The 576,716-nt window shown below is 44.8% G+C and overlaps 1 protein-coding gene across 6 annotated transcripts; it reads left to right on the forward strand.

Moving 5' to 3' along the window:
* Positions 1-20,648: 20,648 nt before the first annotated feature.
* LOC144799803 (fatty acyl-CoA hydrolase precursor, medium chain-like) lies at positions 20,649-468,328 on the forward strand. 6 transcript variants are annotated; one of them, XR_013603879.1, is made up of 15 exons: positions 20,649-20,826; positions 82,694-82,862; positions 176,865-177,072; positions 178,982-179,120; positions 189,279-189,412; positions 223,520-223,673; positions 256,419-256,532; positions 270,671-270,775; positions 279,707-279,847; positions 375,037-375,114; positions 404,553-404,700; positions 464,009-464,158; positions 467,493-467,565; positions 467,653-468,141; positions 468,186-468,328. XR_013603879.1 is itself a non-coding variant. In XM_078671374.1 (14 exons), the coding sequence occupies exons 2-14, from the start codon at positions 82,790-82,792 to the stop codon at positions 467,837-467,839; spliced, it is 1,704 nt and encodes a 567-aa protein (XP_078527500.1). In that variant the 5' UTR covers positions 20,649-20,826; positions 82,694-82,789; the 3' UTR covers positions 467,840-468,328. The 6 variants fall into 6 exon arrangements, 3 of the variants coding, with proteins under 3 accessions (XP_078527500.1, XP_078527498.1, XP_078527499.1); XR_013603877.1 differs by lacking the exon at positions 20,649-20,826 and adding an exon at positions 21,142-21,346; XR_013603878.1 differs by lacking the exon at positions 20,649-20,826 and adding an exon at positions 21,148-21,258.
* Positions 468,329-576,716: the final 108,388 nt, after the last annotated feature.

Genomic DNA, 576,716 nt, shown 5'->3' on the forward strand with positions numbered 1-576,716 from the left:
GGATTTTCGGCAAATCCGCGATCCGCGAACTCTCGCGGATTTGCCGAAAATCCGCAATCCGCGATCGGAGCGGATTTTGCGGTCAAAAGTTGAAGCGCGCCTAATTAACGATGGCGCCGGCAAGCTGCCAGCGCCCATCCTGCAATAGTTACTTAATTAGCTTCAACAGGAAGCTCTAACAGATAAGATACAGCAGGGGCTCGAGCGCCTGCTTTATTTTAGCAGTTGGAGCTTCCTGTTGAAGCTAATTAAGTAACTTTTGCAGGATGGCGCTGGCAGCTTGCCGGCGCCATCGTAAATTACTTCAACAGTGGTGTCTTCTTGAATAAATATGAAGGGCAGGGTTCATTCGGGCACGACGGTCCTGGCACAATTAAATAATTAATCTGCTGCTCTGATCGGTCTCTGACCTTTTATACACACAAGAGGCATGCTCGCATGGACGCCCCGTCCGTTTGGCCCCGCCCACACACTCGAGGTGTGCACCGTCTTCCCGCCATTTACCCACTATGATGGACATTTCACTCAAGGGACCCCTGCGCACTTCGGCGCGATTGCATAGTGACACACACTTGGTCGCTGGAACTAGTTGAAGCGCAAATGCAGTGACTCATTCAGCAGCCCAAAAAAAACCGTGAGCGTTGGGAGGCTGGGCATCTTTGACTTTTACGAGCGCAACCCCCGTGCTGTTCCTGTGACCAGGGGCTTCTGTCTCTTAATCTGCTGCTCTGATCGGTCTCTGACCTTTTAGACACACAAGAGGCATGTGCGCTCGCGTGGAAGCCCCGTCCGTTTGGCCCCGCCCACACGCTCGAGGAAGCCCCGCCCCCAAATCCGCAAATCCGCTGAATCCGCGGATTTTGCGGATCCACGATCCGTGAATCCGCTGAATCCGCGAATCGTGGATCCGCAAAATCCGCCCATGCTTAGTGCAAATATCAAGTATATGTATTGACCACTGGCTACGAATATCAATGTGCAAAATGATTAGACAAGGTTGAGGTCTTTTGCTGATGTTGTCTCATTGTTTTGATTATGCAGGTCATAATCTATGTATGATGTAAATGTGATAGAGGTTGAATATCAAAGTAAGTTTTATGTTTTTTATTGTATAAAAGTGCCATCACGATTGTATTGGATAAATTGATTGATGTGTTGCTTTTCTTCTGTATGTGGTTCATGGTGGACAAAAAGCCGTAATCTTTTTAATGAACATGCCATATTGGCAGTTAAATAAAAAACATATGTAGTTTTAATTTAGCATTTCATTCAGTTTTTTAAACAGTATCCACTACTTGAGTGGGTTTCGTTTGTATTTCAAGTGTATCACAGTGTGTTCTAGAAATTTGTAATCTGCATAGGATATATCTTAATCAAGGGAATTATTTCTTTGTGTCTGCCATAAATTAACGCCATTGGAAAGCAAGTGTTAAAAGGAGAAATGTTTTCATTGTTCCTTTATTTTCCAACTTTGCATGCATGCTGCACTGTGCAGCACACAATTACAAAGTAGGAAAAGCTGTAAAGTGTGTCTAAGAATTGTATTTGGTATAGGAAGGGTATCCTTCTAGTAGAAAACCAATAGTAGACTCGGACACACACCCTTGCACTATGGCGCAAAGGTGTGTGCCTGGTGCACGGAAGCTTAAAGCTGCGCTGGTGCTAAGGTGAGGAGAGGAGAGAGTCACATCTCTGTAGATATGGCGCTCTTCTGCTCCCTCCCTGTCACGCAGCACAATATTTCTGCTGCTGCGCTGTGTTCTGTGATTCTTTAAGAATCAGGGCTTTAGTGTGTAAATCCTTTAACAGCACCAAACAACGAAATAAGAAAATCACACACCAATAAAAAGTCACAACAATTTATAAAAATAGTGCTTATTTTTATGAGTTTTAGAGACGTTGATTATTAAAAACCACTCTAGGGTTTCAGACATTCAGATTTTATAAGCTCTTATTAATTTTGATCATAACCCGATACAAGCAATGGTCAATAAGAAATGTGTAAACTTTTCAAAAGTTTAAAATAGGTAATGGGGGCACTCTGGCCCAAGCTTGGTCGACCAAATTTGTCAGGGATGAGATGTAGGGGGCCAGTAAGAAAGCTTTGCAGTTGCAAACTTTACAGCACAACAGCCATAGGAAACAACACAGTGGCCCTGATGCTGAGGGATGCAGGCAAAGATGCGTTTTTTTGTTTTTTTAATTTGAGCAAATTACCAGATGCAGTACAAAATAAATCATAATAGCCATATTTTCATATTTTTCTTTTTGCTCTTGAGAGGTTTGAATTTCCAGCTAGTATGGTGGCAATGCTTAAGAATCTATACCATGTGGCTGAATCACGAGTCATAATCAACAGAAATGTCATAATCAACACAAATGTAGCAGAAACTATACAAATCAAATGTGATACTCGTCAGGGGTCCCCAATGTCCCCTATTTTTTGCTTTATTCATCGAACCAAGGCTGGAAGAATAGGTAGTACCACTAGTATTGCTGTTTCTTTACAAGGCATGCCCAAACTTAAGTTATTTGCGGATGATATGGTCTTGTATTTAAGAGCTGACCAGGGCAATATTAAGGGTGCTCTGAATGTTATTCAAGAATATACAAACCTGGGGGATACAAGGTTAATCGAGTTCAAACAGAGACCTTGGGGCCGATTAGGATGGCGGACGGACTTGCGTCCGTCCGCCACCCTTGAGGAGGAGGGAACGTCCGCAGGGGCTGCGGCGTTCCCTCCGTGCTGATTAGGATGTGACCGCCAGGGTGGCGGTCACATCCTCTATATTTAACATTGCGGCGGGTGCAGCTACAAGCTGCACCCGCCGCAATGTTAAAAAAGCATGTGTTACATTTACATGCACAAAGCGGCAGGCACCGCACGGTGCCTGCTGCTTTGTGCACGCAAATGCAGGGGGGTACCATAGGTACCCCCCATGTGCACCCCCCACCCCCCATTCACCCAGGGGGCCCGCAACGGCCCCCAAAGTGAATGTCCGTATGCTTTTCCATGGCGGAAAAGCCGCCGTGGAAAAGCAGTTTAACACAACCATCATAATATGGCGTACGGTGTCTCATAGACACCGCCTGCCATGTTATAGCTTTTCCGCCGCGGTCGGAAGCCGACCGCGGCGGAAAAGCGGCGGACGGAATTCCAGACCCACCAGCCATCCTAATTTGGCGGTGGGTCTTTGGAACCTCCGCAGAGGATTTTCCGCCTCCTCCGGGCCGGAGGTGGCTTCCGCCGGCCCGGAGGAGGCGGAAAATCCTCCATCCTAATCGGCCCCTTAGTTTTTTTAAAGTGCTGCCATCAGTGCTACCTGTGGAGTTAATTAAGAATTATAATAGTGGTTGCCTTATTCGTTATCTTGCGATCTATGTGACCAACAACTATGCTGATTTGTTTAAGTTACATTCCAATAAAATGCTGGAGAAGGCGAGAGGGCTTCTGAAGAGATGGTTCTTGTTGCCTCTAAATTATTATGGAGGGCTTCGCGGATAAAAATTTATATCTTGCCTCTGTTTTTTTAATTTTATTTTGAATCTCCCAACTAAGGTTAACAAGGTACTTTTTAAAGAGCTGGATTCCCTAATAATAAAATTCTCACGGAAAAGAAAGCGTTCAAGAGTAAGATAGTCAAGTCTTCAGCTGGAAAAGATGCTCAATAGGATGCTTCGGTTGTGATACGGCGATATCTTGGTGGTGGTTCTTCAGACCACGGGTGACTTGGGGCGATTTTGGCCACAGAGATCTGATTCCCTCAAAGTCCTCTACATTGCAGTTGTCGGGCTACTAATGCTGTGCACCTAGTCTGGTAGGGTCACCGTTGGATGCCAAACCTTTGGTGGGGGCTTATGACCTTTGTGGTGGACAAATGCGGTCTCCGGTAGCACTCAATCTGGCAGACTTGAGTGCAGACTTTGGCTATTCTGTATTGTCCATCAGTTGCGCAAAGCAACAGGTAGGTGCAAAACTTATGCAGTAGCTACCTCTTTGTGTTTGTGGACACTTTCAGCTCTAGTTATACTGGATCTGGTTCCAGGAGATCAGTGACCTTATCCTCGGAGTCGCTCCTCTTGGAGAAGGTGGAAAATCAACTTTTCCTGGCTTCAGGAGCTGCAGGCACAGTCCCAGCCTCGCTAGCCCAGGAGTGCAGCAGGTGCCGTCTTCACAAAGGTGCAGCCCTACTTGGTACAAACAAAAAGGCAGCAAAGTAGTCCTTCTTCAGGCCTCGTCTTCTTCTCCAGTGTGAACTGAGGAGCAGGATGCCTGGGGTGCCCTACTTTTACAATGGGCTACTGAGTACCCTGCTCTCTAGTGATGAATTTCCTGTTGTGTGTGGCATCTGGCTATCCCAGTGTGCCCCATTCCCCCTTATTCAGTCGTTGGTAGCTGGGTAGCTCACTGTAGGAAAGTAGGATCTGCTTCTTGTGGTTACCCCCACTTTTAGCTTCATGTGATACTGTTTTTGACTAGTCTGACTGGAATCCTGCTAATCAGGACCCTAGTCAATCTGATTTCTACCTAAACTGTTATGTCATACACCTAGGTACACTCCAGATTAGATACTGGGGTACCCTTGTCAGTCCCTAGTATATGGTACCCATGTACCCAGGACATAGGCACCCCAGAGGCCTCCCATGGACTGAAGCATGTATTATGCCACCCATGAGAGGCCATGCAAAATGGAACTACAGGCCTGCCATTCCAGCGTGTGTAAGTTGGTGCATGCACCACTTACTTAAGATATAGGTTTACTATATCTAAGGGTCACTACACTTAAAACCTACCAGTCACCTCGCTAGCAGGCTTTAACAATCCTGAAGGTAGGGTGCTTGGTTCTAACTGAGAGGGTGCCACTCCATGAGCAGGACATCCCTGCAGCCTACGGAGTTCATTCTCCCGGGTTGTTAGTGCTGCAGCCCTTTACGACATATAGAGTGGCATTATGGGACGGCGTGATTACCAACTCTAAAACGGCTGAAAGTAACCCGATCGTGTTTGGTGTAAAACATTTTGGAATCATACCCCCACTCAGGTAACCGGTGGGGGAGGTATGATTCCACCCCTCAGAAACAAGCTTTGTGAGGTCCCTGTTTTTTTCAGTACCAGCCTTCTAAGTCTGGGCAGCCCAAAATGGTTGCTGTCGACCAGAGATACATTTCTGCCCTCCTGCTGCTGAGCCAAGCTCGAGCAGGGGAAGGCAGAACAATAGGCATCCTGTCACAGGGAGGTGTGAGCACCTCCCAGACAGGATTTAGTGTATTAGGCCTGGGTGGGTGTGCTTGCCAGTGACTGAAAGTCTGCATGAGGGGCACATTTGGTGTCCCTGTGGATAGTCCAGTTCAAACCAGTCCTGGGAGCCGTTGGCTCCTGCTCTGGCGCGAAACTGGACAAAGGACATGGGAGTAACCTCCCCCCTGTCCAGATCCTCCCCTGGGAGGGTCCCCTGAATCTGTCCAACCCTCTCCAATAAGTACAAAAGGGCTTACCTGGCTGTAGGACCCTAGATTTGAGCTACTGGGTTTTTCAGAACCGGTACCGAACCGGTAACCCAGCGGTGTCAGGGTACACCTTAAGACCTCGAGTACTTTCCTGATTCAGACACAGAAACTCAGAGTCTTCTAGGTGAAGTCAAAGATCCAATTTATTGGCTGCAACCAAGTAACAGGCGTCCTAGAAGTACAACAACACGGTGTGTATATTCTCAGGAGACTGCTCAATCTTACAAAACCAGGCTTCTCTTTTTATACGAAATATTGTGGTTTAGGCAAACATTCTTCACATTTTAGTATACCATTCACATGTTTTCACTACAAAGGAAAAGCAGAGTCATGATGACAAGCCCACATTACAGTTCGTCCAGCCCATAACAAATCACCCGGCAAGGCCCAACATTTTCATCAGATATCGGTGGACCCCCAATAAAAACGGGCACCTCCTCCTCGTAAAGCAAGTAAGAGAGAAAAGAGCAGGGACAGGTGTGAGCAAGATTAGGCAGGGTGTGTGTGCGATGAAAAGGGTTTATGGCATGTTGTGCCTTGATGCTATCTCGTTCGGCCACTGGGAGAGGAACTGACCAAACAGGTTCGGCCTGGGGCAATGGTTCAGCTTGCCCAGGTCAGAGAGAAGTCAATTAAGGTGTACGTGTCCTTTGGAATCGAATTTAGCTGTATTATAAGCCTATGTGAGGGCAACCCACAAAATGGCTGCCGTACACAAAATGGAAGCCAAGGGTTCAGGACGAAAATGACGATTTCGAGGTGAAATCGTTACTGGAATTTGACGAAAATGCTTGTACATAGTGTACTAGCCATTTTCGGTCTTTTGATACAAAGATCGTCATGCTACGACGAAGTTTTATTCACGAGTTCAGAATTTTCAGAACTACAAACCCTCCTTTTGCCCTTACATAGGCAATTCACCTATCCTCATGCTAATCTGAGTCCAGGTCTATATTCCTAAAGTCATTGAGATGTTGCTGTAACATCATCCTAGTACTTAGCTCGTCTCTTGATGCAGGTTTCCTTACACATGATGTAGCACAGAGGCCACATATTGCAGGAGCACACTGCACGCACAGACAGAACAGGAAAAGAATGGCTAAGACCATCCCAATGACCATCAGAATTTTCCATCCCCAGGCGGATATCAGTTCCCAGAACCATCCCATTAACGACCAATCTCCTTTATCCACATGAATAGATTCGGAAATCTTATGTAGTTTGGAGATGGCCTGGTACACTGTTGGAGCGTTATCTGGAATGAAAACACATCAACTCGATTGGATCAATTTACATACCCCACCTCGGTCTGCAAGTATGACATCTAATGCGACCCTGTTCTGAAGGGTCATAAGACGATCCGACTGGAGCTCAGCAGTCAAGTTACTAAGGGCACCGGCAGTTTCAACCACGGTGGATTCAACCACCCTTGTCAATTGCCTTATGTTCCTGCTGTTAACCATTGGTCCCCAGAACGGCAGAAAACCCTTTGTGAAATCCCCAAATTCTTGTCCTGCAGTGTCTTCTTTACTCAAGACACCTCTAACTATCCTTGTTTTGTGGTAATCCACCGCTGCTGTGTAGGTGGGAGGCAACAGGAACGAAACAAAACATGAGCCCAAAAAGTCAGGGGGCAACCATGTATATGCTCTATCATGGCAGATGAAATAGGTACCCTTAGCTGCTAAAAACGCAGGGGAAGTCTGAGACCCAAAAACATACGTTTCAGTACAGATACTCTTCCTTAACTGAGCTCTGGGATTCTTGCCAGTACCTTGCAGACACAGGTGACACTGATGGGGTACAATCCAAATCGGGGACGATCTCTTAGCTTGCTGTTTCTCACTCAGAGTAGTTCCATATCCGGTCACGTTCCATCCTATATAGGCAAGTGTCTCATCTTCGGGGGTGGTTTCATAAGAAATATCTTCCTTAATCATGTCTACTATACCCTTAACTAGAGCACTATTCTTAGGATTGTCTTTTACGGTACGTAGGGGGTGGACTTCACGAGCATAGATGAACATCGTTCTGTATGCCAACACAGAACCATTATGGCTGAAAGGCAGGACCAGATAAGGAATACCTTTATCCGTTGGGTGAGGCATAAGACCACACACCCAACAGTTAGTCGTGTTCATCACAAGTTGGTGTTGGTGCAAGAGCTGAACAAAGGAGTTATTAATAATCTCTAATCTCCTAGCTGATTCGTGTTCAGGAAGGGGTTGAAAAGAATGTGAGGAAACAGTGGAAGGAGGAGGTATAGGCGATGTAGTGGGTGCAAATGTTACTTGAAAAGAGAATAAAACATAACCTATAAAAAATATCATCACACTGAATAACATGAAAATGCACAATATCAAAAAGCTTTTCTTTGTCATCATTTTACATATCCTGTGTTTAAAGTTCGTTTCCTTGGCAGGTCTCTCCATCTCGAGAAACTCCATCCTCTATACAATGCTACGATGGGAGGTTGTTTCTGCTAAGGAATGCTTCTGTCAGTCTAGGGCAACTCCCTTAGACCAACCAGAACTGTCGACCTAACGTCGTCAGCTGCACCCCAAAGACTTTGGGCAATCGCGGCCCTAGCAGCGGAACCCGGATGGCGGTTCGAAAAACAAAAATAAGCAAGTTTCTCAGATGGGAGAGCTGCGCTTTCAAAAATAGCAAAAAGGAAAATTTTATTTATTTGTCCATAGGTCTCGGCCTCAAATCATAACGTTTTCTCCCAGGTACTGTTTGGTCTTGGAAAAGGAGTTCAGGTTCTGTAGTGTCCGATCGAATTGACGGTGATACAGCTGGTTGCAAAATATTGTCACTCTCCTGTTCAGTAAGTGTTCCTTTTACACGTGCATCACTGAAAGGCAGAAAACGTGGCACAGTTTCAGTCTGTGAGTCGGCGACACCCTCCTGGACCCACCGGTCGTATGGCAGAGGCAGAGGGATCCGCTTGCAGTGGATCCCGTGGATCCAGTTTTTCTTCCCCTCCACTCGAACAGCTGATCTTGTTGAGAGAAGAACGAGATGCGGTCCGGTCCACCTGGGCTGATCGTTCTTTGTTCGCTGGAAGTTCTTCACGAGAACCCAGGATCCAGGGTCGATGGGATGACCTGGAGTTTCAGAGACCGGAGGCAGGGTGTCATGGACCTGTTGGTGTAAAACACGCAATTTAGCCGTCAATTCGTACAAATAGTCAAGCAAAACAGGGTGTTCGATTTCACTGAACTTTGTGGGCCTTGGCACTCCCCATATGTTGGCCGGGCGGCCGAAAACTATCTCATATGGACTAAGTCCCACTCGCGAATGCACAGTCATTCTGGTTGATAGGAGTGCTAAGCGTAGAGCATCCGGCCATTTAAGACCAGTGCTCGCTTGAATCTTTGCTAATTTTAACTTTAGCGTGCCATTATAGCATTCTACTAGTCCAGCTGATTGGGGGTGATTTGCAGCGTGGAACTTCTGATGAATGCCTAGCCCTTCACATACTTTCTTCATCACTCGACCCACAAATTCACTCCCATTGTCACTCCAGACCATTCTCGGCATTCCAAACCTGGGGAAGAACTCTTTCACAAGGGCTTTAGCTGTGGATAAGGCAGTATTGTCTTTTAGGGGGTAGGCTTCCACCCATCTTGAAAAGGCACAAACAACAACGAGTACGTATTTTAAATTGTTGCACCTCTCCATGTGGATGAAATCTAGCTGCAAAACCTCAAACCGATATGTTGGAGGCGCAAAATGACCAGCTGGAGTTGGGGTTCCCCTACCAGGATTGTGTTACAGACACACCATGCAATTCTTGACCACATTTTCTGCACATTTAGGAATTCCAGCATTTTGCCATACTGGAGCCAACAACTTACAAATCCCTTTCACACTGATGTGAGCCATTCCATGGGCCATTGTAACCACTGCAAGCACGTACGCATCGGGTAACAACCATCTCTGATGCTCTGACAATTCAATCCAGCAACCATTGGCATCCATTTTACCCGTACTTTCTCTCCACACACTCAACTCTTTCTCTGTAGCTTCAGCTTGAATAGACTTCACACTCTCTATCGTGTCTTCACACATTCCAACATCACCAACCCATCTTGCAGGGCCTGCAACATACATTCTGCTCATCACATTCCTTGCTGTTTCTTTTGCGACTTCGTCAGCAAATACATTTCCACGACCAACATCATTAGTCACCTTCTTGTGTGCGCTACATTTCACAATTGCAACTTGCAAGGGCAAAGTAAGTGACTCAAGGAGCTCATTCACCAACTGACCATGCTGTATCTTAGCTCCATGCGAAGTCAGGAACCCACGTTCTTTCCACAATCGTCCAAAACTGTGAGCCACACCAAATGCATACTGGCTGTCGGTGTAGATGGTCACTTTCATTCCTTTCGACAACACACATGCTCTTGTAAGTGCAATCAACTCTGCTGCTTGAGCTGAATTATGTAGGATACGTGCAGCTTCAACAATTGTATGCAAAGTCGTGACAGCATATGCTGCAGTCGTGTCACCATTCGGAAGCTTGAAGCATGAACCATCCACCCATAATGTACCATCACACTTTGCAAGAGGAGTATCCTGGAGGTCTATTCTCCCTTTCGTTTCTTCTTCTGTTCTAAGAAAACAATCATGCTGTTCAGAAGTATCTAAATCTGCTACACTCGGCAACAACGTAGCTGGGTTAAGAGTGCTGCATCTTTTTATGTGCACATGACTCGCTAACAATGTCAACTCGTAACCTGACAATCGAGCACTAGTTAAGTGCTGTGTCTTGGTTCTGTTTAATAACGTGTCCACTGCATGTGGAACCATCACAATTAGCGTGTTATTCATTACTAAACCAGCAGACTGTTGAATAGAAACAGCTGCTGCCGCTGTTGCTCTTAAACAACTCGGAAATGCTTTAGCTACCGGATCCAAAGTCGACGAAAAATATGCACATGGATGCTGCTTGTCTCCAAACAACTGTGTCAACACTGACAATGCACAACCTTCTTTCTTGTGGACATACAATGTAAAGGGCTTACTGTAGTCAGGGGTACCCAACACAGGAGCCGAACATAATGCTGTGCGCAATTCCCAAAAACTTTTCTGACACTCTTCAGACCATGGAACGGGATTCGGTGTATCTTTACAAGTTAATGCCACCAAAGGCTTGGCCATCAACGAAAAATTTGGTATCCATTGTCTGCAATATGATGTAATGCCCAAGAACGCACGCACTTCTCTCTGTGTTCTTGGCACACTCAATTTCGCTATTGCCTGAATTCTTTCTGGGGTCAGTTTCCTTCCCTCCTTCGATAAGAGATGACCTCAGTAGGTCAATTCTTGTCGACAATATTGCAATTTGGAAAGTGACACCTTGTGATGCAAATCACACAGATGACGCAATAGAGACAACGTGGCTTCTTTACAGATTTCCTCAGTATCTGCTGCAATAAGCAAATCATCAACATACTGAATGAGGGTAGCGCCATCAGGTAAAACAATCGTATCAAGCTGTGTTTTTAAAGCTTGACTATATATTGATGGACTTTCACAGTAGCCCTGGGGAGCGCGTTTAAAGCGGAAGCTTCGTCCTCCTAAACTGAAGCCAAAAATATCCCTACTCTCCTCAGCAATCGGGATGCTGAAGAAAGCATTCTTCAAGTCAATCACCGAAAACCAGGTGGCAGAAGCTGGAATCATAGTCAATAAGGCAGTAATGTCAGGAACAACTGGAAATTGTGGCACAACTATTTTATTCACCTCTCTAAGATCAATCACAAATCTGTAAACAGGTGGCTGGGAAGGGTCAGTTCGTTTCAAAACAGGCAGAACAGGACTATTGCAAACGTTGCCTCTTGTCTCTTCAATCACATCTTTTTCAATCAGATCATAAATGATCGCTAGTAAAGCTTTTTCACCTTCACTAGAAATTTTATATTGGGGAATTCGTGGCATTTTAACATTGGCTTTCAATGTTACAACATATGGCGGTATTTCCAAAAGACCCACATCATTAGGACCAGTAGCCCAAAGAATATCAGGAAGAAATGACAATTTTGTCGGAAGTTTATCCCTTGACAAATACATTGGAGAAACCACTTTCTTACCCAGTGTAAGTTGTACTCCAGAAGGAAAACAGTACAAAGTCGCATACAATCTTTTCAGCAAATCTATTCCTAGCAAGTTTTCACCACAACCTGTTGTCAGAATAAGGGGTGCTTTGAATTCACAAGGTCCAACAGAAAGGGACAAAGGGTCAGAAATCGGGTTTCTAACTGGGGCACCAGAAAAAGCTACTGATACATTCATTTCGCCAGACAAAGGTGCACCAGGGAGTTTTGAGTGCATAATAGAACTCTTTGTAGCACCAGTATCCAACAGAAAAGGCTCTGACACACCTGATGTAATCACCTCAACGTAAGGTCCGCTCTGATCTACTGGAACTGAAACAACTCCCTCTCTTTGTCTATGGCTGTCCTAGCAATCATTACCGTCCATATTCTCATCTTCTGCATAGTAATCATCAGCATAGTACTGAGCCGTCCTACCAGACGCGTTATTCTGCTGATCAAATCTATTCATAGAATTTTGAGGCGGAAGGGGACGAGCGTTCTGGGGGAAATTTCCACGTCCTCCACCTCTAGGCGCATGCTGAACACCTCTACCTCTTGTGTTTGACACACCATTCGCGCGCTGTAACAGGACAGGGCAACTATACTTAAAATGGCCCTCTTCCTTGCAATATGAACACTGATTGGGACCTACAGGGACACGTGGTTGAGTGTACTCGACTCTTTGCGAGTTCCTCTGAAACTGTTGAGGTTGCTGATAGTTATTCTGATAGTTACTCTGAGCACCACTATTTTGACCACCACGTGATGGGTACGCTTGCTGTAACAGAACCTTCGTTTTCAACTCTTTAATTTTCTTCTCTGCTCTATCTTTCTCATATTTATCTCGATTTTCGTAGTACTGCGCAGTAGCCAATATCTGTGCTGAAGAGGAAACTGCCCAAGAACTCTCTGAATCTTTTAACTTTTTACACAACTCTGGAAGCAAATTGTGCACAAATGTATCGACGAACAATCGCTGACCACCTTCTGTACTCATATCTTGACCACTGTTGTCGACAAAAGTTTCTTCGAACCTGGTGAAGAAATCTGAGACCGTTTCATCTTTCTTCTGCTTACATGCAGACAACTTATCCCAATTTACACGCATCGCAGGCATTAATGTTTTTATGTAATCAATTATCTTACCAGGAAGTTCTGCTACTAAAGGCTCAGGTTTAGCACCACCAATTTGTAGGGCATCTGCAGCAGCAATATTGGCCCATGAGTCACCCAACTCCTGATCATGATCTGTATGACGAATCTTTCCCCATAAAGGCTGTGGAACAACGTTCCCAAACAACATGTCTATGTCAGCTAAATTCATGATACATGACCCAGCAGTCTGTGACAACTCTTTGTAATACCCTGCGGGATTTTTACGGGGATCAGGCAATGTCTGCTTAAGGGCCAAAACTTCAGCTCGCTTCCATGGAACATGTACCCACACACGCTGGAAATGAGGCTGAATAGGTGGGTTAGCTGCTAGGTCCCCTTCCCTCCATTGTGGGAGAACTTCTCTCATGGGATATTGTCTTCCTTTCTTCTTGACAGAAGAATCAGACTCAAACAACGACTTAGAAACACCTTCAGTCCTAAGCGACAACAACGTCGCAACTGCTTTCTTAACATCTGAACCCACAATTGCGCCTTTTGAAAACCCGAACCGTACATGGCTCAACTCGGGCGGATTAGAGTCCAAATCGTTTTCCTCTAAATCTTCACACAGAAAAGCACACATTTTCTCAAAAATGTATCTCTGTTTTGATGCTTCCCACTGATGGAAGACATCCATAACAAACTCTAGACCATATTTTGTCGGGTCAGTCACCCATCTATGTGCCAAATGATTTAACGTTTCTTTCTCCCTAGAATCAGGCAGTTGACTACGCAATTGCTTATGCTCAGAGACAGGAGCCGGACTTGCCGCTCCAAAGAAAGGATATAAAATACTAGTAACAGTACTAGCCACTCTCTGACGAACAGAAGGAGAAGTCGATGAAAAGACAAGTGGAAAAGCAGGGTGAGGCAAGGCAGAGGCAGTGTCAGGAGGAGTACCAGGAGTGGTAGTCGTTATAGTAGTTAAAGTTGTAGGAAGTAAAGGCAGAGCAGATGTCAAAGTCGGTGGCCCTTGAGGAGGCTGCACCGGAGGAGCAGGAGCCAACTGAAGAACAGCTGGTGGGTGCTGTTGAGGAGCAGGAGGCAATGCAACCACGGGTTGCGCAGCTAAAGGTTGTGGAGGTGCCGTAGCATTTTGCGCATAGGGGGGTGGCGAACTCAACAAATGCGACATTAGGGGATCTTTCTCAAGGTCTTTTGCTGCATCTTGTTGAAGAGGCGGCAAAACTGGATAGCATTTATCTATCACCATTTTACGTTGCCTGTGCAACTGCTCACTCATCTGTTCTTCTTCATTGTCTTTAAACTGCATAGCAGCTTGCATTATCGAAATACCCCTTTCTCTCTTATTTTTCTTTGCTAATTTAATTTCCTTCTGTTTGGCTTCCTTACGCCATAGGCGGAAAGAGTCAAACATTGCCGGCCGGGCTTTCTTCTTGAAAAGTTTAACTTCGAGATTGTCTAAGATTTCCGTGTCAAAGCTACCATATTGGGGCCATTTTAAAACACCATCTTTTCTGGTGTATTTGATCCACACTTCATTATATGTGATGGGGCCTACTCCATGTTTCACATACAATTCATAGGTTGGAGTTCCAATCGGAGGAACCGGACACGAGTCCTCCAATCGGGAATCCCTATTACTACCACAACAAAACAAATTTCCAAGTCTGCTAAGACCAGGCATCTTCGCTCTCTAGTCTAGCTTCAAACTTCAAAGGATTATCGATTACGATATTTCTCGTGAATACACAAGTCTTTTGGCTTTGGCACTTGCAAGTTCCAAATCAAAGATCCCGAAGGGATACCCAAAACTAAGAACCAACGAAGGACTGGGATGACGTCACCAGAAGACTCGTCTATCGTTTTGCTCTACCAAACATCAAGGGTCCAAATCAGGGCGATAGCCAGGGCAGCAGTCCTTTGTAGCCGTCGAGAAGCGGGGAACCTCGCAGCAAAGACTTTCAGGCCACGTCGACGTGCAGGGGTCGATGAAGTGGTTGGCCTTCCTCCAGAATTTTCACACGAAGCTCCTCACGAACCTCAGGCTTGGACCGGTACCGTCGGTATCGCCCCACGTTGGGCGCCAGCTGAGGTACTGGGTTTTTCAGAACCGGTACCGAACCGGTAACCCAGCGGTGTCAGGGTACACCCTAAGACCTCGAGTACTTTCCTGATTCAGACACAGAAACTCAGAGTCTTCTAGGTGAAGTCAAAGATCGAATTTATTGGCTGCAACCAAGTAACAGGCGTCCTAGAAGTACAACAACACGGTGTGTATATTCTCAGGAGACTGCTCAATCTTACAAAACCAGGCTTCTCTTTTTATACGAAATATTGTGCTTTAGGCAAACATTCTTCACATTTTAGTATACCATTCACATGTTTTCACTACAAAGGAAAAGCAGAGTCATGATGACAAGCCCACATTACAGTTCGTCCAGCCCATAACAAATCACCCGGCAAGGCCCAACATTTTCATCAGATATCGGTGGACCCCCAATAAAAACGGGCACCTCCTCCTCGTAAAGCAAGTAAGAGAGAAAAGAGCAGGGACAGGTGTGAGCAAGATTAGGCAGGGTGTGTGTGCGATGAAAAGGGTTTATGGCATGTTGTGCCTTGATGCTATCTCGTTCGGCCACTGGGAGAGGAACTGACCAAACAGGTTCGGCCTGGGGCAATGGTTTCAGCTTGCCCAGGTCAGAGAGAAGTCAATTAAGGTGTACGTGTCCTTTGGAATCGAATTTAGCTGTATTATAAGCCTATGTGAGGGCAACCCACAAAATGGCTGCCGTACACAAAATGGAAGCCAAGGGTTCAGGACGAAAATGACGATTTCGAGGTGAAATCGTTACTGGAATTTGACGAAAATGCTTGTACATAGTGTACTAGCCATTTTCGGTCTTTTGATACAAAGATCGTCATGCTACGACGAAGTTTTATTCACGAGTTCAGAATTTTCAGAATTACAGATTCGACGTGGACAAGATTCTCAACCAGAAACCACTGAACTTCAACCTTCTGGACACTCTGGACTCTGCTGGACTTCATTTGGGCCTGACTTTGTCTCCCTCTCATTCTGAAGCATCGTCTGTGCCCATGCACCATACAGGCTCTGTGCAGGACCTGTGGAGCATCAAGGACAACCAAAGATATCTCCCTTGGAGTGAAGGAGTCACTCCCCTGCAACCTCAGGCACCACATCTCAACTGACCGGTCTGCTGCTCCTGAGCTCCTACAGACTCCGAAGGCTCAAGCAACACAGGAGGTGGGTTTTAAGGTCCCTCCAGATCCAAGCTGCCCTCTTACCAAGTTTGAGGCCAGAATCCCTTGTGGGGGCTGCAGTACCCGTACCCCTGTGCACCACGTTCATTTGCAAGTGCATATGCTTGTTGGCACTTCCCAAACAAGTGCACTGGCTCCAAGTAGCCCTAACCTCTGGCACCACCTCCTACAAAGAACTCTGGCCTCCTCACACCCAGTGCTCTGTGGGCTGCTGCTTTGTGAAGCTGTTAGAGGTCTCCTTACGACTCCTGTGCTCCGGCCTGTGGGTCCTCTTGAGGATCAACACTTCTTTTTTTGGGCTACCCTGGTTGCTCCAGGCTTGCCCTGATGCCCCTGTGTTTGGTGACTCTCCTGGACAGTAACCTTTCTTGACCTTCTTCATGGGTTGCCGCTGCCAAGGCTTGTTGGTGCTCCCACCAGAAACCGACATCCTTCATGGGACAGCTTGCATTGGCTCATGGTTGTCCTCGACATCTCCTGCACCCTCTGGCTGCAGAGTCAAGAACCCCCTCATCGCACCTGAAGCACCCAAGATCGGTGGGAATTCGTCTACCGACCCCCTGGTCACTCCTGAGTGACCCAGACTCTGTCTTCTCTGCTTTTAGGTACAAGAATCCACCTTTTGATTCCTATGGACACTTTTCTTCTTCCGAGCAGTGGCTCTTCTTCGAAGTCCTCCATAGAGATCGACTCCGGATTCTGACGCCACTTCAGACCTATGTACACGGCTCCCCTGGGATAGGTAACTCTGGTACTAAGGTATCCACGGGTGGGGTGGCTCTCCAACCTCCAATACTCCAAGGGTTTTTTTCGAAGTCCATCAGAAGGGTCCTTAAACTTTAAAACTTCCACCGCGATTTTCCCATCTAATTGTACAGAGCACGCGGTCGTGTTACCACACTGCACCTGTCCTCTGTAGAGTCCCTACTCACTCACCTTGGGTGGTTCCTTGGGGTCCCTGCGATTCTACATCCTCTAGACACTGTCTTGACTCGGTCATGGTTCTTATACCACTATTTTAGTATATGGTTTGGTGTCCCCTGGAGCCAGGGCCGGACTGGGAACCAAAACCGGCCCTGGCAAAGTGCTCGGCCGGGCCCCTGGTGGTGTGACCGAGCTCTTTGCCGGGGCCGGTTTTCGGCCGATTTTGTTACAGGGCCGATTTTGCAGCTATGCTGCAAAAACGACCCTGTAACAAAAACGGCCCCAGGGCCCAAAACCGGCCCCCACCCTTGCGGCGCACCGGGGGATTGCCCGGTGCCCGCAACGGCCAGTCCGGGCCTGCCTGGAGCCCACTATGTATTAGTGCTATTTACTATTGCCTCTGTGCTACAGTATTGTGTGCTTTGTGATTATCTCCAAGAAGCAGATACTGTGTCATACTAGAGAGTGTTATATTTATACATATTTTTACAACTACTGCGTGGTTCTCCATTCATTTAACCAATACTTTAAGGTTGCATTCTGGTAAAACAAGCTGCTTAACATTCCTTCAAGACTAAGCCTGAAGGCTACTCTCCAGATATACCACTTGGATAGCTTTCTAAGGTTATCTTTGACCTCTTAAATCACCATAAGGGTTGTTTGAACTTGTGCAAGGTGCCCACTTTAATTAGTGAACAACATATACCAGGCCAACTTCTCACACTCACCCTAGAGGTGTGGCTACCAGTGGGCTACATGCCCACAGGAAAAACGATTTGAGCACTGGTTCCCTTACCTTGCTCTGTCTCCTAATCGAACATGATGTAGCGTGTCTGGATTTTTGACGCATCATCCCTCGAACGTCAACTCTTCATCAATATTCCACCGCAGTAAGGAACCGAGGCTGTGTGTCTGGAGATCAACATGTCACCGTCCCTTCCAGTAAGCAACAGACGCATCACCTTCCCTGACAGTAAGGACAAGGCACATCACCTCCTCTGCCTAGCAGTAAGGAGCTGATGCATCACCTCCCCTGGCAGCAAGGAACCGATGCATAACCTCCCCTATGGACTAAAGAACCGATGCAACGCTTTGCTGTTCTGGCACCTCACCTTCCCTGTGCCTGCTTTATGTTTGATTTTTGACTCATCCAAGGTACTCTGGGGTTTGTTTACAAGCCTCTTGTGCCAGCAGTGCACCACTTGTGTGACGCATTGGTGGCACAATTTTTCTGCCTCATATTTACAAGAACTGGAAAAGCTAACTTGCGTGGCTATTCCTGTCCTTGTAAATATGGCCCCCTTACATGTAGCACTTTGCGTGAAAGGGGCATTCCATGGGTGTTGCTGTGTGTGTTCCCACGCAACACCCATGGAACCCGACACATTTCCAGATTGACACATTTCCAGATTTATGAGAAATCGTAAACCTGGAGATGTGTCCGAATGCTGTGCCTTCCCAGGGAAGGCAGGGAGGCAGTACGAGGAGAAATGTTTTCATTTCTCCTTGTTATTTTCTTCTTTCTATGCATGCTGCATTCTGCAGCACACATACAACAAGAAAATCATCTCTGGGGATTGTTTATGTTCAGGAAGGTGTCCCTTCCCGCACATAAACAATCATTAAAAAAATTACCATTGCAAGTTCGGTTTGCTTATGCAGCACACATAGAAATTGAAAAATGCCATTTCAGATTGTTTATATGCAGGAAGGGACACCTATTCTGCACATAAACAATAATCCCCAATACGCAGGCAGCCTTGCACCATGCTGCAAGGGTGCCTGCATCGGCACATGGCAGTAAAGTGTGCGCCAGCACAGGAGAGAGCAAAGGGATCTGTCATATCCTTGTAGAATTGACGCATCCCTGTGCTTTGAAAGCGCAGCAGCGTGGCTCAGCCAAAGGGCTTGCAGTGCTGCACTTTCTTGTAAATGAGGCCCTCTGTGCTAAAAGAAATGCATCCATTAATTTCTACAGACTGAACTTGCTTAACCCATTGCCCGCAGCCGGAATTCCGCTCCTGTGCTGGACATTCCGATCGCGGGCGGGGTCATGACGGCCCCCAGCCGTCATCAGCACATGAGCACTGTGTGCCATGACGGCTGGGGGCCGTCATCAGCATGGAAGGGGTTAATATATGAAAAGTGATATCTTGACTTGTTTATGTTGGATGTTTGTTGTTTTGGTCTTGTTTTATTCAGATAAATATTGGCAATTTTGTCTAAACTGGCATGGACTCCGTTTGTAGTGTTTTTACTGTGTTACTGTGTGTATGTACATATGCTTTACACATTGCATCTGATATAAGCCTGACTCCTCGTGCCAAGTTACCAAGGGGGTGATAAGGGGTTCTCTTAGCTTTGTGACTTCCTTACATTAACAAGAGTGATGGGCCGTATTTGAACAGGGCAAAAACTCCTGGCAACTAAGAACCCCATTTCTAACATCACACATAACATCCACACACAAACAGTCTCTCTATCTCTCCTCTATGTTTTGAAGTTGTTAAAACTGTTGCCCATTTTACAACAATTTGTTTGTTAAGTAACCCTCATCTGTACTGCTCTCCCTTTCAACCGCCCCTTAAGGCCCCTCATGCCCTACTTCTCATATAATGTATTTTATTATGAAATGCCAACGTGATTGTTGGGACATTTGAAAGTTCCCGTCCTCCCCCCCCCCCCCCGCCCCCCCCCCATCTCCCCCACCGATATTACTAACCTAGCAGCCACTGAATCACATAAATACACTGGCTCTCACCACTGTCCATAGTTTTATCAACAATTTGTTCATGAAACATAAGCAGACCTAGGCATTCTAATTAATTATTGTCCATTTTTATCTGTTTTTTGAAGAAAAAAGCTTTTACAAGATAATTGCCCCAAATTAAATAAGCAGTATAAAAAAGTACCACAGGTAACGTGTAATATGGTCCTATATAGGCATCAAGGGGCCCTGGTAACATCATGAACCACAAGGCTGAAGGCCGAGTGTTTTGTAAATATCACCAGAACCCTAAGAAGGCAATCTAGGAACATATTATACAAATTGTCAATTATGTATTTTTATACAACTTGTAATACAGTAATTGAAATACTGCACTATAGTATTTATCTGAAGAAAAACAAGAAAAAAAGAGAAACATGCTTAATTGTGTAGTTAGGAATGCAGGCTTACTCATAAATTTACTTTCTTAAAAAACTACACATTCAGGCTAGACGAAACAGATATCTTCTAGCAAGCCAAAGCTTACAAAGTGGCCTGAATTACAACTAGAATTTTCAGCTTTGGTTAGACATTGTTTAAGCTGTTGTCAGCATGGCGAACATAAACGTGCACGGATTGTATTTAGAATGTCATGGTTTTGCCTGGTTTTCACCAGTAGCCTGCTAATTGTACAATGAGCTGTGTGGCTAAGCTCAGAAATGTGTTAAGTTTTCCCTCAACAATTTAAGAATGAGTAGCCGTGAAGCTGTGCAGAGGCTGTCATGTGATTACTGTGACAAATTAAAAATATTTCAGGCTCCCTTGAGAAATATTAGTTTTACTATTGCATTCTGTGCAGTAGAAGCTCATCGATGTGCAAAATAGATGTACGTTGTCTTCTAGTATGTGCATTTCCCGTAACTTCGCTACATATATATTGGGTCTGTTCCAAACACTCCCTTGGTAACAACTTCGTACCTTGGTCGCCCTTGACTTGCACTGTACTTGTTGTACAGGGTAAGGATTAACATCTCTGATAAAGCAAGCAAAATGTAAGCCAGAAAAAGGCGGGTGTAGCCACTGGCTCTTACTTCATGCTCATTATCCCATTTTTGGATTTCTATATCATAAGAACATTTCATCACAAGACGTTGTCTTCCTCCTTGCAAGAAACAGGTCTGTGTACATGTGTCTTTTTTGAGTATTAGTTTTCGTCGTTTTAATATTGCTAAAATATTTTTTGCATTTCAAAATGAACTGCAATGTTGTGGTTACAATCACTGCAGGGAGTATCTCTCGGCTGATAGAGAAAGTACGTATGCGGGAAAAATATGTTTTTTCTTGCTGGACCTGTGATCTTTTGCCAACGAGCAATGATAGCGAATGTGACTTTCCTATCAGAGTTATACAGATGCTAAATGGGTTGGTCCGTGTGGCAAATGTTGCAGTAAAAGTTAATATTTTATCCGATACTGGGTAGAAGTCTCAACAGTCCGAAAAGGGCACTGTGACTGGAAGCCGTCGACCTAGCAAGGGAAGTTTACGGCGAACACTCAACAAGTGCCCCTTCTCCGCACATTCGTGAGAAGGATCTGGTGCGAGAGAAAAGTAAGCAGAACCACTTCGATGCAAAATATATGCCGATAGCTCCTGCAAAATGAAATTTTAACAAACTGTGGGATGCTTGCTGCTGTAAGTGAGTAAAAAGTCAGTGAGAAAAAAACATGTCTGAAAAATTTGTTATCGGTAAAATCCATGACTTTGATATGAGTTATTCTTGTAAAGACAGTTATTGGCATTTTTAAACAACAGCATTTCTTTCTCAAAGAAATGTTATTTTATTTAGTAATCTATTTATGCCATGGATTATTTATTTATCGGATGAAATGAAATGTAGAAGGTAGGGCTGACCTGCTACTTTCCGCAAGCCGGTCCGATCCACCGATATAAACTGTGGAACCATTTACTACATCCTTTTCACATGCCCCCACTTGATCAGTTACCACGCGTTTTTACACTAGACTTAATTGGCAAATGCGATGTTCACATATCCACTCATTATATACCAACAGAGTGAACAATTTAAGCACTGCTGTCAACTAAAAATACCAACGAAAGTTAAGAGATTTAGGGCCAGATGTGGTTAATCCCAATTTACCTACTCTTAAATACCGAATTTTACCGATTCGGTATTTAAGAATAGGTATATGGGATGTAGATACATTTTCGGTAAGATTCGGTAATTAAGAATCGGTAATTCCTATTCATCCCTATGGGCCTGGAGGAATGAATGGGAAGCCATTCAATATTACCGATTCAGTAAATACCGAATCGGTAATAGGGGAACTCATGCAAGGGTGGCAGGGTGCCACATTGACACCCTGTTGCACCCCTGAATCGTGCGTGTGTGCACATGTGGCACACATACATGCCCTAAGGGCATGTATGTCTGCCACATGGCACTGTTGAAAATGCACAGAATTGCATTTTCAAAGATATTCGTTATTTACCACCAACTTATAGTTGGTGGTAAATAACGAATCATTAAAGCACATGAGCAGTCTTAAAAGTGCTCCCTACGAATCTGTAAATAATGATTCGGTAATACCGAATCGGTAAATAATGATTCGGTATTTACCGAATCATCCCCTACATAATAAATGGCTCAATACCGGTCGGTAAGCCTGAAATTTACAGAATTTCGGGTTTACCGTAATTGGCCACCTACATCGGGCCCGTAATGAGGCACAACACATATGTTATGATATGTTGCGTTACGTTATGCTATGTTATGTGAACCATGTGCATTTGGTGCAGCTGCATCTGCATGTTGTGACGGACTATTCCAGTATTGGATGTTATACCACCTGTTCCTGGGGCATGAAAAATACTTTATGGTAAGTGTGGGGAAACAAAAGTGTGTGATATATAACTTTGGTGGAGCTGTGGGCCTTCTATGTTTGGTTAGTGAGTAGGGCCCATATTTATAAAGATTGTGTGTCAGGTTACTTTTTTAACACAGACCCAATGCAAAATCTAGTTTGCTTTTTACAAACCAGCCCAGATGGCGAGTTCAAATGGCTTGTAACCAAAAGTAACACAATGCAGCGCAATGCGCTAACTTATGTTACTTTGCATCAAGAAGGCGTTCCATGGTGCTTAGGCATTCATGTGCATGAATTTTGATGCAAATCCGTATGTTGCAAAGACTTGTAGACATGGATTTGTACCACAATCCTGCACTTCCCTGAGGCTGGAGCAACGTGGAGAAATATTTTTATTTCTCCTCTTTTTTTCTCTTTGCATGTGTGCCTCATTCTGCAGCAAACATACAATGAAGAGACTACCTTTCAGCCTTGCTTTGCGCAGGAAGAGTCACCTTCCTGCAAAAAAACCGATTCTGATCACAACGGAAATACCTTTGCACTATGACACAAGGGTGCCTCAATTGGCGCTTGGTAAGTGCATCAGTGCATAGAAAGATCAGAATTGTGCCAATTCTTTGTTGATAGGGCACAGTTCTGCTGTCTCCAGTTGACGCAATGTAGTACAGCAACTTTGCTTTGTAAATCTGAGCCTATGTTTTTGGGTACTTGGCATGTGTTTGTGGACATTTGTGATCAAAAAAGTTGAGTTAGGGTGTAACTGATATCGGTGTCTGACGGATGACTGTTATTTTTGTGGGTTGCTTGTGTGAAATTATGCTTTATTGGATCTTGGATTGCAGGGGAAAACTGATGTGCAGGATTATTTATTCCAGTTTATATTGATGCAGGGATAGTGCTGAGTTGTGGGGAATGCATGCACTAAGAGTCAATAGGTTTTAATGTAATAAATACAAATTTGCTGTGGAGCAGGCTACAAGGTGAGTTGAAAAAACTGCTCTATTATAACGACAGCATATAGTTGGATTGGACGTTGTTGGTGACTGTAAGCTTCCACTTCCATGGAGAATAAGCTGGACAAAAGGCATATGTGATAGCAGTAGTGCATCGCGAAAATGCTTCTCCGTGGATTTTGCTGGAGTGTGGTGTAGGGGCTTGCAAAAAAGATAGTGATACTGTGTGCTGTTCTTTAGGCTTCTGGTAGTTGCCGGTACATTAAAATGGATTGGGACGTATGATATCAGGTATTGTCTTCCCTATTGATTCTTACACTGGGCTGAGAGTAGGCTTTTGTAGATCCAGTTTTCCCTGCAGATTTGTGTGGCAATATATAGGTGCAGTGATGGATAAGCTTTTGTTCCATGGTGTGTATAGGTAGCATGCTTATGTGTATAGTTTCCTAGTGTATAACATCAAGGTCTGATTTACTGTATTGAATCCAATGCGTGGCCTGTAGGGAGTTGTAGATAAATATGTTATTGCCCATGCCGTTCTTGTGTTTTTATGTCTTGGTCAAATAGCTAGTTGGTTGTGGCCTTTGTGTTGCAGCAAATTGCATTGTAAAGAGTCAAGTTTTATTCGCTGTACAGAAGGTGAGGTGTATTTTGGTGGTGGGTGGGTGTCCATAGTAGATGCCCCAGTGTTTGATATCTTGTAGGGAGAAGGGCAGTTTCAGGTCTTTTCTGATGCAATGTGAATACGCAGGAGGTCAGGTAAATGGTCTGTTTTATTTGCATGATTACTGCCCCTTCTCAATGTACCAACTTATGTGCAATATCTTAAAGCAGATGCCGTCAAGATTGATAGCTCATGTATGGAGCAAAAGTTGGGCTGATGTGATCTCTTTCTCCGAAGTTGGTAAAGACTCTCACTGATGCATTTTTGCATGTGCGTACCCCTACAAAGTAGGCAAGTGTGTTGCAGTGACTTAAAGATGAAGTGTTAGTTCTTAGTTCATGTGTATATCTAGATTTTTCTTAAAGACTTTTGGAGTGATGGCCTTTGGTTGATTCAATGTCCTCCTCCTATTTTGGCAATGATCACACATTTTCACAGTACTCTAACATAACCACTCGGCTTCTATACTCGCCTGTACTTTTTGTTCAGTATCCTGGGGATTCTAAATGTTCCCAGGGATTTGTAGATTTCACTGGAGGAAACCGAGACATAACTTAAATATAAAAAAAGTGTTGTGCAACTGAGCATCAACAAAATGTTTGCTGTGCTAGGATCATCATCTTGTCTGCTTTCAGGAAGAAGAAAAAACATTTTAATTTGATCAAATTTTTTGCTTTTTTCCAAGAGGTTTTCTTTTTTTCAAAATGTTTGTGGTTTTAACTTGCTTGCAGCTTTTGGTGGAAAACGGTGTGAAACCCATGGGTGATCTTGATATGAAACACATATCCGAAAGGTAGACAAACGTCTGGATTCAGTAAGGTGTCATTTGTGTAGATTCCTCAAGATTTTCCGAGAGAAAACAAATTATTGAAATAAAAACACAATGAAAATAAATGGGAAAAAATAGCCATTGGTGACAACATTTTCATCTGTATTTTCTTATCAGAATGGCCAATTTACAGAAGCAATATACAGTTATGTCCATTGCACCCTCTAGGTCGCGGGATATATAGAGGGTTTGTAGGTTCTCAACACAACATGTGATACCCAGAGCCAACAACTGTGCTGCAGCTTATAGTTAATTTTCATTGTGTATCTACCTTACAGCCATTCACATGGTAGAATATAATGATGGAAAAATGGGTACATCTTGTATCACCCCTTGTGTGTTTTATGTACCACCCTTTCTCAGTTATGAGTCCTGTGCTCACTGAGCCACTGGAGTCAAGCTACACCTGACTGACAAGCAACAATCAGAGCAAAAACTATTTTGGGTTGCATGCGTTCTCGTTTAGAGAGGACCTGCCTGGCAGTTCGGGCTGGACTGCTCCTATTCGAGTAGGGTCAAAACTGATTTAAATATGGCTAGGTCCAAGCTGAGATGGCATGGTGGGCAAAAGAGCAATGGGTTGGAATGCTACTCCAAGCGATTGCCAGTGTTTACGCAAATTGCAAGCATTTCTCCCATCACCTTTTATTTAACTGTAGATTTTGGCCCGGGCTCAGTTGTCCTCCACGGAAACCTACCATACACAACATGTCTGAAAACTAAACATACTGGGGAGTGAAGGGTGGTCTGGCTTGCATAGATCCCTTTACTGTTTCTTACCCACAATGCCTTTCAAACCAAATGAATTAAAAAAAAAAAATTGTGGAATACAAACTAACCAGGACTCCCATGTTTGCCTAAAAGTCTGGGTTTGGTAAGTGTCCTTTGAAGCCATCTACTACTCAGGTACAGTCTTGAACTGGTTGGTTTTAGCATCTCCATCAGTGCTACATTCAAAGAGAAAATACAAATAGCAGTATCAGAATATTGAACCCATGATTACTGGAAGGGAGCAGTAAAGCTTTATCAAAGCACCAATCACATTGAGGCCCATTCACTCAGCTTGCACACACAAGAGATGGGGTGTGTCCTACTTCTTGCGATGCCGCCTTGCAACCTGGGGACCAAGGTTTATATCCTGACTTCAGCACTAGGCCCAACAACATATAATTCTGGACAAATCACTTAATCTCCCTGTGCCTAAATGTGTGTAAAGATGTATTTGTGTAAATACCAATTTGATGTACATTATCTGAAGTCGTTTCCTAACGCTTGATGTAATGTACAGGGTTCCGATGATTCACAGCCAGGTTTGCTCTATAGAAATACCACTACATACATATGCTTCATACAAAATGGGCTTGATTCTCAAAGGTAAATTTACACTTTTGTGTACATTTACGATTGTTTGCTTTTCACAAAAGTATTTTAATCAAAGTATTTGTACTACTGCTGAGTATCTGCACAAAAGAGATAGCACAGCCCTACACTAATTCTCATTCATCAAGGCATTTGTGTCTTTCATGTACTTTTGTTGTAAAGTATGACTCATAATAAGTTTTATGGGTACAATTATCTGAATAGTTTTATTCTGATTGCATATATTGGATGAAAAACGGTGTGTTTCGGATGCATCAGAGCATTTCAGAAGTGTCTGAGTTGAGCATGATATGGTGGTGAGGCATTCTGTAATCAACTTTGATGAGGCATCGGGTGATATAGGGCATATCAGTCAGAAAGGTTCTCTTAAGTATCCAAGAATGTGTGTTGTCTGAAACGTTACAGCAGAGTAGTCAAAAGAACATCATGAAGATTGCAGCTGAACTAGGATATGCATTGATGATAGAGGCTGTGAATGCGGAGCCCGGTTACACTCTATAGTAGGGTACAACCAGTCGGGTTTGTTTGTCTTCAGATCTTGACGCGACCAGGCCTGGCATTTCAGGCTGGGCTGTTCGTATTTGAGCAAGATCAAGTCTCTGGGTAGAGTGGCACAGTAGATGAATGAAAAATGATGGTCTGGAGTGTGGCCAGACGGATTGCTAGGGGCCAAATTTAATTTAAGCATTCCTTTCATCACCTTCTAATTTCGCACTCTGTAGAAGAGCATGCATATTTCACTGAAGAGAGTGTTTAGCTCGCCTATTTTATAACTTGTCCATGAGGTATGACTATATCCACTCCGTTGCCTCATTTTTGACGAACATTAGGTTTATACCTGGCTACCATGCTAGGCCTGAAGCCATATTTTCTTTGTCACACTAGTGAATGCCACAGTTCAAATTGAACTTTCCATGCCATGGGTGCAGTTGTACACCATATACAATGGCCTTTCAGGAAAAATCAATCAATCAGAGCTTTTGAAGCAAGCTACTCACCCGTGAGGGTCTCAAGGCGCTGGTGGGGGAATATAATATGCTAATCAGAGGTTAGCCAATTTTTACATGTTTTTGGAGATTAGAGCACATACACTGGGCACTGGACATCAGCATCTCAGTGTCCAGAGCCTAAAAACTCAGCAACAAAATTCTGCAAAAATGTAGGTGACCATGCAGAAAGGTGCATCTTAATACAATGGTATGTGCTGAATATCTAAACCTGCAACTTCTGCCAAAAGAAGAATGCAGTCCTGCGACAGTATCTGATTGGCTGAATGGCTGTATTGAGTTAATCCATCAACAATGGGATAATTATGACATGTCTGCTATCAGCATGGGGTCAGGACTTAAGAACATTAATTGAAGCCAAACTATAGTTTAAGCAAAATGCATTTTAATCTGATTGGATTCTCCAATAGTTACCAAGTTCTGCACGTATCCTCAATGGTTGGTTGGGTTGTTGAAACTGACAATCTCTAAGAGCATAAGCTGAGGAGTGTGCTGACATTGATTCATCTACGCTTAGCCTGAAGGGGTATGCTTCCTGGATGGCCCTCCCTACTGTGGCCCTGCATATCAGAACCTTCTTAGTCACCTTTCTAACGACCTGTCTCCTTTTCTGACAGTCTGTCTTTTATATGTTGTTTTACTTATTTATTTTTTTTTTTTGCTCTGAAATAATGTTATTAATTGCATTGTTTTATGACATCAACTGTATGGTTTGAATGAAATGAAATACATTTCTGACATGATACATTCTTAGTTCAAGAAACCAGTGCTGTTGTGCTGATTTATTGGCTACTGATCTGAAGGTGGAGTGCAGCTGAGACCAGAGATCAGCAACACTCATGAGGCCAATCAAAGATGACTGGGGCTGAGAGAAGCAGCTCTGATCTACATGTGCTGACAGCAGTGAGATGGAGGCGCCCAGGCCATTGACAGGCTGATCCACCTTTGTAGTTTTGCATGAACAACATGTTATTTCTCCCCAACCCCTTAGATCCTAATGCTGCCTGTGCCTTACAAAGATCTCAACTTGATTGAAAACTATAAGTGTAATCTTTCTTTCTGTTCCTTGCACTTCTTTTGCATCTCAGGGGTTACAAGGGGCGATCCGGGATTTGCAAGGGTACCTTTGAAGACATCCAAGGAAAGTCTTCCTGAACTCGCAGTAGTCTCCCATATTGTCTTGGCATCTCTCTTTTGGACTTGAAATTAGGAGCTAAAAAATCAAACTGACCCTAATGTGGTTAAAGAAAATCCGGCTCAAAAGTAGCTAAATTGGTATTCCCGGTCACCAAAAGGCCTGTCCCTCAAAGGAGGAATCTCAAGTTGCGGGAAAACAGGGGCATTGTTTTACAAACATGAATTCTTAAGGTGCACATTTTATGTTATGTTATGTTATGTTATTCGGATTTGTATAGCACGCAGCTGCCCCAGCAAAGGGGCGTCCCGGCGCTGCCAGCATCAAAATAACAAACCAGACACCAGGACAGAGAACGCTGAAAAAGGGGGTGATGACCAGAGCCTAGCATGATGGGAAGAGGAAAGTTTTAATGGCTTTCCTAAATTCCAAAAAGCTCTCCATACTGCAAATCTGAACAGGCAGGGAGTTCTACAGACTGGCTGCCAAATAGCGGAAGGACCGGCCACCGGCGCAGAGACGTTTCACTCGGGGGACAGTAACCAATTGCTGCCCCCGAAAACGCAACTGGCGGGAGGGAGCATAAGGAGTGAGAAGATTAGCCAATAGGCTGGGCATGGCCAGCTTCAGAATCTTATAAGAAAGACACAATGTCTTAAATTGAATACGTGCAGCCATGGTTAGCCAATGGAGTTTCCAGATAGCACCACCTGTGGGGCAGGTCCGTGGTAGCCCCAACAAGGCCCTGGCTGCAGCGTTTTGAACATGTTGCATCCAAGTTATTTCAGCCTGATTAGCCCCTAAAAGAATGGAGCTGGCATAGTCCAGTCGGGATTGAATAGCTGACTGGACAATCAGCTGGCGTGTAGGAGGATAAAAAAACTTCAAAGAGGCCAAAGCAGGTGCCGGCAACTTTACACTTTTACACTATATAAATATTTTACAAACTCATTAAGGAGTGCGTGGTCGCTGAAGACTGCAGGCTGCCACAGAGGCCACAAGAATGTCCCCTACTGTTGTGGAGGTTCTGTATTTTTTCCTCTCTTCATTAAAAAAAAGAATCCTGACCAGCTTTTCAATTCATGCAAACTTTCACGTTTATAAAAACAAAGGTGCATATTGGCAAGAACCTCGTTAAAATTATCACCATTTTAGCGGCAGGAAACTGCCGCTAAAACGGCGATAATGGGCTTGCTAATATGCGTTGTAGAATTCCAATAGAAGCCCAGGTTAGATGTCCTGCACATCTAACCTGGGCTTCTACTGGAATTCTATAACGCATATTAGCAAGCCCATTATCGCCGTTTTAGCGGCAGTTTCCTGCTGCTAAAACGGCGATAATTTTAACGAGGTTCTTGCTAATATGCCCCAAAGTTTTTGTTTTAGAGCCCTCTCACAACTTTCTCATACCTGAGTGATTAATTGACACTAAAAGGCCCTGAATATGGGTTGAGTTGAGTACATTTCCTGTGTGGAAGTCCCTCCACTAAATCATGATTAGGCTGCTGTTCCTACACCTGGATTCAGCACGTGCTACTTCATTAGGGTAACAAGCAACAATTTCGATGTATAAATATCGACCTACAGAAATATCGAGGTAAAAATATCGTGGGTAAGAAATATCGATGTAAAAAAAATCGTGGAAAGAATATCGATTGTTAGGGATTAAATATTGATTGCAAAAATATCGAACTGTTAAATATCGTTAACAAAAATACAGTTGTTAAAAATATCCATTCATTATTATTGTTATGTATTTTAGTATTTTGTATGAGAATTGTTAGTATTTTTATTTTATGTGTTAAAATTTTAGTTGTTCGTATTTTTTTTAACTTGAATTTTAAGTTTTTAGTTCCGTAGCGGGTTATGGGTTTATAAGGGAATAGGGTGGGAAGTAATTTAATTATATCGATTTTAATTATTATTTTTACTATTTAATAATTATTTTGAAATTCAATTTTGCGTTTTTAGTTCCTTAGTGGGTCGTGGGTTTATAGGGGACTAGGGTGGGAAGTAATTTATTTATATGAAATGTATTTAATAATTTATATTTATTCATAATTGTATAACAGTGTTGTTATAGTTAAAAATTTGTAAATTAATTTATTCATAACTGTTTGATAATTAGTTGTTGATTATTTTAAATTAATGAATTAATAATTAATTATGTTGATTGTTTAATTAATTTTAGGTGTCTGTTGTTGTTTTTATAGGTGTAAATGGTGGGAAGGAATTTATTTGTTATTGATGATTTATTAATTGTTTGTTAATTCATTTGCATTAATTAATTTGTATTAATTCATTTGAATTAATTAACTATTAATTATTAATTGTAATTGTGTAATTAATTTTAGATGTGTGTTGTGGATATTATAGTTTTAAACAATGTGTAATTAATGAATGTTTCTTATTTTTTTAATAATAATATATTTAAATTTCAATAATAATTTTATTAATAATGGAAATTAAAAATGTAATAAAAATGTTGATGTTTAACTTTTTTCATTGGTGTGGTATCCAGCACTTTCTCTACTGTTGCACTCACTGGAGTGGGAATAGTCACTTTTACCCCTCCGTTATCCAACACTTTCCCTACTGTTGCACTCACTAGACTGGGAATAGTCATTTTTGTCCCACCGCATCCAGCACTTTCCCTACTTTTGTACTGACTGGAGTGGGAATAGTAATTTTTACCCCTTCGCTATCCAACTATTTCCCTACTGTTGTATTTATTGTGTTGTGAAATGTATTTTTAATATTTCATTTAATAGTTTAATGTGTTAATTAATTATAGAATGTTTTATTTCATTTTAAATTATTCATATATGTATATATTTCATTTTTATCGAATTTAAAACATTTATAAATTAAGTAAACATAGTAGTTAATAAAATGTTTTTAAGTAAATATATGTATTTGTACACATTTATGTGTGTTTATATTTTATTTAATTAAGTTTATTTGCTATATTGTGTTAAAATATATTAAATGTAGTTTATTTTGATAAAAATGTAAATATTATTTATATATTTTATTTAATATATATATCTTTTTCAAGTCAATATTTTTTACATCTATATTCTTTACTTTGATATTTTGGTATACATATTATTGTACTTACCTGTTTAATATATAGGGAGTCGATATTTTTGTATTCAATATTTTTACCACAATATTTTTGTAAACTATATTTTTTACATCGATATTTAATCAGGGAACCTTCATCAGACCGTATTTTACCAGATGGAAAATGTTGCTAGTTAAAACGCATCACGAAAGGACTGCATTTCTCGAGGATTCTTTTGGATAAATATTACCAGTCTGCCTGTCACTACCAAGTTCTTCTTATGATTTTCATTAGTTAAAAGTGTTACTGTGCATGAGCAATGTCCATGGGAGTTGGCCTATGTGCTACGAATGACGATGAAGGCCCAGCAATGATGCTTGTGAGTCGAGAACTTGGGCGAACATTGAGACCACGATGATAGTCTGTACTACTTATCTGATGTGTAAGGTAAACTGATTTTATTTCTCATTGCTACATGACCTGTCATGACAACATGTAATGTTACATCCGTGAGATATTGAATAAAAGACAAGTTTTAAAAAAAGGATAGGACTGCATTGCAGTCTGAACCTATTTCCCAGCCCAGCCTCACTATCAAGCATTTAATGGTCTTTTTTTCCCTTGCACCCTTTCCGAGTTGGCCTGTCTGACATCAAAAGGCTGTCAGAAAGTGACTTCCAGGGCCCCTAGTATGTCCTCCTTCATTCTGCGGCCTCCGGTTGGGAGCCATAGGGGTACCTAAAGGACCCCCACTGTAAAACTCTGCACTGTGTGTTTGGCACCGTGGGAAGCCTGCAACAAAGTGCATGGTTTTACACACTCATCCCATTTCCCAATTGTAGCCTGTATTGTCGGGCAGAAGACGAGCTCCCATAGGAAACAATGGGACTCCGACTGAACAGTGTTCAGTCTCATCATAATCCAACGGGCGGAACTGCCGTCCATGAGACGGTCGGTTCCTGAATCTGAGATGGTGTCGGGCCGAAAGATTCCACCCAACATCATAATGAGGCCTTTTGTTGTGGAAGATTATAAACTACCCTATCTATTCTCATTGAGATAGGGTGACTGTTTAAATTTCGTTTTTTTATAGTAACTTGGTTCAGTGAACCTAACTAAACATTGTCGCGCTTCTGCCCCGAGGACCATCTCGTATATTGAATGGCAAATTGAGTCATCAATAACAAAATCTTGGAAAATTAGAATACCCATTAATCTTAGTGATACTGCCCAATAATACAGCCGAAAATTTGGCATCCCCCAGCCTCCCCTTAATCTCGGAAGTGTACACCATTTAAGGGCTCTTCTGGCTCTCCTATACCCCCACAAAAACCTAGAGATAATCCTATCAAGTCTAATAAAAAAATTAGAAGGAAACAATAACGGTATAGTACGGAAAAAATAAAAAAAATTGGGGAATATAATCATCTTCACTACATTAGTACGACCATATAGGGATAGATGCAAGTTATTTAACCTTTCCAGGGACCTAGTGGTAGAGGCAAGTAGAGGATCTAAGTTAAGCCCTAGTATATCGTCTACCTTAGCAGATAATTTAACTCCTAAATATACAGCTGTAGCTGATAAAACCACTCCATCCGGTATCCCTGTAGTAGAGTGGATCACTTGTGTTTTGGAAATATTTAATTTGTATCCCGAAAATTTCCCGAATTCATGTGCTAATTCGACAATTTTAGGAAGTGCCATTTTTATATCTGGAGTTACAATCGCGACATCGTCAGCATAGACGAGTGTTTTATACGTTTCTTGATAAATTGTAACAGGGGGAATACCAGTTTCTTTGATAAGTCTTTGTAAAAACGGATCTATATATAAAGCGAACAGCAAGGGGGAACAGGGACAACCTTGCCTTGTCCCCCTTGTGATCGAAAAAGAAACAGATGTCTCATTAGCCACCCTTATTACGGCTTTAGGATCAGTATACATCCCTCGTATTGCTCTTATAAACTCCACAGGGAAACCCCTCCAGGCCAGCACAGACCAGAGGAACCCCCAGTCGACCCTGTCGAATGCCTTTTCGGCATCCAACAGGGCCACACCAACTGGGGATCCCGTGGCCTGCGCTCAGTCCAGGAGAGTTATAACTCTTCTTACATGATCTGTTGTGTCCCATTTTTTAATAAAGCCATGTTGTATTTTAGAGACCAACCTTGGCATAATGTCATTCATTCTATTTGCTAGAATCTTGGAAAATAGCTTACTGTCTGCAGTAATAAGAGAGATTGGTCTATATGACCCTAAATCCGTAGCTTCTTTCCCTTTCTTTTGGAATACGACTATAATTGCCAGCGACCAAGAAGGAGGAGAATTACCTGAAAATGCCTGCTGGAAGATCTTAATAAGTTCTGGTTTGAGCATATTACGAAAGGTCCGATAAAATTCTAAAGGATATTATCGGGTCCCATCGCCTTGCCCGAAGCTAACCCAAGAATGGCCGTTTCGATTTCTTCCCATGTAACCGGGTCAGCTAACAACGTTTTTTCTATATCCGTTAAGGGGAGATTGTCCATATTCATCAGGTAACTTACAGCATTACTATCAGTACTAGTCCCGTCATTTGATTTGTTATATAGGAGTTGATAGAATTCACGAAAAGCATTTAGTATGCCTGACCTAGATGTTTGAGTGGTTCCTTCTAAATCAATGATTTTTGTTATGTCGTTAAAAGCGGCTTTCTGCCTCAACCTTTGCGCCAAAATTCTACCTGTTTGCTCATTCAATTCATAACATTCCTTTTTAAATTGCTTATGTTTCAATGCAACTTGATCAGTCAAAAATGAATAAACAGTAGAACGTTCGCTAATCAAAATACGTTCCTCAATATCCAAACCAGATTTAATACTATCAGCTAGCTTTAATTCTGCCTGTGTTATCTTCTCTAATGCTGATTTAAACTCATTCTGTTTCTTTTTCCGATGAAAACTAGCATAGCTCTTAGTTTCCCCCCTTATTACAGATTTAAAAGCGTCCCAGACAGTCTGGACAGAAGTGGTTTCATTATTGAATAAAAAAAATTCTTCAATGATTTTAGCCATATGGGAAAGATAATCTTGGTTTAACAGCAAATCTCTTTGAAACGCCCACTGCCTATTCCATAGTCGTTCCTCTGGAATTAATGACAATTCTAATATCATAGGGTTGTGGTCAGAAACAACCTGCGGTAAGATTTCAATTTTTGTTTTCTCCAACAAAGTAGTGGAAATTAAAAAATAATCTAAACGAACGGACTTTCGGTGTGGAGCTGAAAAAAACGTAGCACCAGAATCAGTAGGTCTTAATTTGTTCCACACATCTATTAGCCCATTTCCTAATATTAGTTCACGGAGGGCTTTAAAGGTCTTAATTACGGCCCACCAAATCTGGAAACAATTTAGGAAAAGGTTTCGCTGTTGCGAAGAATTAAATTATTACACACCTTTGCTTAACAATCCTATGCTCCCAGCAATATTTAGTGACTTCGTGATGCAGCGTTGGCATAGAGCCAAGGTATGCTTATTAGGAGACCTCTATCAGGATGAAAATTTTGTTTCATACGTATATTTGCAACAAAAATATAGACTTTCTAAAGGGGATTTTTTTAAATACCTCCAAATCCATAGTTTTCTAGAGAGAAAAAATTTATTAAATACTAGCAAAATGAATGAATATGATGTTTTGGAATGTTGCAGGAAGAAAGAAAAAATTGGGGTAATGTATCAGACAATGCTAAACCGAATTGAAGACAATTTAGAAGCATTTGAAAACAAGTGGCAAAAAGAATTAGGATTGGAAAATGTTGACTTATTTAGATCATTAGAACTGGCAAATTTGGTTTTGTGTAATGGCTCACTTAAAAGTCAACATTTTATGAGCATATTTGATTTGTATTATACCCCTGCGAAGTTATTGAAATGGAAAGCCAATAGAGGCATTAAATGTAATAGATGCGGCTATTTTGGTGCAGATTCAATTCATATGTTTTTTCAGTGTACCAGATTAGCTCAATTTATTGATGATATACAATTCTTTTTAAATAATATTCTAAGTAAAACATTGGTATTGTCTGCCGAATTAGTAATATTAGGCATTCAATGTGATCAAACTGCTATCAAAACAGATATTGAAGAAGGCTTTCTGTTTATTTCGATGTCGGTTTTCAGATACTGCATAACTTCTCACTGGTTAGACGCAGATCCCCCCACGTTTTATCAATGGCAAACCAAATTATTAAATATCTATCAACTGGAGAAAGCAATATATAATTTAAAGGGAAAGAGAAAGAAAGTTTTTGGCCAAAAGCTCTGGGCACCTATTAGTAACTGGATATAATATGTCTATTGCATTGATTGTTTCTGCTCTGTGGATATTTATTTATTTGTACTTTTTTTTCTCTTTGAACCGGTTGTTTGCTTTAACTACTTGCTGTCATAAAACTCAATAAAAAAAGAAAAAAAGAAAAAAAGAGATAGGGTGACTGTTTGTTCCCATATTATGCCCAACAACTGGGTGAGATATTTTGCTGGAATTTACAATTTTCAGGTGAATGTGCTTTGAATTTAGCATTTTTGCTAAGAAATTAAATGCAGGTATCTTGTGGTTAACTGGAAACAATGCTCCAGGGCCCAATGTGATCCCTCCTGATTTATATGTTACTGAACCTGTTGTTTGGGCCACTCAGCTTGCCCATATGTTTAACACAGCTGTAAAAGTTAGGATTCCATTATCTAGATCAACCTCAATAATTATACCTGTTTTTAAAAAGGGAGTCAAGAAACAACCACATTGCTACAGAACAAAACCACTAATCCATTCTGTAGTATATGTTATTGAGTGGGTTGTCTTCATTAGATTATTAGCTTTGGCTGAAGAGAACCACGTTTTTTCTGACCTGCAATACAGGTTTTGACCAGGCTTGGGCACAAATTATCAGGACTTAAACCTGTGCCTCACAATCAATAAGTATACAGTAGCTTAACAAGGGTAAACAGCATTTACAACAAAGTTTTTACTTTGATCTACAATTACCTCGCATTATTGCCAACGCTCAAACAGCTACAATGCAAATCTTTATCACGCAAGTCTTTATAACGGAAATATTGAAATGGCTCTTCCTACACAAGTCTATACACTGGGAGTTTATACAATGCACTACTGGGAAGAGATGCAGAGGGTTTAGGGGCTGTGGGTACTTCCGACGTGGTACTCTTATATAGCTTTGTGTTGCCCACAGGTCGAGTTCTCGCAATATAAATGTGCAAAAAACCCACAGACTTAAACTGCAGCGATGTGGTATACAGTGATTGAATGGAAGCCACAGCACTCACAACCAAGGAATCAGAGGACACTTTTACCCAATGAATCAAAGACTAAAGTGAGCACTACACGGAACTAAATGACTCAACATAAATGACTGCTCTCAGTTAATATCCATTGACTGAATGCATTCAATATAAAAACATATTTGTTTCCACAGCTCAAAGGCATTCTAGATAGAGTCCTATTTTTTCAAACAGGTTTGGGAGTTTTTCAGCTTACCCTCCTGCCTTGGTCACTGAACTGGTCACTGGGGACCTCAAATGAATGCCTGGTCTCTATGTATTGTCACAGCGTTTTCTGTGTTTTAGCCCCTGCCCATCGACGGGACATCCATGAGCTTTCTGTACACCGTGAGAAGGGACAGGTGCAGATATATGAAAGCCATATTGAAAAGAGTTTTCAACATTTTATTTACTTATGATTACATGCTACCAGCCAAGCCCCGGTCTGTGTCTTCATTAATACTATCAGGGTTACAACTCAGCCTGATGTCCCTTCATCTGGGAACATTTTAAGAGCTAGTTTTTTTGCTTCTCCCTTGGCTAAAAGGATGTGCCTTAGGGAGGTTTTGTGCAGATACCGCACAAAACAGGAGTTACTCAGTTAGTACCGCGCTCCAATCCTTACACAGCTTTCCTGCACCGCAAACCCCGCATCACTCTGTCAGTGTGCCAAAGTTCCTCTTGCAAAAACAAATGTTCTAATCAGCATTACGTTACCTAATACAAGTAAAAGTAAAAATGAAAGAAATCCAAAGCGGCTGGCAGTGACCCCCGGGCAGTGGGAGTGGATGGGGTGCAGTGTCCACCATGCTGAAACACTTGTCGCTGCATTTTTGGTAATGTGGAGCCATTTGAGCTAGAAACAAGATTTTTTTTCAAATCTGCAGATTATGCAGCGGATGATGAATTATGTGGCAAATGCGGAAAATGTATAATTATGCGAAAATTGGTGCAGCCAAACATTCGCATAATTCCAGTGGCCCTGTTCATACCTCTCACTAGGTTACAGAAGTGCTCCTCAGAGATTCCTTTGTTTTGTCTCGTTGAGTTTACAGATTAGCTTCTATGGAAACAATGAAGACTAAACCTGAGGTTACCACTCCACAACACAGACTACCATACCTCATAATTACTCTCAATAACACATAATCTCACTCTGCATGATTTCTATACACTAAATACTGTATACTTTTTATCCACATAATTTCACTGCACAGCATACCACATAATTCCACTACACGCAACGTACATCGACTCCACTCCCAAAAACATTAGTAAAAAACATTTACATTTACAACGCCAATAGCTCGAACTCTTGCAAATGTGAAACCTATTACATTGCAAATGCTTCTTTAACTAGAAGTCGTTGCGGAGAAAAGGTGCTGGCCTCCAACCAGCGCTAAGGAATTCTGCTGCGTAGGGCTTACAGGAGATACCAGGAGGGCTTCTTGGCCCCCAAAGTCCCTCAGGAGTAAAGTGGACTTCATCCCCCAACCAGTAGTGTGCCAGGAGGAGGAGAAAGGGGGTCTTGGCCTCCGAAGACCTCTTAGCAGTCCCACTGTGTGGGACTTACTTTGGGTAACAGGAGGGGTAGTTGGCCCCCAAGGACATCTTTGTGGGCCAACTAGCCCTCATATTACCTCCAGTAGGTCCCACATAGCAGGATTGCTAAGTTTTCATACCATGCCACACCTCCTTTGCCCACCAGTCTGCAATCACGCTCCCCGGTGTGCTCTTGGATGGGGATTAAAGCCCCCTTCTCTGTTGGGGGTCTTTAGAGGCCAACTAGCCTACCTGACACCTCCAGTAAACCCCAGATAGTGGGATTGCTGAGACATGAACACACGCCATGCCCCCTTTCTCCACCACTCGGCAAACACGGCTCCTGGCACGCTCTTGGCTGGGGGATGAAGTCCCCTTGCCTTCTGTTGGTCCCTGGGGCACAACTAGCCCTCCTGTTATCTCTTTTTTTTTTTTTTTTTTTTATGTTTGAAAGCTTTATTAGAAGAAAATCAGATAGTACAATAAGGTGATATCAGCAAAATATGAAAAAAGGCTAAAGAATGGTCTAAATTAAACATAAGTAACCAATATCACAATGCAAAACAAGCATTTTGGAGTATTTTACGGGGGGAGGGGGGGAGGGAAATAAAAACGTGGTAATATCCTAGAGAATGAGTAAAAAAAAAAAAAAAATCAAATACCATGAATGTCAATCAGAAAGTACAGTAGAAAACATCATATTTGCAAGTACTTAAAGTAGGAACGGTTATCAAAAAGAAAACATGTATAAAGCTAAAAAATTACAACAGTGCAATTGAAAAAGATCATAAACTACAGGCAAGAGTATATGCGCTCAAGGGGGTTTGAAGTTATCTGAGGAGAGTGGAGAGTAAGACTTTTTGGCAGATTGATCTAAGTATAAAGTAAGAGGTAACCAGTATAGTTCAACATTTCGGGAAGGTTTGCAGGAGGAGGCAAAGGCGACATCAAGTCTGTGTGATTGACATACTAAATTCCACCAACAATTTAGAGACAAAGTGTTCAAGGATTTCCAATTAGAAACAATGTGCTGTAGTGCGAGGACTAGCATAAGATCAAAAAGACCGTGGGAATGTGTAGGGAGATCCAAGTCCTCTGAAAGGCTACCAAGAAATACAAAAGAGGCGGAGAAGTGAACAGAGATGTTGAAAATATGGGAGAGGCGAGAACATATCTGAGACCAAAAAGTACGAGTTGAAGGACAGAGAAAGAAAAGGTGTAGAAGGTCTGCAGTGGGAGCATTACAGGTCCAACAGTTAGATACAGAATTGGGTTGAAAACGAGAAATAGAAAGAGGAGAAAGGTAGAGTCTGTGGTAGAAGAAAAATAGGGATTGAGTAAGAGAAGCAGTACGGGAAATCTTCAAAGATCTGGCCCATATTTTGTCCCAAAGAGAGGTTGACCATGATGAGCCTAAGTCTGTCTCCCAAGACAATTCCAACTTCGATTTGAGACGGTCCGGGTCGGGAGCTGAGAAATAACGATAAATGAGGGAAGCTTTAGGAATGGTAGAGAGAACGTTGAGTAAAGTAGAAGAGGAGGATGGTAGCGCCTCAGAAGGAAGAGAATAATAACACTCTAGAATTGTTTCCATAAGGATGAGGAATTTCTTTGCAAAAGAAGGAGGGCAGTGGAATTGAGATCTAAATTGAGGAAACGAGCAAGGGGATGAACCATCAAAAAGATGATGTACCCAGATGATACCTTTCGCTCTCCAGGAGGGCCATGCAATAGGTCTGTTATTTATCAATATGAGTGAGTTGTACCAAATAGGTAATAGTAAGAAGGATTCCTGAGAGACCGAGGTAGAGGAGACTAAAGGCCGTAGAAGAGAAGAAGTATGTTTGAATAAAAGGGGGTTAAGGCATGGGGCTTTAGAAGTGAAGCGAATTATCTCTTGGAAAGAGTATGGAAGTAATAATTCCTGTTCTACAGAGAGCCAGAGGGGAGAAAAAGGGGAGGATTCCTGAGATAACCAACGGGAAGCCTGTCTAAGGGAAAAGGACTTGTGGTAGAGGCGAAAGTCTGGAAAGTTAGTCCCACCATTAAGTTTAGATTTACGAAGGTGTAAGAGAGATATTCGAGCCTTTTTCTGCTTCCAGAGAAATTTGGACAATACAGAATCAATACGGCGATAGTATAAGTTCGGGATGCGGATTGGAAGCATGGATAATAAGTAGATCAGAATCGGGGCAATCATCATCCTGATGGAGTCAAGACGGCCCCACCAGGAGAGAAATAGAGGATTCCAAGAAGCTAGTAGGGAATCTATTCTAGAGATGACTGCATTCATGTTGAGTTGGATAGACGAAGAAATAGAGCTAGAAAAAAGAACACCAAGATATTTAATTTTCGTAGAATTCCAAGCAAATCCGGTGGCTGTAAAAAAGTGAGGAAGGCAAAATTTGGTTAAGGGAAGAATTTCTGTTTTGTCAGAATTTATTTTATAACCCGAAACCAAAGAACATTTTTCAAATTCATTTAATAAAGATGGGACAGAGGTGACCGGGTCCGAGATAAATAAAAGGATATCGTCAGCATAAGCAGATAATTTAAGATGTTGTTTACCATATGGGAATCCAGAAATGGAAGGATTATTACGTATGGAAGCAAGGAAGGGTTCAAGCGCCAAAATAAATAAAAGAGGAGACAAAGGACAGCCCTGACGAACTCCACGCTGGAGCGTGAATGGGGAAGTGAGTTGACCATTGACGAGAACAGAGGCTTTGGGCTTAGAATATATCAGAGAAATATAAGAGATAAATTTGGGGTTGAAGCCATGCCATTTTAAGGAGGCCATGAGAAAGGACCAGTCAACCCGGTCAAAGGCTTTCTCAGCGTCTACCGAAATGGCTGCAATGGGAATTGATAATGAGGGGGCTTTACTTAAAACATTAAGGAAGAGTCTAGAGTTATCCGATGTTAGACGGCCCTTAACAAAACCACATTGCTCTTTTCCTATAAGATGTGGTAGGAGCGGGTCATGGCGAAGAGCAAGTAATTTTGCAAAAATTTTATAATCTACATTAACTAAAGATATAGGCCGATAATTTTTACAAAACTTAGGATCTCTACCATCCTTAGGGATAAGGCATATGGTAGCATCCTGAAATGAACCTTGGGCTGATCCAGTAGAACAAAAAGATTGAAAAAGAGAGAGAAGTTTAGGTAAGAGGAGATCCGAAAAATGTAGGTAAAATTCAACTGGAAAACCGTCGGGTCCTGGGGTTTTGCCTTTAGTGAGGGAGGATAGAGCAGTGGATAACTCTGAAATAGTGAGATCAGAATCAACGGCCGAAAAATTAAGGTGGGCGGTATCTGGGTGAGGTATGTTATCAAAATAAGAGTGAATAAGGTCTGGGGTGGGAGGGTTTTCAGGAGTATATAAAGCTTCATAAAAAGAGTGAAATTGTTCTAAGATTTCCGCATCCGTATGTAGAAGAACATTGGAGGGGGAATAGATAGATTCAATATTAGTTCGTTCTTTACGCGATTTTAAATAATTAGCCAATAATTTACCTGATTTATTGCGACCTCCATAGTATCGTGCGCTGCTCCGGAGGAGAAAAGAGGAGGCTGAGTCTGTAGTAATCTTGTTAAAAGCAATCTTAGCCTTAAGTAGTTCAGGAGATATAATCTTAGTAGATGAAGTATAGAATTGATGTTCCAGAGATTTAATGTGTGCAAGGGTAACTTTACGTTTTTGAAGGAATTGTTTCTTTTTCCTAGAGACAAAATCAATAATAAAACCACGGGCTGTTGCTTTGAAGGAGTACCAAAGAATATGAGGAGGGGTATCAGGAGTAGAGTTGAGATGAAAGAACTCAGAAGCGAAGGAACGAAAAGAGGAAGAAAAGAGGGGATCGGCAAGAAGAGAAGGGTTAAAACGCCAGCGAGAGGACTTAGGACCAGGAGGAAGAAGGTCAAAAACAGTAATAATAGGGGCGTGGTCAGATATAACAATAGGCTCAATAGAGGAGGATATAAGGTGTTGAGAGAGAGATGAAGATAGAAAAATGTAGTCTAAACGAGAGAAAGAAGCATGGGGAGGAGAGAAAAAGGAGAAATCCATAACATCTGGGTGAGTGAGTCTCCACGAGTCCACAAGATGAGTTTGAGTGATGGTGTCAAGGAATTGCTTATGTGGTTTGTGAGGGGAGAAACGAACAGAAGATCTACGGTCTAAAAAGGGGTCAATGATCTGGTTACAGTCTCCACCTAATATGAAAGAATCATCCTTATATTGAACACATTTTGCTGTAACAGAGGGCCAAAAAGAGGAGTCAAAACATGTAGGACCATAAACATTGAATACCGTAATTGGGATATTATTAATGATTAGTTTAGCTAAAACCCAGCGCCCATCATCATCCTTTTCCTCTAGAACAACTTTACACTGGAGGCGTTTATGAATCAAAATAGCCACCCCATTCTTTTTTTGAGAAGCAGGAGAAAATAAGACAGTTCCAACCCACAATCGCTTTAGTTTCAAGGATTCAATATCTGAGAGGTGGGTTTCTTGAATAAAAACAATATCTGGATTGTAAGAGGAGAGGTGTGAAAGTACTCTTTGCCTTTTGATAGGGTGATTAAATCCCTTCACATTCCATGAAACAACTTTGAAGGTAAAAGATTAATAAACTGATCAAAATCGAAAAATGCAAAAACATACTGTACAGTTAATAATTCAAACTTTAAAGAGATAATAACCATAAAGATTATCAAAAAGGTAGAAGGAAGGATAGGTAGAGGATGAAGAAGAAAAAGAAAAGGTGAAAGGGAGAGGGGTAGGAACAGGGAAAGAAGGTTAGCGAAGGAGGGAGAAGGGAGAAAGGATAGAAGGCATAGGAGACAGTACAAATCCAAAAGGATGACTGTAGTGAACATACCTGGAAGGGAGGTTACACACAGGGGGTAGGTGGTGAAGTGGTGATGCTTTACAAGATGGACGGACCAGGATCAGGAGCCGGACCACACCGAGACCGCACAAAAAGGAACATAGGATGGGACAAAATGGTGAAGGGAACATCCGATACATATCCGTCTGGGGAAAAAAGGAAAAATGGTAAAGAAATAGAACATGTGACGCAAAGTATAGATCTAGAGTTTAGAAAGAGTAAGGAGATATATATAAGATATACAAAAGGAAGATATTCAGAGAGAGGATAAACAAGATGAGAAGGTTACAAACTATAAGAAGGAGTATGGATAGGTAGATGAAGGTAGAGACAGATGACTAGAAGGACAAAACATGCAGACAACAGAATTCAAATTTCAGCCACTGTTCGAAGCAGAGGAGGAGGCGTCCATCCCGTCTTCACTATGCAGAAGAAGAAAGTTCTTTAGTTCTCCAGGATCCTGAAATGACCAAGTCTTATTTCGATAAGTTACTCTGAAAGTACAAGGATGAAACAGGCCATATCGTGCTCCCATGGAGCGTAGAGAAGGACGCATAGCCAAAAATTCTTTACGCCTGGAGGCAGTGGCATTAGAGACATCCTGAGATAAGTAGACTCGTTGACCTTGCCAAGTCACTTGCTTTTTATTCCTGGCTGTTGAAAGAATCAAAAGGAGATCAGTGTATTTCAAAAATAGGATGATGACTCCACGAGGTTTCGAAGAGGAGTCCGTTCTTGCACCTAATCGATGAGCTCTTTGTATACTAATGGAGGTAGAAGGTGGTAAATCCAGAAGTTTCGGCAGAAAAGTGGTAAAGAAAGATACTGGATTGTCGCCCTCAAGATTTTCCGGTAAATTGTAAATACGGAGGTTGTTCCTCCTATTGCGATTTTCCAAATCTTCTGTGTGTTTTTGTAGGGAGAGGACAGTTTTTTTCTAGTACAACTATACGTTGTGTGTTGGACTGAAGCTCAGGGATGTGTTGTTCCACAGTAGAAATTCGGGCATCCATATTCTCCCATTTGTCCTTCAAAATTTGCATATCCGTACTTGTTTTTTCAATAAAGGGACGCATTGCTCGTAATTCCTGCAGAATTTGATCAATAGGAGAGGTGGAAGGTTCATCTTCTGGTGTAGGAGAGTTTTGTTTAGGGCGTTTGCCCGAAGAAGCAGGTGGAGAAGGTTTACTGGTAGATGTATGAGCCAATGATGATTTTGGAGAAGACATTTTTGTAGAGGCCTTGGGTTTATTTGTGCCAGATGTAGAAGCCACTGAGGTATTCAACGAGGGCGTAAAGAGAAATTGAGGTTTACGAAGTCTGACCATAGAAATGATTGCTTGTGCCACTAAGTAGTCGCAATTCCCTGAGAGGCAAATAAAGGTGCGGTTGAAATGTTCCAGAAACACCTCTGAATAAAAAATGAAGCACCGTGAAGTACAAAACGTTTTGAGAAGTAGATGCAAAAAGGAGAATGAAGCTATGTCCCAAAGAAACGTTTGTAGCTTATATGAGAAAGCGTCAGGGAATTAGAGTGAAAATACACAGGTGTCTAAGAGATATAGTGTGGCTAAAATGGAAGCAACTGGAAGTGCATCATAGAATGGCTGAGGCGTAGACAAAATAACCAGAAAGTCCCAAAATGTTAGCAGAGCGCCATGAGGAGGAGCATTTAAAAGAAAGAAATTTGAGAACGTTGAGAAATGACAACGCCGGTCTCAGAGGTGAAGCGCTGTGGAAAGTGCGTGTGAGCCTGTTCTCTCAGTTCAGTTAAAAGAAGGAAAAACGTAGCAAAAAGGCTTTCTCATTGTAAATTTGCTCACCCCTTGGAATCAGCGCTGAAAGGTTCGTTGGTGTCTGGTGACACGTCGTGAAGCGGCAAAGTGTGACCGCTAGAGCTCTGGAGTTGGAGAGAGCCTCAAAATGGCGGCTCCGTGAGGGGCTTCGAAAACATCACGGAGAAGAGCGAAAACGGCACCAGAAGAACCGCAAAGCCGCTCCGCCGACTCCGGTGACGTTCCGCCAGCCAAATCCAGCGACGGGGCTGAAAAGCGGTCCCGTTTACATCAGGAAAACACGCTGTGGGGCTATCGATGCGGCAGAGCTCTGTATCTAGCTGGCCATCTTGCGCGGCATCCAAGCCACGCCCCCCCCTCCTGTTATCTCTAATATGCCCCACACAGCCGGATTGCTGAGAGTGGTCAGAGGCCACGTCCCCTTTTTACATCACTCTGCCAATGCGCCTCCTGGCGCACTGCTGCTCTGGAGATGAAGTCCACTATAGTCCTGAGGTCCTCAGGACACATGTGGACCTCATCGCCCCACCAGCAGTGCGCCAAGAGGCACGTTTGCAGAGTGGTGTAAAAAGGGGCATGGCCTCAGACCACCTCTCAGGAATCCCACTGTGTGGATCTTACTCGAGCTACCTGAAGGGCTAGTTGGCGCTTTAGGACCCTTAAGATTCTAGGGGACTTAATCCCCCAACCCAGAACACTCCTTCAGGAGCGTTTACAGAATGGTGCAGGGAGGGGCGGGGCCTCCAGCGAGATGTCAGCTTTTTTTTCTTTTTTTTTGGAAGAGGGTCTGTGTAGCCCCCTTCCCCTAATTATTTTTGGTCCCTGGGGACACCATCCCCCAGGGCCTGAGACATAGTTGTTTTTTTTTTTTTAATGGGAAGGAACTCTGTTCTGCAATCTGTTTAAAATTGATGAATTGGCCCGGGGGCGGTGCGATGCAGAGTGTGTTCAACACCCTTACTCCCCACAGAGGGAGAAACAAAAGAGAAGTGCACACAGTTTACTAGACAGTAACCACTTTGCTCTAATCACAAACTGCATTTTGTCTTTGGACGCAGAGGCAGTCTCCGGGCTACGCTCGCCAGTAGCATCTGGACTAAATCAAAAGTTTAAAAATACTACAAAGCCATTGCATTACATTTTTCTCTCCCTTCATTTTTGTCTCCGTTCCTTTCTTCACTCTGCCTCTGCTTGTGTTATGAAGCAGAAGGGTCCACAACACCCTCCCAACCCCACCCGTGTGAGAAGCATCACTCACGCACATCCCCATGATTGGAATAGGGCGGAGAAATGCAATTAATCCCCTTTTCCTAGGAAATCTGTTTGTGATCAAAAAGTGCATCTAGTGAGAGGAGGTGTTTGAGGTGATTGTGGGTTTTGTGCGGGTGAGGGGGTCTATTACAAGGCTGTTTTGGAAGGTTTATTCTCTAATAGCAGCCTGGAAGGGAGGTGATTGGGGGTGATATCAGAAGAGAAAGTATGTGTTTGAAAATGTGAGTGTGTTTGTTTCTGCCTGTTCGTGTGCTGGTGTCGTTTTACAGTTTTTCATTTAGGCTTTTTTGTGCGAGCATGTCTATACTGGCGTGTGCTTTTGTGTGGGTCTATTTCCATGTGCAAGTTTCTGAGTATGTATCTCTTTATCTCTCATATGTAATATATAAGGGTGGGTGTGCTGGGGGTCTGTTAATGTGAGTGCTCTTGGCTTATTTTTGTGTCTGTTTCTATGTTTGGTGTTTAGATCTAATGAATAAGCCTGTTTGCCTGACCACATATGTGGATCTGTTACTTAGCGAGCATGTTTGTTCTGTGTGTGTTTTTGTTCATATTTCTGTGCTTCTTTATGCGTCTGTTTATGCTTGCCTGTTTCTCAGCGTTTTGTTGGTTGCTTGTATCTGTTGGTGTTTTGCGTATGAGTGTTTTTGCTTTGAGTGTTTGCTTCTATATAGACCTATTCTGTTTGTGTTTGTGTTTGTTTCCGCCGGCCTGTTTTTTTTGTTCGGTTTGTTTCTGTGCCTGAGAGTTGCATCCCGTGGGAAAGTGAGGCCGCGCATACATATTCTAAAAGATAAAAACAAACACAGTGTTGCCGCAGAGAGCCACAGCTTCCTATGAAGTGGTGCCGGTACATTTTCTGGGAGGTCCCTGGCTGGGGTTGCCCTCCTGGGTCCTCAAGGTTGGAGGGATCACATGTGTGTTCTGAACTGGAGTCCCTGTGCGTCTGGGGGTGAGGCATTAGTGCACTTCTTTAGATTCTTCTAAGTGGCAGCATGAATATTGTCACCCACCAGCACTTCTGAAAAGTGGTACATCCTGGGTCTGGCAAAGGGAGTAGCCCAACTACTCTTGAAATGCATTGAGCAGAAGATGTATAATGGAGTGGCAGGTACGTTACGCATGTGCTAGAGTGATTGAATCGAGTCCCTGGGTGTGTGTCTGTCCCTCGCCTTGCAGTGTGGGTCACCTGTGAGGCTTCGGTTATTTATGGGAGACACCTTTCAGGGCTACAGTCCTTCCTTCACCTAGAAGCTGCATGCCACCTCTCTGAAAGCCTGGGTCTGCTGTCCGATCCCACTCACTCTAATGACTGCACACTCACGGTGTGATCTGTAGCTAAGAGGCCCGTGAGGGCTCTAACATTCACTTTATATGTACACTGCTGTGCATCGCCACAAATTCTTCGTTATTCAAGTCCACGAGGGAGGGGAGGCATATACGCAAATAGCTTAATGTGGATGTACAATAAAAATATGCCCTTTTGGAGTCACGCCATGCTTCGCTCAGAGCAAGACGCATGTCGCCGCTTTCATAAATTATTTAGCACTGCAGATTTCTTTATTGGTGTAAGCGTGTCATACCGTGCAGGCGCACAGCGGCCTGACCGCGCGACCCTGGGGCACATAATACCTGAGTTTAAAAGTGCTCCCATCATAATATTAATCATTCCCCGTGGAGGTGGCAGTCCCCAGGGCTGCGGGCCCCTGCAGGCCCCCGTATACATTTTACTTATTGCCCCCGGGACCTGGCCCACCCATGGGCTGATTAAGACGAACTGCGGGACACCATGATTTGTTATTTTTATTTTCTAGGCAGGATTCACACACCCAGAACGAATCCTGCCATTTAAAAAAAAAATGCTTTGAGGCCCAGGGACCACCTAAGCAGGCCTAAGGGGTCAGGGTGTTTCTATCCTCGCCCCCTTTTCTTCAACTTTTGTTTACCTTTTTCTTGGCTGCCAACACTTTTTGGTTTGGAATGTTGGATGTTGGCAGCCAATTAGAGTGAAGCTCGTTATCGGGAGGGTTCGCGAATCCTCCTTGGTCACCAGATATCGATATTTTGTTAATTTTTTATTTCTCAGGAACTATGGAAAAGATTTACACCATTTGAAAATAAGAAAGCTTTCTGAACCAAGATCTACCTTTTTGCCAAATTTGGTGTAATCCCGGGTGGAGCCCTTTGGATTTGTTGCCACAGTGAGAGGTGATTCGGACTCATACCTCCCCGCACCCGCTTCGCGGGTGCAGCTTCGCGGGTGCAGCTTCGCGGTCTTGGACTTCTGAGGGAGCCGCTGTTGTCCTGGGAGCTGTGTGTGCTCACTGGGGGCCTGAGGGCTAGTTTGAAGAACGCGCTGAACGCTGCAAGGACTCCAAGTACCCGGAGTCCCTGCCTGACCCGACACACCTGGTCACGCGTTCGGCTGGAAGCCACGCCCTTGTTCACCTCAGGCACTATTTATTAGATCTCGATCACCGCAACGCGGGAGCGTGTGGGAGCGTCCCGGGAGAAGCCCGGGACAAGGGCGGGACCGTCTGTGGCCATCCGGGGCCGGAAAAGGCCGGGACGGGCCACCCCTCCTACATCCAAGGCGGACTAGCATCAGAGACATTAGTAAGGAGGGTTCCGTACATTGTTAGGCACTGGTAAACCTGGCTATTTGGACAGTCATATTTGGGTAGAGAGCCCCGATAACATACACCAGGGGTGTAATATTGTACTACCATGATCAAAACTAACCCTAAAGTGTGCTCTGGGGCGGGTAGGGTTGGAACCTTAGATGCCTTTCTTAAATTAGCCGAAAGTGCAGTGGCAAAAGAAATTAAACTTGTGGAGAGAAGGCGCTCGCTGGACCCATCCTGTCGCATTGTACCCCCAATATTAGATCCAGAGACAATGGACTGCCCGACGGTTCCATCTGCCCTTACACATCTCCCGCAGGCTACTAATGGGTCAGTCTTAGTTGATAGCTTATCTATTAGCTCGGCTCCACCTTCCCCATCTTCTGTTAGTAGTTTAGTTCCTTCGCCCCCGGTTACACATAATAGGCAGCAACGGACCAGGCCGGTGAGCAAGGCTAAAACTGTAACAGGTAAAAGAAAGGCGAGTAATGCTCCCAAAGGTAGTCAGCAACAAGCTAAACAACCTAGAAAATTAAATTCCTTATCTGGGTTGGGTGGGCCGCAAAATAAGGTTATACCCAATGTGTCTGAAGGCAGAACCCAAGGCAGAAGTGAGCAGCTGGTAAAATAGCAGGGGCCAAGCAGGGATGCAATACGACCGAGCTTATGAGATTCATGGACGAAAGCCTGAGGTCCCTCATCTTGCCATTAATGAATAAACTTGAGCAAATAGAGGGTAGATTAAATGCCATAGAAAAACATCTCCTAGACCATAAAAGTCCACCACCGGAGAATGACTTAATAGCGGCTCATTCCTTGAATACAATAACAACTAGAGTAAACGATCTGGTGGACTCTATGATAATTTTTTTGCCCCAGGATATTGCCCAAACTAAAGCACCTACCATGACTTCCCCAGCTGTAGGATCCAGGGAGGCAGTAAAACAAGGGCCTCGGGGCCTGTAGGGAGACTAAGTCCATTGGAACAACCAACTAAAAAAATCTTCTCATTGCACCTTCCCCCGGAGGCTTGCCCATATTCAGTAATTCTGGCAAATGTTCCGAAAACCCAGGATGGTCGCGAAGAACACTGGACCACACTAAAAAACAAAGCCCTTCACTTCCTTTCCGCAAAAACTGTGCTGGGTGATCATTTGCACAATAATTTCAACATGGTGATAAGGGTACCATGGGTGGGTAAATCCAAGAAAAGTATGGAGGGTGATTGTGTTGTGTTGAGTTTTAGATCCCCTAGATTGGTTAATGACATTTTGAGGCAGGCGGGATCAGCAATTATTCACCACGACTATGTAAATATTGTTCCGCTACGGTTCTTTTACCCCCCCCGAAATTTGGTGCTATTGGTGAGGGTCAGTCCAGTCGGGAAACAGTTCCCCACATCGACTTAATTACAACAAGCAATAGATATGAGGTCCTGAGCTCAATGGACACTAACGACTGACTTAAGGATGATAATACCAGGGCATGGGGAAGGGCGTGTCCAGGCGATGCAAACAGAGGGGGTTTACCAGTGGAAACTGGGCCGCAAAGCCCGTTGGCACAGCTAACCACCTCCAGTGGGGGTAGGGGCGCAGACATAACAGAGACCAGGACCAAAGATACTGAACTTTCTATAGGCGAAAGCGGGTTGGCATCTGGCCATGCCGAAACCCTGGAATGTATACGGACTAGCGGGGGAACAGGGGAAGCTCAAGAAGTAGTAAGAGTTATCTCCAGGAACATAGCGGGTCTGGCAGCCAAATTCAACAACACTGAGTGGCGCCACTATATTAGTGGCGCCACTATATTAGTGGCTATCAGATAATTAGCCTCCAGGAGACATGGGTGGTCGATAATAGTACCTTTCATATTCAGGGGTATAAATGTTTCTTTGTTCCGGCACAAAAATCCAGAGCGGGCAGAGCCATGGGAGGATTATCCATATATGTAGACCTGAACCTCCAGGGCACATGGTCCAACACGGACTGGAGCTCGTACGCCATTCAAGCCGTACGATTCAAGGGTAAAGGGTTTAGGTTGACCATGTTTAACGTTTATAACAATGGGGCGGGGGGAGACTACAACACACTTGTAGGGGAACTGGATGACAGATTGGGCCAGGAAACCACAGTTAGGAAGGGGGCATTTGTACCTGCTATACTGGTCGTGGGTGACTTTAATTGCCACCTATGCCCGGCCCTAGTTCCAATAGACGTTGAATGGTCTCATTGCCCCGTGGAGAACGGGTCGCATTTTGTCCATACGCCGGAAGGTCTGGCCTTTAGCAAACTCCTTCACAACCATGATTTAGAGCACACAATTAATATGATGGTTGTGCAGAGGGATGGCAGTCTACCACCGACATTTAAGGGCAGAGGGTGCTCCTCATTTATCGATTATATCCTAGCCTCCAGACTTTTAAAAAATAGAATCACTAGTGTAGGGATAGAATGGAGCACTTTTAGTGACCACAATCCCCTTGTACTGGAGTTGCTTTACTTGGCTGGCCCCAGAAGGAGACAGTCTGGTACAACTATTGAGAAGGTAACGGACCAGGGTAGGCGACTGAGGTGGTCTAAAATAGATGGGGAAACCTTCTATAAATCCTTGCTGGATACTGGGAAATCTGCCTTCGAGGATTGTTTAGACACGGCAGTAGAAGGTCCTCCGCTACTCGCAGCATTTGGGCAGATTGCTAAGCTGATAGATGGACTGTTAAAAACAAGGGCGCCTACAAGGAATCATTGTCACCCACGATGGTTCGATCGAGATTGCTCACAGGCTTTAAGGGAGCTTAAAAGTAGTCTCAAAATTAGACCAAGGGACCCCCAACAAGTTGCACTGTGCAGGAATAAATATAAGAGTGAGACTAAGAGGAGGAAATTAGTCCTACAGGGGGCAGCAAGGGCAGACTTAAGAGAAGCGGGGGAAAAAAGCGACATGTCTGAATTCTGGAGAATTATTAATAGACCAAGTTTCCAGGAAAACAATGTCCCCGAAATAGGGACGAATATTTTGCCGGACCAGTGGGTTTCCCACTACAAGGGGCTGTATAATCATGAAGCAGGAATAACTGAAAAGGGAGGTTGGGAAGACGTACCACGGCCCGCCTGTAGTTTTTTCCATTAAGGAGATTACTGCCGGAATTGAGGGTTTGACAAAAAATAAAGCCCATGGCCCAGACGGGATCCCGCCTGATTTGTTCCTGAGCTGTGTGGAACTGTGGGCTCCCATAATGACTAGGGTTATAAACGCTGCCATCACCTGTGGTTTGCCGCCCTCATGGTCAATGGCCATAATCGTCCCCATCTTTAAGAAGGGCAACAGGGACGACCCCCAGTGCTATCGCCCTATTTCCCTGATTGATGTGTCTGCCAAACTCTTGGGTAGGGGGATCCTTAACCGACTGACTGAGTGGACCGAGGAAAATAACATCATCTCGGACACTCAGTACGGTTTCAGGATGGGGAGGTCCACTAGTGACCAATGTCTGAACCTCTATATGCAGACTGCCAAATACACCAAGGCCAGCAATGAAGCCATCTATATGGGGTTCATGGATTTGGCAGTGGCATTTGATCACGTGAATAGGGATAAGCTCTGGGACATGATGTCCCTTATGGGGATTGAGGTTGGCCTAATTAACATTTTAAGGGAACTTCACAGTGACACTTCAGCAAAAGTTCGGTACAATATGGAGGGTGGGTTGACTGAATCATTCCCGTGTAGGAGCCGGGTACGACAAGGCTGCATTCTCGCCCCGTTTTTATTGTCACTCTACATAAATAATGTAGAGCAGTTTTTGTTAAATTTAAGGACAGATTGTCCAAGAGTAGGGTCGCGTCATATCCCTGTTTTACTTTACGCGGATGACGCGGTCCTGCTTGCACGTACGCCAAAGAGTCTACAGATTCTGATTGACGGATTTGTCAACTTTATGGGTTCTTTAGATCTGTCTGTTAACCTGGGTAAATCATATGTGTTGTTGGCAGGCAATAAACCTTGCACCAAATCCACTTATACGATAGGAAGTCACAAAATAGAAGAGGTTAAAACATTTTCCTACCTAGGCTTACTATTCGATAGGTCTTTACAATTCAACCCCCTGGTAGAGGAGCGTTGTTGTAAAATGATTGCTACCAATGGCGCTATCGCAAGCTATGGGAGGAGGGTAGGTAGATGGTGCCCCGAACAGGTGATGAACCTTTATGGTTCTATATGCTGCTCCAAAGTCATCTACGGGGCAGAGGTATGGGGCTTTGCCAACATCTCGCAACCTCAGCGGGAAGAAAATAAATATTTAAGATCCATCTTGAAAGCCCCACCAAGCACCGCCGGCGTAATAGCCCATAGGGAACTAGGGAGGCCATACCTCGAAGACCTGGTAAAGCTTAGACCTATAGTGGCTTGGTTGAAAATTTGGTCTAACCCCGAGGCGTCCCTGAGCAGGGAAATTTTTAATGATTGCCTAGGAAGAGAGAAATGTATAAGAATCCCATGGCTCAATTATGTAAAGGTCACCTTAGAAGCTCTGGGCTACAAGAATCTCTTTACTGATCCGGCAGTAATTGTACCTCAGCATAAAGTGATCGTAAAGAAAGCTTTTCTAGCCCAGAAAACAACACAGAGAGCTGAGGCCGAAGGGTCAAAAAAGACTGTGAGGGCTCATACTCTTGTTAAGAGCACCGAGGGAATGGAGCCATATTTGTACCTCATGCATAATGCCCAGGATGGGTTTTTAATGTGTCGTTTTAGGCTCAATTTATTACCGTATTTATTAGCGTCACCAGTAGGGTTTTTAACTACAATTGAGCAGAAGGGAACCTGCGGTTGCGACAATAGGTCTCCGCAGGATTCCCTTCATTTTGTATTGTTGTGTCCTTTTTACTCAATGCCTAGGCGTAGATTCTTGGTAAACATTTCAAAACAAGCTAAAATGAAACATGCTCGAGAGGCCTTAATCTATTTACAACAAGCATCTGACTCGCTGACATTGTGTTGTTTCATGAATTTCATTAAAGTGGCAGTCCGATTAAGGGTAACTAGAGGGGAGCAATGATGGTCAAGACTGCTATTGTACTCTTTTAGATTGACTTTTCTCCTTTTATATGTATTAGATAGTATTACAAGCAGGATTCTGACAAAGATTTAATTGGATTTTAAATAGTTGTATATATGTATGTGCTTTCATAGTGATTTTTAATCATCGAATAAAGAATTCTTGACTTGACTTGACTTGAGTCGGGCTGGTGCGGAGCTCTGAGCCTCCAACAGGCTGTCCACCAATATGGTGTGACTGGCACCTGTGTCTCTCAGACCAGTGGCAGGAATTCCATTCACTTGAATGGGATGGAAGTGCCTACTTCCACCTTCTGGGATTACCAGCTTACCATCTGAACCATTCTCCCAGTTAAAAGCTTATAAGGACCTCTTCCTCTGAGGTGTCCTCTCCCTTGGCCAGATTCCACAGCCCAGTGCTATCCACCTTTGTGGAACAGGCAGAATCACCTCTATAGTGACCTGACTGCTAGCAGTCAAATCACAGCCTGTTCTCATGAGTTTTTGTAAGCCCTAGGTCCCCCTGCCTCTGCTTGCCAGAGTTGGGGTGGGTATCCTTTCCTCATTTATAGGGGTATGAGGTCCTGAGGGAGCCTCTTTGTTAGTTTTGCCACCTCCCTTCTTTGCTTTTTGTGGCCCTAATCTACCCTTTCTGGAGTCTCACCCCCCACCCCCCTAGATATTCTTGAGTACTTTTGTCCCTACCCACTTACATGCTTTCTTGCCCATCCCTCTGGGGCCAGAAAGCTCTGAATCTACCAGCTGCTTGTGTATCTTGTCTGAAACACACTTGCCTAAAATGTGCTCTCTCATAATTAAATAATACAGCCCATAATAAGTGTCCACCTCATTGCCTTTTAATCCAGCCTTCTAGTGCTTTGACTGAAGGGTCGAGTAGGTCAAGCTCATCCTCGAGGGCTCCACCTAAATTTCCACTACAAGAGTGACTGGTCAATTCCCATTGGTGAAGGTGGTCTGGGAAAAGGTGGAGAGTTTTGTTCTTCACTTCCATCCCCAGTTATCTTCAATTTGAACCAGGCCATCATCCTCACCTTCTTCAAGGTCATCTGAGGAGTGGCCTTCCCTTTCTACTCCTTCTCTCTCATACGAGCTGAGGATATTCCCAGGCTTCAATGTACCATTTTATCAACCATTTGTTCCACAATATGGAGGATGGATGGATCCCTTTAATCAAGGAATACAACAGATGCCCCAAATGGGAGAACAACAAATGGCAGGACACCCAAATTCACATCAACAGGAACAGCCTTTTTTATCCAGGGGCCGAAACCAACCCCGAGGCAGAAAAAAGTCCTTAACCTGGCAAGACCAACAGAGGAATGTGCAGACTCGGAGTATGGCAGCAGCACAACCCTCAACCAGCAAGACAAATCTCTGATAGTCAACCTTTCAGACATAGAATTATCGGAGGACCAAATCAAAATCCTCAATAAGGGTTTAGGATTTGTACCGACCCCACAACTCGACACCTTCAAACTCAAATGTGAGCTAGCTGAGTTCTGTAGAGTATTGAAACTGAAAGCATATTTCTCAAATAACACTTCTTCTATACAAGAAGGCGACACCTCCCTGCGAAGCAAGTCCACGTTCAATCCTCCAACATTTAGCGTTCCCCCAGAACTACAGACTTTTGAACAAGCACTGTTGAATGGTGTGGACAATATGGAAAAGAACAAGAAAAAAACATTCCAGAACTTAAACAAGAAGGAGCGTCTGGCAATAGAGTCTCTATAGTCCAATGAAGAAATAGTGATTAAACCCGCTGACAAGGGGGGAGGCACAGTAATTTTTAGTAAGACTGGTTACAACCAACAATGTCTAGCCCTCTTGTCAGACACGAGATTCTATAAAAGGATCACTACAGATCCAACGGAGAGACTCCAAAACACCATATCCATCATAGTTTATGAAGCAGAGACCAAGATGTGGATATCGAGAAAAGAAGCTGAATACCTGGTTGCAAACGAACCAAGAATTCCCTATTTCTATTCGCTTCCCAAAACCCACAAAAATAGGTCCCCCCCACCTGGACGACCCATAGTTTCTGGAATAGGGTCAATTCTAGAGCCGCTGTCTAAATTTGCGGATGAATACCTCAAGCCCCTGGTCCAAAAAATGCAAACGTACCTTAAAGATACCCAAGACCTACTGATACAGATCACAGATACAACTTTTGATCCTGAAACAATGCTCTTGGTTGGTCTTGACGTTGAATCATTGTTAAATAGTCTACCTCAAGATGAGACGATCCAGGTGCTGGAGGATGTCCTTTACATGGAGGACTGGCAATACAATACCCCCAGACACTTCATCCTCGAGTGTTGTAAACTGGCACTAAAAGAATTTTTTTCCGAATACGATGACAAGCTGTACCTTCAAACCCATGGCACCTCTATGGGCAGTGCCTTTGCGCCTTCGGTGGCAGGACTATACGTAAGTCACTTTGAAAGCCAACATGTCCAAAATGAAACAAACCCTTTCTCTACCAGTATTATATACTGGAAGAGATATATCGACGATATCATTCTAATTTGGAACATTGCACTTGACTTGGAACTTTTCATGACTTGGCTGAATAGGCTAGATCCCTGGCTTAAGTTCACCCACACAGCCAGTAATAGCCGATTAGACTTCCTAGACCTCACGATTTTTGTAGAAAACAATGTCCTACAAACTAAAACGTACACCAAGCCAACGGCTAAGAACAGCCTTCTTTCATATAAGAGTTATCACCCCAAGCCACTCAGAGATAACCTCCCGTACAGCCAATTTTTACGGCTCAAAAGAAACTGTAGTAGAGGTGAAGATTATAAAATCCAAGCCCTAGAACTGAGCGAAAAATTAAGGAAAAGAGACTATACCGAGAAAACAATTAAGCAATGCAGAAAAAGAGCAAATAACCAACCGAGAGAATGTCTCCTGCAAAATCACTCTAAAGCACAAATACCACACCTTACTACCTGCGTCACAACCTTCTGCCCATCCTCCTACGACGTGCAAAAAAGGTCAATAAAAACTGGCATATTTTGAACACTGGGAAATTTAACTGGCCCAAACCGAGATTTGCCAACCGCAGAACAAAAAACCTGAGAGACGTTTTGGTGCACACACGACCTTTGAAGAAACAACCATCGGCCATAACGAGAGATGCCACGATGACACCAATAACAGGGCATTACCCTTGTGGCACGTGCGTAGCATGTAAAACAACCACAGCGTCCAAAACATTGCAACTGTCAGAGACCTTAGTGTGGACACAGAGGCAGCATACCAACTGCAATTCCTCTCATGTCATCTATATGGTAAGCTGCCCCTGTAAAAAGAAATATATAGGGATGACTTGTCGCAAAGTAAAAACAAGAATTGGCGAACATAAAAGTAACATCAGACTAAAAAAGAACACCACTAAACTATGCTCCCACTTCATAGAATTGAATCATTCCTGCGACGAGCTCCACTGGACTGTGATAGAAATGTTAACAGATAAATCCCACAATTCTGAGAAAATATTGTACGAAAAAGAACAGAGGTGGGTGAATCGTCTTAATACCTATGAACAAGGTCTTAATGATTCTGTCCCTTGGCATCAATTTGCGAAATAAAAACATTTGCCGCCTTCATCAATACCCGACTTGAACTTACATCAAACCAAGCAGGTTCTAACATCCATTAAAGGCACCGGTATACCTTTAATCCGTAAAATCAAGCCTTGTAATATGCTACAGACTACTGCCTGTTTTGTTAACAGCTCCATGGAATCGTAAACATGTCTCAATATACGAACAAAAAAAGTTCTCTAATCACGTGCCCGAGCAAAGCCCCTTTAAATCTAAGCTCCAAGCATTCACCTAACATCCGGGGGCAGAGTCAGCACAAGTCCGAGAAGAGTTTACCACGCGGGTAATGGCGGCGCAGATAATTTCTGAGGAGAAACCGGTAAGAAGCGAAAGCTGCGTTGATAATGATTTGCCCCTTTTCCACCAGCTCTGGGCTAAAATTAGCAGAATTCCCCTGATGGAGAATCAAGTTCTACCAACCCAGGTAGGACATATCCATTATCATTTCTTAACTTCATTTCTTAACTTTGTTCCCTGGTAACCCGTTCATTGCACTACTTCAGGCGGTGAACCAGAATACACTTAACTCTGGTTATTTCACGAAGCTTGGGGTGGCCCATTCTTAACTGATCCTATCAGAAGACTCTGTCCACAAGCCGATGTGTCAGAAATGTTTGCAACGGCTCTTTATAATGACTGTTTTGTACTGAGATGTGCTTGTTCATAAACTACTGTATAAATACTATCCTAGAAACGGTGGACAAATGAACACTCAGTTGTTAACAGCACGTTTCCATACTTACTGCCGCACATAATATTAGATCACCAGTTGATATTGTGCACTTTCGTAAACTAAGACCAAACACCTTGGGTCCACACGTAGCATGTCTCCCTTAATCCATCGTATAGAAACCTTCCATTAAAAGATTTCGTAATGATAGAGATCGCAGGTCACCCGGCCAATAATTTCACCATACACGTACCAGGCCCATGTACTTTTCTCCGATTAAATCATATACATTAATCGGGTGACCTTACACTCTCTACTACCAGTAACCCTGATTCCTTCCTATTTAATTCTAGTGTACCCGACTTACCAATCCACCGTTACGGGTACCTATGACCACAATGGATCAGGGAGCTAGCTGTAAAAGAAAGGCAGGCAACACAATACCAACTCTGTATTTCTTTGTTGTTCATAAAATGACCACGGACAACTGGGAAGTTTTTAAAGGTTTATCTAGAAATCAGATTCGGAAAACATTAGGTTTACAATCAAAAGGCAATCGATAATCAAGAAAACGAAGAGAACATAACCATAGAGAAAACAAGTCAGGGCAAACATTTAAAAATCTAAAAATGAGATTGAGAACAGGGAATATGCTAAGCAGATTTCAGGAGTGGAATTCACGAAGTAAAACTATAGATGGGAAAACGTATGCATAAACTAGAATTTAGTTACTGGAAAAATACTTCAAAGGTAAGATAGAAGTTTGGAAAATCCTATACTCCAATAGGAAGGGGAGAAAATGGAAACACGCTATAATTCTATCGACATTACTTTAATAATCATGAGAAAGGAAAAAACTTATAAAACCACATCTATATCTCATAAACGGTATGGAGAGTTTGTACTAAAAGGAAGGGTAACATAGGAACATGCTAGGAAAACAGCAATAATGTATGAGCTTTCATTCAGTAGCTTTGCGAAAACATGGAAAATAAACATATGCAAAGATATGTCTTTATTTAAGCAAAGACAGAAAAATAGAAGGTGCAGGATAAAGTTTTCAGTATGTATATATTTACCTAAATTGGTGTGAAAACCAACCCTGGCCACGGATCAGTCAAGGACAGGAAATACCCCAAGGAAGGACAGTCATCAATGGGACAGCAGGTGCAGAATGGACACCCCAGGACAGGACAGGAAAACCAGATTTGGATCAGGACAGGACCACCAAGGCACAACCAGCACCCGCAGTTTGGAAGCAACGCCTGCGCTCCACCCTCTCTGCAGCTATCAGTCAGAACCCCGATTGGGTCAGCGAATTCCCCAGCAAAGTGCTCCGCCAGCATTTAAGGTTTAGTAAAACCTTTGAGTCTATGGTCAAATTTCGGACAGAGTGCTCCGCAGCACTCTGTATTCAGTCACCTATTGAGTGCGTTGGGTCAGTGACAGGTCAGCTAATCAGACAAGTCGGACAATTTCTCTAGCTAAACCTAGGCTAGTTATACTGTTTTCGGGTCAGTGTACCACCCCCCAAATGTTGCAAGTGTCAGAATCCCCAATTTCGATTGGTCCCCAAGTAGGATAGGTTAACACACCAATCACAATTTTCGTCTACAAGCCCCTATTTACATATTCTGGAACCGCCTATTGATTTTGGGGTTCCCATGAGATATTCGACAGAATACAATAGAAAATAACATTTGTATCGAGTTAGGAACAGTTTAGCTCCATCCCTCTGGGTCAGAGGTTGTGTTCACAGGAGCATCTTGACTGTGGCTGCCAGCTGGCTGCGTTCCACTGTTCAAGGTTGCCTTCTCTCTGGCTGCACGACATGCGCAGTAGGGACTTTCAAGATGGTTCACGTCTCACTCAGACCCCCAATATCGCGGTACATGAAAAGTAAGCGAAAACAAATTAACACATAGAATATAAATGAATTCACTATATACCATGAATAGCTGCTTTACACTCCTTAAATCGAAAAAATATACTATGGCATTATAATTAGTGCTACAGACGAGAACACGAAAGCATCTGCGCAAGCTTCACCACGTTAGGACACAGACAGCCATTTTAGAGGCAAGTACGCATGCGCACATTTTCCCACCAGAACTGCAACTACGTCACGTCACGTGAGTGTGACTAACGCATGCGCAGAAGAAACCCATTAAGCGGCGGTCATTTTAGGAACAAGGGTTATTCGTATTAGTAAAACACATAGGCAAGCGTCACTAAGATACACGCACATCAAAAATAAAGGGAAATTAGTAAGACGTACAGGTTGAATTATAGGATTATAAATTATTCGAGGCTCTTGATTTAAAGCAAGTCGCGTAATATGCGAAATCTTGCTCTATCAGTAACACAACGCTTACTTTGAAGAAGTTGATATTTTCCTTTTTTCCAGCCTCTAATGAACGCACTACTATACAATTTAAATGAAAACTGTGTACTTGTGTATGTGTGTCTCCCTATTTATATTACAGAAATTGGAGAACAGGTTTTTCTAATCAAGTGTCAGAAAACGACCACCTCACAAAAATACTGCACAAATTGTGTGAGTAATATTTTATGTTTGTTAGTCCTGACGAAAGCTCCATAGACCCCTCGGGCCAAAGGAGCTGAAACATGTCGACAATTCTACCATAATACTTCCAGATCTAGTAACTTGACCTTTTTGAAGTATAAGCTTATTTTACTACAGTGGAAATTCACCCCTTATTAAAACTCTGGGTGTTTTTCCTCCTTTTTAAAAATTTTTTCCTTTTTTTTAATAATCTGATTTAACACTTTTTCGAGGGACATCCCTTCATCTCTGGACACTGCACTTTAGACCAGAGGTGCCTCTGGCCGAGGCTGGCATCCAACACCAATTGGAATACCCTATGATAACTGCCAGAACTTCAATGTGGGGCGGAGGAAACATATATACCGCATTCCATACAACATTGAGTTTTTGAGGGTATTCTAATATTCTTCTTAGCCAATGGTCAAGAAGTGTTACAAGTGTCCGTTTTCATTTTTGATTTATCCAATACTTACCCTGGGGAAAGAAACGGACGCTTTAATTCCTCATCCCTCCCTGCTGATTAACAATTATATCTAATGTAGGCCTGTGTTAAAAGTGGCTAACGTTGGTTGGCATCTTGTTTTGTGACACATGTGCATTTTATTTATAGGGGAGTCTGAAGTACAAACGAACAAATGCAGTGTTCTTTTGCCTTCCTTCCCATGTGAAATGTTTTCTTTTACTGTGATAACCATAGAACATTTTAATTGGTTGCAACAGCACACCTGCACAGCACAGGCTGGTCCAATATTTCTTGTGCATTGCAGATAAATGTAAGTTTGAAGGATGCTGGGAGAAGCTGCATTGTGGAGTGTCGTGAAAACCGAATACGTTCAAGATTGTATCTTCTTATTCTAAACTGATTGGATCATTTAATGAGAACTATGTGTAGGTGTAGCAATTTTTAGAGTTGTGTGATTTAAGCTAATGCAGAGTAGGTTACAGTTCAGAACATTTATAGAATGCTTACTGATCAGACCTTTCCAGCCTTTACAGAGTCACCCCCAATGTTTTGCCTTTATCTTCTATTTCCATTAATGATTTTTTTTGTTGGACTTGGGACTCTGTGCACTTTATCGCTGCTAACCAGTGCTAAAGTGCTCTCTCCTTTAAACATGATATATATGAATGGCTTACACCTGTTTGACCTATTTAATTTACAAGTACCTTGTACAGTGGTATATCTTATGGCCAGAGTCTGTAAATTAAATGCTAGTGGGCCTGCCGCATTTATCGTGCCACACACTTAGGTAGCCCTTAAAATATGTCCCAAGCCTGAATGAAATGTTAAACTGTCAGTTTGATTTGTCAATATAACCCCCTTGCCATGTCTTAAACTCTCCTTTTATTGTATATGAGTGTATTGTAGTTAAAAGGTTGGACATCTACTTCTAAGTATGTACCAACTTTTGATTGGGGACATATAAGCATTTCATGTTTGATATCCATGAAATTCTAATTAAAAATTCTCTTTATTTGTAAAATTGGATTTTAAATGCCAATTTTCAAAAAGTCACTTTTAGAATTGTGTGATTTGAGCTAGTGCCGCTTAGGTTACAGTTCCGAATGCTTATACAAAGCTTACTGAGCAGACTTTTTCAGTCTTATTAGAAATGCTTTGTCCACTTTTGAGACAGTTTAGAGAAGACTAAGGTACTATCAGTATTGGAGAACTGATTTTACTTAACTAGCGCTTTGAGGCGACCTTATGATATGTTGTCCTCTTACTTATGTAACTAACAATTGATTTGAACTTGCTATTGACTTATGCATTCATACACCGATTATGGATTGACACTAACTTGTTGATTTCACCTTCTATAACATTTTAGCCTTTAATATTTCTTTGTTTTTAAAAATGTAATAACTCTCTGTCATCCTTGTGCTTCATGTTATTTAAATGCATTGATTTTTTTACCATTCTTTGTTGCGACCTTCGATTCATCAGACAGCTTAGTACTTTACAAGGCTGCTGCTTTGTTGCACCTGAAAGGACTGCTTTGCTGCCTGGATCCCTCAGAGGCTTGCCCTCCTGCTTGAGATCTGCTTTGTCACCTGAACTCAGGACTACCAGCATGACTACAAGGGCTAGTTTGCTGGCCTTCTGTTAAATAACACAGGGGCATAACAGGCTCTCACCATCTTGAACCTGCACTTGGACCCAGCCTGAATGAGTCCTAACTCCCCAAGTGGTGCCCCTCTGGTCCTGGACTTTTGGTGGTGGTGTTAAAGGTGGCCAGATAGCCAAATTCCAAAATTTGAGACTGACATTTTTGGCTAAAAACTGCTCTGAGAACCCAGGGAAGACCGGGAATAACTTGCTCAACGATTACCTGAGGTGCCTCACGGTTGGCGTGATTTCACGGTAGCATCTACTACGTTCTTCTCCGCAGCAGTACATCCTGTTCAGCTGTCCTTTGCCAAAGGCATATCCGGCCCCTGGAACTCTCATCGGCTACAGCCTCCTGCTTCATCCTGCTGGAGATTATCAACTTCCCAAAAATGTGACTGAGTTCGAACGTATAAATCTTCACTGCGACTTTATCCCTGCGGCCCCCAAACAACGACTTTCCTTCCTTGGACACCACCTGCAGCCTTGTTCCGCTGAACGTGACCATCTCAGAATTGTTTTTCAAGAATTTCTTCCATATCCAAAGTTAAGCGCCATTGTGGCCCAATCCTCTTCTTGTGTCTGACCCACACATCAACTCTGATACAGTCTTGTGTGACTAGATGTCCGCAGTGAGTGCTTTAATCTTTTTTTTTTTTTGTAAAACGTGTTTTTATTCAAAGTTTTTCAGAAAGGGGAGAGGGGAAGAAAAAGAAAAGGGACAAGAAAAAGGAAATAAATAGGTGACAATTCTGCCACAAATCCCGCACAGGGGAAGCTGTAATATGTATTGGAGAATAAAGCAATGAGCAACTAAGGAGGTTGGAAGGCCCACCAGCTAATCCAACAGCAAGTCTAGAGCCCACTCGAAAGTTCGCAGGGCATTCTCATAGGTAGTCCGTGGGCAGTAGAAGAGGGGTGCAGAACGAATCAGAAGCCCTGAATCCCCAAGAGCTGATCATTGTCGCAACAATTAACACCAACCGGACCCCAACTGGTACCCTCCCCACCCCCCACCCTCCCCCTGTGGTGACGACGCAACAAGCACACATCTTACTAAACTGGATAGTCATGCATTCTGGTCATACTTGAAACAGGTGTATGGCACGTAGCGTGGGTGGGCATACCGCAGATGGCAGCCCAGTTGACAAGAAACGGACAAGAGGCCCCCAACGGAATAAAAAGTTTTTAAAATCGCCCATGAAGATGTCTGCCATTTTCTCCATGCTCAATAGCTCCCACAGTCTCGCGTGCCACAATGATATAGCCGGGGCATGTGATTTCTTCCATGCTGCCGCCAACGTAAGCTTAGCTGCACCTAAGCATAGCCATTGAATGCGCTTGTCCGCCTTAGTTTGATGTTCCAGCAGTGGATCTCGGAGACCCAGTAGGACATGGGCCACCGAGTCCGAGATCAGATATCCCAATATCTCCTTGATGTGGGCGAGTATCTCCATCCAGAAGGGGCGGATGATTGGGCAGTCCCACCAAATGTGGTGGAAGTCTCCCAGTAGGCCACAACCTCTCCAGCATATATCCGAAGTAGTAGGGAATATACGGTGGAGCTTGACTGGATATAAATACCAGTCATACATAGTCTTCAAGTGGGCTTCCCTAAGGCGCACGGAGTGATTGTGCGTGGCTATATCCCTTCAGAGGTACTTCCATCTGTATCAGAGATGTCACGATCCAAGAGCACCTCCCACTGTTCCATGTACCGAGGGCGCGGGGCGACCGTGGTGGCCAGAAGCAGGCCATAGAGGAAGGAGATTGTCCCCCGCATCGTAGACGTGCGCAGCAGAAAGGACTCGAAAGGGGAAGGAGGGCGTGTAGCGGCCTCGCCGATTCCCGGCGATGTCGCCCAATGGATAAGCTGGGCATGGTGATAGCGCTCAGTGGCCGGAAGTCCATAGTCGCGCATGTAGTTGTGGAATGTGAGGGGAGCCCTCCCGTGAAACAAATGCGTAAGCGCCCTACATCCCCCCTCTCGCCACTGCCGAAAGGGTCCCTCCTGTAAGGCCGGTGGAAAGGCCGGATTAAAGTGAATAGGGGTGAAGGGAGACGGAAATGTGGTCCAACGGTCGTCGCCAGAGACCGTGTCCCACACCTTCAGAACCGTGCTAGTGGGAGTGCTAATGTAAGCATTCTTCGGGCGGTCCACTTTGGGCTTCCAGATCAAATCCCAGATTGACCTCCCCGCCACGGCCCTGTCCATATGCAGCCAATGTTTCTCAGAGAGCTGCTGGGACCATTCCACTATCACCCGCAACTGCGCCGCTTTATAGTATAGGAGCATGTCAGGGAGCCCAACGCCTCCCTCTCCCCTCGGCCGGCGCAGCGTCGTAAAGGGAATACGAGCCCGGCCACCCTGCCAGACAAATTTCAGCATCAACGTCCTTAATCTGCGGAAGAAGGCCAGATCAATAGGTATAGGGAGGGCCTGAAAAAGGTATAAAAATTTAGGCAGGAGAACCATTTTAAGAGCATGTATCCTGCCGAGCCATGAAAGGAATTTCGGCTTCCATCGATCCAGGTCACATCGTATTGAATCCAGCAGGGGGGGAAAGTTGGCCACAAATAGAGATCCTACAGTAGGTGTGAGGCGTACTCCCAGATGTACTAGGGAGGTGGGAGCCCATGGCAGGGGCGTCAACAAACGTACCCGGTCAACTTCCGCAGAGGACAGGGTCAGGTTCAGGATGTGTGACTTATCAAAGTTGACTTTGAAACCCGCCACCGCTTCAAACCGGGAAAGCTCCTCTTGAATAGGCGGTAAGGACTGGGCTGGGTCCCTTAGGGACAACAGGACGTCGTCCGCAAAAAGAAATATTTTGTGCTGTTCCCCTGTGAAGGGAAGGCCCTTGACACGGTCATTCTCCCGTATTGCCAGGGCCAGGGGTTCAATACTTAAGGCAAAGAGGAGAGGGGAAAGGGGGCATCCCTGTCTCGTACCTCTGGTATGAGGAAAACTGGCAGACCGATGACCGTTAATTAGCACCCTCGAGGTAGGACGATTATAGTTCGCCCGAATCATCGTGAGGAAGTGGCGCGAAAAGCCAAAGGCGGATAGGGTGCGAAACAGGAATCTCCAGTCGACCCAGTCGAAAGCCTTTTCGGCATCTAGACCCACCAGCACGGCTGGAATGCGGAATCTGGAGGCCTTCTCTATCAAATGCAACACCCTCCGTAAGTTGTCATGGGTTTGCCGACCCTTAATGAAACCGGACTGGTCTGGGTGAATAATGGCCGGCATCAGATCCTGCAACCGGCGGGCGATGATAGAGGAATACAATTTAGCGTCCACATTCAACAGGGCTATAGGGCGGTATGAGGCACATCTGGAGGGATCCATCCCCTGTTTGGGGATCACTGTGATCATAGCCTCGGCCATAGTGCCAGAGGTCTCCCCAGTGGCCGCCATTTCGTTGAAGAGAGAGACCAAGTAATCGACTAGCTCAGATGCAAACGACTGGTAGAAATAGGCGGTGTACCCATCCGGGCCGGGGGCCTTATTAGGTTTCAAGGCCTTGATCGCCTCGAGCACCTCCTCCCTAGTGAAGGGAGCCGTCAGTTGTTCGTTGCTACTAACAGAAACCTGCGGGAAGGAGAGGCCCGATAGAAATGCGTCCTGCGCACTCGGGTCGAGCAAGTCACCATCATAGAGTGCCGCATAGAACCGGCCAAAGATATCCGCCTTATCCCCATCCCGGTGATGCACCGAGCCTCCCGAGTCCTGGATCCCCCCTACATATTCCCTCTCCCTCTTCTCTCGAAGTTGGCGTGCCAAGTGTCGGCCAACTTTGTTCCCCTGAGCGTACGATCCTCGACGCAGTCGTAGGAGGGCAAGCTCAGAGCGATTGTTGTAATGCGCCTTCAGCTTCCCCCTGACAGCCGACAGTGGGCGAAGTGTCGTGCGAGAAGGGTTCAATTTGTGAGCCCGTCCCAGTCCCTCAAGTTCCGCCTCCAATTTCTCCCGTTCAACCCTCCGCAAGCGATTAAGGGCCGCATTAAGACCTATGCAGGTGCCCCTCAGGGAGGCCTTACAGGCGTCTCAGGTGTTGAACACAGAAGTGTCCGAACTCGGGTTAAGCGCCAAGAACTCCCGAATGGCCTTCCTGAGTTCCCTACAGGAGGTGTCATCCCGTACAAGCGCCGCCGGGAAGTACCACTTCCGATATCCATCCCCCCTCGGCGACCATTGCAGCAGAAGTACCAACAGGCTATGATCCGAGACAGAGAGCGGGAAGATCTTAGAATCGCGGACATCCCCCCTGAGTGCCTGGCTCAAAAACACATAATCTATGCGGGAATAAGTATGATGTACGTGGGAGAAAAATGTATAGTCCCTAGTCTGTGTGTGGACAGCGCGCCAGCCATCTATGAGCCCCAACTCCCCCACCTTGTATTTAGTCGTGGTGGAAAAAACACCAGAGTCCGTCCTCTGGGCCCGGGAACTATCTAGAGTTTGGTCCCACACCATATTAAAGTCCCCCATGGCAACCAGATGGCCCTCAAGAAAGCTCCCCATCTTATCTAATAAGCCCTGGACATAGCTATTTTGCTGGGCATTGGGCACATAGACAACCACAAATGTACACAGACGGCCACAAAGCATCCCTTTGACCATCAACCACCTGCCTTCTTTGTCACAACACACTCCCATAGGCTGGAATAGAATGGAAGCCCGAAATAGCAGAGCCACCCCCCTGTGCTTAGTAGAGGCAGAGGACCTATAGATGAGAGGATACTGCCTATGTCGGAGCCGGAGCTCGTCCCTGCGTGCTAGATGGGTCTCCTGGAGGCCCACGACATCTAAGTGATGATCCAGCAGGTATTTCCACAGCTTTTGGCATTTCTGCGGGGAGTTAAGGCCTTTTACGTTCCAAGTGCCGATGCTAAGAGGCATAAGGATATGTCAGGCCCCCCCGCTTTGCAGTAGCTAGATCCACAATTCCCTTCACTCCCCAGATCGTGCATCTCCCACTCTCTCTCACGACAGGCGTTCCACCCAAGCCACCCCGGGGCAAGTCCCTCCCACACCACCGCCCGCCCCAGCTCCAGGATTCCAGCGGCCAACTCCTCCAGACACAGAGGAGGAAGTCTAATTGGTAACCGCTCCCCGGAGCACAATACAGAGTGACAGCTGCCGTCCAAAACCTGTAGAACATAACCCGCAGACCATCCTTCCTGAAAGTAAACAGCCAACCGTCGTCACCACCACCAGCCCCACCCAAACACCCTCCCCAATCAAACCACCCCTTCATCCCCCCCTCCCGCCCCGCCCCCCCATCCCCCCAGCTCCCCAAAGACCCAGGACAAAAACAAACAGAGTCCTGAAAGGAACATACCCTGATGGAAACCTCCCAGGGGGTGTGGAGGGGGACCCAACATCGGATCTCCCAAGGCCGAAGATCGGGGTGTCTTCTCGAAAAGTACATACATAACCCCGTTACTTGAATGTGCGTTCCCCTCCGGCACCAAGGCTAGCTGCCCAAAGATCAGGCCGCCCCAGAGCTCTGCAGTGACGACGTCAGCGTGGCAAAGGCCACAGACGCCACTGCATTCCCACGCTCCTGTAGGCTAGTCGTGTGATCAGGCCTCCCGCGGCTCGTCTCCGGGCCCACTCTTTGCCAAGACGAGGAACGGCGTCTTCTCCGTGGTGAAGGACTGCGATGTTCCGGCGCAGGGGTCTCTTCCTCAATCCCCAGGAGCTCCTTCGCTTCCCGGAGGGATCGGATCTGTGCCAGTCTATTCTGCCATCGGAAGACTATGCGGAAAGGGTGGCCCCACGAGTAGGAGATGTTATGCTCTCTCAAGTAGGCAGTGACCGGGCGAAACTCGCGCCTCTTCTGGAGCGTCGAAGCAGCTAAGTCCTGATAGAGCTGGGGACGATGGTCCCGGAATTGCAGGGAGGGAATGTCCCGCGCCTTCCTAAGGATTCGTTCCTTGATTAGGAAATCGTGCACACATACAAGTATGTTAGGGGGAGGGCCCCCATTCCGCCTGGGTAGCCCCACTCTATGGACTCTATCCATTCTGATTTCCTGCAAGTCCTCCTCGTCTAGGATTTGAAGAAAGAGCGCCTGCACATATCCTCGGAGGTCTCCCGCTTCACCATCCCAAGGTACCGCTCGAATGCGGATGTTATTCCGGCGAGAACGATTTTCCAGGTCTTCAGCGTGGGCCTGCAGGTCTATGTTCTGTTCCATGAGACGGAGCACCTCCTGTTGCAGTAGATGGACATCATTGGCCATGCTGAGGTCATGGTCTTCCAGAGTGGCCACTCTTTCCCCAAGACTGTCCACATCCCTCCCCACCTCGCGGAGATCCGAGGCCAGCTGGGTTCGGAGCTCGGAGATATCATCTTTGATGGAGGTAAAGAGTTCCTTCATGAAGGCCTTGGTGGCCGGGGCCTCATCGTCAGACCTCCCCGGAGATGCACTAGGGCCGGGGGAGGCCGGGGGCTAGGAGCTCTTAGTCGACCCCTCCTTGCCAGGCTTCCCCTTGCGTAGGGAGGTGGCCATCGCCGTCGCAGTCTACCGCCGGCGGCAGGTCAAAAGAGCATCGCGCAGGGGAGCGGAGCCCGCAGAGCCTGCCGCTAGAGCTAGGCGGAGACACCACCCAACGATCACCAGCCGTCCCCCGGTACCTCAATGTCCAAGATAAATCAAGTGTCTCTAGCCTGTAGTCCTCGAGGCTCCAACACACAGGAGATGTACCCCAGGTAGTCAGGCGCGTGGCGGTGTATTGATAGCAGTCCCGCTGGAGGCCTCAGCGCCAGCCAGGCCCACTGGGCTCGAGAGCCGATCGAAGTGCCCCCTCCACGTCACACAGGCCTGCCGCTAGAACCGGTCGAGGTCCCGAAAGCCGCCCTCTGGCCACGACACTTCTCTAGGGGTCCCGACCGCCAGGTAGACCATCAGAGGGGCCCCAATGCCTCTCCGGGCAGCCACAGCGTCTCTTCACCGGTTCCCCGGTTGATCGGCGTACCTGCAGCATGCACCGTCACCGTCCTGCAGCAGTGCTTATCGCCGATGGGCCAAGCGCTCACGCCACCTTGTGCCTCCGCCCTGCCACCAGCAGCCGGGCCAAGTCGACCAGGCACACTCGGGACCAAGCAGGAGGCCTCGGGTCGCACCTCCTCGTGCCCGCCTCTGTTCACCACTGTGGGGGCCGACCGTCTTCCCCCCAAGGTCGTCTCAGCTGCAATGCACTGTCCGGGCTGCTGTGCAGAGGAGCGGGTCCCGGAAGCAGCGCAGACCGCCTCCCGGACTAGGCCTCAATCCACGGCCTCGATTAGGCCGCCGGCCGCGCCGCAGGACCAGCCGTCCGCGGGTGATAGGCCCCGCCCCCTCCCGGGGCTCAAGGTCTCGGCGCCAACCAGGTCCGTCCTCGCCGCCGTTTAGCCCCCGCAGCGCCCTGCAGCAATGACCATGCGCCTCCGACTGCTACTGTCCACCGGACACCACCAGAGCTCCCCGTATCGCAGTCCGGCGGCTCAGCTCGCAGCGCCGCACAGGTCTCCGGCACCGCCGCTGGCTCCGGTCCCACGACCACGGGCTCAAGGAGCGTCAGAATTCACACCTCCGCCAGCCACCGCTCGTAGAAGGCTCCGGAGCGACCAACAGCCCAGTGGAACGCCTGGGGCCAACGCTGGACAAAGCTTTGTAGGGCCCGGCGCCGGAGGGGACTAGAAGCACGTCCTACTCCGTCGCCATCTTGGCCACGCCCCCAGTGCTTTAATCTTTGAGGTGCTAGTTTTAATTACAAATTTAGAAACGTATAACTCTGGGTCTACTAATTGAATTCTTGTCATTTTTGTGCCAAATAATTTATTGACATGTGCTCTATATTTCTAAATTGTTGTGGGATTTTTCTTGTGTTGTGTTTTCGTGTTATTATTATTTCAGTTGCTGCATAACTACTTTTCACATTGCCTCTAAGCCAAGCCTTGCTGCTTTTTGTGCCAAGCTACCCAGGGTTAAGCACAGGTTAATTTAGTGACTTTTTGTGATGCACCCTGCCAGGGATTGTGGCTGTTACTTGACCAGGGCCAACACTTCATTCAACCAACAACCCTATGCCTTACAGCATGTTTATTATAAGAAGCTAATACATGTTTTCAGACAGCATTGTGCTGTCAAAAATCCTGGAAGGAAGAATTAAGTGGGCTCCCATCACAGTTTGTCCTTCTTTTGTGTTATGGTAGAATGTGATTTATTTTACAGTCAAAGCTTCTGGATGAGATTCTCCATTGTGCAAAATATTGCAGTGACAATTTTGAGGTGAAGCAGAAGAAGATTAGGGAGAAATTAATGTTGGCGCAAACTGAATTGGCACAGAGCGGATGTCTGAACAGTGTATACATAGCAGATTCTGGGTTTAATTCTGGTCCCAGCAGCAATGCAGGGCTGCAGGGAGTTGGTTTTCAAAGCGGTGGTCAGTTGGTACAGAATGGAATTTTTGGTCACCAAATCAGAGGCAGAGGGATGACTGTTGATAAGAATGCAGGTATGGATATAAATATGTTAAGGAAGACTACTACCTGTCATACAAGGTGGGACACTGGAAACAGAAATGTAGATTGAACCCAAATCGAAAGCAAAATGATGTTCAAATGCCAAATATGAATGCGATGCTAATACAAATGTAGACTATACAAGTTCAGAGGTCATATAATGCAAATATGCCCCAAGCCCAATGATGCAACAAAACATGGTTTACCGAAGGTAAAAGGCGAATCCTAACCAAGATTCAACAGTACTCTCTTTATGGGTGCTAATTATCACCTAGAGTGCCCAGCTTTACAGTCCAATTGGAATGGATCCTGACCAATCACACTGAAGGTACCTGAGAGGGGAGGAGTATTGCATACACAGTGTAGTTCTATAGGTAGACCTGACTGGGGGCTATGTAGATAGAGAGGTAAATTGCCACCTGGTATCATTTGTGATCGATACTAAAGCAGCCCGTTCTACTGTAAAAATAGTAGAGGGTCCAAACCTACCCCTATCAGTTAAACAGATCCAAGTTGTAGGTATTTCTAATCAGCAAAGTACAAACTAAGTTTCAGCTAAGTTACCTGTAAAAATAGGACCCCTCAAAGAGGACCAACAGTTTATAATATGTGGCTTACTTCCAGCCGAGAAGGCATGTGAAGCTTCAAACACATGATGAGGATATAGACTGTAAATTAAAATCTAGAGAAGCATCAGTTGGGTTGTTCCCAGTCTTAAAAGGGGAAGATTTACCTCCCGACTTAAGATATGCGGTGAAAGAGGATGTCTGGGATTTTACAAGAAAAGACATCGGTCTAATAAAAAATGTTGAAGCAGTGAAAATTACAGTGAAGTCTAATGCAGAGTATACTCAAATGCCCCAAAACAACCTCATTTATGAGGCGGTGTCTGAAATGACACCTGTAATTGAATTCATGTTAGAGCAAGGCATTTTAAAAGAAATGTTAGGGAGTCCCTGTAATTCACCTGTGATTGGTTTGCAAAAACCAAACAAAAAATGGAGGATAGGTCAAGACCTGAGAAAGTGAATTCAATTGTAATCCCATGTTGTCTCTAGTGTCCAAATCCTGCTGTGATACTTTTTCAAAATGCCATGTGATGCTGAGTTGTTCTCTGTCATTGATCTTAGTTGAGCATCTTTTTCGCTCCCTCACAAAAAGTTAGTCAGTCTCTCACAGGGGTATACAGCAAGCCCCTCAATCTTTAATCAGATACTGGAGAAGAATATAGACCCTAAGTTTCCATGCAACTCATTTATGGTCCAAAACTTTGACGACCTACTGGCGGCATCAAAAACGCAAAAAGCTTGCAAGCAAAGCGTTACTGAATCACTTGGCAGAGAACAGATTCATGGTGTCCCCTATAAAATTACAATGCTGTTAGAGGGTGATTCTGTATCTAGGGCATCACATTGATAAGGAAGCTAGGAAAGTGTCCCTAGAACATATCTCTACAATCCTGAGAGTAAAACCCCTTACGATGCAGAGGGAATTTAGGATATTGCTGTGAATGATGTGTTACTGTTGTCAGTGGATTCCAACCTTTTTGTCTCTTTTTGGCTGAAAATGTTCTAAGTCCTAACTTTTGGTTTGAACTATCTGGGCACCTTTAGCACCACTCCCAAGGGTACAGGCCTAGAGGCAGACCATTTTGAGGGTCCAGACTAACTTAGGCTGGGTTCAAGTGCGGGTTGGTTCAAGATGGATAGAGCCTTTTCTGTCCCTGAGACTCTGATCAGGAGGCTAGCCACCTAGCCCTCGGAGTCCCTTTGGAAGACCTGCATTCAATAAGATATTACTTTAAAATTCCTTAGACACCAAACATTGCTTTTATATCAGCTTATTAGCTCCCAAACAAAAGTTATCGCTTATTAAATGCAATAAGTTAACCCAATGCTATAGTTTGGGAGTGGTAGGCCTCACAGTAGTCAAAACCGAGCTTGTGAGGTTTTCACTACCAGTGTGTATAACACTTAAAAGTACAGGTCCAACATTTTAAATACACTGCATCCTGACTTATGGGGTGTTAAGGCTTACCTTAGAGGTGACTTATACATATTAAAAAGGGAGTTATATGTCTGGCAAGGGGGTTATTTTGCCAAGTCGAATTGGCAGTGTAAAACTGAACACAGACTGCAATTGCAGGCCTGAGACACGCTGTAAAGGGTGACTTAAGTGGGTGGCACAATATATGCTGCAGGCCCACTAATAGAATTCAATTTACCAGCCCTGTATATCGTATATCACTTTACTAGGGTCTTGCAAGAATGATTAAATATGCCAATCAGGTATAAGCCAATGTTACCATGTTTTAGGGAGTGAGCACACGCATCTTTGCACTGTTAGCAGCGGTAGAATGCACAGAGTCCTAAGGCCAACAAATACAAATTCAGAACACTGTTTAGAACATAGACAAAAGCAGCCGCGGCCCGTGGAGGGTATTTCGGTGGGGTAGAGAGGCGGGGTGGGGGAGGAGCAGGTTGGGGGGATTTAAAAACCGGAGTATGGATAATTGAAGGTAAGTAAACTATTTATATATTTTTTTTAAAAAAAATTTTTTTATTGAACATAGCAATGGTTAATCAGTGGTACAATGCATCTTTACAGTTTTAAATAAATAAATAAAGAAGAAAGACATCTATATACAGATATATATCAGACATGAGAATTAGGAAAAGGGGAAGAGATTCATCGAGCACAGCAAAAAGGGAATACAGATAACGATTTAATCTAGAAGGGACTGTGCAAAATCCGCAATTTATAAAGTGACGTTGTAAAAAAGTGCAAAAGCCTACAATAAAGTGCTACTGCATGTGCAAAAAACTATGATACAGCGATATCCAAAAAAAGTGCGAGTGCTTTTAATTGTACTAACCCTTTCTTTATCTTTATTCTTCCCTTGCTGCTCATCCCTCCTTCAGTTGAACCAAATCTACAAAATATTTCCAATTCCTTTCAAATCTCTTAATAGAACCTACTCTGCCCGCATATGCTTTTTCAAAAAGACAGGTTCTCCTCATCTTATTGAACCATTTTATAAGTGATGGAATTTCCCTTGATTTCCAGTTTTGTAATATTAAAGAGCGGGCAATCGCACATGATATAAATATAAATACCTCCTCCGATTTGTTGATATTGCTTCTATCCTTGCTTATTCCAAACAAGGCTACTTCTACCGTTGGCGGAAATGGTTTTCCAATGGCCAATTCAATTTGCGCGAATATCTCTTTCCAGAATGGCTCCAACATCGGGCAGGCAAAAAAAATATGATACCATCCCCCCTGGCCATGTGCTAAACATCTAAAACACTTATTTTCTGTTCCAGGAAACATTTTTTCCAAGCCTCTGGCGTATAATAGGCTAGCCAACGAGACAGAAAGGCCATCCTCTTATAGTTGGCAGCACGCAAGGATTTGTTTCCCAGTAAACAGAGAGCCTCCCAATCTTTGAAGGAAAAAAAGCACTGGGTCGAGAGACTTACTTTGTTCAGATGTTTAACAATGAGTGGGGATTGGCCAGAGCCATGGAGCAATTTATACCACTGCCCTATCCCGCTGCTCTTCCTACCATAAAGGTTGTTTAGTAAATTATCAGGGGTATTCAACAAGCCACTTCCTTCCTTTTTAATAAAATGAGTGATCTGAAGATATTCAAAAAAGGACAGTCGCCTTAAAATGTTGGATCTAGTTATCGCCTCTTGCCAACTAATAACCCTATTTTGGACTAGCAAGTCTCTCAATTCCCGAAACCCACACAATTCCCATTTTTTAATCTTCGAGAAACTTAACGGAAGTCCTATTTTACTACATTCAAACAAACTTAGATATTGGGAACCATCCGAACCATGTTTTTTAAAAAGCAGCAATAAGCGCGTAGTATATTCTTTCAGCGTCTTATACCTCGATTTTTTGGGGAGTTTTGCGGTCTTTAAAAAAATAGGGATTTGAGACCCTGCTTCTTGGACCATCTTCTCCAAAAAGAAATTGTCTCTTGTCTGATACATCCTTAAAAGACCTGCCACTATATCAAAGAATGCAGCTTCATAGTATGTTTTTAAGTGGGGTAGCGCTAGCCCTCCTTGATCTATTGTGAGTTGCACCACCGGGAGTTTAACTCTAGGAGTTTTATTACCCCAAATAAATCCTCTTAACATTGTTTCTAATTCTTTAAAGAAAGACACATTAATTTTTAACGGTACATTAGTAAACAAAAATATAAGTAGAGGCAGAACTGACATTTTAACCATTGACACCCTACCAATCACTGTCAGGGGTAACAAGAGCCATTTATCTAACATATGCTTGATTTTATTTTTCATTCTTATGTAGTTTAGTTCTAGAAGCTTATCATACTCTGCAGTTACAAAAATACCCAGATATCTTATTGGGTCTCTTTTTGCAGCTTGAGCTTGCAAGAAATTAGGGAGAAATCCTGTATCTGTATTTAAAGCAAGAACTTCAGTTTTTTTAGCATTTATCTTATATCCCCCTATCTTTTCATAAGCTTTAAACTCTTTCAATAAGTTCTCAACCACCCCCTTTTCAGGAGCAAGATAAAGAATAATGTCGTCAGCAAAAAGTTTTAGTTTAGACATGCCGAGGATGGGAGGTGTGATAGCTACATTATCCCTAATCCTTGCCACCAAGGGCTCAATGAAAAAAGTAAAAAGCAGGGGAGATAAAGGGCAGCCTTGCCTAGTGCCCCTGGTTACATTAATCCTGCCGGCCTGTTGTGCATTAATTATTACCTGAGCAGAGGCTCCAGAATATATATTATGTAACATCTTAATTATCTGAACCGGGAATCCAAATTGTCCAAGGGAATAAAATAGGGCGTCCCAATTTACCAAGTCGAATGCCTTTTCGGCATCAACCATTAAAATACAAGCTGGCAGCGAATTGGTGTTCAGATAGTCCAAGGCCTGAATTAGGTATTCCGTATTTGTGGCCATATAACGTCCTGCAATAAACCCGGTCTGGTCATGATGGATTACTTCCTGAGCTGCCAGAACAAATCTTTCTGCCCATATTTTCATAAGTATTTTGTAATCAGAGTTCAAGAGGCTAATTGGCCTGTATGAATTTACATCATCCTTTTTTTTATCTTTTTTTAAAAAGCATATAATTGTCGATTCTTTGAAAGCCCCAGGAACCGAACCTCCTAATTTTATATTGTTAAATAATTTTAATAGAGGTTGTTCTAATTCAGCAAGAAATACTTTGTAGAACTCTATAGGGTACCCATCCTGACCACAAGCCTTTCCCCCAGAGGTCGCCTTGATACTTGTACGAATTTCTAATACAGTTAATTCCCTATCTATTTGTATCTTCCGGGATTCCGAGATTTTAGGAATCTCTAAATTCGCAAAATATTCGTGAATCTTTTCTTCCTCTACCTGGTAGTTTGTGGAATAGATTCTCTCAAAGTGATCTAGGAAAATCCCAGAGATCTTCTCATTTTCCACCACTTCGATCCCACTCAGAGGATCCTGGATTTTAAGTATATGGGAAGATTCCTGTTTTTTTTTTGCAGAGTTGGCTAGTAATTTCCCAAACATCTGACTATCTTCATAGATTCTTTGCTGGAAAGTTTTTGAGTTATTTATTTCTTCGAGAGTAAAAAAATCCCTTAAACATGCTTTAGCTTGCTCCAAGTGGTTTGGTTGAGACTGGAGCTGTAATAAATACTGCTCCTCGACAGCAGATTGTAATTTAGCTATTTTTAGTTTCCTTTCCTTCGCCTGAGCACTTGTGAACGCGATTATCTTACCCCGTGCTGCTGCTTTAAACCCACCCCAAACTGAGAAGGGTTCAGCTGAGTCTTGATTTATTTCGAAATATTCCACTGTGCCGGCGATGGAGGCTGCAGAGAACCACGCCTCTGCGTAGTCTCCCGTGACCTGAAGGCTGGACTCCACCCCCTAATGGCGATAGTGAGATGAGACGCTAGCTGAGCTCTCCCGCTCGAAAAAAACCCGCTCGTAATCCAGGCAGTGGCAGAGGGATTTGCCACATAAAATATCGGACATGGGTGAAAGGATGAACGCAACGCTGCTTTGTTAAGAGAAAATGCCGTGTTAAAGCGTCGATCCAGCCTCCAGCCATCTGTCATCAACCGGAGCTCCCAGGTTAAGGTCAGACAGAGTGACAGAGTGATTGATCTGCAAAAACGCTTTAGGGGCTTGGAGGAGGACTTGGAGGAGGTTAAAAAAAAAAAAAAAAAGTTGCTGCTGCAGCTTTTTCTTTTCCGGACTGTGGTCTATGGAGCAGCATTGTTTTTAAGCTATTAGCTTAAACTCGAGTACATTTTCTGTCTTCTGCCTCTGAAAATGAGCAGCTGTCTGAGGTGGTGGCTGGGGTGATTTTGTGGACTTGCTATGGTCAGCGGCTACTCCCAAACCGGCTAGACCACTTGATCTCTGGATCAGGACTAGAGTGCACCACCCGGGTTCCGCCAAAACCCGGCGAGGACCTTTTTTTCTCTAACCTGAAACAGAAATAACCTTGCAATCCTGCAGTGAAGGTAAAAAAGGGTGTAAGGAAGGTGTAAAGGAGAGACCACAATGGGCAAACCCATGAAAGAGGGAGAGGGAGAGGAGGTGGTTAAATTAAGCAAAGTCGAAATGGCCGCCCGCTCAAAGGCAAGGACACGACTAGCTAAAGCCAAGAAAGCCACACGTAAGGCAGCCAAAGCTGAAGAAGAGAAAGGGAAAGATAAGATTAGAGAGGGTAACTCTGCTGAAGATACTACGCCGGAGTCCTCGGAGGGCGAACATACTTTCTCCTCCCCCTCCCTCCCTCCCTCCCACCCTCTCCCCCTCTCTCCCTCCCTCCATGATGAAGATCACTTGAGAGTAACCGTAGAGGGGAGTAAAAGTCTGGGCTCTCTGGCGCAACCTCAGGCAGGGGCTCAAGAACAGAACCCCACCCCTACCCCCACCCAGGTCCTAGTCTCAATCTCAACACCATCGCAGCTAACGGAGGAAATAAGGAAGAGTGATAATGGTGCAAATGGAGCTAATGGAGCAAAGGAACTGAGACACTTCCCTCTTTTTGCCAAGAAGGTGTCCCCGGAATCTCTAGTGCCACCACCTCCTCCACAATCTTCTATTGTTTCTATTGACATTGCTGATTCTAGAGACTCTGCTCTATTGGAGGGGGGGGCCTAAGCTCTGAGGCTCTTTTGATATCTGGACCCCAAACCCCACAAACCCCCCACTTGGCAAGGGAGGAGTCAGCCATGGAAGGGGAGACCCCACAGAATGAAACATCAGGAGCAGAAGCGGCAGAAATTGCTAGTATACCCACGGAAGTAAGATATCAGCTAGATATCCGCGAAATGTTAAATCTGATCCTAGATGAAATTCGGGAAATAAAGAACAACCAGCAAACTGAGATAGCCGCTCTCCATGCTAGGATGGATAAATTTGAAGAGCTATACATGGTGCTCCCGAGCAGGATTCAAGAGGCAGAGGGGAGGATTTCTATCCTCGAGGATCGTATGAATCTAGCCTCGGATGGTGCCAAGGAAGCAGTAAAGAAGAGGATCATCATGGAGAACAAGCTCGAGGAGCTTGAAAATCACTCTCGAAGATCAAATCTGAGAATTGTGGGAGTTCCGGAAGGAACAGAAGGCTCTGATACTGTCCAGTGGGTCAACTCATTCATCCAGAAGTCAGTTCTACCCGATTTTGAAGGAGACCTGACCATAACTAGGGCCCATCGAGTTCCAGCTCAGAGGTTTGCAAACTCACCATTCCCAAGAACTATTCTACTGAACTTTGCAGACTACAGGATCAAGGAAAGGATTCTTTCGAAGGCCTATCAGCAACGCCAATTTGCAGTGACTGAGACTACAAAATGCAGGATCTTTTCCGATATGACAGCGGCAGCTGCAAAAAGAAGGAAAGAATTTGTAAAACTTTTACAGCTATTCAAAGCAAATGGGGCACACGCCTCGATTGCTCAGCAATCGAAGCTGAAAGTTTTGGTCAGGGGGAAGTTTTTCTTATTTTCAGATTTAGATGAGGCACAGTCTCTCTTGAAAGAGATATCAGGGGGTAGGGAGTGAAATGGATCGAGAAGAATTTGCTTTCTTTCTTCTTTCTTTGGCGTTTTTTTTTTTTTCTTTTTTCTCTTTTCCCCTTCCCCTCCTACCTCAATGGTTTTTCTCTCTCTTCGTCCTCTCTTGGAATCCTGTGGGCTCCGTGTAGGGAAGGAGGGGGCAAAAGGGTGAGCTAGCGTTTTATAAAAGGGGAAAACACATTTCTTGGGTAAAAAACAGGGTGGGTCCAGTCAGTCGGGTCACCCAGGGTGTAGGAAGAAGACACCCAGTTGAAAAGGAAGGGAGGGAGGAATGTGGTCAGCGTGGAAGTGCGGGGTGTTGCCACATTCCTGGGGTGGGGGGGAGCAGGGGGTGAGAAACGCAGTAAAAAGATACATAAGCAATGGATGTAATAGTTATTTTCTCAGTATTTGGTACTTGACAAGGATAAGATATTTCAGTTTAAATGAATCATGATTTATGTAAGATACTGTCAATCAATGCTAATGGTATGCTGAACAAACAAAAGTATGGGGCTCTCTTAAAGTGGGTAATCTCACTAAATCCTCAAGTAGTATACTTTCAAGAGACACATCTGAAAACCAACGACCCTAACTTATTTATTCCGAGATACTTTAGTCAAGCTGCTTTTTCATCTGCGGGAGTTGCCCAGAGAGGGGTAGCAATTTATTTCTCTAGGAATCTACCCTGGGAGTTTATTCAGACCAGAAGGGACTCCAAAGGAAGGTGGCTTTGGGTTACAGTTAAACTTCACGGGAAGCCCTTAAACTTCGTGAACTACTACGGCCCAATTCTTGACGATGTTTCTTCTTTGAAAGAAATTCATGAGGTGTTAAGAGGTGTCCCAGGACAAATTATTTGTGGAGGGGATTTTAACTTTATTCAAGATCTGAAAAGGGATACTTCAAATAAAAATAAAAACAGTTGAAGCCCAGAACTAAAGGCTTTCTCGGAACTTTTGTAGATGAATACCAACTTCGGGATCCCTGGCGCTCCAAGAATGTAGAGAGGGAGCTGTTCACATGCTATTCTCATCGTTTCCGGACTGCATCCAGAATAGATTTTTTCTTGATATCAAGATCTTTGCAGATCTCAAATAATCTAATTGGATGCAATCCTTTCTCCGACCATGGCAGAATTGAACTGGATCTTGTTTTGGGAGGGACCGATAGGGTGCGCCCAAGATGGCAGTTAGATCGCACTTTGCTTCAGGACCAAACCTGGGTATCTGGATTTAGATCATGGATTGTGGAATATTTCGAAAGTAAGTAAACTATTTAATTAATAAAATGAATTTCGTAGCGCGCCCTGCATCGCAAAATGTGATGCAGGGTGCGCTACGAAATTCGTTTTATTTATTAAATTGTTTACTTACCTTCAATTATCCATACTCCGGTTTTTAGCACCCCCCACCCTGTCCCTCCCCCGCCCCGCCTCTCCTCCCCACCGAAACTCCCTCCACGGGCCGTGGCTGGACAAAAGGTATGAGGGTGACCCTGCAGAGAGGACCAAGTCCAACAGTCCTCTTTTATGACTTTGACTAATTTGAACTTCATATTAACTGATGCATTCATATATTGATTACTGATTGACACTACCTTGATGCTTTTGCCCTCTGTAACATTTTAACCTTTAATACAACTTTATGGTTTAAAAATGTAACCACTCTCCTTAATACTGTGGGCCGGACTGGCTAGTGGGCATTTCAGTGGTCTGGCAGGGTGGAACCCGGTTTTGTTGCTGGGTATCTGCCCAGCCATGTTCCTACTTGCAATGTTTCTAAATAAACAATGCAAAAACATATGGTGTAAAGTGTGCTAAAGCATACTTTAAAACTATTTGGCTTTGCTTTTCCTATTTTGAGTGAAATGCCCGGTAGCCAATCCGGCCCTGCTTTATCCTCATCCTAATCCAGGCTGAAGACCACAGCAACTGAAGGCCTGGCTGAAAGACGGCAAGAAGTTCATTTTCTGTAAATATGTAATATATAATTGTCCAACCCTAATCACTTTTTCAAATGTAATCTTAAGTGATTTTACATCTTGTATACATGTAACTCTAACCACTAGTACCTGTAGTAGACTTTTGTACTTACTACCATTCTTATGTGAGTTTAGAGCTTATCTGTTTGTATCTTTTCCTTGAGTGAATTTGCAACTTGTATGTATGCAACTCTAACCACTAGTACCTGTAGTAGACTTTTGTACTTACTACCATTCTTATGTGAGTTTAGAGCTTATCTGTTTGTATCTTTTACTTGAGTGAATTTGCAACTTGTATATATGCAACTCTAACCACTAGTATCTGTAGTAGACTTTTGTACTTACTACCATTCTTATGTGAATTTAGAGGTTTTCTGTTTGTATCTTTTATGTAACTAATGTACTCAGAAGTCCTTATGTAATGTAACTGGTCCTTTTGTAAAGCGCTCTGACAACTTTGGGTAAAGTTTGCGGTTTATAGAATCGCAATCAATAAATAAATTGTTCTTTACACTATTTAAATGTCTTAATTTGTGGACCAGCCTCAGTGGCAAACTTTAATTCATCAGATAGCACTTTATGGGGCCCAAATGTATCCAAACAAAAACACAAACACATCCTTAGTGTTCAACGTTCTCTAGTTCACCAAATCCATGCAGCAGCTGGTCCCCCTGTCCAGGGTTTGCACGTTGTATTGCACGATTTTGTAAGACTAGTTTTCCACTGTGAACTCCTGACAACAAGTCTTGAAATGCGAAGTAAATATTCTGTGCTGGGTGAGGTATTTACTCAAGGATCTGGGGATATGTGAGAGCTCCTCCATTAAAGGGACTTTTGTGGTTTTGTAAGGTATGAACAAGTATGGCTTTTGTTTAATTTGTTTACCCTGTTATCGTTTTTGCGTGTAAGACGCAGAGCTCTCCAAATAGCTATGCAGCTAAAATGAACCTACTTTGTCAAATTATTATTGTTGAGATACAAAAAAAAAAGAAATCTCTACAAATGTGTTGCGTGAATGCACATGAATAGGGCCTGGAAATTGATGCCAAATTTTCTTTTTGTAGACAGTCAAGGCTCCAAGTTTCCCAGAGTCACAACAGCATCGAATAACACAGAAAGGAACACCTACACGTTACATCTGGATAAAAAAAGCAGCAAAAATGTTCAGTGGAATTCTTTTTCTGCATTTGTGCCTGACTTTAGATTTTTGGATAACACCAACCTCTGCAGATGGTAAGTTTTTGAAGTACAGTGTGTTTTTTGTTTGTAAAATACTGTTTGTGTTTTCGGACGGACTCTGGCAGATAAATATGGTCGGTGGGCCATAGCCGAATGTAGGATTGAGGGGCATAAGATTACGCTCTGCACTATATACGGATCAAATATTGACGATCCTGGGATTTTAGTTGACTTAAATGTGGAATTAGCTACGTGGGAGCATCCATTGGTAATTTGTGGTCATATTAATATTAATTTAACTAATCAGGCTTTACAGGAGGGTCCCCTGAAATATCATGGACAAAAACCAAAAGTTTTCAAAGCACTATATAATTTAATTAGTGATCATGGTTTAGTCGATGTTTATAGTAAATTAAAGGAATACAACATGGGTTTTACTTTTTATTCTCATCCACATAAAAAATTTGTCATATTGGATTATTTTTTTGCACCTATTTCTTTGTTAAAGGATGTGTCTATTCTATTATATCCAAGATCTCATCGGATCATGCCCCTATTGTGCTTGATTTAGCTTTAACTAGGAGTAGGCCCTCATACAGGTCCTTCTCATTTGACCGGAAACTCTGCTTAAATGAGGAATTTAAGAAACACTTGAGTCATTGGATTAAGGTTTTTTTTTAATAATAATTTGTCAGCATCTGTTATTATTATTTGGGATACTTTTAAGGCTGGTTTTCGGGGGGAAGTCCTTAGCTTTAGCTTGTACCACAGAAGAAATTTAAGTTGGACCTAGCCCGTCACTATGAGGTTTTAAAAAAGGCAGAATGTGCCTTAACTACAGGGATTGCTTTAGGTAAGAATGATATCTCTGAATTAGTGAATAATGTGGCTAAATACCGGGCAAATGTTTTTGGGTTTTGGGACTTTGAGAATGCCAGAAGATATTTAGCTTACAAACAGCATACCCACGAATTTGGGAAGGCTGTTGGAAGACGGCTGGCCTTGCGACTTTGTATGAAGGAATCTGCGCAAACTGTACAGGTATTGAAGGATCAGAGTGGTGTACTGCACTCTGACCCCCAGCAAATACTCTCTATCTTTCATCAGTTTTACACTACTCTTTGTACTCAACAGGAAGGATCGACTGGTGGCCATAGTGTATTTTTACAGGAGCGAGTGGAACAACTAAGGGCCAGATGTAGGTAATTTTAATTTACCACCTCTTAAATACCGATTCATACCGAATCGGTATTTAAGAGGTGGTAAAATAGAGGGGGGGAGATGTAGGTATTTCAGATTCGGTAAATACCGAATCGTTAAGATTCGGTATTTACAGATTCTGTAAATACTGATTCGGTATTGCCCATTGATTCCTATGGGCCTTGCAGCCCATAGGAATCAATGGGCAATACCGATTCTGTAATTACAGAATCGGTAAATACCGATTTTAGCAAGGGTGCAGGGGGTGTCACTTTGACACCCTCTGGCACCCCAAAAATAGGCATGTGCGCCATGTGGCACACAGACATGCCCTAAGGGCATGTCTGTGTGTCACATGGCACAGGTGTGCATGCACACATGTGCATGCACACCTGGATTCGGTATTTTACCACCCAATTGGATTGGGTGGTAAAATACCGATTCTTAGAGCCCTGTGGCACTCTGACATGTGCCAGCTACATCTGCATTTACAGAATTGGTATTTTACCGAGTCTGTATTTACCGATTCGGTAATTTTACCGAATCGGTAAATACAGAATCGGTAAAATACCGATTCTGTAAATGCATGCCCTACATCTCAAAATCCAATTACCGGTCGGTAACGGCCGAATTCGTCTGTTACCGACCGGTAATTGGCCACCTACATCTGGCCCTAGATCCTCTTCTTGCAGAGCAATTGGATTCCCCGATCTCTATGACTGAGCTAGAAAGTGCAGTAAATTGTTTGGCCGAAGGGAAAGCGGCAGGACCGGACAGGACTCCTGCAGAGGTTTATAGGTTGTTTTTCACTTATTTAAGGATGAGGTTTTGAAGGCTTTCCAGATGGCACAACTAGGGCAACCCCTTAAATCTAGGTCGGAAGCTACAATCACCGTGTTTTGCAAGAAGGGTAAACTACCGGAGTTGGTGGGATCCTATCGCCCACTTTCCTTATTAAACTGTGCTAATAAAATCTACTCTAAAATTTTGGCTAACCAACTATCTAAAGTTATTACGTCTTTGGTTTCTTTAAATCAACACGGATTTATTTCACAACGTGGAACTGTTTCACATATTATTAAAGTGGTTACACTATTCGATATGGCTAGTACGGAAAAGAGGGATTTAGCTTTGATTTTACTTGACGCGGAGAAAGCGTTCGATCGCGTAGAATGGGACTATATGTGGCAATTGATGGATCGAAGTGGCTTTGGTAATAATTTTATAGTTGCGTTGCAAGCCTTGTATAATGACCCTACTGCTAAAATTTCTGCATATGGAATTTTATCGAATGCGGTTTCTATAACTCAGGGCACCCGGCAAGGTTGCCCCTGTTCCCCCCTTTTATTTGCTCTTTAAATTAATCCCTTTATAGAACAATTATCTCACAATATTCGTATTCCTCCATTTATGTCTCATGATTATCATTTTTCCGTATTTGCTTATGCGGACGACATAGCTGTAACTACTGTGAACTCTTCTCTTGCGATTGAGGAGATTGAGCGCCTAGCTACAGAATTTGGATTGATTTCTGGGTATAAGGTCAATGTGTCCAAAACGCACATTTTGTGCTCTGATAGTATTGTTTGGAGAGATGAGCGGGTAGTAAAAGAGGTGACATATTTGGGCATTCAAATTCGATCATCCATGTCTGAGTTGATGGATGTTAACTGGGACGCTTGCATTTCACTTGATAGGGCGTTGTAATATTATTAAAATGAATATTTTACCTAGAGCTCTTTATCTTTTCCGCTCATTACCTTTGGAAGTCACAAATACTAGGTTACAACACCTTCAATCGATTTGTGGTAAATTCATTTGGAGCCCTGGAAGGCCTAGACGTGCGATGCGTTTCATGACGCTACCGCTGGAGAGAGGGGGTTTAGCAGTACCCGATTTTGCTTTATATTTTTTCACTTGTTTTTTGTTAAAGATGTGGGTTTTAATCACAGCGGAAGGAGCTTTGAATAGCACTATGGCACCCACAATTTTTGAAATGCTTATAGGCCCAATTGTTAGACAATGCTTATTTACAGAGGTGGATAGAAGCTATTACAAATGAAGTCGATTTAAAATCCTGAACAGTGCATTTAAAGTCTGCAAACGACTACGTATGCGGAACTCAATAAGGAAAATTTCATATTATACGCCTTTGAATGCAGTTAAGATTTTACCTTCTATATTTGGGGATACAATTCCTCAAGATTGGAGAAGGAAAGGCATTAAGGATTTAGGGGATCTTTATTCTTCAGATGGGGCGTGTAAATCTTTTGATGAGTTAGTTTCTCAATATGGTTTGCCCAAAGTTCAGTTTTAAAACTTTTTTGCAGATTAGGGATTTTTTATTTCGGACTAATATTAATATGGTACCCCATTCTATTATAGAGATGGTTAGATGACAGCCAAAAATTGGGGTTTTATATCAGTTACTTTTATCTGATAGACCAGATGATCTGGACAAATATAATTTCAAATGGTCCAGAGAGCTGGAAGAATCTGATATTTCGGTTACGAAACTTATTGCAATGTCTAGGGAAACGTTAATGTCAGCGAATTTGAAAGTTCAGTTTTGATAAATTGTTTAGATTTATTACTGATATAGAAAATTTCTGTCTTTGGTAATGAATGGTCATTTGACTATTATTCCCGCAATGATGTTCTTAGGGAAATTGCCTGCTAGCAGTCTAGTGAACTTAACACATCGGTATCGATTGTTGATTTTTTTTTCTATGACTGTTGCTCGTCTCTGTATTGCTGGTGAATGGCTGCAGAAAGATCCTCCACCATTGGAAATCTGGCATGCAAAAATGTATCATTTATATAAGTTATAATGGGGCCTATTTTCTGTTAAGGGGCGTAAAAAACGTCAGATAGGTATAAGTATTTGGGGTGCCTTTCATGATTATTTCGAGGGATGAATGAGTGATTTATACTGATAAGTTTAAGTTTTTTTGCTTTCTTCCTCATTGACATTTAATGCAAATTGTAATTTGATTTGTGTTATTTTTGCTGCTGTGAAACTGAAAAAAAAAAAGTAAAATACTGTTTGCATAAACAAGCTTCTCAACATAGCAGAGATAGCGAGACTTCAAACCCAGCAAAATGGTGGGCTGACTTCGAGAGAGCGAAGACTAAAAAACAGTACAGGAGATAGTGGAGGAAAGGTGATCACCGATCTATGTGGGCACTTTGGAGACACATTTTCCAAGTTTAATAAGGGTCATTTGAATGTGTACATCATTAAGCATATATGTCAGGTGCCCTAGTATTACTTGTAACACCTTTTGCCAGTCCTAGCAACACTTTGCAATGTGAGACTTCTAGTTTCACTTTGTCCATTGTCCAAAAGCACCATATACACAGGGCGACTAGCAAAAAAACTTGCCCATCAGAAGGAGGAGCAAATGGGTCCTTATTCACACAGTTAATCGATTATTTAAGGACCCTTACTCATGCTGCATCCTAATTATATAAAGAGTTTAATCAAAGCTGACGAGGTAGTTAACAGGGCAAATTCCACCACAAGGCAACAGGGGTCGTATTATACATTGTGCCCCGGGAGCGCAACAAGCGTGTGCTCCCACTTTGTGCGCCCTCGGGACACAATGTTATAACAGAGGCAAACGAAGATGCTTGTGCGTCCCCTTCTGTAATGCTGATAGCGCTGTCACACATGTAACGCCGGCGCAATCATGAGAGGGTTTTCCTTCTTTTGCATGGGTTGTAACCCCATGCAAATGAAAGAATCACTATGCCTCTGCGCCCGTGCCATATTATGGATTTGGGTGCAGAGTCCAACATGCCCTTGCAAGGCATATTGAAATTGTGTCTCCTAAAGGCAGCCCACTGGAGGGGAGAAAAGGTGTTCCATGGACCCCCAAAGATATCTCCCTGTAGGCAGATCAGTCACTCATTGCATCCGCCTACACAGGGATCTCTAATTCCTCTTTAAAATGCAAGTGAGTTGCTGTGTGCATGTGAAACACAGAGAGGCTTTGAAGCAGCCGCTCTATTATTTATTTGAATGCCCTGTCCCCAGGGCAGCACAAGTTTACGGTTGCTCTGGGGGCAACGCATTCTTTGTAATGTGGTGCAGTGTTCCTGTCTGCACCAGGTGCACCTTTTCAAAAGTGCGCCATGGTGTAAACAGGGGCAGTGCGCCCATACATAATAGAGGTCTTTTTAAGCCGAAGATGAACACCATTTCAATTTCGTGGTCCATCCTGTAAAGCCCAAGACCAGCCAACAATACCCCAACTTAGTGAGGGTCTTACATATGTCATTGGTTCACTTGGCAGCTAAGCCTTAACTAGTTCCCTCTGCACAAAGACGTCACACAAAGAGGAAGCAGAACAGTGCTGATATTTGTTTTAAAAGCTATAACCCTTTATGTTTCAGCCGTTTATTAATTCAAATGTATATGGGTGATTTTAGATAACATTATTATACAAAAATACAGGACTGGATACCAAAATTAAACTCCTTAAAAGTGAAGGTACGAACAGCTTTGCTTGTAATCGTCAAAAAGTTTTAGGTAGCAATTTACAAGTTTATACTTATAATAGAAGAAGAACCGATAGCAGAGCAAATATTTACATATTTTGACATTTATTTAGGTATTGTTTGATAAATGTACCGGTATTTATAGAGCGCACAGCCACTTCCCTGAGGTAGTGTCCCGGCGCTGTCCGTATACCGCTTAGGAACCTTTCCTGGTTTTCCCTGTGAGTGTCCACTCCTGGGCACCCCCAGTGTGAAACCAGGCATCCAAGCGCTTTTGTGGCCGTTGTGGAGATTAAGCAAGCTATTGCCCAGAGTCACAGAGTGGGACCCATGATTAGAATAGGCACCTAGGCGAGAATTATCAGGTCCGAGGAAATTGAGCCCAAGACCCGCCGAGGCAGGTATTGAAACCTGGTCCCGGGCAAGACCTCTGCTTCATGGTCTGCTACTCTAACCATTTGAGCCACACTTCTCCACACAAGCCACACTTCTCCACACATAAATACAGAATACAATCTTATTTCTTCTTCATTGCAGACAAATACATATTATTTGCCAGTCTTTTACAACCATCTCCACACATGAGCAAGTGTTATATGGTCTAATCAATGATACCTTAACACTATTACCATCTCAAAGTCCTTGTGTCAAAGAACTATAATGATCATGTCTTGTTTTGGGTGGAATATCGATCCAGGCACAGTGATGGAAATCAGAAAGTACCCAGACTAATCAAGTTAGGTTCCACGTGGATTTTTCAAAGACTTTATTTGTATTATGCAGAGTAGTAACCAACAAGATGAGTGTTCAGCTCTATGTTGCAAAATTCCAAGATGGGAATGGTACTCACAAATTATAGTAACAATAAAATCTTCTAGAATCAGTATCTTGTAGTATGAAAATGTCAATAGTTAATGGTTGAAACAGCTCAGTCAGATCTAAACAGACTGAGCGTAAGAAATGAATTGTTAATTGGGGCGGATGGTAGTCCGCCACAAGTCATACAGTCACTAAACTGAAAGGTTCAGTCCCGGATATAGCACATATTCACTAATTACGCGTACTATGGCTACTGATTGTTGTGCTATCAATTCTAAACATGCATCAGATTATGTCTTATTTCTTATACCATGTATTTCTTATACCATATATTATGGTCATCCATAGCAAAAAATCTTGTATTGAACTTATGTCAGAGATGTTGTTATTAATATGCATTTGGTGTATTTCATATACAAAAGTCTAGTAAGATACGTTACAAAAACAAAAAAAATGAAAGGTCCAGTCAAAGGTTTCAGTAATTTAAACCTGAACTCAACTCCTGGTAGCTACAGCACAGAACAGACAGGCTTAACTTAAAGAAATAATGCAAATCATTTATATGTATCAAAACAGTTAAAAAGTAAAAGAAATAAAACAAAAAACATTCTACTCCAATTTAATAAACAAAATGTCACCAAATGCCAAAAATGCCATAAGGGAAACCCGAAGATTGAATTTTTCAAGTTTTAAATCGAAATAGCATCAACAATACTACACGCCAATCATAACCTCTGGAAATGGTAGACCAGAATCTAGATGCAATTTGAGGCCAACTGCGGTGGAGCCCTGGTTGGATACATAAATTATTAATGCTGATGAAAAGTCTGAAAGTCAAAAGTTCAAAAACGTTTCCAAGTCCCATTTCAAAAAGGAAGTTTGTCACTTTTTTAAAAAAGAAAGCACTGACATTTCTTCTAAGTCACAGCGCAGTACGATGCTTTGTCACTTTATGAAGAGAAATGCTCCCAGAGAGGGCTCTAGCGAAAATTGTAGCTTCTACAATGGAACTGAAGGTGATATACCTGAAGCAGGTTGGTCGAGCTGAGCTCTGCTCTGGAGCTTTGGAGATTACTCTCTGCAATTTATCTAAGTCCCAAAGCAGAATGGGACTCAGTCATATTTTGTGGAGGTGCAAGGTCCTTTGAGTAGGACGAATCTGAAATCCAGTCCTCTCCGGCAGGTCATGCTGAAGCACTGGAACTCTGGAGGAAAGGTTTTCAAAAGTTTCCAAACTTGCCTCTGGTGTGCAAACAATCATTGAGGATATTCTCACGAACGTGTGATAATTATCGCAAACTTTGCTTAACACAACTCTTCCCATCGCAGTCTATCACTGTGAAATAATGCGGTGTTAACGTTGTACTCCCAACAAGGCAGTACCATGCGATAGTCACACGATAATGCATCAAATGACCGCGTTGAAATTAACAAGACACCTAACAAATGTGAAACACGAATGCGAAAAAAGCAGCGATGTCCCAAATCGTGATACAGAAATCTGCGATAACCAGTGGCAAGCCTGCAATTCCCAAGCATCATGCGGGAAAATGCACCATAAAACAGAGAAAAAAAACAGTAAGATGACGATGTACGAGTACAACCTCACATCTGTGATGTAGTACAAATGTCCACTTTCCCGCATCAAATAGGCATCTCCCACAAACAGTCACAATGTACATTGTCATGCAGTCTGAATGTAAACATCCCCAATGCGTAAACATACATGGAACACACTGTGAAACTGCACCACCCCATTACATTGCAGAGGGACAATCAACACCTCATGCAGAGCAGAACCTACACCATGTCAGTGATGATGGAGATGACCCCCAGGACAACAACTACAATGAACTCCAAAGGTTCATGGACAACCTCCGCACCCCACCTCCAGTAGCAGGGCAGCCCAGCACCATCGAGATGAGCCCACCCCCGGCACAGACCACACAGCAGAAAGCACCCACCACCACCTCTGGCTCCCAGCACCTCACCAAAGAACACATGGCATTCCAATGCCGCCAGAAGGAGCTGGCTGAACCCGTGCGGGTGGGGTTCGACCTCATGGCAGCCAAACTAGATGCCATACTTGGGTGTCTAGGTCCCATCAGAGACCACTTACACTCCCTAATGGACACCCACAGTCTTCCCCATGCCCTCCAACAATCCATAGCTGACGTCGCTGGAGTCATGAGTCAGAAACAACAACAACTGTCTAGTCAGAGTGGCTACAGCGATGTCATCCATGATTTGGGACACATGTGAAACACTGATGAGTGAGATTCTTTACTATCTGTGACACACAAAAATGTCATTTTAAATATGTGACACCCTAAACAGCTTCTCTGTACAGAGGTGACACGCCCACCATCTATTTTCAAATTATGAGATTGTTAGCACTACATGTTACAGTTACACTTGTCAAAGTGATGTGCTCATACAGAGGAGTGACATGCACTCAGGTAATATGTGTTGTAATGAATTCATTTGCACATGCTGTGCCTGTGGTCACTTTGTACTGTCCCATGATTTCTAAGGACTGTGACAATGTGACGGGCTCATGTGAAGAAATTGTCAATGATGGTGTTCCTACGGGCTATTCCTGCTGCAGCTGCAGTGTGGTGTGGTCCACCTGCCTCATCTTTCTCATCATCGTCCGGTGCATCTGGCACTTGTATCCATGGGGCATTGGTGCGTACACATATGTTGTGCAATAAACAACATGCAACGATCATCTTGCACACGATGTCTGGGCTGTACAGGAGCCTTCCACCTGTGATATCCATGCACCTGAAATGTGACTTCAACACGCCAAATGCGTGTTCCACGATGCGCCTGGTGCATTTGTGGGTGCATTGTACTGCGACTGGGCCCATGTGTTTGGGGCTCAGAGGGGTGTCATCATCCAAGGTCAGAGTGCATATCCTTGATCACCTGTGACAGTGCAGAGAGACATGAGTCAATAGTTGGTTCTGCATGATGTGTTGTCAGGCTCACTGGTTTATTGATGTGTGATATGTTTAACTAAATAATTTCTGTTTGACATGTACTACTTGTAGTAAATGAGCTGCATCAATGTGTATTACGTAGCCTCACTGCTGTTCCTGCCTCCCCCAAGCCTATTTACTAGTGTGCGCAGAGCGGTTGCATCACTTGCACTCCTACGGCACACCATTGTCATGCCTGTCTGCGTATGTCCACAAGCCTGACAACGACACTGTGATGTTGTGCGTTGAAGGTGGGTGGATACGTGTGTGTAGGCCTATGGTAAGGATAGGGAGGACACAGGTGTCGACTTCATGTCTGGCTGAACTTGCGATGCAGTTGAGGGTATACCTTTGGCTTATGCTGCGGTAATAGCGACACACACAACAGTTGGCATGTATGATTCCTGGATCCTAAGCGAGCTTGCCCTCCCTCATTTACCCCTTCGGCCGAACCCGCACTCCGGGGGCAAGCCACATTGCAACATTGTCACAGTGTAGACCGAAGGCAGTAGTCAGCAAGGGATCACAGACACATGTATTTGGAATGCTATACACAGAGTTAGTGGCACCACATCGAGGGAGTATAGGGATATCAAACGTCCCATTAACAAATGAACTCAGCCATCATGATATCAAGCCTCAGTTTCAAATCCTCGACAGCCCAAAAATGAGAAGGACTCTAATGAGATAGCTGCTTCTGGGGTCTCCGTGGATAAGTTTCCAATTCCATCGGAGAAGGAGTTTGCTAGGGTGGCCTTAGGGGTCTCTTCTGGCTCCCCTTTGGATCCACTTCCCCACAGGATGATAAAGGAGTTTGGGTCAGAGATCTTTCCCATTCTGCGACAGCTATGCTGCCAGTCTATCGACACAGGTAGTGTGCCTGTGGAATGGAAGCGGGCTGTCATCACGCCACTTTTGAAAAAATCTACCCTTGATCCGTGCAGTTATAAAAACTACCAACCAATTTCCCTACTGCCTTATCCAGTTAAGATTGTGGAACGTCGGTTAGCAGGACTCTGTCCCATTATTTGGAGACTAATAACATGCTGGAAGAGGAACAGTTCGGCTTTCGCCCAGGTCATGGGACAGAATCAGCTTTAGTGGTGGTGTTGGATGACCTGCGGATGCGGATGGACAGGGGCCAGTCGGCAATTCTAATCCTGCTGGACCTGTCCGCTGCATTCGATACAGTGAACCACGACATTCTGCTTTCAAGGCTAGAGACCTTTGGAGTTAAAGGAGTAGTGCTTAGGTGGCTGCCATCTTATCTGTCGGACAGACGACAGGCAGTGGCACCCCCGCCCCGTACCAATCAGAGCTGGTGGAAGTTTCTCATGGGGTACCGCAGGGGTCGTCAATTAGCCCTATTCTGTTCAATGCGTATATGCAACCCCTGCTGGGTATCATTAGGGCGCATAATATCTGCGTGATTAATTATGCTGATGATACACAGCTCCTGATATCCTTGGATGGGGACCAGGCGGAATCATTGGACTGTATTCATGCTTGTATGCATGAAATGACAAAGTGGCTGAAGGCAAACTCTCTCCAGTTTAACAGTGGGAAAACGGAGGTTTTACAGTGCAGGACGGGGGGGGGGGGGATTGCCCGAAGCCTGCCGACAGATTTCTGGCCCCTAACATCAGATGGTCCACTGACCCCAGTGAACTCGGTACGCAACCTGGGGGTCAGTTTTAATGAGAATCTTAACTTGGAGACCCGCGTTAATAAACCAGTTGGAACCTGCTTCTCCTTAATTCGAGGTCTCCGGAAGGTGCTGCCGCTTCTACCTACTCAGGTCAGAGCAACGGTAGTTAGGAGTACCATTCTTAGCCGCCTGGACTATTGTAATGCCTTGCTTTTGGAATCCCCGGGATACCTGATTACCAGATTACAAAGTATCCAGGCGGCAGCAGCGAAGTTAGCACTCTCCCGACCACGCTGTTCCTCTACAACACAAGCACTGGCGGATCTACATTGGCTCCCAGTAGCTCAACGGATCCGGTTTAAATCATTGTGCATTGTGTTCAGAGCACTCTATGAACAAGGACCTAAGCCACTTCAGGATAGGTTTCAGTGGTATAAGCCTACCTGGAATCTTCGCTCTTCCACTGCCAATTGTGCAAGAGTTCCGAAAAAAAGGAGGGTGACCCTGGGAGGAAGAGCCTTCAGCGTGGCAGCGGCTCGCCTTTGGAATGATCTCCCTTTAGTTATCAGGAGAACACAAGGCCTGCTGCTGTTCCATAAGAAAATTAAGACCTGGCTCTTCCCCAGGATATAATATGCCTCCACTTGAGGGTAGGAGTAGATTTTCTGGATGATAGGCCGCTTTCATCATGTAGCCAGCAGCTCCTGTGCTGGATAGTTCTCTTAACGCCAGGATGCCCGCAGGGTTATAGTGCGCTCTATAAATGTTTTATAATAATAATAATTAATGTGTGACCTAGTGTAGGCCGGAGGCAGCAGTCAGCAGGGGCCCACAGCCACTTGTTGTTGGCTTGCGATGCACAGAGTTAGTAGCACCAGAGCAGTTGTTGGTAGTGTTCGACCACCTCCGTACCGATGATCCTTTTTTCCTCCGGACCAAATCGCGTCTTCCTCTTACTCCTCTCCTTGTGTACAATGATATGTAGTCTGCCATTAAGAAATCAAGACTCAGTTCCAAATGTGTGACCTACTTAACCGGAGTGTAGGCCGGAGGCAGCGGGTGGGTACGTCATCAAGAAAGGAGTGCTGGGGGCCTGTGTCGCGGAGGCCGTGATGGCCTGAGGAGGCCGCCAAGGGCACGGGCCTCGGGCTTGGAGCTTGCACCGAGACGGGGTGGGCCCTTCTTGACAGACACCGGTGGCGGCACGTGAGCAGTGAGGCCTAGGTGCACAGGGGCTGGCAAGACGGGTCTGGAGACTAGCGGACTGGGGTGCAGCAGGCGCACAGGATCACAAGCACCACTGCTCACGGTGCCGGCCTCGTGGCGGGGTGAGAGGCGCCGCCCTGGCAGACATGTTGGCCATTCTGGAAGTTAACCACACCCAGAGTTATGTGCTTTTTATTCACACCCTTACACTAGCCTGGTGTACGGCGGGCCAGCCAATTCCACTCACGCTTACAGGGAGGGACGCAACAAGCTACTTTTCTGTGATCTTCCCTACTGGCTGAGGTGACATGGTTGCGTCCACTGTCTGCGACACTCCAAACACGAGCAGTGTATGTCGACATGGATATGTCTGTGGTCTGCATACTGCGTTCTGGCCAGCACAACCACGCCACACATGCCATTGTGTATATTCTCATTCATGGGTCACTTGCCTCCTTCGCAAATGCCTGGTTCCCACCTCTCCCCACAATCTGCTATTGTGTGGCTGAGGTGCCATGCCATTGATGGCTTATGTACATGGCTGGCCCAGGTTACCACAGTAAGTTGTGCTGTTGTGTCTGGTAGGTGGGCATGTTTTTTAGCATGTTGTATGTGAGTTTGTACCATGTGCATTCCCAGAGTTGTGAGTTGCAAGATTGTGGAGTTGAGGTGTGTAATTTTTTCATTTGGTACTTACCAACAAGCAGTGCATTTCCATAAGTGCCATCCCGGAAGCGCTGGTTGATGATGGACTGTCAGAAGATGGAGGAATCCTGCACACTGACTGGGTAGTTTGCGACGACGTTGGTGAAGAGTCCCCGTTGGTCCACTATTGCCTGCACATTGATGGAATGCACATGCTTTCTGTTGCGGCAATTGTGTTCAGTGTCGGCAGGTGGCATAAGTAGGACATGTGTGCAGGTGATTGCCCCCAACACGTGCGGGAAGCCAGCTATGGTGTAGAAGCCTTGCTTAGTCTCCAGCTGTTCCTGCACAATGTGGGGGAAGTAAAGGTGGTGGGGTACCAAGCAGATGATAGTATCCAAGACAGTTGTGATGAACTTTGATAGGGCTGGCTATGAGACTCCTACGACTCTGGCAGTTGTTGGTTGGAAGGTACCAGAGACCAACAGATGCAGCACAGCCAGCAGCTTTGTCTGTGGAGGGATGTTGATTGTCCGCTGTGTTGGTACCATCAGCCTGTGGGCAATGATGGTCAGGATGCGGAGGATGATTGTCCTTTTGAGCCTGTGGTGGGCAATGACTTCCTCTGGTGTTAGGTCTGTGAGGCTGGTGCGTTTTCTGAAGGTCTGCTTCTTTGCCTGCTCTGCCTCTGTGGTAGTCTGGGGGGGTATCCAAGGGGTGGTGGGGGTGGCGGGGGGTGGCGTGCCTGGGGGTGGTGGAGATGGGTGTTGTGGCCCTCTTGGGGCTCCGAGTTGCATGATCAGTAGCTCCATGGCATCTGTTGTTCTTCAGTTGTGTTCTTCAGGTGTGGCTCTGGGCTGGGCTCTCTTTTATGGGGCAGGTTGTCATCCGACTTTACACCAAGTGAGAGCAGATGTTAAATCCCTGCTGCTAAGGCGTCTTATTGCAAGATTTGTGATCTTATCGCCGATCTGGCTGGTCGTTGAGAATTTTGTCAAGTGGTGTTGTCGCGGCCTTTTGCACGGGAATGCCTACTCTGCGTATCATTAGCGTTAGTTGCCGGGGTCATCTGCGGCTATGTTTTGCGGCTGCTATTGCAGGAAAACTGGTGATATAAGCTGTTAGCACCAGCTTGTGAATGGGGCGATACATTTATTGACACATTGGCTAAGATAAGGTGCTGATAACTCGGCGAAAGTCATTGAGAATATGCCCCTCTGAGTACACTTCTAAGGCCCGCAGGTCCTTTACAGAGACATTTAGAGACTCTCAGGGTTTCAGGTAGAGGCCAATAGCAGTATCTAGTCCAGCTCCAGTTGCTACTGGTGAGCTGGGAACTTCACACGAAAGGTCTCTTGCAGCTTGTTGTGTCCCTGTGGCCAATTGGAAGTCAGCCAACTGAATCTTGTTGTCCTGGGTAGAAGAGGGAACATGTTCAGTTCTTCAGGGCTGCTCTCATGTCACAGACGGTACAAAAGGGGGTTTGATTGGTTCAGATGCCCGTCCATCACCACCCACTTTTGTACCGCTTTGGCCGCCATAAGTGTGGCAGGGTATGCTCAGACGTGAGTCCCTTGCTCACTTTGCCACTGGATTCAAGCAAGCCGGGCTGAAGAAGGCTGTAATGCCAGAAACCGGTCCTCGGAAGCTTGTTTCCGGTCCAGGGAAGGCATGGCTTGGCAGTTTGGGCTGGACTGTTCCAATGAGGCACAGGGTCGGACTGATTTGCATATAGCCATGTCTGAACTGGGGTGGCAGAGTGGGCTAAAGAACGGTGATGGATTAAACCCAGATCTTTTGACTGGGTGTGAGTGTTTGATTGGTTCAGATGATCCGTCCATCACCACCACCCCCTTTTGTACCTCATGTCACAGACAGCAGGTCCAGTCCTCTCCTGATCTTCTGCGTTTCCAGAAATTGTTCTAAGGATGTTGCCTTGAGGTGCCATATTTATACCTGGTACCAGCTAGTGGGTGGGGGTGACTCTTGGGCACTCCCTAAACAATGGGCTAAAGTTCTGGGGCTATATTACGTAAGTTCCCTGGGGGCGCATCGGGTGTTAGAACCTACTTTGCATACCACCATGGCACTTTAGTATTACAGAAGGGGCTGCAGACATTTTGTCGTGTATTTCTATACGTTCTGAATCAGTCCCCCTATTCCTGACCCTATTCTGGTTAACCTAACTATCAAGTTAACTAACAGTCAGCCCATGAGGCAAGAAAACCCCCATGATGCAGATACCGTTATCTGACGCAGTCACACTATGGCACAGGAACGTGTTATCTGATTAGGTCATAACGCTTGAGATCTAATTAGACAAGCGACATTCCTCCAGCCCCTGATAAGGCATACGACGTTCTCATAACAAATCAAACCTATGACAACCTGGATAATCCGTGCGGCCATTGTTTTGATTTCACAGAGAACTTTAGTAAAGAATGTGCTAACGAGCAAGTCGTATGACATCTTTATTGACGTATCTATGTCCATCCTTACGTCAATCTCGGCACCTTTAAGGTATAAATATTGCCGACCTTGCCCTATGCAAACACACGCGTGGTGACAAGACGGAGCAGCCATACTTGCCGAAGCCGAGAGCAGAAGCAGACCCCGCTGGCAGCAGCCCCGCCTTCCTGACGCGCTGAGAGACGCGCTGCTATCTCAAGCCGAGAGACCCAGCACCGGCGCTTTCGGGCAGCCCTCGCAGGCAGCCTGGAATATCGAGAGCAGAGAAAGAGATACTATTCCTCATCCATCCTAAATTCCAGGTACAGAACTGAATAACCCCTCACAGAGAATTCTTTAGTTATTCACTTGGCAAAAACAAACTTAACTTAAACTGTAACTTTCTATTCCCGCCCACGCATTAGACTTAGGTCAGGTACACGGGTTAGGCGTATTTAGAAACACCAGTTGAGCACGTTTAGTCAAAATGTATATGTGTATGTAAATATATTTTAATCATTTTAAACATCATATGGCTCAGAAACCATATCAATGTTTTTACAGTATTATTTTTTACTATTGCTTTTTATGTATGCACTTTACTTAACTATAAGTATTGCAATAATATCGATCCATTTCTCATGTATGAGAAAAGAGACTGATCAATAAACAACACCTTTTTATTGAACACGCCCGTCTCTTCCTTTTCTCTACATTCTGATGAGACTAAGAATGCACGTACTGACTGAGTAAAATAATTGCCTTGTGCTCACACGACTCTCGAGATTGACTCTTGATTAGGGGAGAGCAAAGTTGTCATGTTCTATGGTTGTCAGAAACTAAATCCCTTCTTGTCTAATCAGGGGAGTTAATTCCTTCCTTGAACATTCGAGAAAGTTTCTAGCGAACTCTGAGCTTAGCTGGCAAACCCAAAAATTAAGTCTAGTATCGACAGTAGTAGACCTAGTTAACGTCTGGCCTAGGCCTTTACTGCTGTAGGTACTATTCCAATGCGCAGAGCCTATTGGGAAAATAGGAGCTACACTACATGGCGCCCAACGCGTTTGGAAAGGGCGATAAAACTAACGTAAGACATTTAGAGTAACTCAGTCGTGCTTTCTCACTCAGACCCCTTTTCCCAAAAACTCCAAAGACGTCTGGAGTGGGTGAAAGGTTATATCCTCCAAAACCTCGCAGGAGGGAACTCCTATGTATGGTTCTTGGTCAAGTCAACGTTGAAGGATAAACAGTTCCAAAATATTGTGCATCTAATCTTTGTTCCATAAAGAAACCTGATCTGCAAATAGACATAATACCATCCTGTCTGTAAAATGGGAGACAGTGATGAAGAAAGAGAGGCAGTTAGATTAGCTACTGAACTCGCAGATGCTGATGCTACCATGCAAGCAGCAGACCCGAATATAACACTCATTCCGGTCATTAAAAGGAGATCTATAACCTTAAAACTTATAGAAAATGGACTGACACCTAGAGGTGGCACAGTCATATTCGTAATTGAGGCACACGAATATCGGCAGACAGAGGTATACTATTCATGGATACATTTTCCGGCAGCAAATGCTGTAACAAAGTACTTCCACTATTACAAAGTAGAGGAACCTCCTGAAACATACACTCCTTTCGAGGAGGTGGAAGTACCACTCAAATTCCAAGAGCATTTGCTCTTATTTGATGGCGCCCTAATACATAACAATCACATTACAAGGCTCGGTCCTTTAGGAAGACCAGGAGCAACGTGGCCGGTCTTAGCCGGATACACACCACATCCAGACATCGATAGAATGCCTGCAGCAGAGCTGTTAATACAGCTAAAACAATTACTAAAAAATCATAGACAATTAGTTCAGTATGTAATGCGGACTTCAACAATTCAGCCAGCGATTAAACTTCCACAGCTGACCCCTCACCAGGGGAACACAAATAAAATTACACCACAGAACATCCAATCCTGCCTAGGTAAAGTTCCAGCTAAACGGGAACAGATACCATTCTGGTTGGCACAGAAAATTACGCAAATAGAGGCGGTGTTTCCTGACACCACCCCATTAGAAAAACACAGGATTCTGACTATATGTCTCCCAATGGGAATCGCACCACACATTGAGGACTGTGACACTTGGGGTACAGTCTTTGCTTCCATCTACACAAAAACGCACGGTGTTCCATCCATTTCGGTAATACCAGATGTGCTAAAACAAATTCAAGATGAATACGGTCCAGAACCTGCTTTAACTCTTGGTATGAAATTACTGAAAGACTTCAAGCAGGTCTCGGCTATATTACTAGCCAACATAAAAGGTGAAGCAGCAAACATGGCGATCCGCCAGAGGTTAAAAGAGACAGATATAGCAGACCAACCAGCTGAAATTGCCAGAATCATAGAAAAATCCTATGAAGAACTAGGCAGAGATAGTCTAGGTGGAATACCAGTAAAACCGCAACTGACTACAAGTCCAGAAAAAATATTTTTTAATAATAATAATTCACCAAAAAAGAACTGGGATGGAAACAAACAATCCAATCCTAAAGAAAAGAAATTCCAGTCCCGAGGAAGGTCTCCTAGGCGAAGAGAGAAATCTCCAAACCAAAGACAGAGGTCACCGCAGAGTGACCCCTCGGGGAATAGATATAACCTTAGAAATAGGGATAATATTAAAAAACCTGATAGATATCAAGACATTGATACACGTCCCTCTCAATCTTTTCAGACTTCCTCGCAGAAATAGGAAAGAAGAGGACGATCAGAAGAGCACGCCAAGTCCAAAGACAAGGAACCTGCTCAGCTAAAAAAGAAATTACAATTTCCAAAAAAGAAGGTAGCCAGTATCAAGGTAGTTAACAATGCCGAGAATACTGAGGACACAACTGAAAAACGGAGAGTGGGCTCAGACAATGCTAGACAGCGCAGCAGAGGTGAGCATAGCTCGCAAAGTCCTTATGAATCATCTGGAGACAGTGGACACGAATGAATACCTTCAAGTGGAAACTGCAGACACCAGAGTTAGCAAGCCCCACAAGATATACGAGATAACATTACGTATAGAGGGAGATAAGACTAGGAAAATAAGGGGACTATTTTGGGATAACCTCTCAAAGGGTTATGACATCCTTCTAGCTGAAAAAGACTGGCCACCAGAGTTTGTCAGGGAGTGCCCTCATGGCGAAGAAGTAATTATGCCTGCCTTCTCGAATCAAATACCGATTCATAAAAAATACACACTTGCTAGAAAGTGGGCAGTGGCCTTAGCACCTGCTTTATATAAAAATCATGTAGGATGGGATGAGGATTCTCCTCCTCACAAAATCCAGTTAAAATCACAACCTACTGCACAAAGGCAGTACCCAATTAAGCAAGAAGCTAAAAAACAAGTAAATGAGATACTAGATCAGCTAGAATACCAGGGGGTGATTGAAACTTGCACCTCACAAATGAACAATCCTTTGTTTCCGGTCTCCAAACCAGACAATTCATATCGTCTAGTTTTGGATTACCGACACCTTAACACATGTTGCAAAACCTTTGCAGTGCAAAACTCACACAGTGCTGCACTAATGAATAACATAGTGCGCAAAAAATACAAAACAACCCTGGACATCTCCAATGGATTCTTTTGTCAAAACATAGCACCAGAGAGCAGATATTTAACTGCATTCTCAGTAAATGGCACTCAAAAACAATTCTGTCGGTTAGCCCAGGGGTACAAGAACAGCCCGGGGGTATTCTCAGCGAGAGTAACAGAATTACTACAACTATATGATGATGAAGCATTATCTTATGTCGATGACATTTACTTAACAGATGATGACTTGGAGACTCACTTGAAAAGGGTGAACACCATAATACTTGGGTTCGCTGCAGAGGGTTACAAATTCAACTTTAAAAAGTCAAGAATTGCCCATCTGACAGTCTTATATGTAGGATATGAATTATCAAGTATAGCCTGGTTGACAATTTTCTAAGACCTAGAAGAATTAAAAAATCTAAAATATGAAAAGACGTATCCTCTGCCAATCGACATTCTTCCTCTACGACATTACGCCTGTGTAATCTATACAGACGGACATGCTCAACCCTCCGTTTGGGGAGAACATGCATACAACCCCACATGTGAGATTACAAAAGAAGTGTGGCGCGGAGGTAAACTAAGACCTCTATTAACAAAATCACACTCAGTAGAAACTAATTCAGAACTACAAACTGAAATAATAGCTTTGAAAATGGCGCTAGATAATGCGGATCGCGAATTCCCGACACTTATAGTGTCAGATTCATATTACTGCGTCAAATCATATAACAGCGATTTGCAGACATGGATTCAAAACGGTTACAAAGATGACACAGATGCACAAATAAAACAGAAACTGCTCTGGGAACAAATAGCTCTTTTACAAAAAGAACTACCAAAGACTCACGTGACTCACTCACTGAGTCATCAGCGTGATGGCGTTCACGTTGTAGGGAATTCATTGGCTGAAACAGCCGCAGCGGCAGCCACTAAACCGGCTCCCGTAGATCGAAAAAAGCGTACATTAAAATACATTGACGGTGAAACAATGCTGGCGGTGAAAACGTCATCAAAAGGCGACTGCTCAGCGTTACCGATCAACTATCCACTCAATTATACATACATAATCGATGCAAACTCCGTCCCTTTTGCTCGAATCCCTGGAGTGGGGGATAGAGTGATTCCAAACATGGACAGGAGAAACTTGTTAATCGCAGACGCACACATGGGCGAGGGTCACAGACACCTTAAATTAAAAGATTCTCTGGAAGAATTACAATCACGGTACTGGTGGCCAGGCATGAGCCTGCACTACACCATGTTTGTAAAAAACTGCCCAAACTGCAACAGAGATCGCAGTGGGGAGAGAAGCAGTTTAATACCTCGTCGTATCAAGGCAGATAATATTACCAGCAAAAAGAATGGCTTGCGATTAACATATACAGGCTAGTTTCCACTTATAATGTAGATCACCAGCACTCGGCTGACGTCCGGACTATTATACAAGATTTGCGAGTCTAATTGGCATATACGCTAAGAGCATGTTACGTTTGACCATTGTTTTCACTCAGGCAATCCAGCCTGGGGGGGAAACATGGCCAAATGAGCACAGCCCAGCGGGAATCTTCTCACTTCCTTCCTGAGGGTACGGGATGGTGTAAAGAAAAAACCAAGGCAGAAAGCAATCTATAATAGAAAGGATATTAGGTTCGGGAGCTGGGTGGGTCAAACATCTAATAAGTGTCCAACGTAGTCTAAATAACTTGCCAAGAAATTCTCTGAAGGGATTCAGTCCGTACGAATTATTATTCGGAACTAGGATGTTGATCTCTGACCTTGATAGTCAGACTTCAGTGGTAATAGAAAAAACCTTTGATGTCAAAGACCGTTTGGCTATTTTGCAGGACTTAAACAAAACAAGAAAAGACCTGAGCAACATACAGTTGAAACAACAGCCAACAACCACTGAAGAATCACCACCTGTCCCAGCAAGACCTGTCTGGATTCCAAAAGTCGGGGATCTAGTCAGGGAAAAGATCGCGGTAAAGAAGGAATTTGGGCCTTCCTACAGAAAAGCAGTTCCTGTCTTGTCTGTCAACGGGACAAGATCAGTTGTACTACCGCCACTTGCTGGTAAAAAGGAGAACCGAGTTGTATCCATCGACCTGGTAAAACCACAACATGTGGCCGATAACAAACAGTAGGCCAAGTGGACTCCCAGTAAGTAGCAGAACACCAAGGTTTGCTACCAGCACAGAGGTCCTAACAAAAAGGCTCATCACATTCGAAACGCCTAAAGAAGAACAAGAAGGACTATGCAACAATGCAATAGAACTCAGACCTCTGAAAACCCAAATAAAGACATTTAGCAGAGACACACCAATCTATACTGAAGTACCAAGTGACAATGCAAGAAACAAAAATCCTGAACCAATTGGAACGATTGACAGAACTGCATCCGGTTACTTCATCAACTTCGATGATTCCTCTGATGGCTTCAGTGAATCAAAGACACAGCCATCATCAAAATCCTTTAAAGACAAAGCTAAGGAACTTTTGAAACAACTGAAAGAAACATATCTGGTTTCTCCATGGATTGAATTTTGGGTGGGTTTTGGCGCATTTATCCTCATACTTTGGCTCATCATGGTATTTACTTTGGGACGCTTCATTGAGGGAAAATATGCTAAAATGGACACAGCAAGTCAGAACATCAACTTGGTCCTCAAACCACACACATCTTCACACATCAAGAAAAGAGAACTTTCTTCAGAACTTTCTTCAGCCAACTTCACAGCCAATCCTATACCTGGTGGGGTAGCCTGGGACAACACTGACTATGAAATTTATGGTCCGGTCGAGATCCTGAAATATCCACACCAAATCAAGCTCTCCTTGAGTGACTTTGCAAAACCAAACTCATTTGCTGATGATTGGGACTTCGAAAGTATTAACAACATGATGTCTGACTTAGTAATGTCTGCTAAATTTACAAAACATGATTATTTGCAAGGTTCTACAAATTATGATAGTATGTATTGCTATAACCATTATGGTAACCATTTTTTGCATAAATCTGCACAACCTAGAAATGTTTTAAATTATAATCAATGGGAACATTGTGCTACACCTCCAAAAGGGAGCTCAAGAACCGTTTATGACAAATATTCATATTTTTCAGGTTTTAACACAAGTAATGCTGAAACATTTTATTTTAAATTGTCAAACAAGACAGGGATGAAAACCATGATAACCAACACAAAATTGATATATTCAGATTCATTCTTTGAAAAAATGAATACTTTTGGATTTGATTATTGGGACAAAAATGTTGATTTGAAAAGTGTTTGGGGTACAAAAGAATGGCAAGTACAGGGTTTAGAAGCTTTGTTTAGAGCCTGCATGATCCCAGAACAAATGATATTTTTAAATGACACTGTTCAACAAACCACCTGTCTTGGTTTTGCCAAAATCAAAGATTTATATAACCCGTCTATTCCGAAGCCAACAATGTTTAGCAATAGCTCTGATACAGATGAAGAGATAGACGTAAACCATATATTACACCAAAACAGAACACATCCTGATTGGAAACAATGGTTGATCTGGCCCACAGATACAAATCACTGTCAAGATAGATTCCTGAATAAAACACAGGGTTTCAAAATGACCAGGCCAGACCCTAGATATCCCCAAAGACATCACCCAGGGATAATAACAACCTACAGTGTGGGCAAATTATGCCTTCAATGGCTACAGACTTCCACACTGCCTGAAATTAAGCAACACCTAACTTTACTTACTGATGGTGCTGACTTGCGTGATTTCATACTGGGACCACGCAAACAGCGCCAAAAGCGTTTCATAGCAGCCTCTGTATATGCAGCATACAATGAGGCCTGGAAGGTTACTCAAATTGAAACAGCAGAAAGAATACGGGAAATTGACCGTATCAATTTGGAAAAATCACTTTCTGTAGTGGACAATGGGTTATGACTCTGTCCTCCAGAATTTTTTCATTGGACAGCATTGTGTCTTCAGCAATCGATATATTATCGCAAGACTTACTGTTATTACAACATGGTCAGTCACAATTGCGTTCCATTGTACAGCTTGGCTGGACGTTACAAAATCTGCGTTCAGGCTATGTGCCTTGGCGTTTAATCAACACAACGTCACTATTCCAAATCTTTAACCTTACTGATAGACAAATCGGTATGGCGCAAAAGGGTGCTGATTATACAATCTTGAGCATTGAAAAACTAGAAAGATTACCGTTGACAATGTCAGAACGACCTGTCAGTGAATGGATAATCCACGGAATCATAAATATTCCAATCTCAACCTTCAGGTTTCAATACTGCCAAAAATATATACAGGCTGGCATGTACGAGAAATTGGGAAAGGGGTACCTTAAAACAACTTGGAACCTGCCCTATTCACATGCATGTGTCAGTAATAAAGGACAGAAAGTGTTTCTTAGTGGCAACAATTGTGCTATGTCACTAAGCGGCACGCTTCTGTGTAACGGAATTAGTTTGCATGGAGCCTGTGAAGGGAATTCATACAACCTTTCATGTCACCAGCAAGGCGCACCTGCAACTGAAATAGAACCATTCTTTCAAAGACTCTATAATGGGAGTTACATTCTTATTGTAGACCGCAGATGTTGCAGTCTTATGCCCGGTACTCCTTATCTAGTCACTACAACGGCGAAGGTCAAGTGCTGTGGACGCTCTTTATTCCCCAGCTCCTTTCCAGACAGGGAGGCAAGGGCATGGCCCAGTTTGAAAATTACTTCTATTCGAATAGATACTTTAAGCAGAATGAAAACAGTGCTTCTTCAGACGCCTACAAGGCTCACGTCATCAAAAGAAACATATGATCTACAAGTCGCAAGGACAACTGCAGAGATACATACATTATTATCAACTAATTCCCCCGTACATTTCGCGGAAATCCTGAGCGAAATCTTAAATATTTCTGATACCACTGGGGTCTCAAAGGTATTTAAGACAGTATTTTCGATGGCATTAACACCATTCAAAGCCATACTGGGTATTTTTCCAGATTTCGTCCATTCGATTTTTGGCGGACTTCCCCTGATCCTGGGACTAATTGCAGGAATCCTATTCCTAGTCCTTATTTTCCGTTATGGCAACCCATGTCACAGATCAAACTCTCGCGACAATGGAAGATACGATCCTAGCCATTGGATACCGGGACCGGATATCAAAAATCCTGGGACTCTCCCGGCTTAGAGACCTGAACATGACTTGGTTTCTATCATTTCGACCAATGTGGCAAAGGTGTGTTTTACCTGTACTAAGGTGTCTGCTATGCGGAGAAGAATGCGTGTTAGACACCTGTCTGACGCTACAATCGGATGCGCCAGTGGATGCAGATACACTGTTGGTTCCTACCAAGGTTCACGCTTTGTGCTGCCCTCAAAGGCTGCCAATCCTGATGACGGCATTCCTGGAATCTTCACCACTACGATTGAAGAGTAGTGAAGTTCAAGATGAAAGCAGCATCGAACAGGTACGACCTTCTGTCAGCAATGCGAATCAGAATGTCAATGGAGACAATCATGCGCACGAATGCATGGTTACCCCTATTTCCGACTTAGTGGAACTTTCCCATGAAGCTGTTGACAGTTTTTTCGAAAGCCTGAATGATATGATGTTCTCTCCAGAACAGAAATAGAGACTTTTGAGTAAACTCGCACACGGCGTTCCCTGAATTCGGCCTTCAACTTTAAAAATAAAGTCACATGAACAATTTCACTCCAGCTCACGGACAGCAATATTTTTCAGCAAGCCCCTTAAAATATTTTTCTACATATTTTTTTCCGGGACACTGATCTTCTGCTTAAAGTAAGAAACTATTCCTAGAGAACTAAAATTTCTATTTTTAGATACTTTATAGACTTTAGCTGCTCGCTGGGATGTTCACGAATATTTTATTATGTGATGAAATGGTCTCGAACTTCCTTTCTGTATAGCAATATTAAGAGCCATTTCATGTGTATTTCTCATATACCAATAAGCAATAATGCATAAAAATGCGTGTTTACTTTTGCATTTAATTCATAATGCGTGTTTACTTTTGCATTTAATTCATAGCTTAAGTGCATACAATATATATGACTGCAATTTTTCAGTATATTTGAAAATTTCGAAATGCATTTATGTATTTTGGGGTGGTAAGGTATACACTATACTCTATAGTATGTTGTACTATGTTATACTATGCATAGATTAGTAGATATGACCATAGTTAGCGTGGAGTGGGTGTCGTGTATTTCTATAGGTTCTGAATCAGTCCCCCTATTCCTGACCCTATTCTGGTTAACCTAACTATCAAGTTAACTAACAGTCAGCCCATGAGGCAAGAAAACCCCCATGATGCAGATACCGTTATCTGACGCAGTCACACTACGGCACAGGAACGTGTTATCTGATTAGGTCATAACGCTTGAGATCTAATTAGACAAGCGACATTCCTCCAGCCCCTGATAAGGCATACGACGTTCTCATAACAAATCAAACCTAAGACAACCTGGATAATCCGTGCGGCCATTGTTTTGATTTCACAGAGAACTTTAGTAAAGAATGTGGTAACGAGCAAGTCGTATGACATCTTTATTGACGTATCTATGTCCATCCTTACGTCAATCTTGGCACCTTTAAGGTATAAATATTGCCGACCTTGCCCTATGCATACACACGCGTGGTGACAAGACGGAGCAGCCATACTTGCCGAAGCCGAGAGCAGAAGCAGACCCCGCTGGCAGCAGCCCCGCCTTCCTGACGCGCTGAGAGACGCGCTGCTATCTCAAGCCGAGACGCCCAGCACCGGCGCTTTCGGGCAGCCCTCGCAGGCAGCCTGGAATATCGAGAGCAGAGAAAGAGATACTATTCCTCATCCATCCTAAATTCCAGGTACAGAACTGAATAACCCCTCACAGAGAATTCTTTAGTTATTCACTTGGCAAAAACAAACTTAACTTAAACTGTAACTTTCTATTCCCGCCCACGCATTAGACTTAGGTCAGGTACACGGGGTAGGCGTATTTAGAAACACCAGTTGAGCACGTTTAGTCAAAATGTATATGTGTATGTAAATATATTTTAATCATTTTAAACATCATATGGCTCAGAAACCATATCAATGTTTTTACAGTATTATTTTTTACTATTGCTTTTTATGTATGCACTTTACTTAACTATAAGTATTGCAATAATATCGATCCATTTCTCATGTATGAGAAAAGAGACTGATCAATAAACAACACCTTTTTATTGAACACGCCCGTCTCTTCCTTTTCTCTACATTCTGATGAGACTAAGAATGCACGTACTGACTGAGTAAAATAATTGCCTTGTGCTCACACGACTCTCGAGATTGACTCTTGATTAGGGGAGAGCAAAGTTGTCATGTTCTATGGTTGTCAGAAACTAAATCCCTTCTTGTCTAATCAGGGGAGTTAATTCCTTCCTTGAACATTCGAGAAAGTTTCTAGCGAACTCTGAGCTTAGCTGGCAAACCCAAAAATTAAGTCTAGTATCGACAGTAGTAGACCTAGTTAACGTCTGGCCTAGGCCTTTACTGCTGTAGGTACTATTCCAATGCGCAGAGCCTATTGGGAAAATAGGAGCTACACTACAATTTGTGCGGCCCCTTCTGTAATACAGATAGCGCTATCAGAGGACGTTCCCTCATTTGCATGTTTTTCCCTCAGAAGCACTACACCTGACATCTACAAGTTGTAAAAGAGCCAGCAAGAGGCAGTCAAAAAATGACACAAAAAGCTATAGGAAAATTTTGAAGTTCCAATTCTCATGGAACTTGGAAGAAGAAAGCTGTGGATTCAAGCAGACCGTATTCTACACTTCATTTCCTGTCCAAAAATTGCAAGGACAATAGATTTGGGAAAATTCAAAACTGGACCGGGATAGATAAAAAGACAAGTAGATGTACTTCACAAAACTGATGGGAAAAGTGTAAGCACTATATAGCAGTTAAGCTTGACTTACAAAGGAAGAACATAGCTAAGCCCAGTGACTAAGCAAGGATTCCAAGAACCCAAGTACAATCAGGCCTTAACCCTTCGTGCGTCTTCCCCATCACAGTCCGACCATTATAAGGAGGGCAACCCCTCATGACAACTACCCTCTACAAGAAAAGTGAAAAACTGAGGATTTCTTTTTTATAATGAGAATATCCCATCCTTCCCAATATTTTTCCACTTCACTCTCATTATGTCCTGCTTGGTTCTGTCGCTGAGATGCTGTTGTTCTCCCATTTCTGGTAAGGCATTAAGGGTTAATGTTTTCATCCATGAAACTTACTTGAATATTAATGTTTCACTATAATGAGTGTTTCTGGTGGTGAAGTAATATTTTAGCTTTCCCGCCCATGAGATGAACTGGGGCTGGGGTGTTATAAGCAGGATTATTGCACTGTGTATAGTCCCCCTCCTAGTGGGATATGCCAGATTTCTCGTGATCCTCTTGTGTGAGTATACTTTAAGGGATTTAGGCATCATGGCTGCTAGAGACTGATCCTCGCTCTCACATGAAGAGAATCATGGCCGTATTTATGACCCCAGTTGCATCATGCATTTATGATGTGATGCAAGGCCACTTTCCGTGGCCCTGAGAGGCTGTGCTGCCTTACTCTGCACTAGGGCGGTGTTCAATAGGCATTGCGTGGGTGTTCCCATGCAACTCTCATGGTTTCTAACGCATTACCAGATTTACAACATCTGGTAAACCTGGGAATGAGACAAAAGGTTCGCCTTCCCAAGAGAGTCGTACTTCCTCTTTCTATGCATTCTGCAGCACACAAAGAGGAATATATCTCTCAGGATTGTTTTTGTGCAGGTATCCTGCAGGCAACACAGGCACTTTGCACCATGGTGAATTTGTGCCAACATTGTCGCCAGGCAGCCAAAACAGTCCCTATCGCAGGGAAAGAGGGAGGACTGTGCCATATTCTTTTAAATGCTGTGCATTCCTGCCCTTTCCCTGTAACACATGCAGCGCAGCAGAGTGTCTTGTTGCATTGCACTGCATGACAGTTCTCATATTTATGCCCCTCAGTTTCTAGAGCATCCCCACATAAACCGGGACTGCTTCTCTGAGAGCGGTGTTTGATTGTATCCAAGAAGCCAAGGAGGCTTGCAACTACGCTCAGAAGCATCTTCATTCAGAAATCAAATCTGGCAAAGCAGAAAAAAAATTATAATCTCTTAGACTGATTTGCAAGTGAGCAGTTTCCCCAGTGCTTAATGAGCCTGCTACAAAAAACACATTTTGAACCAGAGGATAATCAGAACTCAGCAAGCACCTAAAGGAAAGTACATACAAGGGCCACAGCTTCAACAAAAGCTTGAACATATTAGAGAAGTATTTGGGATTTGAATCCGTGCCCCAAACCATCAGATGAAGGTTTATTTGCCCAATATAACAAGCAAAGAGTGGAACATTTACCTTTCAATGATGTGTAAAAAGAAATTTTGACAAAAGCATGGAAAGATGTAGAGAAATCAAAAGTTACAATTTCCTTAATTCAAATATATCCATTGCAAAATTTTTCAACAAACATTTCTGCAAATTTCCAAAGAGAATGCTATTCTATACAGCTTTTCTTCTCTTCTTCTTTGGCTTCAGAAGAATCATTAAAGTCATACCCTGTGGGCAAAAAGATGCAGAGCCTTTTACGCTCCTTCCAATTCTGCTATTAGGTCAGGTTCTTATGCAGCGTATGTAGCAGAGATAGTATTAAAATAATTTGAACCTCTCTGGAGCTGTTTACAAGAATAGAATGATCCCAATATAGTTTTTTTCTCAAGAAGTTATAATACTCACACATATTTAGGAGAGGAAATGTTGATTCAGGGAACATTCAAGGTGTGTCTGCCAGTCGTGTATTATATGTCATGAGCTAAATCAAATTAAGCTCCTCTTGAGAAAATTTGGAAAGCAGGCGCAAGGTCAAATTCTGACTTTTCCGCCAAGCATTATTGTTTGGGAATTGCCAACAGTGAAATTATGATTTGTTTTGTTGTGCTTTTAAGTCTATTATGACTTAAATAACAGGAATATGACATTTTAATTTCTAATAAATTCTGTAGCAAATTATTTTTCAATAATTATTAAAGCAGTGCCTGCAGAAAATGTTAACTTTGGTATCTTTGAATAATGTTAAAACTCGGATGGAGAAGACAGGCGAAGGGGTAATGAACCTATTAATTACTGGTAGTCTATATTATCCTGAGCCCTACTCTTACCTGACACAGTCTTCTTTCCTCCCTTTCTTCTACTTCCATTTTCTTTGGCACCTCTATCATCATGGTGTAAACTTGCAAGATATTCAAGTTCATTGAAATCCACATTTTCATTTCATCAACCTCCAAGGAGACAACAGCATCATCACCAAGCCACTAGATTTCAAACATTGAGGTCTTTTAAGAAGCAGAAACAGTGGACAGGGAGTATTCATTTATGCTTCTGGCTACACTGATAGAATGCAAGTCGAAGACTCTTTTAAAGGCTGGAGGTCGAATTCAACAGTTTGTTTCAGAGTCGCGGATAATCATGATGGGTAAATGGGTGTTGGGAGTGGTCAGGAACGGATACAGGATAGAGTTAATCTCAGATCCCACCTTCACTTCCAAGTAACTCTGTCAAGAAGTAAGCTCTCTCCTCGATGTAGTAAGTGCTCTTTTGATGATAGGAGTGAGTATCCAGATGCCCAAGAAGGAGAGAGGTCTAGGACTCTTCTCTAAAGTCTTTTTAGTCCAGAATGCATCTAGAGATTGTCATCTCATAATCGATCTAAAGAACATGAAAAACTTCATACAAAACCTTCGATTCAAGATAGAGACCCTGCAGAGGACACTTCTTTCATTTCACTCAATAATTGTTTGATAACTTTGGACCTCATGGATGCCTATCTGCATACTCCTATTGCAGAATTCAACTACAAATGCCATGGTTTTGGATAGAAAATCAATCTCTGCAATCAGAATCTTGCATTTTGGGCTCAAGTCTGCCCAAGGGCATTCACAAACACAATGGTGGTTGCTCATCTGCAGGTAAAACCAGTGTTTCCTTAACTGGGCTACTGGTTGCTTCATGCTCCATCAGAGGAAGATACTTTTCATATTCGGGATCAGACAAGGATGGCCATCACGAATCTAGGGTGTCACCTAAACATTGTAAAATGCCAGCTCCAACATTTCAAGGACCTGTGCTTCATTGGGCATGGTTCAGTACTGCCTCATAAAGGTCTTTCTTCTGGAGAAAGGAGATTTTGCACCTCCAATCCTTACTTCACAAATTTTTGAGCACACAGGAGGCTCCAGTCTCAATGTGGTTAGAAATGTAGGATCATATGGTGGCCTCTGTTTGTACAGTCCAGTGGGCAAGGCTTGATCTGCATCCTCTTCTGTAGTGTCTCAGCAGATTTTGGTCACTGGCAGTTCATTCTCTAAACAAGCTTGTCCCTGTAGCGCCTGAAAACAGGGAAGACATAATGTTGTGGCTGAAAGTGGAAATTTTTTCCAAGGGAAGTAGAGATGCACCAGGACACTTCATTGGTTGTGACAACAGATGCCTGTCACATTGGTCGGGGAACAACCTTGGCCAACACAAATTATCAGCTTAGAAGGTCAATCATGGAGAGCCAAAAGCCATCGAACTGGAGGGAGTTGTTTGTGAGCTTAAAGGCATTGGAGTTCTTTCACGGTTTGATACTTCACAAGAATGTTCCAGTCAAAACGGACTACATTATTTCAGTCTTCTATATATAACATCAAGGGAGTATCTTGTTGTGTAGGAATCTAGGACCCTAGTGCAATTTTCCTGATTCATGCCCATGCCTATGCAGCCCAAATACGGCATGGCTACTTCCACTAAGTTCCGAGAATCAACAACAATTTCTTAGAAAAACCCGCCTTCAGCAGCTAGGGACTTCCCCTTGCCTGAATACCAATTTATCTAAGAAATCATGGAGTTTTCAAAGAACTGAGGGGCATATTTCCAACAAATAGCGATAATTATCGCTATGTTGGCTTAGCGGCAAAAAAAATATCTCCGAACTCCGCCGATTTTTATCGCAGATAAACCTTGCTATTATCAAGGTTTATCGCAAAAGCGATAAAAATCGGCCGAAATGCATGAATATCGCTGAAAAGTCCGCGATATTCATGCATTACCGAGCTAATGCTCTTAGCCATGTTATCCACCTACCATTGGATAACATGGCTAAGAACTGCTCTGGGCAGGCGTTAGCTTTTGGAGATATTCGCGATTAGCGCGAATATTTCCAAAAGTAGATAATAGGAGATAGCGATGTTAGCGACTGTTTCCAGACGCTAACATCTTGGCACGCCCACTTTGCATGTCATTCGTGATAAAAATCGCTGACATGCAAAGTGGGCCCCAAGAAGATCGCTATCTCCTACTAGCTGTCGCTAACTGGTGTTAGCGACAGCTAGGTAATAGGGCGATAAGGCCCTTGGTAATATGCCCCTGAGTCTTTGATGACGTTATTATGTCCAATCATACATCAAACTCGGCACCTTCAAAGTATAAATATGCCTACATTTGCCCAGACAAACACACAGTGGTTTGGAGCAGTTCGACTATCTACTTGACAGACGCGCCCTGCAGCAGCAAGTGCCGAAGGAAGCCGACCCTCCAGCTGACGCACTGAGAAACGCTGTCTTTTCTCCTGCCGAGAAATCCAGCTCCAGTGTTTCCAGGCTACCCTTGCGGGTTGCTGGGAAATCAAGTCCTGAGAGAGAGATACAAGACCTCCTTCATTCTAAAACCAAGGTACGGAGCTGATTAGAGAATTCTTGGAATAGATTCTTGGCAAAGAATACTAAACTTAAACTACACCTCACTTACTTCTTCCCTTGTACTAGACTTAGGTTAGGTACACCGGGTTAGGCGTATTTTAGAAGCACCAGTGGAGTACTTTTAGTCATTGCTTTATCACTGTATGTGTTATATGTTATTTTATATGGCTTAGAAACCATACCATGTTTTTACAGTACCACTTTATAATACTTTTCGTATTATATGCCTTGCACTTTATAACCAGTATTACGATTGTAGCAGTACATTTCTTATGCTTGAGAAAGAAGACTGTTCAATAAATACTTTTTATTGAAAACGCCCGTCACTCTATTTCTCAGCACCTCTGGTAAAATAGCTATCTATTGTTTCCGAGACTCTAGAGATTGATTTCTTATTCTTGGGAAACAAAGTTGTCATGTTTATGCGGTTAAGGCAAAAACAACAGGTGATGGACAGAATGCAGAACATTGTGATACATTCACCCCAGTGCAGAGATCTGGGCCTAAATCCATCGTTTTTTTGCACTCCACACCACCCCAGGTCAGACATGGCCATATGCAAATCAGCTTTGACCCTGTGCCTCATGGGAACAGTCCAGCCCGAAGGGCCAAGCCATGTCTTTCCTGGACCGGAATCAAGCATCCAAGGACCGGTTTCTGGCTATCAGCTGTCATCAGCCTGGATAGCTTGACTCCAATGGTGTGGAGAGCATGGGACTCACGTCTGAGCATACCCATCCCACTCGGGGCGACAAAGGAAAAAACAACAGGTGATGGACAGAATGCAGAACATTGTCATACATTCACCCCAGTACAGAAATCTGGGCCTAAATCCAATCTTTTTTTGCACTCCACACCACCCCAGGTCAGACATGGCCATATGCAAATCAGCCTTGACCCTGTGCCTCATGGGAACAGTCCAGCCCGAACTGCCAAGCCATGTCTTTCCTGGACCGGAATCAAGCATCCAAGCACCGGTTTCTGGCTATCAGCCGTCATCAGCCTGGATAGCTTGACTCCAGTGGTGTGGAGAGCATGGGACTCACGTCTGAGCATACCCATCCCACTCGGGGCGACAAAGGCAAAAACAACAGGTGATGGACAGAATGCAGAACATTGTCATACATTCACCCCAGTACAGAGATCTGGGCCTAAATCCATTGTTTTTTTGCACTTCACACCACCCTAGGTCAGACATGGCCATATGCAAATCAGCCTTAACCCTGTGCCTCATGGGAACAGTCCAGCCCGAACTGCCAAGCCATGTCTTTCCTGGACCGGAATCAAGCATCCAAGGACCGGTTTCTGGCTATCAGCCGTCATCAGCCTGGATAGCTTGACTCCAGTGGTGTGGAGAGCATGGGACTCACGTCTGAGCATACCCACCCCACACGAGGCGACAAAGGCAAAAACAACAGGTGATGGACAGAATGCAGAACATTGTCATACATTCACCCCAGTACAGAGATCTGGGCCTAAATCCATCATTTTTTTGCACTCCACACCACCCCAGGTCAGACATGGCCATATGCAAATCAGCCTTGACCCTGTGCCTCATGGGAACAGTCCAGCCCGAACTGCCAAGCCATGTCTTTCCTGGACCGGAATCAAGCATCCAAGGACCGGTTTCTGGCTATCACCCGTCATCAGCCTGGATAGCTTGACTCCAGTGGTGTGGAGAGCATGGGACTCACGTCTGAGCATACCCATCCCACTCGGGGCGACAAAGGCAAAAACGCCCGTCTCTCTCTTTCTCAGCATCTCTGGTTAAACGAAGAATGCACAATTGACTGAGTAAAATGGCTATCTATTGTTTCCGCGACTCTAGAGATTGATTTCTTATTCTTGGGAAACAAAATTGTCATGTTTATGCTGTTGTCAGGAACTAATCCCGTCTTGTGAATTCGAGAACGTTTCTAGTGACCACTGAGCTAGCTGGCACTCACAATTAAGTTTAATATATGCGGTAGAGACCTAGTGGACCTCAGTCCTACGTCTAAACTACAGGATATATTATTACAATGCCCTGAGCCTATTGGGAATATAGGAACTACACTACATGGCGCCCAACGTTTGGTAAGGCGATAATTTAACGCTAGAAACTAGAGTAACTTAGTCGTGCTTTATACACAGACCCCTTTTTCCCGTAAAAACTCCAAAAGACGTCTGGAGTGGGTTAAAGGATAATATCCGCCAAAACTGAGTAGGAGGAAAAATCCTATGTATTAGTTTTTGGTTTGTTCAACGTTGAAGGATACAGTGTTCCAAAATATTGTGCACCAAATCTTTGTTTCCTTGAAACTTGTTCTGCAAACTCTTCAATCAACAAAATAATGAATAGTGGCGAAGAATTAGCTGTAGCTGCAGCTCAAGCAGTTTTAGATGACAGAAATCTCCTACAGAATGACCCGGATGTTATAATCATCCCGGTAAATATAAGAAAAACTATAACTTACAAACTCATAAACAATGGAGTATCATCGAGAGGAGGTAAAGTAATCTTTGTTATAGAGGCACATGAATATCGGCAGACAGAGGTATTCTATTCATGGATTCAGTTCCCTGCAGCGGATGCAGGAACACAAGAGTTTCACTACTTCAAAGTAGAGGAACCTCCAACGGAATAAGTTCCTTACGTGGACGTTGAAATTCCATTAACTTACCAAGAGAATCAGCTCTGGTTTAAAGGCGCCCTACAACATGAAAATCATATAACCAGGCTCGGTCCACTAGGTAGACCAGGAGCAACATGGCCGGTACTAGCCAGCTATACACCACATCCTGACATTGAAAACCTGACAGGTCCAGAACTTTTAGTTCAGCTAAAACAATTAATTAAAATACATAGACAATTGGTTCAATATGTCATGCGGACCTTAACAGTCCAACCTACTGTGAGGATTCCACAGCACACCCCTCACCAGGGGAACACAAACAAAATCACACCACAGACTATACAATCAGTCATTGGTAAATTACCAGCAAAAAGGGAACACATTCCGTTCTGGTTAGCTCCAAAAATTACTCAAATTGAGGCAGTATTTCCTGATAGTACACCTCATGAGAAACACAAAATTCTGGCAATCTGTTTACCAATTGGGATAGCACCACATGTGGAGGACTGTGACACTTGGGGCACAGTCTTTGCTTCAATCTACACAAAAACACATGGTGTTCCATCTATGGTGGTAATACCAGACGTCCTTTCCTTTGCTGATGCTCCCACGCTGGGCGTGACGATCGCTGGAACCCGTTTTGTCTTTCCCTGGACACTGTTTCTGATACTGCTGTTTCTGATACTGCTTGCGGTACCCGCTGCGCGGGTCCCGCTGCGCCGGGGGCTTCATCGCAGCACCGTGACGCCTGAACTGTGACTCTGGGCGCGGGGACCTGCAGGGCTGCGAGTGTGTTGTGGGCGCAGGACTACAAGTCCCAGGAGCGCCCACAACTCCCAATAGTTTCCAGCTGGGACGCTCTCCCTGCAGGCTCCTCCCTGGTGCCCTGGAGCGGTGAAAAGCCTCCCCTTCCTCCTCATCGTTGGATTTGCCTTTCCTTTGCTGCTACTCCCACGCTGGGCGTGACGACCGCTGGAACCCGTTTTGTCTTTCCCTGGACACTGTTTCTGATACTGCTTGCGGTACCCGCTGCGTGGGTCCCGCTGCGCCGGGGGCTTCATCGCAGCACCTTGACCGCCTGAACTGTGACTCTGGGCGCGGGGACCTGCAGGGCTGCGAGCGTGTTGTGGGCGCAGGACTACAAGTCCCAGGAGCGCCCACAACTCCCAATAGTTTCCAGCTGGGACGCTCTCCCTGCAGGCTCCTCCCCCTACCCATGAGGCAGTATATTACCAATTAGTGAACCCCGCGGCGCGGAAGCGCGCGGGAGCACACCGGGAGAAGCCCGGGACAAGGGCGGGACCGTCTGTGGCCGTCCGGGGCCGAGGGAGGCCGGGCTGGGTCCATTCTCTGAGACCCTTTCATTTTTATCTTATTATTTTCCTATTTGTTTCTCCCTGTCGAGCTATATTAGTGTGCGCCCTTGATCTGACTCTGTCACTGCAGTACCGGCTACTGCTGTGCTTTTGTAAGGGTTATCATTATTAGCTCCTCCCTCCTCGAGATGCCTAGCCCCGAGGCAAACTCTGTCCCAGGAACGTCAGGGTCTTCTTCCCCCTTCTTAGGCCCCCTGGACGAATTTTTTGCCAAAATAAAGAATGAAGCTGGTAGGGAGCTTACTCTCGCAGAGAAACGAGCTGAGCGACGTCTCTCTATCGAGAAGTTAAAACAAAGACCACTTCAGTTCCAGGACACAGTCATAGGACCTCTTATAGATTTAACTACACCTAAAGAGGTTGTTAGCACTTCTTCTTTTTTAGAAGATATCCCTCGTATTTTTCTAACTCAGTCCCCCGAACAGATAGACACTATAATTATTTCTGACTCTATTCCTTCTCAGTTACCAACCACACAGTCCACAGATTTAAGTACCATCCAAATCAAACCAGCTCCTCTTTACGATATAAGTATACCCTCTCCTGTATTTACCCCAATTGGGCTTGATCAACATCCCCTTAACATCCCCGATGGAAAGCCTATAAGATCATCTATTAAGGTCCCCAAAAAACATCTTAAGGGTTCCTGTGGCTCTCCGCCGAGGAAGAAAAGAAGAAAGTATGTATTAAAAAGGAGAATTCTTCCTCCTAATAACCCGATAAATCCATTACACTCCCAGCCTACTACTCCCCAAGAGGATGGAATATCGGAGACACTGAAAGACACGATTCCTAATTCAATATCTGTTCCTAGTTATGCAGGGTTATTGAATGATATTGACTGTCTCATAAAAGCTCTAATTCTCCCTCTATCAGAAAGGATTATTAGGCTGGGTGAGCGTGTTGATCAAATCCTTCAAGAGCAGAAGGGTATATTGCCCGGTAAACCTCAGGTCCCTACCAATACAACCCAGTCCGTAAAAGCACCTAATCAACTTAATACCTGGAGTGGTGTTTCTAAAGCAAATCCATCACTATTATCTGGGACCCCTAAACCAGCTCAGGATAATAAATCTAATGACAAACCTAAAAATATTTTTGCCACAGTTACTAACATCATAAGCAAAAACACAGGGACCCATAATATCCATTCTAATCAGAAAAAGCCTCCACTTACTACATCTTACAATGCAAAAAGAAGCCCAAGGGACATCGCTGATTTACCACCAGAGAGCCTAAACTTTGTCATTGTATTAACAGGCGTTCCTCCCCTGCCAGCTGGTAAGCACGAACCTCAGGACAATTTAAAAAACAAGGTCATTTACTGGCTGCGGAAACACAGACCACTTCCCCCGCACCTAAACGGTGATATCGTCTCGGTTAGGAGATGCAACTGGGTGGGCACTAGACCTAAGGATATAGATGGCGATGTGATCATAGTCAACTTTAAAGATCACAGATTAGTCACTTTTATCAGTGATTGGTTTCCCGGGATGGGCAAGGGGGAGATTTCAACCCACAACTTAGGTTATTTCTACCCTGAATCTATGCTGAAGACACCACCTCCTAATAAATTACCACCAAGGAATATAATTCCCAACCCTAGGAACAACTGGTATCAAAAAGGCTCGTATGGAGCCTTAAATACTCGGTTTCCAGCCCAAGGTTCGCTCATGGGACACAATCCATCTTTCCTCCGACCTAGGCCCACCCCTTTTCAACCCAAGAGCCACAGACCACACGTTCCCTATAGAATAGATTTCCCAGCGATGACAAGGGGTCAGAACCCTCATGACTTCACTTATGTCCCTCACTTCCCATTCTGCCAGCCAACCTACCAACCGCCAAAATATCAAAATCCTATTTCCAGTGACTATTGCGATAACTCTCAATTTTATAACCCGAAGGACACCTGGAGTATACCTCTGGCCAATCTATTCCACCCTCTTTCCCAACTGGACGAAAATGAATGACATTTTGAGCCTTTTACAATAGAAAAGATACCCGATGGGACCCAGAAACATCAGTCTACCACTACCCAACATCTTTTAGTAAGTCCTTCGAAGGCGACTAGAGCTTATATGTGACCGAGGGAAAATCCACCTGGAGATAGCACGATGTCTAGTGTTGTCCCTTATTATTCTAAATTAATTCCCCAGAATCGTTCCATCGTCACTCCTAGGACTCCTTCTGCCATCACAAACACACCATCTTTGCGACTGCAAAATTCTCCAGTAAGTGTAGGCAGTTCGCATGCGGTTACTAGTAGGGTACCTTATTCCAACACTTTCCTATCATGGAATGTTGCAGGGTTAGCAAGTAAAGCCACTAACTCAGTTTGGCTGGATGTCATACACAAGCATGATATCCTGTGCTTTCAAGAGACATGGTGTTATGAAGAACTACACTTGCTAGGGTATCAGACTATCCATTCTCCTGCCAAGCTGTCAACACTGGGTCACAACAAGGGTGGGCTCTGTATATATGTCTCAATATCTGCTGAGGTAAAGGTTAATAAAGTGCTTTCCAGCACGTTCTTTCAAATCCTATCTCTTACTTGAGGCAAAATGGGAATATTGTATTGGTGAACTTTTACAACAATATCCCCAATAGTGAAATGGAGTCCACCATGTCTAATATGTGCCGGCATATTGCTAGAGCTGTTGACCTATTTAAGGGGGCAAGAATAATCTGGGTCGGTGATTTTAATTGTACCTTTTTTCCACACACCGATTCGGGTTTATGTGGTCTGGATGACCATGGGGGGGAGGAACCGACACATTTTGTTCATACAAAGATGGGGACGCTGTTAAATGATATCGTTTTTAAGTTCGATTTTTCCTTTGCGAATCAGAATTGTGTTCTGCCTGTACCTTTTGAGCCAACCTTCTTTGGAAGGGGTTGTAAATCAATAATTGATTTCATACTCATAACTCGTGCTAACCAAGGGTTTATAACCTCGTGGGAAGTCGGAAAAGATGTATCCAGTGACCACTATCCCTTGATAATCGGTATAAACATAAAAGGGCGTTCTGAAAATAAGGGAATCACCTGCACGTATCCATACAAGGTAGACTTAACTAAAACTAATGGTTACGTGATAAAATGGGAAAAAATTATTCCTAGTTTGTTCTTACAGAAGCTGATCATTAACTGTGCAGCGGATGTGAACATATGTCTGGAGGAATTTGGGGAGCCCACTATTGTTATGTCAGCCTTTGCTAATATCATAAACCACATTAAAAATTTGCTGACCCGTGCTCCCAAAAAAAATCCCACCAGTCCTGAAGGTTGGTTTAATGGAAAGTGCACAAAAGCATTAAAAGCTTTAAAAGACGTACTGGCCCTGAAACCAAGATCCCCCTATAAAATTCGTGAGGCCAGGAAACTATATAAACTTGCAATGAAAGAAAGAAGACTGGCCTTAAAAAAGCAGGCTTGGGAAACACTGAGAGAAGCTTCTATACAGAAAAACAGCTCTCAGTTTTGGAGGCTGGTCAAAACCCTATACCAACCGAGGGACAATGGTAACAAAATAGACCTCGCTTTAACTGCTGAAAGATGGTTAACCCACTTTAGGCAGCTATATAATCAACCAAGTATAGTAGATACTTCTTTACCTTTGGGGCCTAGATTAACGGTGGATAAAAGCACAACCAGTAGTAGAGGCATACATTCCCCGTCCTATCCATTTCCGATAGACTTAACCTTCACAATAGGAGAAGTCCAAGAAGCCATCAGGGAAAGTGCACCAGGTAAAGCAGCAGGCCCCGACTGTACCCCGGTTGACGTCTATAAGGCCAAACCGGATTTCTGGGCCCCTCTGCTCACTAATGTTTTGAATATGGGAAACCGAAACGGGTTCATTGAAACCTGGTCAGATGCCATAGTGGTACCTATTTTTAAAAAGGGCAGGCGAGATGATCCGACCTGCTACAGGCCAATATCCCTACTGGACGGCCTAATGAAAGTAGCAGGAAGGATCATATTAAAAAGACTCCAAGCATGGGAGGAAGACAATAATGTTGTGTCACACTTGCAATATGGGTTCAGGAAAGGTATAGGGACACTGGAACAGTGCCTAAACCTGTCCCTCCTCACCTCCAAGTACACACAGGCGAGAGGTGGAGCACTCTTCATAACCTTTGTGGACTTGAGCTCCGCTTTCGACTGCGTGGACCATATTTTATTGTGGTCCACGCTGGACGATCTGGGTATTGATGCCTGAATAATCACCTTTATTAAGGAGCTGTACAACAACTCCGGGGCAAGAGTGAGATACGGTAAACAGGGGGAGTGCACGGATAAATTTGCACTGTCAAGAGGGGTCAGGCAAGGATGCATATTGGCCCCACGGCTTTTTACATATTATATAAATTCAGTGGGACAATATCTTTCACTCTTTCCAAATGATTACCCTACCGTGAAAGGTTTACCAACACCTATTCTCCTTTACGACGATGACGCGGCAATAATGTCTCAAACTCAAGTGGGTTTACAGAGGGCGGTTACCAGGTTTGCAGGTTATATGCAGGAGAGAGGCCTTAAAGTAAACATATCTAAAACATACACCATGCCATGTACTAGAAAACTTAATAGGGCCCCCTGTACTATATTTCTGGATAAACAAAAATTAGCTACCATTGATAGGTTTTGCTACCTAGGGTTCCTGTTTGACAGGAGGTGTGGTTGGAAGCCGGCGATTGCAGCCAGAAAGCTGGCTTTCACCCGCACCATAGGTGCCTTGCGCGCCTTTTCTGATAGACTAGGCGGGAAACCTATCAAGGAGCTGATCCAGATTTATCGGGCGAAATGCGTCTCCACAGCTATCTATGGTGCTGGCTTATGGGGTATTGAGAAGGATTGCTCCCTGCAGTGCTGTGAAAACCAATGTATCTGCTATTTATTGGGAGTACCCAAAAGTACATCTACGTTCATGACGCACATTGAGACAGGCGTTAAACACCTGAGCGATATCATTAAGATGTCTCCAATCCTCCTATGGCACAAGGTGTAGACAACACATGAAGCCGGGTTCAACAGGGACCTCATAGAAGATTGCTTAGCCCTAGATGGGGTTGCTAACTTTAGATGGATATCCTATGTAAGATTATTACTAACAGATTTAGGACTCCTGGAATATTTTGAAAATCCAAGATCAATGGAGGATCTCTCTAGATCAGCCCTTAAAAAATAATAACTACTCACCTGGACACTGTGAGATGGAACTGTGAAAAACTTAATCTTACTATTCAAAATTTCCATGAAATTACCCCCAACGAAGGCTTGCAAACTTATTTGAAGGTTGACCCCAGTCCGTTCAACCGAATACTTCTGTCCCGCTTGCGCCTTGGGATCTTTTACCGTATGGTAACCTTACCTGACGCGAACAACTGGTCGTCCACTAAGCTGATCTGCCCCTGTGATAACACCGCGGTGCAATCTAACATCCACATATTGTTCTTTTGCACATTGTACTCTAACCCCAGGAAAGTATATTTGAAACCTTTACTTAAACGGTGGGGTTTAAGAAACTGTAGGCCAGCGTTCTTAAAATTGTTAAGATTAGAAGATGACCATGTAATATTTGCTGTCTCATGTTTTCTAAGATCAGTCATAAAGTATCGTAAATCTATGTGCCATAACATCTCTCCTCTGGGTCTTACAAATCCCCCTGCTGTTGTTTGTTGATATTCCATTTTAAACTTTTTTAACGATGGTTTTTTCGTAGCCCATATACATGTTTAAATGAATATGTTTTATGTAGTAGTAAGCATTTATTCTTTTAATAATGTTTGTGAATTTTGAATTGATGTATTTGTTGTGCTTTTATGATTTTATTTTTAAATCGAATAAAGCTTTACTTACTTACTTACTTACCAGACGTCCTAAGACAGATTCAAAATGAATACGGACCATAGTCTACCTTACATCTTGGTATGAAATTACTAAAAGATTTCAAACAGGTCTCGGCTAAATTATTAGCCAACATTAAAGGTGAAGCAGCATCAGTGGCAATCCGCCAGAAGCTAAAAGAAACAGATATTACTGAGCAACCATATGAGCTTGCCAGAATGATTGAAAAATCCTATGAAGAACTAGGTAGTGATAGTTTGGGTGGGAAACCATTAAAACCTCAACTAACAGAAAATCCTGAAAAAGTTTTTATTAAAAATAATCTCACTACTCCTAAAAAGAAGTGGGAAAACACTAAACAAACACTTCCTAAAGAGAAGCATTCCCAGTCCAGAGGAAGATCTCCCCAACAGGGAGGTAGGTCTCCCCAACGGGAGCCCTCTGAAAAGAGGTACAACCTCAGAAATAGGGATAACTTAAGAAAACCTGATAGATATCAAGATACTGATACACGTTCCTCTCGTACCTTTCAGACTTCCTCGCAGAAATCAGAAAGAAGAGGACGATCAGAACAAAAAGAAAAATGCGTGAAGTCCAAAGACGAACAGCACGTTCCAAAAAATAAGAAATCTCAATTCACCAAGAAGAAGGTAGCAAGTGTAAAGATCAGACATGCCGAGGATCTTGAGGACACAACTCAAGAACGGGGAATGGGCCCAGACAATGCTACAAAGCGCAGCAGAAGTAACCATAGTTTGCAAGATCCTGAAGGATCATCTGGAGACAGTGGGCTTGAATGAATGCATTCAAGTTGAAACTTCCGACACCAGGGTTAGTGTACCCCACAAGTTATATGAAGTAACACTCCGGATGGAGGGGGACATAATTAGGAAAATAAAAGCTCTCTTTTGGGATAAGCTTTCCAAGGGTTATGACATTCTTCTAGCTGAACAAGATTGGCCACCTGAATTTGTCAGGGAGTGCCCACATGGCGAAGAGATAATTAATGCCAGCCTTCTCAAATCACATTCCAATTCATAAAAAATACACATATGCCAGGAAATGGGCAGTAGCTCAGGCTCCAGCATTATATAAAAATAACATAGGATGGGATGAGGATTCTCCTCACCATAAAATCCTGTTAAAAAATCAACCAACAATGTAAAGGCAATATCCTGTAAAACAGGAAGCTAAAAAACAGGTCAGGGAGATTTTAAGTCAACTTGAATACCAAGGGGTGATTGAAACATGCACCTCATCAATGAACAATCCTTTGTTTCCTGTCTCCAAACCAGACAATACATATCATCTAGTTTTGGACTACAGACACTTAAACTCTTGTTGCAAAACTTTTGCAGTACAAAACGCTCACAGTGCAGCATTGATGAATAACATCGTGCGTAAAAAATATAAAACCACATTAGATATTTCAAATGTTTTTTTTTGTCAAAACATTGCACCTGAAAGCAGGCATTTGACCGCTTTCCCAATCATGGGGACACAGCGACAATGTTTGCCGTCTCCCCCAGGGATTCAAGAATAGTCCAGGGTTATTTTCAGCCAGAGTAACAAAGTTACTACAAATGTACGATGATGAGGCATTATCTTATGTCGATGACCTCTATCTTACAGACGATGATTTGGACGCGCACTTGAAAAGAGTGAACACCATAATACTTGGGTTCGCTTCTGAAGGGTATAAATTAAATTTTAAGAAATCACAAATTGCCCACCTCAATTTCCTATTCTTAGGATATGAGTTATCAAGTGAAGGCAATAGCCTGTGCGCTGCTCCAACCTCCAAAAACGCTGAAAAACTTACAATCAATTCTAGGTTTCCTGAATTTCGGAAGAACTTATGTTCTAAATTACGCAGAAAGGGTTAAACCTCTCTACGAACTAATCAAACCTGATTTCAAACCAACAAATTGGACTCACAACCATACAGAAATTTTGCGTTCAGTGCAAACAGACCTGTTAGCAAAAACACAGTTAGAAACACGCGATAATGCGCGCAATCTTGTGATCCGAATCATCCCAGGGATTTGCGGATTCACATACCTGACCTTTAATGAAAGTGAAAAGGTACCAATAGCATACATATCACACTTGTACACACAAGCGGAAATAAAATTCACTTCTACAGAAACATTTCTGACAGCGGTTCAAACTGCAGGGTAAACGCATAATGATCGTTACACCTGTACCTGCCTTAGAGGCAGTGACGAAAGCAAGCATTCCAAATGCTAAGGCTTTACATCTGAGATGGATACAATGGGTTAATGTCTCTTGCTGCAACAGACGTTGAATAAGTTTTGACCCCTACTTGAAGACACAAGAATTCCTACAATACGAACACGAATGTCCTCTGCCGACCGAAATTCTGCCTCTAGAACATTACGGATGTATAATCTATGCAGACGGATCAGCACCGCCCGCAATTGGGGGTAAACAAGCCTATAGTGTTGCGTGCGCGATTGTTAAAGGTCGTGGCGCGAAGGTAAATTTAGACCAATGGTCACTAAAACTCAATCACTCGGAGATTGTACAGCTCAGCGATCTGAACTACAGGCTTTCAAGATGGCGCTTGAAAATACCGATCGCGAATTCCCCACACTCATAGTGTGCGATTCGTATTACTGCGTCCAGTCTTACAATGAATATCTGCAGAACTGGGTTCAAAATGGTTTCAAAGACGCAAAAGGTGGCACAATTAAGCCTAAAATGCTTTGGTAACAAGTATTTCTATTACAGAAAGAACTACAAAAGACTCACGTGATACATACACTGAGTCATCAGCGTGATGGCGTATACGTTGCAGAGAATTCATTGGCTGATGAAGCCGCAAAGGCAGCTGTGCAAACAACTTCTGTAGCTACAATCGCTCGCTCGAAAAAAGTAATAGACGGTGAAACGTTACTAGCTGTAAAAGCCTCAATGCAAGGCAGCTATGCAGCGTTACCTCTAAAATATCCACTCACGTATACATACATGATTGACGCAAACTCCGTTCCTTTTGCTCGAATCCCTGGAGTGGGGGACAGAGTAATTCCAAACAGGAACAGGAGCAGTGCTTTGATTCAAGAAGCACATATGGGAGAGGGCCTGAGACATCGAGGGATCTTAGAATCTCTAATAGAATTAGAAGAGATGTACTGGTGGCAGGGAATGAGCGTCGAAGTTTACAAATTCGGAATTAACTGTGACACCTGTTACAAAGATCATAGCTTCGAAAACCACCAGGTACCTGACTACAGCATAGCCAGCCCCGTTCAGACACCGTTGTTAGACAGCATTAGACTATCTACACGCAGACGTCACCATGGACAGATGCGGTCCCACAACTACTAGGACAAGATTTATTTGGATGTGGCCCCAGCACTTGGCTGACGCCAGAACTGTTATAAAGGATCTGCGAGTCTTTATTGGCACATATGCAATCGGCACGCTACACTCTGACCAGGGTCCTGCGTTTAGCTCTCGAGCTTACAAAGAGGCCATGGCTAGCTTGGGCGTTGCATTGCGGTATTCTAGTCCCTTCCATCCTGAGGGTAATGCGGTAGTGGAAAGCAAAAACCATGACATAAAGCAATCCATAACAGCTAAGATATTAGGTTCAGGTGATGGGTGGGTCAAACATCTAATAAGTGTCCAACGTAGTCTTAATAATCTGCCAAGAAATTCTCTGGGTGGAATCACTCCATATGAATTACTGTTTGGTACTAGAATGATAATCGAAGACCTCGATTGTCAAACTTCAGTGGTGGAACAAAAACCCTTTGATGTCAAAGATCGTTTGGCTGTTTTACAGGACTTAAATGAAACAAGAAGAAGTCTGAGTAACACAAAACAGAAGCAAACGACCACTGAAGAAAAACCACCTGTCCCAGCAAGACGTGTCTGGATTCCAAAGATTGGGGATCTAGTCAGGGAAAAGATCGCGGTAAAGAAGGAATTTGGGCCTTCTTACAGAAAAGCAGTACCCGTCTTAGCTATCCACGTAACAAGATCAGTATTACTACCGCCCCTTGCTGGTAAAAGGGAGAACAGAGTTGTGTCCATCGACCTGGTCAAACCACATCATGTGGCCGATAATAAGTAGTAGGCCCAGTGGACTCCCAAGAAGTAGCAGACAACCAAATCTTGCTACAATCCAAGAGGTTCAAACTGAAAGACTTATCACCTTTGATAAACCTGCAGTAAGAAAATAAGGACTATGCAACAAAGCCATAGAACTTGTGCCTCTGGATACCCAAATAACAGTCCGTAAAGAAACACCTGTCTACAATGATATAGCATCTGACTATACCAACATGGCAAAAGAAGAAACAGCTCCAGCGATTTCAAGTAATCCGGATGCAATTCCAACAATTAACAGAACTGCCTCTGGCTATTTTATCAACTTTGATACATTTTCAGGGGATCCCAGTGAACCTGAAAATACGCCAGCAAATAAAACTTTCAAAGAAAAAATAACAGAACTCTTTCATCAACTTGAAAAACCATATCTGGTTTCACCATGGGTTAAATTTTGGATTGTGTTAGGTGTACTTTTCCTCCTGCTCGGGCTCATACTGGTGTTAAGTTTGGGAAGGATGATAGATGGCAAATGTAGTACAATGGACACCGCAAGTAAGAAAATCAACTTGGTCCTGAAACCTCACAAATCATCTCATCGTGAAAGAATAGACCTGTCATCAGTAAACATCACAGTCGTTCCTATACCTGGTGGTATAGCATGGGACAGAACTGATTATGACGTTTATGGCCCGGTGGAACTGCTGAAGATTCTACACCAGTTTAAGGTTTCTTTAAGTGACTTTGTCGCACCCAGCACATTTTCTTATGATTAGGACTTTGAAACTGTTAACAACATGATGACAGATTTAGAAATGTCAGTCAAAATTACAGAACATGAATACCTAGAAGGTTCATCAGATTATGAACAAATGTGTTGTTTTAATCATTATGGTCACCATTATTTGCATAAATCTGCAAACCCTAGAAATGTTTTTACTTATAATCAATGGGAACATTGTCCAACGCCACCAAGGGGTAGCTCAAAAACATTTTATGAAAAATGTCCGTACTTCTCAGGGTTTAATATTACAAAGCCAGTAACGTTTTATTTTAAAAATATAAATAAGACAGGAATGAAAACAATGTTGACCAATACTAAACAAATTTATTCTGCAAACTTTTATGCTCAGCTGTCTACATTAGGGTTTGACTTTTGGAAAGACAACGTTGAGACAAAAACTGTCTGGGGCACAAAAGATTGGCAGGTGCAAGGTTTAGAAGCCTTATTCAGAGCCTGCATCATCCCAGAACAAATAATGTTTTTAAATGACACTGTTCAACAAAGGTCTTTCTTGGCCTGGCTAAGATAAAAGATTTAAACAAACCGCCTATACCTAAGCCCATATCTGACAGTAATGACACTACAGAAGAGGAGGTAGACGTACCCAATATTTTTAAACAAAACAGAACTAATCCTGATTGGAAAAAATGGTTAATATGGCCCACAGACACGAATAACTGTCAAGATAGATTCCTGAACAAAACACAGGGGCTCACAGTAAATAGGCCAGATCCAAGATATTCCCAGAAACAACATCCAGGGATAGTAACTACTTACAGTGTAGGATAGCTATGCCTTGAGTGGCTACATAAATCTACACTTCTAGAAATCAAACAACACTTATCTTTACTTAAAGAAAGCAATGATTTGCGAGATTTCTTAATGGAGCCTCGCAAACCACGTCAAAAACGTTTCATATACGCCAGTATATACGCTGCTTACAATGAAGCATGAAAAATAACGCAAATGGAAACTGCAGAAAGAATACGAGAAATTGATTGTATTAATTTAGAGAAAAGCCTCTCTGTAGTGAACAATGGGTTAACAACTCTGTCCTCCAGAATTTATTCTTTGGACAGCATTGTATCATCTGCAATTGACATAATAGAGCAAGACTTGCTAATGTTACAACATGGCCAGTCTCAATTACGTTCTATAATGCTGCTAGGCTGGACGTTACAAAATCTCCTTTCAGGCTACGTGCCATGGCATCTAATCAATACCACGTCATTATTTACTGTGTTTAACCTTACAGATAAACAAATCTCTTTGGCACAAAGAGGAGCAGACTATACGGTGCTGAGCATTGAGGAACTGGAGAGATTACCATTGACAGTTTCTGAGAAGCCTGTCATTGAATGGATAATACATGGCACCATCACGATACCAGTGCCGATTTTCCAATTTCAGTATTGTCTACAGCATATACCAGCGGGCCTGTCTGAAAGGTTGGGTAAAGAATACATTAAGTCGACCTGAAATTTACTCTACACACACAAATGTTGGAATCAGGGAAAAGAGGTATTCCTTAGTGGTAAGAATTGTAAGAACTCATTAAGTGGTACACTTTTGTGCCAAGTTTTTAATTTACACAGAGCCTGCGAAGGTTCTGCAAATAACCTCTCTTGCCACCTGCACGGTTCACCCTCCACATTGATGGAACCAATTTTCAGGCATCTATCCAATGGCAGCTACGTTATGCTCTATGACCACAGCTGTTGTGGCATGTTGCCAGGAAGAGCGTATCTAGTTAGTGTGTCATCCAGGGTTGTTGTATGCAAGTATTGTATCCAAAAAGTAAGACAGAAAGGGAGACGGCGTTATGGCCTTCATTGACTATCTCATCTATACGAATTGATACTTTAAGCAGAATGAAAGTCATTCTTTTACAAAAAAATGTGCCACTGACCTCGTCTAGAGAAACGTATGATCTGCAAGTTGCAAGGACTTCTGCAGAGATACATGCATTATTATCAACAAACTGCCCAGTACATTTCGCCGAAATGGTAAGTCAAATCTTAAATATGTCTGATACCAGTGGCATCGCACATGTATTTAGGACGCTTTTTTTGGGACTGTTAGCACCATTTGAAGCAGTCCTCGGCATTTTTCCTAATTTCGTGGACTCTGTGTTCGGTGGCCTACCTCTCATCTTGGGACTCGTAGCAGGAATTCTGTTTTTATTCCTTCCGCTCCAATATGGCAAGTCCAGTGACCAGTGATACCCAGAATACCATGGAAGAAGCCCTCCTTGCCATGAGGTATTGTGAGAGAATTACACAGATTCTTGGCTTGGCTCGTTTAAGGGATCTGAACATAACTTGGTTCCTTTCGTTCAGACCAATCTGGCAAGATTGCATCTTACCTGTTCTGCGATGCCTGCTTTGCGGAGAAGAATGCGGGTTGGACGTTTGTCTTACACTTGCAACAGTCCTGCCATCGGATGTTGACACTTTGCTAGGTCCGGTAACGACTCATGCATCGTGTTGCCCCCAACCGCTGCCCATTCTGATGATGGCATTCATTGAGGTCTCACCGGCAAGTCTAACTGAGGGTGAGATACGTGACACTACAGGCACACAGGTACCACCTACTGCGGACATTGCTAATGCATCAAACGCTGATGGCGATGATCCTCATCTATGCACATTTGACCTGCTAACTGAAGTGGCTCCACTTTCACCTACTATGGTAGACGGTTTCTTTGCCAGCCTAGACGATCTGATGTTTTCTCCTGACACCGAGAATAACTTTTGACTAATTCACACAGCGTTCCCTGAACTCTGAAATTCGGCCTTTGTTTTTTTCAAAACAAACCGTCTAACAAATTTGAACTTTTTCCAAAATAGAACTTGTTGGCACAGAGTAATCTGCTTAAACTAGAACTATTCTTATAGAACAAGATTTCTTTTGAAAACTTCCTAATAACAATATTTGGCCTTGTCCTAAAAAACGAAACAGTTTAAATATTATGCTATGGGATAGTCTCGACTTTTTTTTCTGTACCTTAAAGAGACATTTCATGAATGTAATTTCGTCTTTCATAAATGTTAGAATGTATGCTCTCATACTATGCGTCATATCGGTTGAGACCTATTTTTTCATAGAGTTTATACTCTACTCATTTCATGTGAACAAACCTTTCAAATGCAATTTGTATTTTGGGTGGGATTGTAAACACTTGCCTTAGATATGTTCAGTGTTTATACATTTAGTTTTATTGAACTTAATATCCTGGAGTGTGTGTTGTGTAGGAATCTAGGACCTTAGAGTAATTTTCCCGATTCATGCCCATATATAGGTATAAAATACCCGATCCTTATATAGGCATAGAAATCATTACCATATTTAGACTGAGCCTATGCAGCCCAAATAGGGCATGGCTACTTCCACTAAGTTCTGAGAATCAACAACGATTTCTTAGAAAAACCCGCCTTCAGCAGCTAGGGACTTCCCCTTGCCTGAATACTAATTTATCTAAGAAATCATGGAGTTTTCAAAGAACTGAGTCTTTGATGACGTTATTATGTCCAATCATATGTCAAACTCGGCACCTTACTTAGGTTTAGACTTAGACTTAGGTTAGGTACACCGGGGTAGGCGTATTTTAGAAGCACCAGTTGAGTACTTTTAGTCATTATTTTATCACTGTATGTATAATATGTTATTTTATATGGCTTAGAAACCATACCATGCTTTTAAAGTACTACTTTATAATACTATTCGTATTATATGGCTTGTACTTTATAACCAGTATTACAATTGTAGCAGTACATTTCTTATGCTTGAGAAAGAAGACTGTTCAATAAATACTTTTTATTGAAAACGCCCGTCTCTCTATTTCTCAGCACCTCTGGTTAAACGAAGCATGCACAATTGACTGAGTAAAATAGCTATCTATTGTTTCCGCGACTCTAGAGATTGATTTCTTATTCTTGGGAAACAAAGATGTCATGTTTATGCGGTTGTCAGAAACGAATCCCTTCTTGTGAATTCGAGAACGTTTCTAGTGACCTCAGAGCTAGCTGGCACTCACAATTAAGTTTAATATATTCGGTAGCAGGGGTGTGGAAATTTGTCAAAAATCTACTTGGCCAATGGACAAAATTTTACAGAAATCTACTTGTCCTGGGAAGATATCTGTTTGCCCCACTTATTCCATAAATCACTAAGGTGGGTCTGCACGGCGAGAACCTGCACTGTAATCAGTGCAACAAACTGTGCAACATTATTTCAAGCACAAGTCCAATTATGCAGTGCATGAACATGCATCCTTAAATGCAACTGTTGTACAGTATGTACGTGGATGTGTCAGTTTGCACTGCACCCAATTATCAACCAGTATGCATGTGACAAAATTTCAATTGTAGAGACTGGTGTTCGCCATCCTAGGGCCAACTCATAGCTGTCCAGCTTTAAAAATACTCACATGTGAACATGATATGATAAACGTGTGGATGGGAATAACTGCACTTTTTGGCAGAGCTTATGAACGATTCATGGGGCAGCCAACATTGCGTCGCGGAGGTGCTGTGGTCCACTGAGGCAGTATCCACAAGTACAAATACACAAGAGGCAGTAATGGGCAGTAATGGGCAGTTAAATCAATCTCACCATTTACATTCCTGGGCAGGTGAGGTGTGATTAAAATATTGTGCACTCACTGCTAAATCTCCACATTCTTCTCCCACACAAGGAGCATTTGCAGCACAGGCAGTAGCAACAGGGTTCTCTTGTGCACAGTAGTGCTATAGTAATGGCACCAAAAGAGTAAGCTCCCTAAACATGAGTAGGTGCAGCTCCGCAATAGAAGTGCAAGTTTGTCACACTTAGATTTGTGAAGTAGTCACTTTTTTTCTTTCAAATCCGAGTCTCTGCCACTGGTTTCTCTCCTTCCAATGTCCCCAGCCTCCCCCCCACACCCCACCCAGATGTGCCTGTTATCTTGTGGAAAAATCCTGTAATTCTGTTGCCGGATGCTGAAATACGAGTATTGGGAGGCCTGCTGAAAGAGAAGGTTTTAACGTTGCAGCAACGTGTGCAATCAGTGTGTTTTTTTCAGAAGCTGAGCGTTCTGATGGTCTATTGGATGATGCGTGGATATTTTGAAATGGGCACATGCATAAAGAAGGCACAAAGTCAGGCACACAAGAAAAACACTCCTTGCAAACCATGTAGAGATAGAAAAACAAGCCTGTATGTCTACATATACAGGGGAGAGGTGTGGCGCCGCGGCCAGGGCGACTGATGTGGAATCTGGGGTCCACGGTTCGATCCCCGGCTCTGGCGGCAGGTCAGCCCAGCACCATGTGACTCTGGGCAATAGCTCGCTTAATCTTCCCGACGGCCCCCAGCTTAGAGACCCTTACGGGTGATTGTGCGCTTTACAAATGTGGACTTTTACAAAGGACGAATGCTCACACAGGTGGCAGTGTCACTTTTCCTTGGATCTGGTATGGGTTTATTTTTACTGCTGACGTAACTGTGCAACAAAAAGGCAACAATACAGCGACCCTCCCCTCACGCCCACTGATACTAGACCATTCCATGCAGCATCACAGTTAGCATAATTTTCCTAAGGCTCTGACGGCTGCAACACCCATTATCAGATTGACTCGCCTGTTGGTGAAGCTTTCACTGTGTCAGAGATGACGACTTGCCGCTCTTGATTCCAGGAAGTGCCCCGCAGCGCACCAAAGATGAGTGGACTGCCCTGGACGGATCCCAATGGACAGGGCGATCGAGTGGTGCAGCAATCAGTGACAGAGACCTGCCCCCAGCGCTGGGACCCCAGACAGCCGCAAAAGTGTTTCCTGCCTCGGCGCCCGCCCTTGCACTTCAGCAGCTGGGCTCCAAGAGCAGGTGGGCTGCACCAGTGATGAACTCACGCTAGAACACTGACGTCTAGCGTAAGACTCCCCCAGCTAATCACTGGCTAGATAGAGCCCAGTCATGGGCTTCCAGCCAGTCATAGGTCTCCAAAGGCTTTCTGACAGCATTTCAATTGCCCGTGAGCCCCAGAGTGCCGACAGCTCATTTCTTTTTTGTGATTTAATGTCTACTTGTCCGTCGGACAAAATAGACAATAAATCTTCTTGCCCTTCATAAAATTCTAGTTGGTTCGGGCGTCGGGCGATATGAATCCCCCACCCCTGTGGTAGAGACCTAGTTGACCTCAGTCCTACGTCTAAACTACAGGGTATATTATTCCAATGCGCAGAGCCTATTGGGAATATAGGAACTACGCTACAATCTGGTACAGGAGTCTCAATTTAGTAGCAGCTTAGTTGGATTCTTGGTCAGAAAAGAAACTGTTGAGTCTTGCAGCAGTCCACACCAGAGGAACAGACAACTCAATAGCAGACACTTAATCCGGAAGTTCCCTTCACCTCAGGAACTTTCTTTGTGCAGGATGACCTTTAGGTGTTTATGCAAGATGCTTGGCAGACCATTACTGGGCAAAATTCTCCTTCACAGGTTCTGCTCTAGGTTCCCAGGAGAGGGAACATATGGAGTCGACACACTCCTGATGAAGTGGGCAAAGAGACTTCTTTACTCCTTCCCTTTGTTTCCTCTGATGCTGAAGGTTCTTTCCAGAGGAGGAAGCAAGTTGATAATAATGGTGGTTGTCTTTGGTCACAGAGATCATAGTTCCCTCTGTTCAAGTCTGTGGCAGTACTCCCTTGTTGGGTAATTCCTCTCTCACAGTCTCCTCCCAAGCCTGCCACTGTGTGTCTCCCTCTCATCTTCACTCTATCAGTTTGGAAGTTGAGAGATCAAGTCTGTTAACCAAGAGTCTGTCTCTTCTTTTGGTTGAGGTAATTCAGGGATTTAGAACTATGACCTTAAAACTTTATTGTACACGTTGGGTGTCCTTTCACAAATTGTGTTCTTGTCACAATCTCTTTGCTCTATCTTGTGTTTTTCTCTTCAGTGTTGCGGTTTATCTTGGATGTGTTTCACCTTAAGCTCTCATCTTTTAACTTTGAAATCTCAATGGCTTCCGATTAAAGAATGTGGGGAGTTTTCTAGGTTGTTTAGAGATGTTTCTGTTTCTAAACCTGTGTCAAATTGCATCTCTGTGGTGTGGTACCATCCTTCAATGTTAAAGTCCTTACAGGTTGATTCCTCTTGTCCATTTGTAAGAGGTTTATTTAAAATTTCTGTCTTTCAAAGTTCTGTTCTTAGTAGTTTTTACTTCTGCACATAGGATTGGGGAATTTTGGACTTCAACGTTTCATTCTCTTTTCGCCAGATCTCTGAAGGATTGTTTTCTTCTTAAGCCTGATCTTACTTTCATTTCTAAAGTAAATTCTATTTTTCACAGATCACAGAAGGTTATTTCTCTATCTTTCTATCCATCCCCTTCTACTGCTGACAAATATATCTGAGTACCTTGGATATTAAAAAAGCTCTACCAATTTATATTGGCATGTTTCAGCATTACAGGAAATTTGCCCATTCATATGAGACATTTGGTCATTCTGGAGGGAGTAAGAAGGCTATGAAGCTGACACTAAGCAGATGGATAAAGTCAGCTATACGTTTGGCAAAACAACAGGGTTCTGGATATAATTCAGTTCAAGAAAAGTCAACATAAGGCATGGCAACATCCTGGGCTGAGGTGCCAGGGTTATCTATTGAGGAGATTTACAAAGTTGCAACATGGTCATCAGATCATACTTATATCAGACATTATTGGCTGAGCAATGTTACAGACTTGCAGTCGAGTTTGGTTGAAGGGACTCTCAAATCTGTAATATCATGATGTATCTTGCATTGCTTTCTGATGTGTTCTTTCTTGCAGGCCTTCAAATTTCGGTGTGTCATATTTATAGGGTCTACCCTGCAGCACAGGGGTTGGCTGTATGGTCTGGCAGGCAGCTGGGCCCTGCTCCTATTCCACTGTATGGCCAGCCCTTTCCCACTGCATGACCTTAGGGCAGCAGGGACTACTACTCCCAGGCCCTAGCCCCAAACCAAAGTTTAGCAAACTCCCACCATGCGTGATTTTCAGCAACCTGCAGTAGCACTAAGAGCACTCCTTGTACCCAACACCCAGTGAAGTCATACTCACTGTGCACCTCCTTTGTCTTGTGCTATGGTGTAGGCCACAGGGTAGAAGCCCAGCTATCAATGCTGCAAACCTTTGCTGCACAAGGATTGGTAAAGGACCTGGCCTATGGGCAGACCCTGCTACCCAACATGCGGTCAAGCCCCAATGTACATAGCAAGGGTATCCTGTTTTAGGTTTAAACCTATAATAACTGATAAACCCCCACCAAAAGGGAAATAGCCCTCATCAGTGTAAACATATAAACATTGAAAAACACTTGCATAACCACAAATTAAATGCCATTCAAAGAAAAAAAATGGAGAGTGAAAGAGTCACTTCTATTTCTTCCTGAAAGTCAGTACAATGTAGCTTTGTTATACAAGGTAGCAGCAAGAAAGAATGGGCTAACATTATTCTTTTGAGTTTTGTTGTATTGGGATGTCACTAAAATATTGTTTCTTCTTTCTTTTGCTTTTTTCAGTTGTGTGGTCTTTGATCTAAAGATGCAGGGTTCAGAAGCATGTTTTAGGTCATGTTTACTTATTTTATAAACTGTAGAGAATCAGGAAATCTCAAACTAGGATGTGATATTTAGGCTACATTTGATTCGTTCACTAATTGGTAAAATGGCTGGTTTCATATGAATCTTTCCCAATATGTACCATCACATTTACCCACAGAGAATGGGTAAAACCTCTTGATGCATCAGCCCACTTTTCTAGCGAGTCAGTATTGATTGTAGGTGAATTAATAAAGACACCTGGCTTTAAACATTCAATGCAAGATGTAGTGAAAGGTATTTGTGAAAAGAGTGCTGTTGCTAGAGATCGCGGGTCACCCGACCAATAATTTCGCCACTTCCGGCTTCGGGCCCATATATTTCAAATCACCATATACATTGATCGGATGACGTCACAATCTACTACCAATAATTGTGGGATTCCTTTCGATTATTTCTAGTGTACCCGACTTACCATCCACTGTTACGGGTACCTATGACCACAATGGATCAGGGAGCTAGCTGTAAAAGGAAAGGCAGCAAAAATAATATACTCTTCAATAAATGACTTTACTTTTCATAAAATGACCACGGACAACTAGAAGTTTTATAAAGTTTTATCTAAAGTTCAATCAGTGTGAAAATCCAACTTACATTGAGCAGATGAGTCAGTAAACAAAAACCTTTGGATTTAAGAGAAATGCGACTGGGAACCCGCTAAGCTAGTAGACTAATCATGAAAGAGTGGACATGGGTGATGAAGAAATAACTAGGGCAAGTATCATATATGCTAGGGAATGGGAAAACTTTAGAAATCTAAACAATTCCGTTAACGTAAATAGGACACGCTATAACTTCAGAAAATCTCTTCATTCAGTTTAGTGAGAAATTTTATAGAACACCTCAAACAAGATATAAACTGCAAATAGACAAAATGATTTTGTAAAAGGAAGGGCAACATAGGAACACGTTATGAAAATAAATGCATACGTTTCATGAGATGCAATGGGTTGCGGAAAGCATGGAAAACTTATCATATGCAAAGATATGTCTTTATTGAAGCAAAGACAGAAAAATAGAAAGGTGCAGTTTTCAAGAGATTTAGAGCGATATTTACCTAGACTGGTGTGAAAAACCAAACCCTGGCCACGGGTCAGTTAAGGACAGGAAACCCTCAAGGAAGGATACCCCTCAATGGACAGCAGGTGCAGAATGGACACCCAGGACAGGACAGGAAACCCTCAGTTAGGCTCAGGACAGGACCACCAGGACACGACCAGCACCCGCAGTTTGGAAGCAACGCCTGCGCTCCACCCTCTCTGCAGCTATCAGTCAGGACCCCGATTGGGTCAGTGAACTCCCAGCAAAGTGCTCCGCCAGCACTTTTAAGGTTTAGTAAAACCTTAGTCTATGGTCAAATTCGGACAGAGTGCTCCGCAGCGCTCTGTATCAAGTCACCTATTGAGTGCGTTGGGTCAGTGACAGGTCAGCTATTCAGACAAGTCGGACAATTTCCCTAGGTGAACCTAGGCTAGATATACTGTTTTGGGACAGGGTACCACCCCCCAATGTTGCAAAGTGTCAGAATCCCCAAATTTTGATTGGTCCTAAGGTAGGATTTGGTTAACACACCAATCAGAACAGACTATTACAAGCCCTACTTAGCATCCTAGGGTGCAGCCTAGCAAGATTGGGGTTCCCACGAGAAGTCGCAGAGAATACAATGGAAAGAATACAATTTGATACAATAGAATACAATGATGATGCTCTTGCTGGGTGAAGGTGCACGTTCCCATGCTGGCTCTGGCATCAACCTTCTTTGGCTTGGTTTCAATGCCACCGCACCATCGAGTGATTCTGCGCAGAAATACCCTCCAAGATGGACTCCCCAGCCCCATCACCCCTCAGTGTCGAGGATACATGAAAAGTAAGCGAAAACAAATTAATACATAGAAATAAATGAATGTATTACATGTTATAAGTTCGTACTTTAGTTTCATCATTATAAAAATATACTATGCATTAGTGAATAAGTGCAACGAATAACATCACAGGAGCAGCAGCACAAAGCTTCAGCACGTTATTGCTATTACGCATGCGCGCCTTTTCCCTCTCGAATTCTGACTGCGTCATGTCAGCTGACTATGCCTTACGCATGCGCAGAAACGAAAAGCCAAGCAGCGGCCATTTTAGGGACAAGGATTAATTGTATTAGTAGAACACATAGGCAAGCGTCTCTATGATACCCACGCACATTAAAAATACATAAAATTAGTAAAACAAACAATTTGTTACAGGATTATAATAGATTTTCGAGGTTTTTGACTCGAGCAAGTCGCGATGCGAAATCTTGCTCTATCAATCCCCTCTTTGATGATATTTACTATCATCACAAAAATGGAACCAGATGCCAACTTTCTTTCACACTTTGTACAACTCTATCTCTTCCAACATGCGATTCAGTTTTTCCTTTTCATTTTTGGTAGGGTGAGAATTCTTCACCCTTTTGTAAATCTGATTATTTATTTCTTCCAATTCAAGCTCATCCGCATTCCGTTTCACTCCTCTTGCATTCACTTGATACTTCTTATTATGCCTTCGGCATTTGCAACAGACGAATATGAAAAATAGGATAAGACCTATAATTCCAATTGGCATCAGTACTTTGAACAATAAGCTTCTACCTAAGTTAGCAAACCAATGACCTACATTTGAGAGACCATCAACTAACCTCTTCCAGGCACTGTCAACCTCGAGTGGTTTGAGTTCCCTTTCCAAATTAGTAATGTTTTTTACATATCTTTTGAGCTGCACGCTCTTGTCCGGAATGTAAGTGCAACAATGTTGCGCCTTCAACATCCGGCAGACTCCGCCCTCTTTTGCTAATAAGGTGTCAAGAGCAAGTCTGTCCTGCAAAACCATTGATCTGATCGCAACCATTTCGGTATTGACCAGCAGAAATCCATGAGCTGTATCAGTAGACAGCACATCCACTACTGTGGACAATTTGCAAATTCTGTGAGTGTTCAGAACCACTCCCACTCCAGGTATCAGTGCACTAAAAATACTACCCATTATTTCACCTACGCTTTCTCTTTTACTACGCATTAAGCCATTAGTGTTTTCATTGCTTCCAGCAATTTCATTCACATGGTATATTTTCGGGAAAACAATGCCAAAGTAGCAGCTTCCATACCAGTGATCCGGCAATTTGAAATAAGCCTTGTCTCCACATATATAATAAATTCCAGGAAACACAGGCTCTGACCCATTTTTGAATCCCCAACCTCCAATTACCTTGTAATTGTGCTCACATTGACTGGAACCAATGAAAATGTTATTATAATAATCAGTCTTCTCGCGGTCAAGACAGAGTTTCCCTTTCTTCTCGAAATCCAGCAACAGAGCAGGTCCCGCCCCGCCAGTTGAGGTGCTTTCCATGTTCTCAGCCCATTTAGGGGTCTTCTGTCCTTTGTCATTTGCCTTTCTTTGGAAACTCTCCCTTCTCTTCTCTGCCATGTTTAAAAATATTTTCTCTTGCTCATGCAATGAACAGGTCTCCATAGTCTCTACATAGTGTACTAATAAGTTTGCGAAAACATTTGAATGTGTCTGATTCCTAACTCCGTGGTAATGTAGTCCTTCCTCATCTGATGCGTCTAAGTCTCGTTTTGTTTGTCTGAGTGATTTCTCACGTCTTTCTACACTTCGTGTTGTCAGTTCTTCAGGGTCAGTGATCTGAGTAGGGGAAATATTAGTATTTTTACTAACCATAAAGGGAATGAAAACTGTTAGTCCTATCCAAACTAATATAACTATAACTATACTACATACACATACCTTGCAGCATGTTTTGCAACAACTGCAACTAGGCCTTCCATTCGTTCTTGACTCAGACATTTTTGGCTCAGAAGAAGTTTCTCAACCCCTCTTTGTAAGTTTACACAGATAGCTTACTCTGTGCAACCTCAGGTGAGCTCGTCTTCCTCTTCTTCGGAGTACTCAGCAACCGGTTCTCCGTCACTTTCGTCAGTGATGTCAAGTTCCTCAAAATTTTCCAAGATTAAGTAGGTCCACTCCGGATCCTGATATTTTTCGTTTTGTCTTTTTATTCGCTCACTCCTTCTCTTGGAGCTATCTTCAGGTATTTCTGCAATTCGGGGACTTCTTCTTATATCTGCAAGTTTCTCTTGGACTGTTTTTATTCTTAATTTCAGTCTCTTAACATACCTTGGCTCAATGTGTTTCTTTTTCTTTAGTCTTTTTGCTGGCACTGTGATTGTGCTTTCTTCTAATGCTCTTTTATTTTCACTTGTCTGTGGCGCTTCGTTTTCTGTTTCTTCCCTTCCTGTCTGACTAGTCCCAGGTCTTGTATCTATTTCTTCTGCCTGGTTACTAAGCTGGCCTGGTTCAGGTGAATTTTTAGTTTTTGCTTTTGAATGTCTCTATTTCTTTGTCCTGAACACGTTCTTCTAATTCTAACTGATCCTGTTCAAGCACTTCGATCCCTTGATTTTCTTCTGCTCGAACTATTACACTTTTTCTAGTCTGTCCCTTTTCAATTTCAGGAGTTAGTGGAGGTGTGTCAATCACCTGATCTGTCCCTGTCTGACCTTCTTCTTCGTCCTCAGACTTGATGTGAACCTCAATGATCTGAGGGTCTTCGCCTGTGCCTTGCTCGACCTCACTATTCCACTCTCTGTCTTCTCTTATTCGCTCTCTTGTTCTGAGTGGGACTCCAGAGAGATCGACTATGGGTATCCAATCCTCTGGCCAGATTCCCGGCAGCTCGTCATCAGCTACTTCTGGACCAGCTTCTGTTGGATGTTCAGCAGTACTGGTGCTTGGCCATGCGTCATCAGCTACCTCCGGGCCAACGTCTGTGGGACCCTCAGCTGGGCTGGTGCTCGATCGTCTGTCGTCAGCTACTTCAGGACCAACATCTGCAGACCCCTCAGCTGGACAACCTTCTGCTCCAGGCTCCTTGTCAGGTATCACCTTCTGGGTATGGCTGGCATGGATCCACTTGGGAACGCCGGCGCACTTTACAGCAGTCGTCGTTACCAGGATTACTTGCCGCTTTTTCCCCCACCTCGGTGCTAGGCAACTTGAACGAGTGTGCTTCTTTATTTTAACCCAGTCACCAGGAACCAATTTGTGAACTGGTGTTGTCGGGTTGGCGACGGCGTCTGCCCCAATCTGGCGAGAGATAGAACGCACTTGGTCACCCAGTTGCTTGCAGTATTCAAGTACCAAATCATCAGAAATGCTTAACAGTTTGTATCCTGGTACCCATGCTTGTCTCATCACTCTTCCCATCAAGATCTCATGGGGGCTCAGGCCTGTTCTCCGATCTGGAATGCTTCTGAGAACCATCAGAACAAGAGGCAAGGCATTTATCCAGTTTAGGCCAGTAGAATCACATATTTTTGCCAATCTATTCTTGATGGTGCCATTTATTTGTTCTACCACTCCAGAAGCCTCTGGATGATATGCACAGTGCAGTTTATGTGTGATCCCAAATGCTTTGCAGAGCTGAGCCAAGATTTCATTCTGTGAATGTCCGCCTCTATCTGAGTCAATAAAGACTGGAACCCCGAACCTCGGTACTAGCTCTCTCAGCAATAACTTGGCTACTGTTATGGCGTCGCACTGTGTGGCAGGGTAAGCTTCCACCCACTTTGAAAATAGGCAGACAATGACAAGGACGTATCGTTTTCCCTCACAACGGGGCATGGTAATGAAATCTATTTGTATTCTCACAAAGGGACCCCCTGATCTCCCAATTTTCATCAGCTCAACTTCTGTTCTCTTGCCAGCGTTGAACTGCTGACATGGCAAGCACCTCTGGCAAAGGGACTCTGCTACCTTCCTGAACTTCTTGTTGTACCAAGTCTGTTGAAATACCAGAACCATGGCATCCCTACCAATGTGTGATCCTTCATGTATCAGTCTGGCCATTGGGGCAAGTAGTTGTCTGGGTAACACAGCCATACCATTCGGGCCCACAATGACACCATCCTCACGTCTCGGTCTACAACCTTCTTCCTTCCACTTCTCTTTCTCCTCCCAGGGCGTCACATGCTGCCATTCTCTCACTTCATCCCATGTAGGCACTTCTTCAAACATCCTAAGTTGGCAGCTGCTTCCAGTCCCACCCCGCTTCGGATTTATTCGCATCTGCTCCATGGCGCATTGTTTTGCCACTCGATCAGCAAAATCGTTTCCCAAAGATACAGGGTCAAGGCCTTTCTTATGAGCAATACACTTGACCACTGCCAATTCCTTTGGTAACTGGATTGCCTCTAAAAGGTCTTGAACCACTTTTCCATTTCGAATGGGGGTACCTGATGAAGTCAGGAATTCTCTTTGTAGCCATAACTGGCCAAAGTCATGCACCACCCATAACAGTACTGGCTGTCAGTATACACTGTTATTCTCTTGTCTTTTCCCAATTTGCAAGCTCTAATCAGAGCGATCAATTCGGCTACTTGTGCAGACTTTACTCCAAATAAATAGGACGCTTCTTCAATTTTCGTTAATGTTACCACAGCATAGGCAGCACTTAGGCCCCCTAGTTCATGCCTCAGGCACGAACCATCCACAAACCATTCCTCATCATGCACAGGCAAAGGAGTTTCTTTAATGTCTGGGCGAGGTTTAGTACTGAACTCTATCAGATCAATACAGTCATGCTCATCATTTCCCTTATCTTCCATTACCATTGATTCAGGGAGTAGAGTGGCGGGGTTTAAAATATTGCATCTGGGGATGACAATGTTTGCAGCACCCATGAGAATCCTCTCATATTTAGTCAGCCGACTAGGGGTGAGATACTGAGTTTTGGTTCGGGTCAATAGAATCACAACTGCATGTGGAACATACACAGTTACAGGATGTCCCATGATAATGGACTCACTCTGTTCTAAACTGGTGCATGTTGCAGCTACTGCTTTCAGACATCCAGGTAATCCAGCAGCCACTGGATCCAATGTGGCAGAGAAATATGCCACAGGCCTTCTGGTCGTGCCATGTTCCTGAGTCAGGACTGACAATGCACAATTGTCACGGGTGTCACAGAATAGGCCAAACTCTTTGGAGTAGTCAGGCATCCCTAGAGCAGGGGCTGTACACAGACAATTACGCAACTTTGTGAAAGCTGTTAGGCTTTCGTCATTCCATTCCACTGGGTCTTTTGCTCCTTTCTTTGTCATTTGAATCAAAGGTTTTGCAAGGACTGCGAATCCCACAATCCATTGCCTGCAGTAACCTACAACTCCGAGGAACATTCTAATTTCTTTCTGAGTACGGGGTAACTGCATATTTTGAATTATTCTGACCCTCTCTGAGGTAACTTTTCTGATACCTTTTTCTATCTGGTGTCCCAAATATTTCACTGATTTTGAACAGAACTGTAATTTCTCAGGGGCCACTTTATGTCCCTTTTCACTCAGGTGATTTAGTAGGGCAATGGTGTCAACCACGCAGTCCCTATGACTTTTAGACGCCACCAATAGGTCGTCAATGTACTGGACCAAAACGGACTTTCCAGGTAAGACTAAAGTTTCAAGACATTTTTTCAAGATCTGATTAAAGATAGAGGGGCTCTCTGTGTACCCCTGGGGGACCCTATTCCAGACATACATGTGACTGTTGAAAGCAAATGAGAAATTTGCTGTCTGGGTGCAATGGGATCGAGAAGAATGCATGACATAGGTATATCACAGTGAACCATTCAGCATCCCAGGGAATCTGATACAGGATCACTGCTGGGTTCGGGACAATAGGGCAGCAAGGAACCACTATCTTGTTTACCTTTCTTAGGTCCTGAACTACTCTGTACTTGCCATTAGGCTTTTTGATGCCCATAATGGGTGAGTTACACGGGCTACTCATCACTTCCTGTATTATGTTTGCTTCTAGCAATTTCTGTACTTCAATGGCAACACCTGCTCTCACTTCTGCACTCATTCGGTAAGGCTTGGTATTGGGGTACACTGCATTTTCTCTCATGGCTATTTGTATGGGGTCTACGTTTTTCATTAATCCCACATCCTTTCCTGTAAAGTCCCACACTTCTGGCTTCACTGTCTGTTGGAGTTCTTCAGGTAAGTCTTGTATAGTCATTCGTTTTATTTCTGAGTCAGGTCTAATTAACATTAGCTTGTAGATACCGTCTTCGTCTGGAGTTTGAATTTCGACGCCCTTTGGTGTGCAAAAGATGGTACAATTCATTTTGCACAGCAAATCACGTCCCAGTAAGTTTACCGGACTGGTATCACAGACAACAAATCTGTGCATTTGTTTGAAATTTCCAATTGAGATCTCCATGGGCTCGGTAACAGGTGTACTAATCAATTGATTAGATACACCCACTACTTGGATGGCTTCTCCCGAGAGGGGTAGGTTTGGAACGTCCACTGTTCTTACAGTAGAACGGGTAGCACCAGTGTCCAACAGAAAGGTGACATCATTTCCATCAACCTTTCCTTCAATGTATGGTCCCGACTGGTCTACCGGCAAGGAGGCGCCAAGTACGCACTCCTCGTCCTCCCCTCTCAGGCCCCGTCAGTACTGGTCGTCACAGAAGAAAGTGTCATTCAGTAAATACTGCGAGGTTGCTGTATTTCTATTTTCATTTCCTCCCCAGATTTCTACGTCATCACCCTGTGGTGATTTCCCCTTAAAAATAGGTTTTGGCGCTCTGGGCACTTGGATCGTTTTTACCTGCTGCTGGGTCTTTCTTTGTTTTTCATTCTGCGTCTGTGGAATTAAATCAGGTGTTTGGGCATTATCATCTTGTAAATAGGGACACTCGTGTCTCCAGTGTCCAATTCCCCCGCACTGATGGCAAGGAAATTTCTTCTTAGCTTCCTCTCTACTCATTTTCGGTCTAGGCTTTCCTCCACCCCCACCCCCAGTGCTTTGGTTCGGGGTAGTTTTGTTCATCTTGTTTAACTGCTTTTCCTGCTGTTCTGCGAGCTTCACTTGAGCCCACATAACCTTTTCCTTGAGAGCCTTTTTCTTTTCTGCCATCTCGTCCTCACAGTACTTTGCGTACCGTAGGACCTCATCTATCTTTTTAGTATGCCAACAGATTTTATTATCCTTTATCCATTGACAGATTTTGGGCCTTAAACCGTTTACAAACCTGTAAATGAAGTGTGTCATACCCTTCATCTCGATGTTATCTATACCGCTGTATGTTTTGAACACCTACAACAGCCTTTCATAAAAGGAATGCACTGTCTCGTCTCTTTCTTGCGTGGTTCTATCTATCTTGGTCCAATCAGTTTCCTTTGCGGGCACCTTTTCTTTGAGATATTGAATTACCTGTTCATATTTTCTCATTACTTCCTTCGATGGTTCTCCTGTTTTTCATCTCTCGCGTATTCCTCACTAGGCCAAGCTATGGCTATTTTACACTCGGTCCATAGATCTACAGGGACCACTATGTCGAAGAACCCATCCAGGTCCTTCCACAGGCATTTTTGCACTTTTACGAATCTTTCTACCTGCCTATACCAATCCACGGGCTTTTCTCGTAATTTCGGAAAATCATTAGTAAAGGATACAATATCCTGTCTGGACCATGGAACGTGTACATATTTTCCACCTGGTACTTCGCGCATAGGGCATAGCTGTTCTGGTTTGTCAGCTTCTTTTAGGACAAATTCGGGAGTTGCCTGCCTAGACCTGGCCTCATCCTTTTTCTTGGCCCATCTGGCTTTCCATCTTTCCACATCTCCCCATTTTTGTAATACTGTCAATAGTTCTTTGACCTGTGCTTTCTTCCCTGAAACATTCAAGTTTTCCAAATCCTTGTCTGAGAAATCTGCCATATATGGTTTCTGCAGGGGTTTCGATTTTGAAATATCTATTCCCATGCTAGCAGCAGTGTCTGTCAGCTTTTCATGAAGTACTCGGGTATTTAGGGTGAGACTCTTGCAGATAAACAGCATTTCGTCTTCGGAGTAGGTATTTAATCTGTCTAATCCTACGTTTCCTGCCATCAATTCCTCTATTTCTATTCTCAGCTTGTAGAGATCTAAAGGTTTCGTTGGGGATGCTTGTTTTTCAAATTCTTGACTCCATCTTTCGATTTCTTCAGGAGTCACCAATGTGACACTCTTAGTACCTGAGGTCGATTCCATTTGAATTTCCCTCGCATTAAAAGGATTATGTCTTTTCTGTATCCTTTTTCCGGCATTTCTAATGGGCAGATCTAGCAGCGAGACCTCCGACTCGCACTCACTTGTCTGGTCATCTACAATTAAGGGTTCTGGTCTGGTCGGTGCAATGACAGGAGTAATTACTGGAGTTTTCGGAGTCCCTTGACGGTCCCCGTACAACGGAACCACTGGTCCGATAGTTACTGGGATCGTCAAGGCTTCAGGACTTGTATTTAGCTGTGACATTTTCTGTATTATCTCAGCTCTCTGCTTTGCTAGCGCTTCTCGCTCTTTCTCTTCTAATAACCTGTCCAATGACTTGTCATGTAACACCTGCGGGGTTAGAGTGGGAGCATAACTCGGGGCAGTGGGATGGGTCTCACTTGGTCCTCCGCCATAATTAGGTTTCTGAAACAAACTTCCTGTGCCTAGAATTCTCGGATCTTCCTCATCCTGTGGCTTTAATAACGGCATTCCTGAACCTAAGGACCTCACCTCACCTCCGTAGGGGGGACGAGAGCAAAAATCTCCTTCCCATGAATATCCCATCTCCCCACCTACGGGTCTCCTGGGGTAAATACTTCTGGTTTCTACGGGTCCTAGACTCTCAGTATAAGGAGGAATTAGATAACCCCCTCCTACACTTGCAGACCTGACCTCTTCCCTTTGTAGAGGTCTCCGGGGAATATCCCCTGCACTTGAAGGTCGGTGTCCTTCATTATAAGGAGGCGGACTTCTCATGCATATGTCATCTAACAATTCGTCATCCGATTCTCCAAGGGGCCCCCAGTGTTTGGATTTCTCTGTCCTTTTCCCCCCCCCAGGAGGATCTTCTGCTGGCATCATGGGAAACAGTCCCTCAACAATCATACTCTGCCTCCACTGTTTCATCTTTTGGGCTCGGGCTTCTTGCTTCAGTTTTGGATAAAATTTTGTCAATCCTTTATCCAATCGGGGCTTGTCCCTTTCAAAAGCCTCAATCTCCCATTCCTCTAGTGCTTCATACTGCGTTAACCTAGGTCTGGGATGCAAATCATTCATTCGGGTTCTCAAATTAAATAGAATCCTGCTGTTAAAGGTACCTTCTAACGGAAAAGCCAATACTCCGTCATCTTTCGTGTATTCCGCCCAATTTTCCAACCATACACAGGTATTATACCCTTTATCGAACATCATGAAAGATGCGGGAGTATTCGGTGGCGGAATGACAACACCTTCTCTAGTTTTAATCTGCTTATCTTTCTTGAAATAATTCTTTACTTTATTTACAAGGGACAACTTTCGTTTGTTTCCGTACATAATGTCGTGCTTTATGCCTTTAAACTGATCTCTCTGAAATCCCAAATCTCTCGGATCGGGTCTAGTATGCGGTCTGTACGAATGCCACATACGATTCCTACGCTTAACTTTGTTTACAAAATTACTTCCAATCAGAAGTCGTCTTGTAATTTTGTGCGACCAATGAGGTGCACGAGTTCAAATAATTTCGGCCAATGGGTGCGCGGCCCCTTCGTGAGACAGTTCCCACGCTCCGGCGCTCACCCCTCCCTTACAATTCCAGCTCCACTACCAGCCCGCTGCGTCTACCAATCCCAGCGCGGCACGGAGTGACGTCAGAGCGGCTTCGCGACTGACTCCCTCCTTCACAAGGTAACGGAAACTTTCTTTCTTTCTAAAGTGCTTAGTGCTTGGTTATTTTACAACAATTACACATTCGCCACCGTGCTCAAGTGTCTAAAATAGAAAGAAATTTTCACTGCAAGAAAACTACTTCCATTTACTTTTCACTCACTACGGATAGGTCTTCTCTGCCTACCCTTCACTCTAGCATCGGAGAACCTGTTACTCCCCTAGACTCATCCACTTTACTGGGATATATCCGAGACTAAGGTTTCCCCAGCGAGCCCCTTTGCTTTCACCCAAGCTCCGATGAACCTGCTACTCTTCCGATGTGACCCTAAATAGGTTTATGCCACAATGGGAATTTTGCCAATGAACCTCGTTACTAACATTTATTCAAACATGCATTCGGAAAAACCCTAGTTAGCGCTTCCAGTTCTGCCTAACCTGCACCAACTTTCCTTAGAGCAGGTGACCTCAACACGAATGGATTCTATTCACCATTCGCTATTCAATTCCCCGGGGATTCCTAACAACATATAACAATTACGAACGAATGGGTTAATACATATATCAATATATCAATGAGAAAAACAGTTTAAAACATTTCATAATTTTTCAAAGCAAACATTTCAAGTGACTGATCAGATCTCCTGAAGTGCCTGCTCTTATAGCAGCATCAATACTAGCAGCTTCCGACTTAGCTAGACTAACTAGTCCTGCCTAACTTTTAGCTATTCCCTAACCATAACTCTGCTACCAGAAAATTACTGCTAGAGATAGCGGGTCACCCGACCAATAATTTCGCCACTTCCGGCTTCGGGCCCATATATTTCAAATCACCATATACATTGATCGGATGACGTCACAATCTACTACCAATAATTGTGGGATTCCTTTCGATTATTTCTAGTGTACCCGACTTACCATCCACTGTTACGGGTACCTATGACCACAATGGATCAGGGAGCTAGCTGTAAAAGGAAAGGCAGCAAAAATAATATACTCTTCAATAAATGACTTTACTTTTCATAAAATGACCACGGACAACTAGAAGTTTTATAAAGTTTTATCTAAAGTTCAATCAGTGTGAAAATCCAACTTACATTGAGCAGATGAGTCAGTAAACAAAAACCTTTGGATTTAAGAGAAATGCGACTGGGAACCCGCTAAGCTAGTAGACTAATCATGAAAGAGTGGTCATGGGTGATGAAGAAATAACTAGGGCAAGTATCATATATGCTAGGGAATGGGAAAACTTTAGAAATCTAAACAATTCCGTTAACGTAAATAGGACACGCTATAACTTCAGAAAATCTCTTCATTCAGTTTAGTGAGAAATTTTATAGAACACCTCAAACAAGATATAAACTGCAAATAGACAAAATGATTTTGTAAAAGGAAGGGCAACATAGGAACACGTTATGAAAATAAATGCATACGTTTCATGAGATGCAATGGGTTGCGGAAAGCATGGAAAACTTATCATATGCAAAGATATGTCTTTATTGAAGCAAAGACAGAAAAATAGAAAGGTGCAGTTTTCAAGAGATTTAGAGCGATATTTACCTAGACTGGTGTGAAAAACCAAACCCTGGCCACGGGTCAGTTAAGGACAGGAAACCCTCAAGGAAGGATACCCCTCAATGGACAGCAGGTGCAGAATGGACACCCAGGACAGGACAGGAAACCCTCAGTTAGGCTCAGGACAGGACCACCAGGACACGACCAGCACCCGCAGTTTGGAAGCAACGCCTGCGCTCCACCCTCTCTGCAGCTATCAGTCAGGACCCCGATTGGGTCAGTGAATTCCCAGCAAAGTGCTCCGCCAGCACTTTTAAGGTTTAGTAAAACCTTAGTCTATGGTCAAATTCGGACAGAGTGCTCCGCAGCGCTCTGTATCAAGTCACCTATTGAGTGCGTTGGGTCAGTGACAGGTAAGCTATTCAGACAAGTCTGACAATTTCCCTAGGTGAACCTAGGCTAGATATACTGTTTTGGGACAGGGTACCACCCCCAATTTGGCAAAGTGTCAGAATCCCCAAATTTTGATTGGTCCTAAGGTAGGATTTGGTTAACACACCAATCAGAACAGACTATTACAAGCCCTACTTAGCATCCTAGGGTGCCGCCTAGCAAGATTGGGGTTCCCACGAGAAGTCGCAGAGAATACAATGGAAAGAATACAATTTGATACAATAGAATACAATCATGATGCTCTTGCTGGGTGAAGGTGCACGTTCCCATGCTGGCTCTGGCATCAACCTTCTTTGGCTTGGTTTCAATGCCACCGCACCATCGAGTGATTCTGCGCAGAAATACCCTCCAAGCTGGACTCCCCAGCCCCATCACCCCTCAGTGTCGAGGATACATGAAAAGTAAGCGAAAACAAATTAATACATAGAAATAAATGAATGTATTACATGTTATAAGTTCGTACTTTAGTTTCATCATTATAAAAATATACTATGCATTAGTGAATAAGTGCAACGAATAACATCACAGGAGCAGCAGCACAAAGCTTCAGCACGTTATTGCTATTACGCATGCGCGCCTTTTCCCTCTCGAATTCTGACTGCGTCATGTCAGCTGACTATGCCTTACGCATGCGCAGAAACGAAAAGCCAAGCAGCGGCCATTTTAGGGACAAGGATTAATCGTATTAGTAGAACACATAGGCAAGCGTCTCTATGATACCCACGCACATTAAAAATACATAAAATTAGTAAAACAAACAATTTGTTACGGGATTATAATAGATTTTCGAGGTTTTTGACTCGAGCAAGTCGCGATGCGAAATCTTGCTCTATCACTGTGACCAAGCATCTGAGATAATTATGAAAAGGTGAAACCAGACTTTTGAAAAACATGGAACGCAGTGTCACTTGAAATGCTGCTGCAAAAAGATCTAGCAAGTTCAACAAAGATTGGAGTGATATTGTTTGCATTTGCAGTGATTCAGCTACATATATGAAAAAGTTGTGCAATGACCTGTCAAAAGTGATACCTGAGCTGAAGTACTTCCCTTTCAGAGATCCTTGCTACTTGATAGATGGTATGCTAAAAGCACCTTTACAATCTTAAGAGCTAATGAAGAATGCTCTTGACTTTTTAGTCCATTCTGGTGTACTGTTTTGTTACGTGCAGGAACTAAAATGCAAATATTTCTCATTTTATGCTTTGTGTGGCATCAAAGAAAAAGTAATCCCAACAGTGTCTTTTAGCTCGTGGTTCTCAGTCCTAGAGGCAGTGAAAGCTATATTATCCATGTGGCAACTGTTTATAGAATTTGTACAGATTGATGTTGCCAAATGCAAGAAATGTGAGGATTTTCGGTCGCATATTGATAGTGATGAGAAAAAATGATGTAGTGGACAAAATAGAGTCTGAAAACACCCTTGTCTACGCAGTGTTAAGCATAATTGGTGTAGATGTGAAACATCTCCCTGAGAGTAGGCTGGGCGACACTTTTAGTGACTTTGGCATTGCAACATGTTCCATGTTAGAGTGCTTGCCACTCTGTAAGCAAAGAAATGTTGAGGAGCAATTCAGGAAATTTTATTTTACAATGTATGAGAAACGGCTTACAATGATGCACATAAATGTCCCTTCACCAACCATGGTATTTGAAGTCAATGAAGCCTCACTGTGGTACTCAGCACAAGTTTTAGATCCCTTCCATAAAGGGGAATTTTCTCTGGACCTTCAAAAATGCTGCTTAATTTTTGACCACTTCAATAACTCTGAGGGGATATATGCCCAGTTGAACACATTTGTTGCACAAAGAGGTGTGGCGCCATGGCCAGGGCGACTGACGCTGGAATCTCGGGATCACGGTTCGATCCCCAGCTCCGGTGGCAGGTTAGCCCAGCACCACGTGACTCTGGGCAATAGCTTGCTTAATCTTCCCAATGGCCCCCAGCGCCTAAAGACCCTTACGGGTGATTGTTCGCGCTTTACAAATATGGATTATCATTATTATTAACATGTCCTAGAGAATCGCAATCTTCAGGTGCACCAGTATTGGCATGCAAAGCTAGGGCAGCGGCCACAGTTTGCAAATTGACTACTGGCTGTTTTGGTGTTGCCCATCTCAAGTGCTAATGTTGAGAGGGCCTTTTCGCAGATAAAAGTTTACATGGGAGGGAAAGAGGGAGCGTGCTTGACCAAAGACTCACTGAAGAAGTATTGTATTGTGTACTACAATAAGTTTGATTTGTAAAAGTGTATTTGGACCTCATATACACCGTACTGACACTGCCTTTATACCATACACTATCAGTGCAGAAATAATAAAAGCAAAACATTCCAGAAACACTAGAAAAACACTGTTTCTGTTGTTTTTCATTTCAACAAAATGTGCAACCACTGATAAGCACTGTTTTTAAGGCATTGAAATCACTTGAAAACACTGTAAAAAAACACCAGAATTTATCACAAATAGAAACTGAAAACAGGAAAGCCTACACATAGCCTTTAGCCAGTCCACTATCCTGTACAATCAACCTTTCTGCACACAACCTTTGGTAAAAGCACAGCTAGAGTAGGCCCTTCTCCAGCCTCCTATGCAGTGAGCCCGTTCGTGGAATACCCCACTGCACATGACCACTGTGGTGTCACAGGGCCTACGTAGGTGCCTAGATGTTTTCCTTGTTTTTCCAGCATGCTGCCAGGTCATGTGCTTCTGAACAAGCTGCGTATAAACACCAGCCATGCACAAAATCCTATGACTGAAGGACTTTGTCTGAGCTCCGTGGCTCCCTGAGTCTGATTCTAACACTGACATACTGTTCTATTATGACTGGTAGACTGATTACCTCTCACCAAATGATGGGCTTTGAATGGAGTGTTTACTCATCAAAATTGCATGGCAATGTCATCGTCCAAGACGGAGCGTTGCCTAGGAGCTGGAACGCCCATCTGGGGAGGTCTAAGAGTGAAAGGGAATTTGGCCCCTTTTCACTTTCTAGTAGTGTCAGTGGATGAAATACTGTCTTTTTTATCTACTACAGTACATTCAAAGCAATGATATCCGTACTGTAGCAACATTGTGTATTCAAGACTGTCGCAGACTTCTGTTTGACAGGACAGTTCAGAAATAGAAAGATACGTAGGAAAAGGTAACCATAGAAGGTCAGACTTAATTTTTTGAGAAAGGGAGATAGAAGAAACAGTAGAAATCCTATGTTCATCGCAAACAAAATTCCACCAAGTTACTAAAGATAAATTAGAATTATCTTTCCAGGAAGATAAGATAACTTTAAAAGCAAGTGCAATGAACAGATCAAATAACAGGGAAATAGGGCATGTTACTACAATATCAGGAGATAAAGAGCCTAAAAAAACATTTTGTGAAGATAATGGAAGAGCACATTGAAAAACTTTCATGCAAATATTCCAAACCGATTTCCAAAACGAGTGAACCTTAGAACATTCATATATTTGATGAATTAGTGTACCCATAACAGTAGAACAGGACCAACACATTGGAGATGAGGAAGAGGAAAATCTAGAAATACAAACAGGAGTAATAACGGCTCTATTATAAATAAAATACAAGGATTGTGTAATACGTGCAGCAGCAGAAACCTTGAACAATTTAGACCATAAATTATCCCAAGTCGAAATAGGGAGAGAAACAGATAAATCAGTTTCCCAGACAGTTTCGATGCAGGATTTGGGTCGTTCATCAATACAAGACATCAGTAACTTATATACAAGGGCAGCTTTAGGTTTGTGGGTAGGAAAGAGCGAAAAAAGAGGAGAGGAGGGGTTAAGAGAGTGTGGAACATGAGGTAAAAGAAAAGTGCTTAGATGAGATTGCAGAGCATTGGAGATAATGGTATACTGAGCGAGGCTGGAGTCTGGTAATTGATATTGAGCTTGTAAGGCGAGAAAAGGGCACACAGAACCATGATGTAACTGTTGATGAACGTAGAGGATACCCTTTTCTTTCCAATATTTGAAATAAAAGATTTGCCCTTATACTTGAGAAACTTATTAAACCATATGGAGGAATATAGGAAACATTGGAGCGGTATAAAACCAGTAGAAAAGGTATTGTATAACAGGGTACGGGAGTATTTTAGGATAGGTTTATCCGATAAAAAAGTACTGTTGGACATGAAAATGACATCCTGAAAGGAAAAATCTTTAAGGAGGGAGCGTTCAAAAATAATCCAGGTAGGAGGAGGAGTAATACCAAAATCATATGCTAATGCAAAGGATTGTTTGAGTAGGAAAGCAGAGTGATACAATTTGAAGTTTGGAAAGCGAACTCCGCCTTCTCCCTTAGGGCGAATAAGCTTAGAAAGGGCAATATGAGGATGTTTGTTATTCCACAGGAATTTTGTACATATAGAATTAATTTCGGAAAAATAAGAAAGAGGAATTTTAACAGGAAGCATAGAAAGAGTGTAAAGCACGTGCGGAGCAATCATCATTTTTATGGTGTCTAATCTACCCCACCATGACAGAAATAAGGGTGACCAATTAAGTAAGAGTGACTGTATTTTGGAAATTAAAGCATTAAGTGTGAGCTTAATTGTGGTATGTAAGGAGGAGGAAAACCAGATTCCCAAATATTTAATTTTAGAAGGACACCAAGCAGATTCAGTATTGTCAAACATGAACTGGTAACAGGAGAAATTTAGTGGAAGGACTTCCGTTTTTGAGAGATTCAATTTATAACCAGAAATGCTGGAATATAATCGGACTTCATTTAAGAAAGGAGGAAGGGAGTCAATGGGGCTGGACATATAGATTAAGATATCATCAGCATAGGCCGAGATTTTTGTTTCAATAGAGTTATGCAAAAAACCCTTAATTTGTGTATTAACCCGAATACGTTCCAAAAAAGGTTCAAGGCAGAGGATAAAAAGTAAGGGGGAGAGAGGGCATCCCTGACGGGTGCCTCTAGAGAGAGGGAAATACTTGGAAAAGTGATTGTTAACAAAAACACTAGCTCTGGGACATGAGTATAATAATTTAACAAAAGAAATAAAAGAGGGCCCAAAGCCAAACCATTTGAGAGTTGCAAACATAAATTGCAATTTATACGGTCAAAGGCCTTCTCAGCATCTAAAGAAAGGGTGGCGAGGGGAAATTTACATTTTTTGGCAACAGAAATAATATTAGCAAACATTCTTTCATTATCCGATGCCAATCTGACTTTGACAAAACCTACTTGGTTGGTTTTGAATAATAGAGGAATAATATTTTCAAGACGAGTGGCAAGAATTTTTGCGAAAATTTTACAATCGTAATTAATTAAAGAAATTGGGCGTTAATTTTTACAATAGGAGTGATCTTTATCAGGTTTAGGAATTATAATAATCAACGCATCCATAAAGGATCCGGAGGCCTTTGCAACTGAAATGAAAGAATTAAAGAGCGCCAAGAGCTTAGGAACAAAAATAGAAGTGAAAGAAGTATAAAATTCAGCGGTAAGGCCATCAGGACCTGGAGCTTTGGATTTTTTGTGTGAATTAATAGCAGTAATTATCTCTTGAGAAGAGATATCTGCTTCTAAGGCAGCAAATTCTTCTGTTAGGGAAGGTGGAGGCGGAAGACCAGCAAAAAAAAAGTATCTATATTTTGAGTGGAATGGGAGGTATCATCAGTATATAGAGATTGATAGTAATTATGGAAAACATCGGCAATATCTTCATCTGATGAAACCAGTTTATTAGAAGACTCATCCATAATAGGTCCAATTGTTTTACGTTCTGATTTGATCTTTAGGTAATTAGGTAACATTCCTCCAGCTTTATTTTGACCGCCATGATATTTAGATTTGATTTTGAGTAGGATATTACAGGCCTCAGTTGTTGCCAATTGGTTAAGTTCCGACTTAGCTTTAATCAACTGGTGGAGAGCAGAGGGCAATTTGGAGGTGAAATAAATATGTTCTAAATCTTTAAGGTGACGTAGCTTATCCTCATATTTTTTCCTTGTCTCTTTCTTTTTGCTGGAAACATAAGAAATAGTAAACGCACGAAAAGAGGCATTGAAGGCATCCCAATTATTAGGAATAGAAGTATCTATAGGATTATTAAAAGTAAAAAATTAATTAATATAAATAGTAGCTTTTTTAACAAAAACAGGGTCAGATAATAGAAAATTATTCTATTTCCATCGACTAAATTGGGAGGATGCAAGGGAAAGATCTAATGTAGCATCCACAGGAGCATGGTCAGAAATAAAAATTTAACCAATAGCAGAGGATTGTATAGACGGCAACAATGATTTACTAACTAGAATATAATCAATTCTAGACCTTGTGTGATGTACATTGGAACAAAAGGTGTATTCAAGCAAGTCAGGGTTACACCTCTTCCAATCATCATACATAGGACGAGAGGTGATGGCAGATTGAAAGGCTTTATGCGTTTTGTCAGGATTAAATTTACATTTCAATAATCTGTCAGAAAAAGGGTCTAACCATTGATTAAAATCACCAGCAATAAGAACATTGGGACAATCAAATGAGGAAAGTAAAATTTTAATTTCATTCCAGAATTGAGAGTCAGGTTTAACCGGGCCATAAATATTCAATAAGGTTAGAGTTTTATTTTGTACCACAATCTTCGCCATCACCCAACGACCATCTTTATCACTTTGAGTAGATAAAATCTGTACAGATAATGATTTATGAAATATTATGGCAACCCCACCTTTTTTGTTGGACGTAGAAGAATGAACAAGCTGACCAACCCATTGTTTTTTTAACTTAAGAGATTCAACTTCAGTACAATGCGTTTCTTGAAGAAAAACAATATGAGAGTTAAGTTTAGAGAGATGAGACAATACCTTTTGACGTTTAATCGGGTTCCCGATACCACGGACATTCCACGAAACAAATTTACACAGAGTGGAGGGTAAGGAGGATAATACATGGGGTAATAAGAAACACTTCAGGAGAACTTCTAAAAAAGAAAGCATAATTTGTAAAGAGAGGATATACAAAAAATGTTACAAAGAATACGAAGACAACCAAAAAATCCAGGCACCAGCCAAACAGCATTACAACACAAATTGCAGTACATTTGGGAAACGGCCAACGAATAAAAATACACGCCATTAAAAAAAGAGAATTATGGAGAAAGTAACCATAGACAAATATACGGGCAATGAAGAAGAGCCAAATAGAGAAAGAGCAGAAGAGAGAGGAAAGAAAAAAGAAAGAAAAGAAGAGAGAAAATAGGGGGAAGCCAGACATCCACTGACTCACTGATACAGCGCAGGGGCATCGGCTCCTGTTTCTGCAACGAGCGCCGTGAGGGGAACGGCTTGTTACCTTTGAAACTCTTTGGGCAGACCGGGAGCGCCGGGAGACTCCCGGACCACATTTCCCAGCAGCCCCGGGGGCGTCGCGCCTTCCACACGCCACCAGTGCGCCCGGAGGCGCTTCACAGGGGAGAGCGCCCGTGAGCCCCCTGGGGAAGCCAGACATCCACTGACTCACTGATACAGCGCAGGGGCATCGGCTCCTGTTGCTGCAACGAGCGCCGTGAGGGGAACGGCTTGTTACCTTTGAAACTCTTTGGGCAGACCGGGAGCGCCGGGAGACTCCCAGACCACATTTCCCAGCAGCCCCGGGGGCGTCGCGCCTTCCACACGCCACCAGAGCGCCCGGAGGTGCTTCAAAGGGGAGAGCGCCCTCTCGCCCCGCGAGTTGCGCGCGGGAGAAGCCCGGGACAAGGGCGGGGCCGTCTGTGGCCGCCCGGGGCAGGAGGAGGCTGGGCTGGGCCACCCCCCTAAGTCTGCAAAATGGGCAAACACAGTGATTTGTATCCCTGGTGTGGCACCATCACTTACCTAAACACTGAGGCTTTGACTTTTGCGGATCCAAGAGAGGGCGCCAGAGAGCTAACCCACCGTTCAAGCTTCCTGTCGGCGTTTTTCTCGGCTGCGGCTGCGGCGGCGGGAGAGAGGAGCGGCGCAGCTTTTGGCACGGCTTTTTGGACGACTTTTTGGACATTTGGACTTCTGGAGCCGTCCGGGAGCCGTTCAATCATTCAGCTGGTGTTCCAGTCCGGAGCGGAGAACAAGCCAGCAAGTCCGCAAGTCCTGGCGCAAACCCGCGAGCCCAGAGGCGGGACCGGTCCGGAGATCGAAGCCGGTGGGGAGCCTCGGGGGAGTTGGCTGTCGAGGAAGCGGACGCAGCTGCGGCAGAAGTATATGACAGCCTGTAGCTGGCAAAAGGAAAAAAAAGGTGAGCGGGCAGGCAGGCGGGCGGTGTGAGCGCTGGGGAAAGCAGTGGAAGCAGTGTGTCTAACGCCGTCCTGCAGCTTGCCGCCACCGCTATCGACACGGACATTAACACTGCCACGCTGTATATCCAATGGCAGGGGGGGCCTGTGGTACGGTGCAGCCTACTACGGAGTCCCTAACGGAGTGAACTAATCTGAAAAAAAAGGGGGAGACAAACTTTAAAATGCCGAAAATTCACAAATACCAAAAAAAAAACTTTAAGACCAGCCACCCCTGTCTACAAACGACGTCAGAGCTGGGCAGCTCACAGGCGTGGAAAGGAGGAGAGTCAGGGGGGGGAGGGGGAAGCGCACGTCAAGCGCTGAGCCCCGTGCACTGAGTGTAGTACGACAACAACAACAGCGTACCTACCATCGCACCCACCATCGCACCCACCCCACCCACCCCCAAATCCCTGTCAGCTTGAACAGGAACATTTGAAGAAGCAGCTAGAAGCCAGCAGCGCCCCAGTCAAAGGAAAAATAACCAAAAAAGGGCACCACCAGGGAGCAAAGCAAGACAAAATGAGATCTGGCATAAAAAGGCATACTAATTTCAGCAAAAAGCAAAAAAAAAAATCCAACCAGAAACTAACCCCGAAAGAGTCTTTATCTTCAGCATCAGACAGAGAGAACGAGAGAACAACGGAAAGGGAAAACCCGGGGAAATTAGGGTCTACACTGGTTAAGTTGGTGGCAATATCGGAGAATCCTCGTTCAGAGACACGCAAATACGGCCAGCATAAAATTAACAAATTCTTTTACTTGAAAGACCCGGTTTCGGCAATCTTCTCCGTCACAGCAGAGTCACAAAACCTCCCAAGCCCAATACTTCCTGAGACATCAAAATCGCTCACAGCATCAAAGGTTTATACCAAGGATAGAATGCAAACAAATCAAAGTACACAGGAAAATGTACAAGGCAATCCCGAACACATGTATAAACAGACAGAAACAGTCCAGGTCCAAGTACACAACGCACTCAGTCCAACTGAGAAAATGGACGTCATTCAAGAAGGCGATAACACACCCACAGCTTGTTCACGCGTTCAAGAAACAAAGGAACAAAAGAACTCCAAAAACTACCTGTCATCAACACAAGACCTAGAATCACTGGAAAATCTTTTTGCCCAATCAGGTTTACAAAACATTAGTTACAAAGAACACACCAACATCAAGAAATCAGTAGAAATAGCGGACACGGGAGTCACATTAAGACAGAAACTCGACCGGGAGATAGAGCCTGAAAAATCCGTCTCAATTAATAATACAAGAAAGCAGATCAGTATTACTAAGAAGAAAACAAAAAGAGCTCTAGTTTTTGATCATTCGACAACCGTATCTCCATCCTCAAAGGGGCATACACATGAGCAAAAGGCCTCTACTCCACGAAACACAAAGAACCACGACAATGGCCAAATTATCTTGATTGACGATACCATTACTGGCAGAAGCGAAGCAATAATTCAAGCCCAGACGGACCACATTCTAATCTCATCAACAAGTAGGAACGAACAGTCAAGCGCGAATTTAGGAAACAGAGCTGGTCCTCAATATAACCAAAACTGGGGGAAATCCCTAATTAGTACATTGGACCAAGCAATAAAGGCTTTAAACTTCCAATCGGACAAAATGGAAGTACAAATAGATCTGATAAACATCATAGCTGAGCATATTTCCAAAATAAGCGCAAAAGTTGACACAATATTAACCGCACTACCCAAGAAGGAAAACGGGGTCAACAGTGTGATCAAAAGTAGAAATAACTCAAACATAGGAAGCGGATCACAAATAAATAACAACACAAAAACGAGTCGGTGTAAGTGCGGCGGTATAATTGAAAAACTGGCAGCCCTCCCTGAGATTCTAACTGACATACTGGGAGTAGTCAAATCCTCCGGCGAACAAAACAGAAATTGGGAACACGTGATCACCACACAAAAGGACGGAACTCTAATAGGCCAATCTGGAAGCCACATTCAGGACCAATCCCCCAATAGGGGAGAGAAGGAAACAGGTAAAGGTCCAGACAAAGGGTCGTCGGAAAGCCAAGAAGAGCAAATTAACGAAGGTTCGCCAACTCACTCTACCGAACAACAGGACAAACTAACAAAACGTCAACGAAAAAGAGCGAGGAAGGCCCGGCCCAAACAAAAGAAAAAACTCATCTGCGTTCCGGATCACATCTTCCCAATGTTCAGAAAGAGACAAAGCCAAGACCCAGAAAAACTAAGGGACAGGCTCAAAAACTCAGCCAGTCTTCAGGACCAACAAGACCCGGAAAGGGTAAGCTTTTCCTTTGAGAACTCCGCAAAGATGGAAGAATCGCAAAAATTAGAATCAAAAGCCCCTCATGGGCCAATGAAACCCAAACAACTAACAGTAGACAAAATTAAACCCAGACGTAACTTCAAGGACACTCCTCGAAAACGATCTGATGTAGACAATGTCCCACACGCCAGGGATAAAGACAAGGTCATCCATACCACCAGTAGCATTCTACACCGAACTTCTTCACCACTTCAACCAAAAGAGGTAGAGGAAACAAGTATCAAGGAAAAAAAGCTCCTGAGGAAAAATGGAAGCTTGCCTGTAAGAGAACAAACAACGACTCAACGTGACCATGACCTAAAAGCATTAAAGATTACGACTAATGCAATAGGTAGAAGTGTTATAACAAAGCAAGATCTCAACGAACACGCGCAAATAGTTCAAGGTACAGGAATTAGTTTTGGGAAGCAAACTGTAACCAGAATGGAAATGCTACCTGCCAACGTAACAGAAAGGGATTCTAAATCATGGCCTTCTAGTACGAAAAATATTTCAAAATCAGAAACAGACAATACAAGAGTAATACCAGATGAAATCGAACCAATAGTTACATTTATTCCTGAGTTTGAAACATTGGGAAAACACGACATCCTCAATCGAGGAAACATCTTAAAATTGATTAAGGAAATTCCAGCCCTTAAGGGAATTGTCTCCCAAGATATGGAAGTAGTAGAGTTTCAGCATAATAGAGCAAGGCCAGGAACAGAAAACTCAGTTACTACTTGGAAATCGAAAGAGATAGCAGCACAAATTTATGCACACAAAGAAACATTCAAGAACTAGGGAATTAAAATAATTCAACACAAACAACCGAAATATCCTTATCCCCTTTATAACAGCTCGGATAATCAAAAATACAAGGAGCCCCAAAGGCCCCAAACAATATCGTGTTTATACTCAGCTCGAGCAACCTCCCCAGAGAAAGGAATAGCAACAAAAACCACACAGAAAAATCAGACACTTACTTACCGGCTTCACGGTAGTAACCAAGACTGGTCTTGGATCCCAACCGCACTAAACGAAAAGGGCTCCTAGAACTAACATTACAAACACATCCAGAAAACATGCAACCGGCAGACAAAATAACATAACACCAGGAGACCAAATTAAACTATGTTCTTGGAATGTGCATGGTTTTAACTCTCTAGAGCAGGATCACGAAACTCTAACTTTTTTGACAACTCAGAAATAATGCTCTTGCAAGAAACATGGAATTTATTACAATTAGGAATTCTGGGTTTCTCGGATTATCACATACTTGCAGAAAAAAGCGCCAAATAAGGTCACCCTCGCGGTGGTTTATCAATCCTCATCTCTCAGAAATACAACTGGATCCAAGAAACAATGGACCTTGGATTAAATTGGGTTCAAGCAATAAAAATAACAATACAGCCTCCGCAACAACTGCTAATATTAAATATTTACATACATCCAGACCAGAAAACAAAAAAGGATAAACTGGAAACATTATTAACCCTTATCAAAACTTTACAAAAAACAAATAAACAATGCTCCATGATAATTTCAGGAGACTTTAATCAAAATTTACTTACCACAAATACGTCAAGTTCGTACAGAGTAAAAAGGGCAGCAGTTGCAACCACCCAAAATATTCGAAGGAACATAGAAAAAATGGGCCTAACAATACTAAAGAGCAACAAACCGTGCATCACCTACGCGAGCGGCAGTGTTAAATCAGTACTGAACTTCACACTGGTATCAACTAACCTAACAACCGCAATTGTGGATTACACAATAGCTCAGCGCCCTGAAAGTGACCACTTTCCGCAAATTCTCAGGCTTGACATCATTGTCCCCAGAGCCGAGAGAATGAGACAACTAATTCAAGAAACAGAAAAATGTAACTTACGGAAATTAAAATGGAGGGGCGAGGACACTCAAAACATTATGATCACGGCCACCACTTTCATGCGCCAACATGGGAGTTTTGACAACGGCGAGCCAATAAAAACTTTGGAAAATTTATTAGAGGTACTAATGGAAAACCATTCTACCCACCCAAGAAGAAACAAAGACCACACAAGAAAACCAGTGTCCTGGTTCAATAAGGATTTAAAACAAGAAAAAAAGAAACTAGCCAGGGCCCAGCGATTGGCAGTAAAGAACCAACACCCAAACATCGCAGATCTTAGAATCATGAGAAAGGAATACCGAAAAAAACTGTGGGCAGCAAAAGGACAATACAAAGAACAAGTATGGACAAAGCTACTGATCTCGACAAAAAAAGCATCCCCCAGAGAGTTCTGGGCAATTATTAACGAACTAAACATGGGACCCACATTACAACAGGACCCCGGGATCAGCAACACGGAATGGGAGACACATGTGAAAGATCTTTATTTAAAAAAAGAACCCCAAAGAACCAGAAAAAAAGAACAAGGGAGACCAATGTAGGATGAGGACTCTAGTTTAAATCCACACGATATTGTCACAATAGAATCAAACCCTACCCAAGAAGAATCTAAGATAACACACGCACGAATAAAAAGACTAATACAGAAATTAAAATCAGAGGGGGCCCCGGGGCCAAATGTCATTCCAACCGCAGTCTACAAATCAGACACAGACTTCTGGGCCAACCTCCTATCCACACTTTTTAACGACATCTTAAAAAAAGGAACGCTTCCGGAAACTTGGAGAGGAAACATCATCCACCCAATTCACAAGAAAGGGAACCGGAAAGAGCCTGGAAACTACCGTTTAATTTCCTTAATAGATGTAGAAGCCAAGTTGTATGCATCTTGCCTGTTGAAAGAGCTGCAGGACTGGGAAACCTTAAGGAAAATAATCCCAAGGTTTCAAATCGGATTCAGAACAGGGATGGGGACAACTACCAATCTGGTCACCCTTTGCTTATTAACAGACAAGGCCAAAAAAAGAAAACACAACCTATATGCCTGTTTCGTCGATATAAAATCAGCTTTCGACCATGTTAGCAGGCCCAGGCTGTGGAGCAAGCTAAGAGAGTGGGAGATGCCGGAATACCTAATAAGTGCAATATCTACACTATACACATGGGCCAGGGTTAAACAAGGAAACGGTCGCAGCCTGACCAACAAAATCGAAACACAGGACGGACTTAAACAAGGCTGCGTCCTCGCTCCCAGCCTCTTTAATTTATATCTTGCTGATATCGGAAGAAAAATTGAGGCAATAGAAAGCCACGCACCAAAATTAGGAAACGCTCCCGTTCCCATAATGCAGTATGCCGACGATATTGTCTTACTTAGTAAAACACCAGTCGGGTTGCAACGCCTAGTGAACACGCTGGTTACGTACCTATCAGAGGAAAATCTGGAGTTGAATAAAAACAAAACTAAAGTGCTGCGAATCACGGAGGGAAAGAAACTTAAATATACATGGACAACCAACAAATCTCCACTCGAAGAACAGGATTCGTACAAATATCTGGGGATGACCATCGAGAGCGGTAACAAAAAAAATAAGCACATCCAGGTACTAAGAGGAAAAGCGCAATCACTAATATATGCATATAGACAATTGCACAAGACAGTGGGCGGTCCAAACTACACCCACTTATTAAAAGTCATGGCCGCCCAGATTATTCCAACCTTGTCTTATGGTCTAATTGGATGGCTCCGGAGCAAATCATCAATTTTAAACAGCTTACAAAATAAAATATATAAAGTGGTGTTTGGGTTGCCAAAAGGAGCATCAGCAGCCCAAGTTCGACTAGAATTTGGTTTACAAAATCAAGTAATTAGGTCAAATTCTACATTCGTAAAACTTTGTCACAAGCTCCGTCTCGCACCAAGTGACTCCTGGGATAAAATGTGCTGGGAGGATATAAACTTCCTAATAAACAAGCCAAACCCCAACCATTGGGGAGAATTCCTTAACCAGAGCTTGTCAACCCTTGGACTTCACGAGGTGTGGAACAAAAACATTGACCACAAGCAGTTTTGCAAAATTGCAAACGGATCAGCAAAAAAGATCTCCTTGCTTACAGACAAAAAAACCCTAAGCAAACGGAGACACGCCTGGATAGTAATCAATACATATTCCACCCAAAAACCGCAAGCTTTTCTAGCCGAACACTACTGTCAATATTTTAAAAAAACTTACATAGCGTACCGTATGGGGTCGCATTTTACAAAAGACTTAATGCCTTCCTGGAAACGCAAAACAGATAGTGCAAACTGCAGACTATATGGAGATAAGAACGAAACAGTGGCCTACATATTATGTGTATGTCCAACACTGCAAGGCCTAAGAATAAGATATCTTCGGGGAATTTTCAACATACTGAAAATCTGGACCTGCAGACAGGCAGTTATACGGTGGCTAAGCGGCGTTTCCCCCATTCTTACATGTCGGGGAATCAAGTTCATGTCCATGGCATTAAAACAGATACAAGAAAAGGAACAGGCAAATGAACTCACAAAGACTAAAGCAAAATAATTGGACTCAATATCGTTGAACGAGGCCCATGACAACCGTAAAGACTACCGTTAGATAACCATTAGATTTAATGACAATTTTTTAACTTGTATTTTAAATTTTGTTGTTGTACATTTCTTATTGTTTGTAAAGATTGTAAAGATTTTAAATAATCATACAACAAAAACACTATGACTATGACTATGGAAAGGTACGGCCCACACTGATCAGAGAGGTAAGAAAGCGAAAATTACTAATCACTCCGAATCCATAATATCGTACCTCTCTTCAGCGGTGGGGGTCCTCTCTAAAGAAATAGCGCATGCCGAATCCGAACTGGGCCTGCCATCTACCCCACTATCGCCACAGACATTTTCACCAGCCACGGCGCCACCAGTCCCTCTGGACCCAGAGGTGCTGATTGTAAGGCCCACTACAGTTGCGACATCAGTGGGGCCCACCTTACCTACCAGTACTCAGGTCCCTTCTGCACCAGAGCCCCCCCCCGGCCACAAGCAAAAGGCCAAAATCACATTGTGAAAAATAGGAAGAATACGGGGGGCACACTTTCTACACCTTCATTGTCTGAAAGCCCACTTGGTGATCAACTAGAAAATCTGTTTACCTCATGCATCGAATCATTAATTCTGGGTATCGCTAAGGACATTGTGGAGACTCTTAACACCTGCCTTTCTGGTCTATTGGCTAAATGTTCCCTAGTCAATAAGTTGGTCAAAGACATTGCTGCTATATCCTCAAAGTTAACTCGGGGAACTGGTTTAAGGGACTTGGGATCATCTGACGCTATGGACACAGCGAACCCCTTACCATCTAGCAGCGGGAGCACCAAAGACTCGAATGGGGCTTGCCAACAAACAGTCAATAGAACTCTCTTAATCTCAGCCAACCCTAAGCAAGCATCTCAGTCAAACGAAAGCAAAACCAAAGTGACAGATGTTCATCGGGAGCAACAGACTGGTTACCCGACTACTGAACTACCCCCAGAAGCAGCCCCGCTAGTAGCGGTTTTTGTGGGTGTTCCTCCGCTAATAGAAGGGGCGGTTGAATCTTCATCTGCCCTTGTGAATAAGGCAAAATCATGGTGTGCTGGGGCATGCAGTGGTGGGTCTGACATAGCTAACAACGTGATTTTTGCCCGCAGGGTAAGATGGATTGGGAAAAGGCATAAACATATCAAGGGCGATTGTGTCATTGTAAATTTTAACATCCCCAATGTGGCCCATAGATTGTTCTGGGACGGTTCCAATATTACCAGCGAGGACTATCTGAGACCTATCCCCTTAGGGTACTTCTACCCGCCCTCACCACCGGTTCTGGGACCGAGGTATTTCCGCCCTGCCAACCGCAGGGAGAATAGTCGCACTATGGCAGGCGGGCTTAGGCCCATGACACAGTCACACCTCATCCCTGGGAGCATCCCGTCCACTACTATCATGCCGTTTGAGGCTCTACAGCCCACGGGGAAGGAGGCATCACCAGTGACCCAGACCAACCGTTATGCCCCCCTCTCGGATACAGGGGAAATTGACTGACAACCAGTCCACACACAAAATACATGCCCTATGCCCAACACATTTATAGAAGCAGAGGCCTGCAAACTTATCAGTTGGAACATCGCAGGCTCAAGAGCTAAGAGGACAGATATATCCTGGATGGAGTTTATTAAGGCACACAATATTATTGCATGCCAGGAAACGTGGGATAGCTCCCCTGAATTCTGGTTTGATGGATTCATTACCTTTACCACACCTGCAGTCCCAAGTCGGTCAGGTAGAGCTAAGGGGGGTTTAATGTCCCTGTTTTCCCTTAAACTGAAGGGTAGTTTTAGGCAGATTCATTGCGATTCGCCAAACCTTTTGGTTGTAGAATGGGTAGTTTCACCAGTTTGTACTATCCTTATTATACATTTTTATAACGCTTGGGAGAGAATTAACGATCTGGTTGGGCTGGATAATTACCTCTCACTGTTTAGTCTGAATAAATACACCAATTTCGAGTTGGTTTTATTAGGTGATTTTAATGTACATCCTTGTAATGAATTGTGTATAAGAGATGATATGGAAGATTTGCAGATCAATCAGGTGCCACATTTTGAACATTCTAAAGGGGGGGAGGCTCTCGAGGAGTTATCGGCATCTTATAATTTGTTTGAAGCCAATATTACGGAGAGGGGCGACAGGACAGTTACCTTTAAGGGTACATCCCCTGGTTCCATAGTAGATTACATTTTTGTGTCTTCGGGCATATTAGCCAGAGTTAAGATATATAATGCACTCTCTGCAGTCTATAGTGATCATAACCCTGTTCTGCTTGTGGTACAGGGGGAGGATTGGCTGCATACAAAGCAACGGGGGGACGTCCCGGGTCCAGCAGTACGCCCCACAGATCAAGGACGCAGATTAAAATGGGCGAACGTGGTACCCGAGAACTTTATGCAGGAAATGTTACCAAAGATTGGGCCCCAAATAGCGATCTGCCAAGAGGTAGGCACACCTGTACAAGCCATCATGAGAAGCTTTGAATTAATTTGCTCAGAGGTTTCAACTGCCCTAACTGTTAAATGCACCCAAGGTTCCCCTAAACTCCATAGGTGGTTCGACGATAGGTGCTCAAAAGCACACAGGTTACTAATGAGGGCACTGAAAAGCAGCCCGAGAGATAGGGGTAAAATCTTGGAAGCTAGAAGGGTGTACAAGGCAACCATTATGGGGAGAAAGAAAGCGCTCAAAGAAGCAGCATGAGATAATTTAACTTCCTCAGCAGTTGTACGGGATAGCTCACAGTTCTGGGCCACTGTGAACCAACCTTTTCTTTCAGAATCAGATAACTGCATCATGGACTGTGTGATACCTGATGATAAGTGGTTAATCCACTTTGGCACAATTTGCGGTCTCGGCGAGATGGCCAACCAAATCGAACCCTGGGAACCTTTAGTGTGTGCACCATTGGTCTTTACTGCAGGTGAGGTGGAAAGGGCTATCCTAGAAACATCTAAAAGGAAAGCCCATGGCCCGGACGGGGTGCCTGGCGATTTTTATTTGTTCGCACCAAAACTTTGGGCTGGGGTCTTAAGTCAGGTCTTCACAGCGGCCAATAGCAATATTTTCCCTAGAAGTTGGGCAACCGCGGTCATCGTGCCAATTTTTTAAAAGGGTCAGCGCGATGACCCAGGCTGCTACAGGCCCATCTCCCTTCTGGACTCTGCCATCAAGATCTTAGGCAGAGTCCTACTGTCCCAACTGAGAGAAAACATCAAGAAGGGGGAGGGGCTGTCAAACTTACAGTACGGGTTCAGGGACAAGAGGGGAACTGTGGACCAATGTTTCAACCTGCAACTGCTAATCTCCAAGTATACAGTCGCCAAGGAGGGGTCCCTGTTCCTTGCATTCATGGACATCTCCTCGGCCTTTGACATGGTTAACAGGGCTAAATTGTGGCCAGCCATGCTGGAGATGGGGGTGGATGGCTCTCTGGTGAATTTCATAGCCTCATTACACCAGGATCTGTTTGCCAAAGTGAGAGTGACAAAAGAGGGCAGGTGTACCAGATGTTTCAGATCGGAGAGAGGGGTGCGGCAGGGCTGCATCTTGGCCAACACCAAGAAGTCCCACACTATGGTGGTGGCCCGAAAGAAGTATAAAACTACTTTATTGCACTGTAAAGGAGAGGTTGTGTCCTGAGTATCATCGTTCCCTTACTTGGGCGTTACTTTCGATGAGAAGGGCACCTGGGGTCCACAGATCAAGCTAAAAAAGCTGGCCATGACTAGAGCCGCTTCAGCTCTTGTGGGGTTCGCGAACAGGTTGGGATCAAGACCCATGGAGGCTCTTCTAAAAATATACAACGCAAAATGTGTCGCAATAGCTACATATGGTGCACCTTTATGGGGGTACTTGTCCCACGATCCTCTACAAAGGGCAGAAAACAAATTTCTTCGACAACTTCTTTCTGTTCCCCCAATCCACCCCCACTTTTTCGATGCACCCAGAGTTGGGTCTAGATTACATCACAGACAAGTTGAGACTGGCTCCCCTAACGTGCTGGTTGAAGTTATGGCTCAACGAGGAACTCTCTCTTAATCATGTCATCCTGGAGGACGTCATGTCTCTTGATCACAGGAAGAAAATCCCCTGGTTAGAATATGTTCGAGTAGCTTTTGAAAAACTAGGTCGCCCAGGATTATTTAATTTGCCATCTTCTATCAGTGTTGAGGATATCAAATGGGTCAAAAAATATTTCATGGAGAATGTAAGGCTGGCTCGGGAGGAACTCGAGCTGACAAAAACATCAGTAAGATCACACTACATGCTGTTATCCTCCCCATCTTTAGAGCCCTAACTCACCTTTGTAACTAAACCCTTACACAGACACCTCCTAATTAAATTTAGATGTAATCAAATTCCTTATGTGTTGGGCTGCTTCCAGCAATGGAGCACGCCGGAATCAGGAGTTCCATGTAAATGTGACGATTTTTCTACTCAGGACACGTTGCACTTTATGATGTTTTGCAGTGCATTTAGGGAGCCAAGAATTAAATATTTATTACCCGTTTTAAAAGAAGCTGGATTTATACAAGTCAGGCCTGCCCTGTTATACTTACAGTCGTTAGGCAATATTTTTACTACATATTCTGTGGCTAGCTTTTTAGTTGCAGCATTTAGAACCAAATCAAGGCTCAATAAGGGCAATGCTGTAACATGATTGTTGATATATATGTCCTGTTATTTATGACTGTTTAATGCGTCGCTAAAACTGAAGATCTGTATGTATTCTTTTTAACCTGTATATATTATTGTCTTTTTAATGGCTTTTATGATTTTAATCAAATCGAATAAAGTGTATTTTGACTTGACTTGAGAGAAAATAGTAAATAGATGAACAGATCATGGCAAAGCAGCCAGATCTGAAGAAAGAGAAAAAACAAAAGCAGCAGGAACGTAGAGACGCTAAAGAGGACACGGGCTCCAGTGAGCAGAAGTAAAGGAGAAAAAGTGACAGAACCTAAGATATGAGAATAGGAGGAAATATTAGAGAGCTACGAAGGAGACATAAAAATTATTAGAGAAGGAGCACTCTTATCAAGACAAAAGGTGTCAGCCATTAGTATCCATGCCAGAGTAGAGACACTTTGCAAGTATATATGAAGTTTCTGTGGATCATCAAAGGAGCGAGTATGCCTGTTATGTGTAATTTTACAAAAACAAGAGTGTAGTATTCCATATTGGATATTCAATTGTCTCAGTTGGGGGCGAAGATTCAGAAATTCCATGCATCGAGCATTTGTTGCATTAGAAAGATCTTGAGAGATAAAGATACTGTGGCCAGACCATGAGAGACGACGTTTGAGTGTTGCAGCATTCAAAACAGTCGTTAGTTCTGTAAATTCAAGAAAAAGCATAATGATGCCACGCGGTCTATTGGCGTTAGTGTTGAGACGACCCAAACGATGAGCTCTTTGAATGTTAAGAGGATGCGATGTAGATTGAAGCTCCAATAGTTCAGGAAGAAATTTCTGAAGAAATGCTACCATGTTAGACCCTTCAATATTTTCTGGAAGACCACAAAGGCGTAGGTTGTTCCTACGATTACGATTTTCAAGGTCCTCAGTATGAAGCTTCAGGTTATGAATCTCTTGCTCTAATAGAGGGATTTTAGAGGAAACGTCCTGAATGTCACTAACGCGTTGTTCCAGCTCTAAGACTTTGCCTTCCATGACGATCCATCTTTCTTCGATTTGTTTAAGTTTTTCATTAGTTGCAGACATGAAAGGCTTGAGACCACGGACTTCCTCCAAGATAGAATCAAGAACAGGGTTTTTCAGATGAGAGAATAGGAGAAGGCGGGTCATTCTTTTGTCTCTTCCGTTTTGTCCCAGTAAAAGATGGTTTTGTGTTATGAGCGTCATGAGCCATGGTGGTATTGTTATTAAAAAACAGAGAGGGAACTGGCGTCTAATATGCACAAATGCTTTATATGAAAAAAATGAGAGCAACACTGGGCAGAATCCTTCAGGGCTGACAAATCCCAAAGAAGAGCGCTCAAAAATATTCAGTTCCAAGGTATGTGGCAAAGATACATAAGCACAGAAATGAGATATCCTTCACTGAGACCATTTGGAAGCAAAATAGGTTGTATTAAAAATAAAAATAAAAAGAAGAGTCTCCTCACAAAAATTGTCAAGTTATATAAGGCTCCTACAGGAGGAGTAATGCCAAATGAAGAAATGTATATTTATCTGTATCAACATGACATGACAAAAGAGGCAAGGAATCAAAAAGAGAGAAAAAATAATAATAATACGAGCTTCCACATCAATATTTAAAATGGCGGCCGTTAAATATCATAGTGGCAATGAGGCAGCAGCAATTGGCATTGAAAATATTCAAAACGGACGAACAATCGCGTTTTGAGCCATAATTTACACATAGATATGGGCAAAGCGGCAACGCGATAAAACAATAGCCTGCAGGAGCAAATTACCGGCACTTGAGCAACTGTGGCAGTCTGAGAGAAGGACGCGGGCTCAGCGGCTCAAAATGGTGGCCGCCCGCGTCCAGAACAGGAGAAAGTTACCGGCATTGAAAACGTGAAGAAAACGGGCATTCCATCACCAAGTAGAATATAATTCAGGTGCAGTCCATCTTCCGGTACTGGAAACACTTCAGGGCGACTCCAAACGCAGCAGACAAGGTTCAGAGAAACGCCGAGGAGACCCGCGGCACTGCGGAGCTCACTCAGGATCCGCCATCGCCCTTCCGCGTGCAAGCCACGCCCCCTTCAGTAAAAAATTAAATGGCAATGAAATCTTTTCATTGTCATTTTATTTTTTTCTGCTCAGGTCGCAGCGAGTGGTCAGAGGGGTGAGGCTCCCCCGCCCAAGTGTAGAAACAGCTGCTGCAGGTAAGTGTTTTTTTCTTTTTTTTTGTCATGTATATTTTGTGTGTAGTGTAGTATGTTTTTTTTCCCAGCAGCGGTTTGCCAGCCCTATCACTCCCGATAGCTGGCAGCACCACTGCTCCTACCCGCCATTGTTATAATGACCTAGCGCCGGTTCAATAGGAGGAGGATTTAACCAAGTTTCAAAGTTGTTTTCAAGATTTTGCAGGGACTTTTGTAAAACTCACAATTTATTTTCGCAATTATTTTTCAGGTTACGAAATTGCTAAATCTTGGAGGGTCTGATTGTGCACTTCCACAGGATTTTGGCACAGCGCAGACTGGTTCAAGCAGAAAACATTTGTAGAAATATTTTCTGCTCAAACCATTCTCTTGCTGGTGTTTCACCAGATTTGTTTTTAACTGAAGTGTTCCCTCAAGTGAAAATGTCATTTAAGATACTGGCAAGCTCTATTGTGCAATTTGGAGAAAAGTTGTGAAAAAAATCATACAATCTCTCACAGCTCTACTGAAAAACAAAACTACTCCTCCCAAGATCAGGTGGTTCACCAATACAGATCAGCAGCATGTAATAGTTCCTTATTCCTGATCCGTGCAACTGCACAGCACTGTAATAGACTATGGGTGAGATGGACTAATGTTTTGCACAAATGTTTGCTGATAACGATTTGTGCATCTACAGGTTTCGAATTTACCCATTAACCACCATAGGATCACACAACTATTTCTCTCACATTTTTGTACAATTTGTACAATTGGTCCACAGAATCCAACAGAGATTTAAATAATCAATCCAGAAGTTTGCAGCTGTTTTAACGATTGTAAGTGAGAAAGCTATGAAATTCAGAGTTTGAAAGAATATTGCAGAATTTAAAGGCATATTAAGTATGGAGAAAAAATGTAAATGGTCCCAATCTTACAAATATTAAAGTAAGTCCATGTGTTGTACTTCTTAGGCTTTATTCTAGAAAGGGCCAGATGTACGACCCTACCAATCTGCGAGTCGCAAATTGCGTCGTTTTGCAAATAGGAATGTACAACTGTGTCTCAGACACTGTTTGCGATTCATAATGGGGTGCAATTTGCGACCCCATTAGAAATGGCTAGCACTTCCAGGGATGGTGGCCTTTGGGGTCAGCAGACCACCTAGTCTCTGAAAGCTTTTTAAATAAAGCAGTTTTTTTTTAATTCAACCCGTTTTCCTTAAAGGAAAACAGGATGCATTTAAAAAAGAAAAATTAAATGTTACAGATTCATTTTTTAAGAGCAGGGTAGGACCACTGCCTTCTCTTAAAAAATATTTTCAATGCCAGTCACAAAGGGGACTTACCCCTTACCGTTGGTGAGTGGGTTGCCACCCATTTGAAATGGGTGGCAAACTGGCAGTGTTTTGAGGTCTCAATCTTACTTTGAAGTGCTAATCGCTATTAGGAAGGGATGCCCTTGGCACGCCTCTTCCTAATAGTGAGTTGCAAACCCTATTTTGTGAGTCGATGATAGGTTACCAACAAGCAAAATAGGGTTTGTAAATAGAGCAGTACTATTTTGTGATCGAAACGGGCCGATTGCCCATTTGCAAGCGCAAAAAATGGTAGTACATCAGGACCAAAGTGCCGCGGGCGCTAAGTTTGGTGTGCACTCTTTTAGTGGCTCTGGGGCATTTTCGTATTACAGAAGGAACCACCGACTTTTACTCCACACCTTCTGTAATATCAATGATGCCGGCTCTCAATGCAAGAGCCCATTCAAATGAGGGAATCTTTGCACCTACACTATGCTACATATTACAGTGCAGACGCAGTTACAAAGAGGCGGGAGGTGCACTAACTATGCACCACATTGAAGTGGTACACAGTTGGTCCATTCTCTGGGACAGCCCTTGGCTGGGGCGCAGTAATCTGAGCCTCCCTAGCTATCCTCCTCCAGGCAGGTGGAGACACTCATTGCACCTGTCTGCAGGGGGAACTCTGCACCCCCCCCTTTGAAACTTAGGTCATGTTGCTACATGCAGTGAAAGGCAGACCAGTGGATTCAAAAAGCTGGTCTGCCTTTAAATAATGTACTATTCAGAGAGCAGAACGAGGCCATCACTCTGTAGAGTGCATGATCTTTAATAGGGTGCAGTGTCTCAGTACATGCCTGAAGCACCCACTTAGAATGAGCCGCAGCACAGAGTGGGACAATACGGCCTTTATGTAATACAACCCATGGTGCACTCTCACTAAAATCGAGTGAAATCCGTCCTTAAATTACCATATTAGAACATCTGTAATCCTAGGGATTTTCTTAGCACATCTAAAAGTTCCACTAAAAGACAGAAGAAACCCAGAGTTTTGAAGTTCATTCTTGAAAATTTAACAAGCAAAGGCAAGTCCCGAGGAGGCATGATATTAGGGAATTCTGCAATATGAAACTTCAATGCAATATTGGTTCAGGGGTCTACCAGAAAAGCATTCTGAGGCATAGGGCCCGATGTAGGTAGCCCTTTACCGATCGGAATCAGCCGAAAATACCGATTTTCGGCCGTTTCCGATCGGTAAAGGGCTATCGAGATGTAGGGGCACATTTTCGATAATTTTACCGATTCGTTATCATTACCGAATCGGTAAATTTACCGATTCGGTAATGATAACGATTCGGTAAAATTACCGAAAATGCAATGTAGGTAGCCTATGTTCCATCAGCACATGGCTTACAGAATCGGTATTTTACCATGGAATACAAATCCATGGTAAAAAACCGATTCCTGTGTACATGCACATCTGTGCATGTACACATGTGCCATGTGACAGACAGACGTGCCCTTAGGGCATGTCTGTGTGCCACATTGCACACATGCCCGTTTTGGGGGTGCTAGAGGGTGTCAAAGTGACACCCCCTGCACCCTTGTGAATTCTTTAATTACCGATTCGGTAAATACCGAATCGGTAATGCCTAATCATTCCTATGGGCTTGAAAGCCCATAGGAATGAATGGGCATTACCGATTCGGTATTTACCGAATCGGTAATTAAAGAATTGTTAAGGATTCGGTAACGAATCCAGATGTTGGGACCTACATCCCATTTACCGATTTTGAAATACCGAATCGGTAAAATTCGGTATTTCAAAATCGGTAAATGGGATTTACCTACATCGGGCCCATAGTTACAAGAAGCAAAAATTGAGGGAAAAAAATGTGATTCTTCTCTTGTCGTGACTAAGTATTTGTATTTTTTGTGCAGGACGAGGGGATGCACCATCGCCGATTGTAACAACCAATTATGGGAAACTCAAAGGAAAGCGTCTGAGTGTGAAGGGAACAAATCAAGCTGTGGATGGTTATTTTGGAATCCCTTTTGCAAAACCACCAATTGGACCACTGCGATTTTCTCCTCCAAAGCCTGCAGAACCTTGGAACAACATCAGGGATGCAACTGCCTACCCTCCAATGTAATCTATGACAAATTTACCTGTTATCACTTTCTGTCTACCTTCATAACCCTACACGATTCTTTGAAAGGGAGAGAGTATCAGCACACAACAGTGACATTTGGGGGCCGAGAATTACTCATATTATCTCAACAGCCCTTTGTGCAGTATCTTTAACAAGCTGGGTTAGAGATATTTTCCCAAGGGAGTATTGTCAGGCATGCCTCCTTTGCATCTCATTAGCGATGCGAGGCGTGCTGACAAGGGGGGCTATTGCAAGGAAACACGGGCTAGCATGTCCTTGTTGATAATGCGATAATATTATCGCCGCTTTTTCCCCGACAACGGGCTCTAAAGCGGCAATAATATTATCGCCACCCCTTGTTGATATGCCTCGTAGAGCAGTGGCCACCACAGTTTACAGCAGCTCCTCTTTGGTGCGAGTAAATCATGGCAGTTTTGCACAAAACAACTTCAAATGCTCACTGGTGCAAAGAGAAAACATCGGGTTCATCAGGGACATTTTTAATGTGGGTAGTAAAGATGTAACCCACTATGAGAAACATTTCTTGCATATATATATATACAGGACAGAAGGCCCATCGTGCTTTTGTGGCAGGGCAGATACCAATTTATAGCTTTATAGGCTATGAAATCAATGTTTGAGAGGTTGCCAAAACAGGAATCAGAACCCTGTTCTTTGAAAAGGATATACAATTATATACATCTGACATGACAATGTATATAATGGGGCAGAATTACAAGCCCCTTGAATCATTTTTGCATCGCAGTGACGTCACTTTTTTTAACGCAGCGGCTGCGTAAAAATGCGGCCCATTTACAATGTGATGCATCCGGGGAGATGCGTCACGTTGTAAAGCCTTGCGTCACATTATACCTGTGTCAGGGTGGCATTCCCATGCAAAAAAACCTCGTAGAAATGACGCAGTGAAATCTACAGGATTTCACTGTGCCATTTCTAGGACTCCACTGCGTCAAAACCTTATGCCTGCTTGGAGCAGGTGTAAGGAGTAACGCAGCACAATGAGGATAGGCCTCCCCATGTATTGCTGGAGTTGCGTCATGCTAGCGACATGACTCCAGCAATGCGTGAATTTTGCGCAAAGAGATGCATTAGAATTTCTGATGAATCTGTCAATACTTGCGCCATTGTGCACCGTATTGTAAATACGGCGCATCCATGGTGGCGTAAGAGTTTCTCAATGTGGCGCAGGGAAAGTGACGCATTTCTAGAGATGCGTCACTTTCTTCTAAATATCCCCCATAGGTCGTAATTATTTGTGCCACAAAGTGTATCAATTCCAACTCCTTCACCACCTTCAGAAACAAACCTTCACTGCTCCTCTCACTACTCTTGGAGAGTCAATTCTTCAAAGAGAGTAATTTTCTTATCCATTGAGTGCAATACTTCCTGGAGCTCAAAGACGCTAATGGTACTCAACAGTACCCAGAAACCACCGACTCCCGAGAAAATACATATCAAATGTAGACCGTTACATTTATTCTCCAGTATCCACCGGGTCTTCAACGAGCCTGTCAGATAATTGCAGCCAAAACAAAACAATATGACCTTTTGAAGCTCCTCTTCATTACTTACCACTACAAGATGTATTCCATTGGACAAGACTTTGTTGTCCTTTTTTCAAAACTTCACAACCTTCTCTCACAGATTCTGAACACTCTAACTTGCACAAATGTGTAAAACCAGCTTTTTACAGTTATACAAATCCTGGACATTTATGCAAAAATAATAACCATATAAAGAAGAAAAGAAGAGTAACAACAGTATTATTATTGTTATTATTATTATGGTGATTGCTGTTGTTGTGAATAATAATATAGTCAAGCTACCAATAATATTTGAAATTACATTTCTGCTCACTCATATTCATGTTCTTTTCCTTTTCAGGTGCGTGCAAAACATGAACATGTCAATAAAATTACAAGAGGTTTTGCATATTGGAATGCCTGAACTGACACAATCGGAAGATTGCCTGTACCTTAACATTTATACTCCAGCAACTACTGGCCAGAAGGCTAGACTGCCAGTAAGAAAAACAACAATTTCTTGTCCTAATAAGTGTAATAAATACTAAGCAATAAAGAATTCTTCAATACAATGCAGAGAGCACACTGCGATAAGAAGATCTAGTTGTGCTTCAGGAGGTTGAGATTTTATTATATAAAATATTCCTATCAAGGTGACCTCGCTTAGTCAGGTTGGACACATTTATTGATACAGGAACTTTAGAGAATGTTGTCAAAATGAGTGGCACAAAAAACCATGAATAATTTTCCTCTACTCAATAGATACAAAAGAAACCTCGCAAGATTCGTGAAAAAATAAATCTGCTCAAACTGGAAAAAGAATGAATGTTTAAAATCTGAAAACCGCTGATATTTGCTAGTTGTAGTTTAATGAACTAATGACAACTTGCGCCTCACCTCACATATTACTTCATTCATGATATTTGAAATTACAACATTGAGTACACCACTGATGACATCTCAAATGACATCACTGATGATTAGCTCCTATTGTTCATTTCGATTTTGTGGTATCAAAGTTTGGTCTGCAAACCTGTTAAAACAGGCCGTGCACATCATGGGTTGACAGTCTGCAACAAGTCAGTAAAGTATTAGCTAATGAACACTTTTTTATACTCCCTCCCCCTATGGGGATTGTGCCCCCTGTTGGATTTGCCTAAAATTCCATATACTATGGCTAAGGAAGCCATGCTTAAGGACACATTTTGTGCTGGTTAATGAAACCCTATCACAGTTATTAGTAAATAAGCACCAAAAAATAAAAATAAAAAGCCAATCTGATTGGTGGAGGGAAGGCTCTCTCCATTTTGGAACCGCTGATCCTAATCCAAATCAAAATAAAAAAATAAAAAAATTGTGTTTGGACTCTCAAATCGAAAAAAAGGAAAAAAAAGAAAGAAAAAAAACAAGAAAAAAAGGGTTTGGTCTGTGACAGGTGGGCTTTAGGCCACGCCAGAGACCAGGCCCTGTGGTCAACTCTCGCTATGCATGACTGAATGCCTTGTGCAGCAGTGGTTGATCACCTGCAGAGGGTTGGGTGAAAGGAATGCCCTTTGGCCTTGAGCAGCAACGCTTAGCACCCCCATTGCAGGAGAGTCTGCAGCCAACCCAGCCTGTTAAGTACTGAGTGCAGGTCCTGGCCTCCAACTAGACCCTATGGACAACCCCAAACACATGCGGCCAAAAGCTATGCAGAACACGGGATTGACCACCCAGGGAAGGTTGAGCACACAGATATCTTGGATCGGGTATATGATGAAAAAGCAACCATGAATCACTCGAAAAAATAAATATTAAAGGGAAGTTATGGTTGGTCTTATTATGTTTAAAAACTCAGAAATTCCCCTAAAAACCATAGGAAAAGTGCAGTTATAGCTTCAAATTAAAGTTATGGATTGCATCAGTCAACACCTTCCACAACAGCTATACAGACCAGAACTCACACACCAAATGCAATAATCTTTGCCACAGCATATTGATACCAATAAATAAAAACACCCCAAATTAACATTTAATTAAATACCAACACACAATTAAACCATTAAATAATACTAAAATCATAGTCGTTGCCTTTACGTGCTAAGTGTAATATGGCATGTAATTGTGTATGTGAGCATAGTTATAATGTTTGTAATTGCATGTTTTGCAATAATGGTAAGAGCATGAATGTTGCATATGCTCTGCGAGTATTTGATTGTGTTTATAACTATAACATCTTCAAAATGAGTTCGAAGTACATCAAGGAAACAAGTTAGCTGAAAATTGCGTGAAACAAAGACAAAGGTACATTTTATTTTCAGTGCTTACAAGAGGAAAATGGTGGCTTCCGATTTGGAACCCCTAAGATAATGGTAGAACATATTTGTCTCTCGACCTTAGGTGGCACTATGAAATTGACTTTTTCTACTAAACGTGTAGTGTTGATATCAATGTGGATAAAATGAAAAAATACACAACTTGATGTTATATTTGAATATATTATTTAATGTAGACTATGTTAAGTTGTCATATATCAGAAGCGGATCACTGAAACAATATCGATGACAAAAATATAGAACTACCATAATATCTAGTAAAAAATATAGAATGCCAAAATATTGAATTCCTATCTCCAAACAGGTAAGTACAAATATAACGAATCAAAAATATCGTTGTAAAAAATATAGTTAGTCAAAATATCGATTTTTTTTAAATGCTTTAAAGTAATTAAAAATTAATGAAATAATAAATATAATTAACTTAAACATACTTAAAGTACTTAAATAACCTTAAAATTAATAATTAATGTAAGTTAAAAAAACATACAAATTGGTTTGTTAATACATATATATATATATATGTATATATATATATATGTATCAAGTTCCACAAGTTGCCCAAAGCGGGGTGCACTCCACCTTCAACATCCATAGGGTCAGAGAAGAACCAGGCACACTCGACGTCAGCAGAATCCTGACGCGTTTCGGGATAAACTCCCTTCCTCAAAGGCTATCTGCTGCACAATGAAAGCCACCATATGGATTTCCCAGCGATTTCCCTCTTTTATTTAAATGCAGTTCAACATTCAATACAGGTGAGTAAATGCACCATTGCTTTCTGGGACTGGGAGTCCATAGATAAAAACCCATGTGGGCTGCTGGCAGTCTGTTGCACAAAGTATTGCAAATCACGGGTGTGTCATCACAATCTTCCCCCAATGCTGCCTTGTGTCAAAAGGTCCCGCCCGCCGAAAAACAGTCCAGCGCAGGAACCGCTAAGTTCTGCAGCGGTGCTCCCCTCGACCGAGCCGGCCGAAATTTATCAAGTTCCACAAGTTGCCCAAAGCGGGGTGCACTCCACATGGGTTTTTATCTATGGACTCCCAGTCCCAGAAAGCAATGGTGCATTTACTCACCTGTATTGAATGTTGAACTGCATTTAAATAAAAGAGGGAAATCGCTGGGAAATCCATATGGTGGCTTTCATTGTGCAGCAGATAGCCTTTGAGGAAGGGAGTTTATCCCGAAACGCGTCAGGATTCTGCTGACGTCGAGTGTGCCTGGTTCTTCTCTGACCCTATGGATGTTGAAGGTGGAGTGCACCCCGCTTTGGGCAACTTGTGGAACTTGATAAATTTCGTCCGGCTCGGTCGAGGGGAGCACCGCTGCAGAACTTAGCGGTTCCTGCGCTGGACTGTTGTTCGGCGGGCGGGACCTTTTGACACAAGGCAGCATTGGGGGAAGATTGTGATGACACACCCGTGATTTGCAATACTTTGTGCAACAGACTGCCAGCAGCCCACATGGGTTTTTATCTATGGACTCCCAGTCCCAGAAAGCAATGGTGCATTTACTCACCTGTATTGAATGTTGAACTGCATTTAAATAAAAGAGGGAAATCGCTGGGAAATCCATATGGTGGCTTTCATTGTGCAGCAGATAGCCTTTGAGGAAGGGAGTTTATCCCGAAATGCGTCAGGATTCTGCTGACGTCGAGTGTGCCTGGTTCTTCTCTGACCCTATGGATGTTGAAGGTGGAGTGCACCCCGCTTTGGGCAACTTGTGGAACTTGATATATATATATATATATATATATATATATATATATATATATATATATATATATATATATATATATATATATATATAAACGTAATATTAATAAAAATGATACAATATTTTTACCGTAGGATAGCGTAGGGGTAAAAATTACTATTCCCACTCCAGAGAGTGCAACAGTAGGAAAAGCGTTGGATAGCGTAGGGGTAAAAATTACCATTCCCACTCCAGAGAGTGCAACAGTAGGGAAAGCGTTGGATAGCGTAGGGGTAAAAATTACTATTCCCACTCCAGTGACTGCAACAGTAGGGAAAGCGTTGGATAGCGTAGGGGTAAAAATTACTATTCCCACTCCAGAGAGTGCAACAGTAGGGAAAGCATTGGATAGCGTAGGGGTAAAAATTACTATTCCCACCCCAGTGAGTGCAACAGTAGGGAAAGCGTTGGATAGCGTAGGGTTAAAAATTACTATTCCCACTCCAGTGAGTGCAACAGTAGGAAAAGCTTTGGATAGCGTAGGGGTAAAAATTACTATTCCCACTCCAGAGAGTGCAACAGTAGGGAAAGCGTTGGATAGCGTAGGGGTAAAAATTACTATTCCCACTCCAGTGACTGCAACAGTAGGGAAAGCGTTGGATAGCGTAGGGGTAAAAATTACTATTCCCACTCCAGAGAGTGCAACAGTAGGGAAAGCATTGGATAGCGTAGGGGTGAAAATTACTATTCCCACTCCAGAGAGTGCAACAGTAGGGGAAAGCATTGGATAGCGTACGGGTAAAAATTACTATTCCCACTCCAGTGAGTGCAACAGTAGGGAAAGCGTTGGATTGCGTAGGGGTAAAAATTACTATTCCCAGTCCAGAGAGTGCAACAGTAGGGAAAACATTGGATAGCGTAGGGGTAACAAATACTATTCCCACTCCAGTGAGTGCAACAGTAGGGAAAGTAAATACTTCATATATTAATACAAAAATATATATATTAATACCAATTACAAATTAATTAAAAATAATTACCAATTTAATATAATATAATAATTAATCAATTAAAAATACAAATACAAAATATAAAAAATCATTACCTATTAATACAAATTATTTACCAATTTACAATTAATTAATTAGCAATTGGAAAATAATTAACAATTAATTAAAAATAAATACCAATAAATACATTTAAAAATGTATTTAATTACAATTAAATTACTTCCCACCCTATTCCCCTATAAACCCACAACCCGCTACAGTAAATAAATCAACAAAATTAACATAATTATCAATTAATCAATTGATAAAAATTAATTACCAATTGTAATTTAATCAGTTACCAATTAAAATTAATTAACAATTAATTCGAGATAAATACCAATAAATAAATTAAAACATTTAATGAATTATAATTAAATTACTTCCCACCCTATTCCCCTATAAACCCACAACCCGCTACAGATTTAAAAAAAAAAAAATTAACATAATTATCAATTAATCAATTAATAAAAATTAATTACCAATTATAATTTAATTAATTACCAATTAAAAATTAATTAACAATAAATTAAAGATAAATACCAACAAATAAATTAAAACATTTAATCAACTATAATTAAATTACTTCCCACCATATTCCCCTTAAAACCCACAACCTGCTACAGAACTAAATTACGCTAAAATTAAATACCATAAAATTCATTAGTTAAAATAAATTATAAAATAAATATAAACTTTTCACACATATACTAACATAAAAAAAACTTTAAAAAATTCGATATTATTAAAAAATCGATATATTTAACATCTATATTATATACTTCGATATTTTGACTTTCTATATTTATGTAAATCGATATTGACTTACTTACCTCAAAATCAATATTTTTGTTGTCTATATTCTGTCCATTCGATATTTTCTCCATTGCATTCGATATTTTTGTTGTCTATATTCTGTCCATTCGATATTTAGTCCATTCTATATTTTTAACTCGATATTAATGCAATTCTATATTTTTAACTCGATATTTTGAATGTATACCATCAGAAGCATATAGAGTGCAACCTGTGTAAGTGTAAGGTATAATCCAGTTATCAGTGTAGAACATTTAGAACATTACAAAACAGAACTACACACATACACACCTATTTATAAACCTGAAGTGGGCAGTTTGCTTTTGGGCCTGCACCTAATCATCTGCTGGCATCCCTCTGCGGTTGCCCAGCCACCACTGTACGCAAAGTTTGCTTACCAAAAGTCTTATATTTTAAAATTAAGACACTACTAAGTGACTTAAAAGAATGGACCAGGGTCAAATGTGGAAAGAGGATGCTATACTTATGCAGCTGTCTCCCTCTTTAACTATTTTAGTCCCTTTAAAAATATATTATGCCACCAAATTACTAAAAGCCCATACCTGCCCTCAAATTTTTAACTCACTTGTGATATATTCACATTAACATAATAATGCTCATTTACTTCAGCCTGTTCCTCAGTAAGTCTTTTAATTCAGTAGTTCCTATGCCAACAAAATGGTGTTCATCAGTGTCGCACTTGTGAATACAAAATGTTAGTGCCGTAGTTGTTCTTTAGTACTCTCTGGTGAAACTGCAGTTGATTACGAGGGAGTTAACTGACGGACTGCTACTAGTATTGGAAGCATGTTTCTCTCTGCATGTTAGAACGTTTCACTGACATAGATGAAGAAGATATTTGAGAATTCATAGAAAATGTTTTGGTTTTGGCTTCTAAAGCTATAACCATAATTTCTATGACAAATAACCCCTCATTTGTTCATTCAATGCAATGTCCACTGTAGGACTGCTATCAGTTTTACAGCTTTGAGTCTACCAAGATGGTGTTCAGGTATTTCACACTTTTGTCATAAATACAGAAAGTTAGTACTCTAGTTATTCATTAGAACACTGACGTGAAACTCTGGTGTGAGAAGCTGGCCTGGTATATGATGTCCACTTATGTAAGTGGGCACCTTGCACAAGTCCAGACAACCCTCATGATGATTCAAGCGGTCTCAGACACCTTAGAAAGGTACCCATAGTCCGGGCATTCGAATAAAAGATGAGGCACAGTCTCTGGTTTATCAGAGCATAAGGCACAATAACGTGATGCTGGCTGAGACTTATTCCACCTGGAGCAAAGGTCAGCAAGAGGTAAAGTTCCTAATCGGAATTTAATGTACAAGGACCGGTCCATGGCGATGGTAATTAAGTCCATGTAGGGCTCAAAGGCAACAGCATCTTTTATTAGCAAAAAAGCTGCAGTGGCATTGCAGTGCTGCTGGTTGCTGGCGCGCTTCATGGAGACCCATTCCCAATATAGTTTTTTTAAAGAGTCCTTTGGGGGGGCGGTGTGGCTGGACCAGCAAAATTCCAAACCTAGATCCCTTAGGAGTTGATTAATGTCCCTGAGCCATTTGATCTTCCGCCAACCAACAGAGCACATCACCTCTGCTAATCCGTCAGCATAGGGTTTTAACTCCGGAACCCTCCACAAACGAGCCCAGAGCAGGAGAGGGCGAAGGCGCGCCTGATCCCCAATTGCTTTGCAGCCTACATCCATTAGCACCGGGGCTGTCGGGGTGCTCATCGGGATGGCAAGGAGATCTTTAATAAATTTGTTCTCGGCCTTGCTCAGAGCGTCCAATTTGCCTTGGCCCCACAGTTCAGCTCCGTAAAGTGACGCGGAAACAGCTCGGGCTTTGTAGATATCGATTAATGGGGCAACACAATGTTTGGTTGAGTTGCTATACTCCTTGAGGAGGGCCCCCCCCACCCTTTTGTGGCTGGTAATCATTTTGTTGATGTGGGCGGACCAGTTCATCGAGTCACTTAAGCGGATTCCCAGGTAGTCAAATTCTGCCACTCTTTCGAGGGGGGTTGAATTCAGAACAGGGGGACGGCCAAGTGTGCGAGGGGGGTGCATGACTAAATACTTGGTCTTGTCCACATTAATGACGAGTCCTCTGCTAGTGCAAAAGTGCTGGAAGCGATTCAGGAGTTTCTGGAGTCCTTGGGGGGTTTTTGAAATGAGGAGGGTGTCATCGGCGAACAGCAATGTGGGAATTTTTACGCCTCCCAAAGTGGGGGCGTCTGCTGGTTCGCCGAGCAGGTGCTCTACCACCCCATTGATGTAGAGGGAAAATAGGGTGGGAGCCAAAACACAGCCCTGCCGCACTCCCCTCTCGACCCTGATCTTTTCGGTCTTTTCGGACTATGGGCGCCCTAGATCTCGATGGCTCAAACCAATTTGCAGAGAATTGGGCACCCGCCAGCACACGGTCGCCCTCCGGATTTTATTAACCAATACAGCCCCCACTATTGTTTGTGCTGTTTCTAAGTTTTTAAAATGGGCTTGGTTGATTCGACTAAAAAGACTGTCTGTATCAATTTAATTCTGTCTTAGATAATTTATTCTATACAATTGTGTTTTTATTCCTTTTATTCTTAATGTACAGTCACATTTTCGATATGCTGTTTTACCTTTTTATCTTTTGTAATGCTTTTATGATATATGCATATCGAAATAAAGCAATCAACCAACCAGAACGTTTCACTGACATAGATGAAGAAGATATTTGAGAATTCATAGAAAATGTCTTGGTTTTGGCTTCTAAAGCTATAACCATAATTTCTATGACAAATAACCCCTCATTTGTTCATTCAATGCAGTGTCCACTGTAGGACTGCTATCAGTTTTACAGCTTTGAGTCTACCAAGATGGTGTTCAGGTATTTCACACTTTTGTCATAAATACAGAAAGTTAGTACTCTAGTTATTCATTAGAACACTGACGTGAAACTCTGGTGTGAGAAGCTGGCCTGGTATATGATGTCCACTTATGTAAGTGGGCACCTTGCACAAGTCCAGACAACCCTCATGATGATTCAAGCGGTCTCAGACACCTTAGAAAGGTATCCAAGGGGTAGCTGTGGAGAGCAGCCTCCAGGCTTAATCTTGAAGGAGTGTAAAGCAGCTTGTTTTACCAGAATGCAATCTTATAGTATAGATTAAATGAAAGAGAACCACACAAGGCATTTATAAAAATATGTATTTAATATATAATGCTGTCTAGTACGTTCCAGTATCTCCCACACGGAGATATAGACAAAACACACAATTCAGGACAATGTTGAAGAATTGAAGGGTTGTAGAATCCCTGGTGAACCAAGGAACCACCTAAGGTAAGTATACAGAGACCCCACGGTGTGCGCGTGCAGTGTGAGATCACGACCGTGGGCTCTGTACAACTCTACTTATAAGTCGCAGCTGGAGTTTTAAAAATGAAGGACCCTTCCCAGTGGACCCTGAAGAAACCCGGCGATAGACAGAAGAGTGGTGAGCCACCCCACCCAGGGATACTGTGGTACCGAAGTTACCTATCCCAGGAAAGCCAGGTGCAGAGGTGTGAAGTGGCGTCGGAATCCGCCATTAAACCCAATGGAGGACTTCAGAAAAGTGCCACTGCTGGAAGAGGAGAAAGTGTCCATGGGAATCCAAATGTGGATTCTTGATGGAGGGTGCGTGAAAGCAGAGGGAACAGAGTCTGGGTCACTTGAGAGTGACCAGGGGCTCGGTAGACGAATGTCCACTGATGTCGGGTGCTTCAGGATAGATGTTGATGACCTTAACTCTGCAGCTGTGGGGACCAGACAATGCTGAGGATGATCAGGAGCTGGATACTAGCTGTCCCATGAAGAATGTTGAGTGCCGAGGGGTCGGTGTCCGGTGGGGGCACCAACAAGCCTTGGCAAAAGCAAGTCACGCAGAAATTCAAGAAGTTACAGGAAGAGGACCAGAGGACCAGCAAAGACCAGGAAACTCACCACAAGCAGGGGAACCAGTGCATGCCCAGGGTAATCAGGGGAGCCCAAAGAAGTCTTTGTTGACCCTCCACAGGACCCACAGGTCGAAGACACTGAAGTTACAGGAGGACCTTGGGCAGTTTTAGAAAACAACAGGCCATGGAGCACACGGTGTGATGTGGTTGAAGATCTTTGAAGGAGAAGGTGCCAGAGTTTGGCGCTACTTAGAGCCCAATGTACTTGCTGCAGAATTGCCAACAAGCATTTCCACTTGCAAAAAGGCGCGGTGCACAGGGCTTTGGGTATTTAAGCCCCTCTAGGGATTCTGACCTCAAACTGGGCTCGAGGGCAGCTCTGGGCTCGAGGGACGTAGGAACCCACCTCCTGTGTTGCTGAATCCTTCGTAGTCCATAGGAGCTTGGGTTCAGTAGACCGGTCAGCTTGTGTTGCGGTTCACAAGTTATAGTTACTTCAGAGCTCGAAGTATAGTTACTTGATATAACTATAACCAGTAAATTTCAGTGGTTTGGTTAGTTTAAAATTGTACGTTTTAACTGACATTTTTGCCTATCTATAATGACCCTTTAACCTTCGTTGCTTAAGTAGATAGATAGATAGATAGATAGATAGATAGATAGATAGATAGATAGATAGATAGATAGATAGATAGATAGATAGATAGATAGATAGATAGATAGATAGATAGATAGATAGATAGATAGATAGATAGATAGATCGATAGAGAGATAGATAGAACCACAAGTAGCAAATTTGCAATTCGTCATAACTTTCTCTGTAATTGCATTTTTCAGGTGATGGTCTGGATCCATGGAGGTGCCTTGGTGTGCGAAGGAGCATCGATGTATGATGGATCTGCCTTATCAGCCTATGAAAATGTGATTGTGGTGGCAGTCCAGTACAGGCTGGGGATCCTGGGATTCTTCAGGTATGTCATAAAATGTTGCACCACTGTCTCTGCAATTTTTTTAAGTATGCATTGTAAGAAATAAAATAATCTAACTTTAATAGCATTCTGCTCAGTTCACACAGTGAAATCGAAACTTAGTCCCAGCAAAAGAACCTACTAGGGCTACCTGACAATGAATTCCAGTAGAATATTTCTAATGGTAATTACATGCACAAAAGATGCAGACAATGGATTTCTACATGGTGCAGATTCTGCATGCATGAATATGATATTAATGTGCATTTGAACATTTAAGCTTTTTTTGGTTAGTTTTTCCATCAAGGAATTATTTTCACCTTAGAAAAATACTTTACGCTAGACCTCATGAAATATTGGAGTGTTGTCCACCCATTACCTCTCAAAAATGTACTTGTGCCTGCCCATAACAGAATTGGACTTTTATTTTTTTCTTTAAAAATGTTTTTTTAATTGATAATCAGGTAACCAAAAATCCAGTACAAACCATTTCACATTACACCTTAATTCATCTCAACCACAATACAAAATTCAAAAAAGTGCAGAAATCTAATCATTCATCAAGGTCAACCTTTGTAGGCGAGTATTGAAAGTAATCCATTAGCAAGCATCTGTTTCACCGCTTGTATTACCCAAGATCCCATTAAATTTCTTCAGCACACCCACCCTTCGAGCATAAAGCTCCTCTAATTTCCTATCAAAATCCATTTGCATTACCCATGTTTCAAATATAGAAGTGATTAGAGAATTAGTGACTTCGGAACCAGAGACCCAATATGAAAGTACTGTTGCTGTCTCAATGTTAACCACATTGGTGCTAAGGCAATTCCCACTGGATGCTGAAATTTACATGATCCCATTGTTCATGACAAGGTCAGCTCGTCATTAGCACAGCTCCAGTGTGCCTCATGACGAGCTGACCTTGTCATGAGCATGGAAGGGGTTAAATGATAATTTGAGGTTGAGATCCCAAATAACCCCCCTTGTAGGTCGGGTTCTATTTGAGCTTGTAGCTTATTGCTAACAAAAGCAATGACTTTAGCCCAAAAGGTGAATAGTGTGGGACAGAGAAACACAATATGAGGCCAATCACCTCACGGATGATCGCATCGAAAACCTTTCAGTGACAAGGACAGAAACATCTGCTGCAGGCAATGTGAAGTATAGTTAAGTGCCCATTTAAAATAGAAGGCCATTCACTTGAAGTTCGCCCCTCAAACTGATTTGTGGGCCGTACAATTCCACCGGCTCCAAGCAGCAAACTTTATTTTACCCTCTGTGAATTGTGACTTTCAAGTGAACCCTGCAGGAGCAACCAGATCATGAAGATACAAATACAATACCTGGTACCAATTACCCAGCCCGGGGAGCTTATCCTCGAAGAGCGGTTTGCTGATATGATCTTTAACTATGCAAGGTACCATAACATAGGCACGCAGATAATTGTTCAATTGGAGATATGAGAGTGGAAGGTCGGGTGAAGTATTAGCATTTTAAAACAAGAACTGACAAGAGGGAATCTTATGCGCAATGAATAGTGTTCACTTATCTAATCCTACTTATTAGGTAATTTAGTTAATGCTCTAAGGTGGAGATACAACCCTTGTCAACAGTTGTAATTAAACAGGCATACTAAGTGTAAGAAATGGGGGTTACCCAGATCTCCAAAGGGGTAGCATGGCATCAAGTGGGCAGGCCAAACTTCGAGGACATGTGAAGCACTCACGCAGTACCCTCAGTCAACACACCAGGCACACCACAAAAGAGGCAGGACACCAGTTTGAGTTAGAAAAAGATACGTAGTTTAGTAGGGTTTCCAACCTGCAAGGCAAAAGAATGCAAAACAGTAGTGTCACAACAGGACGCCGAATGGCGCCAGAGCCAAGCGAATAATGGGGAGAATTATTTACATAGGAAGTAGTCCATGCTGAAAGGAAGAAAAAGGATGGGATCAAAATGTCATTAGATCTGGGGCCAATTTGGCGGGGCCAACTCAGACTCTCATCCTAAAGGGAAGGCTGTAATTACAAAATTCTACATTAACATAGAAATACATCATGCACATTAACACCAACCCAACCCCTGTTAGGGAAAAACATTAGGGCATCACGGCATAATATGGACAGGAACACCTGTAATAAATTAGCCTGTCTGGCCCATTAATCTGGTACATAAACAAGGGCCTGGAATAACACATCAGGCCAACCCATTGACCAACCTAGGCGGAACATACATCGCCCAGCATAGATATCAGGTAGGGGCCCTTCTCATAAATCAGGAACACCTGTCAGGAATCAACTAGGCTCCCTCTACCATCAAACTAGGGGTATCGAACATCAGGGTGTACACAACAGCCCACCCTTATTAGGCCCCTGACGTCCCAATCCCAGGTAGGGGACGCAGCACGCTAGGCACTCTGCTTTAGCATAAGGCTCAGCCCTAACTAGGGAGAACAGGACGATAGCGGTCACCTAACCACTAGGCCCGTATTGCCTTAAACCTAATGGGGGCCAGCCTCTGGGCCTAAGAACCTCAACCTAGGGCAAACCCTCCTCGGGGCCTACATATATAGGTGGGACACTTCAGGGAAAATTAGGCAACAGGCAAAAAGGTGCATTTCAATGAACCCCTCGCTGGGCTAGGCATGTCAAACCTTTTCCCGGGGGGCACAACAACATTCTACCTCCCTCCCTGAGACTTTTAGAGTGAGCCGGGGCTTCGGTAGGCAGTTCAGGTATCCCGGGGCTCTGAAGCAGCAGTCACCAGCAGCCTTGACTTGGTTTCTGGGCACTTAGGCTCCACCTAGTCAACAGAGGCAGGGGAGGGGCGGACACCGACCCTGTGTCCCGTTGCCCTCTCCACCCCCCACACCGTTTGCTGTTGCCCACACTCACCGGGCTGTCCAGGGCCTCCTTGGCGGTGGGGCAGGCACCGGCAATGTGCCTCGAGGCCCTCTGGCGCAGCACACGCAAATGGAACTTTTCTCCCCTCCGGGGGAGTCACCCGGCCCCTCCTCCTCACGGGGGCCTGGGCGGCTCAATCGGGGCTCCCTCGACCTCACGGGAGCCTCGCAGCTGCTCTACTCCGGGCGCCTCAGGTCGGGAGGTGGGGCTGGCACCGACAGTGTGCCCCGACCCCGCCTACCTCACCGGCCCCTCGCGTGGGGGCACAGACCGGCGGGGTGGCCTCCCGCTCCGGTTGCTTCTCTCGGGGCTCCCTCCTTGGCACGGGGGCCCCGCAACAAAGCTTCACCCGGGTCCCCCTCCTACCTCACGGGGACCCGGGGCTCCGACTCGGCTTCTTCCTGCCTTCCCGGCCGCCCGGGCCGGCAACCAATTCCTGCGCGGCGTTGGCGGGGGTAGGCCGATGACGCGGCCGGGCGCCCCCGTCACGTGACGCGAGTGCCGCGGCCTCAGTGCCTAGCGCGGCCCCTTCCTCTCTTCGGCGGCCCTCTCCTGGTACCGGGGGCCGCCGCAACGATACCCACAGCAGTGGGGGGGAATCCCCACGTCAGCGCCGGGCCGCGGCGGTGATTTCCGGCGGCAATAAGGGGTAGGCTCCCTTTTAAGTACTTCTTTGGATAGCGGCAAAAGCGCGCTTCAACAAACGGCGCTATTTACAAGCTGCCACAGTCTCCTCAGGAAACAGCATCTCTCACAGCGCACTGCTCCTCCGAAAACGGCGCTATTCCCAGCGCACTGCTCCTCAGAAAACGCAGAGGGGGCAGGAATTTAGCACTTCACCACACAGCGCTTGACAGGCGGCTTTTCAGCACTAGGGGGCCACAACAGTCCCAGGGCCCAGCGCTTCCACAGGGCTTCACAGCACCTCAGCCAGCAGCATTTCTTTTGGGGGCACAATCTTCCCCATGGTGCCTCAAAGGGGCAGACAATCTCACAGCAATTCCTCAGGGGCACACTCCTCACCCCCTGGGCGCTTCTTCACACAGCGATGGCGTGGTACCGGTCAAATAGCCTCAGTGACTTGGATAGGGGCCCTCCCTTGTCAGGGGCCCATGGGGACAGCAGAGGGGGGGTTTATAGGGATGCAGGGCCCAGCTCACAGGACCATGTGGCGGTAGCACCTCACAGCAGGTCCCCTCTCTTTCTTGTCTCAGCGCTGACTGACTTTTTGGTGGCACTTCACCCTACTTATACCCTCCTCCCTCACAGAGCCAGCACCTTCCGGAATGTTGGGGAAAACTGGTTCACTCTGGCTCAAGGGGAGGGGTTGAGCACCCTGGGTGCCAGGCTTTCCCTCCAAATGCTAGGGTTAAATGGGTAATAATAGCTAGACTGCTGACCTATGGCAGTACAGTGGCAAAACCCATGGCCATGGCATCCATTTTAAATACAGTACATTTTAGTCAGGTGCATTTTTAAAATGGGGAAATTTACAAGTGCTCACACCATTACATGACATTACATTTTTAACAAGGTGTCTCACACCACTCATGGCCTATACAGGTTTAATCCCATGGGGGAGACATTTCAAATTGGAGGGGCAAAAGCGAAAAATTTGGGGGGGAAAGGCCAAGTCCAACACAGCTCCCCCCCAGCCAAAAGCTAGGGTAGACAGATCAATACCTTGATGGGCTTCCCTGCTTGGGGCGGAAAAAGGTGGACGCAGGCCGGCTACTACAGGAGCACCTGCAGTCTCTTTTCTACTCTGGAACCCAATGGTTCTCTCTCGCAACCCTCCCTTCTTCAACAAAACCACCCCACTGGTGTTCCCTAGTGGGATGTGGCCAGGACTGGCCTCTAGGCCATCCAGAAATCTCTGGCCCTTGTTCCTTCCTAGAGTGGGAGGCTCTAGCCTCAGGCTTGTAATGCTCTTGGACCACTCTTTTCCTTCCAAATTGCCACTGGTCCACCCACCTGGGGTCTACACCCTCAGGCTGACCAGCTCTCAGGGGCGAGGCTTTCCTCCCCCTACTTCTCCTCCTAGGGTTCCTCCATCTCCTTCTCCTGGGGACACCCTCACACAACCACTCTCTCCCCAACCTGGAGTCGAAACCCTCAGGTTGCACTGGTGACAGGGGCGAGTCCTCCCTCTCCCTGCACCCCCTCCCAGAGTTCCGCACCCTCCTAACTGGAGTAGTACCCCTGAGAGTCAACTTTGGGGGGACTCTGAACACAGAGGTCCCACCCGCCAGGTCCGGAAAACCCTCAACCTGGCCACCCAACCCGGGATCTGCGCCCTTTGGCTGAGCCGGTGACAGAGGAGAGACCTTGCTCCCTCTGCACCCCCTCCCAGAGTTCCGCACCCTCCCACTGGGAGAAGTACCCCTGGGAGTCAACTTGGTAGGGACCTGGGTTACAGGTACCCCACCCTCCAGGACAGGCAACCCCTGAACCTGGAAGCCCAGTCCAGGATCTAAACCCTGTGACTGTTCAGACCCCCTAACCACTGGAGCTCTGGTTACTGATACTCCGGGTTCTCCTGTCACTAGGGGATTCCCTTCATGAGAAGGCACATCGGGACAGCCTAGACTCCCAACCTGGGGTTCCCTAAAAGAACTCTCCAGGCCCTGTGACTGCAGTTGGGGCATCTCGGGACACCTCCCCGTCTCACTCCCTCCTGTAGATGGGATGTGAGGCCCTACAACCCGCCCACTATCCTGGGACCTAGCTGGGCTTCTCACCTCTCCCGCCACGCTGGGTCGGAAGATCCCTGCACCTCTCCTTTCTGGATCACTCCCCAATGTCTTCCCAGACGCTCTGGCACTTACCCAGAGGTCTGCCTCCCGTGCAAGTTCCCTGGGGTCTGAGAACCTACACTGCAACAGATGGTGACGCAGACTTGGGACACAACTCATGAGCATGTGCTCCCGAATAACGGCATGGCACAGCCCTTCCCTATCCTCTACTGCTCTCCTCACCACCCAATCCTCCAATGCAGTCCAACACTCCTCCTCAAACTCTCCCCAGGACTGGTGGGACAGCATTCCCCTGCCCCTAAACACTAACCCGTCCCCCTCTTCCTGGAAATCAGGCACCGTCTCCTGGGCTTCGGGAGTGGGACACCTTGCACTGGACCTACACTCGCTGCCACCACTGGATCCCACCCTCCTCGGTGAATCCAGACTCCACAACCCACTCTCAGGGGACAACCTACCCACCTGAGCTGATCTCTCTCTGGCGAAAGCCCTCTCCGCCTCCGCCATCCTCTCCTGGGCTAGGACCATTTCTGTCTCTAGCCTCTGCTCCTGAATCCTCAGCTGCGCTAACTCTGTGGCCTGCTCAAACCTGAGCTTCGCCAGCGCCAGCTGATGCTCCCTTTCTTCCCTCCTATCTACCCACTCTTCTGGGGACAGTGAAAGGGATGGGGCAGTGCCCCCGGGACTGGACCCAGTGCGAGACTCCCTATCTACGGTGTCCTCATCAGCTACTGGCGTCTCTGCCCTGTTAAACTCTTCCTCCTCTTCATCGGGGTAACTACTTCCCAGGGTTCTGGATGGGGAGCCCTCTCTCTGGCCTCTAACCCACTGACCCTTCAAAAACTCGGGAGGGTAGTCAGACAAGTCCCCACCAATCTCTAAGGCCTCTCCCCTCTTGAGGGCCTCATAGAGAAACAACTTTCTCCTAATGTTTCCTACTGGGGGTATCCCTCTCTCCTTGAGGAAATCTATGACTTCCTGCTCGGTGTACTCCATCAGTTCCACTTCGTCCAAAACCAACCCCATCGTGGCGAGGTACACCCGGGACACACCCTCCCAGTGGAACAAGGGGACACAATTGCAAAACACTTTCAGGAGGAAGCAATTTAGCAACAATATTCTTCCAAACAATAATCCCCACCACAAGGCTCTACTTGTGGTGTAACCTGTGGCCGCTGTGGTACTGCGCAAACACAAGTCCTATCCCACCGCTTGCCACCAATGTAAGAAATGGGGGTTACCCAGATCTCCAAAGGGGTAGCATGGCATCAAGCGGGCAGGCCAAACTTCGAGGACATGTGAAGCACTCACGCAGTACCCTCAGTCAACACACCAGGCACACCACAAAAGAGGCAGGACACCAGTTTGAGTTAGAAAAAGATACGTAGTTTAGTAGGGTTTCCAACCTGCAAGGCAAAAGAATGCAAAACAGTAGTGTCACAACAGGACGCCGAATGGCGCCAGAGCCAAGCGAATAATGGGGAGAAATATTTACATAGGAAGTAGTCCATGCTGAAAGGAAGAAAAAGGATGGGATCAAAATGTCATTAGATCTGGGGCCAATTTGGCGGGGCCAACTCAGAATCTCATCCTAAAGGGAAGGCTGTAATTACAAAATTCTACATTAACATAGAAATACATCATGCACATTAACACCAACCCAACCCCTGTTAGGGAAAAACATTAGGGCATCACGGCATAATATGGACAGGAACACCTGTAATAAATTAGCCTGTCTGGCCCATTAATCTGGTACATAAACAAGGGCCTGGAATAACACATCAGGCCAACCCATTGACCAACCTAGGCGGAACATACATCGCCCAGCATAGATATCAGGTAGGGGCCCTTCTCATAAATCAGGAACACCTGTCAGGAATCAACTAGGCTCCCTCTACCATCAAACTAGGGGTATCGAACATCAGGGTGTACACAACAGCCCACCCTTATTAGGCCCCTGACGTCCCAATCCCAAGTAGGGGACGCAGCACGCTAGGCACTCTGCTTTAGCATAAGGCTCAGCCCTAACTAGGGAGAACAGGCAGATAGCAGTCACCTAACCACTAGGCCCGTATTGCCTTAAACCTAATGGGGGCCAGCCTCTGGGCCTAAGAACCTCAACCTAGGGCAAACCCTCCTCGGTGCCTACATATATAGGTGGGACACTTCAGGGAAAATTAGGCAACAGGCAAAAAGGTGCATTTCAATGAACCCCTCGCTGGGCTAGGCATGTCAAACCTTTTCCTGGGGGGCACAACAACATTCTACCTCCCTCCCTGAGACTTTTAGAGTGAGCCGGGGCTTCGGTAGGCAGTTCAGGTATCCCGGGGCTCTGAAGCAGCAGTCACCAGCAGCCTTGACTTGGTTTCTGGGCACTTAGGCTCCACCTAGTCAACAGAGGCAGGGGAGGGGCGGACACCGACCCTGTGTCCCGTTGCCCTCTCCACCCCCCACACCGTTTGCTGTTGCCCACACTCACCGGGCTGTCCAGGGCCTCCTTGGCGGTGGGGCAGGCACCGGCAATGTGCCTCGAGGCCCTCTGGCGCAGCACACGCAAATGGAACTTTTCTCCCCTCCGGGGGAGTCACCCGGCCCCTCCTCCTCACGGGGGCCTGGGCGGCTCAATCGGGGCTCCCTCGACCTCACGGGAGCCTCGCAGCTGCTCTACTCCGGGCGCCTCAGGTCGGGAGGTGGGGCTGGCACCGACAGTGTGCCCCGGCCCGCCTACCTCACCGGCCCCTCGTGTGGGGGCACAGACCGGCGGGGTGGCCTCCCGCTCCGGTTGCTTCTCTCGGGGCTCCCTCCTTGGCACGGGGGCCCCGCAACAAAGCTTCACCCGGGTCCCCCTCCTACCTCACGGGGACCCGGGGCTCCGACTCGGCTTCTTCCTGCCTTCCCGGCCGCCCGGGCCGGCAACCAATCCCTGCGCGGCGTTGGCGGGGGCGGGCCGATGACGCGGCCGGGCGCCCCCGTCACGTGACGCGAGTGCCGCGGCCTCAGGGCCTAGCGCGGCCCCTTCCTCACTTCGGCGGCCCTCTCCTGGTACCGGGGGCCGCCGCAACGATACCCACAGCAGTGGGGGGGAATCCCCACGTCAGCGCCGGGCCGCGGCGGTGATTTCCGGCAGCAATAAGGGGTAGGCTCCCTTTTAAGTACTTCTTTGGATAGCGGCAAAAGCGCGCTTCAACAAACGGCGCTATTTACAAGCTGCCACAGTCTCCTCAGGAAACAGCATCTCTCACAGCGCACTGCTCCTCCGAAAACGGCGCTATTCCCAGCGCACTGCTCCTCAGAAAACGCAGAGGGGGCAGGAATTTAGCGCTTCACCACACAGCGCTTGACAGGCGGCTTTTCAGCACTAGGGGGCCACAACAGTCCCAGGGCCCAGCGCTTCCACAGGGCCTCACAGCACCTCAGCCAGCAGCATTTCGTTTGGGGGCACAATCTTCCCCATGGTGCCTCAAAGGGGCAGACAATCTCACAGCAATTCCTCAGGGGCACACTCCTCACCCCCTGGGCGCTTCTTCACACAGCACTGGCGTGGTACCGGTCAAATAGCGTCAGTGACCTGGATAGGGGCCCTCCCTTGTCAGGGGCCCATGGGGACAGCAGAGGGGGGGGTTTATAGGGATGCAGGGCCCAGCTCACGGGACCATGTGGCGGTAGCACCTCACAGCAGGTCCCTTCTCTTTCTTGTCTCAGCGCTGACTGACTTTTTGGTGGCACTTCACCCTACTTATACCCTCCTCCCTCACAGAGCCAGCACCTTCCGGAATGTTGGGGAAAACTGGTTCACTCTGGCTCAAGGGGAGGGGTTGAGCACCCTGGGTGCCAGGCTTTCCCTCCAAATGCTAGGGGTAGATGGGTAATAATAGCTAGACTGCTGACCTATGGCAGTACAGTGGCAAAACCCATGGCCATGGCATCCATTTTAAATACAGTACATTTTAGTCAGGTGCATTTTTAAAATGGGGAAATTTACAAGTGCTCACACCATTACATGACATTACATTTTTAACAAGGTGTCTCACACCACTCATGGCCTATACAGGTTTAATCCCATGGGGGAGGCATTTCAAATTGGAGGGGCAAAAGCGAAAAATTTGGGGGGAAAAGGCCAAGTCCAACACTAAGTATGACTGTTAAATATATAATTCAACAGTTCTCAACCTGAGCAAATCCAGTAAAAAAGTCAATAAAGTCCAATCAAAAAGTACTGATTTTCAATCAAGTAGTTTCAAAAATATATTCTTCTTTATTTCTTCAACGGTTCATATGCAGTCACAACGCACAGTTCTTCAAATCTTTTTCTTAGTGTACAATTCGTTGCCAACACGTGTTTCGTCCGGCTAATAAGCCTAAGGACTTCGTCAGGGCTAGAAACAAGTGACATATACACTTGATTAAATGATTATATAATAAACCATAATACAATCATTTTAAATTTAATACTGTATACTAGATGTTCATTATACTCTCCTGACAAGACACAGGGAAAACATTTTATAAAATTGTAACACCTCTCAGGCATATTTTTACATTTAGTTGAACATAAAAATGTAACAGCAAGATAAAGTGCTAATTTACTGCATGAAACAAGAAACAGACTAATAGAATTATACACCTACGGATACATCGTGCTATTAAGAAGACACTGCGAATGGTACTATGTTTCATCTTATTAATAGAAAGGCCTAATACATAATAGCACATGATGATAAAAAAGAGACTCCTCTTTAGAGGAGTATTGCTAAAAGTTAAAAGTTAAACTAGTGCCAGACTTACCAGTTTGACAAATAAGGTTTTGTAGGGTAGAATTTAAAGGATTGCGTTTTCTTAAGAAGGAAAGTAACCTATTAGAAAGGCACATATATTTTAGTATTTATACCGGGAATATACAGTTTACAAATTTATCAGTCAGCAAAGTAAATGACACTGTTCATTATCTAATAACAATAGAGCCAAGTTAAATCTTTGGAATTTATGGCAATACACCAATAATAAAGGTTCGATAAATGAGTATAAAGTTTATCCACACAGTTCAGAAGTATTATTGTATATAGATCTCATTGGTTGAAAAAACGGCCATGTGTTACTAAATTGGACACTATACTTATCATTTATATATTACTTTATAGTGTCAATTATAATAACTCGGTCATGAGTTATATTAATTTATTCATGGTTATAAATTGATAACTAAAGGCCTATATTAGCACGGTTTACCTGAATAGTGGTTAGTTCCCTCTTAGGTCGTTGCTCGTGACTTCTAAATAATTAATATCAGGACCTATATAGAGGAGCCATATGTATAAAAAATCATCATTAGAGTATAAGGTACCGTTAAATAACAGATGGTAGTCTAGCGGTACATATTCATTAGAGCAGTGTTAAAGTTTACCTTTTCTTTACTTGAAAATCTCCAAAGAGAAAACGGGCACTTTCTTTTTTTTGTATAGTCACAAATATATTCTTTTTAATTCCTGTTAACAAACGATTTAAGTTTGAATAACTAAGTAGTTCCTTGTCGATAAATAACTCTATAACAGTATCCATGTAGGATGCATCAAAGACTCACCCGTATTATAATCCTCTCGATCGATATTGGAAGTCACTCGCAACTCGGCGTCTAGCACCCGTGCCATGTTGAAATGGGCTATTTATACTGGCCACATTAGAAAACGGACTACTCTGAAGTTAGTATTTACCCAAGCCCTAGTTTATACGCCATATTATGTAGGTTTAAATAAAACCCTAAGTAAAAACGGACTAATGGCGAGGTCCTCGAAAGATCCTATGATAATTAATTTCTTAAAATTAAGCGTGTACAAACCTATAATTAATTTCAATTATCGTTCCAAATTTGTTTGCACATTAAAACATATAATTTACAAAATGCTGAAAAGAGAAAATATAACGATATTTAAATACATATAAGTATTCAAATCCTTACGAGTATCTGACAATAATAATATTATCGCTTACTTTTACTTCTATATAAATTTCCATATCATGCAGGTTTTCTAACTGTTCTATCAGGGTACTCCTACGGTCAATCAATGTTTCTCAGGTGCTATCTTTGCACTCGTTTAATATAACGAAATGAGTGAAAATGTAGGATCGTTTGGGCCTCAGTTAATGCGTAGAGGGAAAGAAAAAGCAGAAGTATGAAGAAACGAACGGGTCATATATACATTAAATAAATCATCATTCATAGACATTATTAGAACCATCACAGGGTTTGAAGTTACATCAGTAATAATTCCATGTATGAAGCACACATTCTATCATACATATTAACAGCATATATACACAAAGATGCACTTATTACTTGCATTTACAAATTAGATTTTCTTCAGTATGTTATATATAATACCATAACCCTAGTTTGCGATTTTAGCTAAACCTAATAGTATAATACATTACTATATATATATAACCATCATAAAACATATTAGCGCAAATAATGCTATAGGTACAGTTAGGTATTATTCATAAGCACAGATACACAAGTTGTCAGAAATAAGGTGTTGTATTAAGATGCGTTATTCATAGTGATAAATACAGAGATGATAAAGTGTACAATACTGAAGATGTTATTTGTCACACTTATTATCTGTATATTTTGTTTGAGCATGTCAGTGTTTTCATCCCAAAAAGTACTGCAACTCACTATCAATGTTGATGCCTTGTTCTACTGCATGTGGTATACTTATCCAGCGGACTTCAGCTTGTCGAACTCTAAGGCCCACATGCATCAATGTGCCATTTTGCACTTCCTAATTTGCGAAAAATAAGGAATCGCAAATTAAGAAGTGCAAAATGCTATGCATCATTATTTTCGGTATTCATTTGTGATTCGGTAAAAATCGCAATTTTTACCGAATCCCAAATGAATACCGAATTCTTAAGTTAATTTTCGCAATTCCCATTGATTCCTATGGGCCGGGAGTCAATGGGAATTGCGAGTGGCACTTAGAAAATTTCATGGGTGCAGGGGGGTCCAAAGGACCCCCCCATGCACCCCATAAATGTATTTTTCGCATCATGTTTCACACACACATGTCCTAAGGACATGTGTGTGTTAAACATGAATGTTGAAAAAAATATTTTTTCACCATTTTAAACACTTTTTCCAAATTTACCGAGTGGTTCAACCACTCGGTAAATTTGCCACCCTAATTGCGAATTTCAACTTGTCACAGTAATGATGCATTGCTTTTAAGAAGTCGCACATCTGCGACTTCTTAAAAGCACCCGCAATTTTAGAACTCGCAAAAATATTACGAATTCTAAAATTGCTTCATGCATCCCAAAAAGCACTTTTGCATTCGCAAACGGCCGATTTTAAGCAATCGCACCGTTTGCGACTACAAAAATGCTTGATGCATGTGGGCCTAAGTTCCCTATTCCCTCCTCTTACATTCAAAGGGATACTCTCTAGTCCATGAAAGGAGAAACCTTTATTAGTACACATTGCTGCGTGTACACCTATGGGGTGTCTTGCATCCATATTTTTAAAAGCTCGATAGTGTTCAGAAATACGATCTTTCATACTTCTAATGGTGCTACCCACATAGATTTTTAAACATTTACATATTACAATATAGACTACATATTTAGTTGAACAATCAATATGCTGCCTTATTATATATTTTTTGGATCCATTATATTCAAAGTCTTTCTTCTCCTTAATTGCAACTTTACACATACTGCAATTATTACATTTAAAAGAACCCAAATTGTGTTGATGTAACCATGTCGGTTTCGCTTCTTGGTCACTATGGTAGGTTGGGCTGATTATATTGCCTAATGTTTTTCCTTTCCTGTAAGTCACACTTGGGTATTTAGGAATAAACTTTTGCACTTGGGCGTCTGATGTAAGGAGATGCCAGTGTTTCTTAAGAATATTAAATATTTTATGCGACCAGGGATGAAAACCTGTTACTAATTTCACAGGTACCTTTTTAAGCTTCTCTTTTTCTCTCGGTTTGAGAGTATCCAACCTTTTCTATTTCATTGCTCGATTTTTAGCTTTAAAGAGAACCTTTTTGTCATAACCCCTAGCAAGAAATCTTTCTTCCATATCCAATATCATCTTTTCAAAATCTTCTTCCTTAGTACAATTTCTGCGTGCTCTATAGAACTCGCCATAAGGAATGGCGTTTATCTGTGTCTTCGGATGGGCACTACCTGCGTGTAATAATGAATTGCAGGAGGTTGCCTTCCTATGCATTCTGCTTTTCAATTTTCCCTCCTCTACAAATAATTCTACATCTAGGAAGATTAGAGATTCAGTACTGTATTGCATCGTGAATTTTAAGTCATGTGAATTATTGTTAAGGTAATCAAAAAACTCCATAAGTTTAATTTCCCCACCTGTCCATATTAGGAGACAGTCGTCTATATATCTCCCAAAATACATGATGGAATCATGCCATTCAGCCCCATGGGTACCCCAGATATGCACCGCCTCAAACCGTCCCATAAAGAGACAGGCGTAGGACGGTGCAAATCTGGAGCCCATCGCCGAACCACATGTTTGTTGGTACCAATCTGTTTTGAACAGAAAAACATTGTGTTCAAGAATTATTCTCGCCATGTCTATCAGCATGTTCGAATGATCAAGTAGTTCTACTGGTCTCTTATACAAATAATATCTCAATGATTCTAATCCTAGTTCATGAGGAATATTTGTGTATAAAGAGACAACATCTATTGTCACCAAAATCATAGTATCATCCCATGGTAAATCCATTATGATATTTAAGATATGTTTAGTATCCTGTATTGTGGAAGGGAGGTTAACTACATATGGTTGTAGATAAGTGTCTACAAATTCAGAGATTTTTTCACTGGGTCCTCCCACTCCCGATACTATCGGTCTACCTGGTGGTCTAGTGGCGTTTTTATGAATCTTTGGTAAGCAGTATAGGCATGGGAAATTAGGTCTATCTACTACCAAGTATTTATATTCATCAACATTTAGTAGACCCTCAGAATGCCAGGATTTAAGTTGATCATTAATTACCTTGGTAACGTTAAAAATGGGATTGTTGGACAGTTTCACATAAAAATTTGCATTACTCAATTGTTCCAATATTTCATTCTCATAGTATTCCTTATCTAAAATAACTATATTTCCCCCTTTATCTGCTCTTTTGAATATTATGTCTTTATTCGATGTTAATTGTTTTAGGGCATTACAATCTCCACTAGATAAATTGTCTGCATACATCATACTTTTCGGATTATTGATTTTCTTTTCAATATTGTCCAATTCATTCTTTACCACCCTATGGAAGGCGTCAATATTATTTCCGCCCCCCAGTTGTGGTGTCCATTTGGATTTGGGTTTAAGACCACTATCCAATGTTTCATTGGTGTTATATTCTAGATCCTGTAGGATCCTATGCATAGTAATCGGATCTTCTTCACATTCAGAAATGGACAATAACATTGCTGTATCACAAATGTCCTGTATACAAAGGCTACCCACAACAATATCTGGTGCTTGTTTTTTATTTTCTGTACCATTAGATGCAAAAAAGTATTTCAACTTCAAATTCTGAATAAACTTATACAGATCAATCTTGACAGTTGTTAAATCACACGGTGTAACAGGACAAAAGCTCATACCTTTACATAAGACATTTTTCATTTCATTTGTAAGGGGGAAACTAGATAGGCTCACTATTTGAATATCGTTCGGATTTTCTCTTATTGTTTGTTCTTGCTCCACGAGCGTGTATTCACTTTCTCTCTGGCACTTTGATTTCCCTTTGCCCCTACTTCCTCTCCTTGTCTTTCTCTTTGTACATTGCTTTCCTTGTTCCCTATCCGTATTCTTTGGACCTCGAGTAAAAAATTACTCCCTGTAGATGTATTCGCTGGTGTTTCTGCATTACTATCCTCAATGCTTACTGATATATTGCTAGATGAGGCAGAGCTAATCCCACTCATCAGTGAGGTTTTGCTAACACTGTGTTGCAAATCGTTTTTAACCAAAATATCAAATCTTTTAGCGAATGTAAAAACTCTACCATTAAGGTAGTCGTTTTCGTCTCGCTTAAGTTTACGCGCCTTCTTGTCCTTGATTTCATCCTCATATTTGGTTAGTACTCCCTCCAAAATAGTATAGTTTTTCTTCGTGGCTTCTGTTAAATTTAAACCCTCTATTTCTATTTCCAGTATATCTACCTGCTCTGCTGCTTGACTAGCTTTTCTTTCGGAATTCTCAATAAGTATGTTCATTAACCTCATTGAGTTCCCTGTGAGTTCTTTCTCCCATATTAGGAGTAGATCTTCCTCTAAGTCATCATATGTGGGAAACAAATTTGACCGGAGACCCCTAGGTATTCTCTCCAATCTCATGTATTCTTTAAGGGTAGCTCCGTCCCACCATTTATTGATCTCTATTTTCTTAAGACGTTCCAATCTTATAAATTTCATTTTTAAACCTTCATTACTTTTCACTGTATTCTGTGTGACTGCTTTATTTACCGATACTCCTGCCCTTAAATTCTTGAACATATCCTCTGCTATTTTGCTACGTTTTGACCTGAAACAAATTATTCAATAAAGTAAATTCTCTAGTCGACACTATTTGCTGCAATCCCTAAATAACAATTTAAAACAAGAACTGACAAGAGGGAATCTTATGCGCAATGAATAGTGTTCACTTATCTAATCCCACTTATTAGGTAATCTAGTTAATGCTCTAAGGTGGAGATACAACCCTTGTCAACAGTTGTAATTAAACAGGCATACTAAGTATGACTGTTAAATATATAATTCAACAGTTCTCAACCTGAGCAAATCTAGTAAAAAAGTCAATAAAGTCCAATCAAAAAGTACTGATTTTCAATTAAGTAGTTTCAAAAATATATTCTTCTTTATTTCTTCAACTGTTCATATGCAGTCACAACACACAGTTCTTCAAATCTTTTTCTTAGTGTACAATTCGTTGCCAACACGTGTTTCGTCCGGCTAATAAGCCTAAGGACTTCGTCAGGGCTAGAAACAAGTGACATATACACATTAAATGATTATATAATAAACCATAATACAATCATTTTAAATTTAATACTGTATACTAGATGTTCATTATACTCTCCTGACAAGACACAGGGAAAACATTTCATATAATTGTAACACCTCTCAGGGATATTTTTACATTTAGTTGAACATAAAAATGTAACAGCAAGATAAAGTGCTAATTGACTGCATGAAACAAGAAACAGACTAATAGAATTATACACCTACGGATACATCGTGCTATTAAGAAGACACTGCGAATGGTACTATGTTTCATCTTATTAATAGAAAGTATTAGCATTGTCTGCAACCACCTGATCCCAGGATTTTAGATGTCCGACAAGCAGTAAATTACAAAATCTATGATACCCTATCTTTCTCCATTTTTCAACTGTATTCCATTTCAGGGGCATGCCTAGAATTTGCACTCTTCAGTGGCATCTGGTGGTGCAGCGGGGGAACTGATATTTTTCTTGGAGTCCTGCAAACTTATAAATAACTACATGTGGGAACTTTTTGTCAATCTCCTAATTCTTAAAAAAGGCTGGGAGCTGGAAGTTGGACTCAGTAAGAATGCATTACAAGTAAAAGAAGTTTGAAGGATTGTTCTCTGTAGCAGCACGATTTAGCCAATTGCTAAAGGTGACTTGATAATATTCAACATCATTTGGAGTGCCAAGCCTCCATCTTCCATAGAGAGCTGAGTTATGGTGAGCTTCGTGTGGGCCTTCCTCCCTTGCCACAAAAAATGACTGACCATTTGATCCACCTCAATGAAAAAAGACTACCGAACTACGATCCAAACATTAGAGAAAATAAAGACAAACATGGAAAGGATCGACATCTTGATAAGTGCTACCTGTCCTATAATGTATAGCAGAAAATGATGCCAGTTGGTTAATATTAAATGTGTCTTGTTTAGCATAGGGATGTAGTTTAATTGAAATAGATCAAAAAAGTGATGAGAGACAAAGATGCAAGAGTACCTTATAGGGTCACTAGCCGAAAAATGCTGTTGCATATGCATAGTAAAAATTGAAGCTAAACAATTATATACAAATCCTTCTGATTTGGCCTGGTTGCTTTTATAGCCCCCAATATCCGTAAAAGATTGTATTTTAGCGAACGTATTTTGAACATCACTGACCATGCATGCTAAATAAAGATAATATAATCAGCAAACATCTTTAATTTCGGGGCAGTGGGAAGAGGAGGCTGACTCTGAGGATCTTGTCTAAAGGCCATTGCCATGAGCTCTACAAAGAGAGCAAAAACTTGAAGCATCACTGCTGCCAGCACCGGAGCATGGTTCCCGCTTGATGCAATGACTGAGGCTTACAACGCAGGCCTCAGCTTTCCCTTAAAGCAGAAGAACCTCTGATGCATGAGTTTCGGGCTTCGCATCATCGCAGTCTGTGACGCACCACTCCAACTCTGATGCAGAGCCTGCTTCATCACAGTGGAATCGATGCCGCAAGACTTGAATTTCGAGGCATTGTCCCTGGGTGCCGATTTCTTCATCAACGCTGCACTGCAGAAAGAAACCGGTGCATCGTGTTTGCAAATGATGCATCACCTCCCCTGCAACAGTAAGGAACTGAAGCTACGCCTCCCCTGCCTAGCAGTGAGGAACTGATGCTGCACCTCCATCGTAGAAGTACGGAACCGACGCATCACCTGCTTTTTTGATGCTTCACCTTCCCTGTCCCTCGCATTGTCTTTGATTTTGATGCATCTAATGTACTCTGTACATCCAGTGATTACTATAGACTATACATGTGCTTAAACTTTTAAAAAGTGATATTTTTACGTGTGCATGTTGGATTTTTGTTGTTTTGGTCTTGTTTTATTACAATACATATTGTCTATTTTCCTAAACGGATATGGACTCCTTTTGTAGTGTTTTCACTGCTTTACTGTTTGTGTGTGTGTGTTTGTGTGCGTGTGTGTGTGTGTGTGACTGTGTGTGTGTCTGTGTGTACAAATACTTTATACATTGCCATGGGATAAGTCTTACTGCTCTGTGCAAAGCTACCAAGGGGGTGAGCAGGGGTTATCTTAGCTGTGTGACTCTCTTACCCTGACAAGAGTGAGGGTCCCTACTCAGGCAGATTACAAACCACTTCCAACCAGAAACCCCATTTCTAACACTACCTGGTTACTTTTCTTTTTAACTGACCTCAGCAGTGTCCTGCGTGCTCACTCTCTTCATAGAGTTTCTGGAAACAATACTTCTTGTTAACCCACCGGCGTAGCTAGGGGGGGGGGCGGTCCGCCCCAGGCGGCACGATTAAAAGGGCAGCAGCCGTGGGGCACTTGGCCTTTATAATTTATTTGACCATGGGCTGAACTGACTGCGCAGATGTCATTATGCGCAGCCGAGTGTTAGCTGCGTTCACGTGACATGGCATCAGGACTGCAAGAGTGTATTTTATTGAGGGGGTGTCAGGTGACAGGAAGTTCAGTTACTCCTGAGACAGGCAGGGCCCCAGTGCGAGCGGGCTGTAGTTCCGATTTGTTTCTGTTGTTAAAGTGGCAGCCTCTCACTGCTCACAGGGCTGCCTGTGCCAAATTGGTGACGTGCCTAATCATGCTGCCCTGCGACCAGACCTGTTTGGAGAAGAGAGGTCACAGACTGTCATCAGAGAGGCCGCTGCATGGCTCACTGAGGTATTAATAAATATTTTTAAAACTAACAGCCTGAGAAACACCGAGCCAGTAGCTCTGTTCACTGCTCTCCAGGCTCGTGGGTGGTGCTGCGGTGGGTTAGGCTCCATTCCAATGTCCCTTGATTGATTTATTTACAGATTTCATTTAGATTTTGAATACCATTTTTGCCCTAATTTTACCTTCCAGCAACCTGCTTTTTCCTGAAGTATAACAATCTTTAAACTTCCACCTGCACTTCACATGGTTTGTTTACACTCCTGGTCATTTTACCCAAGAAACTTATGAACAAAAACTTTTTACCGCTAGTCTGCTTTCTGGTTTTTTTAAATCCATTCTGGCTATTTTATTTTAAGAAGTGTATCAACTGCTGCTCCTAGCTTTCTGCACATGACTGTTTTTTAACTGCTATTTTTATAGGACTGATTTTGGAATTGTACTTATTGTCACACAAACAAGAGACTCTATACAAGGTATGCAGTGTACGTTTCTTGCATATTCATGGCATTTCTCCCAGTTAGTTTTTCGGCTTCTGAAATGCTGATCTCAATTTTTTTCAGTAAACTATTTTCCTCTGTAATCTTGAGATGAAATTCTGGTTTCTCGCTCCGTGATGATGTGTGTGGTCAGGCAAGTTTCATTATGGCTCTTTCGTTGGCAGCAGTGGCAGGACATGGTAGGGTGCAGGTAGACTCCCTAGGACGGGACAGTCGCTGAGGATTTTGAGTTCTTCTGACTGATGGCCTCCAATCCATGGGCGACCTCTCAGTGTTTGCGCTGCCGGAGTTCGCGCTCACACTGGCACCAGGCAGAAGTGTTTTGAAGTCCTGCTGTACACCCTATGTCTCACCAGCCCTGGCCCCGAGGCAGAGATTCCCTCTGGGCGGGCCTTTGATGTAAATAAATAAATAAATCATTCTTCACCTGCCCTGGCTCCTTGTGTGATGCGGGAATGGTGGGGTCCTTGTGTTCGTCCAGACGAGCTCTGTGCTGTATGTACTATTTTCAAAAGGCACAAGCCAGAGCCTGTAACTTGTCAATTACCTGAAGTGGCAGCTGCGACTGAGGATTCTGCAGACTGTCAGTGCTGATATAGTGATGTATGCGGTTGGAGGGGTGACGGACGTATACATATGAAATTTTATAGGCAGTACTTTAAATGGAAACATAGAGAAAGTGCTGCTACTTATTATCTACAGTACCTATTCGCTCTTCCGAAGTGCTGCTGCTCTCCCATTAAATGTATTACAGCAGTGCTGAGAAGTGCAGATGCTCTTTCTTTTAGTAGTGCAGGTACTCAGACCAGACACCATCTGCTCAGTTAAAGCAATAGTTTACATGAAGAAGTTTGGATTTAATGACCACTCTGGTAACGTTTTATATCATGGAATGGCAATTTTACACAGGAGCGAGCGGTGTGAACTATCTGCGGTGCAAGCAGGTGTAAAGTGTAGGATGAGAGGAGATTCCACAAGTGTGAGAGCGTTTTTGAAGAAGAGTTTAGAAGGAGTATGTGCATCGGAGAAAGCAGAAGAGGGGTGTTGTGTTGCTTTTGGCACCTGTTGAGGAGAACTGCATTTCCATTCCTGGTACTTTGCGGCAATTTTAAGATAATCTTAAAGTTTCTCATTGCTCAAATGGGTGTAATTTCTGGTATTATTGTTTCCCTCGTCTTCATTTCTTGATTTTGCTCGCGAGAAAGTGTCACTCATTGTCGTTGAATGTCACTCATAATGACATTGAAATTCTGAAAATGTCACACATAAGTAATCGGAAACCTTGTCAGCTATGTGCAATACGTTTAATTGGACAGTAATTGGAGAGTACCAGCACTTTTCAAGAGTGACTAGTACGTTTAAATACAGAGTACCGGCACTTCTCAGAAACAAGCAGGTACTCTGGTACAGGGTGCCTGCTCTTCAATTTTTCCATTTCTAGCTTTGGAAGGCATAGGTAGGTAACATGCCTCAAGCTACTGTACATTTTTCAAGGACGAGCACAGGAAGTGTTTTGTTTTCGCTTGTTTCGTCCTACGTAAATTCTTTCACACCTAATTCCAGAGCTCAGCTTAGCAGCGGGCTGCCGGTGGATGAGAAGTTGTGAGCTTCACCTGACTATCAGTGGCGATACTATGTGTTTTTCAGACCTCTTTCAGGTGCTCGCTGTCCTCTTTCCCCAGCACCCGCCAGGGGGCGGCAATCTGAAGGATAGCCCCGGGCGCTACAAGCTCTAGCTACGCCCCTGTGTTAACCACCTCTCTTGAAGAGAAACATTCTTTGAGGCTCTGACTTGCCAACACCGAATTAGCTTTGAATTGTGTAGTGTGTGAACTATGGTTATTCCTATGAGCGTGCTCTAAATCGTGTTGCAGGGCAGTAATCTCCTCAAATCTTGCTTGATTGACTTGGACTGTATATGAGATCTCTTCTCATCAGAATGAAGGCTTTACTGCTCCCTAGAGCCCACCTACCCTGAGGCTTGCCTGAGAGCTTCCACTCATCCCCTCTAGGCCAAACCACCCCCTATCTCCCCCTCACCTTCCCTTCCTCCCCATCTCATTAGATGGTGCCTTGGCATGGCACTTGAGGACTGCCTAAGGCTGCTTAGGGTGTCTCAAGAGGATAGGCAATTAGCCAGGTAACTTCACAGAAAATTCCCGAAATATCCAATAGGGCATGAAAACATTTAAACATTTCAGGCAGCCTCAAGATGAAAGATTACTTGTCTGACCCTGCTCACTCTGTCCCCCCCTCTGGGCTGCTGGATAGAGTGCAAAACATTTTCGGCTTGTTCTACCAATTGGAAGATATGTGATTGTTCCTTGTGGGGTGCAGAGATTCTGAAAGCAACTAATCATGCCTTTGAACTCTTGTGATAATGCAGAAAATACAGACATGAAAGGCTGGTATGTTTTGTCTATGATGGTGTTAACAAGGGTTTACTCCTTGATCCTCAAGTCTCCGAAGTTAACTACGATCGTCCGTGGATATTTTGCGTTGAGGTGTTGAACAGCAGGAACGCAATGAGCTAGCTAGACATGTTCAGAAATAAGATCCGAAGTTAAGCTTGGAACTGTCAGCCCTTCAAGTATCTCCGTAAATCTAAGATTTGACCGGAGTGATCTGTTTTCTGCATCATCTATCTTCATCTGGACCTTCACCAGTTCAGCATTCTATTTATTTGTGTTGTTATATTTTTTCAATGCATGAGGTGGGCAACACAATCAAAAACTGCAGGTCTGAGGCTGTTATTATATGCCTCCCTCGAGTCAGCTCCATTTGCATGAAAAGTGCTCACAAAACTGCAGTACCCAAAGTCAATGTTGCAGCTTTCAAATAAAAGTCTTTATTGCTATGGAAGACTGCCATAATGCCTGTTAGACCTGTCAGCCCTTTGGGTGGTCCCTCCTATTTATTTATTTATTTTTGTCCCCTTTCTGCCTTCCAATTTCTTTCATTTTTATGTCCACTTGACTTTTTGGTGTTGTCCTAGGGGTTAGGTGCGTCCTTGTCCCTCTAAATTCCTTTTAGGCCTTGATGCCCCCTTTTATCATGAAAATTTAGTCCTACAAAATGGTGGTTGGTAACTGCCACAACTGACTACCTCGGGAACTGAGCCATAGGAAAGTATGGGGAAATCTCCAGAACCTTCCAGCTGGTTCCGGTAGCCTGAGGCCAGCCTATATAAGGGTCAGAACCAGGGCGGCCATTTTGAGGAGTGACCAGTGAGCCTGAGAGAGCATAGCGAGGAGTGAAGCATTAGTGAAGGGAGGCAAGCGCATTGATAGGAGATAGACTGTCCCCTGGTTCAGCTGCCCTACCTTGCTGACATAGCCCCCTATCTACTGACTGAGCCCTGGCAGCGCTACCTCGTTTATAGGCTCCTGAAGCCATTAAACCTCCTCCTTTAAGACGCAGTTAACTAGCTAAGGAAGTCACTGGGGACAGGTCCTGACTGAAAAGGAGATTGTTCCGCCTTTGTTTTCCACCTTTCTTGTGAGTGACCCCGCCTGAACTGCCCGCTTAGAAGTGGTGGAGTTTAAAAACATCCTCGCTCCTTTTCCTGAGAGACTTCCTGGTCATAGGAAAATAGACCTACCCGGTAGCGATTGGCGAGTGGCGACTCCGTCACCGGACCTATGCCGCTGATTCCTGGGCCCCTGTGGTAGAAAGTCAGCCGGGAGGGCTTGCCTGGGGTCAGCGGGGCAGTGAGCTTGACAGCTAGCATTGCGGAGAACAGTGAGGGCAGTCGAGCGGGTTTCCGGAAGAATATTGACGTGAAATTGAAGGAGGCCGTCCTGCGAAGTTCCCTCCCCCCCTCTGACAAACGCGAGGAGGGCGGGATATAGAGCGGTGAGCTGTGAGGAACGCCGAGGAAGACGCGGCGTAGCTCCGACCCCATCAGCTGCTTTATATCCTGCAGCGCTAGGGGCGGTATCATCACGGAGCCAGGATTCCGGTGGACTGAGCCTCCAGCAGGGATGAGTGTGAGGCCGGGACGAGCCCCCAACCACGTGGTAAGAAAGAGAAGTGGAGAGAGGGGTCCCGTGAGTCCTAACTGGCTTCGGAGTAGTGAAGGGAGGGGAGAGCCTGCGGAACCCGACTGCAAAGACCTCATTCACAAACTAACAGTCGTCGGGGAGGGCCAGTAAACCATCAACGGGTTTTGGGGCAATTTCTCTTCCCGCTGGTTTGGCGGTTAAATAAACCAGACGCAAGGAGTGTGTGACTTCATAACTGTCCTATCGTACCTACTTGAAAAGGCTGCCTGCAGGAAGGCATTTTACGGGGTGAAGGGTAAATTGCAGATTAAGGGGTCGGGGTTACCACTGTAAGGCCAAACAATTGGTGCTGTCAAATGGAACTGTGAAAGCTTGCAATTATACCCTGGACAGAGCAATCTAAAAGGCTGGTTGTGGAAATTAGAATATTCTGCTTGTGGGTTTTCAGAGCTCCATCCCCATAAATCTTGGTATCATTGTGGAGCTGATGCCTGTAACTTCAGGCTCAATATTACATTGAGAACACATGGTTAATGAACAGCCAAGCCTAATTGTAAGAGAGATCTAAACTTGCTGAATACCGGATCGATGAAATATATTTTGCTTGTTTAAGGTGCAGGAGTTGTTACAGAACTCTCCTTTCAGAGAGAAGGGGAGAAGTGTCATTAATGGTTTATGAAACTGTCCTGTTGTCAATAATTACATGTGGAGCTGTTTATGTGCTGAAACTAAAGTCTGCTAAGTAACAAAGAGAAACTAGAGAATTTTTATAAAGCAATCCGGATTTTTCCAACCTGGTGTAGAGTCATTCTTTTTCTAGTGGATGTGCACTGAATTACTGTTGATGGTGTGATGCAAGCTGTACACAATTGCTTCTGAGTTTAGACCTTCCTACACTCTGCCAGGCTACCCTATGTGGACTGGTACCCCCAGGTCCAACATATTTGGTGTCCAGCGGTGGGATTAGAGCTTGTGCTTGCATCCACTTAATAGTAACGCAGTGTGTACCACATGCCTACACCTGGAGTTTTCTCCAAGCGGACTCCCTAATTACATTTTTCCAAATTTACTCCTGTTGGTGGGTGGAGGTAATTCTCACTTTACCCCCTTTCTTAACTTCTTCCGAGTGGCTGTCCCTGACCCTAAGTGGCAAAATGGAATTTGATCTGGAAGAATTGGAGAGCTATACTGTAGCCCAACTCAGAGACTTTTGCCAGAGAGAGGGGGTGTACTTCAAGCGAGGTGCGAAGAAGAGTGAACTTCAAACTAGCTTGAGGGCATGGAGGGAAGCGCACCAAGAGGGGAAGATGGAGGAGGAAGAGGGGGACCGGGACACTGTCGTCGAGGTTGATGGTCTGTATCCACAAGAGAGGGGAAACCTACTAACAGGTCCCAGGACACTCTCAAGGGAGGGCAGCAGTGTTTCCGTGAGGAGTCTAACTGAAGGAGTCTAACTGAAGCTGAACTAGCGGATAGGAGGGAGGAGAGGCAGTTAAAATGGGAGTTGGCAAAATTAGAGAAGGAGAGGGAGGAGAAGAGGCTAGCTCATGAGTTGAGTCTCAGAGAGTTAGACCTTAAGGCCCTGCAAGTAGGGACTCCCAGTACTCCTAATGGTGGCAGCGAATCCAAAGATACAACCAGGGAACCCAGACCCTATTTACCCAAGGACGTAGTCGCCAGCTACAGCACAGGGGATGACATGGCTGGCTGCCTATGAGGTCTCCTTAAGAGCCCATGGGATATTGGAAAAACACTGGGGGGGTGGTTTGTACAAATACATGCCTCCTGCAGGAAGGGATACCCTTTTGGCCCTAGAGCAGGGAGAGCAGACCCACTACCCCACCATGAAAGTGGCGCTGATAAAAAAGTTTGGGCTGACTCCAGAAAAATACATACAGAAATTTAGGAGGAGCCATAAACTAAGCACACTGAATTGGGTGGATTTTCTAGACTATGCAAAGAAGGCCCTAGAGGGTTGGGTTCAAGGCAGCGAAGTGGGGGACTACGAGGGGTTGTATGACCTTATCCTCAAGGAGCACCTACTCGAGAAATGTTTTCCCGAGCTGCGACAACACCTGGTGGACAGCAAGCTGACCAGCCCCCGGAAGCATGCTGAGGAGGCAGACATCTGGGCCAGTACCTGGGTGTCCTCAAAGGGGACTGGAGGGGATTCCCAAAGGACCGGACAGGGCGCTCCCCAGAAGAAAGAGGGGGAGATAAAAAGAGGGAGTTCTCAAGAGGCCCCCAAAACAGTTTCCAGGGAAAGGGAGCAGGATTCATCCCCAAGGCTAACCCACCCAGAAACCCTCATCCTGGCCAAAGTCAGCAGCCAAGGGTTGTCCACTGCTTTGAGTGTGGTGGCGTTGGGCACTATAAGGGAGATCAAAGTGCCCAAAGAGACCACCCCCTCCCACTGGAGGGAAAGCCCCGGGAGTAGCTAGTGTAGTGCTCGGGGAGGAGTTGCCCTTAAATAAGGGGGGGCAGTGGGCGGGTGTCACTTTAGTGTCCCTGGGGGATCGGGAGATGGTTCCTAAGATCCAGGTGCCCTCAAATACTACCAAGTATGGGCAGTGGGTCACCATCAATGGCCAAAGAGGGGAAGCTCTGAGAGATACAGGAGCCAGTATGACTATGGTAAGAAGTCATCTGGTGTCTCCAGAGCAGGTGATTCCACATGTACTCCACCCTGCCGCGATGGCTGACGGCAGAATGGGCCACTACCCAGTGGCCGAGGTTCCATTTGAGTGGGAAGGGGTTGCAGGTTCCCTTTGAGTTGCCGTAAGCCCTGCCGTGCCAGTTGATTGTCTGTTGGGGAATGATATGGAGCACAATGCTTGGAAGGAGGTGGAATACCGGACTCATTCTGAGATGCTGGGTACACCTGACGGGGCCTGTGCTAGCACAAGGTCCGCGACTACCTGGAGGGGGAGTTCGCTTGGGTTGGAGCCTGGAACAAAGGCACAGCTGGCTGGCAAAAAGGGAAAGATGCAGGGACAGGAGAAGCCTGCTTCGGCATCCACGCCCCGTGAGACGGATAGGCCACCTGCGGTGGTAGACCAGGAGTCCACGGAGGGGGATGTCGTTTCCCTGGAGAACCTACCTATCCCTGCCGAGTGGCATGTGGAAGGAGGGCGTAACAGAGAGGAGTTTTGTAAGGGCCAGAAGGAGTGCCCTACCCTTGAGGGACTGAGGCGACAGGCCGAAGCCGAGGCAGCAGGAAACGTTACGGGGAACTACCATATTTACTGGGAGGATGGTCTCCTCTACAGTGAACCAAAGGCACCAGTGTACGGTTCGTCACGGGTCTTGGTTGTCCCTCAACGTTACCGAGCCTTTCTTTTAGAACTGGCTCATGAGATACCCTTGGCAGGACACTTCGGTCAGGACAAGACCTTTGCCCGACTTGTCCCCCACTTTTATTGGCCTCAGATGAAGAGGGCGTCCGACACTTACTGCCGGACATGTGTGTCTTGCCAAGCCAGTGGGAAAACAGGCGTGAAGCTGAAAGCTCCCCTGGAACCACTTCCTGTCGTTAGCACCCCCTTTGAAAGGGTGGGCATCGACATTATGGGGCCATTGGATCCACCAACGTCAGCTGGTCACAGGTTTATCCTGGTTCGGGTGGATCACGCCACACGGTACCCAGAGGTCATTCCTCTGAGGACCATTACTGCACCTGCAGTGGCGAGGGCCCTGATGGGGATCTTTACCCGGTGGGTTTCCCCAAGGAAGTTGTGTCCGTCAGGGGGACCAACTTCATGTCAGCTTACATGCAGGCTATGTGGAAGGAGTGTGGGGTTACCTACCGGTTCACCACTCCTTACCACCCACAGACCAATGGTCTAGTGGAAAGGTTCAACAAAACCTTGAAAGGCATGATCAGAAGTCTGCCTGAGAGCCTGCGGAGGAAATGGGACGTTCTCCTACCCTGTCTGTTGTTTTCCTACAGGGAAGTTCCACAGAAGGGAGTGGGCTTTAGCCCCTTTGAGCTTCTGTATGGGCACCCTGTGCGGAGACCTCTCAGCCTGGTGAAAGACGGATAGGAAAAGACTCCCAGGAAGCTTCCCCAGGATGTGGTGAGCTACCTGCTGGCCTTCCGGAGCCAAATGGCTAAGTTGTGGAAGCAAGCTTCAGACAACTTGGAAGCCAGCCAAGCAGTGATGAAGGAGTGGTATGACCACAACGCTCACCCTGTGGAGTTGGAGCCTGGCCAGAAAGTGTGGGTGATGGAACCTGGAGAGCTTAGTGCCCTCCATGATCGCTGGACAGGCCCCTTTGAGGTGATGGAGAAGAAGGGTAAGGCCACTTACTTAGTGCCTTACAGTGTCTGAACAAGGGTGGAGTCATGGGGACTGCGCTGAAGTGGATTCAATCTTTTCTGTCTAATAGGGGCTTTCAGGTGAGACAGGGGGAGTATTACTCCCGTATGATCAACTTGGATCAAGGAGTGCCGCAGGGCTCTGCCTTGAGTCCAACCCTGTTTAACCTTTATGTGGCCCCCGTAGCAAAACATCGTGGAGAGTCATGGCCTGCAAATTGTGTCATATGCCGATGACACTCAACTGGTCATCTCGCTGTCACGAGCGCCCGAGGTTGCGGCATCTAACTTCAGTGCCTGCATGCAGGAGCTTGCCTCCTGGATGTCTAACAACTGCCTGAAGTTGAACGGTGGCAAAACTGAGGTGCTCGTGGTGGGGGGTGGCCCATCTGTGTGGTCATCGGCATGGTGGCCGGCATGCTTAGGCAATACTCCTGTACCTTGTCAGCAGGCTAAAAATCTTGGGGTAATGTTTGACTCAGACCTCTCATTCACTCCCCAGATTGGTCGTGTGGTTGGGACGTGTGTTGGCGTCCTTAAAAACCTGCGGAAGACTCTGGATTTGCTTCCTGTTGGTGCGAGGCAGACGCTGGTGCACGCCCTTGTGACTTCACGACTAGATTATGCTAACCTTCTCTATCTGGGGACCACGGTTAAAGGTCGGAACCGCCTGCAGGTGTTACAGAATGCTGCAGCCCGGCTGGTACTGAAGCTCCCTAAAAGAGCAGCCTCCAAAGCCGCCTTGAAAGCTCTCTATTGGCTTCCTGTCAGGGAGAGGATTGTTTTTAAGGCGCTATGCATATGTCACCGCATTATTGGGGGTAAGGCGCCCATCCCTTTACTGAGCCTCATCACACCTTACAGACCTAATCGGATACTCAGATCCACTGGTGTTGGCTTGGTAGTTGTTCCCAAAATCAAGAAGGTGCGAGTGGGAGGCAGATCATTTAGACACCTTGCAGCTAAGAGCTGGAACAGGCTCCCAATGGAGCTGCGTCTTGAACCTTCAGTGGCTAAGTTCCGTAGGGCTCTTAAAACCCACTTATTCCGCTCTACACTTGATTAGTGGCTTGTTGGCCTCCTCACTGTCTCTCACCACAGCTAGGGGACACGTCGGTGCGCGTAACCAGGCGCTTTATAAATCTCCATAATAATAATAATTAGTGGATCTGAAAACCCCTTCGGCAGCCCCTGCGGGTGCTCCATGCTAATCGCCTCAAACCCCACCATGAGAGGCCCGAGGTCATCTTGATGATGGTGACTGATGGAGCAGAGGAGGAGGAAAGTGAGCCTCTCCCTGATCTATTTTCTTCTCAGGAAAAGGATGGGTCGGTGGAGGGAGGGATTCTCTCCCCATCCCTAACTCCTGAACAGTGGGAGGACTGCCGCCAGGTCCTGGAGCAGTACTCCTCGCTGTTCTCCCTTATCCCGGGAAGGACCCACCTGTGTACTCATGATGTGGACACAGGAGACAGCCCACCAGTGAAGTCTAAGACCTACCGGCTGTCAGATAAGGTGAAGGCCAGAATCCACAGAGAAGTCACTAAAATGCTGGAGCTAGGAGTAATTGAACCTTCGAGTAGCCCCTGGTCCAGTCCGGTGGTTCTGGTACCAAAAGCTGCCCCACCTGGCACCACTCCAGAACTAAGGTTCTGTGCGGATTACCGGGGACTGAATTCAGTGACCAAGACTGATGCTCATCCGATCCCTAGGGCGGATGAACTTATTGACCGGCTGGGAGCTGCCCAATACTTGAGTACCTTTGACCTCACTTCGGGGTACTGGCAGATCTCCCTTACAGATGGAGAAAAGGAAAGGTCAGCCTTCTCCACGCCTGAGGGCCACTTCCAGTTCTGCGTAATGCCCTTTGGGCTCAAGAACGCCCCTGCCACCTTTCAGCGGCTGGTGAACCAGGTCCTCTCAGGGATGGAGGCCTTCTCCGCTGCTTATCTGGATGACATTGCTGTCTTCAGTAGCAGTTGGGAGGACCATTTGTGTCACCTACAAGCTGTTCTCCAGGCCCTGAAACAGGCTGGCTTGACAATCAAGGCCAGTAAATGTCAGATCGGGCAGGGGTCGGTTGTGTACCTAGGCCACTTGGTGGGCAGGGGAACGGTGCAGCCCCTCCAGGTGAAGATTGAGGCTATCATGCCCTGGGAGCCCCCCAAGACCCAGACCGAGGTCCGAGCCTTCCTGGGCCTCACAGGATACTACCGCCGCTTTGTGAAGGGGTACGGCACCATTGTGGCACCCCTAACTGAGCTCACATCGCCTGAGGGCCACTTCCAGTTCTGCGTAATGCCCTTTGGGCTCAAGAACGCCCCTGCCACCTTTCAGCGGCTGGTGAACCAGGTCCTCTCAGGGATGGAGGCCTTCTCCGCTGCTTATCTGGATGACATTGCTGTCTTCAGTAGCAGTTGGGAGGACCATTTGTGTCACCTACAAGCTGTTCTCCAGGCCCTGAAACAGGCTGGCTTGACAATCAAGGCCAGTAAATGTCAGATCGGGCAGGGGTCGGTTGTGTACCTAGGCCACTTGGTGGGCAGGGGAACGGTGCAGCCCCTCCAGGTGAAGATTGAGGCTATCATGCCCTGGGAGCCCCCCAAGACCCAGAACGAGGTCCGAGCCTTCCTGGGCCTCACAGGATACTACCGCCGCTTTGTGAAGGGGTACGGCACCATTGTGGCACCCCTAACTGAGCTCACATCGAAGAAGCAACCTCGACGGGTAGTCTGGACGGAGGCTTGTCAGCAAGCCTTTGAAAAGTTGAAACAAGCAATGTGTGCAGCTCCAGTCCTCAGGCCCCCGGATTTTTCCAAAGAATTAATTGTCCAGACAAACGCATCAGAGCATGGCATTGGGGCAGTGTTATCGGAACTCAATGAAGAGGGTCTGGATCAACCTGTTGTCTTCTTGTCTAGGAGACTGCTTCCCCTGGAACAGAAGTGGAGTGCAATTGAGCGGGAAGCCTTTGCGGTGGTATGGGATCTGAAGAAATTGCGCCCATACCTGTTTGGCTCGCACTTCCTGGTTCAGACCGACCACCGACCCCTTTGTTGGCTGATGCAAAGGAAGGGAGAAAATCCCAAGTTGTTGAGATGGTCCATCTCCCTACAGGGAATGGACTTCCGGGTGGAACATCGGCCTGGAGTGGACCACGCCAATGCAGACGGTCTCTCTAGGTATTTCTCTAGGTATTTCCGCCTTAGTGATGAGAACTCCCAAGGGGTTGGGTAGCTCTCCCCACTTTCACTTGGGGGGACGCGTGTTAGACCTGTCAGCCCTTTGGGTGGTCCCTCCTATTTATTTATTATCAACTGACTACCTCAGGAACTGGCGCCATAGGAAAGTATGGGGAGAGCTCCAGAACCTTCCAGCTGGTTCCGGTAGCCTGAGGCCGGCCTATATAAGGGTCAGAACCAGGGCGGCCATTTTGAGGAGTGACCAGTGAGCCTGAGAGAGCTTAGCGAGGAGTGAAGCATTAGTGAAGGGAGGCAAGCGCATTGATAGGAGATAGACTGTCCCCTGGTTCAGCTGCCCTACCTTGCTGACGTAGCCCCCTATCTACTGACTGAGCCCTGGCAGCGCTACCTCGTTTATAGGCTCCTGAAGCCATTAAACCTCCTCCTTTAAGACGCAGTTAACTAGCTGAGGAAGTCACTGGGGACAGGTCCTGACTGAAAAGGAGATTGTCCCGCCTTCGTTTTCCCCCTTTCTTGTGAGTGACCCCGCCTGAACTGCTCGCTTAGAAGTAGTGGAGTTTAAAAACATCCTCGCTCCTTTTCCTGAGAGACTTCCTGGTCAAAGCAAAATAGACCTACCCGGTAGCCATTGGCGAGTGGCGACTCCGTCACCGGACCACTGCCGCTGATTCCTGGGCCCCTGTGGTAGAAAGTCAGCCGGGAGGGCTTGCCTGGGGTCAGCGGGGCAGTGAGCTTGACAGCTAGCATTGCGGAGAACAGCGAGGGCAAGCGAGCGGGTTTCCGGAAGAATATTGACGTGAAATTGAAGGAGGCCATCCTGCGAAGTTCCCTCCCCCCCTCTGACAAACGCGAGGAGGGCGGGATATAGAGCGGTGAGCTGTGAGGAACGCCGAGGAAGACACGGCGTAGCTCCGACCCCATCAGCTGCTTTGTATCCTGCAGCGCTGGAGGCGGTATCATCACGGAGCCAGGATTCCGGTGGACTGAGGCTCCAGCAGGGACGAGTGTGAGGCCAGGACGAGCCCCCAACCACGCGGTAAGACCGAGAAGTGGAGAGCGGGGGCCCGTGAGTCCTAACTGGCTTTGGAGTAGTGGAGGGAGGGGAGAGCCTGCGGAACCCGACTGCAAAGACCTCATTCACAAACTAACAGTTGTCGGGAGGGCCAGTAAACCATCAATGGGTTTTGGGGCAATTTCTCTTCCCGCTGTTTTGGCGGTTAAATAAACCAGACGCAAGGAGTGTGTGACTTCATAACTGTCCTATTGTACCTACTTGAAAAGGCTGCCTGCAGGAAGGCATTCTACGGGGTGAAGGGTAAATTGCAGCTTAAGGGGTCGGGGTTACCACTGTAAGGCCAAACAATTGGTTCTGTCAAATGGTACTGTGAAAGCTTGCAATTATACCCTGGACAGAGCAATCTAAAAGGCTGGTTGTGGAAATTAGAATATTCTGCTTGTGGGTTTTCAGAGCTCCATCCCCATAAATCTTGGTATCATTGTGGAGCTGATGCCTGTAACTTCAGGCTCAATATTACATTGAGAACACATGGTTAATGAACAGCCAAGCCTAATTGTAAGAGAGATCTAAACTTGCTGAATACCGGAGCGATGAAATATATTTTGCTTGTTTAAGGTGCAGGAGTTGTTACAGAACTCTCCTTTCAGAGAGAAGGGGAGAAGTGTCATTAATGCTTTATGAAACTGTCCTGTTGTCAATAATTACACGTGGAGCTGTTTATGTTCTGAAACTAAAGTCTGCTAAGTAACAAAGAGAAACTAGAGAATTTTTATAAAGCAATCCGTATTTTTCCAACCTGGTGTAGAGTCATTCTTTTTCTAATGGATGTGCACTGAATTACTGTTGATGGTGTGATGCAAGCTGTACACAATTGCCTCTGACTTTAAACCTTCCTACACTGTGCCAGGCTACCCTATGTGGACTGGTACCCCAGGTCCAACAATGCCTTATCAGTCCTTGGTAAGTACCTTCAAAGTTCTAACTTTAGTGGGGCTACATGTTGGTGGCTAAAAATAAGTGCTACAGCAAAATGCAGTCATTCCAATTGAAGGCAGCCAATGGCTGAAGTGGGCTGATCCACTGCCCCATGCTATTCACAGCGGCGAAAGGATATATACACTGATTTGCATTCGGACAGACCAATAGATAAAGAGAGGCGATTGAAAGCCCATCCATGTTAAGGTATTTTATGATTTCTTTTTTTAAAACATGAGGATGGCAAGACAGCAAAAAGCTGTTTTTAGGCCGCACCTAAATTATGGCATGAAATGCTTTGGACCAAAATAGAAGAAAGAATAACACCGAAGAGCAACATGAAATGCTTGGGGTTTCAACAACCAGTTCCTTGGTAAGAACTCCTTTGAACCATTGTTATCAAGTTTTGGCCCTGATGGTATCTTAGAGATGTTGCGACAATGTCTGTGTGTGGGGAGGGGGTGTAAGAGAGACATAGGCACTAGATCACATCTTCTTTTGGAGAATGGTTGGTAATGTTAGTGTCTCTAAAGAGAAGGTATAGGATAATATTGATGGAAACCCCTCATAGAACATAGAGAGAATGAGTGTTTTTGTGTGTTTGTTTCTCATGTTTTGTATTCTAACTTATTGAACAATGATTTGTTATATTTAATTTCATATTGTTTAGAGCAACGAAATTTGCAGTTCTTTTCTTGTTCCTTTGAAACTTCCCTGTTATTTCTCTCCCAGTACTCGTGATGAACATGCCCCAGGTAACTGGGGATTCCTGGATCAGGTGGCTGCTCTGCAGTGGGTTCAGGAAAACATTGCCAGTTTTGGAGGAGACCCAGATTCGGTCACCATATTTGGAGAATCCGCTGGTGGAATCAGCGTTTCTGCTCAGGCAAGTATAGTTTCATTTTCTGCATTTTCTTAAATAATCCTAAGCAATTCCTAGCTGAAAAAATGAAGTGTCAATGTGTTTTATACAGAGGAGAAATGTCCTTGGCTGCACTGTAAGTTGTATCCACTGGTATACATTGTCAAATTTGCACAAATTGCAGAAATGAACCCATACTACAAACATAAAATTCACCATTGCTAAAAAAGAGAAAGAAAAACAGAAAAGGGAGAAAGGAGGAGGCAGTCAAAAAGAATGAAAAAACTGACAAAGGTTGAAAACAGGATATAAATGTATCTACCAGAGATAAAGAGAAATGAGGTATGGGTGGTGAAAGAAAGAGACACAAGGTGAAATCAAGACTCACCACACTTGGTATTCAACAATTCTGGCATTCGGGAGGACTGCTAGTGGACTCCTAAGAAAAATGTTTTACCCCTGCAGTTATTTTCAAATTCTGCACTGAGAATCACACTGTTGAAGTACGACCAAGAAAGAACTGGAATAATGTGTGTTACTTATCCCACTCTATCATTGGTCGAAAAGACTGTGCAATGCACTTGTGCTCTTAGCTCAGATCTCTGTATGCATTTACTGTTGCTGGCAAATGCTGAGATCCATATTACCCTTACTGTGCAAGCAATAATCGATGATAACCACTTGAGGAATTCAGAGGTAACAAATTTCGGCCTGCTGTTCTTGAAAACAATCTGTGGCCTAATTGTGCAGTGTGCTTAGTAGAGTCCAAGACCATGCTTCCCCACATCTAGAGTTACTACACATAAGAAGCATAAAGATGACAGGATAGTAGTTTTACATGTGTGCACAGATCCAAGCAGATAAAGTCCTCACACCTTATTTTCTAAACAAGGGACAACACACAAATAATCCTAAATGCATTGGATAGAAAATTGATAGGTATTCCACAGAGCAATGTGTAACCCAGTTAAAGATAAAAGATAGGAAAAACCTCATGGCATTTAAATGATGAAACTTGCTTCACATCCTGTAGGATTATATGTCTTTGAACCCTCCCATGCTTTATAATTCTAATATTGCCTATATTAACAGAGTGGAAGGCAACAAACTTGCGGCAGCCATAGAGTATCACTGATCTTTAAACATCAACAAATGCATTTTATTCCTCCACAAACACTAGCAGGCTTTCCGTAGTGCATCTGATTGAGATTCTGGTGAACATTGGACTAGTTAGATCCCTTAAACAATTTAAGATAGACCTTGCTTCTTCAGTGTATCGCTGCTGAGCAACATTGACTAAAAATGCTGAGAGATTTAAACAAGGAATGGTGTAGCAGAAAAATCATGATAGACCTAGCTTGCGAGACAAGGAGCAGAAACATCTATAGTTGAATTGTCGAGAGACATTGATTAATTTATTCTTGGTCCTACTATTTGTTGAAAGGAGCATAACTTCCAGGTTCATTATAAACAATGTTTGCATGAGTGCCTTCCATGGCAGAAGACGCGTCTGGTGCAACTTGTTGCCCAGTAGACAGCAGCATTTGTGAAATAAGGATGGGTGTCAAGAATGGGAATTGTAGATGAATTATCAAATATATTCTAGTATCTAGTCTCAAACAGGTTGATATTGTGCCCTATGATCACATTTATAATTGTTTAGGGACATTCGTTCAATGAAATGAGCCTTCTTATGGCACAATTATTGCTGTGGAATGACCCTGAAAGATTATATCAAGAAAAGTCTGAAGAAAACATGTTTTCATCTTCTGCAGTCTACTTTGTATGGGGATAGCAGACCATTGAAAAGATATTATAATCAAGGAGCTGTATTATTTCTTTGGAGAAAAAGGGCTCAAATGCAGGTGCTTCTCTTTTATAATGTTTGATTCAGTGGCATAGGTATCCACAGTGCAGGAGGTGCAGTGATAACAGGGTCTTGAAAGTTAAAGGGCCAATTTCAACTCAATGACTGCTGTTTATTGCTCCCATTGGAGATATGACGATCGACGATCAACTTTGCCTTCATTTGGGTTCAAGACACACCTGCTGTGCCCCGGTTATATTTAAGTAACATTTATCAAATATAGTGTGATTAGTGGAAGACAAACAATGAAACACTGTATTTAAGGCTAGGTCAGAGTCTTTGGGCTATATAAGGCCACATACATGCCAACATTTCGGAAGAGAAAAGAAGAAGAAAGTTAAAAAAAAATGCGAAGGAATTTATTTTTCAAATTGACTAACATTTAAACAGGCCCAATTTTTGAAGGGAGACACCTGAAATAAAGCCACTTATTGCCTTAAAAATCATGGGTCTCTAGTCTGAATTAGGTCTGTGGGCATTACTCATGTAATGCATCAACCAGTTGCGTTTCTAAATTTTAAAGATATATTAGGAGCCATATTACATAAAGTGCCCGGGGGATCTAACAGGCGTTTGCGCCAACTTTGTGTGCTCCCGGGGCACTTTGGTATTACAAAACGAGCCTCGGACGCTTGTAAAGCCCCCTCTGTAATACCAATAGCGCCTGCGCACATAAAGCAGCAGTAATATCTGCAGGGGGCATTCCCTCATTTGCATGAGGGTGTGCCCCATGCAAATGAGGGAAGCGATTTGCCTCTGCGCCTACGCTATATTACAGATGCGGTGCAGAGGCAATTAGGCCCTCAGGGGGCACACTGAGAGGTGAGCCCCCTGATGGCAGTCCTCTGTAACATGTGTTTGTGGCTGCCCTGAGGGCAGCGCATTCATGGTAATGGAGCACATTTTCACTGTTTGCGCTTTAAAGGTGACCCCGGCCCCAACAGTGAAGATGCCCATTTAACTTTTTTTTTAAAATATGTTTATTGTTTTTTCTCAACAATACAAAAAAAGTAACACAGTGGATCACAAAGACCTTTACACTACAGCATTCATCAGTCCGTTTTGTACAATAAATCAACAATTAAAAAACTCATACACTTTTCTATGCGTCAGTTGATTAGATATTATATTAGGCGCGAATTAGAAAATCAAACAGAAGGGTGTGCAGTCAAGTAGCTGGTCAGATATTGCCAATAGTCCTTGGGTTGGGATTTCGCAGGTAGTTCTTCTTCATACTTGAGTAGGGTATCACGGCAGTAAGCCATGTCACAAAGCCACTTTTTCTTAGTGGGGAAATTTTTGCTTTCCCAGCATAAAGAGAGCCGGTGTTTGAATAACAACAGAGCAATCAAACAGAATTTACGTTTCTGAGCCGTACATTCTCCAATATACCTAGCAGACAGGTACGAACAGTGCTGTTAATATCGGTTTCTACCATTTCGGACACCACCAATGCTACATCCACCCAATAGGCATGTATTTGCCAACAATCCCACGCTAAATGTATAAAATCTGCGCTTGGAGCCCCACAACGTTTGCAGTTTGACTCAGTACGTAACCCAAATTTATACAGCCTCTGAGGCGTGTAATAAGTTTGGTGTAGATATTTGTATTGTATTATTCGGAGATTTCCGTTAGGGGTGAGCATTGGGATCACTGCGCAAGCTTTGCCCCATTCATCATCCGTGAGCGGGTCGTCAAGGACCGCATTCCATCTCTCACGGGCTTTGTCAGTGGTCATCCGCATCTCATTCTGTGCTGTCGTGTATAGTCGTGATACTAAGTGCGAGGTATTTGAAGAGGATATCATTAGTTGCAGAGTGTCTAATTGCTGCGGCTCCTCTGGGAAGCTAGCGTATAGTTTTTTGATTGCCCCTTGTAATCGGTGATATGTGAACCGGAATTGAAGCGTCTGGTTATTAAGAAATGTTAAATCTTGTGCTGTTTTAAACTTCCCATTACAGTAGAGGTCCCCCATCGCGTTTATTCCCACTTGCTGTAGTAAGTGCATTCCTACTTCTTCATTCGTGACGGACAGCTCAGGATGGTGAGTTAATGGCATTGCTGGGGCATAGAAAGGTAGTTTATCTGCCAATTGACCCAGTTTCTTCCATGCCTTAACGGTAGTGTCAATTGTGTTGATATCGCGTGCATGCAATGGGGGACGATCGTGTGTTATAACAGAGTGTAATGGAATAGGTAAGGCATCGCCTTCCTCCACTGCTGTGTGCGTCAGGTAAGGGATTGGGTTGTACCAGTATGAGGCGAATTGTGCCTGTGCACAGAGATAATATAGAAAAAAGTCTGGCACACACAGTCCCCCCTTGGCATACGGCAAGGTTAACGCACGTAATTCCACCCGGGCTTGCTTGCCTGCCCATATCAGTCTCAGTACAAGTGAGGTAAGACGTTTGAAAACCTCGGTCGGTGGTTGTATCGGAATGTTGTTAAATAGATAAAGGAGTTTAGGAAGAACCACCATCTTGACAATGGTGATCTGGTCTGCAAGAGAGAGTGGTAATTATATCCATCTAGCAATTTTGTCGTCCAATGAGGACAATACCCTTCCGTAATTTGTTCTAATAACCAATTCAGGATCCCTGTGAAACCACACCCCTAAGTACCGTATTGGGTCTTCCTGCCATTCCAATGGAAATTCAGTACTGTGAGGTAACGTGGTGTCTGTCAAAGGGATAATGGATGACTTTAGCCAATTAATCTGAAGTCCAGAATGCCATCCAAATTGAATATATTCACAAAGGAGTGGATCTAAATTTTGTTCAGGGTCCTTCACATAAAGCAGCATATCATCTGCATAAAGCGATATGTGCAATGGTCTGTTTGGGAAGTGCAATGCTGAGTGATTATGATTTTGCCGGATTTTACATACGAGCGGTTCCAGAGCGAGGGCGAAAATTAAGGGCGATAGCGGACATCCCTGTCTCGTACCGCGTTCTATTTTTATTGGGGATGATATATAACCATTAATTTGGATGCGGGCAGTGGGGCGTGTGTATAATAGTTGTACCCATTGTATAAACATAGGGGGAAATCCCATCCTTCTTAATATCGTGATTAAATAAGGCCATTCAATAGAATTGAATGCCTTAGCGGCATCAAGCATTACCGCCACCGCTTTGGTTGTGGGTAACAAATAATTGGAGAGTGCAAAGAGTGTTCTCGTATTGTGTGTAGTGGTTCTAGTTGGAATGAAACCTGATTGGTCCGGCAGGACTAGATTAGTCATAAGGGGCTGTAATCTGCCTGCCAAAAGTTTGGCTAAAATTTTAGAATCGACATTTATTAGAGATAAGGGCCTGTAAGAGTCACATATCTCAGGGTCTTTAGCAGGTTTCAATAGGGCTATCATCAGTGCTTCACGCAAAGTAGGGGGCAATTCTACTTTGTCAAATGCATCTCCGTACATTTCAACTAAGTGGGGGGCAAGAAGGGCCCGGTGCCTTGCCATTGGGTAACGACATTATAATTGCAGTCACCTCTTCCACCGTTACCGGCTGAGCCAGATATTCCCTTTGGGCATCAGAGAGCCACGCTATGGCAACATCTACCAATTATTCTTGAATTTCTGCAGATGTTGCCGTTGGTTGCGCTTGATATAATGTGCTATATGTATTTACAAAGTCCTGCATTATTGCCTGAGTATCTTCACTTCTACTACCATCTCACGCCTAAGTTGTAATACAGTGTGGGACTTCCGGCCTTCACATATTTTATTCGCCAATACTCTCCCAGCTCTTCCTCCCTCCCCAAAAGTCCTGGCCCTGTGCCGTTTATGTACATATTTAAGTTCGTCCTCCGTAAAGGATTTGTGCTCCGATAAGGCCTGTCTCAGTTCCCCCAAAATTGCCTGATCCATAGTTCGATTATATTGGCGATCCAGTGTGTGGAATTTCGTTTTGCACTGCTTCAGCTGTGAACGAATATCTTTGAGTATTCCCGCTGTTGTGCTTATACATATTCCTCTCAGGGCAGCTTTAAAAGCCTCCCATAACAAAGAGGGATCTTGCGTGAAGGGTGCATTATCATGAAAATAATCAGTGATAGCCTTGGAAATGGTATCTACATATAGGGAGTCAGTTAGAGCCTTAGCATTGAACGTCCATCTAAACGGGGGTGGTATATAGTACAGCATTTTCAAGGATAGTAGTATAGGTTTGTGGTCCGAAAGAGTTTTGGGCATGTGTTTGATCGTCTTAGTCCATAGCAAAGTGTTAGTGGAGCCCAACCAATAATCAATACGCGCCCAACTGCCAAATGCAGCAGATGAATGCGTTGCCTCCCTAGTGCCTGGATGTTTCGCCCTCCATATGTCATGCAACGTCAGATCCTCTATTATGTCTCGTACTTTGGACCTGGCTTTCTTATGCGGCTCCACAGTGGATCTGACCTATCTAGTGTGTCATGTAAGGTAAGGTTCAAGTCCCCTCCCCAAATCACCGTATGATCATGTATACCTTGTAGATGCTGCCACACCTCTTGATAAAAATCTGGCGCGTCTATGTTCGGCCCGTATGTGTTAACAATGGTGACCCTCTGTCCCCTGAGTTTCCCCATTAGCACAATATATCTACCTTGCTCATCCACTATGAGATTATCCTTCCGAAAGTCAACTCCTTTTTTCACTAATATAGTGACCCCTCGTGAGTATGAAGAGTAAGTGGAGTGAAATATGGCTTCAGCCCATCTACTACCTATTTTACACTTCGCTACTGATTCTATGTGAGTTTCTTGCAGCAGTACTATATCTATCTGCCACCTATTAAAACACGCAAAAACCTGTCTAACCTTCTTGGGATTGGCAAATCCTCGTATATTCCATGTAATGAAATGTAAATTAATCCTACCCTTGTTTTCTTGTGACTCAGCCATCAGTTACCATCAACAACGCATCTCTTGGTGTCATGTCTAACTGCCTCCCGCTCGTAGCCACATTAAAACATGTCAGTGCATGAGTCTTTACTTTATCTACACAGTTCCATTGGATTTCAGCAATGCTTCTCAAGTGATCAGGTTCCAAGATCCAAACTACCCCCCCTTCCAACCACCCCCCTCCCACTTCAGCAACCCAATTTTGCCAAAGCCATACCCCAGTAATAACAAGTGTAACCATCAAAAACATTATGGGGATCACCAAATTGGAGGTCCGCTGAGGACACACTACTCCATCCAACTTAATGGATGTGGACGAACCGGTATAGTCTATGCGAAGCATACGCTCCTGATCAACATAGTATTAAGAAGAACAGAAAACAATGCAAAGTGCACTTCAGTATCATATTTGTCATCTGCAGCTACAAAATTATCAGGGCATCTCGTAAAACAGGTAATGAACAATTAACTCCCGTCATGTACAGCACAGTGGTTGCTTTGTACTGTACTAGCCGTGATAAGTGGCCATGCAATGCAGTGTAGGATAGACATAGCTTTACAGGTCAACGGGCTGTAAACCTCGCTTACTTCGCGCCACTAAACAGTTTTTATCCAAGCGTTACAAACACGGTAGAGTCTATAGCGGTCATTCAGTGACAGTTACAGCAGCGTTCGATCATCATAATACTGACTTATATCTTCCTGCCATTTTCAGTCATTAAGCCCGTACCACAGGGCTAGTGTATAACGTGGTATGGACGTTCATAGAGCTCAACTTTTCGTAAGACCCTGTTGCTTTTCACTTACCGACCATAGCGTCTCAGTGTCATAGCTTGCGTAATCCTTTATATGCACTCAAGGTAGGGAAAACCCAGTGCGTAAACACCTTTGCAGTACGTGCTAGATTGATGTTGTCCCTCAGTCGGAATCATGCTGGGTTTAGGTGCATTGTTTTTCTTTGGCCTTACTGGCAATCTTCTTGAGAAGGTCGGCAGCTGCCTTGGGTGTGCAAATCGTAGGTTTACCTTCCCAGATTATCTTGCGGCGTGCTGGGTACAACATGGCATATTCGACCTGCAGAGTTCGCAGTTTCGTCTTCACATTGGTGAACTCCTTCCGAGCCTGTTGCACTGCCATGGTGTAATTTGGGTAGAATTCCAGCTGATTACCCTGAAACGTGATCCGTTGTTTTTCGCTGCCCATCCTTAGGATATGATCACGGTCCTGGTAGTTGAAGACCCTGGCCACAATTGGTCTGGGGATTGTTCCTGGGGGAGGATTGGGCGCCAACGACCGATGTGCACGTTCGATTATGAATATCGAGGACAAGTAATCTTCTCCAAATAGTGTGCGACACATATCCTCCACATATGTCTCCATGCGGCCTGTGTTGGTTGTTTCTGGCACACCCGCTATACGTATATTATTCCGTCGCGACCGCGCCTCCAAATCCTCTGCCTTATTCCTGATTACTTCTAGCACTTTCTCCATGCTCGCGCACTTGCCGGTGTTGGTGTGTGCCTCATCTTCAACTGCTGATATGTGGGTTTCAGCCCCGTCCAGGCGTTCCCCCTGTTTATCTATTTTTGCCGCCATATTGTAAACTCTGTTGGTAAGATGGTCCAGTTTGCCATTAATTTCCTGCAGGTTTGTCTGGATGGCCTTCAGAATTGCCTCCATACCCCTATCCGAGGTCGTCTCCGTCTCCGTCTCCGTGTCTGAATGAGATGCGCCAGTTCGATTTGTCCGCAGCACTGCAAACGTTAGTTTTTGTTGCTGCTTGTCTGGCTTCCCCATTGATGGGCCAGGAGGAGAAGGCCGCAGTAACCAAGTCTGATCACTAGTATGCAACGGAAGGGTTGGTCACGGGGCGTAGTTGTTGAGTGTGTAAACTCAGCAGCTGTGTAGAGTTGTGGAGTACTCCTCGCGTATCACTCGGTGAGGCAGATTGGTGGTTAAGCTACAATATCAGCAATCTCCGGGTCTCGGAAGGTAGCTAGAGACGTCTAGTTATTTCCTTCGTTGTAGCTACTCACACATCAGCTGGGAGTAGACATGTGGAACAGCGAATCTTCCGTGGACTGGTGAGTCACCCAAAGTAATGCCAGTCTGCCATTGGTCTCATGCCATGAGCGACACCTCCTTTCCACGTGGTCATAATACACTATCGCAAACAGGTTTTTTGAGTCACGTGAACATGAGCTCCCTGCATAGATCGTGTGCTTTTATCATGATGAGTGAGAGCCGTTATTATCCTTAATCCGTCATTTGTGAGTGCAAGTCATCAAACGCCATTTGCAATTGCAGTGCACTTCACTGTATAGTCACATTTGAGTCTCGAGACCATTGCCCCCTTCAAATAATAACAGCTCCTTTTTCATCTTATGATTTGCGCCGCAGAGTGCGCCCAGGGGATTATTTCGCCAGATATACTATCCACTGCCTCAACGATTGCTTGTCTGCTTCACTTTAATGGTGCTCTATGTGCCAGGTGAGCCGCCATTTTATCTCCGTGGAGTCGCCATGTACGTTATTATCAGGCATTTCCTCCCCTTCTTCCCGCATCTAGGGCTGTTTATCGCACAAGTAAAGCAGCTGCCGCAGAGTAGGGGATTCAGGGGACCTGCAGCGCAACATTAGAGGCACCGCCGTATCTTAGGGCAGAGAGTTCTTCATTGCCGAGTCCCGGCCACCATTTTAGTTGCACTGCAGCGCGACCAACTCCACACGTCCAGAGTCACTTTCAGCTGTCTAGCAGGCACCGCATCCACCGCTTTTCTTACCACAGGTGCCCGCTACCTTCCGACGGCTATTTCTGTTCTTTTTGCGCAGTGTAACGTCCGCTTTACGCTTGAATGTACATTTGTCTGGTGTCCGTCCGGCGGAGCTGACACCTTAGGCAGCCATCCTGCTGTGCGCCCCCTCGCGCCCCCCTAGATGCCCATTTAACTTAATATGGCCTCTGAAGTCTTTATGGAAGTATGACTGAATAATGTTTTAATTTCTCAAAAGTCACTAAGGATCATTAAAATAATGTAGAGATGTTATTATATGGATAAAAAGAGAAGAAACACTTCTCCAAAGTTTAGAATAGTAAATTGGTTTTATAGCTCACACAACTTTCAGGCCATGCGATATGCTTGGAGAACAGCAATAGAGCAATCTAAAGTGCAAGTGATTTGAAATGGGGTAAGAAGATGCAATTTCATATCCAAAGAAATGTATCTTTTTAATTTTTTTGTATATTTTCTCACGGATCATTCAAAGCTGGAACATAGAGTCCTAACTCCTGCATGCTGTCAGTGTAGAGATTCTAATAAATGAATGGTTGGTGGTATTGCACTCTGACGTCAGAATAGACCGCTTGTTCGGTATGTGTGCTGCACTAGATTGGTGCCTGCCAACACCCAATAATCCAATGTATATAGCCTGGGATCACTAGATCACCAGGACTCTAGTGCGCACTAACTAAAAGAAAGTTTTCAAAGTTTTACATTTGACACAATTTTAATTCAAACGTTTTGTTTCTTGGTTCATTTCAAATTCAAACAAATAAAGCATGATTCAATGTAATATATACATAAACAATACTCAATTACTGCATTTTGTCAAACATTTTTCACTGATCAAATGATATACAACGCAGTTATATACACAATCCAATGCATTTCGGGGTTTGAACCCCTTCGTCAGGGGCCTATGAAAGAAGAAAGAAAAAGGAAACCTAATTAATTTCGATGCTGTAAAGAATGTAAATGTATTATCCCAATGGATATTTAGTTCTCTTACCTAATTAACTGGTTGCAGTGTAATTGCGTGCACTACGTAGTTTATGAAGAATCTAAAGAAATCACAATTATGTAAGTATATAAACTGGAGCTTTAGAGGGCACAGAATCTCGTGCAGTGCTTATATGAGGTTACCTTAATTTCCGGTAGTTGCAAGACTACCTGCGAATAATTGAAAATAAAAACATAAGTTTTACCAAGACCAGTTTAATTAATAATTTTATCTAAAGCGAACCACTAGGATTTATTTGCCATAAAGTTGGCGCAAGACTTAAAGCTCACCTGAAGATCAGTATCACTTAACTGTAATGTTAAGGGGATCTAAGGAAATAAAGAAGTGAAAAACCGTTAAGGGGCCAATCTTTTATGATACCACCAAAATATAAAGCCGATCTCTCGAAACAAACGGGAAGTATGTATTTACCTGCGAGCCTTTTATCAGTTTCTCAGGGTCTCGCTAAATCTCGGCGTACTCCCGTACTAGAATAAATAAAGTGAAGACCGTGTTTAGTACTCGGTTGCCAGAACCGATTACCTTCACATTAGGGTGTCTGCATAACTCTAACGCTTACCAGAGATACGAAGGGGGTGGCGTTGTATCGGCGTCTTCCCTCACTGCTAACTCCGAAGTCTCTAGTCCTTTACTTATGTTAATGCGACGGACCCGATATCGATATCGAAAACGGACTCGATCTCAAGCTGGTGGCGGCCATATTTGAAGGGGGTTATTCACGACTAATTTGTTGTGAATCAAGGGTTACTAAGTCTACAGGGAATATTCTAAGCGAATTAATGTATGTGAGGTGGTGCGGCTCATAAATCTACTAGATTTAGGTTATATACAGATTAATTGTTTCAATGGCAAGTGAAAGAAAAAGTAAAAGAACAAAAGAAGGAAAATACATAAACATTAATCAATTACATATATTGCGCATTCTCTTGTCAGTAGTAGCATTCTAACTAAAAATTAATAAATCATACATAAATTCTGGTAATTATACAATACATATTTCCACATACCACTGTGCAGGTTATATCCTTCGGGAAAATAGCTACTATTTCTGGCCTGAAGCTAAAGGAAACATATCAGATCTAATTTGTCATTGAGCCCATCAGGGACTAAAGTCTGTAATTTCCGAATCCAGAAAATTTCTCTCCTAAGCAAGATTTTGGCATTGTCAACACCCAAACGCTGTGGAATTTGTTCAATAATCTGAAATCGAACTTGCGCTATGGTGTGGCTTTTCTCGACCCAATGTCTAGCCAGTGGTGAGGTTATGTTTTTATTACGAATTCTGCTCTTATGCTCTGTCAAGCGTATTCTCATCTTCCTGTCAGTTTTACCGACATACAGTAAAGTAAAGCCTACACATCGGATGAAGCAACGAAAATTTACAAACTAATAAAGGAGGCTAAATCATTCGATGCTCAAGGAAGTTCAGTTACACAGCAGTTGAGACAACTAGAATACCTAACTAGGCGTGAATTGAACCAACGGTTGCATGCAACTACTCTTGTCCAGTACCACCGTGTGAGGAGAATCCCTCGAGGATTGAGGCTTGCAATCAGACCCATGTTATATCGACTAAACAGCAACCCTAAGTTTATGGGAAAATGGTTTGAGATTCTAAATAAATGTTCTTTTGACTTAATACTGCTACTAATAGAGGAACTGGCCAAAACAATCACAGAACTAGAGGAGGAAATATACAACCTGAAATCAGAATTATCTAAAAGGATTGAGGAAGAGCCGTGGGGTAGATTCCTTGAGGATATGGACATCAAACTGGAGAAATACGGCAAGGAACTTCAGGAGACTAAACTACGAAAATTCAAGAGAGATACTATAGACTATAAGTTGAACGAGGCCTATACATGGGCGGAAGTCTATGCAAAAAGGCGCTTTACGGGAAAGAAACAACAGACAACTTCATCTCAAGAGAGTATGGTCTCTGACAGTGAAACCAGTACTACTAGACAACCTTTACCTCAGGAGCAATCACGTAAAAAGGATTCCGAGAAAACAGTAACAATTGATTTGGCTTCTACATCGACTACGGATCCTTTTTTAGAGAAGGATATGAATCTTGCCAAACCCCCGGATCAAATTCCACCACAGTTTGGCGACAGAAGACAAGAAGAGGACAAGGCAAAAGAGAAAGAAAAGGAGAAAGAGCAAGCGAAGAAACTGGGGCTACGGAGCCAGAGCAGAATATAGTAATCAACATTTCCAAATATTCTCCATCTAAATTTGAGATCCAATTGTTGAATAAAGGACCAACTTTCGTGAGCACATACCGAACCAATGAGCTAGAGACAGAAGTGGCATTCTTCAAGTTCATGAGGATACTACGACTAAAATACTTTTTTACCATCTTGAATCCAATAGAGACACCAGAAAATGTAGCGCAACAATTCAAACCAAAAAGTAGTTTTATGGCGCCTGTTTCACATAAGAGCTTGGATTTATTTGAAACCCTAGTCAAAGCGGATATGACAAAAATCAAGTATAAAAGTAAACTACAAAACCTGACACGAGCTGAATTGAGTGCTTTACGTACTCTTCGTAACAACAAGGACATAATTGTTCAAAGGGCGGACAAAGGAGGAGGCCTTGTAATTATGGATTCGGCTTTCTACATAATGAAAGGCAATGAACATGTTCTAGACACTGAAGTCTATTCTAAACTGCCACAAGATCCCACAAATGAGATTGCGAGAAACTTGGATCACATTCTTGATAAAGCTGAAGAACTAGGGTGGGTCACCACTGCAACTAAAAGATATTTAAGGCAAGCATACCCAAGGAGGCCGAAAATATATTTTTTGCCAAAAATACACAAATGTTTGCAGAATCCGCCAATTAGACCTATTGTTTCAGGGTGTTCCTCAATCTTCGAGAACTTGGGCATATTCATCGATGCCCACATGCAAGCTTTCATGCAAGACTGGCCAACATATCTGGAGGATACTTCGCACTTTCTAAGAAGTGTGACCTCTCTGAATCTACAAACTGAAGAAAATCTGGTATTGTGCACAATAGACGTCGTGTCACTTTACACATCGATTCCTCACCAATTGGGCCTTGAAGCCATGGAATGGGCATTACTGCGAATGGACAAACCACTTGAGACAAAGTACCTAATTATGCAGTTATTAGAATTCTGTTTAAACAACAGTTATTTTGTATGGCAAACTGAGTTTTTCACTCAAGTAAGCGGAACAGCTATGGGTTTTCCTGGGGCATGTATTTACGCAAATATCTTCATGGCGAAATTTGAACTGGAATACATCCTGGAAGATGTAACGTGGCAAACTGGCATTCTGTACTATAAAAGGTACATCGATGACATCTTTCTTATCTGGAAGAAACCAATGGAAGACCTCAAGCGTAACATACAGAGTCTGAATTTAATTAATCCGAGGATCAAATTCACAAGTCAAATGAGCACAACTACACTACCTTTCCTGGATGTGCAGGTAAAAATTGAAGGAAACAAGATAAACACAGAGCTCTATAAAAAACCAACTGATAAAAACACTGCACTTCAGTATGGAAGCTTCCATCCAACTACCCTAAAAAACAATCTCCCAGTGTCTCAGTTCATGAGAATAAAAAGGATAGCATCTGATGATGCCCAATGTGCCAAGAGTTTTGAAAGACAGAAACTTTGTTACCTCAATCGAGGATATCCTGAAAAACTAATTGACAGGCAAATGGAAAGGATTAAAACAATTCCAAGGACGGAACTACTACAAAAAAAGACCAAAGAGTTGAAAAAGAGAATGGTATTTGTTTCAAAGTACTCGACGGCAACAAGAGAAATCAAAAGGACGATTCTTAAAAGATGGGATATCCTGCAAATGGAAAGTGACTTTGAACATCTTTACGATCAGAAACCTCTTTTCGCATATTCGAGGTCAAGAAACATAAAAGAATTATTGAATAGACCAGATGATATGGAACTAGAAGAATCTAGTCCTAGAGGCACAACTAAATGCTATAACTGCAAAAACTGCAATAATGTAATCACTGGAAGTAAGTTATCTCATCCCAAAACAGGAGAACAAATAAGTCTAAGACACTCGGCAAATTGTAATGCGGAACATGTGGTATATTCCATAAAGTGTCCATGTGGACTACTGTATGTCGGTAAAACTGACAGGAAGATGAGAATACGCTTGACAGAGCATACGAGCAGAATTCGTAATAAAAACATAACCTCACCACTGGCTAGACATTGGGTCGAGAAAAGCCACACCATAGCGCAAGTTCGATTTCAGATTATTGAACAAATTCCACAGCGTTTGGGTGTTGACAATGCCAAAATCTTGCTTAGGAGAGAAATTTTCTGGATTCGGAAATTACAGACTTTAGTCCCTGATGGGCTCAATGACAAATTAGATCTGATATGTTTCCTTTAGCTTCAGGCCAGAAATAGTAGCTATTTTCCCGAAGGATATAACCTGCACAGTGGTATGTGGAAATATGTATTGTATAATTACCAGAATTTACGTATGATTTATTAATTTTTAGTTAGAATGCTACTACTGACAAGAGAATGCGCAATATATGTAATTGATTAATGTTTATGTATTTTCCTTCTTTTGTTCTTTTACTTTTTCTTTCACTTGCCATTGAAACAATTAATCTGTATATAACCTAAATCTAGTAGATTTATGAGCCGCACCACCTCACATACATTAATTCGCTTAGAATATTCCCTTTAGACTTAGTAACCCTTGATTCACAACAAATTAGTCGTGAATAACCCCCTTCAAATATGGCCGCCACCAGCTTGAGATCGAGTCCGTTTTCGATATCGATATCGGGTCCGTCGCATTAACATAAGTAAAGGACTAGAGACTTCGGAGTTAGCAGTGAGGGAAGACGCCGATACAACGCCACCCCCTTCGTATCTCTGGTAAGCGTTAGAGTTATGCAGACACCCTAATGTGAAGGTAATCGGTTCTGGCAACCGAGTACTAAACACGGTCTTCACTTTATTTATTCTAGTACGGGAGTACGCCGAGATTTAGCGAGACCCTGAGAAACTGATAAAAGGCTCGCAGGTAAATACATACTTCCCGTTTGTTTCGAGAGATCGGCTTTATATTTTGGTGGTATCATAAAAGATTGGCCCCTTAACGGTTTTTCACTTCTTTATTTCATTAGATCCCCTTAACATTACAGTTAAGTGATACTGATCTTCAGGTGAGCTTTAAGTCTTGCGCCAACTTTATGGCAAATAAACCCTAGTGGTTCGCTTTAGATAAAATTATTAATTAGACTGGTCTTGGTAAAACTTATGTTTTTATTTTCAATTATTCGCAGGTAGTCTTGCAACTACCGGAAATTAAGGTAACCTCATATAAGCACTGCACGAGATTCTGTGCCCTATAAAGCTCCAGTTTATATACTTACATAATTGTGATTTCTTTAGATTCTTCATAAACTACGTAGTGCACGCAATTACACTGCAACCAGTTAATTAGGTAAGAGAACTAAATATCCATTGGGATAATACATTTACATTCTTTACAGCATCGAAATTAATTAGGTTTCCTTTTTCTTTCTTCTTTCATAGGCCCCTGACGAAGGGGTTCAAACCCCGAAATGCATTGGGTTGTGTATATAACTGCGTTGTATATCATTTGATCAGTGAAAAATGTTTGACAAAATGCAGTAATTGAGTATTGTTTATGTATATATTACATTGAATCATGCTTTATTTGTTTGAATTTGAAATGAACCAAGAAACAAAACGTTTGAATTAAAATTGTGTCAAATGTAAAACTTTGAAAACTTTCTTTTAGTTAGTGCGCACTAGAGTCCTGGTGATCTAGTGATCCCAGGCTATATACAGTGTAGAGATTCTGCCAGCAATGCCAGAAACCGGTCCTCTGTAGCTTGTTTCTGGTCCAGGGAAGGCATGGCTTGGCAGTTCGGGCTGGACTGTTCCCATGAGGCACAGGGTCAGACTGATTTGCATATGGCCATGTCTGAACTGGGGTGGCAGAGTGGGCTAAAGAACGGTGATGGATTAAACCCAGATCAGTTGACTGGGGGTGAGTGCTTGTATTGTCAACGCTCCGTCGATCATTTGCTTTGTTTTTTCTTTGTTCACCAATGGTTGGCAGGGTATGCTCAGACGTGAGTCCCTTGCTCACTTTGCCACTGGATTCAAGCAAGCCGGGCTGAAGATGGCTGAAATGACAGAAACCGGTCCTCGGTAGCTTGTTTCCGGTCCAGGGAAGGCATGGCTTGGCAGTTCGGGCTGGACTGTTCCCATGAGGCACAGGGTCAGACTGATTTGCATATGGCCATGTCTGAACTGGGGTGGCAGAGTGGGCTAAAGAACGGTGATGGATTAAACCCAGATCAGTTGACTGGGGGTGAGTGCTTGTATTGTCAACGCTCCGTCCATCATTTCCTTTGGTTTTTCTTTGTTCGCCATAAGTTGGCAGGGTATGCTCAGACGTGAGTCCCTTGCTCACTTTGCCACTGGATTCAAGCAAGCCGGGCGGAAGACGGCTGAAATGCCTGAAACTGGTCCTTGGTAGCTTGTTTCCGGTCCAGGGAAGGCATGGCTTGGCAGTTCGGGCTGGACTGTTCCCATGAGGCACAGGATCAGACTGATTTGCATATGGCCATGTCTGAACTGGGGTGGCAGAGTGGGCTAAAGAACGGTGATGGATTAAACCCAGATCAGTTGACTGGGGGTGAGTGCTTGTATTGTCAATGCTCCGTCCATTATTTCCTTTGGTTTTTCTTAGCAAAGCCAACAGGGGCACACTCATCAGAAACATAGTGGTCTGTTAGAATCTAAATAGAGTGGGCAACCTATCATTGTGGCGGACAGGGTACTCCACCACGTTTGTGGTGGAGTACCCAGTCTGCCAAGCACTGAATCTGGCCCTGTGTTTTTATTACGAAATTAATTAGAGACATACAAAGATATGCCTTGTAAATTATCCAGACTAAAAGAGATGGCAGTTGTATTTCCGAGATTTATCTTTATAATTGAATTCCAAGCGAACATAAGAATGGCCCAGTAGGTACATTGTTCCACACATGCAATCGTTCGCCTACAGTTTTGGCTATGCTTATAATCGCCTTATTTAAGATTAACTGAATCAAATAGAGTTGTGGACTAACAGGATTAAAGTAAGGTGATTCTAGTTCCTTAATGAATTTTGGAACAATCCCAGAACCAGATCTATGAGCACGAGCAATGACCATAACATTCACCATGGTATCTGCATGATCTCAGACCCCCAAATGAATCAAGGTTTTTTCTTTCTTCTTCTTTGATGCTGGATGCAGGGGTGTCAATAATCCCCCACTATTACAGCGTTATGGGGGGTGGATGTCACTAGGCAAATCTGTGCAACGTTATAAATTGAAGTTGTTTTTATGGCTCTTTCAGCTTTGATCAGAGATTCTGGTTTCCAAGAAGATCACACAAATGACCTTAGCAGTCAAAGGATGGAGGGAGGGAAAGGTGGAAAAAAAGAGCGACGAAGAGAAGGATGGAGAGAAGATGGTCTCAGGGATAGATGGAGAGATGGGCTGATGGAAGAGGAGATGGATAGAGAGGAGGCTGGAAGGATAGATGGAGAAAAGAGTGATGATGGATGGATGGAGAGAAGGTGGACAGAAAAGATAGCATGACAGATGAAAAGAATGAAGGAAGATAGGATGAATGGAAGGATTGATTGAGAGCAGGAAGAATAGATAAAATAGAAAGAAAGAAAGGAAACAGACAAAGCAGAATGGAGGGAAAAAGATGAATACAAATAATGAGAGAGGGAAGGAATCGATGGCTAGGAAAGACAGAAAGAAGGATAGCTGGAGAGGTAGATGACTGGATGCATGACAAATAAGTGATCAAAGGGAAAAAGTCCAGAGAAAAACTTTAAAAATACAGAAAAGCAAGCTGGAAAAAGACAGAGAGAAGAAAGGACAAAAGACTTCATGACCGACGGAGAGAAGGAAGGAAGTTTAGATTTTCATAATTCCCTCAGGAGCAGCAATTCCCTGACGGACTGCCTGGTTGATTGTTTCACTCCTTTGTTCAGAGAAATTTTGCACACGCATCAAAGTGGTGGGTATTTTTTTGCTTCTGGCTACTCCCTTTGCTGGGTGTGTAGTACATTGTGGGAAAGTGTAAAAGATTTAAATTTAATTCCATCAGCACCCCACCTGTTCACTCCATGTTCCAAATAATATGGCTGCCATTCCTTAGAGATTTACAGGTGCAATACAATGAGGTTCCCATTAACAGTCAACTGCTTTGAATATGGTGTGTCAACGGGGTTCCATTGTGAGTAACCCTGTGACTGAAACATCTTCATGTCTGCATCACTGTAAGCTCCATTCTAACGCAATGAAAGAATTATACATCAAGAGCTTAAATATGAAATAATCAATAATGGCCTAATTGTCTTCAATACAATGACCATCTAAAACTTTATCAGGTGTAGAATACAGAAAAAATTCTTCAAAGCAGAAGCCCAAGATAAATAAGACCATTGTAAAAGTGCAGAAACCCAACAAAATGACTCAAGCCACTTGCCAAAATGCAAAAACACAATCAGCAATTCTTGGTAGTTTCTTGTTGTTGTCCTCGAAGTTACTGTCATGATGTATTGAACATTTTCAATGTTTATAGTAAGTAGTGTGGGTCTTGGTATAGGTGATGCCTTACATTTTGTGAATTGTGTCACGAGCCTCGTGCACATCATGTGATTCTGACTGTGTAGCATGCTCAGTAATTCGACAGGATAGGGTCCTTGACATCCCTCAACCTCATCCTCACTCCTTGTAGTAGCAAGGTCAGGGAACATGAATCCCCAAAAACAGCTGCGCATACAGGAGGCAGCATGCCAGCTTGTGTATATGAGTACTTGGAAGTGAGGAGGCCAACCCCTCAGGCTGGGGAGGGCAGACGAGAGGATTGGGTATGGTAATGGAGAATGAGGGGCCAGAAACATCATGTGAATGTGAACGTTGGCCAGACATGTGACATACACAAAAGACTCTTGCATTGCTTTCTATTTCGTGTTGCCTTTTTGGGGATGTAATATGAGTTAAGAAATTAAGTATAATTTTGTGGAGTGTCATAGGAAGCCAAATTCTCCACAGAATCACAAAGTAGGCTATTGAGGCCTTTCCATCCTTTAAAGAACGTTGGTGTGTACTTTCGTTGGAATTCATTGGTGATCTCCCTGCTTTACAAACAATGCTATTAGATAGTTTGTAGTAGATGTGCTTTCGAAAATGCTCACTGTGCTGTTTTTAAAGATGGCACAAGTATTTTGCAAATAGTAGAATGTTAGTTTATTTCCAGTACATCTGTATTGGTCCTTTGGGCTGAGGTTTTGAAACGAGCCTAAAGTGGGTTTTGGAAAATGGATCTACATTTTTCTACATACACACACAAGAAGGGGTGGAGAGATTAAGAGTACATGTGTAACAACACAAGACAGAAAAAATACTTCTGTTTTGAAAAACTGCCCTCATTCACACACAAAAGTGTGTGACATGCTTCATCATCGGGTCTGCTTACAAAACGCCCTGGTGTAGCCACACTCGGAGCGGAGCATAAGGGAAGGGGTAAAAGATAAAAAATGAGAAATAACAAGACACAAAACAAATATAACAAACAAAGTGATAGAACAGTGAATATCACCCTGTGACTGGGAATGGTGATAAGACAAAGTGCAGTTAATGGGAAAGTGCTCTAAAACTGGTTTGTGGATACCAATCAGACCTTTATTTATAGGTTCCACAACCAGGATTAAAAGAAATGAGGATGGGTCGTGTTTAGAGGAGAAAATTAGGTTCTCAAAACACCCCTCCTGGTACTGCTTGTGGCAACATGTTTCGACCGACTTACTGTGCCACAAAGGTCACCCCGGTCTTCTTCAGGACGTCTATCGTTCCCAGTCCTGGTATCGGCCCGACCGCAATTTGGTCAGAGTGCCAAAATAAACAGGTCTCTGGTGATCATGACTTTCTACACCATTTATTCTGCCAAAGGATAGGTAGACAGAAAGGCCTGATAAGATACGAGAAACAATTTTTAACTGCTTTAAGAGGAATGGAATGGAGACAAAATTGTAAAGCACAATGCTTGGAAAATAGCAAAAAAACAAGCAGCAAATAATGAGGTATTAAACAGAAGTCAGACTAACAGAAAAGGGACGTTTTCAACGTTTTCCTAAACAGAGTGCAAAAAAAATATTTTAAATCGAAAGGAAATATGTTCCATAGCTAAGGGCAAAATACAGGGAGTTATTTGCCCCACCCAATGTCTTTTAAACCTAAGGAAGACAAACAGTAGAGAACTGCAGGAATTTAACACTTTGTGAAGATTACAAAGGGTAAAACAGGATGCTAGGGGAGATCTTTCTAGACCACAAAGAACACCCTATGCAAAAGGCAAAAGTGATCCTCTACCTCACAATAAGCCCCATGTAGATTGATGCCAGCCGAGGTAATAGGGTCACGTTTTTCAATACACTAGCAACACTAACTGCTACATTCTGAACTGACTTCAATCGGGTCAAAGTGACATCACAGAGAACCAAGAGAGTCAATTAAAGTGGCCTAATTTTTATTTAAACATAATTGGCATAGTTAGGTTTTTTCTGTTACAGAATACACATTGTACATATACATTCTTATCATATTCATCAGTAGTTTTTGTTGTTATGACATTGCTGGTATCTTGCTTTGCATACATACTTTCGCACAGGTATTGGGTTCTATCATCTTAATGCATTTCTAGGTCAGTAGATACTTTCGGTAATGCGCATATTACTCGCCTATAGGTGTTCCAGCCTCCCCACAGACGTATCCACTTTTGGGGCATCCCCTTCGTTCATATACTGTTTTTTCTGCCACCATGGCCATGTCCATATCTTTGCACCATTCTGTGTGTGTGGGGCTGGCGGATACCCCCTAATGTTTGGCTATGTTTCTCTTTGCCAGCATCATCCCTAGTATCGCCCATGTCTGCGCTGCGACGGTAAGGTCTGTTGCTTCCCAGATGTTTAACAGGCAACGTTTGGGCTCTGGAGGGACTGGGAATCCGCTAACTCTTGTAATTGTGTCCATGACAGATTTCCAGTATTCCATTATGGCGGGGCAGGCCCAGAGTGTGTGGAAGAAGGTACCAAGTGCCCCACATTGTCGCAGGCAGAAGTGGGTATCGGCTTTGCCCATCCTATAGAGAGTGACTCGAGTGTAATAGATTCTGTGGAGGATTTTGAGCTGTACAAGACGCATGTTCGACGTAATCGCTACCTCTCTGATGCTAGTGCTTCTTGCCAATCAGTGTTGTCTAGGTCGCCTACCTCCTCCCCCATTTTTCTCGTAACCTTTGCATGCGGTCAGGCATGTTGTTAATGATTTTTCGATATGTCATTGAAATTGCTTTAGTGTGCATAAGATCAGTCAGTAATCTGTCCTCCAGTGGTGAGGCATCGGGCGACGTGGTGTCAGAGGGTATTACTGCCACCAGGGCGTGTCGGATCTGGTGACAGCGGAATTGTTTCGTGGGTGCTATCATGCTGCTGTTGTAGCTGGGTGAAGGGGATCACCCGTCCTCGCACCCATAGATCTCCCACACAAGAGATTCCTATATCGTCCTAGCGCTTGAAGCATTTGCTCTTTCCCAACCAGACTAGTTTGTCCGTGACCCATAGGTGCGTTGCTAGTTTGATCTTGTTGTACCATCCAGTTTTTGCACACTATGTTCCATATCTGATGTGCACGGTTTGTTGGGCCTGTCAGGCCCCGGGTCTTGTCATAGAGTGCTGGAAGTAGTCCCTTATCGCCCAACTCATGTCTATCAAGGCTGTAAGCCGGTTCTGTATGGGGGATATGTAGCCATTGGTTGATTACAGGTAATTGGGACGCCCAATAGTACGTCTGTATATTGGGGAGTGCGATGCCACCATCACACCAGGTCCGGAACAATTTCGTCATAGCTATGCGGGCCAGTTTAATATCTCGGAGGAGTTTAGTGACCTCCATTTCTATGACTCAGAAGTATGACTGGAGGGCCAGGAAGGGCATGTTTTGCAGGGCGTACAGAATACTCGGGAGCGTCAAAGTCATAAAGACCTCTGGGTCCTGGGTGACATGGATTCATAAGTATTTGAAAGTGTCCCTCACTATTGTTACATCACAGCCAGCTGGTAGTGCTGGTGGAGGCCCATGCAGTATATATAGGATTGATTTAGTCCAATTGATCGCGTACCCTGAATGTCTTCCAAATGAGCTACATATATCTAAGAGACATGAAAGGGAACGCCTGGGAGAGGCCATATAGAGGAAAACATTGTTTGCGTAGAGGGATATTTGATCGTCGTAGCTTTCCGTCCAGCGGAGTCCACGGATGACTGGGTCTTGTCTTATCCAGGCCGCTAAGGGCTCTAGTATTAGGGCAAAGAGGAGCGGGGATATAGGGCAGCCCTGTCTTGTGCCTCGGTGTAGTGGGAACTCCCCGGAGATATGCCGATTGGCCCCTACATGTGCCAATGGAGAGGCATACAGCAGCCTAACCCATGAGCAGAATTTAGGTCTGAACCCCATCTTAATAAGGACAGCAAAGAGGAAGGGCCACTTGACCGGGTCAGAGGCCATTTGTGCGTCAAGGGACAGAACAATCGCATCTTCTTGTACAGTATGTTTACGTCCCAGCATGCCATGTATTCGTCTCAAATTTAGAGCTGTATTTCTTCCTGGCATAAAACCTGATTGGTCTGGGTGTATTAACGTGGCCATATGGGGTGTAAGTCTGGTAGCTAGGGTTTTTGCCAATATTTTGGCCTCAGAGTTGATCAAAGATATTGGCCTGTAGGAGGCACATTCCCGGGCAGGCATACCGGGTTTATGGATGGCCACTATCGTCGCCGTCCATTGGTCCCAGGGAAGTTCCCACTATCCAAGATTGCCTGATACATAGCCACTAGGTGGGGTGTAAGTGTTGTTGTATTTCGTTTGTACCACTGTATTGATAACAGTTAGGGCCTAGCGCCTTTGCTGACTGGAGTTTTCCGATTGCTATTGCTACCTGAGCCCCTTCTAGGTCTTGCATCTCCTGTTCAAGGGTCACCACTGTCTGGGCTTTCTCTCTTTTTTGATTTGTTATAAGGGAGATTGCCTGTCCGCGGAACACTGCCTTGTATGCCTCCCATAGGACGATCAGGGAGGAGGCAGAGGGCGCGTTCTCAATAAAATGATGTTTGAAGTGGCCTAATTTTGATAGAATATATGAAGCATTGATGTGTCCATGGAAATATTATGGAAGAAGCAAAAAACATGCTTTCACTACTTTCAATTAAATAAAGCAATATGAGAGCAACACCCTAATCTGGGGCACAATATATAGTTGGGAACCAAGGGGAATCTGATGACATTTCACTGAAATAGATGGTATCCGGTAAAATCTCAAAACTGTGGATAAAAAAGTGTTAGTCCATCTATCTGGGTGTCTGCCAACCATTAAAAGTTTCATCTTATTAGCACTTAATTACAAGAAATTAAGTCATATTGATTTTTGGATAGCTAGGAGACAATTAGGTAATTGGAAGGCCGGTTGCTTTCAGGTCCAACCAAAAGATCTGCATATCACCTGGGTGTGATAGAGCAATGAAGCCATAGGATTTAATGACTTCAATAAAAGGCCAAATGTAGATGTTGAAAAGAATGGATGAGAGGTAAGATCCCTCTGGACACAAGAGCAGGTCCCCTGAACTTGAGAACAAAAGGGTGGTAAAACCACCAACTGTGTTAAATTACTAGAGAAAGAGCAAACTAAGCAAGTACCTTATGTACATTTCTTCAAAGTGTATTAACAAGATACCAAGATCAATGGTGTCAACAGATCAAGTAAGAACAGGCCAGAATAATCACCCTGATCGACAACTGATTATAATCAGTCTAAAGAAAGTGCCAGGGCAGTTTCTGTGACTATGCCATGTCTAAAGCCTAACTCCCAATAACTCAACAAGCTGTTGTTTTCTAGTTATACAAAAGGGGATGATGGACGGAGCGCTTGAACAAATCAAACACTCACCCCCAGTCAACTGATCTGGGTTTAATCCATCACCATTCTTTAGTCCACTCAGCCACCCCAGTTCAGACATGGCTATATGCAAATTAGTCTGACCCTGTGCCTCATGGGAACAGTTCAGCCCGAACTGCCAAGCCATGTCTTCCCTGGACCGGAAACAAGCATCCTGGGACCGGTTTCGGATTCATAATCCTCATCAGCCAGGCTATCTTGAATCCAGTGGCCAAGTGAACAAGGGACTCACGTCTGAGCATACCCTGCCACACTTAGGGCGAACAAAGCGATACAAAAGGGGATGATGGACGGAGCGCTTGAACAAATCAAACACTCACCCCCAGTCAACTGATCTGGGTTTAATCCATCACCATTCTTTAGTTCACTCAGCCATCCCAGTTCAGACATGGCTATATGCAAATCAGTCTGACCCTGTGCCTCATGGGAACAGTCCAGCCCGAACTGCCAAGCCATGTCTTCCCTGGACCGGAAACAAGCATCCTGGGACCGGTTTCGGATTCATAATCCTCATCAGCCAGGCTATCTTGAATCCAGTGGCCAAGTGAACAAGGGACTCACGTCTGAGCATACCCTGCCACATTTAGGGCGAACAAAGCGATACAAAAGGGGATGATGGACGGAGCGCTTGAACAAATCAAACACTCACCCCCAGTCAACTGATCTGGGTTTAATCCATCACCATTCTTTAGTTCACTCAGCCACCCCAGTTCAGACATGGCTATATGCAAATCAGTCTGACCCTGTGCCTCATGGGAACAGTTCAGCCCGAACTGCCAAGCCATGTCTTCCCTGGACCGGAAACAAGCATCCTGGGACAGGTTTCGGATTCATAATCCTCATCAGCAAGGCTATCTTGAATCCAGAGGCCAAGTAAACAAGGGACTCACGTCTGAGCATACCCTGCCACACTTAGGGCGAACAAAGCGATACAAAAGAGGATGATGGACGGAGCGCTTGAACAAATCAAACACTCACCCCCAGTCAACAGATCTGGGTTTAATCCATCACCATTCTTTAGTTCACTCAGCCACCCCAGTTCAGACATGGCTATATGAAAATCAGTCTGACCCTGTGCCTCATGGGAACAGTCCAGCCCGAACTGCCAAGCCATGTCTTCCCTGGACCGGAAACAAGCATCCTGGGACTGGTTTCGGATTCATAACCCTCATCAGCCAGGCTATCTTGAATCCAGTGGCCAAGTGAACAAGGGACTCACGTCTGAGCACACCCTGCCACACTTAGGGCGAACAAAGCGATACAAAAGGGGATGATGGACGGAGCGCTTGAACAAATCAAACACTCACCCCCAGTCAACTGATCTGGGTTTAATCCATCACCATTCTTTAGTTCACTCAGCCACCCCAGTTCAGACATGGCTATATGCAAATCAGTCTGACCCTGTGCCTCATGGGAACAGTCCAGACCGAACTGCCAAGCCATGTCTTCCCTGGACCGGAAACAAGCATCCTGGGACCGGTTTCAGATTCATAATCCTCATCAGCCAGGCTATCTTGAATCCAGTGGCCAAGTGAACAAGGGACTCACGTCTGAGCATACCCTGCCACACTTAGGGCGAACAAAGCGATACAAAAGGGGATAATGGACGGAGCGCTTGAACAATTCAAACACTCACCCCCAGTCAACTGATCTGGGGTTTAATTCATCACCATTCTTTAGTTCACTCAGCCACCCCAGTTCAGACATGGCTATATGCAAATCAGTCTGACCCTGTGCCTTATGGGAACAGTCCAGCCCAAACTGCCAAGCCATGTCTTCCCTGGACCGGAAACAAGCATCCTGGGACCGGTTTCGGATTCATAATCCTCATCAGCCAGGCTATCTTGAATCCAGTGGCCAAGTGAACAAGGGACTCACGTCTGAGCATACCCTGCCACACTTAGGGCGAACAAAGCGATACAAAAAGGGATGATGGACGGAGCGCTTGAACAAATCAAACACTCACCCCCAGTCAACTGATCTGGGTTTAATCCATCACCATTCTTTAGTTCACTCAGCCACCCCAGTTCAGACATGGCTATATGCAAATCAGTCTGACCATGTGCCTCATGGGAACAGTCCAGCCCGAACTGCCAAGCCATGTCTTCCCTGGACCGGAAACAAGCATCCTGGGACCGGTTTCGGATTCATAATCCTCATCAGCCAGGCTATCTTGAATCCAGTGGCCAAGTGAACAAGGGACTCACGTCTGAGCATACCCTGCCACACTTAGGGCGAACAAAGCGATACAAAAGGGGATGATGGACGGAGCGCTTGAACAAATCAAACTCTCACCCCCAGTCAACTGATCTGGGTTTAATCCATCACCATTCTTTAGTTCACTCAGCCACCCCAGTTCAGACATGGCTATATGCAAATCAGTCTGACCCTGTGCCTCATGGGAACAGTCCAGCCCAAACTGCCAAGCCATGTCTTCCCTGGGCCGGAAACAAGCATCCTGGAACCGGTTTCGGATTCATAATCCTCATCAGCCAGGCTATCTTGAATCCAGTGTCCAAGTGAACAAGGGGCTCACGTCTGAGCATACCCTGCCACACTTAGGGCGAACAAAGCGATACAAAAGGGGATGATGGACGGAGCGCTTGAACAAATCAAACACTCACCCCCAGTCAATTGATCTGGGTTTAATCCATCACCATTCTTTAGTTCACTCAGCCACCCCAGTTCAGACATGGCTATATGCAAATCAGTCTGACCATGTGCCTCATGGCAACAGTCCAGCCCGAACTGCCAAGCCATGTCTTCCCTGGACCGGAAACAAGCATCCTGGGACTGGTTTCGGATTCATAACCCTCATCAGCCAGGCTATCTTGAATCCAGTGGCCAAGTGAACAAGGGACTCACGTCTGAGCATACCCTGCCACACTTAGGGCGAACAAAGCGATACAAAAGGGGATGATGGACGGAGCGCTTGAACAAATCAAACACTCACCCCCAGTCAACTGATCTGGGTTTAATTCATCACCATTCTTTAGTTCACTCAGCCACCCCAGTTCAGACATGGCTATATGCAAATCAGTCTGACCCTGTGCCTCATGGGAACAGTCCAGCCCGAACTGCCAAGCCATGTCTTCCCTGGACCGGAAACAAGCATCCTAGGACCGGTTTCGGATTCATAATCCTCATCAGCCAGGCTATCTTGAATCCAGTGGCCAAGTGAACAAGGGACTCACGTCTGAGCATACCCTGCCACACTTAGGGCGAACAAAGCGATACAAAAGGGGATGATGGACGGAGCGCTTGAACAAATCAAACACTCACCCCTAGTCAACTGATCTGGGTTTAATCCATCACCATTCTTTAGTTCACTCAGCCACCCCAGTTCAGACATGGCTATATGCAAATCAGTCTGACCATGTGCCTCATGGGAACAGTCCAGCCCGAACTGCCAAGCCATGTCTTCCCTGGACCGGAAACAAGCATCCTGGGACCGGTTTCGGATTCATAATCCTCATCAGCCAGGCTATCTTGAATCCAGTGGCCAAGTGAACAAGGGACTCACGTCTGAGCATACCCTGCCACACTTAGGGCGAACAAAGCGATACAAAAGGGGATGATGGACGGAGCGCTTGAACAAATCAAACTCTCACCCCCAGTCAACTGATCTGGGTTTAATCCATCACCATTCTTTAGTTCACTCAGCCACCCCAGTTCAGACATGGCTATATGCAAATCAGTCTGACCCTGTGCCTCATGGGAACAGTCCAGCCCAAACTGCCAAGCCATGTCTTCCCTGGGCCGGAAACAAGCATCCTGGAACCGGTTTCGGATTCATAATCCTCATCAGCCAGGCTATCTTGAATCCAGTGTCCAAGTGAACAAGGGGCTCACGTCTGAGCATACCCTGCCACACTTAGGGCGAACAAAGCGATACAAAAGGGGATGATGGACGGAGCGCTTGAACAAATCAAACACTCACCCCCAGTCAATTGATCTGGGTTTAATCCATCACCATTCTTTAGTTCACTCAGCCACCCTAGTTCAGACATGGCTATATGCAAATCAGTCTGACCCTGTGCCTCATGGCAACAGTCCAGCCCGAACTGCCAAGCCATGCCTTCCCTGGACCGGAAACAAGCATCCTGGGACCGGTTTCAGATTCATAATCCTCATCAGCCAGGCTATCTTGAATCCAGTGGCCAAGTGAAGAAGGTACTCACGTCTGAGCATACCCTGCCACACTTAGGGCGAACAAAGCGATACAAAAGGGGATGATGGACGGAGCGCTTGAACAAATCAAACACTCACCCCCAGTCAACTGATCTGGGTTTAATCCATCACCATTCTTTAGTTCACTCAGCCACCCCAGTTCAGACATGGCTATATGCAAATCAGTCTGACCCTGTGCCTCATGGGAACAGTCCAGCCCGAACTGCCAAGCCATGTCTTCCCTGGACTGGAAACAAGCATCCTGGGACCGGTTTCGGATTCATAATCCTCATCAGCCAGGCTATCTTGAAACCAGTGGCCAAGTGAACAAGGGACTCATGTCTGAGCATACCCTGCCACACTTAGGGCGAACAAAGCGTCCATCATCCCCTTTTGTATCGCTTTGTTCGCCCTAAGTGTGGCAGGGTATACTCAGACGTGAGTCCCTTGTTCACTTGGCCACTGGATTCAAGATAGCCTGGCTGATGAGGATTATGAATCCGAAACCGGTCCCAGGATGCTTGTTTCCGGTCCAGGGAAGACATGGCTTGGCAGTTCGGGCTGGACTGTTCCCATAAGGCACAGGGTCAGACTGATTTGCATATAGCCATGTCTGAACTGGGGTGGCTGAGTGAACTAAAGAATGGTGATGGATTAAACCCAGATCAGTTGACTGGGAGTGAGTGTTTGATTTGTTCAAACGCTCCGTCCATCATCCCCTTTTGTATCGCTTTGTTCGCCCTAAGTGTGGCAGGGTATACTCAGACGTGAGTCCCTTGTTCACTTGGCCACTGGATTCAAGATAGCCTGGCTGCTGAGGATTATGAATCCGAAACCGGTCCCAGGATGCTTGTTTCCGGTCCAGGGAAGACATGGCTTGGCAGTTTGGGCTGGACTGTTCCCATAAGGCACAGGGTCAGACTGATTTGCATATAGCCATGTCTGAACTGGGGTGGCTGAGTGAACTAAAGAATGGTGATGGATTAAACCCAGATCAGTTGACTGGGGGTGTGTGTTTTATTTGTTCAAACGCTCCGTCCATCATCCCCTTTTGTATCGCTTTGTTCGCCCTAAGTGTGGCAGGGTATACTCAGACGTGAGTCCCTTGTTCACTTGGCCACTGGATTCAAGATAGCCTGGCTGATGAGGATTATGAATCCGAAACCGGTCCCAGGATGCTTGTTTCCGGTCCAGGGAAGACATGGCTTGGCAGTTCGGGCTGGACTGTTCCCATAAGGCACAGGGTCAGACTGATTTGCATATAGCCATGTCTGAACTGGGGTGGCTGAGTGAACTAAAGAATGGTGATGGATTAAACCCAGATCAGTTGACTGGGGGTGAGTGTTTGATTTGTTCAAACGCTCCGTCCATCATCCCCTTTTGTATCGCTTTGTTCGCCCTAAGTGTGGCAGGGTATACTCAGACGTCGTGAGTCCCTTGTTCACTTGGCCACTGGATTCAAGATAGCCTGGCTGATGAGGATTATGAATCCGAAACCGGTCCCAAAATGCTTGTTTCTGGTCCAGGGAAGACATGGCTTGGCAGTTCGGGCTGGACAGTTCCCATAAGGCACAGGGTCAGACTGATTTGCATATAGCCATGTCTGAACTGGGGTGGCTGAGTGAACTAAAGAATGGTGATGGATTAAACACACATCAGTTGACTGGGGGTGAGTGTTTGATTTGTTCAAAAGCTCCGTCCATCATCCCCTTTTGTATCGCTTTGTTCGCCCTAAGTGTGGCAGGGTATACTCAGACGTGAGTCCCTTGTTCACTTGGCCACTGGATTCAAGATAGCCTGGCTGATGAGGATTATGAATCCGAAACTGGATGCTTGTTTCTGGTCCAGGGAAGACATGGCTTGGCAGTTCGGGCTGCACTGTTCCCATAAGGCACAGGGTCAGACTGATTTGCATATAGCCATGTCTGAACTGGGGTGGCTGAGTGAACTAAAGAATGGTGATGGATTAAACCCAGATCAGTTGACTGGGGGTGAGTGTTTGATTTGTTCAAACGCTCCGTCCATCATCCCCTTTTGTATCGCGTTGTTTTCTAGTTAGGCTGTTAGCTGTCTATGACCATTCTGCTAAGTAGGGTGATCATATTTACTGTTCAAAGACAAAATAAAGGTTTACCTAAAAAAGATTAACCTGTCAGAATAAGGATCTTTTTTGCACGTACATTTACTATTTATACAAGCTAACATTAGGCTCCTGGAGGAATACACTTCAGGCGTTAGAGCTTGGCATGAGTTGAGGAAACTTTATTTAGTGATAGAGGATCGATGAAATCGGCAGGAGACGGCACTGAGGATAGAGGAGTGTTGAAGATGATGGTAGAAAAGTACTCTACCCAATAATTATACATTAACCTACAAGGGTTTTCTTCCTTGAAAGAAGTAAAGAGCAGGGGGTGTGGTAACACATTGCCCAAACACACAATTACAACATTACTGACTCCAGTTAGGGGGGTGCTACAAGAAATTAGCAGAATGGGGTACGAGTTACACCTTTTGGTTGTGGGCAATTCCAGGCCTTTTGCCTGATATTCACAGAACATGGTTAATCTGAAAACAGAACTAGTAAGATTTTGGGCGGGCTGGCTGGCCAGCCAAGTGGATGTCACATACTAATGCTATGCAACCATGAATGACATGTAGCTAGTGGAGGTATTTGATGTATGGTCCAAAAAGGAGCAAGAGCTAATAGACTTGAATTGTTTTTTTGCTGATATGTCTATGGCACAATTACCTTGAACAAAGTAGAATGGCCAGGAAGGAGAGACATCTGTTGCAAATGAAAGGTAACAGTGTCCTCCAGAAAAATGTGTTTTTTAGCCCAGGGGATCCACCTGTATCCCAAGCCACTCATCATAGAAAAGGCCATTGACTAAACCGAAGGACACTTTATGTTGAGATTACTAGATACAATGTGACCAGGGTTAATATCAGAGGGAACATTTCTGGACCATTTACCCTTGTTAGGAGAATTAGAGAGGAATAATAACCCCTGCAAAGCCATGCTGTTCCCTCTTGCCATTTACCTGGAGGTGAAATGGAGGTGGAATGGATGTGGATGACCCCGATCCTGACAGGGTTCAGCTGGCTTGGACTAGAGAGGACAGAATACATCCTATGCAGATGACCTCTCAACATACTTGGAATACCCATCCTTGTCAGCTACTAAAGTTATGAAAATGATGGTAGAGTATGGTAGACAACTAAGCCTGTGTATAGTCTAGTACATTGTCCATTACCTAGCCATTGAATAGAAGAAGCATAAATCTGACCAAAGAATACATACAGATGATTGTGAAGGACAGTTTCACATCAGGATAACTAAAGAAACTTGCAGGTGTCTAGACTTGAATCTTGAGGTAGTGCTTAAAAGGTTTGTTATTGATACCAAGCAAAGGTTAGAGCTCTCATGTACATTTTTAGATTGAGGGCCACCTGAAAAGTGGTCACACTCCCAAGACTTTTGTATGTACACCAGTCTGAGACCCAACACCTTTTTTAAATGAGTCAAATGTGTCAATTACTTTGCGAATACAAAAGAGTGTCTGAGAAAATTTACAACATTTGTGGAATTGGGTGACATACCTCCAGACAAAAAAAACGATGACGAAGGATGAGTATGTATAGGACACAGAGAAGGTCTGAGGTAACAGGGCACATACATCACTCCATTGATTATCGATGCCTGCTTTTCATTACTTGAGATTGGGTAGTCTGGTTTACTCTAACAGAAGATATAGTCTGCATGGTGGATATCTAGCACCGTCTGCTCAGTCCACCAGCTGTCCATTGGTTTCGATAAACATGTTGTACATAGAAAAGGGAACACATTTAATAAGAGAAGACTGAGGTGGGATGGAGTCAAATAACATCCTCTGTTTTTTATTTGGGGTGGTGAGATAAGAAGGAGTCAAATAACATCTTTCATTTATTGCAGATATTATCTCCCTTGTCCAAAGGATTATTTCACAAAGCCATATCTGAAAGTGGAGTAGCATTGCTTCAAGGACTGATCGAAACTGACCCAGATGTTGTAAACTTTGTTAACAATGTAAGTAATTAATCTAATTGGGGGAAACATTTGTAACAATGAAATTAAAACATTGTGTACACTACATACTTTTTATGTGTGATCCATTAAATCGAATATTGATATGTACAAATATTTCCTTACTTCATACAGCGGTTTTGTAGAATTTCTTCTGTTGCTCTACAAATACAAAATACACATGTAGGGTTTCTACTGGGTTTTCTCCATCTTGTTTGGAAAAAAAGTTTTTGGAATGCCTGAATTTATTAAATCATGTAGCAACAGTATATAAAGGAAATTTATTTTGCATCATTTTTGACAAAATTGTTTTAAATAACTCTTATTAAGGTCTGCTGGGTTTTCTAGTTTAAAATAATTGCAATTATGGTAGATTTGTAATGTTAAATCACAACTTTGAAGCTGTTATAATAAATTCCCAAAGTCACAGGAACCCCCATTGCTATTTGGACCTCTCAATTTATTTCGAAGCAGGTGAGTGAGTCCTTGTTGTTCTCTGGATGATCTGGGTTTTAAGTAGAAGTCTAATGATGTTGTGAATCTTCTGTGCAGTTCTGTGTTCTACCAGTGGCAGTTTTCACTCAAATGGAGAAACTGTTGGCCTGTTGTACCAGCATCAACCTCGCTCAAGTTCTTCTTTATTTTGGCGATGAGCAAGTCAACCTATGCCCATGGTCTTAAGAAAAACAGTTCACCAGTATTTGATCTTTAATAGACTCACATGCTTGAATCATTGCTGTCACTGAGCTTGGAGTCCCACAGTAACAGTAGATTAGCAGTTTTGTGGTAATCATAGCCGTAATACTGTAAAAATGGGTCTTTAGTAGCCTAGTTACATCATTTAAAAAAGAAATAAACTTTAATCAGAAACAATGAGTCTGAAGACTGCAACCTGATCACCATCCTGCAGATTTGTATCGTATGTGAAGGCAGTCCCCTCGAGTGCTGCTTAATTCTCACTATATAAGTCTTATATATAAGATGTGATCCCATATAGTCCTTGAAGACTATTTTCAATTTTTAAGTTCTTCAAGATGTCAGATGTCACCAAAAATTGACTTTTCAGACCCTGTAGCTCTTGTAGGAAAAAGAAAATCTATAAGATGATCCTCATAAGGCTTGCACTTATTGTTTCATCCATCTCTCACACACACAGACTGGAAGATAAGCAGAAAGTTTTCTTCAAAAACCTTAAAGGACATAGAGGAAAGGCTTATTGTGTAGCTTCAAAAAAGTTTCCTCAGATAAGGAATCAAGTTTGCCGTCAAAGACGTAAAAAAGAGGTCTCACTCTCATGGAAAAAAACTTGTCTCTGAAACAGTGTTAAGAGTAGAGGATCCATCTAATTCAAAATGACCTGTGAAGAAATCTAAGCAGTGCAATGAATTTGCTCTCTTTCCTAAAGTTTAAAATAAAAAAAGCCTCTACTTTGGATAGAACCATCTTCTCCAAAGAAGTCACATGCTCACTTGAAAGCTCCATCTCCGAAGCCAAAGAGTATACCATTTTGGCATCATTGTTTGTTTCACTGTCATTGAAGACTGCAATGATGATGAAAGTTCACACATTGATGGCAACAAAAACAGTGCTGTTGACAGGCAAGAATCTTTTGGTATTGATGTTTTTGTCTACAGCAGCAGTGTAGAAGACACCAGGTAAAAAGAAACACAGAAAGAAATGACAACCCTTGTAAACAATATGATCAATTGTACATCCATTGGCATTTGTCAATGACACCTTTGCCAAGAAATCTTTGGCTTCACCGTCAATGACATCTTCATTGATGACACTCCCATTGATGAGACTTCTGTCTATAGCACTTTTGTCGAAGACACACCCATTTAGGACACCCCCATCGATGAGACACCTGTCAACGACCCCTTCATCGATTAAACATCTATCGATGATGGTGCAACCTCAGATTTAATGCCCAATAACTTTTATGTCAAAGATTGGGACACCATCAGAAGTCATGCCAGAATTACAGGCTGAAGGTACAGTGGTACTCCTAAGGGACTCAGGACTTCCATCCTGTGAGGTACTGTGGTACTCCTGTCGAAACCTCCGCTCAAGTTTTACTTATACTTAGGTATGTATTAAGGTCTTCCCTTCTGTTAAAAAAAAATGACTAAAAAAACAAAGGTAAAGCAACGTTATAGTTAAGTATGGTAAAAAGATATTAGCTTAAGTTATGGTTAAAGTAACGTTATAATTAGGATTTGAAATAAGATGAGAACACACATTTAAAATAAAAAACACTAACTAACATCATGTATATATAATCGGACAAGACAGAGACAACAATATAGCTAAGGTTTCAGCTTTTAGTCAGAGGCTATTGGAGGGAATGTGTGAACACTTAAAAGGGAATTGAATATTTCCGGTGACCAGAAGGCAGGAGAATATTGAAATTTCTGATGCCACAGGAAGTAGTAACTGATAAAAAGAAAAAGGTTAAAGAGAATGCCTCTGCAATTAAGTTAAGGCATTTGTTAAAATGTACAATTGCAGGAAAACTCTTTCTCTGAGAGATATAAATTCTTTCAAAGAATGCTAATGCATAGGGAGCCAATAGAGCATTAAATGGAGGTGCTCTGAGTTTGGATGCTAATTGGTACTATAGCACTTGTTATGATGATAAGGGAGCAGCTTATAGAATAGATTAGCAGCAAGACAATGCAAGAAAGACTCCTTTCGTCCCAGGGCTCTTCACTGGAACAAGTTGCAGAAATTGTTATCTGGATTGAAAATGCAAAATGGTGTTTTCCAAAAATATTCCTGAAAGTGGAAATAGGAGCGAAAATCTATAGTGTACATGAGGAGACTAAAATGAAAGTGATATGGGACTAGACAGTTGAATGGAAAGTTGCAGCAGTAGTAGAAGGGACTAGTTGGCTAATCATGAACTCTGTTCAACACTAGACCAATTTATTTAAAAAGTGCAAACATTTTCTAGCGTTTTTAATGCTAAAGAAACAAAGAAAAGTGGGAAGGTAATTGGGGAGATGCAATTTTAACAGACATGGCTTCTAAGTGATGACGAAATGTATTTATTGGTTACATGGAGAAAATGAATCAATGCTTCTAGCAAATATCGCATAGTGGCACCTGTGTCTGAGTGATGGACAATCAGGTTCACCTTACACTCTGAAAGCATGAATAGGAAGGATCCAATTTTACCACTGTGTGGAAGTTGAACGTCAGGTATGTTTATTACGTGAAGAATCTGATTCTATATTTTAGGAAATTTGATGGCGAGCTAGTTTCAACTTTAGCAGAACAACATATGTGGTTTACGTTGTTAAGGATGGCTGAACTTTGCTAGGATTGGGATGTAGTTAATATTAGACTCCAATCGCCCTGAACAGAGTTTCATTGTGGAATGGTGATCAGGCTGTGAAGAGGCTAAATCATGTTATTGGACTGCCATGGAAGGAGAGGTTTCAAGGGGTATTTGCTGATAAACTGGGGAAAAAAATCAACGCGTTCCATAGCAATATTATTTTGAAATCAAACAACCTACTGAATGTAAAAAACATTCACAGTGCACCTATTGGTCTGAAGAAAAAAATTAAAGTGGAATTATGGAAACTGCGAAGAAAACGTATTTGTGGAAATTGAAAGCTGCAAGTGGGTGACTGGTTATTCTGCCGCATTAAGCATGGCTTGTTGAGAAATGTGTTTACCTCTTGTATGTAAATACCAACACATTGGTTGATTGGATTCACTGCCTAATATAGCAGAGAAATGGGCACAGTGGTTTATTTGTAAACAAATATGTGTAAGGGCACCAGCCCAGTTCTCCTGTTAGCGCCACCTAAAACAGAACCAACTACTAACCTAGAGACCTTTTAGGATGGCGGACGGACTTGCTTCAAGCAGCTCCCGCCGCAATGTTAAAAATGCATGCATTGCATTTGCATGCACAAAGCAGCAGGCACCGCGCGGTGCCTGCTGCTTTGTGCATGCAAATGCAGGGGGGTACCATAGGTACCCCCCATGTGCACCCCCCCTCTTCACCCTGGGCCCCCCAGAAGCAAAGGTCCACATGCTTTTCCACGGCGGAAAAACCGCTGTGGAAAAGCATGTTTAAACATGCTTCCTAATTTGGCTGGCGGTGTCTTGCAGACACCGCCACCAAATAGCAGGCTACACCCCGCGGATCAGCGGCGGATGGACCTGCTGTCTGCCGCTGATCCTACCGCCATCCTGATCTGGCGGGTGGTGTTTAAAGGGACTGCGGCGGTGAATCCGCATCTTCCGGGCCGGTGGTGGCTTCCACCGGCCCAGAGGATGCGGATTCACCGCCATCCTAATCGACCCCTTAGTTAGCAAGCAATGTTCACTGTATGTCATTTTTGGACTTAGCAGAGTTCTGTGCAAGGTTTGTAACAAGATTTGCAGACAAAAAAGTCAAGTAGTGATTGCACAGACGTTTTTGTCGGCAAGTGTGTCATTAATTTGGTAAGGGGCCAGGGAGTCTTTGCCAACTTAATAATCACAGCCTAGTTAGGTCTTAGCACAGCTGTCAATGAAACTCTGCCCAGACCCTCTTAGCTGTGACACAAGCAGCATGCAGTTACCCACAAAAAGGCATATTAAGCTCGAGCACTACCATCAGTTTTAAAGTCAAGAAAACAAGAAAATAACATTCCTAAACAAAACTAGAAAAATAGGAAAAATATAATGAAGAAAAAATATGAACCAAAATCAGATAAGGGAAAACAGAGATATGAATGTTTAAAGTTTTGAGGCAAAAAGTCCCCTGCAAAAATAACACACCAAAGTAAAGTATCAGTTTGTGGTTGACTGAGGGCTAGGCAGGCAGAGAGGACATGGAGTTTGGATACACCAAGCAGGTCACCCTGGTCAACCTCATTACACAGAGATATTTACAGCTCAAAGTTTTCCAGCGGTATAAGCTCCACAGCTGAGCTAGCAAGGGTCCCTCAAAGTCAGATACATTGTTGCTGAGCTCTTGCTGAAGCCCTTAGTTTTGGCACCAAAAACTCTAACTGGAACAAGGCTGGATTGACTAGCTGCTGAAGTTTTTTCGGTCCTAGGTTCACGCTTTTACCATCACACGAACCCCCAGATTCATCAAAGTCCCGTTTTGCGAATCCTTAATAGCGATTATTAAGGAATCGCTATTAAAGACTCGCAAAACGGGATTCATGTAGAAATTGCAAAAATAATTGCGATTTCTAATGCCTCCTTATTTGCGATTCGCTAATTGCTAATCGCAAATAAGGAATGGCTTTCCCATTCATTCCTATGGGCCATGAATGGGGAGTCAATCCTTATTTGCGATTAGCAATCAGTGAATCGCAAATAAGAAAGTGATTTCAAGGGTGCCAGGGTGTCCAAAGGACACCCTGTAGCACCCCTGAAATGCTCATGTACACTGGTGTTGCGCACACACATGTCCAAAGGACATGTGTGTGTGTAACATACAACTTAGAAAAATGCACTAAAGTGCATTTTTCTAAGTTTTCGTTATTTACCACGAAGTCAGACTTTGCGGTAAATAGCGGCCCCAGATTGCGAATTCACAATTTTTTAAAGCGTCATGAATTGCATTTAAGGATTCTCTATTTGAGATTCCTTAAATGCAATTTATCGCAAATTTGCGATTTCTACAAATGCAATTTTTGCATTTGGGAAGATGAATCCCAAATGCAACAATAGCGCTCGCAAAGGGCCAGATTCTCAGAATCTGGCCCTTTGCGAGCCGTTCTCGGCTTGATGAATCTTGCCGTTAGTCACTTAACTGTTTACAGGCCCCCTTTGTCAGACTGCTAGAGAATAAATTTTTTGTGAATGGTAATCAGCGAGCATGGCATGATGACACTGAAAGTGAAAGTATAAGGAGCCTTTCAGCTTCTTCTTTCACCCGGTGTGATGACTGGGGAGACATACCTTTTTCATTTGTCCTCATACTGCCAAAACTCTTATTGGGATTCCTCCTATCTCTCCATACCAACGTATACCGGCCCTAGAAGGAGGCAGACAGAGAAAAGAAGCTTTCCCTCTAAGATAATACTGTTACCTTTTCCAACTCCTGTTCACCTTTCTTGGGGCCCAGGTATGTTACTAAGGAGGCCAGGACCAACGGTAAATTGGCTTAATCATAGGACCCACTTTCCTTCTCCCTCCAGTTCGACAAAGCAGCCCAGATCTCAACTTTACTTCTTTGGTCACAAACCATATCTGGTTCGCTCGTATAGATGATATTCTTTAAACATTCAACAAAGGTCGGGAGCTTCTGATTTACACCGCCTACAAATTTCTCTCCTTGGTAATATTACCACATAAAACACAAAGTTGGATCCAGGCGGATTCACGTGATAGTCATTCAATAGACCGAAGAAAATCAAGCTGGTACTTACTTCTATTGATTTCTCCAGCACAGTTTCCAAAAATGTACATACCCCCGTCCAATAAGATTTAATTCTTGAACACTCCATGAACATATGCATATCATGTGCTGCAGGATACTTGCACCTAGGACAACTATACGTGTTTCCTGTCACCTTGGATAACTTTTGTGGAGACCAGTAAACTCTGTAGGTGGTGTACAAGTGGTTCCTTCTGAGTGCAGCTGGTTTTACTATAGCCTGCAACATAACAAAAGAGTCAGTCCATTTTTATATATATATCAGTATCAATTTCTCCATACTCTTTGCCCCAAAGACTTATAACCTCGGTGTCCCCATCATTCTCAGCTTCCAGTAAAACCCAGTACCAGAACGAAACTTCCTTTATCCATCTGTCTGTCCTGGTGACTTGATCCAATTTCCAGTTTTCCTTCTCATTATGCCAGTTCTGTGTCGCCCACCAAGAGGATATCTGATAAAACTTAAACCTCTTCAATGTTCCTCCAGTTAACCTGCTGAGCGCTTCCCAACTTATTAAATTAGATTCCTCTTGCAGATCACTCCAGCACCTTATATCTCCGATTTTCGAAAGGCTGACTAAGTTGATCTTGTAGGCGTACAGGGGTGCCGGGGGAATCCCAAATTGGGGCCTGCGGAGACATACCTAGTGTTGGTTAAAATGGGATAAGTACCTTTAAAAGAGGAGTTTCTCCCCTTTTCAACTGTTCTCTCCCTAGTGCTCAGGAAATGCAACAAGAGGAAGACCCCTGAAGATGAGATACTACATGACAAAACTATAAATCCTAATTTCATCTCCGTTTTCATGAGAAAAGGCAGAAGTATTTGGGTCTGGAACTACACACCAAGAATACCCTTGCCATTTCTCATAGCTAGAGGCACAGTGAGGGTCCAGGCATTATGGCTTACTTAAATCCCTGCATATTTTACCAAAAAACATCAAAAATATACATAAAACAACAAAATGTCCTCTCACTTTCAATGGCAGATAGCTTTAGTAGTGAGACGGTGGGTCGGCCTGCAACTACAGAGCCCTACTTAAGCAGGGCATTCATGAAAACTAGGGATCCAGAAGAATCCAGGGTGGTGCAGCTTTTGTAAAATAAGATTCTGATGGATACAGCTACCTGCAGACTCCACACCTTTTGAATTCCTCACCTTTTGAATATCCACATGTGCCTGCTTTCCATTGAAACTTTCTCGATATCTCCCCCACGTCGATAGGGGTATTGGTATATACATGGCTCTGCCGGCGGCACTGCATGACATCAATGGAGCCATAAGAAGCCCCCGTCTGCATGCTGAAGCCTGTTCCTTATTTTCAGCACCTTCAGAACTTAAATATTTTTATTAACTCCCCTTAGGGAATTGTCCTGTTTTTCTGTGTTTTTCCCAATTTGGTGTAAGAAAGGGCTGGGGCCACCCAAAGGGAGGGGGAGGGCCCACCCTGCACTGATGGGGCAGCAGAGACCTGTGTTACATTCCTAACCAAGGTGTGCAAGAGAAATCTTCATTATTATTGAGTAATCTTCCCATCCCAACGGTGACTACCCATAGAAAGACTGGCCATAAATGAGAGCAACTGCTCTCAAACTGTATACAAAAATAAATACAACACGAATGCAAAAATGAACACAAAAATGAATACAAAAGGTTTAATTTTATTCAGCTTTCCAATATGGGTGGTTTAACTTTTGTATGGCGTGAATGGCTTGTGTGGAAAGCATTACTATAATTAAAGTTAAAATGACAAATGCAGGGAGGGGTGCAGAATACACATATAGTATGAAATGTGGTTTGGTGATATTTTCAGATAGCACGGCTCAGAAAAAGAACAAGCATTGGCATAGCCAATAGGTCTCGCTTGTGGGACCTTATAAGTATTTAGTTTTGCAGCACGAGCAACACGAGTGGTGGGGGAAAAGCACGAGGGAGACAGCAACACAGGAAGAAGTACACAAAGGAGACAGCAACACATGGCAGAGAAGATAAGCGGCGCACGGAGACAAAGTGAAATAATGCGTCACCAACACGTTAACGGCGCCCTTGTGGGAAATTGGCACCAAAGAAGAAATATGGGGAAGCAAAATATTTCAAGCGCCAAATGATTTTAATGATCTATAGTGATAAAGTGGTAAACAAGGGAGAGAGCAACACGAGTGGTGGGGGAAAAGCACGAGGGAGACAGCAACACAGGAAGAAGTACACGAAGGAGACAGCAACACATGGCAGAGAAGATGAGCGGCGCACGGAGACAAAGTGAAATAATGCGTCACCAACACGTACCTGATAATGCAGAGCGGCCGGGAAACTGAAAGTACGGCCGGCCGGCCAGCCATGATTAATTAGTTAGGGGAGGAGAAGCCGCAGAGCGCACGCTGGGCGAAGCCCTTTGATGTGCTGTACGGCCGTGAATGCGCGTGCTTGTTTGATCACGTGATTCACGTGAACTTAATGAAAACCGCAGCGCAAGAAGCCCTTGGTTGACGAGGATTTCGAGCACTTGAATTCTCGCTCCGCTCGATGCCCTTGCGCGCATCGATAGGTCGCGAGACCTAAAAAGGCAAAAGTTGCTTATGGTTTTTGAGCTGTACTATCTGAATGTAAAAAGCAAAGGGCATGATTTTGACTTTGTCTGATGGTGGTGTAATTTACTCCCAGCATGGCAAGGCTACTCCGCTGACCAAATTTAGAACTGTCCCGGCGGCCCAGCAGACATCTCTTGCATTTACAGGAACTGCCGTCACATCAGTTCCTATAAATTCATTGAAAGTTTGACTGGCGACTCCATCAACATGAGGCATCTGTACGTCAAACTTCTGATATTTTTATTTTATTTTCAAAAATAAAATACCAAAGCAGGATTTCAAATGGGGAGCACATCTTGAGGAACTTGCATAGCCATAAAAGTATGGGGAGGGGTACACAATGTGCTTAGTTTGAGCTGATGGTAGCAGGTGGGGCCCACTGACACTCACTTTTGGGCATTACGTTTTCTTGAAAAGACTTTGAACCAGAGCAAGAGAGAGAAAAGCAAAGAAGGAGGGAAGAAGGAGTAAGAGAAAGACAGGAAAACAGTGACAAAGGGAGAAGGCTGAGATGAAAAAGAATCTGCGATAGAGAGCTAAAGAGGCAGGGAGTACTTGTGATGAAGTTAATAAGAATTAGGTGGAACTTACCCTTGGTATTAGGCCCGTACGTCGATAGTGCTGGCCGTGGACTTCGTGGCAAAATATGGGTTCCAGCACTTATTCTTTTACAAACTGAGCACTAAGTACACTGTTTGTTAAAACCAGCTGAAAAGACAGTTGCTGCAGGATAATCTCAATCACAATAGGGAAAACCTGAAGTCAGGTCAAAAATTAACCGAATGCCATACAATAACGTTTTTTGAACCTGAGTTTGAGTTTAAAATATTTCTTAAGCGCAACGTGCACCTGGCGGTTTCTTGGCGCTGTAAGGTACTAAGATCCTGAGGGATAAGAAGAGCGGGAAGACAGGGAAGGAGTTTATGGGGAGAAGGCTTGTGTGAAAAGAAAAGTCTTCAGTGCCTTGCGGAAAAGGGTGTACTGGGCACAGGATCTGAGGTGAGCCGGGAGAGAATTTTAAAATGCAGGTGCAAGTGTAGAGAGTTTGGAGCCTCCCCATTTTTTCCGTTTGAATCGAGGAACTACGAGCAGTTGTTGGGCAGATGAGCGTAGCTCCCTGGCCGGGGCATAAGGTTGGATTTCTGAGGTGATGAAGGCAGGAGCTGAGCCGGAACGGGCATTGAAGGTGATGCATCCCAGTTTAAACAGGGCTCGTTCACGAATGGGGATCCAGTGTAGGGACTTGAGGAAGGGAGTGACGTGATGGGATTTAGAAAGGTTGAATACCAGGCGGGCCGCCTGGTTCTGGACTAGTTGGAGTCGTCGCACACTGTAGGCGGGCATGCTGCAGTAAAGGGCATTGCCGTAGTCCAGGCGGGAGATAACCATCGCCAGTACTATGAGTTTTAGGGCCAAAAATGAAAAAAACGGGAAACTTTACGGATGGTGCGGAGAGAAAGGAAAGACAAGGACACCACCGAGCGAAGGGAGAGTAGATCATTCAATTTGAAACCGAGTGTTTTTACGGAGGGAGACAGAGTGGGGGGAGGACCTAGGGAGGGGGGCCAGAAGAGAGAGGACCAGGGACTGGAGAGACCGCCTGTCAACACCAACTCCGTTTTGTCGGGGTTTAATTTTAGGTGGTTGAAGTTCATCCAGTCCTGGATGAACGTCATGGTAGACTGAAAATTGGACATGGACTCCGGGGATGTGGATAAAGAAAAAATGAGCTGGAGGTCATCCGCATAGTTGTAGACGGAGACCTCCTGCTGTTGAAGGGCGAAAATAAGGGGGGCAATATACAAATTAAATAACAGGGGAGAGAGAGAAGAGCCCTGTGGGACCCCGCATTGGACCGCACGGAAGTCCGCAGAGAAATCACCCAAGCGCACTGCCTGGGTGCGGTCTCTCAGAAAGGAGGACAGCCAGACCAAGGCAGAGCCTCCGATCCCCGCCGCTCTGACACGGGAGAGTAAGATGGCATGATCAACCGTGTCAAAGGCGGCGAAGAGATCTAGGAGTACCAGGGCCTGGGGGTGGTTAGTGTCCATACCCTCTCTGAGGTTGTCAAGGACCGATAGCACTACGGACTCCGTGGAGTGTGCGGGCGGAACCCAGCCTGTCGGGGGGCTAATATCCTGTTCTCCTCTACGAAGGCACTGAGCGTGCTTGTTACATGGCGCTCCAGAACCTTCGCCAAAAATGGCAGAAGTGAAATGGGGCGGTAGTTGATCAGTGCTGAGGGGTCGGCGCCAGGTTTTTTGAGGATGGGCAAAATGATGGCTGATTTGAGAGGTGGAATAACGGTGCCCTGTAATAGTGAGCTGTTAAGAAGGGTAAGAGGGGGCGATGGACAAGCGGAAAAGATCTGTTTGAGGATGTGAGCGGGACAGGGGTCTAAAGGCGAACCCGACTTAACCAAAGGTAAAAGGGAAAGAAAAGATTCTTCAGTAAGAAGAGGGAAAGAGTCGAGATGTGCTACAGCTGGGGGAAACTGGGGGTCAGCAAAGGAAGGGGAGGGGGGGAGAATATTTGCTTTTATGTTCGAGATTTTATCTAGAAAAAAAGAATTGAGAGAATCACATAGGTGCTGGGAGGGAGAGGGTTTGAGGGTGGCCCGGTCAGAGTATGCGAGGTCATGCACAATGGCGTAGATTTCTCTAGGCTGGTTTTCGGCTGTTAAGATTTTAGAGGAAAAGTAGGCCTTTTTGGTGTCTAAAATAGATTTTTTATAGCAGGCCAGTAGGGAGGTATACTGGTTCCTAAGATTTGGGCAATAGTGTCGCCTCCAGGAGCGTTCCGCACGGCGGACTTTAAGTTTAAGAGCCTTCAGATTCTCATTGAACCAGCAATTTGCATCGTTGGTGCGCCTGGATGGCACCCGCTTTAAGGGGGCGACTGAGTCGCAGCCTGAGCGGAGCCATGAATTGATGGAATCGGCTTGACCGGAGGACGACAGACCATGGAGATCCGGGCTGGAGACAGAAAGTGTGGCAGACAGGGAGGCTATATCCACGCGGTTCCAGGAGCGCGCCCAGGTGTTTTTTGGGAGAGAGGGCTTGAGAGCTGGGCTAAGGAGTAGGGAAAATGAAATAAGAAAGTGATCGGACCAAGTGCAAGGGGAAATGGACAGTGAGGAGACTGGGCAGTTGAGAGACCAGATCTGATCAAGGGTGTGTCCATGGAGGTGTGTTGGGGCGTGAACGGAGGGAGCGAAATTGAGGGAGCGGAGGGTCTCAGAAAACTTTCGATGAGGTGCATTCAGCCGGATCTGAAGGCCAAAAGTTGAAATCGCCAATAATCAGGATGGAAGCGTTGTTTACTGCTAGGGTAGCCACTAGGTCTAGGAATCTGGGGAGAAAGAGATGAGGAGTTGAGGGGGGGCGGTACACAAGAAAACAGGTGAGCGGAGTACTAAAGGAAAGTGAGCAGACAACTAAAAAGTCTGAAGTGCCGATGGAGGAGAAGACTAGGGGTTGAAAGACGAGTTCTCTTCGGGCGATCAGGGCGACGCCTCCACCCGGTTTTCCGGGGGGACGGTCGGCACGCAGGGCATAATAGGAGGCTAGGAGCATGGCTAATAACGGGGGGGAGGGAGCTGTCGCAAAACCAGGTCTCTGTCAACAGTAAATGGTCGGGTTTGTGCAGGTCCAGTAAGTTAAAAAGTTTGTGATAATGCTTGACCGCTGACCTGGTGTTCAGGTAAAATGCGGATAGAAGGGTGGGGGATGGGCGTGCTGGTGGGCCCAGACAGGGACTAGTGGTAGGGGGGGAAGGAAAGGGGGAAGAGTGGGGAGAAATGTAAGAGGCAGACAATCCCAGCTTAGTGATACGTGCTGTTGCAATGTCATCCAGGGGCCAAGGGCCCTGGAGTTCGAGCAACTGTGTGGGAGAGTATTGTATGGAGTGGGTATAGGGGGTCGCCCCTGGACCCGGTCGGACTCGGACGGGCGCAGACGGGCTTGCCTTAGGCGCGCCTTTGGCGCGCAATCGTCGCGCCCGCTGCGCTCGTCCGCTGCGCGTCCGATGGATACACATAATTTATGGATAGATGGAAGGGGGCCAGGAGGGCGTGGCCTCCTGAAGGGGGCGTGGCCTGCGGCCTGGGCGGGATGGCGGCAAAGAGTGTCTATCGCCGGTTTCGGACAGCGCTGAATCCGCTGCAGGAACCAGTGTGGAGGTAGATGGTAAGTGAAGATTAAAACAGTTGCAAAGAATCACAGACAAATTGTTAAAAAAAAACGAGCTGACTCCCGGCTTCCGCCTCAGGAGTTAAGTAACCTTATAATGGCGGTGCTAGCAATCAGCGTCGCTATATAGCGTTGGGCGGGGGGCGTGGCCTCCTGAAGGGGGCGTGGCCTGCGGCCTGGGCGGGGTGGCGGCAAAGAGTGTTTATCTCCGGTTTCGGACAGCGCTGAATCCGCTGCAGGAACCAGTGTGGAGGCAGATGGTAAGTGAAGATTAAAACAGTTGCAAAGAATCACAGACAAATTGTTAAAAAAAACGAGCTGACTCCCGGCTTCCGCCTCAGGAGTTAAGTAACCTTATAATGGCGGCGCTAGCAATCAGCGTCGCTATATAGCGTTGGGCAGGGGGGCCTGGCCTGCGGCCTGGGCGGGGTGGCGGCAAAGAGTGTCTATTGCCGGTTTCGGACAGCGCTGAATCCGCTGCAGGAACCAGTGTGGAGGCAGATGGTAAGTGAAGATTAAAACAGTTGCAAAGAATCACAGACAAATTGTTAAAAAAAACAAACGAGCTGACTCCCGGCTTCCGCCTCAGGAGTTAAGTAACCTTATAATGGCGGCGCTAGCAATCAGCGTCGCTATATAGCGTTGGGCGGGGGGCGTGGCCTCCTGAAGGGGGCATGGCCTGCGGCCTGGGCGGGATGGCGGCAAAGAGTGTCTATCGCCGGTTTCGGACAGCGCTGAATCCGCTGCAGGAACCAGTGTGGAGGCAGATGGTAAGTGAAGATTAAAACAGTTGCAAAGAATCACAGACAAATTGTTAAAAAAAAAAACGAGCTGACTCCCGGCTTCCGCCTCAGGAGTTAGGTAACCTTATAAACCTGACTTTACCCCTGCACCTATAGTGAGGAAGTAAGACTCCCATGTTTTAACCAGAAGAGCCATAACATTGTTTCCTCTTTTTATGATTGTAGATGATTGCTAACCTGTCCAACTGTGAAACAGGAAATTCTATGGCAACGATTACCTGCATGAGAAAGAAAACTGAAGAGGAGATCCTGAAAGTTACCTCAGAAATGGTATGAGCCGACATTGCAGTTTTATAATAATAATAATAATCCACATTTGTAAAGCGCACAATCACCCATAAGGGTCTCTAGGCGCTGGGGGCCGTCGGGAAGATTAAGCAAGCTATTGCCCAGAGTCACATGGTGCTGGGCTAACCTGCCGCCAGAGCCAGGGATCGAACCGTGATCCCCAGATTCCAGCGTCAGTCGCCCTGGCCGCGGCGCCACACCTCTACCTCGTTTACAAATCAATCCTACAATACAAGAGTGAAGTGTAGAGATGTGTGATGAGTGAACTTAGGAACTGGAACTGTTTTCAAGCAACTTTTACAACCTTTGGTTTAGACAGTTTGCATCTTTTTGATCAAATTCAAGGTTTTTTAGGAGAAGAGAACTGTTGTAACTGGGATATGTCTTAAATTTTTACGAAGAGATCTTTTGGTTCTGATCTAGCTGCATTCTACCTGGCAGAGGAGCATCAGTCTTCACTGTGACCCTTCCACTTGTAAGAGTGTGGGTTGAGTTCCCAGCAGTTCCGGACTTAGTCGACAATGTCCCTGGAGGTGCTTTACAAGACCTTCAGCCTACACCTGTACAGCCATACACGACTTACATGTGAACCGCCCAAAAACTGGAATCCTAAACCCCGTGGTACTGGATAACCAAAATTTAAGAAGAGCCCAACACTTTGACCAACAGTTTAATACACATATATGAACAGTTTCTACGCACTTACGCCCCGATTCACTAAGAAAGTAAAAAATGTGCGTTTACAGTGGCACAAATCCATTCTGAATTAATTTTCTTTTCCACGCTCATAATCAAACCGCTATCCTTGTCTTCTGACAGGTTTGGTGGTGGTCATTTCCTTGTCCTACAATAAAATGGATTTACTCCTGGTCTTAAAAGGAGTAATTCTCCAAACTCTTTTAGTGTGGTAAACTATCCGCAAACGATTTGTGAATACCTGCATGCTTGCATGTTTATGAGTGTTTTACCAGCTTATCCCGGTCTCCTCACCCTAGAATACCTTCAACAGGATTCTCAAGAAAGATTTGCTTACACATAAATTAATGTGATGCTGTTTAAACAACAACGCTTAAATGTTAATACATCCATTTATCAATGCAAATCCATATTCTGTGTCTAACAAAGTACAGTTACATTTGCATATGTGCAAATAAGTTACAGAACAGGTATTGATTAACCATCCCATATAGGAAAAGCAAGGCTTTTTCTGGAAAAATGTTTGAGACTACTCTGAAAGAGACAGAAGCACTGAGCTGCATACATAGGGGTCTATTTACTACTCTTTCATGCAATGCAGGACAGCAAGCACAATTTCAATGATATAAAGCATTTCTGCTCTTTCCTTGGTCTGGGACACTGTGTTGCAGCCTAGTGCTAACGCAAGCACTCTTGCACCATAGTGCAAGGGTTCCTATGTTATAGGCAGGATTGTTTCTGTGCAGGAAGGAATACCCCCCCCCCCCAAGCGTAATTTTTTTCTTTCCATGTGTTCTGCAGAATGCAGCTCACATGGCAAGACTAAATTATGAGGAAAAATAGATATTTCTCCTTGTTACGTCTCACTGTGGGAGGTGTAGGATTTTGCTGCATTCCCAGTTTCCCAGCTTTGGATAATCTAGTAATGCGCAAAAATGCATGGGTGGATGCATGGGAACAGCCCTGCTCCACCCAACGTTCCAACATTGAAATATAACTTTAGGCTGTGCAAGCAGCATTACATTTCTTTTACAAAGCCACGCAAATCGCTCCTTGTGTGGCTTTGTAGATATTACTGAAGCCTTTGCGCTGGTTTTGTGTCACCTCATGTGATGCAAAGACAACTTAAAGGCTTTATAAATGTGGCCCAGAGTGTCTACCAGTACAGTGCCTAAGAGAACACCCAGTTTCAGCTTCAACCAGGAGAGTCCTTAATGGCAGCTGAAGATTTTCCCATTTTACTTGAATCTCTTAGCTACTTAGGGCCAAATGAATCAATGTTTAGTGTCTCAGTTGAGCCACACAAGGTGACACAGGTGATGCAAAACCTCGATTCAGATTCACCAAGCCACTCAAAGCCACCCTGTGTGGCTTGTTGTTCTGTTGTAGTGCAAAGCAGTGCAATTTGCTGCTCTGTTTTTCTCTGCATGGCGGGGCGTTACTCGCATGTAGTGTGGGTGTTCTCACACGTCCACCTATGTATTCTGACCATTCCCAGATGCACCACCACTAATAGAGCTGGGAATGCATCAGGATTGTATGCCTTCCCACCAGAGTCACAACAAGGAGACATATCTTTATTTCTCCACCTTGTTTCCTCTCTCTAAGTGTGCTGCAAACATTTGACAGTACATTTAGAAAGAGGAAAATGCCTCTGAGTTTGTTTTTTTTTGGCAGGAAGGTATCTCTTGCGGCACAAAAACAATCCTGCCTATAACACATGCACTCTTGCACACTCGCACAATGGTGCCTGCATTGATGCAAGGCACCACATTGTGCACCAGTGAAAGGAGAGTACATTAATCAGCCTGGCAGAGATCAAACAGAGTGCTTTTGCACAAAAATTCTTGATATGAACTTTGGCAATGTTTTAGGTTGAGCAGGGATTCCCATAGTAATAGTGCAAATGAAGTCAAGTGTATTTATTAAAAGAGTACCCAGGCTGCATAAATGGGAGACAGGAAGGTTTCATAATCCAAATGTCAGCATGCTGCCCAGTTCTCTTTTTAGGAAATGTGCATGATTTCTGCCATCTTGGAAGATGATAATTAAGATGTTGGACCGAGGTACCCAGTGTTATAAAGTACACTAACCAAGTGTGAGAATGTGGGTGTATTATATGATATGACTGTGGAGCCTTAACATCCAGTGTACTCTCAAAATCTTAGGTCCAGTCAGGCTCATTTGTAAACCTTAAGCTCAACCCTAGGGAGGTGTGGCTTCGAGCAGTACAGCTTGACAAAGGAACTTAGGGCCTAAAAATAGCAAACCTGCGGTGGAGGTGCAGTGGCGGTCGGGGACAGCTGCACCAGTGGTCTGACTTCCTCATTATGACTACGGTAGTTGGACTGCATTATGACCCCAGCAGCCGCCGGGGGTCCGTGATCCCTCTGCAGTGGAGTTGTGGTCTAGGGCAGCAATATGCTGCCAATTCTGATGCGCCACTGCCAAGCATTTTACGACTTTCCTGACCTCGACACTGTTCATGGTGCTGATCCCGCCATTAAAGTGTAGTAGTCAGCAAAGCAGGGGGGTCTACAGGGCCCGCTGGTGCCCCTGTGCATGGGGATGCATGCAGGGGGGCACACGGTGTGCCCTCCTGTGCGCATGCACCCAGTCCCTGCTTGGCATGGACTGCACAGTCCATGCCATGCAGGAATTTGCTTTGGTGCTTCTTCAGCGCGCAGTTCAAAGGCTCACATATAAGCCTTAAAACTGCACTGCTGCAGGACCGCCAGACCACGAAATGTTGCATATGACAGCTGGTGGTTGTCGATTTTAGCGGAGAGGGAGCGGGGTGCTGGTGTAGCGGCTCGCTCCCACACAGCCAAAGTCATAATCAAGCCCTTAGTCAGAAGCATTTAAAAGCCCCAAACAATTAAATTATTAGAAAGTCACACCACAAGGAAGAGACACAACAAAAATTATATAAATGTAGAGCATATTTTAATGAAGTTTATGGTTAAGATCCACCAAAGAGATTCGGAGATACACATTTTTTAATTTTTAAATGCAACCGCAGACAAGTATTGCTCAAAAAAAAGTTTGAAATCTTTTGAAAAGTTTGGAAGAGTTAGTTCGGCAACTTCGGCCCGGCTTGGGTGACCAAATCCGACAGGATGGTGGTCTAGGGGGCCAGAGAGGTTATTTTGAACAGTTACCTGGCCACCACGGAATCATTAGGGCAAGTTCCAAGCTCTACAGGACTTCCATAGACTACAACTGAGTGGTCCTGATGCTGGGGATGCAAGCTAAAAAAATGCCCAAAGAATGCTCCAGTTAACGTGTGTTCATTGGTGGTGTCCTTGTTGTTGTGAATCTAACCACGGGTGACGAAGGGCGACTTTGGCCACATCAATCAAATTCCCTTAAAGACCTCTATGTTGCAGTTGCAGGCCAGCCAATGTTGGGCTGCTGGTCTTGTTGCACCACAATTGAGGAGAAATCCTTAGATGGGGTCTAGTGTCCCTTTGGTTTGACGAATCGGGGCTCTCCAATAGCACTCCTGGGCCCGGTAGGCACAGGTTCAAATTTTGGCTATCTTGGATTTGTCCTTTTGTGCGGCCGGTAACTGGTAGTGGCAAAACTTCTGTGATTACTACCAACTTGTTGATTTGTGCTCTTTCAGCTCTTGTGACCCTGGAGCTGGTTTCAGGAGATCAGCTTTCTGATCCTTGAAGTCACTGATGTGAGATGAGATGGGAATAAACTTTTCCCCAGGTCAGGAGCAGCAGGCATAGCCCAAACTTTACCAGCCTAATGTGCAGCAGGTGCAGTCCTACCAACTGTGCCGCTTCTCTTCATGCACTTTCAACGGTAGCAGGGAAGTCCTTCTTCGATCCTCTCTTCAAGTCAAACATGATCCGGAAAACACAGTACCAAGGGTGTCAAATTTATCCCAGGATAGTGCCCTCAGGGCACCACGCAGTAATTAGCCAATGGGCTACTGGGTCCCTCCCACCCTATTCATGTGTTTCCAGTGAACTGTGGCATCTGCCTATCCCAGTGAGCACTGTTCTATCTACATTCAAAATGTCCCTTCCTCAGCCATCGGGAGAGAGAGAGAGACAAGTGGATTCAGTCTCCCTTGGCAATATGATTAAACAAATTAGAATCCACTCAGAAAGTGGTGGTGATCCCTAAAGTGATGGGGAGCACACAGTGTTGTTTAAATGCCCCTCACACACCAACAGGCCCCTTGGTGTCATGCTTCATCATCGGGGCCTTCGCACCCCTCTGCGGGATGCGACGTGCTACGACTCACGAATACGTAGGAGCACTTGATAGTGAGCTATGTGTAGGTGTGTGTTTGAGGGAAGAAGTGTTAGTGGTGAGGTGAGGTGAAAAAGTGAAAATTAATTAAAAAATACCTGGCTCGTAGGAAAAATTATTTATTCTGTCCTCGGCTGGTATCACTAAAAGTGCAAAGTGAGGTTGATAATATACGTATTAGGGTATATCAATCAATGCAAGCGTCGACATGTTTCGGAGTCCAGCGACTCCTTCCTCAGGACGAGGATATGCACGTTATCCTCACCTTACTCACATGGACTGTAGAATGTCAAAGTGTATTCTACAAAAAACAAAAACTAGGTGAAATGTACCTATTAATGTAATTATGGAAAAGCTCAGTTGCGCCCAATTGGCGTTAGAGAAACCTGTGGAATAAAAAGACATAATAAACATCTCAGTCGGACGTCCAGGAACAGGGAAAAAGACAATGCTTTCCAGTCAATAATGGGTGAACAGAACCAAAAATAAGGTTCAGGAACCCTGTAAAAAACGTTGAAAATGACACACACTAGACATAGACATACATCTGTAGTAAAATACGTGAGGATATTTGTTCTCCCCACAACATCACTGTGGAGCAGGGGGAGGGGTTGTTAAATGGAGGCTTACTTATATTTCAAGGTTTGATGACCTCATGAGCCTAAGCGTGGTATTGGGGGATTCCTTCCTCACTGCTCAGAAAAGCAACCTAAAGGATATTAAGGGAGGGTTTTAGGTTGTTGTAGTAATTTGGGAGAGAAAAAAATAAAGCTCATCCTCGATGTTATGACCCAACTCACGGTTACTGCATGGTATAATTGCCTGCCTTCCCCTCAACGCTGCTCCGATGAAGTGTGGAGTGAGGTTGGCGATTTTACTCTTATATACTGCCCTTGCTTCCAAATGGGGAGTAGATTGGTTGATTAGGCACGGAAACATGCCCAAATACGGCTGTTCTGAGTAGATGAGGTCCGGTACTGCTCGTTAGGCAAAGGCGCGGTACGGGGATCGAGTGCGCATGCGCCAGAAGCTAGCGCTGATGTAATCGCGCATACGTGATGCCCGGGACTCGACTGAGACTGTTACAGTCAACGCGCATGTGTAACGCCCAGACGCCAGCACCTGTTGCAGGCTAGGGCATTGTGAAAGATAGAGGCAATTTTATTCGTCTGGCGTCATGGTTTATCAGAGCGTCAATATTTATAAAGGACGATGTTACTCTGCACATTAGGCCTATGTTGTGAGAGGAAAAATAAAGAAGTGGCCAAGGATGATTAATATGGGGGTAGCGCCTATGTTTAACAGCGCATCCTGAGGTAGCTAGCACCCTGCACATTGCTGTCAGAAAAAAAGGGGGGCTTTTGCTAGCTATTCAGGGGTTGCCTAACTCGAATTGCACCCTTTATACAAGCAGTCTAATTACATATTGAGGTCAAGGCTCTCTCAGTAATGATACATTTCATCTAGGTACTGCGGGGAAAAGTATGAAGGTTGCCATGAGTCTGTAATGTTAACCTTATGGGCAAAATGGGAGCTGTCATTGTACTTTCAACGTAGCTGGCTCCAAGGAATAGAGTCATTCAGCCCAGAGGTGTCAGTCCCAAGACGGAACACCCAACGTTGTTCTTTTTCAAATAACCCTGACTCTGTGGGCAATTGCTCAATCACTGTCCATTGTAACTCATTCACACAGTGTTGGTGTTCAAGGAAATGGGCTGCCATCTTTGTAGTTGATTTTTTGCATCTAATGTTGCTTTTATGCTCATTAATCCTTACTTTGACTTGCCTCGTTGTCATTCCCACGTATTCCTTCTTGCAAGGGCACGTGATCAGGTACACCACGTTTTTGCTGTTACAGTTGGTGAATGTGCGTTGTTCCCAACTAGTACCATTCGTGAAGGTGAGAGTCTGGCTTTTCTTAGTAAGATGGCAACTATTACAGTTGCCACAAGGGTGATGGCCCTGTATTCCTTGTAACCTGGTTTGTTCCACTTTGTTTGTGGGAGGTCTTGTGTGGACAAGCATGTCCTTTAAATTCCTACCACGTTTGTGAGCAAACAGCGGTTTTTCCAGATTCAATGAGCCGCTTGTTAGTATACGCCAATGTTTGTTGACCAGTTTGGATACTTGGTTTGCAACTGGACTGTAGGTAGTCACACAGACTGTTCTGTTCGGTTGGTCATCCTTCTGGACTTTATCTTCCAAGAGGGCTTCACGGTTGTTATTCCTGGCTCTTTTCATTGCCTTCTGGATGACGTGATTCGGATATTTTCTTTGTCTCAGTTTCCTGCTCAAGTCAATGGCCTGTGTTTTGTACTTGGCTACATCGCTGCAGTTGCGACGTAGGCGCAGGAACTGCCCGTATGGTAAGTTCTCCCTCAGGTGACGAGGATGGAAACTGTCAAACCTGAGGAGGCAGTTCCTCGCTGTAGGTTTAAAATGGGTTTCTGTCTTTAGCAAACTTCTCCAACTTGTCTGCAGGAACAAAAGGCATCCTTCCCGGGAGTGTTGTGACAGGTGGCTCTTCAAAGGCAGCTTTCTCTTTCAAACTCGCCTTTTGGGCTAAACCCCGAGTGGCCTATCTGGGTGCCGAGGTAACCCCTCACTCTGCTTTTGTTCCTTAGCCTGGGAGTCATTCACATGTTTCCCAGGAAGGCAGAAAGTTGTCTGCGTGCTAAGGCCTTTGTAAGGCCACTGGACTAGCTGGGCACTGAGTGGCAACTTTCTAAAAGTTGCTTACATTTAAAAGTGACATAAAACTCGACTTGCTATCAAGTCAGATTAAATGCTGTGATTAATTTGAAAACTTACATTACTTAGGTAGTTCCTTTCAGAAATTATCCAAGCTGGGAATGCCAGCTGATAATCATGTGTTAGCCAATGGGGCATGATAACCAGTGGGGCAACTACATTTTCCCCAGCAAAACAGCAATGTTGAAGTGTTGCTGTTAAGACATATAAAACATATATATCTTACCTAACAATATACAGCTCCCTGCCATAAGACTTCATTGGTCTTACGTACGGGAGGCTTCCACATAAGGTTAAGGGAGTGGTGGCTTTGCTGTTGGTTTTAATGGCAAAGGCGAACTAGCAGTGTACACACAACCTTTCCGATTTGCAGTGCCAGGCTGGGAACCATTTTTTCCTTTGTCACACTCAGGGTGGCACAACCAGTGCTGCAGCTCTGTGAGAACACTCTGTCTTACATACCCTAGATACCTTGAGTGCAAAATACCAGGGACTTATAAGTAAGTCAGTACTTGCCAATTGGGTATAGCCAATTCAACATACTTTTGTTAAAGGTTGAGAACACTGGCACTGGGGTCTGGTTAGCAGGTCTCTGTGCACTCTGAAAGTCAAGAAACTAGTAACTAACATCATTCGAAAAATGTTGGGTTGATTATGCAAAAAGAGGCATTTCCTTACACAAAGAAAGCAAGAAAGATTTATCAGTGCACAGTTCAGAAACATAAGCGCACTCCTATGACGGTTTCACACATTGGCATGAAGAGCACCGAGGAACTAATCCAACAATACACTGAAAGATTTGAGGATGGTTTATCATTAATTCACAGATCTCACTCGGAGCTGGTGGGAAATTGCAGCAGTCATGGTGAACACACACTATAGAAAGATTTGTCTTCTTGCACAGATCTCACTATGATTTGCAGGATTTACTGCCCTCCCCATGTGAGCTCCAATTTGTTGAATATCCTCTTGGTGTAGAGCCAACATTCCTCATTTCAGGTCGATATCTTCTAGGTGAAATTGCACGTGGTATCATTTCATTTGAGGTAGTTTGTGCCACAGCAATGAGAAGTTACAGGGTGTTTTTAAAAAAAAATATTCTACTTTAATAATTACATTGTTTTAAAAAGACACAAATACAGCAGTATATTTCTCCACCCCAATAATAAATGAGTGACTATGTTTACCATCTAGCCATATCTGTACGTACCTGCTGTTGTCGATGGAATATTTCTTCCGAAGAGCCCAGAGGAGCTTCTGGTCAAGAAAGATTACCATGCGGTGCCTTACATCATTGGGTTCAACAACGACGAGTGTGGATGGCTGCTTCTTACAGTAAGTAGATATTAACTTTGCAATAATACTGATGATGCCAGAAATGTGCACAAATTGGGTTAAAGAACGAGTGTAGATGGTTACTTTACAATAACTGCTGATGCCAGAAGTGTGCACAAATTACCTTTACAACATCAATTAATCATTTGCACACACTTTTTTTTAAAATGAGAATTAGCAAAGTTACTGCTTCAGTTCAGGAATGTGAATCACAGATATGCGCTGTTGCAGATGTAATCAACATAGGGGCATATTTGCAAGCCCCTTGCGCCGCCGGGGCATCACTTTTGTTGATGTACCTGCAGCGCAGTGTGTTGCTCCATAGTTACAAGGCCAAGTGAAATCGCACTGCGTGGTTTTTCGTGGCCTTGTAAATTAGGTCCCTTTTCATGCAGCACTTTGCGTGAAAGGGGCATGCCATGGGTGTTTCTGAGGGTGCTCCCACGCAACACCTGTGGATCCTGCCGTATTCCCAGGTTTATGATTTGTAAACCTAGTAATGCATCAGACTCCTACACCACACCTCCCCAGGGGGGTATGCAGCGTTTAGAACGCAAGCATTACCACGGAATACCTTTACAACGCGGGCGTGACAACGAAAGTTGTTACCGCGCATTGCGCTGGGGGGCGCTCAAGGATAGTAAATGATTTAATTTACTATCCCAACACCTTCCCTACTATCCACGGGGACTGGTGTTGGAATAGTAAATTAAATTAATCAATTTTGCGCCCCCCAGCGCAAAGCGTGGTAACAACTTTCGTTGTTACGAACGCGTTGTAAAGGTACGCGTTGTCAATGTATGCGTTCTAACGTCATACATCCCCCCAGGGGAGGCGTAAAGTGGCTCAACGAGGAAAAATACTTTTATTTCTACTCGTTTTTTCCTCTTTCTATGCGTAATGCATTCTGAGGGACACATAGAAAGAGGAAAACAACTCTTGTGATTGTTTTTGTACAGGAAGGTGTCCCTTCCTGCACAAAAACAATCTCCCCTAAAACACAGACTCCCTTGCACCATGGGGCAAGGTTGTCTGCATTGGCACATGGCGGTCAACAGAGCACCAGCACTGGAGAGAGCTTAGGGATATGTGATGTCGTTGTAAATATGAAGCATCCCTGGTCAATGAAAGTGACGCAGCACAGCCAAATGGCTTGCGGTGTCGCACTGTGTAACTTTCTTGTAAATAAGGCCCATAGTCATGCAAGTGATCCAGCGCTGCTCCAAACCAAACCTTCAAACCATCACTATATTTCCCAGGAGCTATCACACATTACTCATCCGTGGGGCCCATAACACCGCGAGTCACTCACTCACACAAATCACCCTGCTCCCAGGATCAGTGAAGACTAGAGGAGGAGATGCTGGATTTTAGCAGAGTGTCTTATTTCATCTAATCAATCTAAAATGTTATACATTATATACATCAGCAGTTTACCTTTTAAGAAACATTAAAACACCCCACCATTTGGTCAATGGCTAAGCTAGTAAAAGTTAACTAATGGATATCAAGACCAGCTTAATTCTCCATTTATTTAATTTTTATTTAAAGACAATCTTCTAGCATGACCTTATTTTATTTAGCCTTAATTTAATAATCATACATTTTAATTCACCTATAGAAAAAGAAGTTTAAATTCAAACAGTTTACATTTATTAGCAGAATAGTTCAGGAAATAAGTCAAAACAATATTACCAAAGATCTCAGTAAATGGACATCAGGGTTAGCGTAGGAAAATTCCCCAAAACCGCCTCTCTATTCTTTCTTGTTGTTTACCTCCCATGCGGACTCCGTTTCCATCAAAAGTTAAAGTCAAGCAAAGTTCAAAGTCTTTGCACCATAGAAAAATTCATCAGCCCCACAGCATGTCGTGGTGCGAAAATAAAATGAAAAGCAAGCTTTTTTTCTTCACTTTCTAATGTCCTCTTTTATACCCTTTTTCCCTAACTATCTATCTAAAATTTGAATCTTTCAGGGTCCTCACTCAACCTCATTGGTCCATTTAAGGGGTGGATGAGCATCATCTCATCCCCTCATTGTCCATATTTCCGTCAAGTTATCGTTATAATTAAAAAAAGGTTCCGATTGTTGATCCTTGTATTTTTCACTTCGGAAAAAGTTCTCAGGCTCACGACTCGGTCATACAAATCGTGGCACCCTTCTGCACTCCAGGCCACGCTGACCTTGACCCACGCTGCACAGGCACAGACTGCTTGCACATCTCTCGAACATAGTTGCGCATGCGTAAATAACCACAGTTTCAGAGTCTCGCAAACCTTCAATTTTTTCTTAGGCCGCATGGGCCATAATGGAAACTATTATAGAAACAAACACAATTAAACGTTAGATTTCGAAGTACAGGCCTTCTGTTTATCTCCCCACATTCTAAGATAACCCTGTAAGTTATTACCTAGCATTTAAAGCAACGATTAAACATTGTTTTCTTACCATTCTCCATCATTTCTGCCACAATAATACATTTAGGAAGCATACATACACAAGTTTTCATCAGATTATAACATTTGCGTACAATGGGGCCTATTACGATTGCGTTTTTTCCGCATCCTCCGCAGCTTTTCCGCCGCAGTTGGCTTACAACCGCGGCGGAAAAGCTCGAATATGGTGGCGGTGTCTCTCAGACACCGCCAGCCATATTAGGATGGGCTTTAAAAAATGCTTTTCCGCAGCGGGTTTTCCGCCGTGGAAAAGCATGTGGAACTTCACTGCGGGGGCCTGTTGCGGGCCCCCTGGGTGAAGGGGGGTGGGGGGGTGGGGGATGCACATGGGGGGTACCTATGGTACTCCCCTGCATTTGTATGCAGCAATCGGCAGGCACCGCACGGTGCCTGCTGCTTTCTGCATACAAAAGCAATGTATGCATTTTTACCATTGCGGCGGGTGCAGCTTGAAGCCGCACCCGCCACAATGGTAAAAATAGAGGATGTGACCGCCAGGGTGGCGGTCACATCCTAATTGGACAGGAGGGAACTCCGCAGGCCATGCGGAGGTTCCCTCCTCCTCTATGGTCGCGGACGGACTCAAGTCCGTCCGCGATCATAATGGGCCCCTATGTTAGTATGACGATTTCACTTAATTAGTATATTATGATTCACAACATAAGCAAATTAGTATCCCACGTGTATATGTGTGTGTGCTTTCTATTCTACGTTTGTTAATTTCAAAACCACATGAGTAATACATATTACTGTTATGGAAAAGAAATTTTATAAGGGGTATACAAAGATTTTTGTTTTCACCCTCGCTCCATCACAAGCAATTTGTATTCAACATGTGGATTCCCTCTTTCTGACCATACTTGCTTGTCCCTGTTTTATTTAGAACTTTTTTTCGATCACTGATAGGAGTGTAAGGCTTCACACACTCAAATTATTGAAGGCTTGAAAGACTCATTATCATTTAAGAAAAACAACCAACCCAAGACCATGTTAACAGACCACTTTGATGAGAGTCAATGATGCACCAAAACCACAGTGCTGAGGACACAAATGAAAGTAAAGCACTATATCCATGCACCTAACATTGAGTAGAAGCACCCCTTAAAGGTAATGCAAGTGTCCTCAATATGGTATGCCCTTTGCTGACGTAGCAACAGAGCTTGGATTTTATTTGCACTTAATAGAGAACAGCTCCTCAGAGTGCCATTCCATAAACATACAGCGGAACCAGGCCAGATACTACATCAGACCAAGTCCCAGCGCGATTCTAAACTTTGAGGTAAAATGTGAAAGCAGCCATTTTCTGCATTGATTTCACTGCCTCACATGCTGTGAGGGTGTTCTGAATGTTCACAAGCACAGCTGTTGCCTCCAGTGGTCTCACCCTTTTATTGTAGGTTGCGTGGTTCTCTGTAGCACATTTTCTTCTGAAACATAGAGATGAGAAGGGCGGCTCCAGTTTGCCAACATTTGACTCCACACACACCTTCAGCAACACCATTCTTCTTCTGCAGGAAAGAATGACGGTGTTGTGTAATATTTGGTATCCCCTTGGGAAGATGTATCCCCTGTGCTTCAGCACTCTATGGAGGCCATGCCTATTCAGAAAGCCGGAACAGCTTCACAGCAACCACGCCCACCTCGGGAGAGCCAAACCTCAACTCCAGCAGGCAGAAGCAGCAGTGCTCTAAAGCTGCCACTAGAAATGCACCCATTGCTCTACTTACGGGGACACTCAGAAAGGGTTTTAAGAGAGTGCTTAACTGTGCCATTTGTTTATCCTACCATGACCTCTGACTATTTACGCTGACAGCCTCAGAATTTTATCTAAATGTAAAACAAAGGATAAAATAAATTGAGCTCTCGGATGGTAACCCAAAAATTAGTTTACGGAAATGGAATGAAACTAGCACAAGGAAAAAAGAGTAATAACAAGACGAGGGAAAGTACAAAACAGAAGCAGGCTCTAAATGCATGCAGCCAGAGGAAGAGAACCACATTTACACAGTAAAATGCTGTGCAGCCTTAAAAAAAACTCCAAGCCTTCACAGAGGATGGGAATGAGTACTTGGGCCATGAGAAACTGATAAGAAAAATACAGAAGCGAGAAAAGGAAAAAACCAATAAAATGGGTGGAAAGTAAAGTTGCAAGCAAACTGACCAATAAGAAGAGAAGGCGGGATGGAAATCCCTTTTAAGATATGTTGAATACAATAGATTTCACAAGCACAGTAGAAGCGCTGAGCAGGTAAAACCTAAAAATCAAATTTAATACAATTTAATTGTGGGCCACTATCATCTGATTAAATCATTTGTGGGAGACACTGCTTGAGCAAGGATGACGCTCTGAAAAATTGGACTGATTTGGTCAGAGAAGATGTGGAAGAGGGCTGTATTAAATTAACATTTTCCAACACCTTTGGTAATGAAGGGGATCCTCAGGCTGGAAGGAACGTGAGGACTCAGCAAAAATGGTTTTAGCAAATCAGTATAGTAGGCAAAGAAACTCTAACCATCATGTCTATTCTTGGCCTTATGATGAAAAGAAGTATTTTATGCAAGAAACATGGTTGCTGGATAGGTAAACATTAGTTTTAATATGTTTTTTAATCTAACTGTGCGAGGCAATAGGTTTAGGCCAGTAGGGAGGCAAGGGGTATTGATAAATAACTAAAGGTTGATGCCTGATACTTGGAAAAAGTTGTAATTAGAATTGCTCAACAGTAGTAAGAATTGAAGAGTACTCAACCTAAAATGAAACAGGCCTGCATTGATGTGTATGTTGTAATTAGGTTTAAATTGAAAAGTATTTATGTTCATTAAAGGAAAATAGAGCCCATGTTAGCGAAAGGTAGGCTGGGATGGTAATACTAGTAGAATGCAAAATAAACCTGATAATTATAGATACCGTACTACAAAGATGAACACACAGTAGTTTTTATCGGAAACTAATGCATGCTTAGAACAGTCTCCAATGTACTCTGTTGAATCAGGGTTACACCCTGGTGTTTTAATGGGGAATCCATTTTAACCCAAAGTTGAAAATGTTCAACTGTAGGAATGTAAACGATCAAACTGTGAGGTGCACTTTTATGAGCACGGCAATTTATCATCAGTGTATATCATATTTACGTGGACGATTATGCATTGTTTAGGCTGGCTGATTTATTTTTAGCAGTTAATTTGAAGGGCAGTGACAAGTTACAAATAAAGGTAATTTTTACAGTAATGATGGTAATACAGTACAAAATTTAGACCAGGCAGCCATAAAGGTGGGGTTATTGGTACACAAGGAGAGTGACATAGTTAATTAGTGTAAAGTCATAGCGATATTACAATATAACTTATTGAGTGAGACTAACTCTAGGTTATTAGAGGAATGCAAATTAAAATACATCAAATAGCAGTTAGCCAGAGTGGCTGTATCAAAAATACTGTTTTACATAGTCATTGGTTTGACAGTGAATGCATAAAAAAGCCCTGCACTGTTTGACAAACTTTCAGAAGATATTCTAAAAGGAAATCTGTGGAGTCTTTTTACAAAGGACTGTGGAAAGATTATACCATTCTTATCAAATAGGAGAAGAAAGAATATACTGTAAAAGCATGAGAAATCTTTAAGGAAATTATGATTAAGGAAGATAGACATTTTTTGACTCTGAGTTTTCAAGATAGAAGCAAAGTCGAAATTGAGGGAGAACGATGGGAAGAGTACTTATGTATGCCATGTGTGCCCCGTCAAGACAATACAAAGCACAGAAGTCCGAGAATGTGGTTGACAAAGAGGAGCTCTTCGTAAGTGTTGTGGAATTGAGAGAATTGAATGTCAGATCCAGACAATATTACTAGAATAGTTTATTTTAAACATAATCCAGCATTATAGGCTGAATTTTTGCATTCCTATTTTAAATTCATAGAATCCACAGTGAAATACTAGATAGCTGGAGAAAACCAATAATTGCTCGTATTCATAAAAATAAGGATGAGCCTGAAAACCCTGATAAGTACAGATTGTTTTTATTTTCAGATGTGTCTTCAGAAATAGAATTTGTTGCTAAGATGTTACTGCAAGAATTAGAGGACTGGGTGTTTAACTTGAAATGAATTCCAATAGAGCATGCAGAATTTTAAATAGGGCAGTCTACCTCATAATATAAATTTGCCTTAAGTTATACAATGCATAACACTATGGAGAATGTATAAGTTTCTCTCTTTTTCATGGTTTTTAAATCAGCTTTTGATATGGCGGACAGGAATGTACTATTGATTAAGATTAAGTAAGTAGGGTTAGAGATGCCTAAGGGTTTATTGAGTTTACTAATCACAGCAAAACGTGGTCACAGGTAAAGCTTAAGCAGTCCAGAATGGATTTCAGGAGGGTTGCGTGCTAGACCCCTGTTGTTATATTTATTTATTCATGACCTGCGATCTGTTCTAAGATTTTCAGGTGGGAATCCAACCAGGGTACTTGGGGCCATATTATCAAGAACGGCGTTACAATTATCGCTGGTTTAGTGGCAGAAAACTGCAGCTAAAGCGGCGATAATGGGCTTGATAATATGCCCTGGACAATTCCAATAGAAGCCCATGTTCAGACCAAGCATGGACTTCTATTGGAATTCTCAAGGGCATATTATCATGTCCATTATTGCCTCTTTAGCTGCAGTTTTCTGCCGCTAAACCAGCAATAATTGTTCATGCCATTCTTGATAATATGCCCCTTAATGCTTCAGTTATGGTGATGTTTTATGAAGATGACCTTTTGGTTTTGTATTGTGCACCTGTAGGTTTACAGAGGCAATTCGAAGCTTTAGATGTATAGTTTACATTGAATGGAATAACAATAAGTATAACGAAGATGCAGGTTAGTCCCAAAAAAGTTGTATTTTATTAGGAGCTTTAGTAACTTACATATAGAGATTATTAGTTCCCCATAATATTTGGGCATGATTTTTATTAATCACATTATAAAGATGGCGAGAGCAGCATTGCTGGAACTATGTATTTTTAATTTACACTCAGGTGGTCTTTCTCTGCAATCATTCCTTAGGGCATATTCTGTGAAAATAGAGTCTACAATATGTTATCGATTGTCAGGGTGGACTAATTACCGGACCAAGGCCAGATTTTAAGAAATTTGAAAGTTATATGCTTTGAGACTGACAGGGTTTTGGCTTTCTGGTAGAGAAAGAGTGGTAGAAGCAATTCATTTGAAACTTGGATTCTGTTCCTAAAAAAACAGAGGAATGAGGCAGCTTGAAACAACATTAATCTCTCATTAGGACAAGAGTGCATGGGCAGCAGATTCTTTAAAAGGGTTGTATCAGTTTCTGACCAAATACATTCTTAAAGAAAGTAGTTCTGACAAATTGTTCTTGTCGAACGTTGTTTGACGAGTTTGTCTTTTGAAGAAACATTAGTTTCTTCACTTTTTATTGTTTGGAGGACTTTTCACCCCCAAACCTATTTTTAAGAGTGTTCCTCCGAACCCCCTCAACTCCCCGTCCTGTTCTTTAATACCCATAGTTGTGTACCTTCCTGCTTTACTACTTCCCCCTATCTATTTATGTTTTCCCCATTCTATACACCCTCCCACATTACTTTCCCTTTTACTCCCTTCTATTCTTTCGTCTCCCCTTCCCTTTCTTTAATACTCACGTCTTCTACCCTCCCACTTTACTCCTTTTTTTATTTTACATTTATTACTTTGTATGTTTCCCCACACTGTACTATACACCCGCCTCTCTTACCATTCTCTTGATAAAATATGCCTATTCCATTAACACATACTATTTTCGTGGAAACCGTCAGCCTGATTTTTTCAGGCTGACTTTCTTCATGCATAAAAATGGTGTGCAGTTTTGAAGACCTATTTAGCAACTCTAGTAACATTGAACAAAAGCAGAGACATAACTTAAATGCATTTATATCTCATTCTAAGTATTATTGATCTTATGAAGGAGGCTGATTCAAAAACCCTAGAAAATATCAGCAAATGTGTAAAGGCAGAAGCCTTTGTTAAATCTTTTCTTGAAGATAAAAATTATATAGACAATAGGATGTTATTATTTTTGAAAAACCTAAAGCAGAGTGGGTGCATTATCTACTGAAAGGTCAAAATATGCATTTAAGACATGAAATGCTCATTTTTCGATGAGGATCATATTTTATCTATGATACTTTACTTAAGCTTAAATGTGGTGTTAACTGCAGCTGATTGACTTGTTATTGTGCATTTATGATTGTTGCGTCACAAATTGTTAATAGCTTGAAAGCAGTTCTTAAGCAATCAAATGCCCATACAGTGAATAGAGCTTTTGAATGTTTTTAAAGTTTAAACACACAAACTGTCACAGTAGCATCTGCATTATTGGTTCTAGGATTAACAAAACTGTTACAAAAGATGGCCTTGTTTTGAATTAAAAAATGTTCTTCTGTGATCTCTATTGTATCTTTCCTAGAACATGTACATAGTACATACGTTGTTTTCATGATGTAAATTGTGGGCAATACATTGTTACTGTCAATAAAGCTTTCTTCGATCATTAAAAATCATAAAATGAAACAAAACAATTACAAAATCATAAAAATATATTATCTTACAAAGATAAAAACCAAATATCAAATGTAGATACAATAAAAGTAAATATGACTTCATGACAAGTACATATTGCTTAAAAACATCAGATCAAGCAGGCAACTGTTTTCTGACCCTAAGAGCCCCATTCAAAAACTTGCCATGTTAAAACAGATTAAAGGACTTTTCAGCATTTGTAAGTAAACCAATGCTGGTCTAGCTTGCACAAAGATGTGATCCTTAAGTAAAGGCATTATATAACAATACCGAAGGGTCGATAGTGGCCACAGAAAAAAATGAAATGCATGGTATCCTGTGGAGAAAAGTAATCACAAGAACAAGGACCTCTCTCTTCCACTTTGTTTCTACCATTTGGAATTGCTAAGGACCAGTGTAGAGGGTTTAGTCTGAATCTGGTCAACAAATATTGATGTTGAGAATATGTTACAATGATTAATTAAGGCTCCTCAGGGGGCAGGTTTTTAGCATGATATAAGATTGCACTGTAGGTTTATGAAGTTCCTTTTTAAGCCCATGGTACGAAGGAATTACTCCCTCGCCCAACTCAAATCCTTAATGGTGATGCTTTACGGGTTCTCAAATACGCCAGGGCATCCCAATTTGTATGTATTATCCTTGATGTATTTAATCCAAGGGATGTGTAATGCCCTATCTAGTGCCCGGCAATCTTCAATAATAACATGATGTAGGGCAAGCACCGGATTACACCAAACCCTGATCCATCGACGTAAACGGTCAAGTGCCAATTGGTCACTTGTATACCCCAAACCCAGCTCTTCATTTACTATGTATGAAGAAACTGTTTGTGGAACGGCGAATAACTTTCTCCAAAATTTATTTTTAACAATCTGCAGGTCCCTCATAGCCAGACAACCGCAGATGTCGCTACCATAGCTGGTGATTGAGGTGCATTTGGCGTGATATACTTTAACAATAGCCTGCACCAGTTTGGCCCCCAACCTTTTGGCAAATTCTAAAGTGGCAGCTGCTGCCCTTAAAAAACAATCCTCTTTACCTTTCTTTGGGGGCCCACTAGTATATATCGTCAAAAAGGACCCACAAATAGGTAAAAATGAGTACCCTGGTCAGAGCTACACCCCCACCAAAGCATTTTTTTGAGTGTTTCCTAGAACCAATTACCATGATACGTGATTTCAAATAATTGGTGCTGAAATCCAGGGCACTCACAAAACCCACTAAAGAGTTGACCAGCTAATGCAGTCCAACCGCAGTCCTAGAAATTAGGATAAATTGTTATTTATGTGGCCTTTAAGTCTAAGCAATTACATTTAATAATTATAACATAAGGTATAAATATCGCTATCAAAAAGCTCCACATCTCATATCCCTCTGAAATTTGACTTTCTGTTATAATGTATTCATGGAGCTGTAATGACCTGAACCAAATTGCCGCAGTGACAGCATTAACAGTGCCATTTAAATAATAGCAAATAAAGCAAGAAAACCAGAAATTCGAATTGACAAAGCATGTAGCTCCTATGAGATTTGGCAGATCCTACTTTGTGCAATCAAAGCCTATGTCGCAGGAACTTTCTATCTCCATAGCCCATGATGCCCTTGTAGCTCCCCACCCCCAATAGTTCAGCTCTCGGTCCTACCCCTGTTTTTCTCTCTTCCTTGTTTTAATCGAACATCTGCCCCTTTGGCATAGCTTATTAACACTACTATTGCAGGCATAATCTCCATTCCTAGCAAGTATCATTCTCGTAGACTCTGTTGCGAATGTTGTACAGCCGTAGCAGTAGGGTCTTAGGGAACCTAGTACTTATCCTTTATCTGTTCACAAAGAAGAGGTCACAAGCACAATCCTTTGTTTATGACCACATCCTTCCACTGACTACTTCTTCACGACCCTAAGCACACTTAGGGTCCATTTACGAGTCTGGCGGGCTGAGGCAAAACTGAGAAGGTGGGTAATTACATAGCGTGCCTAAGAACATTACCACGCACATGTGAGTTTGGTGGTCTGACTGATCCTCTCATTAGTGATCAACTAGTGAGATGTACCAAGATGTACCAACAATCAGAGGGTAGAAGAGAAGATTTTACCTAAGGATCCTTATCTTAAGCTCTTGCAATAGTGGAAGCCATGGAGAATGCCTCTACCTGGTTGTTAAAAGTTTGTTACAGTGAAAGTACGGACACTGTAAGCTTAGGTGATGTGGTGAATGAGGTGTCTGGAAAAATAGCAATGATGTGATGGCCAAAATTCCCCCAAAAATAACTACAAGAATTCTAAAGCAAGTCATGAGAATGAGTAAACGTGGTTCAAATGTTACAGATGCAGTACTAACACAAATCATTCCATCAGTATGAAGTGTTAAGCCAGGAATGCCACTTGCAAAAAATGTGCTTAAAGTGGCCATCATGCCTTTGTGAATAAAAGTGAATGACTACATGCTGGTGAAGATGTGTCAGATGCTATGAGGAAAGTAATTCTAACTGTTGCAGAAAATAAAACATTTAAGATAGCTGAGAACACAGGATCTCGATAACGGACTCCCAGAGCCTGGGATCACAAGCGCTGAAAATCCCTAACTTGCCCCAACCATCCACTACCAACAAACAGCAAGATAAATAAAGGAAGCTATTGAGTGTTGGAAGATTTAAATTATGCGATATATTGACAACATTTCAAGGAGTCATCCCAGAATGCGAGGCAGTACTGGTTCTAAGGCTCCGGATCACAGAGTAGCTGAGAATTTCACAACCCTGGAGGAAGGAACTCGCCTTGAGATGGCCACCGTGCAGTGGGTAGAGAATGAGGCTAGTAGTGTGGAGACACAGTGCTATGACCAGCCATCCAACAATGCAGGGAACAGACTCAGCATTGTCACCATTCTAGTGGCAACTGTCATGTAGAGACCCAACAATGACTGTTCCTTAGCTGCAAAAAGTCACAGAGTTCGAACATCACTGCCCCTACAGCCCGGGGACAAAGATCAAACATATCACCTTCCTTATCTGATATGGAGTCTTAGAGGGAGATTTGGAGGGAGCTTAGGCCTGTGGGGCAGGTGAGATGCCCTGAGACAGGTTGCAGAGCACAGCTATGAGCAGTGTCCTTGATGTCTGACTCTTTTCTGGCACATGGACTGCTCAGCACAGTGAGACAGGCAGTGGAAGGTCACGACAGTTGAGAGGCACCTAGACCTGTGTTTGATGGGAAATCACAAGTCATGTGGTGACCCTGAAAATTAGGCAGTTCAAATGATGAGAGGGACAGAGTGCAGCTTGCCAGGGCTAGGTGTGTCCCTGGGGATAAAGAGACCCATCACTCCAGTCTCGGTGAATTCAACTGCCCCACTCTTTTCTATTCTCCTGCTTACTGTCCTAGGTCAGAGGGAGGCAGCCATTTTGTGCCTGGCCTGTGGTGGGGGATTTTCATGGAATCGAAGCATAAAGTTGGCGACAATCACATAAGTGAAATAAATGAAGGTCTAATCATTGCCAGCTTTGAGTTGAGCTTCTTTGAAATAGAGGCCTGATCTCAACCATGTCTCCATTATCAGATGCTCGTGGGAGAGCAAAGAAATAGAATGAGGACTATACACAGGGACTAACTTCTCTCAGGTGCCCACATTCTCGTTTGAGAACAAAGAAATAGATAAAGCACTTCTACCCATGCAATGTTCCCCTCAAGTGCTAGGCTAGGTTATATGATGTAGATCTCTCAGACAGACAGCATATGATCATTGTTTGGACCCTCAGAGTAGGCATAGATATATAATTGAAGACCGCAAAATGCAGAGGACTCTTTAAGCACACTGGTGACGATCAGTTGATTCACACATGTGGCGGTCATCTGATTTGAGAATATCCGAATTCACCTAACAGTTTCAATCACATAATGTTAGAAATTGGATTTTTGGCATGCTAGGGCATGTGCCAAAGCCAGGCAGAAAACAACACTCTAGTCAGGATAAGGGAGTTAACCTCCTAAAATAACCCCTGCTCACTCCCTTGGTAGCTTGGCCTGAGCAGTCAGGCTTATCTTAGAGGCAGTGTGTAAAGCAATTGCATATAACCAACAGTAATACAGTGTAAGCACTACAAAAGGACACCACACCAGTTCAGAAAAATAGCCAATATTTTTATATACTTAAGACAAGACCAAAAACGATAAAAATCCACAATTATCAAAATATGCTTTAAAAACTGTTCCTTGATGCCGATAACTCCGTCTGGGGCAATCACGGAGTCGTGAGCAAACAAATCCAAAACAGTTCTGGCTGACCGCAGCGTTGCGGGCCAGCTGCGGTATCGGGAAGACCCGCAAGCAGTAACTTTTAGAAATGCAGGGCATCGGCGACCTCTTGTTGAGCTTCCGAAAACACGGCTACTGCAGGCGTCGGTTCCGGAGGTCGGTGTTGGAGTCAGGAGCGCTGGCGTCCACAGGCGTTGTGTGCTGTGGTACGAAGTGCAGCATGCGGTGCCCTCAAGCCGCAGTGTGAGCAGCGGCTCGATGGCGGCGTCAGATGGCGTCGCTGGTGAGACCAGGGTCGCGGTGTAAGATGAAGGTGGTGCTCATCACGGTGCTGGCAGGTCACTGTGCAAGCAGCTGCGTTCTCGTTGCTGAAGCGCTGTCGTTGGCTGACGAACTGGAGTCAATGGCATATGCATTGGTAGGCCAAGGCAGCAGTGTGGGATGAGGATGGTGCGTTGTGTAACTTTATGAGCGGTGCCCTTGAACCAAGGTGCAAGCAGCCGCGTCGATTTCAACGTGGAGCGTCGTCGTTGAGGATACCAAGGTGACGTGGTGAAGCAAGGCACTGCGGAGTGCCGTGCCCACAGGTCGCGGTGCATGCAGTGGCTCAGTGGCGGTGTCAGCAGGCGTCATCGGTGAGACCGGGGTTGCGGTGTGGCATTACCCTCTGCGGTACCTTCAGGTCATGGAGTCCGCAGCGGCGTCGTAGACGTCGCCGAGTTGCTTTTCTTCTCTTACAGCTGAAAACACACAGTCCCCAGTGCTGATGGCAGAAGACCTTGAAGTCTTTGCTGTTCCTGAGACTTCTTGAACAGAGGGCAAGCTCTACCTCAAGCCCTTGGAGAAACTCACAAAAGTAGATTGCAGAAAGTTCAGTCCAGACCTTTCACTGCCCAGACAGAAGCAGCCACTGCCGGCCAACACAGCAAAGCAGACAGCAAAGCGGTAGTCCCTCCTCACAGCTTCTCCAGCTCTTCTTCTTGGCAGTCTCCTTGGTCCAAAAGAGTTCTAAAGTTCAGGGGTCTGGGCCCCAGTATTTGTATTAAAAAATCCTTTGATCCTCTAGGCAGAGGGTGTCTGTGCTCAGCCAGAACCAGTTCTGCCTTCTCTGGTGTGATTTCCTGGCAGGGGGTGGAGACAGCATTGTCAGAGGCAGACCAGGCCCTTTTAGGTGCAAGGAAATCTCCTCCCTCTTCCCCCATCATTGCCCATGTCTATTCAGCCCTTTCCTGACCTACCTAGACTATCGGGAGCCACCCTTGCTTCCTAGCCCTCTGCCGTCCAAACCTCAGACAGGCAATCCACATTCCAGCAGAGGCACACGGGATGACTGAGCAAGAAAATACCTACTTCCTAAAAGTGGTATTTTCAAATACAGAATGTAAAAATCACCTTTACTAAAAGATGGATCGTTAGATTTTCAGTTCAGGCATACTAAATTGTATGTTCCCACCTAGTTCCCACGGCCAGTTATGTTTATAAGATGTTATAAACAAACTTCCCATTCTGTCCTATGAGGAACAGGTGGCCTTGCAATAGTGAAAAACAAAATGGGCTGTAATTCCCTATCAGGGCATGCCACACTCACCAGGGCATGTCCTACCTTTCACATACACTGCACCCTGCCCACAGGGGTACTTTGGGCCTACTGTAGGGGTGCCTGACATGTAAGAAAAGGGAAAGTTAGGGACTGGCAAGTGTGTGCACGGGCCAAGTCGACTCGGCAGTTTCAAACGGCGCACAGACTCTGCAATGGCAGGTCTGAGGTACCTTTTCCGGCTACTCACATGAGTGGCACAATCTGTGCTGCAGGCCCACGAGTAGCATTTGATTCTCAGGCCCTGGCACACTCAGTGCACTTTACTAGGGACTAACAAGTAAATCAAATATCCAACCATGAAAACACCGATCCATAGCACAATTTACACAAAGAGCATATGCACTTTAGCACTGATTAGCAGTGGTAAAGTGCCCAGAGTCCTAAATCCAACACAAACAAGTCAGGAAAAATAGGAGGAAGAAGCAAAAAGTTTGTAGAAATCCCTGCAAAAAAGGGCCATTTCCAACACATAGAGATATATTTGTACATGCCAACAGCCTGATGTACTAACTGTGAACCCTCACTTCGAATAGGCCATTTAAATCTAGTGTTTTTACTACTGATACAAACCAGACCTGAACCATGGCAGAGCCAAACCACTTGACCCAGGACAGAAGGAAATCATGTACTGGACCATATTTGTTTAAGAATAATTACCCACCAAACCTAACAAAAAATGCAACAAGAAACTTCAAGCACAGGCAGGTTACTTAAAGACGGACATGAAACTCTCATATCCAACACATACTTCTGCATGAAGAAAGGAACCCTGAAACGACCCTATCTTTTTCACTCTGCAGACAGCCCACTAGAGGAATTCGCTGACTACACTTCTAGATGTCACAATCTCCAAAAAGATTCTACACAGACTCAAACTATACATCTCTCCATCCCCTTTCTTTAGGGCAGAGGCAAATATATCAATCAACTGGAATGCCAATATTCTCGTGCAAGCATGTGAGTCATACTTGGAAATCTTTGACAGGCTCTTCCTTACCCAAAAATCAAGACTAGCGACGCCTGATCTGTCACAACGCAGCTGGAGACTGGACATGACACACTAACACCACACAACCATCACAATCTCTCAGTCAATCTTTTCACTCCCACCCCCACCAACACCACTACACCCATGAGAAATATGAGTTAGGGCCTGCCCTCAAGGCACTGATTCCATATCTACCAACGCACCTAACTGCAGGCAATCCTCCACACAGACCCAACGCTTCAGGAAGACAAACAACTGTCTATCATAGGCAACAACCCCCAAACCATGAGTCAACTCAATTATGGTTACCAAGAACTACTATATGCCTGCAGGAGCAGTATTCCTACACAGTCCAATACTGCCTCTCACTTAGTAACATCAAGATGTATGTGCCCCTGACTCATCTAGGCACCCTTCTACACCATGCAGGTAGAATATTACCAACACCCCTGTAATGAGAGTTACACGCACAAACACATTCTTACACCCTCACGTCAGAGCACACCCATCTGAAGCACAAAAAGGTTGAAGAATGTACACACACCCAGAGTAGTGCATCAGACTGAAAACCTGTTAGGCCAACTTGATGGACCGACAAATGGTAGGGTCCCTAACCTGTAACACAACACAGCCTCAAAATGGCACTCCCAATAAAAATAATTAGAGCTCAAGATTGATAAGTTTAGTCAGGAACTACAACACTTGATGACTAAGCTTATATGGCAGTACAAACTACTCTTAAAGAGAAAATATACATAGGGCATGGGCTAATTCACACCCACTTACGCCACTCTCACACACAATCAGGACTGCTCTCCCAACCTTGATTACACACTCTAGTGACAAACACTACCCAGCATCCCAAAAGGCTACTAAGTCACCTGTTGCATTGGCCATCGAAAACTTGCTGCATTCTAACGAGACAGCATCTCAGACATCCACATTACTGACCTGCAAACTATGGACCATAGTTTACAGCAACACACATGCCACCACCAGAACCTGATTTCAATCTAGCTCATCTCTGACCGCTCAACAATGATGAACAAGCCTGAAAAGGCCCTGAAATGCATGATACATTAATGCAGATTGGCGCCATGGACAGAGGAAAAGCTATCCTTTCTCATGAGCTCTACATGATACTACTGACTGAGACTTGGCTAAATCACTCTTTCACACCCTTGCTGGATATTCTAGTCCCACCTGACCGCACCATTAAAAGGCTTGATCACACTTAAAGGCTAGACTGTGTGATTGCTTGCATCCGCAGGATATCCATGCAGGTAAAGCCCTTCCAAATGGACAATCTATCCTCCTGTGAATACATGGGTGTCAAAATCTTCACAGCAGGCAGATCCCCAGTAAAATTGTACCTCGTCTCCCAACCTCCGGGAAACAACCAGCTGTTCATCAAGCAAATAGTGGAAACTATCTCAGCGTACTCTCTGCTATACCCTAACGCAATCTATCTAAGGGACTTCAACCTTCAATGGATGAAAGTAGAAGGCCTACACTTTCTTTATGATCAGAACCTTCTGCAAGCATATACAGGACTGGCACAGACTAAAGGGGCAAAGCTCACAATAAACATATCCAAGACAGAAACTCTCAGCAGCGACTCAAAAAATCAATGTGACTGGTCAGACCATCACTCCATCACATTACATTGCACAGCTCACATGCAGAATGAGACCATGAAGTCAAACCTAGGCGCTGGACCTGACATATCTGAAACATGAACTGAGGCAATCTTTCCTCTCACTGCCAGAAAAACCATACACACCCAGAGGAAATATGAAGCTTACAAGAAGTAACAGAATACTACAATTATACAATGACTGCCATAATGGAGGTTGTGACCCCTCTACTCCTCAAAAGGCTCACAAACAGATAAGCACAACAGTGGTAAAACCAGAACCTAAACAAAGAAAAGAGGAGAATTAGGGCCTTATTACGAGTTCAGCGGCCAGTGACACCAACATAATGAGTTGGCTGTGTTGCCTGTGAAGGGGTCACTGTCAGACAGCCAGGACTGCCAGCACATTGATGAGCACCAGGGCGGCAATCGGGGGTAGCCAGCCTCCATAGAGTGGTCCAGAGGAGCAAAACCGATGTCAATATTACGAGTTGGCTGTTCCACCAGCCGGCCACTGTGATTGGGCCGCCACCCAAAGAACAGTGGAAAGGAAGGATTTGGTGTGCATACTCACCCATGTCCTGTTTTTTGCATCTGATTTTGAGGTGGATCTCTTCCTCCAAGTCCCCCTACACAGGAGCAGCTTCACCTCAAGGGGGTCGACGATGTCAGCAGCAATACACAGGTAAGTACACATCTTAACATATACTCATTGCCTGGACTACCCACATATGGGGTGAATCCTGGTAATGGGTAGGTGGTATACTTTCATATGGACCATGCAAGTGTGTGTATTCAACACATATGTTGTCGAAATGTACACACATGCCTCAATATATATGGAGATACAGTGCAGACCGCCACAACCACACCACTGGATCCGCAGGTAACCCATAATATGGAGGAAAGTAAAGCTACAGCGCAAATGGTTTTGTGGTGGTCATGGAAGCGGGGCTACGGCGGTCAGACTGAAAAACTCTTAATAAGGCCCTACGACTCGTAGAGAGGCTCTTGAGGCATAAACTCTCCTCACATCATCTAAAAGAGGTCATAGAACTAAATCATACCTTTCCAAAACCTAGCATGGACTTCCAAAGAGGAGTTCTTTAGATTCCAGCTAGATATCACCAGAAACTGCAGAGACAAATTGTTTAAAATTGTTAAACAACAAACAGGATCCAACAATGTCATCTCAACTAGCAACTCTTCCTCAGTGAGCTGTGAAGCCTTCTCTTTCTGCTTCGATGATTACTTAAGGAAAATTGAAAACTCAATAGCAATCAACTTCAAACAGTTTCAACATCCATGTCCAACCAGTCACCAACCCAAACGGGAAACTGTGAGATGGTGCTAACATACTACACTCCCTCGAAGACCATAAATGAGGCCAACTTGAGTGAAACCAGAACCCTAAGTGAAAATGATATCCCTAAAATCGTAATGTCAATGAAACCAACTGCACATTTCAGTGTCCCTCATCCCTCCCAAAGTCTTGAAAGATCTAAGCCGTCTTTTCTCATCTCTGAGTACAAAGATAGTGAACTCTTCCCTCACACAAGGCACAACCTCAGACTACCTGAAAAAAGGACAAGTAACAGCTTGCCTGAAAACAACCTTGTGCCGATCCAACAGACTTAACTCATTTCCACTTGGTATCAGACATCCCGTTCCTCGCAAACCATCCGGAAAAATTTGTTCATAACCATTTATGTGAACATATTGAACAATTCAGCATGGTCGACAAGTTTGAGTCAGCTTTCAGACCATGTCACAGCACTGAAACAGCCATCCTGCCCATGGGCGCTCTCAAAATCCAGGACCAGAATAAATTGTACATACTGATCCTCCTCAGTGTGTCCACAGCATTCGACCCAGTCAACCACAACAAGCATTTAGAGTTGCTAGAGTTACTAGAACTTAGAATAAAAGGTCAGGAATTGGTTCTCCATCTTTAATTATAATCGATCACAACAAACCAAATTGAGGGGCCCCCTGTCCAACCCAACCCAAGTCAGACTTGGGTACCGCGAGGATTCACCACATCCCCCACTCTGTTCAGACCTATATATGGAACTCTTGATGGAGAGCCTCAGACAAGCAAACCTGTGGTACCACAATTCTGGCTGCCCCAAAATCACCTAAAACTGAGCGCGCTGAAAATGTAATTCCATCACACAATTTTCCATCCATTGAAGAATGGATTAATCACTTAGGTGGCCTCAGTTGCAAGGCCATCATCATCAAATTAATGAAATGCCTTGGGATATAACTGGATCAAAATCTCAGCATGCAAGCGCATATCAGTGCAGTCACTTATCCAAATGAACCTCCTAGAGAAGGTGAAACTGTATATGCCACCAGATTTCAACATACCTGTACAATCCCTAGTTACCTCCATACTTGAATATTGGCGCGCGACTTTATAAGGTCTACTTAAAGCATGAACGCACTGCACAAGGTGATGCTCAATGATTATGCAAGACTGATTACAGGTAACATTTCATACTTATCATACCCTTTCTCAAATCTCTCCACTTGCTCCCATTCATAGCCATAATCCTGCTGAAGATTACCTGCATGACACACAAAGCCCTTCACCACAAAACACCCTTGGACCTTTGTGGTAAATAAAATATTACCCTGGCATAATTTCTAGGCATTAACAATTAGCATGTATCAAATGAGAGGCAGAGAGTCCGTGGTGTCCAAGTTAAAAGGGCTTTATTCCAATAACTCGAGTTAAGGGAGAATCTGTTCCATCACCACTGAGGTTCAGGAAGGGTCTTCTAACATTATTTACAGAGAACAACACATATATACATTTTTCCTTGTACATAGGGAGGAGCGCTCCAGGCAGAGCAAGAAAGAAAGAGATAAGAGCATGTGGGCGTGCATGAGGGTGTACACTTGATGAGTCACAGGTGGGTGATAGGTGGGTGGCTACATAGAGGAGGAGTTACATGGCAGGCTGGAACTTTGCCCTACTTGTGCACGCAATTTGATCATGACGTGAAATTGACGTGTAACTGGGAGGAGAGCTGACTTAGTAGAGAGATCTTTAGTGTCAAGGCGACCAGCACGTCTGGTACTAACTGATATCTTAAGTCAGGGGATGTATTATCTGAAGCAAAGGTTGCTCATCACTAAGAATCAGAAAAAGCATATATTTCTTCGTTCATTACATGGGGGCTGTGAGCTTTCTACAGATGCAAGTACTGTAATTTCATTTAAACAGAGACAGAAAAGCTGGGCCCTATCTCAGCAGACGGGTTCTGTTTACCTTTTTCACCGGGCATGCAGATAACTGTTAAGCAAAATATACTGTCTTGGCAACCCTTGCTCGGCTGAGCTAGAAGTATGCGAGGTCAGAGATACGTAACTGCAGCTTTCAGTGTGTCATGAAAACCCTGATTCAGAAAGTGGCTCAGACTGAACCACAAAAAGGGTTCATTACGATATTTATTTAAAAGTGCACAATGCAAATACATGGGCCTTCATGTTAGCTTAACGTTTGGGAAACTTGATGACAGGCACCTTAATGCAGGACGTGATTTCAGAGGCCTTGTGATTCAGGCCACTAAGAGAAATATGCATGGGTGACATGCACATACATGTAACATAGGGTACACGTAGGGGGCATCTTGGTCAGGCAAAATTTCATTTTCCTCATTCCCTCCTTGTCCCCTACTTAACCCTTCAGGATACATCTATATTCATGAGACCGTATAGTTGATCATACAGCATCATTTGTTCGTCCTTAACCCTTTGTATACTTGGATGTGGAACACATGCAGTTGCACACAGGCCGCAAATGGCCGGGCCACACTGCAGACAGAGACAGCAACCAAATATCATAAGTAGGATCACTCCTAGGAAGGACAACACTTTCCATCCCCAAGCAGATATCACACCCCAGAGCCAACTGGACCAAGTCCATGTGCCTGGGTCTTGATGTATGACATGAGCAATCTTGTGGAGCCTTGTTATCGCTGCATACACAGATGGCGCGTTATTTGGGATGAAAATGCAACAACTAGATCGGATCACGCTACAAGCTCCGCCCCTATCCGCCAAGATGACGTCTAGAACGAGGTGATTTTGAAGAACAACAAGTCTCATAGCAGACTGTTCCTGGGTCAAGTTCGCCAGGGCAGATGCAGTCACATTCACTACTGCCTCAAGAGTCCTTGTTAACTTGCGTATCAGTTTACTGTTTTGGACGGGACCTACGAAGAAAAAGAATCCTTTGTTGAAATCTGTATATTGCTCCCAAGCTGTTTCAGTCTGATCAATCCCTGAGGCATCTGTCTCTCTCCTTACTCTAACATGTTCTAGTCGTGAATCTCTATGATAATGGGATGGGGCCAAGAATACAGGTGGCAATAAGGATGCTATATAACAAGTCCCACCCCAGTCTAAGGGCAGATGTACATAGGCTGTCTGACCGCAAATGAAATAGGTATGGCGTGATGTTTTGAAAGAAGAAAGTCCTTTATCATTAAACTCTACTACAACTTTACACTCGCTGTGTCCCATATGTACTGAGCCTTTCTTATTAACACATAAATCACCTTTTGCTGGTAGAACTGAAATAAACGGTGGACCTGTATTTTGCATGGGCTGAACGTTTAACATTGTAAAATTAACGGATGCATTTCCCTGCTCGTACTCTTCATTCTCTAGATCGGTTCCCTTCCTTTGGGGAAATCCGTCTTTGTCTGGAAAACATGCTTCATTCATTACTTTATTCAGGTTTCCATATATCCAGCCACCTGGATAAGCTATGTACTTTCTATTCATTGAGGTCATTAAGGCAAACCATGCTCCACATGAACCATTGTGTGAGAACGGTAGAGGATAGAAGGGCAGAACTCCCTTCGTCTTTTGATAAGGAGGCAGTTGGCCACATACCCAGCAATCAGTCGCATTGCTGGTCTGGTGAGAATGGTGTAACATTCGAATAAAAGTATTGTTACGCAATGCAAGTCGATATGACAATTCATGAGGTGGCAGTTCACTAAATGTATGCTCTATGGTGCTGTTACTGGAAGAGTGTATATGTGAGGAAATAGGAAAGAAAACATGTAGTAATAAACTGACACAGATTATAACAATGCACAGAATAAAAAGAATGATCAAAGTAACTATACATCTACTGCGTAATAACTTGCAGTATTTAGCTTTCTTTTCGCTCTTTTTACTATTCTCGTATGTGATCTTATACATGTCAGAAATCTAGTCTAACCGATTCACCACCGGGTGGGCTTAAACAATTAAACTACGTCTGACATACTAGATCTTAACTTAGACCTATACTCCTGCTGTGGAGTCTTTTCTAGCAAAGGCGGCGCAGGCGGCGCAAGCGGCGCAAAGTCTGTATTGTCTTTAATGTCTTTAGTGTCTGTATCTTTTACTAAAGTACCATATTGTCCAAAGTATCTTTTACAGTGCTGGGCGTGGATCCATCCTTTGTGTCCCTCCACCTTCAGCGCGGTCCTTGTTGTAAGAAGCACTAATTTCGGGGTCTTCCAGCGAGGCTCGAGGGGGCTTGAACGATCAAAATTCCGGACACATACAAAATCGCCTAGTGATATGGCATGCTCCTTGACCTGGGTGTTGTCAGGGAAGGCGGCAGCAACCTGTGAACGACAAGAGAGTAGTGCAGACATCAAGGAAGCCAGGTAATCTGTCAGCATGTTACTGTCAACATCAGTAATTTTCTTAGGCATAGGCGTACCCCACATATTTGGCGGTCTACCGAAAACTACTTCATATGGAGATAGGCCTGTTCTGGAATGGGCTACCATACACATGTAAAAGAGGGCAACCGGCAAGGCTACCATCCAATCCACGCCTTTTTCTGCACATATCTTAGCAAGCTTTGTTTTGATTGTCTGATTATGTCTTTCTACAAGGCCTGCTGCTTCAGGGTGTCTTACACAATGGAATTTCCAAGTATATCCTAACAGAAGAGACACTTGTTTCATTAATTCAGAGGAGAATGGCTGACCGTTATCGGAATATACGACCCGAGGCAATCCATACCTGGGGAAGTACTCGCGCACTAATTGCCTGGCTGTTGTCACAGCAGTATAATCTGGAACTGGATATGCTTCTGTCCATCTAGATAGTGCACACACAACTACCAAGACATACTTGTAACCTCTACATCTGTCCATTTGGATATAATCCATCTGGAGAACCTCAAAAGGGTGGTCAGGAGGATGAAATCCGCCTTGTTCCACCGGAATGCCTTTACCTGGATTGAACTGGCAACAGATCATACATGTTTGTACTTTCTGTTTCGCTGCTGCACGCAGGTGCTTGTTAAACCAAATATTCTGTAGGCTGTCTATCATTGCTTTTTCTCCTAAGTGTGCTGGACTATGTGCTGTGTTTATGATTACTTGTACCATAGAATCTGGAAGAAACCATGAGCCTTTTCCCTTAGTCATCCAACCTTGTTCAGTCTGGACCCCTCCTTGTTCAGTCCATTTCTTTATCTCATCTGTGGTGGCATGTGTCTGTATGTCGAGTACATCTTGAGTGGGATCCCTGACTGTCATACATGTTGTCAGTAATGGTACCTCTATCCTTGTCGTGTCTGTTGATGTCTGGGCTGTCTGGGCTGTAAGTTTAGCTGTTCGGTCTGCCAGGTCATTACCCTGGGAAATGGTGTCTGTAACTTTGGTGTGTGCTTTGCATTTCAGGATAGCTATGGCTATAGGTAAATGTATTGCTTCCAACAGGGCTTGAATAAGCGGGCCGTGCTGAATCTTGGCTCCATGAGAGGTCAAGAAACCTCTCTCCCTCCATAGTACTCCGAAATCATGAACTACGCCAAAGGCATATTGTGAATCTGTATAAATGTTCACTCTTAAGTTCTTAGCTCTTATGCAGGCTTGTGTCAGAGCGATGAGCTCTGCTGCTTGTGCTGACAGTGTGTCTATTCTTTGTGTCTCTATGACTTCAGTAGCAGTGGTCACGGCATATGCTGCTACTAACTCTCCTGCACTCGTTCTCATGCATGATCCATCTACATAGAGCGTTAAGTCTGGGTCTGGAAGTGCAATATCTGTCAGGTCTTGTCTTGGTTTCGTCACTATATTCATTACTTCCACACAGTCATGTGGTGGTGCATTTACTGTACTTGAGGGCAAAAGTGTTGCAGGATTCAGAATATTACAATGTCTGATCTCTATGTGTGGTTGAAATAATGTCAGTTCATATCCTGTCAGTCTTGCTACAGTCAAATGTTGTGTCTGTGTCCTGTTTAAGAGAACCTCCACTGCATGTGGAACCTGTACTGTCAGAGGGTGACCCAACACTATCGAGTCTCTTTGTCTTATGGCTAGGGCTGTTGCTGCAACTGATTTCAGGCACGCAGGCAGAGCCTGGGCCACTGGATCTAGTGTACTAGAAAAGTAAGCGCAAGGCTTGTGTTTTCCTGCTTGATCTTGTGTGAGGACAGATAACGCTGTTCCATCTCGTTCAGTTACGAAAAGCATAAAAGGTTTACTGTAACTTGGAGTCGCTAAAACTGGCGCTTGACATAATGCTCTTTTTAATTCCTCAAATGCCAAGGTGTGTTCTTGTGTCCAAGGGAGGACAGTCGGAGTGGCTGCCTCCTGTGTAGTTAACTGTATGAGTGGTTTGGCTAGATATGCATACTGGGGAATCCATTGCCTACAGTAAGAAGTGAGGCCAATAAAAGCACGTACCTCCTTCTGTGTCTTGGGCTGTGAAAGGTTAGCAATTAACTGAATACGTTCTTGTGTTAGCTGTCTACCCTCCTTGGAAAGCAAGTGTCCAAGGTACACCACTTGCTTTTCACAGAATTGCAACTTCGAAGGGGACACCTTGTGCCCCTTGTCAGCCAGAAAATGTAAAACTGTCAGTGATGCATTTTCGCATTCTTTTTCTGAACGTGCTGTAATCAGGATGTCGTCTACGTACTGAAGTAGCGCAGTGTTGGCAGGCATGTCAATACTGTCCAGCTGTCTTTTCAATGCTTGACTGTAAATGCTAGGACTCATTGCAAGAGCGAAACTCCTGCCAATTATTCTGTTTACACTACGAGGGAAAAACTATTCATTTGCAAACATGCCTTATCTGAAGTCAATGAAGCTTCCAGTGCTGACTGTAAGGAAGAGCAACTTGACCCCCTCCTTATATAAACATTTCTTCCGCGGCCCATCAAGTTTTTTTTTCTACACTGCCTTCCCCTTCATCGTGATGTCACCCACAGGGATGTTCCTCCACCCTTTCAAAACTCTGAGAGCTAAGAACAGCTGCCAAGTTACTGAAGAGAGAGCTTGGTCAAATTGCAAGCATTCTTTTTCTGCATGCGAAGGAAGCCTGAGTCAGTTTATATCAACAATTGTCCGCGGAAAAGAATTGGAGTATGGCCAATAATAACAAGACAGGCACTGCTCGGCGCTCCAAGAGGGAAAAGCCCTCCCTTCACAAAATATCTTTCCCGGGAGCCAGGCCACCTCGGGTCGAAAAACACAGTCTTTGTAATTCAAAACATATCTGTACCCAGGCCAGAGAGCTAACCAACATTCTCTAACTTAACTGAAGCAAATTTAAAACGTGATAAAAAGCATCCTAAAATCAGTAATTAATAGGGACATATTTTATTTAGTAATGTAGACACATGCTAGTATTTTAAAATAATTATATCATAAAATATTGTCACTAGCTGCAAAGGAAAAAAAAAAGAAACAGAACAACATGACATGGAAACACGTCACATTTTACTTTCTGAAAATAACATGTGAACCACCATAATTTTGCACTGCATAACCAAGATTTTCATAATTAAGTGTGCAAGCTCTTCTATTCTACCTATTAAAAGGGCCAGATTCATCATTTTTCAAAAAGCCATGTTTTCTAATTGAGTGTATTAACTGTCACACGCTATTCTAAAGGGCAGCTTGCATTGGGAAAAATAATAATGCATATTTTGTAGAACACATTTTAGCACACGGTTGCATTACACTAATTAAAAGCACATTCTATGATGGGTCTGTTTTATATTTTCTTTTCAACCGTGAAAACATTAAAGCACCCTCCGTGCAAACCCTTATCTCAATCCGACTGGTTTATTTACAACTTACCGACTTCTGAGTCAAACACATTAAATCAAGTGTTCCAAGAATGAACACTTCTTTACTCTCCATGCAAGATGTTACCATTTCAGTCAGCAAGCTGACAAAGCACATAGGCAGACCCAGCAACCAATGAAAAGGTTGAATCAAACCATCATTCATCTAACCACTCACTGACTTTTAGTGTCAGCTCACATAACCATGCATGTTAAACAGCATGTTAAAACAAATACTGCCTTCTCAATACAAGATATTAACCCTTTGGCAGCTGAAGCACAATCTTTCCCCAATGACTGCAGTACATGGGAAAGTCATGAACTCATTTCTTCACGTTATCACATAACACGTACGCACATCTCCAAAACGTTTTCTCCAAGCACTTGAAAGAGATCCAGCTCTCTCCTGCCTAACGTAATGATAACATGCTCTGCACAAACCATAACCACATGGCGCTATTCACAAGCCATATTCACAAGAAACTCAACAAGTTATAATAATGACATGCTCTTCATAAACCATATTTACAAGGAGCTATTTACAAGGAACTCCACTCTTTGGCTTTTTCCCCTGCTTGTTTAGTTCCCTCTGCTTTATTGAATTATTTCTCTATTCTCCTGTGTGACTCTTTGCGCCATAACTCGATGGCATCTTTCTGAGAGGGTCTTGACTTCTTTTTCCATAGCGCTTCCTCTACTCTCATAATGCATTCTGAATCCCATGTTCCTGAGATAGGCCATCTATACTTTTCCTCCAGGTCCTTTGTATAGTCTACCCATAAATCTAAAAACAAGATGGCGTCTAATCCATGCTTATTATACATATAATGACCAGGTGTGTCTCTAGGCGGGATGTTAACTGACTCTTCTAGTATACCTTTTCTGGTCCCTATCTGACGCAATTTTGAAAACAGTGGCATGTTGAAACCAACACAATGGAAATACAATACACAAAAATAGACTGAAACAATCAACAATCATTCACACTAAAACATCATAACATTAAAACAAACATGATCTAAACCAATACAGAGAACTAAACATGTACTTGAAAAACTATATGCACTGGAATACAGTACAACCATACCGGTCTAAAAAATGAGACACGTCTTTACCGTGCCCACGTTTACCATGGACCCGTCTTGACCGTGCTCGTGTGAACGAACCCGTCTTTACCGTTTTCACGAATAACGTGAACCCGTCTTTACCGTGCCCACGTTTTACCGTGGACCCGTCTTTACCGTGTTCATATAAAATGAACCCGTCTTGAAACTTTATGCATTCCCCATAGTGGTACTCACCGGGAAGCAGAACTTGAAACTTGAAGGCCTCGGACTTCTACGCATCTACGTCTACGTCTACGCATGCGCCTCGGAACGGGTGGACCTCTGGAAACCTCGGACCTTGCTCTCTCACAGGTCGGGCTCTGGTTGAGACGATCCGCAATCCTCACCGCCTCGTATGGATGCCTGGTCACAGTCCGCCCTCCTCCTGGGCCTGAGGGAGTAGCGGGAAATCCCGATGGCGTGTACACTTTAAAGTCCGTCACGGCTGTAGAAGGGGGCAAAGGCTGGACCTACGTCGCCGGCGCGTGGGGAAAGGGATAGTCCTGTTCGGGCGCCAAATTAATGTGGTAAATAAAATATTACCCTGGCATAATTTCTAGGCATTAACAATTAGCATGTATCAAATGAGAGGCAGAGAGTCCGTGGTGTCCAAGTTAAAAGGGCTTTATTCCAATAACTCGAGTTAAGGGAGAATCTGTTCCATCACCACTGAGGTTCAGGAAGGGTCTTCTAACATTATTTACAGAGAACAACACATATATACATTTTTCCTTGTACATAGGGAGGAGCGCTCCAGGCAGAGCAAGAAAGAAAGAGATAAGAGCATGTGGGCGTGCATGAGGGTGTACACTTGATGAGTCACAGGTGGGTGATAGGTGGGTGGCTACATAGAGGAGGAGTTACATGGCAGGCTGGAACTTTGCCCTACTTGTGCACGCAATTTGATCATGACGTGCAATTGACGTGTAACTGGGAGGAGAGCTGACTTTCAGTCTAGTAGAGAGATCTTTAGTGTCAAGGCGACCAGCACGTCTGGTACTAACTGATATCTTAAGTCAGGGGATGTATTATCTGAAGCAAAGGTTGCTCATCACTAAGAATCAGAAAAAGCATATATTTCTTCGTTCATTACATAGGGGCTGTGAGCTTTCTACAGATGCAAGTACTGTAATTTCATTTAAACAGAGACAGAAAAGCTGGGCCCTATCTCAGCAGACGGGTTCTGTTTACCTTTTTCACCGGGCATGCAGATAACTGTTAAGCAAAATATACTGTCTTGGCAACCCTTGCTCGGCTGAGCTAGAAGTATGCGAGGTCAGAGATACGTAACTGCAGCTTTCAGTGTGTCAGGAGTCATGAAAACCCTGATTCAGAAAGTGGCTCAGACTGAACCACAAAAAGGGTTCATTACGATATTTATTTAAAAGTGCACAATGCAAATACATGGGCCTTCATGTTAGCTTAACGTTTGGGAAACTTGATGACAGGCACCTTAATGCAGGACGTGATTTCAGAGGCCTTGTGATTCAGGCCACTAAGAGAAATATGCATGGGTGACATGCACATACATGTAACATAGGGTACACGTAGGGGGCATCTTGGTCAGGCAAAATTTCATTTTCCTCACCTTGAACAGAGGCTCACAATCTCAAGAGGCAGCCACTCCCTATGTAGTGCTATCTTCATTCTGCTAGAACACATTAGGTTAAAAAAAATGAAGACCTGCGAATGCTCATTTACTGGGCCAGTCCCAAGAATTTGGAAAACTCTGCTGCCAGGGACTTGTGCAAACCCTTCAGTCCTAGCCTTCAAGAAAGAAGTTAAACAGATATTACTGACCAGATTCCTACCTTAAGCTTCCTTTTCAGGATCCTGCCTGACACTGGAAGCTCAAGAATGTTATGATAAAGGGACCCCGTGCTCATATGACACTGTGATAATTAACGATAGTCAGTGATTCCCCATTTAGGTTGGTCATAGACAATGTATATACATTTTGTTTTGACTATGTCCTCTGTGGTTTTGCAGATATATGTTATTAAATGGGATGTAAGTTCCCTAAGTACAGTGTTCTGATACCCTTCGGTCATGTTCATGCTTTATAAAACATGAAAAAATTAAAGATTAAAAATAATGGAGACGGTGACTATGATTTCCTGAAGATTCCTGAAAGTGAGGTGGTTGTAAGAGGTAAGAAATTGTTAGTCCTGATGACTTGGGCTCACCTTACACCATGGTGGGTGACCACCATTAGAATAGGTGCCTTGGTGGTGATACCATTAGGGCCTCATTACGATTCCGGTTGGACGAGCGTCCAACTGGCATCATGTCAGAAACGAGGCCACCAGACAAGGAGTCGGCGGTCCCGCTTCCCAAATTATGAAGCAACCGCCTTCACGGTGGTCGGAACGTGTATATTTGCTATTGTGGCTTGTCCTGCGGGCTGCAGCACAGTCTGCAATAGGAAAATACCCTTATTAAACATCCATGCACTGTGTTACGGTCACACAATGCATGGATGTTTAGGGGGCACCGAGCTGAGGGCCACAGTGCACAGGGGCCCTGCTAGGGTCCCCAAAAGACCCTTTCCTGCCAGCCTTTTCTTGGCAGAAGTACTGACATGAAAAGGCTGTTGGAAATGTGCATCCTAATCTTTACGGTGATTTCTGAGCAGGCACCACCTCCATTTTAGGGATGGCGATCCGCCCTCCTTCCCGATGGGCTCCTTGAGCCAGTCAAAGTCAGAGCGGAGTCCCTTCACAGGCATCCGTCGGACTGCCTGTATCATAATACGGTGGTCGAACTGATGCCTCAGATGTCGGGCGGACCCCACCGACGAGCTGTCAGATGGCCTTCTGCCCGACCTTGTAATAAGGCTCTAAATTATTACCTTAGAATGTTAATACAGAGGGATGCAGTGGAGCCAAGAATGATGCCGTGGGATAAACCGTAATGAGAATATACAATAGGGCGACTGTGGCCAAGATCTATGTTGCTAAACATGGTTAAACTTTGCTGGGTAGGCAGCACCAGAGTGACATGGATATTACTATCTGACCAAAAACAAATTTGGTTGGGGCAACATACTAAACTATGGAAAAAAGTGATGGATGGAATTATTAGATCAATCTCAGCCACTGGTGATTATTTGGGCTGAATTCCAGTCCATTGTTATTTTTCACACAATGCCACTGCAGTTGGACCCAGCATATTCAAATCAGTGTTGACTCTGTTCCAACGGGAACAGTCCAGCCCGAACTGCCAGGCCAGGTTATCCCTATCAGCATGGACAGCTCCTCCGCAATGGCCACCCCACTGCCCAGCTTGTTCAGGGAGGGGTGTGTTCACTTCATAAGTCCGCATATGTGTTAAACACACAAGCGCACTTAGGTTTCTCCAGCACAGTTCCATTGAACAGTCAGGCTAGAGAAACCACCACAGACTCCCAGGCCTGAGGGGAGCTTCTTTTCAGCCTGCTCAGGCCTATCCCCAACACTGCTCTCCTAGGACAGCAGTGCAAGATAGGATGAGAGTCTGTCCCAGAGGATGCCAGGTCCAGGAAAAGAAGAGGACGCGCGACACAACACGGGAGGCGGTTGTCCGCTTCAGGTACGTTTTTTAAATGTTTACATATTCTAACACACCTGTGCGCTCCCACTCCCGCGATCCCTCTACCCACCCCACCTCCCATTGTTTGTGGTGGACGCCTCTGCCTATCGGTGGCTGAGTTTAGTTACTACAATGTTGTTGGAGGCAGAAGTGATAATTTTGATGTAATTTGTGATTTTCCAAAAGTTTTTAAAGGGGAGCTAGGATTATTGAGCTGGTTTAAACTAAGGGTGGGTAGAATGCACATGGTTTCACTCCTCAGAATTCCATGGACTTACATAAAAGCTTACAGATTCAGTGGAGTTCTGCCAACAGGTGGAAAACATGCACGTTGCAGTGCTTGCAATGCAATTTAGATCTAGTAGTGCAAGCAGTGCTGAAAAATCAATGTGATCAGCACAATGCAGTACACAAGAGTGTGCCACCTTTCGAGTTGATTTTTCTGTCTCTCAAAAAGAAAATCTACTCGAGCAGCAGTGAATCTACTCAAGAAGCAGACATCTGCCTGCCTGCAACCACCCACATTAGAAAATCACGCTAGGGGATGCCAAGGCTTCCTCGTGCTCGCCAGCTCGCATTCCTGGAGCCTCGTGGGAAAAGAATTCTGCCACATGGCGATTGGCGGAATCAGGTCAAAATTCTCTGTCACAAGAGTAATGCAGATCACCAAATTCCACCAAATCCACGGGTGGAATTGAATATTCTACCCAACCCTAGTCTAATCACAAGATTTTGTTAAAGAAGAATGCAGAACTGTATGTACAAAGTCAAGAAGGTGCCGAATTTGATGATGGGTCCACTTAAGGCTGAACACCAAAAGTTACTAGATTTGGGTGTCATAGAGGAGACTGAGTCCTCATAGTGGTTTGCCCTAGTGGTTAAGATGCCTAAGAATGGAATAAAAGCTTAAGAAGGAGTGCAGTCCTCAGGGTTATAAATAAAAATATCAAGGTTGATCGCAAGCCATTCCCCAATATAACAGAGACTTTATTAGCACTTAGGGCTACGTTATTTAGCACCATGAATTTGAAATGCATAAACAGAATGTGTTAGAAATGGGGGTCTCTAGTTGGCAATGGTTTGCACTGTGTCCAAGTAGGGACCCTTCTTCCTAGTCAGGGTAAGGGGGATACACTTCAAAATAAGCCCTGCTCACCCCCTTGGTACCTTTCCACAACCATACAAGCTTATCTCAGAGGCAGTGTCTAAAGCATTTGTGCACACATTCAGTAACACATGATTCCAACCAGGCCTTCAGCACCTTTCGGTATTCCTCCATTCTGGTGAGGCCTCGTATTACATTTTTCTTGCAGACAGCTTTCCATTGTGGCAAAGTGTAGGTTTCAACCCTATCTTCTTTACATTTAATATCCATAGATGCAAGTAATGCCTGTTTTATCATGGTAGAAATTGGCAGGTCTCAAGTTCCCAAAAATTCTAAAAAGAAAAAGTTTCACCAATTGTATGTGGTCACGTGATAGTCTGCACTACACTAGTAGTATACACAAATCACTGTTTGTAAGGCACAAATGCAAGCCCAGATTCTCACAGGCTTATCTCAGAGGCAGTGTGTAAATCATTTGCTCACACATACAGTAATACTGTGAAAACACTACAAGTGGACACCACACCAGTTTAGAAAAATAAGTTATCTTTATCTAAACCAAACAAGACCAAAACAACAAAAATCTACAATAGTTATCAAAATACAACATTTAAAATGTAGAAACAGTTCTGTCCATAGCAAACTATAGATGCAACACTTTCAACACAAAGTACCTTGGATGCGTCAAAATCATAAACAAAAACAGCTGCAGGGAGGGAGATGCATAGGTTTGCTAGACACAGGGAAGGTGAGGTGTTGGTTCCTTACTCCAGGGGAGGTGATGCGCCAGTTTATTACTGCCATGCAGGGGAGGTGATGCTTCGGTTCCTTACAGGAGGGGAGGTGATGCATCGGTTTCTTACTGCGGCCCCATCGTTGATGTCGACTTGGTGCCCCGGTGCGATGCATGTGGGATGGGGTGTGCATCAGTCCTGGTGACTGAATTAAGCCCTCGGTAGTCCACACAGAACAGAAATTCTGGCGCAGCACCGGGTGCGTTAGCCATTGAACCCAAGACCAATGGGATGAGCCGAGGGCTGATGGAGGGCTCAATCACCGCTTGCGCTAACATCTTGGAGACCTCCTCCTTATTGCAAGCTTTGGCACTGTCAGTCACCCTGTATATTTTGTGCTTCACAGGAGGACTGTCCCCAGTGATCACATCATGGACACACCACGGAGCGACACCAGGGGTCAGGGAGAACTGTTCCAACAGTTGGCAGTCATTCTGCTGGTCAGGATTCAAGGTGGGAGAGAGGGTGTTACATTTGGGGGTCTCTAGTTGGCATAGGTAGGTACCTGTGACAAATAGGGACCCTTGCGTCTAGTCAGGGTAAGGGGGTACACTCCTAAAATAAACCATGCTCACCCCCTTGGTAGCTTGGCACGAGCAGACAGCCTTACCTCAGCAGCAGTGTGTAAAGCATTTGTGAACACATACAGTAATCCAGTGACAACACTACAGATGGTATTCTTTATATAGATTTAATACAAGACCACAAACAACAAAAATCCACAGTACTGTACTTAAAATTGTAGGATTAGCTTAGTTCTCTTTAGATCTTAAAATGAGACACTTTGAGTCAATGTATTTTGGATGCGTAACGCTATTCAACGAAAGTGTTGCAGGGAAGGTGATGCGTCGGTTCTTGGCTCGCAGGAACGGTGATGCATCGGTTTCTTACTGCGCTTCCATGGCGGTGCGGCTAGCAACGCCGTGATACTATGAAGATCTGGTGTGATGAAACAAAGATGGTGTCTTCTTCTTGATGCGGCACGCTCCTCCGATGTTGTGAGATGTCTCGATCCGATGCGACAGCTGCAGCCGCGACACCCTTGTTTTGTGATGCGACGGCAGCGGCTGCGACGGCGACACGCTTCTTTGATGTTGCGAGACGTTTCTTGTGATGCGGTGCAATGCGACAGCTACAGCGGCGACACCCTTGTTTAGTGATGCGACGGCAGCGGCTGCGACACGCTTCTTCTTCGTGAGTCGGGGTTCCAGCTCCTTGCGACACGCACTCCCTCAGAAGGCCAAAAACAGCTGCAGGCACTTCCAAATAACTCTTGGGGAGCTGGTGGTTGAAGTCTTTTGTCCCTGAAACTTCAGCAGGAGGCAAGCTCTTCTCTCAAGCTCTTGGAGATCCTTTACAAGTTGAATAAAGCACACAAAGTTCCTTTCTCCTTTCTTTGGCAGTCAGGCAACCAATGCAGGCCAATCCCCCAAGCAGCACTTCAGCTTAGGGATAGTCTCTCGTCAGTTTCTTCTGGTACCTCTCCTCAGCAAAGGTTTCTTCTTGTTGTCCAAAAGTGATCTAATTCTCTGGGGTTTGGGTCACCTCTTTTATACACAGTTTCTCTTTGTTCTCTCGAGCACTCAGTTGACATGACTCCTTCTTTCCTTTCACAGTGCAGGGCAGAGACATCAGACACACCACAGGAGGTGGATCCAGCATTGTGGAGGGTAGGCACACCCCTATTCAGGTCCCAGGTGCAACTCCTCCCTCCCATCTAGATGCAGATCTCTCTATTCGCCACTGGGCTGACTCACCATGTCTCCTAGAATCCCCCTGCCCCTGTCACTCAAACTCCAGACAAGGAATACACAACCTAGCAGAGGCAAGCTTGGATAGTTAGACAAGAAAATACCTATTTTCTAAAAGTGGTATTTTCAAACACAGAATGTTAAAATCAACTTCACTAAAAGATGCATTTTATCATTCTGAGTCCAGGCATACTAAACCCGAATTTCTACCATGTTCCCTGAGTCAGTTAGGATTATGAGATGTAATAATCAAACTGCCCATTCTGGACTATGGGGAATAGCTGCCTTGCAATAGTGAAAAACAAAAATGGCTGTAATTCACTATTAGGACATGCCACACACATCAGGGCTTGTCCTACCTTATACTTACAATGCACCCTGCCCTTGGGCCTACCAAAGGGGTGTCTGATATGAAGAAAATGGAAGGTTTAGGGACTGGCAAGTGGATGCACTTGCCCAGTCAGCATGGCAGTACCAGACTGCACACAGGCCGCATTTGGTTTACAAGCCCTGGGCACTCCTGGTGCACTGTACTAGGGTCTGAGAGCTAAACCAAATTAGCCAATCATGGAGTCACTAATCCATACATCAATTTTACAATAAGGAGAGCATATGCACTTTAGCAGTGATCAGCAGTGGTAAAGTGCCCAGAGTCATAAATCCAACAAAAACAGTTCAGAGAATATACAGGAGGAAGGCAAAACATTCAGGGATTACCCTGCAAGAAGGGACAAGTCCAACACAACCCCCTTGCGGCCAAAACGCAGGGTAGACCAGTCACTACTTTGATGGGCTTCCCTGCTTTGGGCGATAGAACATGGACCTGGCCCGCAACAGAAGGGGCATATTCCAGTTCTACGCCAATCTGAACCCATTTCAATTCCTCTGTCCACACTCTCAGGGCCCACCATGCTAACCCATGAGGAACCCTTCTTGTCATGGCAAGGTGTAGATAGGTATATAGGACATACACACTTAACACTGTATGGATAAATGTAAGCAGAACTACATCTCCCATAAATCCAAGGGTGAGGCTGGCTGTCTCACCTCTCATGCCGGTACATAAGCCCCACCTTTGTTTTACTTGGGGCTTGTCACTCGAGTAACTTTCCGTTCAGGACACAATCTCGAGCTTTGAGAATCCGCGGCGTCTGCTTTCCAGGAGGCCGTTTCGAATCCAAGGAGGAAAACGCCAGAGAACACGGCCACACCGCGCCATCTAGTGCCCCAGTGTTAAACCCCCTTTGATGATAGACGCCACCCGCGTTTTATTCCGTCTGTGAGGAAAAGGCTCGCACAGTGGAGTTAAGCACCAGTGATTATTAACCATCTGAACTTGGGCGCCTCTCGCTCGATATCCTGTCTGTGGGGAAAAGCTGCAGAACAACAAGGCAGCCTCACCGCAGCCAAGTCAATTACTATCTATCAGGGAAGCCTCCCGAGTGAAGCACAGTCGGCGCTGAAGAAGCGTTTTTGATTACCCTGCAACCGCTTTGCCTTGTGCACTCAGGAGAGCGACCTCGGTCTTTCTCTGTGAAAGGCAATTTTTCCCTCAGAGCTGTTAAGTGGCTCAGAGCAACCATATGGACATTTTCAGTTTTTATTAATCCTGCAAACTACAAGGATATCTTCAATGCGCTGAAGCCAAGCAGGAAGAGGATTCCTTTGTGACTCCAGAACCACTATACACTACTAGAGGATTATATGCAGTAGATAAGTACCTCTCACCTTGACTATATGAAGAGTGGTTGATTCTTTTTACTACAAGCACGTATCAGACTATTCCCAAGTGGGATTGAAATGTTTTTCCATTATTTTCTTTCTTTATTTTTCTCTTTTGTGCTTTTTCTGTTGGGAGTTGCGCGGCTGCAATAATAGTAAATACATTACACATAAAGTAATATTGTGGTTGGAAGTATAGGGGGGAACTTCATATATGTGTATTATGTCTCACTTACAGGGCAGACAGGGAGGAACGTAGGAGTGAGGTCTACAACTCCTGAAAACATCCCTATTCTATGTTACGCAGCAGCAACTTTATTGTTTCTTTTGTCACTTTTTTCGCTTTCCCCTATGGTGGTAAGATCTGTTGAGTGTCACATATATACTCACAGGTGTCTCCATTTAGGGGAATGGGTTAACTAGCCTCAACCCTCGTTCCTGCTGTATCCGGCTGTAAATGTTAGTGGTTAACCTTCCTCTGTGCGACACTTCTCCTCACCTGTGGACACCACCTGTGAAGCATCTAACCTTAACTTGCTCACAGGTGTGTCCCAAACGGACAGACAGCAAGCCACAGTGGCCACTGACAGTAGTCAGGGATGAGATCCAGGCCTTATGCCTCTCAGGGCTCTCAAACATCCTGACACTGACCCACCAGCCCCAGGCCTGTACCCGGCGGCTGGACCCAAAACTCGGCTGGCCTCTCCCACACCCGGTCCTCCTCCTTGGGGCTTTGTACCCTCCCACCTGGAGCGGTACCCCTTCCAGAATTGTCAGGGTGCCTGTAGCAGGTGTCCTGCAGAATTCTCCCACCAGTCCAGGGGTTCTATCCTGCAACTGGGCTTCCAGGTCAGCGGGGACACCCTGAAGCTGGCCCTCCAACCTAGGGTCTAAACCCTCGGGCTGCACCGGGGTCAGAGGCGAGGACTCCCTCCCTCTGAACCCCCTTCCAGAGCACTGCACCCTAGCAACTGGAGTGGTAGCCCTAGAAGTGACATGGGTTAGGACACTGATTACAGTTGTCCCACTCTCCAGGTCAGACAACACCTGAACCTGGCTCTCCAACCCAGGGACCAACCTCTGCGGTTGAACACTTGCCCGGCACACCAGGACTTCTTTGGGAGCACGCGTGCCCCCCCTGAGGGTAACACATAACTCCTGTGTTGTGTGATAGTCTGCCTGGCGCAGATCTCCCGGCCCCTGTTTATCTGGCAGTGCGCAAAGATCCCCCAGGACAGAAGTGGTGTCGCCATGGTCATTCACTGGTGACTCAGCCTTTCCGGCTGGCCCCTGACCCATTGGTTCTTCTACTGAGGATTCTCTCCCCCTCTCACCACTCAGTCTGGACTTCTGTACGCTCCACTTAGGAGTGGCACGGCCAGACACCAGAACTAATGGAGGCCTGCTTAAAGACACTCCCAGTTCATCAGACACTAGGGGATCCCCCTCAACGGGTGGTCCATCAGGACAGCCTAGGTTCCCCAACTGGTGTTCCCTTAAAGAACCATCCAGGCTCTGAGACTGGGTTTCGGACACCTTGCGACACGCAGCCCCACACTCACTCCTTCTCCACTGAGACAGAACGTGAGCCCCTACAACCCTCCCACTACAACTGGATCTAGCTGGGCTACTCTGCACCACTTCCGCCACTCTGGGTTGGAAGATACCTGAACCACTCCCCACAGGGTCACTCCCCCATGCCTCTCCAGACCCTCTGGAATCCACCAAAAGGTCTGCCTCCTATGTGAGCTCCCTGGGGTCAGAACACTCTCTTCAACAGGTGTTGGCATAGCTCTGGAAAACATGGACTTACAATATGCTCTCCCTCAATTGGATCCCACAGCCCCCACAGGTGTTAACCAAACTATCCAACACCTCACCATCCAGTGCCTTGCACACGTACTCTACACCACCCTCCTGGGATTGGCAAGACAGTATCTGACTGTCTCTGTCACTCAACCCACACTCCTCGGGGCAGCGTTCCCACTCACATACCAGGACTTCAACCTTGGGGGAACCCCTCTCCCTGCAACTCTCATCTAGAGTCAGTAGAGTGTCCCTCCCACAACTAGGACCATGAACGCCGTGCGTCAGTTCCCCACTCTCCTCAGGGACACTGTGCACCACTGGAGCTACCTCACGTCCCTGAACCTCCTAGTGTATGTTAACCCCCTCCTTCAAGTAAGGCGCCACATCTCTGGGTGTATGCGTACTACTCCCTCAGCACTGGATAACTCAATTTTGCTGCCACCGTCTGAGCTGGACTCCACCTCCAACTCAGCAAAGCTCACTTCCTGAGCTGCCCATATTTCTTCTTCTTGGGCTAAGGCCCTCTGAGCCTCCCCAAGCTCTCTCAGCTCTTCATCAATCTCTCTCAGTCTCTGCTCATGAGCCAAATTCAAATTCAAAAATCTTTATTCGATTGTAGAACATACAATCATAAAAGTACAGTTCGTAAATACACATTTTAAAAACAATTCCAGACAATACATTTCATGTGGCAAATAGAAGACACAGAATACAGTACAAAAAAGAGAAGGTACAGCGGGCACTATGAGCGTGAGCAATATAAGATTAAAAACATAAATTACTATATTGGTTAAAAAACACCTAAAATATTCACAGCATAATTATCCGTCCATACTTTTCCTAAAACAAATAGCTTTTTTTTAAAAGTTACAGACAAATAAGGTACAGTCACAATTCAGTAGTTGTAGGTAATAAAGTGCGGGCTTAATTTGTAAAAAATTCAGTTTTTTAAGACATGGTTTAAGGTATAATTTCCGTGGGATAGAATAATAAGGGCAAATAAAAAGAAAGTGTGCCAGGTCTTGAGGAGACTTACCGACGCAGCCACAAGCTGGCAACACTTCTCCCCGTTGTGCCCCACTTGGTACCGCCAGTAGAAGATGATATAGATCAAAACGGAACCTTGTTAACAGAAACCGTTCATAACTAGTCATAGGCCATGTCAGATAAGGCTCCATTTGTGGGCAGGTTTTGAGTAATAAATGTTTCCTGACACTACCCTTCTGTATCTCAACCTCTTCTCTGTCAGTACATCTTGCCAATAATATGGCGTTTTTTACCAAAACGACATCAGGTTTTGTAATCAAGTTGGGGGCATAAAACAGATCAGAACGGCCTATTGCCGACAGACAATCCCTTATATATTTCACCCACGGAATTTTAAAATTGCTCATGAGCCAGAAGCCAGCTATCTTTTTCTGTTACTTCTAGGGAATTCCTCCTTCTCAGACTCAACTCGTAGTGTTGCCTTCCAGCTGGGTAACTCATACTGAAATAGGGATGCCTCTAGATCCTCCCTGGACCTTCTCTTCGCAGGCAGCCCCCTTTCCTTGCAAAACACACATAGTTCCTATAATGTGTAGACAAACGTGTGCCAGAAGTCAAGTTCAATTTTGCAACAACTAACCAGAGTCATGGTATCAAAAGATACCTCCAGGAGGACACTATAAACAAAAAAACTGTATGTGGTTGTGTTTTGTCTGCACTCACTAGTAGTGTTCACCAATCACTGTACATGAGTCACAAATGCAAGTCCAAATCCTAACTGCTGACCACCAATGTTAGATTTGGGGGTCTCTAGTTGGCATAGGTAGGTACCTGTGACAAATAGGGACCCTTGCGTCTAGTCAGGGTAAGGAGTACACTCATAAAATAACCCCTGCTCACCCCTTGGTAGCTTGGCACGAGCAGACAGGCTTATCTCAGAGACAGTGTGTAAAGCATTTGTGAACACATACAGTAATCCAGTAACAACACTACAGATGGACACCACACCAGTTGTATAATAAAAATAGGTATTCTTTATATAGATTTAACACAAGACCACAAACAACAAAAATCCACAATACTGTACTTAAAATGGTAGGATTAGCTTAGTTCTCTTTATATCTTAAAATGCAACACTATGAGTCAAGGTACCTTTGGATGCGTAACGCTATACAACGAAAGTGTTGTAGGGAAGGTGATGCGTCGGTTCCTGGCTCGCAGGAACGGTGATGCGTCGGTTTCTTACTGCGCTTCCGTGGCGGTGCGGCTTGCAACGCTGTGTGTGTGTGTGTGTGTTTGTATTTTATATAGCACACTTCTACCCAGAGGTCTCGTAGCGCTGTATTCATACCACTGTGGAACCCATCCTGGCTTTCCTGTGAAATGTCCACTCCTGGGCACCCCCAAGGTGAAGCCAGGCATCCAAGCGCTGATGGGGCCGTTGTGGAGAATAAGCAAGCTATTGCCAAGAGTCACAGAGTGGGACCCATGATTAGACTAGGCACCGAGGCGAGAATTATCAGGTCCGGGGAAATTGAGTCCAAGAGCCGCCTAGGCGGGAATCGAACCCTGGTCTCGGGCCAGACCTCTGCATCAGGGTCTGTCGCTCTAACCATTGAGCCACGCTTCTCCGCTGTGATGTGATGAAGATCTGGTTCTATGAAACAAAGATGGCATCTTCTTCTTGATGCGGCCCGCTTCTCCGATGTAGCGAGATGTCTCGACTCGATGCGACAGCTGCATCAGCGACACCCATGTTCAGTGATGCGACGACACCGGCTGCAGCGGCGGCACACTTCTCCGTGGGTGCGAGGCACTTCTTCTGTGCAATGCGACAGCTACAGCGGTGACACCCTTGTTCAGTGATGCGACGGCAGTGGCTGCGACGGCGACACGCTTCTTCGTGAGTCGTGCTTCCAGCTACTTGCGACACTCAGTCCCTCAGAAGGCCCAAAACAGCTGCAGGCACTTCCAAAGAACTCTTGGGGAGCTGGTGGTTGAAGTCTGTTGTCCCTGAGACTTCAGCAGGAGGCAAGATCTTCTCTCAAGCCCTTGGAGATCCTTTACAAGTTGAATAAAGCAGACAAAGTTCCTTTCTTCTTTCTTTGGTAGTCAGGCAACCACTGCAGGCCAATCCCCCAAGCAGCACTTCAGCTTATGGATAGTCTCTCCTCAGTTTCTTCTGGTTCCTCTTGTCAGCAAATGTTTCTTCTTGTTGTCCAAAAGTGATCTAATTCTCTAGTGTTTGCACACAGTACACAGTACACAGTTTATCTTTGTTTTCGAATGGCAGAGAGGCCTTTGCCTAGTCCAAACCAGTTCTGGTCAGTCCTGGAGCACTCTGTTGACATCACTCCTTCTTTCCTTTCACAGTGCAGGGCAGAGACATCAGGCGCACCACAGGAGGTGCAGTCAACATTGCGGAGGGAAGGCACAGCCCTGTTCAGGTCCCAGGTGCAACTCCTCCCTCCCATCTAGATGCAGATCTCTCTATTCACCACTGGGCTGACTCACCCTGTCTCCTGGAATGCCCCAGCCCCTGTCACTCAAACTCCAGACAAGGAATACACAACCTAGCAGAGGCAGGCTTGGATAGTTAGACAAGAAAATACCTACTTTCTAAAAGTGGTATTTTCAAACACAGAATGTTAAAATCAACTTCACTAAAAGATGTATTTTATCATTCTGAGTTCAGGCATATTAAACTCAAATTTCTACCATGTTCCCTGAGTCAGTTATTATTATAAGATGTAATAATCAAACTGCCCATTCTGGCCTATGGGGAATAGGTAGCCTTGCAATAGCGAAAAACAAAAATGGCTGTAATTCCCTACTAGGACATGCCACACACATCAGGGCTTGTCCTACCTTATACTTACAATGCACCCTGCCCTTGGGCCTTCCTATAGGGGTATCTGATATGTAGAAAAGGGAAGGTTTAGGGATTGGCAAGTGGGTGCACTTGCTCAGTCAGCATGGCAGTACCTGACTGCACACAGGCTCTGCAATGGCAAGCCTTAGACACATTTTCAAAGGCTGCTTCTGTGGGTGGCACAACCAGTGCTGCAAACCTACCAGCAGCATTTGGTTTACAAGCCCTGGGCGCTCCTGGTGCACTGCACTAGGGTATGACAGGTAAACCAAATCAGCCAATCATGGAGTCACTAATCCATACATCAATTTTACAATAGGGAGAGCATAGCATATGCACTTTACCACTGATTAGCAGTGGTAAAGTGCCCAGAGTCATAAAACCAATGAAAACAGGTCAGAGAAAGTACAGGAGGAAGGCAAAACGTTCAGGGATGACCCTGCAAAAAGGGCCAAGTCCAACAGAGGGTTACACGTCCACTAACCCATCAGATTCCTTAGCAGAATGGCGGTCAGGAAGAGGCTCAGTCTCCTCCTCCAATCCAACATCAGTCGCTAGGAGCATGCCCACTTCGGACCTCTCCAAGTGGGACTTAAGGCGGTTCACTTGTAGGACCTGCAAAGGGTTCCTTGGAGACTGCAAGTCCACCAGATAGATGACTTTACTCTTGCGCTCCATCACCTCAAATGGCCCAGTCCACTTGTCCTGGAGCGCACAAGGCTCCACTGGGGCCATGACCCACACTTTCTGGCCAGGCTGAAACTCGATCAGTTAGGCATTCAGATCATACCACCGTTTCACCTCTTCCTACTGGCTTCCAGATTTGCCTGAGCAAGTTGTCTGAAGTGCTTAGCCTGATTCCTGAAAGCTAGCATGTAGCTGTATACATCTTGGGGAGGTTTACTGGGAGCTTTCTCCCAGTCTTCTTTAACCAGACTCAGCGGTCCTCTTACAGGTTGCCCATACAGGAGTTGAGGGGACTGAACCTTAAGAACTTCTGCGGTACATCCCGGTAAGCAAACAACAGGCATGGAAAGAGGATGTCCCACTTATGCTTCATGGGTTCACCAAGACCAATAATCATGCCCTTCTGGGTCCAGTTCAATTTCTCAACCAGCCCATTACCCTGGGGGTGGTAAGGAGTAGTGAACTTATAGGTAACACACCATTCCTGCTACAGGGACTTCATATACTTGGATATTAAGTTGGTATCCCAGTCGGATACCACCTCTCTGGGGAACCTCACTTGGAAGAAGATCCCCATCAACGTTTGACCCACCACAGGAGCCGCCACAGTCCGGAGAGGGATAGCCTCAGGGTACCGGGTGGCATGGTCCACCAAGAACAGGATGCACCTGTTGCCAATGGCTTTCTTGGGATCCAGTGGCCCCACAATATCAAATCACACTCTCTCAAGGTGGTTGCTGACTACAGGGAAAGGTCAGAGAGGAGCCTTACACTTCCTCCTACTCTTACCAAGTGCTTGGCAAGTCTGGCAGGACCTATATTGTGTGTCAGAGTTCTTGCTTATTTGGGGCCAGTAAAAGTGGGTGACAAGCCTTTCAAAGGTCTTATCATGCCCCAAATGCCCTGCCAAAGTCACATCATGAGCCAGACCCAGTAGGAAGGTTCTGAAGCACTGGGGACCACCAGCACACATGCTGACCCAGACTCAGCAAACTTAGACTCGCTATAGGAGACCATTCTCCCAGTAAATCCAATGTTATCCAGACTGATCACCTGCTGCCTGGCTTGCAGCCTGCTGCTGCAAACCAACAAACCTTCTGTTTGATATGCATATGTGATTTGTTTAAGGTGGTACTCCCTTTGACGATTGTACTGCTACTATTACCTTCCTTTCCCTCAAATTGTAAAGCGCTCTGATATCCTTCGGAATCATGTCCATGCTATATAAAACTTTATTAATAAATAAATAAACAAGAAGGGCATTCCTGATGCTCCTTGCAGAATTCCTCCCTGGAGAGGCCCTGTTCCAGCTGCCAATGGGTTAGCTCCAGCAGGTCCCCCAGTTCGACCACTTGCTCCCCTGTAGGCTCCAGGGGATCCCCTCAAGGTCTGCTTACTCCCGGCCCGTGGGAACTTTGGAGGCTGGTTTCCCGTGCCCCTGCCTCTTCTCCTTCTGGCAGGTACATTGACCACTCTTTCAGGCTCCAGGTCCTCGTGATTGCCCTTACCGGCTGTCATAGACCGAGTGGTTACACATGCCCACTCAGGCAGACCCAACGTCTTCAAATGAAACTTACGTTCCAACCTCTCCCAAGGGGAACTCTCCATATTATTGCCTAGCAGACAGTCAACAGGCATGGCTGGTCTCACAACTACTTTCAAGGTACTTGAGACCCCCCCACACTCAAAGGGAACCTGTGCCACTTGCGGAGGTACTCTGAGTTGTCAGCTGCTACTACTAGGTAAAGTACGTTGGGAACCACCTGCTCTTCAGACACTAGCTGACAACTAACTGCTGTCTCACTGGCACCAGTTTCTCTCAGAGCCTGTATCCTATGGCCATTTATGGTCACCCCCTTCCCGTATTTTTTAGTGTTAGCAGTCAGGTGGGTTCTTGGAGCCATCTCACTGTGAGACCAGGGTCAGTTCTGCTTGCTCCCACCCCTCCTGTGAACCCAACTACTCCTCCAAGGCTACACTAGTCAACTCATGCTGCGGTGCACTTGTGGGTGCAGTGTTGGCCTACTTGGGACACCTAGGATCCCCTATGAAATGACCCACCTGACCACAACCATAACATGCATGGGGGTCCTTCTCGGCAGACTGACCTGCAGGGACTCATGGATTCTTCTCACTGAGGGGCTGAGAACCCTTCCCTTGGTTCCCTTGGGAATTACTTTGGGGCCCTTTTTAATATGCCTTCTCTTTGCCCTTGTCCCCCCCACACCTTTGGCGGAGTCTTCCACATTACCTTGGTGGACCATGCTACTGACCCAACGGTCCACCTCCTCAGTAAGCTTCCTGGGGTCAGTCAGCTTACTGTCAATCAGATGCTGGAGTAGCTCTAGAAAACAACCACCAGGCAAGTGCTCCTATGCAACCAAATCATAGAGCCCCAGAAAATCATTTACCTGGCTACCCTTCACCCAGCCATCCAGTGCTCTGCAACAATAGGACACATACTCGACAAAAGTGCTTGACTCAAGCTTCTTACAGGCCCTCAACATCTGCCTGTAGAGTTCTGGGGTCAGACCATAGCTCCTGATCAATTATTCATTCATAGGGGCATAAGGCATCTTGTCCTCACCTGGTAAGGCTAGCAAAGTTGCCCTCCCTTCTCTTACAAAGCGGCTCCACAACCCCGCTCCCCAGTCTCTCTCAGGGATTCTGGGGGTCCTCATTGCTACCTCAAATGCCTTAAACCACTGACTAATGTCCTCACTCTTTACAAATCCTTAATCACTTCCTTGGGGATGCATACCCTCCCTACTCCAGGCACTGGCAACAAGCTGCCACCATTGGAACTGGGCACCCTCTTGGCCTTTATGTCCAGTGCCTTTAAACCTCTCTTGTGCTCTAAAAGCATCCTCTGTACCTCCAGGACCAATTTCTGATTCTCTTACTCCCATTCCCTAACCTCTTTCCCCAACTTGAGCTTTGTGAGCTCCAACGCGTGTACTCTTCTTCTCTCTCTCATTCCTCCAACTACTCTGGAGACAGCCCCTTTGAAGACACACTGCTGCACCCCGGGACGTTAGCTTCCCTCCAGGTAGACCCAATAGCCCATCCTGCTGCCCATCTAAAGTCTGAGCCTCCACATAGGCTCCTCTGTATGCACACTAGCATTCCTTGATTCCAACCAGGCCTTTAGCACCTTTTGGTATTCCTCCTTTCTAGTGAGGCCTTTTACTAAGATTTTACATTTCATGAAGACAGCTTTCCATTGTGGCACAGTGTAGGTTTCAACCCTATCTGTTTTACATTCAATATCCATATATGCAAGTGATGCTGGTTTTATCATGGTAAAAATTGGCAGTTCTCAAGTTGCAAAAAATTCCAAGAAGAAAAAGTTCCACCAATTGTATGTTGTCACGTGATGGTCTGCACTATACTAGCAGTGTACACCAATCACTGTATGTAAGGCACAAATGCAAGTCCAGGTCCTCACAGGCCTATCTCAGAGGCAGTGTGTAAAACATTTGCGCACAATTACTGTAATACAGTGAAAACACTACAAATGGACACCACACCGGTTTAGAAAAATAAGTGATCTTTATCTAAACCGAAGAAGACCAAAACGACAAAAATCCACAATAGTTATCAAATTTTAGACATTTAAAAGGTAGAAACAGTTCTGTCTATAGCAAACTATAGATGCAAAACTTTCAATAGAAAGTACTTTGGATGCGTCAAAATCATAAACAAAAGCAGCCGCAGGGAAGGCGATGCATTGGTTCCTTATGCACGGGGAAGGGTAGGCATTGGTTCCTTACTCAAGGGGGGGTGATGCTTCGGTACCTTACTGCCATTCATGGGAGGTAATGCATTGGTTCCTTATTGGAGGGGAGGTGATGCGTCGGTTTCTTACTGCGTGGGGAGGTGATGTGTTAGTTTCTTACTGTGGCCCCAGCGTTGATGTCAACTTGGTGCCCCGGTGCGATGTGTGAGGATCAGGATGCGTTGGTTCTTGATGCGACGGCGGCAACGGCCTCGGTCCCACGATGTGTTGGTTCTTGCAGCTGCACAGCAGGGTCTGCGTCCGAATCGGTGCAGTGCTCTCGGACTACGTAGATCGGTGCACTCGATGCGGCGTGCAGCAATTTCTCCAGCCACGGGTAGGCGCTGCATCTGTTTCTTACGCGATGACAATGTGTGGAAACTTTTCCTGCATGCCGGCGATGCGGCTGAAAGCGGTGTGGATGCGTCTCACTTCTCTTCTTTGCTTTACTTTTCCAGTTCCCAACAGCAGAAACAACCTCCAGAGGCCCAGAACAGCAACAGGCACCTCTTGGCAGGTCAGAACTCCCAGCAAGGAAGTTCAGGAGAGCTGGGGGTGAGGTCTTTTTATCCCTGAGACTTCAAAACAGGAAGCAAGCTCTACTTAAAGCCCTTGGAGATCTTCGTCAAATGGGGGACACAGCACACAGGAAAGTCCTTGTCCTTTTCTTGGCAGACACAGCCACTGCAGGCCAACCCCAGACAGCACACATCAAAGGGGCAGTACTTCTCCTCAGTTTCTCCTGCTCTTCCCCTTGGCAAAGGTTCCTCTTGAATCCCAGACATAATCTAAAGTTCAGGGGCCCGGGTCCCACTCTTTATAGCACACATTCCTTTGTTCTTTGGTGGCATAAAAAGCTCTTTTCCTAGCCAAAACCACTTCTGTACTCTCTGGTGCAGCTTCCTGGCAGGAGGTGCAGACAGCACTGTCAAAGGCAGACCAGGTCTATTTAGTCCAACTCTGACTCATCCAGAAAAGGCAGGACCCACCTCAACCCCCTTAGCGGCTGTCTACAGTGAAAGCATATCCCCAGCCCGTCACTCCAAAACCAGAAAGTCAATACACCACCTAGCAGAGGCCAACAGGATGGCTAAGTAAGAAAATACCTACTTTCTAAAAGTGGTATTTTCAAACACAGATGAAAAAATCATCCTATTCTGAGTACAGGCATACTAAACTTTACCTTCCAATCTTATCCCAATGGGAAGTTATATTTATAAGATGGTATAAATTAACACCCATTCCATCCCATGGGACAGATAGCCTTGCAATAGTGAGAAACAAAATTGGCAGTATTTCACTATCAGGACATGCCTCTCACATCAAGACATGTCCTACCTTTCACATACACTGGACCCTGCCTACAGGGGTACCTTGGGCCTACCTTAAGGGTGACTCACATGTAAGAAAAGGAAAGGTGAGGGCCTGGCAAGTGGGTGCACTTGCTAAGTCGACATGGCAGTACCAAGCTGCAAGCATACACTGCAGTGGCAGGTCTGAGTTACATTTACAAGCGACTCACATGGGTGGTACAATCTGTGCTGCAGGCCCACTAGCAGTATTTGGTTTTCAGGCCCTGGGCACACACAGATCACTGTACTAGGGACTTAACAGTAAACCAAGAAGCCAAGGAAAACACCAATCCATAACAACAATTTACAAAGGGAGCACTTGCACTTTGGCACTCAACAGCAGTGGCAACAGGCCCAAAGCATCGAGACCAGCAAAAATGAAGTCCAACACACCAGGAGGCAAAGGCAAAATACAGGGGAAACCCACACCAATGATGCCAGGTCTAACAGAACATGGTAACACCGTCACATGTCACAGTGGTAACACCGTAAGGCTCCTAACTCTGTAACGTTAAATTCTCCTGCAGTAGCAGCTTGTGGAGGGAGTGCCGCGGGGCGGTGGGGCGTGGCGGGGTGGGGGAGGGGCAGGGTGGAGGGTAGTAAACTCCAGCTCAGGGCCAATGTAAATAAATAAATAAATAAAATGAATTTCATCGCTCGCGCTAAAACGCATTTGGCGTTTCAGCGCATGCAATGAAATTAGTTTTATTTATTTGTTTACATTACTCCGGTTGTGCCGTGAGCCAGAGTTTACTACCCCCCACCCTGGCCCGCCCCACTGCCCCGTGGCACTCCCTCCACGAGCCGCTACTGGTCTCCTGTGTTCTAAACTTAATTGTGTATGGTTGAGGTTTGAACATATGGGTAGGCAGGAATACAGGATGTTCAATGAGGGGAGCGCCAACGGCAAAAGAGAGAAATATCAGAACTGTTATAAAACCAGATAATTTAGAAGGAACTGTGCTAAGAGTGTTCACAGCTTAACAAAAAAGTCAGGTCAAATATACAGGATCATTCACATACATTGAAGTATAAAGGAATGATGTTGTCTTAGACTCTGGAAAGGTGTAGAGTATATCCTGCTTGGTCAGGGTGAATTCAAGTATTTACTTTGGTCCCAGATGCAGCAAATGGGTATTTGAAGAGATAGTGTGTTAGACCACTATGGTTGAAGGATTATGATTTGGAGTGGCAGAACTGAATTGTATATATCAAGCTGTTTGGAAGTGTAAGATTATTCACTTATTTGATGTGTTGTAAATCATATTTGTTTTCATATTTTTTTAAAACACTGTTCTATTTGAACCTAGTTGTTATTGTTCAACTTTTTGTATTCCAACAACAACTAAATATTTAAATTGTATTGTTATCTACAGTATAAATAGGTACATTGTTTCTTTTCATAAGGGAGAAGATGTGTTGTGGCTCACTAGTCAATGTGTACAGCCAGTGACCAGATACTAGAATGTGGAGCCTTTGAGTATTGTATGTTGTTATGGGCATTCTGTAAACTGATCAGCCAGAGTCCTGGCTATCTTGCTGATGGTTGGGGGTCTTTGTGTAGTACTCTGCAACCAATATAAGATTTCAAAGTTTACCTGGGATTTATTTGTACCCATTTACTATAATCTTTAGTCAGGGCAACCCTGACAGTCTGAGCTATTCTACAACTTCTTTGTATCTTAGAGGTGAGCATCATTCTGCATGAAAGCAGACCTGCAGCAAGAACTCCAGATGGAGGACTATGTAAGTGCCATGAATCACATTTATGAATTCCTCTGTTGCTCTGCACAATATATTGCTGACATGGGTGATAAGGGTTGCCTGCAACCAATATATAGTATCCCCTTTTTTTATTTAGTTTGGTTCCTTATGTCTTCATCAAAGTGATGACAGGAATGGCAGCCTACCACTGGTACAAAGGGGGAGCACATCTACCTTCGCATGTAAGACTGTTTGGACAAAGCTCCCACACTCCAGGTAGCACAGAAACTCTATTCACCGGATCCGTCCGCTGCTTTATAAGTTGGGACTATCCGTAAATATGGGAAATTGTTTTACTTCCTTCCTAGGGGATCACCTTAAATAGAGAGACTTGATATTTCTCATTCCTTAGAGGGGTGAGACGCTCAGTCAATCTTGGGCCCACTTTCACTTCGTGCATGGCGGTTCTGGGGCTTAGAGATTTTTTTTAATGGAGGAAATTTAAAAAAGGAAGGACCAGAGTCCTTCTGTAATTGCAATTTGATGCATTGCGGTTTTCATACTGACGCCAGCCCTAAAGCCTGACTGAGGTTGGTTTAGATGGTTGTTATCAATAGTAACATCTTTAAGGCTTTAAAAAATCTCATAGTACTTTATATAGGATGGGAATGTTGGAGACTGGCGAAAGTAATTCAGAGACTCGGTATCAATTTCTAGTGGCACTGCTTTAGGTCATCAGAGATTACTCTTTGAGCCAGGGAAGTGTTGACTAAATTTAGTTTAGACAGGAGTAATCAAACTGGGGGTGCTTTTGCAAAATGAGGCTGGAATGGGATCTTTGAAGCCTTTGTTTCTAGCAATGCTGTGAGTAATCTCTATGAAATAAGATCAGACATTTATAATTTCCTGAGATGAAGCAAATCAGGTTCGACCATTTTTTCGCCCAAGAGAGTTCTGTTTTTCACTTCATCTTCAAAAGATGTATAAAACCTCTGATGGGTATCAGTCATTTAGACTGCATTTATCATGTTTAGAGGTTTTCATATTCTGCTACGCTATTTCTCATCGTCCTTTAGAGGTTTTTACTGCACTAAATTAATTTCTGACCTGGCAATTGCATCTATGGTCTTGGAAAATAATTTCTTTCTACTTTGTCAGCTGTGGTACCTGTAACAAGAAGCAGTTATGGGTCTGGCCTATTATCTTGCCTTATTTAGCTTTCTTTTAGAGCTCCTGAACAGAGTTCTTGATTTTTGGGCTTTTAAGTTCTTGGGTTGCTAATTCTTCCATAGTCCCGATCATGTTCTCAGTGTAGTGGTCAGAGACCAATGTTTAATCAAGCTCTCCTAAAGACCATTGGGGATTGTTGGCAACTTTAAAGTCAACTGTGGTTAGGTTGACATCCTTGCAGTATCTTGTCAATTTTTTAGTTTTCCTGATAAACCTATAGCCAAATATAAGATCTAAGAGGTAGCCGTTCTGGTGGATGCCGCCTAGCACAGCTGATTGAGTTCATTATTTAGGAAGACTGAAAACAGTAGGTAGATGTTGTAAATAAATAGTAACTCCAGTAGGTAAATAACTGAAGTTTATTGGAGCATAAACAGTAGTCTCCCTAACGCTTGCTGGCCAGGCACAGAACTGACTCTCACAGAATTCTACATGAGTCAGAGCCATCTAGAATCTGGAATACAAAGTAAGAGCATAGAGAACAAGAACCATAGAGTAACACATAAAAAGCAATATACAACACAGCTCCCCTCTTAATACAGAAAACATAAAAATAATGAATAGCAGTTGTCAATGGAGAAAAGAATAAAGAAATTAATCACACCAAAAATCATTCAAGTACAAAGGTGGTCTACGGTACCTTGAACTTCTGACACTTCCAGGATTGGACACAGTACTAGAAATTGAAAGGTTTGAAGTATTGTTGGAAGCACTACCACTAGGCAGAGAATCCGTAGCATCACCACCTCCATCACTCTGCCTGGGAAGAGGATATGAATGAGAACTGGAAGAATCTTCCAATGAAGTAAACATATAACCACTATTCCTACCATTATTTACATTTTTACCAAAAGACGAATTGGAAGAAAGAATTTTACCATCTTTCCTTTTCTGATATAAAGCCACCCTTCTGAAATTCCATCTTTCACCATTAGTCAGAGTAACATATTGTGGAAAAACATTTTTTACAGTATAAGGTCCTCTAAGCTTGGATAATCCACTGGTGACTCTCCCTGGCTTCACCTTAACTAGATCACTCTTTTGAATGAATGAATGAATGAAAATTGATTTGTATTGCGTGAACTTAGCCCAACGGGCATCAAGGCGCAGTCCACACATAAACATTTATCCTAATACAGAAAATAATTTAATAATAAGCCTGAGAGAAGAGCCAAGTCTTCAAAAGCTTCCGGAAAGTGGCCAAAGAGGGTTGGTTGGAGAGTTCGGGGGGAGATTGTTCCACAATTTAGGAGCCCGAGTAGAGAATGTTCTTCCACCCCATTTCACTTTTTAAATCTGGGGACGACGAGCAGATTTCTGCTGATGAACGGAGGGATCTTTTAGGGGAATAGGGACTGACAAGAGTCTTTATACCTTCGGGGGCAGAACCAAACACTGCCCTGTGGGCCAAACAAATGAGCTTGAAGGAAATCCTGGCATGCATGGGAAGCCAATGGAGATCCTTCCTGGCCTGAGTTGCGGATGTAAGCCTGGGTAGCTTTAGGACCATCCTAGCGGCAGAATTTTGGACCATCTGAAGATGATGGAGGGATTTCTTAATTATGCCCCCATACAACGCATTACAGTAGTCGAGCCTGGAAAATACCAGGGCGACTGTTGCCTGCTTGCGGGCGTCAAATGACAGGTAGGGGGTGATCTTTTTCAGCATGCGGATGGTATTGCAGCAGGTGGATACTGTTCTGTTGACCTGAAGGTCAAAGGAGAGGGCCGAGTCTATGAGGACACCAAGGTTTCTGGCTGAGTTGGTAGGTTTAGGGCAGTCTCCCAGAGAAGGGGGCCACCAGTCTTCGGACCAGATGTCGTGGTTTCCTCCAAAGACTAGGACCTCCGTCTTCTCCCCATTGAGCTTTAAGTAGTTACGCACCATCCATTGCAGACTGCCTCCATACAAGTTCGAAATTTGGAGGCAGCCTCTTTGGCCGGTGAGGTGGTGGAAGTGATAATTTGGGTATCGTCTGCATAGGACAATATTTGATACCCAAAAGGTCTTATTACCTTGGCAAGTGGGGTTACATAGATGTTAAATAACAAGGGGCTCAGGGAGGAGCCCTGAGGAACCCCACATTGCACGGCCTGGGAGGGGGACAAAAAACTACCAAGCTGGACCCTTTGTTGTCTCTGGGAGAGGAAAGAAGATAGGAGACTCAATGCAGTTCCCCCTACCCCTATCCCCTTCAGCCGGTCCACCAGGATTGAAGGGGATAGGGTATCAAATGCTGCTGTAAGATCAAGTACCACCAATAGTGCGGTCTGCCCTCTGTCCACTTCGGAGCGGATGTTGTTAACTACGACAGTGAGGGCAGACTCGGTGCAATGGGCAGCACGAAACCCATGCTGGGAAATGTCAAGAAGACCCATCGTCTCTAAATGGGTAGTAAGATGAGAATTAAGATGGGCCTCGAGTATCTTTGCCGGGGCTGGAAGCAGAGATATTGGCCGGACATTTTTTAAAACTTCAGGATTTAAGGAAGATTTCTTTAGAAGGGGCTTGACAACCGCCGATTTCAATTTTCGAAAAAGAAGTCTGTGAGCCAGTAACATCATTCTGATGCTCTTCATTAGATATTCATTTTTTTAACCATGATGGTGTTAACTTGGTACTTGGAACTCTACCACGCATAATTTGAAAAGGCGATTTGTCTTTGAAACCATGAAAGGTGGTACGATATGCATATACCACATCTTGGACTAAATCATTAACAGGAGTCCCTTGTGTAAGAGCCATTTGGATAGTTCCTTTAACAAGTCTGTTTAAGCGCTCACACAAACCATTACCCTGCGGGTTATAGAGAGAAGTCCTATGATGTGTAATAGCAGAACTTCTCAAAAAGGAACACATATAGGTCGATTCCGATCCGGTAAAATGCGCTCCGAATCGTCGTACGGAGAGTTTTTTCCCCATACGAATCGTACCCGTAGACGTCCCGTACGTACGACGAAGTACGATCCGTACCAGGTGCCAAACTCCGTACGAGTCATACAGGACTCCGTACGACTCAGATCTCCGTACGAGTTTCACTCGGAACCGGCTGTACGCGACATCACTATGGTTCGCGGCTGGTTTTTACGACCCAGCAAGTACGATCCGTGTCGGGTACGCGCCGTACAACCCTTTTCCTACGGGAGCCGAAAACAGTCGTAAACGCAGAGTTCGCGCCGAAACAGGTACGAAACGCCCCCCCGGGTACGGCACGTACACCCCATGATCGCAGGGGTACGCGCCGTACGCCTGTAATCATGCGGGGTACGTGCCGTACACCCAGCACACATGGGGTACGCACCGTACGGTGTACGGCACGTACCCCATGTACGCTGGGTGTACGGCACGTACCCCGCATGATCACAGGGGTACGGCGCGTACCCCTGCGATCATGGGGGGTACGTGCCGTACGGTGTGTAGGTGATCGTGTGCTTTTCCGTACGAATCGACGTGTACCGTACCAATCGCGCCCGGGTCGGCTGATCGGGATCGGAATCGTCCGGTCGTGCGGCGTCCGTACGAGTCGTACGGAAACGGCTCCGGATACGAATCGTACGGACGGGGATTTTACCAGATCGGAATCGACCCCATAGTATGAGACACTAAGGGGTCGATTCCGATCCGGTAAAATCCCCGTCCGTACGATTCGTATCCGGAGCCGTTTCCGTACGACTAGTACGGACGCCGTATGACCGGACGATTCCGATCCCGATCGGCCGACCCGGGCGCGATTCGTACGGTACACGTCGATTCGTACGGAAAAGCACACGATCACCTACACACCGTACGGCACGTACCCCCCATGATCGCAGGGGTACGCGCCGTACCCCTGTGATCATGCGGGGTACGTGCCGTACACCCAGCGTACATGGGGTACGTGCCGTACACCCACCGTACATGGGGTACGGTGCGTACCCCATGTACGCTGGGTGTACGGCACGTACCCCGCATGATCACAGGGGTACGGCGCGTACCCCTGCGATCATGGGGTGTACGTGCCGTACCCGGGGGGGGCGTTTCGTACCTGTTTCGGCGCAAACTCTGCGTTTACGACTGTTTTCGGCTCCCGTAGGAAAAGGGTCGTACGGCGCGTACCCGACACGGATCGTACTTGCTGGGTCATAAAAACCAGCCGCGAACCGTAGTGATGTTGCGTACAGCCGGTTCCGAGTGAAACTCGTACGGAGATCTGAGTCGTACGGAGTCCTGTACGACTCGTACGGAGTTTGGCACCTGGTACGGATCGTACTTCGTCGTACGTACGGGACGTCTACGGGTACGATTCGTATGGGGAAAAAACTCTCCGTACGACGATTCGGAGCGCATTTTACCGGATCGGAATCGACCTATAACTGTGTGTCATTATTGGTAATGATAACACTAGGAAACCCTTCCTGTTGAAATAAGGACCTTAAATGCTGAATAGTTGTCTCAGTGGTAATGTCTTTAAGAAATTCTACAGAAAGCCATTTACTAAAAAGGTCAATGGAAACTATGGCAAACCGCTGCGACAACGGTAACTCCCCCATTGGGCCAATAAAATCAATGCATACAGTGTGCCAACGTAGATCAGGATGGGATAATTTCCCTATTTTTGAACCCTAAGCAATCTTCAACCTTTTTTCGCTTTCTTTACAAAAAGAACATGACTCAATCCAAGAGGAAACCTGAGAGTTCAACCCAGGCCACCAGAAATTTGCCTTTAACCACTGTCGAGTCAAAGTATGACCAAGATGGCCTTCGTGTGCTAAAGCTATCAACTTTGGTCTTAGAGTAGAGGGTGGAACACATTTTTTTCCACGCATTAAAACATAATCATTAGACAATGAAAATTCATCAATCACTTTTAAGAATGGTCTGACATTAACACTAACACAGCTCTCTCTCCTGGACCCAAATCTCATTAGTTGAATAACTTCTTTTAATGTGATATCATTTGTCATGGCATCAACCCACTCCTCTTTTGAAAATGAACCCTCACATAAATGAAGAACATCATCAATCCATGCAATATTTCCATCAACCTTTTCAAGACTAAAGTCCATGTTATCAGTTACTTCAGTATGGACAGAAAGTCTGGACAAACAGTCTGCTTGAAAATTCCTCCACCCCTGTAAGTGAGAAATTTCAAAATGATACTCCTGTAATTTAGCAGCTAGTCTAGCAAGTCTAGGAGAACCAGAACTAGAACCTCCAGGCGAAATGATGCGAACAAGGGGCTTGTGATCAGTTTTTAAGTTCAATTTTGTACCCCACAAGTAGGTACGGAAATAGTGCGTACCCCATGCTGCAGCCAAAGACTCTTTCTCAATAACAGAATAGTTTTTCTCAGAGGGGGAGAGAGAGCGTGAGGCAAAGGCAATGGGGTGAACACCATCCTTGTGCTTCTGTAACAGAGCAGCCCCGATACCAGAGGCACTGGCATCTACCATGAGTGTGGAGGTTTTACTAGTATCAAAAGGTGCAAGGATTTCAGCATTACAGATGTCTTCCTTTATGTTTTTGAAACAATTTTCGTGTTCACTACACCACACAAATTTACAACCTTTCTTGAGAAACTCTCTTAAAGGTATGGTTTTCTCAGAGAATTTCTCCGCAAATTTAGAATAGTATTCAATCAACCCCATAAAGGAGCGCAACTGATCTTTGTCCACAGGACTGGGGGCAAGACGTACTGCTTCCAGAAGATCTTTCTTTGGTTTTACTCCATCAGCTGAGATCTCATGCCCTAAATACTCTATATTCTGCACAAGAAAAGAACATGTTTCCTTTCGTAAAGTAAGACCAGTGTCCCAGATCCTGCGCAGAACATCTTTGAGTACCCGGTTGTGACTAGCTTCCGTGTCTCCAAAGAGTAAGATGTCATCTTGGAGGAAAACCACGTTACGTATGCCTTTGAAAATTTCACTTACCATCCTTTGAAACACACTGGCTGCCAAAATTAATCCAAACGGAAGCCGTGTGAATTGGAATATTCCCTCAGAGGTCACAAAAGCAGTGAGTTGTTTTGAAGTTTCATGCAGTCTAACCTTATGGTATGCACTCTTCAGGTCAAGCTAAGAAAAAAATTAGCCCCCTGAAGAGTAGACACCATTTCACCTATGTTAGGCAAAGGGAAAGTGTCTGCAATTACACATTTGTTTAAAGACCTGAGGGCAACACAATACCTCAGTTTACCGTTAGATTTTCTCGAAATCACGACCGGAGAAACCCAAGCAGAGGCTTCTACCGGCTAGATAACACCACTCTGTAACATGTCATCTATCAGGGATTTCACTTCATCCCTAACGGACAAAGGAATTCTCCTTAGTTTATGTTGTCTGAGAACACTATTTTTCTTTAATTTGATGAAATGAGAATACCCTTTCAGTTCCCCTAATTCGTCATTAAACACAGACTTGAACTCTTGGAGAATACTGTCAACACTTTCGTCTTCAATTACCATGACCTGGTTCCTAGCCCTACGATTTATAATAATATAAAGGTCATATTGATGTACCCAACCCAAAATGGGTGGGCCATCCACTGAGACATAAACTCTTCCAAAAGTAGACCTATTTTCAAAAACAACATCACTGTCAAAATAGCCAATGATGTCAATTTTTTCTCCTTGAAAGCCAGTGGGAGAAATGTCACCAGGTGCAAGAATCTTTTCCTTCCATATGCTTCTGAACATAACTTGAGGTATGATTGTATAGCGAGAACCAGTGTCCACCATCAAGAACACTTCATGACCATCAATGTAGAAGAGAGCTTTAGGTCTGTTTAGACGCTTCTCCTCTCCTACAATATCCGCATCATTGACAACAAGCAGTTTGTCTCTTTCTCTTAAGTCTTTACGTATGCAGTCCTCTACGACAGCCACTCTCTGTCTGTTTTTAGACTTACACATCTTTGAAAAGTAGCCCACACGGCCACATTTGCGGCACTCTTTATTAGCTGCAAAGCAAAACCTGGCTTCAGAAGAATGACTGAAACTCCCACATCTTGAGCATTCTTTGTTATTAGAAGTACTCTTTCTGAGAAAGGTCTTGTTCTTATTTTTAACAACTGCAACTGAATCTTCTTCACAGTGTACACAAACTGGATTTATTCTTTTCTCAGAAACCTCAGAAATATCTTGTTGTGCGAAGCTCTTTTTGTGAGAGTCAATAACATTCATACAATCTTCAGATTGCTCGATTACTTTTGCAAGATCAATAGCTGCCTTTAGAGTAGGATTCTTTGCCGCCCACAGTCTTTCCTGTATTTGTTTATTTTTGCACTGCACTATTAGCTGATCCCTAAGGAGCTCATCATTCATGGCCCCAAATTTGCATTTAATGGATAATTCTCTCAGGCGTGCCACAAATTTGTCTATGGATTCAGCTTCTCTTTGGTGTTGTGTGTAGAATTTATAACGACTCATTACAAGATTCTCCTCTTTTGTGAATCTCACTTCCAATCTGGCAATGGCTTCCTTATATTCATCAGGCATAGCTTGCCCATTGGCTTGTAAAGCTATAGGTAGGAATCTAAAAATTCTCTGTCCTTCCTTCCCAAGGGTAGTAAGGAGAATCGCTTTTTTGCGCTTTGCAGAGAATTCCTGCCCATCTAAATCTTCCAGATAGTTGTACAAAAAGATGAACCAATCCTCCCATGGGATTTGTGGATTGCCAACTTCACTCAGGAACGGAGGTGGCAAAATTACATTCACCGAAACATTTCCTTGTTGAGCCATGACTAGATAAGGTTTCACACCTCACACAGAAAAATATTTTACGTGATGATGATGAACCTCGACTGACAGCACACTGACAATGTTCTTCTAATAATTGAAGATGAAATTCCTTGTTACAAAAGAATTCATACACAGTAATTCCCCACTTCGTTATGATAATGTCACATACCTCTTGAAAATTTACTTGATCGGAGTCTCAGGAGACAAGGAAAGAGCTTTGATAAGCTGCGAAGAAATGTGGACGAAAAACGGACTTCAAACACTGTTAAAAATGGCTGCGATTCAGAACGAGGCTTGCAACACCTGAAACTGAGGCTTGACACGCACCGCGTTGTGTAACAATGACGCGTGACCTCAGAGAGTAGGCATTACTGTTCTCTCTCCTTCTCGCTCTCACACGCGTTGCTAGGCTGCAGTGTGACGCATGAAGTCGGAGTTAGCGCGCAGAGAATGCAAGGCCAAAATCAAATATCGCAGGCTAATCACTGTCCGTTGGGCATTGCATTTTCCGAATTTTACAACCATGAAACTCCTTGGAACCGAAGAAAAATATATTCTTCACCCTCTCAGAAACCGAAGATTTCTTTCACGTCGTGGGTCTTCAGCGATGAGGAACTGCTGCTCGTGACGACAGGATATCTTACGTAGAAGATCCGACTCCGCTCCAGGACAACATACACCTTCTATGATCCTCTGGCCAACAGGTATCGTCGCCAAAAAGTGTTGTAAATAAATAGTAACTCCAGTAGGTAAATAACTGAAGTTTATTGGAGCACAAACAGCAGTCTCCATAATGCTTGCTGGCCAGGCACAGAACTGACTCTCACAGAATTCTACATGAGTCAGAGCCATCTAGAATCTGGAATGCAAAGTAAGAGCATAGAGAACAAGAACCATAGAGTTACACATAAAAAGCAATATACAACAGGAGACAGCTGAGTGACTGGAATCACCCAGTGTAAATCACAGTCTCCTAGGAAGATGTTATTAGAGGATGAGACCATTTTTCTCTCACCATATCTATACATTGTTCGACAAACATGAGGCAGCCTCTGAGTTTAGAGAGGTGAGAAGTCGATAATACACTTATACACTAGAAACCAGGATTCAATGTCTCTAGCATGGCAATAGGTTTGTCAATGGCCAGAGAAGAGGGGTTGTGTGCCAGTGTGGAAGAGTAAGTGATGCAGGTCCCACAAGTTGAAAGTCTGGGGGAAACACATTCATTTGTAAACACTTTGTATAGGAGCTGCAGCAGGATACCACTACTTGGTAAAAACAGAGCTTAACAACCACACTTCATCCACTGAAATTTGAGGTCTTCTGTCAGTGCTTTATAATGAAAAGGTTGAACTCATTCTAACCATCTAAGCCAGCTGATGCTTGACATTTGTAACGTAACTCTCACCCATGGGGGCGTGGCCAAGCCACCGACCATCATGGCCGCACAGCGTTGAAGGTCCGCCACCCATCCCAGCTATACTGCCGTATCCCCCACATTACCGGTGGCAGTCACCCTGAGTTTGGCACTGCTATATTACAGAAGACACGCTGAGTATGCCGATCAGACATGCTCTCGGAGCGGTGGTTCTGTACTGGAGTTCCGGTGAGTGAAAAGCTGAGGGGTGGAGCATGTAGCAGCTGTGGCCTGATCCTTTGCCTGGCAGTGCGGTGGAGGAGTGACGGCGATCGGTAGCTGGGGCCTGTCTTTGCGGGATGCAATGTTGCAGTGAGTGTACCGGCCGCAGGTCTGCCTCCGTGCTCTCCCCCTTACACGCTGTTTGAGGCTCGGTAGGGGCACAGCCATGCTTAGCTATCTTCGGACCGCATCGCACTCTTCTGCTGATTCCCTGAGGCCCCGTGGGTGAGCCCAGGAAGCGGCCAGCTGGTCGCTGTGAGGTTAGGAGGCGGGGAGAGGCTAGGGGCAGGCTATTGCTCCCTATGCCCGGTTGCCTCCTGACCCGTCTCTACCTACACACGGCCCTTCCGAAACACGGTCTGCGGCCGCTGGACCTACCATCCGGCCACCACATATTGCTGGAAGCCCTTTCCAGCTGCTGCCACTCCATTTCACTCTGAAGCAAGAGCCAACATTCACACAGGTGTCGGGCCTACATTACTCTGCCAGTGCCCCTCGCATCGCCCGTATTTAGCCTTCTGCACAGCCCCAAAGGGTGCCTCAGCCTCCCCAAGCACCACGACTTGAGCCTTGCTGTTATATTGCATCGGAGCGACTCGCCACTGCGTGCCCGTATAATGGGACAGATTGTCTGCGCCCTTTGAGCTAACTGCCACTGGCCCACCGTACAACTCCAGTGGAGTCCGATCATCCCTCAGTGCCAAGACCTAGGCCTGGACGGTACCCTACTATGGAAAGTCTTGATTTGTGCGCCCACTTCCTGGGGCTTCTGCAATTTCTCTTGCCAAATTGCCCAGGGGAAAACAACGCCTGTTCCGTCGCAGCCTGAAGCTCCAAGTGCAGATCCCCCATCTCTCTCTAGCACTGGTCTATGGCTTCCACCTTCTCTTCCTGCAACCGTTATAGGGACCCCTCTACCGCAGGCCTGCTTGCTCCGCTGTGTCGCGGCATGGGCCGCAAAGATCCCAAGCAGAAGACCTCCCCTTTGAAAAACTTGTGGAGAAGGTTCCAGAGGAGAGCACCAGCATGGCGGAGGGTGGACAGGGAGCAGACCGTGTTGATGACTCCTCTGTCCCATCCACCTCACTGCTTCAGGAGATAAGAGTGGGCTTTAGAGCATTAGATGGGCGATTTGAAACTCTTGAAAGAATCTTGAAAGCCTAGGGGCCAAAATCCAAGTTTATGACCAACGCCTAGACGTGGCGGAGGCACCAATCTCGGACATTGAGGATGGTACTGCGCAATCCCTCAAAAGGTTAGAATGGGTGGAACGTATCCTCAAGGAGGTGGCAATGAAGAACGAGAACGTCGAAGCGAGAAGCAGATGAAACAATATCCATATCCTAGGAGTGCCTGAGAAACCGCCACGGGCCGACTTGACCTATTTGTTGAGACTTTACTGGCCTACATGTTTGGGAAAGAGTTCTTTACCACCGGATTCATGGTGGAGCGTGCTCATCGTACCTTAGGCCTGCAGCCCAACCTGTGCTGCCCTTCACAATCAATCATCATGCGCAATATGAACTTTTGGGATCACAACACTGCGCTACACATCTCTGGGGAACGCGGGGACACCACGTGGCAGGGCTCCAAACTGGCTTTCTACCCGTACTTTACCATCATGGTGCAGGAGTCCCCTTGCAAGTACAATGGGGTCAAGGCCACCCTCAGGGTCTTAGGCTTGAAATACAGCATGTTACACCCTGCCAGATTGGGAGTAGATGTTAATGGCCAGGCTATCTTTGAGAATCCTACAGAGGTACAGGCCTTTTGCCACACTTACAAACAAAACAACAATTAGGCGACTGCTGGCAGAGGTGGGCTCTCCGCTCCTCATGGTGGCTCCGATGCAAGCATGGACCTCTTCTCATGTGCCGGAACTGGCTCACTCTCGAGTTGATTCTTTTCCATTATAGCAGGATTGTATGTGGATAATACTACTCTTCATTTTATAATGTTCTAAAAAGCTGGTCGTCTGAAGTGGCGTTGCCACCCTCCTTGATGTATACCTTGGGTTCATTTCTCGTTCCGCAGATGTACCATTCCAGGGTTTTCTCATTCCACTGTAAAGCCAATTGGTACATAACATATTGTTATCTGTTGTGGATATGCCTTGCTCTCTTTGTAGTAAGGGTGGGTGGGGGGTAGGCAATTGCCATGGTATGGATATTGTTGATTATTCTTTAGTTTGTTCACTGTCACAGTTTGCATTTACCAGCTGGTGCTTGTATCGTTCATTCATGCATTACTCATTTGGGTAACATAGACTGCCCCTCTAGCTTATCCTTGAAGTCCTGGAACATCAAGGGTCTCAACGATAACCGTAAGAGAAGGCATGTTGCTTTCCTACAGGAAACACATTTACCCAAATCCGACTCTGCTCATTTTGCTTCTAGATGGGGAGCGCACAGGTATTTTTCCAACTACAGCAATTACACTAGGGGCACAGCCATTCTCATTCACAAGAGCGTTCCCTGTAGTCTCGCCTCTGTTGTAGTAGACAGCGAGGTTTAGATACACCATTGTCATTGGGTCACTAATGGGTCACAGCGTAGCCTTGGTATGTGTATACGCCCCGAACAAGGACTCCCCAGAATTTTTCCATTCCCTACATGCCCAACTCTTAAAGTTAGATCCTATCTTATTGTTGGTAGGTGGGGATTTTAACTAGCTCCTCAACCCCGAATTACCGCCAACTCTCCTGGCACTAAACCCCTCGCACGCCGTGTTCTTCTGGACCTTTGCAAACAATTATAACTTCTTGATATTGGGCGCCAGCGCAACACCTCCCACACCGAATATACACATTATGCTGGCAAATATAACACCTGGACTAGAATCGATTATTGGCTCATTTCCCCAGGCGTTTCCAGCTGGTTCCATTCTCTCATGACACTCCCGAGAATATACTCTGGTCAATCCCCTATTCAGCTTCTCCTTCGGGTTCCCCGACCCGATGGGTTTGAGCGGCAATGGCGCTTCCCAAGTCGCACCCTCACGATGGCCTTTTTCACGCTGAAGTGCGCGAGGCCATTGAAGCCTACTTCGCTATCAACACCGGCTCCTTTGACCCTTGGGCGGTTTTGTTGAAGGGTTTCAATGCGTACATCAGAGGCGTCTGCATTGCCAAAAATGTGGGAGTACTTAAAGATCTCCGCAAAACACTTTCCCGCTTAGAACGCGATCTCACTGAATTAGACAAGACATCACTGCACACTCCTATCCCGGATATGGCGTGGAAATGCTTGGCCCTCCTAACTGAAACAGGGGCTTCGCGGATCGTGAGATACTCTATTTGGGTAAATATCAAACCACTTGGTGATATGGCGAAGGAGAGCGTCTGGGCCGGGTTCTGGCGCAGATGCTTTGGCCCCCATACAGCAAAGCACACATCACCAAGCTGCGCTCCTCCGCTAATCAGGTGCTCACTGACATCACGGAGATTTGCGATGAATTCCTTGCTTATTTCACATTGCTCTACACCTCCAAAGTAGGTCGTGATCCCATGGCGCAGGAAGCTTATTTATCCGAGATTGCACTGGTCTATCTAGAAAAACATATGCAGGACTTTTTGGCGGAGCCGATCTCAGACGCCGATGTACTCTGAGCCATTGACGCCCTACGAGGCTCGTCCAACCTCGGGCTGGATGGCTTCACAGGGGAGTTCTACAAGGCATACAAAGGCTTGCTGGTGACACAACTAATCGAGGTGTACGCCGAGGCCCTCGAGAAACAAATTCTACCCCCCACACTTTGCGAAGCGGTCGTTATACTCCTCCCCAAACCTGGCAAAGACCCGTCATTGTGTGAGTCCTACAGACCTTTGTCCCTACTCAATTTGGATTATAAAATTCTTGCTAAGATCATCGCCATGTGCTTATCCCAATTGATAGAGTTTAATATTTCACTGCCCAATCCGGCTTTGTGCCCCACCATTCAACCTCATTGAATCTCAGTAGGCTGTTCTCGGTCTTCCACAGAATTAACCCAGAGGTCCCTGTCGCTGCAATCCTCTTAGACACCAAGAAGGCCTTTCATTCCCTGGAGTGGCCTTTTTTCGTGTCATTTATGCGCTGGATGCCAGAGGGATTCATAGCCACCACTGGGCTCCTATACCGCAACCCAGCCGTGAGACTTTGCCTGAACAGCACACTCTTCCGACCCTTCCTTTTATCCCATGGCACACAACAAGGCTGCCTCTGTCGCCTTTATTATTTATCCTTGCCATGGACCCTTTAATCCGCCATTTCCAGGAAAGGCATCTGCATAGAGGCCTGCAATTCAACATCGGCCCCCTCCTTGTCTCACCATATTTTTTCTGTGACAGAGGATGTCCATTTTCACGACGCCTCATTTATGGATAGATTTGTTTTGGGGCAGCTTTGTTCGGCTTTACGCGCCGCACTGCCTGGGTTCCCCATCGAACCTGGCTCCTTCACTCCACTCTCGCTCATCATTGAGAGCAAAAGCGGGGTTCACCTCATATCTAAACTCAGGGATGATACCGGTTGACGATAGCAGAATCTGCAGGGATTGGGAGGGCGACTTGGGCCGCCCCATCATGGATGATCAATGGGCCAAATATTGTGCAGTGACGAAGGAAATTTCACTAAACAGCAGGCATAAACTCCTACCTTTTAAATTCTTGCGTAGAATATCCATCACCCCTGCCAGAACACATAGATTAGATCTGTCTAGACCCCACACATACCGTAATTGCGACCTCCCACATGCTGATTTTGCACACCTTACCTAGACCTGTCCTAAACTACAGCCATATTGGTTGATGGTGCATAAAACACTAGGTGACATGACCAAGCTATCCCTCATCCCCACGCCTGAAGTAACACTCATGGGTTATGTGGTTAACTTCCCCAAAAGCATTAGGACATTTGTATCACTTTGTTTGCTTATGACCAAGGGAGAAATCGCTATAGACTGGGATGTAGGACAGTTACCACTTTGCAGAGTTGGCTAAATGGCCTGGCTTACTGTAACACCAGTAGCAAAGTATATTCCAGCACAGTGGCTAGCTCCTTCCGTCCCAAGGATATTTGGGGACCATTCAGGTCCTATGTGGAAACCATTAGACAAGCTGCTGACTCGCAACTGGAACAGGGCATAGTCCCTGCCGGGGTGGGGTAACCTGTTTTTTTATTTTTTATTATTTTTTTGTCCTCATTTGCCCCTCCTCACCCTTTTTTTTTGTCCTCATTTGCCCCTCCTCACCCTTTTTTCTTACGATGGCACCCTAGGGTGGTTTCATCTCATATAATAGGAAACTTTATTCTCTTGGGAGGGAGTACACTCCCTTAAACTGACCTACGAGAGAGATATTTCCACCGAGATTTCAGAGAGACTTGGGGCCCGATGTAGGTAGGATTGAATTACCGATTCATAATTACCGAATTTTACTGATTCGGTAATTATGAATCGGTAAATCAGAGGGGTGGGTATGTAGGTATTCCAGATGTGCTGGAATACCGAATCGGATAAAAATCGGTAATTACCGATTCGGTAAATACCGATCGGTAATGCCCATTCATTCCTATGGGCTTTGAAGCCCATAGGAATGAATGGGCATTACCGATTTGGTATTTACCAAATCGGTAAATACCGAATTTCACAAGGGTGCAGGGGGTGTCACTTTGACACCCTCTGGCCCCCCCAAAACAGGCTTGGGTGCCAAGTGGCAGGCATACATTCCCCAAGGGCAGGTCTGCCTGTCATATGGCAGAGGTGTGCATGCACACATGTGCATGCACACCGGAATCTGTATTTTACCATCAAATTGGATTTGATGGTAAAATACCGATTTTGTAAGGCTTGTGGGACTCAGAAGAGTCCCTCCTACATCTCAAATTTACCGACTCGGTAAAAATACAGATTCTGTATTTTACAGAATCGGTAAATTTACCGATCGTAAATTTACCGATTCTGTAAAATTAAGGGCCCTACATACCATTCCTGCAATACCGGTCGGTAACGGCCGAAAATACAGATTTTCGGCCGTTACCGACCGACCTACATCGGGCCCTTAATCATAGGACTTTCTTCCACCCTTGCCTTCACCAGTTTCCCGTAAACTTCACCCATAACAATTTAGAAAAAGAGTCCAGAATCTATATCTCTTCTTATGCTGGCCGACCATATCCAGCTTTGCTACAGCCTTCATAGCTCTTATCCAAGACAGATCTGACGGAGAATCAGCAGAGACCCAAAGCTTGCAGATTTCCCTCCGGGCCAACAATATAGCATAGAACACCAATTTTACTTTATCATCGATGCTCTTACCTTGTAGATCTGCTCTTCCTGTGATAACAAGTTCAGGGCTTACCTCAATATGTTGGGCCAGTGCAGTTGACAAGCATTTACTCACATCACCCCAGAAGACTTTTATCGCTGGGCATGTAACGAACATATGCATATCATCCTCATTTAAGCTGCTGCATTTAGGGCATCTCACAATTCCTCCATCTTTGAATTTCGCCAATTTTTTTGGAGACCAATACGCCCTGTGGAGAGTAAACAAGTGGTTCCTTCTTAAATTCGCAGGTTTACCACCTTGTATAGAATGAACATAGTTGCTTGCCATTGGTCTTTTGTGGCGATCCTTGGCAAGTACTCTCCCCACAGGCTCTCCGGCAATGTAAACTCTCCATCCTCCATTTCGACTATTGCCCAGTACCACATCGCCACTTCTTTTTTAAACGGAACCTCCGATGCCAGTTTCTCTTCAAACTCGTTATATTGCCCAATTAAATGTTCTTTGCCAACTGTCCAGCTTTGTATCTGAAGATATTTAAATTTCGCAAAAATAGAGCCCCACTCTTGTTCGCAGTACCTCCATGGCAATAAACTGCGATCTGAAAACAGGTCTCCCCATTTCTGAGGTCCCTCTGATTTTAATGTTCTTGCCAACGCATCCTCAGCCCAACTCGGGGCACCTGGTGATTCCCATATCGGTGCTCTTACACTAAAATATGGTATTTTTGTGGCCCTCCTAATTCTATACCAGACCATCGCCAGATCTTTCAAAACTTTTAGTCTTACTTTTTTAAAGTACTTTGGGTCGGAAAATTTATACATAAACCCATTCTGTCTTATATTCTCAACTCTCAACAATGCAGACTAAAGTTCACCAATAACCGAGCTCCCTGGTGTGCCCAGCAGCATTCTACAATTTTTAAGCAGAAAAGCCCAAGAGTATATCTGGAAATCTGGGGCGGCCAAACCCCCTTTCAAAAGTCTTCTCCTGATTTTCTTCCAAGATAGGCGCGATCCCTTAGATGCCCAAATAAACGACCCAATTTCACTCTGCAGTCTCGATAAACCCTCTTTCTCAAACATAAGAGGAAGCACATCAAATAAAAAAGTTATCTTAGGTAACGCCATCATTTTTACCAAACTTACACGCCCGTACATTGTTAAAGGCAGATGGGCCCAACCCTTCATATCCGAGGAAATTTCCTTCCTAACTTTAGCAAAGTTTACTTTAGTTAGATCCTTTATGTCTTGAGTAATTTGAACCCCTAAATATCTTATTTCTTTATTGCAAACAATATCTTCTGTTGCCAAGTTCCAGGACATAATTTCTGTTTTATCTACGTTTACCTGATATCCTGAAACATTGCCGAATTTCCTCGTTATAGAGTCTATGGAGTCCAAGGTTTGATGTAAATTTGATGATAAAATAACTATGTCGTCTGCATACAGCCCAATCTTTCTGGCCCATCCCTGAAACTCAAAGGGGGAAATCATATCTGCCTCTCTAATTCTACAAGCTAACGGTTCAATATATAAATCAAACAGGAGAGGGGATAAAGGGCATCCCTGCCTAGTACCTCTCATTACCTTTATTGGCTCAGTTAATACCCCGTTTACTAGAACTCTCGAGATAGGTGATTGGTATATTTGAGCCAAAACCATACCATAATTAACCCCCAACCGTAAGTGTGTTATTAAGGCCTTTAGAAACTCCCAGTTGACACGATCGAACGCTTTAGCGGCGTCGAGAGCAACTACCGCCAATGGGAGATTGTGTGTGACAGCGACATCAATGCTAGCTATTAGAGAGAAGGTTAGCTCTTTTAAATATCTACCCTTGATAAACCCTTTCTGGTCTTCATGAATAAAATAGGGAATTACTGTACCAAGCCTATCTGCCATAATTTTAGCAAACAACTTATAGTCGCTGTTTAACAGCGATATAGGCCTGTACGAGTCCATATTTTTTGGTGATTTCCCAGGTTTCGGAATAACTATAATGTTCGCCTCATTCCATGATGTGGGAAGAACCGCCTTCCCTACAAAAATCTCATTGAAGAGCCTTGTTATTAATGGTGCCAGACTCCCACCCAATTCCTAATAGACCTCAACAGGAAGCCCGTCCGGACCTGGTGCTTTCCCTTTCTTGGCCTGCTTAATAACCTCCTCTACTTCAACCTGTCTGATTTCTTGATTCAAGAACACTTGCAGCTCTTCTGTCAATGGGTCTAGCACTTTTATCCACTTTTCTACCTCATACTTGTCTGGGACTAGATCTTCTCTATAAACCTCCTCAAAATAGCTATGAAAGGCGTCAACAATATCTTTAGTGTCTGTTACTAAACGGCCTGACTCTCTCTCTTTCACTTCTTTAATCGTGTTTCTGATCCGGTCTTTCCTTGCTTTCCAAGCTAATAATTTACTCGAACCTTCTCCATACTCAAAGTGTGCCAAATTAACGGCCTCCCATCTTTGTTTCACCCTGTTATTAACAACTGTAGCTATATCCTCTTTCAATTGTTCCAGTTCTTAAACAGTCTTTTCCTTCATCGAGATATTCTCCGTGTTTACCAATACTGCCTCCTTCTGCCTGATTTCCTTCTCTAAAAACTCTACTGTATTATAATACGCTCTTCTTCTCCTAGCACCCATTGCTCCCAACCTACCCCGCAGAAATGCCTTTGCTGCCTGCCATACAATATCTATCCTTGCTGAACCCACATTCTGCTCAACAAATACGTCAACTTCCTGCCTGAGGATATCCATAGCCTCATGATCATACAGAACAGTACGATCAAGCCTCCAGACTGAACCCAAACCAATAGTTCCTATCTTGAGTTCCAAAATAACAGCTGAGTGGTCTGATAGATGGACCCCTACGTGTATGATCTGTTTCACTCTATCTTTAAGTCTCAGGTCTATTAAAAAGTAGTCAATTCGCGATCTATGGTTGTATTTTTTATTATAGTACGTGTATCCTAATGCCAGCCCCGACCTCTGTCTCCATACATCGTAAAGACCGAACTGATCTAGCAAACCCTTGACTCTCGATGACATTTTACTGTTAGCCAGAGCCCTACTGTTGTCTGACCTATCTAATTTTTTATCAAGCACCGTGTTAAAATCGCCAGCAAGAATAAACAAGCCTGTAAGACTCATCATTTCCTTAGTTAACTCATCAAGGGGGCCCACATCATCTTGATTAGGACCGTAATAACCTATAACATTATGCATAAGACCATTTATCTTCAAATTCACGATCAACCACCTACCTTTAACGTCTGCTACCTTACCGACAACAACACAATCTAACCCTCGCCTAACCAATACTGCAATACCTTTAGTTACCACCACTTGTGGTGTATAGAAAACATGTTTTAACCATCTTTGTGGTCCAAGAAATTTCTTACCCTCCTCCTCTGTTAAATGTGTCTCCTGCAAAATCATAATATGCACCGAGAGATCTCTCAAATATTTCATAATCCTGTCTCTTCTGGATTTAACCCGTAGACCATTTACATTCCAAGACATCCAAGTTACCACCGTTGCACTACCCTCCACCATCCCAGAGCCTCCCACTTCTTTCCATCACCCAGGTGAAAAGATGGCTTATAAGAACATTTTTATGTTTCCCCCTCTCCCCCCCTGTCCCTCCGGACCCAACCCATCCCCCTTCCCTACACTCATGCCCTTTCCCCCCCTGCCCCCCCTGGAAAACCCAACCAGCTTCCTTAGGCCCAACCTAGGCCTTTCGAGTGCCTATTGGATGGTCGTGGTCGTGTCTATCTCTACATAACAATTTTAACATAAAAAGACCTATACAAAACGAACGCTTTTTTTTCCAAAACTCTATATCAGTCTAATCTATCTTTTCCTACTAGGGTTTTAAAGTACCCCGCTCTGACACTGTTCCAAGAAACCATCTACATCTTCTACAAATCTAAAAGTATACATTTTATTCTTCCACATGTCTTGTAAGAAGGCTGGGAACTTCAGTTGTACAGTGGCCCCCAAACTCTTTAGTGCTTCCATTCTTTTGCCCAGCTCCCACTGTCTATTTGCAGTAACCACAGAAAGATCTGACCTGACCTGACCTCTACCCTCGTGCCCTCCACCATTATTGCAACATGGCGGCCAGCTAGGAAGTCGGTCGCGAGTGCCTAAGGGAGTGGTGGCGTGTAGTATGCAGACAGACCTATAGTTTGCGGTGTTAAGTTTAAAGAGTATCGCGGTAAAATCCTAAAGAGTTCATTTACCTATTTTTTGGGCTCCCGTGTTCCTGGAATATTGCAGCGGCGGCGGCGGTGGATGTGTATGGCGGCAGAGGACGTAGTGCAGTATTTCGGGCAGAGGGCGGTGGAGGAGGAGCCTCCTGTGGAGCCGCCAGAGGATGGGAGACACGGAGGGGAGCTCTGGAGCAGAGCGGCGGTAGAGCGAGGCAGAGGAAGACGAGCCGTTGCCCGAATTCAATTCAGTGCATGCGGGACGGTTGGAAGAGGCACCGGGAGTGCAAAGGAGAAAAGCAGTGAGGTAGGACAGACCCCCAGTCGGCAAACACGTCAAATTCCTCTGGGAAGTGTGGTTAGTAAGGGCGTTGAAGCCAGGGAGGAAGGAGCTTGGTTAAAAAACCTTTTAAAAAGTGCAAGTGATAAGAAAAAAGAAATTGCACGCATTAAGAGGGAGATACATAAAAAAAATACAGGGTATGCCTTGAGAAGTGTTGTAAAGGCGGCTGAGGAGGAACAATTTACTGTACAAAAGGGGTTTGGAAAGAATAAAGAAGTAAATCTGGACAATGCAAAAAAATATATGAGATAAGGCAGTAGGACAGGCATACTGGAAAAAAAATAGCAGTCAATCCCTCGTTGAATGATTATTTTAAGCCCCTTCCAAAGACTCTAGTACTCTCAAATGGTGGTGTCCTGGAAAGCGCTCTACTAGGAATCCCTGATGGTTTAATAAAAGAGCAGGAAACCGGGGAAGAAACACAGGCTGAGGACACAATTACTGGGGTAAAGGTGCCCGGGCTAGAAAACAGTTGGGTGGACTGGGCAGATCACGAGAGCCCTAATAGGTATAAAGTTTTAGAGATGGAAGAAGAAAATCAAGAGGTAGCGAGCCAGGAGGATCCGGGCCCGGGTCCCAGTGCTGTGCCTGGGAGTAGAGGAGGAGACGGCCCCCCTATCTTGTTAGTGGCGCTAAGTGGAGCTGAAAAACAAGGGGGCAGTGCAGAGAGTGAGGAAGTCTTCTTGGGAGCTGCGAATTCTGATAGTGCAGTTATAGCCTTATTAAAAAAGTTGGACTTAGATGTACATAGAGGCTTCGAGGAGTCAAAGGCAAATCAAGAGGGGATTAGGGAGGCATGTGGATTGTTGGAGGCAAAGTTTGAGGCGTTGAATACCCGCACAGAAGCACTTGAGGAAGAGATTAAGGAAATTCAGGGTAAGGTTGAGGAACATAGCAGAGATTTAGAGGAGGTCAGACATAAAGAAAGAATGTATGAGGAGCGCTTAGAAAAATTAGAAAATATGCAGCCAAGGAATAATCTAAAAATTTTGAAGCTTCCGGAGGGGAAAGAAGGGGACAATATAAAAGGCTACATAGTTCATTTACTAAAAACAGAACTGCAGATAGAGGAAACAGAAGAGGAGATTTCTCTAGATATTCAAAGGATACATCGAGACCCCTTCAGACTGAATCCAAATCGCCCAAAACCTAGGAGGATTCTGATAAATTTCTTAACTTACAGTTTAAAAGAAAAGATCCTCGCCGTAGCTCTTAAGAAGGGTGCAATAATTGGGTAACCTGTTTTGTTAGTTCCAATTGCTTGCCATCTATTGCTATGCTGCTCCCTGCAGGTACCATATCTCTTTGACTATATGACCACACTTGTAACTGTTGGGTTTGGATGGGCTTGTTGACCTGCTGCTGAACGGTGGGTGGTTATGCTCAGAGATGGGACCGGGCTTTTGGGATTGTATTTTAAAGCTTGGCTGCTTCTTCTCTTATTATTGGTACATGCTGGGACAACTACTGTATTGATACAACATGCGTCATCCCATCTTCTTCAATTGTAATGTTAAAGACAGTTACCAACAGTGATTGCTTTGTTATGCTGTACTAAAATGGTAAATAACGTTTAAAAAAAAAACTCTCACCCATGGCCTACAGCTACCTTCAATCCATTTGTCAGTATCCCCAAAAATCCATGAACACGTTCTATGGAGGCTAAACCTTGGCCCCATATTTGGGAACTCAACACTTTGCTAATCTGCACTTTATTCTGTCATTGACGGTGGGCTAATCTTGTATATTTTTGCTGCATAGAAACTTCAATTATGAATAGTTCAGCTCTTCATGGACTTGCTGTCTTCAGGGAGTTGTCCTCCTTCTGAACCACTGGAGTCAGTATCAATGGATCAGTCAAAAAACAAGAGAGGGGCCCTGAATCTATCGATAAATGACAAGAGGGAAACAACCCGCCAGGGCGAGAATACTAGAGAAAAACATGGAAAGGGGTGTTCCCTAAATATCAGAAAAGGATCTAATCGCGCATTCAGCTAGCCCACACAACCACAAAAAGAATTTATTTATTCAGAGAAAAAACTTTTTTATTTTTGATTTTTTATATATACACTGTTTTCATAGAAAATTAATCTCATTAAGACAGTAGAGTAATATCTGTAAAGTTTTTTTTGGATCATATACAAAAGTACAATATAAAAACTAGGACTCGCAGAAGTAATTCAAAAAAAGGGCACAAGATCCATTCACTCATACACTCAAACACACCTTTTGTACAGTCAGATTCATACACAAACATTCACATACCTATCATCACACACAAAAGCGCTGACGCGCGTTTCGGACAAGTGCCATTACAGGCTTCCTTCATCAGGGCGCACTTGGAATGGAGACAAAGCAGACGCAATGAAGGACGTCTGACAAAAGGTGCTGGAAGGCGGTCCTAGTAGCATCAAGGGCTGGAGGTAGGTATTCTGTGGGCAGAAAGAACAAAAATAAGGAAAACTGCAAAGTGTCATTCATGAAAAAGCAATGGAGGCCTGGCTAAGAGTCAGCAAGAAACCAGAATTCAAATAACCAAATCCACACATCTCACAAGGGTAAAATATCCTTATACCCCAAAATACACATCATAAGAACACCCAGGGAAGATTATGCAAACGATATAGTCAAGAGTGGCAAAGTGTGTCAAGAAACCAGAAAGTGCATAAAAAGAGCCACCACCTAAGGTTAACAGGTACAAGCGGTATGTGTAGGATGACTAAATACAGGGAAGGCAGCCTACCTAGGGGCCCTCAAAGGCGGAACCACTGGGCAAATTCACAGAATTAATAGGTAATTGGCTACCAAAAAATATAAAGAGAGTCCAGTGGGTGCATGTGCTCAATAGGCGATCGAAATTCCGAGCATCACACTTTAAGGGGCCTGTAGAGAGTCCAAACACGTTTCATGGAGGGAGCTTGGCTACCAATACGGGTCAGAAGGGCAGAAAAGACCATCCAAGTGTCTAAAAAAAATTATTATATGAGGGCAAATAATTAACATACCAATGCAGGCAAAATAATAAGGCAATACATCTAACAACTAGATGAATAACAAAAGACAACAAGAGAATAGGGTGCATAGGGCACGCATGGAGTAATGCTAAGGATCTACAACAAGGCGCTGCGTGCAATGTAAAGTAAACTAAAACTAAACTGAACAAAAGCAGAGCCTATACAAAGACTATATTAATGCAGAATAAGCTGAATGGGAAAAACAGTGCGAAACTAAAAGGAGAAAGATTGCTAAATAAATAAAAATACACAAAAAGGCAGTGAATGTAGCTAGACTAGAACAGCAGTGAATAAGGAATGTAAACCACAATTAAAGAAAAACGAAAAAGGTCTACCTTTATGAGGGTTCCAAGCAGAGCCTGATAAAGCCTCTCCAAATAGGTGAAAAATATTATTAGAAGGACCAGGAATCGATATTCGGTTGACCTGTTAAATTTATACAGACGAATCACTAGCTAAAAAGGGAGTAGGCATGCAAAATGATACAGGGTGTTAACACAAAAGGCTCAAGAATACCTTAGTGATGGGGTCGAGTCAAATCCATTATAGACGTGAGGGCAGCGTTGATGTGATCTGCTTTTGTTCAGTTTAGTTTTAGTTTACTTTACATTGCACGCAGCGCCTTGTTGTAGAGCCTTAGCATTACTCCATGCGTGCCCTATGCACCCTATTCTCTTGTTGTCTTTTGTTATTCATCTAGTTGTTAGATGTATTGCCTTATTATTTTGCCTGCATTGGTATGTTAATTATTTGCCCTCATATAATAATTTTTTTTAGACACTTGGATGGTCTTTTCTGCCCTCCTGACCCGTATTGGTAGCCAAGCTCCCTCCATGAAACGTGTTTGGACTCTCTACAGGCCCCTTAAAGTGTGATGCTCGGAATTTCGATCGCCTATTGAGCACATGCACCCACTGGACTCTCTTTATATTTTTTGGTAGCCAATTACCTATTAATTCTGTGAATTTGCCCAGTGGTTCCGCCTTTGAGGGCCCCTAGGTAGGCTGCCTTCCCTGTATTTAGTCGTCCTACACATACCGCTTGTACCTGTTAACCTTAGGTGGTGGCTCTTTTTATGCACTTTCTGGTTTCTTGACACACTTTGCCACTCTTGACTATATCGTTTGCATAATCTTCCCTGGGTGTTCCTATGATGTGTATTTGGGGGTATAAGGATATTTTACCCTTGTGAGATGTGTGGATTTGGTTATTTGAATTCTGGTTTCTTGCTGACTCTTAGCCAGGCCTCCCTTGCTTTTTCATGAATGACACTTTGCAGTTTTCCTTATTTTTGTTCTTTCTGCCCGCAGAATACCTACCTCCAGCCCTTGATGCTACTAGGACCGCCTTCCAGCACCTTTTGTCAGACGTCCTTCATTGCGTCTGCTTTGTCTCCATTCCAAGTGCGCCCTGATGAAGGAAGCCTGTAATGGCACTTGTCCGAAACGCGCGTCGGCGCTTTTGTGTGTGATGATACGTATGTGAATGTTTGTGTATGAATCTGACTGTACAAAAGGTGTGTTTGAGTGTATGAGTGAATGGATCTTGTGCCCTTTTTTTGAATTACTTCTGCGAGTCCTAGTTTTTATATTGTATTTTTGTATATGATCCAAAAAAAACTTTACAGATATTACTCTACTGTCTTAATGAGATTAATTTTCTATGAAAACAGTGTATATGTAAAAAATAAAAAATAAAAAAGTTTTTTCTCTGAATAAATAAATTCTTTTTGTGGTTGTGTGGGCTAGCTGAATGCGCGATTAGATCCTTTTCTGATATTTAGGGAACACCCCTTTCCATGTTTTTCTCTAGTCAGTATCAATGGAAACTCCTCCCATTATAAATATTAGGGATTATAGAATTTAGGGAGAGGATATAGTGCAGTGGGCAGAGCTGCCGACTTGACAGTAGGGTATCCAGGTTTGCGTCTCAGCGTTGGCTCAACATCCTATGATTCAGGGCAAATCACTTAATCTCCCCAAGTCCATGGAAAGCATCTGGATACCCTCACGGGTGATAAGCCGTGCTATACAAATCTGCAAATTATTATATTGATCCAATCTTGTAAGAAGTACCATCAATTCTGCTCTCTTACCATTGTTCTCTGACCACTGCTGCCTGTTACCTGCGAATTTAGTGTATGCCCCTTGGACCTTCTGATGCCCACATCAATATTGTACTGTTAAACCAGGAGCATTGTCTAGGTCTGAATATAAGAGTAAATGTATCTCACAGAAGAGTTCATGCAGCATAAGCCTCTTATCCGTTACGAGCCCTATCTTGATTTTATACGAAAACCACACGATAGGGCCCTCTAGTTTGAGCTCAGGACAGGCACACTTCTTACGGGAGAAATGACTGCACAATGGAATCCTCCCCATCAAACCACAACTCTTTGTCCAAGCTGCGAGGCTCCCATCGAGACGATTGCACACTTTATGTTTGTCTGCCCAGCATATAATGTGCCAAGGGGGTGTTGGTTGAAACCAAGATGCAAGCAGATGGGCACTGGCAACCATCAAGTTGCACTGCGCATCCTAAAATCTGACACTCTGAACCGTTACGCCTGTGGATTAGCTAAATATCTTAAATGGGCATGGAGCATTAGAGCGCAAAAAATCAAGGCTAACTCCTGAACCATGAAATCTGAAAATGGACTAAAATTCCCAACTATGTTCCTCTTCCTTGTACCACTACGCAGCTGTCCTGACAATTTTTTTTTAACTATTTATTGTTTATTTGAAATGAGAAATGATTAATTTTAAAGCTTTTATTGTATACTCAGTTTTTAAAATGTGTGTATTATGGTCCATTTTGTATACTCTTTATATTGGATTGCCTAGCTTTTAAGATATTCATTTATCGAAATAAAGCTTTATGAACTGAACTGAACTGAACTGAGTAAATGTATGAGATTTTGTCACTAGCATTTGTTGAAATACAACCAAAGCTTCTTGGATGATTTACTTCCAAGGTCCACTAACTTGGCCATCTGGAGCCAACAGGAGGGATGCAAGTTTACCACATATCGAAACTCACAACCAGCCTCACACCAATACGTGTAGGCTCGCAGCAGGCCTAGAGAAAGGAGAATGCGACATAACATAGAAAGAGAGACATCGGAAATCGTTACACTTCCTGGTAGAATAGCTGTATTTAGTCTGTATGAAGTAGTATTAATATCTAAAAGTGAAATTAGATCTTTGATTTAAATGTAGCGTGGCTCTTGTACTTTCACTTCAGATATTGTATAGGCCTTTTGCTACTTTCTGTATTTCCTGCTCACTATCATGAATTGAAATTCGATATTTCTTCAGACTGAATACAATGAAGGTTGATATAGTAACTGTGAAGCACACTTGGGGTGAGGTGGCAAGATGGCGGCCGCATAGCAGTGGCTGTAAGCAGCGGAGCAATGAGGACGCGGTTGTAGCTCTAGAATGGCTAAAATCACGAATTTGGCAGCCAAGAGAAAACCACATATGGGATGAGGATTAAAATACGAACAAAGGAGAATGATGTCCCCGCTTACGTGTCGCGGCTCGGCAAGGCATCTGCTCTGGGCTCTGGCGCTGGCCACTGCTGTCCTCTCTCCCTGCCGCCGACAACCTGCGTTTCGGTGGTGGGCGGGGCATGTGAACAAGGCTGCAGAGTGGAGCGGAGTTCCGTGCAAAACTGAAGCTCGGAAACGGAGCCAGAAGCATCAATAGCAATCAAGGAGAAGGCACGTCCTGGGACCAGAGGAGGGGAAGGAGAAGAGATTGGCAACGATATACAGGAGCAATGGCCCCGAAAACAAACACCTCAAAAGCAGCAACACTTAAGAAGAAAGGCGGGGCTGAGGGGGTGCCGGTGGCGGTGGAGGAAGGAGATTCCCGGCTGAAATCTCAATCACCCTCAGCAAGGAAACAGCAGCTGACGGTCAAGACACAGCAGGCAACTGCATCAATTGCCAACCTGTTTACTAAAAGCAGCAAGGAGAAAGGTGCAAAGGAGGTCGCACGACAAGGTGGGGACGGGGTAATGCAAGAACTGGGGGGTCAAGTCAAGCTGCCTCCCCAACAAATGAGTCAAGAAGAGAACAGTCTGCACACGACTATTGAAGTGCTATTTAGCCATCCAGCACTTGAAGATACCCCGCAGCCTGCTATTGAGCAAGCGACCACAACTAGCCCTGTAAATGCCATAAGCTTGGACCCCGCAGCAGTAGGAACAAGAGAGGGTCAAGAAATCCAGGACGTTGCGGCGGGTGCCTATACTCAGGTAGGCCAACTTGCTAGTTGTCCCCCCCAAGGAAAGGGGGCAAGCGGACTGAGGTGGATGTGATTCTGGGTGTTGGTAGCCTGGATGTAGTTATCAGTAATCGATTTTGGAAAAGGTGATGGACAGAGTTTCTGAATGATGCAGAATACTCTTACCAAGTCAATAGATCATGGTTTTAATCCATCACTGTTTTTTAGCTCACTGCACCATCCCAGCTCAGAACCTGGCTATATGCAAATTAGTCTGTTCCTGTCCCAGTGCATGATGGGAACAGGGCAAACCAAACTACCAAGCCAATTCTTATACTGGGAAGGAAACAAGCTTCCGGGGACCGGTTTCTGGCATCACAGCCTTCTTCGGCCCGGCTTGCTTGAATCCTGATGGTGCAATGAGCAAGGGACTCACGTCTGAGTATACCCTCCCACACATAGTGTGGATAAAATCGATTTTGGAAAAGGTGATGGACAGAGTTTCTGAATGATGCAGAATACTCTTACCAAGTCAATAGATCATGGTTTTAATCCATCACTGTTTTTTAGCTCACTGCACCATCCCAGCTCAGAACCTGGCTATATGCAAATTAGTCTGTTCCTGTCCCAGTGCAAGATGGGAACAGGGCAAACCAAACTACCAAGCCAATTCTTATACTGGGAAGGAAACAAGCTTCCGGGGACCGGTTTCTGGCATCACAGCCTTCTTCGGCCCGGCTTGCTTGAATCCTGATGGTGCAATGAGCAAGGGACTCACGTCTGAGTATACCCTCCCACACATAGTGTGGATAAAACCGATTTTGGAAAAGGGGGGTGGTGGTGATGGACAGAGTTTCTGAATGATGCAGAATACTCTTACCAAGTCAATAGATCATGGTTTTAATCCATCACCGTTTTTTAGCTCACTGCACCATCCCAGCTCAGAACCTGGCTATATGCAAATTAGTCTGTTCCTGTCCCAGTGCATGATGGGAACAGGGCAAACCAAACTACCAAGCCAATTCTTATACTGGGAAGGAAACAAGCTTCCGGGGACCGGTTTCTGGCATGGTGCAATGAGCAAGGGACTCACGTCTGAGTATACCCTCCCACACATAGTGTGGATAAAACCGATTTTGGAAAAGGGGGGTGGTGATGGACAGAGTTTCTGATTTTATCCACACTATGTGTGGGAGGGTATACTCAGACGTGAGTCCCTTGCTCATTGCACCATCAGGATTCAAGCAAGCCGGGCCGAAGAAGGCTGTGATGCCAGAAACCGGTCCCCGGAAGCTTGTTTCCTTCCCAGTATAAGAATTGGCTTGGTAGTTTGGTTTGCCCTGTTCCCATCATGCACTGGGACAGGAACAGACTAATTTGCATATAGCCAGGTTCTGAGCTGGGATGGTGCAGTGAGCTAAAAAACGGTGATGGATTAAAACCATGATCTATTGACTTGGTAAGAGTATTCTGCATCATTCAGAAACTCTGTCCATCACCACCCCCCTTTTCCAAAATCGGTTTTATCCACACTATGTGTGGGAGGGTATACTCAGACGTGAGTCCCTTGCTCATTGCACCATCAGGATTCAAGCAAGCCGGGCCGAAGAAGGCTGTGATGCCAGAAACCGGTCCCCGGAAGCTTGTTTCCTTCCCATTATAAGAATTGGCTTGGTAGTTTGGTTTGCCCTGTTCCCATCATGCACTGGGACAGGAACAGACTAATTTGCATATAGCCAGGTTCTGAGCTGGGATGGTGCAGTGAGCTAAAAAACGGTGATGGATTAAAACCATGATCTATTGACTTGGTAAGAGTATTCTGCATCATTCAGAAACTCTGTCCATCACCACCCCCCTTTTCCAAAATCGGTTTTATCCACACTATGTGTGGGAGGGTATACTCAGACGTGAGTCCCTTGCTCATTGCACCATCAGGATTCAAGCAAGCCGGGCCGAAGAAGGCTGTGATGCCAGAAACCGGTCCCCGGAAGCTTGTTTCCTTCCCAGTATAAGAATTGGCTTGGTAGTTTGGTTTGCCCTGTTCCCATCATGCACTGGGACAGGAACAGACTAATTTGCATATAGCCAGGTTCTGAGCTGGGATGGTGCAGTGAGCTAAAAAACGGTGATGGATTAAAACCATGATCTATTGACTTGGTAAGAGTATTCTGCATCATTCAGAAACTCTGTCCATCACCACCCCCCTTTTCCAAAATCTGTAGTTATCAGTAATGCCACCTCTGGGGCAGCTTCTGGGGGCCTGTTGGAAAAAGAGAAAGTCCCTAGCGAATGCTTCTTCTCAGTATCCGAGAATGCAGAGTGGTCCGATAAGGACGAACATAGCTCCTTTCTGGAGGATAGCATTCCAGACTCTGAGAGCGATCTAGAGCATGAACCCCCAACCACAGCAGTCAGGCCCTTAGCTATATCAAAGGGGCAAGAGCACTGCGAGCTAAGTTGGGATCATTCATCGGCTATGCCGCTACAGGGTAGTCCCAGTATTGAGTCATCCCAGATGTCGCTCCTTGAAGTGATACATCAGGAAATCATTGCCCATAGGGAGGAGACACGCTAGGACAGTAGGAAATCGCAAGCCGCGATGAGGACAATGCAGGGGGTTGTGAGGAAGTTGTCTAAGGCCTGTAAGAACCTGGGCGTCAGAGTATCAAACCTGGAGGAGAGAGTCATCTCAACGGAGGCTGAGGCTGCAGCAGCCACGAGTAAAGTTGACGCTCATTGTTCGCAAGTGGTAGATATCCAATGGAAACTTGAGGACATGGAGAATAGACTCAGGCGGAACAATCTTAGGGTCCTTGGAATACTGGAGGGGGCCGACGGTTCGGACATCAGAGCGTTCACCATCAAGCGTTTTGAACAGGCAGTTGGAATTGGCCATGCGAAATACAGAGGGTACATCGTACTCCGTTCAAAGTTCGGAAAAATGCAAGAGAAGGAGATAAGCCCAGGTAGATTTTAATCTTCCTGGGCAACTTTGTATTAAGGCAAATCATTGCAGAGAAGGCAAGACCTGATGCGAGGAGGACTTGCGAGGGGTTTTCATTCTTTGTCCGTCCGGACTTCTGCCATGTTACTGTGGAAAGGAGATGGAGGTTAAGGCAGCTGATTAAACCCTTTCAAGAGAAGAAGATGCAGGCCTACTTGATCAACCCTGCCCAGCTAAAGATAATTAATGAGGGGAGGACACATTAATTTGCATCTGAGATCAAAGCAAATGAGTACCTGGACTCACTGGGCAACTAGTCTTGTATTAGTCTTGTATTAGGTCCTTCAGGTGCATTGTTCACTGGTTTACCTTTTCTCTTTTTTTTCAGGTATAAGTGGGGGTCTTGGGGTGCTGCCATTCGCTGTTAAATGAAGAGTATTTAGGGCACTTTGACTGGATGTCGTGAGTTTTTTCTTATTATTCCTCATTGCGTCTGCTGTGATCCATCACATGCACAGACTAGGTCTGAGTGCCTCATCAGGAAGGGTGCAGGGTGGGGTATGGGGGGGTCGGGGGGTCAGCAGTGGGAGCTGAGGGAGGGTAAGGAGGGAGGGGGGTGAGGGGGGAGGGGGACTGGGTGAAGGGGGGGGGGAAAGAAAAATGAGATAAACTGGTGTTGTAGAGAACCTTCTTGCCTTAAGAGTGGCATGAGCAGCGCTGTAATGATGATATTGAAGATACTGAGACAAATATGTCAGAAAGGGGTAAGGATCAAAAGAAATCACCACAGTGTTGAACATTAGAATATGCACAGTCAATGTGACTGGGTTTAATGATTGGAAAAAACGTCAAAGATTGGATCACTTTGTTAAATACAATGGGATTGGCGTACTTTGTCTCCACGAGACCCACCTGTCCTGGGCAAAACGTAAACTGCTATATTTAAGAGGTTTTGAACTGATAGCATGTACATCTCAGACGTCAACAGCTAGGGGGGTCGCAATTTTAGCTAGATCATCTTTAGGGGGGGCAAAGCGGGTCAAAACTGACAGTCTGGGCAGATGGGTATTAGCAGATCTTTGTGTGGGGTATACAATCTGCTCAATATATGGGCCAAACTGTGATGATCCTGATGTTTTTGACTTCTTGGAAGGAGAATTAGCTGTCTGGCCCACTCCCATGATAGTCTGTGGTGATTTAAACATATCCACTGACTGGCATAATCTATATACGTACTCAGGACGGAAACCAAGGGTATTTCGTGCTTTGACTGCCCTAATGAGCTCACATGGGTTAAATGATGTATGGGGGGAGAAGGAACCACAAAACCCTGGGTTTACTTATTTCTCGAACCCTTTCCAAAAGTACTCTAAATTAGATTACTTTTTCATCACAACGTCAGAACTGAATAAAGTTTGTATCAAGAAAATCCCACGAGTAATTTCGGATCATATTCCGCTGAGTTTATCTTGTAGAACAGAAAAAATAGAGAAAAAACATACCAGCTGGACCTTCAAGAGGAGGTTATTAACTGATCAAAGATTTGTGGAACACCTCAAAAAGTGGACCGGGGAATTCTTTGATGCAAACTGATACAGTACATCCAGCAATGGCGTTTGGGAATCCTATAAGGGGGCTCTAAGGGGGAAACCATAAGCTGCTCGGCGAGACTAAGGAAGGAGGATAGGGGAGAGTTAGACAGACTTATGGGGGAACTAGCGAAGGCTGAAGACTTACATATAAGGGATATCGGACGGGGTATAGATGGGGCGGAGAGCCAAAGGAATCTGACGATTATTAAAGCAGAGCTCCCAAAAATGGTCACACAGAAGGGGATAGGAGAATACCAGTCTTCCAGGGCCAAACAATATGAAACAGGAGAGCAGGCAAGCAGGGCTCTGGCGCTCCAGATTAGACATGACAGAACTAAAAATGTAATATCCTTCATACAGGAGAATGGTAAAGACCATACAGAGTTTAAGGAAATTGTACAGGTCTTTAAAAACTTTTATCAAAAACTGTATGATGAAGAGAGTCGTCAGAGTCAGCAGAGTGAGGAGAGTGGGGATAAAGGTCCAAGATTGGATGAACAATCTAGAGAAGAGCTGGATAGGGACCTGACCATTAGTGAGATTATAGGTGCCTTACGGGAGTTAGCAGCCGGTAAGGCGGTAGGCCCAGACGGAATCCCCCTGGAAGTTTATAAAAGCATTGAATCTGAGATCGCTCCAATACTGCTGGATCTCTTCAATGGTATAGTGTGTTCAGGGGATATACCCGATTCCTGGAAGGAAACTAACATTATTATCTTCCACAAGAAGGGCAAACCTAAGGAGAATACGGGCTCATACCGCCCTATATCTCTCATTAATGCGGATACAAAACTGTATTCTAAAATCTGGGCCAAAAGATTGGGGAGGATCATTGGCGGTCTCGTCTCTCCGTGGCAACATGGGTTTGTGCCTGGGCGAGGCACTACGGACCACACTCGTTGAGCTATCACTTTATTTGATGCCCATGCTGCCGCGGGGGGAGATATGGCCATGATCCTCCTCGACGCGGAGAAAGCGTTTGACCGCGTGGTCTGGGATTACCTGTGGGGCATCCTTGTAGGTAGGGGATTCGGACCCAAGGTCATCAGAGCTCTAAGAGCGATGTATAAAGATCCGATAACCTGGGTGTTAGTAATGGGAGAGAGCTCGGAGACTATAGTAATCAAAAGGGGTACGCAACAAGGATGCCCCTGTTCTCCGATCCTCTTCGCGTTATATATAGACCCCCTGATCCAAAAAATCCTGGGGTGACCCCAGATCAATCCAGTGACGCTTAATGGGTATTCAAACAAACTGTTAGCATACGCCGACGATCTGGCGGTTCTTACTATCGATCCACAGCAGGCGATGCCCATTCTCACTGAGTTGGCTAAGGATTTTGGAAGTAATTCAGGATATCTGCTAAATGAGGGAAAGACTCAGATAATCTGCACCAAAAACATCAGAAAGGCAGACAGTAGATATGTAGACTCAGCAGTTTATCTAGGGGTAAGAATGAATGCCTCAGTGGATAAGATCATCACAAACAACTACCTTCCCCTTATGAGCTCGATTGAAGCCGAATTGAAAAGATTAGATGTCCTGCACCTTGCTTTGATAGGGAGGGTAAATCTCCTCAAAATGACGATGTTCCCGAAAGTGTTATATCTGTTTCGGGCCATCCCATTAATGCTCGAAGACTAATTAATTAAAAATCTGGAATCAATATTGAATAGGTTTATCTCGCAGTATGGGAAGACTATGCGTTCCATGAATCTTATGTCGCTCCCATATGAAAGGGGGGGCTTGGCCTTGCCAAACCTCCGTTTATATCACTGGACATGTCTCTTGGCACAAATGACCGTGCTTTTTCAATCGGACCCTAGTCCCGCAGCTGTATCGGGAGATAGGCAGAATCCACCATCTATTTTTGAGCTATTATTGGGGAAGAAGGCTATTGGTCTACTGCTGCGTGAAGTAGATCGCAGATATTATAAGAAGGCCCGGTACAATATCTTGGACGGGGTGTGGGGGACTTGGAAAGCTACTCAAAAGTTGCTGTATATACCAAAAATGTATGCGCACCTCCACCTCTGGAACTCTAACCTTTTTTCCCACCTAGGTACAGATAGGACCTGCATGTTCTGGAGAGAACATGGAATAAGGACCATAGGGGACATCATGGAGGGGGATGACATCCTTAGGTTTGAAGAGATCCAGCGTAAGCATGGGATTCCACCCAACCATTGGTTCCTGTATGGGCAGCTAGTTCGAACGTTGACGGCCTTTAGACCCAGGATCTCCATAACAACCTGTATCCCCATGATGGACTACCTAAGAAAGGATGGTAATAAAATTAAAGTAGTGTATAGCCAGCTAATGCTGAGCTTGCAAGACGATGTGGAGAAAACTGAATCGACACTTGCAGGGAAGCTAGGAGACCCAGATGTTGACCTAGATCTAGCCCTTATATTAAACAAGAGACTATTTCGATCTTCGAATCTGCGGACGCAGCACTACAAAACGCTGTTTAAATTATATCATACCCCGACGAAGCTGTTCGCCTGGGGTATGAGAGACAATGATAAATGCCCTATGTGTGATGCGGGTCCCGCAGATTTACTCCACATGTTCCACCATTGTGATAAGTTAACTTTAATACGTAGGGAAATCACCAACTTTTTGGAGGGGCTGCTAGATTGTAGAATCATTCTATCCCCTACCCTGATGCTTCTAGGCACTGATAGTAAACTGAACGTAGGTAGTGATGCAGAGGCTCTGGTTTTTATGTCTGTGGCGGTCCTTCACATTCTTATTTCAGCAGGTTGGAAGGATACCACCCCCAACCTCCTTTCAAATGTGGATGGCAAGGTTGCTTGGAATGCATGACATAGAGTCCTGTCTATACGAGCTAAAGGGTAAAAAATCCAGGGAACTAGGCAGAAATATTTGGGCTCCACTTGCCAAATGGAGAAGTTTTAGATTATAATCAAATGTTTACTCTATCAAGAATATGTATTGTCAAATGAATTGTTGCAATATTTTAACAGTCTGGCTTTTTACAATTTTTGTGGCTATATGTTATTTATACATTTGGTAACTGTTAGGAATCTGTCATCTGCTCTCTCTGTATTGTTTAAAGGATTAATGGAATAATAAAATTGTATCTACTCTTTTTGTATGACATCAGTAAATCTCAATAAAGAAAAAAAAAGAAAAAAAGAAGCACACTTGGGGTACAATATGTTGGGGCATATTCTCAAGGATTTATCGCTGAGTAATCGGACCTTTATCACAGCCAAAGGGGCAATAAAATTACCGCCCCATTCACAAGCTGATACTAACATCCGATATCACCAGTTTACCTGTGATAGCAGCCGCAAAAATCAGCACCACAGAAGACACCGGCAACTATCGCTAATGAGATGCAGAGTAGGCATTCCTGTGCAAAAAGCCGCGACAACACCACTCCGCAACATTCTCAACAGCCAGCCAGATCGGCAATAGGATCCCAAAACAGGCGATAAGGCGCGTTAGCAGCAGCAAATTATAACCAGCTCTTACCTGGTGTAAAGTCGGACGACAGCCTGCACCAGAAAAGGGAGCCCAGGCCAGAGCCACACCTGAAGAACAATAGATGCCATGGAGCCACTGATCATGCAGCCCGGACACCCAAGAGGGACACAACACCCACCACCACCACCCCCAGGCCCGCAACCCCCCCTGGTCCCCCTCCCCCCTCCCCCCCAGACTATCACAGAGGCAGCACAGACCAAGACAGCGGACCTTCAGGAAACGCACCAGCCTCACAGACTCCTGTCATTGCCCACTACAGGCTCAAAAGGACAACCATCCTTCGCATCCTGACCATCATTGCCCACAGGCTGACGGAACCAACACAGCGGACAACCAACATCCAACCTCAGACAAAGCTGCTGCCTGTGCTGCACCTGTTGGCCTCTGGTACCTTTCGACCAACAACTGCCAGAGTCAGAGGAGTCTCCCAGCCAGCCCAATCAAAGTTCCACACACCTGTCTCGTATGCCATCATCAGCTTGGAACCTCAGCATCTTCACTTCCCCCACACTGCGCAGGAACAGCTGGAGACCAAGCAAGGCTTCTACACCGTAGCTGGCTTCCCGTATGTGTTGGAGGCAATTGACTGCACACATGTCCTACTTGTGCCCCCTGCCGACCCTGCACACAATTACCGCTACAGAAAGCACACGCTGTCAATCAATGTGCAGGCAATAGTGGACCACCCGGGACTCTTCACCAATGTTGTCGCCAACTACCCAGGTAGTGTGCATGATTCCTACATCTTCCAAAAGTCCATCATCAACCAGCGGTTCCAGGATGGCTCCTACGGAAATGCTTTGCTCGTTGGTAAGTACCAAATGAACACACCACAAACCCCAGCTCCACAATCATGCAACTCACAACTCTGGGAATGCACATGTTACAAACTCACATACAACATGCCAAACAACATGCCCACCCACCAGACATGACAGCCCAACTTACTGTGGTAACCTGGGCTAGCCATGTACATGAGCCATCAATAGCATGGCACCTCAGCCACACAATAGCAGATCGTGGGTAGAGGTGGGAACCAGGCATGTGCGAAGGAGGCAAGTGACCCCTGAATGAGAATGTACACAATGCCAAGTATGGCGTGGATGTGTTGGCTGGACTGCAGTATGCAGACCACAGACATATCCATGTTGACATGCACTGCTGGTGCTTGGAGTGTAGTGGACAGTGGACGCAACCATGTCCCACCAGCCAGTGGGGAAGATCGTGGAAATGTAGCTTGTTATGTCCCCCCCCCCAGGAAGCGTGAGCGGAGTGGGCCGGCCCGGACTGACCAACGTGTCTGCCAGGGCGGTGCCTCTCACCCCACCACGAGGCAGATGCCGTGAGCGGTGTTGCCTGCGATCCAGTGTGCCAGCTGCACCCTGGACCGCTGGTCCCTGAACCCGTCTTTCCCGCCCCTGCGCACCCAGGCCACACTGCTCACCTGCCGACACTGGCATGTGTCAAAGAGGGCCCACCACGTGCTGGTGCAAGCTCCAAGCCCGAGGCCCGACCCTGGCAGCCTCCTCAGACCATCACGGCCTCTGCAACACAGGCCCACAGTACTCCTTTCTCGCTGATGTACTGCTTAGCTGCCTACGGCCTACACTACAGTCAAGTAGGTCACACATTTGGAACTGAGTCTTGACATGGCCGAGTTCATATGTGAATGGGACTTTGATATCACTGTACTCCCTTCGATGTGGTGTCACCAACTCTGTGTATAGCATTCCAACCACAACTGTCTGGTCCCTTGCTGACTACTGCCTTCGGTCCACACTGTGGTCCAGTAGGTCACACATTTGGAACTGAGTCATGATTTCTCAATGGCAGAGTTCATATCATTGCACTCAAGGAGAGGTATAAGAGGAAGACGCGTTTCAGTCTGGAGGAAAAAAAGATCATCGTTACTGAGGTGATCGAACACTACCAACAACTGCCCTGGTGTCACTAACTCTGTGTATCACAAACCAACGACACGTGGCTGTGGGACCCTGCTGACTTCTGCCTCCGGCCTAAACTCCGGTCGAGTAGATCACACATTTAGAACTGATATGGATTTATTTATGGCAGAGTTGATGTCATTGTACCGGCCTCATCGAAGACTGCATCCCCTTTCAGCTCCGGTGCCACTGACTCTGTGCCCTGACATTCATGGACCCTCTCCGGTTGAACTTTGGTGGCTCCTGAGTCTATGGCCTGGGGTTTGTCTTTATCATCATGTTGGTGACACTGATTTGGTGGTAAAAAGTGAGGCTGTAGCATTCCACTCCTCCATTTGCCTGTTTCTGCCGGTTTCTGCCCTCTGCATTCTGCCCTGTAAGGACAACTTCTACTGTCCCTCGCAACCCTCTGCTGCATTCACTTTGGACATCGACAAGGTCCCGCTCAGCTCGCATGGCCCTACCTCAGTGCACCGCAAGTCACCGTCCCGTGGCGGTGTGCCTGTGCCGGCTGCAGTGCCGCCGGGGCCACTAACTCTGTGCAGCTCAAGTCATGGACCCTGTCTGATAGAATATTGGATGGCCTCTGGGTCTATGGCCTTGGGATCATCAACGCCATGTGTCTGTGGCCCTGCACTGTCCACTGGCTCCGGCCTCAACTGCGGTCCAACCGGGCTCACACATCAAATCAAGTCCTGACCTGCCCGGACGTTGTATCTCCGCAGGATGCACACGCCACCACCACCAGGACCACCTCCAACCAACAACTGCCAGAGTCGAAAGAGTCTTACTGCAAGACTATCAGAGTTGCTCACACCTGTCGTGGTTGCCATCATGTACTGGTTGATACCCAGCTCAGCTCTTCAGGTGCCACTAACTCAGTTCACCACAACTCTTGGACCATTTCTTATTGAGTGTCGTGCTGTGGACATCTCACGCATCAATGTCACCTCAGGCAGTGTGGAACACCTGGGACGATGATGAGGAATATGATGCAGTTGTAACATACCCAACTGCAGCTGCAGCAGGAATATCCAGAGGGACACAATCCTGGACAATGTATTCAGATGAGCACGCTCTTTTCTGGTACCCCAACCTCTGTGCACTGCAACTCACGGACACTTTTGATTGCATATTGGGTGACCTCTGTACATGCTCCGGCTACCACCATGATGCTTCGCAGTTGTTTCTGTAATGCTGGTGTTTTCTGTTTCCACTTTAAAAGTGATCACTGTTCAAGTTGTTGCCAGCACCAACCACTCCCTTCGGGCTGACCTCAACCCACAAGCATCCAGCACTGGCGTCACTGTACATGTGACCCTGGCAATAAAGGTGCCGGGCGCACTTGCCCGTAGCCAGTTCCACAAATTATCTGAGTGTGTCCGTGTGGTCATAATGTATGGAAGAGGGCCCCGGACCCTACAAGATTACATTGTGCTGTGTACAGCGGACGCAACCATGTCTCCGCAGGAAGCGGGTAGGACCTTGGACATGTAGCCTTGTCGTCCCCCACTCAATACATAAGAGGAGTGGACTAGGCCGGGGTACACAGGTCTAGCGTGGGGGTATGAATGATTATCCTGGGGCTCTGTGCGTGGTTCAGTACTGGAAATGTGCAAATGCTTGTGTCTCTGTTGCAGTGTGGGTGTCTGTTGGAGAATGTAAGTGGTCCCGGATGGGACTTAAACATCCGAGTATGTGATCTAGTTTGGCTTCCATGAGTTCGAACCCCACCCGCACCTGTTTGGCCACCTCCTTCTGTTAGTCTAACACCTGGCCTTGGAATGTGATGTGTGCTTCGGTGAGGTGCTGGGAGCCAGCCTTGGTGGTGGGTGCTTCCTGCTGTGTGGTCTGTGCAGGGGGTGGGGTCTTCTCGATGCAGCTGGGCTGCCCTGTTCCTGGAGATGGGTTGCCTAAGATGTCCATGTGCTGTTGTAGGGCGTCGGTTTCAAAGGTGTGAAGGTCCTCTTCAGCATTACTGATGAGTTGTCTGGTCTGCTCTGCTGGAGGTGTTGTTTGTCCCTCTGCAATGTGAAGGGGAGATGCATTTGGACATTGTGTTGACATGTATGTTGGTGCATTGTTCAAGTTTACATACAGACTGTATGACAATGTACATTGTGACTGTTTGGGAGGAGCTGACTATTTGAAGCGGGACAGTGGACATTTGGGCTACATGACGGGTGTGAGGTAGTACACGTACATTTTCATCTCACAGTTTCCTCTATGTCAGATGTGATTGGCCAGTTGCTATGCACAAGGGGACCCAGTTCTGTTCTCTGCTCTGCAGTGTAAGTGTTGCACTTTGTACCACATTGTCGTCAATGTTGATGTGCTGTTATTGCTATGTGTGTGTGTGCTGCATTGTGGGAGAGTCGCCCCTGTAGCTGGGATTGTGCTGCCCCTTATCCCTTTGAGGTGGTGCACCTTTGACTTCTGTGCTTTTACGGTGCTGAGATGCTCGAGACTTGGGTCATTTGTACTCGTGGACGGTTATTGTACTCTTGTGCATTGTTTGTCTGCAGATGTATTGTTGACATCAGGGGTTGTTTGTGCATATGGATGTGTCAGAATGTGACCTGCTCCTTTCTGGATGTGGTCCACACTCAGCCACCTCAGTGTCGTAGCAGGCACAATGTCATGATGATTGTACTGCAGCCATGCTGATCGTCATGTAGTGTCACTTGCATTGTCAGTGTGGCTCACAAATATGCATCTTTGCTGGGTTTCGCACAGGTGCATGCTTTGGTTGTGGGATTGTTGATGTGTGGGGTGGGACCCATTTGGGCACATGGTTGATGGTGGACTACTTGGTGTTTGTACGTGTGCTGCAGTGTACCATGGGGATCAGAGACATGATCCAGGGTCATTGTGGGTGTGCAGTGTGCTACACATCGTTGTGCATGTGTGCCATTGTGCCCATCTCCCCCGTACCCCCAGTCCCTGGTCGTTACACATCCTGTTGATGTTGTGTCAGGTCCTATCGAGCTGTGTCCAGACTCCCAACTCCTTGTACCATCTCCACATGATGACTGTGGCCACCCTTTCCTCCAGCTCCTCCTGTGGCGCAGGACTCCCACCTCCAATCACCGTTGCTGCCTTCCTGTTGGCAGCAGGTTTGTGCTTGGTTTGGCTTTTCACATCATACCAGCGCCTCTTGACCTCCCCCTTGACCTCCTTGAAATTCAGACTGCATTCACGTTGTTTACTTTGGAAGCCATATTTCCGTTTGTGTTGCCAATGACACAGTAGAGGTGACGAACAGTTGTTGGTAGGACTGAACCCCGTCTTCCTCTTCCTCTTCTCCTTGGCCTTTCCCGACCCCGAGGTTCCTTGCTGTTGGTGTGTGGGACTTGTGTGGTTAGCGTTGACCCCTGCACTCAGTCCGGGTGCATCCGTGGTGCTACGCAGTTTATTTTTTTTCCCCTTAGTTTTTGTTCTGCTTTTATGGTGCATTTTCCCGCATGACGTGTGGGAATTGCAGGCCTGTCGCTGGTTATCACAGATTTTTGTGTTCATATTTCACATTTTTGTGGCATTGCGTTAATTTTAACGCAATCATTTGACGCGTTATCATTAGCCTATTGCATGGTACCGTCATGTTAAGAATACAACGTTAACACAGCATTATTTTCCCGTGATAGACTGTGATGTGAAGAGTTGCGTTAAGCTAATTTTGTGATAAATATTACACGTTCTTGAGAATATCCCCCGTTCTTTGCTAAAGAGATGGGTCACACACTACAAGGGGCCAGATGTAGCTCGGCAATTACCGGTCGGTAACGGCCGATTTCGGCCGTTACCGACCGGTATTTGGGATTTGTAATGTAGGGGGCCATTGATTTACAGAATCGGTAATGTTACCGATTCGGTAAATATACAGTCGGTAAAATACCGAATCGGTAAATTTACCGATTCTGTAAATCAATATGTAGGTGGCACTGTAATCAGTGCCACAGGCCCTTACCGAATCGTTATTTACCATGGAATACTATTCCATGGCAAATAACGAATTCCTGTGTACATGCACATCTGTGCATGTACACCTGTGCCACCTGTGCCATGTGGCACACAGATATGCCCTAAGGGCATGTATGTGTGTCACATGGCACACAAGCCAGTAACAGGGGTGCAACAGGGTGTCAAAGTGACACCCTGTCCCCCTTGTAAATTCGTATTTTTACCGATTCGGTAATTACCGAATCGGTATCTGCCATTGAATCCTATGGGCTTCAAGGCCCATAGGAATCAATGGCAGATACCGATTCTGTAATTACAGAATCGGTAAATACCGAATCATACCAATTCGGTATTTGTTACCGAATTTCTACCTACATTTGAATTACCGATTCATGAATACCGAATCGGTAAGAAATTCGGTATTTATGAATCGGTGCTCTTCTTCAATCAACGGGCTCCCCCATCTTCTAAGCTCTGGTGGCCACAGGAACTTAATCCCCCACCTGAGCCAGTGGAGTCAGTGAGAAATCTGGGGTTTATATTTGATAATGATCTCTCTTTTAAGTCCCAGATTCAGCAAGTCTCCTCCTCTTGCTTTGGGAAACTGCGAGCTTTGAGGAAGTTCCTCCACTTCCTCCCGTTGGACTGCAGAAGAACGGTAGTTCATGCCTTGGTCACATCTCGTCTGAACTACGCAAATGGTCGCTATCTGGGACTTCCAGCATACCAGCTCCGCAGACTGCAGATGATTCAGAACGCTGCGGCCAGACTGATCTGTAAGGTGACCTACCATCACCCCATTTCCCCCCACCTGAAAAGCCTTCACTGGCTGCCCGTCAGTAGGAGAATTGAATTCAAGGCTCTCACCCTAGCATACAGAGTCACTAGGGTCCAAGGCCCGGCATAACTGAGAGTCAGACTGCAACACTACCAACACGACCCGGCCATGCGGTCAAACTGCTTGAATTTTCTCACTATTCTCTGCTTTCATGAAGCCAGGGTTGGCAGCAGAGCATTCGTGGTGAGCACCGCAAAATTCTGGAATGCCATGCCTCTCCCTCTCCGACTAACGGAACAAGAATCAGCCTTCAGGTGAGCTCTTCAATCCAAATTCTTCAGAATGCCTTTGTGTGATTCGTCTGTCTTAGCGCCGGGACACCTCCGGGGGAGGTAGCTACAAGCTCTATAAATTTCTAACTAAATAAACAAGTAAGTCCCGCAGAGTTTGTAATACTTAGTGGATGACTGCTTGGTAAAAAAAACAAGTACAATTCTATATCCTTGTTAACGTGATGCAAGATGTGTTTGTTTAAATTCATAGAAGAACAGATATCCTGGTTCACAACAGAAACCCTGGCCACAGGACCTATGTATCATAATTGTCTACCAATGGCGCTATGAAACATAAGGAACTTATACTTTAGGCATTGAAGATAGCCACCACCATTGAAAACTCTTGTGAGTCCTGTGGGTCCATGGGACATGTAGATTTTTTTCCTTAACTCTGGTGTTCCACAAAGTATGGCTACCTGAGGAGTGAGGAGTAGGTCCAAGCAGCGCTTGCACACTCTGCATCGTTACATGCTCTTCTGATCAGGAGTAACACATCATCCTGACATGCACCCTCTCGTGAGTCCAGATGAGTGAAACTGCACATAATTTCGCACATATGGGTAACTCACCATACGGGTAACTCCAGCCGCGGTCCTTGCAGGTAACAGTGGTGGGGCGGTGAGGGAAAATTCATTATTTATTTAATTTTCCGTCTATGTTGGCCCTCGAAATCCACTACCACGCGGCTTCACCGCCCCACCGCTGTTACCTGCATGGAATGCAGCTGGGTAACTCACCAAAGTGACTCTTGTACTTGTGGTCCATAGTCCTGGTCCTAAACAGCCTGTTGTTGGTGTCTGTTCCCTCTAAGTGAAGAGAGAAAAGGGCTAGGGGTGTGATAACAAATGGATATATAACGGGCATAAAGACAGTGGGTGCAAAAGCACCAGGGCCTTATTTATCAAGGCCTTGCGCCGCCGGTGTGACGTACCGGCGGCATAAGGCCTTCATAAGTAAGCCCCCCCTTTCCAAAAAATATAGGGGTTTATTTACAAGCACCTTGCGCCACTGGTGTGTCACTTTTTTCCATGTTAAAAGTGATGCACCAACTGCAGCAAGGCATTGTAAATAAGCTCCATAACTCTTTGTTGTGTGCAGGGCAACCTACTTGGCTTTAGTTTTAGACATTTGAATATTTATTTCAAGCGACAATTTGACACACCACATCACCAAGATAGCGCACTAGCCTTTATAAATAAGCTTGGTGCTGTGAGGTAAACAGAGGAGGCCTATTGCTTTCTCACATCTGTGCAAAGTTAAGTTCCTGAGTAAGTACGACTGTGTCCCACAACAAATGTTTGGAAAAACCACCATATATTATTATGATAAGTTCATCTCATAATTTTCTTTTTCATACCTCGACTTCTACAATTAGCTTCGGCTGGGATGAACTACGCTAGCCATTCACTCAGATATGTCAGGAAAGTTATAAAGTATAACTGTCAATAGCTTAATTAAAGCAATTTAGTGATTGCAGGGACTGGGCTCTCCCGACATTTAGTGATTTTATCTTGCCTAAATTAAACTAAAGTCATTGATTATGCTTAGAATTATTTGATTAATGTATACCAAAGTATTCACTTCTTTTTTTATTGTGCAGACGTTGATGGAATTCCCAGGCTATGAAGAAGGTATGGATAAAGAAACAGCACTGACGCAATTCGCCAATATGCCTACGGTAAGAAAATGATGTGTGTGGCACCAGTGAAAAAGACAATCTGTTTCCAGGTATATGGTGTAAATCCTTAGATAACCATTTATAAAAAGAAAGGATTTGGAAGAAGCAGAGTGCTACTGCTACCCTACCAATGACTGGGATGCCCAAAATCCAAGTGAGGACAGAGGTAGATTGAAATAACATTAAAGGGACTCCTCTGTTGTAACATACCATGCTGTGGTTGATCTAGAATGGGACATCTTTTTGGAGTGATCATGGGTAGCTACAGGTACTCCAGTCTTTTCCTTTGGTACCCTTGGCTCTGCCTTTGCTCCAGGTTGCATGAGTCATGAAGGCAGCTATAGGAACACTAAGCACTTTTTAATCTTTCTATCATACCTACAACTTGCGGTTTGACTAACCTCATCCACATCAAATAGGAGTCATGCAGTTGAAACCATGGGGCGATACTGTCAACTCATTAATGTTATGGGGGGGGGTCAAAGGGAGCGTGATGTTACTTCTGCTACCTCCTGCATTTCGGCATAATGGTATCCATAAGAGTATTGTTATGCGCTATATGTGTTCTTTGAAGTTAAATAACTACACTTTGGTTGGTGGAGAATCTGGTCATGTGAGGAAGCACATCCAATCACTCTCATCTGTTTTCCTAAATTCTGCCCCCTGTCTAGGTCCTAATCCATGGATGAAGTTTTCACTTGACTGTCGTTGCTGACTCGCTTTGTGGGCCAACAGGAAAAAGAGAATCAAAATTCCAGTTCCTCTTATTAGACTGATGATGGATGTAGAGTTTGAACTCTAGCCTACGCCAGTGACAAATGATTTGTCCCCAAACTCTTCTTGGCAGTAGGAACGTGTTTATCCATAGAGAATAGATTCATTAATCCTGTGGAATGGATAGTGCATTCTGCAGCAGATGACTAAACCAGCTCCACAGGCCCTCACCCTGAGGAGCAGACGTTTTCCTTGTCTTTATATCCACCATATATAGCACCTGGCACACTACAGGAATTTCAGCTGCCAATCTCTGTTCGACACTGATATCCTGTGTGGCAGGACTGCACGTTTACATCAGGTATCCTCTGTGATCATCATAACTGGTCTGGATTGATTATTCCAGTGGTTTAATGAAACTCAGGAAATGATCTCACTAAAATTAACTCAGCATACAGATGCTCCCATGAACTGTAGAAGCACACTGATTTTGAAACAGGACTGAGATATTTGTCCATTAGAACTACACTAAGTTGCAACATCTATAACTGTAAACCTGTTGGGCACTGTGATTGCCACACTGTCCAACAGGGTACAATTTTGTTATCTACATATTGAAATTGCCCAATAGACTGCACTGTTAGCAAGGCGTCACACAGCCACATGAGTGAGGGATTCACCAGTAGTGCATTTATATATGTAAGCCAAGAAAGATGTTTGATCTTCTTGTAGACCAAAGCTCCTTAGCAGCTGGGACCACAGGAGGTGGATCTTCTCTCTTAGAAGAGTGTAATTCGGTGAGCAATGTGTTCTAATCCTACAATAGATGTGCACTTCCCACTGAACGCTGGCATAACAGGTCTAAAAAATGTACTCCTCTGCTCTGTCATGTGGCAATCTGATGAGGCAGAATGTTAGTATATTGGACTGGGGAAGAGCGGAATAGTTACAAGTGGCAACAAAATTGAGACTACAACTGAATTTCTTCTCTGGCTCTGTTTCCCATTGGAGATTTGGTAAAGCAAAAAGGAAATAGTTACAAAAATATATAGAATCGTTTTTTGCATCATATACAAGAAATACATCAGCATAATGCCAATGTGTGCTATATACTTTAAGATGAAGCACAGTATCTGTTCAGTATCGTTACCACAAGTACAGACGTTCCAGTCATACAGCCCTGTGAAACTCATTACCCGTTCAAACTGAGCCTCTAAGACACTTTCAGGACTGTCTGTAGGTAGGCAGTATGTAGAAAGAAAAAACCTTTTAAGGGGTTCACTGATGCACCTGGTCCTTAAACCAACAAAGAAGAGATTGTCACGGAAGCTGGAATATCAAAATAACAATATTATTAACCTCACATGAGGGAGACTTCGTCAATACAGTACCCTCAGGCCACTGTATGAGACAGTCCAAAGAGTACAGAAACCAAGGGCCTTTTATGGCCAGTTTATTGCTGAGTTAACATGAAGACTCAAAAAGAGGCAGTCCAAGTGTGCACACAAATAGCTATTGCACATATGAGGACTAACTGAAAATACTTAGTCAACAAAGTAGGAGGAGTAACATAGTTGCTGACATCAGTTAAAATAGCCTGACAGTTATACACTAAGAGCTGGTGCATTCTACCAGGTAGGTCTTTCTGAGCATGTGCAGTGCTCTGGCTCAGTACTGAAGGAGTTAACTGGAACTGATGACTTAAGCAGAATACAAGGGCAGGCAATAGTGAAGAGGGAGAAAGCACAAGGCGAGCACGTGGCTAAGTAAAATGGCTGCCAGAAACAAAATGGCTTCATCTGAGGCTAACAGCGATTGCAGCTAGTTTCCACAAGTAAGGAGGCCCCAAGAGTCCTTGGGACTCAAGGGCATTGCTAAATCGTCTGCAAATAGTTCCAGTTGTTCCCTGCAATATACGATGTCTGATAGCCACAGTTGCACAGTTGGTGCAGCTTGTTTGCCCCAATGCATAGCCACTATCCTTTTTGCCAGTAATAGAGCCACTGATACCAGATTACGATTTGCTGGTTGCAAGCCCTTGACAAGTTCAAACAGACACCTTACCAGCTCTATTGCCATGTCCGCCAGGGCTTTCGTAATTTCTGAACAAAAGTGCCGGATGGAAGTGCATAATCAAGCTATATACAGAAAATATTCATCCGATGCTCAAAATCTCAAATAGTTTGTATCCTCCATCAGACCATATTAAAAAAGTTTGACAGGTGTATAATACATTTGCTGTACATACTTAAAGTGAATAATGTGCTAGTAGGGAGGTTCCTATTCATAGTGATAGTAAGTATGGTTTGTAGTGCACAGAGTATCAGGGGTTCCCCAGGGAATTGGGGTTATAGCTGTCGCATGGTGGCCCGAAGGCGATAGTATGTGAATTTCAACATCAGAGTAGGTTGTCGCCTGTATGAGATGTCAACCAGAGCAAAGAAAGTCCCTCCAGGGTAAGCATCACCCATAGATTTCAACCCTGCCTTCTCAAGGATGTCTGTGCTCTATACTCCTGTGTGATCAATATGGTTTGATGGAACCGTAGGAGAAGTGTGGCAGCAAAGATAGATTCCTTTTTTGCGCATGCCTCATGTGTCTGCCAAGCCCTCGTAGTGCAGTGAATAGTATTGTTCTCCGTTGTAGAGACACATTCACATGTCTGTGTTGGAGTTTGGCTTTGAGCGGGATGGGTTGGGCATCATCATGCTCAACTGCAGCATGTGGTTTGTATCCATGGGCATGATACCAGTAATGAGCATAATGGGCTTAGGCCCACAGATGCTTTAATTGAAAATGTAGTGCAATAAAATTCCACTGAGCATATGGGAGTGTAAACATGTCCCAACTGATCCTTGTTTGTTTCCCCATCCATGCCAATGCTATCATATTTGCCCTTAGTGTTTTGAAAAAATGCTGTGGCAGGACTATAGGTATATTAATAAATAGGTAAAGAATTTTGGGTAGTAGTGGTGGAGCAAGGTCTCGACCATGAATACATTGAAAAGGGTGGGTGCGAGCACGCAACCCTGCTTCAGGTCTTTAGTTGTTGACACTCTTCTAGAGAGGTGAAAGCCCCCACACAGTTTCACCTGGACCCAGGTGTTTGTGTGGAGAAATTGCAAGATGTTGAGGACAGTTTGTGGAATTCCCCAACATGCCAGCTGTCCCCACAATCTTCCTCTCTTGACATTATCAAAGGCAGCACTGAAGTCGATGAAGCATAAATGTAATGGATGGTTGGCAGTTTTGCCTGTGTTGATTAGTAGTGAAATTGCAAGGATATTCGTTGTTGTACCTGATGTTTTACAGAAACCAGTCTGATTTAAAGGTATTATCTTGTTTGTGCCTGCCCAGGCTGACAGGTCCTCTAGTACGGTGCCCGGAAAGTATTTTGCCTCATTATCGATCTGTGCCACTAGGCGGTCATTGCCCGGCAAGGCCTTGTCACCACTTTTATGGATTGGTACAATTGTCGAGCCCTTCCATGACTCCGGTATTCTGTTTACTAATCTGACTTCAGAGAAGAGGGATTGCAAGATATTTGCCCAAATCAGCCGCCTTCTGTGTGAACAGTGTTGGTGGAACACCATTCAGGCCCAGCACCCCTTCTCTTCTCCTATTGGCAATCTGCTTCTTTATTGAGAGTGTCATAGAGGCACAGGCCTCGTGCTCATATGTGTGATTGTTAGCAGACATGGTTAACCCGGCTGCCTCCTTTAGGTCAGCACCTTGGTGATCCCTTGATGAAAGACGTTTTAAATTAATTGTTTGGTCACCCCCAATTTGATAATTGAAATGCTTGTTTGAAAATATTGCTCAGGTTTCTTCTGAAATGTGTGACGAGATGTCCCCATGATGAGAGTGAATTATGGTGTTTCCCGATTTCCAAAAGCGGGTGCTGTCATTGTGGTTTGTGTCATGCTGGAGCCTTGCCCAAGATCCTTCTTCTTGCTCTATGTTAATTACCCATTTCAGTTTTTGAAGCGTGTTTTTTGTTGTTGCAGGAGGAGTCAAAGGCTCGAGGCCCCTGGCTGTCTTCTCAGAGATCTTAGAGTGCTGTTTACAGATTCTTTGAGGAGTTTTAGTTGGACCCTTTGAGCTTTCGGGATCCTGTTTACCCGACTGAGTGCCTGGTGGTGATGTTTTTCGGAAGGCGAGGTATGGAGATTTAGAAGTGTAGCAATAAAGTGTTCCTAGTTGGTTAAGTGATCCCTTGTGTCTATTGCTCGTGACTGAAAGAGGTCTACTGCTGCTGTTGATAGGGACTCCACCTTTGACACTGCACATTTGATCCTTCTAACGTTTGAGGTGTAACTAGTGCCTAAGGCCACTTTTCTGTGGATGGAAAAGGGTGCAGTTGTTATTAACAGAGCTTCTTGTGGTCAGGGATCACTGTCTCCTTTGTCCCCCATTGTAGATCCATGGATGTATGGGGACAGTGAAAGGCTCACAAATGTACAGTCCAATATGGAGCACGTTAAAGAGGAGTAGTGAGATGGCATGGGGAGGGGGGGTCTCCTGGGAATCTTCTGTTGAGAGCTCTAAGGTTGAGATGCTCTAGGTCTTCCAGAAGGCGATTGTTCTTATGGCTCTTACTTCTGTGTAGTGGTGTGCATTGAGTCGGGATGTTGTAGAGTGAGGTTTGGGTTCTGGCCTCATTGCTCACTGACGAGCCAAAAAGGTACTGGTGTAAGTCCTCAGAAAGAATGACATTTGGGGTATCCATCTCTGTTATGAAACTTGTTTTCTGAGTCCTTGACTTTATGTTTTGGATGGATATATGTGTTGACTAGCACCGCCTCATCTTGTCCTCCCCATTGGGATATGGTGCTCTTGACTTCTATGGTGCCTGCCGAAGTAGAGCCAACTAACATTGCTGATGTTATGCTGGTCTTGGAAACTTAGGTTGAGAGTCCACCTGATCAGTGCCACACTTTATGGCCGGTGGGGCAAAGCACATAAAGCCTTGTAAGTAGTGTGGGTCAGCAAGCCATGTTTCCTGCAACACGATTATATCAAATGTATTTAGATACAGTAGGAATTCTTGTCCAAGATTTTTGTTAATAGGCCATTAAGGTTCCAAGAGCATAGGTGGAGTGTGAGGTCCTTGAGTCACAGGACACCCTCGTTCTCTAGGCACCGTCTTTGTGTTTCCGAAATGGTGGTTATGGTTCTAGTGATTAGTCCAAGACTTGGCTGTCTATTTGAGGTGCGGGTACTGCCTAGGGTCTATCTTGTGGATTCGCCATAGCATTGGCCCTGCATTGGGGTGATTGTCCCAAGGCCAGTCTGAGCACTGAGTTAATGTACCCTTGTAGATTTGTAAGTATGGTCCTTGGGATTGGTGCGAGTAGGGGTGACCAGTATCCTGGGTTTTGGTGAGGGGCAATGTCAATTCCCCCAAGCTTTAAAAATACAATATTCTGCCAGTACTCTCTGGGCGACTGTGTATGTTGTCCATGTGGCCTTGGTGATCTCAGGCATCGAGGGGTTTGCATGGTGGATGAACTCTATTGAGAGTAAGTCAGTTGAGGTTAGGTCAGCAAGGATTGGGATTGCTTGCAGCAGCCTTAAGATATTCCCTCTGTTCAGAGTATCTTGATACCGTTTACAAATGTACACAGACTTAAAAAACATAGAGTTTGTTTCCAGCTGCATAATGCTCTGTGATTGTGTTGGTTAGGATGGCTCGTTGACAAACTCCCCTGTTCTGTGTTCTGCGGTAAGGTGAGTTGCTTCCTTTGGATGGAATATCGCCCCCTTACCAGGCGATCTCGATGTTGCTATCTCTTGATTAGTCTTGATTATGATCGTCCTGGGGCATGCCAGCTCGTGGGAGTGCAGGGGGTTCCGTTCTATCTGGGCTGTGTGCTGCCGGCTCTGGCATTCATTGATGAGTGGGGCCGAATGTCCAGTGGTGTACACTGTGTCTCTATGTGGGCCAGTTTTCTTGCCTGAGTAGTCATAGCCGAGCCCATTACTTGAGTCCTTGTTTGTCTCCATGTGCTTTGTGGCTGCTGACGCTGGTGCTGTTGTGTGTCTCTCCATTTCTGCTGGCTGCTGAGTCTGTTCTCGGGTGGTGAGAGTACCGGGGGCTGAGATCTTGACCGTGAGGCAGATGATGGCTTCTGCTGTGGTAACCCTTCTCGCATGATTCCTTCTCACATGATGTTGGGGCAGGTATATATTGGTTCCAGTGGCACATTGAGCACGAAACCCATGTCTTGTCATACCTGTCGCACTTAGACTGTCAATTCAAAAAACAACCAGGTGATGGATGGAATCCTTGATTTAATCTCAGCCACTGGCAATTGGTCTGAGCAGCATCCCAGTCTATTGTTTTTTACCCACCATGCTACCTGGGCATGGACCCAGATATATGCATATCAGTCTTGACCATGCTCCAACAGGAACAACCCTGCCAACAATTCACAGGAAATTACCAACCCCTCCCCTGTAGTCACTTCAAAGCAGTTTTGTGGGCAGCAACCATGCCACTGTTACTGGTGCCTTGCTGACTAAGTGGACAAAAGAGGGCCCAGGTGTCATGTATTTGCCTGTGCAGGATATACCTTTTTGAAGTTAATCAAGTTCTCCTGCAGAAGGTACAGAGAACCTTCACTTTGTCTCAGCTCTACTAGCAAATTCACATCTCATGAAGGGGGTTATTCAGCTTCTGGGTGACAGTTGGAAGATGCAGATAAGCTTTTAAAGGCTTTAGGCAGGCAAAAGTTGACTTTCTAAAACTCTATTTTCTAAAATAGATATTACAAATCTGGCATTTCCAGGGGTGTGGACTGTACTAAATATTTTAACAAGCTCAAGAATTAACTTTGTAACAATATCCTAGGAGGAGATAATACTATTGAATTTAATAGTGTATCCCAGTGCTTTTCGATGGAACAGCTAACCCTGCTACAATGCACAATGGATGCTGCAACCCTAAACTGACATTTAGCTTTTTTAGTTGTTGTTGTAAAGCTTTATTCGAGATATATACTCATAAAAGCACAAATGTACATATAAAGATACATATTTGTTAAAATCAGTATTCATACATACAATGTATTTAAAACAGTTGTGCAAGCTTTAACAATAAAAAAGTTGTTTGGTCTTTAAAACAAATATCAATTTGGATTAACACATATAGCCCTCCGCCTAATGGACCATGCCCACCCCAAATACTTAGCTGTTCCCAGTACAATAGGCATATCAGTGGTGGTACAAATGATTCTTAGGCCTTCAACCCCACTAGATACCCCAAGGTTTCGGCAAATTGGGGCCAGCTATACTCTCCTCGGGATAACATATACCTCATACAGAAATAAAAACTGGCCTATACTTTCATTAGTTGCACCACACACCGGGCAGCATGAAGTATTCGAGCTCCGCCATCTACCCGTCAAGGATCTCAGGGGAAGTGAGCCAGACCTTAGCTGGAAAAATAACTTCCTGTCCATTGGGACAGTAATACTGTCCCAATAAAGTTCTAATACAGGACTCATTTTAATTTCCAGAAACCTCCCCCCCATTGTATCAAATTTTGTACTTCTCCAGAGTCTTCCGTCTATGTACTCCCAATACAAAGTTTTAATAGTGTTTTTATTAGGAAATACTTCCCCAGGTGGATTATCCCAGAGATTAAGGAGGCCAAGCTCGCCCAAAGCAGCCCTGAGTTTTTTCAGCCATGGTATTTTGTGAAAGGTGTCAGCTTTAATTAGGGCTAGAAACCCGTCGGCATAATGCCGGATCTCAGGGGTGGTCCAGAGGCGTCTCCAATAAAGAATAGGTTGTAAACGAGCTCGGTCACTAACAGATCTCCTCCCTAGATCGCGACCGAGCGGGATTAATGGCGCGCTCTGGGGAAGCCCCGTAATTCCCCTTAAGAACCTATTCTCTGATGTTTGCAAAGGAAGAAGCCTCCCAAAACCCCAAACTTCTGTCCCATATAGGGCTGACCCTATAGCTTTGGCATCATATACAAGAAGAACCGGTTTTATGGGCTTGGTCTTTGATTTTATGTGCTCCACCCGAAGAGCCCCTGAGACCTGCTGATGCCTCAGTACCGCCTTTCCTATATGGTGAGACCAATCTGGCTTGCTAGATATCTCGACCCCAAGATAGGTAAAAACACTGACTACCTCGAGCTCACTATTGTTCAAAGAAATCTTTGGGCGGGGTCTACGCCTTTGCGAAAAAGCCATCAGCTTGGTCTTGCCAACATTAACTTCAAGGCCATGCACCATACAAAAAACATAAAATATATTTAGGGCACGCTGCAATCCAGCCGGGGTTTTCGACAATATTAAAGTATCGTCAGCGAACATCAGGATCGGAACCCTGAGGCCCGCTAACGAAGGTGCATCTACACTTGCGCCCAGCATCCTACCCACAATTCCATTAATAAATAGGTAAAAGAGCAAGGGCGCCATTGCGCATCCCTGTCGTACCCCCCGTTCAACCGGGAAGTCGACAGAAGATTCCCCATTCAACCCCCACCGGACTTTGGCAAAGTTGCACTCGTGCAACCGCATGATCAAAGTGAGCAACTCGGGCGGGACACCCATTCTGCTCAACACTATCCATAGCCTACTTCGTGGGACCAGGTCGAAGGCAGCCCGCAAATCGACGAAGGCGACATATAGGCTGCCCTCGCCAAGCAATACCGTCCCCCACCTCAACATGGTGAAGCGAAATATTTGATCTACTGTACTGGTCGCCCGTCGGAAATCTGCCTGGTAGGGGGACAAAGCATTATTGTCCTCTACCCAATCCATCAGTTTGTTTACCACCATCTTCCCCACCACCTTCTGGACGGTGGCAATCAAACTTATCGGCCTATAATTAGCCGGGAGCGACCGATCACCTTTCTTGTGGATGGGTATGATTATTGCTCCTTTCCATGTTTCAGGGATTGCAGCCCCCATTGCAATAGCATTTCCCAGTAGGGTCACATACCTGGCCCACCGTGCTTTATCATTTTTGAATACATCTGATGGTATTCCATCTAAACCCGGTGCCCTAGCCCCTTGTAAAGAACAGATTACTAGTTCTACTTCTTTGGGGGAAAACAAACTTTCTGTACAAAACACAACTGGAATTGCCTCCACAGTCAAAAATTCCTTATTTCCTGCATACTGGGGTTTGAAATACTCAACCCAAGCCGCCTCATCAACATTATTATCTGGTTTATTTGGGTTACCACCTCTACCCCACTTCACAATTTTCCAGAATTGCCCGGAATCCTTAGCTCCTGAAGCCACCAACAATTCATCCCAATACTCTTCATCCCATTTTTTTTTAGCCTGGCGAACAGTAACATTGTAGTGTTTCCTGGCTAAACAAATCTCAACCCTATCCCTACTTCTAATTGCTCTACCCAAGGCCAATCTGGCTGCCCTACACTGCTTATTGAACCACCTAGCCGGTTTAGGTAAGGCTTTCCTATTTGTCATAGAGGGTCTCATAAAATGTGATTTTAAAAGGGAAAAAAATGTATCGTGTATGTCTGTAGCTACACTTGACCCAGGAATTACGGGGCTTGCTGTCTCCATGGCGGCGATTGCAGTATCCAACTCTGAATTTCTGTAGGCCATGGATTCTGCATTCGCCAACACACTTGACCATTTAAGCCTACGCATATCGTTGGTCATAACCAGTAGAACTTCATCTCGGGGTTGCGGATTGCCTAACATTGGCGTCCACCAATTGTGGGTGACACAGAGGGGATTGTGATCACTTTCCAATCTACCCTCAATTTCCATATCGCATACCCCTTGCCATAAATAAAGGCTACAGATAACATAGTCTATTCTACTTTTGTTATAGCCATTGTCAAATGTACAGACACCTTCCTGGTCACCCCTAGTCCTTCCATTTAGGGCCCTCAACCCATATTCCAGGCACATAGCATTCAAAAGCAATATATCCTTCGTCCACCGTTTAACCGGAACCAAATTTAGAGACGGTACACCCCATTGGATGTCTTCCTCTTGCCCCAAAGGATTTTCCGTATTATCCAACGGTTCGAAGGTCCTATTGAGATCACCAGCCACTACCACTCTGTTTCCCAGAGACTTTGATTCAAGGTAAGTGGACAGGGCCTCTAGAGTAGGGGAGCTCCCATTATTAGTACACCTAGCATAAATGTTGTAAATGTCTACCGCTCCCCGCTTATCCGATTCTATTCTTAGCAGTTGGATGTCCTTGCAACCCAAGTCCAACACTCTCACTTTAATTTGTAGACCTTGCTTTACCCAAACTGTTAAACCTCCCATGGGTCGACCCCTAATACCTTTGTTAGCTGGAATGGAAAAATGTATGTAGCCTGGGAGAAAAATAGGATCACAGGCCCATGTCTCCTGAAATAGACAGACATAAAACCCCTTGACAAAATCTATCCAATTTTGTGACAATAGCCTACTACCTAGCCCCGCAATATTCCACGAGAAAAACTTCCCTGGAATAGGGCCATCTCTAATTCCCGCCTCAAGAGCTAACATGGAGGAAACATTATTCGGGCTTTCGATGTTCATTTCCTGATTAATTGCAATGTCCACAAAATTAGCGTTAGTTTCCTGGGTATCAATCGTACTTATTGTAAGCGGGTCTTCACCCTCAGAACTTTGCATACATGCCCCACTGCTTCTCTTCAGGTTCACAACCTCCCTATCAATAATCACTTCTGTTGGATACACCTTTATATCCAAGGTTGGCACAATAAAGTTCCCATATAAATCCCCCCTTGTCACATTTCCCCCGATATCCAGGGGATCATTCAACCTTCGTCAACAACCCCAACCCAGGTCTTTTGCCCCATCCTGGGAATTGTAGGTTGGGCCGTTGTAAAGATTTGGTCTTGACAAGGGCACGGTGTGGGGAACAAACCCCGTCAGTGATAAACGACTTAAATTACCTAATTCGGTATTCACACCAGATTGGGCACCAATTGGTCTTGGGTAGAAAAAGGTGAGATCCACAATACCAATCCCACCACTACTAGTGCCCCAGCCTGCCCTCGTAATCCAACCTACAACCCTTGGGTCTTGGAAGTTGATAATAATGCATTCCCCCCCAAATTTTTGGGAGTGCAACCTATCCAATTGACCCTTCTTACCCCGATAATCAGACCATCAACTTCCCCAGGCAATGGTCTATTAACCCTTAGCCAGTGCATAACTTTGTTTTTCAACATCTGGAAGCTTTCTCTTTGGCCTACCAATAAAGCTGGAACATTGGTAAGGACGGCCACATAAGGGTAAGAATCTGGGGTGAGATTTATAGGGGGTATCCTGGGTTGGGACTTTGTCACAGGGAGTATGGGACGGCTTTTGTCTTGAGCAACAGGGCGGGGTATTAGAACGTTTTGTGGTACCTGGGGAGCCTTGGAATTATTCATTTCAGCATTATTTATTCTAGAGCCGCTGCTATCACCGGCTACATGACCAGGACAAGATTTCAAGGTACTGTTGTTCAAAGGGATAACATTTTTGGAACACTCCTTACTACCTTTAGCCATGGTGTCAGGGAGCTTAGTTTTCCCACCATTCTTACTACCTAGAGTGGCCGGCAGTTCGATGTTAGTCTTGCGACTTTGTCCCGTTCCCTGTGTCCCAATTACAGTGCTAACCACGGGCGAGTTAAGATCGACCGTGGGGGCACTTTCATCCTGCCCAACAGGTTGCTGAAGATTCCTGCTCTCCCCCTTCCTAATATGGGACTTGATTAGTGATTTTGTGGAGAAAAAATTATCCAGAGTGGCCTGCTCAAAGTGATTTAATCTATCTGCTAATTTTTTAACACGTTCCTCTATGGGAGTCACAAGGGACCGCATTAGTCTCTCCAACTCGAGGAGCAATTGTGGAGTAGATAGTGGTGTATCAGATGACGCAATCACTACAGGATCTGGACTTAGTATAACTGCTTCCCCCTCTCCCATCAGTACCCCACTAGAACTATTATCAGGGGGATCCTGTGGGCGTGTTGATATTCCCACTTTTCTAACTTTTATCGGGGGTTTTGAAACATAACATTTCTTTGAAGCAGCACTCCTCTTCCTTTTGGGACAGGGTTTTGATTGTACTACTTGGGTTAAAACACTAGATTGGGCCATGCATAGCTGTACAATAGATGGATCATTAGGATTACTAGGAGCGATTGCAGGAAAAATGGGAATATCATATTCCAAGGACAAGACTGCCAATGGCTCAATAGTTGGAGGAAAGGGGTATAATGTTTCTGATACAGCTGGTAGTGTTATAGATGATAGGGGGGTAACCAATGCCGGGAAACTTTGTGAGGGACGTTTATCAACAGGGTTTTTCAGGAGTTCGATGGATAATCTCTATTCTGCACGTCTTTCCGCCAGGGCAATTTCCTTATCAATATCTTGGGATATTCGTTTGAAGTATGTGTCCAAGGGACCAGTGGTGGCAGTCCCTACTTCGTTCGAGGGGGGCAACAATGTAGGAATACTAATAGAGGAGGACATACTGAGGGGCCTCCTACGCTTTCTAAAAGGCTAAAAAACACTATAAATATTAAAATGACTTACAATACACACGGTTAGTAAGCTAAGTATGCTAAATACCAGAGCGGGAAATGTCAGTGAGGTGGCCCAGCCCGGCCTCTTTCGGCCCCGGACGGCCACAGACGGTCCCGCCCTTGTCCCGGGCTTCTCCCGGTCGCGCTCCCGCGCGCTTCCGCGCAGCGGCCAAAGATTCTCCCTTTAAACAGTGAGGAAAGAGGATGGGTGGGGGGGCTGCCAGCAGGGAGAGCAGCCCAGGTGTATCCAATGGGGCTCGCAGGGACTCCTGGTAGCTGGAGTCCCTGCTTCGAAGCTCACAGCCCTGCCGGCAACCCCACGCACCCCAAGTACTTCTCAGCTACTGCTCCTCACTGAGAACAACTCCCGGTAGATGCGGGGCGCTGCGGGACCCGCAAAGCGGGTCCGGCAAGATGTTGGCTTCCCGCTCAGGATCACAAGGTTGGTGGCAGTGATGGAGCGAGATAGAAAACAAAATTTTGTTTAAACTCGCAAAGTCACATTTCCATAACATGAATAATAATATTAATAATTTGTAATGTATCGTGTTAATACAACCTAGATTAAACTTTACACATGGGGGGACTAACATGTGTGCTCATAAACGTGCATAAATGTTGCATCTTTTTGTTCGTGCAAAATAATAAAATAGTTTGTCGTTTTCGTTTTTGTCATTACTAACTGCTGCAAATCTAAAAGAGGCATGTGCTTATTTTGCTTTTCCTTGTCTATGTGATGTCATTTCTACTATTCTAGGTGCACATAAGTTTCATGGATTAATGAAGACTGGTAGATATAAACGCTGCTTTATTTGTTTGCATTTTCTAGGTAACATTAGACTAATCGGGAGGGTTAATTAATTAGTAAACCAAGGGTGGATACAGAATCAACATTATTTCTTACATTAATACTTTTCTTGTTTTTGTTTATTACTAGAAAGCATAAGTTGTCTACTTTTGGGCCTAGTTTGCTCGAGTTTGCTAAAGCTGAATTTTACTTCTGCACAAGTCACGAGAAGCCCATTCTGAAAAAGTGTTCGTCAAAGCTGCATTCACTAAGCAAATCTGACATGCTGTCAACATTTTGTCGGACGTGGCCAAGGTCGGAAGTCAGTGATAAAAGACAATTTTGTCAACTCTAACTTGGCACCCGCGGAAATGAAATGAACACTGTGAGAACATTAATTTACAATTGTTGCAAACCAAGGAAGCTCCTGGTTGCATTCGGAAAAGACAATGGTCTTTAAGAAACGTGACCTAATGGAACTTTTGAATTGTGGGTGACATGTCACTTGTCACTCTCAACCAATGGGACTTCGAGGATTTTTGAAAACTTTCCTTCGCTTAGTTTAGCTAGCATAGAAAGGTATAAAAAGTCATACCCTTAGGGATGGGCTGGCTGCTGCTTTCTGACTTTCCGATGAGGGTGAAGTGCTGCTGGACTTTGCGTGGAGCACGTAAGAATCCTCAAAGAACTTTACTTTAATTTCCATTTATTTAGCTTAGCTAGGGACTTAGACTTTAGAAATGCTAAACTGCTAAATTCTTACTTAAACTTTAAATTTCTTACTAAAATGTATTTTTCTTATGAAGTTTTTCAAACATGCTTACTTTAATGCTAATAAAATTACAATAATAAATTTACAATTTGAAATACCATAATTTAGTAAATAAAATCTTACTTTTGACAAACAAGCTGGTCTTGGTTATTCAGAAGTGCAGGTTACTATTAGCTAGATCCCATCGCCAATGGTGGTCGTTTAAATGGTTAGGATTTATTCTAATGACAATATTCCTTCCGCAGATGTATAAAATTGTATATAGTTTGTAAATAATGTGTATATAGGTTTAATCTGACCACCTGATTCAGTAGGTCCAAAATATGTCATGTTTATAAATGGGTCCATAAGTTAGTGTAGAATTTTGTTTATAGGTTATGAAGTTGGGTAGCGTTGTTTATGATATATTTTCTATAGGCCGCTGGATCAATTCTCTGGTAGCAGAAATTGATGGTTGCTAAGGGTAACCAAGGTAATATGTTGATTGCTAAGGGTTACTAAAGTGTTATGGTATGGAAATAGGATCGATGTTTTAACACATGTTGAGTTCGTTTTTCGTGCTATCTGTAAGCTATACCGGTATAGATTGTGTGGCGAGAAATTAGTCACGCAAGTCATCTGTTCTGTTTGCAGTGATATCGCCGAGTATCACAAGAGGTATCGCCGTGTACCATAGTGTTGTCGCCGTGCAGCACAGTGTTAGGGCTAGGTGTGAATCTTGTAAAGTGAGGGTTTTCTAAGAAATTAGAGCAGCATGAGAATAGGGACAAAGCGCCTTCCATAAAACTCACTGTGATAAAAGTATTAGTTATATCCGAGCTCGAATGAAGGGCAGAGTAGCGTCGGTGCATGATTATCTATAAACAGGTTAGAGTCCTGTAAGGGTACATGTTTTATATCTATAAACAGGTTAGAGTCCTGTACGGATAACGTCGTTATTTCGCTAACGGTGCATGATTTCTATAAACAGGTGAGAGTCCTGTACGGATTTCATGTGTGTTTGAAATTAGGGAATTTTCCGTGTGAAAGTGCGAATTTGATTTGTAATTTATGTTCAAGTGGAACTCTTAGAACTGTCACTTCGCGGTGCGTTCAGAGGAAAACGAGTTCATAATTTTACGTGTTAGAAGGGTGGGGTAAGAGTTACTCTACCGACGATTGAAAATTATCCTTAGTGTGAATAGCGCCGACTATTCCGAAGTGTGGATACTTGAATGTATGTAAACTATCCTAAATAGTGAAACGAACAGATGAGTCCTTATTGTCATTGTTAAAGAATTAATTTACACTGAAAAGTGCCCTTAAAATGGCGCTGTGAAAAGATTTTGTGAAGGAGGGGTAAGCGCTAGGAGTGAGAAGCGAGAAACCGCAGCTGCTGTGTACATCACAGAGCCGCGCTGGGATTGGGTGACCTACGTCACAAGCTATACTCTGATTGGCTCTTGAGTCTCTGACGACCTGTAAGCTGATTGGTCCTTCAGAAAAACTCCATTTTTATTCGTTGAGCAGGAAACTGACGTAGCTCAACTGTCATTGGCTTGTTGGTGTGTTTCGCGCACAGATTGGTTGCTTTGCGGAACATCCCGGAAATATTTTACGAACGATTTTACGAATTAAATTTAACTTTTAAAAATGAGTTATCATTTCAAACATGTTGAGAAAAAGCCAACATTATTTCAGAAACTTAAAAATTTATTTTCACCCGACAAGAAAATTGAAACGCGAGGTGGTAAATTACTTCATAAGTATAAAACACCTGCAGCGTACATGGAAGGTGAATATGGATATCATACTGTTTTATGGTTTGATAGCTGGAAACGTTATACTAAGAACGACGGTGTTTTAACTTGGCCTGATGATGGTTCATTTAATGTAAAAGTCTTGAGAAATTTACGAGAGAAAATGAACGCTCTTATTCCAAAACCGAGACCAACTCAATTTGAAGCTTTAGTTGAGTGGGAAGATGAGATGTATCAGTTACAAAGAGAAGCTAGTGGAATCAAAAGACCTACTAAAACTCCACCTTGGAGAAGAGAAACTCATGAAGACAGATTGCGAATGTGGAGGCAGGGAAACATGAGTGAAGGATTGTATTTAATTCAGGAAATGGTCATGGGTACTCCTGCTGGGAAATCTATAGAAAGCGAATCTGAAGATGCAGTTATGGAAGAAATATACACTACAGCTAGAAAGAATCAACCTTTGAGACCTCCTAGATCATGGTCTACTCCGGTGGTTTCTACTGAAACTTCACCGAGTGCACCTCCAATTAATGAAACTCCAAAACTTTATCCAAATAATTGTGAAATTATTGAAACTCCAAGAAGACCAGAATTTGATAATGTTCGAAATGAAGGTAGACATTTTGCAATGACCCCAAGAGCAAGAGAAGCTCCAAAAGACTATGCAAGGGAAACAAGAAACGTTGAGGCTGTTGATTCTGCTGAATATTTTAAATCTAAAGAAGAATTAATTAAACGAATGACAAAAAGCATGGAAGCTGTGACAGTTCCAGTAACGATTGGTCCTGTTCAGCCTGTATTTGACCAAAGAGAATCAAACAAAACAGGGTTAACTATTCCTTTAAATGCAGAAATTCAAAAAGCTGCTGAAAAATGTTACTCAGACATATCAGAAATAAACTCTTCGAGATCGAAAATGCCAGATTTAACCTTTAATGAAGATTTATCTCCAAAAACACCAATGGGTGCTATTTCAGATGTAGGGAGTCCTGAAGTTAGGGTAACTACTCCAAAACTTGATGTGGCTAAATTAAAAGCAAATATCGAAGAATTAATAATTGGAACAATTGGTCCAGATAGTTTAAATTATTATCGAGATGATGAACTACTGTTCATTTGTAAAAGTATACAGTGGAAACTTAAAAATAAATATGATCAATTAGAAGATCTAGCAGCGGAACTTGAAATCGATGTGAGTAAACAAAAGAATTTTGCAAAACATTACAGACTAGACTTTTCAGAAAGTGACATTGAGAGTTTGAACTCAATGGGAAGAATAGTGCATATAAAAGATTTGATTGTTTACATCAAAAAGCTGGGAGAACTCAATAAATGGAGAGTAAAATGGACGAAAAAGAAAGAAGATGAAAGATTGGAAAAATTGTCAAAACAATTTCCAATGAGAGAAATTGCAGGTGGAGGATATGTTCAACAAGAAAAGACTTGGAAATTATTGAAATCGATTCTGAAGGTGAAGAGAATCTGTTAAAAGGAAAGATAACAGAGGATTCAGTTGTTTCTGTTAAAAACAGAGAAGCGAAACAAAAAGAAGTTTCAGACCAGGAGAATATCGAAAAGCAGAAAACAAGCTCTGAAGTAAGGAACAGAAATCCGAAATCTGGGAAGTTGGAGGTAATTGAAGAAGAAGAAGAAGACGAATTACCAAGTACCAGTATTGGAAATCAGAGAAGTGTTCCTGAAGGAGTAAAACTGCCGAATAGAGAAGTTCCTGAGTCAATTGAAATTTCAGACTACGAAACTGAAGAAAGTGACGTGGATGGTGCAAGTGAAAACAGAAAGAAAAGGGCTTGGAAGTCAGAATCAAATGCTTCTGAACCAAAGAAGAAATATGTGAGAAAGACAGACTACTGGCCTGGTGGAAGATTGAGAGTCAGGTTGATCAAGAAACCTAAAGAGCAAGTTGAAGAAATCAGTAGTCAAAAGAGTCCTGGAAAGGAAGTGGGAGTTGGAAGGAAAATTGAAGTGGTGTCGAGAAAAGGAAAAAGAATAGTGAGACCAAACCAGAAATACAAATCTCCTGAGTGGACTTATTTAGTAATTCCACCCGTTATTGACATTTATGGTAGTAGTGAAGAAGAAAACGAAATAGAAGAAATTAGTGACAATGATTGAAATACAGAAATTTTAATTTGGCAAAAGGCCGAAGAAATTTTGTTAGCTGACATAAGGTCGAAGAAAAACTGTTTAGTTGAAGAAATCTTATGTATGACATAAGGTCGAAGAAAACTTGTTTAGGGTTTTAAAAATAAAATTATTTTAAAAGGGGGGTATAAATAGTTTAAGTCTTAGAAATTTTAAAATTAATTTTGTTTTTAATTTTGTGGCAAAACTAAAACTAACCAAAAATGCCTTATGTTAAGGAAAGCACTTCAAAGTGTTCTGTTTTTAAGAGATGCTGTAAGATGACTCTGGTGTGTCTGCTCATTTTAATTCTGCTCTGGTTAGTTTTAGCTGTAATCATCCCATTAGAGATGAATAGAGAATTACACAAAGTTAACATGACAAGCAAAGCTTTAGTTAGTCAAACTAAACATAGTGCATCTGCTAAAGTTATTGATCATCAACCTAACTTTCATCAAGATAAATCTATTAGTGATTTTTCAAGTAATACATTCACAAAGCTTTTGAGTGAATATGTCAAGGTAATGGATGCAAAAGACTGCTATGTCTGCGTCAAGTTACCTGCTTCTGTTTCTGAGGGAGTGACATACAATATGCTTCCTCTCACATATGGTGTAACATGTAGTGTGTTAACTAGCTTATTTTATCAAACTGGACGTTTAGAATATTACTATTCAGATTTTGACGAGATTTTTGCGAATATAAAGATTGATGGTGCTTTAAATAAGCACAAGAAAGCAAAACAAATGAGAGAATTTTTCCTTGTTACTAACGAACTTACTTATGAGTATGCTTACAAGAATAATCTAACCTGCAAATTAAGTGCTGAGGGAAAGAAATTTTTGAATATGGTTGAGGAGAGAAGAGCAATTTACAAAAGAAATGAATTAGTCAAGCAGACTAAGTCAAAATTCTGGCAAAAAGAGGATGAGAAATTAAATGGCAAAATGCTTGAAAATGTTGCAATTCACATAGATAAACCAATTAGTGGAAAGCTTTGCATTAGAAGAGATAATACACTTTTTGATAATTATTTTGTAGGTGCAAGTAACTGTGAAGATACTTATCAGATTTTGGGAGGTTGGGGATTCAAAGGTGGAAAAGATCCAATCTTCCCTGGGATTTATTTTGTTTGTGGTGACAAAGCCTACTACAACCTTCCAGACCATTGGTATGGAACTTGTTATGTGGGAATTGTTTTTCCTAAAGTGTTTCATGTTGATAGAAATTCAGACGGATTGTTTAAAATTCATAATTATGTAAATAGAGTCAAAAGAGAAACTTTTACAGAAGTTCTGGGAGATATTTTTCAAGCAGTAATACCTTTTGTTGGTATAACCCTAAACGCAGGGAGAATTAGAAAATTGTCCACAATTGTTGACAGATTGTCAACAGACACAGCTGATGGATTCCAATTAGTGAATGTCGAAGTAGTTGCAATCAGATCTATGGTGATTCAAGATCGCCTTGCTTTAGACATACTCCTAGCAAAAGAGGGAGGAGTCTGTGGCATTTTACATGTACAACATTGTTGCACATACATACCTGACGAAAGTAAGAATATAGAGATGTATATTAAAAACATTACACAAATGCATTCAGAGATAATTCCTTTAGAAGAAGATGATTTTACAGGGAAACTTTCAAAAAGATTCCAAGCTATTAAAAATTGGTTTCATGATATTGGTAGTTCAATTCTTGGTAAGATTTTGGCACCTTTGATTATAATAGTATTCATTTTTATTTTGATAAAAATAGGTTGTTTGTTGCATAAAAGAAAGAAGCAATTGAAAGAAAAGAAAAGAATCTATAAACTTAGAAAAGAAGAGGAAAGGGAGATTGAATTACAAGAGTTACATAGAGAGCGTTATGCTAATTCCAAAGATTATGCAGAAACAGATTTTTAGGATTACTGATACAAATGAATTTGAATACATTTCTCGGAAATTTAAATTACCAAAATTTTGGGTGTTGGTGTGGTGATTTGTTAATCACCAGATGAGGGAGTTGATGGAGCGAGATAGAAAACAAAATTTTGTTTAAACTCGCAAAGTCACATTTCCATAACATGAATAATAATATTAATAATTTGTAATGTATCGTGTTAATACAACCTAGATTAAACTTTACACATGGGGGGACTAACATGTGTGCTCATAAACGTGCATAAATGTTGCATCTTTTTGTTCGTGCAAAATAATAAAATAGTTTGTCGTTTTCGTTTTTGTCATTACTAACTGCTGCAAATCTAAAAGAGGCATGTGCTTATTTTGCTTTTCCTTGTCTATGTGATGTCATTTCTACTATTCTAGGTGCACATAAGTTTCATGGATTAATGAAGACTGGTAGATATAAACGCTGCTTTATTTGTTTGCATTTGCTAGGTAACATTAGACTAATCGGGAGGGTTAATTAATTAGTAAACCAAGGGTGGATACAGAATCAACATTATTTCTTACATTAATACTTTTCTTGTTTTTGTTTATTACTAGAAAGCATAAGTTGTCTACTTTTGGGCCTAGTTTACTCGAGTTTGCTAAAGCTGAATTTTACTTCTGCACAAGTCACGAGAAGCCCATTCTGAAAAAGTGTTCGTCAAAGCTGCATTCACTAAGCAAATCTGACATGCTGTCAACATTTTGTCGGACGTGGCCAAGGTCGGAAGTCAGTGATAAAAGACAATTTTGTCAACTCTAACTTGGCACCCGCGGAAATGAAATGAACACTGTGAGAACATTAATTTACAATTGTTGCAAACCAAGGAAGCTCCTGGTTGCATTCGGAAAAGACAATGGTCTTTAAGAAACGTGACCTAATGGAACTTTTGAAATGTGGGTGACATGTCACTTGTCACTCTCAACCAATGGGACTTCGAGGATTTTTGAAAACTTTCCTTCGCTTAGTTTAGCTAGCATAGAAAGGTATAAAAAGTCATACCCTTAGGGATGGGCTGGCTGCTGCTTTCTGACTTTCCGATGAGGGTGAAGTGCTGCTGGACTTTGCGTGGAGCACGTAAGAATCCTCAAAGAACTTTACTTTAATTTCCATTTATTTAGCTTAGCTAGGGACTTAGACTTTAGAAATGCTAAACTGCTAAATTCTTACTTAAACTTTAAATTTCTTACTAAAATGTATTTTTCTTATGAAGTTTTTCAAACATGCTTACTTTAATGCTAATAAAATTACAATAATAAATTTACAATTTGAAATACCATAATTTAGTAAATAAAATCTTACTTTTGACAAACAAGCTGGTCTTGGTTATTCAGAAGTGCAGGTTACTATTAGCTAGATCCCATCGCCAATGGTGGTCGTTTAAATGGTTAGGATTTATTCTAATGACAATATTCCTTCCGCAGATGTATAAAATTGTATATAGTTTGTAAATAATGTGTATATAGGTTTAATCTGACCACCTGATTCAGTAGGTCCAAAATATGTCATGTTTATAAATGGGTCCATAAGTTAGTGTAGAATTTTGTTTATAGGTTATGAAGTTGGGTAGCGTTGTTTATGATATATTTTCTATAGGCCGCTGGATCAGCAGCAACAGGTTAGGCGGGCACAAAGCAGGAACGATTCCACAGTAAAAGGGACATTTAGCTTACAGGCTCTAGGTACACTTGGGTACCATAGATTAGGGACATATATGTTAAACTTGAGTATGCTAATTAGGAGTGCAGTCAATTTTGACATGTTTTGGGGTCAGAGCACATGCAATCTGGTCTGTTTATTTGAGTCCCAGTGCACAGAGTCAAAAAAACAGCAGTGCAAAAACAGGGGGTGAGCGTGGAAAAATAACCATTTTTCTACATGTCATAGGTATTCTTTAGAAGATGGACATTAACTCTGAAAGCATGTCCCCTGAGGCTGGAAGAAGACAGGCAAAATGATGAATACATTATCCATTGACATTCTATCTCCACTCACTGGGTATCTATGTGACTGAGTGACATTCGTGAAACAACCATTAAGCCGTGGGTCACAAAAAAGAGCAAAATAGGCCATTTAACTGCCAGTACTGCCATTTCTGTCCAATATTTCATAGGGTTATCAGCCAATAGATGGAGGCGGTGTGACCCCCCTCCACCGGGGAGCAGTCTCTACAGATCTCCTTACCCGGACACAAAGGGAAATTAGGAGAGGACCATTCACCCCAGAAGGTTGCTCAACATAGGACCCTCAAAATGGAAATAATATTCTGGGCAGTGTTTGCCAACGTATCAACAACATTTTGACACCAAAAGATACCTCACTTGTGGCAGTGGGAGGGGTGAATTCTTTATTCCTGTGTCTTGTCTCTATGCAAATGAGGTCTGCAAGACAGTCCTTGATGGCTTTGAACCCCAACTTTCACCTAATGTCAGGTCACTTTATTTCACCATGGACACCACCCTTTCCTCTTATTATTATTATTATTATTTATTTTTGTAAAGCGCGTAGTCACCCTAAGGTATCCCAGCGCTAGGCACCCTATCTCTTTAGTTTGGGCCGGTACGAGGACGGATGAAGAAGGAAAGGGGGGAACCGAAGATCAGTGTTTAGAGTGGGCGTGAATCATTGGGGAAAAAGATAAGTTTTGAGCCGCTTCCTGAAGTGAAGGTACTGTGTTTCTAGTCTCAGGTCGCGGAGGAGCGAGTTCCAAAGGCGTGCCGTTTGGACTGAGAAACGTCTTCCACCTGCGCGGGTTTTCTTAAATCTGGGGGTGGTGATGAGATTTTCTGTGTCCGACCGGAGAGATCTCGTGGGTCTGTAGGGTGTGATGAACTTACTGAGAACGGGGGGGCCTTGCTTTTGTAGTAGTTTGTGGGCTAGGCACAAGGCCTTGAATTTGACCCGTTCCCTTATGGGGAGCCAGTGGAGGGATCTGAGGGCAGGTTTGGCGGAGGTTCTGGCATGGGTATTTGTGATAATCCGGGCCGCAGTATTCTGGAGTCTTTGAAGCTTGGTGAGGGTCGCTTCAGGGGCGCCTAGATAGATCACATTGCTGTAGTCAAGCCTTGAAAGTATCAAGCCTTGAATAAGCAATTTTTGGGAGTTGAAGGGCAGGAGGGGCAGGACTTTCCTCAGTGATTTAAGGAGACCGAAGCAGGTCCCGGCTACTTTGTTTGCCTGCACAGTAAATGAGAGGTCCGAGTCGATCCATACCCCTAGACTTTTTACCTCTTCTTTTGGGTCAGGGGGGGGCCCATACAGGCTGGCCAGATGTTCGGGGAGAGTGTGAGCCCTTTTGGACCGAGGAGCAAAACTTCGGTTTTTGTCCCATTTAATTTTAGGGCTGAGTTGTTCATCCAGAGATGGACCTGCGAAAGGCAGTTAAATAGGTCTGCTGATTGTTGTCTGGGGTGAGATAGAGACACCACTAGTTGTGTGTCGTCGGCGTAACTGATGACGCTCACTCCGAAAGGGGTGATAACCTCCTCCAATGTGGACATATAGATATTGAATAGAGTGGGGCTCAGGGAGGAGCCCTGAGGCACACCACATTGGAGGGGGATTTCGGAGGAGCGGGCGTTCTTTTCCCAGATCTGATAGGTCCATTGAGCTAAGAAGGAAGAGATCCAAGAAAGGGCTGAGCCTTCCACACCTACTCTCTTGAGTCTTTTGATGAGAAGTTGGTGGTTGACGGTGTCGAAAGCCGCGCTAAGGTCGAGGAGGATCACTGCCACTGATCCTCCCCCGTCCAGTAGTGTTCTGGCTTCCTCAACCGCGGCCAGGAGGGCGATGTCAGTGCCCTGCCCTGGACGAAAGCCCGTCTGGGACTTTTTTAGTTTGTTGTTACTCTCCAAAAACTGGGAGAGTTTCCTGTTAACCAACTTTTCAGCAATCTTGCTTATTCCTGGGAGTAGGGAAATGGGCCTGTAGTTGGCCAAATTTTCAGGGTCGAGGGAAGGTTTCTTCAGTAGGGCTTTTACGACGGCCTTCTTCCAACTCGGGGGTACAACTCCCTGTTGGAGTGAGGCATTGATCAGATGTGTCAGGCGGGGGGTGATCGTGGGAGCTACTTCCTTGAGAATCCGGAGAGGGGCGGGGTCCCTGGGAGATCCACTCTTTATGGAAATCAGCGTGTTTCCTACCTCTTCAGTTGTAACTTGTCCCCAAGAGGAGAGACAAGTAGGTATTGAGGGGTATGGGAGATCGTTTTCATCACACGGATTCGAAAGGGGGATTGAATCGAGGATTGTTTGGATTTTATCATGGAAGAAATTAGCCAATTGTTGGCATTTTTCCTGATCAGCTTTGGGATCTGTGGGGTGTTTTGGTCCCTGTTCTTGGGTTTTTAAGAGCTCTTTAAGGATGGCGTATGATTCCTTACTAGAGCATCCCGCTTTCTCTATTCTTTCCTGGAAAAAGGCGCTTTTGGTTTTTCGAATAGCGGTTTTGTAGGTTAGAAGGGAGGTCGAGTAGCTATCTTTGTCACTCTTCGATTTATTTTTTCTCCAAGAGCGTTCTGTTCTCTTACACTCTTGGCGCAGGGCTTTTAGTTCTAAAGTGTACCATGGAGCCGATGGTATTCTTTTGGGATGTTTAAAGGTCGCCGTTTTAGGAAGAAGTATATCTAAAGAACAGGTAATCCACTCCTCAAACTGTTTGTCAGCCGTAATAAGATCGGTGGAGAGCTCGGGGGTGGATTCTGCAAGGACGGCGGCCCATTCCCCAGGTGTAAGTTTATGCCACCGTCTGTCGGTTACCTGGATTTTAGTGGTTGGGGGAATCATGGTGGAAATTTCCCAGAAGATAGGGACCAAAAAATGGTCCGTCCATGGGAGGGACACGGGTGGTTTAGTGGTGATAGTTGTTACATTTGTAAGGATGGGATCCAATAGGTGTCCCTTCTCATGGGTGGGTTTGTTATTGACCAATCGGATATCGAGTGACATTAGGTCTAGCCGAAGGTCAGAGGCTGTCCGGTCCGTAGGGTCCAAGAAGTGGAGATTTAGGTCACCTAACATGAGGAAGTTGGAGGTAGCAGATGCTAGTTGTGACACTGACTCAACGACGGCGTTGATGAAATTGCCGGGAGCACCTGGGGGGGCGATAGATTAGAAGTCCTGACAGGGAGTGGGCTGGGGAGGTTTGGATGGAGAATTGACAACTTTCGCAGTCCTCAATGTAGGCATTAGAGGTTCTACAGGTGAAGTGGTCTCTGAAGATTATGGCTACCCCCCTCCCCTCCCTTTTGGTCTGTGTAAGGCTTGGCAGAGGTACCCTGTGGGGAGGGCCGAGACGATGTCTGGGTCGGAGCTATCTGATAGCCATGTCTCCGTTAAAAACAGTAGGTCAAGATCCAGATCTTGGATTAGCAGGTTAGTTTCGAGAGCATGTTTGGCGAGGGAGCGGCAGTTAAGGAGTCCAAGTTTCAGTTCGGATTTAGTTGAGCTCAGGGGGGTCGGATTGCAGTGCGCGCAGTTGGAGAAGGGTTTGCCCTCAATGTGCGTGTGGTAGCAAGTAAGATCTATCTTGGGTTGGAGTGCGCGGAGCGCATCTCCAGTGTATACCACACGGTCATGAGGGCTGTTAGGCAGAGTCCTTAGGCCTAGGTCCGTCTGGGCCCGGACGGGCCCAGACGGGCTTGCCTTTGGCGCGCCCGCTGCGCCCGTCCGCTGCGCTCCCTGAACTGACACATTATTTATGCGCGAAAAGGGAGAGTGATCGAAGTGGGCGTGGCCACCCGGAGGGGGCGTGTCCCAGTCTCCTCGCGGCCGGTGATGGCGAGAGGGTCCTGTGCCAGACAGCGTTCAGATCCGCTGTTCCCAGTGACACAGGTAGGTGCAGGGGGAGGGGCGCAAAGTGAGTTTAAAATACACAAATTCAAACAATTTTAAAAGCAAAATTCAGTTTTTAAGTACAAGCGTCGCTCCCGGCTTTCCGCCTCAGGAGATTAGGGCAAAGTGCAGCTCTAGTGATCAGAGCGCGCTTTTAAGTGATTTTAGGTCGAAGTGGGCGTGGCCACCCGGAGGGGGCGTGTCCCAGTCTCCTCGCGGCCGGTGATGGCGGCGTGCGAGAGGGTCCTGTGCCAGACAGCGTTCAGATCCGCTGTTCCCAGTGACACAGGTAAGTGCAGGGGGAGGGGCGCAAAGTGAGTTTAAAATACACAAATTCAAACAATTTTAAAAGCAAAATTCAGTTTTTAAGTACAAGCGTCGCTCCCGGCTTTCCGCCTCAGGAGATTAGGGCAAAGTGCAGCTCTAGTGATCAGAGCGCGCTTTTAAGTGATTTTAGGTTGAAGTGGGCGTGGCCACCCGGAGGGGGCATGTCCCAGTCTCCTCGCGGCCGGTGATGGCGGCGTGCGAGAGGGTCCTGTGCCAGACAGCGTTCAGATCCGCTGTTCCCAGTGACACAGGTAAGTGCAGGGGGAGGGGCACAAAGTGAGTTTAAAATACACAAATTCAAACAATTTTAAAAGCAAAATTCAGTTTTTAAGTACAAGCGTCGCTCCCGGCTTTCCGCCTCAGGAGATTAGGGCAAAGTGCAGCTCTAGTGATCAGAGCGCGCTTTCAAGTGATTTTAGGTCGAAGTGGGCGTGGCCACCCGGAGGGGGCGTGTCCCAGTCTCCTCGCGGCCGGTGATGGCGGCGTGCGAGAGGGTCCTGTGCCAGACAGCGTCAAGATCCGCTGTTCCCAGTGACACAGGTAAGTGCAGGGGGAGGGGCGCAAAGGGAGTTTAAAATACACAAATTCAAACAATTTTAAAAGCAAAATTCAGTTTTTAAGTACAAGCGTCGCTCCCGGCTTTCCGCCTCAGGAGATTAGGGCAAAGTGCAGCTCTAGTGATCAGAGCGCGCTTTTAAGTGATTTTAGGTCGAAGTGGGTGTGGCCACCCGGAGGGGGCGTGTCCCAGTCTCCTCGCGGCCGGTGATGGCGGCGTGCGAGAGGGTCCTGTGCCAGACAGCGTTCAGATCCGCTGTTCCCAGTGACACAGGTAAGTGCAGGGGGAGGGGCGCAAAGTGAGTTTAAAATACACAAATTCAAACAATTTTAAAAGCAAAATTCAGTTTTTAAGTACAAGCGTCGCTCCCGGCTTTCCGCCTCAGGAGATTAGGGCAAAGTGCAGCTCTAGTGATCAGAGCGCGCTTTTAAGTGATTTTAGGTCGAAGTGGGCGTGGCCACCCGGAGGGGGCGTGTCCCAGTCTCCTCGCGGCCGGTGATGGCGGCGTGCGAGAGGGTCCTGTGCCAGACAGCGTTCAGATCCGCTGTTCCCAGTGACACAGGTAAGTGCAGGGGGAGGGGCGCAAAGTGAGTTTAAAATACACAAATTCAAACAATTTTAAAAGCAAAATTCAGTTTTTAAGTTCAAGCGTCGCTCCCGGCTTTCCGCCTCAGGAGATTAGGGCAAAGTGCAGCTCTAGTGATCAGAGCGCGCTTTTAAGTGATTTTAGGTCGAAGTGGGCGTGGCCACCCGGAGGGGGCGTGTCCCAGTCTCCTCGCGGCCGGTGATGGCGGCGTGCGAGAGGGTCCTGTGCCAGACAGCGTTCAGATCCGCTGTTCCCAGTGACACAGGTAAGTGCAGGGGGAGGGGCGCAAAGTGAGTTTAAAATACACAAATTCAAACAATTTTAAAAGCAAAATTCAGTTTTTAAGTACAAGCGTCGCTCCCGGCTTTCCGCCTCAGGAGATTAGGGCAAAGTGCAGCTCTAGTGATCAGAGCGTGCTTTTAAGTGATTTTAGGTCGAAGTGGGCGTGGCCACCCGGAGGGGGCGTGTCCCAGTCTCCTCGCGGCCGGTGATGGCGGCGTGCGAGAGGGTCCTGTGCCAGACAGCGTTCAGATCCGCTGTTCCCAGTGACACAGGTAAGGGCAGGGGGAGGGGCGCAAAGTGAGTTTAAAATACACAAATTCAAACAATTTTAAAAGCAAAATTCAGTTTTTAAGTACAAGCGTCGCTCCCGGCTTTCCGCCTCAGGAGATTAGGGCAAAGTCCTATGGAGCACAATGCCCAAAAAAACCAAAAACAGAGAGCATGGTCGCAACTCTTGTAAAGAATGTCAAACTGTTTATTCTTGAAGAAAGTGATTCAAAGCTTCTGTTCAAGCCTTCATACTAGATTATCATAATGCCCCACTCCATGGCCTACCACTCTCATCACTGGCACCCATTAATCACACACTACATACCACAGCACATCTCATCCAAGGTCCTTAAGAAAAATAATCATATCATGGCTATCGTGATGGAACTCCATTGAGTCCATTTACTAGCCCACACAAACATCGAAGCCAGCTGCATCATTTACAGCTCTATCACGACCAGCACCCCCGCTTATCTTTCAGACAAGCTCTCAGCACAGCTGTAAGCAGGACACCGTCAGATTGCATACCAAGAATTATTAAAAAAGAAAAAAATTGACAGCACTCCTTTTCCATCTCTGCACCAAATGCCTGGAACAACATGCTCATGTCCATCAGGACCACCCAAATGCTGCTCCAATTTAGGAAAGATTTGTAGACACACGTCTTTAAATTTCACTATATCACAATGCTTTTCTAGACAAATCGAAAAATATTTAACGAATGATCAATGCAAAAACAACATTTTGCTCCAGTCGGATTGTCCAAAAGTCAATGAAAAATCCCAATATATTTATAATATAATCTGGAAATGATGAAGCAAAATTGAACCTGCACTTGCCAAATGTATTCAATCTAGCTTACGTTTTTATATCACTGCCTTTACTCTTTTTGACAAGAGCACCAAACATAGCCATATAAATTCACTGACACTCTCTTTTACCTCGCAGGGTATTGCACCTGAATATCAACATTTAGTTCTTGAGGAATACATAGGAGATACAGATGACCCCTTAGAAATACGAAACCGCTTTCTTGAAGGCATTGGAGATATGATATTTGTTGTCCCATCAGTGAAAGCTGCCAAACTCCACAGAGGTAAGATTCAAAGCCCTTTTTTAGCACTACGTCTTTTGTCATGTAACAATGGCTCGGGTCTAGCAGCAGGCCTTAACATTTTCTCATATGTTTGTAACTTGCAGCACCCTATGAGTTACTTTACACTGGATCTGTAGCATTAAAGTTTCATCTACTGAAGACTTTCATTTTTGTTGGTTTCTCTCAAATAATTTTTCTTGTGGCCAGGATTCAGCGCTAACGCAGTGTACAATTGATTGTTTTAACACATATTTTAAAATTTGAATGATAGTTTCAGAATATTTTTAATTTGGTAGTCAAAGCATATTGTTTTTCAAAATGTTAACATATTGAAATCCTTGCCTTGCTGTACCACGCAAAGTGAGAACTGGTAGCAGTTAGTTAATACTCAGTCCATGATGGAGTTTTGGGATGACTTGTGTCTTACCTAGTTGAAAAGCTGGAGCAGCACTATTTTACCATCTTAGTCACTGCTAAATGGTTGCTTGTCAAATGAACTTTCAAGGCAGGTGCTGCTTTTGCCAGGAAATATGCAAAAAGAACAACTGATGGACAGAATGCAGAACAATAACATGCATTAACCCCAGTACAGAGATCTGGGCCTAAATCCATCGTTTTTTACTCACCATGCCATTCCAGTTTGGACACAGCCATACGCAAATCAGTCTTGACCCTGCGCCCAATGAGAACAGTCCAGCCCGAACTGCCAGGCCAGGTCCTCCCTGGACTGGAAACAAGCATCCTAGGACCGGTTTCGGTCTTTCAGCCCTCATCAGCCAGGATAGCTTGACTCCAGTGGCATGGAGAGCACGGGACTCACGTCTGAGAATACCCGTCCCACTCTGGGTGACAAATTCAAAAAGAACAATTGATGGACAGAATACAGAACAATGTCATACATTCACCCCAGTACAGAGATCTGGGTCTAAATCCATCGTTTTTTTGCTCACCATGCCATTCCAGTTTGGACCCAGCCATATGCAGATAAGTCTTGACCCTGCACCCAATGGGAACAGTCCAGCCCAAACTGCCAGGCCAGGTCCTCCCTGGGCTATAAACAAGCATCCGTAGACCGGTTTTGGGCTTTCAGTCCTCATCAGCCGGGATAGCTTGACTCCAGTGGCATGGAGAGCACGGGACTCACGTCTGAGCATACCCATCCCACTCGGGGTGACACATGCAAAAAGAAAAATTGATGGACAGAATGCAGAACAATGTCATACATTCACCCCAGCACAGAGATCTGAGCCTAAATCCATCATTTTATTGCTCACCATGCCATTCCACTTTGGACCCAGCCAAATGCAAATCAGTCTTGACCCTGCGCCCAATGGGAACAGTCCAGCCCGAACTGCGAGGCCAGGTCCTCCCTGGACTGGAAACAAGCATCATAGGACCGGTTTCGACTTTTAGCCCTCATCAGCCAGGATAGCTTGACTCCAGTGGCATGGGGAGCACAGGACTCACATCTGAGCATACCCATCCCACTCGGGTGACAAATGCAAAAAGAACAATTGATGGACAGAATGCAGAACAATGTCATACATTCACCCTAGTACAGAGATCTGGACCTAAATCCATCATTTGTTTGCTCACCATGCCATTCCAGTTTGGACCCAGCCATATGCAAATCGGTCTTGACCCTGCACCCGAACTGCCAGGCCTGGTCCTCCCTGGACTGGAAACAAGCATTCTAGGACCAGTTGCGGGCTTTCAGCTCTCATCAGGCAGTATAGCTTGACTCCAGTGGCATGGAGAGCACAGGACTCACGTCTGAGCATACCCGTCCCACTCGGGGTGACAAATGCAAAAAGAACAACTGATGGACACAATGCAGAACAATGTCATACATCCACCCCAGTACTGAGACCTAGGCCTAAATCCATTGTTTTTTGCTCACCATGCCATTCCAGTTTGGACCCAGCCATATGCAAATCAGTCTTGACCCTGCGCCCAATGGGAACGGTCCAACCCGAACTGCCAGGCCAGGTCCTCCCTGGACTGGAAACAGGCATCCTAGGACTGGTTTCGGTAATTCAGCCCTCATCAGCCAGGATAGCTTGACTCCAGTGGCATGGAGAACACGGGACTCACGTCTGAGCATACCCTTCCCACTCGGGGTGACAAATGCAAAAAGAACAATTGATGGACCGAATGCAGAACAATGTCATACATTCACCCCAGCACAGAGATCTGGCCCTAAAGTCATCGTTTATTTGCTCACCATGCCATTCCAGTTTGGACCCAGCCATATGCAATTCAGTCTGGACCCTGCGCCCAATGGGAACAGTTCAGCCCGAACTGCCAGGCCAGGTTCTCTCTGGACTGGAAACATGCATCCTAGGATCGGTTTTTGGCTTTCAGCCCTCATCAGCCAGGATAGCTTGACTCCAGTGGCATGGAGAGCACGGGACTCACGTCTGAGCATACGCGTCCCACTCGGGGTGACAAATGCAAAAAGAACAATTTCTGGACAGAATGCAGAACAATGTCATACATTCACCCCAGTACAGCGATCTGGGCCTAAATCCATCGGTTTTTTGCTCACCCTGCCATTCCAGTTAGAATACAGCCATATGCAAATCAGTCTTGACTCTGTGCCCAATGGGAACAGTCCAGCCTCAACTGCCAGGCCAGGTCCTCCTTTGACTGGAAACAAGCATACTAGAACCGGTTTCGGGCTTTCAGCCCTCATCAGCCAGGATAACTTGACTCCAGTGGCATGGAGAGCACGGGACTCACGTCTGAGCATACCCGTCCCACAGGGGGTGACAATTGTAAAAAGAACAATTGATAGACACAATGCAGAACAATGTCATACATTCACCCCAGTACAGAGATCTGGACCTAAATCGATTGTTTTTTGATCACCATGCCTTTTCAGTTTGGACTCAGCCATTTGCAAATCAGTCTTGATGCTGCGCCCAATGGGAACAGTCCAGCCCGAACTGCCAGGCCAGGTCCTCCCTGGACTGGAAACAAGCATCTTAGAACCGGTTTTGGGCCTTCAGCCCTCATCCACCAGGATAGCTTGACTCCATTGGCATGGAGAGCACGGGACTCATGTCTGAGCATACCCGTCCCACTCGGGGTGACAAATGCAAAAAGAACAATTGATGGGCACAATGCAGAACAATGTCATACATTCACCCCAATACAGAGATCAGGGCTTAAATCCATCGTTTTTTTTGCTCACCATGCCATTCCAGTTTGGACCCAGCATATGAAAATCAGTCGTGACCCTGCGCCCAATGGGAAATGTAGCAGTATGTCTAAAGTAAACAGCAGAAAATAAGAGGAAATCATAACATCACACTTAAAACACAGGGCTGGACTGGCCATAGCGGGTACCGGGCAATCCCCAGGTGGTCAGCAAGGGTTGGGCCAGTTTTGTGCCCCTAGGGGCCATTTTTGTTTCAGGGCCGTTTTTGCAGCATAGCTGCAAAATCGGCCCTGTAACAAATTCGGCCGAAAAACGGCCCTAGCAAAGAGCTTTGCCAGGGCCGATTTTGGTTCCCAGTTCGGCCCTGTTAAAACATAACGGCACATCACAACAAAACAGTCAAAATGGAATGCAACACAATAACAGCACTACTACAGAACAAAATCATGTTGAAATAATTCTGCACAAAAATGCATACAAAGAACAGTAAGTCTTAATAAAAATATGATGAATTATGTACTCCAAGAAATGATTCTTCACATTTATTGATGCATCATAAAGAAAATAATTTCATCTAACAATAAAAAACACAGTAAGGTGAACAAATGTGCTCAGTGCTCACGCAGAATGTGATGCACATATGTACTGTTCAGAAAAATATGTGTATCGCAATTTCCATAAAGTTGCGGCCCATATAGTACAAATTAATTATAATAAAGTGAAAACCGCCTTCCTAAGTCAAAGAGGATTACTTTAGAAGCCATCCCAGTGTCAGTGGATGATCATCCAGCTACTGTAGAAGTGCTTTTCTCCTCAGCAGACATCATCAAGCTCTTGAAGTCATCAGCAAAGCGAAGAAAATGTGCTGTGATGATTTGAGGATGACTTGAAAATGAGTACCTAATAACTTCACAAAATAGGATTGTTCATGAGGGGTACAGGTCTTGAAAATGACTGTCTAATTACCTATCTAATGAGAGGGTTCCTTATGACTTGAAGATGACTTAAAAATGAAGATCTGATTACTTCATAAGCATAAAAGATTAAATAGTTTGTGACCATTTGAGGAAGAGTTTTCACAACTCCAAGGACATATTCACAATATTCTTTTAATTTATGTTAGAAAAGCTGATCAGATGGATTATTTTAGAACAATTTGCTTATTACTTAACAATGAAAACCAGTTAGGTATTACTTGAGTTAGTATTACGAATGCCATGGTAAAAGGAGTACTGGGAATTTGCCATAAATTAGTTTTATCTACTAGCACGTTGGCCCTTTCTATACAGCAAAACATAAACAAGTCGCTGGTATGTTTTTTTTTCTGAGAAAGGGAGCAACCCTTGAGAGCAGGCTGTTCCTCCTAAAAGAGCTGATAATCTTTAATTAGTTTTCCTCTACTTATTTTATCCGTGGTGGAGGTTTGGATGCTGAACCTTTAAAAAGTGGTAGTAGGGACTTGTGGACTGTGCAGCAACAAATGGGTGCCCATACAGGTAAATGTGAAAATGTCTGCAGCACCAGTGAATTGCAATTGCCTCTTTTTTAATTTGAGAGTATCTCTGCTCAGTGGGGTCAGAGCTTAGCTGGTATAAGCGATGTGGGCCCACTCCCCGCCCTGGTGTTTCTGGGACAAGACAGCTCATAGACCTGTGGGGCTGGCATTTACCGACAGCTTGGTGTTGTTTTTGGGATTGAATTAGGCGAATACAGTATCAGCAGACAAGGCTTGTTTGGTGTACTGTTCAGGACCTTTCTGCCAGGGAGCTGATGACTTGGTTATGTTCCGTACCGGACCCTGTGAGATGTGTCAAGTGGTGCATTACACTTCCACATTATGTCCCATGCCTAGGAAGTTCTTCACTCCGGAGACGGTGGAGAGAGTAGGTGTATTCTGAATGTCATGAACTTTGGCAGGGTCAGTGGTGGTTCCCTTTATAGAAAAGTGGTATCCAATAAAGCATTTTTCCTCTTTCAGAAATGTGCCCTTTTTTTCTTGTACAGAGTGAGGCCGCATGTTTGCAGTTGATGCAGTTGAAGATGTTCCTTCAAGGTGTGGGCACGGACCAGAATGTCATCACTGACATTCAGGATGCCAGTTAGACCTGCCAGCACTCCTCCGATAATGTGCTGAAATACATCAGCTGCACTGGAGATGCCAAAGTTGAGCGATTTATCCATGGTGAGTGGAGAATAAGGTTACATGCCAGGATTCAGGAGATAAGAGGATCAAGTGGTATCATGATCGTGGATCCATTTTGAAGAACCACCGGGAGCTCGACAGCTCCCCCACAATGTCATCCACAGTAGATTTTATGTGGTGCTCTCTTTTTATAGCGGTATTCTGGATCCTCATGTCGACACATATGCGCACCTCCCCTGGCAGTTTTGGCTTGAAGGCGACAATGATGACCAACACCTAGGGCGTTGGACCTTCTACCTTCTCAATGGTGTCTGCTTCTTCCAACTTCAGCAGTTCAGCCGCCACTTTAGGTTGAAGGTGGACAGCTACACATCAGTGTTGCAATACCACTGATTGCACCATTTGGTCAATATGGAGGTGTGGCAATTTGTCTTTGAGACACCCAATGTCTAAAAAGAGCTGCTCAAACTTGTCCAGAAAGAGTCAAGGGGCACTGTCATAGACCCCAAACGCGAACTGGACCAGCTGTAGCCATTCCACTGTGTGGCAGCTAAGGAATATATCTACTCCTTCCTCTGTGATGTAGACTTTGTTTTCGTGGCTTGCCCCTGGTGGCTGATAGTGGTGGTGAAAATGCCTGCTATTTGGAGGCACATGAAATTGCTATAAGGATATACCTTAATGGTGGTAGGGTGCAGTGCCGGTGGTGAGGCCATCCCTTCGTGCAGCAACAGAGGTAGGGTTTTGATGGAGGCCCGTGTCGTTAAGCGTTACTAAGGATTGTCCATCGACCATGACTTGGCACCAGGGGGCACAGCGGTTGTGACCTGGGTTCTGTCCCACAATGTGAATGATATGGATGGTACCATCAGATTCGTCATCCTTCATGTAGTCGTCCTCCGCTAGTATGGACTCTGTGGCCACACAGTTGGCTGTCTTTTTCCTGGGCCCTTTTCTTGCAGGTGTGGACTGACAGACCTTGGCATAGTGAGTCATTTTGCGCACACTGAGCACTTTTGCACTTTTGCTGGGCAGTCTCCCTCATGTGGGGTGGGGCCTCCACACCACCTGCATGGCTTTGCAGCTTGCGGCGTCTTGAGGTGCCTTTTAATATTTTCAAAGCGATACAAAAGGGGATGATGGTACCATCAGATTCGTCATCATTCATGTAGTCGTCCTCCGCTAGTATGGACTCTGTGGCCACTCAGTTGGCTGTCTTTTTCCTGGGCCCTTTTCTTGCAGGTGTGGACTGACAGACCTTGGCATAGTGAGTCATTTTGCGCACACTGAGCACTTTTGCACTTTTGCTGGGCAGTCTCCCTCATGTGGGGTGGCGCCTCCACACCACCTGCATGGCTTTGCAGCATGCGGCGTCTTGAGGTGCCTTTTAATATTTTCAGGCGAAGAGGTCGCACCTACTTAGTTGGCAGGTTCGGCCTTGATGGCTTGCTGGAATGTGGCCTCCATATGGGCGTCTCACGATTTCGATCTTCCCATGGTGAGAATGCTATCTTTCGTCATGCGGGGCACCTATAAGATGTGTTCCAGCCATTCTGCTGATACGAACCTCCAGATTAATTGAGCCCTGATGTCATCCTGCTCGTCAGGCAGGGTGCAGGTGATTGCCAGCTAACAGAGTCTGGTATAGAATTCATCCAACAATGACTCTTTGGTGTATGCCAGGCTTGCCTGAGCAGGATAACTCGTAATCAGGATTGGCTAGAGGTGCAAAATGAGAGGTGAGAGCTGCCTTCACTTGCAAGGAGGGCCAGTCTCATGTACTGTTTTGGCTAGTTTGTGGATAGTGACACCCCCGGGATGAAGGAGCATGGGTCGCTGTCTGTCTACCTTGAGTTCAAAGTCTGCAAAGTATGTTTCAAGATGGTTCCCACATGTTTCCCACTTGGTGGCTTGAGAGGATGGCCAGAGACAATGAAAGGTCTGATGGTGGGTATGGACGCAATGTGTGCAGGTGTTAGGAGGCTGTCCTAGTGGCGTCTGTGGCAGATGTGGAGAGAGAGAGGGAGATGGGGCATGGTAGTTATATAGGCCCTTAGCTGGTCGTTTCCATTTATATTGGTTGCGCCCAGTGGCAACCCAGGCCGGAAGGAGTTTCTTATCACGGCTTTCCCAGGGCAGGAGATGGATGTCGTGCTTCCTGTTGCCTTCTTAGTGGTGTTGACATTGGCCTTGTGCAACGGAGTTTGGGGGTGTGGGCTGGCGAATCATGGTGCCAGAGTAACGTCTGCTGGCTATGTAGGGTGCGCTTGTGGACTGCAACCCTGATTGTGGTAAGGGGGCAGGCATATTAATGCTTTCTTTGATTTAGCAGGCACCGTTCACTGGTGGGTGGTGGTTGCTCCTTTCATGAGCTGCGGTGGGGCAGTGGCGTAGGCCAGGGCTAGTCTCTGAGTCCTCAATTGCCCCAAAAATTGTTTTAACCCAGCACATGATACTGATTAATAAGAAGGCGGGGTGCACAGTGGGCCATGAGGTGTTGGGCCGATGTCTGTGAGTCTTACTGTAATCAGGAGTGGCCGGTGGGAGGAGTCGCTCTGTCTGTCGCAGATGCCGGCGAGAGTAGAGCACCAGACGAGGCAGAGTGCTAAGTCAAGGGTGGGGATCCCGTCCCCAGTTGTTATGCTCTAGGCCTGGCTGCTGGTCGGGCTCTGGGTATGCTTCAGAGGCTGTGAGCGGCGCAAATAATGAGCCGCACACATGCTCTGGTGATGATGATCTGGCGTGAGACTGCCTATGCGCAGCCCCGCCCATTTATTTATGCCCACAGAGACATGACCATAGGCGAAACCAAACAGGAGTTGCAGGCTAGGACGTGAGCTTCAAACACCCCTCCATGACCTACCACATTATAGCCCAGTGTTTTGGTAGTGTGAATGGGACTTTATTGCTATAAATGTCTGTTAGACCTGTCCGCCCTTTGGGTGGTCCCTCCTTTTATTTATTTATTTTTTTGTCCCCTTTTTGCCCCTCAATCCTTTCTTTTTTAATGTCCACTGGAATTTTTAGTTGTTGACCTGGGGGTTAGGTGCTCCTTGACCCCATGGTTCCTCACAGGCCCAGATATCCCTCCTTTTTCTGAGGACTAGCTTAGTTACCTAAAATGGTGGCCAGTAATTGCCATAACGGTCACTTAAGGAAGAGGACCCATAGGTTAACATAGGGATGCTCTAGAACTTTCTAGCTGGTTCTGGTAGACTGAGGCCAGCCTATATAAGGTGGGATGGTGGGCGGCCATTTTAGTTGGTTGGTTGTGAAGTCCAGATCAGACTGCGGTAATGAAGCTTGAACCCGCTTGAGTAAAGGCTGTGGGGCAAGGAGACTGACACACTGTGAGGGAACTGACTGCCTTTCGGGGTTGGTACCCTCCTTTTGAGGTTGTCCCTCACCCATTGATCTGGCCAAGCAGGAAGGCATTGATCTGGCCAAGCAGGAAGGGAGATCGTTGAATCCAACAGCGGGAGAGGAGCGAGTGACCATCGTAAATGGGGTAGTGAAGCCAAGAACTGTGAGGGAATGGTCAGGTGAGAGCGCTGGTGGTTTTCTTCGGTGTAGAGATAAGACCCTGGCAGCGTAGGCCCCCGCTCTCATACTCAACCCCGCATATAAAATCAGAGAAATGTCAGGGCATTCCCTAGTGACAAAAGCGGAAAAGTAAACTCACCACCTAACATCGCTGGGATTCCCGAATCTCTGGCATTCCCCCCTGCGCTGAAGTGGCCTTGCCGCTGCTGGGATGAGAATTCATCGGAGATCAAAGGGGACGCGAGGCTCGAATGTCGGAGCTTGCCGCGTCCATGGAATAACCCCTCTGGAATACTGACGAGGTCCTGGAGTCAGAGTTAAGCCCTGCCTGTGGTCCGGCGCCGAAGGGAACTTCATTCTCCCCGGAGAGGGAAGGGTGCCCGAACCCAAGTCACAGGGAACAGGAACTGCGAAGGAGTAGCTTCCGCCTCAGCGCTGGTTGGAGGCGGCCTCGGAGGAGCTGAGGAGAGCTTGGAGGCGTAGTCGAGGGAGGAGCCCGACACCGAGTGGTGAGAGCGCAGAGGACTGACGGCAGGGAGCGCTTCGTGTCCCTGAAAGAAACTCGGCCTCGGAGACCTGCCTTTACGAGCTCAGCCCTGAAGTTGCCGAGGAGGGAAGTGTGAAATACTAGCGCAACTTCCCTGCCTGGTATCTGTCAACCGAGAGGAGTGAAGTAAGAGGAGAACGGGGGTTGGAAGGTCAGGAAGGAGAGAGGGTTGATGCACAGAGATCCCTTCACTGAGCCTGGGGAGTTGGGCTAAACTGTAAGAGACGAAGTGTATGTATAACCTTGCAGAGAAGTGGTGAAAGGGGCAGTTCTGAGGAGAGGAACTAGTTCAAAACAACTTTATTTCGGTTCATAACAAACCATAAAAAGCACACAAGTACAAAATGCATAATCAGGGGGTACGGTTACATTGGATTGAAGTCGCTGTTAAAATTGAACAATTAAAATATTTACAAGTTTTTAAAAAATGCAGCAATTTTTCAATGATTCCATAAATTGTCGCCAATGTTGTTATATTAACTGTTTCCGGTACGTTTTTTAAGGCGAAAGGCAGCTACCAGGAAATTTGCGACACTGAACATTGTTAGTGGTGAATCTAATTTTTTTAGATAAAATAGAGCAGCTTTGGCTTGAACAAACCCCTTATTTTTAAGCAACGGAACAATATACTTTTTCCTAGGCAGGGTATAAATACTACAAAAAAACATAAAGTGTATAGTGTCCTGCAGAGAGTAACTATCACATTTGCAGACAGGTAAATCCTCGGGCTTAGCCCACACCTTAGAGTCATTTAACAGGAAGTGAATCTGGTTAAGTCTTAGTTTAGTTAATAACCAGCGATGTAACGGAAATGACACTACCGTTAAGTAAGGTTCAATGGCCAGTGTAGACTTAGAAATATAGTGCTCCCTCACAGTGGGTTTCACAAGCTCACAGTTCTCCCGCTCCATTTCTCTCATTTTAATAAAAGACACTTTGAACCATTCCAGGTCACCTTTAACAATGCAGTCCGGTTTGTAGAATAGATCTGGGCGGCCCAGGGAGCTTAGGGTATTTTTGATGTATGCAAGCCACGGGATATTTTTCATGTTGTCCAAGAGTAAGCAGTCCCTCATAATTGTGTGGTTCAGAGTTAAGTTAAAGTTCAGCCACGTTTTTAACCACATCAAAATTGGGGACTGTTTAATAGTGTCACTTATATACCCCTGGCCTAATTCCGTATGAACGGAAAAGGTGGCTGTGGATTGTGGCAAACCTAACAGCATACGTAAAAACCTGTTTTCTTCAACCTGGATTGCTTCTACATTGTTGGTATAACCCCAAATGGAAGCCCCGTACCTTGCTACTGCAATAGATTTCGCTCTGTAAAGTGCTAGCATTGCTTCTGTGGGTTTGCCACCCAGACGTTTTGAAAAGCCGACAATAGCAGCTGCTGATCTTTTCATAGCGTTAATTTTGACCGTTATTTGGGGTGCCCACGTGCCCTTGTCGTCATAAACTACCCCCAAATAGGTGAAAGTTTTTACGCTAGAAATCGGTGTATTGGCACAAAAAAAAGTCTTCAAATTCCTATTCTTTCTCCCACCCACTGACATGACATGTGACTTGTCTATGTTAATTTTTAAATCAAGGGAGGTCATAAAGGCATCGAAGGCTGCCAGTAATCTTTGTAGCCCAAGGGGAGTGCGTGCCACAAGCACGGCGTCATCCGCGTAGAGGAGGACCGGGGTGGACAGTCCACCAAAACGCGGGACGTCTAATGTTGCCAACTCCAATGTGGATTCAAGGTGGTTTATATATAATGTAAATAACATTGGGGCGAGGATGCACCCCTGTCGCACCCCTCTAGTGGACTTGAAGCCAGCAGTGCAGGCTCCCTCCTGTGTCATCCTGATGGAGGCTTCTAGATCCCGATGTGCCTCAGCCAGAAAATGAACCAAGGAATGGTCCATCCCCAGGTCCAAAAGGATTTCCCACAGCCTGGACCTATTCACTAGGTCGAAGGCTTTGGACAGATCCATGAACCCTAGGTAGATTGATCCACTGGATGCCACTGTGTATTTACCCAGGATCAAATGTAAGTTGAGGCACTGATCCTCCGTCCCTCTTCCCCTTCGAAACCCATATTGGGCGTTAGATAAGATATTGTTATTGACAGCCCACTCATCAATCCTTGCCAGTATCACTTTCCCCAGAATTTTAAACGACGAGTCAATAAGTGAAATGGGGCGGTAACACCTCGGGTCTCCCCTTTGGCCTTTCTTGAAGATAGGTATGATGGTAGCATGTGACCAGGAGACAGGGAAACTGTGATTCGTGGCAGCATTGAAAACGTTGGTCAAGATGTTAGCCCAGAAGGGGGCGTTGGCCTTGTACATATCGGCAGGGACACCATCCGGGCCTGGCGCTTTCTTCCCTACTGTGTTGGTTATGGCCTTCACTACTTCTTCCGTAGTGAAGGAGAGTGCTGGCTTGGGTGAGTTGGTTGTGAGTAAAGTAGGTGTTTCGCATACATGATCGCTCCCATAGATGATTTTGAAATGCGCTAACCAGTCCTCCTCACTAATATTGGCCTCCAGGTTATCGTTTGCTTCTCCGGAAAAAAGTGGATTGTTTATAATGGCCCAGAAGCTAGCGCTGTCTCTTAAAGTTGCCTTTTCCATTAGTGAGGCCCAAGCGTCCTTTTTGAGTGCGTCTTTGCGTGCATGGATGATGTTATTGTATTCTTTTCTTAGTCTGGCAACTTCCCCCCTATCCCTTGGTAATTTTTTTAATTCTTCCAGGAGGCAGCTGTGTGCTTTTGAGCAAGACCTATCAAACCAACCCTTAAGTGGTTGTGCCTTCTTTCTGGATTTGGCCGTTAGTTCTTCAGAAACTAAAGCACACATGGTGGCAAAGGCGGTAATTACTTCTTCCCCCTGTTTTGAGTTGTCTTGACAGATATCCAATTCTTTGCGGGCTTTACATGTTAGATTATTAAAGAACTCAGCTGGAACTACTTTAGACCACTTCACCCTTCTACCATGGTCCGTGGACCGCACAGCCAACTCAGTCATTTTAGTTACATCCTCCTTGAGTAAGCCAACGGAGCTAGCGAGCTCAAGGATGACTGGGTTGTGGTCACTGAACGCAGCCACAACTGCGTTGTAAAAGAAAACCAAACTTAATAAACCAGGGGAAACAAAAATATAATCAATTATGGATTCGGAGTTTCTAGCGCTGTATGTCATGACACGGTCGCAATTTTCATTGAACCCCGGTTCGTAAAGATCCACACTAGATAAAAGATTTTCCAGTGCGTGACCTTTAGGGCTGTGTTCAAAGTGTTGGTAGTGGGCTGAAGTGGGACAATCAGTATCTTCTATGTGACAGGAAAGCCTACAAGGATGGATAATAAAATCCCCCATAATTATAGTGTGGAAAAAAGTAGTTTGACGTTCTTTATAATTGGTTAAAAAAAGCTGTAGAGAGCAGAGATGCTCAGTAGGGTCTCCGTCTGCTACGGAATTATAAAAATTAATAAGGATGAGTTTAGGGCCGTTAGCTAAACTGATCTCTAAACATAAAAAATTAGGGGAGCCGGTGGTTATTTGTTTGGCGGAACCCGCCAGATGGACAGTGATCAGGATCATAAGGCCCCCTTTGTCCCTGCCACTGAGGGATCTAGTAGCTGGCACAAAATAGGATGTATATCCAGGAACCCAGAAGTTGCTGTTACAATCCCAGGTTTCTTGCAAGGCTATGAAATCATATTGGTTTAAAAGGTTCAGCCATGCGCTATCCTCCCTTTTTGATCGAAGGCCGGCTATATTCCAGCTTAAGATTTTAGGCCTTCTACTGGGTGTTCCTAAAGGGGGATTGTCCACTATGGGTTGTATGAGCAAAGGATCGTTGTTAACTGGGCGTCAATTTTGTTCAACCGCCCAAGCCAGAGGCATGAATCTATTATGCAAGGGTATAGGTCTGTTGGGTGGGATTGGTGTGTGTGTGCCCGGAATGTAGTTAATCGCCCTATTAATCATGGTCCAGCTATAATCAGGTTCCTGACGAGTATAAGCGGGATGAAAGGGCAGAGTAGCTGTCCTATCATATCCCTTTCCTTGGGGATGACCCTTGTTCGAGTATAAGTGAAATTTAGGGTTAGGGTAGAAAAAACCCAACGGTACGGCACGGGGCCCGGCGTCTAGTCCCTCTAGGGGCGAAGCATCCCAAAGTAATCTGCGGGCCTCTCCGGGATTATTAAAATTGATTATCACGCAATCACCCTCTGTTGTTTTAGTTGTTCGCCCTATCCAGCCCACCCGCCGGGCAGAAAGAATCGCACTAGAAACTTCATTGTCTCCCGAGCAAGTCGTGTTTGCCCATGACTTGGCCCTGGCTAGCAGTTGGGGTGGTTGTTCATACTCTCCTGACTTAAGTGGGGGAACATTTACCAAAATGGCTACAAAAGATGCAGCCTCGGGGGGTAAGTTAATAAAAGGTTGACGTACAGGTTTAGGTGAATTGGATAGATTCTGTTGACCTATTGTCGCTGGTTTGGGAGGCCTATTTGTGTCTCCTGTTGGTCTGGGGGCAACTGTCAGTGTGGTTACTGGACCAGAGGGCAGGATGGATACCATACTCTTGGCTGCTGGGGATTCTTCCCTAGGTCTTTTGCAACCACTAGTTGGTTGAGTACATGAAGGACCTGGTACCACCGGTGTATTCCCTTTAGAAACAAAAGTAGCCGGTTCAGCAGTTTTAAGGCATACGTTCAGACGCTCGCATTTCCTTAGGATGCCATCAACACACTGGTGTAGAACGTCAATGATATCTGAGGCTATTTTAGTGAGTGTGGGCTCTATCTTATCAGTGATTACTTTTTCCACCATATCTCTGATAGCCTTTTCAAATGAGCCCACTGTGCCCTTTCCTCCCTTAAGATTATTTTTATTCTTTTTTTTGTACTGTCTTTTCGTTTGCTTTGTACATGTAGCTCTGTTTACTCAGGCTAAACTAGGAGGTTTGGGAGTCACCCCATTAGAGTCATCAGTGGCAAGAGTGGAAGGTATCGCTGTCTCCTGATGCGGGGCAATAACAATTCTTGGTTCAAGGGGAAAAGGTGTAATACCAGTTGGCGGTGGACTTATGTTCTCCTTGCTAATCAGCGATGGTTCTAACCCCAGTTTGCGTTCAGTTCTTGCAATTTCAGTAGTTAACTTCCCCACCTCCGAGGTCAAGAAGGAGAGAATGCTGTTGGATTTCTTGGGTACCTTAACCTTAGGTTTGACACCAGCAGTAGGGGAGGGTAACTTTCTCTTACCCAATGTAGGTTTGAATCCTGGATCCTGGGCGTAAGAGGGGTGGCCCGTCCCGTCCCTCGTCGTCCCTAGACGGCCACAGACGGCCCGCCCTCTGCCCGGGCTCCGCCCGGCGTCGCCCCCGCGCGCGTCCGCGCCGCGGAGGAAGCTGTCTCCTTTTCAACGCCTCCTGGCGCTGTGAGCAGGAAGTGGGCGGTGATTACTCCGGGCAAGCTGGGAGTTGTGGTCCGCTCCGCTCCGCGGCCGTGTGATGGTGCTGCACGGCGGCGGGGGCGACCACAACGTCAGGGACCCAGCGGCGCTGTAAGTGCAGGTAGGTGAAAGCTGCGTGCTGCGACCCCTCCTTGAGCCGGTAAAGTCCCCTTGTGCCCCCCGCACCACTCCGGGAGCTGTCTCCTTTTCAACGCCTCCTGGCGCTGTGAGCAGGAAGTGGGCGGTGATTACTCCGGGCAAGCTGGGAGTTGTGGTCCGCTCCGCTCCGCGGCCGTGTGATGGTGCTGCACGGCGGCGGGGGCGACCACAACGTCAGGGACCCAGCGGCGCTGTAAGTGCAGGTAGGTGAAAGCTGCGTGCTGCGACCCCTCCTTGAGCCGGTAAAGTCTCCTTGTGCCCCCCGCACCACTCCGGGAGCTGTCTCCTTTTCAACGCCTCCTGGCGCTGTGAGCAGGAAGTGGGCGGTGATTACTCCGGGCAAGCTGGGAGTTGTGGTCCGCTCCGCTCCGCGGCCGTGTGATGGTGCTGCACGGCGGCGGGGGCGACCACAACGTCAGGGACCCAGCGGCGCTGTAAGTGCAGGTAGGTGAAAGCTGCGTGCTGCGACCCCTCCTTGAGCCGGTAAAGTCTCCTTGTGCCCCCCGCACCACTCCGGGAGCTGTCTCCTTTTCAACGCCTCCTGGCGCTGTGAGCAGGAAGTGGGCGGTGATTACTCCGGGCAAGCTGGGAGTTGTGGTCCGCTCCGCTCCGCGGCCGTGTGATGGTGCTGCACGGCGGCGGGGGCGACCACAACGTCAGGGACCCAGCGGCGCTGTAAGTGCAGGTAGGTGAAAGCTGCGTGCTGCGACCCCTCCTTGAACCGGTAAAGTCTCCTTGTGCCCCCCACACCACTCCGGGAGCTGTCTCCTTTTCAACGCCTCCTGGCGCTGTGAGCAGGAAGTGGGCGGTGATTACTCCGGGCAAGCTGGGAGTTGTGGTCCGCTCCGCTCCGCGGCCGTGTGATGGTGCTGCACGGCGGCGGGGGCGACCACAACGTCAGGGACCCAGCGGCGCTGTAAGTGCAGGTAGGTGAAAGCTGCGTGCTGCGACCCCTCCTTGAGCCGGTAAAGTCTCCTTGTGCCCCCCGCACCACTCTGGGAGCTGTCTCCTTTTCAACGCCTCCTGGCGCTGTGAGCAGGAAGTGGGCGGTGATTACTCCGGGCAAGCTGGGAGTTGTGGTCCGCTCCGCTCTGCGGCCGTGTGATGGTGCTGCACGGCGGCGGGGGCGACCACAACGTCAGGGACCCAGCGGCGCTGTAAGTGCAGGTAGGTGAAAGCTGCGTGCTGCGACCCCTCCTTGAGCCGGTAAAGTCTCCTTGTGTGTGAGGAGAGGAATTAACACTTTCTTGAGCAAAGAGACAACAAACCAAGGAACATCTAAGAAAATTGTAATTGACATGTGTTAACTAATTTTTCAACAGCGCCATTGTGAGTGACAAACTGTATTAGTATCAGGTAAAATATCTGTGAATACACTGTGACCCATTGCTGGCTAAAAATATGTTCTGGTTGCTGAACTGAGTTCAAAAATTAAGTGAAGCCTGGGTGATTTGCTCTAAGAGAGGTTTACCCTTTCCCAGCCTGTGAGTAGTCATTTTAGAAGGTTGTGCACTGCTGAGATAAGCCTAGTAGTGCTTCAATATTGAATATTCCAGGGAGCCATACTAGTTGATGAGTTACCCCACAAGTCAGAGATGAAAGGAACTGACCTATAACCCAGCAACGGAATAGTGATGTAGTTAAACCATAATAACGGGAACATATGTTTTAAAGCTGTATACAGTCTAATAGATGGGATTTCAAAGTGGAGTAATGAAATGCTAAGCAAAGGAAACTACAATTGAGAATAAGTCTTGTGAGGAAAAGATAAACTTTTCTACTTTTATAAAATGACGGTGTAGTGTAATTTTTGAGTGGATGGACGCTGAGTTATTGTAAGGGTGTGACGCAAGCTTAACACTTTTTGCCTTTGGGATAGACCTTCCTACTTTGCGCCAAGCTACCCTATGTGGTCTGGTGACCCCAGGTCCAACATAATTGGTGTCCAGCAGTGGGATGAGAACTGTGCTTGCGTCCACTCTATAGTAACCTATTGCACTCCATAGACCTACACCTGGAGTTTTCTCCTAGCGGACTCCCTAATTATTATTATTATTTTTTTTTTCCAAATTTACTCCTGGTGGTGGGTGGAGGTAGCTTCTAAATATCCTCTAAATTAATTCCTTCCAGGTGGTTGTCCCTAACTCTCTTTGGCAAAAATGGAATTCGCTCTGGAGGAGTTCGAAACCTATACTGTGGCTCAACTCCGAGAATTTTGTCGAAATATGGGAGTGTTCTTCAAGCGTGGTGCTAAGAAGGGGGAACTCCAAACCAGCTTGAGGGCGTGGGTGGCAGCTCACCCAGATGGGAAGGAGGAGGAGGAGGCAGACAGGGACACTGTCTTCGGGGTAGATGTGTTGTACCAATCTGAGAGGGAGAACTTACTGACAGGTCCCAGAACCCTCTCAAGAGAGGGCAGCAGTGTCTCCGCGAGAAGCTTGACTGAAGCCGAACTAGCGGATAGGAGGGAGGAGAGACAGTTAAGATGGGAGTTGGCAAAATTGGAGAAGGCAAGAGAAGAGAGTAGGCTGAGTTGAGCCTCAGAGAATTAAACTTTAAGACCCTGCAAGTAGGGACTTCCAATTCTCCAATGGTGGCAGCGAACCAAAGGATGTGACCAGGGAACCCAGACCTTATCTACCAAAGGACGTAGTCGCCAGCTACAGCACAGGGGATGACATCGCCAAGTGGCTGGCTGCCTATGAGGTCTCCTTAAGAGCCCATGGGATACTGGAGAAACACTGGGGTGGTGGCTTGTATAAGTACATGCCTCCTGCAGGGAGGGATACACTCTTGGCCCTAGAGCAGGAAGAGCAGACCCACTACCCCACCATGAAAGTGGCGCTAATAAGAAAGTTTGGACTGACTCCAGAAAAATACCGTCAGAAGTTTAGGGGTAGTCACAAACTAGGCACACAGAATTGGGTGGATTTCTTGGACTACGCAAAGAAGGCATTAGAGGGTTGGGTGCAAGGCAGCGAGGTGGGGACTATGAGGGGTTGTATGACCTAATTCTCAAGGAGCACCTACTCGAGAAATGTTTTCCAGAGCTGCGTCAACACCTGGTGGACAGCAAGCTGACCAACCCCCGGAAGCTTGCTGAGGAGGCGGACATCTGGGCAAGTACCCGGGTGTCCTCAAAGGGGACTGGAGGGGATTCCCAAAGGACCGGACAGGGCGCCCCCCAGAAGAAAGAGGGGGGAGATAAAAAGAGGGAGTTCTCGAAAGGCCCCCAAAACAGTTTCCAGGGAAAGGGAACAGGATTCACCCCTAAGGTTAACCTGCCCAGAAACCCTCATCCTGGCCAAAGTCAGCAGCCAAGGGTTGTCCACTGCTTTGAGTGTGGTGGTGTTGGACATTATAAGGGAGATGTCAGGTGCCCAAAGAGACCACCCCCTCCCACTGGAGGAAAATCCCCGGGAGTAGCTAGTGTAGTGCTCGGGGAGGAGTTGCCCTTAGATAAGGGGGGTGAGTGGGCGGGTGTCACCTTAGTGTCCCTGGGAGATCGTGTGATGGTTCCTAAGATCCAGGTGCCCTCAAATACTGTAAAGTATGGGCAGTGGGTCACCATCAATGGCCGAAGAGGGGAGGCTCTGAGAGACACAGGAGCCAGTATGACTATGGTAAGGAGTCAACTGGTGTCTCCAGAGCAGGTGATTCCACATGTACTCCACCCCGATGGCTGACGGCAGATTGGGCCACTACCCTGTGGCCGAGGTTCCATTTGAGTGGGAAGGGGTTGCAGGTTCACTTCAAGTTGCCGTAAGCCCTGCCGTGCCAGTCGATTGTCTGTTGGGAAATGACATGGAGCACAATGCTTGGAAGGAGGTGGAATACCGGACTCATTCGGAGATGCTGGGTACACCTGACTGGGCCTGTGCTAGCACAAGGTCCGCGACTACCCGGAGGGGGAGTTCAATTGGGCTGGAGCCTGGAACAAGGGCCCAGCCAGCTGCCAAAAAGGGACAGAACCGAGGACAGGAGAAGCCTGCCTCGGCTTCCAAGCCCCATGAGACAGATCGGCCACCTGCGGTGGTGGACCAGGAGTCCGTGGAGGGGGAATATGTCTCCCTGGAGAACTTACCTAACCCTGCTAAGTGGCATGTGGAAGGAGGTCCTACCAGGGAGGAGTTTTGTAAGGGCCAGAAGGAGTGCCCTACCCTTGAGGGACTGAGGCGACAGGCCGAAGCCCAGGCAGCAGGGAACGTTACTGGGAGTTACCATATTTACTCGGAGGACGGACTCCTCTACAGTGAACCTAAGGCAGCTGTGCATGGTTCGTCACGGGCCTTGGTTGTCCCTCAACGTTACAGAGCCTTTCTTTTAGAATTGGCTCATGAAAATCCCTTGGCAGGACACTTAGGTCAGGACAAGACCTTTGCCCGGCTTGTCCCCCCCTTTTACTGGCCTCAGATGAAAGTGGCATCCGACACATACTGTCGGACATGTGTATCCTGCCAAGCCAGTGGGAAGACAGGGGTGAAGCTGAAAGCTCCCCTGGAACCACTTCCTGTCGTTAGCACCCCCTTTGAAAGGGTGGGCATCGACATTGTGGGGCCACTGGATCCACCAACTACAGCTGGTCACAGGTTTATCCTGGTTCTGGTGGATCAAGCCACACGGTACCCAGAGGCAATTCCTCTGAGAACTGTTACTGCACCTGTAGTGGCTAGGGCCCTGATGGGGATCTTTACCCGAGTGGGTTTCCCCAAGGAGGTTGTGTCCGACAGGTGGACCAACTTCATGTCAGCGTACATGCGGGCTATGTGGAAGGAGTGTGGAGTTACCTACCGGTTTACCACTCCTTATCACCCACAGACCAATGGTCTGGTGGAAAGGTTCAACAAGACCTTGAAAGGCATGATAAGAAGTCTGCCTGAGAGCCTGCGGAAGAAATGGGACGTCCTCCTACCCTGTTTGTTGTTTTCCTACAGGGAAGTGCCACAGAAGGGAGTGGGCTTCAGCACCTTCGAGCTTCTGTATGGGTACCCTATGCGTGGACCTCTCAGCCTGTTGAAGGACGGATGGGAAAAGTCTCCCAGGAAGCTTCCCCAGAATGTGGTGAGCTACATGTTGGCTTTCCGGAGCCAAATGGCTAAGTTGTGGAAGCAAGGTTCAGACAACTTGGAAGCCAGCCAAGCAGTGATGAAAGAGTGGTATGACCACAACGCTCACCCGGTGGAGTTGGGGCCTGGCCAGAAAGTGTGGGTGATGGAACCTGGAGAGCTAAGTGCTCTCCAGGATCGCTGGACAGGCCCCTTTGAGGTGATGGAGAAGAAGGGTAAGGCCACCTACCTGGTGGATCTTAAGACCCCTCGACAGCCCCTACGGGTGCTACATGCCAATCGCCTCAAACCTCACCATGAGAGGCCCGAGGTCATCTTGATAATGGTGACTGATGGAGCAGAGGAAGCGGAAAGCGAGCCTCTCCCTGATCTTTTTTCGTCTCAGGAAAAGGATGGGTCGGTGGAGGGAGTGATTCTCTCCCCATCCCTAACTCCTGAGCAGCGAGAAGACTGCCGCCAGGTCTTGGAGCAGTACTCCTCGTTGTTCTCCCTTGTCCCGGGAAGGACCCACCTGTGTACCCATGATGTGGACACAGGAGACAGCCCACCAGTGAAGTCTAAGACCTACCGGCTGTCAGACAAGGTGAAGGCCAGCATCCACCGTGAAGTTACAAAGATGCTGGAGCTAGGAGTAATTGAACCTTCTAGTAGCCCCTGGTCCAGTCTGGTGGTTCTGGTACCAAAAGCTGCCCCACCGGGCACCACTCCAGAACTAAGTTTCTGTGTGGATTACCGGGGACTGAATTCAGTGACCAAGACTGATGCACATCCGATCCCTAGGGCGGATGAACTTATTGACCGGCTGGGAGCTGCCCAATACTTAAGTACCTTTGACCTTACTTCAGGGTACTGGCAGATCTCTCTTACAGATGGAGCAAAGGAAAGGTCAGCCTTCTCCACACCTGAGGGCCACTACCAGTTCTGTGTGATGCCCTTTGGGCTCAAGAACGCCCCTGCCACTTTTCAGCGGCTGGTGAACCAGGTCCTCTCTGGAATGGAGGCTTTCTCCGCTGCTTATCTGGATGACATAGCTGTCTTCAGTAGCAGTTGGGAGGATCATTTGTGTCACTTACAAGCTGTTCTCCAGGCCCTGAAACAAGCTGGCTTGACAATCAAGGCCAGTAAATGTCAGATCGGGCAGGGGTCGGTTGTGTACCTGGGCCACTTGGTGGGCAGGGGAGTGGTGTAGCCCCTCCAGGCGAAGATTGAGGCTATCATGGCCTGGGAGCCTCCCAAGATCCAAACTGAGGTCCGAGCCTTCCTGGGCCTCACAGGTTATTACCGTCGCTTTGTGAAGGGGTATGGCACTATTGTGGCACCCCTGACTAAGCTCACATCCAAGAAGAATTCTCGACGGGTAGTCTGGACGGAGGCTTGTCAGCAAGCCTTTGAGAATTTGAAACAAGCAATGTGTGCAGCACCAGTCCTGAGGGCCCCAGATTTTTCCAAAGAATTCATTGTCCAGACAGACGCATCAGAGCATGGCATTGGGGCAGTGTTATCGCAACTCAATGAAGAGGGTCTGGATCAGCCTGTTGTCTTCCTGTCTAGGAGACTGCTTCCCCGGGAACAGAAGTGGAGTGCAATAGAGCGGGAAGCCTTTGCGGTGGTATGGGCTCTGAAGAAGTTGCAGCCATACCTGTTTGGCTCGCACTTCCTGGTTCAGACTGACCACCGACCCCTTCGTTGGCTGATGCAAATGAAAGGGGAGAATCCTAAGCTGTTGAGATGGTCCATCTCCCTACAGGGAATGGACTTCCGGGTGGAACATCGGCCTGGAGTGGACCCCGCCAATGCAGGTCTCTCTAGGTATTTCCGCCTTAGTGATGAGGACTCCCAAGGGGTTGGGTAGCTCTCCCCACTTTCAGCTGGGGGGACGCGTGTTAGACCTGTCCGCCCTTTGGGTGGTCCCTCCTTTTATTTATTTATTTTTTGTCCCCTTTTTGCCCCTCAATCCTTTCATTTTTAATGTCCACTGGAATTTTTAGGTGTTGACCTGGGGGATAGGTGCTCCTTGACCCCATGGTTCCTCACAGGCCCAGAAATCCCTCCTTTTTCTGAGGACTAGCTTAGTTACCTAAAATGGTGGCCAGTAACTGCCATAACGGTCACTTAAGGAAGGGGACCCATAGGTTAACATAGGGATGCTCTAGAACCTTCTAGCTGGTTCTGGTAGACTGAGGCCAGCCTATATAAGGTGGGATGGTGGGTGGCCATTTTAGTTGGTTGGTTGTGAAGTCCAGATCAGACTGCGGTAATGAAGCTTGAACCCGCTTGAGTAAAGGCTGTGGGGCAAGGAGACTGACACACTGTGAGGGAACTGACTGCCTTTCGGGGTTGCTACCCTCCTTTCGAGGCTGTCCCTCACCCATTGATCTGGCCAAGCAGGAAGGCATTGATCTGGCCAAGCAGGAAGGGAGATCATTGAATCCAAGAGCGGGAGAGGAGCGAGTGGACATCGTAAATGGGGTAGTGAAGCCAAGAACTGTGAGGGAATGGTCAGGTGAGAGCGCTGGTGGTTTTCTTCGGTGTAGAGATAAGACCCCGGCAGCATAGGCCCCCGCTCTCATGCTCAACCCCGCATACAAAATCAGAGAAACGTCAGGGCATTCCCTAGTGACAAAAGCGGAAAAGTAAACTCACCACCTAACGTCGCTGGGATTCCCGAATCTCTGGCATTCCCCCCTGCGCTGAAGTGGCCTTGCCGCTGCTGGGATGAGAATTCATCGGAGATCAAAGGGGACGCGAGGCTCGAATGTCGGAGCTTGCTGCGTACATGGAATAATCCCCTGGAATACTGACGAGGTCCTGGAGTCAGAGTTAAGCCCCGCCTGTGATCCGGCGCCGAAGGGAACTTCATTCTCCCCGGAGAGGGAAGGGTGCCCAAACCCAAGTCACAGGGAACAGGAAGGAGTAGCTTCCGCCTCAGCGCTGGTTAGAGGCGGCCTCGGAGGAGCTGAGGAGAGCTTGGAGGCGTAGTCGAGGGAGGAGCCCGACACCGAGTGGTGAGAGCGCAGAGGACTGACGGCAGGGAGCGCTTCGCGTCCCTGAAAGAAACTCGGCCTCGGAGACCTGCCTTTACGAGCTCAGCCCTGAAGTTGCCGAGGAGGGAAGTGTGAAATACTAGCGCAACTTCCCCGCCTGGTATCTGTCAACCGAGAGGAGTGAAGTAAGAGGAGAACGGGGGTTGGAAGGTCAGGAAGGGGAGAGGGTTGATGCACAGAGATCCCTTCACTGAGCCTGGGGAGTTGGGCTAAACTGTAAGAGACGAAGTGTATGTATAACCTTGCAGAGAAGTGGTGAAAGGGGCAGTTCTGAGGAGAGGAATTAACACTTTCTTGAGCAAAGAGACAACAAACCCAGGAACATCTAAGAAAATTGTAATTGACATGTGTTAACTAATTTTTCAACAGCGCCATTGTGAGTGACAAACTGTATTAGTATCAGGTAAAATATCTGTGAATACACTGTGACCCATTGCTGGCTAAAAATATGTTCTGGTTGCTGAACTGAGTTCAAAAATTAAGTGAAGCCAGGGTGATTTGCTCTAAGAGAGGTTTACCCTTTCCCAGCCTGTGAGTAGTCATTTTAGAAGGTTGTGCACTGCTGAGATAAGCCTAGTAGTGCTTCAATATTGAATATTCCAGGGAGCCATACTAGTTGATGAGTTACCCCACAAGTCAGAGATGAAAGGAACTGACCTATAACCCAGCACCGGAATAGTGATGTAGTTAAACCATAATAACGGGAACATATGTTTTAAAGCTGTATACAGTCTAATCGATGAGATTTCAAAGTGGAGTAATGAAATGCTAAGCAAAGGAAAATACAATTAAGAATAAGTCTTGTGAGGAAAAGATAAACTTTTCTACTTTTATAAAATTACGGTGTAGTGTCATTTTTGAGTGGATGGAGGCTGAGTTATTGTAAGGGTGTGACACAAGCTTAACACTTTTTGCCTTTGGGATAGACCTTCCTACTTTGCGCCAAGCTACCCTATGTGGTCTGGTGACCCAGGTCCAACAATGTCGGTTTGGGCTTTTTTTTAGATAACAGGGCATACTTTTTCAATCCTGGAGAGTGTCTTTTTTTATTTTGTATATTACTCCTACTCGTGATGAATGTGTTACGAGTTGGAATGTCTTTTATAAGGCGTGGCACATTTTTCATTTTTCTTTTCATATTGTAAGGTCTACTTTCCTCTCTTTTGCAGTTCTCTCCATTTTGCTCTGCTTTCTCCGCTTCCCTCCTGCTTGTTTTTCCTTCTCTGCATCCTCTCCCTCTGGAGTTCCCTCTCCCTGCACTATTCTCTGCTATTAATTCCTTTCGCTATCTTATTTCCTCCTCTTTATTACGACTCCCTTTTTTAGGTTTCAGCCTGATCCAGCGCATGCGCTTATCTGGCCGAGACATTTAGTAGCTGCTTTGAGAAGTGCTACTTTTCCGGTGACCAGCTTACTATCACGCGCACAAGAGTGCGCATGCATGCGTGTAATAGCAAGCTGGTGGCCGGCAAGGTAGCACTTGTGGTGACGTGCATGGGCACCACTCGCGTCACCACACACGTTTTTTAAATTTCATTTCGCGCCACTTTTAATTTCATTTCGCGGCCGCTTTTAATTTTTAATAATTGATCTTCACACCTGCCTGCTCTGGAGTCCTTTGGAGCTGATGATTGTCTAGCTATTATTAAACTGGCGCCTCACGTTGGCTCTGAAGGCAGAATTCTCCATTGTGTGCCCACGCCGCGGAGTCCTCGTACTGCTGCGTTGCTGGCACGGTGGCACGGCCTCCATTCTGGTGTGCACCCTGCACAGTCTAGAGGTCCTTTCACCCCTGGATGGGCTGTGCTCTGATCCTGAACCCCAGAACCTACAGATGGCCCCACCCTGGACCTGCTGTGGGAGGGGCTCTCCCTGCCCTGGCGCACTCCATGCGGGGTGCTCACTACACACGGGCACCCTAGGGCCTGCTGCTGAGCCGCATCCTGCTTCCAGGAGGGAGTTTGTTATTTAGGGCACTCTAACATTTTATAAAAAGCAAAGTAGGAAGCAGCCATCCAAACAGCAAAGTTTCAGTCCCTTTCTAAAATGAAGGTAATTGTCAGACTTCCTCGGGTCGTAAGGATTGAAATTCCAAAGCTCGGGCACAAGTTATCAGAAGAATCCAACGAGTGAGCCTCTCTCACGGCCAGAGAAGCCCTGGGCCTGATTCAGCAAAGCATTCTGGACAGGGGCCTCCAACGTTTATTAATAAGAGCAGCTTATGTTCGATGAAAATCAGCACGAGCTAATGATATCACGGACTCTGTAATAGTGACCACCTCAGACTAGATTACATCTGTGGCCACCCCGTGCAAGATTACTAGCAGCGAGTCCCTCAGAGATCACCAGCAAGTGGCCTGATTTGTGGTTTTTCAGAAGACCTTTTCCTTGTAGTATGGCGTCTGCTTCTTTAAAGCACTTAAACAAACATCTGTAGTGAAGCCAGCATTCACAGTCCATCTCATTAAGGTCACTGAGGGTTCCTGCTGTGGGACCAAAGGGAGTGTAAGGATGAGTTTTTTTTGTTTTACATTTTGTTTATCGGTCCCATCGCTTCTAGAATACGTTGGACATATTGCAGGTTTGTACGTTGTAGATGATGTAGTGTAGTGTACAGGGTACGTTTCCTCTACAATGGTTGCAGATTGATTCGAATGGAAAGGTTATAGAAAAGGGTCAGAGAGTGGTTTCTAAAGATTTCTTTCGCCATTGCTTAAAATATTGGCCCTGGTGTTCTGCCTAAACGGCACAAATTCAGATTTGATAGCAGCAGCCTACGCCTGGGGTTGGGTAAAGGTTTGAACTGGGGCTCAGACTGATTCCCACAAGTGAGTTTGTTTGTCAAAAACTTAGATTTACTTTTTGTTCTAGTGTTGGCCTGGAAATCCAACAGTAACTGCTGTAAAGGGTGACCTGTTCTTCAACGGCACATTAAGATTTCATCCCAACGTCAAAAAAAGTTTATTTTGGTTTATTCAGTTCAGTTCAGTTCATATGTCTTTATTTCAAATTATTTTCATCATAAAAGACGATACATAGTAAAATACATCTAAATAAAAGAAAGAAAAAATAAAAACACGAATTAGTTTAAAAACATCAGAAAAAGATGTATATGCACTCATGGTCATTACATGGTAACATATTTAAAAGGTATAAAAGTGGGTTGAAATACATAAGAAGGACAAGCTAACAAAGCTACATAAAACCAAACAGATGGCTACTCTTTATTCCTTATAATCCACACCCATCCTAAAAACGTTGCTACTGCAATTATAATGGTCTAGTCACTAGTCTCTGTCCTAATAATCCTTAGAGCTTCCAACCCGACCCTGGTACCCATGTTACGGCAGATGGGTTTCAGCTATTTTGCCCGAGGGGCTGCATACGCCGGGCATTCGAAAAATATATGTCCGACGGATTCCTCACGGACAGGGCACCAACGACAGAAAACGGCCTCCTGGCCCTTCCATCTTTTGGTAAATGATCTTGTGGGAAGCGAGCCGACCCTTAGCTGGTGATAAAGTTTCCTGTCGCTAGGCTTGGTGATGATGTCCCAGTAATCTTCCAAAAGAGGGTCGAGTTTATGCTCCAGAAACAAACCGGACAAAGAAGTAGCTGATGTTTGGCCGATTTGTTTCTGGCGGACAGCCGACCAGTACAAGCTTTTAAATACTTTTTTGGAAGGAAAACGACCATTAACAGGGTCAGTCCACAAATTGCTCAAGCCCATGGTCTCCAAGAGGAGTCTAACCTGTTTGAACCAGGAGATATTACCCGAACCCATTATGGATCTAACATCCAAGATTGATTTTGCAAAAAGAGCTAGTTCGGGGGTGGTCCAAATCGTCCTCCAGAGGGCCACTGGCTTGAAACGAGCAATATAATCTATAGAGTGACTGCCCAAATCCAATAACAGCAGTTTAATGGGACTAGAACAGGGAAGGCCAGTTAAGTTCCGTAGAAATTTATTCTGGACTTTGACCAAGGGAGAAAGGTCCGCATAACCCCAAAGGTCCGCTCCGTACAACATCGCTGAACCTATCCTGAGGTTATAGATTTTCAAGGCAGGAACTATCATTTTTGTCTGCGATGATCGCTGTTCTTTAACCAGACACCCTGAGAGCTGGGCAAACTTGAGAGATAAGGTATCGATCTGGGGTTTCCAACCTCAATTCACTCTCTAGAACAATCCCCAGATAGGTCATGACATTAGTTTGTTCTAGTTCAGTATTATTCATCGTGACATGGCCCACCACAGGTCTACCTTTTGTGAGGACCATGAACTTGGTTTTAGTTACATTTACCTGCAGGTCGTGATCAAGGCAGAATTCCTCAAATTTATTCTGTGTCACCTGCAGGCCCACCTGTGTCTGCGAAAGTATGAGGGTGTCGTCCGCAAACATAAGTAGAGGAAACTTTGTGCCACACAAGGAGGGGGCATCTGTCGAAAAGGCTGAGAAGTATTGCACAACCCTATTTATGAATAACAGAAACAGGGTTGGCGCTACAACGCAGCCTTGCCTGACACCACGGGACAGCGGAAATCTGTTGGTGACCTGCCCTTGGTTGCCCCAGAGGACTTGTCTGAAATTCCCCTCATGTAAATTAATTACAACAGTCAGTAGCTCCTGTGGCATCCCCAAGTCGCTAAGGACCCCCCCACAGTTTGCCCCTGGGTACAAGGTCAAATGCTGACTTGAGGTCAACAAAGGCGGCATAGATGGTACCACCACCCAGACTGACTACTTTCCAGTAAATCAGTAGGAACCTGAAGACCTGCTCGATGGTGCTTATGCAGGATCTAAACCCAGCCTGCAAGGGCAATAGTATATCCTCGAGCTCTATCCAGCTCTGTATTATGGCCAGGACCATTCTAGCGACAACTTTTTGTATGGAGTCGAGCAGGCTGATCGGTCGATAGTTCCCCGGGATGAAGCTGTCCCCCTTCTTATGGATGGGCAGGATCTCGGCACCTCGCCACGAATCCGGGATGCTAGCCCCCTTAGCAATTGCGTTTCCCAAAAACACGATGTACGGAATCCAGTTCATTGGATCGTATTTAAAGACATCTGCTGGGATGCAATCCATTCCTGGGCCCTTGCCGCAGGGAATCTTTTTCAGGGCTGCCTCAACCTCCGTACAATCAAATGTGATAGCTTTAATATTCAGCATAGAACCATGATCGGATGGCAAACAAACAGCCCGCAAGTTGTCTCCTCATGCAATTGTCTCCTCAACAGCTGGACTTCACACAAGACCCCTGTGTGTTTCAAAGCAAAGCCCAAGTTCGGCGAAAATGTCCCCACTGATTCTGAGCACTCTCGGACGCAGCGGCACCCGCGAAAGCGGGTGTGGCAAGGTTTTGAAGTGCGCCGGTGCTGTGGGCGGTAGCAAGCCCCGGCCCAGGTGTGAGCCGCCCCAGAGCCTTCTGGGATTCGAAGTCCAGCAGTCAGAGCAGGGCGTTCTGTAGGCTGGCAAACAAACAGCCCGCAGTTGTCTCCTCACGCAATTGTCTCCTCAACAGCTGGTCCTCAAATTGTCTGTGAGTAGCTTGAAATACCTATAGGATGTGACGAGCCATGCAGCAGTGATAACGACCTTACACATACTAAGCCACAGCCCCCTTTAAAAAAAAAACATTTCACGTGAGGAAATAAGCTGATGTGTTTGATAATTGCTCAAAGTTGACTGCTGTTGCCTACCCGTATACATCCGCTGACTGGTGCAGCAGCACCACTCCCCAGCATATCTAGGATCACAGTGATTCAGAGATTATTTTAAACATAAAGCAAGTGAAATCTCACTGACTACTGCTTTTAATCTGAAAAGTCGTTTTTGAGCTCCTGACCCTTAACATTGGTGTACTGGCCTTTGCACTATTGTACTAGTGCTAATATAATCTTGAGATTGCACCGCAGAAATGTGCTACATTTTCGCCTGGCTTAATCAAACTCTCTCTGATGAAAGCAATTCAAGGTTCAGCGGAATGGCTCATTCAAGATGTCTGCCATTTTGACCACATAGCACCAATCTTTCTCTCTCTACCCTTGTTCTGCATTGACTCGAGCATCTTTTGAAAAAGCCTGAATAAAGTACATACAAAGTAGTCCACCATAATGCAATGCACCCAAGTACCTGACTGACAAGCTTGTGTCTTCGACATGTTACCATGCACTACGCAGCAACAAAGATTGACATACGGAAATATCAAATTTCAAAAGAAATCAAATACTCAACTGCATTATCACAGTTTCTTCTTGGATTACATCGACTTAACTGGAATCCATGGCTTCTGATGGTCGTTCAGTTGTACATAATGCTTTCTTGGTCATATATAAGGAAACAAAATAGCTTCTGACACTTCTTTATTATCACTTTTCAGCATGCTGCAGACTTCTGTACAGCACAGCTTTAAGACATAGGCAAAGTAAATATCCTTGGCTAAACACTTATAAGGTCACAAAGGCGAGACCTATTGGTTATGCCAATGCTTGTTCTACCTAGTCTTCTGTCCCCTTCCTTTTCAAGTTATCATGTCACATTCTCCATTCATAAATCTCCCTTTTCTCTGCTGCTTCCTCTTGCACTCTAAACCCCACCTCTCTTTGTCTTTTTGGCACTTAATTCCCCCTTCTTCCTTTGTTTCTTATATCTCATCTCCTCCCAGATTTCTCCGTTCTTACCCCCTACACCGCTCTCATATCCCTATCCTTACCCTTTCCATACCACTGTCTCTATTACACTCCTCTCCCCGTGTCCTCGTCTCCACTCTCATGTTTTCTCATTCTTTCCCTCGTTTTTGCACTCTTCTTTCTCTTACACCCACTCCTCGTTCTTGCTTCGCCCTTATTCCTTCATCCCTCTTGCTACTCCTTTTCCATTTTGAACAAATCTCTTCATTTTCCTCTTTCTTGCATCATTCCTTGGACTCTTCTTTCGCGTTCAGTCTTCATTCTTTGCGCTCTTGTTTTTGTAACCCTATCGCTGTCCACTCTTCTCTGCTGTCTTTTCTCCAACTTTCTTGCTGGCCTCTCTATCCTCCCATAGTACATATATCTAAAAAATGGTGCTAATAGAACCGCCCTTAGCCCCTTCATTATGACACAAAATCCCCCTCTTCTAACATACCCAGGGCTGGCTTTAGGGCGGTGCGGCTGGTGCAGCCGCACTTGGCTCTGACTTGGAGGGCATACTGGCCTCATGGGAGACGCTGTGTTTAGCAATAACTTACAGTTCAAAAGCACCTGCTGCAGAGTTCCTTGTGGGCCCAGCTTTCAGGCAGCAATAAAAATGTCAAGATAACTCTTGTAAATAATGTTCCTGGTAAAGAGATTAGAATGTTGTCTTGTGGCAGTTTTGACTCGCCATAAACTAGCGCAGAGGGTTTATATGCCTGAAGCAAAGAGCAGATCGGTATTGTATGTGGATAGGTAAGTGGATTAGTAAAGCCAGCCTTTACCAGCACTTTAAAACAAATTAAATGTATGTAAGAGAGGAGCTAAGGAGAGATGAGGGGCACTTTTGCTGGCTGGTATTGAGGGAATCCAAGGAGGAAGTCATGGGGGTGATGGCGCCCAAAAAATTGTTGCACCGCGTGCACCAGAGCTAAAGCCGGCCCTGAACATACCCTCCTGAGAGGTGGACGTCGGAGCAGAGAACCTCATTTCGGCAAAGGTTTTTTTTTTTAGTAAATATAATGTTCAGCAATTCTAAACGGCAAACACAACTCTGCTTCTGCCCCTGCCTCTCTGACTCTGCTCTAACAATTGGAGTGCTTTAGTCTTGCACAACTCATTAGCCAAAAAGCTTTTGCACAGTTAAAATATTTATATTCTGTATGTACAGGTACAGTTGCTGTGTTTTTTATGCGATTATTTAGAATAAGTTTCATGTTTCAGAATCTTCAGTGCAATAAGGCACACAGCTTTAAAACATGGGGAAATGAAAAGCACACAGAGCAGCATAGCCAAGCAAGCAAACACAGTATGTTTATTGTAGTTGCATCCATTCAACCCCGTAGTGAATCATCATACACCATGTGGAAGTGGTTGGTTGGGGTGTTGCCCTAAAAAGTGCAGTGATGTGCATGTTACATTGTGCTTTGCAGCATGCACCTTGCCCTTCTATGCTACTTTAGGGTGAATCAAAGCTGCGACTAGATAGAACACAGATCTCTACAGAAAGTGCATTAACCACTTACCTTGCCATCATTATTATCGTGACATCATCACCTTTCAGGAGCCACACCTTAACGCCCTTTTTATGGGATACCAGACAATTTTTTTCCATTTTCAGTACTGCTCCACACACACAAACACACACAGACATTTACATAAGCACTCATACAAACACACTGAGTCTTTCCCTGAAACACACACATGTGCTCTGAATCCATGTTTGCAGCTGTTTTTGTAAAATGCAGTTCGTTGTTGTTGTTTGTCAGGTGTGACAAACAGCAGCAATTATAACTTGTTTTTATAAAGCCACTTATACAGCACTTACCTCACTTCTAAGCTTTGTAAATAACAAGTGTCAGCATTAATCTATTTACTTTTATTACATTTAGAGACTTTGAAAGGATGAAAGCCTTTCGCTTTCCCTGCAGTGCAGGGTTTCAGAACTGGCATACAGATTACTAGATATCTGCAGCGTTAAATTTACTGAGTTATCTTGCGGGCAATAGCAGAGCAGATGGGTGACCGAAGGATACAGGGTAATGATGGTGGTTGTCCCACTGGCTGAATGAAAGGAGAGTCTGATAAACAGGAGTGGCCAGGTATGAATCTGAGTGGGATGGTCAAGGGATGATAGCATAGGGTACCAGAGACGGAGGAATGCTACCGTAAAAGGGACCCGTAACAGTTTGACAAGAGACTGGGAATGGATGGCAGGGATTAGATGACAGATCAACAGGATGTAGCTGGGAAAGACTGACTGAAGGTAGCTGAAAAGCATGACAGCAGAAGTGAGCGATATATGATGCAAAGGAAGAGTTATGTTGCGGGTTTGGTGAGAGGAAGTGTAGGCGAACAGGAAAAGGCTGTACATTATGGCTGAAGTGGCAGATAGGGGTCACAGGTGACAGCAAGTAACAGGAAGTAGCTCGGGGTAGGTGAGACTGGTAAAGGATAAGTTGTAGTGGTTTGGTGTCGAAGGTGGGGTGGCATACACTGGGATCAAAATGGGGTCGGTGACAGATAGGGAGGGCAAAGGGAGAGGTTGTGTAATGTTGACATGGAAAAGACATCAGAAGCATGGTGGGGAGAATGCCAGCAAGAGCAAGTGAGAGGAGGAGAGAGACCACAGGAGAGACATGGGGTGGGTAACACTGAAAATTGGAAAAAGGTGGGCATGACTGATGGAGGAGGCGAGGCTGGGTTGATGAAAGAGCAGCGTATTTCTGGTGATAGGGAGGGGACAAAAGGATGCTGACAGGAGCCAGCAGCGCCATGAGAAGTGCTTGGGAACCAAGAAGGTAAAGAGATAGAAGAAGGGCCAGATATTTGGATTGTGCAGCAAGAGTTGCAGCAGAGGGAAGAAGCGGGCTGGAAGACGGGGTTGATGGGTCACAGAGGCCTAAGTGATTCAGTCATTGTGCCTTCTTTTTGAGAACTTGGCACAAGGATTGTAGGGAAAATGCATGTTTCTGCTGCGAGTATCATCAATATTTTCCATATACACCACATTTCAGTACAAGGAGGACTCCATGTTAATATCAGAGGAGCCTTGCAGCTTTTAAAGACTGAGAGCCACGTCTGGGTACATTGTGCAGGTGAGCTGCTGGTTACAGGATATGGCCTGTGTCCAGCCAGAATCTTGACAACCTGCATATTGATGTAGCAACCTGCAATTAGGCTGTGTTGGGCCTTATTCTGATATATTTTTCTTTTTCCTTCATTGTGCGAAGGCAGCCATTGTAGGGGATGTATGGTGGTATCACGTATTACATTGTAATGCATGCTGTTACAACGTGGCAGTTACAATGTGAATGTCATTACCATGCATTACCATTAACACGCATGCCTTTACAACGAATTTCGTTGTAATTCCATGAATGGTAAAGGTACATGGGTGGTAAAGGTTTTACAGGTAAATATAAGTATTTTACAGGTAACTTTAAACCCTTTCCGTATATATAAAGGGTTTCTATTTCCCTGTAAAATAGTTATATTTTCGTTGGAAAGGCATGCATGCTAAGGAATATGCTTGCCAAATAATTTACAGGTAGGTACAAACACTTTTATTGTGTACATATATATTTGTAATACATATATATATATATATTACCTACTCGCGGTCGCCAGTAGGTAGTTACAGTTAGGACCTATTTTCCATAGGATATTCGCAACATTCTATTCGCAATAACTTTGGCACCGGTTGACGAATCTTTGCGAAATCTTGAAACCTCGTGGGGCACTCCGGTCCGGTCCTATTTTGAAAGTTTCGGGGTGATTCATCAAGCAGGGGCTGAGAAAAAAGGGGGGTCCCAAAACTTGTTTTCCCCATGCAATTTCCCATAGGAAACTTCAGACACGGCTACAGCCCGAACTGCTGAATGGAATTACACCAAATATGGCAAAAAGGTAGCCCTTGGTTCAGAAAGAACCCTTTTTGTTAAATGGTGTAAATCCGTTCAGTAGTTCCAGAGAAATTCAAAATGAAATAAGTTTCCATACCTATGGCCGTGCAGGATCCGCGCACCCTCCCGATCACGAGCTTTATGGTAATTGGCTGTCAACACTCCAAACCAGGAAGTGTTCGCAGCCATCTTGTGCCTCGGTAGAACCAAGGCACAAGAAATCAGTAAAAGAAATGCGCAAAAGACGAAAAGGGGGCAGAGTAGAAACACCCTGACCCCCTACGCCTCCTCAGGGGGTTCAACAAGGACCCCAAGGCCCAAGAAATGAAAGATATCTTTTTAAATCCCGGGATGCGCATAGGATCCGCGCGAGAAAAAAAAACAAAGCGCGGGCTCCCACGCTTCGTTAGTGTTGGACCCGTCTGCTTCTGAGAGTCCCCTCACCACTATAATTTCTTTTGTTCCCCTGTACCTCCCAAAATTTGTCGCTTTTCATTTGTCTACCAGGACCTTTTTGTGTGTTGTTTCATGGGGCTAGGTGTTCCTTGACACCCAGTTGCTCACAAGGTTTCTGGCACCTATGTACAAGGCGCCTGGAGAAACCTGTGGCCATTAAAACTGAGGTTGGCAACCTGTGTGTGTTTAACCTTAAAATGGTGGACACATATTTCCCTCATGAGAGTGACTCCCATTGGAGCCTCCTTGAACCCTGACCTTCTGAGGTTTTGGCGCACTTTGTGGTTGGCGCGCTTTCCTGACAGGAATTCTTAAGATTTCTTCAGGTACACAAAATGGATGCTCCAGAGCCCCAGTACGGTGGCTGTGAGTGACCATAAGACACCTCAGAATGTGTCAACCCATTGACACAGCCAGGGAAGGTTCTAGAACCTTCTGGCTGGTGCCAGTACCTCAGGGCTCTGGCTATATAAAGCCCAGACCCTGGTGGCCATTTTATTGAAGAGAGAGGGGAGTTGATTAGACTACTACACCTAGATGCTGATAGCTGCTGAAGAGGTGTGACCCCTATTCCTGACTTGACACCAGAGAAGACACCTGCCCTGCTTACCCTTGAGGTGGCTGAGAGTACAGGCAGTAGTGTGGCATGGGTTAATATTGTGGATACTGACTGGCGTTCCAGTCAGGCATAATTTTGAACCCTTGCGCCTACAGCGCCTGCCCAGCTAGCACCTCTGTGCCCCAGAAGACTGTGGCCGAGTTTGTGTGCCTCCCCCCCCCCCCCGGTGGCGTCAGACTGAGGAAGAAGTCGGGTCGCGAGGCGTGTGCCCGATCGCCGTGACCGTGACCTCATCCTGTGCCCCCTTCACGTGTAGCGCCAAGCGCGGGGGACTCGGACGTCTCCGAGCCCCACCGGCGTTGCGCGCTTCCTGGTTGGTGCCCAAAGTGAGAAGGTGAGGTGGTGCGCCGGGGCGGGAAGAGGCCGGCCTTTACTGGGCGGGATCTGCGTCCCTGCACTTTCCGAGACCCGGGAAACTGTTGCCGTGGGCGGGACCAGCCCCCGTGTGAGGAAGTTGGAGGGAGGTCCCGGGAGCCCGTGAATTCCCTGATGCTGGCGTAGGAGAATACTGTGCCCGACTGAATCGCTAATCGATCCAGCCGTTGTGAGGAAATCTGATTCCCCTGTTGGTGTGCCGCGGTAAAGTGGAACTGTGCCCGACATTGAGTTAAGTGAGCGCTGAAGGCAAGAACCCCTGTGTGCGGCCGTTCGTCCGTCCAGCGACGTCGAACTGAGCCGCCTAGGAGCCCGCAGTAGCACTGCAGGCTCGAGTCAACCCCCACCGGCAGCGGACATCCTTCCCCGGTGGCCGCGTAGGGCCGAATGAAGGACTTACTGGGTTTCCTTGTTTTTCCAGTCATACGCGCATAGTTCCCGAGTGAACTAAAAGGAGTCCCCGCTCACCGTGTGACCGCAGGCAGTCCTCAGAACTCCACAAGTACTGTAAACAACCATTTACTAAAAGTGTGTTACTTACCAGAGTCAACTGCATGACTTTCTCTAATTGGTGGCAGCGTTATTAAATTGGAAATGTGGCTTTGAAGACTAAATGAACTAGAAAGTAATGCGCTATGTACAAGTGGTATTTAATTCATGTAATGGTGACAGTTGAGCCTGCTATTTAATCTATTTATTGAACAGAGCTATTCTCAATATTTATGCAATACCAGTATTCCTGAATTCCTATGTATTGTATTTATTCCCTGTATTTATTCTTAACCTGAATCCCAGAGTTTTGTGAAAAGTGAAATGTAACTGTGCTTTCCAATTGATCCCTATTCACAAGCAGAGAACTTTTACATAAATGAATCGTATTTTTCTACAGCAGTGGTGTGGTGTCCTTCTTTTTAGTGTGACTGTGCAGGGGGTTATTATTGGGTCAGAGCCGGCTTAGCACTACAGCCTTCACTGCCTTGAGACTTGAGCCAAGCTACCCCCCTTTGTGCTGGGCTTGCCCATCGCAGGTCCAACAGTTAGTATTTAGCCCCAGGGCGGGCCAAGTCCAATATTTTAATGGTAATGGGGGGCCCAGGGGGGCCCCCAGCTCCGGGAACCGCTAACCCCTGGGGCTTGTTAGAAATATGTGCAGGGGAGCTCACAGCTCCCCCAGCCCCGGGTACCGCCACCCCCCGGGGCTTATAAAATAAATGGTTGGGGGCTCAAAGACCCCCCGCAGCCCCAGGGACTGCCACCCCCGTGGCTTGTGTTTGAAAAAAAATAAAATAACATGTGTGGGGGGGCTCGAGCCACATGGGAAGCTGCCTCTTAGCAGCTCCCCATGTGGAAAAGCAATGTCGGCTCCAGCATGACGTGGGAAGCTGGCGAGACCATGGGGGGATTGGGGACCCCCCTGGTCCCCAACGGAGAGCGCCAGCCCCGGAGGATGGGGTCCCCGGGGCTTTTAGTGGCCCGGGAGGGGGGGGCATGTGACCCCCCTCCTCAAAAATGAAAAATAAATAAATACCAAAAAAAGGGCCGGCCCCGGGGAATGGGGTCCCCGGGGCCATAAATGACCTAAGGAGGAGGGCCACGTGGCCCCCTTTAAAAAATGTTTATAAAAAGGTTTAGGCCCTGGGGGATGGGGTGCCCGGGGCCAAAATATTAAAAAAAAGTAGGGGGGCCACACAGTCCCCCTTCTTAAAACAAAAAATTTTTTAAAATACCAACATTGCGCCGAGGCCCCGCCCCCTCTCTGCAGCACTCTGCAAACGCGCTCCCTGGCGAGTTTGCAGATGGGGAACTAATTCCCCTTGAATACTGGGGTCCCTGGGGGCCAACTAGCCCACCAGGAACCTCCAGTATGCGCCAGCGAGCTGTGTTGCAGAGAGGTGTTCTGAGGCCACACACCTTTTTACACCTCTCTGCAACGCAGCTCTGTGGCGCCTAATGGAGGTAAATGGTGGGCTATTTGCACCCCAGGGACCCTCAGGATTCAAGGGGAGTTAATCCCTCAACTTAAAATGCGCCACAGTTGCATTTGTACTGTGGTGAAGGAAGGGGGCGGGGCCTGGGGTGACATATGTGCAAACATGCCCTGTGGCGTGTTTTAAGTTGGGGAATTAATTCCTCTCCTGAGGGTCCCTGGGGGCCAACTAGTCCACCATGTACCTCCAGGAAGCGCCACGGAGCTGCGTTGCGGAATCTTGTAAAAAGGGGCGTGGCCTCTGAACACTTCTCTGCAAGGCAGCTCTCCGGCACATACTGGAGGTACCTGGTGGGCTAGTTGGCCCCCAGGGACCCTCAGGATTGAAGAGGAATTAATTTCCCAACTTAAACCGTGCCACAGGGCTTGTTTGCAGACATGTCATCTCAGGCTCTGCCCCCTTCCTTCACCATGGGTCAACTAGCTCACCAGGTACCTCCAGTATGCGCCAGGGAGCTGCACTGCAGAGAGGTGTTTAGAGGCCACCCCCTTTTTTACACCTCTCTCCTACGCAGCTCTGTGGCGCTTACTGGAGATACCTAGTGGGCTACTTTGACTCTAGGGACCCTCAGGATTCAAGGGGACTTAATCTCTCAACTTAAAAATGGTCACAGGGCGTGTTTACACAGTGGTGAAGGGAGGGGACGGGGTCTGAGGTGACGTGTGCAAACACGCCCTGTGGCGCGTTTTAAGTTGGGGAAATAATTCCCCTTCAATCCTGAGGGCCCGTGGGGGCCAACTAGCCCACCAGGTGCTTCCAGTAAGCGCCACTGCGCTGCGTTGCAGAGAGGTGGTACAGGACATGCCCCTTTTTACACCTCTCTGCAACAGTACTTACTGGAGGTACCTAGTGGGCTACTTTGACCCTAGGGAACCTCAGGATTCAAGGGGACTTAATCTCCAAACATAAAATGGCCATAGGACGTGTTTACACAGTAGGGAAGGGAGGGGACGGGGCCTGAGGTGACGTGTGCAAACACGCCCTGTGACGCATTTTAAGTTGGGGAAATAATTCCCCTTCAATCCTGAGGGCCCCTGGGGGCTAACTAGCCCACCAGGTGCTTCCAGTAAGCGCCACTGCGCTGCATTTCAGAGAGGTGGTCCAGGCCGTGCCCCTTTTTACACAGTCTCTGCAACACAGCACTGTGGAGCTTACTGGAGATACCTAGTGGGCTAGTTGGAGCCTAGGGACCCTCAGGATTCAAGGGGACTTAATCTCCCAAGTTAAAACGGCCACAGGGTGCGTTTACACAGTGGTGAAGGGAGGGGGTGGGGCCTGAGGTGACATGTGCAAACACATCCTGTGGCAAATTTTAAGTTGGGTAAATAATTCCCCTCCAATCCTGAGGGCTTCTGGGGGTCAAGTAGCCCACAGGTGCTTCCAGTAAGCACCACTGCACTGTGTTACAGAGAGGTGGTCCAGGACGTGCCCTTTTTACACCTCTCTGCAACGGCGCATACTGGAGGTATCTAGTGGGCTAGTTGTACCCAAGGGACACTCAGGATTTAAGGGGACTTTATCCACCAAATAAAACGGCCACAGGGCGTGTTTACACACGTCAACTCAGCCCCCCCCCTTCACCAGTGTGCTAACGCGCCCTGTGGAGCGTTTTAAGAGGTAGTTTTAATCCCCCTGACCTATTCTGTACTAGGGTCTTACAGAGGAGGCCATGGTAATCACAGGGGTACCCCAAAACATAGTGTTCCCTAGTGTATGTAGGTGTTTAAACTGTATTCTAAGTGTCTTTTAACATAGCACTGGGTCTAGGACTGGTTAGTCAGAGCCAATTACCACCAGTACCCATCTGAAAAAGTTGATGGTACAGGATGATTTTGCAACAAGGCCTCTTTCTGCTCCTCTGTTTGTTCTTTCTGCATGTCTTCCTTCTTCCTGCATTTCTTTTTCTTCTTTCTGTGTGTTTTTTCTTCTTTCTTCACATGTCCTACCTCTGTAGGCATAGTTAGAAACTAGCATTTGAAAAACCTTAGAAATTAACTGAAAACCCCATAGGTTTCAGGCATGTTATAGTTAGGAATTAGCATTTAAAAAGCCTTAGAAATTGATGCTTTGCAATAACTCACAACACCTATTGCTAATCTTCCTCTGCAGCATCACTTGCAACAAAATTGCAGAATGACACCTATTGCACTTGCTACACACCCTTGCCTTCTGCTATGCAGACTAACTAATGGCCCTCAGCTTTTTTCACTACTCACACAATCGTTCAGTTAAATATTCTTTTAGAAATAGGATTTCTGGTTGGCTATTGCATGCGCCTAAGCCAGGCAGAAACCACCACTCTAGTCAGGGCAAGGGAGTTACACGCTGGAGATAACCCCTGCTCACCCCCTTGTTAGCTTGGCACGAGCATTCAGACTTATCCCAGAGGCAATGTGTAAAGCGTTTGCGCAACACACACACACAGCAGCAAAAAACTAGGTACACCACAAAAGTAACTCCAAACAAGGTTATATAAAAATAGCCTTTGTATTATCATAAACACATTAGAAACATAATCACACCTTTACACTGTGTCAACTGGCACTAAGCAGTATTCAAAGGGGATTATATACGCATTTTATCACACATGGAAGGGGAGAGGGTCTGCACACAACTCCGCCACCCTGAACGCCCTAAAGTAAATGTAATGTATACAAAAGAGGGGTGGAGAGGAAAGAAAAGCACATACAAGAGTGTACAAGCAGTGGCACATTTGTGTATAATAAAAAACTGCCCTCACTCATACACAATGTGTGTGACATGCTTCATCATCGGGTCTGCTGCGACGCCCAGGCGTAGCCACGCACCGGGCGGAGCATAGGGAGGGGGAACAAATAATACAAGAACAAAGTGCAACACAAGACTGAAAGTGACGACAATGTTCACAAACATGAATAAACAAAAGAAATCCAACTAGTGTTGTGGAGGTTGAGTGATCAAATGGATAATGAAGCACTCATTGTTTGTAAAAATACCGCTCACACACCAACAGGCCCCTTGGTGTCATGCTTCATCATCGGGGTCTTCGCACCCCTCTATCGGGATGCGGCGATAGAGGGGTGCGAAGACCCCGATGATGAAGCATCACTCAACCTCCACAACACTAGTTGGATTTCTTTTGTTTATTCATGTACCATTGGAGCACGAATCCAGCGATTGGCTCTACCTCCCCCCCTATGTTTTTGATATAATGTTCACAAACAAGCACAAACAATTCAAGACTGGGTACAGTGATAGAACAAACAATTGCAGTAGGGAATAGTGAGATTAAAACTGCCTCCTGGATACCAAGTATAACTTTATTAGTAGGTTCCAAGGTCAGGGTTAAAACTAAATTACGGATGGTATTGCTAAGGTAGGATATTAGGACCGCCTAGCACCCCTCCTTTACCGCTACAGTCAACATTTTTCGACCTATGCGTGCCCTCCAATGATTGGTCACCTCGGTCTTCTTCAGGACGTCTGACTGTCCCAGTCTCATATAATACCCCCCTTTCCTTAGTTTGGTGTTACAAGGGTATTAGTCACTTTTGCCCATCAATATGAGGCAATGTGGATGGAGTTCCGCCAACACGGGTGACATAAACTGCAAAAAATAATAACAAATGGCACTCACAATTGTGGACAACACCAAATGTTACCTTTTATTCTAGTGTTATTAGGTGGCTAAATCCCTTGTCTTGCATCATGCCCCTCTATCTCATGCATAATTGCTGGCCACTGCTGGACAGTCAGTTAACCGTGTCTAGAACCAATCGTTCCAATGCTTAAAAAATAGATGTAGAGACGTCCGTCCCAACACTCAACTTGGTTACCGAATACGTTTGTAAGTGAATTATTATCCTTAAGACCCTCATTATCACAAAATGGAATCATAACCTCTTAATCACCCCGGGAATGTGGCCCAATGGAGGTTTTACTCCCCAACCCTTAAAGACCAGCCACAACTCTCCGAGTTTATTAAAACATACCACTCGACCTGGCGTCTGGAGGGTGCGGTTCCAGGGAACACAACCTATATTTCAAAATAGTAGAGAATCACACATGGGGAAAGTCGGAACCATTTAAAGTATCCCTCTCAATTTTCATACGTGTCACATGAAAGATTCCAAGAGATGATGTGAATCCACTCTCAATCTACAACTCACTGGGAGACAAGAAATGGCCAATATTCGAACTGCGAGTGCTGTCTCTCGAGCTGCTATACATAAGTTGTACTCCATAGTTGCTCGTTTCTCTCATTTCAAATTTCATATCGTTGCCACACATCATCATCCAGATTAAAAGGAAAGTAATCCCCCTCGCACACTTAATGCAGTTCTCTCAAGTACGATATAAAACCTTTGTTTCAGGTCTGTTGCATATAAGCCCCTTTGGTATAAACAATCTGCAGCGAAATCATACACGCTCTCCACACAAACGTTCGCTCTTAACGCTCCCCAAGTATGCCTCTTACTGTTCCGGTGGATCACGCGAGCACCACTTGTGCCCCTCTCAGTACCGCCGCGCCGATACCGGCGAGGTGTTTAGAAAACGCCTATATTGTTGATCGGGCGTGTTCAGGGCAACGCATGCGCGAAGACGCGGTCGCGCGCATGCATGATGTGTCAGGAATTAGCCTGTATGCTGGGAAATGTCGTTTTTTGCCCGCCTTCACTTGATGCAGCGAAAATAAAGTAGAAATTCCGCATGTATATTGTCAATTAACGGAAGGCCCGTAATATAATTAATTAATATGCCCATTCCTTCGGCAAAGAAAGCGTGTCCCTATAAAAGCTGCAGGGATAATTGCCACTCGTGAAATTCCCCCAATTCAACCTCGAGTGCACAAAGGATGTAAGCACCTCAATATCATTTCCCCTCCTATAGAGGGTATTGTACGAAGGGAGATATTTAATATACCCCAGATGTTGAAACTAGATAGAGCATATTATGAATGTGAGCACATTCGTGTGTTTGCTTCACTATCTAAGATTCTAGTGTTCACCCCAATTCTCTATTGTTTCAGGACATTTTTAAGGCCACCATTGTTAAATTCCTTCAGCAACCACAGGTTGGTTTGACAATAAGGTTTAGTATCAACAGTATAATTGAGTTCATCTGCTTAGCGAGCACCAGGGTATGTCATCATCAAGACCAAACAGGTGACTTTTCAGGCGGAACACCCATTTCTGTTCACGTATAAATAGTGCCCTATTTACATCAGAGGTCTGAAAGTGAGGTTTTTCAATGACCGTCCACCTTAGGTCATCCTGTGAGTGACCCGCATCTCTTTCCTTTCCTCTCCACCCCTCTTTGGTATACAGATTATATACACATGACAGGGCCAATCGGGCCACTGTCAGAATCACAAGGATTACACAAATCACAAGTAGCAAATAACGCAACCAGTTACTACTGGTACAATAATGACCTTAGCATTATCACATTAGGCATAAACCCAATAGGCCCACCTCATAAGCATAAACACATTACGCCATAGGCACAATCCTAAAATATCCTAACATGACATTTGGCAATAAATCACATTAGGCCCAAACCTCATTAGCATAAACACACTATGCACTAAACCCCACCAGCATAAACACATTATGCATAAATATCCTAACCATAAACACAGTATGTTATAGGCATCCTAAACATAAACACATTATGTCATAGGCATCACCAGCATAAATCACATTACGCAATCACATTAGGCATAAAGCATATTATGTAATAAAACAGCAGTGCACCACAGTACACTGACCAGGTGTACACATCACCTTAACCTAGGGCCTTGCCTTGCGCTCGCCTGGTACACACAGATACCACCTGCCCCCAGGCCAACTGGCCTTTCACTGGGGCTCAAAATGCCCTCTGTCCAGAAATGTCAGGGCACTAAACTGCTCCTGGCAGTGTGAGCAAAGTGCGCAATTGCGCCGGGGCGTGGGAGTGTATCTTACTCCTTTCTTCTCATTAAGAACAAAATGCCCCCAAAGGAAAATGATACTGTCACTACTGTGCCTGGTGAACCCCACTCTGGGACTCTGTAAATAAAACTTTGCCCCACATTGCAGTTGCACGCTATGGTGGCGCAACTGAGAAACCAAAAGGGAGGCACTGGCACCAACGTGGCCCCTGGACCCCCTCTGGGGCCCTGAAAACAATGTGCCGAAAACGTTGCAGCTGCCCACTGTCCGGCGGGGCAGCTGTGGAAATGAGTCCTGGCACAACTGTGCCCATTAGGCCCTTCTGGGACTCTGAATAAACAAAAGTGCCCCCAAATGTTGCAGCTGCCCACTGTCAGGTGGGGCAGCTATGAAAGCCACACGGGCACTCACGGGGCCCTCAGAGTGGCCACGGAGGGTGAGCACCGACAATGTGCCCTGACACGCCCCCCCAACAGGGTTACATCTGAGCCCCACTCACCGGGCTCTCTGTTGGGGACTCTGCTCCTCTCTGCGCTGGTCCGCAGACTCCACTCTTCACCCGGTCCCTCCTCTTACCGGTTGAATTGAATTGAAACTACGCTGTCTACCCGGAGGCCTCGTAGCGCTTATGACTGGAAACTTATTTAGCGTGGGCTCAAGGCAGCAACACATGGATCTCTCTACTCATGAGAGCCTCGCCTGGAATCCTGCCACACAGTGCAGCTCCCACGTAGGTGGGGTCGGCTCCTGCCTCCCTTCATCCTCTTCTTGTGGCACCGGGCGGCTGCTCCGGTGGGCGGGACTTCCTCTCCCTGCTCGCCGGACGTGTTCTAAACCCCACCCACAGTCAGGCAAGGCTGCCTATCTTCCTGTTTTGCCACTTGCAGCAGCGGCGGCTCACTTCTTGTCGGCTCATTCAGTGCGGGGTGGGCACCCGCTTAAAATACTCACATAAGTAGGGTGGGCACCCACCAACAACACCATGAGCGGGGTGGGCACCCGCTGTCAGAAGTGTGAACACAAGCGGGGTAGGCTCCCGCTCCGGCTGACAAAAATGCGGATTGGGCACCCACTTCCTAAGTAAGCATAGATGCGGGGTGGACACCCTTAAAAAGCTGCAAAATGCGTGGTGGGTACCCGCCTTCAAATCATGCATAAAGCAGGGTGGGCACCGGCTCTATAGGCATCAAAATGCGGAGTGGGCACCTTCTTCCAAAGTAGCATAGGGGGGGAAATCCCACACGCCGAGATTCCATCACAGCCTCACGCTACCAACGCAGCTCTTCTCCTCTGCTGGCAATTTAAATAATAAAGCGCTCCCCTGGCGCAAGAGTCCTTCAGGGTTCAAGGGGCATAGCTGGGCCCAGGAAGGCCAGCACACAGGGTCCTCCAGCAGGGAGGCAAGCACCCATGGCAGTTCCTCCCTGGCCCCAGCAGCAGCAAGCCCCAAGCAAGTCCAGGAACAGCACCAGAAACATGGGGTCACAGCCCCTACATTTATACCACTTTTTCCTTTGTCTGCAGAGCACAGGGCTTGGGGGGGATCAGCTAGAACTGGTTCTGGAGCACTCTGTTTACAGTGCTCTTACCCTTCTTTGGGAGATGGGGGCTCGGCCATCAGACACATCACAGGGGGGTGGAGCCAGCATTCACTAGGGCAGGTACAATCCTATTCAGGGACCAGGGAATCCTCCTCCCACTACTCCAAATGCAGATGTCTCATTCAGCCTAGCGCCGACTCACCCTGCCGCTCCTGGGGCCACACACACCTCACCAGCCCCTGTCACTCAAAAGCCAGACATGCAATTCACATCAGGCAGGCAGACACATAGAACACAGAAATGCCAACTTCTAAAAGTGCCATTTCTAAAATAGTTATAATAAATCTGCGCACACCATTGCATAGCATTTATTATCACTATTCTAATCATACCAAACTTGACCATGCTGCGCCTCTCATATCAGGAATTACCACTGAAACACTTATCAGTGAATCCCCAATGCATTCCTATGGGAGGGCAGCCCCACAGTAGTAAAATTCACTCTGCCCATAGGGCTAGCTAGCGCCTACCTTAGGGGTGGCTGACATGCAGTAAAAGAGGGGTCACGGACAGGGCACACACTTTAGGTGCCACGTCACAGCGGCAGTAACACCGAGCGCCAGGTCCTGCAATTGCAGAGGCCTGAGATAGGTTTGAAAGGCTACTTAGGTGGGTGGCGCAATCAGCGCTGCAAGCCCACCAGTAGCATTTAATTTACCAGTCCTGGGTATATGAGATACCACTTTACAAGTGACTGATAGGTAAATTAAATAGGCCAAACAGGTGTAGACCAATCTTACCATATTTAAAATAGAGAGCACACACACTTTACACTGGACAGCAGTGCTAAAGTGCCCAGAGTCCTAAAACCAACAACACCATGTCAGAAAAAAGGCTAGGATAAAGGCAAAAAGTTTAGGGAGAACCCTGCAAAAAGGGCCAAGTCCAACATCTTCACTTTACAAAGCCCCCCTACACGTATCGTGACTTGTAACCCAACTTGTGTTGCAACACTACTATCTTCCGCCACTCACATAACTCATAACTGTACTTGCCACTCTGCTACAGACACTGGCACATACACGAGGACATTTTTAATATCATGAGATACACTACTCTCCAATATCCCTTTCATTCTTACTGTGCTCAATGTACTCACACATCCATTGGACACCACCCTTTCCCTGCTCCTTATTGAACCACCCACCAGCACTCACCACTGATCACTGAACCTATTCACACTCCTGCCTTAATATTTTCTTACTGACAACACTGCACATACCCACCAGTCACCTACATATATAGCAACTCGTAATACTGTCAACATCATTTGCTTACTCTCCACCACTCAAAATACCACTCTTCACACCACCTATTTGCTAATAGCCACTCGTACTGCAACCCAGGTTCTAGGTGCACAGAACTTCAGGATCACTTAATCACTCATGAGTACCCACCCCTTTTGCCCATACCATTCACTCACCATCAGTCTTTTATAAAAACCCTTCAATAATAATGTCAGTCTTTTATATCGCATTAAAACCCACCCACACAAATAAGCATTCTCTGTAGAAAAAACACCTTTTCGGTCTCCCATATGCTTGCTGCCACAGCATCCACTTATAACACCACTTGCATAACTCACAGCACTGTTCATTCATTTGAATTATTCACAGCTGAACTCACTCCTGTGACGATCGATTTACTCACAGTACCACTTCTCACCAATACACCACTTGGCCTTAAAGAGCACCACTGAGCTATGTTGAGTACTGTTCAGTAACCCCTTCTCACCACAAACGCATAGTACAACCCTTAATTGTTTGCACCATTTACTCGCCATAATCCACTTCTACCACTTACTGGCAACACTAATCACATAAAAAAGAATGTGGGACGGTCGCACTACAAGGTAACAAATGTCTGTACTCAAAAAGTCTTCAAGTAAATTTCTTAGGTGCTAGTGAGTGCCACCTCCTGATCTGATGAGGTGTGTAGGCTCAGTCACAAGAAACAGTCAACTGAGATTTATGGTGCTGGAACAAATCACAGAAAGAGAAGGGAGAGATAATAGAAACTTTCTCCTACAACGTGAATTATTCTGGATTAACAAACTTATTTTTGTACACCCAAAGGGGTTAAATGAACGTTTAGAATTCAGCTGCTATTTATAGTTGTTCTAACTTCATTAAGCATGTGATCATTGTTTTAGTTTTTCATGTATGACAGATCTTGGCATTACTACACTGACTCCCACTGATCTTGTATCTGATTTGGTATTGTTTTGTCTCTGTTTTACTTTCTTAGCGATAACAAATTTATGTTGTATACCCTAGGGTGTTACATAAACGTTCAGAATTCAGCTGTTCATTTATAATTGATTTGCCTTCTTTATGCATGTGACCATTTTTCAGTTTTGCTTGTATGACAGGTTATGGAACCTTAACATGGGCCCTCACTCTTCTTGTATTGGATTTGAATCTGTTTTATTTTTTTAAGCGTTTCTTTCACTCTATTTCATTCACATGCACCAAGTTTTTTCCTTTTATTATCGCTTCGGGATCGCTTTGTATGCGAGTATTTCTTCAGTGTTCAGGCTTTGTGCCTGTCCACTTCCAGGTTTTTGGTTATTTCACTTCCAGGCCACTGGGGGTGCGAGATTCAGTTTGCGCAATTCACTACGCATTGTCAATGGCGGATGTTCACCATAGCAGGTACTCGGCTCGCTTTTCTTTGTTTTTTGATGTGTACGGATTATACTAGTTTCGTATATTGCCCGCATTTGGTATTCACCTTTCTATACGCAGTTTATCCATTTCACTTTGGTATGCAAGCACACTACATGTTAATATTTATTTTTGGCATGAAAACACGCCCAATACTATTTTGCACTTTCAATTTGCGCAACTCCTAATTTCCGCGTTTTATCATTTAGCACGAGGTTGATTCTTATTGTTTTCATCATGCTCGAAGAAATTCCAGCATTTCTAACTATTCACTGGTCGGCCACTTCTTTTACTTGTGGGTTCCTTGAGCATATTGTGTTATTCACATTTCTTTCTGATCCACCTGAGAGCACCTCGGGTTTTGATTTTCACCCCTGTGCACAGTATTTGATTTCTCATTGGTCACAATCACTAATCATGTAACATCATTAGTTAAGTTACTTGGGTGTTGCCTTCTTGAACCCTTGGATTATAGGCTTATCCTACTCATCATTATTTCTTGTAGGAAATTTCCCCTGACGAAGGGCTAGACCCGAAATGCATCCGGGATTCCATGTTACCTGACACCCTGCTTATACAAGCTCAATGTATAACCACTATGGAATCTTGAAATATGAGAAGTATTATATGATGATTGAAGATTAAGTTTAGAAGAATAAATCTTCCATTTGAAGTTCAACTGGATTGAATCTGTTTACTTGTTTTACATTTTCAACGTGAATTTTCTTTGCTAACATAGAGTGCTAAGTGAGTTCGCCCTTTCCTTGTAGGAGGACGTTTTCTTTTGACGACAACACCAATCACATCCCACAAGAAATAGCACCCATTCACTGACAGCCACTCAACAGAGCACCCATTTATCAGCAAACAAGTTAGAAATCAAATGATGGCCAAACCTGTCAACATTTACAGTGAAGGGGTTCCAAATTGAGTGAGATATTTTAGTAGTGTTGTCCAGTCTCACGCCTAAATTCAGTATATCCAGATGAAGGATCCACTTTAGCTCTTTTTTATTTAGTAATTAGTTTATGTCACCGCTCTGTTTGGTGTAACTATAACTGGTAACAACTGGCAACATAGATCATCTTCTGATTTGTTCATTTGAGAGAAATGCTCAATAACAGATGCTGTGAGAACCTTGCACCTGAGTCTACTCCAAAGCTGGCAAATTCTAAATCCGATTTTTTTATGGGTAGTCAGATCGATATATGTAAATCCACACTGACAATTGGAAAGGTTTTTCAGTTCATTTTGGTGCTGCCAGAGGTGAGCTTCTTAATTTCAATTGTAAGAAAGCAAACACTGCATTGAACACACTTATAGTGTCCTAATACTGGTGAAATGTCCCACATGTCAAGAACTGTATGAGGGGTGCTATTGGAATGTAATGCAGCACGGATCAAATGATCTTTCAAATTTTCCCTTTTCTGAATGCAAACATCAAATGTTTCCACTGCAAAATACCCAGTGGCTTGGAAATGCCAATGCTTAATTATACATTTTGTGAAAAAGTTGGAGACAAGGGGAAAAGGTTTTGACACGTACCATTCTGTTCGATGAGTCTCTGAGATTTGGTACTAAAAGAGTGTCCCTTAAGCAATATCAGGCTCTCTTCAAAGTAAGTCTGACAAGGTGTTTTGGTTAACTCCTTTGTAGGAAAGGGCCCTTTTTTGGATGGTCACACCCTCCACTTTCTGCCCAAAATGCTGAAGATTATTACTCTGATAGTGCACTGGAGTCTGTTGCTCAGACCACAGTGTCTGTGCTCTCCCCCAAAACTGTTATGTTCGACTCAGTAATCCCAAATTGGCAAAGGCTTTTCACCATTGTGAGTCCCTAGTATATAGTATCAGGGGTGTCCAGGGCATAGGTGGTAAAAGGGTTCCCAGGGCTGCAGCACTGTTTTGTGCCAGACCTTGAGTGACCCAAGTAAGCTTCTGACAGTAGCCATTTCATTGCAGACTGCAGAAGCAGTGCGAACTGCTTGAACTCGACGGTACCCTCACCATGTGTGGCACAGTCAAAACACTATCTTTAATATATCTCAGGCCTCCCCCCTAAGGAAGGCCTCCTCATCCCAGGGGGCAGGGTGCTTTATATAAAAGGTCAAGACATAGAAGTACAAGCCTATATGTCCCTATAGTGGTTTTTCCCATTGGAAACTATTAGAAGTGTTGGCAGTCCATAGGATAATATGGGCTATCAACTCGGTATTCTCGATGTTGCCATCTCCATTATTGTACTGCCAAAATATGTGATGTTTGGTAACGCACAACGTACCTTCTCACCCCTGACACTAATCTGGTGCTCTGGCTGATGTGGCATGTATCCAAATGGTAACCTTAGAGCTTCTCTGTCCTCTGGCTGGCCAGCCCACACTTTACCGCATTTGATGTAGCCACAAACAGGATTCTGACCTCCTGCCAGGCAGTGTGATCACTCTCAGTAGTCAGGAGCACAGACTTGGGCAGGAAGGAGGTCACAGTTCCCTCCTCCCAAGCAGGATAGTGAAGTGGCACATTAAGGCAGTGAATTTCAAAGGCAGCACTGCATCTGATATGCATCAGGGCTGACTCTCAGAGGAGGAAACAGCCCTTCCCCTGCCCCAGGTATATTTGCACTCAGATAGGTAGAACATTAGTTAGTCAGGGAGGTGTATACCCCCAGAAGGCTAGTCACACCTCCAGGGTGAGCAGTCTGATCTGTAAACTAAAATTAGATTTCTTCCCTGTTAGGAGTGTCGGAATAGAGGTTTCTGGGTAGAAAAGGTGACCCACCCACTCCTAGACGTGGTCACCTCAGGGGCAGACTAGTTGTAGGAATTAGCTGCCTATTGGCTATTAACTCCCACACCCCTAACTTCCCGATATCTAGTATTAAGGGCCCTCCTTGACACCAGAACCTCAGTAGGAATAACTTGCATTAAGGAAGGATCCAGAAGAAACCCATTGCAGCGACATCAGGACCTGGGCACAGCATAATAAAAGAGGGATACTTTGTCCTAGTGGCAACAGACTTGGAATTGTGTGATCAGCGTGCCATGGGTTGCTTTTATTGATTTCAGGATGGCTTGGATGATATATATATATATATATATATATATATATATATATATATATATATATATATATATATATATATATATATATATATATATATATATATTTCCTACTGGTGGTTGCCAGGAGGGAGTTATAGTTAGGACCTAGTGACCTAGTTTCCATAGGAAAAGCGTTTTTTTGATTTGCCAATATCCTTGGCACCGTTTCCATAGGAAACGTTTGTTGCGACTATAGCCCGAACTGCTGAACGGAATTACATGGAATTTGGCAGACAGGTAACACTTTGTCTGGAGTATACTCTTTGCTTTCAATGGTGTAAATCCATTCAGTAGTTCCCGAGAAATTAAAAGTAATTATATATCTGGTGCCAGCGGTGGATCCGCAAACTCATTAATCACAAGCTTGTCTCTTATTGGCTGCCAACACTTAAAACCAAGAAGTGTTGGCAGCTATCTCGTGACTCGGTTGAACCGAGTCACCTGAAAACACTGCCCCGGGGACGGCCACCTCCCCGGGGCACTCCGTAATAATGAGTGGGTGGCCTCGTGGACCCCTCCAAGCACCAGGGACTGCCACCTTCCCGGGGCTTAAATGGAGTTAAACAAAGTGTAGGGAGGGCCCCCGCATGGGCCCCCACCCGTATAAATAATATAGAAAAAAAAAAATGAGGCCAGGCCCCAGGGGATGGGGTCCCCAGGGCCAAATCCTGGAAAGGGGCGCCACACGGCTCCCGTATACGTTATAATAAAAAATTATTACAATTGAGGCCATGCCCCGGGGATGGGGTTCCCGGGGCCAAAATCAGCCTCGGGAGAGGGGGGCCCGGGAATGAGTGGGTGTATGATTGTCTGAATGGAGATTTAGTAGGTGCGTGACTGACTGTATAAGTGAGTGATTAAACGTGTCTCAGTGAATGCATTTAAATAACGGATGTACGTCATGACAACGCAGGCTTTTACACCGCGCTGCCATTACGACGCATCCATTACAAGGCAAGTCGTTACAACGACTTGCACTGTAGGCGCTGGATTTTGGAATATTATGATTTACTATTGCAACTCCAGCCTACACAACAGTAGGGAAGGTGTTGGAATAGTAAATCTACTATTCCTTAGTATCTAGCGCCATCCAGCGCAAGTCGTTGTAACAACTTGCATTGTGATGACTGCGTCGTAATGGCAGCGTGGTGTAAAGCCTGCGTTGTCATGGCTGTCTCCCTTAAATAACTATTAAAGAACGAGAGTGCATATGGTTTAATGCGGCTTCACAATGGTGATAAAGATTGGACGGCACATGCCGAGATGGCCGCTGTGGAATTCATAAGATTCACTGTGAAAAAGAAGTCCTTTGTCTTTTGTCTAAACATTAAATATAACTCCAGTGTGAAATAAGACTGAGATAATAAAATAATAAACACATTGTTTACAGCAACAATTTAAATCTCTTCAACCAAAAACTCAAAGAACAAACTCAATCCATTACATAAAAAACACACAACAGACAAACCACACATTTTCAAATAACAATTGCATAATATTTACACAAACAAATTAATAAACCATATCCCACACAAAAGAAATAAAATATGTATGACCTACTGTTCTGTAGCTGCAGATCTTCCTATGTATCCCCGGAGTCAAAAATAATAATTCACTAAAAAAGGGAAAAATGTTTCCAAAAAGCCCCAAATAAATACATAAATCAAACAAAACCAATATACATCCCTCAGTGCTTAAACAATTAAATCACTCTGAAAACCGAAAAAGTGATTTCCGTACAAAAAATGCATATAGGCTACATTCCTTGACAAAAACCTATATTGTAAACAAAGAAAACCTATCCGCAAAACACATTACATTCCCAACAATACATATACATTACACTGAGTCATCATAAAATAAGTAACATCCCAAAATGTAACCAAACACAATGATACATTACGAAAAACCCAAACTACACACTAGTGAAAAACACTACTATTAACGCCTTAACCGCGGCAGTTTTTCCGCTGCTCTGTGGGTGTTCTAAAGGGTGGGCGGGCCGCGTCGGCTGTTGGACGTGCGCAGCACCTGGGAGGTAGCGCGCGTGACGTCCAACGGTCGACGGCAGCAGGGGAGGAGTCAATACAACTTAAGGCCATATTATGATGTTGGGCAGATTTTCCTCCGCCCGACATCATCTCGGTCAAGGGACCGACCGACACCCGGTCGACGGTCTCGACCGACTTATTAGGATACGACCGAACACTGACCATGCCTATACTTTACAATGGAGGCATGCATTTCGACCGGAATGCATGAAAAAAAAAAAACAATGTGCCTGCCACAGTGTGCAGGGATCAACAGGGGGCATCATAGGTGCCTCCTCGGCCTCCATCCAGCGGCTGTGTACCAAAGGGGCCCTGCTGGGGGCCCCTAAATTCGAATTCCAACAGCCTTTCTGTGTCAAAAAGGCCGGCACAGAAAGGCTGTCTCCACCTGTCATCGTAATCCCAAGGCAGAAAGAGCCACCTATGTCAGAACTGAAAGCATTCCGACTGGCGGATCGGCTCTCTGAGCCCGTCGGAAGCCAGTTGGAATGACCTGCCACAATCTTTTCCCACTGAGTCCATCATAATGGGTTGGATGGAAAGGAATCCGACCAGCTGATTACGATGAGGTCGAATCGTCTCCGACCAACGGTCGGAGCCATTTCCGACCGCATCGTAATCAGCTCCTTAATGTTCAAAATACCCACAAACAACATTATAACCAACCTCTAGACTGCTGGCCTAGAACACCCCTTCACTCAAAACCCTTATGAAAGTACTTACCTGTTCTGATGAACTGTAGCACCTTACGGTGACTTGGATCCTGGAAAACAGACTAAAAATGACACAAATAGACTACAAAATAGAAGGTAGCAGTTAAAAAAATGGCTGCTAAATTAACTAAACAAGACTATTTCCACATAGAAATGAATGGGAAAAAATGTTGAATGCATTAAAAATGTTAAAAAAATATTAAATATGTAAAACATCTAAAAATGTTTTTAAAAAATGTAAACAAATTGTAAAGTATACATTAAATAATAGTATAAAATATGTCAAAGTATTCAATATGAACTGATAAACAAATGTTAAAACTATGTTTAAAATATGTCTATAAAACAATTTAAGAAATGTTAAACAATAGAAAAAGGGTGGCAAGTGTACAACATACAATACTATTAAAAACATTTTTTAATTTATTTTTCTATATACAAATGTTTATTTTTAAGTTGCAATATATCTGTGTAAAAATGTAAAAATACACTTTAAATAAACTTTGAAAACATAAATAAAATTAGAAAAATGTGTTAAATATCTTTATTCTATAAAAATATGTAATTAATAATATTACTTTATTACGAACATGCTGTCGGGCTTGTTTGTTGGTTTCTGCTTCGGAAAAACGATTGACCCCACGAGTGTGGCGATCTCGCAAGACTGTTGGATGGGGCTAAGTGCGCTTGGCTATTTAGCTGCATCAAACCCTTGAGAAGTGGTTCTCGTTCTAGCATACCAAGTGGAGTTCATCGCATGCCTGATTCTTAATCTCCAGAGGATTCTTCAGCAATTTTCTCGACTTATTGACTGGTTCCACCTTCTTGGACAAGGATTTCCTGATGCTTATTCAAAAAAGGAGAAGAGCACCAGAGTTAACTTATTAAAGCGGTAATGTGCTATGCGCCCTTGTGACATGTTTAATTTATTGAACATTGTCAGAAGTTTCTATACTGTAGATTTCTCTGCACGCTGTCTCATCAGACAACATTCCAGTATCTTTTGACTGGTAACATATTATTGAAAATCTTGTTGTCAGACTAATTACTATTATGGACTTGAGTTATTTTTACGTGACAAATAATTCACAGTCATGAAGATTAACACTGTGATGGTGTCACATTTAACAAACTCTGAATATTATGTATATGTGTGATGCGTCGGGCATTATGAGTGTGAACTCTTTAATCCATTGATTTCTTTCTATGACACTCTGAATTTGCGTTGTTAATTATTTGAGACTATCTTCGGGCACAATTTCTTCTGTTGACAGTGTTCTTTCATTTTTGTTATGCTTAACAGTTAATGCTTATAGGTTCCATATTCTGGATGGCAGCTTAGTGATATGGACTTGGTGATGCATTATTATAACATTTCCTAGCCACATGGATACAACTAAAAGAACGCCAACCGACTGACACCTGTGTATATGTCTTAAAGGTTTTGTGAATTCCAGCAATCTCTTTCCTACCCATTCACCTGTCAACAACCAGTAGTACAGACGGGAAAAAGGGAATCATCAGGTACATCTGTTAACACAGGGAAATATAGGCAGGAACGAAGGAATACATTTCCCCAATATTTCTAATTGGAGTGTCCTCTAATATACAGGAGCTGGAATCGGAGTAGATACCACTGACATGCTGTCAAGAAAAGGCATTGAACCACTTCAGAGGATCGAAGCAGTGCTGTTTTTCCTCATATTCCCCACTCCCATGTAAGACTGGAGTTGCCGTGATTCATATGCGTCAGGCTTCTTTAGCCAGGTAGTGGAGTCGGAATCTGTCATCATGCTCTCCAGCTCACTCCTGCAGAAACCTCAGGTGAGATCCTGACACATACAGCTATTTTTTTAATAATTATTATAAACACCAAAAACACTAAAATAATACAATTATTTCTACTTTATACAAATATAATTCAAGCAAAGCATTTCATACAAAAATTATAAAAATCAATACAATTAAATAATCACACTCCAATGTAAACCAATTTACAGAAAGTTTTGGACACCTGTCTTAGGCTAAATTACCGTGATCCAGGTTACACATTTTTTTCTTATCCTTATAGCAAATATGTCCACCTGGATTATTTTTTGATCTCACCCAGTCTTTTGAGGGAGGCACAAACAGAGAAGCTCCCAACGGACCTTTCAGATCACAATCCTTTGATTCTAAAGTGTTGGATGACAGTCAAGCCACATCGAACATGGACATTTGATAGGGTACTACTTCTCAACCCAAGACATCAGGGTGTCAATGCATAAGGAAAATGGAATATCATTAAAAACTCTGGATTATCATTCATTTCAAGACTCAGCCAACTTCTGGAACAGAACTGCTTAACAAAAGGTCCACTCATTTGGCTTATAGAACTAGAAAGGAATAATGAATTCCCAAATAATAGATTATACAGTCAGTGAAAGTGTGGGGTAAGTCACACTAAGACAAACAGTGCTGAAAAGGAGTAACACAAACTTCTTGGCAGGTGTGAAGTGCACAAATGAAGAAAGATCATGCAACTTACAATATTGCCAAAGAGTGAATAGAAAGTTAAGCTCTTATGCTGAATATCTTTGCTGAATCCTGGCGCTAGATTGTCCACTGTAAATTGCATATATTTTTGGTGGTATCACTTTGGTTGAAGATTAGTGATGCTGTAAGAGTGAGTGTGTCTGGAATTGCAGTGTATTCACAATTGGATGTATATTATAATCACCAGCGACCCCCTGTTCTCCCCTATGGTGATTCTAGTGAATCCAGAGCATCAAAAGTTGATATTCCGTGACCGACTCACTGCATATAATAACCTGAGGCTGGTTAAACTGCTCCCAACCAAAAAACTGACTTCCCTCACAAGTGAATTCTGGCACTGTTGCAAAATACAATACTTTCATTTATTGATCCTTCCTTGTTTCTTACTGATTCTCAAATCAAATATGTTGCTCTCTCTCTCTTGATTGATTCATTCACTGAAGCACCACGAAAAACCTCATCTCTATTATCCATGCTCTAGGGATCAAATGGAGACTCAGGTGGAACATGCATTTGTGATGCCTCTGGTATTTCTTCTTCCCTAGCTTAATTACTATTATTCCAGCAGTTTTGCTACATTTACCACTGGTAGAAAGAAACCTACTTTCTTACCTGTCATGCAACTGCTAGGATGACCCCTTACTGTTTTCTATGTCTTGCCTTTCTCTTAACCTCCAATGATGACTCGTGCTAGACAATTTTTAAGACCTGTTTTACATGCAACAAAACAGTTGCTAAAACCTTACCAGCTGCCCACTTGTTCTCTAAATGCCACCTCCATGATCATCAGCAAGTTCAAATATACAATATAATTAATCTGGTCTGAGAAATACAACCCCTCCTGTTTTAGTCTTTGCACCTCTACAGTATGGAAGGATATTTTCCTTGGGGAATCTTTTGATATTCTCCCTGTCCCAAACATGCATTTAACTCGTGGCAATTCGTAATGAAGAAATTGTCCCTCACCAAAACGGAAGATCTTCATTTAGTGTGATTCCAGTGTTTACAACGGTATTCATTTACTATTAAAATATAGTATTTATTTAGTATGCATGAGACTATGTAGTATGCCCACAAGCCGGAATATGCAAATGAGGGAATACTAGTTCTACTCAACTACCCTTCAAATACATGATGAACACTTCAATTGATTGCTAAAAGAAGACTAGTAGTATTCTAGAAGAATAGTATTTGAAGCTTAGTAGTAAATACTCAGACGTTGAAGCCCCTGTTCGGCTTTGCCCTTCCTCCATGAAGAAAAGGAAAACATCTCCTGAGAGGACATTAGAGTTAGCACACCAATCTTCATAAAATCAAACAATATTGGTCAACAGTGAACATCGTGGACTCAATTTGCTAGAAGTACAGAGGGGTAGTTGGCTAGTAAGGCAAGATAAAAAGTTCTTATCGCTCTAAACTAGGAAACTTTAGACCAGATGAGGCATCCCAACCATTCTCGATTTGAATGAACAATAGCATGTGAGAACATGTAAACACCCATGAACCGTTACAGATTGAGAGGACGCAAACAAGCATGTGCGCCTCGTCCGAACTGTCCGAAAAGTGTAGCCTCTTGAAAATACATTCCTGCCGGCAGGACAAGCTCGCAAGTGAAATTGACATGTCGGCCTAGTGCGTGGCCCCGAAACTGTGCGCGTGCGGCTTTGCAACCACGGGGATAGGACAAGCGTCCTGCATCGGGTCACACCGAGCCTAGAAACCCCAACCCACATCCTCGGGGACTACCGCCCTTGCCGGTAAACCAGATCTGGCGGCGCTGCGCAGGGGACACTGAGAAAATGGCAGCTGATGAAGGCCGGACAAAATGGCCGAGCGTCTCCTCCCCCCCGCCGCGTTGTATTACTCTGCCTCAGGGAGGCATTCCATGGGTGGTGCGTGGGTGTTTCCCACACAGCCATGCATCGATTTTGGTGCATTCCCAGAATTACCCTTACTGGTAGACCTGTGGATGCATCAAAATGCTAAGCATCTCCAGGTGAGGCACAACGATGAGAAATATCTTTATTTCTCCTCGTTTTTCCCTATTTATATATGTATTGCATTCTGCAGGAAAATGCCTCCGGCTATTGTTTTTGTGCAGGAAGGTGCCCCTTCCTACACAAAAACAATCCTGCCTGCAAAACAGGCACAAGCATGCCTGCGTTAGGGCTAGGCTACACATTGTGCCCCAGCGCAGGGAAAAGATAGGAATGTGCCCTATAATGTTAAATATGGCACATTCCTGCCCTTTCCCTATCAAGCACCACAGCAACGTGGCTTGCAGTGCTGCACTTTTTGATAAATTTGTCCCACAAAGAGCAATGGAGGTCCAGGGAGAAGAGCTCCATTGTTTACCCGTCATTGTTCTGTTTTCCCTCTGTGTTTCATTCCTTGGACAAGTAACAAGGTCACCTTCACACAAGATTTGATTTTTATATTAAATTGCTGTTTAGTTATTATTGAAGTTGAAAACTATTTCTGCTTGCTATGTGCTACTTATCTCTGGCACAAGGGGGAGTTGTTTAAGCAGCTTGTGAGGTGGGGAGCAGTACTTGCTACTACATTTTCACATGATCTTGTGGGGCTTTAGGATGGTGATTGGGGGAACAAGCTTGCTAGCTTTGACCTGAAGTAGCCCTCCAATATCCTCTTTCCAGTGGCCTAACAAAGACTGCTGCGCGTGCATAACACCTGCGGGGGAATCCCTGCAAATTCTCTGAGCCCATGAGCACTGGCACAATGATACTCGAGGGGGCTTCCTGCAAGGCACGTGGAGCCTCCCCCCCTGGGCTCAATCATGAGCTCTGCAGCCAGAGTGCTGTGCTGAGGGGGGGCCCTGGAGCTTGGGGCCCCCAGCACCACAGGGGCTGCAGGGGCAAGTGATACGCCCCTGTGCCATGGGAAGACAGCCATATTGGCCCGTGGCCCAAATTACCATAGTAATTAGCATGATGTTCTGGCAAGGGAATGCCCAGGATTTCTCTGTTGGTACATTGTGTTTGTGCACCTAGAGGAAGGTGATTCAAAGGATTGTCTTGGTGCTTTGTATTTCCATGGCTCTGGGAAATCCTCAGATTTCTCCTCACACAGCTACACATGAACAGCAGTGCGAGGGATTCCTCAGGGCATGAGGTCTTGGGCAGGTATGGGTTTTGCCTTGCACCCCTCCAGGGCATGTACCACTGTGCAAAGCACTGTACATTTCTGCCAGGGCCTGGCCACCCTTTTATCAAGGGAAACACCTTGCTGGCTGTGAAGTGAAAGTGGCTAAGTGGTGACTGGGAATAGCTGCTGGGAATATGGGAGTTTCAATACATGCCTAAATAAGGATCATGGTGTAGAATTCAGGTGCACTGTGTTCTCCATTAACAAAATACAAGTCTGGGCAAAAATGTGATAACATTGTATGATTTCTCTTGCAGCATAACCAATGGTAAATAGTGGTAAATATGTTTCAATATAGCTTCAATGATGGAAGATTTTTTGCAAAAAATGTTGCTGTGTAAAAAGGCATTCCATATTTGTTTTTTTAAATTGGCCTTTTAGCGCATTTGTGGGGTTTTTTTTAAATGTGTTTTTTTATTTTTTATTTTAGAGTCTGGGCATCCCATTTACATGTATGAATTTCAGCATCGACCGAGTATCTATAAGGATACTAGACCCAACTTTGTGAAAGCAGATCACGGGGATGAAGTTGGATTTGTCTTTGGAGGACCTTTCTTGAATAATGATGTTCGCCTTATTGGTAAGACATATACCACACTTTGTCACTCGTTGGCATGTATTACTGATATGTATCACAGATAACAAAAACAGACTGTAATCTTGCAAGTGCATTTAGGGTCTATCGTTCTGCAAGTGGCTAGAAATATTCATGAAATTGCATCTTTTGTGCAAATGGAACTAAGCTACACCTGACTGAAGAGACCCAAATACGCTGAAGCCGGTCTTGTGTTGCTTGCGTTCCTGCTCAGAGAGAGCCTGGCCGGCATCTCAAGCTGGACTGTTCTTATTGGAGCAGGATCAAGACTGATTTGGGTATGGCTGGTTCCTTTCTGAGGTGGCATGGTGGACAAGAGAACAATGGACTGGGATAGGACCCAGAGTAACTACCGCTGGTTGACAGTAACTCAAGCATTCCACCCATCACTCTTTTGTGTACCTCAAAGGAAGGAATACAGCCAATTTCTTTTAAAGACGTCACTCACTCCCTCAGTGAGTACAATCAGAAGGTAGACCTGGAACAATTATAATTCTGTGTTCCGCACCCATCTCTATTCCCGATCACTGTAAGAGAATGCTATGATCAATGATTTAATACTCAGAAGATTCTATAGGACCAGGGCTCCACCATGGGCTTGGTAGTGAGCAGCAACATAAGGTTATGGGTAGCTGTTACCCAATGTTATTAAATGTTACATTTGACATTTAATTATTCAATGTTTCTGTTGTCGGTTAAGTTCAGAAATATTTATGACTATTATTCTATGAAATTAATTATTACACGTTTCGCTGTGCATTATGCAGTAGTTGTTTGTCATTGATGGGAGCTATTACAGCATAAATGACAAAACTCTTGAACAACTGCTTTGGAAACGCATTGTAGTATCTAGAGTGCACATACAATTACAGAAAATATTTAAGAAGCAGTACTATATTCACCCAAATATAAGTACCTATTGGACTTAAAACCCATTAAAAAATATCGAATTTAACTTCCCAGAAGCATACCTTATGTAGAATAGATTCGTAATTTCAGATTGATTCAAAGGTAGAGTTCCCAAAGTAAATGGTCACTGGAACCAATACAGTATCTGAGATTGTCTAAAAAGCTGATTCTCCTATGAACTAAATGGAATTCAACAAAAATACACAACTATAGATCCACGTTTGGAGTTTGTCTTTCATTCACTGTGTGAAAAAAAGAGACAACAAACACTATTAGCAATTTAGAAAATATCATAAGGGACAGGGTATTTATCAGTATATATCATCAACTACTTCGCATAGTTAAACCTCACGGTCCGTGGGAAGGTTTTCGGACAATGTAATACAGCTGATGTTACTGGGCTCAGATTATAAAATCATGTACAATCCTTAACCACCAGACCCTCAGGGTAGCAAAGTTAAACAGTCAAAAGTATAGTCAGGGTGATGGTTATAGACCAGGAGCAGCTGGCACAGGTAAGAGCTGAGGGGCAGGGCGAGGGAGGAAGTAGACAGACAACGGGACAGGTAAAATTAACTAAAAAAATAAATAAATCCTCTTACCTTGTGCTCGCCGCATTGGCAATGCAGCGAGCACAAGGTAAGTGGTTTATTTATTTTATCAATTAATTTTACTTATACCATCGACTCTCCCCACCCTGCCTAACCACTCTTAACTATGCCAGTGGTGCCTGTTAGAGACTGAGGACTCAAACGAATATTCAATGTCAGTCAATGCATCAGTGTCAAGCCAATGCTTTTATTTATAAAATAAAAATACTTTACTTCTAACACAAAAAAACAATACTGTACATAATCATAAGAGGCTACTTCATTTGGTGTACCAATATCTCAGGTAAACGTTATTGTGGTTTGGGAGTTTTTCCTCAGACAAGGCTCGCCAACATAATGTTGCAAAGCGCAATCTAGAATTTGTGTCCCCTTGCGCGAATTTCAACCACCAGTACGTCTTCTGGTGAGATTTCTCAACACGGGCAGTCACAGCAGGTCAATACCACTTGCGTTGAGAAAATCTACTCAATTGGCAGAAAGAAGCAGCGCCCTCTGTGGCGCTACGTGGTACTGTTTGCGCTATATCAGTGTGGAACAAGCTCTCGGCGTGCCAAAATTCCACCGCTCTCGGTACTCCACGGAATCTCGTGGAGTTTTTAGGTAACTCCACAGAATCCCGTTTAGTGAAACTTCTCAAGTTCCACCCACCCCAAATTGCGTCCCACTACGATTTGGAATTTTGTGAACCAAACTATTTGCATATAGGTCAGTTTTCGAAATTCCAAACAGCTTGCAAAAATATTGGTCACAATTCGCAACCAGTAATTTGCAATCAGAGTTTTGTACATACGGATTCAGATTAACTAAACCTTTGCATCACCCTTCCGTCATGCAGGGCAATGCATAGGCATTTTCGGGATTAACAAAGCCACGCAAGGCCTGATTTGCATGGCCTTTTATGGAAATGTAAGGAAATGTAAGGCAACGCAGCTGCTTGATTGGCACTTGGTTATATTTTTTAGGGGTAGGCGTATTATGGGTGGAGCATGGGTGTTCCTGTCAATCCACCCATGGATTAGACGCAATTCCAGATCAACTAAGGTTTGTAAAGCTAGGATTCTTTAAAATCAGTATGCGTACCACAGAAAGCCGCAATGAGGAGACAAATGTTTATTTCTCCTCCTTACTTGCGTCTTTCTATATGTAATGAAGTCTGCGTCACACATAGAAAGAGGAATAGGCCTCCTTTGTGCAGGAAAGTATCCCTTCCTGCGCAAAAACAATCCTGCCCATACCGCGTCATGCTGCAAGGGTGCCTGCATTGACGGTAGGCCACCACGAGTGTGGCAGTGAAGGGAGAGAGCCTAAGACCGCCATACCTTAGCAGATATTGCACTTTTAAGCTCTCTTTTGTTCATGTAGTGTAACACAGCAACTTTGTTTGCTGCCCCGCATTGCGTGAACATTTGATAAATATGCCTGATGTTCCATATTTCCTTCAGCATTCCAGACTTTAACGTAGCAGTTAACCATTCAACCATTTGCAATTGCGTTGTGAAACTATGGCATATGAAAGGCATGCATGAGCAATCAAGGAATGTGATTGTGTGCAAAACTTATATACCAAATAATATCAATGACTGATGTGACCTAATAAACTTTAATACTAATGAACTTTATGAACTTCAATGCTTTTGTTGGCAGTATGTTTCTTTCTAATATTTTTCCCCTTCATAATCAGCACTTCATAATCTATTTTTCTGTACCTATCGAGCACTGGTTTATTTTCATTTGTTTAAAACTTGGCAGCATGGCCCAACACCGCCCGTTTCTCAATGTATTACCATATTTCCATCTAGGTGATGTTACTGCTGAAGAGGAACAGCTTAGCAGAACAGTAATGAAGTATTGGGCCAACTTTGCACGAAGCGGGTAAAACATTTGTTCTATGATTTTTTTCCTTCACATATCACAGCGACTAATTGAGAAGCTAATACCAGCTTAATTTTGTTTTCCCAGAAATCCCAATGGCGACGGATTACCTGAATGGCCTGTCTATGACCTCGATGAACAATACCTGGAGATAAATTTGCAGCAGAAAAAGGGGAAACAAATCAAAGATCGCAAAATGAAATTCTGGGCTGAGACTTTCCAGGAAAAAATGAATGCAATCATTGCAGAAAAGCAGGATCACACAGAGCTGTAACTTACAAAACCTAATGTGTTTAAAAGTGTGATACCGGGTATTTTAAACGAGGCGATATTTGTCTTCTCTCCTTGGAAATATTGTGGCTTAATTATACAGAACATACCTGAAACTTTCATACATTTTCATTCAAATGAGTTATGTTATAGTGGTTATGAGGCATACATTGTATCCTTCAAACCTTGGTTTATTCCTGGCTTCCTTACTTGACCAAGAACTGTGCGAGTATGGGCACGTCTGCCTGTGCGTCCTTCTTACTATGTAAAGGCCAGATATACCTTCTATTGTTTAACACTGTCCCAGTTACATGACCCACCCCTGCTTACTGTCATATCTTGGTTTCTAGAATTTTGTTTCCTAGACTGTGCAGCACCTCAGGCTCAAGATGTTATTGACACAATAGAACAAGTTATTTTTAATAACCGCTCTACTGCTCCTTGTGGCTAGATCCGTGCTATATCAGAAACCTATAAAAAGGATTCAATCCTGTTTTTTGGCTTACTGTGTTCATCAAACATTAGTGTGTGCAGGTGTAGGGGAGCGCCACTATCTATAAACTATTATCACTGCAAAAGTGACAGGTGACTAGTCCCTCTGGTAGATGTTCCATCTCTTCTGTACACCAAAACTCTACCCCTTCCGCTGTCTGCACTTCTTTTCCGGACATCTCATTCAAGTGAGCAGGGCCATTTCTGAAAATCCCTTCAATTAGGGTAACATTTTGAGGGAGTCTGAATTACACCCAGAGGGCTGCCATTTTGAACATTTCACACCGCTCTGATGCTGCCAATTTGGGGAGTTTGCACCTCATCAGAACTAAGCTATGTTGGTAAAGCCTGAATTTTGCGGCTAAAACGTTTAAATGTCTGGTTAAACATGAGAGCAGTCACCACTTATATTTTGATTCACAGAAGACTACTTTCAAGCGACCAGTTGTTTCAGGTTATGCACTTAAAGTTTATACCCAGACCTTAGAGGGAAATAAATTACCATAACCTCTACATACTTTAAAAAAAGTGAACCCAAAAAGATTTTGGAAACTGAAGGAACTTTGGTCCTGGAGCGTGTGGATTAACATTTCTGAAGCATCTCGAGTGCAAAGCTTCAGACACATCTAGCAGTGCAGCATCAAGGCATATGCCCTATTTAAGCTCCAGAACTAAGAGAGCATAGAGAGATGGGGGAGGGTCACTTTTTAGCACCTAATGCATCATCAGTGTTAAGATAGCAAGATCAAGGTGATTAGTTCTACTAGGGTCTCTGCCTAAAAAAACAGTTTAAAAGAGGTACAGCACAAACTCTCCTAAATTGGTGTAGTTGAGCTAGGGTGCAAGTCACCAAGAAGATAGTCTCATGGTGGAGTATCCCGTGCCAGCCTTTATTGAAATGTAGCCAAGGACACTAAACGTTAGTGATATGACAGACACCATCAAAGGATACAGCCATGACATCTAACAAAGTAATCACTGAAATAACCTAATGAATTGTCATGTCTCTTATTTTGCTTTCAATATTCAAAAAGCTATATTGTGCCCAGGTCGATGATGAGGAGTAAAGAGTTACGGGGGATCGTGGAGGAAGGGAGGAAAGGGTAAGAGAAGGGTATCTGCCATGATATAAGAGAGACTTCAGGGGAAATCCAATATGCATTTTCTGAGACTGCGCCAAGACCATACAGTGCCAGACAATAAAAACAATGTACAGTGGCAATGCGACAAATGATTGTCTGGGAGCAAACCACAAAGTACAATATCATACTATGTGATACAATATTATAGCCCCAACCAATGATTCTCAGATGGGGATGACATCTATAGGGATAAAGAAGGAGAATAATTGTCACTCACCAAAAGGACACAATGCTGCCTCAAATATGTGTAATTTATTAATAAGATTATATGCGGTACGTTTCTGACTAGCAATTTTGAGTATTTCGACCAACCACTCATTGCCCGTAGGTGTTGTGGGCAAGTGCCAGTGGTGATGTATGCATAGTTTAGTGACTGGTGCTCATGGGTTGTTAAGTCTGGCAAGTCAGTAATTTAATGTAGAATGGCTAGCTGGAAGGAAGATGTGATCGACAAAGAGCTGTGATGCCAGATGTAATTCCAGACCATTGTCCAGTAACCCGATAGTGCTGGACATTGCCAGAGGATATGATGGAGGATACAGCCATCACCATCGCATTTCCAGCAACGATCATGAGGTAGAAGCTTAGCCCTTTTGAGTTTCCTTGGCAACTAGTGCCAGTCATTAAAACTTTTGAAATAACATTGTTGGTCTGGATTCCTTGATGACCCTTTTGAGGTCCATAAGTTGATTGACCCAATCCTTTGGCGTGTACACCACACCCCATATGTCTGCCAGAGAAGTCTCTTTAATGTTAAGGAGGAGCTGAAATTAAATGTTTTAATGAGTAAATCATATAAATCAGAGACCACTCCCCTACATTGACCCAATGCATGAAAGTAATAGAGGACGAGTGACTGTGGGAGTTCCAGAGGAGCCGTACTGCAGGTGGCACACAATGTATTAATTGCCGGAAGCACCATTGATCCGTCATCAGGAGACCAAGTTCCATTTGCATCCCTGGGAATGTTTTAATCTTACCCTCAATAAACATCTAGCACCACACAAAAACTAGTTTCCCTCCTACTAGTAACACCGCGTTATGCTAGAGCTGCATCTTAAGATGTTTCCACAGAGAGATGCCCATGAGTTTATAGGCCTCACTCCAGTCTCTGACCGTCACCAGTAAAATTGGGTTAGATTTTATAGTGTAGTCCGTAGCAGTAATATAAATTGGTAGGGACAAGTTTAGGTGATTTTGAAAATGGCATTATCGGCGTACCCACAACGGTGCCTCTTGTTTGGGGCTTGCTTAGGGATGCCACCAGATGTGATAAGCGAAAGACCAACTTGTTCGAACTCTTATTAGGCAGTATTAAGCCTCCTGCCATGATCGAAAGGCTCGAAACCTTGGTTTGCACTTGCTCCAGATAGAGGGCCTGATTTCCGATCCTATGCAAATACAATCATGTTTGTTGATTGCATTGTTCTCAGAAGGGAGGGGTAGTAATGTGGCTGGATTCAGAGTGCTAATCTTATAATTGTAATATGTTTAGAGAGTCGGTTCATAGCCGGTTAGAGGTGCACTGGTGAAGCATGGGGTACCATAACTGTAAGATCTGTATCAAGTACGAGGCCAGCCAATTGCCTGATTGAAGTGGCCCCAGCCGCGAACGCTCTCAGACAACTCAGGAGGGCCTGGATTAAGCACAGCCGAGAAATTAGCACATGCTTATCCCCAAAAATTTGTGTTAGGACCGAAATCGCGCAGTCAGCCATCTCGTGGACATAGAGCATAACCAGCTTGGCATAGTAGGAGTACCAAGGACTGGAGCAGAACAAAGTGCTGTTTTCAATTGCTCAAAAGACTGCTGACATTCGGGCGTCCAAGGCAAAGGCTCATGTACTTCCCTGGATGGGAAACAAGCATCCTGGGACTGTTTTCTTGCCCTACGTGTGCCAGGTATGCTTAGACGTGGGTCCTGGGCTCACTGTGCCACTGGAATCAGGCTATCCTGGCTGAAGAGGGGTGAAACCCCGAAACCGGTACTAGGATGCTTGTTTCCGGTCCAGGGAGGACCTGGCTTGGCAGTTCGGGCTGGTCTGTTCCCATGAGGCACAGGGTCAAGACTGATTTGCATATGGCCAGGTCTAAACTGGGGTGGCATGGTGAGCAAAATAATGATGGATTTAAGCCAGATCTCTTGACTGGGGGTGATGTTTTGATTTGTTCTGTATTCCGTCCATCAATTGTGTGTCTTTTGCAAACTGCATGCAAGGCAGGGAAACAATTTAATTCACAACGCTCGGAGGGGTAAAGATCTCACCTGGGACTATACACCAACTAATCAACTAACTGGCACCCCACCAGATGGGGGCCAGATGCAGATACAGCCACTTCTGATCCCCCTACTCTAGAGGCTATCTATCAGGGGACATTAATGCACCGGAATGAGACACACCAGGACAGATGTAAAGCTCAGGCTGCCCTACGCATGGTTCAGGGGGTGGTTAGAAAGTTGACCAAAACATGTAACTCCATCAGGGAACAGATGACAGACCTCAAAACAAGAATAACTTCAACAGAGACCAATCTGGTAACAACACAAGCACTAACTAAGGCTCATGAATCCCAGCTAGTAGATATACAGTGGAAGCTGGAGGAACACGAAAACCACCAGAGACGCAACAATCAGCGCATGCTCGGGGTCTCGGAAGGAGTGGAGGGGTCGGATATTTGTACCTATGTAGTGGAGTTACTAAGGGCTGCACTCCCAGAACTGTCTGACTGGAATTGGTCACTAGAGGTGCAACGGGCTCATCATATTCCTTTTACACTTAGGCATCCACTGAAAGAAGGGTCTAAACCTCAGGCCATCTTAGTGTACTTTGGGAACTTTCAACTACAGCAAGCAATTTTTGAAAAAGCCAGGCCTGAAGCAAAGAGATAAAGTGGGGCAGTCTCATTCTTTATACGCACAGATTTTTGCCATATCACAGTTGAGAGATGCTGGCAGTTAAGGCAGTTGATCAAGCTCTTTCAGTACAAGAATGCACAAGCCTTGCTGGTCAATCAGGCACGGTTAGAAGTGAGTTGGGGAGGGCAAACATGTCTTTTTTGCTCAAAGATCAAGGACAAGGAGTATCTGGAGGGTTTAAAGGCATAGGTGATGTTAAGATTTGATTGAGGGAGTTGAATAACGGAAGGGTATTTAGGAATATAGGAGGATCGAAATTAAATCCTTATGGGAAAAAAAGTATGTATAGAACTAATATGAACCAATAGGAACTAATAGCCTCCTCTCACTGGGCAGTATATATAATGCGGTATTACCATAAAGTTCTTGGTCATGTGTGCTGTACCCATTTCGTGCAGACTTTTAGTCTGAGTGCATCTAAGGGGTGGTGGGAAGGGGGGACGGGAGAGGCGGGTGGAGAGGGTGGTGAGGATGGAGAAGGTGGGCAAGGGTGGTTGTTGATGGGGGTACAAATTCTAAAAAAATATATACCCAGATATGAAACTGAAGCTAATGCTAAATTGCCACATAATGTAGGGATCAAAGCATATGCAGGCACACTAGGTTGGCTAAAATTGTACTTAAAATTGGTAGGATAAATATCTGCTCTATAAATGTGGGCGGGCTGAATGATAGAAGCAAGAGACAAAGGCTGGTTGAGTTTGTGAGGATGAATGCTTTCGATGGCGTGTGCTTGCAAGAAATGCATATTCTTTGGGGGAAGAGGAACCTGATGGGCATAGGTGAGTACAGCATGCTGGTTTGTACAACTCAGAGCTCCAATACCCGGGGAGTTGCGATTCTTGCAAAGGGTACCCTGAGGTCAGCCAAATGCACATTGTCAGATACTCTAGGGTGGTGGGCATTGGCCAATCTGGAGGAAGGCCTCACAATTTGTGCAATATACGGGTTGAACCAAGATGACCCGAAGATTTTTGAGGACCTCAAAGTAGAGCTGGAAACTTGGCCTTGCCCACTTGTTATCTGTGGCGACTTTAATATATCAGCCGAGGCCCGTAGTGGTCATCAGTATCAAGGGAGGAAGCCTAGAGTTTATGGGACACTGACTTCCTTCTTCAGCAGCCGTAGCCTGGCCAATATTTGGAGCATTAAAGGTCCTAATAATCCGGGGTGTGCATACTATTCCTGCCATCATAAGAAGCATGTTAGGCTTCACTATTTTTTAACTTCAATGGATTTGGGAAATAAAGTGAGGATAAGGAAGCTTCCAAAGGTGATATCGGACCACAGTCTACCTGCTTTGGAAAGCAAAGTTTTCATGGCCAGCAAAACCAGCAATAAATGGACTTTTTACAGGAAACTTCTTGCAAATAGTGCCTATATTGAAAATATCAAGAACTGGGCCCAATCATTTTTTTATATTAATAGATATAGCACCAGTAGGGGCATAATCTGGGATATATTTCAGGGTGGCTTAAGGGGGGAAACTGTCAGCTTTGTTGCCCGGGCAAAGAAGCAACGTCTGATAGAGAACGAACAACAACTAACTGAGTTGGACAATACAGAGGCAGAGTATGTGACACTGATAGATAAGGGAGAGGAGACAGCACAAACTCAGCTCAAGATTATTTCTCTAAAAGCCTAAATAAATAGTTGGCTCATCCAGAAATTGGCTGAAGAATACCAGACGCAGCTAAATGAGTTAGATGAGAATGGAGAACTACTGGGGAAGATGCTAGCATTACGCACTCATCAAAAAAAATTTAAGAATGTAATACCTTCAATTATGAAGGATGGATAACCATATACAGAGACCATTGATATTCTAGGGGTATTTCAGGATTACTATCAGCTCCTATACAAGGACAACGCAGGAATATCGCAGGAAACCTCCCAAATAGTAACAGACGCATAACTCAGGGCCATCCTTGATGAACAGGCTAAGGATGAGTTCGATGCAGATTTTACACTTGAGGAGGTTCTATCGGCCCTTCATAAACTACCATCAGGGAAGGTGGCTGGCCCAATGAGATTCCCTTAGAACTATATAAGGCTTTACAAACATTGATAGCCCCTTTATTATTGGATCTGTTTTTGGGAGTGCAAAAAAGTGGTTGTCCACCAGAGTCCTGGAAAGAGACAGATAATATTGTATTTCCTTAAAAAGATAAACCACTGTATAATCCAGCTTCATATAGACCGATATCCCTGATCAACTCGGATACCAAGTTATACTCTAAAGTGTTGGCGATTCGGCTAGGGGGGTTCATAGGTCATCTGGTTTCACCCTGGCAGCATGGTTTTATTCCTGGGATAGGGACAACGGACCACATTAGGCGGGCTATAACATTCTCTGATATCCAGGCTGGAACAGGCGGGCAGATGGCCATGATCCTCCTTGATGCCAAAAAGGCTATTGATCGGTGACCTGGAGGTTTCGATGGGGGCTACTTGAGCTAAAAGGCTTTGCCCATGCATCATCTGGGCCATGACAGCAATGTACTCAGATCCTGGAGCCCAGCTGCAGTTGATGGGAAAGGAATCAGGAAATATACTAATATCAAGGGGAACCAGGCAGGGATGCCCCTGTCCCCCCATTTTATTTGCCATGGTATTTAAACCCTTTGATAGAGAATTATTTAAGAAACCAGAAGATTAAATCAATTGTATGCAAGGGGGTCTGAGACTAAGGTGTTAGCATATGCTGATGATATTGCTATGTTACCTACTAATCTGACAGATGCAATCAGGGAGGATGTTGCTATCGCTAAAGAGTTTGGGTAAGCATCAGGATACTCGCTGAATGAAGGAAAACGCTCGTAATCTGTACAGATAATATAACTTTTAATGACTCTTGGCATGTAGAAAGTGCCATATACCTGGGAGGCTGGATTAGCCCAAAAATAGATACTATTGGCAATATCAACTTTAACCCCTTGATAAAGACAATTTCTATGGATCTCAAACGGATAAACGGATTGCACTTATCTATTATCGGGTGAGGGAATGTTTTAAACATGTGTATCATCAAGGGGGTAGGGAGGTAGAGAGAAGATCCTTTCAGTCTCCGTAGTTAACTCTTCTAATCACAAAGGGGAAAGTGATCCTTTCCCCTTTGTGATTAGAAGAATGTTTTAAACATGTCAATGCTGCCAAAAATCTTATACCTGTTTCAGTCTATTCCAGTTGCATTAGATGAAGTAATTTTAAAAACATTAATATCTATATTCTAAAACTTTGTTCCGCAATACAGGAAAGTGAGACGCTCTTTAAAATATCTTTTAGGTTTTTTATTTTGTTTATTTAGATTTTTTGTAAACAAGTAGAACCAATACAGGAGGATGACGAATAAATAATCTCATTAATTGGAATCAAAAGCCTTAGTGGCGTCCAAAAAGACGCCACTAAGGGCAGTTGAAGGTCGACTGACTGTAAAACCGAGAAGCGCGTGCGCAAAATATGTGATGTTTCCCGACCAGGGATAAATCCAGACTGGTCTAGGAGAACTGACTTCTCCATGAGCAAGCTGAGGAGGTTACCTAGTATTTTGGCGAGGATTTTTGCATCTGTATTATTAGGGAGATAGGGTGGTAAGAATCGCAACTGTCCGCAGGCTTGCTGGGTTTTAGTAATGAAGAAATAAGGGCATCCCTTAGGGACGGAGGATGGATTCCCAGCTCTTGTGCCTCAGAAAGACCTGTTTGAGAATAGGGAGCAGCTGGTCAAGATATGTTTTATAAGAATCGATGGGGAGGCCATCTGAGCCCGGGGCCTTCCCGGACTTCATTTGCATGATTGCTCACGTATCTCGTCATTTTCGAGAGGTGCGGCGGGAAACGTACTCTGCGCATCTCCCAATTAACTGAGGGTTATATCTTGTAGGTATGTTGTAAAGTCTGGATGCACGGACCTACGGGTACTATATGAATCAGTGTAGAAGTCAGTAAATACATTGAGAATATCTAGACTGTCTCTATAATGTGTATCGTTGTTGTCCCAAATTTCTAGAACGTAGTTAGAGAACCTGGGCAATCGGATTTCCTGCGCTAGTGCTCTGCCCAGACGTCCATCCTCCCCATATTTGGGCACCGTGAAATACCTTCCTTGGAAGCGAGCATCCTGGTCAGATGTGTGCTTGAAGTCTGTGAGCTTATCTCTGAATGTTGCCAGTTGATTCGCAGAGGGGTCTCTCGATAGAGTCTCCTCCAGATCCTTAAGTTTCCCCCTACAGCATGCGTAGGGTGTGATGGAGGTTTCTCATGACTCCGAAACTTTTAGTAATGCAGGACCCCCTGATCATAACTTTGAAGGCCTCCCAGACCATGCCCAACTGTGCCACTGAGTCTATATTTCGATGGAAAAATTCAGTAATTTCTGTACCCAGCTCAGCTGCGAAGACGGTATCTAGCAGTGCCTCAGGCCTTAAAATCCAAAATCTAGGGGTAGAGATTGAATTGAGTGGGGCAATCGCCATGAAGACCGGGGCGTGATCAGAGTATGTCCGGGGTAGATGTTCGGCAATAGTGATCGATGAGACAACCCCCCAGGAGACCACCCAGTAGTCACAGCGAGCCCAGGAGGAATGTGCTGCAGTGTAATGAGTACCCTCCCTACTTTCTGGGTGCAGGTGTCGCCACGCATCTATGAGTCCATGGGCCGAGAACATTTCTGCTAGTGCTCCTTGCGTCTTAGTGTAGTGCAAGGGTAAAGGGTTAGACCTGACAAGGGCAGGATGAAGTGCAGTGTTGAAGTCTCCCCCAGATGATATGAGTGGAGCCTACTTGGAGTATACGACCGCAGAGCATTGTGAAGTAGTCTGGGTCATCTATGTTCAGCCCATAAAAATTTACCAGCGTGACAGATTGTGTTCCTAGTGTGCCCCATGGTATGCAGCTCCTCCCCAATGAGACTTGGTGTGTGCTGCCTAAAATGAAAGGGGTATTCTTTTTGACAAGGATCACTGTACCTCTAGATTAAGTGGAGTACGAGGAAAATAGGTGTGTTACGGCTCACTTCCTGGAAAAAGTAGTGATACATGAAGGATCGAGATGGGTTTCTTGTAACAATGCATTATGAACATGGTGCCTATCTAAGTACGTGAGTATTTGTCTGCATTTCCGGGATCTCTAAGTCCCCTGATGTTCCATGTGAGGAGATTTATTTGTAGTGCCTCATTACGCGTGTGCATAGTCGAGTAATATGGTAGTGTCTCATCATGCTCTGAAAGGAAGTGTGGAAATGTGCCTCTGAATGTGTAGTCTGAAGTCTACCTGTGGAAAAAAGCTATAATGAAAACAGTGGCGAACGAGTCCCAACTCACCCCCTCCCACAACAGCACCCCAATCGTGCTAGTATGATATTGCCCACATAAACCCCACATAACTCTTGACATTACAGTCCGGTCAAGAAAGTCCAAAAAAAAAAAAAGTAAGTAATATGGGGGGATTGCCCATTTGGGGGGTGCCTGTGGGTCACAAAACCCTCCCGTCTCCCAACAATAACTGCGAAGCAGTTCCCCAGTGACCCAGGGATGAAGGGGGGAGAGACAGTGGGGGGAGTGCTTGGCAAAGTCCAGAACAAACCTACAAAATACAAAAAGCCTACTAGAGAGTTATACAGAGCGTACAGATCACATGATACACTTATCTGTCGGCGACGGGTTGCAGGCATGTGAGACCAACAGGAAAGCATACAGTGTTCCACTCTGCAGGTGCAGGCATTGTCAGCTCCACTCGTGAGTATAGTATGTGATGGGGAAGGTGGACAGTCCCGAAGTTGAAACCCCTTGCGCCCCTGTCCATTTTTATGAGTCAGCTCGTTGTGGGAGATGGAGACATGGAGGCGCGGTCAGTAGAATCTTGACACAGAGATAGGCATTTGATAGTCTTGAGGAAGTCTTCTACTTGTTGTGATTGGCACAGAGGATGTTTTTTCCCCTGATAAGTAACTCGCAGACATGCCGGGTACATGAGGGCATATTCAATTTGAGCTTTATGCAATTTTTGCTTGAACTGCAGGAACTTGCAGCGTGCCTCCTGAACCGCAACCGTAAAGTCGGGATAGATGGTGAACTCATTGCCCCCTAAGTGCAGCGATCTTTTTTAACAAGCCTTTTGAGTGCGGTATTGCAGTCTCGATAATTCAGGAGGCGGGCCACAATGGGACGTGTAGTGCCACCTGGAGGAGGTCGGGCCCCAAGGAGCGATGTGCTGTTCCACAATAAGTTACGATGAGAAGGTTTCCGCACCAAAGGTGTGTCAGGAGGCACTCAGTGAAGTCTTCCATGCCGCCCGTGTTGGTGCTTTCCAGTATGCCCACAATTCGATATTATTGCGGTCAGTGCGGGCCTCCAAGTCCTTATTTTTGGCCACAATGACTTTTAACAGCTTCTCCATTTGTGACATTTGTTGCTGCATCTGGGAGGTGATGTCTTTGGTGTCCAAAAAGCGCCACTCGGCCTCTTTAATCTGCTTGTCGTGTTTTTCCACCTTCTGGACAAGAAAGTCAAGGCGGCTGTTCATTGTGTCCATCTTCCCGGAAAGATCAGTGAGACTGTGCTGCATGGCAAAGAGCAGAGTTTTAAACTCATCCTCAGGGGTGGTTGAAGGCAACTGCGATTGTTCAGGGCCCGGTTGGCTAGAGTCTTCCGAGTTAGACCGGGTGGCAGCCTTTTTTGAGTCAAAAACAAGCTTAGGTTGGCAGCCATCTGGCTTTGCCCATTCTGAAATAGGGTATAGTTCTGTGTGCACAGGAGTATGATCAACAGTGGGTGGCACTACGCGGGGAGCCACTGGAGCAACTGCCAGGTGTTTGCCAGGCCGTTGGATGCGACACTGCCACCACCAGAAGGAGGAGATGTCACGCTCCAGAGGAGGTTGGGTTGTTCATCAACAGCACCCCCTGAAGTGGCCAGTGGTGAGCTCAGCGACCCAATGGAGAGGTAGCTGGCTGTGGAAAAGAATTGCAGCAGGCCCCGCGAGGTCCAACAGTAGGACACCACAGAGTATCACGAGCGTGCATCGGGTGAGTTCGCAGCAGTTGGACTTTGGGGTTCGTGGAGGAAGGGACTTCCTGGACCTGTTTTTGACCGGAGGTGTGTTGCACGACGATTGCGGGACTGCGAGGACCAGGATTCATAGCGCTGACATACCTGGTGCCTCTTCCCGCAATCTGCCCGCCCGCCTGCATCCTTTAAAACTGCTTGCGGCCTCGGCTCCGTGGGAGCCGCTCGCAGCAGTTGGACATTGGTGTTCATGGAGGAAGTGACTTCCTGGACATGTTTTTGACCAGAGGTGTGTTTCCTAACATACCGGGGCTCCGACCAGCACGACGATTGCGGGACTGCGAGGACCAGGATTCATAGCGCTGACACACCTGGTGCCTCTTCCCGCAATCTGCCCGCCCGCCTGCATCCTTTAAAACTGCTCGCGGCCCCCGCTCCGCGGGAGCCGCCCGCAGCAATTGGACATTGGTGTTCGTGGAGGAAGGGACTTCCTGGACCTGTTTTTGACCGGAGGTGTGTTGCCTAACATACCGGGGCTCCGACCAGCACGACGATTGCCGGACTGCGAGGACCAGGATTCATAGCGCTGACACACCTGGTGCCTCTTCCCGCAATCTGCCCGCCCGCCTGCATCCTTTAAAACTGCTTGCGGCCCCCGCTCCGTGGATGCCGCTCGCAGCAGTTGGACATTGGCGTTCATCGAGGAAGGGACTTCCTGGACCTGTTTTTGACCGGAGGTGTGTTGCCTAACATATCGGGGCTCCGACCAGCACGACGATTGCGGGACTGCGAGGACCAGGATTCATAGCGCTGACACACCTGGTGCCTCTTCCCGCAATCTGCCCGCCCGCCTGCATCCTTTAAAACTGCTCGCGGCCCCTGCTCAATGGGAGCCGCTCACAGCAGTTGGACACTGGTGTTCGTGGAGGAAGGGACTTCCTGCACCTGTTTTTGACCGGAGGTGTGTTGCCTAACATACCTGGTCTCCGACCAGCACGACGATTGCGGGACTGCGAGGACCAGGTTTGCATTAGCTGAGATGGCACGCCGCGAGCTGAGGAGCAAAACTATAACTTCGGCTGCCAATACAGTAGGAACATTGGATAATTTTATTATTAGAGCCAGCTCGCTTTTATCTAATGAAATTACTATTTTGGAAAGGCGCCTCTCACAGGAACTGCTAAACGCCAAAAGATCCTCCCTGGGTCACATCATGAATGCAAGGACGCCGGACAGGGGAGCGCTTGTAAATATTCCTGGCCGGGCGGAAATGATGGACATTGCAGTAGATGAAGGGGTAGATCTGTTGGGGGGGTCACGTTCACAGTCTAACCACACTACAGAACTAAAGGAATGGAACTTAATCCTGTGTCTAATGCTAATGCTAATGTTAATGACAAATCTGCCAATACTATCCAGGATAAGGAGAATGGTAGTAATCAAAGGGGGCATCGTGAGGGGGCCATTCCCAAAAGGAAACGTATCACCCACAAATCAGGCGGGCGTAAGGCGAAGCTCGCTAAACAAACGAGCAGCCATGAACCCCACGGGACGCCCTCTGTGAGGGCTCCAGTGGTGGTCCCCCCCATGGTGGGAAGTTCCCCAATTTTGAATATGGTGGATCAAAATCTTAGCAATTCTGCATCTATGCAAGAAGACCCAATGATTGTTAAAATGAGTATGGTTGTTAAGAATCTGCTCGGCCCTTTGGAAGCCAGACTAGCCCAGATAGAGTTAAGGCTGTCCACCATAGAAAGAGCTACTGTCTCGGCCGGTGAGGGCTTGGATGGGGTCAAAACGCTACTGAGGGAGGGTGCTATGGGGGCGAAGAAGGCCAGGGGGGATCCCAAATCGAAATCTTTAATTCCCCACTAGGTGTAGGAACAGCAGGACAAAGGCACCCCACAAGTACTAATATTATTACTAACGCCCTGTTGCAACCACTGGTAGAGATTCCAAGGATAGAGATTGATTCTGACCAAACTGCCCAAAGGGAAACTCGCGCAGTTGGCTGTCCGCCAAACAAGTTGGTAATGAACTTACCCCCGGAAGCGAGTCCCCTTGTGGTTGTATTGGCAGGGGTCCCAGTGTTGGAGGCTTCGGCCAGGGAATCCTACCAGTCTTTGAAAAATAAAGTTATTAGCTGGTTGAGAAGGAAGAGGCCTCTCCCTCCCCAAATCTCTAGTAAGATTTTGATGGTTCGCAGGGTACAGTGGATAGGCAATATGGTTAAAAATATGAATGGGGCTGTGTTCTGGTAAATTTCCGAGATCCGAGAACAGTTGCACACATTTGTTCTTGGCCATACCGAGATCTTGATACTACCATTCAGTCCCTTCCCCTGTCTTTCTTCTATCGGCCTGGTCCTTGGAGTTTTAGTGGGGATGGGGAGGATGGCTGGACCACAGTGGGCTCCAGGAGAGGGAGTAGGGGGACTGGGGATGGGAATGCTAACATCTACCCACTAGGTCCTCTCCTGAGCCGTAATCGCTTTAGCCCCCTGGATATGGTCGATTGACTCCCCCACCATGGGGTGTGGGAGGGTAGCCCGGATCCATTAGACTGTAACAACACGACAAGACCCAGGGGTTGCTGCAGCAACAATGACTGTACCAGGCAGGCTGAGAGCAATGGTAAATCAGTTATAAATCGTGCAGAATTCCACCTCTCTATTATTGCTCCTCAGCCTACCCAACTGGAAGGTCCACCTCCCCCTGCAGTGGCACGAGAGATCGTGGAATCTCACATGGGAGATCGCAATGGGGGTAAGAGGGGTACCGCTAATCATGTCAATCTGGGTGCTCTAACAATACTAACATGGAATCTGGCAGGCCTCTGCAATAAGATTGATTGCCCAGAGTGGGCAGCATTTATTGATGGAAATGATGTGTGTCTTTTCCAAGAAACATGGGCCGGAGAAGACAAGAGATGCACTGGTTATGCCTCCTTCTCTATACCAGCGAGATGGGGGGGGAAGGGCTGTCCATCGGGTGGCCTTACAGTTTGGGTGGGTTCCCACCTAGGCTGCACGGCCAAGACTCTGAACACATTATCTGATGACATGCAGGGCGTATTTTTGGAATGGCCCAATGGCTCTCAGCTCGCGCTGGTCAACGTATATTCTAGACCAGTACTGCGGAGTCTAAAACAGTTGAGGAATTGTCCTCATTCATAAGTTCGATTCCTAGTGGCGCCCAGCTTGTGATTGGGGGTGACCTCAATTGTCACTTTGAGCCATTGGCAGGCCTGGTAGATGGAGGCCTTTCGGAGGAGGACGTGCGTTGGGCAATACCGCCACTGCAGGCTTCATTTCCTAGGCCATGGACTCCTTTGGCGGTCCACATTACGTCTCTAACATTTAGGCACTCCATCAGGGCGTGCAATGGGCGTGTTAAATCAGACCTTCCCACAAAGTGTACTTTCAATAAACAGGGTCATGAGTCCCGCCTGGATTATATATTTGTGGAAACCCGATTTTGGGCTGCAATAAGGGATTTCTCTGTAATCCCACGAAACGATAGTGACCACAATGCCCTAGGCTTAAAAATTACTATGCCCGGTCTCGTAAGGGAGACTCTGGATGTCAGTAGTGTTCCGGACCCGAGAATGCTCCTAACTAATGCTAGGAGAAGAATAAAGTGGGCGAAAATAGTGGAAAGACCAGAGCGAGTTTCAGAGCTTTATGCATTAATCCTCCCTATCGTAGAGGTGACCAGTGCCGCAATTAGTAATGAATGCACTCCTGACAGTCTCTGTAAGTTAGGGACTTGTCAGATGTGTTCTATCCTTGCACTGCTAAACGGCTAGCAAAGGGTAGCAGGGTTACATGGTACAACTCTGCCTGCAGAAGAGCAAAGGCCGAACTTGTCTCTGCCATAAAATCCAAGGCTGGTAAGCTAGCAGTACAGACTCTGAGAGCTACCTATAAGCACTCAATGAAGTACGCAAGAGAGGAATGGGATCATGACAATTGGACTGGCCTATCTAACGCGCTGGCAGCCAGAGATTTACGTAATTTCTGGTCTGTTGTAAATATAGGCTCGGTAGAGCCAGCTGTGGCTATAGAGGCAAACATAGCTGAAAGTGTTTGGGAAGAGCACTTCCGAACTCTCTATGCAGTAGGATCCATCGACTTAGAGGAAGAATCAGGGCTGGTACTGCCAGACCAAACACGGGATCTAGATGTTATTGACTTCACGGTGAAGGAGGTCAGTGATGCAATCACCAAACTGGCAGCGGGGAAAGCCCCGGGGCTGGACAAGATCCCGGGTGATCTCTTCAAACACCAACACGTAGTATGGGTCCCATACCTCTCAGTTATTTATAACGCAGTCCTGAGAGGGATGCCAATACCTGGTACTTGGCTGGGCGCAGAGATTGTGCCTATCTTCAAGAAGGCTTCCCCTCTGCTCCCAGCCAACTACAGGTCGATCAGTTTGATCGATGTCCCGCAAAAGATCTTTGGTAGGTTAGTATTGGACCGCCTCCAGGACTGGATGGAGGAAAACTCCATACTAAGCCCCTATCAGGCTGGCTTCAGAAATAAAATATCTACAATGGACCAGATTCTCCGGCTGAACATGCTGTTCTGGAAGTCTGTCAAGATTGAAGGGGGAAGCCTTTACATGGTTTTCGTGGATCTGCGGGCAGCCTTTGACTTGGTCCCAAGATGCAAGTTATGGGCTGTACTCACTGAAATGGGCATTCCCCCATCAAATTTTGCATATCTTATTGCGGCTCCACCATGACAATTTCGCTCGGGTCAGGTGTGGAAGGAATGGTCTCTTATCAGCTAAATTCCCCGTTGACAGAGGGGTGAGACAGGGTTGCGTTCTAGCGCCTACCCTGTTTTGCCTTTATGTCAACGGGGTAATTTCTCACTTAAATGGGATTCCATATACTGATGCCCCCAAATTAGCTGGTAGCAGGGTGCCTGCGATAATGTTCGCAGATGACACCCTGCTGCTCTCAAAATCCCCAATGGGGATACAGAAGGTCCTGAACAGTTTTGTGGGGTTATGTGAGGAAAGGGGTCTGGAAATCAACGCCATGAAAACTAAATTCATGATTTTCAATCCCCCTGTATCCACGAGACCCAACCCCGCAATTGGCGAAATCAGACTGGAAAGAGTTCAGACCTTCGACTATCTGGGGGTAACTCTTAATGAAAACATGACGTGGGCCCTGCATCAAATTAAGACCCAACTCAGGCAGTCCCAGCTTATAGGGGGCATTCTAAAACTCTCGAACACCTCTGCAATAAAACCCATCCAACCAGTTGTGGAGATCTACAAAACACAAGTGAGAGGGGCTGTTACTTATCGGGGTGAACTTTGGGGCTATGCCTGTAGGCCTGAGATTGTCGGCACAGAAAATAAGTTCCTCAGGCAACTGTTGACGCTGCTCCCGAGTACTCTACTGTTACCCATTAGATTTGACATGGGACTTCGGCCATTAGATGAGGTTGTGGGCCTGAAGCCGCTAGCATTCTGGCGGAAACTATGGAGCACCCCGGAGCTCTCTGCCTATAGATAGGAATTGTCGGAAATTTTAAGGTTGCCAAATGCGTCGAAAATCTCGTGGCTTGTATATATTAAAAATGAATTCATTAAGCTAGGGCTCCCACAAATGTGGTCCAACCCTGAAATTGCTTGCCCTAGGTCCTCAAGAAAAAGCTTGTCCAAACTCTTTTATGAAAGTAAATTAACTGCATCTATACGCAGTGTACATAGCGGCACTCTAACAGATTGTTTTTTAAAGGATAAGGACTTCTATCATTTTGAAATCGTCATGGATGATATCTTCCCTGTTTTTACGATGAAGCTGTACCTGCAGTGGAGGTATGGTACATTACCAATCAGAGATTTTACATGTAATTGGTCTCCAGCTGCTCTGACTAATTGTCCTACTTGCAGCTGTGACCTGGAAAATGAATTGCACATTATGTTTTTCTGCCCTGCTTATCGAAAAATGAGGAGGAACTGGTTGGTGCCCCTCTGCAAAAACATGCCAATTACACACTGCATGCAAGTCTACCGCATTCTTAAAACTGATTTGTTATCCTTAGTGGTTTTTTCTGTCGCAAAATTTCTTGCGGCGATATGGCTCAAACGCAGGGGCGTGCTGAACAATGTATACATTTTGTTAATGCACATGCACTTCATTAAAAATGTTTTAAGTGACAATGTAGATGTTATTGCCTGATTGAATTACCTGCCACATAGATCTTGTATTAGTATGATTTTGTTTTTTCATCCAATGTCTTTTAAAATGAGAATGTTATTTTTATGACTGTATGCACATCTTTCAGGGCATGTATTGCCGAAATAAAGATTATCAAATTAAATGATTAAAGGATGACCATCCGTGGAACTACATTACCAAGCAGAGGAATGGAAAAGGCAGCTCAATGTGATACGCTGAGCACCAGAGGTGCATTAGTGCCACCGGGGAATAATCCAAATGTGGGCAAGTATGGTGCGCAGCAAGTCATAGGCCGAGAGTCTTGTGTAGAAGCAATCCATGTATGAGACCAGGTAGGCAACTCAACCCAACACCTTCTCAAACAAACAGTTTCTTTGTTAATGAGCGAATGGTAATGAAGGGTGAACGGTGTCCCAGCTGGCAGGCCAGGAGAGTAGGACGATCAGAACAAGAGGCAGGCCTCAGTGCGTCCAAGCTCCTTGAGTTCTCAGTGGCCTGAGCGGATTCTAGAGAAACTGTAGATGGGAGCAAGTGGCATCGCAAGGGTCATCAATAAGGCCAGCGGGAGCTGAATGGGCAGCCAGTATAATGGGTGGCAATAGACAGACGCAGGGCCACAGTGTACTATGTGTCAATCACTTGCAACACCGTGAGCACAAGAGGATGGTGATGAGGGGATGCCCAGCATTGCCGTTGGCAGGCCAGGAACACGGCAATGCCAAGACAGGATGCAGGTTTTGGAGTATTCAGCCGCACTGAGTGTTTAGCTGCCTGAGGCGATTTGAAAAAGATGGTGGGCGTATTATGGGAGGTGCGAGTGTAGGCCAGGAGCAGAAACAGCGCTGCACAAAGTGACAGAGCCCCCGCGCCCGGCATGGCCGATCCGCAGCACGCCCACGAGTGTCCCGCACAGCAGAGGATGTCCAATATGCGGCACCAGTATGCAGGAAGGTTAGCGGTGCAAGCGCGCCAGCTACTGCTGTCCCCGGTAGATAATTGTGAAGCGTGCCAGATGATGAGGTTTCCGCACTGCAGCAAGGCTATGGGATTCCCCGTCAGCAGCATTTTACATATTTGCTAATCAGAGAATTTCTTGCCACCCGCAGACCAGTTATGTCTCTGGAGAAAATACCAGCAATAGGGATAATCGCCCAGACAGGTTAAAGAACATCTACAGTACACTGCTTAATAGCATCCCAGACGACCTAGAGAAAATTTAAACCAACTGGGCTAGGAAGCTGAACAATCCAGATGTTGATATATATATATATATATATAATAGTCACTAACTGTGAAGATACTCTTATCAACTAGCCTGAAGGCACAACTTTATAAAACTATTTTTAACTTGCATTTCACCCCTGCTAAGCTATTTGACTGGGGCAAGAGAATAGACAAAAAGCCCTGGGGCTCATATCTCATACAAGTTTGCAAAGTTCAAGGTTACTCCAGTCGGGCCGGTAACCAGACAAGTGGGAGAGGGCTTCTATCTAGTGAGAAAGGTATGCGCTAATAGGAACAGTGTACTCATTACAGGAACAGATCTTCATGGCAAAAACGAAACTCAAACCGAGGCATTTCTCTGAATTTGAACAAAAAAAGTTCCAAACAGCCTAAAATGGGCCTGCAAAGAAAATAGTGAAGCGAATTCTAACTTATACAGAACAATACGTAAAAGTGAACATTTCTAATTTAACACAGCACACTGGTAAAGAGTTAAATCTACCAGTTGTCTGATCAGGTGAAAGCCAGCATAAAGGAGGAGGTCTCTATGATGCTGAAGTTAGGGCTTATCGAGGCCTCAAACAGCCAGTGTTGCTGGGCCCCAAGGTTGCCCCTCCAGATGCCACCCCTGAACTTAGTTTCTTTGTGGGTAATCAGGGGCTCAATCTGGTCACCAGGACTGATGCCCAACCCATCCCCAGAGCCAATGAGCTCATAGACCAGTTGGGAGGTGCGAGGTTCCTCTGCACATTTGACCTAATGTCTGCGCACCAGCAGATTGTCTCAACCTAGGGAACAAAAGAAAGGTCTGCATTCTTTACCCCAGAAGGGCACTTCCAGTTCCAAGTAATGCCCTTGGGTTGAAGAATTCCCCTATCACCTTCCAGAGTTTGCCCAACCAGGTTCTGGCTGGGTTGGAGAACTTCAGTGCCACCTCCCTGGATGACACTGTGGACTTAAGTTCTAGATGGGAGTACCACTTGTGCCACCTCAGAGAAGTGTTCAGGCTCCGTAGAGGGCAGGCCTGCCCATCAAGGGCAATAGGTGCCAGATAGGACAGGGTTCAGTGGTCTACTTGTGTCACCATGTGAGAGGAGGCAAGGTGTCGCCACTCCGGGCCAAGATTGAAACCATTCTGGTTTAGGAACCCCCCAGGCCCAGACAGAGGTGAGAGCCTTCTTAGGTCTCACTGGCTACTACAGAAGATTTGCAAAGAGGTATTGCACCATTGGTGCACCCTTGTCAGAGCTGACTTCCAAGACGCAGCCACATCAGGTGATCTGGACAGAAGCGTGCCAGAATGCTTTTGACAGCCTGAAGGAGGCCATGTAAACAGCACACTTGTTCCAGTCCCTTGACTTCTCAAAATAATGTATTGCCAGATGTCTTAGAGCATGGCATAGGGCCTATGCTTTCCGAGCTAATTGAAGAATGCCTTGATCAATCAGTAGCCTTCATCGGTAGGAGATTACTTCCTTGGGAACAGAAGTGGAGTTCAATAGAGAAGGAAGCCTTTGCAGTGGTTGGAGCACTGAAGAAGCTGAGACCATACCTGTTTGTAGCTCACTTCTATGATCAGACATACCACAGACCCCTCAGATAGCTAATACAGCTGAGGGGTGAGAATTCCAAACTGTTGAGGTGGTCCATCTCCTTACAGGAGCCTTAGTGAAGAGAACTCGCAAGAGGTTGGGTAGTTCTCCCCACTATCAAATGTGGGGGGGGGGGCACCTGTGTGACTATGCATACTTGGTGCTGTTTTCCTTTTTTTTACCTTCAGATCTACTGTTTTTGCTGACTTTGTTTTTGCTGGCCTTACAGCTCGGCACTGTTGGACAGGCCACATGAAGGGCTCGCTCCCTCCCCGCAGGACAGGGCCCGGGCCACCGTCAGCACCATTGCCCGGCCCAGCCGCCATCTTGGACACGGCACCACGCGGCCGCGCGGCCTCAGCCCGACCCCAACCCTGGGCCTGGCCAGGCCCCGACATCCCGGCACCACCCTCCACCCAGGAGGTGAACGGCCCACTTGGCAGGTCAATGGGAGTACGAAGTGTCGATGGCTCTCCCCCGCCAGGTGCCGAGCACCCCCAGCCTCCTCGGGCGCTGGCTCCGCCCCCCTGCTGGGTGTCTGGACTCCCTCATCCCGGACCTCCCGACCTCCAAGAGCGAGGGTCCGGACATCAAAGGGCGCCAGACCTATAACTGGGGCAGCCCCAGGACAGGAAGGCAGTTGTATCCTGGAGTCGAGAGACACCGCGACGAACTCATCCTTGACGGACTGTTGGCGCTGCCACAGCCCTGCCTTGTGAACTATCGTCCTGCCTGCTGGCGCTGCCGCGGCCCTCTGTAACCTTCATCCTCGTGGGACCTGCTGGCGCTGCCGCGGCCCGTTGTAACCTTCATCCTCGTTGGGACCTGCTGGCGCTGCCGCGGCCCGTTGTAACCTTCATCCTCGTTGGGACCTGCTGGCGCTGCCGCGGCCCGTTGCAACCTGCATCCTCGTGGGACCTGCTGGCGCTGCCGCGGCCCGTTGTAACCTCCATCCTCGTGGGACCTGCTGGCGCTGCCGCGACCCGTTGTAACCTTCATCCTCGTTGGGACCTGCTGGCGCTGCCGCGGCCCGTTACCACCTATGACCTCTTCGGGACCTGCCGGCGCTGCCGCGGTCTGACCCATCCGAACACCGAGCTCGAGGATTGTGAGCTATCACCGTTACACACCCGTACCCGTGGGTACCAAGACTGTCCCGCTACCCCCTTCCCTTACTAGAGACTAGAATTGAGAGGATCATCGTGTCCTGATCGCCTTGTATCGTACCACCCTACTACCCGAAGTGCCTATAAAAGGTGTTACCCTAATCTTTGTGTGGTGTCCATCTGTGGGGGGGAAGTTACCTGTCTGTGCGATCACGGTGCTCGGCCAGCCCTCCCGGTCCCCGTCTAACATTGGTGGCTAGCGGCGCGATCCGAACCGACGCGTACCGTACAGACAGTAACTCACCCTACGACTAAAACCACAATGACGACCAAAGAGAGCGGATCGGCGGAGAAGTTCCAGATGGAAAAGCTGGAAGAATACAACCACCGAGAGCTCAAACAATTTTGCATGGACTTAGGCATTGCTACCACCGGGCTAAGCACAAAAGAAGACTTCAAAAACGCCCTAGAGGCCTGGACAGAGACAAATACCGCAACCCCCCGGGACCCCGCAGCCCCGGAAGTCAACACCACCCGGACGGAGGAACGGAGAACAGGCCCCTCCCATGAAGAGATCCAAGAGCGGGAAAAAAATAGATTACACGAGTTAGACTTGGCACGACTCAGATTAGACGGAGAATTGAAACTGGCGGAACAGAAAATAAACTTAGAACACTTACGGCTCAGAGAAGAGCGAGAGGAAAAACAGAGACAGAGAGACCTCGAAGAAAAAAGACTGGCATACGAGCACGAGTGCAAACTAGCGGAGATAGAAATACGCAAACTGAACAAAAACCTAGGGGTGCCCGAGCAACCGCACTCCCCGGGTCCTACCGAGCAGAAGGTCCACATCCCCAAGGATGTGGTCCGAGAATATCACCGGAACGACGACATACAGCAGTGGTTCAAGGCCTATGAGATTGCCATGACCGCCCACCGGGTCGCTCGAAGTGACTGGGGAGCCGGTCTATGGGGGAGATTCGTCAACGAGGGTCGTGATGCCCTGCTGCAGCTTCCGGACCATCAAATGACGTCCTATGACCACATGAAGGCCGCCCTCCTCAGTCGATATGGACTTACACCCGAAATGTACCGCCAGAGGTTCCGCAACTGCACCCGGATCCCAGGTACGACGTGGTTGGAATACGTGAACTATTTCAGCCGAGCCTTCGAGGGGTGGATCAAGGGTAACAACGTAACCACTTACGAACAACTCTTCAATCTCATTGTGTGGGAGCACCTCTCCAACAACTGCTTTGTCGAGCTCAGGCAGCACCTCCTCGACAGTAAATTGACTGAACCCCGGCAGCTCGCCACCGAGGCTGACCGGTGGGAGAGCACCCGAGTGGCCCGGAGTGGGCCGAATGAGCAGAACAGAACCAACCAAGGTCACCATCGTCCCCGAGGAGGAGGAGGAGGCCCGGGCCGGGGCAGAGACGCCGCCCCGGCCGCACCCACTAACGCCACCCCGGCCCCAGCAGGCCGGGGAAACCCCCCGATGCGCCCGGGGTTCCGAGCTAACGTGACGTGTCATCGATGCCAGCGAGTCGGCCACTATGCCAGTGACCCGACCTGCCCGAAGAACCAGGCCCCCGGGCCCCGCCAGATGGCGGCCGCCGCCCTGGGAGAAGAACAAGTCTCCGAAGACACGGAGACCTATGAGTCGGAGCAGTTCGAGTGGGAACCCGCCGCCATGACCCTGGCATGCCTAGGAGGAAGAGACATGGTCCCGCGGACTCCCCTGCCCGCCAACACTCGGAAGTACAGCCAATGGGTGAGCATCAATGGGCGCAAGGCCGAGGCCCTGCGTGACACCGGGGCCAGTGTGACGGCCGTCCGCTGTCACCTGGTGACCCCAGAACAAATCCTACCAAACGTACTTTGCCCCGTCCGATCGGCAGATAACTCGGAGAGCCTGTGTCGGATGGCCTGCGTCCCCTTCGAATGGGGAGGAGTGTCCGGCATGCTGAAAGTAACTGTCCGTGACGATGCCCCCGTAGACTGCCTCCTGGGGAACGATCTCGAGAGCTCCCCGTGGGCCGCTGTGGAAAGAAGAGAGCATCTGGGGATGTTGGGTCTCCCGGACTGGGCGTGCGTAACCACCCGGTCCATGGCCACCCGCACCATCCCTAGACCAGAAGAACCAGAATGGGCAGCACCTCCGCCCTCGATCACTCCAGAAGAAGACTTCCTCCAGACCGACCACCCGGACCCCACCCCAGAGGGGTCCACACAGCCCCCCGAGCTTCCCGACCTGGCTCAGTGGCGTCAAGAAGGGGGGCCCACCCAGGAACAATTCCGGCAGGAGCAAAAGACCTGCCCCTCCCTCGAGGGATTGCGACAGCAAGCGCTCGCCCAGAGCCAAGGAGACACCACCGGGGCCCACTGGGTTTATTGGGACAATGATCTCTTGTACAGCGAACAGAAAATCGCAGAACTGAGGGCCGGGCGAGTGCTGGTGGTGCCCCTCCACTTCAGAGACTTCCTGTTGAACCTAGCCCATGATGTCCCCCTGGCCGGGCACCTGGGCCAAGACAAGACCTACCACCGCCTGGTGACTCACTTTTTTTGGCCCAAAATGAGAAATGACGTATCCAACCATTGCCGGTCCTGCCCGACCTGCCAGGCCAGTGGGAAGAGCGGCCGCAAACTCAAGGCACCCCTACAACCATTCCCCGTGGTGACCACCCCGTTCGAAAGGGTGGGAATAGACATTGTGGGGCCCCTGGACCCCCGAACAGCACAGGGACATCGCTTCATCCTGGTCCTGGTGGATCACGCTACCCGCTATCCTGAGGCGGTCCCCCTTCGTACGATAACAGCCCCAGTAGTGGGTCGAGCCTTGATGGGGATCTTCTCTCGAGTGGGCTTCCCCCGGGAAGTCGTCAGCGACCGGGGTACGAACTTTATTTCAAAGTATATGAAATCCCTCTGGCAGCAGTGCGGAGTCACTTACCGATTCACCACCCCCTATCACCCCCAGGGGAACGGACTGGTCGAGCGGTTCAACCGCACCCTCAAGGGGATGATCATGGGGCTGGAAGAACCCCTACGCCGCCAGTGGGACGTGCTACTACCGTGCCTCCTCTTCGCCTACCGAGAAGTCCCCCAGAAGTCCCTCGGCTTCAGCCCCTTCGAACTCCTGTACGGACACCCCGTTCGCGGGCCTCTCAGCCTAGTGAAGGAGGAATGGGAAATGGCCCCCCTAAAGACCCCTCCGGACGTCTACAAATACCTCCTGACCCTCCGTAATCAGACCCGGAAATTCAGGGAGATCGCTAAAGCCAATCTGGAGGCCAGTCAAGAGGACATGAAGAAGTGGTACGACCAACATGCCTCCTCCATCGAGTTTGAACCGGGTCAGCAGGTATGGGTGATGTCCCCCATCGAACCATGTGCCTTGCAGGACAAATGGACAGGGCCCTTCAAGGTGATCGAGCGCAGGAGCCCCGTCACCTATCTCATCGACCTGGAGTCCCCCCGGAACCCCCTCCGGGTCCTCCACGCCAACCGACTCAAACCCCACTTCGTGCGCTCAGAGCTCAGCCTGCTGATGGCTACCGACAGTGGCGCAGAAGGAGACTCCGAGCCCCTCCCTGACCTACTGAGGACCCGGGAAAGAGATGGTTCGGTGGACGGGGTCCGACTCTCTGAGGCCCTGACCCCAGAGCAGCGTCAAGATTGCCGGGCCCTCCTGCTGCCGTTCGCAAACCTGTTCTCCCTCGCACCCGGAGTCACCTCCTGGTGCCTGCACGACGTGGACACGGGGGACAGTCCTCCTGTCCGACACCGGGCGTACCGAGTACCGGATCGGGTACGTACATGCATCCAAGAAGAAGTCTCCAAGATGCTCGCCCTCGGAGTCATCGAACCTTCGGACAGTCCCTGGGCCAGCCCGGTCGTCCTGGTCCCCAAGGCCGCGGCCCCGGGCACCACCCCTGAACTCCGGTTCTGCATTGACTATCGGGGTCTGAACGCGGTCACCCGAACCGACGCTCACCCTATCCCCCGAGCAGATGAACTAGTCGACCGCATGGGGGCAGCCCGCTACCTAAGCATCTTCGACCTGACAGCGGGCTACTGGCAGATCGGCCTCACCCCCAGAGCCCAAGAACGTTCCGCTTTCTCCACCCCGGATGGGCACTACCATTTCAGAGTGATGCCCTTCGGCATGAAGAACGCTCCAGCCACTTTTCAAAGACTGGTGAACCAGGTATTGGCAGGCCTCGAAGAATTCAGCGCCGCCTACCGGGACGACATCGCGGTATACAGCCGCCACTGGACGGATCACCTCCACCACCTCAGAGAGGTCCTGCAGGCCCTCCAACAGGCCGGCCTCACCATAAAGGCCAGCAAGTGCCAAATCGGCCAGGGGTCCGTGACCTACCTCGGACACCAAGTGGGGAGCGGTCTGGTGGCCCCCCTCCAACTCAAGGTAGCTGCCATTCAGTCCTGGCAACCCCCCGAGACACAAACCGAGGTCCGAGCCTTCCTGGGGCTCACCGGATACTACCGGCGGTTTGTAAGGGACTATGGCAGCATTGTGGGGCCCCTCACGGAGCTCACGTCTAAGAACCACCCAAAAAGAGTCAACTGGACTCCCGACTGTCAAGCAGCCTTCGAGACGCTGAAGGCCGCCATGTGCACCGCTCCTGTGCTCCAGGCCCCCGACTACAGCCGCGAGTTCATCGTGCAGACCGATGCCTCCGACCAGGGTATTGGGGCCGTCCTCTCCCAACTGAACCCCGAGGGAGTGGACCAACCAGTGGCCTTCATCAGCAGACGCCTACTGCCCCGAGAACAGCGCTGGAGCACCATTGAGCGAGAGGCCTTCGCGGTGGTATGGGCCCTCAAAAAGCTCCGGCCGTACCTCTTCGGAACCCATTTCCGGGTACAGACGGACCATCGGCCCCTGCAGTGGCTCATACAGATGCGGGGGGAGAACCCCAAACTATTGCGATGGTCCATCTCCCTGCAGGGGATGGACTTCACTGTGGAACATCGCCCTGGCCAAGACCACGCCAACGCGGATGGCCTGTCCCGCTTTTTCCGCCTCGACGAGGAAAGTCCCCAAGAAGATGGGTGACTCTCCCCGCCTTCAGCTGGGGGGGGACGCATGTTGGACAGGCCACATGAAGGGCTCGCTCCCTCCCCGCAGGACAGGGCCCGGGCCACCGTCAGCACCATTGCCCGGCCCAGCCGCCATCTTGGACACGGCACCACGCGGCCGCGCGGCCTCAGCCCGACCCCAACCCTGGGCCTGGCCAGGCCCCGACATCCCGGCACCACCCTCCACCCAGGAGGTGAACGGCCCACTTGGCAGGTCAATGGGAGTACGAAGTGTCGATGGCTCTCCCCCGCCAGGTGCCGAGCACCCCCAGCCTCCTCGGGCGCTGGCTCCACCCCCCTGCTGGGTGTCTGGACTCCCTCATCCCGGACCTCCCGACCTCCAAGAGCGAGGGTCCGGACATCAAAGGGCGCCAGACCTATAACTGGGGCAGCCCCAGGACAGGAAGGCAGTTGTATCCTGGAGTCGAGAGACACCGCGACGAACTCATCCTTGACGGACTGTTGGCGCTGCCACAGCCCTGCCTTGTGAACTATCGTCCTGCCTGCTGGCGCTGCCGCGGCCCTCTGTAACCTTCATCCTCGTGGGACCTGCTGGCGCTGCCGCGGCCCGTTGTAACCTTCATCCTCGTTGGGACCTGCTGGCGCTGCCGCGGCCCGTTGTAACCTTCATCCTCGTTGGGACCTGCTGGCGCTGCCGCGGCCCGTTGCAACCTGCATCCTCGTGGGACCTGCTGGCGCTGCCGCGGCCCGTTGTAACCTCCATCCTCGTGGGACCTGCTGGCGCTGCCGCGACCCGTTGTAACCTTCATCCTCGTTGGGACCTGCTGGCGCTGCCGCGGCCCGTTACCACCTACGACCTCTTCGGGACCTGCCGGCGCTGCCGCGGTCTGACCCATCCGAACACCGAGCTCGAGGATTGTGAGCTATCACCGTTACACACCCGTACCCGTGGGTACCAAGACTGTCCCGCTACCCCCTTCCCTTACTAGAGACTAGAATTGAGAGGATCATCGTGTCCTGATCGCCATTGTATCGTACCACCCTACTACCCGAAGTGCCTATAAAAGGTGTTACCCTAATCTTTGTGTGGTGTCCATCTGTGGGGGGGAAGTTACCTGTCTGTGCGATCACGGTGCTCGGCCGGCCCTCCCGGTCCCCGTCTAACAGGCACACTTTACCAGTGCTAACCAGCACTAACGTGCTTGTGCTCTTTCACTAAGACATGGCAACATTGGCTTATACCCAATTTGTATATTTAATTTACTTGTAAGTCTCTAGTAAAGTGCTCTACATGTGATCAGGGCCTGTAAATTAAATTGTACTACTGGGCCTGCAGCACTGATTGTGCCACCCACTTAAGTAGCACTTTAAACATGTCTCAGACTGCCCTTGAGGAGCTTGTGTGGACAGTGTGACCTGCCATGTCAACCTAGCAAAATAAATCTTTTGCCAGGCCCAAACTTTCCCTTTTAATACATACGTCACCCCTCGGTAGGTCCTAGACAGCCCATAGGGCAGGGTGCAAAGTATTTAAAAAGTTGGATATTTTCTTTCAGGTGTTAAATGTCCTGGTAGTGAAACACTCTTAAGTTAATTTTTCACTACTGTAAGGCCTATCTCTCCCATAGATAACATTGGAGTTACCTTTTTACATTTTAAAAGTATAATTTCCACATGGGACCAGGTAACCAGTGCACGTTTGCTGTCTTTGAAATTTAAAACCCTCACTTGAAGTCTGATTTTAAATTACAATTTTGAAAATGCACTTTTAGAAAGTTTGCATTTTTTCGACTCAGCCATTTGGTGCTTGCAGCCTGTCTCTTGTCACACGACAGGGTGTGGGTGACAGTCGGGCTTTGTGTATTCCTCTTAGACAGCCACAAACAATGAGGAATTTAGGTGTGACTTGGTGGGCCATTACTGATGGGAAGGGTGAACCAGGCTCGGCCCCACTGATACTTAAAAAGACTGTGTCCTGTCTCTTACAAAGGGCTGCATACCCTCTGTAGTAAGTCTGGAGGCAGGGCAAGAAAGGCAGGGCATCTGTGAAATTCAAAGGCATGCCTGTAGATGCTTCTTCCAACTTCAAAGTCACAGCTGTGTATGAGTACTGGACCTCAGACATCAACTCTTCAGTACATTTCTGGAGCTGTGGATACTCTGCCAGGAAGAAGGACTGTTGTGTTGCTGAAAGGGCTGTCTCTCTGCTGGACTGCTCCTGTGATGGAATTGCTGCACAGCTGTGCTGACCTGCTGTCTCTTGCCTGGGGAGGAAGAACTGGACATGCAAGCTCATCTTGAACCCAGGACACCAGAGTGACTCCAAGGGCTAGTCTACTGGCCTCCTGATCTGAGCCTCAGGGATATAAAAGGCTCCCTAAAATCCAGCTTCAGCCCCTGGACCGAGCGAGTTTCTGACACCCATGCATTGTCTCTCAGGTCCTGGACCCTTGGTGTGGCTCACAGGAGCTGAATTCAGGGTTCTGGGCTCTTTGTTAACACAAACAGGCCTGTTCACACCAAGACCTAGCTGATCACACCGCAATTTAGCTTAAAGCTCTAACTGTCTGTTGGCACTGTAGCATCGACCGCTCGCATGGACTGCCAACGCAAAACATTAGTAATGCCCACCCACGATGCCTGGGCTGCTCTCCGCACCATGCCAGAAGCCTCCTGCAATGCTCTCTCTCTTCATTGTGGCCCCATCCAATGCAAACGGCATTGACTTTGAGAAGGTAAACTTCAGTGGGCCTAACTCAGCAACTGTAGCTGACATGTGCTTCATCGCGGTTGGCCTATTAGTGTGATTTTGACCCTGTCCAGTGCAACCTCACATACCGGATTGGCGCTTTATGCTATTTGGCGATATTTTAATCTAAGCTCTTTAAAAAATAATAACTCTGATTCTACTGATTGAGTTTTTGAAGTTTTGGTTTGGTTTTATTTATTAAATTTTGCTCTCTTGTTCTATCTTGGTGTGGGATCCCTTTTGTGTGGTGTTTTCACTTTATTACTGGTAAAGCGGTGCAGGTGCTTGATTTCTAGAACCTGAGTGAGCTTAAGTAGTGTGAGTAAGTGCTGCATTGCTGCATTGCCCCACGAAGGATGCAAAGAGTGATTGTGTAATCAATATGAACAGATTAATTCTCTGTGTGCCTCCACTTAACACGATATTTATTTTGAATTGAGAAATTCCGCCACCATTCCTTCTCACTAAATAGTATACCTTTGCCCCACACAGATTAGGTTGAGTATAAGAAGTCCATAACAAATATAATAAATATGAAAATAATAGTCAACATGTACTGTAGAAGCTTTAAGTCTATCTCCCTTCTAAAGTCTTATACACTACCAACAAAAAGTGGCATCACAGGAATTTTCCGTACTTGCATCAAACTTAGATGAAAACTTTTAAAAGTTGGGATTCAGTCTCAAGTTAAAAAGATTCACTATATGATTACATAACAGCTTTTTTACAGATTGACAAAAGCCCCTTAGAAGAATATAAATGACCTTAAGTTCCACATTTTTGTGATCATAAGTCATGAAGCCAAAGGCGACCCATTGTAGATTACATAACAGATTTTTTACGGATTGACAAAAGCCCCTTAGAAGAATAACAAGCATTGGAAATGCAATAGGTCTCAGATTTATTTGAGTTAGAGCTAATGGCATTGTAAACGGCAATGTCTTTTAGCCATGTGTTATGGAGTGTATGCATGTGGTGTGTAGTGGAATTATGTGGGTTGGATTGGAATTGTAGCAATGGTGGCCTGCTGCGCTTTAGATGAATATGTTTAAAAGTAAAGTGCACCATACTGCAATTGCTACAATAGTTAATTGTGGATGCGCTAACAATTGATGTGTGCACTGATGGCTGGTGGTGTGTGTGCCTGTAGAAATTGTGCACTGATGGCTGGTGGTGTGTGTGCCTGGTGGAAGCGTGCACTGTCGGCTGGAGGTGTGTGTGCCTGGTGGAAGCGTGCACTGACGCCTGGTGGTGTGTGTGCCTGGTGAAAGCGTGCACAGACGGCTGGTGGTGTGTGTGCCTGGTGAAAGCGTGCACTGCGTCTGGTGTTGTGTGTGCCTGGTGAAAGTGTGCACTGATGGCTGGTGGTGTGTGTGTGTTTGGTGAAAGCGTGCACTGACGTCTGGTGGTGTGTGCCTGGTGGAAGCTTGCACTGACGGCTGGTGGTGTTTGTGCCAAGTGAAAGCATGCACTGATGGCTGGTGGTGTTTGTGCCCGGTGAAAGTGTGCACTGACGACTTATGGTGTCTGTGTCTGGTGAAAGTGTGCACTGACTGTGTGGTTGTGTGTGTGTGGTTGTGTGTGTGGTTGTGTGTGTGGTTGTGAGTGTGAGGTGGTGAGTGTGTGGTGGTGAGTGTGTGATGTTGTGTGTGTGGTGTGCGTGTGGTGTGTGTTTGTGGTGTTGTGTGTGTGATGTTGTGTGTGTGGTGTGTGTGTGGTGTGTGTGGTCTTATGTGTGTGGTCTTATGTGTGTGTGGTGTTATGTGTGTGGTGTTATGTGTGTGTGGTAGACTTAGTTCGAGTTTGCATACCATGCACACTCACACACTGCCCCTACACACTCGCAGACTGCTCACCCTACACACTCACACAATGTTCACCCTGCACACTCACGCACTGCTCACGCACTGCTCACCCGGCACACTCACACACTGCTCACCCTACACACTCACACAATGTTCACCCTGCACACTCACACAATGTTCACCCTGCACACTCACACAATGCTCACCCTACACACTCACACAGTGCTCACCCTGCAAACTCACACACTGCTCACCCTACACACTCACACACTGCTCACCCTACACACTCACACACTGCTCACCCTACACGCTCACACAATGTTCACCCTGCACGCTCACACACTGTTAACCCTGCATACTCACACATTGGTCACCCTGCATGCTCACACACTGCTCACCCTGCACACTCACACACTGCTCACCCTGCACTCTCACACACTGCTCACCCTACACACTCACACACTGCTCACCCTGCACACTCACACACTGCTCACCCTACATACTCACACAATGTTCACTCTGCACGCTCACACACTGTTAACCCTGCATACTCACACACTGGTCACCCTGCATGCTCACACACTGCTCACCCTGCACACTCTCACACTGCTCACCCTGCACACTCACACACTGCTCACCCTATACACTCACACACTGCTCACCCTACACACTCTCACACTGCTCACCCTGCACACTCACACACTGCTAACCCTACACGCTTACACAATGTTCACCCTGCATGCTCACACACTGCTCACCCTGCACACTCACACACTGCTCACCCTGCACACTCACACACTGCCCACCCTGCACGCTCACACACTGCTCACCCTGCACACTCACACACTGCTCACCCTGCACACTCACACACTGCTCACCCTACAACCTCACCAGCATCAAAGCACTCAACACAAAAAAAAGCAGCCAAAACGTACATCGGTAATGATGTAACTAACTACTGCTCCTCTTACCCTTTAAGATACCGGTCTCGGTTCCTACCCACACGTGGTTCCATCGCGCCAGGTCCGCCATCCTATTTCGCTCACGGTACGACTGGAATCAGGCCAGAAACGCTTCCGGGTTGCGTACGTCATTTCCGCAACGGAGTGAGGCTTTGTAGAACGCATGTGCAGAAGCTCTTGTACTATGTACTACTGTCAGTTCAAGGTAACTTACTTCCTTAATCGTTAAGTTCGGGTTCCGTTATCGTACGTATTTATCGCTACTGCTGTAGACCCCGTTTCCTCGCCGCTGACTGCAATGCAACTCCAGCGCCACCTCTTCACTTACAGAATTATTTCCCACAAAATTGAACACTTTACAAAATACGCCAGACCCACACAAAACATTTAACCAACAATACCTAAAGAATAATAAATGAAATGGGGCTCAGGCATAAGTGTTTTACTGGAGATTCGATCACTTTTGTAAAAAGAAAAAAACCTGCGAGTGGTTTGCGCACACGCGCCACTGCAAGCATATGTCTTCAATTATCGCGGCCGCGTTTGGCCGTGATAATTGAAGACATATGGCCTTTGGTGCGCGTAACAGACACCAATAGGCCATGGGCTGAGCTACGCGACCACCCATGGCCTATTGCGTGTTCTGTTTTAAAAGTAAACGCACGCAAAGGCCAATGAAAATGGGCCTAGGAAATAACACGCACGAGCTGCCTGGAATTCCTAGGTCCATTTTCAAAACCCAGAGAAAAGTACTCTGGCTGCGTGACACTGCTTTGCAGTGTACGCTAGGCCCGAGACCTAAAAATTACCTCAAAAGTTCCACATTTTTGTAATCATGAATCATGAACCCTGAAGATTAGGAAGTGAAAGGGGCCTGTGGATTATGGGGCAGATTTACTAATATGTGGTGCAATGCAAAACAGCAAGACAACTTGTTGCACTGCACTGTGCTAAATAGAGAGGGCAGGAGTGCATCATAAGTTTTGGAGCATTCCTACTCTCACTCCACGCTGGTGCACTTGTGGCTGCCGAGCGCCGCCCTTTCATCATTGTGAAAGGGTGCCTGAATTACAGCCAGGATTGCGTTTGCAGAAAGGGACTCCTTCCGGAACCAAAACAATCCTCTAAAGGATTTTTCCTCTTTATATGTGCTACAGAATGCAGCAGAAGTAGAAAGAGGAAAAACTAAAGAGAATTATGTTTATATCTCCTCGTTTTTCTTTCCTCTATGTGAGCTAAATTCTGCAACATGGTCTATGAGTGACAGCATTATAGCCAGGATTGTTTTTGTGTAGGAAGGGACTCCTTCCTCCACGAAAACAATCCTCTGAGGCTTTTTCCTCTTTCTAGGCCGGCTATAGAAAGCAGAATACATAGAAAGAGGAAGAAATGAGGAGAAATAAACATATTTTTCCTTGATACACCTCCCCTGGGAAGGCGAGCCATTTTGATGCATTCCTAGGTTTACTAGTGTTTATAAATCTGGGAATGCACAAAGTCCATGGATGGATGTGTGGGAACACCTACACTCAACCCATTGAGTGCCTTACCAAGGCAGAATAATGCAAGGCAGCTATTGGCTCTGCCTTATGTTACTCGAGATTACTATGCTATGCATGGCATAGTAAATATCAATTTAGGGCTTGCGTTGCCCTTGTGTCACCTTGCGTGACCAAGGGCAATGTGATCCCTTGAATCTGTCCGTAAGGGTCAGAAATTATAGCCAGACTACCAGGTTTTGCTGTACGTGACCAGGTCAGACCTAGCTAATCTGTGAGTGTCTAATACTGTGCATGATCTGAATATTAATTTGTAGCCTGGCATGGGAATTAGCCAGATGCATAAGAATTCTGGGGCCATATGAGTCTGTTCACACTTGAATCACCTAAATTGAGGCATGAATCAAAATTTTATGAGTGTGAAATATTTTACCAGTTTAAGAATGGAGAGTCGAGGTTAGACTACATGCTTACCACAGAGAACTCTGTGGGGTATATAAACAGAAGTGATGCACATCTATGCATATGATAATTTTATCGCCTGTCTTGATAATATGCCCCCTTGTTTTTCCAATTTACTTTCCACTGCAATTATGTTCTGTCCTGGAAATGTGCTTGAAAGTAACACACTGCTGCAACATCTAGCTCTGCCTTGTATTACTTAACACTGGGTGTTGCACCGGCATTCCCCTGCAACCACCCATGATTTTTTAAAGTAAAAACATATATACTAATTAAAAAGGACATAGGTGTTTTGCATCCAATATAATGCCCTTTTTTAAATAGGCGCTATTAAGGAGAAATGCTTTTATTTCTCCTTTCTTTTCCAATTTAGCCTGTTTCTGCACTGTACAACACACATACAAAGTAGGAAAAGTTTTAAAGTTATAGTAGGCATAGTATTGTTAACTGGAATGGTACATTTTCAGTACAAAACCTATACTAGACTCATGCAGACACCTTTGCACTATGGTGCAAAGGTGTGTGCGTGGTGCTCAGAAGCTGGATTATATCGCAGCGCGAGGGAGAGAGAGCAGTGCCATGTTTCTGTAGATATGGTGCTGTCCTGCTTTCCTTCTCATGCAGCACAGCATTTTTGGCTGCTGCACTGCATTGCATGAGAACTTTGGGGCATATCATTAACAATCGGCGATAATTATCGCTAAGCACACTTAGCGCTAGGATAATTATCGTCGGCTATCGCTTGTATTTATCGCGGATTTAGTGCGCTATCAGCGACGCTTATTTCCAGAGCAATAAAAATAACCAAGTTAGCTGCCAAATGTGCAATAATCGCTGGGATTCCAGCGATAATCGCACGTTTGGCTCTACGTTGTTGATAGGGCACGGCAGACTTAACCATGATATCCACCTTCCTTTGGATATCATGGCTAAGTCAAACTAAAAGCAGGAGTAAGGAAAGAAGCGATAACCGCCGTTAGCGCTACTTTTCTTATCGCTATGCTTGTTAGCGTGCCCATTGATAATTGGAGAAATGTCGGTTAGCGACATTTCTCCAGTTATTTTGGGAAGGAATGCCCACTTTGCATCTCTTAAAGGGAGGCGTATGGAAAAGGATGCTAACTTGTGATTTTGCATGTTAGCACCCTCTTGTTAATAGGGCAAAAATATTATCTCCGCCTTTTTAAAGCCAAAAAAGCAGAGATAAGGCCCTTGATGATATGCCTCTAAGTAAATATACTGCTGTGAATGTTAACAGCTCTGCTCTATTGTCCTCCAGTCTTTTGTGAGACTCTGCTTGTCTCATTACTTGCAGAGCTACACCTTGATATTTCACTGCAGGCATAGGGCTGTGTTTTTCTCCAAAAAGGAAGAATCAGGAGGGAAGGAGTAGGCTTGGAGGAAATGTAAGAGCTCTCACCGCATTTGCCTGTCTAATCCGGTGGCAATCCTAAATACTTAGTAAATTACCTCTCCTGCAGTCAGTTTTCTAGATTTGCTATGCTATCTTTCCATTAAACATTTTTTGTGCTGTAGATTAAAAATATTTCCTTTACAAAATAAAAACCTCTGGATGGCTTGTCCACAGTAAACACTTTGCCTGAGAAATCTATTTTAAACACATTTTAGACGATTCCCTGCAGGACACCTTTGAGGTCCTGATTTAATCAGAGCTTGATTTTGCAAGGTCAGGCAACCTAATACGACAGCATCTGTGAGTTAATTGCCTTTCACTTGATTTCTGACTACCAGACCCATTATTTCAAAGACAACAACAGCTATATGGCTGTCTGTAACATCAGTCTGATGAATGTGTCGATTGGAGTGGTTGAGATGGTCTGGAAATGTTGTTTTGCTATGAAGGTCAGGCAGGTCTGGCTCAGACAAGATGGCAGTGCTGAATTGTGATTACTAGCTTGGAGAATAAGACAGAATTGCAGAAACATACTGATGACTTATGTTCCAAAATTGTCTTGATCTTTTTGGATGTCACAGAAATGGAAAATCAGAACTGCAGAGATAAACAAAGGATCTTCAGCCTTCCGAAAGGAGTCGAGGACGAACCAACTCATGTGAAGAATTTGTTGACTCAAGGACCCTGAAGGGGGTGACCCACTTGGGGTCACCTGGGTCACTAGTAGACCACCTCTCAGCCTTTCATCCCAAACGAAGAGTCGGCGGGACAGTGGAGAATATACACCAATAACTGTTTATTCTGTACACTCAGAGAGGAGCTCCGTCTGCACAGTCTCTGGGAGTGGTACATAGGGAACTGAAGATCAGCAAGCACAGAGATTCATTATGTACATTTCATGATTAGTTAAAAACACGCCCATAGTGGAACTTTCCAGGCAGCTGGCCAGTAAAATACAAAAAAAGACTCCTGCTGTCGAAACCCAGGGCAGTCCAAGGCTGTTGCACCCGGTTCTGTGATACTGCTACCAGACAAGTGGGGCCTCTATTTAGTAGGAAAACTATGCGCTGGCATTAACATTCTTCATTGCAGAAACGAAACTCAGCAAAGGGCATTTCTCAGAAATACCATAGATTAGATTTGATTATCTTTAAAATAGTATCTATACATAAAATGGTGCAGCGAATGCTAAGTTATACAGGGCACTATTTAGAGCAGACAGCATCATCAGAACAGTATCAACAAGTCAGCAATTGATAGAGCATCAACATTTAAAAACATAATTAAGATAGCATTTTGGGCACACCTTATAATCAACATTGGGAAATGGTACAGCAAGAAGGGAAGACCCCTCAAATTTCCCTCATCAATATTCATCAGATCATCAATATCAGCCTGAATCATCATGGAAGCATTTGTAACATGGGCTGATATCTTCTCTTTGGGTATAAAAACAGTAGCACAATAGGAACAACAAGAAGGGAGACATTGTATGAGGACACAACAGAGTACTAATACCACAATAAGGTAAATCGGTTGTTGAAGTATCCAATCCCAACTGCCAAAAGAGACCAATTCCAATTCCCACTTTACATCCCCTGTGCATTGTCGATAATATCCATAATATGTGGGTCATATTCTTCTCTAAATTTTTTATACCGACCACCCACTGGTCGCCGAGCACTGCACATACACCACCACTCTTTGCAAGATAAAATCAACTGCATATCTAGTCTGTTCCAAATACAATCGCATACTTCACTGTTACAGGGGGAACTTCAGCCCCCAGACTGCCTTGCTGCACATCATGCCGGGAGTCGCTGTCACTCATCTGCGTGCCCGGAGGCGCGTAAAGACACTTGTGGCTCCCGCTTCGCAGGAACCGCATACTTCACCGCTGCAGGGCGGACCTCAGCCCCCAGACTACCTTGCTGCACATCGCGCCCGGAGGCGTTGTCACTCATCTGCGCGCCCGGAGGCGCATAAAGACACTCGCGGCTCCCGCTTCGCGGGAATCGCATACTTCACTGCTGCAGGGGGGACTTCAGCCCCCAGACTACCTTGCTGCACATTGCGCCCGGAGGCGCTGTCACTCATCTGCGTGCCCCGAGGCGCATAAAGACACTCGCGGCTCCCGCTTTGCGGGAAACGCATGGGCGCACCCGGGTGAAGGCCGGGCCAAGGGCGGGCCCGCCTGTGCCTGTCCACGGCTGGGAGAGGCTGGGCTGGGCCAGGTCCCTAGATCCTTGTGGCCCGGACTTTGTTACACCAGGATACAACTCAGTGGATAAAGCCTGAAGGCACCTGCATGACCCTTACCTATTGTGGTGACTGTGTCCTATCTAGCCATAACTAGCTATAACTATATCATCTAATTTGTAGGGCTTTGTAGCCCCCAGGTTTCTTTGCCTGAGAAGAGCCTCTTGTTGTGCTTATTCTGAAGCATGGGGCATTTGATCTTTGGTATTGTGGGCATATATCAAGTGTACACCAACTTAAAGTTATCCTTCTTTAGCTGGAAATGAATAAAAGGAAATTAGCTGTTGGGGGACCGCCAGGGACAAATGCTGCAGGCCCAGTTGGAACGATAGACTTTCTCAACCAGGGCAGCTGATGCCATAACAAAGAGATAGCCCTAACTGAGAAAAGCCTCTCCCAGGAGACTGAGAAAATATATCTGGGCAATGTTGGGTGCGGTTTAAATCAGGAGAAAATCAGTCTCACAACAGAAGAAATATGTTCTACCATACCCTTAATCACATTGTAGGAAGGCCAAATGAGTGATTAGGACTTACTCACTGGTATTCATGTGGCCACTCTAATAGTAGGTGATGATTTGGATAGCCCACCAAATAAGAGAAAACAAACTTGTGGAAGCAAAGCTTTGAGAAAGTCTCCATGGACAAAAACAACTCCGCCACCGGAACCGGCTGAACTAAACCTGGAATTGCTGCTGGACCGCGTCTTCTCAAGACTAGAGACTATGACCAAAGCCTTGTTAGTACCCGTAATCTCCAAGCTAGAAGGCATTAAGTCAAAACTTGACTCTTCTGTTTCCATACATAATAATTGTTTTTCGGGGGATGATAAAGTAGCCGGAGGGAGCTGGGGCAGTTGTCAAGTCCCCACTGGTCCGGAACACACACCCCAGGTCGGTAGCACCCAAGCACACCAGGCAACCTGTATTCAAACCCGATTGGGTATGTCTCATCCTAGTAATACAATTACTGACTGTGCCCTGGGGGGGTGGTCAATGAATCCAGGGCAGCCCGTCAGGAAGCCCGGGAAAGTGTCAACGAGGACCTGCTATCTACACACACTTTAGTTCGCCAGAAACGGTTCACGTCTGCAAACAAATGCATACTTGATCTCCCACCCCAATCTGCGCCCCTGGTAGCTGTGCTTTTGGGGGTTCCTCCACTTTAATCTGGAATTAAGGAAACCTCATTAGATCTGATACACAAGACAATTCACTGGTGTAATAACAATGTGACAAATGGCTCAATTATTACTCCAGACATCATCATGGGCAGAAGGGTTGGTTGGATCGGCCATGGGACTAGTAAAAAAATCGAGGGGGGATTGCATAATTGTCAACTTTAAACATCCCATACAAGCTAAAGCATTAGTAGATTGTCAACACAAAAATGGTATCAAATCTAAAATGAAAATAGTCCCATTGCAAACTTTTTATCCCCCCAAACATTCCTTAGTAAACTGTGACTGGCTGATACCTGGTTGGCAGAGGCCATTTAAGCTGGTTACATGCCCCCAAGAAAGCAGTTTAAACACTAAATTACCACTAACAAATCGGTTTTTACCACTAGCAAACCCACAATGACTTGATGCAAATGATTGACTGACTATGGTAGCGGCGACAACACAGGTCAAAAATTTACAACCGAAAGCTCACATTGAACCAATAACAGTTGCCTCCACACCCCAACGATTGTTGGATAATCCTCCTAACACTACCTCTATCCCAGTTATTTCCAATGATGCCTCTATGAAGGTGTTAGAATATAGCTGGACTTAGGCCAAAGAAGGGTGATATTTCTTGGGTACACTTCCTTGCTAAACACCATATTACCGCTTTACAAAACACCTGGGAACCCAATGATTGTTTTTATCTTGATGGCTTCATCTCGTTTTGCAAACACGCAATCCCATCTAATATGGATAGAGCCAAGGGAGGCCTCCTTTTAAAGTTCAGTCTCAAACTTTGTTATAGGACCAAACTGATTGATTTCTCATCACCCCACGTGTTAGCAGTGGAATTGTCAGGAAAGAACCTTACCACCCTGTTAGTGGTGAGTTTTTATAATTCCTTTTCCAGGACTCATGAGACTGAACACCTCTTGGCCTTAGAAGACCTAGTAAAAATCTATGGGGAATGCAGCCAAGCTTATTATGACCAGCTAATTCTGGGGGATTTTAACACTCGAAAATTTTGCCTTTACTGTCCCTCAATGTTAGAGGAGGAAGACAATTCACAGGGGTCAAACCACTTTGAGCACACACCATCAGGAACTTTCTTAGAAGGCCTACTCTCTGTGTTTAATCTGAATTGTTTACAACAATCCGATAAGTCTGCCCTGGTTCCCACCTATGTAGGTTATGGTAGCTCTAGTATAATCGATCATATTTTTTTATCTGTCTTATTAACGTCGGCTGTACAGACTTTTAACATTGTCTGTAATTGTTTTAGTGACCATAACCCCTTAATATTGGTTCTCCTCCTCTTTTCTGTCTTAAAAGGGGGGGCTGCAAACCATATTTCTAATACAAATATCAGTATCAAAGAACAGGCGGGCTCTAATTTAGTGACTAAAACTAAAGTGAGATCCCCTCAACTAAAAAGGCGGTTTGATGGTACTTGCTCAGCCGCCCATAAGGAGTTTATGAAGGGTGTGAAGCAAAAACCGAGGGACCCAATACTAACCAGGAGCTGCAGGAAGGCGTATAAAATAGCAGTGTATGAAAAAACAACTAAGAGAGCATGTCTCGGAGGAGCTTGGCCAAGCTAGCGTCCTGTCTGATAGCTCTAGATTTTGGTCTATAGTTAACAGTCCCCTTTTTTCAGATGTATCAGCAAGGATTGCATAATACCGCTAGAGAAATGGGTTCAGCACTTTGGCAATATTTATAGTAACACCAATCTAGCAGAAGCCATGGGACACACAGTTCCCAGACTCGTTAGATCCCCTCTCCATCTCAGAACTGATGAGGTCTATAAAGCCATTATTTCAACATCGGGAGGAAAGGCACCTGGCCCTGATGGGGTACCAGCTGACCTTTACAAGGCAGACCCCAAAGTCTTTGCCAAGAATATAACACATGTTTTTAATGCCGCATGTGCGTACGGCTTCCCCCGTCATAGGCAAAGGCAGTCATTGTCCCCATTTTTAAAAAGGGCCCACGTGACGATACAGCATGTTATAGGTCAATTTCGCTTTTAGATTCTGCGTCTAAAATTATGGGTAAAGTAGTTCTGGATCGTCTCACAGCCTGGCTTGATCACACAAATGTTATTTCCGATCTCCAATATGGATTCAGGCAGGGGAAAGGGACACTAGATCAATGCCTGAATCTTCATTTGGTGATTGGGAAGCATACCATTGCCACGGGAGATGTTCTGCATCTAGCCTGAATGAATCTAAGCTCATCTTTTGACCTTGTCAATAGGTCTAAGCTGTGGTTGATCATTCGTGTGACAGGGTAGATGTTTCCAGTCGCTAACATCTTGGCACGCCCACTTTGCATGTCATTAGTGATAAATTTCTCTGACATGCAAAGCGGGGCTCAAGATGGTCGCTATTTCCTACTAGCTGTCGCTAACTGGTGTTAGCGACAGCTAGGTAATAGGGAGATAATTTTATCTCCGCTTTCTTGGCTTTTAAAGCCAAAAAAGCGGAGATAAATCCCTTGATAATATGCCCCCTTATTTGTTGACAATTACCTAAGCCTCACCTCCATTATCAAAATCAATTACATCTTTTACTCCAGACACCCCTCTAAATGGAAACAAATCTTCCTCCACTACCTCCCCATTACAAAATCTTGCAAAATCCCTTATGGCTTGAAGCTGTCCACCACTCCTTTCTCCACTTTCTCTGGCGAAATTGACATCTCTATTTTTAAATCCAGAAATATCCTCATTCAAGCCTCAGAAAACCATCTCTCTAACTTTGAGCACCCCTTCTACACCTTACATGACCTAGTAGACTCTCTTTCTCTAATTGCTATAGCCTCACATCCACCACAGGAAGCCCTCCCGACTTCGCCTCTTCTGACGCCAACTCCACCACTGCATGATAACGCTGCTTTCTCTGAAGTCTCCCAATCCCTGACCTTTGATCCCACCGCCCGTAGCATCCTCTCCTTCCCTTGACATTTCCACATCTATCTTAGCCACCCAAATCCTCTCTCCCCCTGTCTCATTGTCCTCTCCACCTTCGCTTGATTTTCCATCACCCCTCTCAGCCACCCTAACCCTCTCCCCTTCCCCTGAAGCTCACCTACTGAACCCCAATCCCTCCCTTCTTACCTCTCTCTCCTCTTATCCCCCGCAGACTGATCCCCCTACTCCAACCCCCAGACACACTGAGTCCCCTCCCATCATCCGCCTTCTGCTCCACGATGGACACCATTCCCCTCCTATCTTAAGGACTCCCTCCCCAAAAGAGATCATATCACTCACCTATCCTCACTTGCCCCTTTCCCTCTCATCTTCTCATAGCAATCACCAGACCTCTGGGTATGTGGACGCCTTCCTCAATCAACCATCTCGAACATCCCTCTCCCCCCGTCCCCTGGGTTCCCTCTGATGGAGCGAGATTTTGAAATAAATTTTATTTCAACCCGTGAAGTCACACTTCCATAATAAGAAATAATTTTACTAATGTTTTGTGCTGTGTGTGTATTAATTCAACCTAGTTTAAAATTGCATTACATGAAAAGTACACGCGGGGTATTAACATGTGTGCTCATAAACGTGCATTATTGTTGCATCTTTCTATCTGTGCAAAATAATAAATTAAAACTGTCTATTTGTCATGTCAGAATTAATTGCGGCTGAATTATAAATGACATGTGCTTATTTTGCTTTCCCTTGTCTATGTAGTGTCACTCTATTCTTTACAGGTGCATAAGGAATCTCGTTGGATTTAATGAAGAATGATAGATATAACCGCTGCTTTATTTGTACGCTTTTGCTAGGTAATTTAGACTAATGGGTTAATCATTAGCAATGGTGGGTGGCAACAGAACAAACTATATTTCTTACACTAATTATTCTTTTGTGTTTGTTTATATAATAGTTACCGTTAAATTGGCTGCTTTGGGCCTAGATTATTCGAGTCTGCTAAAATTCTGCACGGAGCAAGAGAGAGTCCTTACAAAGAAAAACTTCCTTTGCTGTCGCAACATTGGGCAAAAGTGATGTGCCTCTGACTGTTTCTTAGTCGGACAAGGCCAAGGCCAGGAAGCGGCAAAAGAGCGTGCGATAATTTTGCATCCGAGGAAGCAAATGACATGATGAAATTTTTTCTTCGAGTAATGTTTCAACTTGAGGAAGCCTCGCTGCTCGAATACTAGAGACAATGGACTCTAAGAAAGTGACGGAACTGATGTTTTGAAAAATGTGGTGACATGTCACTTGTCACTCGTAAGCCAATGAGACTCCGACTTTTGCAGAAAAGATTTACTTTTACTTAGATTAGCTTAGCGTAGAAAGGTATAAAAACCCATTCCCCGTGGAAGGGTTGGCGCTGCTGCTTTTGCTGACCTTTGGATGAGGGTGTCGTGCAGACGGACTTCTCTTGGAGCACGTAAGAGCCCTCAAAGACTTTACTCTTTATTTCCATTTATTTAGCTTAGTTAGGGACTTAGATTTTGAAATGCCAAACTGATAATTTCAATTGCAATAATAATTTCTAAAATTCATAAAACTGTCATAATTAATTGCAATGATTTTAATAAATAAAAATGCATTAATAAAGATTTCAATTACAATTTTCCAATAAGTAGCTAATAAAAATCTTACTTTGAAAATCAAGCTGGACTTGTTATTTTCATGAGTTTAGGTTACCATTAGCTAGATTCTATCGCCATAAGTGGCTTAATAGTTAGTAGGGTTTGTTAAGTATGATGATTTCATTTACCGCGGTTGTATATAAATGTATATAGTTTTGTGAATAGGTTAATTAAGCCACATGATACAGTTGGTCAAAATATGTCATGTCAGATTAATGGGCCATGTGTTTGAAAAGTGATTTATATTGTATGTTGTAGAGTTGGGTAGCGTAGCTTATGACATATTTCCTATAGGCCGCTGGATCACCCTCCACGTACACTTCTCACTCCTCTCTCCCTGGCTAATGCGGACCTTGACCTGCTCCTCTCCGGATTCTTCTCCTCCTCACCATACACGCTTTTATCCCAATCGCTTCTTAACATTGAACTTCACCTCTCCATCTTGACGTCGGAACTTTCCTCTCTCAGGAAAGACTTGAATGCACTCTCTGTAAGTAAACCAGCCAATCACCCACTCTCACTCGGTGTCCCACCTACAAACACTTCTTTCCTGCTTCAAGGATGTACTACCCCTTACGGCATCTCAGCTGATGGACTTCCAGGTAACCGTCTCCCTATACCTTCCCAAGCTCCGAACCTTCACTCCTCCCCTAACCCTGGGGACTTAAACAATCATTACCCACCCTGTACCTTGACTGTGGCCTCACTTATGCCTCACCTCACTATGCTGATGACACTGGGTAGTAACCTCTTCCCTTCTTCCACTGGCCCACCCATGCCTTTTCCACAACGCACTGCCACTACCGATCTGCCGATACCTCACTACACTATTCCCGTGATCCTGGGGACAAGCCGTATACCTACCTCCCCTGGCTCGCCCAGGCCCCCGCAGTAATTCACCACTATCCATTTTGGCTGCTCCCCCGAATTCAACCATATACCCCTCAACTGCATGCTGGTCAACTGTCGATCGGCTGCACGAAATGCAACTGAAATCTCGGAAACTATCCTTAGTGAAGCTATCGACATCGCTTTCCTTACGGAAACCTGGCTCAAGGCTCACTCCTTCTCTATTCTTGACATGCTCTCTCCCCCCCCCCCGGGTTACTCTATTCTCAGAATTGATAGACTTGACAAAATTGGGGGGACTAGCCATTATTTATAAAGATGAACTCCCACTCACCCTTATCAAGAATTCTGACCAAACCTCCTTCGAATACATGGGAGCCAAACTAAAAGTTCAGGGGACCCCTTCTATTCGGCTACACAACATTTACCATCCCCCTGGTGACCCTTTGCTCTTTGTGGAAGAATTGTCTAACCTACTTTACCATGCCTCGATTTCCAACCCCAATAACATCTTCCTCTGTGACTTCAACATTCAATGGAACAATAAGACTGATCCCTCGGTAAGCACCCTCAATGACCTCCTTGACGTTACAGACTTGACTCAACTTTGCCATTCACCTACACACTCCAAAGCGGCTACTCTTGGCGCTATCATTACTAGCAAAGATCTCGATTCCCTTTTGCAAATTGTCCCGATTGATTGGTCGGACCATCATCTCATCCTCTTCACGATCAACAGCGCTACTCCTCCCCCTTCCCCCATAAACATTAAACATAAGAAATTAACCAGAAACCTTCACCTGATTCGTCCGGGAGATCTGGAGTATAAAATCAAAGCAAAACTCCAACTTCCTCCTCCCTCACTAAATACTAATGACCCTACTGAACACTACAACAAAGCAATCATTGAGGTCCTTGACCAAATTGCCCCGTCCAAATTAAAATCCCCCAAAATATTCCCTCCAAATCCTGGTTTAATACTGATCTCAAGCGTGAGAGATGCCTGCTCAGGATGACCGAACGCACATGGAGACAACATTCCTCCCCTCCTAATCTTGCCCTCCTCAGAACCGCTAGGGCCAATTATAAAAAACACATCTTCAATGAAAAGGCCTCCTTCTTCCGCACTCAGCTTGGCCAAGCCAAGAATAGACCCAGGGAACTATTCAGCATTATCAAAAATCAAACATCTTCTGAACCTCCCAAACTGACTGCCTTTACCGAGATGTGAGGAAATTGCTTCCTTCTTTTCTGAGAAAATTGCCAAGATTGATCTATCCTTTGCTTTATCCCCCCTACCACAGAGCTCATCACCACTCTATGTCCTCCCACCCAAGTCTCCTCTGATTCCCTCACCCCCTCCTGACTCTGTCCCTCTCCAGCACTCGGGTGCCCCCCTTGACCATTTCCCCGCCTGCCCACAGATAAAAAATAACGCCTCTTGGCTGTATTTTAGCCCAGTTAATGAGCGATAAGTCCTCAACATCATCACTAAGCTTAAACCTTCCTCTCATACCTTTGACCAGCTCCCCGCCAACCTCCTTCAAGATTTAAAGCACATCATTGCGTCTTATTGGACTACCATCATCAACTCCTCCGTGGCCACTGGCTGAGTCCCCGTCTTCCTCCAGCTTGGCCAAATCGCTCCCATCCTCAAAAATGCCACTGTTGACCCTAATGACCTTAACAATTTGCGCCCTATCTCGAATGTTCCCCTTTTATCCAAAGCCCTCAAAAAATGCGCCTTGTTCCAACTGGACAAATACATCGACCCATGTAATATTTTGGACGCACTACAGTCAGGCTTCCGTAAGGGCTGTAGCACTGAATCTGCGATGATCAACATTGTTGATGACATCCATCACTCCCTCGACAAAGGAAAGGCATCCCTTCTCATCCTTCTCGACCTCTCTGCTGCTATCGATACTGCCAACCACTCTACCTTACTCAACACCCTCAAGGATCAGTTTGACTTCAATGTTCCTGTTCTCGAAAGGTTAACCTCCTTCTTTCAGCACAGAACCCAACAAATTAAAATCAACAATTGCCTTTCTAAACCTATGCCTGTTTCCTTGGGTGTTCCCCAGGGGTCTATTCTCTCTCCTTCTCTATTTAACCTCTTTATGGAGCACCTCACCCTCATTCTAAAGCAAGTTGGTGTTAACTATCACCTCTGCGGATGATACCCAACTTTACTATAAAATCAAATCCCATGCAGACATTCTGCACCTCAATGATACCTTGACTAAAATTCAATAATGGTTCCATCACAACCACCTGAAATTCACCCCTAAAAAAACAGAAGTCCTCCTCTTCACCCCCAAAAACAACCAGCTCCCCATTCAACATTGGTTCTCTGACCTTAAAGCACTCAACTGCTCCTTGTCTCCCTCCAGCTCAGTCAAATCTCTCGGAATAAGCCTTGACCAAAACATCAGCCTTTCCCCCACATAAAAAATGCAGCTAAAGGCGCTCTCTTCTCCCTACATCACCTCAAAAAAATCAAACCTTTTATTCCTGCTGATAACTTGAAATCTGTTGTTCAATCACTAGTCCTCTCCAAATTGGACTATGGCAACGCCTTACTCGCCGGAACACCTAAAGTCAGTCTAGCCCCAATCAAGTCTGTCCTCAACCTTGAGGCCAGGCTTATTTCTGATTGCAAGATGTTCAATCATATCTCCCCTATCCTCAAAGATCTCCAATGGCTTCCATCGAAGGCAGATCCTCCTACAAGAACGCGTGCATTACGCATAAAGCCTTGCATCTTCAAACCCCACTGCATCTCTCACAAAAACTTCACAAAGCGGTCTGCTCCAGAGACTTGAGGAACACCAATACCCGCATACTGGTACCTTCCTTGGTACACAAGAAATCCACCCAATCTCGCTCTTTCTCCAGTTTTGCTCCTACCATCTGGTACTCACTCCACAAGGAGTTACGTTGCAACCCCTCATACGTCAGCTTCAAAAAAAGATCTGCAAATACTGGGGTCCTTAATTCAGCCTCCTTTCAGGGTCCCACTACATGCCCAGGATGTTAAGACGTTTCACACTACATCATACCTGACTCACTTCCCCCGCCTTTCCCCCTCACCCATTCCCCCACCCTCCTTCTACTTGCTCCCATATAATCACAGCCTTCTCCTACATGCCTTCTCCTCCCCCTCTCCCTCTTCGGTCTTTCCCTACCTCCTAACGTTCCCCCCTCCATCCCTGGCCTCCAACGCTGACACTGCTTATTGTTTAGGTATTTATCGTTCTTCACATTTTGCTCACATATACATATTTTTTCATGCTTTTCCTTTTTGTACTAACGCCATTTTGTAACTTGTTTTCACTTCCAACCTCTGTAAAGCGCTCTGATACCTCCGGGTCTAGTCAGGGCTATATAAAACCGTTAAATAAATAAATAAATAAAATTAAGTACTTTTGACTGACTGACTGACTGACTGACACCCACATGCTTTCTAACTGGGTAGTGATATCGAGCAGAGCTGCTACTGTAGTCTTGGATAGAATTTGTAGCTTACATCCAAAATATTCCCTAGCTTTCTCACCCATGACCATGGCAGTACCACCCAATGTATATATGGAGAAAAGGATGTATCCAAATGTAATTCCATTACTATAGCTATTTACTTCTCAATCTGTAACCCCTTCACAGAATTCTTTTGTTAAGGTCCTTTTCATGCATCTCGTTCTGGGTCAAGCATATTTACATGGAACATCCAATGGCAACACCTTCCCAAGAGCTACATCATCAGTACCATTGTGGACATTGGAAAAAGACCCATTAGACAGAAAGAAAAACCCTGGGTGTGCATATATCGGCCCCTCATAATTCCCTGCGGATTAACCCTGGGCGTAAAACTCTGCTCTGCTTGCAGAGTTTGAAGATTTTTGGCAACTCCACATTCCGCGTAGAATGCGGAGCTGCCGAAAACTCAGCACTCCGCAACAGAGCGGAGGTTTTTTTGTGTTTGCGCTCCTAAAATGCTTTTTCACATGCTGGAGCAATTTACAGGTTGCCTGCAATTGCCGACAAGATTTCCCATCCGTTCACGAGCGCCACAAGATTTGGTAGCCTGCCACACGGTCCAACTAGAGTGTGCGATCGTGAACACGTCATTCGTGAGTGCCATCGGACTTCTGGCAGAAGTTTTGTGAAGATCGAGATCCCGTATATGAGGAATTTGCAATCTGGAGAAGAATCTCTCTCGAACAGCATCAAAACCTTCTTGAAATGATGATTTGGATTAAAAAAACTACTAAGATTGACAATTGGATGTACCTTCTCCTGCAAGGAGTCCTTTTTCTTTTTTTGCTTTTTTTATTGAAGAGGATGGTAGTGCCCCAGAGTCTCCAACTTCCTGTTCCTGTCCAGCAGGCTCCTCCCAGTGCTTTGTCTATCTCCTATTCACTTTTCATTTAAATTTGGAGCTGGAAGGATTCCTCCTTGTGTCTGTTGCATCATATATCATTGGATTTGAGGAATTTTGAATTTGAGATTTCACAAGTAAGTTTGAGAATGGGCGTTGTTGGTTTGATTCGGGCATTGCACCTACATTTTTGTACTTTTCTTCGTTTTTTAGAAATGTATTGTGGTGGGCGGATTTTAATTTCAGTAGGGGCCTAGTTGTTTCTTTGCAAGTAATTTTTCGTTCACTAAATTTTCTCCAACTTTTGAAATGAATTTTCAATAACTAGCCCAGTAGTCTGACAATAGTCCTTTCAGCCAGTAGGAACAGAGCTACTCATGGGTATATGAAACAACTGTTTCTGTGGTGTCTGTTGAATTTTTAAACATCATTTAGGGCATGGATGGCATTGGATTGTAATGAAAAATGTGTTTTTTGGGTATTTCACTTTTTTCAAGAGTGTTAAATAAATGCCTTTGTTGAATGTGTGTGGTTGTTGGGTAACTTGCAAACCTTTTTTAGCCCTGTGGATTTTCATTTTTTGGCATTGTTGTATTAATGCTGTGTTGTTTAGCATGCCTCCTTTGTCTGGCCAGTGTGTGTGTGTTTGTAATAGTGGACCAGCATTTGCCTTGGCTAAGCCTCCCTGTGTGGCCAGGGGCCATTTTGTAAAGTCTGAGTCCATATAGGCCTGCTTGAGTTCATTGTTTTCCAGGCCTCCTGCTTTTTGTTGATGTGAGTGACTGACCATGTGGCTGGCGGCCATTTAGTGAAGGCAGCCAGTGTGCTTTTGCCATAGGCCTGCATTGTCTGTATTCCCTTTCTTGTTGTTGTGGCCTGGCTATGTGGATGGCAGCCATTTTGTGAAGGCAGCCAATGTGCTTCTGCATTAGGCCTGCATGTCTTTCCTTTGTTCCTCTTGGCTTATTGCTTCGATCAATATTCAGCTGCAGCTCCCTGAATGCAAAATCCCAAGTGATGCACAATGTCAAACCTGGTCCGTTACATTTGTATTTTTGTTGTTAATTCCTCTTCTTTCCTATCTTTTCTGACAGTACTGTACACTAGTAGACCAAACATGATAGCCCTTTTTTTGTCAAAGTCTCACAAATGTGTACACTGTATTGTTATGTTTTTTAATAACTGAGAGAATAAATGTAATAATATTAATAACACTAACATGTGTGACCACACACTAAGTTATATATATTATATTTGTTTGTTTGTACTAGTAGTAATTGAACCACAACAAGGAATGAATGCCACATTTCACTGATGTTCTTCTTTGCTTATAGGTGCAAAAAAAGAAGAGGCAACATCATCACCCATTGTACTATTAAACAGAATTGCTGCTGAGTATGACATCACGTGACCTGTGACCACAGACATCTTTTCAACATGTGCCACTGCGTGCTACAGTGCTGACATCTTCAAGATGGTCCATAAAAAATGGACCAGGTCCAGTACCAAGAAAGTTGCCAGTGAACAGAAGGCACTGCCTCTTACTAAGACCGGTCTTTCACCCAAGACCTTTGCTGGGAAACAAAAAATTTCACCTGCAGCAGCGGTGTCCGGGGAGCAACTGGAAGCAGCACCCTCGCATCAGTGGAACCACTGCACCAACCTAGGCCCAAGCCCATGACTGTTGCAGAGGCAGCCAGTCTAATCACGAGTACAACGCCGACAAGCAGTGATGTTGCAATTGACTTATCGTTATCACAAAGTAGTACCCAGTCAATGCAGGGAACTCAGATTAGTGGGCAACAACAACTCAACCACTCCCAACAGTAGTTTTTCCACCCGAAGTAGGGGCAGTTCAGGATACCGAGCTTCCGGCAGAGGAAGAAGAAGAGCAAGCCACTATTTCAGAAGATCCATTGGCTTCCATATCCCCAGCAAGGAAAAGGAGGGGTTGTCCATCAACTTCTTCTCCAAGCCCCCTTCTGATGATCTAGACACCACTTGGACCCCGCCTCCGTCTGAGTTGGAGACACACCACACCCATGAGACAAGGCTAGGGAAAAAGACAGTTCCAGAAAGCGAGTTATGGTGGTAGATGTGGAGAGGAGGATGATGATGACTAGCCAGTCATCATGGACATAGTCCCGCCCCAGTAGAGACCAACATTACCCCATCCCAAATTGCTGTGAGGGATGTGGCACGGATACCACCAACACATATGATACCACCAACACCACCTCCAGGTTCCATATTTCGCTGTCACTGACCTACATCCACTACAACCACCTCAGTAAAAGTAGGTACTGCAGAGAGTCAAACTTCATGCCCACCTACCAGTTCATCCAGCATTGCAAGTGGCACCAGCAACGTCAGAAAGTTGAACTCCCCAGTTTGGGACTTCTTATCGGTTAGAAGGAAGGAGGTGAACATTGCTATGTGCTCCATTTGTGGACAAGGTGTTAGTCGGGGTAAGCTTGGTACAAACCATGGCACCGGAGGCCAAACAACCCATCTGAGAAAGAAAACATTTGATCCAGTGGGTCACACCTTAGCAGTCAAAAAACTGCACCCAATGTTGTTGGTGGGGATGAAGAAGTAGAAGATCCGATCATGGTGGAAGGTAAATAAGAGGGAGACATCTTCTCTGGTACACAAAGTAGCCCTGTCCCCAGAAGTGCAGTGGTACCACCCACATCCTCATCAGCAACATCGCAGTGGCACATGAGTCAGGCTGAGATACCAAAGTGTCCCAGGCAAGAGAGTACCGCAACGAAAAAATGTGTGTTGAGCCCAACAACATCTGGCGTCAAGAAGTCACCTGCATCAGTGGCACCAGAAAAGACAAAAATCCAAGCTACCATTCTCAGCATGTTTAGGTCAGAGGAGCAGTACAAACGCAACCACCCAACTGCACGTTTGTACGACGCAAAGCTGGCTAAAATGTTAGCGCAGCACCTCCTCCCTTTTTCTTTTGTAGAAGGGGTGGGTTTTCCTGAATTTGCGACAGCCATCTGCCAAAAATGGAAGGTTCCCAGCCTCTCCTATTTCGGCAGAGTTGCTGTTCCAGCACTACATCACGGCTGTAATTGCTTGGACAAGCTTTGCAGCAGAGTGCTGTTCACACTAGCCTCCTGACAACAGACATGTGAACCAATTGCCAAGCCACTGATTACATGTGCATCACTGCACACTGGATCTCTTTTGTGGGGGTTAGAGAAAAGATATCTGCAGCAGGTATTGTTTGCACTGCTGAGATTTTTAATGCCATTCAGAAACATGCGACAGTAGCCATGTTCACCATGGAGAAATCGCATACTGTTGCAAACATTTTGGAAGACTTTGACAGCAAAGTCTTTGAATGGCTGCGACCAAGAGGGCTTAACATTGTTTTTGTTGCTATAGACATTGGCAGTAATATTGTTAAGGCCATGGCCGATGGTGGCTGTTTCAGGATCAGCAACTTATGACCACCTGCAGAAGAATCTGCACACATTTCAGCCATTCTTTTAAAGCCTGAAGCAGCTGAGGATCATTCTACGTGATAAAAGAATGCCAGTTAAAGCACTCATCCAGGAGGTGCCAACACGTTCGAACTCAACTTATTACATGCTTGAACGTCTGTTTAAGCACTACAGACCAATCAATGAATATGTCATGCAAAGAGGGGATGCTACTGTGAAAGGCATGATCATTGAGATGGACCAATGGGGCCTGGTTAAATGCCTGACATAGATGCTACTTCCTTTCGAGCTCTTCACATGTGAAGTCAAGGAGGACTTTACTATGAGCTTAACCCTTTGCTTATCTGAAAATACAAGGGTGCAAAAGAGGCATTGTGTCATCCAACCATTCTGCATCCACCGTACAAACCATTACTGCACACTTACATTCCTTTTTCAGAAGGGGATGTTGCCAACTACAAAACCTGGATAGCTGTGGAAGCCAGTCAGTTAGAAAAAGAATGGCTGGTAATTAGAAGCCCGCTACTCCAGAGCACAACAAGTACTGCAGGGCAGCTGAATTCAAGTTCAACTACAGAGCCTGAGGGCAGTGAGTATGGCTCACAGCAGCCAAAACCACCAACAATACCGAGAACAACATCAACAACAATAGGAACAGGAGCATTAGCCCCAAAATTGGCACAGGAATGGTTTCTACAGCAAGGGCTTGTTAAGTCCATTGCTGATCCAAATGCAAAACAGCCCCAGCAAAGCGGAGCACCTATGAGCATTGAGTGGATGGTCCAGGCCTATCTGGATGACCCAACAGAGGTCTACATTGATCAAAACCCATAGCTGTATTTGTATGGGAAAATCCGCCAATGGCCAGTGCTCAACAGGCTGGCTATAAACTATCTGGCTTGCCCTGGTGCAAGTGTCTTATCTGAGCATGTTTTTGATGCTGCTGGTGCCGTTCTGACAGTGAGAAGGTCCAGTGAGAAGAACGAGTATCTCGCCCCAAAACGTAGAGAGGTTAACCATATTAAATTGAAACAACACTTTATACCACCTGATTACACCATACTTGAAGTAGCACTGCAGGAAGAGGATGACAGCGACTTAGGTCATGGAAGTAGTGTGTGAACCACCAGAGTTTGAGGACGAGCTCTACTTCCCTGACAACGACTAAACTTTCGACTTGTTACAATCTTTTTTGCTTTGACCCCCAAAAAAAGCCCCCCAAAAAGATACAGCTAAGGAATAATATTTAACTTTATTATTTGTGTGTGCCACTGTCTTTCTGGTTCGAATCACAACAAATCCATCACCACTGTCTTACTCTTTTATTGCCGGAATTGAGTTGCAACTGTGTGCAGTCAGTGAAGAAGTAAGTCCACTCCTCCGAGTCCTGCTCCAGTCCTGACTCGCCCTAAATCTATTTCCTTCAAGCCAGACATTGAATAGAGAATAGTACAACAAATATGAAATGGGTCCCTGCCTCGTTGAGTCCCTCCGAATAACTTGAATATAGCTATCCTCCTTTCTGAGCCTAGAGGGATTGCCCCATAAGAACAGGTAAATGATGGCATGCCTCGGACGCTGACTCTGAGTGATTGATGTTTGTGTTGTTGTTGTGCATGATGTCTACTAGTATTTATTCCTCACACAAAAAAGTGGCTCACGTCAATATTTCCTTTCTTGTTGTTCCATAACAGAATTGTACTACTGCAGGACAATCCTTTGCATTTTTCTTTCGGGACTCACTCGGTACACTACAGAGTTGGACACCATGATGACCATACCATACTCGTAGTCAGTCAGTAGGATTGGAGATGATTGATGGAATAACTTGGGGCGTTTCATCAAGTGGCCTAAAAAGTAAACGACAACAACACCACCACACTTACATATCTGTGTAGTAGTGGAGGCGAGTGTAGTGGTATGACTGACAGCAGTGCACTGATTTAGTTACTTTGGAAAATGCTATGTTGCTGTCTATATGTTCTCAGTGCTGTCTGGCTCAAAATCTAAGCTAAGTGGAGGTTGGGTGGACTGGCCTGCTCCTGTTGTTGTTGTAGGTTAATGCTGGAAACAGAGTACACATGATTTAGCCATGCCACCTCTGAAAGTTTTCTTGTTGCTCACCTCCTTAATTTATGCAGTTTAACTTTACTTTTCCCCTTGATTTTTCAATATCCCTTTTGTTTTTCCATCTACACTTACAGGCCAGCCTTTACCCTGTGCTATAATGGGAAAACCAACTCACACTTACCTTATCAATCTGCATCCGCCAGGCAGGCACCCAAGATGGACGACGTAGCATCCATGGAATGAAGGACCAAGAGGAATGGCAAGATGCAACTCCCAATTTGACCATAACATCATCATTTCATTGGATTCATTTTTTCTCTTCAATAATTTCGACTGTGTGTGTTGTTGTTTATTATGTTTGCTTATATTTGACTCCTACAGATATTTTTAAATTTTCTATGCTAGCTTTAAAGGGAAGCCTGGTACAACAGAACATAACATGTATGTAACTTGGGTCTCTCTGGGGGCAGACAGGCAAGTCAATTGCTTAATAATAATAATTAATAATATACTGCTGCCCTGTATTACTAGTCTAGTACTACTCATCAAGTCATCATATTGCATTTCCTTTTTCTCCCTTAACAGATTTATGATGGTCGTCTGCTAAGATTGTGTGTTGTCCATGTGTAGTGTTTGTCTTTGTCAAACCTTTCCCTCAAATACCCCTTCCCAACCATTCATCGAACCCTAACTCTCTTCCCCCGGACTGTGTGATTTATATTGAGGTGTGACTAAATTAAATGACACCAATAATTGATCACACACTTGCTGGGGCGGATGTGGTGAAAGCAACATTAACTCAAGGCAGGACGAGGATCTTCTTCTGCCTGCCCACCCATGCTCAGTATTCGCTATTCAATTTTTTCTCCAGAGGAACATAAACCATCATAATTAATTACCGGCATCGATTCATCATCCTCCTAGCACTAAAGATTATGCTTGTCCACTTCATAGCTTGAGTCAACTTCAGTTTGTAATGTATACTAGACAATCCCCTGATGGAGCAAGGACTCAAAAAAGGAGACTTGCTCAGAGGCAATCCTCTCATGTAACTTCTAACCTCATATTAACTTTGTATTGTTAAAATTAATATGCACAACAGATGTGATTAAAGAAAAGAAGCTTGTCTATGTGTTTTACTAATAAGTAACTCGAGCAAGATTCTAAAATGGCCGCTAACTGAAAAACATTAGTGCGCATACGTCTACTGCATCTACGTAGTATGACGTGCTGTGGCTTGGAGGACATTTCTTGCCCTTGCGCAGTTGACAGTAAAATGCCTGCTTTGAAACTCACATGCTTGGCATCTGTTTTGCTGAAAACTAAAACAAGCTATTTTTACTAATGCTAATGCGGGAAGAGCATTAATAAGTAAATCGGGTTAGAGTAGAGATATGTGGTATACAGTGAAACTATTTATTTTTTATTTTAACATTTGGCTTTTTGACTCTTTCAATAGTTTGTATAAATGGGTCTCTTGTGTGAACCAAAGTCTGTTTCCTCCTGAATGCTGCACATGCGTAGTACAAGTGAGCCAGAAGAAGTGCTGTGATACTTGAACACCGTTCAAGGACAAGAAGGGATACATATCCTGGGAAATGGATCGACAATCTACTGACACGGATGGGAACCTACGAACATTAACAATTTGTGACAATTAAGATGTGAATGCGGGTGAGAATAAAGACTTATGAATAAAAATTAAGGGGTAGGATTTAGAACAAAGAATCCAAAGACTATAGTGAAAATAAGCATGGTGTGATGATAACCTCCCCTTGTCTGTCCAATTAGAGTTAGTATTTCTATAAGTTTGAAACATTAATAGGTGGTACATGAGTACAGAAAAGTATAATTGAGGTTGTTTTTAGTTAGTTAGAAAGCATGATATGGGGATGCTGTCCGAGAGCAGAGCATTGAGAAGCATAGAAAGCATGAGACCGGGATGCTGTCGGAGTGACGAGAAATGCTGAAGAAGAATCGAATTGCGGAACCATTTACCTTAAGCTAATCAATTAGAAGATGATCGCAGATGAATCTCGAGGAGGAAGAGAGTGTTAGAGAGGGGTGCTACGCAAGCATCGGTGATAGGTCATCTGTCCTGTCCTGATTCCTGTCCTGAAGCCTTTGGTCTACAGATCTTTGCTTGGGGACCCTTCCCTGCTCTGTGGCCAGGGGGGTTGGCTTTCACACCATACTTGGTAATTATAATGATATGTCTATATATATATGCCTATGTCCTTTTTCTCTCTAACCTCTCCTTTCCATGCATAGTCATTGCATAGTATAAATGAATGCATTTTAATGATTGTTTGATTGAATCTTCCTTCCCATGAGAGACGGAGCCTGTTCTGTACTTTGTAAGTGGTTCACTTCAAATTATTCTTAGATAAAGATTTAAAATATTTCCTGACTCTGTGATTATTTCATATTTGCGAATAAATTGATTTATGTCATTTCACCATCAACTAGTTCAACTAATGGTCCATCAACCAGAGGAAAGAACTTTTTGATCAGTGAAAGATTAGTTAGGAACCAGAGGTAACTAATCTTGATATGGTAAGGACTTTGTTAAAAACATGACCCCAGCGGTATTTGCCAGGTTGTTGTGAATTAATCTATGGGCCAGGTGTGTATGTGGTGTTAGATTACCTGTTGCTGGTAAGCCGCTGGATCAGTTTTCTGGTAGCATATCTGTGGTTAGTATTGACTAGTTTGGTAATTAGTATTGATTATTGATTTTGATTGTTGATTTATATTTTATCAAAAAAGTTAGTGGTTTGTTATTTGTTGTCCAGAATTCCCGGGGAAATTGAATAGCGTGTGACAACAGAAACCACACTGCAGTGAGGTTACTCGTCTGTTGGAATAGCACTGAAAAGCTATGTGGGCCAGCTGAAAATCCGTGTGCCTGATTCTCATTTGTAATTTTGGTACAAGTTACCTAAACAGGAACCTTGAAGTTTTGCAGGTTTCCTGTTTTAACTAGAGAGGGAATTCCTATTCTGCCGCCTAAAATGCCTACTTCATTTATGATGATGGAGAGAGGTTATCATACATGTGTAGGATGGATAATTGGATGGAGTGCACAAAGGATGATGGTGTTCCAGAGCATGGTACGTTTAATGGAAGAATTTTACAGAATTTGAGGATGCGGATGTATGAATTAGAACCAAGACCTAGATTAACTCAATGTGAGTCATTAGATAAATTGGAAACTGAGTCATTTGAGAGGGAAAAAGGTAGAAGAGGAAAATGTACAGGATTTCATACAAGACATATGAATGGGTCACATGAAGAACAGATGAAACAGTGGAGAAGAGCAATGGTATCAGAAGGTTTATATCTGGTACTGGCTGGACGCACAAAAACGCTGCCAGCCAGTGCAACATGGTCATCAACAACAACTAACATTGTACAAGGAGGCATGGTCACACTTTCAGGGAAGACATGCAGGCCTATGGCAAAAGCACACTGGCTGGGTACACAATATGACCGCCATCCACGTAGTCACAACAACAACAACCAGCAAGAAGGCATGGTCTTAAACAGAGAAGTCATTCTGGCCTATGGGGAAACCACACTGGCTGGCTACACAAAATGGCCACCAGCCACAGGGTCAGAACAAAAACAATCAGCAAGAAGGCATGGCCACAAAGACATGCAGGCCTATGGGGAAAGCACACTGGCTGGCTACACAAAATGGCCACCAGCCACATGGTCAGAACAGCAACAACCAGTAAGGAGGCATGGCCACAAACATAGAAAACATGAAGGCCGATGGCAAAAGCACACTAGCTGGCTGCACAAAATTATGCCAGCCACATGGTCAGCACAACTACAACCAGCAAGGAGGCATGGTCACAAAGACATGCAGGCCTATGGCAAAAGCACACTGGCTGGATTCATAAAGTGGCTGGGGCACCGTCACAGGAGCGGGCCGAAACACTAAGACCTGCAACTTCAGTTCTCTGAGTCTGCCTAGTACCCGAGGAGGCCACATTTGGACATTTCAAAGTTACAGGTACCACAGACTTGTGACTAAGAAAAAGGGTGAGTCAAATACCCACCCCTTTAGAGTGCTTATAATATTAGCAACCCAATACTTAAAACGTAGGTCCTGCAGAAAATCCTCTGACCCCTCCTCGGCAAGAATACAGGGCTGAAACATGTCGCCCTTTTAACCTTTTCTAAATCCACATGGTGTCATAGAACAGAAGCATTTCTATAGAAGCACCACCACATTTTTTAACCTTGCCACCTCTCCTTCTGAATAAAGTTTGTTTAGGAGAGAGAACAAAGCAATTTTAGCTCACCTTTGCTTTTTTGTTTACCCCACTTTTTCTACCCCCTTTCTAGTCACTACTGTCACAACCAGTGGTTTAACCTCCAGGTGGAGGAAAGCATTCCATCCAAAAGACCCATGATTATGCTTTCACGTCTCTAGTAGCGGACAACCAAGATATACCGCTATTATGCTCCTGCACCTGAATGAGGTTTTTTATGTTGGTTACCACACCTGAACCAGGCATTGCAGGTACAAGTGATCCATTCACTCTATGATTATATTACACAAAATGGCCACCAACCACATGGTTACAACAGCAAACAGGAAGCCTGGAAAACAAGAACACATGCAGGCCTAGGGAGGACACTGACTATACAAAAGGGCCCCTGGCCACATGGCATAGTGAACAAAAAATGCAAATTGTGGCCTATGGCAAACACGCATACACACACTGGCAAGAAAAAAGAGGCATGGTAAAACGGAGAACACAGCATTAATTCAGCAATACCAAAAGAAAAAAGAAATAAATACCACTAAATAAAACCACATTTGTATTTTAATCCGATGTCATCCATGGCCTAAATGATGCTTCAATTCAACAAACACCACAGAAACAGTTGTTGCATGCATCCATGAATAGTACATGGCCTACTGGTTGGAAGGCCCATTGGCAGACTAGGCTACAAAGTGAATTAAATCAGTGTTACAATTTTATTTTAAAAAACTGGGGAGAAAATGTAGTAAACTGTGCAGGAAAAAATGCAAATTTTGTGAAAAAGAGCAAGAGACTCTGCTCCATATTATATGCTTATGTCCTGTAGTACTTGAACAACGCAGACAGTTGCTTTGTTGCCAACAGTTTAATCTTCTGAGTGTTCGGACGGGTAGACAAGCCGTTATTGAAGCTATGAACCCACAAAATAAAATCTTGAACATCAGTCTTGTAAGCACTGTCACTATATATTTATCCATGCCTGCCTGAGGGCTTTGATTTTATCATATATATATCGAATTACAACTCCTATCACTTCCACACGCGGGTGGCGAAGAAGGAGAGACGGCCCACTAAATCCAGGCAAGATGTTTATTTCACCATTACAACCAGCACGGTCTGATGAACCGTTTCGGGCTAACGAAGCCCTTGATCACATAAAGACTGGTTGTTTTTTCGCTGCATTTAAAGTGCTGCTGCCCCCGCCTTTGGTCACACGCTAACATCACATGCTGTTAGAGCTAAAAAACAGACTCTATAATTACAAGGTTACAATTCTGTCCATTTGTCTTTTTTTATAACCATTCCACTAATCAAGTATATCTCAAAATACAAGAAAACTGTTTCTGCCTCAATGCAAAAAATAACTATGTAATATATACTGAAAAAGAATGTACAACGGATATCAGACCCAAATTAGTGCATACACCTTAGTATAGCTGGAGATGCCATACCACTCAATATTGTGCATATTGGCCTATCATATCTGGTTCAATCCATACATATGTGCAAATCCTGCCGAATATGCTACCCTGGGTCTGATATATATCTCGTTAAAAAAAAAGGGAGAACTGTAAACATGAAGAAGAATATCAAACAAGCGTTTTTAGCCATGTGCAAAACAGAGCATAGCAGCCACAAGCTGTTGAAAACAAAAGAAGTCAAAGCCGTGTCTGTGCACAGAATAGTTTAATGCCAGCTGATAATGCTAGACGTATTTCGCCTGTCCTGAGGCTAGTGAATAAGCCTGCAGGACAGGCGAAACACGTCTAGCATTATCAGCTGGCATTAAACTATTCTGCATACAGACATGGCGTCGACTTCTTTTGTTTTCAAAAGTGTGACAAATTTCTTTGGAGCATGACTGGGAGGTCTATTTCCATCGACGCGCCCTTTGATCTGGAGGCAGTGGGCTATCCCAATCAAGTGTGGAATATATATATATATATATATATATATATATATTACCTACTGGCGGTCGCCAGTAGGTATATATAGTTAGGATTTTTTCTCTATGGGTTTTTTGAAAATTCTATGTCTAATAACTTTGGCGTTTGTGGACGGAATTGGCTGAAATTTTCAGGAAAATGGCACATTTTGTTTCTGAGCAGCCCTTGAAAATTTGGGGGGGGTTCGTCAAGGGGGGGCCGAGAAAAAAGGGGGGTCCCAAAACGTGTTTTTAACATTGAGTTTTCCATAGGGCGGTTGGCCTCACTTTTAGCCCGAACGGCTGAATGGATTTGCACGAAACTTGGCAAAATTGTAGGGACTGGTAGCCCGATGTGCCTTTTGTAGGTCTCAATATATGTGCTCCAGTGGATTTTGAGAAATTAACGTTTAAAAAAAGATATATATCTGTAACAGCGGACCGGGCAGCGTCCTAGGACGCGTACTTTTCGCGCAACGGAGCTTTGTGAAGCGAAGCTGATTGGTTCTCCGGCGTCTGTCAACATTCCAAACAGTCCGTAGCGGCCGCCATCTTGTCTCTCGGTAGGATCGAGAGACAAGAGGAGGCCAAAGCGAAGGGGCAAATGACCATAAGGGGGAATAGTAGATCCTCGCTGACCCCCTAGGTTTGATGTGGAGGTTTTAAAAGGGCCCCGCGGGGCAAAAAAAAATAATAATAATAATAATCGAACACCTGAATGGATTTGCACGAAACTTGGCAAAATATTAGGGACTGGTAGCCCGATGTGCCTTTGCTAGGTCTCAATATATGTGCTCCAGTGGATTTTGAGAAATTAACGTTCAAAAAAAGATATATATCTGTAACAGCGCTCCGCTTCGCGTACTTTTCGCGTTACGGAGCTTTGCGAAGCTGATTGGTTCTCCGGCGTCTGTCAACATTCCAAACAGTCCGTAGCGGCCGCCATCTTGTCTCTCGGTAGGATTGAGAGACAAGAGGAGGCCAAAGCGAAGGGGGAAATGACCATAAGGGGGCATAGTAGATCCTTCCTGACCTCTTAGGTTTGATGTACCATTTTGCCAAGTTTGGTGTAATTCCGTTCAGCCATTCAGGCTGTAGACGTATGTAAATGTCCTATGGAAAATTGCATGGGGAAAACACATTTGAAAGTGTTGAAATTTAGAACCAATTAAAATGTTACTTTGGTTTTGTATTTGTGTGTGATGAAAGTTAATTGGTTATGTATATATGTCAAATGAGAGGAAACCACAGCCATTTTGTGATACTACTGTCTGAGGTACATTTGTGAGGAATTTTTGGTGGTGAATTTCTGGTGTTTGATTTACACAGTACTAACACTTCTGCTACTTTTAAAAAGGTGAGTTGTTAATTTGTAAGGGGAACTATGTTGTACACTTGAAGATAATTTGAAAAATGTTTTCTGTTATTTATTTGCAGTCCTTCTGTTATACTAAATACTTGATGAAGTTAGTTTTATATTATGTATTACTAAAAACGATAAATGAAAGTGATTATTTTTTTCTGCAATTTACAGCAAGCAATTTCAAAATAAAATGGCTCACAATGAAGAGACCGTGGCAATTTCTTTTGAATTGTCCACTACATTGATTGAAATTGAGAGCACCAATAATGAAATATTGTCACAAGGAGGACATGACTTGTATGATTCCATTAGATTGATTGAAATGGACAGCACCAAGAATGAAATATTGTCACAAGGAGATGACTTGAATGATTCCACTACATTGATTGAAATTGAGAGCACCAATAATGAAATATTGTCACAAGGAGGAGATGGCTTGTATGATTCCATTAGATTGATTGAAATGGACAGGACCAATAATGAAATATTGTCACAAGGAGGAGATGACTTGAATGATTCCACTACATTGATTGAAATTGAGAGCACCAATAATGAAATATTGTCACGAGGAGATGACTTGAATGATTCCACTACATTGATTGAAATGGACAGCACCAATAATGAAATATTGTCAGAAGGAGGAGATGACTTGAATGATTTTTTTGATCAATCTCTTGATGGCGAATTTATCGAGTGTTTGGAGACCATAGAGTTACAAGAATCATCATTGCAGACTTTTAATGAGGAGATTCCAGATGAGATGATTGAAGAGGAAATTACTGATGAGGACATGTTACTAGTTGTTTCAAATTTAGAAAATTTTGAAGAATAAATTTATATTTAGAAATCAAAAATTGTTTGAGACATTATTTATTTTTATTTTTAATTTATGAGGTTGTAGCGAAGTGATTGTAGTATAAAATGAGACTTATAGTATAGAGTGCAACATTTTTATGTTACATGGTAAGTTTACTCATATTTACTTCCCTTCTGCCACTATATTATCTCCAATGTGTATTTGACATGTCTTCTTCATCTCCGGCCTCCTTTCTCTCACTGTGTGTCTCCGATGCATCTTATCGCTGGTATTTTGTGTAATTACAGAAGAGAGTAAAATAAAATAGTTCGGAACGTGAAAAGGGGGCAAAGTAGAGTACTCCTCACCCCCTAGGCCTTTTTAGGCGGTCCCAAAAGGATCAGTTTCTGCTTTCCTGAGAGATTATGGTATGAGTTCCATATACCACAATAACTTGCATTACAACATGCAAGATATCTATCTCCTATTACCAACTTTTGGAGATATTCGCGCTAAGCGCGAATATCTCCAAAAAGTAACACCTGCCCTGAGCAGTTCTTAGCCATGTTATCCAATGGGAGGTGGATAACATGGCTAAGAGTATTAGCTCGGTAATGCATGAATATCGCTGAGTTTTTAGCGATATTCATGCATTGCGGCCGTTTATTATCGCATTTGCGATAAACCTTGATAATAGTAAGGTTTATCTTCGATAATTTCTGACGATGCTTAGTGGTAAAAAATTGGTTGGTAAGCATCGTTAGCGATAAATATCGCTTAACTTTGGTAATATGCCCCAACGTCTGTTAACGTTCGATTCGAAGGAAATGAGGAAGTGTTGAAAAACATTGTCTGCGCCATCTTGCCTTTTTTGAAATGCCACACTTTTGTCGTGCACGGCAGCCATTTTAGATGTCTTGACCAGACCCACTCTCTGCACGCTGTCGATTCGTAGCATGGCTCCTCACCCTCGCAAGCATCTTCCCCAGGCACTGGTCACCCCCGCTCTCTGTCTTATGCATGGGCAATAAACCTCCCCCCATCTGCGCTGCTCTTCCCTGAGAATCACACTGTGCCCGCCCGACACCTCCCTTTCGCCCTATTCACTACCGCACCCTGTGACACTCCTCTTCCTCTGTGTCCGATTGTCCAGGCTATCAGCTAGCCCTGCAGATGTAGTTTATGGCCCCAGCTGTAAAGAATCACCCCTCTTCAAAGGAGTTATAGTAGATCAAGGCCCACACCCGATGAGATCCGTCACACCACACGTGTTCCTACTATCTGAAAACTATCCTGTATTGTGATTGGGGAGGGGACCGAGCCTGAAGCGGAAGATTCCAGGAATGACTCTTTGTACATCAAAGTTTTTACAATTATGTGTCACATAAAAAATATATAGCACTCCAACAAAGTAGTAGGAATATAAAACTTTAATAACATATAAATATATACAACAAAACAAAAACAGTAAAAACATTTAAACAACGAAGAGACCGTGGCAATTTATTTTGAATTATCCAATAGATTTATTGAAATTGACAGCACCAATAATGAAATATTCTTGTCAGTAGCGGTCTGTTGTGCGAATAGTTCCAAGGCAGCAGAACGCGCTGAAATCTGGATGTCACGAAGGTGATGTCTAGCAAGTTGCCGCCCAGCAAATAACGGCGTGGGGCGCCGCGGGGGTGAGTGAGTCCAGTAGGCACCACAGCTATTCTTACCGGCATTGCAGAATTACTGCTGGGGACAATGCCTGTGCTGGAGCAGGGTCACAGCAGAAACAAAAAGGATTCTGTTGAAGATGTTGTTGGTTTTCAATTTGAAAACAGTTCTGGTGTCAACTGCTATGCTAATGTAGTGGTTAATGTTTTGTTTTCTCTAGAAAATGTAAAAGAGGGGGAGGCAGTCCAAAGTTCCGTTAAAAGGGCAAAGGAAAGGATCGGTGGTTTGAACTATCAGTCAAAAAGGGGAGGGGGTGCAACAATTTTTCCTACCGGGTCACACTGTGCTTTCACCGGAAGTGAGGTCTGCAGGATTCTAGTAATTCAAAGTGAGGCTGGCGCCGACGTCCCGCGGATACAGTTTCGTCACTCCACGGGTGATCATGGCAGTCATTCCCCATCGGGGGTGGGAGACTCCCGCGGCTCCTCTAGAATCTTCAAGGTCGTGGAGGACTACGGTGGTGGAGTCAACCAGTGACCGGGCCATTTCTTTATGCTGGGCCCGCTCTTGCCAGGTCGACCGCCATTTTGAGAGTTCGGTAGCTACTGGCGATCGCGGGGTCAAATGAACGGACGGGCTCCACCCTGCCGGGCGAGACGTTGCAGCATGGCCACAGTGGAAGAACTCTTTTCCGGGCGCCTGGACCGCTGAGGGTGCAGCTGGGAAGCCTACACTGGGGAGGCGGGAGAGGCCTGTTCGCACCGTCTCTCCCTCCCAGTGCACCCCACGGCGTCTCGCTTGAGATTTGTTATGGCCGGACCAGGCGATGAGGACGAGGGGGGGGTCGGAGGCATGTGCAAGACATCCCCCCCCAGTGTTGTCGCAGCCATTATAAAAGAAAGAAGTGTCCCGTCCGTCTTCGGGCCGGGCTTCCGGTGGATGTCGGCCGGACGCCCCTGGCTCTGGCCCCATGAACGGGTTTCTTGGTTTATCGGCTGCAGCCGGATTCCGTCGGCCTCGGCCCCCCGACCGTTGGTGGCCGGACCGGAAGAGCATGTGGCGGGACTACCTGCAACTCTCAAGGGCCACCGCGGCCGGACTGGGAGAGAGAGGGGAGGGTCGAGGAGACATTCCCCCCCCCCTGCAACTGTTCAGCGTTGTAAAGGCAATCCCCTGGCCGGGTCCCGTTGGTCTCGGCCTCTCCTCCGGCTACACCCTACGTTAGGATCTCCTGGCCGAGGCGTGGCAGCAGGACCTGCCTTATATGGGCTGCTCCCGGCTGGGCGTAGCCGGAACCCTGCCCCACCTTGGAAGTTTCCAGAGTGGGGGCGGATGTTCTACTGACTTGCATTTTCCCTAGTCTATCGATTTTTTTGGCGTGGCAGGCGGTGGGACAGCGAGGGGTGATTTGGTTTCTCTTACTGTTTTTCTGGTCTCTCACCACTGGCATATTTTAACGTTTTCTTGTTTCTAGGACATTAATAGGTTTTATCATTACGTTATGTTATCGTTTCTTTGTTCGTTGTTTAATAAAAGTTCATGTTCATCAGTGGCCTACTGATTTTCGTTTTCCTATTCTTTTCTTTCCAGGTTGTTTCATGCTAAAGTTTCTGTTAACAGGATACAGTGATCACTTCGTTATTATTGCATATGTCCTTTTCACTAGGGGTGCTCTCTGGTCGGGCCAGATGACGTATGTCTAGTAAATGGTCCGGGTGAAACAGGTGCATCAATCAGTGGGGATAGGCATGATAGATTACAACGGGGGAGAAAGGTCCGCATTACGTACCCTTTCACTACTTGCAAAGATTTTCCTACGTTTATTTGCAAACAGGGAATACCTCCAAAAAGAACTAATTCCCAAACAGTCAATGTTCGGACAATCAATCAATCAATGAGGAATGAAATAGGTACGACGTGTTAAAGGCTTGCGTTACCTACCCTTCACTATCTGCAAAGGGAGAGAGAATATTCCTATTCTTCCTCGTTTGCAGGTAGAGAAGATCCTTAAGAGAATTAACATCGAACAATTCAATGCTCGATTGAAACAATCAACAAGGGGTACTGTGAACACAAATGAACGCCGCTTATGTACATACGCATTGCTATTTTCAACAGGTTGTTCCTAATGTTTCTATTTTAGCGAGGTCAAAAAGAGATCCCATTAGTGGCCTACTGATTTTGCTCGATTCCTTTTGTTTTTTTACACGATTTTTCGCTATCTGCAAAGACTAAACAGAGTATTGCGACTCTGTGCTTGTTTGTAAATAGAGAATGAACCAAAGAGAACAATCAATCAAATGGAGAGAGAAGCAGGCACGACGGATTACAAAGGGGGAAAGGGCTGCGTTAACTACCCTTCACTATCTGCAAAGAGAGAGTACTCCTAATAGAAATGAGGGGTGGGGGGCAGCAATCAAAGCAGATCAGTGTGCATAAACACGAAAAAAAAAATTCTTACCACGTACTTGACATTCGACAGCTTATGATATTTGCTATTAAAAAACCATTGAAATTCACTGAAAAAACCATAGGTTATAGACCATATATAGTTAGGAATTAGCATTTACAAAACCTTGAAAATTCACTGAAAAAACCATAGGTTATAGACCATATATAGTTAGGAATTAGCATTTAAAAAACCTTATTTTACTCACACAAAACCATTGAAATTCCATATATAGTTAGTTGCACTAACTATATATTGCGCACCCGCAATCCACTGCTGATGATGTCACATATTACATCATTCATGACATGGTCAGTGACATCACTGATGACATCACTGATGACATCTCAAATGACATCACTGATGACATCTCATTTGACATCAATGACCACATCACTGATGATATCATTCATGTGACAATACAATGCATCTCCTCACATTTTAATATAACCTCTGTTTCACCCAGTGTTAAAAACAGAGTATAATTTTTGAAACCATTGACACACCAATACTAGTTACTACATACGTACTCACTGATTCCTACGTCTACACACACATTCACTCATTCACCCATACAATCATTCATACATACAATCACTCATGTTTACAACACAATCATATGCACTCATACACCTATACAGACACTCACACTCTGCCACTCATCCATGGAGTTACTCACACACCTAGTCAGTCCTGTAAAGAATCAATCACACTTCCATTTTCTACTCTATACAGTTAAACATAGAGCACCTTACGTTTTCAACCATATACTAACACATACTTACTCTCTTATACAATCATTGATACAAGTACACATTGATCTGTACAGAGTCACACACCTCCCATCCAGCCACACACACACTCAGTCTCCCATGCAAATACTTGGGCAATCAATCAATAACCCATATAGTTACTCATATAGCTACTGATCAACACATGCAGCAGTTTACAGAACAACAGACATAATGATGCACAAATTAAGACAGTTTAGTCACTAACCCATGCACTCAGTGAGACACATTTAATCACTCACTCATACATTCAGTCATGCACCTACTAAATCCTTCGTCCAGACACTTATACATCCACTCATTCTTCAATATGTAAGACATATTTTAACTTTACAGAAACATAGTCACTGGATGTTGTCATCAGTGATGTCACTGACCATGTCATGAATGATGTAATATGTGACATCATCAGCAGTGGATTGCGGGTGCGCAATATATAGTTAGTGCAACTAACTATATATGGAATTTCAATGGTTTTGTGTGAGTAAAATAAGGTTTTTTAAATGCTAATTCCTAACTATATATGGTCTATAACCTATGGTTTTTTCAGTGAATATATATATATATATATATATATATGTATTACCTACTGGAGGTCGCCAATAGGTAGTTACAGTTAGGACCTAGCTACCATAGGAAAATTGCAACATTCTATTCCCAATAACCTTGGCGCCGATTGACGAATCTTTGTGAAATTCTCAAAACGTATGGCCCGCTTCAGTACGCTCCTATCTTGAAAGTTTCAGTTTGATTCAGCAAGCGGGGGGCAAGAAAAATAGGGGGTCCCAAAACGGGTTTTCTCCATGCAATTTTCCATATGAAACTTTAGACACGGCTACAGCCTGAACTGCTGAAAGGAATTACACCAAATTTTGCAAAAAGGTAGCCCTTGGTTCAGAAAGAGCCCATTTTGTTAAATGATGTAAATCTGTTCAGTAGTTTTTTAAATATTAATGGAATAAGAAATATATATATCTGGGCGGAGCCTAACCGCACATCTCATTCTGAGATCTGATTGGCTGTCAGCACTTCATCCAAGAAGGTTTGGAAGGTGATCTATAAGCTAAACTGAGAGCATATTTTCTGTAAATTCACATTATCTTTCTCAGTCATGTGAGAATGAAGTCTGTCAGTAAAACAGGGCAGAGACTGTCAGTTGATTCCTTTGTGTTCTACTGCAGCTTCCCAGAGTGTTCTAAAGAACAACTAGAGTACAAACAATCCTACTTATGACATATATATTGCACACCTGAAGCCATCTTGATTGGAATAAAGTGGTAAGTCTTAAAACATTGAACTTAAAAAGGAACAAAATGAGGGGGTGCTTTTTGCCAAAGAAAGTATGATTATTGGCGCAGAAAGAAAAATTAGGGTACATTTTGAGTGACTTCTCAAATCCTCTTGTATTTCATCAAAACCTTCTGACATGCAGACTGAAACATGCACTTTCAATACCAGCCGCAGACTTCCCTGGTGAACAGTAGCTTTACTATAGGGATCTAATAAGCAACTAGAGTGCTAACATTCTGAATTTATGGTAAATGTGTGACACATCTGAATGCCTTCTTGAAGGAATCAAAGTAAAAAACTGAAAGTATTTCCTAGTGAGGAGACTGTAGTAAATGAGGAAATTCGAAAACTTCATAACAAATAAGTCTCTCAAGATGGCCACCAGAGACAAAAGAGCCCAAATGTAGCACAAATATCACCCAGATGTAGCCCAAGTATAATCCAATGACAGAATGTCCCAGAGTGTTCTAAAGAACAACTAGAGCGCTAACAGTCTTACTTATGAAAAAAGTATGGCACACCTGAAGCCATCTTGATTGGAATAAAGGGGTAACACTTAAAACATTTAATTTGCAAAGGAACAACATGAGGGGGTTAATTTTGCCATAGAAATTATGATTAGTGCTGAAGAAAGAAAAATTAGGGCACATTTTGAGTGACTTCTCAAATCCTCTTCTATTTCATAAAAAACTTCTGACATTCAGACTGAAACATGCACTTTTAATACCAGCAGCAGACTTCTGTGGTGAGCAATAGCTTTACTACAGTGATCTGATGAGCAACTAGAGTGCTAACATTCAGAATTTATGGCAAATGTGTGACATATCTGAATACCTTCTTGATGGAATCAAAGTAAAAAACTGAAAGCTTATCCTACTGAGGAGACTGCAGTAAATGAGGAAATTAGGAAACTTCATAACAAATAAATCTCCCAAGATGGCCACGAGAGACAAAAGAGCCTAAATCAGACCCACCAGGATATAGCGGCATGGAATAGCAAATTTAGCGGCACAAAAATGGAAATTTAGCGGCACAAATATGGAAATTTAGCGGCAATTTTGCGGCATTTTATGTGGCCATTTTTCCTACAACAAACACAGATATCTTAGTTTTTTTAGTTATTTAACAACATGAAGCTATGTATATTTGGTTTCTTTACAATGTAGACACTTTGGGGCAGATTTACAAGCCCCTTGCGCTGCTTTTTTGAGCTTGGTGCCACTGTACCTGCTGCACTAATGATGGCTATACCTATCGCCCCTTTTATTAGTAAGCACGTTAAATAGTACAGTGTATTTTGAACACAACCTGATATCCCACCGGATGCCCGTTCGACAGACCTAACCACTAGAGAAAGAGCAGTCAAAACCGCCAAGTGGTCACTTGTTACACAGTAGCGAACTGCATGTTGGTACTTGTAGTGTCGTTGCAAAATGTCAGCCTGCAAATCGTCTCCGCTTTAAAAGCGGGGACTGGTTGAAGTTGACACCCATGACATGGGGCCACTTGACGCCCGTGTTAAATTTCTCGCCTCTAGGATTTTTCCCATGGCTCACTCCCAGGGGGAAATGGTCTGCAATAGGTGAGCTCAACCCTCAGACTTCATCCCTTGTCCAGCGCGCCTCTGCAGATACCCTGTCCCGTGTGCGCCTCAGCTCTCTCGGCTGATTGGTTCTGTCTGTTTATCTTGAGGGACAAACATCTCTGCACGGCGCTCCGTCTCCAAGCCAGCGAATAAGGTGACCAACTGGCATTGGTGCAAATTCAGGACGGTGAGTGTAAAAATTCAGGACAAAGGGTCAAAATTCAGGACACAAATTCAGGACAGGAGCTCAAAATTCAGGACAAAACTTCAGGACAATAGGTACGTTTTACAGACACATCAGAGGTCGCGCAATAGTATATAAGTAAGCCCAGCCATTTCCAAACATATTCAACCGTTTGCAAACCTATCCATCATGTATCCTTCCATCTATCATTTCACTCATCCATCCCTTCATCCATCCCCTCATCCATCCTTTCACTCGTCTCCATTATCCATCAACCCTTTCACCCTATCCATCTGTGCACTTATCCATCCACTCTTCATCCCATCCATCCATTCACTCATCCATTCAGCCATTTACCCTTTCACCAATCCAGCCATCCTTTCACTTACTAATCCTTCCACCCATCCACTATTTTAGTCATCCATCCATCCTCCCTTTCTCTCTCCATCGACCCTTTCACTCAGCCATCCTTCCTTCCATCCATCCTTTCACCCACCCATCATCCATCCATCCATCCATCCATCTGTCCATCTGTCCTTCCCCTCATCATCCATCCTTCCCCTCATCACCCATCCATCCTTTTCCCTCATCATCCATCCATCCTTTGCCCTCATCATCCATCCATCCTTTGCCCTCATCATCCATCCATCCATCTACCCACCCACTCTTCATCCATCCATCCTTCCCCTCATCATCCATCCATCCTTCCCCTCATCATCCATCCATCCTTTCACCCGCCCCCTCATCATCCATCCATTCCCTCATCATCCATCCATCCATCCACCCTTCCCCTCATCATCGATCCTTTCACCCACCCCCTCATCAAACATCCATCCATCCATCCCCTCATCATCCATCCATCCATCCATCCTTCCCCTCATCATCCATCCTTCCCCTCATCATCCATCCATCCTTTCATCCACCCATCCATCCATCCATCCTTCCCCTCTATCCATCCCCTCATCCATCCATCCTTCCTCTCATCCATCCTTCCCTTCATCCATCCATCCTTCCCCTCATCCATCCTTCCTTTCATCCATCATCCATCCTTCCCCTCATCCATCTTTCCCCTCATCCATCATCCAGCTACCCTTCCACCCATACATCCAGCTATTTAAATTTTCTCTCCATCCTTCCCCTCTCATCAATCCATCCATCCTCTCTCATTATCCATTTATTCAATCTTTCATTCATCCATTCACCCCATATCCTGGAGTACTGAAAGGTGCCATTGCTTGTTTGCCTTCTATGGCCTGTAGTCCTTTTTTTAAATCGGAAAATTGATACTCTGCTAATTCTTTAATCTATAGAATAAAACCATGATTTCATAGTATGCTCATAGAGAGCCCAGCGTTTTTGCACTAAACTTCAGCTTTAAGGAGAAGCTTGCTACGATCCAATGCTAAAAATCGTACATGGATGGAGCACTTAGTGCAACATCTTTAAAGCAAGGTCAGACATTTTGCTAATACAATTCACATTAGAGAAGAAAGTGCAAGCACATAGACAGTTCCGGGTGTGCATGCTGCAGATAATCTCTCAGCAATGCAAGATTCGAGTTAAAAAAAATATATTAACAGATTTAAGGTAGCATGTCTTTTGTTTTCAATTTAAATTGTTCTCCGTTTCTTTCCCAAATTGACTTGCTGACTGTGTTTAAAAACAATTTGCCAGGTCAGTAAATGAGCCTTCTCACAGGCCTAAGACTCGAAGTTCCTATTCCTGTCACTGCAAACCCTTTCACATTACACTCGAAGGAGAACTGCTCTGTCCGATTCCTGCTCCATCCTCTGTGACAACAACCCATCCCCCCCTCCCCTCCTGTTGATGTGCAAGGTGAGGGCTCCCATTGTCATTCTTGTGGGCCAGGAAGAGGTGCGAACGAGTGCAGTCCCGGGCAGCTCTGAATGACAAAGAGCCTAGACTTTCACACTGCCAGCTGCAGCCGAGCTGCTTTAACCCTCTGACCCCAGTGTCTGTAGATCATCTACAGGTGTGGGGCAACCGGTGCATGTCTTTGGATAAAGCAGACCCCCCAGGATATAGCGAAAAATGCCGCGATTTCTACAAAAATGCCGATTTCGTGGTCATTTTTGTAAAAATCGCGGCATTTTTTAAAAAGTGCCGATTTCGCGTGAAATCGCGAAATCACGATATCCTGGAGGGTCTGCTAAATGTAGCACAAATATCACCCAGATGTAGCCCAATGACAGAAGGGGGCAAAACACTTTTTATTTTTGTGTTTTTGCAGTTTTATATAGTGCAGACTTGTCAGGTATTGGAGTGCTTTACATGAGCATTGGTTACATCACATAAGAACAAATTCATTTTGGTTGTAGACATGGGGAGATTAACGGCCAGATTCAGCAATGTCCCGTTTTGCGAGTCCTTAATAGCGATTGTTAAGGAATCGCTATTAAAGACTCGCAAAACGGGATTCATGTAGAAATCGCAAACACAATTGCGATTCCTACAGCTTCCTTATTTGCGATTAGCAAATTGCTAATCGCAAATAAGGAATAACTCCCCATTCATTCCTATGGGCCTAAAGGCCTAAAGGCCCATAGGAATGAATGGGGAGTCATTCCTTATTTGCGATTAGCAATTTGCTAATCGCAAATAAGGATGCGATTTCAAGGGTGCCAGGGGTGTCCAAAGGACACCCTGTAGCACCCCTGAAATGGAAATGTGGACTGATTTTGTGCACACACATGTCCAAAGGACATGTGTGTGTGTAACATACAACTTAGAAAAATGCACTAAAGTGCATTTTTCTAAGTTTTTGCTATTTACAACAAAGTCAGACTTCGCGGTAAATAGCGGCCAAAATTCTGAAATGGTTCATGAATTGCATTTAAGAAATCTCAAATAGAGATTCCTTAAATGCAATTCCTCGCAATGTAGCGATTTCGCATTTTGCGATTTTTGCATTTGGGACGATGAATCCCAAATGCAAAAATTGCGCTTGCAATGGGCCAGATTCTCAGAATCTGGCCCTTTGCGAGCCGGATTTCCTTTCATGAATCTGGCTGTAAGTGATTTGACCAGAATCACAGAATGTCGAGCTGAAGCAGAAACTGCAACCTGGTTCCCCAGTTGCAAAGTCTGCAGCTCTGGAAGTAACACCACATCCTCTCCCCTAAGTGCAACATTTAATCAAGTGGCCAACTGGATAAAAAAACATGAAGATAACAAATATTTTAAAAGTGCTTTGTCACTATTTGAAAACTCTGGAAACGTCCTCATTTTAGTTTTTTAGAGCACTAACCATCATTTTGATGCAAATAAGACCCTCTCATATATGTAATTTCTAAAGGAAATGCTCTGGGTATTACAGTTGTCATTACATCAAGATGACGTCAGGCATTCCACACTTTTGTAATAAATATAGAATGTTAGCAATCTAGTTGTTCATTAGGATACTGTTGAAAGGCAGAAGCCAGGGGCACAGAGGAGGGTGCAGAGGCAACAATTTGAACACACTGGGCAGACAGGTAGGGCAGTGGCAGCACAACAGACTATGGAGGGCAGAGAAAAGGGGGCAGGGGCAACAAACCAACAATACAGGACTGGCAAGAGAGGCTGTGGCAATATAATAGACCATTGTGGACAGAAGGAAGAGGCAGTGGTAGTACAACCAAACATGCCAACAGACCCGATTCTGTCAGGTCTGCCAGGAAACGTCCAATGCTTTTAAGCCCAATGGGCTTTATTTGATCTGTCTTCTGGCTACAATCGCCTCTGTTCAATGTAAGTCAAAGGGGAAAATCAATACCCCACTTTTTTTTCAAAATCTCCCTCTTACCAAGTTCAAAATGTTAGCAAGTATGGTACATTGGATCATGGAAGGCAGGAGGAATTGGGGTAGGGAAATGGACTCGGATAACAGAGGACAGGAGGGACATGGAGAGGTGCACCAAACTGACCCTACAGGGCAGGCATCAGGGTTGCAGCAGCACAATACACCACACAGGGCATGCGGTACAGTAGTGCAGCACAACAATCCATAGAAAGCAATAGGGAGGGGACAGGACCATGCACATGGACAACAGAGAATAGAGGGGAAGAGGCAATTGTAGCTAGCTGATCATAATGGACAAACAGGAGAGAAAGCTGCAGCATAACGGAAAATAAAGGGCAGGAGGGACGGATCAGGGGCATTACAGTGGAACAGACAAGCCAGGAGGGAGGGAATAGGGATCTGCACATGGAAACAGAGGGCTGGGGGCAAGGAGGTAGGGAAGGAGAAGCTAAATGACCATGGGGTTCAGGCAGGATTGGCACTAGAAGCAAGACACACCATGGAGAGCAACAGTGGGACTATAATGGCATACACACAGACCATGGAGGGAAGGTGGGAGGGGGTCAGGGGCAGCTAGCTGACTACACTTGGAAGGTGGGAGGGGTCGTGCAGCACAGAAGACCATGCATGGCAAGCAGGAGAGTTAGTGGCAGCACAATGGCTATGATGGGCAAGAAGGAGTGTGCATCGGCATGCTCAAAGGACCATGGAGGATAGAAGGGAGGGTCATGACCTGGGCACAGACAAGAGAGTTCAGGGGAAGGGGCCTCACAACAGACCATGTGGGACAGGCAGGAGGAGCAGTTGCAGCACAACAGACCAGGGAGGGCAGAAGGGTGTGGCAGTAAAATGGACTATGGAGGACAGGAGGAAGGGGATAGGGGCATGGAATGTGGACAGGCAGGGTGTAGGTGGCAGGGACAGGTTACAGTCATCTGACAATGCTAGGCAGGTGGGAGGGGAGTGGCAGCTCAACAAAACACTCAGAGTAGATAGGAGTGGCAGGTCCCTGGAACATTGTGGGCAAAAAGGATGGAGCAGGGGCATGCACACAGACATTGGAGGGCAGGGGGAAGGAGAATAGGGGCAGCAAGCTAAGCACAGAGGCTAAGCTGGAGGTCAATGATGGGGCATAGAATTGGGCCATGGAGGGCAGGAGGAGTGGACTGGTACATCATGCTAAATGGAGGGCAGTAGCAACACATCAGACCATGCATGGCAGGAGGGAGGATGCTAGTCCATGGATTAAGACAACAGAGGATAGGGAGGAGGTGGATGGGGCTGCAAGCTAACTGTTCAGAGAAGGTAGGAAGGCAAGTGGCAGAACAACGGCGACACAAGGCTGTAATAAGGGAGCAGGGACATGGAATTGGACTATGGATGGCTCGGAGGAGGGAAGGCAGGAGCAGCATGCTTGGGTGGGGACAGCACAATGCCGGGCCCTGCTTCCAACCCCCCACCATCCACTGTGATATGCATCTTACTTAATGTTCTAAAAAAACCTACAAATTTACTGAAAAAAACAAAGATTACAAGGACGGTATAGTTAGACTCAGATTTCACTCATACACAACCAGTGAAATTCATCAGTTATAGTTACCTGAGCTAGTTATAACTTACGCCCCCGCAATGTACTGCTAATGACCTCAGACATTACATCATTCATGACATGGTCAGTTACATCACTCATGACATCACTCATGACATCTCAAATGAGCTGTGAATGGAATGGAACTATAATGCTAGAACTTTATTTAGGGATAGTGTGTGTATATTAACACCCCTTTTTTTTCTTTTCTTTCATGTAAGAACCATTATAATATGCAACGTGCCCAGATTAATATGGCCAATAGCCTTTCACTTTAAAGTAATGTGCAGTCCATTGTTTATGTTGATGTTTGCAATCCTAAGTATGTTTATTATGAATAAGTCACATTGACGAACATACAGGTATGACGGTCACGGGGCAAGATATGCTAAAATGACATTGTGTGCATATTAACACTTGTTTTCTTTTCTTTATTGTATCAATTCCTGAATTTTCACATTGTGACCAGGCCAATATGGCCACCAGCTTTTTGGATTAAAGTAATATATAGTCCTTTGTTTATGTTGGCAACTTTAGGCATTTGAACATTTAAATAAGGATGCTACAATGACGTTATGTATCGTTATCAAGGTTCGGATGAGCTGAAACACGTGGATCACATCCTTTGCAGATTAAATACTTCCAAACTACAACCTGAGTGCTGATTCCTTCCTTGTAAGAGTGAGAGGAGATTAAATACATATATAAAAAATTCAAAGAAAAAAACACAAGTTTCAGGGACATTATAGTTAGAAATCAGCATTTAGAATCCTCTGAAATTCACTGAAAAAAAACACAGGTTTCATTAATGTCATAGTTAGTTGGACTTTTCACTCATATAAAACAAGAGAAATTCGGTTGTTATAGTTAGTTGTGCTAACTATAACTCCAGCCCCCGCAATGCACTGCTGATGATGTCACATATTACATCACTCATAACATGGTCAGTGACATCACTGATGACATCACTGATGACATCTGAAATGACATTACTGATGACATCATCCACGTGATCATCTGATGCACCTCCTCACACCCTAAAATACAGACTACCATTTTCGAAACCATAGACACACCAATACTAGTACAGCTACACTATTCTGTACACTATGCATGCAGACCTCTAACCAGCTACATACTATTGATACACTCTTCTAAATACGCAGTTAGTACCTATGCAGTCTAGGAATCCTTCTGTCTGTTCCATGCACTTGCCTATTCACCCATCCAGCACTATCTACGTATCCTATCACTCCACCAATACCTAAGCACTTATAAATTCAGCACGCACTTTCTTTGCAACACTGAAATTACTCCAGTTATTAGTCGTATACTTAAGGAATTGTGTAGTCACTAACACAAGTGCAGGTACAATATTTTGTACACTATGCATGCACACCTCTAACCAGCTACAAACTATTTATACGCTCTTCTAAATACCCAGTTAGTACATATGCAGTGTAGGAATACTCCTGTCTGTCCCATGCATTTCTCCAATCACCCATCCAGCCCTATCTACTTATCCTATTACTCCACCAATACCTAAGCACTTATAAATTCACTAAACACTCTGTTTGTAATACTGTAATTATTCTAGTTACTAGTCATGAACTTATGGAATGGCCTAGCTATTAACGCAAGTACAGCTATAATATTTTGTGCACTATCCAAGCAGACCTCTAACTAGCTATATACTATTGATACACTTTTCTAAATACCCAGTTAGTATTCATGCAGTGTAGGAATTGTCCAGTCTGTCCCATGCACTTCTTTAATCACTTATCTACCACCATCTACTTATCCTATCACTCCACCAATACGTAAGCACTTATAAATTAAGTGTTCACTCTGTTTGCAGCACTGTCATCATTCCAGTTACTAGTGGTATTCTTATAAAATGACCTAGGCACCAACACAAGTACACATAAAATATTCCGTACATAATCCCTACAAATCTCTAAGCAGATACATACTATTGGTCCACTCCATTAAATACTGAAGTGTTACCCATGCACCGTAGAATACCTCCTGTCAGTCTCATGCAATTCTTCAATCACCCATCCAGCACTATGTTCCTATTGTATCAGTCTACCAATACCTAGGCACTTATGGGGCAGATTTACAAGCACCCTGCGCCACCACTATGTCACTTTTTGTAACATAGTGATGGCGCCAGGCACTCCTTCATATTTACGAGAGGAAAAGCCACCCTGCATGATTTTTCCTCTCCTTGTAAATATGACCCCTTCATACACAGAACTTTACGTTGAAGGGGCATTCCATAGGTGTTGCTGTGGGTGTTCCCACGCATCACCCATAGAACAAGACGCAGCTCCAGATTTATGAGAAATCGTAAATCTGGAGATGTGTGTGAATGCTGCGCTATCCTAGAGTTGGTGTAGCAAGGCGCAACGAGGAGAATTGTTTTCATTTCTACTCATTTTTCCCTGTATCAATGCATGCTGCATTCCACAGCATACATTGAAAAAGGAAAATACCTTTACTGATTGTTTTTGTGCAGGAAGGTGTCCCTTCCTGCACAAAAACAATGTTCGCATGACACAGACATCCTTGCACCATGGTGCAAGGGTGCCTGTGTCACCACATGGCTACAGTTTGTGCAGCAGTACAGTGGAAAGCACAGAGTTGCAACATATTCATGTACATATTACACATCCCTGTGCTTCGGAAGTGCCACAGTGCAGTGTAGCTAAAGAGCTTGCAGTGTCACGCTGCAGTACTTTCTCATAAATCTTCACCTATAAATTCACCACACACTACTAATACATTCTTTCAATCAATCATGCTATTTACATATATTGAACCAAACTTTCACACATTACCTTGCAATTATAGTTCTTTCTTTAACCAGATAAAGTAGTTCTGATAAGAACTTTTTTCTTTTGTATTTTTTTATTATTTTTCAAGCAATTATGTATTTTTTTGGGTGTTTTTTCCAAAAATGAAAAAAAAAAAAAAAAAACAGGAAACTTTTGGGATTACTTATCATTCCCCCCCAAAACAATTTAACAATGATGGTTGCGTTGCGCAGCAGAAACGGCATCCACTGACTGCTCACTGAAGCATATACGTTTCTTACACTTAACGCAGTGTTGCTCGAGAAAGGCGTATTCTGGCCTAATGTCTATTGCAGGTGTTCCTGAGGACGCTCCAGATGTACTTGCCACAGCAGGTGAGGGGTTCAAAGCAGCTCGCCTCATTTCTTCCCGAGCAAGATTGAGAGGATGTGTGGTCCATAGAAGCAGTGCCACATGAGTATTTTTTTCACTGCCTCTTGATAGGACTCGGTCACAAATTTTGCACGTCACATCTCTCATATTTACTTTCTTCTCTCCAGGTGGAAAAGTGAAGAATTTCCACACGACAGATTCTGGCTTCTGTGGACCTGGTGCCTCCTGCAAGAATTATTCTTCAGAAGATACTTCCTCCTGCTGCTGCTGCTGTTCAGATGCCATTTTGTTTGATATTTTTTGAAAAACACAAAAAAAAGCAAAAAGGGTTCTTGTAGGAACAGAGATGTCTCTCTAAAGATGCTCCAATAAGAATGATTAAAATGGGTGGGGTCCTTCAATAGTTACAGTAGGAAAGGATATGAACCAATGAAATCGTTTTTTTTTAGGTCACATGGGACCCGCGCACACTGCACTCACGAAGCACGCACCCGACGCGACTTCGCGAAAATATATTTAAAAATAATATAAGTTTATTATAAATACAAATATATAATTTTTATGAATAGTTTAGATAATCTCTTGCCCTAATATGTGTATTAAAGACACATACATATAATTTTAGAACATACATTTTTTTGCTGAAGTCGCACAACCAGTGCGCCCAAGCACGTATATGACGTCATGCGGCACCTGCCACCGCACAAGCGTCGCGTACCATAATGCGCATGTGTTGAGAATACGTGGGAGCAGGAGTCGCTGACTGGTTGCATACCAATCACGCACATCACGTAATATTAAATGTATATGATGTAACTGAAAAAACGCAGCTGTCGCACACCGTACGCGGATCCTTCACGACTTTTCCAAAATGGCGGCTAGAATTCACGCACCCATGTGTACGCTTTGGGTGCGCAACTCTGAAAAAATATTGGAAAAGAAAGAAAATAATATAAATATATTAAAATAAAATAATAAAACAAACAAATTAAACAATATTTCAGTTTTCATTTTTTTGTTGCAATTTTCAGAAAAATAAATAATGTTAATTAATTAATAAAATATTTATGAATAAACAGTAAAAAAACGGTATCACATCAGTACAAAAAAATAGGTATAACTACTATTACACTTAAAAATTTGCATTTAAAAAACCTTTGAAATTCACTGAAAAAAACATGGGTTTCAGAGACGTTATAGTTATAAATTAGCATTTAAAAAACCTTTGAAATTCACTGAAAAAAACAAAGGTTTCAGAGACATTATAGTTAGAAATTAGCATTTAAAAAACATAGGTTTCAGGGGTTTTATAGTTAGCTAGACATTTTACTGGTACAAAACCATAGAAATTCCTCCGTTATAGTTAGTTCTGCTAACTATAACTCGCGCACCTGCAATGCACTGCTGATGATGTCACATATTACTTCATTCATGACATGGTCAGTGACATCACTGATGACATCTTAAATGACATCACTGATGACATCATCCACATGAATATCTGATGCACTTCCTCACACTTTAATAAAACCCTTTGATACACCCACTCTAAAATATAGACTACCATTTTCAAAACAATAGAGACACCAATACAAGTTACTACGTACGTAGTCACTGATTCCTAGGTCTACACACACATCCACTCATTCACCCATACAGTCAATCATACATACAGTGACTCATCAATACAACACTATTATAGGCACTCATACACCTATACAAACACTCACACACCACCACTCATCCAGAGTAGGCCTGGGTGGAAAACTACACTACGCTCGCAGAGTGTGCATAGTAAGCACAACTACATGCTACGCGAATTGCATAGCGTGCATTTTTTTCTTGTTCGCGGTCCTCAACCGGCGAGACATTTTCCTTGTTCGCGATCGGCAACATCAAGTTGCCGATCACGAGCGTGGAAAATAAATCTCTTGGTGAGATTCTCAACGCGGGGAGGTCAGGTTTCTCATTGCGAGTGGTCGAGTTGATGATTTCATCAGTGATGACATCAGTGATATAATTTGAGATGTCATCAGTGATATTATCAGTGATGTCACTGACCATGTCATGAATGATGTAATATGTGATGTCATCAGCAGTGCATTGCGGGGGCGCGAGTTATAGTTAGCTCAACTAACTATAACAGCGGAATTGTCATGGTTTTGTAAGAGTGAAATGTCCAACTAACTATAACGTCCCTCAAACCTATGGTTTTTTCAGTGAACTTCAAAGGTTTTTTAAATACTAATTTGTAACTATAACTTCCCTGAAACCTATGGTGTTTTCAGTGAATTTCAATGATTTATTATATGCTAATTTCTATATATATGTTTTTTTTTGTGATTTAAAATTATCATTCCATTCTCAACCTAGTGAAAACAGCCGATATCCCCAGTTTTTCACCAATAGCTTCCGCAAAACAAAATTGCCACAAATGAGCGCAACAACTTACGGTAATAATATGCTCAGTAGGTATTCCCGTGTAAAAGTAACACAAAAACACCACTTCCCGATACTTTCAACGAGCAGCCAAATCTGAGGTACGATCTAAAAACAGGCAATAAGCCGCGTTAGCAGTAAGCATGGGCGTAAAATCCGCTCCGATCGCGGATTTTTCGGATTTTCGGCAAATTTGCAATCCGCGAACTCTCGCGAATTTGTTGAAAATCCGTGAATCCGCTCGCGGCGGATTTTTTGCTTGGTTGCGGCGCGCGGCGTGGTGCACGGCGTTCACTTTCCGTCATTTAGCGTTTGCCGAGTTGTTTTTCTTTGCGAGTGACGCGCCATTTTGGATCTTGCTGCGTGACCCCGCGGGAGTTTGGCGCCCGCGAATACGTAATCGCGGCTTGCCACCTTGCACAGCACACCTCGCGAGAGTTCGCAATTGCGAACACGTAGTTGCGGCGGAAAGGAACAATCTCGCACTCGCGAAATAGAGCTTTTGCAATTCTGCACAAGAAAATCACCAGCAAACAGGATAAACCTTCAGAAAATTATGATTTTTATCAGAATCACTCCTCAGATTGACATTTGCATGGCCTTTTTTTTTGCAAGGAGCCCATTTTTGGGGTGGGGGGAGGAAGGAAGTGCCCCACAGTCTCCAACTTCCTGTTCCTGTCCAGCAGGCTCCTCCCAGTGCTTTGTCCATCTCCTGGTCACTTTCATTTGGATCTGGAGCTGGAAGGATTACTTTTTGTGGGTGCTGCTGGATATTTGGATTTGAGGCCTTTTTGACTGTCTTTGGATCACTTTTGGATTAGAAATCAACTTTCACAAGTAAGTTTGTTTGGGGCATTACAGTTGCTGCAAGTAAAATTTTGGAACTTTTTCAGAACATTAAATACATTATATTGTGGGTAGCCACAGTATCCAGTAGGACCAGGGTTGGTTAGGGGTGCATGATACAACTGTTTTGTTGAATTTAAACACCATTGAGGCCATGGATGGGCTGGGATTGTGCTGATTTTTTTCGTTTTTTTGGGCCTGCTGGTGGGGCCCTTTGCCCAGGGGTGGTGAGTGTTGCATGGGCCTAGTCTTTCTGTGGGGTGTCTTCTTGAATTTAAACATAATTGAGGCCATGGATGGGCTGGGATTGTGCTTATTTTATTGTTTGTTGTCGTTTTTTGGGGGCTGCTGGTGTGGCCTTTTGCCCAGGGGTGGTGGTGCATGGACTGAGTGTGCCTGTGGTGTGGTCTCACTCTCTTTAATGTAAACATCATGGATGGCATTGGATTGTGGTGATTTCTGGCTGTTTTTCTGTTTTTTGGGGGTGTACTGTTGATGTGGACTGGCCATGTGGGTGGTGGTGGTGGCCATCTTGAGTGCTGGCTGGTCCAGGCAACATGTGCTTGGGGTGTAAGGGGCCATTTTGAGGAGAGGCAGTGTCTGAGGCCTGCACTTATTTTGCCTACTTTTCATCCTTTATGCCCAGGGGTAGTGAGTGTTGCATGGGCCTAGTGTTTCTGAGGGGTGTCTTCTTGAATTTAAACACCATTGAGGCCATGGATGGGCTGGGATTGTGCTGATTTGATTGTTTTTTGTCGTTTTTTTGGGCCTGCTGGTGGGGCCCTTTGCCCAGGGGTGGTGAGTGTTGCATGGGCCTAGTCTTTCTGTGGGGTGTCTTCTTGAATTTAAACATAATTGAGGCCATGGATGGGCTGGGATTGTGCTTATTTTATTGTTTTTTGTCGTTTTTTGGGGGCTGCTGGTGTGGCCTTTTGCCCAGGGGTGGTGGTGCATGGACTGAGTGTGCCTGTGGTGTGGTCTCACTCTCTTTAATGTAAACATCATGGATGGCATTGGATTGTGGTGATTTCTGGCTGTTTTTCTGTTTTTTGGGGGTGTACTGTTGATGTGGACTGGCCATGTGGGTGGTGGTGGTGGCCATCTTGAGTGCTGGCTGGTACAGGCAACATGTGCTTGGGGTGTAAGGGGCCATTTTGAGGAGAGGCAGTGTCTGAGGCCTGCACTTATTTTGCCTACTTTTCATCCATTATGCCCAGGGGTAGTGAGTGTTGCATGGGCCTAGTGTTTCTGAGGGGTGTCTTCTTGAATGTAAACATAATTGAGGCCATGGATGGGCTGGGATTGTGCTTATTTTATTGTTTTTTGTCGTTTTTTGGGGGCTGCTGGTGTGGCCTTTTGCCCAGGGGTGGTGGTGCATGGACTGAGTGTGCCTGTGGTGTGGTCTGGTCTCACTCTCTTTAATGTAAACATCATGGATGGCGTTGGATTGTGGTGATTTCTGGCTGTTTTTCTGTTTTTTGGGGGTGTACTGTTGATGTGGACTGGCCATGTGGGTGGTGGTGGTGGCAATCTTGAGTGCTGGCTGGTACAGGCAACATGTGCTTGGGGTGTAAGGGGCCATTTTGAGGAGAGGCAGTGTCTGAGGCCTGCACTTATTTTGCCTACTTTTCATCCATTATGCCCAGGGGTAGTGAGTGTTGCATGGGCCTAGTGTTTCTGAGGGGTGTCTTCTTGAATGTAAACATAATTGAGGCCATGGATGGGCTGGGATTGTGCTTATTTTATTGTTTGTTGTCGTTTTTTGGGGGCTGCTGGTGTGGCCTTTTGCCCAGGGGTGGTGGTGCATGGACTGAGTGTGCCTGTGGTGTGGTCTGGTCTCACTCTCTTTAATGTAAACATCATGGATGGCATTGGATTGTGGTGATTTCTGGCTGTTTTTCTGTTTTTTGGGGGTGTACTGTTGATGTGGACTGGCCATGTGGGTGGTGGTGGTGGCCATCTTGAGTGCTGGCTGGTACAGGCAACATGTGCTTGGGGTGTAAGGGGCCATTTTGAAGAGAGGCAGTGTCTGAGGCATGCACTTATTTTGCCTACTTTTCATCCATTATGCCCAGGGGTAGTGAGTGTTGCATACTTGCATGTCCCTAGTCTTTCTGTGGGGTGTCTTCAATGTAAACATCATGGATGGCATGGGATTGTGCTCATTTTTCTGTGTTTTGTCCATTTTTTGGGGTGTATAACTGAACTGATGTTCCTCTGTCTTCCATTGCTTTTAGGTGCACAAGAAGACTCAAGAGAACCACCAGTGCCAGGAAGAAGTCCTGCAGCGGTGTGTGTGTGCAGCATAACGTCACGCGACGTCACGTCTGGACACAGAACCCTCTGCAACTCGTGCAACTGCTGCCTGCTGACCTGCTCTGAAGAAGATGGCCCCAAAAAAAGTAACCCGTAGCTCCTCTAGCAAGAAAGGTGCCAGTAAGGAGCAGAAGAAGCAAGTTACCAAGGACACTGGTGTGCCGCCCGCCCCTTTTTTTGGGAGTAAAAAAAAAAGTATGCCTGCAGCGGGATCTGCTGGGGACCAAGCTGGCAGCAGCACCCCCGCTCCATTGGGATCAGTGCCACCACCACCACCACTCCAACTTAAGTCCAAGCCCTTGAGTGCTGCAGAGGCAGCCAGTATAGTTCTTCAATCACCATCGACCAGTGATGTTGGCTCATCGCAAGAAAGCAGCAGCAATGTCCCTCAATCAACACAGGTTGTTGTAGCTCATCTGACGAGTGTTGAACAACCACAGCCGCAACAACAATCACATGTGCAAGTACAAGCCCAAGTAAATGTGGAAGGAGAGGCAGCGCAAGGAGATGCGCAAGCAGAGGTGCATGGAGGGTCACAAGTGGCCACAATAGTTGTTCCTCCCGAAGTAGGGGCACATCAGGAAATCGACAATCAAGGCGAGGTATCATTTGAGGAAGCCACTCCTCCTGATGATCCTTCATTGTCTTCCACACCCCTAGCAAGGAAGAGATCAAGGGTGGTGTCTACATCTTCTTCAAGCACACCTCCTTCTGATGATACGGATCAAACTTGGGAACCAGCACCACAGCCGTCTGAGAGTGAGGCACACCATGATCCGACAAAGGTAGTTAAGCGTAAAAGGAAGCTCGTCCAAAGTCTCAGAGTTATGGAGTGTGATGAGGCTCAACAAGAAGTGGCGGATACTGCTGCTGATGAAGACTCTGCCAACGACGACCCAGTCATCATAAAGGTCACTGCAGCCCCAGCGGGCATGCAGCAAACAGACATTTTGACCCTAGCCCGAAGAGCTGCTGAGCGTGATGATGATGATGATGTTGTCGATGAGGAGGCAGTGGAAGCACCACAATCATTGTAGTTAAGTAGTACACCAACTTGTCCCGCTTCCATATTTCTTTCTGGCAAGAAGAGACCTCCGTCAACCTCGACCTTAATTAGTGGCGGTGAAAGTGCAAAACGTACAAAAGTTGGGCAATCCAGATCCTCCACTTCATCTGGCATTAGCTTCATGACCACCACCACCAGTATCGCCGGCGCCGCCTCCTCCATGTACCACAGACACTTCAAGTCCCCAGTTTGGGACTTCTTTACTGTTTGTCCAAAAAATCCAAAGTTTGCCATTTGTACCATTTGTAAGCAAGCAGTTAGTCGTGGTAAGCCAGGTACCAACTATGGTACCGGAGGCCAGAGAGGTCATCTTAGGAGACAGCACACTGTCAAATGGTTTGCGCACCTAGATGCGATCAAGAAAGGCCGAATTCAAGGAAACGTTGATGTTTCATCTGATGATGACGAGGAGGAAGAAGACGTGTCAAACACTTCCCTTACACCCAGTACCCCTGTCAGCAGCACACCCAATGTGAGGCACACTAAGAGTGTTGGAGCGACTGAGACACCAACGCACAAAAGTTCACCAGCGAGCAAAATTGGGTCAACGAAGTCATTATCAGCCCGTAAATGCTTGGTCCAGGGCAACATTAGAACAATGCTTACTTCAGACGTGCCATATGAACGCAACCACCCACTGACGCGTCTGTATAACACTAAGCTGGCTAAAATGCTAGCTGTGGACCTTCTCCCTTTTTCTTTTGTAGAAGCGGTAGGTTTTCTAGAATTAGTGGCAACGCTCTGCCCTAAATGGAAGGTTCCTAGCCGGTTCTATTTTGCCAGAGTTGCGGTTCCAGCACTACATGAAGATGTGCTGGAGGCGATTGGGGCAGCTTTGCAGAAGAGTGCTGTTCACACAATACATCTGACAACAGACATGTGGACCAGTGGCGCAGGCGCTGATTACATGTGCATTACTGCACACTGGTTCTCTTTTTCAGGTGTTAAAGCAAAGCTAAATGCAGGTGTTGACCCGGACCAAGTTTTTAAAGCTGCTCGGAAACATGCAACACTAGCCATGTTTGGCTTGGAGAAAAGTCACACAGCAGAAAACCTTTTGGAAGAGTTTAACAAAAAGGTCTTGAAAATGCTATCCCCCCAAAAACGCATGATTGGTTATGTTTCCACGGATAATGGCGCCAATGTAGTTAAGGCCATGTTTCAGGGTGACTATTTTAGAGTGCCGTGTTTGGCGCACTGTATCAACCTGGTAGTTCAAAAATTCTTGAGTGATAAACACAGTCCAGCGTTCGAGGTAATGGCCACCTGCCGCAAAATGTGCAACCATTTCAGCCATTCTTTTAAGGCCCGGAAGCATCTGAGGAGAATGCTACTTGAACGTCAAATGCCAGTGAAAGCGCTCATCCAGGAGGTGGCAACACGTTGGAACTCAACCTTCTACATGCTTGAGCGTCTGTATGAGCAGTATACGGTACTCGATCACTATTTCTTCACAGAGGGTACATCTCAGAAGGAGGACATGCGGTTGGGTGCGGCGCAATGGGACATAGTTAAAAGCCTGACAGACATGCTTCGTCCTTTTGAGTTCTTCACGCGTGCAGTCAGCCAGGAGGACTGTAATTTGGGAAAAGCTATCCCATTGTTGTGCATGCTGGAGCACCAACTGATGGCGGTGTCTTCTGAGTTTGAAAAAGATGAAAAAAAAAAGACCATTTTCTTTTGTCTGAGAAATTATTAGAGCGCCTACGTGGTGATGAACGTCTTAAAATGATCAACTCAGAACAGCATTACATTTGTGCTACTATTCTGGATCCACGTTACAAAAAGGCACTGGCAGGCGAAGCATTCTTTCCTTTTGCTGATGCAGATGTTCAAAAGTACAAAAATTGGTTAGCCTTGTCAGCCAAGAGGTTTGAAAAAGAACGGCAGGTTATTGAAGGAGAAGACAGTACATCAGCATCAGCATCAGCAGGCCATCCCCAGTCACAAGAATCCACTTCTGCACCTGTGGCTGGGGCACAAGTGACCTCTCAGCCGTTAAAGGCAACTGGATCATCTGCACCACACACAACAGTATCAGTGGCTGTTGTAGAGGATTGGCTAAGTTTGCTTGGGTATGGTTCTCGAAAAAATGTCAAAGGCACAGCAAAAAGTAAGCAAAGTGGAGGAACCGTTGATGACCTTGAGTCGATGGTGCAGGACTATATGAATGACTCAACAGAGGTCTTTCTTAATGATGAGCCATTGCAGTATTGGCATGGCAAAAAACAATTGTGGCCACAGCTCTCCAACCTGGCTATAAACTATTTGTCTTGCCCACTCGCAAGTGTGTCTTCTGAACGTGTTTTCAGTGCTGCTGGTGGCATTGTAACTCCCAAACAAAGCCGCCTCTCGCCCAAAAATGTGGAGCGGCTGACAATGATCAAGATGAATCAGCACCTCATACCACCAGATTACAAAGTACGAGAAAGCACGCCGCATGAAGACGAGGAGGACGGCAACGTAGATGAGGGGATTTGTTCTCTGTTCGGTGGCACTGACGTCATCCTGCCTGAATTCGCAGAGTATGATGACGAAATCTTCTTCTTATTCCCTGACACCGAGCCCTGAAAATGAGACAATGAATCAAGAACTTTCTTTTTCGTCCTTATTCACTTTTATTCCTGTTTGTCTCTCTTTCTTTGGTTTGCACAGTTAATTTAATTCAAACTTTAATCACCTAATCCCAAAAACAAGACCATCAGCAGAACTGTCTTCACTTGTTTGCTTATTGATTTGAAGGTGCCGCAGTCTACATTCCTCAGGTTCACAAGTTCTGAAGAACATGCTCCTCTATCCTCCTCCTCCAGACTGCGATTTCCCTCAAAGCAGAGTGCTGGATTACGCCCAATGAAGAAAGACTCAGCACTTGTGGGGGTGTTGTACTTCTTTGCGGGTGAGTTGACGGATTTGGGCCCATTGCTGTGAAGCTCTAATAATGGACAAAAGTGTTTTGGACCAAATATGAGGTGGAAATTTCTTGCCGTTTTTGCTGACTTGCTTGCCTTTGGGGTGCTCTTTGGCGGGGTTCCGGGTGTTTGTGGGTGATTTTTGGTGTCTGGGAGCACTGCTGCGAGAGTCTAATCTTGATTGCATTTGCTTTTCAGGAAATCCGTGGTGGAAAACAGGAGTTATGATGATTGATGATGATGACCTAGCTGCACAGCGCCGCGATTGGACCGAAGGCCGAGAGATATTGTAAGTATGAGATTTCGCTTTTTCGCTGTTTGGGGGTGTTGTCGGGTGGTTTTTTCCGGGTGGGTTGGCGGGTCTTGCCTGGTGCATTCCCGGGAAGGTCTAATACCGGATAGAAGTGTTTTGGACAAAATCCTTAAGGAACAGCCTTTTTTTTGCTATTTCTTCTGTCATCTTGCTCAATGTAGCGTTTTGGGGGCTTCCTGCTGTTCGTGGGTGGGTTGCGGCCGGGGTCTCTGTCGAAGCACTGCTGCGACAATCTAATCTTGATTGCATTTGCTTTTCAGGAAATCCGTGGTGGAAAACAGGAGTTATGATGATTGATGATGATGACCTAGCTGCACAGCGCCGCGACTGGACCGAAGGCCGAGAGATATTGTAAGTATGAGATTTAGCTTTTTCGCTGTTTGGGGGTGTTGTCGGGTGGTTTTTTCCGGGTGGGTTGGCGGGTCTTGCCTGGGGCATTCCTGGGAAGGTCTAATACCGGATAGAAGTGTTTTGGACAAAATCCTTAAGGAACAGCCTTTTTTTTGCTATTTCTTCTGTCATCTTGCTCAATGTAGCGTTTTGGGGGGCTTCCTGCTGTTCGTGGGTGGGTTGCGGCCGGGGTCTCTGTCGAAGCACTGCTGCGACAATCTAATCTTGATTGCATTTGCTTTTCAGGAAATCCGTGGTGGAAAACAGGAGTTATGATGATTGATGATGATGACCTAGCTGCACAGCGCCGCGATTGGACCGAAGGCCGAGAGATATTGTAAGTATGAGGTTTAGCTTTTTCGCTGTTTGGGGGTGTTGTCGGGTGGTTTTTTCCGGGTGGGTTGGCGGGTCTTGCCTGGGGCATTCCTGGGAAGGTCTAATACCGGATAGAAGTGTTTTGGACAAAATCCTTAAGGAACAGCCTTTTTTTTGCTATTTCTTCTGTCATCTTGCTCAATGTAGCGTTTTGGGGGGCTTCCTGCTGTTCGTGGGTGGGTTGCGGCCGGGGTCTCTGTCGAAGCACTGCTGCGACAATCTAATCTTGATTGCATTTGCTTTTCAGGAAATCCGTGGTGGAAAACAGGAGTTATGATGATTGATGATGATGACCTAGCTGCACAGCGCCGCGATTGGACCGAAGGCCGAGAGATATTGTAAGTATGAGATTTAGCTTTTTCGCTGTTTGGGGGTGTTGTCGGGTGTTTTTTTCCGGGTGGGTTGGCGGGTCTTGCCTGGGGCATTCCTGGGAAGGTCTAATACCGGATAGAAGTGTTTTGGACAAAATCCTTAAGGAACAGCCTTTTTTTTACTATTTCTTCTGTCATCTTGCTCAATGTAGCGTTTTGGGGGGCTTCCTGCTGTTCGTGGGTGGGTTGCGGCCGGGGTCTCTGTCGAAGCACTGCTGCGACAATCTAATCTTGATTGCATTTGCTTTTCAGGAAATCCGTGGTGGAAAACAGGAGTTATGATGATTGATGATGATGATGACCTAGCTGCACAGCGCCGCGTTTGGACCGAAGGCCGAGAGATATTGTAAGTATCAGATTTAGCTTTTTCGCTGTTTGGGGGTGTTGTCGGGTGGTTTTTGCGGGTGGGTTGGCGGGTCTTGCCTGGGGCATTCCTGGGAAGGTCTAATACCGGATAGAAGTGTTTTGGACAAAATCCATAAGGAAACACCAGTTTTGGCACTTTTTGTAAGTTAGGGTTCGTTAGGGTTAGCCCTAGCAGCAGGATTGCATGTGTTTCGGGGGGTTCTATTGCAACGCAGTTCTGGTGTTGTAGAGCACTGTTGGAGCGATGCTGGCTATGGATACTTTTGCTTGCTTGCAAGTGGTTTGAATACAATGCACGGTCTGTATTTGGGCCTACTGTTACTTTCAAAGTACGTTTTGTAACCATTTTTCTGCTAGGCATCGTTTTTGGAGATCTGATTGGGGTTCTTCTACATTTTTGCGACTGGCTTTAGTAAGGGTCTTGGTGGGAGCATTGCTGGGAAGGTCAAATTTTGTTCTAAAACACAGTTTACAGTACACCTACCTTGAGGGGAAAGATCCGCTATAATATTTTGGCCATACTTATTTATCCTTAAAAAGGTGACTCAGACAGAGCACGCAATTTCAAAAATATTGTACTGTCTATTAGGGAAATCAAAGTGTCACTTTTTGAACCACACAGCGTACATACCTTTTATTTATTTATCAGTGGTATTGTAATAGCACTTCCTGTTTTCCGTTCAATAATTACAGGCCGGGTTTCAGTCAACATCCGCCAGGCAGGCAGTGGACAGGGTGTCTTCTGTCAGTGGTCACCAACATTGATGGACGAAGCGTCAGCTGGAATGGAGGAGTGCCGCCACTAAGAGGAATTGTTTGCTGCATGCAACTTACTTACCAAATTCAACAGGACAACTCCAACAACATACGCAATACAGATACAGTATCCATTGTTTTATTCTATGAGTGTGACTGCATGTGCTTAGCTTTAGTTTGTAACCAAAGATTGTCTTTATCTTCCATTATTGTTTGTCCATGCTCTGCTTTTTTTTTCTTCTCCCAACAAAACCTACCCAAAAAGAAACCCCCATTCCCATCCATTTTACAAACCCTAACCCTCTTCCCCCGGGCTGTGTTGTTTTGCTTGATGTCTGACTAAAATGACATCAATAATTCCACACACTTGCTGGGGAGGATAAGGTCATAGCAACAGGCTGGTGAAGGAATACGAGGATATCTTCTAGACTTACTCAGCTTCAGTACTATATCTTCTAGTAGTAGTAGCCAATGTCAAATAAATTCAACGCAAGTACTAGTTACTTATACTTGCAAGCAAATACTTTACCATTTGTTAGGCTACATTATGGCACTGTTCTAGTGTACTGTCACCTGCTATATTCTCGATCGTACCGTAACCGTTGTAATGCTACAGTAAGGACAAACAAGGTTTCGTTTTCTTTTTTTCCATAGGCATGCAACTGCCACTGTGTCACACCACTAGTACCACCGCAATGAGGAAATGTCACCCGCCCAGGATTGACAACGTTAATCCCCATTTCACGTGGAGCCAGCCCTGGGCCTAGCCCTAATTTCTAACACTAATTACAGGTAAGATAAGCGTTTGGTGGGAGGTAGTATAATGGAGTATTATTTCGGAGTAGACAAGAGATTGACGGTTGTACTACTAAAGTCCTACTACTGTTCAGGAAAACAAAGTTACTGTTACACCCCCGTCCCCCACCCACCAGACTGAAAAGCAGTAAAAAACAGGTATGGTCAGATAAAGTTTAAAAATGTATATTTATGTAGCCCTAACAAAATAATCTCCCTCAAGACCCACCCTAACCCCAACGATTGTCTTTGAAACATCCCAAAACTATCCCAACTCCCAAATCCCACCCCCCAAAAGTCTATAAAAAAAGGGCAAGGGACACTCCACTACTGGAGGGTGCTGGTGCTGGTGCATTTTGCCGCATGGGCATCATACTCCTTGCGGAGGGTGGCAAGCTCGGAGCGGAGGCCCTTCACCAAGTTCTTATACTTCTGGACCTCCTGCTCCAGGTTGGACATTCGGACTCGTAGGTGGCGTTGGCGTTCCTTGCAGCTCCTGTGGGGGGCAGCTGGTTTTTCTGTTGCTTGGCGGTGGCGGTTGGCTTTGTTAGCCCGGCTCGGTCCCGCTGGAGCACTGCGGGACCTGGAGGAGGATGCAGCGGTCCCAGCCGAGGATGTTGTTGTTGCACCGCTCGACTGCGTGTCCTCCTCCTCCTCCAGGGCCACCAGCCGCCGATATTCGGCGACAGTGGCCTCCAGCCTCCGTTGCCGGGCCATTCTGGCCTGCTCCCTCCGTGTTGTTGATTTGGAAGGAGCAACTATATGAAGAAAGAAAGACATAGTCTGTAACCAATGCTCCTTAGCATTAATAACACAAAGTGATTGAGCCGAAAGTTGGGTCACAGTACAAGTAGCAAATTGAAAGCACAGTACATAAATATTGAGGACAGTATCTATGTAATCTCCCACTCCTGCATCCTTGCTCTAACATTAGTGGTACTTTAATGATCAAATTCTACGACCACTATGGACTTCCATTACAGTCGACTATGACAGTACACCAGTCTTATTCTTCTTCTTCTCTCTTGTTTAGGAAAATTGGTACGTTATCTTAGGCAAGCCGGCAGAATGACATGGACAGCACAGTGAACTTGCACCCGAGAAAAAAAGTTGCACACCATGATGAGTGAGACAGACTTGCGTTACTGTACCGGTCCAGTACATGCAGGTGGTGAAGCTATTACTTTTCTATTACGGGTGGCACTGAGAATACTCTGTTACAAGGGCTACTGCTTAATTAATTTACCTTTCACCCTACAGTGCAAATGAGTACTAGAAAAGGACAATGAAGAAGCTAACTAATTTGATTATCTATCACTTCACATGGGACGTATTTGATGACATATGGGATGACTTTAGGTGCTTTGCTTAATATTGAGTGAACAGTGATACACCCACACATGAATGACGTACTACAAGCAAACTAAAGTTATTAAGAGAGGTACGGAGTGTCCACCGTAATAACCAGATATATGCTGTGATTGCAGACGCAATAAAAAGTACTGCTACTATTCATGGTAGTATTGGACACATTTACAATTCCTTTTCCTTTCCTTCCCTGCACTGGAACGGACGTGCGGGTGCGGTGGTACATGCTCTTCAAGGTAACACTTAGTACATCTGGCGACCATCTACTCTCTCTAGATACACATGTGCTATCTAAGAGTCAGAGAATACCATGCTCCAGGCATCCATTCAGTCAAAGTATACGCACACATACAGTTTCTGTTTCACCCACCCAGGCTGCTGTCCTTCCACCCATCCTTGCTTCATCATTGACCCAGCCATGCACCATACCATATTCTTTCCTTCCAAGCCACCTCGGGGGCCAAGCAAACACATATTGTTCTTCTTTGCCAGCCATCATACAATTTCGTGTCCCACTTACTTACACCCTTCTTTCGCTTTTCGTTCATCCCATCCATCACGTTCGTCTAAGAACTTATTGGGATTCTTCTCACCAAAAACTTCACAGCTAAGTCGAAGTACATTTCGAGGAGGCTACTACCTGGTTGATTTGTAATACACCCGTGCAGAAAGCACACTATGCAGTCTTCAATCTCAATAAGTAAGGAATATATAGCTTACCTGTTTCCGCCACCACCGTTTGAACCCCCACAGGACCGTCCGCCGGCTCTTGCACCGCCTCCTCCCCAGAGTCCTCCGAGTCCTCGCCCAACACAGCCACCTCCGCGCTGGCCCCGTCACCAGATGTTACACCTACAAAGTACATTTAAGAATGTTAGAATACACCACTCACTACTATATAATATTTGGTCTAGGAGAAATGTTAAAAAAACTCAATACAATGTAATAATTTGTGACTGTCTACTCCAAAGTAAAAATGTCCCTTTTTCCAGGGAAGGCTGTTGTCTTGCTGCACTTTTATGCACAACTGATGAATGCTTGCTTTTTATTTTTAACACGCACCACTTTTTCTCCTAACAGACAGAAGCTTGACTCCTAAGAACACGACCAGGATCAAGTTCAAACCAGGTGAGAGCTCGGCTCGACCACAAGAAATGTGTCCAATTAATCGTCAGCACTAACCACTTTTCCGTTTTCAGTTAAATAGTTTTATGACAAAGTAGATTTTAATAAATGTGTTTACTTTTAATAAAGCTTTTAAACTTAAATAGACTCTGTGGTTTTTGGTCCTCCAGACTAGAGTGGATGAGCTAAAGGTTTTGGAATTTTTGCAAGCATGAGTGCCTCTGACACTTCTTGACTGTGCTGTGACTCCGTACTCTCTTGTCCTGCGTACGATAATCTAGAGATCATTGGGGATCAATAATCGGTGACTACAGAGCTGAATGACTCTGCCACACTATCTAGTCAGTAAGGAGACAGTGCATAGAGCTATTGCTGAATAGAATGGGAGTCCAATGGAATTGCCAAATGTCCAATCTTAGTTAGCTACACAGACAGACTAATAAGAATAATCTAGTAATACCACAGGGAGTCATATTAGAGCCAGGATAAGAATTTATATCCAGTGTACAAGAAGATCAAAGACGATTTAGAAAAAATCGAATGAGGAACGCTAGGAAAAAATAGGTACTCTTTATTACAATTAAAACTTACTGGGGCCAGCAAAGGAGCCCTCGCCTGCCCGATCCTGGCCTGCATCCTGAGCACCCTCCTCCTCCTGTGTCCTCTTGCCCTTGGGGGGAGCTGATGTACAACATGAAAGAAAGAAAGACCACAAAACATGGATGAGATTTGTCAACCAAATCAACCATTTCAAAAGAACAATAACAACATTTTTTGAAGAAATAGCAAATAGATAGACAACTATTCCACGGGATCTATCTCATGTGGTATACTACGTTATTCGTATTGCCTGATTTGCGGAACGTTGACTTAGAAAGTTCCTATGTAACTCAATAAACAGACTACTAAAGAGGTTTGCCTAGGCCTGGCACTGCAGGCAGCAGTCCGCAGCACGCGAAGTGACAGACAAAGTCCATCCTGCTTGCAGATCAGTGAATACTCAAACTATCAATCCACCCACCACCACCACTATTTCTTCTTATAGCCATGTGTCTAAAGGAAGGAGTGGACTTCAGTCTGTTGGGGCTGATTTAGAAGTCCCTTGCGGCTCATTTTCCTCCATTGTTGCGTGACTTTTGTGACGCTGCGGCAGAACAAAAGACTCGCCATGGTGTTGGTGCGGCGTATATATTAAAAAAAAAGAAATTATGGGCGATGCATCACGTTGTAAAGCCCTGCGCCATCAGGGGGCGTTCCGGCGCAAGGGAGGGCGTACCTGCGCAGGGACGAATCCTAAAAGTGGCTGAGGGAAATCTACAAGATGTCAATCAGTCACTTTTAAGACAATGATGCATGAGTCAAACCCTGCGTGCTTGAAGCCGACGTACGGCTTGATGCAGCATTGGGGAGATAGGGTACCCCAGAGCATTGCTGGAGCTGCGCCATCGTTGGCACGCAACTCCAGCAATGCGCCGCCTTTACGGCACAGATGCGTAAGGCTTCTGTGACGTTTTGGGCCAATGGGTGGTGATGGTGGCATGGCACACAATTACTGCCGCATCCCTGCTACTTTGCAGGGATGCGCCGTTAATTGAAAATATGACCCTTAGTGTCTAGCATTACGCAGTTCTTATCTTTACACTACACTCATACATAATTTCTCAGGCCAATGAAATGAACTCAATGTACAAAACAAATAAGCATAGTAGCAAGCAAGGCTACTGAGAAGGAGAGCAGTGCACCTGAAATGCATAGAAGATTTTGAAATATAATTTACCTACAATGTAATCGGCAGCATTATTGCTCTTGGTAAAGAACAAAGATTTGCAAATAACAGAGCCGGATAAAACAGAGTAGTGATGAATAGCTACTACTACTCACCAAGCCCGGGGACCTCTACGCCGAGCGCATCCAGCAAGTCCCGTTCCCGGTCCATGACATCGGTCCAGCGGTGGGTGGCCTGGTTATATGTGCGCCGGACCCCAGAGAGCTGAAACATGGCCCGGCACACCTTCTCCCACCGCTTCCGGCGCTCCCGGATGCCATAGCCAGTCGCGATCTTGCCGCCTCCCAGGATCGTCTTAGGGAGGCGGCGCTGGACGTGGAAGATGAGTGCTGCCACTTCCTCCGCGCTGAAGATCTCCCGCGGCACCACTTGCTCCCCCCTCAAACGCCCGCACGGGAGCCGGGCACGGGGTGCGGGACCCTTCCCCTTCTCAGGGTGCTTCCCGGCTCCCTTTACCATGGTCTGGGCAGAAATAAACTTAAATGATAAAGAAGAAATAGAATAGTGAAGAAGAAAAGAAAAGAGTTTAAAAAAGTAGTTTAAAAGTAACTAAAAGTAGCAGAAAACACAAAAATATACAGCTAGAAAAATAGAGGGATAGATAATAAGTAAAATAGATTAAATAAACTTCAAACAAGCAAAGGATGGCAGAGATTCAGAGAGGATACAGAAAGCATGCCCAGAACCATAGCAATGAATGAGAAACAAGATGGCCGCGCCCGTTCACAACCGCGTGGGTAACTTCGCGCGAGATTTTCCTCGCGAGCACGCGCGAAATTGTACTAGCGAGCAGCACAGTTTGCGAGATTACACATAGCGGCTGGAAACGGAATTACGTCACGCAAACAAGATGGCCGCGCCCGTGTACGACCGCTAGGGTAACTTGGCAAACGTATAGCTACAAGCGCCTCGCGAACACGCGCAAAAGCCCGCGAACATACACGTCGCAAAAAAAAAAAAGTGTATTCGCAAGCATTCGCGGCTCCCGAAATCGATCTCGCACGGATTTGCGCCCCAAAAAACGCGCGAAATTGCAGAAAAAACGGTTTTTGCTAAACTGAAAGCAATGAGCAGGTGCAAAAGTTCAAACTTAACATTTGTAACATTCACTGTAGTGCTTCCTGAGGGGCCCCTCCAGAGTTTGCAACTATTCTATGACCCTGCTATGACCCAAACAGCAGGCTCATAGAATAGCTACAAGTAGACCATAAAGGTCCTGTGAAAAAAAATTTCACTGCAACAGAAAGCAAATTACAGATAAGGAAGGAAGCAGGTGCCAGCCAGACTGGAACTTTCTAAATAACTGACACATTAATCAACCCCCAATTAATTCATGGCAGTTGAAGTAGGGGAGGTGTGCTTGCTTTTTTCACCCCCCATAAACTACAGTGATAAACAAACCTAATGGGTGGCAGTGAGGATGTACCAGAGGGTGGCATGGGTGTCCCAGAGGGTGGCAGTGGTGAAGCAGAGGGTGCTGTGAACCTGTGATGATAAACCAGACGTAGAAACAACATAGTCGCGGCCGTTGCGTGCCGAAAAGTAAGTTCGCAATTGCGAAATTGTCCCAAAATCGTCGCGAACGCGCGCCAACACAAAAAACGGGAAAATCCGCAAATCCGCTAGAGTTCGCGTATCTTCGCAGATTGCGAATCCGTAAATACGCAATTTCGCGTACGCGAGATCCGCTAGATCCGCCCATGCTTAGTTAGCAGTAGGAATCTAACATCTGCCCTTTACTGGTGTAAACCAGGACGACTACCTAAAGTATGAAAGGGAGCCCAACCCAGAATCACATCTGAAGACCAACACATGTCATAAAGTTACTGATCATGCAGCTCCGACACCCAAGAAGGTCACAACACCCACTGTCACCAGCCTAAGGCAGTCCCCCGGACCACCCCCCTCCCTACTACCACCGAGGCAGTGCAGAACAGGACAGCGGACCTGCCAAAAACGGCATCGTCCCTCAGCCGCACAATACTTGAATGTTGGCAGATGTGGCAACCAAGTATGTGTGAAGGATGCAAGTCACCCTTCAATAAAAATGCACACAATACCAAGTGTAGCGGTGATGTGCTGCACAGACCTCACTATGCAGAGCACAAACCGCTCCATGTGACATATACTGCATGTGACATATACTGGTGGTGCTTGTAGTGTTGTGGACAATAGACGCAACCATATTACCTCAGGCAGTGGGGAAGATCTCTGTCATGTCGCTGTATTGTCCCCCCTGGGAGCAGAAGTGAAGTGGGCTGGTCTAACGTATGCCACTCCCACGTAGGAGTACGAATAAATACGCCAGAGGTCTGGGTGTGGTTCACTTGTAGGAATGCCAAACCATTGACAGAGTGGTGGCCCTCACCCTGCCACGTGGCTGCCACTGTGACCACTGGCCTCCTCGACACAGGCCCCCTGTGAACCTAGTGGCACAGCACTGCAGACATATGTCTGTACAGACTACTACCTTCGATCTACACTGCGGACAGCAGGGCTCACAATTCAGATGGAGTGGCGATTGCAGATGACGCAGTCTATTACGCAAGACACATTGCTCCTAGTGCGGCCCCCCAGACCACGCATCATCGCAGAGTGCACACACACTGAGCGCTAAAAGTACCACTAGCTCAGTGCACCAGAAGTCGATGCCACGTGGCCTTATTAAGGCAGAATTCACTAGACAAAAGATATTGCTCCCACTGCGGCCCGGCCAGACCATGCATCATCCCACGCTGCGCACACGGTGAGCATCAAAGGTACCACTAACTCAGTGCACCATATGTCATCGCCACATGGCCTTATTAAGGCAGAATTCAATAGACAAAACACATTGCTGCCAGTACAGTCCGCCCAGACCAAGCATCATCACAGAGTGCGCACACGCTGAGTTCTTGAGGTGCCACTAACTCAGTGCACCATATGGCTTGGCAGTTCAGGCTGGACTGTTCCCATGAGGCACAGGGTCAGACTGATTTGCATATGGCCATGTCTGAACTGGGGTGGTGGAGTGAGCTAAAGAATGGTGATGGATTAAACCCAGATCAGTTGACTGGGGGTGAGTGTTTGATTTGCTCAAATGCTCCGTCCAACATCCTCTTTGGTATCGCTTTGTTCACCCTAAGTTGGCAGGGTATGCCCAGATGTGGGTCCCTTGCTTACTCTACCACTGTATTCAAGATAGCCTGGCTGATGAGGATTATGAATCCAAAACCGGTCCCAGGATGCATGTTTCCGGTCCAGGGAAGACATGGCTTTGGCAGTTGGGGTTGGACTGTTCCCATGAGGCACAGGGTCAGACTGATTTTCATATGGCCATGTCTGAACTGGGGTGGTGGAGTGAGCTAAAGAATGATGATTGATTAAACCCAGATCAGTTGACATGGGGTGAGTGTTTGATTTGCTCAAACGCTATGTCCATCATCCCCTTTTGTATCGCTTTGTTCGCCCTAAGTTGGCAGGGTATTCCCAGACGTGGGTCCCTTGCTCACTCTACCACTGGATTCAAGATAGCCTGGCTGATGAGGATTATGAATCCGAAACCAGTCCCAGGATGCTTGTTTCCGGTCCAGGGAAGACATGGCTTGGCAGTTCAGGCTGGACTGTTCCCATGAGGCACAGGGTCAGACTGATTTGCATATGGCCATGTCTGAACTGGGGTGGTGGAGTGAGCTAAAGAATGGTGATGGATTAAACCCAGATCAGTTGACTGGGGGTGAGTGTTTGATGTGCTCAAACGCTCCGACCATCATCCCCTTTGGTATCGTTTTTGTTCGCCCTAAGTTGGCATGGTATTCCCAGACGTGAGTCCCTTGCTCACTCTACCACTGGATTCAAGATAGACTGGCTGATGAGGATTATGAATCCGAAACCGGTCCCAAGATGCTTGTTTCCGGTCCAGGGAAGACATGGCTTGGCAGTTCGGCTGGACGGTTCCCATGAGGCACAGGGTCGGACTGATTTGCATATGGCCATGTCTGAGGGGTGGTGGAGTGAGCTAAAGAATGGTGATGTATTAAACCCAGATCAGTTGACTGTGGGTGAGTGTTTTGTTTGCTCAAATGCTCCGTCCATCATCCCCTTTGGCATCACGTGGCCATATTAAGGCAGAATTCACTAGACAAAAGACATTGCTCCCACTGCGGCCCAGCCGGACCATGCATCATCCCAGGCTGTGCTCACGCTGAGCATCAAAGGTACCACTAACTCAGTGCACCAAAAGTCGATGCCACGTGGCCTCATTAAGGCAGAATTCACTAGACAAAAGATATTGCTCCCACTGCGGCCCGGCCAGACCATGCATCATCCCAGGCTGCGCACACGGTGAGCATCAAAGGTACCACTAACTCAGTGCACCATATGTCATCGCCACGTGGCCTTATTAAGGCAGAATTCACTAGACAAAAGATATTGCTCTGACTGCGGCCCGGCCAAACTTTGCATCATCCCAGGCTGCACACACGGTGAGCATCAAAGGTACCACTAACTCAGTGCACCATATGTCATCGCCACGTGGCCTTATTAAGGCAGAATTCAATAGACAAAAAACATTGCTGCCAGTGCGGCCTGCCCGGACCACACATCATCGTAGGGTGCACACACGCTGAGCATCAAAGGTACCACTAACTCAGTGCACCATAAGTCTTTTCCACGTGGCCTTATTAAAGCAAAATTCAATAGACAAAAGAATTTGCTGCTAGTGCGGCCCGCCCGGACCACACATCATTGCAGGGTGAGCACACGCTGAGTGCTTGAGGTGCCTCTAACTCACTGCACCGTAAGTCATCTCCACGTGGCCTTATTAAGGCAGAATTCAATAGACAAAAACCATTGCTGCCAGTGCGGCCCGCCTGGACCACACATCATCACAGGGTGTGCACACGCTGAGCATCAAAGGTACCACTAACTCAGTGCACCAGAAGTCGATGCCACGTGGCCTTATTAAGGCAGAATTCACTAGACAAAAGATATTGCTCCCACTGCGGCCTGGCCAGACCATGCATCATCCCAGGCTGCGCACACGGTGAGCATCAAAGGTACCACTAACTCAGTGCACCATATGTCATCGCCACGTGGCCTTATTAAGGCAGAATTCACTAGACAAAAGATATTGCTCCCACTGCTGCCCGGCCAAACCATGCATCATCCCAGGCTGCACACACCGTGAGCATCAAAGGTACCACTAACTCAGTGCACCATATGTCATCGCCACGTGGCCTTATTAAGGCAGAATTCAATAGACAAAAAACATTGCTGCCAGTGCGGCCTGCCCGGACCACACATCATCGTAGGGTGCACACACGCTGAGCATCAAAGGTACCACTAACTCAGTGCACCATAAGTCTTTTCCACGTGGCCTTGTTAAAGCAGAATTCAATAGACAAAATAATTTGCTGCTAGTGCGGCCTGCCCGGACCACACATCATTGCAGGGTGAGCACACGCTGAGTGCTTGAGGTGCCTCTAACTCACTGCACCGTAAGTCATCTCCACGTGGCCTTATTAAGGCAGAATTCAATAGACAAAAACCATTGCTGCCAGTGCGGCCCGCCTGGACCACACATCATCACAGGGTGCGCACACGCTGAGTGCTTGAGGTGCCTCTAACTTACTGCGCCATAAGTCATCGCCACGTGGCCTTATTAAGGCAGAATTCAATAGACAAAAATCATTGCTGACAGTGTGGCCCGCCCGGACCATGCATCATCGCAGGGTTCACACACGCTGAGTGCTTGAGGTGCCAGTAACTCACTGCACCATAAGTCATCGTCACGTGGCCTTGTTGAGGCAGAATTCATAGACAAAAAACACTGCTGCCAGTGCGACCTGCCCGGACCACGCATCATTGCAGGGTGCGCATTCGCTGAGTGCTTGAGGTGCCACAAACTCACTGCACCATAAGTCATCGCCACATGGCCTTATTAAGGCAGAATTCAATAGACAAAAAACATTGCTCCTAGTTCAGCCTCCCCCAGACCACGCATCATCGCAAGGTGCACACACGCTGAGTGCTTCAGGTGCCATTAACTCATTGCACCATAAGTCATCGCCACGTAGACTTATTAAGGCAAAATTCAGTTGGCAAAAAACATTGCTCTCAATGCAGCCCGCCTGGACCATGAATCATCGCAGGGTGCGCACACGCTGGTTGCTTCAGGTGCCACTAACTCAGTGCAACACTTATCATCGCTAGCTGCACACACACTGAATTGCCAATAACTCTGCAGCTCAACTCAATGCCACGTGGCTGTGGTCCCTTGCTGGCTGCTGCCACCTGCCTGCACTGCGGTCATCAGGGCTCACAATTAAAATTGAGTCTTCATTCATTAATTACAGAGTGCAGTAGGAAACTAACTACAACGTCCCTAAAACCTACATTATGTCCTTTTAGTATCCTTGCTTTAAGAACTTTTTTTATATCAATTATAGCATCATCGCAGGGTGCGCACACGCTGAGTGCTTCAGGAACCACTAACTCAGTGCAGCACAACTCATGGACCCTTTATGATACAATATTTTGTTATTTTCAAAAAATAGAGTAATGCATGCAGTTGATACCTGTGGTTGTTGTTATGAAGTAAAAAATGTTTCTCCAATTGAAAAAGAAAAGATAGTTCTTAGAAATGTTGAACAAGTAACAGCTGAGGAAGTTCAAGGGAGACGTACCCAGGCTCCAGTGTTAACATGGGATTGTAGTAGTATTTGTAATATACGTCAACAATCTAGTGCTATTTTACTAAATTTCTTAAGACAATATGGAAGAAAAACTTTGAAACAGAAGATTACGATATTACAAGGACTGGATCCTTGCAAAGTGAGAAAAAATACAGGGTTGCAAGGTCATTCTCTGGCTTGTCTTTCTGGGAAAGTGTACCAAAGTCGTTTCCATCATTTAAGAATGTTAGCAGTACATCGTTCCGAAATGCAAAAGTTAGTTAGAAGATTTTACTACTTGGAAAGTCCTGCATTATATCTAAATGAAATTAATACAGCTCTTTTGCATGGTTCATTGTTGGATGTAAAAAAAAAATGTGATGATATAGAGCTACGTTTCTTTGCTGGTCAAGAGGAGTGTAGAGAAGGTAAGAGTTTGATAAGTGTAGGTGTTGAAGAAGAGATGGAAGATAGTACTGATGGAAGTTTGAAAAAGAGAAAATCAAAGTTCAAAGTAGTTTCTGGTGAAAATCCCAACTATGTTTATATTTGTTAATGACGTACTCATTATAAAATTCAAACTAGGAATGAAGATGTGTTTTTAAAAAGAGAAAAGGAAAACTATGATGAATGGAAATAATTTGCTGCTTACCTGTTTGTGGAAGGTCGTTTTGAGTTAGGTACTGTACAATATATTTGTAAATATTGTTACAATAAATTAGATGAAAACAAAATGCCAGCTAGTCCATAATGACTTAGAATTAGTAGCTATACCTCCTGAACTTAAAGATTTAAATAGATATTAGGCTATCCTTATACAATTTGTGCACCCTTTTCAGGCTATAATTCGTATGCAGCCTAAAACAGGTAAGCTGTCTCCAACAGATCTAGAAAGAGGTTTAAAAGGAAGAGTGTGTTTTTACCTTTAGATTTTAAGAAAAATGTTGAAACTGTTGGTGTAGAAAGAGAGGATAGTGATCCTGTTGTCATTCTTGTTAATGGTGTACCCACAAAGAGTCAGAAAATATGGCAAGAGTTAGTAGATGCCAGGAAAGTCCAAAAGGCTGCATTATATCTGGTGCAAAACAATATTTGCTATAAAACTGTAAATGTAGAAGAAGAAGAAATGACTTTAGAAGATGAAACACATATTTCAAGTGGACAAATAGAAAAAGTGGAGAATTCAAGAAAAGAAGAAATGTATTAACATTATACTATACACCCTTTACATTCAAAAGAACTGATAGGAGATACAATTGAATTTTTCCAGATGAAAAAAGCAAAAGGAACTCCCATGAGTGTGTGAGAAAAAAGTTTGGAAGGTCTTTGTTTTCCAAAGCTGTTCCCTACTGGAAAAGGTGGACGATATGATGATCGACCAGTTCAGATTCCAGCTTCAGAATACCGTACTTTACAACTGTACTCAGAAGAACCAAGATTTCATCAGTGTATTCCATAAATGTTTAATCTTTTGTTCCACACACCTACACTGTGGTCAGCAGAGCTCACAATTTTAATTGAAACATGATTTATTTATTGCAGAGAGAATTGTACTCTATGTACTCGAATTTTGTCAAGAGGAAGTGACTAAAAGCATTCCTCGATGTCTGTGCCGACTCCTGCCTTCGATGTACATTGCGGATAGCAGGGCTCACAATTCACATCGAGGCGCGATTGCAGATGACGCAGTCCAGTAGGCAACACACATTGATCCCAGTGCGGTGCGCCTGCATCACACATTATCACTGGCTGCGCAGACACAAAATGCTTCTGATGCCTCTATCTCAGTGCAGAACAACTCATGGACCCTTTATGATACAAGATTTTGTTTATATAATTTCACATCTGTTGCCCCTTCCTCAGTGTACCACAAGTCATAGACCCTTTACGATAGAAACGTTTGTGTATTATTTCACATCTGGTGCGCCTACTTTACTGTGTTGCAGGGATTCTGCTCCTACACAGAACTGTGCATAGAGACTTAGAACCTCAGTGAATTAGGGTGTACCAAAACCCACCTCAGTATCCAAAATCCCCTACCAGAATAGCAATCAGTGTCTCATTGGTTCTTCCATACCCCCAATGATTAGACAACCCAGAACATGGACTTAAAACATCGCAGGTAACGTGGAACACATGAACACTCTATCGTTATACTAACATACCAATCCAAAACGAGGAGTAAATGAAGACACGTGCAAGTTTGAAATGTTTATTTCTAATGCCGTGTTCTCAGGCGCAGTATCTTAGCTAATACAAGCAAACATATTATAAGCAACAAGGTTATCAGCATAGTTACTAGTCCATAAAATACAAAGGGAGAAAGCATGTTAAAATGCTAATGGTAAGTAGACTAAATGGCACCTCAGTCTTACCCTCCCTTGCTAGTATATTATATTATATCTAAAGAAAGTCTCTCTTGGGTTTTTAAAAGGGCGGCCCCATACCTCTGATCCTAGTGGAAAGGGATCACATCATCTTCCACCAGCTCTCTGCATGCGAATATTCATCAAGTGTGTGTGTATGCTCTGCGCAGTGCAGTATTAAACGCGCCAAAAGCCACAGTTTCCCGCAGCTGCATATGTGTTGTGTCTAGAACGTGCGCTGATCAGACCTCACAACAACCACCATGTTGAAATAACCTTGAAGGCGTCGGCACTCACTGTTCAGACAAAGCTTACCAAGCAAAGCTGATACAATAGGAAAACATATTATTCTCGTGTGAAGCAAAATATTCTAATAGGCTCAAAGCATTAATAACAATATGTGCTGTGTGCAGAAGCAGCAGAAAGGAAAAATGGTGTATAAACTTCTAATAAGCTCATGCTAACTTAACACAGTGTGAAGGCAATCCTATCTCTATGATAACTGCAGCACAAATCATTGACCCTTTATGTTGAATCTCTGTGTCTGATTCAATGATTACTGTTGTACTTGTTGCCAGCACCAACCATTCCCGGAGAGCTGGCTTACACTCACCCCCACATGCATCCAGCACAGACATCACTGAACATGTGACCCTGGTAGTAAAAAGGAGTCAAGCGCATGTACCCACTTCCACTATCTATCTGTGTCCGTGTGTTCATTATGTATGCAACATGCTGTCCCTGGGCTCTACCACATTACATTGTGCTCTGGACAGCGTATGCAACCAACTTACCTTTGACAGTGGGGGAAAACTTTGGTTATGTAACTTTGTTTCCGTCATTGTACAAGTACGTACGTAGAGACTAGATCATTACAGTACTGCAAGCAGAGTGTATAGTGAATTTATAAGTGCGTGGGGATTGGCGGAGTGATTGTATAAGTACATATGTTGGCGCAGCCTAACTCCGACAAGCTTGTCTCTAATTGGCTGCCTTCCATGTGCCAAAAACTGAAACGTGAACTTTCCATGGCCCTGTATTGCTACAGCTGCAACTCTCCACTGAATGGGTAATAAACATTCATATCCACATAGATGTGTTATATCCACCATCTATCTTGTGTGGATCTATGTGAAGGAGAGGTGTGGCGCCGCGGCCAGGACGACTGACGCTGGAATCTGGGGATCAGGGTTCGATCCCCGGCTCCGGCGGCAGGTTAGCCCAGCACCATGTGACTCTGGGCAATAGCTTGCTTAAACTTCCCGACGGCCCCCAGCGCCTAGAGACCCTTACGGGTGATTGTGCGCTTTACAAATGGGGATTATTATTATTATTATTATTATTATTATTATGGATTAATGTAGGGTCAGTGATTCCTATACCTTCCATGTTGGCCATGTTGTGGGACTTGGCTCACTGAGTGACACATTGGTGCTTGCTACCCGGATGACGGCAGCACTACAACACGGACACCTGCATTCAGTGTTGCCAGATTTTTTAGCCATTCTCTAGCCCAAAACCAACCAAAAAGTAGCCCAAAGTAGCCCAATATTGCAACTTTAAGGAAGGAGGGGCAGGGGCAGCGTCAAGCAGGCAGTGAATGCATTGGAATTGATGTTGCAGCAGGCTGCCAAGTAAATACTTGTCTAATAAAGTGCTTTAACATACTACTTTGCTGGAGCGCTGTATATATAGTTATAATCTGGCAACTAGCACAAACCAAAATTTTACTGCACAACCAGGAAAAAAATAGCTCAATTGTGCGCGATTTAGCCCAATCTGACAACACTGTCTGCTGGTCACAAGTCTATTTGTCAGTATGCCACAGCCACTCCCTTACGGCTGGTATACACCCACACCACACCCATCCAGCACAGGCGTCACAGGACACGTGACGCTACTAATAAAAAACACAGAGCGCACGTGCTCTATGCAATTTTAGAGTTGCTCGCACAGCATGCACTGCGGACGACAGATGCACACCACCAAGGTGATAGCCCGTCCTAGTGGTCCAGACACCTCATGTTTTGTGTGACGTGCTGGACCGCAGTGTAGGCCTGAGCCATGCAACAGCGGGGGCCTACCGCCCTGTGCATGGCCTCACTGATCACTGAGTCAGTAGCACCGCAAGGGCTGAGCAGGTGTGCAACCTGCGATGATGATGGGTGCACTAGTTTGTCCTTTGCTATGACAAAATCAAGACGCAGCACCAAACGTAAGAATTGTTAGCTTCCAGAGCAGTCCTGCCTTGATGTGGAGGGTGCCCTGTCTGCAAAAAGGTGAGCAGTGAGGCCTGGGTGTGCACCGGCGGGTAAATACCTCTGGGGGGTGGGAGTACTGCAGGCTGGATGCACAAAGGTGGCACAGCGATTTAGACGTACGCAATCGTATATACTCTGCCATTACTAATTCTGTACTATGTTTCAGATGTGGGAGCTTAAGAGTTCCACTAGGTTCCAGCACGTGGTTGGAGACACAGCCGTGGCGTAAAAGTGAGCTGTGACGGTTTTGTCCACAGTGTGGGCACTCAGTGTCCCTCCTCATCTCTTTCTTTCTCTCCCTCACACTCTTTCTCTCTCTCTTCCTTTCACACTGTTTCTCTTTCCCTCTCTCTTCCTCTCACTCTTTCTTTCTTATTCTCTCTCTCTTCCTCTCACTCTCACTGTTTCCCTCTTTCTCTCTGTCTTCCTCTCACTCACTCTTCCTTTCTTTTTCTCTCTGTCTTCCTCTCACTCTTTCTTTCTCTCTCTCTCTCTCTTCCTTTCTCCTTTGATGGACGCATTACGTACAAACTTATCTTACCTTTTATCTAACAGGCTGTGATTCATGAAATGACTTCCTCCGAAACACCACCACAGCTGAACGCAAGTACAACCTGCGATGATGCATGGCCATCCTCACAACGCCTGAGAAAGTTGCTTCGGCACCTGGTGGACCCGCTTACGCAAATGCCGGTGGCGGAAGGTAAGCAGAGAGGTTTCTTTCCGCAGCAGCGGGAAGTCACCTCTAGGCGGTGGGAGTGTATAGTGTGCAGCAGCTTGGGCGCACAAGAGCGCACAGACCTCTCCGAGTGGTGGGAGTGGATAGGTTGCAGCAGCCTGAGTGTGCATTGGAGAAACAGAGAATTAGGCATGTGCAGTTGTATGTACTCTGCAATTACGAATTGTATACTATCTTTCAAATGACTAAACTTGAGGGTGCACTATATTCCGGCACGTGGTTGGAGACACACCGGTGGCACAAAGGTGAGCTGCGTAGATTTTCTCCAGTGTCAACACTTGCTCTCACTCTCCATCTCCT

The sequence above is a fragment of the Lissotriton helveticus genome, chromosome 12 (assembly GCF_964261635.1).
Source record: "Lissotriton helveticus chromosome 12, aLisHel1.1, whole genome shotgun sequence".
Taxonomy (NCBI): domain Eukaryota; kingdom Metazoa; phylum Chordata; class Amphibia; order Caudata; family Salamandridae; genus Lissotriton; species Lissotriton helveticus.

What these genes read in the sequence shown, in the direction of transcription:
- LOC144799803 (XM_078671374.1), top strand. Translation starts at nt 82,790, where the DNA reads ATGTTCAGTGGAATTCTTTTTCTGCATTTGTGCCTGACTTTAGATTTT. An exon ending in GCAACTGCCTACCCTCCAAT is followed by an intron (nt 177,073 to 178,981) that starts GTAATCTATGAC and finishes TTTCCTTTTCAG; the next exon opens with GTGCGTGCAAAACATGAACA. An exon ending in TTGTAAACTTTGTTAACAAT is followed by an intron (nt 256,533 to 270,670) that starts GTAAGTAATTAA and finishes TTATGATTGTAG; the next exon opens with ATGATTGCTAACCTGTCCAA.